The sequence below is a fragment of the Melospiza georgiana genome, chromosome 13 (assembly GCF_028018845.1).
Source record: "Melospiza georgiana isolate bMelGeo1 chromosome 13, bMelGeo1.pri, whole genome shotgun sequence".
Lineage (NCBI taxonomy): Eukaryota > Metazoa > Chordata > Aves > Passeriformes > Passerellidae > Melospiza > Melospiza georgiana.
Genome location: NC_080442.1, coordinates 2,968,110 through 3,523,902, shown reverse-complemented (window position 1 = coordinate 3,523,902; position 555,793 = coordinate 2,968,110). Strand labels below are relative to the sequence as shown.

Sequence of the window (555,793 nt, the reverse complement as noted above, 5' to 3'; positions counted from 1 at the left end):
CCCATCCCTGCCCCTATCCCCGTCCCCATCCCTGTCCCCGCCGCCACCGCGCTCCGCGACGCGGGGACACCCTCGGGGCGCTCCCCGTGCGGTGCCACCCCCGCGGCGACAAAGGGCGGCTGTCCCGCCACCCCCGCGGCGACGAAGGGCGGCTGTCCCGCCGAGGCGAAGGCGAACGACGACACGGCCACCCCCGAGGCTGTCGCCTGCCGCCCGCGCGCCGCTTGTCGCCGCTGTCCCCCCGCGCCGCCGTCGCCCAGCGCTCCGTCCCGCCAGTTGGGCGGCACCTGGCCGAACCCGAAGGGATGTCGCGCTTGTCCCCGCACTGTCCCCGAGGCGGGCGCCTGGCGGCGGACGCTGCCCGCTGTCCCCGCTGTCCCCGCTGTCCCCGCTGTCCCCGCGGTGCCCGCCAGCCACAGGCGGCTGCCCGGGGGCCGCTCCTGCCCGGCGGGCACGAACTCGGCGCCGCTGTTGAGCAGGCTGTAGAGCCGCCCGTTGTTCTCCCACTGGATCAGCTGCCGCCACGGCTCCTGCCCCGCCGCCAGCAGCAGCAGCGCGGCCCAGAGCGCCCCGCGCCGCCACAGCCCCGCCGCCATCGCCGCCCCACGGCCCCGAGTGGCTGCGCCGCCGCTGCTGCTGCTGCTGGCACCGCTGCTGGCACCGCTGCTGGCACCGCTGCTGGCACCGCTGCTGGCACCGCTGGTGGTGGTGGCACCCCCCGGCCGGGGCAGCGCCGCTCGGGCCCGTCCCGCTCAGAGCGCGCCGGGAGCGCCTCCGCCTCCTCCTCCTCCTTTCCTTTTCCTCCTCCTCTTTTTCCTCCTCCTCCTCCTCCTCTTTTTCCTTTTTTTCCTCCTCCTTTTCTTCCTTCTCCTTCTCTTTCTCCTGTTTCTCCTTCTCCTTTTTCAAGCCTTGGTCTCTCCACTTCCTTCTCCTCTCCTCCTCCTCCTCCTCCTCCTTTTCCTTCTCCTCCTCCTCTTTTTCCTCCTCCTCTTTTTCCTCCTCCTCCTTTTCCTTCTCCTCCTTTTCCAAGCCTTCCTCCCTTCTCCTCCGACCCCGCCTCCTCCTCTTCTTTTCCCCCCTCCTCCTCCTCCTTTTCCAAACTTTCCTCCCTCTCCCTCCTCTTTTTCTTTCTCCTCCTTCTCCTCCTTTCCCAAACCTTCCTCGTCCTCCTCCTCTTCTCCCTTTTCCTCTTCTCCCTTTTCCTCCTCTTTTTCCTTCTCTCCCTTTTCCGAGCCTTCCTCCCTCTCCCTCTCCCGCCTCCTCCTCCGGGAGGAATTCTGCTGGAATTCGCGGGATTCGCTCCAAGGCTTCGCTCCCAGAGCGGTTCCCGCACTCCGGAAGTGCATCCAGGCGGGGAAAAAAACTTGGAATTTTCACTTTTCCCCGCTTTTCGTGACTCCCGGAGTGAATTTTGGGTGGAATTCCTCGGGATTCAGTCCCGGGAAGCGCCTCCAGAGCGGGTCCTACCCTCCGGGAGAAGGCGGGAATTACATCCAGCCGGGATAAAAAAAGTGGAATTTCCCTTTTCCCCTCTTTTTGAACCCTTCAAGGATCCCTTTTCCCGCCCGATTCCCACCATTTCCCGATTTTCCCGGGAAAAGCCCCTTCTCAAAGGAAAACCCTGCCCAAAAATGGGATTTTTTCCCAGATTCTCTCTCTTCGGGGCCATTTGGAGTTTTTCCCCCTGGATATTAAATCCTGAATTATGGCAGAGAACGCCTGGAATAAATCGGGAATTTGGCTGGAAACTCCTTCTTATTTTTTTGGGATGTTGAATAAAAAATGGGATTGGAGGAGGGAATCCCCAAATCCCAAATCCCGTTGCTGGTGGGACCCCAAACCCCTCTGGATCCCCCAAAAATTCCAGGGGTTTTCCCCTCTGGGAATGCCGGAGTTGATGGAGCAGGGCAGGATGGAACTCCGGGACAATTCCCAAATCCCAACCCCAAAATCCTGGATCTCAAATACCCAGTTCTCAAATCCCAATCCCCAAACCCCAGATCCCAAATCCCCAATCTCAAACTCCAAATCCCCAAACCCAAACCCCAAATCCCAAACTCCAAACCCCAAATCCAGGATCCCAAATCCTGGATTCCAGATCATAAATCCCAAATTCCCAAACCCTTGATCCCAAACCACAGCTCTCAAATGCCGGATCCCAAATGCTAAACCCTGGATCCCAAATCCCAGATCCCTAATCCCTGGATTCCAGACCCCGGATGCCAAATCCCAAACGCTGAATCCTGGATCCCAAATCTCAAACTCCAAACCCTGGATTCCAAATCCCTGGATTCCAAACCCCGGATCCCAAATCCCAAACCCCGGATCCCATATGCCAAACCCCAAATCCTGGATCCCAAATACCGGATCTCAAATCGCAAACCTCGACTCCTGGATCCCAAATCCTGGATCCCAAATCCCGAACCCCGCGGGTGTCACGGGGGTGTCGCCGCCGCCAGGGAGCGCCATCAGCCCGCGCTGGAGCGGCCAATCCCGGGAAAACCCGGGAATTTTTGGGATCGGGATTTCTCGGGATAGCGGGACCGGGGAATCCCAAACTCCCGGCTGGAATTGGGGAATCGCCTCCTTCCCGACGTTCCAGCAGGAATTCCTCACTTTCCAGAAGGTTCTGGGGATCCGGAAGGTTCTGATCCCGGCTGAGGGGCAGGAGAAGTTCCCAGATCCAGGGGGTGGAGAGGATTCCCAAATCCCCAGTCTCAAATCTCTAAACCCCAAATCCCCAATCCAAATCTGAAATCCCAAATCCCCAAATCCTCAAATCCTTAAATCCCCAATCTGAAATCCCAAACCTCAACCCCCAAATCCCCAATTCCCGGATCCCCAAATCCCCAATCCCAGATCCCCAGTCCGAAATCCCAAATCCAAATCTCAAATACCCAAATCCCAAATCCTCAAATCCCCAGTTCCAGATCTCCAATTCCACATGCCCAAATCCCCAATCCCCCATCCACAGTCGCAAATTTGAAATCCCAAATGCCCAATCCCAAATCCCCAACCTGAAATCCCAAATCTCAAACCTCAGATCCCCAAGTCCAGCCCAACATTTGCACCAAATAAATCCCATTGTCCCGGGGCTCCAGAAGATCCCAATCCCATGGGAATTCCCATCCTTTCCCCCCACAGGTAATGGGAATGAACTCCTGGGACATTCCCAAACATGGATATTCCAAGAAGACTGGAATTCCCTCCTGCTGGAATCAAGGCTGAGGGGATTCCAAATCCATGACATTTTCCCCCCAAAATTGGGAATTTTGGCAGGAAAATGATCCAGGATGGGATTTTTTGGTTTTTTGGAGCTCCATCCCAAAGCTCCCAAATCCTGAATTCCAGAGCATCCCCGAATTCCCAACCCCAGCCAGAGGAAATCTGGAGCAGCTCCGGATTTTCTGAAGCTGCGGATTCGGGTCCAGGTAATTCCAGATTTTAAATCCCAGGAAAAGCAGGAATGGGGGAAAGGTGGGGAACTGAACTGACCTTCCTATCAAAATAGCAAAGGGAACGGGAAAAAATGAGAAAAATCAGGATTGGTTTGGGAATTAGAGCTGGGGGTATCCCAGTAAATCCTGGATGAGCCTGGGAAAATGTGGGGGGAAATTCCCCGCAGGAATTTATTCTCGGGATGAAATTTCCAGTTTTTCCTTGGAAAATTCCAGGAAATTCCAATAAAAATTGAGGTGGGAGGGTGAGGGAGGGAAATCAGGGAATGGGAATAGAATCATCCCCATCTTTCCATTGTCTTCCATGGAATTCCCATGGGAGAAGCTCCACCCGGATGGGAATCCTTGGATTCTGCAAGGATCAGCTTTTCCCTGATTTTCTGCCTGGATCCTGGAAGGATTTTTTGGGAAGTGCTCCCAGTCCAACCATTTTTGAGGGATTTTTATCCACCTGAGGCCGAACTGAAATTCCCTGGATTCACCTTGGGATGAGAGACGGGAAAAGCAGGACCTGGTAGCAGCCAGAATTCCTGTGGATCCCCCGCTGAGGTTTCTCCTCTTTCCAAAACCATTCAATGGATTTTATCCCTGGATCTGGATTTCCTTCTTCCCATAAATCCTTGTCCTGATATTCCCCCATAATCCTGTTGTGGTATCCCTGTGGATTTTCGGGATGAGAACATGGAATTCACTTCCCGGGATGTCCCCATTGTCAGAAGGTGGGAATTACAGCAGGAGATTCCCACTGGGAATTCCAACCCTTCCCAGGCCTGACATCCCCTTGGGAAAGTCCATTCCTACAAATCCCTGCAGCCCGGTTGTGATCTGGATGGAGATTCCCAGATGGATTCTGGGGTTGGAGTGAATCCCTCCCATGCTGGGATCCTGCTCCATCCATCCATGGATTTCATTCATCCCTCAGTCCAGGGATCCATCCATCCATCATCCATCCATCCATCCATCCATCCATCCATCCATCCATCCATCATCCATCCATCCATCCATGGATTCATCCATCCATCCATCATCCATCCATCCATCCATCCATCCATCATCCATCCATCCATCCATCCATCATCCATCCATCCATCCATCCATCCATCATCCATCCATCCATCCATCCATCATCCATCCATCCATCATCCATCCATCCATCCATCCATCATCCATCCATCCATCCATCCATCCATCATCCATCCATCCATCCATCATCCATCCATCCATCCATCCATCCATCCATCCATCATCCATCCATCCATCATCCATCCATCCATCATCCATCCATCCATCATCCATCCATCCATCCATCCATCCATCCAGCCATCCATCCATCCATCATCCATCCTCCATCCATCCATCCATCCATCCATCCATCCATCATCCATCCATCCATCCATCCATCCATCCATCCATCCAGCCATCCATCCATCCATCATCCATCCTCCATCCATCCATCCATCCATCCATCCATCCATCCATCCATCCATCCATCAATCCATCCATCATCCATCCATCCATCCATCCATCCAGCCATCCATCCATCCATCATCCATCCATCCATCCATCCATCAATCCATCCATCATCCATCCATCCATCCATCCATCCATCCATCAATCCATCCATCATCCATCCATCCATCCATCCATCCATCCATCCATCCATCCATCATCCATCCATCCATCATCCATCCTCCATCCATCCATCCATCCATCCATCCATCAATCCATCCATCATCCATCCATCCATCCATCCATCCATCCATCCATCCATCATCCATCCTCCATCCATCCATCCATCCATCCATCCATCCATCCATCCATCCATCCAGCCATCCATCCATCCATCCATCCATCCATCCATCCATCCATGGATCCATCCATCCATCCATGGGTTCCATCCATCCATGGATTCATCCATCCATCCATCCATGGATTCCATCCATCCATCCATCCATCCATCCATCCATCCATCCATCATCCATCCATCATCCATCCATCCATCCATCCATCCATCCATCCATCCATCCATCCATCATCCATCCATGGATTCCATCCATCCATTGATCATCCATCCATCCATCCATCCATCCATCCATCCATCCATCATCCATCCATCCATCATCCATCCATCCATCCATCCATCCATCCATTGATCATCCATCCATCCATCATCCATCATCCATCCATCCATCATCCATCCATCATCCATCCATCCATCCATCCATCCATCCATCCATCCATCCATCATCCATCCATCCATCCATCCATCCATCCATCCATCCATCCATCCATCCATCCATCCCTCCATGGATGTTTCTCTTTCTTAGGATTGCTCACCCTCATCCCAGCTGGATTTTTCCTAAATCCCACAAAAACCATCCCCAAATTCCCGTAGAGAGGAGGCAGAGGGAGCATCTTTGAAGAAAGGGGGAAAAAGCAGGAAAAGGGAGACACATCCCAAGGGAACATCCCCAGTGCTGACTCAGTTTCCCAAGATCCTGTTCCCAGTCCCTCCCCTCTCCATCCCTTCTCCATCCCTGCTCCATCCCCACTCCATTCCAGCTCCATCTCCACTCCATTCCCTTTCCATCCCTGCTCCATCCCCGCTCCGTTCCTGCTCCGTTCCCGCTCCATCCCTGCTCCATCCCCGCTCCATCCCCTCTCCATCCCCACTCCATCCCCGCTCCATCCCTGCTCCATCCCCTCTCCATCCCCTCTCCATCCCTGCTCCATCCCTGCTCCATTCTCTCTCCATCCCTGCTCCATCCCCTCTCCATCCCTGCTCCATCCCCGCTCCATCCCCTCTCCATCCCCTCTCCATCCCTGCTCCATCCCCTCTCCATCCCCTCTCCATCCCTGCTCCATCCCCTCTCCATCCCCTCTCCATCCCCTCTCCATCCCCGCTCCATCCCCTCTCCATCCCCTCTCCATCCCTGCTCCATCCCTGCTCCATCCCCGCTCCATCCCCTCTCCATCCCCTCTCCCTCCCTGCTCCATCCCCTCTCCATTCCAGCTCCATCCCCTCTCCATCCCTGCTCCATCCCCTCTCCATCCCCGCTCCATCCCCTCTCCATCCCCTCTCCCTCCCTGCTCCATCCCCTCTCCATCCCCGCTCCATCCCCGCTCCATCCCCGCTCCATCCCCTCTCCCTCCCCGCTCCATTCCCGCTCCATCCCCGCTCCATCCCCGCTCCATCCCTGCTCCATCCCTGCTCCATTCCGTGTCCGTTCCCTCTCCATTCCCGTTCCATCCCTGCTCCATCCCCGCTCCATTCTCACTCTTTCCCCGCTCCATCCCCTCTCCCTCCCCGCTCCGTTCCCGCTCCGTTCCCGCTCCCGGTGCCTTTAATTCCCGCTTTCCCGGCGCAGGCCCGGCCCCTCCGGTGACACAGCAGCGCCGGCGCGGGGCCGGGCGGAGCGCGGCGAGGCTGCGGCCGGAGCGGGGCCGGGCCGGGCCCTCCGCCGCTCATGGCCCTGCCCGGGGCCCGCTCCGCCCGCCCGGAGCCCGGGGACAGCCCGGCCCTGAGCCCGCAGCGCCGCCGGTGCGTCCGGGGGGGCCCCGGGACGGGGCTCGGGGGCTGCGGGCGGGCGGCACCGCGGGGAGGCTCCGGGGCGTCCCGGGGGAGCGGGAGCGGGGATCGGGGCACCGGGGGAGGCTCCGCCCGCCCCGAGCGCGGGGACAGCCCGGCCCCGGAGAGCCCGCAGCGCCGCCGGGGCGTCCCGGGGGTCCCGGAGAGGGGAACCGGGGATGGAGAGGGGATGCGGGAATTGGGGAACGGGGATGCGGGGATGGAGGATGCAGGGAGCGGGAAGCGGGAATGGAGGAAGCGGGGATGGAGGATTCGGGAACGGGGGATGGAGGAAGCAGGAACGGAGGATTCAGGAATAGGGGATGGAGGATGTGGGAACAGGGTATGGGGGATCCGGGGACGGAAGAACCGGGCATGGAGGATTCGGGAATAGGGAATGAAGGCTCCGGGGATGGAGGACGCGGGAATAGGGAATGGAGGAACCGTGAATGGAGGAACCGGGGATGGAGGCTCGGGGAATGGAGGATGAGAGCGGCGGGGACAGACGCAGGGGGATGCGGGGAGCGGGAATGGGGAATCCGGGAAGACGGGATGGAGGATGAAAGCGTCGGGGCTGGAGGATTCGGGAATAGGGGATGGAGGATTCGGAGAGCGGGGCTGGCAGCTGCGGATACCGGCACCCTCCATTCCCGGAGCCCCGGAGGACGCGGGGATCGGGGCTGGGGGATGCCGGTGTCGGGAATGGAGGTTGTACCGGGGAGGTACCGGTACCGGGAATAGGGGATGCCTCTATCGGGGCTGGGGGATGCCGATATCGGGAATAGGGGGTGCCGATACCGGGGCTGGGGGGTGCCGGTAGCGGGAATGGAGGTTGTACCGGGGATGTACCGGTACCGGGGAAGGGGGATGCCTCTGTCGGGGCTGGGGAATGCCGGTATCGGGAATAGGGGATGCCGATACCGGGGCTGGGGGTGCCGGTACCGGGGACGGGGGATGGCGGTACCGGGCACGGGGGATACCGAATGGAGGATGTACCGGGAATGTACCGGTACCGGGGCTGGGGAATGGCGCTGCCGGGGCTGGGAGATGCCGGTACAGAGGATGGGAGATGCCAATACGGGGAAAGGCGATACCGGTACCGGGCATGGGGATGCCGATACCGGGGATGGGTGATGTACCGGGGATGGGGGATGCTGGTACCGGGGATGGGGGATGCTGGTACCGGCGAGGGAAACGCGGCCCTAGCGGCTCCCCCTCCCCGTGCGCGCTCCCGAACCGGCTCCCCCGCCCCGCCCCGCTCCCCCGCGCCGTTCCCGGTTCCCGGGGGGCACTCGGGGGCACGGCGCGTTCTCCCCCCGCCGCGGCCGGGGCGGGGCCGGGATCCGGAGGGGGGATGGCGGCGGGAAGGGCTCCGGGAGGGGCTCCGGGGCCGCTGCCACCCCCCCGTGGGGCTGTCCCCGCCGGTAACGTGTCCCCCCCGCGACAGCGACAGCGAGCGGAGCAGAGCGGCCCCGGCCCCCGCGGAAAAGCCCTGAGGGAGGCGGGAGCCGGCGGCGAGGAGGAGGAGGAGGAGCAGGAGGGGGAGGAAGCGAGGGAAGGAGCCCGGGGAAAACAGGAGCGGGAAGAGCTCGGAGCGGAGCCCGGGAGCGGCCGGAGCGCGCCGGTGAGTGCGGAGTGTCCCCGCGTCCCCCGGGGTGTCCTGTCCGTGTCCCTCTGTCCCTGTGGGTGTCCCTATGTGTCCCTCTGTCCCTGCGTGTCCCTCTCCCTGTGTATGTCCCTCTGTCCCCCTGGGTGTCTCTCTGTCCCTCCGGGTGTCCCCCTCTCCCTGTGTGTGTCCTCGTGTCGCTGTCCGTGTCCCTCTGTCCCCCTGGATGTCCCTCTGTCCTTGCGTGTGTCCCTCTGTCCCCCTGCATGTCCCTCTGTCCCTGTGCGTGTCCCTCTGTCCCCCTGTGTGAGTCCCTGTCTCTCTGTCCCCCTGTCCCTGTGCGTGTCCCTCTGGTTGTCCCTCTGTCCCTGTGCGTGTCCGTGTCCATATCCTTCTGTCTCTCTGGGTGTCCCCCTGTCTCTGTGCGTGTCCCTCTGTCCCTGTGTGTGTCCCCCGTCCCTGTGCGTGTCCCGCTGTCCCTGTGCGTGTCCCTCTGTCCCTGTGCGTGTCCCTCTGTCCCTGTGCGTGTCCCGCTGTCCCTGTGCGTGTCCTGCTGTCCCTCTGGGTGTCCCCCTGTCCCTGTGCGTGTCCCGCTGTCCCTCTGGGTGTCCCCCTGTCCCTGTGCGTGTCCCTCTGTCCCTCTGGGTGTCCATCTCCCAGAGGCCCCACTGCGCCCAGGCTCAGCCTGGGGGACACTGAGGGAGGCCACAGGGAGGGGGGTGACATTCCAGCGACATTCCAGCGACATTCCCAGGCCCCATCCTGCCCCCCCATAAACTGAGGGAAGGAGCGGCCAGAGCCCTTCCCAAGCATCTTCCCGGCCCTTGTCCCTCTGTCCCCGCAGGAGGACAGCCGGACACCCCCGCAGCCAACACCGGACCCGCCGCCCCTCCTCGCCGACACCGCGCCTCCCTTTCCCGCTGGGATCCCGACAAACCCCCTCCTCTCCTCCTCCTCCTCCTCCTCCTCCTCCTCCTCCTGCCCCGGCTGCCAGCAGCGGTGTCACCGCAGGGCCACCGGCGGAGCGTCCCCGCATGGTGCGGCCGTGAGCGGCGGCGTTAAGATGGTGAGAGCTGCCCGGGCCGGGCCGGGCGGGGAGCAGCGGCATGGACACCGGCCCGGCCGCCGCCTAGGGCACGATGGACTCGCGGAGCCGCCGGGATGCGCAGCGCACGGAGCGGCCCGGCCCCGGCACCGCCGGCACCGGCAGCACCGGCAGCACCGGCACCGGCACCGGCAGCGGCCCTAGCGAGGGCGAGGGAGAGCGGGAGCGCATCCGCGGCCGCATGAGGATGGTGATCGGGCAGCTCGAGGGCATCCTGAGGGAGCTCAAGGAGGTGGCCAAGGAGCTCCGCGAGGTGGGGAAACCCCGGGAGAACGCTGGGCGCGAAAAGGGAAGGGCTTGGAGCGGGTTTGGCCGTTCCTGGCTCGGGATGGGGCAGCGGAGGGGTGGATTTCCCCGAGGGGGATTCCCTAAAGAGAGAAGGAAATTTGGAAGTCCCTGAGGTGGATTTGCGAAAGACAGGAAGAAATGTGGTTGTCCCTTTCCAAAAGAGAGGAGGAAATTCAGGTGTCTCTAGGCTGGCGTTCCAAAAAAAGAGGAGGAAATTTTGATCTCCCTGGGCTGGATTTCCAAAAGAGATGAGGAAATGCGGGTGTTCCTAGGCTGGATTTCCAAAAGAGGTGAGGAAATTCGGGTGTTCCTAGGCTGGATTTCCAAAAGAGAGAGGGAAATTTGGAAGTCCTTGAGGTGGTTTTCCAAAAGAGAGAAGGAAATTTGGGCGTCCCTGGACTGGATTTCCAAAAGAGAAAAGGAAATTTGAGTGTCAGAGAAGAGGAAATTTGGATGTCTCTGGGCTAGATTTCCAGAAGAGAGGAGGAAATTTATGTCAGAGAGGAGGAAATATGGATGTCCCTTAGGTGGGTTTCCAAAAGGGAGGAGGAAATTTTGGTGTCCCTTTGGTGGATTTTCAAAAGAGAAAAGGAAATTCGGGAGTTCCTGAAGTGAATTTCCAAAAAAAAGGAGGAAATTCGGATCTCCCTGGGCTGGATTTCCAAAAGAGAGGAGGAAATTTGGACATCCCCAAGATGGGTTTCCAAAAGAGAGGAGAAAATTTGGAAGTCGCTGAGGTGGATTTCCAAAAAAAGAGAGGAAATTCAGGAGCTTCTGAAATGGATTTCCACAAAAAAGAAGAAATTAAAATCTCCCTGGGCTGAATTTCCAGAAGAGAGGAGGAAATTTGAGTGTCAGAGAGGAGGAAATATGGATGTCCCTTAGGTGGATTTCCAAAAGAGAGAAGGAAATTTGGATCTCTCTGGGCTGGATTTCTAAAAAAGAGGAGGAAATTTGGGCATACCTGAGGTGGATTTCCAAAAAAAAGGAGGAAATTCAAGAGCTCCTGAGGTGGATTTCCAAAAGAGAGGAGGAAATTCACATCTCCTTGGGCTGGATTTCCAGAGGAGAGAAGAAAATTTTGGTGTCCCTGAGCTGGGTTTCCAAAAGTGAGGAGGAATTTCAGGCGTTCCTCATTGGTGGCTCCAAGCTGAGGTGGACTGAGGTTCCCTCAGGGCCACCAAAGTGTCCTGGATTTGTGACATTGGGGTGTCCCCATGGAGGATTTGGGAACGTCCATCCCAGTGTCCATCTCTGCTCAGGGCCACCAAAGTGTCTTGGCAGTTGTGACATTGGGGTGTCCCCATGGAGCCACCATGGAATCTTTGGAATGTCCCTGGCTGGTGGCTCTGAGCCGAAGTGGGATCATGGATTGAGGTCCCTCAGGGCCACCAAAGTGTCCTGAATTTGTGACATCCTGATTTTCCCAGTCTCCCTCCTTCCTTCCCATCCCTTTGTGTCCAGAATCGTTCCCGGGCGTTCTGTGCTGGGGAAAATGATGATTAAAGTCCTTGGATGGAAAAGTCCTGTTCAAATCCCCCAAAAATTCCCATGGGAAGGGCCCATCCTGTCTGGAATTTCTGGAATGGGATCAGAGGTGTTCCCTCCCAGCCTTTTCCTTGGAAAAATCCTGTAGATGATTCTTCATGGGAATAAATCCCCTAATAATGCTGAGATCAATAGGAGATTAACTGGGAATGCTTGGGAAGGTGCAGGGATTGTTATCCCAAAAATAACAGCTTTGGGAGAGAGTTGGGAATTATTTAGGAGCAGGTTTTGGGGAATTTTGGGAGCTGGATTTGGGGGATTTTGGTAATGGGTTTGGGGATTCTGGGGAGCTGTGATTTGGGGGATTTTGGGAGCAGTTTTGGGGGGATTTTGGGAGCAGTTTTGGTGGGATTCAGGCCTGGATCTCTCCATCCCAGGCTCAGATTCACTTCCCAATTCTCTTCCCAAATCCCTGTGGGGATGGAGGGACCATCAGATCCCAACCTTTGATCCCATTGGATTTCAAACCCTTGATCCCATCAGATTCCACCCCTTTGATCCCATTGGATCCCATCCCTTGGATCCCACCAAATCCCATTGTTTGATGTCATTGGATCTCAAGCCCTTGATCCCATCAGACCCCATCCTTTGATCCATTGGATCTCAAACCATTAATCCTATCTGATCCCATCCCTAGGATCCCATCAGATCCCAACTCTTTGGATCCCATTGGATCCCATCCCTTGGATCCCATCAGATCCCAACTCTTTGGATCCCGACATCCCAACCCTCTGACCCCATCAGATCCCACCCTTGGATCACACCAGATCCCACCCCTCTGATCCCAGCCCAAAATCCAGGATCTGGAACCACCAATCCCAACACCCAGCTTGGCCTACAGCCAAAATTCCCAAAATCCCATAAAAAAAAGGATGGGGCTCCAGCTGTCCCACATCTCCCTGAGCTGGGTGGGAACATTCCAGATGGGATTTTATTGGGAATCTCCTGGGAATTCCCCCCAGTTCTTTGGGAACATCCCCAGGGATTCATCCCAAACCTCCTCCCTTTTTATATGGGGAAAAATCCCCTGCAATTCCCTGGGGGACAAATCCCACCAATTCCCTGGGAATATCTCCAGGGATTCATCCCAAACACCCTCATGTGCTTGGAGGGAATAATTTCCCCCAAATTCCCTCATCCCGAACCTCCTCCCCTGCTTGTGGGGGACGAATCCTTCCCAGTTTCCTGGGAATTTGTCCCATACAAGTAGGAAAGTGGGTTTGGGATGAATCCATGATGATGTTCCCAGGGAACTGGGAGAAGATTTTCCCCCCTACAAACAGGGGAGGACATTTGGGGTGAATCCCTGGGGATATTCCCAGAGAATTGGGGGGATTTTTTCCCCTATAAGCACATGACGAGGTTTGGGGTGAATCCGTAGGGATGTTCCTGGGAAATCGGGGGGAATTTTCCCCCTCCAAGCTGGAAAAGCTCTGCCAGCCTCGGTGAGGGAGGAAAAGGGGGGGAGCAAATCCCAAATCCTTCTTTCCGTGTTAATCTCCCGCGGGAGCCGAGTGTCACCGGGGGATTTAACCCCCGGCTTAAAATAGGGAATGATCCTAAAAATAGCCCGGAGTGACACTAATCCTGCGATGGGGACAGCCACAAGTGACACCAATCCCAGGAGGGGGACGGGATTGGGATTGGGATGGGGACAGGTGTGAATGGCATCAATCCCAGGATGGGGACAGGATTGTGATGTGTCTGGAATGGGGACAGCCATGACACCAGTCCTGGGGTGGGGCTGGTATTGGGATGGGGATGAGGACAGCATTGGGATGGGGACAGGATTGGGATGGGGACAGTGACGAGTGACACCAGTCCCGGGATGGGGACAGGACTGGCATGGCAATGGCCATGAGTGTCACCAATAATGGCTGATTTGGATTGGGATTGGGATTCCCTTCCTGCTGTCCCTGCTTGATCCCAGTCCCTTTGGCGAGGCTGGGAAGGGACCTCAGGCGACAGAGACATGCTGGCCCTGTCCCACAGCTGAAATTCCCCTTGGGAACAGAGGGGATCCCAATCCAGCAGGGATTGGGGTATTCCCAAAGATTCCCAGCCTCCTTCCCAAATTTTCCTTGTCCCAAAAATGAAGTGGTCAGAAGATACCTTTTTTTTTTACTCTCTTTCTCAAGTTTAGCCCTTCCTTTCCCAGAAAAGAAGAAAAAATAAAAGGAAAAGGGTTCTGGAAAGGGAAAAAGGAGATTTCCAGGTTTCCCTGGGGATATTCCCAACAAGCTTCAAAGCCAAAGCTTGAGGGGGGGAGGGATCCCTCCATCCCTCAATTCCTGGAAGTTTTGGGGTGGGAAAACAACACAGAAACCCAAGGGGAGGAGTTGGGACCTACCATCCATCCATCCATCCATCCATCCATCCATCCATCCATCCATCATCCATCCATCCATCCATCCATCCATCCATCCATCCATCCATCCATCATCCATCCATCATCCATCCATCCATCCATCCATCCATCCATCCATCCATCATCCATCCATCATCCATCCATCATCCATCCATCCATCCATCCATCCATCCATCCATCCATCCATCATCCATCCATCCATCCATCCATCCATCCATCCATCCATCCATCCATCCATCATCCATCCATCCATCCATCCATCCATCCATCCATCCATCCATCCATCATCCATCCATCCATCCCCGTGTCCATCTCTCTCTCCACAGGTTGTGTCCCAGATTGACCGCCTGACATCGGACTTCGCTCTGGACCTGGAGCCGGACGCTTGGACTCCGGCCACAGCCAGCAGCACATCCAGCAGCGACCGCGGCGGCGCCAGCCTCGAGCTGGGCCCGCTGGACTTCGCCGCCTCCGACGTCCTCTCGGACAGCTGGGAATTCTGCTCCTTCCTGGACGCCTCCACGCCCTCGGACCCCGGCGACTGCCCGGAGCCTCCGCGGCCGCCGCCGGCCCGGCTGATGAACGGGGGGGTCCCCGTGGCCAACGGCCCCCGCGGGGGCGGCGGGACCCCGGATTCCTCCAGCGAGGAATGTTTTGGGAGCGCCGCCGTTCCCAAGATCCCGGCCCAGCGGCCGGCGGGGACGCGGGAGCGCGTCCGCTTCAGTGACAAGGTGCTCTATCACGCCCTGTGCTGCGATGACGATGGTGACGCCGATGACAGCGCCGACATTCAGGACGATCCTGCCAGGAAGGGGCCTCGGGAGCAGCTCCCGAGGAACCCGGGTGTGATCCCGATCCGCAGGGCCACGAGGAACAGCAGCACCCAGACCGTGGCCGATAAGAGCACGCAGACGTTGCTGCCGTACGTCCCGGCCAGGCAGAGAATTCCCAACAAAAACTGAGCCCGGATCCGGGTTTGGAAAGGGTTTGGGGGAGGGGGAAAATCCCTGGGAAAGGGGCTGGAAAAGATCTATATATAAATATAAATATATATTTCAATAAATCCGTACTCCTCATAAACGCCGAGTGAGAAGGTGGCAACAAATATCCCGATATCGCCATATCCCGGTATCTCAATATCCTGACGGTTTTCCAGGCTCAGGGAATTTTAATTTTTGTTTTTTTCACTGGATCGAAGGAGCTCAGTAAATCATCCAGCACAGAGAAATCCCAACCATGACACAGATGTGCCAGGAGGTGCTGGCCTCCATTCTGGAGGGCAGGAATAGGGCACAGATTGGAATGTGGGAATGCTGGAGGGGGTGGCAGGATCAGGGAGGGGGAAATTCCCTTCTCTGGGATGTGTTATCCCTGTTTGGTTTAGGGAAAATCAGTGGGGTTGGACATTTCTGGCTGAGGGAAATTGGGAGGGCTCCAGGATGTCACTGGAATGTCAGTGGGATATCATTCCCAAATCCAAGAGGAACAACAAGGGGGTCACCAAAATCCCCAGGAATGAGGACCTGTCCTTGTGAACTCCTTCCCCATGAATTCCGAACTTTTCCGGCAGAAATATCCCTGATCCCAAGTCCTGCATCCATCCGAAAAAAGTCCTGCTTTTCCTGAGCTCCCCAATCCTGCTTTTCCACATCCAAACACTGATTTTTCAGGGAAAGAAATCAGGTCCTGCTTCGAAACTAAGGAATCTGGAGCTCCAAATCCACCCTGGGCGTTTTTCCGAGGTATCCAAAGGGGTCGGAGCAGCAGCTGCTCCCAGGACAATGTTCCCGTGTCCTTCCCGCCGGCGCCTCATCCCACAGGGACACATTTCCATCACAGAGCATTCCTGGCATGAGGCTTTTCCAAGGTTTTTCCGAGCCAAAAACGCCACCTCGGCTCCTGATGGTCAATCCGGGTGGAAAGAGCTGCATTCCCGAGCAGCTTTGGGGTGGGAAAGCAATGCAGAAATCCAAGGGGAGGAGCTGGGACAGACCATTCATCCATCCATCCATGGATTCATTCATGGATCCATCCATCCATCTATCAATTGATCCATCCATCCATGGATCTATTCATGGATCCATCCTTCCATTCATCACCCATCCATGGATCCATCCATCCATCATCCATCCCACCATCCCTCCATCCATCATCCATCCATCCATCCATCCATCCATCCATCCATCCATCCATCCATCCATCTGTGGATCCATGGATCCATCCATCCATCCAGGTGTCATCCCAGAGCCGGGACTGTGGGATATGTGGAATTCCTCTTGATCCGAGCAGGGTGAAACGAGCTTTTACCCCAAATGGTGCTGGATCTGACATTTTATTTTTTGGGACTGCTGGGGAGGTCCAGCATGGGAGCATCCTGGGTTCCCACGGGAATATCCCACACTCTGTCCCGAAGCCAGGGACGGACGCGGCGCTCCCAGGGAGCTCTATTGTCCCGGCTGCCTCCAGGACACCAGGCATGGGTGGGCAGAGCCTGGAGCGCTGTCCTGGCACAGACCGGGCTTGGCACATCCCCAGCTCCCGACAGGATCTGGGGGACAGGGACAATGACGAGGACATGGCTGGGAGAGCCTCGCGGGCCGCGGTTGGCTATGGGAGGGTGAGGGGGGCCTGGCTGGCCTTGATGGCCCCACAGCTGGCCAAGACGGCCCCACAGCTGGCCCTGATGGAACTGCAGTTGGCCCCAATGGCCCTGTGGCCAGCCAAGGTGGCCCCATTGCTGGCCCCAATGTCCCTAAGGCTGGCCCAGATGGCCCCACGGCCAGCCCTGAAGGCCCCACAGATGGCCACGATGGTCCCACAGATGGCTACGATGGCCCTGCATTTGGCCAAGATGGCCCCACAGATGGCCCCAGTGTCCCCAAGGCCAGCCACTGATGGCCCCACAGCTGGCCACGATGGCCCTGTGGTGTCTTCCCACAAGCCTTGGAAGCTCCTGGGCTCCAGGGATCACCAGGAATGGGCAAAGAGGGGATCCAAGGGCATGGCCGTATGGGTGTGGCTGTAATGGGTGGAGTTGTTCTTCATTCAGGCTGGAGATCAAATCCCACGATGAAGTCACCATCCATCCCTCTCCATCCCAGCCTGAGGCCAGCAGGCTTCTCCTGGGCTGGATTTTGGGAATGTTCTCCCATCGGGATGCTGAGCTTGGGGAAGGACAACCAAAAACATTCCCCAGAGGGGATTCAGGAAGGGGCTTAGGAAGGATCCCCTGGGAATTCCCACCCCATGAGGACGGATCGCCCAGGAATTCCCACCCCATCAGGAAGGATTCCCTGGGAATTCCCACCCCATGAGGAAGGATTCCCTGGGAATTCCCACCCCATCAGGAAGGATCCCCTGGGAATTCCCACCCCATCAGGACGAATCCCCCAGGAATTCCCACCCCATCAGGAAGGATTCCCTGGGAATTCCCACCCCATCAGGAAGAATCCCTGGGAATTCCCACCCCATGGGAAGGATCCCCTGGGAATTCCCACCCCATCTTGGCAGCAGGAATTAATTTAGGAGCCAGCTCGGTCATTCCTTTGGGATTTTCCTCCTTGTGCTGGGGCTCCAACAGGCCCTGGAAATCTTTTCCCCTGGGAATCCCAACCCTTCCACCGTTCCCGGCCAAACCCTGTAGAGGACACGGAGCCAGGAGGGATTGACCAACACAGTCCCAGATTTATTTGTCAAGGCACGAGGAACCCTCCAGATCCCGGATTTTAAAGGATTCAACCCAAGGAGCCCTCAGGGACTTCCCGCGCTCCAGGACAGCAGCACTCGGGGTGTCCCCACTTCCCCAACAGCGCTGGGGGGACCCTGGATGCACCCAGAGCCCCCAGTCCCATGGGAATGACGAGGTGGGGATGTCCCCAGAGGTGTCCTCACAGCAGGACCTCACCCGGCCAGCGGGTGCCCCCTTACCAAAAACGCCACGGGATCGTTCCCGGCGGGACAAACCCCACCGGGATCCAGCGGATAAGGCCAGGATGAGTCCGGAGGGACTCAGGGAGCGGGAAAAGGAGCGTGGGGAAGGGGCTCCCGGAACCCCCCGTGCCCCAGCCGCCATTCCCGAGGCTCTGAGCTCAGGAAGGGCGGGAAAAGGAGCGTGGGGAAAGGGCTCCCCGAGCCCCCCGTGATCCAGCTGCCATTCCCGAGGCTCCGGGCTTGGGAAGGGCAGGAAAGGCACCCGGGGCAGCACCAGAGCAGGGAAAGGGGAATGTCCCCTTGGGATGGACACACAGAGGGACATGGGGACACCGGGCAGATCCTCACCCGCCTTTCCCAGGAAGGACGGGAGGCGGGAACGGGAATGGGGTGGGGCAGGCGGCAGCTCCGGGTCCTCGCGGTCGGGGCACCCCGAGGGTGTCACCGCCCGGGGGTGTCACCAGCTTGGAGGTGTCACTGCCCCACGGTTGTCACCAACCCAGGGGTGTCACTGCCTCGGGGATGTCACCGCTCCAGAGGTGTCACCGACCGGGGGGTGTCGCAGCCCCAGGGTTGTCACCACCCCGGGGGTGTCACTGCCCAGAGGGGGTGTCACCAACCGGGGGGTGTCACTGTGCCGGGGGTGTCACCACCCAGAGGTGTCACCGGCCTCAGGGTGTCACTGCCCAGGGGGTGTCACTGGCCTGGAGGTGTCACCACTCCAGGGGTGTCACCGCCCCGGGGATGTGGCTGCCCGGGGGTGTCACCGGCTTGGAGGTGTCACCGCTCCGGGGGTGTGGCCGCCCCGGAGTTGTCGCCGGCCTGGAGGTGTCACCATGCCAGGGGTGTCACCACCAAGAGGTGCCACTGCCCCGGGATGTCACCACTCCAGGGGTGTCACCGGCCTGGAAGTGTCACCACCCCGAGGTTGTCACCGCCCCGGGGGTGTCGCCGTCCCGGGGGTGTCGCCGCTGGCTCGGGGACAGGCGGGCGGGGCTCCGGGGCTGCTGTCAATCGATCTCCTGCTCCCGACCTGGGCGGGGGGAAAGGGAATTGAGGGGGAAAACATGGAACTGCCGGCACGGGGAAGGGAATTGATAAATCGACAGGTTAATGAACTAATGAATTCATAAATCAGTAATGAATTAATGGATTAACTGATTAGTGGATTAATGGATTATTAAATTAATAAATCAACGAATCAATTAATTGTTAAATGAATAAATTGATAAATTGATAAATTAATACATTAATGGATTATTGGGGCTGCAGCTTGGAAAACTCTGGATGCTTTTCCAGGTTGGGAAACTCTGGATCCTTTTCCAACACCAGCAATTCCCATCATCCCAGAAAATCCATGGAAACCCCAAAAAACCCCCAAATTCCTTCCAGGGTTGGGTGTGGGGAGGCTTTTCCCCATCCAGAGTGGCTGGGAAAAGGAGGGATGCAGGAGCCACTGGATGCGAGGAAAAACTGGAAAAAAACGGGAAAAACTGGGAAAGGGGGAAATGGAAAACCATGATCTGGGAAAAGCTGATGGAAAGCCCGTGGGAAAATGAAAATAGGGAGGGGAAAATACCCCTTGAAACCTGACAAATGTTTCCTATGCAAATTTTAGGGAGAAAATGGGAATTATCCCGGATTTGCCAGAAATATCCACTCACCCTCTCGGCTCTCTGTGTTTTCCAGCAGCTGCAGAGCTGAGAAAAGAGAAAAACATCTTGTGGTCAATCCCATCCCATTCCCAAAGGAATCAGCCCCAAAATCCCATTTTTTTGGGGGATAAACCCCAAAAGTGACCCCAATTCCCAATTTCCCTGCAGAATTCCCAGGGTTTGGTCCTGTGCCAGTGGATAAAGGGAATCCCCAGGAACACCACAGAGCTGCTGGATGCTGGAAAATTATGGGATTGGGAGGTTTAATTTGGGAATTCTGACATTTTATTAAGGAATTGGGAAGTTTTATTAAGGAATTTTGTCAATTTATTAAGGAATGGGGAGGTTTGATTTGGGAATTGGGAGATTTTATTAAGGAATTGGGAGGTTTTATTACAGAATTCTGTCATTTCATTAAGGAAATGGGAGATTTTATTAAGGAATGGGGAGATTTTATTAAGGAATTTGGAGGGTTTATTCAGGAATTAGGAGGTTTTATTAAGGAATTCTGTCATTTTATTAAGGAATTGGTAAGTTTTATTTGGGAATTTGGAGGCTTTATTCGGAATTTGAAGGTTTTATTAAAGAATGGGGAGGCTTTATTTGGGAATTGGGAGATTTTATTAAGGAGTTGGGAGGTTTATTAAGGAACTGGGAGATTTTATTATGGAATTCTGTCATTTTATTAAGGAATTGGGAGGTTTGATTTGGGAATAAGGAGGTTTTATTATTGAATGGGAAGGTTTATTAAGGAATAGGGAGGTTTTATTTGGGAATGGGGAGGTTTATCCAGAATCAGGGGTGTCAGAAAATTGGGAATAGGGAAGGGGCCACCCCGAACCAGGATGGGGCACCCACCTGTCTTGGGCTCCTCCCCCTCCTCATCCCGCTCCTCTGGGCCTGGAAAACAAGGATCCCGAGGTGGGAACCCCATTCCTGGGATTCTGGGGGTGCCCCTTGGAGCATCCTGGCCTTTTCAGGGCACCGCATTCCCAAAAATCCCAACGGGAAAAGCCCCAGCTCTGAGGGACAGCGGTGGGTTTGGCACAGCTAAAAACCACCTGCAGAGGAATCCCTGGATCCCCCAAAATCTGGGATACCCCAAACTGGGAGGATCTTCCCTCCCTCCAGCACCCACCAGGACCCCAGGAAGTTCCCATCCCATGCTGCTGTTCCTGGGAGCAAAATCCATGGAAAAAAGGTCATTCCCAAGGGAAACTGGGAGCAAAATCCAGGGAAAAAAGGTAATTCCAAAGGGAAACTGGGAGCAAATCCATTGAAAAAAGACATGGAAAAAAGGTCATTTCCAAGAGAAACGGGGAGCAAAATCCATGGGAAAAAACATGGAAAAAGGCAATTCCTGAGGGAAACTGGGAGCAAAATCCATGGAAAAAAGGCATTCCCAAGGGAAACTGGGAGCAAAATCCATGGAAAAAAGGTAATTCCAAAGGGAAACTGGGAGCAAATCCATTGAAAAAAGACATGGAAAAAAGGTCATTCCCAATAGAAACTGGGAACAAAATCCATGAAAAAAGGCATTCCCAAGGGAAACTGGGAGCTAAATTAATGGGAAAAAACCATTATAAAAAGGTTATTTCCAAGAGAAACTGGGAGCAAATCTATGGAAAAAAGGCAATTCCTGAGGGAAACTGGGAGCAAAATCCATGGGAAAAAAAACATGGAAAAAAGATCATTCCCAAGGGAAACTGGGAGCAAAATCCATGACAAAAAGGCATTCCCAAGGGAAACTGAGAGCTAAATTAATGGGAAAAATCCATGATATAAAGGTCATTTCCAAGAGAAAGTGGGAGCAAATCCATGGAAAAAAGGTCATTCTTGAGGGAAACTGGGGGCAAATCCATGGAAAAATGGTGATTCCCAATAGAAACTGGGAGTGAATCCATGAAAAAAACCCATGGAAAAAAGGTCATTCCCAAGGGAAACTGGGAGAAAAATCCATGGAAAAAAGGTAATTCCAAAGGGAAACTGGGAGCAAATCCATTGAAAAAAGACATGGAAAAAAGGTCATTCCCAATAGAAACTGGGAGCAAAATCCATGGGAAAAAACATGGAAAAAGGCAATTCCTGAGGGAAACTGGGAGCAAAATCCATGGAAAAAAGATCGTTCCCAAGGGAAACTGGGAGCTAAATCCATGAAAAAAAGGCATTCCCAAGGGAAACTGGGAGCAAAATCCATGGGAAAAATCCATGATAAAAAGGTCATTTCCAAGAGAAACTGGGAGCAAATCTATGGAAAAAAGGTCATTCTTGAGGGAAACTGGGGGCAAATCCATGGAAAAAAGGTGATTCCCAATAGAAACTGGGAGTGAATCCATGAAAAAACCCATGGAAAAAAGGTCATTCCCAAGAGAAACGGGGAGCAAAATCCATGGAAAAAACCATGGAAAAAGGCAATTCCCAAGGGAAACTGGAAACAAAATCCATGGACAAAACCCATGGTAAAAAGGTCATTCCTGAGGGTGGCAGAGCCATTCTGGGAGCTTTTTTGGGAACAAATCCCCTTTGGTGCAAACACCACCCCATAAAAACATGGAATACGACCCAAAAGGGGAGAAGGCATCAGAGATGTGGTGGCCATGGGAAAAGGGGACACGCGTGGCAGTGCCACCCCCTGGTGTCCCTCTGGTGCCATCTGTCCCCTTGCAGCCTTTCCCGGGATTCACCTGTGCGCTCCTCATCCTCCTGGCAGCTCTCCCGGATCTTCTGGTGGCACACGAAGGCCAGGACGCCCAGCAGGGCCACCACGCACACGGCCAGGGCCACTGTCACCCACAGGGCCACCGCCGGGAATGCCAGGGGCTGGCCTTGCGGGGAGGGACGGAAAAGGGCCTGGATCAGCACCCGGGAATGCCGGGGTGACCCCATAGCCAGGGTGACCCCATAGCCAGGGTGATCCCATAGTTAGGGTGACCCCACATCTGGAGTGATCCCATTTCCAGAGTGATCCCATAATTGGGGTGATCCCACATCTGGAGAGATCCCATTTCCAGGGTGATCCCATAATTAGGGTGACCCCACATCTGGAGTGATCCCATTTCCAGAGTGATCCCATAATTGGGGTGATCCCATATACCCAGGGTGATCCCACATCTGGAGTGATCCCACATCCAGGGTGACCCCATATCCAGGGTGATCCCACATCTGGAGTGATCCCATATCCAGGGTAATCCCACATCCAGGGTGATCCCATATCCAGGGTGATCCCACATCCAGGATGATCCCATATCCAGGATGATCCCATATCCAGAGTGATCCCACATCCAGGATGATCCCACATCCAGGATGATCCCATATCTGGGGTGATCCCATATCCAGGATGATCCCACATCCAGGGTGATCCCACATCCAGGATGATCCCATATCCAGGGTAATCCCACATCCAGGATGATCCCACATCCAGGATGATCCCACATCCAGGATGATCCCACATCCAGGGTGATCCCATATCCAGAGTGATCCCACATCCAGGGTGATCCCACATCCAGGATGATCCCATATCCGGGGTGATCCCATATCCAGGATGATCCCATATCCAGGGTAATCCCACATCCAGGATGATCCCATATCCAGGATGATCCCATATCCAGGATAATCCCACATCCAGGGTGATACCATATCCAGGATGATCCCACATCCAGAATGATCCCACATCCAGGATGATCCCATATCCGGGGTGATCACCCAGAGTGATCCCACATCCAGGGGATCCCACATCCAGGGGATCCCACATCCAGGGTGATCCCATATCCAGGGTAATCCCACATCCAGGGTGATCCCACATCCAGGATGATCCCACATCCAGGATGATCCCATATCCAGGATGATCCCATATCCGGGGTGATCCCATATCCAGAGTGATCCCATATCCAGAGTGATCCCACATCCAGAGTGATCCCATATCCAGGATGGTTCAATATCCAGGATGACCCCATATCTGGGGTGATCCAACACCCAGGATACCCCAAACCCCAGGATGATCCAACATTTAGGGTGATCCCACATCCAGGATGGCCCAGGGTAACCCCACATCCAGGGTGACCCCACACCCACAATGATCCCACACCCAGGGTGACCCCACACTGAGGGTGACCCCACATCCAGGCTGGATCACAATCCAGCCCCAGGAGCTGCCTCCTGGGGGCATGGAATGTCCCCATGGAAGACTTAAATGTCACCTGCTGCCACCCCCTGCCATGGCAGTGCCACTTCCCACTGTCCCAGGCTGCTCCAAGCCCTGTCCCACCTGGCCTGGGTTGGGGACAGGGATCCAAGGACAGCCACAGCACTCTGGGAATGCCAGCCCAGCCAGGAATCCCATGCTCTGGGTGGCTTTGGGTGCCAGTGCCACCTCACCCAGCCCTCCTCGGTGCCACCCAGTCACCTCCCCCAGCCCGGCTGGGTGGCTTTGGGTGACAGTGTCACCATGGCCACCTCCCCCAATGTCTCCTGGGTGGCTCTGGGTGCCAGTGTCACCTCGCCAGCCTCTCCTACCTGGCTTTGCATGGCACTGTCATCTCCCTGAGCCCCTCCTGGCTGGCTCTGTGTGGCAGTGCCACCTCCCCCAGACCTCTTGGCAGACTCTGGGTGGCAGTGCCACCTCCCCCAGCCCCTCCTGGCTGTCTCTGTGTGCCACTGCCCCCTCCCCAGCCCTCCTGGCAGGCTCTGTGTGGCAGTGCCCCCTCCCCAGCCCTTGTGGCAGTCTCTGTGTGTCACTATCCCATCCCCAGCCCCTCTGGCTGTCTCTGTGTGCCAATGCCCCCTCCCCAGCCCTTGTGGCAGTCTCTGTGTGCCAATGCCCCCTCCCCAGCTCTTGTGGCAGTCTCTGTGTGCCAATGCCCCCTCCCCAGCCCCTGTGGCAGTCTCTGTGTGCCAATGCTCCCTCCCCAGCCCCTCCTGGCTGTCTCTGTGTGGCAGTGCCCCTCCCAGCCCTGGCTCACCCGTGATGGTGACCGAGGCGTGGCCGTGCTGGCGCAGCGCGGCGTTGAGCACCAGGCACGAGTAGGTGACGTTGGGCTCCACCAGCACGCGCAGGACGCTGCGCACCTCGAAGAGCCCCTCCTCGTTGGCCACCTGCCACGTGGTGACGTTGGCAGTCAGGTTGGCACCCTGGCTGTCCTGCCACAGCACGCTGGCCTCGGGGTAGCCGCGGGACGCGTGGCACGTCACCTCGGCCACGTCACCCGGCTTCAGGTCCTTGCTGGGCTCCAGGTGCACGCTGGGCTTGGAGTAGGGAGCTGTGGGGACAGGGGGGGCAGCAGTGAGGATTGGGAACAGGAGCGGGGCCAGCCAGGATTGGGATGGGGTCTTGCAGCTGCCAGGACTGGGATCATCCAGTGCCAAGCCCATCCTCAGCTGAGGGTCACTGCCAGCTGAGGTGCCCCACAGCCAGGAGCCTCAGCAGGGCATGGATTGCACTGCCCGGGGAACATTTTGGGGAGGTGCTGCAGGGCACAAGGGGGGACCAGAACGGGGATTGGGATGGGGAGCTGGACCAGCCAGGATTGGAATGGGCTCTTCCAGTGCCAGGACTGGGATCTTCCAGTGCCAAGCCCATCCTTTGCTGAGGGTCACTGCCAGCTGAGGTGGCCCCACAGCTGGGACCCTCAGCAGGGCACAGATCACACTGCCCAGGGAACATTTTGGGGAGGTGCTGCAGGGGACAAGGGGGGACCAGAATAGGGAATGGGATGGGGAGCTGGACCAGCCAAGATTGGGATCTTGCAGCTGCCAGGATTGGGATCATCCCGTGCCAAGCCCATCCTCAGCTGAGGGTCACTGCCAGCTGAGGTGGCCCCACAGCCAGGAGCCTCAGCAGGGCATGGATTGCACTGCCCAGGGAACATTTTGGGGATAAGGGGGGACTGATGTGAGGATTGGGATGGGGAGCTGGGCCAGCCAGGATTGGGACAAGCTCTTCCAGCTGCCAAACCCATCCTCAGCTGAGGGTCACTGCTGGCCCCTTAGCTGAGAGTCTCAGCAGGGCACGGATCACTCTGCCCAGGGAATATTTTAGGGACAAGAGGGGACCCAAGTGAGGATTGAGATGGGGAGCTGAGCCAGCCCTGAGATGAAGCTAAACCCATTCTCAGCTGAGGGTCACTCCTGGCCGAGGTGGCTCCGCAGCCAGAACCCTCAGCATGGCACGGATCACACTGCCCAGGGAATATTCTGGGGAGGAGCTGTGGGGCACAAGGGGAGACCAGAGGGAGGACTGGGATGGGGAGCTGGGACAGCCACGATTGGGATGTTCCAGCTGCTAGACCCATGCTCAGCAGGCTGAGGCGGCTCCTCAGCCGGGAGCCTCAGCAGGGCATGGATCACACTGTCCAGGGTATATTTTGGGTAAAAGGGGGGACTGGAGTGAGGATTGGGATGGGAAGATGGGCCAGCCAGGATTGGGATATTGCAGCTGCCAGAATTGGGATCTTCCAATGCCAAACCCATCCTCAGCTGAGGGTCACTGCTGGTCAAGGTGGCCCCTCAGCCATGAGCCTCAGCAGGGCAAGGATTGCACTGCCCAGGGAATATTTTGGGCACAAGGGGGGCACTGGAGTGAGGACTGGGATGGGGAGCTGCACCAGCCAGGATTGCAATGGGCTCTTCCAGCTGCCATGACTGGGATCTTCCAGCTGCCAAACCCATCCTCAGCTGAGGGTCACTGCTGGTCAAGGTGGCCCCTCAGCCATGAGCCTCAGCAGGGCAAGGATTGCACTGCCCAGGGAATATTTTGGGCACAAGGGGGGCACTGGAGTGAGGATTGGACTGGGATCTTCCAGCTGCCAGGACCGGGATCTTCCAGCTGCCAAATCCATCCTCAGCTGAGGGTCACCGCCAGCTGAGGCGGCCTCACAGCCAGCCAGGAACCTCATCAAGGCACAGATCCCACCACCCAAAGACCATTTCGGGGCGGCACAACCAGCACTGCCCGCCTGCAGGGTCCCTCACCTGCCACCTGCAGCGCCACGGCGGCGCTGTCGTAGTCGCGCACGCGCACGAAGCAGGTGAAGCTGCCCTCGTCGGCGATGCGCACGCGGCGCAGCAGCAGCGACACGTTGCCCCGCTGCAGCTGGTCGTAGAAGAGCGCCGTGCGGTTGGCGTAGCCCTGGCCCTGGTCCTGCAGGCGGTCCTGGCCCCCGGAGAACTCGTGCACCAGGCGCTTGGTGTCCGTCAGCTGCCAGATGAGGCTGAGCTCGGCCACGCTGAAGTTGGCCTCGGGAGAGAAGGAGCACAGCAGGGTGGCGTCCTGGCCGAACAGGGCCACCACGGGCTCCTCGGGCACCTGCACCTCCATGGCGCCTGCGGGAGGGGATGGGGACACGCTGTGACACCTGCGGGAGAACCGCCTGGGTTCTGCTCCTGGCTGGGGGCTGAGAAAATGGAGGGGTGCCCGTGGGAGGGACACGTGGGCAGGTGGCGTCTCAGGGCTGTCCCCAGCTGTGCCACCCTGATGGGAGGGGGGCAGCTCCACATCCAGCACCAAACTGGGGCACCTGCAGTGGCCAGGAGCTGCCAGGAGCTGCCATGGGCACCCAAACATGGATAACATCCAAGCAATGCTCATGGGAGGGACATGCAGGCAGGTGGCATCTCAGGACTGTCCCCAGCTATGCCACCCTGATGGAAGGGGGACGGCTCCACATCCAGCACCAAACTGGGGCACCTTCGACTGCCAGGAGCACCCAAACGTGGATAACACCCAAGTAAGTCCATGGGAGGGACACATGGACAAGTGGCATCTCAGGGCTGTCCCCAGCTATGCCACCCTGATGGAAGGGGGACAGCTCCACATCCAGCACCAAACTGGGGCACCTGCAGTGGCCAGGAGCTGCCAGGAGCTGCCATGGGCACCCAAATGTGGATAACACCAAAGCGACGCTCATGGGAAGGACACATGGACAGGTGGCATCTCAGGACTGTCCCCGCCATGCCACCCTGATGGAAAGGGGACAGTCCCAGACAAACCAGAGGCACCTTCAGCTGCCAGGAGCTGCCATGGGCACCCAAACATGGATAACACTCAAGCAACGCTCATGGGAGGGACACATGGACAGGTGGCATCTCAGGACTGTCCCCAGCAATGTCACCCTGCAGGAAGGGGTACAGTGCCACATCCAGCACCAGACTGGGGCACCTTCAGCTGCCAGGAGCAGCCATGGGCACCCAAACCTGCTCGGGGGCACAGAGCCCGGATTGTCCCCATGGGGACAGGATGGCTGGTGGCAGTGCTGGGGACACAGTCCCCAGGGGGAGCCAGCCCTGGCCAGGCTGGCAGCGCTAGGTGGCACCAGTGCTCCAGCATGCTGCCAGCTGGGGTGGCACAGCACGATTCCAGCTCATCCCAGTGCCATGGCATGATTCCAGCGCCATCCCAGTGCCCTGGCACGATTCCAGCGCCATCCCAGTGCCCTGGCACAATTCCAGCACCATCCCAGTGCCTGGCACAATTCCACCCCTATCCCAGTGCCCTGGAATGATTCCAGCTCATCCCAGTGCCCTGGAATGATTCCAGCCCCATCCCAGTGCCTGGCACAATTCCACCCCTATCCCAGTGCCATGGCACGATTCCAGCTCATCCCAGTGCCCTGGAATGATTCCAGCCCCATCCCAGTGCCTGGCACAATTCCAGCCCCATCCCAGTGCCATGGCACGATTCCAGCCCCATCCCAGTGCCTGGCACAATTCCAGCCCCATCCCAGTGCCCTGGCACAATTCCAGCACCATCCCAGTGCCATGGCACAATTCCAGCCCCATCCCAGTGCCATGGCACAATTCCAGCCCCAACCCAGTGCCATGGCACGATTCCAGCTCATCCCATCCCAGTGCCATGGCACGATTCCAGCCCCATCCCAGTGCCATGGCACAATTCCAGCTCATCCCAATAACAAGGGAAGGGATAACAATGAACACCAGGAGCCAGCCTGGCTGGAACTGTGGTGGCACTGCCCGCTGCTGCCCTGGGAACAGGGATCCGCCAGGACTGAGTGACCCCGTGTTGGAAGGAGCTGTGCCCTGCCAGGGGGTGCCACCCGCGGCTGTCACCCCACGGAGCACCAATCCAGGAGAAACACCCGGTGGGAGATGCCAGCTCGGGGCACGGCTCTGTCGGGACAGCGGTGGCACTGGGGACATCTCTCATGAGGCGGTGCCACCAGCCCCACTCACCTGCCAGGCCGAGTGCCAGGATGAGCAGCGGGATGGGCATCCTTGGCACGGGAAAAGCCGGGATGAGGGAGCAGGAGCGGGAATCCTGCTGGGGAGGATCCTCTCTGGGAACCAGGAGCTGGGGGAAAACACAAGGAAAGGCTGGGATGGTGCTGGGATGGAGGGACAGAGCGAGGGAAGGGAACAGGCTGGGCATCCCATGGCATTCCCAAGGATCCCATGGCATTCCCAGGGATCCCACAGCATTCCCAGGGATCCCACACCAGCCATTCCCATGGATCCCACAGCATTCCCAGGCATCCCATGGCATTCCCAGGGATCCCATGGCATTCCCAGGGACCCCATGGCATTCCTATGGATCCCACAGCATTCCCATGGATCCCACAGCATTCCCATGGATCCCACGGCATTCCCAGGGATCCCACGGCATTCTCAGGGATCCCACAGCATTCCCAGGGATCCCACAGCATTCCCATGGATCCCACAGCATTCCCAGGGATCCCACGGCATTCTCAGGGATCCCACAGCATTCCCAGGGATCCCATGGCATTCCCATGGATCCCATGGCATTCCCATGGATCCCACAGCATTCCCATGGATCCCACAGCATTCCCATGGATTCCACGGCATTCCCATGGATCCCATGGCATTCCCAGGGATCCCACGGCATTCCCAGGGATCCCACGGCATTCCCAGGGATCCCACAGCATTCTCAGGGATCCCACAGCATTCCCAGGGATCCCATGGCATTTCCATGGATCCCACGGCATTCCCATGGATCCCACAGCATTCCCAGGGATCCCATGGCATTCCCATGGATCCCACGGCATTCCCATGGATCCCACGGCATTCCCAGGGATCCCACAGCATTCCCATGGATCCCATGGCATTCCCATGGATCTCACTGCATTCCCAGGGATCCCATGGCATTCTCAGGGATCCCATGGCATTTCCATGGATCCCACGGCATTCCCAGGGATCTCACAGCATTCCCAGGGATCCCACAGCATTCCCAGGGATCCCATGGCATTCCCATGGATCCCACGGCATTCCCAGGGATCCCACACCAGCCATTCCCAGGGATCCCACAGCATTCCCAGGGATCCCATGGCATTCCCAGGGATCCCACAGCATTCCCAGGGATCCCATGGCATTCCCAGGGATCCCACAGCATTCCCATGGATTCCACAGCATTCCAAGGATCCCAGAGCATTGCCATGGATCCCACGGCATTCCCAGGGATCCCACAGCATTCCCAGCGATCCCACATCAGCCATTCCCAGGGATCCCACTGCACTCTCAGGGATCCCATGGTATTCCCAGAGATCCCACACCAGCCATTCCCATAGATCCCACTGCAGCCATTCCCAGGGATCCCAGGACAGCCATTCCTGGGGATTCCACTGCAGCCATTCCCAGGGATCCTGGGGATCCCACACCAACCATTCCTGGGGAGCACCACCCCATCAGACACCACAGGAAGGGGTTCAGCTTCAGCCTGGCACAGCCAGAGGGATTGCTGCATTCCCGGCACCAACAGAGCTGGGGAGTTGGCAGCAGCAGCTGCGCTCCAGGGAAGCCATGAGCCCCTTCCCTTCCCTTCCCTTCCCTTCCCTTCCCTTCCCTTCCCTTCCCTTCCCTTCCCTTCCCTTCCCTTCCCTTCCCTTCCCTTCCCTTCCCTTCCCTTCCCTTCCCTTCCCTTCCCTTCCCTTCCCTTCCCTTCCCTTCCCTTCCCTTCCCTTCCCTTCCCTTCCCTTCCCTTCCCTTCCCTTCCCTTCCCTTCCCTTCCCTTCCCTTCCCTTCCCCAGCTGTTCCTGCATTGCCCCAGTCCTGTCCTGTGCTCCCAGAGGAGCTCCCGGGGCCGGGATTTCGCTCCAAGCCCGACAGGAGCAGCTCCAAGGGACGGGGCTGCGGATTCCCGGCAGCTCCGGGGCAGCGAGGCTCAGCCCTGCCCGCAGGGAGGCAGGAAAGCTCCGGGATGGGTGCCAGGAGCAGGGGAAGGTGAGGGCAGAGTGCCCGGCCCCGCTGGATTCACCGCAGGAACCAGCTCCGGGCAGCGGCGCCACTGTGTCCCCTCCCTGTCACCTCCCTGTGTCCCACTGTGTCCCCTCCCTGTCACCTGCCCGGGCCATCCCTGGCTCCTACTGTGTCCTCTCCCTGTCACCCCCCTGTGTCCCACTGTGTCCCCTCCCCGGGCCATGCCAGCCCATCCCAGGGTCCCGCTGTGCCTGTGGGGTCACAGCACTGCCACATCCGTAGGGTCACAGCACTGTCCCTCCCTGGGCCATCCCATCCCAGGGTCCCCCTGTATCCTGTCCCAGTACATCCCAGTGTCCCGCTGTGTCCCCTCCCTGTGCCATCCCATCCCCGGGTCCCGCTGCGTCCTGTCCCTGTACCCTCTCTGTCCCCTGCCATCCCAGGGTCCCACTCGATCCCCTCTCTGTCCCATCCCATCCCAGGGTCCCGTTGTGTCCCCTCCCTGTCCCCTCTCTGTCCCATCCCATCCCATCCCATCCCATCCCATCCCAGGGTCCCGTTGTGTCCCCTCCCTGTCCCCTCTCTGTCCCATCCCATCCCATCCCATCCCATCCCATCCCAGGGTCCCGCTGTGTCCCCTCCCTGTCCCCTCTCTGTCCCATCCCATCCCATGGTCTCGCTGTGTCCCCTCCATGTCCCATCTCTGTCCCATCCCATCCCATGGTCCCGCTGTGTCCCCTCCCTGTCCCCTCCCTGTCCCAGCCCATGCCAGGGTCCCTGTCCGGAGCCCCTGGCACTGGCACCACCACCCCTGTGGGGTTGTGGCACTGCCACCTCTGCGGCTCCCACGGGGAAACTGAGGCACGAGGGGAAACTGAGGCACAAAGAGGGAAAAAGGTCCAGGGAATGGGGGAAACTGGGGCACAGGGAATGGGGGAAACTGAGGCACAAAGAGGAAACAGAGGTACGGGGGGAAACTGAGGCACAGGGAATGGGGAAACTGAGGCCCATTTCTACCCCAAGATCTCTAAGAATGCTTCCCCTCGCCTTCCCTCCCGAGCACGATGGAAAACGACCAATCCAGGATTTTTCCCACCCTCTGTCCCAAACTCTTCCCAACCAAACCAATCCCAGACAGCTGTGAAGGAGGGAAAGGGCGATGGGGGAAGAGGGAAATCCTGACTCATCCCCCTTGGAACCCTCCCCTTTTCCTGGGGACATAACAAATCCTCTCTTCCCTACAGTTCCTGCCAGGGGGGCTCAGGAAGGTGACACACGTGTCCCCAGCCCTCCTCCTGCTGCCACCACCGTGCTGTGACTCAGTTTCCCCAAGACCTCAAGTGGGGATAGAAGGAATCCCACAAAAACTTCCCTCCAGAAAGCCAAGGGATAACTAAATCCCCCAGAACCACACCTCACCCATTCCCTGGTTTTTTATAATCCCTAATTATCCCCCAGGTCCAGGGAGAAGTCCTGGCCTCCCACTGACCATTTGCAATTTGTTAACCCTTTCAGTGCTTCAATCCTCCCCCGGGTGAGAGAAAGGAACAAGATGTTAAAGAACAACATGAAGTCACCAAAATGGATGAGAAAGAAGTCCCAGATGGGAGGGATGAGGACGTGCCTTAATTTTAGGATTAAAATCCTCTTGTAAACTGTGGAGAAAAGATTCTTTTTCCTTATAACACATGAAACTATGGGGAGATGAAGGGCTCAAATTAATATTGAGAAAAGGCCTCCATACTAAAGTAAGCAGAAGTTTAAACAGAGAAAAAGAAAAGAGTGATGAGACCCTGTGGCCCCAGGAAGAAATTCTCTGTTCCCAGAGATGAAGATAATTTTAGATAGATAATGAGAACTTTTACCTTTAAACAGCTTTAAAACAATGCCCCATAAGTGAGCACAACCCATAAACAAGCTGTGGGAAGGCTTGTAGGAAATAAGAGGGGCTTCAGGATAACAAATAATAATTTTGAGATAATAAATTTCCCCAGGCAGCTGCTATTTGTAAAAGAGCCACGAGAGAACTCGCAAAAAAGTCTCCATAGCATCAACAAGGAAGACTTCTCTCCCTAAGTGAACTAAAGAAAGATCATTTTAGAAGCAGAAAACTAAATAAAAATGTAATTTTTGGGGTGCCTGGGTCAGCCCCCTCTGTCCCTCTCCTCGAGCCAAGAGCCAGGCTCTGCTCAGGACTATTTTTAGGTCCTGCTCAAGTTGTGGGCGTGCAGCAGCAATGCCTCACGTGGGACTGTGGGGATGGGGTGTGGAAAGATGGGACACAGCCCCCAAATCCCATCAGGAGTTTGGGGTGGGTTGTTGGGGGCTAGGAAGGGATGAGGATTCAGGGTGACACCTGGCAGGAGGAAGGAAAGAGGATTTGGGGTGATACTGGGAGGAGAAAGGGATTTGGGGTGATACTGGGAGGAGGAAGGGATGAAGATTTGGGGTACAATACATGACAGGAGGAAGGGACACGGATTTGGGGTGCAATTCTGGGAAGGAAGAAGGGATTTGGGGTGATACTGGGAAGGAGGAAGGGATGAAGAGTTGGGGTGCAATACTGGAAGGAGGAAGGGATGAAGAGTTGGGGTGCACTACGCGACAGAAGGAAGGGACAAAGATTTGGGGTGCAATACTGGGAAGGAGGAAGGGATGAGGAATTGGGGTGATACTGGAAGGAGGAAGAGATGAGGATTTAGGGTGTGATACCAGGAGGGAGGAATGGATGAGAATCTGGGGTGCAATACTTGACAGAAGAAGGGACAAGGATTTGGGGCGCTCCTTGCCGGGAGGAAGGGATTGGAACTCGGGGTGATCCTTGCCGGGAGGAAGGGATTGGAACTCGGGGTGATCCTTGCCGGGAGGAAGGGATTGGAACTCGGGGTGATCCTTGCCGGGAGGAAGGGACAAGGACTCGGGTTGATCCTTGCCGGGAGGAAGGGATTGCGACTCGGGATGCCCCAGCGGGCCGGAGCAAGGCTGGGCGGGCTCTCCCTTGTCTCGGCGAGGGAAAAGGGGAACGAGCGCTTCCTCCCGGCACCGCCTTCAGCCCCGCATACCCAAGAGAGCGCTTCCAGCGGGATTTCCGAGCATCCCGGGGTGCCACCCACCCCTGCCTGCGCCTCGGGGACCAGGGGGACCCCCGCTGCCCCCCAACCCCCGCGGGGCTCCCCGAACCGCCCGGGGGAGCCCCATTCATTCCTCCCTCCCTCCTTCCTTCCCTCCCTCCTTTCTTCCCCGTCCGCCCGGAACCCCGCCCGGAGCCGAGCGCGGCCCGCGGGAGGGACAGCGGAGCGGGGCGGCCCCGCGGCTCCCCCGGGCTGGGCCGGCCCCGCTGCGGCCGCCCCGGGCCCCCCCGAGCCCCCCGGAGCCCCCGCACTCACCGGGGCCGCGGCGGAGGCAGCGCGGGCGGCGGGCGGCGGCCCCGGCTCGATTGGCTGCGAGCGCTTCCTGCCGGGAACGGGCGGGAGGAGCCTGGAGCGGGACACCGGGCCAGGGATTGGGGAAACGGGAATGGGACACCGAGCCAGGGATTGGGGAGCCGGGAATGGGACACCGAGCCAGGGATTGGGGAGCTGGGAATGGGACATGGAGCCAGGGATTGGGGAGCTGGGAATGGGGACTGGGGAGCCGGGAATAGCACATGGAGCCAGGGGATTGGGGAGCCGGGAGAGGGACACCGAGCCAGGGGATTGGGGAGCCGGGAATGGGACACCGAGCCAGGGACTGGGGAGCTGGGAATGGGACACCGAGCCAGGGATTGAGGAGCCTGGAGAGGGACACCGAGCCAGGGATTGGGGAGCTGGGAATGGGACACCGAGCCAGGGATTGGGGAGCCGGGAGAGGGACACCGAGCCAGGGATTGGGGAGCCGGGAATGGGACACCGAGCCAGGGATTGGGGAGCTGGGAATGGGACATGGAGCCAGGGATTGGGGAGCTGGGAATGGGGACTGGGGAGCCGGGAATAGCACATGGAGCCAGGGGATTGGGGAGCCGGGAGAGGGACACCGAGCCAGGGGATTGGGGAGCCGGGAATGGGACACCGAGCCAGGGACTGGGGAGCTGGGAATGGGACACCGAGCCAGGGATTGAGGAGCCTGGAGAGGGACACCGAGCCAGGGATTGGGGAGCTGGGAATGGGACACCGAGCCAGGGATTGGGGAGCCGGGAGAGGGACACCGAGCCAGGGATTGGGGAGCCGGGAATGGGACACCGAGCCAGGGATTGGGGAGCTGGGAATGGGACATGGAGCCAGGGATTGGGGAGCTGGGAATGGGGACTGGGGAGCCGGGAATAGCACATGGAGCCAGGGGATTGGGGAGCCGGGAGAGGGACACCGAGCCAGGGGATTGGGGAGCCGGGAATGGGACACCGAGCCAGGGACTGGGGAGCTGGGAATGGGACACCGAGCCAGGGATTGAGGAGCCTGGAGAGGGACACCGAGCCAGGGATTGGGGAGCTGGGAATGGGACACCGAGCCAGGGATTGGGGAGCCGGGAGAGGGACACCGAGCCAGGGATTGGGGAGCCGGGAATGGGACACCGAGCCAGGGATTGGGGAGCCGGGAATGGCACATGGAGCCAGGGGATTGGGGAGCTGGGAATGGGGATTGGGGAGCCTGGAGTGGGACAGGGAGCCAGGGGATTGGGGAGCCGGTAATGGGGACTGGGGAGCCGGGAATGGGACAGGGAGCCAGGGGATTGGGGAGCCGGGAGAGGGACACCGAGCCAGGGATTGGGGAGCCGGGAATGGGACACCGAGCCAGGGATTGGGGAGCCGGGAGAGGGACACCGGGCCAGGGATTGGGGAGCCGGGAGAGAGACACCGAGCCAGGGATTGGGGAGCCGGGAATGGGTATTGGGGAGACTGGAGCGGGACACCGAGCCAGGGATTGGGGAGCCAGGAATGGCACATGGAGCCAGGGGATTGGGGAGCTGGGAGAGGGACACCGAGCCAGGGATTGGGGAGCCGGGAATGGGACACGGAGCCAGGGGATTGGGGAGCCGGGAATGGGGATTGGGGAGACTGGAGTGGGACACGGAGCCACGGATTGGGGAGCCTGGAGAGGGACACCGAGCCAGGGATTGGGGAGCTGGGAATGGGGACTGGGGAGACTGGAGCGGGATAGGGAGCCAGGGGATTGGGCAGCCGGGAATGGGACACCAAGCCAGGGATTGGGGAGCCGGGAATGGGACACCGAGCCAGGGATTGGGGAGCCGGGAATGGGACACCGAGCCAGGGATTGGGGAGCCGGGAATGGGGACTGGGGAGCCGGGAATGGGACACCGAGCCAGGGATTGGGGAGCCGGGAATGGGGATTGGGGAGCCGGGAACGGGACACCGAGCCAGGGACTGGGGAGAAGGGAATGGGACACCGAGCCAGGGATTGGGGAGCCGGGAGAGGGACACCGAGCCAGGGATTGGGGAGCCGGGAATGGGACACGGAGCCAAGGGATTGGGGAGGCTGGAGTGGGGACTGGGGAGCCGGGAATGGCACATGGAGCCAGGGGATTGGGGAGCCGGGAATGGGGATTGGAGAGCCTGGAGTGGGACAGGGAGCCAGGGGATTGGGGAGCCTGGAGTGGGGACTGGGGAGACTGGAGCGAGACACGGAGCCAGGGGATTGGGGAGCCGGGAATGGGACAGGGAGCCAGGGGATTTGGGAGCCGGGAGTGGGGACTGGGGAGCCAGGAATGGCACATGGAGCCAGGGGATTGGGGAGCTGGGAATGGAACACCGAGCCAGGGATTGGGGAGCCGGGAATGGGACACCGAGCCAGGGATTGGGGAGCTGGGAACATGGAACCAGGGGACTGGGGAGCCGGAATGGGGAATGGGGATTGGGGAGCCGGGAATGGCACATGGAGCCAGGGGACTGGGGAGCCTGGAGCAGGACAAGGAGCCAGGGGATTGGGGAGCCGGGAGTGGGACATGGAGCCAGGGGATTGGGGAGCTGGAATGGGGACTTGGGAGCCTGGAGAGGGACAGGGAACAAGGGGACTGGAGAGCCTGGAATGGTTATTGGGGAACCTGGAGCGGGACATGGAGCCAGGGGATTGGGGAGCCGGAATGGGGACTGGGGAGCCTGGGGAATTGGGGAATGGGGTGCTTAGAGCCAAGCATTGGGGAGCCTGGAGAGGAGGATTGGGGAGTGCTGAGGAGGGAAATTAGGGAGCAGAGCTGGGGATTGGGGTGCCTGGGATTTTGAGATCTCAAAGTCAGGATGAGGTGCATGGAACCAGGGATTTCGGACATGTCAAATTCAGGATGAGGTGCACGGAACCAGGGATTTTGGAGATTTCAGATTTGGGATGAGATGCAAAGAACCAGGGGTTTTGGAGATGTCAGATTCAGGATTTTGGAAATCTCAAAGTCAGGATGAGATGCATGGAACCAGGGATTTTGGAGATCTGAAATTTGGGGTAAGGTACATGGAACCAGGGATTTTGGAGATCTCAAATTTAGGATGAGGTGCAGGGAACCAGGGATTTTTGAGATCTGAAATTTGGGATGAGATACACGGAACCGGGGATTTTGGAGACCCCAGATTCATTATGAGGTGCATGGAATGAGGGATTTTGGTGATCTCAGATTCAGGATGAGATACAAGGAACCAGAGATTTTTGAGATCTCAAAGTCAGGATTTTGGAGATCTCAGACTCAGGATGAGGTGCAGGGAACTGGGGATTTTGGAGATCTCAAATTCGGGATTTTGGAGATCTCAGGTTTGGGATGAGGTGTAGGGAACCAGGGATTTTGGAGATGTCAGATTTGGGATGAGATACACAGAACCGGGGATTTTGGAGATCTCAAATTTGGGTATTTGGAAATCTCAAAGTCAGGATGAGGTGCATGGAACCAGGGATTTTGGAGATTTCAAATTCGGGATTTTGGAGACCCCAGATTCATGATGAGGTGCATGGAATGAGAGATTTTGGTGATCTCAGATTCAGGATGAAGTGCACAGAACCAGGGATTTTGGGATCCTCCGATTTGGGATGAGATACACAGAACTGGGGATTTTGGAGATCTCAAATTCATGATTTTGGAGATCTCAGATTTGGGATGAGGTGCACAGAACCAGGGATTCTGGAGATCTCAGGATGGATTCTGATTCTGGAAATTCAGGATGAGGTGCAGGGAACCAGGACTTTAGAGATCTCAGAGTCAAGATGAGATGCACAGAACCAGGGATTTTTGAGATCTCAAATTCGGGATTTTGGAGATCTAAAATTCAGCATTTTGGGGATCTCAGATTCAGGATGAGGTGCAGGGAACCAGGCAGGAGGGCTGAGCCATCTCCTGTGGGGAGGACAAAAGGCAGCTGCAATTTGCCAGGTGGAGCCCAGGCTGCTTCCCAGGGAAATCCTGGTTAATGATTTCCCCATTCTGTGCCGGGCAGAAAGCGCTGCTGGGCTCACGGGGTGTCACAGTTTGACACGGGAGGAATTTAGGGAATTAACCTAAATTAACATCAAATTAGAGGTTAATTTAAGGGTAAAAATCTCAAAAAAAAAAATCTCAATTTTTTCTCAAAAATTTCAAATCTCAAATTAGAAAAAAAATCTCCAATTTTCAAATTCGATCTTAAATTTTAAAAATCAAAAAAAATATATTTTTTTTATTTTTCAAATCAAATAAAATCTCAAATTAGCAAACCAAAACCGCTATGCAGGGGAAACCCCAACATTTTGGGAGCCCTGGCACTGGAAGGGGACCCCCAAAATGAGGGTGGTTTGGGCCTTTCCTGGCTGCAGAGCACAGGAAGCTCCTCACCCTTTTGATTACAGGGAAAAGCTGCAACACCCAGAGCTGGAGAGCCGAAAATGGAAAGGTGAGAGTTAAAATAACCCCAGACCTGCTATATTTAAACCATTCCATGTTTGGCTTTGATTGGTTTTTTTTTTTTTTTTTTTCCCTGGCAGGCAAGGGAGGAGTTTGCACATATGTAAAGTTTGAGATAAGAAATGTTGATTTAGAAATGTTATGGAATAGGATGGATATTGTTGAGAGAGAAATAAGTTTTAAAGGATAGTTTTATAAATAAGATTAGATTATTTTAAAGATTATTTTTACCTATATTTAACACCTATCCCCTATATTTTTACCTAGAGAAATGGAATTATGAAAGATGTAGTAGGATTTATGAGGGGTAGTTCTAGATGATTGGTTTTAAGGTATTTAGAGTATGGTGTGGTAAAAAGTTGATTGCTTAAGAAAATATTTATAATGTTTTGTAATTAGGAAGTAGTTGGGTTTTGATTGTGATGGTGTGAATTATAACATCCGTAGTTTTTTACTTTTTTTATGAGGTTGAAAATAAATAAAAGTTTTTAAAACAGAGGGATGGACCACAGGGAATTCCATCCCAGGGTTACCCCACCCTCCCAATATCCCATCCATCCCTGCCCTCTGGCAGTGGGAGCCGTTCCCTGTGTCCTGTCACTGAAGGGTGAGACATAAAAATGTGTAAAACTCAGTGCCATTCTATCAGAAACCAGCCTATTTCCTGCTTAAAATACCTTACAAATGGTTCTCAGCCTATTAGCTTTCCACACAATGCTGCTAATACTCCTCACACCAATCACCTCTATTTTTACCTGGATTTTATCTATATGTTTACCTGTATTTTTACCTGTATTTAACACCAATCACCTCTGGTTTTGCCTATATTTTAGCTATATTTTTATCTATATTTAACACAAATCCCCTATATTTAACACCAGTCACCTGCATTTTACCTATATTTAACACCAATCATCTGTATTTCTATTTTTACCTGTATTTTACCTGTATTTAACACCAATCACCTATATTTTAACCTATAATTAACAAAATCACCTCTATTTTTACCTCTATTTTATCTATATTTTACCTGTATTTCATCTATATTTAACACAAATCACCTGTATTTGACCTATATTTTTAGCTATATTTAAGATCAATCACCTATAGTTTCTACCTATATTTTACCTATTTTTGACACAATCACCTATATTTCCCCATATTTTAACCTATAATTAACAAAATCACCTCTATTTTTACCTATATTTTTACCTATATTTAACACAAATCATCTATATTTTACCTATATTTTTACCTATACTTAATACCTATCACCTATATTTTTACCTATATTATTACCTATCTTTAACACAATCACCTATATTTTCACCCATATTTTTACCTATATTTAACAACAATCACCTATATTTTTACCTATATTTTACCTATATTTAACATAATCACCTAGATTTTTACTTATATTTTAACCTATACTTAACACAAATAATCTATAATTTTACCATATTTTAACCTATATTTAAAACAAATCACCTATATTTTGACCTATATTATCACCTATATTTAACACAAATCACCCATATTTGACTTATATTATTTACCTATATTTAACACAAATCACTTCTATTTTTACCTATATTTTTACTGATATTATTACCTATATTTAACACCAATCACCTGTATTTCTGTTTATATTTTAAGCTATATTTCACACCAATCACATATAATTTTACATATATTTTTACCTCTATTTAACACAATCACTCTTATTATTACCTATATTTTTACCTATATTTACCTATATTTTAACACCAATCACCTATATTTTTACCTCTATTTTATCTGTATTTTGTATTTTATTTAACACAAATCACGTCTATTTTAACTTATATCTTTACCTATATTTTGCCTATATTTTAACCTATATTTTACACAAATAATCTCTTTTTTAACCTACATGTAACACTAATCCCCTCTGGTTTTCCTCCACGCGTTCCTGCTCCAATGCATCTTTCCAGCTGAATTCTCCAGAATTTCTGCTCTTTTTTGCAAGGCCATCTTTCCCAGCTTGTTACTGGTTTTTGGTTCCATCTCTCTCTCAGCAACGTCAGCCCAGGCTGTTCCCTGCTCCTCGGGGAGGGCCGTGCCCTTTCCCAGAGGCTTTTCCAGGATGAAAAGCTCCTCTGTTCCGGGAGGAGTGAAGGGATGAGGAACCAGCTGTGCTCCAGAGCCCTTCCCTCCCCCAGGCATGGAAAATGAGGCTTTTCCCTTCTGCTTTCCTCCTGCTTCCTCCCCACATCCTCCCCCGCAGCTCTGCTGCCACCAGCGCCCCACATCCAGCAAGGGCAGCAGGAAGAAGGCAAAAAAAGTGGATTTTTGTTGGATTTAACCCTTTTCTGACCCAGAGATGGGGCAGCTGAGAGATGTTTGAAAAACTTTTATTCCATTTTCAGTCCCATGAGAAGGGTGAGACAATACAGATGTTATAATTCACACCATCACAATCAGAAACCAACTATTTCCTAATTGCATTATAAGCTTTTCTTGGCATATCAGCTTTTATCACACCACGCTGTAAATGCTTAAAAGCCATTAATCTAAAATGCATCTTTCATAGTTCTATTTCTCCAAAGTATCTGGTCTTACTTGCAACTTTGAAACTTGTTTCTAGTTCCATTTCTCTCTCAACCATGTCTGTCCTATTCCATGGCATTTCTCAGTCAGCATTTCTTATCTCAGGGTTTGCATACAGATATGTGAGCCTTCTGTCAGGCTGTGAGAATTTTCTATAAATCCATTTTTCCCCCCGCAGATTGAGGAAATATGAGATCTTCTCCCTCAAAGACATCACCCTTGGTGCTCTGTCATCCCCCCTCAGCCCCTGGAGCCAGGCTGGAGGGCAGCAGGAGCATCCACCTGGCAAAATTCCTGGCAAAAATTCCACCAGAACAGCAGGAAGGAAGGAGCCAGAGGTTCCTGCTCCAGTCCCAAAGCACGTGCAGGGTTTTGATCTCCCAGGGAATGAATTCAGCTCAGAGCAGCCCAGCTATCTGTAGATATCAGCCAGGTATTTTGTTATCAGAGAAAAGCCACCAGGCTTCTCTTTGGCCCAGCAAAGATCTCTTCCAGCGTGGCTTTCATCCCTTCAGGGCTTGGGAAATAAGAGCTGTTAATCTCTAAAAGGTTTCTTTGAGGTCTTTTCTTCAATAAACTACAAACCCCACCATGCTACAACAAACAAACTCCTTTGGGGGCAGCAGAGCAGGGGCAGCCAGGCAGGACAAACACCTGGCAGTGCCCACAGGGTCACCATGTCCCCAGTTACAGCCATGTGGGAGTTCAAGAGAGCTGGCACACCCAGGGCAGCCAGTGCCACCTAGTCCAGGGTCAGGACAAAGGGCCTGGGCTGCTCCCCATCCGTGGGCACACCAAAGAGCTGACAGACCTGGAGGCTTCACCCTGCACTTTTATTTACCCCACAGTTACCTGAAATTGGCCAAACCCTAAAACAGGGCAGTCCCGAGCAGCTGTGGCTGCCCTGGCAGTGCCAAGGCCAGGCTGGCCAGGGCTGGGAGCACTCAGGACAGCGGGAGGTGGCTGTGCCCGGGCAGGATGGGGTTAAGGTCCCTCCCACCAGGGACTGAGGCCGAGGTGCATCCCGAGATCCTCTGGAGATCTGCTCCTGGCTGGGAGGTGCCACCAGCGTCACACAGGGCCTGACAGAGCTCTCTGTGTGCTACGGGGGATTCCAGGGCACATCCTGCTGTGCATGGACACACGGACACGGGGATGCATGGACACAGGGACACACAAACACACTGCCCTGCACCCCACTGCCCCAGAGGCACGCCCTGCTGCACACGGACACACAGACATACAGACACACGGACATACAGACACACTGCCCTGTCCCACACTGCACCCCACTGCCCCAAACACACATCCTGCTGCTCATGGACAAACGGACACACTGCCCTGCACCCCACTGCCCCACAGGCACATCCTGCTGCCAGGCTGCACACAGACACACGGACACAGGGACACACTGCCCTGTCCCACACTGCATCCCACTGCCCCAGAGGCACATCCTGCTGCACATGGATAGACGGACACACAGACATGTGGATGTGGACACACAGATACACGGACGCACAGACACACGGACATATGAACACATGGACACACAGACGCACAGACACACTGCCCTGCCCTGTGCCACACTGCATCCCAGTGCCCCTGAGGCACATCCTGCTGCCAGGCTGCACACAGACACACGGACACAGGGACACACAGACACACTGCCTTGCCCTGTCCCACATTGCATCCCACTGCCCCACAGGCACATCCTCCTGCCAGGCTGCACACAGACACACAGACACACAGACACAGGGACACACAGACACGGATGTACAGACACATGGATATACAGACACACAGACACATAGACATGCTCCCTGTCCCATACTGGCAGAGGCACATCCTCCTGCCAGGCTGCACACAGACACACAGACACACAGACACAGGGACACACAGACACGGATGTACAGACACATGGATATACAGACACACAGACACATGGACACGCTGCCCTGTCCCATACTGGCAGAGGCACATCCTGCTGCCAGGCTGCACACAGACACACAGACACACAGACACAGGGACACACAGACACACAGACACAGGGACACACAGACACGGATGTACAGACACACAGACACAGGGACACACAGACACATAGACATGCTCCCCTGTCCCATACTGGCAGAGGCACATCCTGCTTCCAGGCTGCACACAGACACACAGACACACAGACACACAGACACATGGACACACTGCCCTGTCCCATACTGGCAGAGGCACATCCTGCTGCCAGGCTGCACACGGACACACAGACACAGGGACACACAGACACATGGACACGCTGCCCTGTCCCATACTGGCAGAGGCACATCCTGCTTCCAGGCTGCACACAGACACACAGACACACAGACACAGGGACACACAGACACACAGACACACAGACACAGGGACACACAGACACACAGACACACAGACACACAGACACACAGACACGTGCCCACAGCCCGGGCTCTTGTGAGTGTCCCTGCAGTGGGACACTGCCCCTCTCCCTGTCCATCCCAGTTTCCCTGCAAAGCTGAGTTTCCCTCTGCCACCAAACCCCGCAGTGTGAAAGGCTCTGCAAGCTGAGGGCTCCCAGCAGCCAGGGCCAGGCAGGCAGTGCTGCTCCAGCCCAGTTACCCCAGCGCTGGGAAAGGGCTGATCCCACAGGAAGGGAGCTGGGATGGAATAACCCCGTGCTGCTGCTCGTGGAGCAGCTGACTGTGAGCACACCACTCGCTTATTTTTGGAGCCCACCCCGTGGCACACAGCACGGAGTTTTTTTCCAAGAAAAGCCCTTCCCAAAGCGGCTTCTCCACCTCAGCAGCATCCTCCTCCTCCTTCTCATTCCTCCTTCCTCTGAGGCAGCTGCCAGCACGGAAGGAAGAATGGGAAAAACATGTTCACTCTCCTGTGAAAATGTAAAAAGTTTGATAAAGGACAGTAGGAAACAAGGACCACAGAGCAAAGGTTATTGTGGCATCAGCCAAGAGCCCCCTGTTATCTTGGGGGATACCTCTTAAACACCTTTAATTACATCAGCCTGCAACTTTTTTAATGTTCACAGAGAGTGTTTTTCACATCCACTCACCATCAGCTGGCTGCTCCAGGGCAGGGACCCACCTGGGGATGGGCCTTGGTGCCCTTGGGAACACAGGGACAGCAGGGCAGCTCTCCATGGAAACACAGAGCCTCTTTAACCTTTTGTCTTGGTTTGAAGAGACAGATGTCTGCTGAGGAAGGCAGGAGGCTCCCTTGAAATGGAAAAATGTAAACTCCTTCTGAATTATTGTAATTTTGAAATTAAGAGGCTCTCAGGCAAAGATATGGGAGCAGGAATAACAGTTCTTCACTAGGGAAAAAATAAAAGTGCAGTAATACAAACCAACACTGCCAGAGTCAGAACAGGAGCTGACACCCTCTGTGTGTCAGGGTGGTGTCCCAGCCCCACCCATGGGGGCTCAGCCCTCCTGCAGCCCCAGCTGTGGCTCTGCTGCAGCAGGGATCCTGCACAAGGGGGGAGTTTTCCTCTGCAGCTCCAGGGCTGCTGCAGATGGGCCTGGGCTCCCTCTGGCCATGCAGGGCAGCAGAAAGCTGCTCCTCTGGCAATGCAGGGGGCAAAGGCTGCTGGGGTGTCCCAAACCTCAGATTGGATCCAGGTAGGAATGCTTGGCTCCTCCCCTGGGCAGAGCATCTCCCCATGGGATGGTGGAATTGGATCAGCCATGCAGGGACACTCACTGGCCCATTAAGAGACAATAATTAATAATTAATGACCCATTAACAGAAGAGATCTCCTGGAGGGAGGATGGGTTGTAGAAGAGATAAAGAAAACCCCCAATGAACAGAGGATAACTACCCCACCTGTAACAATGTCAATAGAACACACACCCCAGGCACATCTGGCATTTTCCAAACAGGGCAGCTCTCCCTGGCAACACAGAGCCTTTTTTAACCTTTACACTCTGCTTGTTTGCTCAGAGCCTAGAGAAGGGCAAGTGACAGCAAAGCCTGGTGCATAACCTCTGCACCCAGCACCAGTGGGGTTTTCCCAAAGCTTGGAAGTCATTCCCATAATCTCAGTATTATAAATAACAAATATCAGTATTAGATTTTGCATTTATCTATCAGTTTTTGCAAGTTATTATTGATCACAAAAATCCTGATATAGTACAATTTGTAATTACTGCTTTTGACAGGGTATAATCTGTCCGTTTATGTGTGCACTGAATAGCTTTTATAAACAGTAGTTTAATATATAATATTTTAGAATGTAGCATAATAAAGGCTGTAAAATGTTAAAATGCTTTTTCATGTAATGGTGTAAAATAATTAGATGAATTCCCACATTTGGGGACTATCTTATCTGAAAGACAAGATAACTGAAACAGAAACCACAGCACTGAAAAAAGGTAGAATTTGTTGACTTTTGTAATCAGGGAGTGAAAATACAACAGGATGGAGCCGCAAGAAGAAATAAAATATATTGGTTTATGTTGGCATGAGGACAAGTCAAAGGTTAAAACCAACCAAAACATCTAAACTCAAAGAAATGTTTGCATATGTAAAAACTCTTATGAATATGCATGTACCCCCTGTAATTTAACAATATATAGAGAACATGGTTTAAGTTAACTGTGTACTTTTGGAAAAGAGTCACGCACCCCAGTGCTGCATTCTATCCCTTTTATCCCTTCATAAACTTCTAAAAATTCTAAAAAGTGAACTTTGTTTTTCACATCAGGGAGCAGCAGTGAGTGCTGGAGCCCTGGATGGGGACAGAAGGTGAAGCTGCCCCTGCACAGCCCCAGCTCCACACCCACCATGGCTTTGGAGAGGCAAAGCTGCTCCAGGGATGAGATTTCCAGCCCTGCTGTCACTGTCCAGCCTCTCACAACCCTCAGGGATGAGATTTCCAGCCCTGCTGCCATGGTCCACCATCTCACAACCCTCAGGGATGAGATTTCCACTCTCCAGCCTCTCACAACCCTCGGGGATGAGATTTCCAGCCCTGCTGTCACTGTCCAGCCTCTCACAACCCTCGGGGATGAGATTTCCAGCCCTGCTGCCACTCCCCAGCCTTTCCCAGCCCTGCCTCTCCCTCCTGTTGAGGCCAGCGCTGCTTTTCTTCCCTCCAGGCCCAGCCTTTCCCTCCAGGGTCCCTGTCACAGACAATCCTTTGCTCTACTTTAGCATTTCCTTCCCCAATTTATCAGTCTTATGTTGAAAGATGTAGCTGGGGTGTGTTTTCTATTATCATCTGTTAGGTGTGGGGCAGTTCTCTTCTGTTCATTGGGCAGCTTTCCTTATCTCTTTCACAACCAACTCTCCCTCCAGGAGATCTCTTCCTTTCATGGGCCATTAATTATGAATTCTCTTCTGTTCATGGGCCAGTGGGTGTCCCTGCATGGCTGATCCAATTCCACCATCCCATGGGGAGATGCTCTGCCCAGGGGAGGAGCCAAGCATTCCTACCTGGATCCAATCTGAGGTTTGGGACACCCCAGCAGCCTTTGCCCCCTGCATTCCCAGAGGAGCAGCTTTCTGCTGCCCTGCATGGCCAGAGGGAGCCCAGGCCCATCTGCAGCAGCCCTGGAGCTGCAGAGGAAAACTCCCCCCTTGTGCAGGATCCCTGCTGCAGCAGAGCCACAGCTGGGGCTGCAGGAGGGCTGAGCCCCCACGGGATGGGGCTGGGACACCACCCTGACACACAGAGGGTGTCAGCTCCTGTTCTGACTCTGGCAGTGTTGGTTTGTATTACTGCACTTTAATTTAATTTTATTTTTTCCCTAGTGAAGAACTGTTATTCCTGCTCCCATATCTTTGCCTGAGAGCCCCTTAATTTCAAACTTACAATAATTCCAAAGGAGTTTACATTTTCCATTTCAAGGGAGCCTCCTGCCTTCCTCAGCAGACACCTGTCTTTTCAAACCAGGACAATAATTTTTTTCCACAAAATTTATTATTTTCCCCCCTAGTTCTGCTTTCTAAAAGCTCATGGGAAGGTTTCAGCTTTTCCACTGAGGCTGTTTCATTCCTGCACTTGTGCTTCCCTAAAAGTGTAACTCAAACAATTTTAATTGTACATTATTTTCTCTCTGAATTGCCCCCAAGGATAATTTATCTTCTCTTATTGTAGCTGCAGGGAGTACAATCTTATCTTTCAGCTCCAGCAAGGCTGACAATTTCCTATCTTCTGATGCTTCTGCTCTTCACTATGTCGGGGCTTTGTTAGAGAGTTGATTAAAGCAAAATTGCTTTTTTTTTTGGCTGCAATTTTGCTGCAATCTAACCTAGAAATGCCCAAAGAATCACAGTCATCTTTCACAATGCTCCTGTGTTCCCTGCTATAAAAGTCTCTCCTGCCCAGGCTGGAGAATTCAGCACCAGCTGTAATGTTTGCCATCAATTAAAGCTCACCTCCTGTCACTGCTCTGAGCTTTAGGAGGTGAAAGAGTTGGGATATTCAGCCCAGTCTGGTCACTCACTCTTGTTCATTTTCTCCTGCTGATAAAAAAAAATTCTCCTCCTAAATTGCTTTTCTTTTACTGAGTGCATCCAGCTCTTCCCAATCCTCTGCACTGCAATTTCCTCAGCTTGTTTCTCTGGAGCCTGAAGGCCAAACATTGTCCCCAGTGCACACTAAAATCCCCAATTCTCCTAATTTCACCCATTTCCAGCCCTCAGTGGGGCACAGAACTGTGGAATACCCTGAGTTGGAAGGATCAACAATCCCAGCTGCTGGCCCTGCACAGGACATCCCAAAATGTGGCACCTAACCCTAACTCTGACTCCACTTTTGGGGGGTTCTAACAATGATTTTGGGCTGGCCTAGGTGACTTTTGGGTTTTGGTAACCCGCAGCCAGTGGGAGACGGTTGTAGGATGTGGGTTGTGCATCACACCTCAATCTTGGGACAGTTTGCACCCCACCTGTGTCCTTGCAGATCCCAACATGATGAAAATGGCCCTTCCTGGGCTGGAAGCACAAACAAGGCCGGATCCAGCACATTCCAGCCCAAACCAAGAGCTCCTCGGGGCTGGGCTTGCACGGAGCAATAGGAGAGGGTGGGTGGTGGGTGGAGGTCCCAGGTAAAGCTGCTCCAGGCATTCAAATCCATCAGTGCCCCCCTGGCTGGGCCCTGCTCCTTCTCATGGCTGGGGTTTATTTTGGGTGTCACCCTCCCGAGGGAGGAGGGAGCCTCAGGTTTCATTAAATCACTTTTATTGCATCACTGGCTGAAGTGAATGTGCCCCAGGGCAGCAGAGAACGCTGATCAGAGCGAGCCATTAGGGTCAGCACCACCCCTGGCTAATGCAGGGCTAGGAAAATTATATTTACCATTTCCAAGGCCAGCTGATAGCGCTCATTAGGATTTAGCTGCTGAGGGACGAGCTGCAGGGGTAGGGAAAATAAATATCCCCCACGAGAGATGTGAGAAGCAGCACGGTGCTGCTGCTGCCAGCTCGGCAGTGACGTCCTGGCTGTCCCCTCTGTCGCTGCCACACTGATCGCAGCTCATTGTCTTCATTTCATGTTAATCACTGCTCTTTAGGCTGATGGATTATCGGCCTTTCTGCCTGGCTGCCTGCGCCCTGCGGCGGCTGGGGCGCTCAGCTGCCATTACTGCACCGATGCCATCGATGGCTGGGCCACGGAGCTGTTCCCTGTCCCCAAACCGGCTCTGGGTACCCCACAGTGACCCCTTGGGGACACACACCCTGTGGGACAGGAGCCGGGAGGGGATCCTGGTGCTCAGGGATGGCAATGACAGCACAGCTCAGACATCAATGGCTGGGACACGGAGCTGCCCCAGTGCCCAAACCAGCCCTGGGCACCCCACAGTGACACCTGAGGGACACACTTCGTGTGGGACAGGAGCAAGGAGGGGATCCTGGTGCCCTGAGCACCCCAGAGTGACACCTGAGGGACAGACACCGTGTAGGACGAGAAAGGAGGGAATCTTGGTGCTCTGTGATGGCCATTACAGCACAGCTCCCAGGGAGCTGTCTTGTACAGCATGTGGGGACTCCTGGCTGCTCTCCTTCCTTGCCAGCCACTGCATTGTCCCTTCCCTTCCCTTCCCTTCCCTTCCCTTCCCTTCCCTTCCCTTCCCTTCCCTTCCCTTCCCTTCCCTTCCCTTCCCTTCCCTTCCCTTCCCTTCCCTTCCCTTCCCTTCCCTTCCCTTCCCTTCCCTTCCCTTCCCTTCCCTTCCCTTCCCTTCCCTTCCCTTCCCTTCCCTTCCCTTCCCTTCCCTCCCCTTCCCTTCCCTTCCCTTCGGCTCCCCATGCCCAAAGTCACACCCAGGCCACTAAAACTCCACGGGAGCAGCCCGAGTGTCCCGTAGGGAACCCCTCAGGACACCCTGCAGCCACCACAAGAGCCCAAATCCCTGGTTTTTTTGGACAGTAGCCCAGCTGCAGGCCGTGCCCAGCCTGGCTGGAGCCAGCCCTGTGCTAATCCAGGGGTGCCACCTGCCGTCTGCTCCTGCCGGATCAGCCACATCCTGAAAATTCCTCCAGATGTTCCAAGTTTTCCCCCGCTCTGTGCTTTCCTGGAGACTCTCACTGGCACCCAGGAGCAAGCTGGGGTGTAGCAAAGCTGCCTGTGGCTGGGAGGAGCTGCTCCCAACAAAAGTTATCCCTTCCCTCAGGGTTACAATGAGGTCAGGGAACAGCTGAGTTGTTGGACCCCATTCCCTAAAAAACTGGGTGGAGAAAAACATTACAGTGTGGTTGAGCTGGGTGAACAATTTGCAATGCAGAGAAACCATTTTGGGCTGGGTCACAGAGGAGGGAGAAGGGAAAGCAGTTTGATTTGTGTCCCTCTTGTTCCTTCCCTGCAAAAAGTAAGGTCGGGCAAGCTCCAGCTTTCTGTCCTAACAGCTGATCTCAGCCCTGCTGAGATTCCTCCGTGTGTGCATTCCAAACCAGCCTGCCCCAAATCACCCGTTGTTTGTTTTGCAGGGAAAGCCATTTCTGCTCGAGGAAACACGGAGGAAAGCAGGCTCCAGTCTGACCACTGCCCAACAGAGCTGGGAGCACGGGAGCTGCCTGGGAATAACCCACGGGACTGCGAAATGGAAACTCAGCTTCCTGCTGAGGCAAAAAGAACATCTAGATTTTTTTATGACTACCTTGAGTTCGTTAATTTGTTTGTGCCATTCCTCTCATTTGTTTTGGTTTTTTGGAGTTTTTTTTTGGAGCAGCTTTGCCTTTGACTCTTCTCCCTCAGAACACTTCACTGTGTGATTTTACAAGCTCTCCCTTCTCTCATTTCTCAGAGCATGCTGGTTTTGTTCAGTTTAATTTTTTCCTGGCTGTTCAGGATGAGAACTGAGGGGCTCAGCTGTGAATGAGACCTCAGTGGAGCAGGAGGCTGTGAGCACGGGAGCAGGCTGGGAATAACCCACTGGATTGGGAAATGGAAACTCAGCATCCTGCTGAGGCAAAAAGAACATCTAGATTTTTTATGCCTACCTTGAATTGGTTAATTTGTTTGTTTATGCCATTCTTCTCATTTGTTTGGGGGTTTTTTTGGTTTTTTTTTTGGTGTTTTTTGTTTTGTTGGTTTTTTTTGGTTTTTTGGGGGTTTTTTTTGTTTTTTGTTTTGTTTTGTTTTGGTCTGGTTTTTGGGGCTTTTCTTTGGAGCAGCTTTGCCTTTGACTCTTTTCCCTCAGAGCACAGCACTGTGTGATTTTACAAGCTCTCCCTTCTCTCATGTCTCAGAGCACGTGGGTTTTGTTCACTTTAATTTTTTCCTGGCTGTTCAGGATGAGAACTGAAGGGCTCACCTGTGCAGCAGGGCGTGAATGAGGCCTCAGTGGAGCCTCACCCCGATGTTATCTCGCGGGGTTAATGTCGTTCTCCAGCTGCCGCTGTGCCTCTGGGGAGATGAATAGCCATTAATCAGGTCGCAGTTACCTTTTGGGATCGCTGTTTTCCTGGCAAGCGGCCCTGGGGGAGCATTATCTGATGTTATCCAGGGTTTCTCAGCCCTGAGAGCAGCTGTAAAAGAGGAGTTTTGTGCTGGGCTCGTTTCGTGCTCTGCCCTGGCCCACAATACATTCAAAAGAAGGTGAGTCCATGTGAGGCAAAGCAAAGAAATTCTTCCCTGTGAGGGTGAGGAGGCTCTGGGATGGAATTCCCAGCTGTGGCTGATCCCTGGAAGTGTCCCAGGCCAGGTTTAACGGGGCTGGGAGCAGCTGGGACAGTGCAAAGGTCCAGGGGGTGGAATGAGATAATCCTTGAAATCCTTTCCACGCCAACCCACCCTGTGAAAGCTTTCAAGTGCCAAAACACATCACCAAACACATGGAAATAACAGGGATCTCTCAAACACTCCCAGCTGCAATAAGACAAGCTCCAAATTCCCTCACAAAATAAGGATGATGCCTGTTTGCTGCTCTCTCAGAACTGAAAACTCTCCTGAATTTCCTGCTGACTACAGGGCTTTTTTTGCTTCCTCTTTGCTTGTCTGGCTTCCAAGGTTTTCTGTCTTCCTCGTTCTGAAGGAATAAGCAGACAATAATCAGAATTGACCCCCCCCCGCCTTCCACCAGGTGAAAATATGGGAAATTGCAGGGATTGGGAAACTTTGCAGAAAACTGTGTTTTCTCTGGCATTCCTGAGGTCAGGAATCACCATCCCCTCACCAGGCAAACACATCACCCTGCTCAGGCTCCATCTGCTGGAATCCCAGGGCTTTCCTCACTACTGAGCCACAGTGGTGGATCTAGGGCTGGCAAATCCCCTTTTCCTGCAGAACTCCAGTTTTAAGAGGATTCCCTCATCCATAGAACAACAAGAGGGTTTTTTTCTGCCACAGTTGATATGGGTGGATACATGAATACTTTGTTATAAATTTTAGGGATTTCTAGGAACTCTGTGCTCCAAGAGACTCGAGATCAGACCCACGAGGACATCTCCTGGCCATGGGAACTTTCTCCTTTCTCCTCTGTTTTCTTGTGCTGTATGATCACAAATCCATAGCTCAGCTCCGTGCAGAGCCTTCATTCCCTGACTGGGGAACAACCTCCAATGGACACCTTCCAGGGATGCTCCAGGTGACAGCAGAGCAGAACCAGAGAACACGAGTGACAGCTGAGTTATGCAACTGTGGAGAGAAACTCCGAGCTGGTGACAGAGGAGGGGAAAAATTCCTCCTGCTAAGTTGGGCTCGGGCCTGCCTGTGGCAGCGTGAGTCACCCTGAGCTGCCATGGTTACGGAGCAAGGATTGCTGAGCAGATCCAGAGCCTGCTCCCAGCGCTCACTCCTTCCAAACTTGGAAAACAGGCACTGGAGGTAAGGCCTAATACAGAGTGGGTGTCTGCAAGGAGCAGAGTTACAGAGAAATCCTGGGAAAACAGTGCAAAGAGCAGTGAGAGGGGCAGTGGTGTGTAAAACTGGATTTCTGGCTCTCTGTTCCCCTTTTTGTCTGGTTTGCAAGGGCTGCTGTCGGGATTGTTCCACACAGAAGGGAAAAAAAGAGGATGTTTCCACGCCACGGTGAGAAAAAGCAGAGTAGTGTCACACAGATGAATCAGCTGGCACCAGCAGTGAGTCATGGAAATGCACCGTGGAAATTCTCCAGCGCAGTGGAATCTCTGAGGCACATCAAACCTGGCATCCCTGGGGAGCCAGGGGCAGCCAGGATGACGTGGAGCACCAGCACATGGCCAAAATCTGCTGCTCCTCACGTGTCACCTCGCCCCTGCCATCCTCAGCCAAGGCCTGAAGTGCCCAGGCAGGGATTTCAGCAGGGTTTTCATGGAAAAGGTGTGCTTGATCCTTGCTTGTAGTGAGTCATAGCAGCAGCAAAAGGACGTGGTGGAGTGTGTTTGCTGATGATCAGCTGAGACTGACCTCGGCAGGGTGAAGGAGGAGGCACACGAAGTCAAGATTTGGGTTGTCACCACCCATTATTTCCCAGCCCACCCCACTTTGGGCACGCTGGTGACGCTGGGCTCTGCAGAAAGCTGAAAATCTCATCTGGAGGATTTTCTGCTGGTTTTTCCCCCAGCCTCCTTCTCTGCTGGTCTGTCCCACAATCTCCTACAAGCCTCATATCTCCCCACCATCAGCTGGGCTCACAGAACAAAGCAAAAGCAAGCAGCAAATCTGACCTGGCATCTGTGATTTATGACAGGAAAATAGAGAAAAGCCACCCAAAGCTCACCAACAGCCAGTTTCCAGCATGCCTGGCTTATCCAGTCATCCATGAGAGAGTTTTTGTACTCTTTGCCCACAACTCCACTGCTAACATGGAGCAAACACCTTTGCTTCACACGGCCTCGGTTTCCTACTTGAGCAAAAATGACATAGCCCTTGAAAAATCTTTTGTGTGGAAGCACAGATGGATAGAATGGTGTTTAAATTGATATTGGTGTTTTGTGGGTGCATGGACCTTAAGCTGAACAATTTGGGGTGGAACTGAGTTCCTCTGACACACTGTGGCCCCTGCAGGACAGCACAGAAACTCCTGAAGTGAGTAGGAACAGAGCCAAATACCAACTCTTGCCTTGTACTGAACAGTGTTTTAAGGCAATGAAGAACAGAAGTGAGGAGGAGTGTGGTGCTTCTCACATCCCAGCCAGAGGGGCTCTGCCATGGCGGCCCTGAGGGGATGGATCCCTCAGGCCGGCTCTACCATGGCAGCCCTGAGGGGAGGCTGCCTCAGGTGTGCTCCACCATGGTGGCCCTGTGGGGATGGATCTCTCAGGTGGGCTCTGCCATCTGTGCCACTGAGGGGAGGCTGCCTCAGGCAGGCTCTGCCATGGCAGCCCCTGAGGGGATGGATCCCTCAGGTGGGCACTGCCATGGCAGCCTTGAGGGGATGGATCCCTCAGGTGGGCTCTTCCATGGTGCCATTTTTGCCCCTGAGGGGATGGATCCCTTAGGCAAGCTCTGCCATGGTGTCTCTGAGGAGATGGATCCCTCAGGTGGGCTTTGCCATGGCACTTGCAGGGACTGATCCCTCAGAAGGGCTCTGCCATCTTGCCCTCAGTGCCCCTGAGGGGATGGATTCCTCAGGCAGGTTCTGCCATGGTGTCTCTGAGTAGGGGTTCCACTCTGCTGCTCTGAGGGGAAGGTGCCCTCAGAAGGGTCTCTGCCATCACATCCTCAGTGCCTCCATGGGAACAGATCCCTCAGAGCCCCACCATGGTGTCCCTGAAGAGACAAATTGCTGAGGAAGGGCTCCAGCATGGCAGCCTTCAGTGCCCCTGAGGGGACAGATTCCATGAGGTGGGCAGGTTCTGCCATGGTGTCTCTGAGGGGACAGATCACTCAGGAGGGCTCCGCCATCTTGCCCTCAGTGCCCCTGAGGGGAGGATGCCTCAGCCAGGCTTCAACATGGCGCCCGCAGGGATGGGTCCCCTGCCATGCCACCGCGTCCTCAGTGCCCCTATGGGAATAGATCCCTCAGAGCTCCACCATGGTGTCCCTAAGGGGACATATCGCTGAGGAAGGGCTCCACCACAGAAGCCTCAGTGCCCCTGAGGGGACACATTCCATGAGCTCCGCCATGGTGTCCCTGACGGATCCCTGAAAAGGGGTTGCACCATTGGCACCCTCAGTGCTCGAGGGGGCAGATCCCTGTGGTGGGCTCTACCATGGTGTCTCTGAGGGGACAGATCCCTGAGAAGGGGCTACGCCATTCCACTCTCAACGCTCCTCACGGGAAGCTGCCTCAGGTGAGCTCCACCATGGTAAATCTGAAGGGACGGTTCCCTCAGGCGAGTTCCGCCATTGCGCCCGAGGAACGGCTGCCTCAGGCAGCCTCCGCCATGGCGCCCCTGAGAGCACGGCAGAAAGAGCAACGAGCAGCTCCCCGCCGCCTGGGCGTCCCTGTCCCGCTGCCAGCTCGGGAGCTCGGCAAGGAGGAGAAGCCCTGGGACAGGGGAAGCGACAGCGCTGAACAGACCGGGCCGAACGGGGCCAACATGGCGGCGAGGGGCGGGCGCGGCGGGCGCTGACACCGCCCCCCCGCCTCGCCCGTCCCGTTCCCTCCCCTCCCCGGCGGCGTCGCCCCCCGCCCCCGGCGGATCTCGCGAGAGCGGGCGCTGCGCTGCGGTAGGAGGTCGGCGGAGAAGGACGGACGGAGCCGCCGCCGCTCCCGCCGCCGCCTCAGCCTCCTCGCCTTCCTCCTCTTCCTCCTGCCCCTGCCTCAGGAAGATGCCGCGCTCCGGGCCGCTCCCCGCCGCCTTCTCGCTCCTGCTGGCGACGGCCGCGCTGCTGCCGGGACCCGCCGCGGCGCAGAACGGTGAGGGAGGGCGGCGGCGGCGGGGGGAGCGGGGGGGGGGGCGCGTTGCTATGGCGGCGGGTGCGCTGTGGGCAACCCCGCGGGTGGGGGGCGACCCCGGCTTTGGGGGAAATCCCTGGGGATTTGGGGCCCCTCAGGGGAAGGGGGAAGGAGGAGAAAAGGGGGGGGACAGGCTCGGCCCCCCCGGCTCCTCCCGAGGCGCCTGGTGCCGCCGGTAAAATGGAACATCTCCTCATCTCCTCCCGCCTACTGAACCTGCATCTGCCGGGCCGCCTTAAATCATTTATAATGCAATAAAGCCCGTAGTTCCTTAGCAACTGGAGAGGTCCTTCTGATAGGAGAGTAAAAGAAGGAATTAAGGGAAAAAAAAAAAAAAAAAAAAAAAAAAGAAGCAACAACCAACCCACCACACCCCAAGCCTTCTCCGCTCCTTGTAGGCTAGCGTGAGCTAAATCCAGCGCGGCTGCCTCCTCCCCGGCGAGTTCGCAGCCAAGTGCATGACAATTAGTGGCACGGCGGAGCGGGGCCAAGAGGCTGCTCCAGCCGAGCCTCCTGCTCCAAGGAAATCCCGCAGCGCCGAGGAAAATGCCCGTGTGCCGCTGCCAGGCCGGGCAGCGCTCTGTGCTCCCGGTGCAGCATCGCGGGCAGCGCTGGCCGGGCCCGGAGAGCCGGCAAGGGCAGGCAGGGAGCTCGGCCTGCGGGAGGATCCCGCCCGTGAGGAAGGGCTGCCTGTCTCATACACCGATCCCACCCTGGTTTCATCATTTCAGCCTGCTTTCTCGCTCCTTCCTTTCTGCTCTGCAGATAATCTTCAGTCTTTGGGTTTCCCGGCTGTTGAGGGGAATTTTGCCTTGGCTCTTTGCTCCAGGGGAATCCTGCAATCGCAGGAGTGTGGAATCTTACATTCTGCTTTGGGTTGGAAGGGATCTTAGAGCCCACCCCATTCCACCAGGCCCCCATTAGGGCTCTCAGGGTGTTTGACAGTGCTATCCAGATGGGAAAAACGCCGTCCTAGAGATGCCAGGTGAGAGTTATTCCCCGAGCACGTGCAGGTTTTGCAGCGTGAAGCCAGCAGTGAGCTCTGGGCGTGTTAAGCAGAGTTTGGCATTGGCGCTGTGAATGGAAACCGGAGGCTCTCTGCAGAGCGAGGCAGCCTGGGAACACCCTGCTGGAGCTGGCTGGGATTTAGGGATCCGGGGATGGGGCTGAGCTGTGGGTTCAATGTGGTTCTGTGCTCCCCGTGGCACTGCTGAGAAATTCCCAGAGAAATTGCAGCCGCGGGAGGGAAGGAGTTAAATGGAAATGGGCCGTGTGTTCGTGCAGGGCAGGTGTCAGGTGCCAGCAGCTGCGGTGACAATCCCGCGTGGCTGCGGGACACTGCAAACGTTTGGCAGCGCTGGGGACTCTGCAGGTCAGTGATAAACAGAATTTTGGGGAGAGCTGGAAAGGGCATTTGTCCTCACCAAAGCGATCTTGGTGCGAGCGAGATTGCAGTGTGTCCTGGAAGCTGATTAATTGTTATTTTAATGAAGTGCCGAGTGACACTCGGAGTGTCTGTAATGCTGTGGGAGCTCACACAGGTGAGTGGAAATCTGCTTGGGAAGGGGGAAAGGTTGAGATCTTTGTGACTTAAGATTTATTGCTGCTCCATTTTTAACGTGAAAAGGCCCTGCTGCAGAGGAACTGGGCTTTCTTCAGCAAAGAATGGCCCGTGGGGAGTTCCTGGAACAGAACAATTCCCCTGCGGGTGGAGAACAGGTCCGGCCTTTCCTGAATTGTGCATTTTCCTTCAGAAACAGCTTCTCACCTGTGGGTGTGTGCCGGGAAGGGGCAGGGAGGATCCCAAAGGGCAGCGATTTGTTATCTTTTATTGGTGTGGAGCCATCAGAGTGGTGAAAGGTGAATAGTCTGAGTCAGGGTGCTGAAGGAATGGCCACGGACCTGTTGGAACTCACCTGGAGCAGAAAATCCCCACTGGAATGCTGAGTGTTGGTGGGAAAAAAAAAAAAAAAAAAAAAGCTTTTCTCCCAGTAGTTTTCCCAGATTTTAATGCAACCCAGAATATTTGGAGTCAGGCTGACCTATGGATTTAATCTTGCTAAAACTGGGATGAAGGTTTTATTTTAAAAGGTTTTATTTTGAGAGGTTTTTATTTTGAGGGTTTTGTTTTTTCGGGTGGCTTTATTTTGAAAGCTTTTGCATCAACACCTTAAAATCTCAGGGAAATGTGGCAGGAATTGAACTTTTCCTGAATATTTTGCTGGGAAAATGATCAGTTTCTGCTCATGGCTTACATCCAGAGCAGATTCTGATGGAACTGGGGGAGAGATGGGGAAGATGAGGAGGAAGAGCTGGAAAAATTGCCAGTCAGGAAGATCTGTGTTTAACCTGCACTTTCTAAGTTGGAAAATCACTTTAATGGAGGGAAGGAAAATGTGATTTTTCCACCATTGTTTTACCTTCAAAATTTCCAAACAAGCAGCTGGAAAACCAAAGGCTTCAGTGCAGTGATAATTCCACCCCAGATTGGCTGGGATTTAAAGGTTATTTTATTCTCTAAAATTGCTGCTTGGGCTGCCCCAATCTGGGCAATCTGCAGGGGATTTTTAGCAAACCAACACAGGAGTTGGAGTGAGAGCAAACTGGCAAGTTGTGCCCTAAAGGGCAGAGAATTCTTCACCCTAAAATTGCTTGGGCATGAGGGAAAATAAAACCAAATAAATTCAGGTGGAGCTTGTTTAGCTCATCCTCTGCATGCATGGAGAAGGAAGCAGCTGGCCAAAACCAGAATATGGATTTTCTGTTGGCATAAAAGTGACCATAAAATCAGGAAAATTAGCTGAGCTAATCCTGCATGCTGAAAATGAATTTCTTCTTGAAGGAGCCAGGGAAAAAACTTTGCTTTTCTCCCTGTTTGTGCCCACTGAGCCTCATTCATTGCTCACCAGCTGAGCTCTGCTGTGCCTGTTCCTGGTGCCCAGATAAATGTGAGCATTTTTGGAGCCTGAGTGTGGGCTGAGCACTGAGGAGAACGTTCAAAGTTCTCTTCTTCTCCTCCTCCTCCTCCTCCAGGCAGGATCTCCCCTGTTTCTGCTGCTTTCTGTCCCCAGCACAGCCCCCAAGTTGGCTTTGCCACCCTCGGGCCCATCATGAATTTTATCTCGTTGTTTTATTTTATTTCATTATTTTATTTTCATTTTGGTCGTTACTGTAGCTCCTGAAATTCACACACGTGCTGCACATGGCTCCAGCAGTGAGATTTTATTTTTTGGGGTATTTTTCTCTAATCAGGACAATTCCAGTTCCTCTAAAGTTTGGTTTTGATTAAAGCAAAGGGAGCCTTCACAGCTTGGCTCTGCCTTACCCCAAGCCCTTTTTGCCATTTTTTGAGAGTTTTCCAGCAGAATTCTTGTTTCTGGGGGTTGGAATTGAGATGGCAGGTGTGGGATTGCTCAGTCTGATCCTTTGGATGTTTAAAGGATGGACTTTGTGTGTTCAAACTCCTCAAAACAGGAATATTTGGGAATAAATAAATACAGTGATTTTTTTTTCCCAGTTAATTCCAAATTACAAATCCTGACTTCTGAAGAGCTGGAGGACAGAGCTTGGCTGTTAAAGCTCTATCAAATCCAATATCCAATAATTCGAATAATAATAATGATAATAATTCAAATAACGATGATGATGATAATGATGATAATGATGTTAGTAGTAGTAGTAATAATAATAATAATAATAATAATAATAATAATAATAATAATAATAATTATTATTATTATTATTATTATTATTATTATTATTATTTTATTTTCATGGCAATTTGTTCTCACTCCAGGTTAAGCATTTATTTGATGCCTGGTGCTGCTTTTGGTGTTGGAGATTTGCACTGTGAGACATTTTACTAGAGGAAAAATAGATCAAAATGTCCTGATCTGGTTGGAAGAAACAAGAAAAAAAAGGGTTTTTTTGCTTTAGTTCCTATAGTTTTGCATTCTGTGATTTATAATTCACAGTAATGACTGGTGTAGCTCATTACACTTTGGGGGTACTCACAGGAATCTTGTGGCTCTTCTGCTGGTTTGGAAACGTAAAATAAGATTTATTTATATTAAAAAAAACCCAGTTACAGCATTTGTGTTAGAATAGGAAAACAAGAGGAAAGGGAAAAAATGCACTCAAACCCAAAACTTCATCTGGAAGAGCAGCTGGGAGCACATGGAATTGCAGGAACTTGGGGAAATGACAGAGAGGATTTATTTGGGAATGCTGAGGGCTGGGTGGAGGTGCCCAGGAGGGCTCTTGGGAAGATGGCAGAGAGGATTTGGGAATGCTGAGGGCTGGGTGGTGCCCAGGAGGGCTCTTGGGAAATGAGAGAAGGTTTGGGAATGCTGAGGGCTGGGTGGAGGTGCCCAGGAGGGCTCTTGGGACAATGACAGAGAGGATTTATTTGGGAATGCTGAGGAATGGGTGGAGGTGCCCAGGAGGGCTCTTGGGACAATGACAGAGAAGATTTATTTGGGGATAAATAAATAAATTTATTTATTTATTGGGAAGATGACAGAGAGGATTTATTTGGGAATGCTGAGGGATGGGTGGAAGTGCCCAGGAGGGCTCTTGGGAAATGACAGAGAGGATTTATTTGGGAATGCTGAGGGCTGGTTGGAGGTGCCCAGGAGGGCTCTTGGGACAATGACAGAGAGGGTTTGGGAATGCTGAGGGCTGAGGATTTATTTGGGAATGCTGAGGGCTGGGTGGAGGTGCCCAGGAGGGCTCTTGGGAAGATGGCAGAGAGGATTTGGGAATGCTGAGGGCTGGGTGGTGCCCAGGAGGGTTCCTGGCAGAGCAGAGAGGATTTATTTGGGAATGCTGAGGGCTGAGGGTTTATTTGGGAATGCTGAGGGCTGGGTGGTGCCCAGGAGGGCTCCTGGCAGAGCAGAGAGCTCCCAGCAGCCCGCAGTGATGCCGTGAGGGCGGACAGCAGGAGTTTGCACAAAGCAGATGCTCAGAGCATTTTTAAACCTGAGCGTGCACCAGCTTGGCTCAGCACTCCGGGGGTGAGTTTAGTTTTTTTCTTTTTTTTTTTTTTTTTAATTTGTTGGGAAAAAGCTTTGTGGTGCTTGAGCAGAGCCTGCCTCGGGTTCAGGCTGCAAATGGGGTTTGAGTTGCTGTCGTTTGGAGCTGCTTGGAGGGAATGGAATGGTTTAAAAGCAGCTCTGAGTCTGTTGGCCTGGTGAAAGGTGGGCAGATGTTGGGATGGTCAAAGGATTAGAAAATGCCTAAAATAAAGGTTTTGGTTTTGGTCTGGTCTGACCAAAAATGATGCCTTGAGAAGGCTGAGCTAGAACAGGGACTAGACTGAGCTCAAGAATAAAGCAGGGATTTATTAGGAGGCCTCAATGGATCCACCTTGGGCAGCACAAGAGCCCAGCCAGGGCTGCACCCAAAATGAATCAAAATGGTCACAAAAATGGACAGCTGGTCATGAGGTCTCTCACTTTCATGAGTTCTGCTCCATTTGCATATTGGAGTTAAATGTCAATTACAGCTCCAGGTTATGAACTCCCATCCTGCTGCTTTTTTTCTGTCTTCAGTCAGAGATTGCAGCTCTGTGGGGTCCTGGTGCAGGGCAGGGTCAGGGATTGCAGCTCCCCATGGGATCAGGATGGAATCAGGGATTGCAGCTCCCCATGGGATCAGGATGGGATCAGGGATTGCAGCTCCCCATGGGATCCCAATGGGATCAGGGAGTGCAGCTCCCCATGGGATCAGGATGGGATCAGGGATTGCAGCTCCCCATGGGATCAGGGATTGCAGCCCCCCATGGGATCAGGATGGGATCAGGGAGTGCAGCTCCCCATGGGATCAGGATGGGATCAGGGATTGCAGCTCCCCATGGGATCCCCAGGATCAGGGATTGCAGCTCCCCATGGGATCAGGGATTGCAGCTCCCCATGGGATCAGGGATTGCAGCTCCCCATGGGATCCCCATGGGATCAGGGATTTTGTTTCTGCTCTTGAGTCTGAGATTTAGATCCTTGTTCCCCAGCTAGAGCAGGAATTGTTTTGTCTCCCCGCTCTGTGCACAGAGCTCACCATCCCCTAACATGAACCCAGACCCCCACACTGAAGCAGCCCAGAATGTGAAAATACAAACCCCAAACCTGAGGCTGGCTCTGTGTCTCCAGGCAGCAGCACAGCCCCGTGTGTGACCCTGCAGTGATCACCTCAGGGCTCCTGGTGCACAGAGCTCACCCAGAGCAGCCTGCCCAGGGAGTTCCATGCTTGCAGGCAGCTAATTCACATTTCCCAGGGTGGTTTGGGTTGGGAAAATTCATCCCTGGGCAGGGACACCTTCCACCAGCCCAGGCTGCTCCAGGCCTGGGACACTTCCTTCCACAAACCCCACCTGTTTCTGGTCACACCTCAGAAAAGAACAGCCTTGCATTTCTTTGCTTCCCAGCATGAAAATGCAGCACAGCAGGCAGGGCCCAGCTCCCCAGCTCCCATAAAACCAAGGCAGAGCCACCAGGGGATCCCAGGATCAGGAGTTCCATCCCACAGCCTCACCACCCTCACGGGGGAGAATTTCCCTCAGTGTTTAACCCTGTTTCACTTTTTAGCCATTCCCTGTGTGCTGTCCCTGCATCCCTTGTCCCCAGTCCCTCTCCTGGAGCCCCTTCAGACCCTGAGGTGTCCCTGGAGCCTTCTCTGGTCCCCCAGGTCTCCCAGCCTGGCTCCCCTTTTGGGGCATCCAAGGAATAAATGGCATGGAGAAAAGAAATAACTGTGAATATTTATCACCCCAGCCAGCTGGATTGAACACAAGAAGAATGTTTTTCAGTTTTGCCTGAAGATGGGCAGTTTGCACTGACCACCCAGCTGGGTTTCCACTTCAGGGTCTGGAATCACTTCAGGATTCCAAGGAATAAACTGCAAGTTGATTATTGGAGAGCTCATTTGGATTTGATTTGGCCAGAGGAGCTCTGAGCTCCCTCCTATCACAGGAACAGGGAGCTGAGCCCTGCAGGGCATTGGGAAACAAATCTTTGGGAAGTGTTTCCCAAATCCCAGAGCTCCCAAACCTCTCAGGGCTGTGACTCAGAACCTGCACTTTGGGATCCCCTGATGGCTTTTCCTTGGTTTTATAGGAAAAAATCCATGTCTGTTCTTGTCTGCTGTGTGATCAGAAACAGGTGGGTTTATTTAAGGTCCAATCAAGGTAAAAAAATCCCTTTGTAAAGGTAAAACCCCAGTGTGCCCCAGGCACACTTCAGAAACCCCAAATACAGGTGGAATTGGGACTTTGGGGGTGTGCTTGGGGAGTCTGAGTGAAAACCAGTCAGTGTGCCACTCTTTGGGCTTCATTTTGCTGTAAGAAATGGGATATTTGGTGCATTTATTCCCTAAAGCTTAATTATTTATTCCCTAGAAACTTCATTATTTATTCCCTAGAAACTTCATTATTTGTTCCCTAGAAACTTAATTATTTTCTATGGCCGCCATCCTATAATGCTGTAGGATCACAGTCACCTCTAATTTTGTCTTTTTAGGAATATTTCAGTTTTATCCCATTCCTGCCAATTCTTTATGCAGGACTGGGACTAAAGCTGTGACCCCTGGGTAATGGTAGAGCTTTTCTGCTCCGTGTAATTCAATATTTTAATTTCTTTTTATTAAAATATTTTTGATTAGATTTTTTTTTTCCCACTATAATTGGCTTTTTGCTTCCAAAACCAAAACAGAGCCAGGAAAATTCCCATTTCCTCCCAGTTTTAAGGGTGCTGAAGCTGATAAGGGGCTGGAATATTGTATTGATGGTTTCCTTCAGCTTTCATTTGTTGCATTTTTGATCTGACAAGGTTTTCAGCACTTTGCTGAGCAGTTCAAAACCTGCAGCAAAGTGCTGAAAACCCTGTCAGATAAAAATGCAACAAATTGAAGCTGTTCTCACCCCAGGCTCTGAGCTGCCTCTTTGGGGTCTCAGGCTCCCAAAGCTCCTATTTTTAGTGGTGATTTGGTGACCCCAATCTTGAGCCATATGGAGGAAAGGGAAAAAAAAAAAAGCTAAAAAAAAAGGAAAAAAAAAAACCTAAAAAAGGAATAAAATGTGAGGTTTGGTTTGCAGGAAGGGAATTAGTGGGAGAAAGGAGCCAAAACCACAGCAGGGCACTGCCCTGGTGCTCTCCTGCTTTGGGGCCTGACAAAATGGCTTCAGAATTCCCAAAAATTTCCCAAACATGACCCTGTTGTGATCCTTTTGCCAAGTGAAATATTTCAGAGCTGGGGAGCTGCTAAATCAGGATTTTTGGGTATTTTGTGGCAACCTGCATTTGCTTGGATGGAAATGGAAAAGTGGGAAAAGCACCTCAGCAGCAAATTCCTGGGGGCTGTGCCTTTCATTCCTGTCACACTTGGATCAGTTTATCTGGGGGATAAATCCTCCTGTGCTTCTGCTGGGCTTTATTCAGGTATTTTGAGGGAAAAAAAAAATAAATCTTTTAAAGCTGCTGTAAAATTGTAAAATTGCTGCACTGCTGAATGTGGGTGGAGAGTGCAAGGGACCCTGTGAGGGGCAGCTTTTAGCACTGGGAATAAAGCAGGATTCTGGGGTATAAAGCAGAATTCTTGGATATAAAGCAGAATTCTGGGATATAAAGCAGAATTCTGGGTTGTAGAGCAGAATTCTGGGGGTGTAGAGCAGAATTCTTGGGTATAAAGCAGAATTCTTGGGTGCAGAGCAGAATTCTGGGGTATAAAGCAAAATTTTTGGGTGCAGAGCAGAATTCTGGGGTGTAGAGCAGAATTCTTGGGTAGAGGCAGAATTCTGAGATATAAAGCAGAATTCTGGGGTATAAAGCAGAATTCTGGGGTATAAAGCAGAATTCTGGGGTGTAGAGCAGAATTCTTGGGATATAAAGCAGAATTCTGGGGTGCAGAGCAGAATTCTTGGGTATAAAGCAGAATTCTTGGATATAAAGCAGAATTCTGGGGGTGTAGAGCAGAATTCTGGGGGTATAAAGCAGAATTCTTGGGATATAAAGCAGAATTCTGGGGGTGTAGAGCAGAATTCTGGGGGTGTAGAGCAGAATTCTGGGGGTATAAAGCAGAATTCTGGGATATAAAGCAGAATTTTTGGGTGCAGAGCAGAATTCTGGGGTATAAAGCAAAATTTTTGGGTGCAGAGCAGAATTCTGGGGTGTAGAGCAGAATTCTTGGGTAGAGGCAGAATTCTGAGATACAAAGCAGAATTTTTGGGATATAAAGCAGAATTTTTGGGATATAAAGCAGAATTCTTGGGATATAAAGCAGAATTCTGGGATATGAAGCAGAATTCTTGGGATATAAAGCAGAATTCTGGGGTACAGAGCAGAATTCTGGGGTACAGAGCAGAATTCTTGGGATATAAAGCAGAATTCTGGGGTACAGAGCAGAATTCTTGGGATATAAAGCAGAATTCTGGGGTACAAAGCAGAATTCTTGGGTAGAGGCAGAATTCTGAGATACAAAACAGAATTCTGGGATACAAAGCAGAATTCTGGGGTATAGAGCAGAATTCTGGGGGTATAAAGCAGAATTTTTGGGTGCAGAGCAGAATTCTTGGGATATAAAGCAGAATTCTTGGGATATAAAGCAGAATTCTTGGGGTATAAAGCAGAATTCTGGGGTATAAAGCAGAATTCTTGGGGTATAAAGCAGAATTCTGGGGGTATAAAGCAGAATTCTGGGGTATAAAGCAGAATTCTTGGGATATAAAGCAGAATTCTTGGGATATAAAGCAGAATTTTTGGGTGCAGAGCAGAATTCTTGGATATAAAGCAGAATTCTGGGGTACAGAGCAGAATTCTGGGGGTATAAAGCAGAATTCTGGGGTATAAAGCAGAATTCTTGGGATATAAAGCAGAATTCTTGGGATATAAAGCAGAATTCTTGGGATATAAAGCAGAATTCTGGGGTACAGAGCAGAATTCTTGGGGTGCAGAGCAGAATTCTTGGGTATAAAGCAGAATTCTTGGGATATAAAGCAGAATTTTTGGGTGCAGAGCAGAATTCTTGGATATAAAGCAGAATTCTGGGTGCAGAGCAGAATTCTGGGGTATAAGCAGAATTCTGGGGTATAAAGCAGAATTCTTGGGATATAAAGCAGAATTCTGGGGTATAAAGCAGAATTCTGGGGTGTAGAGCAGAATTCTGGGGGTATAGAGCAGAATTCTAGGATATAAAGCAGAATTCTTGGGGTACAGAGCAGAATTCTGGGGGTATAAAGCAGAATTTTTGGGTGCAGAGCAGAATTCTTGGGATATAAAGCAGAATTCTTGGGATATAAAGCAGAATTTTTGGGTACAGAGCAGAATCCTGGGGTACAAAGCAGAATTCTGAGATACAAAACAGAATTCTGGGATATAAAGCAGAATTCTTGGGATATAAAGCAGAACCTTGGATATAAAACACAAGCAGAACCTTTTGACTCAGGTACCTTTTTACTCAGTTTAGGGGACGTGGCTGAAATGTGATTTTGTTTAGGTCACCATTTCTGTTCCTCTCAGCCACCACAAAATCCCTGCAGTGTGATTAAACACAATTATTGTTGGTACCGTGGTGGTGATGTTAATTTTTAAAAATTCCACTGAGCAAAGGAAGCTTCTCTCAGAGTTTTTTTGTTTTTTTTTTTTTTCCCTGCTGGCTCTTTGAAGAGCCCAAATCTGCTTGGCTTTTAATTGGATTTTGCTTTTGTTGGGAAAGCTCTGGGAAGAGCTATGGGGCTCCCTCTCAAGCTCAACAAAATAACCACAAATTGGCATTTGGGGGTTTTTCTTTTGAATTATGTGAGGAGTGAGTGGCCAGGGCAGGGAGGTGATTCCTGCTGGGGATTAGGATGCACTAATGCTGCTGGAGTGGAATTCCAGCTGAGGAATGGGGTGCAGGAGGAGCTGCCCTGCCCAGGTTATTTCTGGCCCCATAATCTCAGCAGTGTCAGGAGGGCTGTGGAGATCAAACCTCCTCAGGGCCAGGGAGGGGCTGGGCTGGATCCCATCCTCATCCCAGCCACCAGGCCTTTGGGGAAAATGGCAAATTGTGTTTCCTACAGAAAAAAAACCAATCCTACAATTTACAAAACCCCTCTGAAACCATGGCTGGCAAAGCATTCCACAGAAATGGCATCCCTTGGAAAATGCAGCTTGGAAGCTGGGCTGAATCCCTCCCAAGGAGATTTCCTTCCATGGGGAACCTGTCCCTCCTCTCCCAGAGCTTTTCCAAGGGTTAAACCCCACATGAGACTCAGCACAGGCAGGAATTGTTCTCTGCTCTCCCCTTTCCATTCCCAGAGGTTTTTCCAGAGGTTAAACCCCTTTCATGCCCAGCACAGGCAGGAATTGTTCCCTGCTCTCCCCATCCCTTTCCCAGAGGTTTTCCCAAGGGTTAAACCCCACCTCAGGCTCAGCAAAGACAGGAATTGTTCTCTGCTCTCCCTGTTCCTCTTCCGGAGATTTTCCCAAGGGTTAAACCCCCTCAGGCTCAGCAAGACAGGAATTGTTCTCTGCTTTTCCCAGAGATTTTCCCAAGGGTTAAACCCCTTCATGCCCAGCACAGGCAGGAATTGTTCTCTGCTCTCCCCATCCCTCTCCCAGAGATTTTCCCATGGGTTAAACCCCACAGCAGGCTCAGCACAGGCAGGAATTGTTCTCTGCTCTCCCTGTTCCTCTCCCAGAGATTTTCCCAAGAGTTAAACCCCACATCATGCTCAGCAAAGGAAGGAATTGCTCTCTGCTCTCCCCTTTCCATTCCCAGAGGTTTTTCCAAGGGTTAAACCCCACATCAGGCTCAGCACAGGCAGGAATTGTTCTCTGCTTTTCCCGAGGTTTCCCAAGGGTTAAACCCCCTCATGCTCAGCAAGGCAGGAATTGTTCCCTGCTCTCCCCATTCCTGAAGAATCCCCCAGCCAGCAGCTCTGCTCTCATCCCTTTTGAAGGAATACAGGAATTTCAGTGCTGCAGCTGAGGAATGGACAAGAATCCCTCCAAAGCAGGGGAAGGCTCCTGGGAAGTGCCCAAAAAATCCATGTTAACAACTAAAAACCTTTCCCTGGAAAGCAGTGGGAAGGGATTCAGCTGCAGCACAGGAAGCACAGCCTGAGCAGGCAGCAATTTCAATTTGTCTGCAGCAGCTGAAGCTCTCAAAAATTGCTCGGGGAAAAATACCCCTAAAAATACAATTTTTAAGCAGAGCTCAATGTGCACAGCAGAGGAAATCTGCTGCACAAATGTGCCATCTCTGCTGCTTTTTAATCCATCTCCTCCTGCTTTCCTCCTCCCTGTGCCTGGAATTCCAGTGGAATTCTCCTGGAATTTCAGCATTTCCTTGGTGCTCTGAGCAGGGCAGCAATTCCTTCCCACTCTGGACAGGGGATAATGGAAGCACCTCCAGCCCCATGTCCAGCAGCAGGGCCAGGATTTCACACTTGAGGCAGCTGAGCTCTGGTTCAGGCTGCAGAACGTGCTGGCAGTGTCATCCCCTGTGCTGCTGCCATTCCCTCTGCTCACTGAGGAATTATTTTTGTGGCTGAGCAGCTTCTCCTCAGCCTCTGTTACATAATCCCCAATTCAGCAAAGGGCATTTCTTGTGAAAGGTCGCTGCATGGAAATGTCCTTTCCTCCCTCATGAGGATGTGGAGCAGCTCCTGCTCCTGCAGAGTGAATAAAAGGGGGGAAAAGCAGCTTTGCTGGAGAGAAATGGGATCAGTCTCCTGTCAAACACATTTGTTGGATCAGGAAAGGTCAGGGGAGAAGGGGGGGAGCTCTGAAAACCTTTGGTTATTTAAAACCCTTGCACCACGCCATTAGAGAGCCAGGCTGAGGATTTTACAGTGCTAATCTAACACAAAATCATTTTCATTACCAACCTTTGAGGTGTTTTCAGTGGCTTTCAGACAGAAATTTAATGCTGTTTTAAAATTTTTTGAGCTTTTCAGCTGCTGCAGACAAATTGAAATTGCTGCCTGCTCAGGCTGTGCTTCCTGTGCTGCAGCTGAATCCCTTCCCACTGCTTTCCAGGGAAAGGTTTTTAGTTGTTAACATGGATTTTTTGGGCACTTCCCAGGAGCCTTCCCCTGCTTTGGAGGGATTCTTGTCCATTCCTCAGCTGCAGCAGTGAAATTCCTGTATTCCTTCAAAAGGGATGAGAGCAGAGCTGCTGGCTGGGGGATTCTTCAGGGATGGGGAGAGCAGAGAACAATTCCTGCCTTTGCTGAGCCTGAGGGGGTTTAACCCTTGCAAAACCTCGGGAAAAGCAGAGAACAATTCCTGCCTGTGCTGGGCATGAGGGGGGTTTAACGTCTGGAAAAACCTCTGGGAATGGAAAGGGGAGAGCAGAGAACAATTCCTGCCTGTGCTGGGCATGATGTGGGGTTTAACCCTTGGAAAAATCTCTGGGAAAATCAGAGAACAATTCCTGCCTTTGCTGAGTCTCATGTGGGGTTTAACCCTTGGAAAAGCTCTGGGAGAGGAGGGACAGGTTCCCCATGGAAGGAAATCTCCTTGGGAGGGATTCAGCCCAGCTTCCAAGCTGCATTTTCCAAGGGATGCTGGAACTGCCATTTCCCTGGGATGCTTTGCCAGCCATGGTTTCAGAGGGGTTTTGTAAATTGTAGGATTGTCTGAGGGAGTTCTTGGCTTTTTTCTGGCACATGAGGGAATTGGTGACACGAATAAAATTGGTGCCTCCTGTGAGCACTCCTGCACTGATATTCCTTAATATTTCCATTGAAATATGGGAAAAAATGCTTTTTGAGGCACTGGACTTGCTGTGGATCTGGGTTCACAGGTTGGTCAGAGCTGGCCTTGCTCCATCTTTATCCATCTCTGAGTTTTAGGTAAATCAGATTTTTTCCATGCTTCCTGCTAAAGTGACTATTTGATATCAAGTCTCCAGTGAGATAAAAATGGTTTTGCACTCAGCATGGCCCAAAAAGACAGAAACACTTCCATAAACTGCATCCCTTTCAATTGGCAAGGTGCAGAACCCTGGAATTCTGTAGTTCACACTGAAGCCTTGGGAGCAGATGGGTGTCAGCAGCAGAGCTGGGGAGGGAAGGAGCTGGGAGATGGAGCTGGGGCTTGCACTGGTGGAGCAGGAGCTGTGCAGGGACTCAGAGCTGCCCTGGGGGGACACAAGGGACACCCCAGCTGTGCCAGGGCTCTGTCTGAGCTCCCTCACGGGCTGGGCTGCCTCGTGCAACCAGGGAACTGCCAGGGCTCTGCTCTTCCTGGCCAAAAATTGGGAAAAATCTCCACTCCTGCTCTCCAGAAGGTGACACTGGTTATGGAGGCACAGTTTACAAACCCTGTCCTGGTGATTCTTCCCTGTGGGATATTTATGGAACTGTCAGAGCTTTGTTCTTCCTGGCTAAAAATTGGGGAAAATCTCCATTTCTTCTTTCCTCATTTATCCCCAGGAACTGATCCCTGTGTCCTTTTCCCTGCAGCCAGCTATGGAGCCACAGGTTATAAACCCTGTCCTGGTTGTTCTTCCCATGGGATATTTATGGAACCCCTGTCCTGGTGATTCTTCCCATGGGATGTTTGTGGAACCAGGGAACTGCCAGAGCTTTGTTCTTAATGGTTAAAATCTGGGGAAAATCTCCATTTCTGCTCTCCAGAAAAAAACACAGGTTATAAACCTTGTCCTGGTTGTTCTTTCCTGAGGGACCAGGGAACTGCCAGAGCTTTGTTCTTCCTAAATCTGGGGAAAAATCTCCATTTCTGCACTTCAGAAGGTGACACTGGTCATGGAGCCACAGGTTATAAACCCTGTCCTGGTTGTTATTCCCATGGGATATTTATGGCAACCCTGTCCTGGTGATCCTTCCCATGGGATGTTTATGGATCCAGGGAACTGCCAGAACTTTGTTCTTCCTGTCCAAACATTGGGGAAAATCTCCATTTCTGCTCTTCAGAAAATAACACAGGTTATAAACCTTGTCCTGGTTGTTCTTTCCTGAGGGACCAGGGAACTGCCAGAGCTTTGTTCTTCCTAAATCTGGGATAAATCTCCATTTCTGCTCTTCAGAAAATAACACAGGTTATAAACCTTGTCCTGAGGGACCAGGGAACTGCCAGAGCTTTGTTCTTCCTAAATCTGGGGAAAAATCTCCATTTCTGCTCTCCAGAAGGTGACACTGGTTATGGAGGCACAGGTTATAAACCTGGTTGTTATTCCCATGGGATATTTATGGCAACCCTGTCCTGGTGATCCTTCCCATGGGATGTTTATGGATCCAGGGAACTGCCAGAGCTTTGTTCTTCCTGTCCAAAAACTGGGGAAAATCTCCATTTCTGCTCTTCAGAAATGTGGTTGTGGAGCCCCAGTTTATAAACCCTGTCCTGGTTGTTCTTCCCATGGGATATCCCAGCCTTGTCTCAATTCTCACTTGTCCCCTTCAGGTGGATTGTCACCTAGAATCCCTGGAATTGTGTCCAGAGCCCAGCCAGGAGGGGATTTTTGGGAAGGGAATTCCCTGGAGCTGGGGGAAGTGGGGCTTTTCCTCCCAGGGCTGTGCTTGGATGTGTTTCCTCAGGGAATTAATTGGGGCTGCTCAGATCAGGTTTTGCACCCTGAAAGTGGCCATGGAATACCAGTTGTGTTTGCAAAGTGGGAAGGGAAGCATCCCTGGTTTTATTCCAGGGAAACTTGGATAAAAGTGTCTGGTGGGGGGCAGGGTGGGGGGGTCTCAGGCTGATCTGAGGGGTTGGTGGGGCCAGAGGAACTTCCACTATAATTTCCAGCCTGAATTCCTGATTTATCCTCAGAAACTGATCCCTGCTCAGGAATCCTTTCCAGCCTAAATTCTGATTTATGGAACTCATCCCTGCTCAGGAATCCTTTCCATCCTAAATTCCTGATTTATGGAACTCATCCCTGCTCAGGAATCCTTTCCAGCCTAAATTCCTGATTTATGGAACTGACCCCTATTGAGGAATCCTCTCCAGCCTAAATTTCTGATATATTGAACAGATTCCTGTGTCCTGTCCCTGTTCAGGAATATTTTCCAGCCTAAATTCCTGCTTTGTAGAACTGATCCCTGTTCAGGAATCCTCTCCATCCTAAATTCTGATTTATGGAACTCATCCCTGTTCAGGAATCCTTTCCAGCCTAAATTCCTGATTTATCCCCAGGAATTGATCCCTGTGTTTTTTCCCTGTTGAGGAATCCCTTCCAGCCTAAATTCCTGATTTATAGAACTCATCCCTGCTCAGGAATCCCTTCCAGCCTAAATTCCTGATTTATAGAACTCATCCCTGCTCAGGAATCCTTTCCAGCCTAAATTCCTGATTTATGGAACTCATCCCTGCTCAGGAATCCTTTCCAGCCTAAATTCCTGATTTATGGAACTGACCCCTATTGAGGAATCCTCTCCAGCCTAAATTCCTGATATATTGAACAGATTCCTGTGTCCTGTCCCTGCTCAGGAATATCTTCCAGCCTAAATTCCTGATTTCTAGAACTGATCCCTGTTAAGGAATCCTTTCCAGCCTAAATTCCCGATTTCTCCCCTGTGCCCATCTGTGTCAGGAAGTCCCCCTCAGGCACATTCCCAGACCCAAACCATTCCCCTCAGGATGAGTTTTTTGGAATTTGCCCACAAATCTCCTGTGCAGGGGAATGGGGAATGCTGGGCTGGATGATGAATGATTTATTCCTTGCCAGGGCTCACATCCACTGAAAATCTTGGAAATGAGTTAAACACACAAAAAGTGACAGCTGGAAGAGGTGAAACACTGATGTTCAGGGACAGGCACAGGGATCAGTCCCATAAATCAGGAATTTAGGATGGAAAGGATTCCTCAACAGGGACAGGACACAGGGATCAGTTCCTGGGATAAATTAGGGATTTAGGCTGGAGAGGATTCCTGCACAGGGATCATTTCTACAAATGAGGAATTTAGGCTGAAAGGGACACAGGGATCAGTTTTATAAATCAGGAATTTGGGATGGAAAGGATTCCTGCACAGGGATCAATTCCTGAGGATAAATTAGGGATTTAGGCTGGAGAGGATTCCTGCCCAGGGATCATTTCTACAAATGAGGAATTTAGGCTGGAAAGGACACAGGGATCAGTTTTATAAATCAGGAATTTGGGATGGAAAGGATTCCTGAACAGGCACAGGGCACAGTTCAATACATCATGAATATAGGATGGAAAGGATTCCTGCACAGGGATCAATTCCTGAGGATAAATGAGGGATTTAGGCTGGAGAGGATTCCTGCCCAGGGATCATTTCTACAAATGAGGAATTTAGGCTGGAAGGGACACAGGGATCAGTTTTATGCAGATGTTTAATCCCAGTCCTGTGGGATGAATCCTCAGGTTTCCTGCCTGTGGAAGGAGCCCCGTGCCCTGGCACAGCTCCTGCATTTTGATGCTGCTCTCTGGGCTGGGCTCTCCTCTCTCCCAGCTCTGGGAAGCTGCAGGATGAGAAGGCAGGAATTAAATCCAGGAATTCAGTCCAGGGATAGCTCTGGGCTCACCTGGGCACCTCAAACCTGCCTTAAAGCTGCTCTGGAGCTGGCAGGAATTAATGGGATTAATGCCAAATGTATCATTTTGTGCTTCCTGGTGAGAACAGAACGGGAGAGCATCGATCTTAAGGAAAATGGGTGTGGACAGGCAGGATGCTGCAGGGCCTTCCTGGAATTTGTCCCCAGGCCTGGGTCCTGTCTCCATTCAGGAATCCTTTCCAGCCTAAATCTCTGATTTATGGAACTGATCCCTGTGTCCTTTTCCAGCCTGAATTCCTGATTGATGGAGCTGATTCCTGTTCAGGAATCCTTTCCATCCTAAATTCCTGATTTATGGAGCTGACTCCTGTTCAGGAATCCTTTCCATCCTAAATTCCTGATTTATGGGACTGATCCCTGTGTCCTTTTCCCACTCAGGAATCCTTTCCAGCCTAAATCCCTAATTTATCCTCAGGAATTGATCCCTGTGCAGGAATCCTTTCCATCCTATGTTCATGATGTGTTGAACTGATCCCTGTGTCCTGTGCCTGTTCAGGAATCCTTTCCATCCTAAATTCCTGATTTATAAAACTGATCCCTGTGTCCTTTCCATCCCAAATTCCTGATTTATGGAACTGATCCCTTTTGAGGAATCCTCTCCAGCCTAAATTCCTGATTTATGGAACTGATCCCTTTTGAGGAATCCTCTCCAGCCTAAATTCCTGATTTATAGAACTGATCCCTTTGTCCTTTCCAGGTTCAGGAATCCTCTCCAGCCTAAATCCCTAATTTATCCCAGGAACTGATCCCTGTGTCCTGTCCCTGTTGAGGAATCCTTTCCATCCTAAATTCCTGATTTATGGAACTGATCCCTGTGCCTGTCCCTGAACATCAGAGTGTTTCACCTCTTCCAGCTGTCACTTTTTGTGTGTTTAACTCATTTCCCAGATTTTCAGTGGATATGAGCCCTGGCAAGGAACAAATCATTCATCAGGGTGGTTTTTATCCAGCAATGCTCTGCCAAAGTGAGATTTCCCCACCCTCAGAACTCTTTGGCACTTAATTAAAAGAAGGAGAAGGTGTTAATTAGCCAGGGCACCTCATTAAGACAGCCCAGTTGAAGGGAGCAGCTCGTGCCTGGATTTTCTGGGATATTCCCATCAAGTTGTCCATGTGGGAATAAAGCAGAAATCAGCTCAGGTGAGGGCACAGCAGAGCTGAGCAGTTCTTGCCTTTTCCACTTGCAATTTTGTTCATTTATTTGAAGAATTTAAAAAAATCAGGCTCCATAATTAAGGGAAATAAAGCCACCAGAACTCTCCTAAAGGCCTGAGAGCAGTGAAATACAAATTTTTGATGTGCTGGGAGGTTTTCCAGGTGGGTTTTTGCTGTAAAGGCAGCCAGGCTTGAAATCATTCAGTCCCACAGCAGTTACACTTTATTTATTATGGCTCCAGACTGAAAATCAGGTTTATTTTTGCATTTTAGCCTTGTAGACTCAGTTCTGAGTTTGGAACTGTGTTTGTGCTGTGATTTAAGTGGGATTTCATTGATTTAATTGATTTAATTCACCTTGAGCAGCAGCCTCAGGATGGGGTGGGAGCATTGTCCTGCTTTTTAGGGTTCCTTGGTCACAGTTGTGCTGGTTGTGATTGAAAACTTCCTTGGAAATCCTTTTATTTTTTTCTTCATTTTGATCCTAATTTGTCCATTCTTTGTGTGTCTTAAACCTGGTTTTTGCTGTCTTTGAGCCTGGTTTAACATCTTTCCTCAACTTGGCTTTTAAGGCAAAGCACTTTTGTTTTTTAAACCCCTTTTTTACACCAGACTTACCTTGGGGAGATGAAAATTCTCCCTGCTCTGCTCCTCCAGGGCCATTCTCCTTAATTCTTTTGCACCTTGATGAAATTTGAATTCCAAAAGGATATTTTAATTATTAAACAACAATTTCTGCAGTTCAGAGATGACTGCCTTGTGTATTCTCACCCTGGCAAGTTTTACAAGAATTCCTGAGCTCTGAAAATCCTGTTTTTTCTCTGTTGGGGGTTTAATTTTCTTTCCTCAACACAAATTTTAAGGCAGAGTTTGGAAATGAGGGGAGCCCCTGGAACTCTGTGTGGGGACTGAAATGTTTTCCTGGTTTTAGGGCATTAATCTCTCCTCATCTCCATCCACACAACTGAGGCATGAGATCAAACCCTGAATAAATAAACCACTTCCAGAAGGGGTTTTAGGTTAGTCCCAAATCTTTGGGGTTAAACAGACCCAAATCTTTGGGGTTAAACAGAGCACAGTCCCAAATCTTTGGGGTTAAACAGAGCACAGTCCCAAATCTTTGAGGTTAAACAGAACACAGTCCCAAATCTTTGAGGTTAAACCAAGCACAGTCCCAAATCTTTGGGGTTAAACCAAGCACAGTCCCAAATCTTTGGGGTTAAATCAAGCACAGTCCCAAATCTTTGGGGTTAAATCAAGCACAGTCCCAAATCTTTGGGGTTAAATCGAGCACAGTCCCAAATCTTTGAGGTTAAGCAGAACACAGTCCCAAATCTTTGGGGTTAAATCGAGTTTAGTCCCAGATCTCTGGGGTTAAACCAAGCACAGTCGGAAATCTTTGGACTTAAGCGGAGCAGAGTCCCAAATCTTTGGGGTTAAACAGAGTAGTCTGAAATCTTCAGGTTTAAACCAAGCACAGTCCCAGATCTCTGGGGTTAAACCAAGCACAGTCACAAATCTTTGGATTTAAACAAAGCAGTCCCAAATCTTGAGGTTTAAACAGAGTAGTCCCAAATCTTTGGGGTTACGCAGAGCACAGTCCCACATCTCTGGGGTTAAACCGAGCTCAGTCCCTTGGTGCTCTCCTGTGCTCGTGGCTCTGTCTGGTTTGGGGTTTTGTTGTGCTGCTGTCTCTGAGCAGGAGCTGAGCTCTGGGACAGGCCCAAGAAAGGCAAGGCCGGGCTCTGGCAGCTCCTGCGTCACCAGGACCTGCCCAGTGTCACCCGCTCCGTGCTGGGACAGCCCTGGAATCCACTGGCAGGGCCCAAAGGCAGCAGCACTTCCCTTCCCTTCCCTTCCCTTCCCTTCCCTTCCCTTCCCTTCCCTTCCCTTCCCTTCCCTTCCCTTCCCTTCCCTTCCCTTCCCTTCCCTTCCCTTCCCTTCCCTTCCCTTCCCTTCCCACTGCTCTGTGCTTCAGCCTCGGGAATAATTCACCTTTTTCCTCCCTTTTTGGAGTTTTTTAAGCATTCCTGCTTGGTGCTGACAGACCCCAGCTCCTTGTGCAGCTTCTGGCTGGGTGTCACCATGAGCAGTGGCCCTCTGGTGGCATCACCTCGCTCACTGCTGCTGTTTGTGAGTGGCTGGAAATGCAAAATATTAACTCAGAACTGCCCTTGGTAATTTAAATGTTTGTTAAATTATGTATGGAGGCTGTTTGGCATCCCAGGGAGTGCTGGTTATGGGGGTGAGGGAGAGCTGGTCATTGGGGTCAGTGCTGGTCATTGGGGTGAGGGAGAGCTGGTCATTTAGGATTAGGGAGCACTGGTCATTTAGGGTCAGGGAGTGCTGGTCATTGGGGATTGTGGCTGTTAATTACTGGGGTTTGTGGTTGTTGGTCATTAAAGGCTGGGGCTGTTGGTCACTGAGGGCTGTGGCCATTAGGGAGCCCGTGGCTGTGGTCACTGGTCACTCATTAAATGCTGTTTAATGAGTGCTCCAAGTCCCCATTTCCATTTCCAAACCTCACTGATTTGCCTCTCATCCTAAACCAAGCCATGAATGCCAGGCCAGGGATGGCACAATCCGAGGCCAGGGATGACAGGCTCTGAGCTTTCCTGGTGTGACACTGTCCCTCCCCACGCTGCTGATGTCCCCTGCCCCAGCAGAGCACCAGGATGGCTTTTGCTGCATAATCTGTCTGGCCAGCTGTGTCCTAATCCTGCAGTTTTAGGAGGGGCCTGGTGTTGAGGCACTGCTGTTCTCCTAAATATCTTTGGCAATAGGATTGAAGGAGAATTTAATGTGTGTGTGTGTGTGTGTGTGTGTGTGTGTGTGTGTGTGTGTGTGTGCTCCCAGTGGGGATTTAGGATATCCAGAATATCCCATCTTGTGGCCTGAGCAAGGATGTCAGCCCTCTCCACACCAAGGGAACTGTTGAGGGCCCTTTGTGGGTTCCTAACAGAACCTTTTGGCCTGTGAGTGTTCATTGCACTGCAATTCCCTTTTCCCCAGAGCTGGGCTGATCAGGAAAATAGGTCACTTGTATCTTGGGGAATTCCCTGCCCTGGAAGCCCTAAATAGATGGGAGAGGGGTCAGAGCAGAGCTCACAGCTGGCACGGGTTTGGGATTTTAGCCCTGTGGATGGGTCAGGTCAAGAAACCTCCTGAGGGAGCAGATCCCTGGGCAGGGACACGTAACCCTGGCACAGCCCGAGGTGCCAGGGCTGGAAAAGGCTGGAAATGCCTCGGGAGGGTGCCAGGGGGAACTGCCAGGGGAGGGAGGAGTGAGGACATCGGGAATTCCTGCCCTGCAGCCCTGGCCACTGCCAGTGCCATGGGTGTCCCCAGGCTGTGTCACTGCTGGTGCCATGGGTGTCCCCAAGCCGTGTCACTGCCAGTGCCATGGGTGTCCCCAGGCTGCCCTGTGTGTCTCCAAGCTGTGTCACTGCTGATGTCATGGGTCTCCATGCCCTATCACTGCCAGTGCCCTGGATGTCCCCAAGCCATGTCACTGCTGTCATGGGTCTCCAGGCCGTGTCACTGCCAGTGCCATGGGCGTGTCACTGCCCATGCCCTGGGTGTCCTCAAGCCACCCTGGGTGTCCCCAAGCTGTGTCACTACTGGTGCCCTGGGTGTCCCCAAGCCGTGTCACTGCCAGTGCTGTGGGTGTGTCGCTGCTGGTGCCATGGGTGTCCCCAAGCTGTGCCACTGCCAGTGCCCCGGGTGTCCCCAAGCCACTGTGGCTGTCCCCAAGTTGTGGGTGTCCCCAAGCTGTGCCACTGCCGGTGCTGTGGGTGTGTCACTGTCAGTCCCACGGGTGTCCCCCAGGCCATGTCACTGCTGGTGCCCTGGGTGTTCCCCAGCTGTGTCACTGCCGATGCTGTGGATCTGTTACTGCCAATGCTGTGGGTGTCCCCAAGCCGTGTCACTGCTGGTGCTCTGGGTGTCCCCAAGCTGTGTCACTGGTGATGCCCTGGGTATGTCATTGCCAATGCCGTGGATGTCCCCCAGCCATGTCACTGCCGATGCCCTGGGTATGTCACTGCTGATGCCGTGGGTGTCCCCAAGCTGTGTCACTGGTGATGCCCTGGGTATGTCATTGCCAATGCCATGGATGTCCCCCAGCCGTGTCACTGCCGGTGCTGTGGGTGTCCCCAAGCTGTCCTGGGTGTCCCCCAGCCATGTCACTGGTGATGCCCTGGGTGTGTCACTGCCAGTGCCCTGGCTGTCCCCAAGCTGTGTCACTGGTGATGCCCTGGGTATGTCATTGCCAATGCTATGGATGTCCCCCAGCTGTGTCACTGCCGGTGCTGTGGGTGTCCCCAAGCTGGCCTGGGTGTCCCCAGCCATGTCACTGCCGATGCCCTGGGTGTGTCACTGCTGATGCCGTGGGTGTCCCCCAGCTGCCTTGGGTGTCCCCAGCCGTGTCACTGCCGATGCCCTGGGTGTCCCCAGCCGTGTCACTGGTGATGCCCTGGGTATATAATTGCCAATGCTATGGATGTCCCCCAGCCATGTCACTGCCGATGCCCTGGGTGTCCCCAGCCATGTCACTGCCGATGCCCTGGGTGTCCCCAGCCGTGTCACTGCCGATGCCATGTCTCTAACTGTGTTTTCTGCCCCGCTGCTGTGTTGTGTGCGAGCTCTGTTGTTTTCTGCCGCTCTGTCACTGCGTTTCTGCTGCCCCTCCCTGCAGCCGGGTTTGTCAAGTCGCCCATGTCAGAAACTAAGCTCACGGGGGACGCCTTTGAACTGTACTGTGATGTGGTTGGGAACCCCACTCCAGAGATCCAGTGGTGGTATGCGGAAGTCAACCGGGCAGAGGCTTTCAAACAGCTGTGGGATGGCGCTCGGAAGCGCCGTGTCACCATTAACACTGCCTACGGGGCCAATGGGGTGAGTGTGCTGAGAGTAACCCGCCTTACCTTGGAAGACTCTGGGACTTACGAGTGCAGGGCCAGCAACGATCCCAGGAGGAATGACTTGAGGCAAAATCCCTCCATTACGTGGATTCGAGCCCAGGCTACTATAAGCGTCCTGCAGAGTGAGTCCGGCCCCCAGTAGTGGCACTGTAGTGTCTAGAGGCAGTCTGGTGACCCCGCCCCCGTGTCCCCACCCTCTGCCGCACCCTGTCCTGTCCTCCCGACGCGCGGGCTGCTCCTCCTCCTCCTCCTCCTGGCCCGTAGTGCTGACCCCGTGTGCCACCCGTGTCTCTTCTCCTTAGGACAGAGCACTTGGGAAAACCTCGGGATGTGTGCTAGAGCTCCCGTGTGACACCAGCCCGCTGTCGGATTGTGTTTGTCCCCTCCTCCCTGTAGTTTTGTAGGAGGTTTCCAGCCTCCCTGGCTTCTCCACCAGTGCCTTGCTCTTTGATTTATTTCCATGTTCTTTTCCCAGCTCTAACTGTTTTATTTTGATTTCTTCTGTTCTCTTGGAATTTCTGGGAATGCCTCCTCACCTGGTTTTGGTTACATATCTGCTTCTGGATAAATCCTTCCCTTTCAGTTCCACGTGACCTTTCGTGTTTGGATTTTTCTTGGTGTTTCTTTTCCTTCCTGGCCAGCAGCATGTTCCTAAGGAGTTCTCTGATGCAGCAGCACTGAGGAGGTGCAGCCATTCCTGATGCAGCCTGTGGGAGCAGGGGGAACATCCTGCCAGTGCTGAGCCCAAACTTGAGTTCAGTGACTCCATCCAGGGCAGCAGCAGAGCTCTGGAAGCAGAGGCTGTGCTTGGCCCAGAATTGCTTTTTGTTCTTGCTTGTGGCAAGGCTTCCCTGCCTTCACTCTGCTTTTTTGGGAGTTCATACAATCAGATTCTATAGGGAAGAATTTTGAGCCAGATGTAAAACTGGCATTTGCCTAAGGAAATGGCAGCTGAGTTTCAGGTGGAGGGAATTAAATCTGCAGTGTGCAGGTACAGGAGAACTTGTTTTGGGTGGTTTCTCAGTGCCCTCAGCTGACAGAAGAGCAGAGCAAAAGTGTGGTCTTGCTCCTGTGCTCTGTGCACAAATAACCCTTTAATACCCTACCGTATACAAAACTCTATTTTGTATCTTGATTTTTTCATTTGGGTACCATGAAAAATCCCCCCTAGAGCTGTCCCCAAAGCCTGGTGCTGCTGTGGGCACTGCTGGATCAGAGACCTTCCCTGTGGGAATGGAGCAGCCTTGGTGCACGTGGAGGAATGGCTGTGACCCAGAGCTGTGGGGTGGCTGCAGGGACACCGGGTCCCTGAGCTGGAGCTGCTCAGCCCCAGCCCCCCCTGGTCCCTCCCGTGTCCTTTGGGCTCCCAAAGGGCTGGAATGCTTGCATGGCCTCCAGCAGCCCCTCTGCCATGCTGGGAATGATCCTGGAAATGTGTCTGCTAGGGAGGGCTGTGTGCTGGAGAGAGCCCCAGGGCTCCAGAGTTGTAAATACAGATCCACCAAGAGGGAAGGAATGATGAGGAGGACTCCATCTTATCAGAAGGTTGATTTATTATTTTATTATACTATATTATATTAACGAATACAGAAAAGATAAAATGAAAACTCCTGACTATTTCCATAGTCCTGACACAGCTTGGCCAAAGAGTGAAAACAACTCCCAGCAGAATCCAATGGAACAATCACCTGTGGGTGAACAATCTCCAAACACATCCCACATGAGCACAGCACAGGAGAGGCAAATGAGATAAGAATTGTTTTCCTTTTCTCTGAGGCCTCTCTCTGCCTTTCAGGAGAAAAGCCCTGGGAGAAGGGATCATGTTCAGAGAATGTGAATGGCACACTCCAGAGCAGCTCTGGGGGATTTCCAATGCTGCTGGTGTGCAGAGCCAGCCTTTGGGAGCACAGGGCAGGGGCTTCCTTCCCCCCGGCCCCTGAGCTGCTGCAGGGACTGCACTTCAGCCTCTCCTGCCCTCCCAGGCTGTTCCAGCTGCTGCTGCTGGCTGGGAGCTGCCTCCTGAGTGCCTTGGGTGGGACCACACTGCTCTGGGCCCTGCTCTGTGGGATCCCCCTGGTTTGGGGCCCTGCTCTGTGGGATCCCCCTGGTTTGGGGCCCTGCTCTGTGGGATCCCACTGCTGTGGGGCCCTGCTCTGTGGGATCACACTGCTCTGTGGGATCCCACTGCTGTGGGGCCCTGCTCTGTGGGATCACACTGCTCTGGGGCCCTGCCCTGTGGGATCACACTGCTCTGGGGCCCTGCTCTGTGGGATCACACTGTTCTGGGGCTCTGCTGTGCAGGGCAATAAGGAACAAACCCTGAGTGCCTTCCCCTGTGCTGGGACAGCCGAGCTGCTCCTGCTGGGAGGAGGAGCCTGTGGACATGAGCTCCTGTCTGAGCCTGCTGGAGGAAGAGGAGGAAAACAGGGATGAAGTTCCCGAGGTGTCCCTGGAAGTGGAGCCCCTTCCCTGAGCCTGCCCAGGTGGCCTCAGCTGCTCCATTCAGTTTGTGTTGGAAATGGGAATCGTGTGGCTCCGTGGAGTTGGGGTTTGCAGCTGCTGCCCTGCTGTGACACCAAAGCCCCCAGAGCTCTGTCCTGGCCTCTGCAGATATCAGCTTGCTTCTGAAAATCTGGCACCCAGGAGCCACCATCTGCCTTCCACCTCCTTCTGCGTTTGGAACCAGAATTTCACTTGCTGGGTTTTTTTTTTTTTAGTTGCTTTGCTTGGGTTTTAACTGTAAAAGCTGAGCTTACATAAAATGGGCACTTGAAGTGATGTGTAAAAAGTGATTTTCTAGGTGAGCATCCTCCTTTGCTGCTGCTGTCCCAGTATTCCAGTTGCAGTTTGTCTCCTTCAATTAAATCAGGAGACTGATCCATCAATTTGCTTTTTTAATAACCAAATCAAAGTAACATAAATGCAGGTGAAGCTGGAAATGAGACTTTACAGCTGCCTTCAGTTGTGCTAAACTAAAACTGAAAAGGTTGCAGGTCAGTCACTGAATTACTATTTCAGACACACTCCAAAAATATTCCCAGAGCTCTGTCAGTGTTTTTGTGGGAATGCAGATGAGCTTTTTGGGGGTGGAAAAGCACACAGGGTGGGCCAGGAATGGTGCATGATATGAGAATAACACAACAATTTTGGGCCCAAACAATCCTGGAAAGGATAAAATAACCAGTGTGGGAGAAATGAGGCAGAAACAGAGTGAAAATTGAATCACACAAACAGCAACTGCAGTGTTTCTGCAGTTAAAGAATGATTTAAAGAGCTGGATTTCCAAGAAGGGTATCCAGGACTGGAATGCTGCAGGTTGTCAGAGGATGGATATTTTTCCTCCCTGGACACTAATCTAAGGATTATATTAAAAATCCAAACACAAAAGGTGCCACAGGATTCAGGGATGTTCCTTCCCTGTGTGGAAAGCTGGGATGGTTCTGACACAAAATTGGGATTTTCTGTTCTCTCCTTGTGTTTCATAACCTGCATTCCAGAGGCTCCATGGATCATAAATTCATATCCCAAACTGTTGCCACAAGGCATGGCAGAGTTTCCAGAATCCAAATTCCTTGGATGACTTGCAGAAATCAGGGAGATGTCTGTGCTGCTTCCTCAGCCTCCTGCAGCCAGAGGGGAGGGAGGAAGGAGCAGCTGGAGCTGCACCTCTGGAATCAGCCAGGAATTCATCCCAGGCAGGGCACACAGCAGCATTTCCACACACAGAGCCTCTGGGCTGGCCTGCAGGCAAAGCTGACCCTAAAAACCTTTTTTTTTTTTTTTTTTTTTTTTTTTAACTAACAGCAAGAATTGTGCCATTTTAAAACCCTCCCGTCCTGTGTGAGGTGGTTTTTCACAGAATGGTTCAGACCCTGCAGCAGAAAGGTCTTTTTGCCAGGTTTGGGAAGCAATTCCTGTGGCTGAGAGTGAGGCAGCTGTGTGTGCTGGGGAGCAGCAGCACCTGCAGGGGCTGAGGGCAGCGTGGGTCCCAAACAGCAGCACAGTGCCCTCACTGATTTTAGCCCTTCTGAAAGGCTGTGCCCTCAGGAATGGGAATTTGCTGTTGCCAGCTGGGGCTGTGCAGTGGAACAGCCCCAAAGCAGCCAGCAGAACTCCTGGGCTCTGCTCATGCACCGGGGCTGGTTTTGTTCTTTGTAAATGTTTGTGCTCAAGGTTACCTCAGACACAAAGCACTTGCAGTCTGATGTTAGCCTGCTGTGTATCCTCACATTTCACTGGCAGATTTGGGTGCTGCTCTCAGCTGTTCTCCCTCAGCCTCTGCCTTCCCAGGGAAGTTGTGCCCTGTGGAATCTCCTGGCTGCTCCTGGGGCCACAGCAGCCTTTGGGCAGGCAGTATGCAGAATATTACTGAGAAGCCTAAATTTGAGTGCTGTTCATATAAAAATGGGTTTGTTTGAAACCTCAAGGAGAAGAATTGACAGAAACACCAGGTTGGAAGAGACCTTCAAGACCATGGAGTCCAGCCCAGCCTCAACACCCGGTGCCACATCCAGGCTGTGTTAAACACATCCAGGGATGATGACTCCACCACCTCCCTGGGCAGAACATTCCAGAAGTTTATCACTCTCTCTGTAAAAAACTTTTTCCTGGTATCCAGCCTAAATTTCCTCTGGTGCAGCTCGAGACTGCGTGCTGTGGTTCTGTCAGTGCTGCCTGGAGAGACCAACCCCAGCTGAGCACAGGCACCTTTAGGGAGTGATAAGGTGGAAGAGTGATAAGAACCAAGTGCCAGCCAGCAAGAAACCTCTGGAGGAGTAACTGAAGCCTCACGTGCAGCGCCAGGAGTTGGTGTGGGAAGCACAGAGTGTGTCCCTGGCGTCCCTGCAGTGTGGGATTCCCAATGAACATTAACCCCTCCTGTCTCTCCCCAGCAGCGCCGCCGCCAGCTCCGAGCTCTGTGCTTTGGTTGTGCTTCCTCCGTGTGTCCCGCAGTGCCATCCCCCGTGTGGTGCCCTCCCCTCCCGCCCCCTGTGCCACCACGTAGAGTAGCTGGCACCGTCGCCAGGGCCGGCCCTGACGCTGTCCCTGCCTTGCAGAGCCGCGGATCAACGCCAGCGAGGACGTGGTGCTGCACGTGGCCGGCGTGGCCGTCACGCTGCAGTGCAACCTGACCAGCAGCCCCAGCCCCCTGGCCGCCAGCTACTGGGTGAAGAATGGAGAGGAGATCCCGGGCACCAGGAAAGCCTCCAACACCACCGAGTACAGGTGGGTGCTGGGCTGGGGACGGGGGCGCTCCTGCTGGGCTCACTGTGGTGGCTCAGCCAGTTCAGAGCTCTTCTCCAGGGTTCATGGGTGGGTATGTTGATGCACATCCTCCCAGAGCCCAAAATCCCAGCTGGAATGAGAAATGGGAATGGACAGGGATGGTGTTTGTGCCCTGGGGAGGGCAGGGATGGTGTTCCTGAGGTGTGGGTGCCTGGGCTAAGCCAGGGGAGCAGGGGCACTCCTGGTGGTCCCACAGTGGTGGCTCTGTCGAACTCTGGCAGTTCAGAGCTCTTCTCCATGGTTTACGAGTGGGTATGTTGATGCACATGCTCTCAGAACGCAAAATCCCAGCTGGAATGAGAAATGGGAATGGACAGGGATGGTGTTTGTGCCCTGGGGAGGGCAGGGATGGTGTTGCTGAGGTGTTGCTGAGGTGTGGGTGCTGGGCTGAGCCAGAGGACAGGGGCACTTCTGGTAGTCCCACAGTGGTGGCTCAGTCAAACTCTGTGAGTTCAGAGTTCTTCTCCAGGGTTCATGGATGGGTCTGTTGCTGCACATCCTCCCAGAGCCCAGAATCCCAGCTGGAATGAGATGAGAATGGGCTGGGAATGGTATTCCTGAGGTGTGGGTGGCCTGGGCTGAGCCAGGGGACAAGGGCACACCCGGTGTTCTCACAGTTTACACAGGCTGAAGTAAAACTGTCAGTTCAGAGCTCTTCTCCAGGGCTCACGGATGGGTCTGTTGCTGCACATCCTCCTGGAGCCCAGAATGCCAGCTGGAATGAGAAATGGGGATGGCAGGGATGCTGTTCCTGCCCTGGGAAGAGCAGGGATGGGATGGTGTTTGTGCCCTGGGGAGGGCAGGGATGGTGTTCCTGAGGTGTGGGTGCCTGGGGTAAGCCAGGGCAGCAGGGGCACTCCTGGTGGTCCCACAGTGGTGGCTCTGTCGAACTCTGGCAGTTCAGAGCTCTTCTCCAGGTTCATGGGTGGGTTTGTTGCTGCACATCCTCCTGGAGACCAAAATCCCAGCTGGAATGAGAAATGGGAATGGGCAGGGATGGTGTTCCTGAGGTGTGGGTGGCCTGGGCTGAGCCAGAGGAGCAGGGCACACCTGGTGTTCTCACAGTGGTGGCTGAAGTAAAACTCTGTCAATTCAGAGCTCTTCTCCAGGGTTCATGGGTGGGTTTGCTGTTGCACATCATTCTGGAGCCTAAAATCCCAGCTGGAATGGGCTGGGATGCTGTTCCTGAGGTGTTCCTAGGTGTGGGTGGGGTGGTTTGGTCATGGTTTGGTGGTTGTGGGATGATCCCAGCCCTTGGCTGGAGCTGGTGGATCCCGTGCAGCTCCCTCAGTGATGCCCTCAGAGTCTGTTCCCTCTGTGATTTTCCTGCCCTGTTTTTTGTTTCCATCCCTTCTCCTCCTTGATGCACAGCAAAACCAACTTCCAGTTCCATGCTAAGCCAGACTGAAGAGTTCTTTAGGGACATTTTAACCCCTGCTGACAACTTGGTTCCAACTGTTTTCTGTCTGTAGAGGGGCCCTTTCCCCCCTGCTTCACTGAAACAGAATTAGGCTATATTAGGGGATATTTAATTGTAATTATGCTGATTAGGGGATGTTCAGGTTTCCATGGCCTTAGCAAAGCAGCCTCTCATCCACAGCATTTTGTAAGTTGGATGTTTGATCCTGATTAATGATTTGTCCTTTCATTTTCCCCTTTAGCTCACTTTGAATTACCTTGTTAATTTTGCAACTAAAAACCGAGTTTCATTTCCTTCCATAATTCCTTCCTGCCCCTCCTCAATGCAGTGTTCAGCCCTGGGCCTGAGCTTTGGGGGCTCTGCTTCCCTAAGTGGGAGTGGTGCTCAGGGTTCCTGGGAATTGCCCAGTATTGCCCAGCAAGGGCCAGGCTGAGGCTGTTCCAAGCCAGGCTGGATTTTTCCTTCCAAATTCCTCTGTAAAGGAGGATTTAGGCACTGCTGGGGAAGGCAGGAGTGAAGTGGGACAACACCACAGTCCCCTGTCCCCAGGGAGTGGGGGGACTCTCAGCAATCCCAGGCACAGCAGGAGAAATCCCAGGTTCCATTTGCAGAGCAGATCCTGAATTCCTGAGCACTCCTGGGCTGCTTTGCTGCTGCTGCAGTTCAGGCTCTCTCTGCTCTTTGGTTTTGCTTTGGTTACATTTTAAATCCAGGAATTCCAGGTTTTCTCAGTGAAAAGCAGCAGCAGCATAGCTGTGGTTAACAGAGGGGGTTTCCCTCCCCCATTTATTTATATTTTATATTGGTTCATTATATATTTCCCTTAAGCTCTCAGGTTCTTGTTTTTTCAGTCACTTTGTTTTGCTGTCAGATGTTTTTGGTGCTTGGAGTTCAGAGCTGGCTACTTTTATCATCCAGAAAACTCCAGAATTTAGAGATTAAACTGTTTCCATTAAAAATCCTGCAGTGGGGTGAACCTCTCCTAACCCTTCATCCAGCTCGGGGTGGCTGCTCCAGCTGCAGGGAGCTGCTGTGAGCCCTGAGCTGTGTCAGTTTGCAGCTCCTGAATGATTGATGGCAACCAGAGCTGGGGAGATCACAGAGCTCCCCCTTGTCCTTCCCCTCCTCGCTCTGGGCGTGGCTGCATGTGCTCAGCGTGCTGCTGTGCTGCTCTGCCGTTGCAGAGTTCCTTATCTGAAATTATTCACTTTGTAACTGGAGTTTGGGTGTGTAAATGCTGTCAGCACTCAGCCTGAAGTGAGCAGCTTTTTCCATGTGTCTCAGCAGTTTCCAGGGGTCATGAAATGATTTTATTGCAGGGTTTGTGTTCTTCTGCAGGGGCTCTTTTGCTTGATTGAAAAAGAATTCATAAAAAAAGGGAAGAATAATAAATACAATAATTATTAATAAATAGAACAATTAATAATAAATAAAAGATTTAATAATAAATAAAATAATTATTAAAAAGGAATCATTTTAATGGGAATAATTAATACAAATAAATCAATAAAAAAGGAGTTTTCTGGGGGCGGAAACTTGCCTTAATGTGTGCTGGGGAGGGTGGGCATGCTCTGGTTGCACCCACAATTAGCGGGTGCAATTAAGGGGTGTTAATTAGCTGTGTGTGCTGTCCCTGCAGGATCCTGAAGGCCCGAGCAGAGGAGTCAGGGGAGTACCTGTGTGTGTTCGTGTTCTCCGGCTCGCCCGTGGCCAACGCCACCATCGAGGTCAGAGGTACTGCTGGGACCCTCACTGTCCCCTTGTCCCCTCCCCTGGCACTCCCTGCCTCCCTCAGCAGCCCCACAACACAGCAAAGGCCTCCTCACCGTGCCTGGCTTCATAGCAGAAATAATGTTTTGTTGTCATAGATAAAAGCTCTGATTTCCAGGGAAAGGCTGGCACACATCCAGGGAAGGAGCTCAAGAGATGGGAGCAGCCATGGGTTTGTGGGCACCTCCTGGAGTCTGAGATTAGGAATAAAAGCTGCACAATGGGCAAGGTTTGCCACAAGTGTGGCTGTAGGGAGCCACAGAGCAGTGCTGGTGTCAGGGAATTCCCAGGGAATTCCCACAGGGCTGCAGGAGGCTGAGGTTGGGAATTTGTGTGGAATTTGGCAGGCCCTGGGATCCAGCTGAGGATCCATCAGTCTGTGGGAAAGGGAATTCACCACCCTGAGGAGCTGGGCTGGGTGTTCAGGATACACAGCTGGAGAGGTTCCATTTTCCTCCTTTTCCTTGTCTTGGGGATTTTTTTTATCCCATCCTGCCCTTTTGCTCTAATTGCTGAATCTCCTGATGTTAATTAAAATGTAAAGCTCCTCTTGGCTCCTCTGGGCTGCTTTAGGTGACAAACCACTCCTGGAGAGGGGAAATGCAACTTTGGGAGTGGAGCAAGAGCTCAGGCAGCTCTGATGGTCCCTGCAGGGCCCTTGGGATGTTTGCCAGGGGGCTTGGCTGCTGCTGTGCCAGGCAGGGCCACCAGCAGAGCCTGGCAGGGAGCTGGGAGCTCACTCTGGGGGAGGAAATGGCAATTCCTGTGATTGAATGCAAGGAGAACTGATCCTACTCACTTCCCACAGGTAATTTACACCTAAATACCCTCCTGGGAAAGTGGGGACAGCAAATGGGGACTGCACTTGGAGCAGATGTGGGGACAGTGACACCACCTGGGTGCCCATCACACCTGTGATCTCATATTTACCTGCATGGCTCCTGTTGGTGCTGGAGCAATTACACTCAGAGTTAATTGTAATTATGCTGATTGTAATTAGGGTGCAGCTCTCACTGCTGATGCACAGGGGAAGGAGGCTGCTGAATGCCAAAGTGCTCCAAAAATAGGGATTTTCTGACAGCTTGTGAACAGCTTCTCCAGAGCCTGTGGCAGAGGCAGCCAGGGCATGCAGGGCCACTGCCATGGTGTGCTGTGCCTCCTGTCCCTGCCATGGCCCTGGAGCAGCCTGGCACACTGGGAAGTGTCCCTGCACATGGCACTGGATGGGTTTTAGGTCCCTTCACCAAAACCATTCTGGGATTTTTTCCCAAAAAAATCCTTAGGGCAGAGGTGTGAGAGCAGTTGGGAATTCAGGGTTTAATGGAAGCATTTGGTGCCATTCCTGGGGATTCATTCCAAGCTGGATTCCCCCAGCCCAGCTCTGCTGGACTTCTGGGGGGGCTTTGTTCCTGCTCAGCTCCCCAGAGCTGTGAGGGCAGCCCTGAGCTGCAAACCTGGGGCTGAGCAAGTGCTGGCTGTAAGGAAATGCTGGGTTTGGGGAATGCAACAAATGCTGGGTTTAGGGAATCCAGCAACTGCTGTATTCATGGAAATGCTGGATTTAGGGAATGCAGCAAATGCTGGGTTTAGGAAATGCAGCAAATGCTGGGTTTAGGGAAATGCTGGATTTAGGAAAGCAGCAAATGCTGGGTGTAAGGAAATGCTGGATTTAGAGAATGCAGCAAATACTGGATTTAGGGAAATGCTGGATTTAGGGAGTCAGCAAATGCTGGGTTTAGGGAATGCAGCAATTCTGGATTTAGGGAATCCAGCAAATTCTGGGTTTAGGGAATGCAGCAAATGCTGGGTTTAGGGAAACCCTGGGTTTAGGAAATCCAGGAAATGCTGGGTTTAGGGAAGCACTGGGTTTGGGGAATGCAGCAAATGCTGGGTGTAGGGAAGTGCTGGGTTTAGTGAAATGCTGGATTTAGGGAATGCAGCAAATGCTGGGTGTAGGGAAGTGCTGGGTTTGGGGAATCCAGCAAATGCTGGAATTAGGGAAGTGCTGGACTTAGGGAATGCAGCAAATGCTGGGTTTAGTGAAATGCTGGATTTAGGGAATGCAGCAATTCTGGATTTAGGGAATCCAGCAAATTCTGGGTTTAGGGAATGCAGCAAATGTTGGGTTTAGGGAAACACTGGGTTTAGGGAATCCAGGAAATGCTGGGTTTAGGGAAACACTGGGTTTGGGGAATGCAGCAAATGCTGGGTTTAGTGAAATGCTGGATTTAGGGAATGCAGCAAATGCTGGGTGTAGGGAAAGAGCCCCTTGGAGCAGGGATCTCGTGTCTCCTTTTCCTTGGCACTGGAGCAGGCTGGGGGTGATTTTGGTGGGGTGGTTTGGCTGGAGCTGCCAGGCCAGGCCAGGGCACCCCTCCTGCCCCCTGGAAGGGGATCCTTGATTGCTGCATTTCCACCTGGGCTATCCCTGCAGTGCTGGTGGGCAGCTCTGGAGGCCTGAGCATGAAAAGAACCCCAGGCAATGCACTGCAGCCCTGGAGAACTGTGCAGTGCCCCTGGTCCTCCAGGATCTCGGGAGCAGGGCAGAGGAAACAGCTGCTGGAAGGACCTTTGGAATTGCCCTTCCTGCCAGGCCTTTCTGCCCCTGCCTCATCAAGGGATTCCTCCTGCTCCCTTTGCACCTTCCTGTTCCTGGGGAACAGCCTGGGCCTCAGTTCCTGGCTGTCTGCTGCAGCCTGGCTCCTCTCTGCCAGGAATAAATTCAGTTGGGCACTCTCTGAGCCCACGAAAATCCTCTCACATTCCCCCTTCTCCTGGTGCCTTCAAGCTCCACAGGGAGACAGGGGTTGGAGTCATAACCAGAAAAAGAAACTTTCCAGAGCCCTGTTCAGGTCACCCCTCAGTGCAGGAATATTTTTAGGTGCTTTGCCCTTGCTTTAATTTTGTCTATTAATGAGAAACTTGAAGGGAACTGGGCCACGGTTTGGAGGTGTCACACATTTAAATTTCCCTCTCCTTTTCAGTGGTAAAGAGCTTGGAAGGGCTGAATGCCTCCTGTACATGAGGAGATGAATTTTCCTGGCTGTGTGACCCCCAAACCCTTCAGAAAGCTGCTGCACACTGAGTTCTGTGCTGTTGGGAGCCCCATGGTCACCCTGCCACAAACCCCTTTCCTCCTGTGTTTCGGTTTAAAACTATCAAAACTATGCTGGTTAGAATTCCTCTCATGTCAAGCATGCCTGAATGTCTATTTTTATTTTCCCTTTGTTTTATAGCAGTTAATTTAAATTAACTCTCCTTCCTTTTGCTCTTTGTGAGGTGTTTCCAGCCCACCTTGAGGATTTTTCAGGAATCCAAAGCTCCCTTTGCCAGGGGCATTCTGCTGGTGCTGCTGATCAGCAGAGACAGAGCAGAGGGAGCTGAAATCCAAATCCTTCCCACCTAAACCTGCCTCACCCTGATGAGCTGGAGCAGAGGCTGGATGGAGTTAAGGGGAATAAAGTGGAGATTTACTGAAGTGCCCCCAAAGGGCACACCCTGGCAGTGCCCAGATGGCTCCAAGATGGAAGCAAAGCAGGGCTTGTTCATGAGATCTCACATTTTATAAGTTTTAGTCCATTTGCATATAGGAGTTAACTGTCCAATTAACAGCTTCAAATGATGAAGTTTCATCCTCCTTGCTTGCTTGCCTGCTCTCCTCTTCTCACATTGTTCATGCTTTGGGCCTGAAGTTTGAAGAGTCTCCAGTCCTGGAGTCTCCAGCTGGAACAGGATTGTTTTGTTTCCACTGTCCTGTGAAAGATCCCAGGAACCCTGAATATAAAGCTAAAGCTGCACACCAACACAGAACAGAAAAAATAAACCTAAGGAATCATCCCTGGGCTTTGGCTGGCACAGAGCAGGGTGGTGCAAGGAGCAGTCCTGGCTTGAAAAGCTTCCCAGGGAAGCTTTGCTAAAGCTGGGGCTGCAGGGGTGTGGGGCCAGCAGGGCACTGCTTCCTGCACTGTCTGGGACAGAAAATGCTGGTTGGTGTCTGCTGGTGGCACTGAAACCCAGCAGTGCACAGAGCCCCTGGGTGCTCCAGGAATAGCCCTGGCCCAGCAGAGCCAGGGAGGAGCTGAGGTATTCTGGGCACTGCTGCTCTGCTGGCATCTCCCTGGGAGCTGGGAGCACGCTGGGAGCTGGCCTCTCCTTCTGCAGTGTCATTGTGTCCCCCTGCAGCAGGAGTGGAGGTGTCCCAGAAAGTGTTCCCTGTCCTTTGCTGTCCCTTCCCTCCCTGCCAGCAGCCTCACACAAACTGGGCCAGCTGGGACTGCTGTCCCTGTCCCCTTTTCCAGCTCAGCCCTGCTCAGGGTGGCACTGGAAGCCAGCAGCCTCGAGCTGCTGAGTGCCACTGCTGCTCCTCATGGGAATGTTGCCAGCTTGCAGCCCTGGTGGCGTTCCAGCAGTGCCAGCTCTGGGATCGTGTCCTTGTCACCGCTGGGCTGGAGGAGATCCCTCCTTGGCCTCCTCCAGGAAGCAAAAGCCACAGGGGGCTCACCCAGCTCCTGCTTTAAGAAGGTCTCAGGCCCAGCAGGGAAGTGGTGGCACCTTTCAGTATGTCCCCAGGTGACAGTCCCCTCTGGAGCCCTCATTATTTGGGATAAATTCCATTTTCCAGGCTGGGGACAGGTGCTGTGCAGTGCCTGGGTCCTGCAGCAGCACAGCACTGCCAGCCCCAGGGCTGAGTGATTTCCTGCCTGGGGACATGAATTCAGCTCAGCAGCTCCATCTGCTCCAGGTGTTCTGCCCCTGGCAGGTGGGGAGTGCTCCTCCCAGCTTCCTCCAGCTCCTTTCTGTGCAAGACCAGGGGGTTGTTTGGATCTGGTGCCTTCGTGCAGGTCAGGTTTTATTTTATGTCTCTCAGGGGATTTTTATGTCTGATGTGGAAAGATGCATTTTGGGTGGTGGTGTTTGCAGGGGTGCCAGGATGAGGGGAGAGATGAGAATCTTGACTCCATGTTTCAGAAGGCTGATTTATTATTTTATGATATATATTCTATTAAAAGAAAATGATGTATTAAACCTCTACTGAAAGAATAGAAGAGAGGATTTCATCAGAAAGCGAGCGAGGAAAAGGAATGATGATAAAATCTTGTGACTGACCAGAGTCTGAGCCAGCTGACTGTGATTGGCCATTAATTAGAAACAACCCCATGAGACCAATCACAGATGCACCTGTTGCATTCCACAGCAGCAGATAATCAATGTTTACATTTCGTTTCTGAGGCCTCTCAGCTTCTCAGGAGGAAAAATCCTGAGGAAAGGATTTTTCATAAAGGATGTCTGTGCCACATTTTGAGTGTCAGTTTTCTTAAATAAACCCCTTGGGTTCATTCTTGGCCTGTTCTTACCTATGATGGTGTAGTGGTTTTGGCATCATCTTGGAATTAAAGAGCTGGCTGGCATCTGGCTGGGCTTCATCCTCTGGTCAGGACTCCTGCAAAGGCCAGGAAGTGCTGGGCTGGAAATGCTGTGCTGGAAATGCTGGGCTGGAAAAGCTGTGCTGGAAAAGCTGTGCTGGAAAAGCTGTGCTGGAAAAGCTGTGCTGGAAAAGCTGTGCTGGAAATGCTGGGCTGGAAATGCTGGGCTGGAAAAGCTGTGGTGGAAATGCCGGGTTGGAAATGCCGGGCTGGAAAAGCCGGGCTGGAAATGCCGGGCTGGAAATGCCGGGCTGGAAATGCCGTGCTGGAAATGCTGTGCTGGAAATGCTGGGCTGGAAATGCTGGGCTGGAAATGCTGGGCTGGAAATGCTGGGCTGGAAATGCCGGGCTGGAAATGCCGGGCTGGAAATGCTGGGCTGGAAATGCTGCTGGAATTCCCATGGGCACTTGGAGGATGCCTGGGGCCTCTCCTGTGTGCCTGCCCAGCTGAACACACACCAGCAGGAGCTGGAGCCCAGGCTTTCCTACAGCCCTGGGTTTGCTGTGCTTCACAATCTCATTTGGATAATGCTGCTACACTCCAAAAAGGATCTGAGGCACGGGATGCTCCCTGCACCCAAAGCCCTTTGACACAGCACAGTAGGAAGCAGAGCAGCTTGCCAGGCATTTCCCAAAGATTGCTGCTGCAATTTTGGGGAGAGCAGGCTCAGCTGCTGTCTGCTGGCACGAGAGCTTTTGTTCCCTTTGAGAAATTCCCCTCATGATCTCAGCCTGCAGCTGGAATTGCTGGCTCTGTGTGCACCTGCAGGGAATGTGCTGGTGGAGGAAATTCCAGTTTCCTGGAGCAGCCAGGCTGGCCTGGGCTGGATTAACAGCTCAGAGCTGCCATCACACATCCAGCCACGTGTGCTGTAATTAGGAGCTGCAGCTTTAAAGGTGGGCCCTGCAGCCTGGGGCCATCTGCTGGGCCAGGGGTCAGCCCAGGCACTGCCCTGAGCCAGCCTAAGCTCAGGGGGGGCTTAGGGCTGCTCCGAGGGACACACAGGGGTTAGAGCTGCTCCCAGGGACACACAGGGGTTAGAGCTGTGCTGAGGGACACACGGGTTAGAGCTGTGCTGAGGGACACACAGGGGTTAGAGCTGCTCCCAGGGACACAGAGCATGGGTTAGAGCTGTGCTGAGGGACACACAGGGGTTAGAGCTGCTCCCAGGGACACACAGAGCACAGGGTTAGGGCTGCTCTGAGGGACACACACAGGGCACAGGGGTTAGGACTGCTCCCAGGGTCACACACAGGGCGCAGGGGTTAGGGCTGCTCCTAGGCACACACACACACACACACACACACACACACACACACACACACACACACACACACACTTCATCCCTAACATCCCCTCGGGTGGCAAAGCCCAGCTTCCAGGGAGCAGGAGGGATTTGTGTGCAGGTGAGTGAAAGAAGCCTGTTTGTACTTACAAGCTGCTCTGTTGTCTCGTAGCCGTTCCTGACATCACTGGGCACAAGAGGAGTGAGAACAAAAACGAGGGCCAGGAGGCCCTGATGTACTGCAAGTCCGTGGGCTTCCCCCACCCCGAGTGGGTGTGGCGCAAGAAGGTCAATGGCGTGTTTGAGGTGAGGAATGGGGTCAGGAACCCTGCTCAGACCCCATGAGAGGGAGGAGAGCAGCACCCTGGGGCTGGGGATGGGCTGTTGAAGGAGCTTTGTGACTGCTCAATGTGCAGTCCCTCCAAAGGGTGAGTGAAGGTGGGTATTTTTGACAGCAGTGAGGATGGATGGGTGAATATAAAATTGATTTTTATATATCAAGATCAATATATAAAAATATAAATATATTAAAATATATAAGTATAAAATTGATAGTTTTATTACTGGTATGTGAAAAAAATTGCTCACTGCACTGCTGGGCAAATGTAAGAACTTACCCTGAAACTGTTTTCTGGAACTTGCTGCAAACTGCAAAACTAACTTAGAAATGTGATTTAAAACCACACTGGGTTATAAATTCCTCCAAGTTTTACTGGTTGAGCTCACAAGACTTAATATGAGGAGGTGGCAGTGATCCCTGTTAGAGCTTGGGTGATCTGTTTGTTCTGTGTAGCCAGTGATGTGGTGAGCAGGAAAATGTGACCAGCAGTGGGAATAGCAGAGCGGAGCTGGAATTTGCAACCCCTCCAGCCCAGCTGTTTCCTGTTGCTGCATGGGTTGGATGGATGGAGCCAAAATGTGAAGCACGTACAGGATGGGATGAGTGTTCCCTGCTGAGTGTGAGCTGGAGGTGTTAAGGAGTGGCTCAGTGCTGGCAGTGATCAGAGCCCTGAGTGCAGGGTTCTGTTTGTGGTGTTTGGAGAGACAAACACCAGGCCTGGGCTCCTCCCTCAAATCCCCTGTTCCTGTGCCACAAAAACCTTAAAGCTGTCGCCATTTCCCACCCCTGTCCCTTTGCCAGGACATCAACAACTCCTCGGGCAGGTTCTTCATTTCCAACAAAGAGAACTACACCGAGCTGAGCATCACAAACCTGCAGATCAACGAGGACCCCGGCGAGTACCAGTGCAACGCCACCAACCAGGTGGGCTCCGTGTCGGTCACCACCATCCTGCGCGTGCGCAGCCACCTGGCCCCGCTGTGGCCCTTTCTAGGCATCCTGGCAGAGATCGTCATCCTGGTGGTCATCATCGTCATCTACGAGAAGCGGAAGCGGCCGGACGAAGTTCCCGACGGTAAGTGCGCCCCGCGCCGCCGCTGAGCCGCCCGGCCCCGCTGCTGCTGCTGCTGCTGCTGGAGGAGGAGTGCAGGAAGGACCAGCAGCACAGCCCGCCCCGCTCCACGCTCCTGCCTTTCTCCTCTCCTCCCTCTCCGGACATGAAGCCCACAGGGTGCAAGGCCCAGGGCTGGATCTCAGGGGTCTCAGGGGGGTTGTGGATGTCTTTCAAGCTTTGTCGCATCTCTCTGTGTGTGCGCCCCAAGGAGCGGCACAGGGCAGAGCTGGCAGCACCCTCACCCTGGTGGCATTCCCTTCTCCCAGCGGGGGCTGTCAGGGGACATTACACTCAAACCAAGGAATCATTGCACTTCAAGGGATTGGGGCTGCAAAGGTGCTTCAGAACTAAAATGTGTGCAGGGTTCAGAAAGGAGGGGAGGGCTCTTACTCTGCTGTGTAGCTGAATCTGTAGTTAAGGAATGCTCTGGAACCTGTATCTATTGTAGCCACTGATTAGATTTTATAAAAATAGGGCTTATTATCAGGTTTGATGGTAGCAATAAGTAATTCATCTGTGTTTGGTACATATAACTAGTAGTAACTTTTATCTCTGAGCTCCTGCACACCTTCCCCTGTGCACAGCTGGGGAAAGGGGCAGTGTGAGGCTGAGTATTTGCCAGACCCATGCTGAGAAACCGCCTTTAATGTGCTGCTAGCAGCTTACTCCAGTTTGTAGCAAGAAAACCTCTGCGAGGACTCCTTGGGAGAAGCAGCAGGAATGTCGTGGTGCTGCAGGAGCACAATGGAAGAACCATGGGGCAGGTGGAGGGCAGCATGCTGGAGTGATCCTCAGCACCATCCTGGGCTGGCCAAGCCCTTTCAGTGAGAGCTGTTACCCAGGGCAGCTGGGTGTGGCTGTGGGGCTGCAGGGCCATGAAAATAGAGGTGTGGCACAGTGATGTGTGTGTGGGGTGGGCACAGCCACCCTCACAGCCTCCCACGGGATCCACAGCGAGGAGAGGAGCTCGTGGAACACAGCAAATGGAATAACGGGAGCGGGGCCGAGGCTTGGATCAGAACTGGCTGAGGTAGTGCATCCCCAGAGGAAACCAGCTTTGGTTGTAAGCCTTGAGTAGCACTTACTAACTGCTTACAGAGCATGTGTGGGGGCTGCTCTCAGGGTGGAGCTCCCAGGTGAACCATAGTGCATGTTCTGTGCATCACTAACAGCTTCCAGTGGCTCCAGGGCTTGTCCTGCCCTCAGTGTGGCTTCAGGGACCTCCACCAGCCCGGAAAACTTGGAACAGTCAATTTTCATTTTCCTCCTCCTCCATGTCAGTGATTACAGTTCCCCCTGATCAGAATTTTCATTGGATGAAATTTCACAAGGACCAGGGAATTTGATACACAAATATTCCCTGCCAACAGTCCCAAATGGACGGAATCCAACAGGAATTGGCCGTGGTGTGACCAGCTCACTCTGGAGCTCACATTGGAGGTGAAGAGTTCCCTGCCTCTTTCCAAGGCAGTTTTCCTGGCTGGTGTGGCCACTCCCCAGGTACCCGAGGGATGCAGGCTCATCATCCCCCTGGAGCTGTCAGGGATGATGAGCCAAGGAGCTGAGGTCACTCCAGTGCTCACTGGGGCTGCTGTTGTGAAGGCAGAGCCCTGGGGAGTGACATGACACACCTCCGTGGGGGTCAAATGTTCTCCCTGTCCCCTTTCCTGGAGGAGAAATCCATGCTGAGTGTGACAGTCTGTAGCTGGGGATGAGGTTTGCCTGGCTGATGGACACAGCTGGCACCATGCCACCCTGAGTCCCACATTCCTTGGGTAGTTGTGCATTTTCCATCCTGGCACCAAAGCTTTCTGTGCTGCCGCAGTGGGGAATGCCCCAGGGGCAGGGCACGGACAAATGCACACATGGGAAATCATCAGGAGCCTCCTGATTGCCACGTGGGGATGTTTGACTGGGGTTATCCTGAATTTTCTTATTTTCAAGACATGGTTACGAAATGCCAAAGTTAATGCTGGAATGCAGCGGCGCGCTCGGAGTTTGGGATTTCAGCTCCCCCTCCCAAATCCCACCTCCGCCCCCGCTGCTGCAGAGGGAGCTGTGGCTGAGCCAGCAGCTGAGGCCAAACACACAGCACTCCTGTTCCACAGCAGCTGGCACAGCCAGGAGCTCTGCTGCCTTTTCCAGCCCTGGTGTCAGTGGGAATTGCTCACCTTTAGGGATGTGCTCGTGGCAGAGCTCTGCTCAGGTGGTGCTGCAACAACCACGGAGCTGGTGCTGCCCTTCCTGCTGGGATGGGAATGTTCTCCTTGGACATCCCCAAATTTAGACACTGGGATTGTTCCATCATCAGCACCAACACCCCCTCTTTCCAGGGTGGAATAACTCTGGAATGGCCTTCTGGAGTCCCCAGGTGTGTGTCAGCCTGTGACCCACAGCAGGTGTGAGGGTGGGTGGCCCCCCTGGATCTGTTGCACACCGTGCTGGGGGATGGCTCTGGCTGCAGATCTCTGGGCTGGGTGCAGGTGTTGGACTGTGGTGTGTCCCCACTCTGCAGGTGCCACACGTCCACCTCAGGGTGTCTGCCACTGTCCCTCAGGAGTCCTCTGATGGCCTGGCCACCATCTGGCCTGCTGAGAGGAGTGCACAGAGAACTGGAAGTGTGGCTTACTCAGACCACTCCTAAGGATTGTTTTTAAAATTTGGAGAAAACCAGTGCTGCTAAACAAGGCCACTTCCTGTGGAAAACCCACTTCCTCAGGGTGGAGGAAAAAAAGCAAAGGGTTTTGGAGCAGAAGGAGCTGTTAATGAACTGCTGGAGCACACCTTGGCTCCTGGCTGGGGCAGTGCAGGATGAGCTGCTGGTTTTGCATTCTGCTGGGAGCTGCAGGTGCCCACGATGAGCTCTCACCTCATGCTGTGCCCAGGTGATACTTTAGGGCTGGCTCAGTTAAACCTGCACAAATGACAATGTTTGGGGTGTGCTGGGTCTCTCAGGTGAGACCAGCCTGGTGCTGGGCACAAGTGCCCAGTTAGTCCTGAGGGACGTGACTGATGGGACAGAAGTGTTCTCTGGGTGAGAGGATCCCTCAGACCTCTGGAACTTTTTCCCCAGCGCCTGGAAATTCTGCCTGGCCAGCCCAAAGAAACAATTGAATGTTTCCCTTTCTCTCAGATCTCCATGTTCTACAGGCTTCCCGTGCCCTGGTTCAGCGTGCCAGGGAGGCTGGGGAGGGTGATGGGCTCCTGGCTGCACTTGGAGCAGTTCAGTGTAAAGGTTCCCTCTGCTGGAGGTGCTGCCATGCTGGCAGAGCAGGGACACTCCTTTAACTTTGGCATTTCCTGACTGCAGGCCTCGGTTTTGCATGGACCTGGCTTTGTGTGTCCGTGAGCTGCTTGGTGTGCCTCAGGCCAGGGCTGCTCAGGAGCTCCTTGGCTGATGTTTCCTCCTTCTCAGGACTCTGATTTGGGACTTGATTCTTTGTCCTGCTGCTGGAGAGCTGGAAAAGGAACATTGCACCCATGAAATCCCTGTTCCCACCAAAGCAGTGGCATCAGGGGGTGCCTGGAGCAGGGTTTGCTGTGGATGTTCTCCCAGCACACCCAAATCCCGTGCTGGAAGGAGGAAGGGAGGGCAGATGGCGCTTGAATTCCTGCATCTTCTCAGACTGAATTCCTGCATCCTCTCAGAACAGTTCTGACCTGCCTTACACCTGGCAAGGCAGCGTCCAGCTCGCTCCCTGTTCCAGAGAGCAACCACAGGGGGCTGGCACACCCACAGGGGGCTGGCCAGGGGCAGCTTCCATGGCTTTGGGGGTCAGAGCTGCATGAGCTGGCATGCCCTGGCACGTGGCTGCATGCCCAGGGGAGGAGGTGCCAGCAGGGAATGCCAGGGTGCTGCCCTGGGCAGGGAGAGAGGGGAATGGCTTTGTTCTCTGGAGTACAGCCTGAGCTGCTTGGTTTCCATAGCTCAGCCAGCACCAGCTGAGGGTAGCCTAGCAGAGTTCCTAAAGGAAGGGTTTTCTGCTGTTGTTGCATCCCATAGTCTAAAATCAGCACAGCCCCTGGCTTAAAGGGTGTTTCTGGGGTAAGTAGAAGGTGAAACCCCTTGGCTCCATTCCCCACAGGAATGGGAGTGGTTTGTACTTGGAAATCCATAGCCCTGGGGTGACTGGGTTATAACACGTCCCTTTTCCTTCTTCCCCTCTCATTCCTCAGCCTAATCCAAAGACTTCCCCTAAATGTGTTTCCTCTCCTGGCTCTGCAGAAGCTCCATCCCAATCCCCACATTCTTTCTAACCCTCTTTTGCTTTTCTCTTGACTTTCCCTGTTCCTGCTATTACTGTAAGTAATTGAAAGAAACAAACTGTTTTAACTGCAACCATTTACCTTTTGTAACCAGTGATTTTGGTGGGGCTTTTTTTCCCTTCTATGCACATCTTTCTCTCCTACACTTTAAATTTGTCAGGGTGAGGCAGGTACAGAGTGAGGCCATATCCATCAGCTGTTCCCAGCAGGATTGCTGTATCCCAGTGGGAATGGACACAGGACCCAGAGCTTTGAGCTGTTCCTGGGTCCCTGGCAGTGCCCAAGGCCAGGCTGGACAGGGCTTGGAGCAGCCTGGGACAGTGGAAGGTGTCCCTGCCCATGGCAGGGGTGGCACTGGATGGGCTTTAAGGTCCCTTCCAACCCAAACGAGGCTGGGATTGATTCTTTCCAGGTTTTAAAGCATGAGCTGAGATGTAGAATCCCTTCAGAAGCAAAAATTGAAATCTTAGTGCTGGAAGAAGCCGCTAGTGTTTCATTTTTAACTTCTCCAGTCACAAGATGCTACCCAGGATTAATTTGATACTAAAAATAAACCCTGTAGCTTTCCAAAGGCGGTGAAAGAAACTGAGTGACATACAAAATGCCTGTAAATTAAGGCTGAAAATCGGAGGGGGGGGCACAAAACACATTCCCATCCAAGTGGAGGAGCTAAGGGAGATCTACTTGTCATCATCTTCCAGTTTTAATTCCCAGCTATTTCTGCCTGCAGAGATTGATTACCTGTGTTAAGCCAAGCAGCACTTCTCCCATTTTGGCTCAGAATGTGCAGTTTTGGAGCCCATGAAGCAGGTCACTCCATGCCCTGAGGAAAGGCCTGCCTGTGGGGTTATTGCTGTGCTCTGAGCAGGGGGGTTGTGGAGATCCCAGTGCCAGGGCAGGTGCTGCAGGAGGAGCTCAGTGGCTGCTCCCAGTGCTGGGGGACCTTTCTGTGCATAGGTGCTGCTGACTGTCCTAGAGCAGGGCTGTGGCATTAAAGCTTTGGGTGATAATTGATCTTGTCGGTTACTATGACTTCTTTTTTTTTTTTTCCCCCCTTCAATTGCATCATACCCTTAAAAAATGGTGGTAAGTGAGAGCTCTGCATGCTTTGGAGTTTGTTTAACCTCCGCTTCAGTCTATACAACGCACAAGTCATGACGTTAACACTCTTGAAAACTTCCTCATTCACGTTCACAACTAATTTGGATTTCAGTTTGCTGTTTTGAACCTTTTCTTTAGTCTGATTTTGTACTGGTTTTTCTGTTGTTCTGTTGCCCCTGGTTTCGCTGAGGGTTCGGTCTGTGTCTGTACTGTACTGGGGATGCTTTGCCAGCACTTAGCAGCTGACTGGGAATTTCCCTTGGTCTTTTTATCTGTGGTTTAGCTTAGAGATGGGACAGGGAGGAGTTGTGGGGATCCACCAAATAGAGTATTCCCAGTTGGCTTTTTTGTGGGGTCTTTGTGAGGAATCACCAATGGCAGCCTTTATCAATTTGAAGCTGCTTTTTAAAATTATTATTATTTTTTTTTTATTTTTGACAACACAAACTTGCTTATCTGAAGCGGGCATTTAAATCTTTGAGCAGAGAAGGGATAAAGGTTATTTTGTAGCGAGTGACCACGGTGCAGTTTGCTATTGCTGAAGTCCAGCCAAACAAACTCCCAAAGCAGTGGATGGTGCTTGTTGGAGCAGAGTTGGGTCTCAGGGGCAGCGCTGGCCTCGGGGCCAGGCTCGCTGGCCCACCTGGAGCTGGGCTGCTCTCGGATCCTTGGTTCCCAGAGATGTTTGTGGAAGGAAGCCGTAGATTCCTCTGCTGTGCTTTGTGTTCGAGTACCTGATGTGTCTCTGTATATCTCACTGTATATACAACAGCACATTGATGTCTGGCTGTCCTTCCTAGTCCCAGTTCTCTGTACCCTGTCCGATAGTTACTGTTGCTGGTACTGGAATTCTGTGGACACCGGTGTGTCGCTAGTCTGTTACTTTGGCTGTAAAGCTCTTGGTTTGTGGTTAGTTCTTTATTTTTGAAGTATTTTCTGTTCTGGTCACTGTCTGTGCTAGCGGTGGCTTTGCCTCTCCGTTGCCTCGAGGGCCCAGGTGGAGTAATGTCCCCTCTGCCTGACATTACTCCTGGCGTGTGCTCATGCGGATGCCTACACTGTAAGACTGTAATTTCCATAACTGCTTCATGTGCACTAAGCACCCTTGTGGAATCCTGCTGAGAGTTTCTCAAAGACTTCCCTGAAAAATCCCTCCGGCACGAGGTGGGAACGGCAACTGTCAAGTGCCAAAACCAGCAGGGCCTGAATTGGTCCCCCCAAAATCCATCTGTGGGAGCATTAGGCTCCTGGATTGACTCTTGTACTGTCGTGTAAATGCATTTTTGTCTTCTGTACTACAGCGTGGGTGAAAATGGTGTTTGAGAATTCCAAAACAAAGCCCAATTGGTCGTGAGAGTTGATATGAAACATTCCTCATTGGCAGATTCCCTGCCCCCTGCCAGTTCCTAAATGAGTTTTGCCAAGGACCATGGGCAGGACATGCTGTCAGTCCTCTGCAGCTGAAATGTGTCCAGAGGTGTCCCAGCACCCTGACTCCTCCTGGTGACACTGGATGCTGCTGCCCAAGGACCATGGTTGGGCCTGGAATCGAGTGTTCCCCTTCAGCCTCCTCCTAACCTGGTCCCTTCTAATTAAACATTGAGAAAAATGGGGAATGTAGAGGTTGTTTCATCCATGGGGAAAGATGAGTGTGGGGTATGTATCCTCTGGGGTATATACCAGGAGTTACCCATCAGCAGTGGAAAAACAGCTTAAAAATTAAAATGCATATTAAAGAAAAGTCAATGCAAGCAAACATCCAGCAGGATTTTACAACTGAACCGTTGGTTTGTCTCCTCATCTATTTTTTATGAGATTGAACCACTGGAACTTGGGGACAAGATGAGTCTTGATCATGTTGCACCAATCTGTCCGCTACAGTTGCAGTCCTTCATGACCAGCATTCCAAGTGTTAACTAAACCCATTGAAGCAACATACCTGCCATTAAACCCGAATCCAGAGCAGTAACTCCATGATCCTTGCACTCCCGACTGGAATGGCCTTTGATGCTGTAGATAGATCACTTTGCTGCTCGTTGTGGCCCCCTACAAACACTGACTCTTTTTTTCTTTCCTTCCCTTGTCTCTCCCTGGTGCCTCGGGATGCTTGCTGCAGATGATGAACCAGCTGGGCCAATGTAAGTGTGTTTTTGGGAAAAAAATCCTCTTTGGGATAATCTGGGGGGTTGTGGGAGGTGATAAATCATAGGATTGATATTGCATGTGACATTACAGATGGTGTTGGGCCGTCTGGTGCGTTTCTTAGCACCGGAGGAAAGAAAAGCAACATCTTGCTAGAAAACAAATATTGGGCTAAAATACATAGGCTAAAACTGTGTTGAAGGGAGGAAGATTGAAATGCTGCCTAATGAAGTAACAATTATGTCCATTTTCCCTGTACCTGTGACTGATTTTTGATGCATTTCTCTCCCATCCCTTTCTGCAGGAAAACCAATTCTACAAACAATCACAAAGACAAAAACTTACGTCAGAGAAACACAAATTAAAAATGCTCATCATGTAAGTATTGCCTGCGCCCGGCCGGGAGCGGGCAGGCCCAGCCCTCCTGCCCTCAGTGCTGGGGGGCAGCAGCAAAGCGTTCCCTGCATTAAACATTAAACATTAAACATTCCTGCTGCACCTCAGGGACCACGGGTGGGCACCAGACATTGATTTCCTCAGACAGGCGGGGGGTTTAAGGCCCTGCTTGCTAAAATGTGGGCAAGGCTGCCGAGCCCTCCTGATTGATTTCCCTAAAAGGTGGAGCTGGGGCTGTCGGGAGCCCCGGTGGGAGCGCGGGGGTTGCAGGCTGCGGCGGCTCGCGCTGTTCACCATTGACTAGCACCTCTTTCTCGTTTCTTTTTTAGAGCTTTAAGTTTCTGAGAGACTGATGGCAATATGACCTGCTAAATTTAAGGGTTGGAACTCTTGGTTCTAGAACTCCAGTTCTGTCTGATTTCTTTTTTTTTTTTCTTTCCTTTCCAAGTGAGCAACAATATGACTGTCTAACGCATGCCTTATTTAGCCTCTCCTGCAAGGATGACCTAGTCAGATGAATTTTAATAATGCTTCCGTGTAGAAGGTGTAAACTCTTTTGGGCTTGATGTGCTGTGAATGTTGCTTTTTTTTCCTCCTTTCCTCTCTTTACACGAGCAGTAGCCAGGCGGGTTCACGCATGCGCTGTTTTTTACTTCCTGTAGCTGTTAAATTCGGCACCGCTCAAACCGCACCGCTGCCATCTAGTGAGACTTCTTTTGTAAAGTACAGCAAAACTTAAAGATATATACAGTATATATTTATATTTGGGGAAGGGGAAACCAGAAGTCGTTGTGGTTCATTTTGAAGCTGCTGATATTCATTCCTTACTGTATGGCTGGAAGGAGGGAGTGATGCCGGGCCGGTGCTCACAGCAGGGACATTGGAATTTCCTTAAGGGCTTTAACCATGGAGCGCGGGGTGTCCTGTTGGGCGTCGGGGCTGGGTGGTGCCAGGGGCTGCTGGTGGTGGTGGGATGCAGTTGGAAACAAAAACAAACCTTCAGTTTATAAATATATATATATGATTGCTTTTTAAGTGATTTTTTTTTTTTTGTTAACTCATGTAAATTCTCAAATCCTTTTGCACTGATGTGTTCGACATATTCTTGTACATTCAATTCAGGCAAACTTTTATAATTTTCTTTTTTTTTTTTTTTTGTTTTGTTTAAATGATGAAATGTTACAGCATGGTGATATTCTATGCAACTAGTTATTCCTCTTTAGTTTGACACTGTAATTTCTCATGATTTAAAGATTGTAGAAATAGACCTACCAGGGTTCTCATGATGTGCGTAACTGTAGCTGCATGAACTCGTGTTCTGTGTATTTGTTGAAGTGCAATGATGTATAAAAAGTGGATTCACCTGTTTTTAAAAATAAAACACCGACAAAAACCGCTGTAGGCATTGTTATTGAACCTTTAATCAGCAGAGCTGGGGTGCCAGCTGTGCCTATTCCTTGGCCAGCCTGTGCAGCTCCTTCTCCACGTCCTCCACGAAGGCAGGGAAGTGCTGGTCCATGAGGCACAGGCGGATGAAGGTTCCCAGCTCGCGCGTGCTCCAGGCTGGCTGCCGCAGCACCGGGGGCAGCTCCGGCCGCTGCCGCAGCACCCACTGCCAATGCAAGGTGGGAAAGGGCCCTGAGTGGGACACAGGGACACAGCCACAGCCCTCCTGGTGCTGCAGGAACAGGCAGCTGCCTGGGTTGGTGCTCCTGGAGTGCCATCAGACAGCTGGGATCTCTGTGAGTGAGCTTTTCTCTGATGCTCAGGTGTGATTCCAGTGTATCTTTTACACTGCAATTATTTCAGTTGGAAATGGACCCTGGAAATGCCAATTCCTGGGTACTGTGGTTCTTGCTGAGTATCCATTCTAAGTATCCATATCTTAATCACTGTACACTCTGTATGAGCTGTACCTGCTGCCTCATGGATGTGTAGGGATAACCAAGTGTGCACTTGCAAGCTTTTCATTTAGCCACATGTTTTTTAGAAGTAAAGTATGGAGCTTTTATGTTAAAACTTCCTTTTCATCCCTGTTTAATCCCCTCTCCCAGCTTTTTCCCATGGTGGTGGGAGAACTCTGGGCATTGTGGCACTGGGGTTGGAATGAGGTGACCTCTGAAGTCCCTTCCAGTCCATCCCACTCTGGGATTCTGTGCTCAGCCAGTGACTATGAAAGAAGGGTAAGGAACATACAGAGAAGGAACTGCACAAAACCAGAAAAGAGCAGAGTTTGCTGCTCACCTGCTTCTGCACTGGCCTGAATTCCAGTAAATGAGCAACAGTTGACTTCCAGGTGTTTACCCAGGACTGCTCAGTGAAGCTGTCCATGGAATATGGGGATGCTTTGCTGTGGGTCGGGGTTGAGAAGGGTCCAGGGGAACTTCAGAGCCTCTGTCAGTGCCTAAAGGGGCTCCCAGAGAGATGGAGAGGGACTGGGGACAAAGGGAATGGGTTCCCACTGCCAGAGCAGGGTTAGATGGGATATTCTGTGATTCCTTGATTGATATTAGCAGGCTTCAGCTCTGATCTGCAGAGTCAAACCAGTGCCAGAGCCATTCATTTGGATATTGCCTCTGGGTATTTCTTTGCTCTCAGTGTGTCATGTGTTCCTATTCAGATGGGGTGATTACACCACCCAACACCTTGTTTTGCTGCTGATTCCCTGGCTCTGGATCATTACACAGATTCAGTGTTTTGCTGGTGTAGATGATGGTATCCCAATGCTCAGGGAAGGCATTTCCCAGATGGAATCTGAGACAGCTCATTCTCAGGCTCAGTTACATACTCTAAACAGAGGATGTTTGTTTTTTACCTGTGCAAGCTGTGCTACAGATCTTCTTTCTCCAAGGCTTGTGCAGGAGTCTGGGAGAGGCTCATCTGGCTAGAAAATACCAAATGCAAATAAGGGCTTGTTACCAAGCAGAGTGTGGGTATGTGCAGGGGGGGAAGCAGTTCCATTTTTAGCACTGAGGGAAGGGAATGTGCTCAGCTACCTTCTGCAGTAAAATGACATCTTTTTATGGAACCTGCATGCACATCTGCTCCAGTCTTTAAAAATGAAAGACATGACAGTTTAACTACAGGCCTGTTAGCTCATGGCTAAACTGAAGTCACAAACAACTTGCTAAGAGTAACTTCAAAGAATGTTTTGGATGGATGCTCACAAGAGCACACTGCTTCTTTTCCATGGATCCAATACCCAAGAGAGCAGAGATTTTGGAATAATCACCCTGGAAAATGCTGTTTGTCTCTGCCTTTTCCTGTTATCTCAGGACTTGGAGAGGGGAAACATTCTGTTCCTCCTGAGATGGCTTTGAGATGTGCCAGGTTAGGTTAAATTGTGAATAAGCAGTTGTAGCAGCTACTGCCACTGCAAAGCAGGAGCACACAGAAAAGAGCCAGGAGCCAGGGTTACTTGGTGGCTCTGATCATTTTTTGCCCTGTCCAATTTCCCAACTCCCATTTGATGCAGCCAGTCTCAGAGCTGTGAGAAGCTCCTCACATGCAGCTCTGGCAGGCAGGGGTGAGTGCTTGTGGGTGTGTGTGCTCACTTACTGCGTGCTCGGTGTCCATGGCCTGGCTGTCCTGGCTGGGGCTCTGCTCCTCAGCCCCCTGCACGGGCAGGAACTGCCTGAGCTTGTGGACACAGCTGCTGCAGTGCTGCTGCACCTCCTCCCTGCAGCTGCCTCCGAACTGCACGCGGAACATGCGGCACTCGTTCTGCTCGGAACACGGGGAGAGCAAATCAGCCTGGAGCCCCCTCCAGCTGCTCAGAGTAAATCCATGCTTGCTGGAGCTGGGAAGAAGGCAATGGCTTTGTGGATAACTGTGCCAATTTAAAAACAAATTGCTGAATTTTCAGTTTTTCCCAGCAGCTTAACCAGAAGACTGTGATTGCTGATTTGAAAATCAGGTAAAAATATGCAAGAAAAGGGTGAGTGATGCAAGGCCACCTGTCACTAATTCTAGGTTTAGCCAAGTGGGCAAGCCTTGCCAGGACTCAGCTTTTATACATAGCAAGAAAATGAAGTTTTATTGTTGCTGCAGGTAGTGTCCTGTAAGGTGTGCCAGCTCTGCACAGTTATTTGTGACAGAAAATGACACAAGAGTAAGCAGAAGTTAACTCTGGATCTGGACTAGAAATTCTGGGAATGCAGGTTCCAGTGAGGATTTATGTTCCTGGTCTGCCTGCTCCTGTGTGGAGCTAAACCAACACATTCACTTTGGCTCTCACCTAAATGTTCCTTGAACAGAAACTGGCATGTTGAAAGGAGTGCAGGAAATTCAATGCATTACTTCAAAGAGTGAAATGATACTAAAAATTATTGAAAACTGCCAGATAGCTCTGACCCCCCCCAGAGTAGGTTGTTGGGCTGTACCATAATTGGTATTTTTAATAAGTGCCCCAGGTTCAGCAAAGTGCCCTGAAATGGGGATGGAGTCTCTGCTGTGTGATAAGCTTGGCCTAAGCACCTGGAGCTGACGTAAGGGAGGTGCATATTCAGTGTTTAGAGAGTGAATTAATGGAACTTTCTGTTTGATCTTGAAATTTCAGTTTTAAAAAACCTGAAGTACTAGAAAAGCAGCAAATTCTCCTTGGCCCAGCCTGGCTTATTTAGGTCTCCATCTTCCTGAGGTTCCAGTGTCAGCCCCATTTTCAATGCCCATTTTAATCCCATGCTGCTGGAACACGAGGACACCTCTCACTTTAAAGCTCCTGTCTCAGAGATGAGGCAGCTCTTGCTGACAGCCCCTGTGTTTACATGCCTGCTGCTTGAAGATGTTTGAATCCCATAAAAAGATTTTTAGGGCAGGGTAAGCACAAAAGCCTGGCTCAGTGCTTCCTAAAGGGAAAAATGTCAAACTTATGTGAAGTGTGGCACTCATTGCCAGTGCCCAGCTGGATTTGCCCTCATTAATTAAGGAACTGGGGCAGCCTCCCAGAGCCAGGCAATGCCAGCCAGGTGAGTTCTGATTTCACAAAAGGAACTTGGCTGGAGTTTCCTCAGGATACTTTCAAAGAGCACTTGCTTGTTTAGATCCCCAAATTAATTTTGGGGCTGGACTATTTGGACTCCCTTGGGTTTCTCACAAGGACTGGTAAATACTTTAGTTTGCACTTCATAAACAACAGTGGACTTTGAAAATTAAACATTGTTCCTTAGTGGAAAGAGAGCTGTGATATGTCAAGGTTTATAGCATAAACTGAGGACTGGGCAGTCACACCTGAACCACACAGAAGCTGAAGTATTAAAGACCCCTGATGTCATGGAATCATTACATTTGTACCTCTTCCATGCTGGGCTGGGGGGATGAGCTCAAGGAAAACAATATGAAGGGAAATTATTTCTTGCAAAATTATTAAGAAGATTAATCTTGTGCTGGCTAAGAGCCACAGTGCCCTACTGAAGCCATATTTGAAGTGATGAGCAAGTTGCACTGTAAATGCAATATTAATGACTTACAAAAAACAAGGAGTACAAGATAAACCAGAAATTTATCATAAAGATGAGCACAGAAGCTGTATCCACTGCTAGGATATGAAGTAGAGAAGCTGTGTGGTAAAACCACTGCAGTTGAAGTTGTGTGGATTTATGGTAAGTAAACAGAGATGCACCAAATTAATTTCAGGCTGTTAAAATTCCTCCTTTCCTGAGGTGCCCCTCAGAGCTTTGCTGAAACCTGGCTCTGAGTGTGATGTTGGTTTTGTCTTGGTGAGGAGCAGCAGAATCCCCTGATGCTGCACTGGGGGACTGGCTCTGGTAACTGGGAGGGAACAGCCTGCAGGTTCATCACAACTAATTCCTGCCCCAGCTGCCTTCAGGTTTGCCAGGTTTTTAACAAGCTGATAGAAAGCAGAGTGCAGAGGTGTTTTGGTTTCAGGCATAAACCATGAATTTAAAACATGAAGGTACTTACAGAGTATCAGCATTCATCTAAGAACAAAAAACCCTAAGATTTTTACATAAATTGGTAAGAAAAAAGTGCTGTTTGATTACTTAAAGGCAAACCAACCACTTTCCATCAGGAGAGCTGAGTGGCTGACCAGAAACCCATGTCCATTTTGTTTCCTTGAGTACCAAACGCCTTAACCACCACCTGCTGCTGGGCCAGGGGCCACAAAATGCCTCAGTTACTGCTTGGTTAGAGAGTTTGTTTGCTGAAGTGAAGTCTGACTCAGAAGAATCTTGGAAAAGATTTGCTTCATCTTTTTGTTAGCTATGGCAGATAGAGTGGGAAATAAAACCAGTCTGGCTGTTTTAGCAGCTAACTCTCAGCAGTCTAAAAACTGAGTATTAGCAGATATAAAAGATATCAATATTTATTCTTGTTTAGTATCTAGAGTAAAAAATATATTCTAATTTACATAGGTAATTAACACCTTCTAGTTAATTTAGCTAAAAGGGAGAGATTTCCTCCATCTCTGTAACATGTTAGGGATGCTGGAAGCAGCTCAGCTCACCTTGGCCTGTGCCTGGAGCAGCAGGCACTCTGCTCTCCTCACTATCTTCAGCCACTTGTGGGAATCGATCAGGGAAAAGCCTTCCTGAAATAAAGCACAAAACAGCAGCACTCAGGAGCACATGTTTGAGTTGTGTGATGTAATTAAAGCCCTAATGAGGATCAGTCACTGCAGTTATGTAGTTTTGGAGCTGTCAAACAGCTGCACTGTGAAAGTTTTACCACTCCAGGGATTAAATCCAGTAACAACACTGTGGAAGTATGTTGTGATTTCCATCTCTCTGTACATTTACATTTGTGCATGCTGTGGAAGGCCCCGAAAGGCAGAATAAAGCAGCTGCGAGTGGCGCTGCGAGCGCTGAAGTTGCCCGGGAGGGCAGCAGAGGGCAGGCGAAGCCGGGGAATGGCGCAGCCCCGCTGGATCCCAGCCCCGCGGAGGCCCCGGCTCCAGGAGGCACTCAGGGAATCCAGCAGCAGCTTCCTTAATTGGATAAAGATGTTTTTATACTCCACTTGCATCACTGTCAGCCTCTTCAGACTCGACAGGCTGCTCAGCTCCTGTAAAAACACCTCAGGAAAGTGAAAAACAACTGCAAAGCAACGGTCTGTGTCTCCCAAGGCACTCTGAGCCTGTACTGAGCAAAGTCCAGGGGAAAACCCAAACAAATAATCAGTGTTAGGGCTGCAGGAAATCAGGCACCCATTTTATCCAAACTCACAATACTTTCAGTGACCAAGGGCTTGAGCCCAGGTTGCTTTCAAGGGGTCCTAAGGGCCAAACCCCACAAGTCACATTCTGAAGGGCCAGTGGTGTTTGGCACAGTCACTATCCATGTTAGGTGGGTCCAGGCTGCAAAACCATCTGCCATTCTCTTGTGGAACAGGAATCACCTCAGGGACTGCTGCCTTCCTGTGCTGCCACTGGCTCTACAGTCTCATGCAGCACTGCATGCAGATTTCTAGCTGCACTTCCCAGAGGAATCTCTCAAAAACTGTGAAGAGTTGAAGCAAAGGCAGACTGGATGGCAGACAGCTGCTGTGACAGACTCCAGAATGTCAGCCAGCAGGGAATGCCATTCCCAAATGAGCTGGGCTCAGAGGGAGAGAGGAACTGCCCTGAGGGCTGCAAAAGCAGGTGCTGACAGCAGGTACAGGGCCAGTCCCTTGTGGTGCCTCTGCACTGAACACACTCACAGTGCCCTAAGGCAGGAAAGGCCCAAAGGTCAGAGCAACAGGGAGAGATCACCTGGTGAGCAATGGGGAGAGCCTGAAGCAAGCCCCAAATGCTGTCAGTGAAGCAATTCCAAGCCATTCCCTCCCTAGGCCACTTTAACTTGTGGCCACTTGTGCTTCTGTTCATTCCAAGTAGTTTCTGTTTTGGAGACACACCAACTGTTTATTTAAATATAGCTATTCCCATATTCAGTCTGGTTTTACAGTGTTTTCCCTTTCACTGGTGATGAAGGTTGAACAAATGTTGTCTCCTTAAAATAAAATCTGTTTTCAAATAAATTATAGAAGGTACTCACTGTTTAATTTTCCTACTAACTATTTTATTGATGTTTCCCACGTTCTTTTATGTGTCCTGAGGTAAAACAAGTGGGAAAAAACAGCATTTGGAATTTTTATTTATGTACTCCTGATTACCCAACTCCAACCCCTAAATTTGATTTAGATTAAATATAAATTTAACAATTTTCTTTTTAAAATCATTGTCCCTGTATTCCCAGAATCACAGCCTGGTATGGGTTGAGAGGCACCTCAAAGCTCATCCAGTGCCACCCCCTGCCATGGGCAGGGCCACCTTCCACTGTGCCAGGGTGCTCCAAGCCTGGCCTGGGGCACTCCAGGCAGTGCATGTGGAGTCGGGTGAGTGAATCAGAGCCACAAAAGGGAACAGCACAAGGAATGTGTCCCTTGCCTGCTCGAAGGCAGGAAGATCTGTGCCGGGGCAGGGCCTGGGAGCTGCAAGGCAGGAATTTGGGATTACACGGGTGATGCACTGACCCTGGACACGCTCTGGGTGGGCGATGGCACAGAGAAAAGCAGCGTTCGTTCTGCACCGGTGCTGCCACCAGGCTGCAGAGCAGGGAACCAGAGCCGGTGCTGTTCCCTTGAGCCAGCCAGGCAGGGCAAAGCCAGAGGGCAGTGTGAGATTAATCAGAATATCCCCAAAACGCAGCCTGGAACGGGGCAGGGACACGAGGGCCCAAATGTAAAGACAGAAACAGCAGCACTTCATTGAGTTTGGTCATCAAGGTTCAGTCAGGCACATACCCCTGTAGTTCTCCATGACTGAATTGTAACAAAAGTGGGGCAAAGGAAAATTCTTCCCTCCATCTGTGACCAAAATCTAAGTTTCTCAGAGGGAGGACTGAGTGGAATTAAGCTGAAGGGGAAAACAAAGCAAGATGTTTCCCAAATGTTTTGGAAGATGTGACCACAGCTGCCACGAGGCAGGAGCCAGAAATGCTGATCCAGCCCCACAGCCATGGATCCTGCACTGCCTGGGAAATACTTTTGTTCTGACTTCACATTTCAGCATTCAGAAACCTGCTGTGTAACGAGGGCTGTGAGCTGTGCTGGAAGGTATTGTGTGTGATTTATGAATATTTTTTATTGCAGCATTTAGAAACCCTGTGGTGCTAAACAACACAGGGATAGATTATCTAAGTTTTGTTAGACTGCAAGCCTATCTGAACAGAAAATGACTCTGTAGCTAAGAAATGTTATTTGTGCAGCAGTTCAGCCTTGCATCACTTCTCTGGATACACTCGTGCACCAGCCAGATGTTTCCAAACAAACTCTCTGTAAACAATAGCTCAGGAGGAAAAGCATTTCTTGCTCACAAACATGATCTAGTCTGCCCTTAAATCACAACCAGTATTAAAAAAGACAAACTAAACCCCAGAAGGATGAGGTCAGCTCTAAAACTGACTTACTTAGTTTTGGTTTTAACTCTTTTACCAGTCTGTAGGGATTTTTGAGGGCTTTTTGCCTTCTTTTTTCTCTGGGAATTTTTTCTAGTTTTTAGTTGTTGTTTATCTCTGTTTCTTTAGGGAGGTCTCAACACTGATATGTGTTCTTCACACAGGATTGCTACTTCATGGGGTTTTTGGGTTTTTTTTTGGTAAAAGTTGGGATTAAATTGTAAAATGGTATTTTTGTTTACATTGATATGTTTATTAGTTTTTATTTATGTTATAGTATTTTGTTTTAATAAGATATAAAATGGTTATGTATTCTTAATAATTTTTCCTAGAATAAGCATTTTTCTATTTAAAAATTAAAAATTCTTCATTAATGACTGTAGAATAAAGTGGTGAAAATTAAACTTCCAACATAATTTCACTCCAGTCTTCATTATTATCTTGTAACACACCTGGAAATGGAAATTTTTGTAGCTATTTCCAGTATCTAAGGCCAAATATACCAGGCTTGATACATCAGCCATTTTACAGTTTTTTTGCTAGAATAAGCAGTTTTCGATTTAAAAATTAAAAATTCTTCATTAATGACTGTAGAATAGAGTTGTGAAAATTAAACTTCTAACATAATTTCACTCCAGTCTTCATTAATGAACACCTGGAAGTAGAAATTGTAACACATCTGGAAGTAGAAATTTTTGTATCCATTTCCAATATCTAAGTAATGCCAAACATATCAGGCTTGATACATCAGTCATTTTACACTTTTTTCCTAGAATAAGCTGTTTTCTATTTAAAAATTAGAAAGTTTTCTATTTAAAAATTCTTCATTAATGACTGTAGAATAAAGTTGAGAAAATTAAACTTCCAACATTATTTCACTCCAGTCTTCATTACTACACACCTGGAAATAGAAATTTTTGTATCTATTTCCAATATCTAAGTAAGGCCAAATACATCAGGCTTGATTTCTGCAGCATGAGCTGTCTTGAAAATTGAGTCAAGATCAGAAGAGCCAACATGAACCAAAAAAAAATCCCAAAAACTCCCCAAACAAGATGACCTGTAGAGTGAGGGAAGCACCAAGTTGTCCCTGCAAACATTTCCAACCCTACCAATGAAGGCAGAGAGGTAGGAGTAAGGAATAAAAGGATGTTAAGCTTGGCATGATCCTTTTTGGAGCCCAGATCTCCTAGACCCTCCCATCTTGTTCTGGAGCCTGACTGTGGCAGAGAACACACAGGGCTGAAATCATTAAGCAGAGTGCTCTGTGTGCACTATGGAGGGGGTTAATAGCTACTTTGTAAGCAAAGCTAAGTTAATAGAAGAAATAATAATTAATGATTTTAAAGTGTATTTATAGCAAAGAAAAAACCCAAACTGTTAGCATAAAAATAGATTTAAAAAATGACAATTTTATAAGTTAAATTACGTATATAAATGTATATACATATTTTATTAAATTTTATAAAAATTTTAGTTATTTTATGCTAATTGCTTTGGACTAATAAATTATTGTAATATAATTAATAACTTCAGATCACACTTTATTAAAAGTACATAAGCTAAAAACACACACAAAAACCCTTTTTTCTTCTTAAACTCTAATCATGTGTATATATATATACACATATATACACACACACATATATATACACATTTATACACACACAAATATATACACATATATACACACACACATATACATATATACACACATATATATACATACACACACGCACATATATACACACACATATATACATATACATATATACACACACATATATACATATATACACACACATATATACACACACATATATACATATATACACACACATATATACACACACATATATATACATATACATATATGCACACACATATATACATATACTTATATACATACACACACATATATATACATATATACACGCACATATATATACATATACACACACACATATATATACATACACACATGCACATATATACACACACACATATATACATATATACATACACACACATATATACATATATACATACACACACATATATATACACATATACATATATGCACACATATATATACACATACACATACATATACACACATACATATATACACACACATATATATACACATACACACACACATATATATACATATACATATATACACACACATATATATTCACATATATACACACACATATATATACACATATACATATATACACACACACACATATATACACACACACATATTTATATACACATATACATATATACACACACACATATATATACATATATACACACACATATATACATATACATATATACACACACACATATATATACACACACACATATATATACACACACATATATATATACACATATACATACACACACACACACATATATATACACACATATACATATATACACACACACATATATATGTACACATATACATATATACACACACACATATATATTCACATATATACACACACATATATATACACATATACATATATACACACACACATATATACATATATACACATATATATACACATATATACACACACATATATATACATATATACACACACACACACGCACACATACATATATATATATATATATATATATATATATATATATATATATCTCCAAGCTGACAATAACAGTGCACACAGGCAGGGAGGCTGCAGAGGGAGGGAATGCAGCACACACAGAGCCACCCCTGAGGGGACAAGGCACAGAATGGCTCTGGCCAAAGTGCAGACACTGCCTGCAGGACAGGGCTCTGCATGGGGACAGCCCTGACCTCAGCACACACCCTGACACCTCAGTGACCCCTGAGTTGTTCTGGGGATCTTTTCCCAGTGACACAGAGAGGGGAAGTGGATGCTCAGGGATGAGTTGGCTGAAGCTCTTCAGGGTGTCCCAGTAATGAATTCTTTCATTCTCAGTATAAAATTTGTACTTCCCAGACTGATAGCAGACATTAAACTCTAGGGTGAATATGCTTCATTAACAGACATCACTAATCTCAAAAGATAAACATTCTAAGAGCTTAGGTGTGGCAGACATCTTTTTATGAAAATCCTTTCCTTAGGATTTTTTCCTCCTGAGAAGCTGAGAGGCCTCAGGGACAAAATGTAAACAATGATTATCTGCTGCTGTGGAATGCCACAGGTGCATCTGTGATTGGTTCATGTGGTTGTTTGGAATTAATGGCCAATCACAGTCAGCTGGCTTGGACTCTGTCCGAGACACAAACCTTTGTTATCATTCTTTTCTATTCTATTCTTAGCCAACCTTCTGAGGAAACTTTTTCTTCTATTATTTTAGCATAGTTTTAATGTAATATATATCATAAAATAATAAATCAAGCCTTCTGAAACATGGAGTCAGATCCTCATCTCTTCCCTCATCCTAAGACCCCTGTGAACACTGTCACACTTAGGTTTAGGAGAACTGGGGCAAGAGAAAAGGAAAGAGCAGGAGCCCCTGACATGGAATAGAAATGGGGAAGCTGGTGCAGAAGGATACTCTCAGCTTGTCCAAAACAATCACATCAACAGCACACGTTGAAATAAACAACCTGAAATTGAGATTGTTGAAGTGCAATTGTGGTACTGAATAATCCAACAAAACTTTAATAAAAGAACAACCTTCTGTGGCTCTACCACAAAGCAGCATGAACAACCTGCTCACTGCCCAGCTCCCTGTCTGGAGCCCTCATTTATTGCACAGGGAGCAGCCCTGCCCAGGGCACTGCTGTGAATCTCATCTGCAAAATTTGGTGCCTGAGTTTCAGGCCCTGCAAAGAGAGCATCAGGAACATGAGGATGCCTGCTGAATGCCTGCCTAATTAATGAGTGAGAATCTACTGCACCCTAAGCTTATTGGAAGTCATGAGGGGAGCAGGAGGGCACTGAGGACATCCAGTCTACACTTCAAAAGATCAGGTCACAAATCAATTATTCTGGATTAATTTTATCCTATTAAGTAAGTCCTCCTCACAATTTCAATTTGTTTCATTTGTAGGATATTATGAATTCTAGCACCAGAAATAATTGCACTGAATAAAACACCAAAATATAATTTCCATAATGTGTTGATAGAGAGGGGAAAGGAAATAAGAGTTGTGGTAAATGGAACATGATGTATCTTGAGCATGGCCAGAAATTACCAGAGATGCTGTGGAGATATTCCTGTAAAATTCCATTGACTACAGTAGACAAGAATGAGGTTTTTCTACCATCAAATATGCAGTCTTGTTAGACAACACTGCAGCAAAAACAGCTCCTCAAAATACATTCTGCAATTTAATTCCAAATGAAGAATTTGGTTTAAAAAAGAATAATATAAAATAAAACAAATCAAACCACTCTTTAATTTGCATTACACATCAGAGATTTTTATGTTCCATGCTCTGAGGTTCCATTTACCTCCTCTTCATTCCATTACACAAAGAATAGATGGCATTTCAAAAGGAAAACAGTTGTTTCTGTATTTATTATAAACAACAGTTGTTAGGATATGTGAGTATTTTATTGCTATTTTATAAATATTGTTCTTAGAAACAGATCATAAAAGAGCCAGTGGGCCCTGAGGAAAAGGTTTCTTAACTTTCCTACTTCAATAAAATTAAAAGGACTTAGAGAACATGTCAGTACACCCATCACAGGCAGAATATTTTGATAGCAGTCAGAAACACTTGAATATTGTTCCTACTATGGATACTGAAAACAGAAATTTTTCTTCACAACTCTCAGCTTTGTGCAAATGTTGTTCATAGGTGAAAAACAGAAAAAGAAATCCTTTTATTATTCATCAATGAAAATGTTACAAAAATTGAAGTTCTGCAGTTGGGAAGGAAATGTCCCTGTGACCCAGATCTTGTTCCTGTGCACAGGTACAAAGCTCCAATAATTGTTATCCAGCTCCCTCAAACCAGGAGCCTGGAGCACATCAAAGCAGGGATTAGGAGAAAGATCAAAAGACAAGGCAGCAACAGTTTGAAGGATGCAGCTCTGTGAGCACAGCAGAGGGAATTTCAATGTCAGGCAGCACACAGGTGTGGGGGACACCTTGGCAATGCAAGGGACACAGCCCAGGCCAGCCACAGGAGGTGACAGCACAAGTGACACCGTGCCAGCAGCTGCAGCATGCCACCAAAGCTGCTGTACTCCCTGTGGAGCAGGAGCAGTGCATGATCCCTGTGACAGAGCAGCACAATGGAGCCCCAGTGAGCGGATCTGGAGTGTGACAGGCTCCAGGCACGGGCTCCACTTGGTCGTGCAAAGCCTGATTAAATGTTGTGACAGCTTTGTGACAGCACTGACAGCTGCACTGGAGGGAGATGGAGCCACTGGGATTAACCAATTCTGATGATTTCTGCAGCAAAATACAGCCCGAGCAGCACTGCAGGGTGGTTTGATGTTATCTCAGGGAGGAGTTTGCCAAATGCCCCATCCCTGGGAGTGCTCAGGAACAGGCTGGCTGCAGCTCTGGGGACAGTGCAGGTGTCCCTGGCACTGATGAGCTGTGAGGTCCCTCCCAGCCCAAACCCTGCTGGGAGCCCATGAACACGAGCACAGGGGGTGTTTGTGGGGTTTCAGCCCCTCAGGTAGGCTCAAGAGGATGAGTGGGAGGACTGCAGCTGCTCCACAGTCCCAGTATGAACCAGTGCCCCCAGTTCAGTCCTGCAGGCACAGAACACACCTGTGCCACCAGCCCAAATACTCCTGCTCAAAGCTGCACCCAAAGCAATCCACAGGCTGTGAAACCAACTTGATGTAACTTTTCTTGAACAAATTCTAAATGTCAGCTGTCAACTTTAAGGTTGCCAAAATTAATGTTTGAAATAAACCAAAACAACTTTTTTTTTTTTTTCTTTTGAACTCTCAGTGCTATTTTTTGGTCACATCTACCAAGCATGTCTGTTCCACCTCTCCTGCACTCTGTGATGGCTCCCACAGTATCTCAGTGTCTCACAGAAGCTGGAACAGTCCTGATACATCCCAGAAATTCCTCATCTGGCATTTCAAGCAAAGCAGCTGCCTGAAAGCTTCAGTGGCCACTAAACACAGGAGCTGCAAGAAAGTGCTTTTCTCAGCCAAGTTTTTAGCAGCTTTTCTGATCCCTCATCCTTCCCCACAGCACACTTTTATCTGCCCTGTTCCTTGCCAGATCCAGCCTTTGCCAGCCAAGCCTTTGAAGGGCTGCAGCTCTGGGTTGTGCCTTTTCTGCACTTGGGTTAGTTACCAGAAGTGCTGTTATCTTTGATATGGTTATCTCCAGGACTTCCAGAGGAATGCCAGTTACTGGCCACTGGCAGGAACAGGAGCATCCTGCACTGAGCCATTCCAAGCAGAATGGGGTAAGGGATGGCAGCAAGTCTCACTTCCATCCACATTTTCAAAACCTCTTTCCTTTTTCTTATTCAACACAATAAGGAAGTCTCATTTCCATCCACATTTTCAAAATCTCTTTCCTTTTTTTAAACACAACTGCTGAAATACTTTCCACAGTCCCTTTTTACCTTGTCCTCACTAAATGAGCTGAGGGCCATCCCCAGTAGCAGCTCTCTGTTAGCTCATGCATTAACTATTCAATGCTCCCAATACACAAGTCAAAAAATTCAAGGGATGGTTCTGCCCTACACTTAAATTTCTATAAGTTTATGACCCTTTAAGAGACACAGTAAAAACTAATTTATAAGCTTATACATATTTAAAGCTGCAACACAGCCTCTTATACATGCTGTTAAAAAAGCTTTGCTATCTTTACACTGCAGCATCTTCCAGTGGTTTGTAACACCTTTCTAACACCTTTATCAGCCAGCTCTGCTCGTTATCACCACTGAGTACTGGTGATACAATGAACACACTTAATTCCACCTTGCACAAGGTCTTCTGTGTCAGAGCACCAAACCCACTCCTTCCAGACAGAATTTTCCTTTTGGTGTCACTGTGAAATCTTTAGTTTAGTAGCTGGTTATGCTTAAGCAAGTGCAGGTTACAGGAAAACCAGTTGACACAAGTTTGGATTTTGTCTCCAAGGATCTTATGTTGTATGTTAAATCTCATCATCCAGCATAGAAAATACCAAACCCTTTGATAAACCAGATCATCAAACTAAAATGCTAGCAGGTCATTGGCAAGCAGTCAGCTGGACCATCTAGCAAATTATAATTTTACCTATTTCTAAACAGTGTTTAGAAATTTTCCTGTTTTCTTAGTCAGAAGAATCATAAAAAAAAAACCCAAATATCTTTCAACATCAGCAACACTTAGCATTACCTCTTCATCTAGATTTTTAGAACTGCAGAAGAAATGTGGATCCTCAGCAGGATAATACTGCATTTAGTGTTATTCTGATAAATGTGAAGGGAAAGCAGCACATGAGAATTACCATGAGCAAAACAAAGTTGACAGTGCCTACTCAGTGGGAGAGAAGATGAAGCTGAGAAAAGAAACCAAGTTAATACTGATGGTAACATGAAGGAAAAATGTTCTTTCTACATGACAAACTTACCAGCACTGTTCGCCCTTGGGAAATGAAGAAATGGCCAGACTCCACAATGGTAAGGACAAGAGGACCTGATTCTTCATTTGATTCAAACACCTTTAAAAACACAGACAAAGGAAAATCTGGCTCGGCAAGCACAGAATCTACAGTTCTCATTTCTAGTGCCAAATAAAAGGTCTCAAAAGTTGCTGTTAGAAGCCAGGTGTGCAATTCATATCTCACTAATGCAACTTGCCCTTCACTCCCACTGACAGGAGGCACATTAAATGATTTTTTCACTAACTACACCTCCATATACAGATTTAACTACTTGGGACAACCCTCTGGATTCTTCCACCTTCATCTCTAGATTTTAATATCGCAGGTTACTGCTGAATGAAGGAATAAAAAAAAAAAGTGGGCCACTAACACTCTGATGTGTTGTCATTAATAACTCATGAAATAAAATCTCTCCCGATTGCTTCTTTAGCTCTAGACTCGCAAAAAGACACCTGAAAGACCTCATTTATTCGTGTTTGCCTCAGAGCAGAGTCAGTCACCCCACACCGTCCCAGCGACCTCCCCGCGCCGCCAGCACCTTCCAGGAGGTGATCTGCCCCTCCTCGTCACCGTCCTTCGGGGGCAGGAAGCGAGCGTAGCGCTTCAAGGGCCACACTGTGGCGCTACCGAGGAGGGAGGTGTCACCGGCGGTGCCCGGCGCCGAAATCAGCCCAGGCTGGGAGCCACGACCGCCGCCAGCTGCCGCCATTGCGCGCTGAGGGGCTGAGGGCTCTGAGGGGGCTCAGGGCTCTGAGGGCTCTGAGTGGGGCGGCGGCGGGCAGCGCGCGGGAGCTGGGCGGGAAGCAGCAGCCAATAGGAAGACGGAGAGGGCGAGCGGCGGGAATTGTTGGCCAATCAGCGCGAGGCACGCGGGGGCTCGCGGCGCACCTGCTGTGGCGACCCAGCCTCGTGAGGGGCGGTCGGTTTTTTCTCCTCAGCGTTACCCCGCGCAGCTCCTGGCTCTCTCTTCTTCTTCTCCTTCTTCTCTTTCCTTTTCGTCTTCTTCCTCTCCCCCTCCAAGGGCAGCGTGGCTACAGCCTCTCCCTGCTCTCAAGCAGCCCCCGGCCGTGCCGATGTGGCGGGTCCGGCCGTCGGCGCTGAGGGGGAGAGGCGCGCGGAGGCCGCGGCCGCCATTTTGTGGCGTGAGGGAGCGCGGTCGGCGCTGCGCGGCAAGGAGGAGAATGAGGATGTGAAGCTCTTGCTGTCTGTCACTGCCCCTGTGACATGCCCGTGGAACCTGGCCAAGATGTCAGCGTGCATCCTTCCTCAGGTAGAAAGTGACAAGTCCCTGTAAAAACGCTGTCCTACACTCTCAATTCCCTTTCCATTTCTTCGTGGCGTTCGCTTCCTAAAGTTGCCACAGGGGTTTTTGTAGTACCTGAATTGAAGTCTGTTGAAAAAGCTGTTTTCAGTGTGTGTGATGGTTTTAGCCAGCCTGAGCAAACAGCTGGATTAATAAATCAAACTTGCACTCTCCTCCCCATTTCAGCTATTAGATGCTTCTACAATGATGTAATGCTACACTTCCCTTGGACAAGGAGTGATGGTGACATGACTGTACTTTGATATTCCATTTATAGTACATACCTTGGCCCATTAACATTAAAAATGTGCATGAGCTGGTTGAGGTCATTGAGAGGGCCCAGAGGAGCCTGGCACCATTCAGGAGTGCCCCAGGTGGGCTGGTGGATGCCCCTCACCATGAGTTCAGCCATCCCAGTTCTGTGCATTGCCCACTGCAGTACAGTACACCTGACCAAGATGAAACTTGGGTAAATAATCAAATTAAGCAGAAAAAAAAAAAAGTTTATGGCATTTTTTTCTGCTTTTCTTTACTGGTATGCTTTGCATTGATGTTGTTGTGTTGGCTGATATAAATAAAATTAAATAACTACTGTCTCATCTGAAATAAAACCTTCGGGGATGAGGTTAACCTATTAAACTGTGATGGTTTAATCTGCATGCTTTAATCTAGATGGTTTAATTAGAAAATATTAGATTGACATTTATGTCCTGTGGCCCTTGTGGTTTTCATCTGATGCTGCGCCCGAGAGCCAGTTTAGCATCCAAGGAACTATTTCCAAAATAAACAATTTTACAGAGTTTCCAAAGGGGAGGTGTTTATCTAAGCATTTTGCAGATAGGGAAAGGCAGGCAGGAAGGCATTAAATGACTTGACAAGGTCATCCAGAGACATCAGTAATGAAACAGGGAATTCAGCGTGGGCTTCCCAGCTGCCAGTTGCCTTCTCTAATCACTGCTTCCCCACGAGGCTTTCTCAAATTGTGCTTGTCAAACGTTCAGAATTTGCCAGTAGACTTGGGACTTTCTTGGGAGTCTATAGAAGCTGAACATTTTTGTCAGAGAAAAATATGATGAGTACATGTAGGTGAAATATTTTCCCCTGTTTCAGCAGGAAACTGTTTGCAGCATTTATTTTGTGTAGAAAACAATTTCTAGTGTCTTATTTTCCAAGACTGATTTTTGGCTTCTGCATGAACAAAACAAAAACCTAATACTTTACTAGAGCAAAAATGTCAAAGTGTGCGGGTGAGAGAGGCAGATGGAAATCAAAAGCATCAGATACTTCAGTCTCCTCATAGATTTTTGCTTTATTAGCCTCTGCTAGGACATTTTTGGACATGAATGTGTGATTTTACATATAAATATATAGATATAAAGTCAAATGAGCATTGTGTTGAGACCAACACACAAGCCTTTACAGATTCTTAATTCTTTGGGGAACTGCATGATTAGCTCTGGATTCAGAGAGCAGACATAGAAGAAAATGGTTAAAATGTGGTTTGATTTTTTTTTTTTTTTGTAAGAGGCTGCAGAAGCTGCCAGTTTTTAAAAATTATGGAATAAAATGTAGAAGAAAGAGACAAGTAAAAGCTGTCAGGAGACTGACAGGTTAAAAGGTGTTTTATAAGAGATGAGATGGCAAATCCCATCAGGATGCCAAGGGTTTGGCACTGCTGTGTGCTTCAGGTTTGCCTCAGCCTTCACAGTGGTACAAGTTCATTTTCTCACTGCAGAAGTTTCTGCTCCTGTTAATACATTAGAGAAAGTGCCAAAAGCAGTGCAGGGACACAGATCCCTCCTTGCACCATATGGATGTGATCATGTGCTGATGATTGTTAGATGTACAGCAGTCCATTCTGGTCCTGGCTGTTTTGCTGAACCATCTCCATTATTGATTTTTAATAATAATGGAGGTGATAAGAGCAGCAATAAAATCACAGCACCGTGACTTTACTGTCAAGTGTGAGCACAGATTTGCCACAGGTGCTGGGGATGGACTGGAGGAGCTCACACAGATTGAACCAATAATGTATCAACACCATCGAGGGTGCATGAAATGGATGGAAATGAGGCACAAAAGGTGCTTTTTAGCAATTCTGGACTTTCCCTGTGCTGCTGACCACTTCCCATCTGCTTCTGCCCAGCTCTGTTCAGGGCATCAGTGGGATTCCTCACTGTGGCATAAATCAAAGGCTAGTGAAAACATTCTCTTCAGAATATTTGATTTATTGCTTTGATTGCTGTAATAATAAGTGCTGCCTTGTGCTTTAGTTGCTTTGTTGGTAGCTGTGGTGTTTGCCCACATTCCTTGCATTAATTAATGTTTCACACAGTTCCTGCTTCCCTTGGAATGGGTCTGTGGGCAGCAGCCTCCCTGCCCAGGTCTGTCAGTGCTGAGGGAATGTCAGCAGCTCTGATTGCTGCACAGCACTTCTGTGCCCTGCTCTGCCCAGAACACCTCACCCAGCGCTGCCAGCCTGATTCAGCCTGGGGGCAGATGAGCTCTGAGGTTCCTTACTCACAAATTGGGAGGTGTTGTTCTGGGCTGTGCTGCCATGGCCTCTGCTGACCTGGGGCCTGGCAGCTGTTCACTCACACACCTGTGGGAACTGCAGGCACTGAATTTTACTCATCACTTTTATGCTGTTCCACTTTTTCCTTGATAAAATCTCCCCCTTTGCAATAAGCTTTACATTTTCAAGTGGAAATCTGAGGCCAAATCAATGTGTTTCTGGTGTTGTGTACTGCAAGTGTCAGTGCAAGGTAGAAGTAAAGTCTGATGGATTGTGTTAGGCACCCACAAAATCTCAGAATGGTTTGGGTTGGAAGGGTCCTTCAAGCTCATGCAGTGCCACCCCTGCCATGGGCAGGGACACTACCACTGTCCCAGGGTGCTCCCAGCCCCAGTGTCCAACCTGGCCTTGGGCACTTCAGGGGATCCAGAGACAGCCACAGCTGCTCTGGAAAAATTTCATTTCTACTATCCCATCTAAGCCTGCCTCTGGCAGCTGGAAACCATTGCCTCCTGTCCTGGCACTACCTGCCTGTACAAAAAGCCCTGCTGTGCTTTTAAGCCTCCTTCAGGCCCTGCCAGGGGCTCTGAGGTTTCCCTGGAGCCTTCTCCTCTCCAGGTGAGCCCCCCCAGCTCTCCCAGCCTGGCTCCCCAGCAGAGGGGCTCCAGCTGTGTGCCCTCCTGTGGGCTGGCTCCAGCAGCTCCAGTGGGATGTGCTGCACCCCAGGTATTGCAGTTCACTGCACAGACTCCTTCCTGTGGCCATGTCAGCATTAAGATTGGCCTGAGAATCCTTCAAGCACCCTGAGCTCCCAGCTGAGTGTCTGCCATTATCCTTTCTATTTTCAGAAGTTACTCAGTTGTGTGTCTCCAAAGATTGATCCCATCAGTTCCCATCTTGTTTCTGTTTATCTGAGGGGTGGCATTCCTAACTTCTCAAATATCACGTTCCTCAGTGACACCTTCACTGGATGATCTGTAAGATCCCTTCCAGCCCAACCATTCTGTGCTCCTTTGATCTTACTCCCCAAATGACATAATCTGTGAGGGTGTTTGAGCTTCAGAGGGCAGCTGTGGCATTGCCAGAGCAGTGCCTGTGATGGGCACACACGCAGGAGCACCGTGGTTATCACAGCCATGGGCTGTGCTGGGGTGTTTCAGACAGAGCCAGGAGCTGGGAACAGCTCAGGGGCCAGAGATGCCACAGAAGCTTTATCTGCTGAGGGCTGGGTGGCAGGCAGGGAGCAGCCTGTGCCAGGTGCTGGGGACAGAAAGCAGAGCTGTCCTCTGGCCCTCAGTCAGCAGGGACACACCAGAGCCAGCGTGTCACCCTGACTTCATGGGGTCTGTGACCTCCTCATGTGATTTGAGACCCTGCTCCATAAAGCCTTGCGCTTTTTCCAGGGAAGGTCACATTTGTTCAAAACATCATTTATTTGCATTTCCTTTATTTTCTTGTAAGTTGTCTAACTTTAGCACTTGGGGCACAGATGAAGGAGCTGCTGCCTCACAGATTTTCCATTTCCATAAAAACCCAACCCACAAACACCCTTCACTGTCAGTGCATCCATTTTGCTGAGTGCTTTTCATTTTCCGTGACCTTGAAAACATGAGGGCGTTTATTAATTAATTCAGATTTACAGCTGGGTGGAGGGGAGAATTGCAGATGGGAGATAAGCAATTTGTTGTGTGCCCCTTATTTGATGAGGATTACAGGAGAAAGAGTCCAAGCCATTGCCAGGACTCCCCATCACAATCAACTCTGTTTTTCATTTAACCACTGGATGAGGAGTGACCCGAGCAGGGGGAGAGTCTGAACTTAGAGGGATTGTTGTGAACTGAATTCCTGTCAGTCTTGGATATGAAGAGGAGCTGGAATTACCTCTGCTTTTAACTCTTGCACTGATTAACTCTGAACATTTCCTAAAGTAAACCTTTACATACTGCTATACAAACACAGCAGTAAAGGGAGTTCTGATTTGGACAACTCTGTCAAAGTTTGTTTGTTTCATAAAGAAAAATCAAATTTTTTTCCCTTTAGGTTGTGTTATACTGATGTTAGCAGTTCTTGCAGTGAGCTTGTAGAAGAAAATACATCTTTGATTCTTTCTTTAAGCCTCAGTCCCAGAGCTGATGTCAGGGAGAGTTATGTGTGCATAAAGAGGAAGAAAATGTCTTGAACTTCTGTGCATTCTCAAAGAAGGATATTCCCTCCTCACCACCCTAATTCTGAATTCTCTTTCTAGACTACTGGATTATCATGTGTTCAACCAAGGATTTAGTGTAGCAGGTGAAGAGAGGACTCTAAATATGTCTAGCTAGTGTAATACATCTGTGCCTCTTTGTGCCTGAATAGAATAAAATGAAACAGAATATTGTTTCAGCTTCTGTTCCTAATATACAGCCTTTTAAAATAGAGAAAAAAATGTCTGATGTTAGTGACATGAGATTTTGTCATGCACCTGAGCAGTTGCTGTGCCTTCCACTAAGAAGTGACACTGAAACTTGCCACATTCAGCTGTCCCTTTGTCACCTGCCTTGGAGTCTGTGCCACATGAGAAGGAGCCTTTAGTCCCCTGAACCCCACACTGGTTAGGAAGCAAGCAGCAGAATGCTAATAAATTTAATTTACTTGCTTAATCTCCCCTGTGTTTTGTATTAATATGAATAGCATTACAGGAGCAGGGATGTGCTTATATAACAAAATGTTCTCCTTCAGCTTAAGGTTAATGTAGTTACTCCTCTTTGCCACACACCAAATGGGGGCTTCATCTCCTGCAGCTGGAGCAGGGACTTGTGTGGAAGTTCTGCTGTGTGCCAGGGACCTCTGAGCAGCTTCCCCAAATCCTGGAGTGTGAGACCCTGGAGATGTTCCTGTCTCACACAGATGGCACAGAGGGGATGTGGAGAGCAATATTGACCCAAACATGGATTTTCCTTGTTTGCTTTCATAGCCTAAAACACAAGTAAAGGCCTGATTTTCTCTGTCACTCAAAGGCTCCTGCCTTGCTATTGGATTGCATATGGTGCAGTGTAGGAATGATGCTGTGCTGTAATGTACACTGGTCTGGTTTTGTTAATTAAAATGAGAGATTGATCATTTTTCCTGTCAGCACTGGGAGTCAGGTTCCCTTCAGCCCACACTGATGGAGTCTCACTGGTGACTGCACTGAGCAGCCCTGCAATGTTTGTCTGACTCACAGACACCCAAGGAAAGGGGATGTGCCATGACTTTATCCTCTCTCAGTCAGCACCAGGCACAGGCATCTCTCTGTTTTGGGGTGCTCTCTCTTCTCTGTATTCCTGTACATTGTAAGAAATTAATCTGTGAAGCTGTGACAAGTGCAGATATGAATCCCATCCTCCTGCTCTCCTCCATTGTCCCTGACTTCACAGGGGACATTTGCCAAATGGGCAAGCATGATTAAACTTTGGACATGTCTTCAGGATACAGTTTTGTAACCCAATTTATCTCTGAGCCTGCTTTTGTACCTCCTGGACGTGAGCTGGCTTTGTTTTTCCTGTCCTTTTATAGAGCCCAGATAATACCAGCATTTCATAAGCGTGGAACAGCTTCTCTGTGCTCCATGCTTTTGTTAATTTTGAGACAGAAGGCAGCTGCTCAGTTCAGTCTAATTTATTTTCTGCATGAAAATGGAGAGATGTCTCTTGTCATTCTGTGCAGAACCTGGGCATGATTCTGATCATCCAGCAGCTTCACAGCCTAATTTTGCCAGTTTCAGCTGATTCCTTCTGATACTGTTTGATAGAAGGAAGAGTGAGAGCCTCACTCAGTCTTATTTGTGGTTGTTACACAAAACCTGGATAGACAGGGATGCAAATAAATCCAATCTTAGTTGTTATTCTCAGCAAAATATCAAGTGTGATAGCTGGAATGTCATTTGTGATGGAAGAGATTTTGTTTTCCTATCTCAGCTTTCCAGAGATAGTGTTTGCTAACGTTCAACAACAGCCTGATGTCAGTGGAAAACTCAGATGCCATTTGACATAAGCTCTCACATTAATCAAGAAAAATGTAACTTCTGAGAGGCATTTCTGCTACCTGAACAGAAATGAGGCTTGGGCTTGCAGTGGAAGGTTGGAGATCATTCTCAAGCTGCTTTTTCTCCACAAGCTGCAAAACAGTGTTTTCAAAACACAACCCCTTTCCAAAAAAAGCATTTTCATGGCTTCACTGCATTAATGATAAAGGTAGATGTAAAAATGTCTTAATCCCAGCAGTGCTGATGTCAAGTAATTATTAGTGCTTTAAGAGGCTGATGGAGAATATTGTGACTTGAGAGTAAAGGACTGGAAGGGAATGGTTTGATATTTATTGTGCTGCCATTCCCAGTGCCTCAGAGTGTGCCTCCTGTGCTGGGTGCTGTGACTGGGATTGACAGCCACTGCTGCAGAGAATCTGCAGATCTCCTGAACTTCCTACCATGTGCCATTCATTTCTTCCCCCAAGAGGTGCCTTTGGTGTGATCCCTGCAATCCTTCAGCAGGGATTTCATGCTCCCTGTAGAAGTAAGGGATCACCCAGGCTGCTGCATTCAATTCCCCCCAAACCAAAGGAGTTTGCTGGAATGCTGCAATTGCCTGTTTGGCCTGGAAGCTGTCTCCAGGATTTGTGCTTCTGCCATCAAAGCCCAGAGTGTCTGAAGGACACTTCAGTGGCACGAGGAAGGTGCTGAGTGAGGTGTCCCTGCTTTTATCAGGGGGAGTGCTGGCTGCTTTTGAGACATCTCCCCAGTGGAGCAAAAGCCATTATACCACAGTATGGTAACAGAGATAGTAACAGAGGCACTTGGAAAGGTTTAAAGGTGTTATTGGACTCTGCACAGCAGACTCGTGTTTGTAAGTGAAGTCCAGCACTGTTCTTATTAAGAAACAATGAGCTTTTAAATCCCATTTGTTAAATTCCCATTCCATTCAAAGCCATCTGTAGCTGTTCTCCTCCAGTAAGTTATGCAAGGTTTCTTAAAGTTTTATAAAGTAGGATGCATTAATCTGAGAATTTCCTATAAAACAAAAATGTATTCTGGGCTTTAAAAGATTTTATTATTTTTAAGAAAAATGCATAAAAATACAGAGCACACACCTCACTCTACAGAAACAACAATTCATCTGCTGGTCTCTTTGCCTTTGGGTGTTGTGGATGCCAAATGTTTATGTGGATCTGAAAAGCAATTGGAGAAATGCCAGGGAAGAAAGCAGTGATGGACCATTACAGGTGGAGAGGACAACCCCAGGAAGCAGAGAGCCCTGGAGCCAAAGGTTGCTGAAGCTTTGAGAGTTTAGCAGGGAAGTGTTTTCATAGGATTTTCCTGTAAAAGGCTCCCAACAGTGGTCACTGCCCCTCCTCAGGGTATCCAGGGAAATGGTGGATTCTGAGGGAGCTTTCCCAGCACTTCTTGGTGCTACAGAGACCAAGCTTGGCTGACAAGACAGTCTTAGTGCAGCTTTGGGGTGAATATAAATAAGAAATAGGGAGATAAAACCAGGGCTGGAAGAATGCAGCCTGGCACAGCCACGTGGTGTGGTGGTCTGCCTCTTGCTCAGAGGAAACAGCGCTCAGGAGTCCCTGTGAGGAGCATCAGGAATGTGCTGGACTCTAAACAAATCTTTAGTCTGCACCTCTATGTCTGTTCATCAACTTCATTAACATTTTCTTACTCAAAATCCCATTTTTCTAGTTGCTTCTTTGAGTGATAGAAACCGTAGAGAAATGTATGTTGCATTAGCCACGTATAATATGCAGGAAATCAAATCAGGCACAAAACCCAGGCACCATCTTTATTAATACTACAGTTTGGGGGCAGGGAGGGAAGCTATTTTATTCATGCTTTTTAAAGGAATGAATAAAATCCCTTTATTCACTCTTCTAAAATATCCAGACAACTCAAACTAAAAGCAACTCTCAGCATATCATACCCAGCAGCTGGGGAAGTGAATTTTGCACACAGCACACACATTATCCATTCCAGCAGCGTGCACACCTTTATCCTCTGTCTCCTACCTGCTTTCATAATGAGCCTTCCAGAAGCAAGAACACATGTCCTGAAACAACTTCTGAGGGTTACTTAATTGCTCAGTGACCTTTTCTAGATTTGCCAAACCGCTTAAGCTCAAGCACCACTCGTCAGTATTTAATGTATACCATGAAGTGCCACTCAATTTTCAAATACTCCGTTCTGAACTTGGTTATTATTTCCGTGAAGAAGGATTTCCAAATTGCTCCCTGTTGGCAGAATGAAAGCAGATAAAACTGGGTAAATCCTCAGCTACCTGAAATATGCCAGGGGACAAGCAGCAGGGTCACTTTGGCACATGTTTTGAACTCAGAATTTTGTGTCAAAGTGGTTGTAAATTTGGGAAAATGACCTTCAGAATCAGAGGGTCAGAGACAATGCTTGGGAAAAAGTGTGCAGCAGATGATGTGAGCTTTCTCTCAGTGAAACACATACAAAGCAATGTTTGCATGTCACAGTATCTAAGTGTTGTCATATGCTCATAGACATGGAAATGAATAATATTTTCTCCTGACCAAGGTGTCTGAAAAAAATAATAATGGAGAATTGACAGGTGAGTGTTAAAGGTTCATCCTATTGCCGTGAAACACATACAAAGCAACGTTTGCATGTCACTGTATCCAAGTGTTGTCATATGCTCATAGACATGGAAATGAATAATATTTTCTCCTGACCAAGGTGTCTGAAAAAAATAATAATGGAGAATTGACAGGTGAGTGTTTAAGGGTTCATCCTATTGCCGTGACCTCTGCAGCTGGTGATCCCTGAGCAGTCTTGTGTTCTTCATTCCAGGAGCATTGCAGGATAACTGTGAGTTGTGAACTGGCACTGAGATGATGTAAAGTCTCAGCCTTCCCCAGGTTCCTCTGGAGCTGGCACCAGGAGGCAGCTCCCTGGCTCCCCTAACACCACCTTGCATTTCACATGCACTGATGGACAATTTTCATATCAGCATTAGTTCATGAGCCACTTCATCCCCTCTGGATGGCACAAGCTTAGACACCCATCGTGTGTGCATAACATTTTCCAAACTCCACTTTGTGAGTCTGAGGGCTAGAAATACAACTTTTATTTACAACAAAGGTGAGAATTTCTGTTAATGATGTGACACTAAGAACTGAAGACCTCAGCAGATGTTACAGCTTTAGAATTTGATCTGGGTCATGTGCCATAGTGGTCATGATACTTATTGTTATTGAAGTGTGTGGATATATTATTGTAAGGGTGAGAAGAACATTCCAGAAAGAAATGTCCAAAAAGGGCTTAAATAGAAAGAAGACAAAATGCTGCTCTAAGCACTTAAAGCCACTCCCTAAAGCTGTGAAGGTCCAGAAGACACTGGCAAGTCATTGCTGATTAAAGGGAACAAGCCAGGGTGCTCAGGTTCCAGCTGATGACTTTTCTTATATGAGAGTTTACAAATTCCATTACACCCATGTTAACTTCAGAATTGTTCTTGTTACCTTCCTCCATTGAAGTGCATTGCTTGAAAGTTGATAAAATAGCAAAAGTAATTATAAATTTGGCTGGGAGACAGACAGGAGCTATGTCTGCTTGGATCTGTGGCTGTTCAATATTCATTTTTCTTCCTTTTGCACAGTGACAGGGCACAATTTATTTTTACAATTGTATTGAGATATTTCGTGGATGCCCTCAGAGGAGCAGTTTAGTTGGAAATCTCTCTGTACTAAGATGCTGTTGTTGATCAGGAAAAAAGGGCTGCAGTAAGGAAGAGCACAGCTCAGGATGCAGTTCCTGAGGATTCAGGACTCTGTTGGGAACATGCAGCCTCATTTGTAGGTGATGTTGAAGTTCTTGAATGAAGTCATGAATGCAGGGAAGCCCTGGCTGATGGCCTGCAGAGCAGGATGGATGGAGCAGTTTCTCTGTCAGGCATTGCTGTGGCCAGGGACAGATGCTCTTGCAGGCTTTCATGCAGGTGGCAGCTGCTGGGCTTGAGGCAGAAAGATGTGAGTCTAACAGGAATTCAGGGGAAAAACCACAGTGTCTCTGTTGTCATTACAGTGCAAGGGTTCCATATTGCTGGAGTTTTGTACCTCCTTGGTGCTTCTTGTAGGCAGCTTCTCTAGGCACTGACTCCTCCTCATCCTCACAGTAACCAACTGACTCCAGTTTCCCATAACCAACCAATCCACTCTTTTATAACATTCTTCTTATTGTTGGCTACAACTGTGGCCTGTTAACATCAGGCCTGCTCCTAATCCTTAATGATTGGCTCAGCTGCAACTCCTTAGGGGGCAAGATTACTTTCTATACTACCTTTATTTACTTATGTTCTATCCCCCTATATGTCTCAAAGCTGCTTTGGGTTAGGGTTGGTAGGAATGATTTGTCCTGCTGGCTGCTGGAGAAAGGTGGTGGGGTCACTGTCCATGTTGTGAGGAGTAGCTGGGGGTGTGAGGTGGACATTGCTGTTACCTGGCCAAGGTGCTAGAAAATGTAACAGCCTCACAGTGAGCTGAGGGAGGTACAGGCCATGGCAGAGCCACCCCTCTCTCCAGTACACAGATGCCAAACCTTCCTGGAGGAGATGGCAGGAAGGAGAAGGGCTCCAGTGTTTGCTTGCAGCCAGGCACCTGAGGGAGGCCCTCTTGTGTGAGGCTGGCACTGACTCCTGCCATGATGTACTGGGGTATTTTTATTGTAAAAGCACAGTCTGAAAAGGCTGTGGGGTATTTTTACTGGAAAAGCACAGTCTGAAAAGGCTGTGGGGTATTTTTATTGTAAAAGCACAGTCTGAAAAGGCTATGGGGTATTTTTATTGTCAAAGCACAGTCTGAAAAGGCTGTGGGGTATTTTTACTGGGAAAGCACAGTCTGAAAAGGCTGTGGGGTATTTTTATTTTAAAAGCACAGTCTGAAAAGGCTAAGGGGTATTTTTATTGTAAAAGCACAGTCTGAAAAGGCTAAGGGGTATTTTTATTGTAAAAGCACAGTCTGAAAAGGCCATGGGGTATTTTTATTGTAAAAGCACAGTCTGAAAAGGCTGTGGGGTATTTTTATTGTAAAAGCACAGTCTGAAAAGGCTATGGGGTATTTTTATTGTCAAAGCACAGTCTGAAAAGGCTGTGGGGTATTTTTACTGGGAAAGCACAGTCTGAAAAGGCTGTGGGGTATTTTTATTTTAAAAGCACAGTCTGAAAAGGCTAAGGGGTATTTTTATTGTAAAAGCACAGTCTGAAAAGGCTAAGGGGTATTTTTATTGTAAAAGCACAGTCTGAAAAGGCTATGGGGTATTTTTACTGGAAAAGCACAGTCTGAAAAGGCCATGGGGTATTTTTATTGTAAAAGCACAGTCTGAAAAGGCCATGGGGTATTTTTATTGTAAAAGCACAGTCTGAAAAGGCTGTGGGGTATTTTTAATGGAGTAGCACAGTCTGAAAAGGCTGTGGGGTATTTTTACTGGGAAAGCACAGTCTGAAAAGGCTGTGGGGTATTTTTACTGGGAAAGCACAGTCTGAAAAGGCTGTGGGGTATTTTTACTGGGAAAGCACAGTCTGAAAAGGCTATGGGGTATTTTTATTGTAAAAGCACAGTCTGAAAAGGCTATGGGGTATTTTTAATGGAGTAGCACAGTCTGAAAAGGCCATGGGGTATTTTTATTGTAAAAGCACAGTGTGAAAAGGCTATGGGGTATTTTTACTGGAAAAGCACAGTCTGAAAAGGCTATGGGGTATTTTTACTGGGAAAGCACAGTCTGAAAAGGCTTTGGGGTATTTTTAATGGAGTAGCACAGTCTGAAAAGGCCATGGGGTATTTTTACTGGGAAAGCACAGTCTGAAAAGGCTGTGGGGTATTTTTACTGGGAAAGCACAGTCTGAAAAGGCTAAGGGGTATTTTTACTGGGAAAGCACAGTCTGAAAAGGCTAACTTGTTGTGCCATGTACACAAATGACCCGTCTGCTGAGCCACCTGGAAGGCCTCTATTTTTAGGCTCTTTCCTGGGAGCAGTTGTAACTTGAACTGACACATTGTTAGCCACAAGCGTGGCACACGAGGCAGGAATATGTCCACTGATTGTTAGCAGCACTGGCAACAGGGGCTTGGCAAGAGGCACTTTGCTTTTTGCGAGTGGGAAAGCAAGGAAAGCAAGCACCCAGGTTTCACTAGGACAGGCCTGGCTTTCAGCAGCCTGAGCAGGTCAGTCTGGAGCTCAGAGAGGGGAGTGCAATGGACACCTTTGCCCTCTGTGGGCAGAGTCCAGCCTGGCAGTCACCAGCTGCAGTGTGAGCACACCCAGGTGCCTGTGGCCTGCAATGCACTGCTGAAGCCTGAGCTGGACATGCAAGGAATGAGGTTTTGCTAACATTTTACTGAGGTTTTTCTTTTTTCTTAATTAAGACCTCTTTTCCCCAAATCTTCACACTTATTCTTCACTCCCCAGCTGCTTATAGTCCATGGCCACAGAACCTCATGACCTTACACAGTCAGTTCCTTTCAAGGCCACTGTCAGGGTGCAATCCCCTCATCTTCAGATATTTCTGTATTTTCTTTCTGTGTGTTTGACTTTGAATATTGCTGTATTAAATCACACTCTATTGTGCCGACAGATAAATTGTTATTTATGACTTTGCAAACCTTTGTTCATTCCCACAAGGAACTGGCAAAGCTTTCCTATCTGTGGATCCTCAGGAAGTCAATTTGAATTACTTTGTTTGTGTGTTTCTCTGTGGGTGCAGGTGGACGTTTCAGTTTGCTTTCTTACCATTATTAAATGCTGGATCCAGGAAATTTTGATTCCTTTTTCGCAGATCAGTTTTGACAACTCCACCATGACAGATTTGCTTGGTAATCTGATTTCCTGTTGGTTCTTGCTGTGTTTTGAGAATAGGGAAGTGTAATTTCTGCCCCATATTCCAGTTCTACAAGAAACCAGTGGTGAAGCTTTGCTAAACAGTATCCTGTGCATTCCCAGGAAAGCAGAAGCACCTGCAGGTGTTGAGCTCATGTATTACTTGTACAAATGTTTGCAGTTTAAGTGCTGGTTTTTATTAAACTGGAGGCAAGGGGCTACTTTGATTCCACTCAGTCAATTTGCAACATCCTTTCCTTGCTTTGAAACACTGTCAGAATCTCAGTAGTCCATAGCCTGCCTCTGAAAACATGCATTCATTGAGTTTAAAATGATTTCCACTTAGCTTTCTGTTGGCAAGGCTGTCAGACCAGTGTATTATCCAGCAATTGGAACTGACTGGAGCAGTTTTTTCCTGTAATACTTCTCTGCAGCAGTAGCAAGGTGAGGAAGTCAGCAGAGTGCTGGTGTGTTTGGGCTCAGGCTTTTTGTGGAACTGCTGTGTGTGCTCCAGATGTGCAGAAACAGGGACTGTGAGGCACCTCAGTGCTGCTGAGGTACAGACCTGCTGATATATAAATATGTACACACACCTCAGCCCCCCAGCACTGCAGCTGCTCAAACCCGGGGTAATTGAGGGACACACTTTGACCCTACTTGTCAAAACAATCAGTAACTCAGGGAGAGGATTTCCAGCCAGGCTGCAGCATATTCCTGTGGGATATGGCAGCTTCTCCCGTGTGTAATGGAGGACGTGATTAATTCTGACTGTGCTGACACAAGAAGGTTATTGAATAGGATTTCCTTGTGAGTGGCACATCCATTCCCAGGAAAAACCATTACAGAGATGTCAAACACACTCCCATTGTGTTCTGAACACCCAGCCCAAGGCTGCACTGAACCAGCTCAGGGTGTTGGTAATTAAAAGCTGCAGAGAAGCATCTGCAAACTTGTTCATTTCATAGTAAAAACAATCAGAAGACTTATTTGTTGAAGGAAATATTAACTCTGCAGCCACCCTGAGTCTCCTCAGTAGCAGTGGAGCTGTGCCTGCACTGACTGTGGAGGGATGAGTCAATGACTTAGATCTGACTGCAGGCACCCGGCTCTGGTCAAACAAATCACTGATGAGCAATGCATTCATCACTGTTACCCTCTGGAAAGGAGCCAAGGACCTTGACAGGTCCGGGCTCCTCCTGCCTCAGAGCGAGGTGCACAACATCCTGACATCTGACACCAAGGCTGGGAGGTGCAGCTGCCTCTGCTGACCTGCACATGCTTTCCCCCTGCTGAGAGGATGGAAGAACCAGTGACAGGTATTACTCATGCTGCTCCAAGCCCTCTGAAAGGTATTTTGGTGCAGGGTAATGGATGGAGCATTCCCACTGAATTCCCGAAGATTTAAGTGTGCATTAATGCTGCACTGACACAGCTCCCCTCGGCAGCACTCACCTTGCTGGTGCTGCATTCAGCTCACTGCAGGCAGTGGAAAGATTTGCAGCAATTAAAAACCAGGCAGAGGAATTGTTACCTGTCTGGGAAGTTCTGAAATGCTCCTGCAGCAGCTGTTGGAAAGCTCTGCCCATGACTCACAAAGGCTTCTCTGTTTTTGTTCTGGCAGGGTCATTGTGGTGGAGGGAGCAGGGTGTCCTTGGGGAGGCAGGGACAGCCAGGGATGCCATGGGACACTGTCCTGGTGCCATGAGAGAAGCAGCGACAGCAGCACAGGGCCCTACAGCAGGGTTGTGTCACTGCAGGACCCTTCTGACTGCCTGCTTTATTCCTTGGAATCTCCATGGCATTCCCTTGGAAGCAGCTTGTCATGGTCATAATACAAAAGGTGCTTGACAGAGCACAAGTCTCAGCCAAGAAAAACAGATTGATTATTTGTGCCAACTCATGCATAGATTGGACACCTTCTAACCAGAACATAAAGAGGATTCTGTGAAGGATCAAAAGATCCTGAGCATTTTCTTCCCATAAGAAGTTTCAGGTTTGTGGTAGGGAATTTATTGATCAGCACCCTGAGTCCCTGCTGCAGCTTTTTAGGAGCATCAAGCACCTTAGGAGAATCCATTAGGATTCTGGATGCCTGTAGAAGTCTCATGGTTAGTAGAAGAAAGACACTAAGATTAAGAATTAAAAATTATTAACTACTAATGCACATTAATAAACTCAGTGCATAAGGCCATTGGAAAGGAATTAGTTCAGAAAGTTTTCTGTCCTCCAGTAGTCAAGAATTAGGCTGGGAGGGTTTTGAATTTCAAGTACATCTTAATATTTCAAATACATAAGTGCTGGATATAACCTCCAGGTCACTAATTATTCAGTAGCCACTAATTAAACCCTGTAAATGCATAAATCAACTAAATTATGTTATTATTTTGTTGTTGCTAGTGTATAATCCTAGAATCACCCTTTAACTTGCATAGATCTTAACTGATCAAGTAAGTTTTTTCCAAGTAAGAAGTTCATAAAATTAAATGTTATTTTCAGTGCTGTGCTTATTTTAGAATTTAATGGGATTCCGGGCAGCTGCCTGTTCTATTTATTTCTGCTTTTGTATATTAATTGGTTATATCATTCCTTCTGCCTCTGAGGTCTGGAGGTGGAAGCTTTACAGCTTAATTAATCAGTGCTTTTGCTGTATTAATGTCATTGTGGAATCTGGAATTGGATGGGGTCCTTTTTGCAGCAGTGGTGAGGGCCATTTGTGTGAAGCTTCTTTTCCAAAGCGTGCTCAGCTTTGGGCTCATGGGCTTAGCTCTGCTCTCAGGCTCACTGAACAAACAGCCAGCAATCCATCCCATCAGTGCAGATACTCCAAAATATCTTGCATTTAATCAGATTTTGAAGAATTCATTGATCCACATGCTGTGGTGGCATAAGGAATTCCAATTGCCTGGGGCCATCTGGAGAGGACGCCTGGATCATTTCTCCCATGTAAGCAACAGCACTTGGAGAAATCTGATGTATTTCAAGTTTGCCTCTCTGGCTGAGCTTGTCAGCTGTGGCAGTTTAAATACAGTTCCTCCAACAACATAGTTACATCCCAACTTTTAATTTCTTTTTATTTGCAAAGCATTTGGTCCTTCTTGAATGCAGCACCTTCCAAATTGAGAGTACAAGGAAAACATCACAGATTCATGTTGTTATTTTGGGTGATGGTGGTGAAAGACAACTTTGTAGATGTGGAAAAGCATTGAGTGAATTGTTAGGCAGACATTATTTAAAAGGTTTTGTGTCTTTCATGTGTTTGCTGTTTAATGAACATCACACTTCAAATTCTTTGAGAGTTCTGCTTCCATAGCCCCATCTTGGTTTTGACAAGATAAAACACTGGACCACCAATGCTAAGTTCAGCTTGAGCTAAAAGACTAAGTTAGAGAAATCAGAATTTGCTAGTAAAGGAGCACAAAAGGAAATGTATATCAGACTCAGGCCAGGGGGGCATACAGAATATTGTCAGGGCTGGGTGGTACTATCTCACATACTTTATGGCTAATATATACCTCAGACAAACTCAAAAGAACCTCAAAAGTCTCACTTTGGTGGGGGAAAAAAGTGAAAATAAATGGTGTAGAAAATGCCTTTTTATCCCAGTCTGATGATCAACAGGGTCCTCTGTCCAAGGCATCATCAATTAAACCTTTCCCCCAGAGCTGTTTACTGATCTATTTTCAGAGCTCTGTGTAGTAGCAACAACACCAGGAAGAAGAAAGGCTCAGCAAACAGGCTGTTTCCCTTCAGGTACAGAGCACAGCATCTATTAGTGGGAGGAGATGCTATTTTTGAAACATTCCCACTGTCCCACTTATTCACTGGTCTCATCCATCCATCTCCCTCTCAAACCCTATAACAATGCAGCATAAGCCTTTGGCCAGCTGTGCGTGTGTGTTGGGTGAGTGAGCTGAGAGGCTCCGTCCGTGTCAGCCCTGCCCAGTTCCTGCGGGAGGGGACGCGAGGATCCGGCTGTCAGGGAGGCACGGCGCTGCTGAGGAGCAGAGGTGCTCAGAGTTAATGAACTGCCGGCAGTGTTGATTTCTAACTGCCCCGATGAGCTGAGTGCCCCAAGGCCACAGTCCCATCGGTGTGATCCCTGCTCCAGGGAGAGTGTCCTGCTGTAGTGTGGGATCTCAGCACCTCAGGACTGAGGTGCAGAGTGACCGAGACCACCCTTGGGGGGCTCGGGAGTCCTGGAATGTTGCCAGAAGTGTCTGGTGGCTGGACTTTGATCCTGCACAGGAGACGACACCTGTATGAGGATGGGAGGATTTCACTGGGTGAATGGTGAAGGGATAAGTTAATTAGAGTGTGAGACACAGGGTTTAGGATTTCTGTACAGGGGGGTCTAAAGAAGTAAGATGGAGGAATTGGGGCGTGTCCTGTCCTTCTTCTTCTTCTTCTTGGCCTCCATCTTCTGTGGTGATGTTGGCACTTTGGGATTGGTTATTACTAGAAGTGCACTGGTTAATAAGGGTAAAAGGTGTTGGGGAAAAATGATAAATATTGTATACGTAACTTCGAGTATAAAGATAGGTGACCGCCCCGGGGGCTCTCAGTGTGCTCATGGCTGGCTGCTGTGCAGACTCTGTCGGGCCAAGAGAAAATCTTTTAGATAAACAATTAATAAACACCGAGACCGAGGAAAGATCTGAAGCCTCTTCTCATCCTTTGAAGCGCGGGCTGCCCAAGGCCACCTAAACAGCCGAGAAACCGACACTCTGGGGGACTCCGTGTTTCTGTGGGGTGTGAGGCTGTTTGAACAGCTGAAGTTTGATCCAGGCTCTGTTGTCCAACAGTTCCAGAAGCTGAGAGTGCCCAGAGTTCAGTGCAGGAATCCTGACCTTCGTTTTCTGTGGATGAACTCAGGAGCAAGGCAAGCAAAGGGGCCCTGAGTGTGTGACAAATCACCCTCACAGATCTGCTCTGGCTTTAGGGCAGGGTTGTTCCTGGACATCTTGCCCAGTGTGGGAGCTACACTTGAAATTTGCTTTGCTTAGGAGCTGTCTAGAGCTAGGTTTGGAAACCGACATGGTGTAACCTTGGGGGAGTCATGGAATTGCATATAACCCTATTTGCAAGTTTGGGATATTAAAATCCTCTTCTTGAAGAAGGGCAGGAAGTCTATTAAGTTCCCTAGGAGGCAGACTGCTGGGAAATGAGCATCATTGCAATTCACATGCTTGAGTGAGACATGAGTACAATTTGCTGTGAGCTCTGCAGCATGAGCAGCATTTTCTTCATTCTGTTGTACTGAGATTTTATAATTTCATTATTTTAAATTGAATAAGACATGAAGGCAAATCCATCTATGGAATTGAAGCATGCACTTATGCTTTAATATCTTTAGACAGGGGCACATCCCATTGGAAGTAGTTTGTGCTTATGTTGTGAAAAGCTTCACCTGGGAAACTGAGGCATGCATCCTTCAGATTCCTCACCTGCCTAAAAGCTTGTGCCTTCTTTTCAAATTATGCTCCCACTGAAAATACATGGTTTTCATAATGATAAATATTTAACAGCCCTGAAGAATTCCAGAATTTTGCATATTTATCAAATTATTCAAGCAGAAAACCTTGTCCTACCCTTGCATACACTGCTCTAAAAAGGGGCAAAGTTTGTTTTCCATGGCTCATTCAGTTCTCAATAGGCAAGGCAGTTTAATTCTGGGAGCAGACCTGAAATCATTTGGTGCTCTCAGTGCAGTCATCAGGTGCAGGCATTGGTTCTGGCTTTCTGCAGGTGGAGCAGTGTGAGCTGGCTTTGTTCTTGAGGCTCTGGTTGCCATTGCCATTCTCCAGTGGCTTTTTAAAACCCTGTCCCAAATTCATGAAACACACCTTAGATATCCCCCACCCCAGTTAGTCCTGAGACCATCATTTCATTTTGTTACTGACAGTGAATTCCATGATGAATGTATGCAAAAGAAGAGAACTACACAAGAGAAGGTGACCATGGAAGAATTGCTTCTTCCATCCCATCTCATCCCTCTCAGGCACACAGCCCTTCCCTCAGGAAGAGGTGGAATTGCTGAAGGAGCAGGGCTGTAACACAGGGAGGGGCAGGGCAGCAGCTGAGGGAGCCCAGGCACAGGCAGGGCCAGGGCACCACAGCTGGGAAAGCAGGACAGGGCTGGTGACATTGCAGGTCCAGGACAGTCAGAACTCAGGAGCAAACATGGAAACAGCAGAGCTCAGGCAGGACTGCCTGCAAGACCCAGGATCTCAACTCCAGAGCTTGAAGAGAGATCTGCCATTCAAAGATGAGTGCTCCCTTCCCTGTGTCCTCCTGCAGCCTGCCTGGCACTGGCAGTGCTGGGCTGCTGTTCCCTTTATTCCAGTGACAATCTCCTAAAGCCAGTCACTGCCTGACCATCACAAACAATTTATGGGACAGCACTTCTCTTGTTTGCTAAAGTGTCACTCCGAGGCAATTTGAAATCCAGGTTTATATTCCTATTTCTTTAACTGCTGTTTCCTGCAAATTCACAGCACTGAATAAATGAAGAGCACACAGCAATAAATCACTCTTGTTGAGGCTGCTTGGTGCCCAAACACTGCAGGCAGAAAGAGATGTCACACCTTTGCTGCAGTGACAGGGCAGGCAGTGAAGGATGGTGCTGCCCCCTCCCTCAGCACCAGGCAGGAGATTCCAGCTATCATATCTCTTCAGCCCTTGATGTGTGCCAGCTGCCAGTCATTAAGCAGCACTGGAAAATTTGCATCCCTCCCCAGCACATCTGATTTACTGACCAAAGACTGGGAGCCTTTTCTAAAGGAAGCATTTTTCCTACCCTCCTTCACACATGCAGCAGCTTAATGTGGGGATATCTTTTCTTCCTTAATTCCTAAGTATTTAATTTCGAGGCAGCCCAATAGCTGCCTTATTTCCTAACCACTTTAAGCACCTTCATATTTTACAGGCTCTTGCATGGACAGCTCTTGGGCTATCCTTTAGACATAGCAGCTTGGCTTCTGCTCCACAGGATACTTTGCTGCAGTTCAAGGTTAATATTAGGCTGTTCTCCAAAATTTCCATGAGTGCTGCAGCTGGGTGCTGAGCCCTTTCAGTCCCACACAGGAGAAGCACCACAGAGGTTGCTTGTTAAGGGAGGAGTAGCCACATTTTCTCATTTGGTACTGTTTAGTCATGGTCCTGTGCCTTGGGGCTGCCTGAGGGATTGTCTCTACAAAAGCTGTTTTAAAACAGACTTTGCATCAGATTTCTGAGAGTTAAATATGATCTGTCAATGTTCAGTGCCATTACTGTTCCTCTTTGTGCTCCCTGTTTTAGCAGGTTCTTAGGAAGATGGCTTTGTGATAATCTCTCCCTAATCCTGCAGAAACCTGGTTTTTCCTGGGCTGCTGAGGGCTCTGCTGAGGAGAGCTTGCATTTGGGATATAGATGCACTTGGCAGCTTGGTCTTTCTTACACCTGATGGACTCTTCCACATCAGAGGGATGATCACTCTGATTCTCAACCTCTTCTTTGTGACTCATGTTTGGTTACTCAGAAGTGCCTTTGAAGCAAGGGATTCTTCCCCAGCTAAGCCATGATGGGTTTACAATCCTATTGGACTTCCTTTTTGGTTTTGGTGGGAAATGAGTCCCACTTCTGCCTTCAATTCAGAGATCAGAGGGAAGGCAGCTGCCTGAGTTGCAGCCCATGTCCTCCAGAAGAGCCAAACACTCCTGTGGAGGTCAGGACATGGAGTTTTGTACCAGTTTGAACTGAACTACAGCTGGCAGCCCAGGAGCAGAGAGGTGCTGCATCTTTTTGTTCTCCCAAGGCATCTAATTTTCTAGAAGAGGATATAAATATTAACAAATAATTGCTGTTCTGGTTAATAAAAGAACCCATTTTCCATCATCCCAGGAGCAGGCATTGATTTTTGTAGAAATTCAGCAATCTCAATTCAGCAATTCAGAGAACAGACCTGTTCACTATTTATGACTTACACTGAATGGTTTTCTAAAAAATAGAGTCGGGGATTTGATCTTGAATGATTCATGGAAATCAGAAAAAAGGTCAGTCCCCAAGAAAGTCTGATAAGTATTTCAGAATTGCAGCAGCACCTTCCCAGACTGTATTTCTGGCTCAGTTATCATCTTTGAACTCTCCATTAGTCCCTGATTTCCTTCTGTCTTGCCCATAACCATCCTGACTAAATCCAGGGACAGGCAATTCCATCATTGTCTCTGTTAAGCTCCCAGCACCGTTCCTGAGTTACCACAACAACACGGATTACGTGACAAGCAAATGAAGAACCAGTCAGATAATGGGGTTTTTTAAATGGGGATTACTGGTGCTGAAGATGTAATGGCCTCTTTGATGCTGTTACTATCTATAGCACAAATCCTTCTCAGTCTCTGGACTATTGACCTGACACACTGAAAAGGCTCCTTTGCAGCCCCCATTGTCTGGGGAAAGGGAGAAGCTCTGAGCACCGACGCCTTCAAGGCACAGGAAAAACACAAGGCAGGGAGATAAGCTCGGTAATTTGAAAGCATTTGATTTCTTTCAAGCACAATCCCAACGTTTCAGCTGAAAGCGATATCCTGATTTTATCTGTGTTGCTTTTTCTCCAAGGTGTGCACTCAATACTTTGTAATTTCCAAAGATACTCTGAGCTGATCTTCCAGCAGCTTGCAAATCAGATCTGCTGGAAGGAACTGTCTAAGGAGATTGTGGGGAAAAAGTTCTCCCTGACCCTTGGGTCGTTGTTCCTTTCCTGTCTACAGGTTGGACAGCATGACTGGATACAGACCTTTACTACCTCAGAATAAATACCTGGATTTGGGAATAACTGGGCTGATTTTGGGAGGTATCACTTAATGGCACAGGACAATTTGCAGCAAGGGGAGTTTTTTACCCTTTGTCCATAACACAGTGCTGATTGTCTGCAGAGCTGCTAATGTCCAGGGAGCCTGAACAAGCATCAGCCCTTTGCTCTTTCATCCAGAGAGTTCTGGGTTTTTTTGCAAATAGATTATCAAGTTCATAATATTGTGAGGAAGTCAGGTTTTGAAACGCTTCCTATTTTACAGGTACAAGGTGAAATTCTCTCCTGCATTATGGCAACCTTGTGCTTTCTAGCAGAGTGATGAAGGCTGCCTGCAGGAACTGAACAGGTGTAGCCCTGCTTCACACACACCCTCCCCTGCTTGGGTCTCTGATTAGTCCCTGGTTTTGTGAGAGCTCTGTGGGATTCCAGGCAATTAGCAAGTGTTGGACCAGTTTCAGTTTGCTCTGAGACTGAAAATATGTGTGCAAAAGAAAACTGAGGAGTGAGCCTGAAAGCTGCACTTGTAGAGAAGTTGCCTCCCCCTGTTTTGACTCTGCTCCTCAGCTGCATTCAGCACCAGGCTCATGGAAACTCAGCACAGTGGGACCCATTCAGGTGTCCTCTGAGGAGATCCTTGTCCTCAGTGCCACCACCAGCTCTGTCCCCAGGGCTGCTGTCCCTCCATGTGTGCACAGGCTCTGCTGATGCCAACACCTCTGTTAGGTGGCACTGCCCGGGTTCACAGGGGCTGCTGCCTCCTTTCCCTTGGTGCATCTTCACAACTCAGGGCTCAAAACACTTGTCCAGGAGCTTGACTTCTACACTGGCTTCAGGGCATTTTCCCTTCCAGTGTTCCAGTTCTGGGTGTCAGAGCTGTTCCAGCATTTGTGCTCTTTATTTCCACAAGCCTTGGACACGTCTCTCTGCTCAGCTGCACGGTTCATGGAGCATCAATACATCACTGGCAGGAGACTCCTGGGCTGTAGCCCTGCTGCCTTTACTCCCTTCCCTTTCCCTTCTCATGACAGCACTCTGTAACAAACTGGATTGCCCTTCCTGGATTCAAACCCTTCAGCTATTGGCAGGAGGTTTTCAGGACCCCCAGTCATTGCTGAGCCAAGCTGTACATATTTAATTGTGTTAATTTAATCTTTCTTCACAAGTCAGTCTTTTCAGCTCCCTCATCACTTGTGTCATTTTTCCTGAACTGCCTACAAACTCTGTCAGTAAGGAGTCCATGACAGAACACCATGTTATAGAAGCAATTTCACCACAGTGGCAAAGAAGAAATTTTACTGTTTCCTTCTTCCTTAATGCAGTGTCACTGCAGATTCTTCCTCAGCATTCCTTTGCTTTCTCTTCCCTTTTACTGATGTATTTAAGTGAAAACTTCCTGCTAGTTTCTCCTAAGGCCCCAGGTGTTGCCCAGGGTCACATATAGCACATAGGATGTGGGGAAGCTATTGGCCTTAAATTCAGACCACCAGAGGGATGGTGGGCTTATTTATCAGGATGAAGAGAGGTGCTGATAGGAGTCCCCTGGGGCACAGCAGTTTAAACAGAATTCAGGTAATGAGTCACAGCCAGAACACAAGACAGGAGCTCTGGTTGCTATTTTCTGCTCCAACCTTTGCCCTCACACCCCTGTCTGAGTGCATGCTCTGAGCTGCCCTGGCAACCTGAGCAGCAGCACCTCCACCCTGCTGTGTGTGCAGGCACACCTGGGCTGGGCACAGCAGGGTTTTATTCTCAAATGCAGCCCCACAGGGTCCAGGCTGCACTGTGTGACCTGGTCTGTTCACACTGGAGCTGGTGTAGGTGTGATCTCTTACAGAGGCAGTGACAGGGGGAGCTGTGGAAACGGAACGTGAGTGATGTCTCAGAGGGTCACAGCAGAGCCTCAGTGTGGGTACACTGAGCTGGCTTGGTGCTCAGGACACCCTGCCCTACACCTGCCTCCACCACTGACTGACTGTGGGAGCAGGACTGAAGCACCTTGGCCTCTCTCTGCTCCCTGACCCTTCATCTAGAACATCAGCCCTCCCAAACAGCAGCTTGGGGACTTTTTTTATGCAGTGCCTAAGCTGCAGGAGCTGGGTTTAGCTGGGTTTAGATTCCCTCAATCACTCTAATGAAGCCCATCACAACAGAACAAACAAAAGCAGAGCAGAGTGGTGACCCCTCACTAAGTTATTAGAATTGCAGCAGGACTAAATCCCACTCAATCTGCTAAAGACAAGGCTGGCAGCAAGGGAATTTCAGTAATGTAATACATGTATTTTTAAAGAGGGAAATAAGGGGAGCTGCAGGCCAGGCAGTCTCACCTCAGGAGCAGCAAGATGGAGCAGATCTGCACTAGAGCAGATGCAGAGTAAGGAGGTGATTGGTGACAGCCAGCATGGCTTCACTAGGGGCAAATCCTGCCTGACAAATGTGGTGACCTTCTGTGACAGGATTCTGGTGCTGAGGGGTGAGGGAAGGACAGCTGAATCATCTGCCTGGGCTTGTGCAAAGCGTCACACCCTGTCCTGCATGATCCCAGTGGCTGAACTGGGAGACATGGATTTCATGGGTGGGCCTCAGGCTGGGTGAGGAATTGGCTGGATGGTCACACCCCAGGAGCTGTGGTCAGTGGCTCAGTGTCCAGGGGACCAGTGGTGTCCTCAGGGGTCAGACTGGGGTTGGTGCTGTTGAACATCTTTGTCAGTGACAGGGACAGTGGCATCCTGTGAAAACCCCCAGCAGGTTTGCCAAGACACTGAGCTGTGGGGTGTGGGGTGTGGGGTGTGGTCAGCCTGGGGACCTGGCACAGGGTGCCCAGAGCAGCTGTGGCTGCCCCTGCATCCCTGGCAGTGCCCAAGGCCAGGCTGGACAGGGCTTGGAGCACCCTGGGACAGTGGAAGATGTCCCTGCCCATGACAGCAGGTGGCTTTAAGGTCCCTCCCAACCCAAACCATTCCATGGATCTGTGTGTGAGTTAACACACACTGGGACAGGAGTACATGGCCATGAGTGCACCACAAGTAAATTTAGGCTGAAAAGTTGGAGAAGAACTTTCTAAGCATCAAGCCAGGTATATTCTGTAAGTTTCCCACTAAGGAAGTTGGAGACAGGTGACATAACCTTTTGTACTAACTGTGAACACCCTTTTAACTCTAAAACATAGGCAATTAATGAAGTTTAGAGACAGATTCCTACTCCATATGTCCCTTTCTCAAAGCCATGTCAGATCTTAATTTCCTGTGTTATTTTCTATCTTTAATTCCTATGAATTCTATCTTTAATTCCTACCAATTCCTACCCTTTCCTTTAGTTAACCTGAAAAAGAATCTAAACCAAATTTGTAAACCAAGCTGAGGTCAGATCAGAGGGTTTTACCTGTCCATTGTAAACCTGAGAAACTGTGGCTGCTTACTGAGGACTTCTAAGAGGATTTTTGTCTGAACCACATTACCATAATGGAGATAATTTGTTCCTTGATTGCAGCAGTCCACTTAAGGAAGTTTGCAGCTGAAGTGTGCAAGCACCTTGTTCCCCACACAGGAGGGGAGGCTGTGCTCCCCTGCCTGCCACCCTGGGTTTCTGCAGCTCTGCAGGCTGTGCCTGTGTCCTAACTAGGTCAGGCAATATGGAAAGTGGAACCTTAGCTGGTTATCACCCTCCAGAAAAGTGCTGGCTTGGATTTCAGTACGAGCTGCTGATCCATCCTGTGGGGAAAATGACTTCAGTGGAAAAAGCTACTTTTGTGAAGGAACAAAGCAGAGGGGAATTTGAATGGACTTTAGAGTAGCTGAGAAACTCCACTTGGTACCTGCCTGCCTTTGTCCCCCCGTCCTTCCTGTGCATGTGCTCTAAAAACACAGAGCAGAACAAGCTCCTTGGAGTGTAAAATGCCAGGAATTCTGCCTGAATGGATCAGTGTCACTCCTGTACCAGTGGCTTTGACAGGGCTGCTGGATGCAAACATCCAATCATGGCCTCCAGGCCCAAGCAGCACTTCCTTGTAAGAGCCAGCTTGGCAGCATCCCTTTCCAGGAGGATTTGCAGGCAGGCAGAACAAGCTCCCACAGACCCTGCACAGGATGTGGATTGGGAAATGCACTCTGCATCCATGTGGGATCTTCCTTCATTGTGTCCTCACTGCTTGTCCTTTCTCCCATGACGAGATGAAGGCAGAATCTCTGTGCTTCTTTCCAGCAGTCACAGCTGAAACCAGAGTCCTGAGCCTCCCCTGAAGGCACCATCTGATAGTGCCCAGCAGAGCCCAGGACACAGTGTCCTGCAGGGCTCCAATCCCTTCTTTCTCTGAACATCCCAACAGCTTTCCTGGCAAGGAGTCCCCTCCTGGCATCTCCAGCTCACCTTGCTATTCTGTGTGTCACAATGAGCCCAGCCAAAGGGGGGAGCTGCATTTCCCCAGCCACCTCCCACACTCTGCTGCTTTTACTGCCTCTGGCTCTCAGCAGGGCTGTAAAAACTGAGAGAGTCTTCTAAGCTGGCAGGCAGCTAAGGAAGCAAAACAAAAAATTCCTACATTTCTGGATTGGGAAATAGAAATGTTTGTGAAAGTTTCCTGAGTGCAAAGAAAAGAGAAGGGAGAACAGAACTGGGGAGTGAAGACCACTTGCAGCATCTGCCAGCTGGTAAGCTGTAGTTTCACCCTGGATTTTCTAAAACATCAGGAAAAACTGAAAAGCTGAAAACACAGAACTAATTTTCATGGTTCAAAGAGATATCTCTCCTAACGATGCAAAAATTATCCCACAGGATAATTATCACAGACCACAAGGCACCTGAATGCAGTGTCCTTCATTCTAGGTACATTTTGGCAGAGTGCAGCCCTAATGGTGAATATTCTGCTCCTTGGTTGGTCTCTAGGCTAGAAAAAACAAAGAATGAGCTTGTCCCAGTGGAACACAGGGTGGTGTACTGCTGTCAGAACTCCACCTGTAAGTCTGCATGCAGGCTGTTCTCTCATGCTCCATGTTCACCCTGGAGAACCTTCTCCTGCTCTCTAGTGGTGGAAGCACAAAAAGGCCAAAAATGTTCGGCTGCTTCCTCTCAACATTCACACCTCGTTGTTGCTGCAGAGCCCAGAAATGGTTCCCAGTTCCAGGCTGGATAGTTCAGTGCAGTACATGTGTGCATAGTGCTTCCTAAGAGTGGCACAGCCATCGTTGTGCTGCACTCTTGAGACTTTTAAAGAAGAGCAGAGTCCTTGCCCAGCTCTGCCTTTAGCTCACTGCTCCACGCAGTAAAAGTGGCAATAGCAGAGAGGCTCCTTGGCTGCCTGGCAGCTGAGGACACAGCCCTTAAACTCACACCTGCAAACACACCTATAAATAGGGTTGAGACCAAACTAAATGAGAGGTGGATCTGGATTTTAAGCATGCAAACATTTCAGAACAGTGTCCTGGATTATAAGCTAAACAAAAAGTTCCATTTAAAGCTTGCTTTAACACAGGCAACTCAGAACAGATGAGTCAGTGCTGGAAAATTGCAGATTATTCTCTCATTCATCCCATCCAGTGGAAAATAAGGGATATAAACTTTTTCCTAGTCATCTGCTGACGTGTGAGTAACATGGTTTGATACCTGGACAGGCAATCCTCAGCTTAACTGCCTCAGTTGCTGAAGTATCCATTTTAATCAGAACTGCACAGCACCCTCTTCTGCTGAGAGAGCTGAGCCGTGGAACTCCCTGGGCTGGCTCTTTTCCTGTCTCTGATGGGCATTTATACACTGGAGAGCAAGGTAAGTATAAAAACTCAATTACAGCAACTAGGGCAGAATCAATAAAGGAATGAGAGGCTGGCAGCTGCATGGATGGGGCTTTATCTCTGCAGCAGAATCCTGACACATGACATTACAAGAACATGGAGTGCTTAGATGAGTTATGAAGATTGATATTTATGATTATGACTTGCAATTGTGCTATTTTAAAAACCCACCTATTTGGTAATGAAAACCTGCTGGCAAGATCTGCTCAAAGAGGTGAAATTGCAGGAAGAGTAAAATCAGATCAGTAAATCAAATGCTCTAAATCATCAGTGAGACACACTACAATTAGGGTTGGATTCAAGCAGGCAGACTTATTGAATTGCAAGCATAAATCCATGGCATGCATGTGCTGCCACTCCTTCTGGGAAGCACACTCTCACCTCCAGCATTTCAGACTGACCTCTGCCAAGGGCAGGAGGATAAGGACTGTGTCCCAACATAACAATTCCCATGGACTGCAGTGAGGTTCAGTTCTCCACAGGATCCCCATTTGCTCACCTCAGGCTCTTGGGGCACACGGGTGGATGGGGCACAGAGCTGTGCTGGAGAGTCAGAGCCTTTGCTGACTCTGAAATGCACAACAACCTTGGAGCAGCAGAGCTTCTCCTCTTCTGGCTACAAACCTTGTCTCTTGTTTGTGTTAATCCCTCTTGCTCCATTTGCCTTAAGAACACTCCCAGTGCTGATGAGCTGCTGGCCTGTGCATGCAATGGGCAGCACAGGAGTGGAAGTGCAGGAGCTCCTCTGAAAAATGCAGTGGGAACTCATCTGCAGTACCAGGCTCAGGTCTTCCAGCTACAAGTTGTGCAGCAAGGGGCTGTGAGGGCAGTGTGAGATGGGGGTAAATGACAGTTTTACAAGCAGAGAGGAGGAAGGACAGACTCCCTTAGCCTAGCAAATGGTGCCTGTGAGAGGAGATGATAACCTGCTGCCAGCTCACATGAGAGGGATCATGGAGGAGAGCAGAGCTCCTTAGAACAAGGAGCAGCTCACCAGAAGGTTTTCCTAATGAGTGGGTTTTGCAGACCTTAAATGCCTAAAAGAACTAGGTACTCTATTCCTCTTGCATTTCAGTAGGAAATGGATCTCACCCTTTCCTTCCCCACCCCAGGAAAAGGTGAGGCTGTCAGTGATGAAACTGCAGCCTGGGCTTTCCCTGCTGCCCAGGGCCACCTCCTCAGGACATGGCTGGCAGCTGGGATTGAAGTGACTCTTCCAGTGGCAGCTGGCTCATCAGCTTTAGTGCAAACAAACCTGCCTTGGAATGCATTTAGGGAAATGCTGCACAAAAGCTGCTTTCAGCTCAGTGGCAACAGCTGGATTCTGGGTTTAAGAGGCAGCATTGAACAAGCACAAGTGGAGAGGAATGGTTTGTTCCAGTGGGCTGATTATGGCACAAGGAATTAGGAAATCCTGCACTTTAGTTCCTACCACTGCTTTGCTAAGAGGCCTTGGTGAAATCTTTTAGATTCTCTCTAGTGAGCATCTTCCTTATTTCACCTCCTGTAGCAATAAAATTTGCTTCAGTGAACAGTCACAAAGGCTGGCAGCTTGACACACTACAAATGAGCCTTGCTCAGAAAATTTAAGCAGGGCATATGGTTTCCCTGGTTTAATTTTTAGTAGAGAGGAAAATTGTCCCAGGAATACACATGGGAGTGATAATATCTGAGAATTTCCTGTTCTCACTGGAGGAAAACAGATCTAAGAGCACTTTTGTCTGTTTTCTCCTATTTCAGATCCTCTCTCCTTGATCCCTTTAGAAAGAGGAATTAGAATAAAAGAGTGGATTTATGAGGAAAGAACCCCTCCAATTAATTGGGATTTTTGCTACAGAATGCTGAGGAATGATTTGAAAGTGACAGCAAGACTTGCAGGTTTTTAATCCTGAGTCCAGCATTGTGATAATCTGGCCAAGGTAACCATTCTGCCTCATTTTCCCTACCCAGAAACCTCACAGGGTGCTGAAGTGAATTTGTGCTCCTACTCTAAGCAGCACCTTTGGTACAAAGTAGTTATTTCCAGGCTCCTTGATGCTCTTTGTGTGTATCCTGCAAAACTGCTGGAGGGAACTCAGTAAATGAATGGTTACTTGTCATCCAGCCTTGGGAATGGCTCCATCAGTTCTCCAAAGTGCCAGTTTATTACTCATTTTACTGAGCTACGAGGCATTAATAAAACATGAAGGCTGAAGCTGACTTCACTGCACTTGGAAATTCATGCAATATAATTACCCAGGCTGGGAAATCTCATTATTTTGCTTTCAATTTCTCCAGGAAAACAAACATTTTGCACCAACACAATTTACTATTTGTGGGTTTCAGTTTGGATTCACCATCCCATCACACTGCAATGCTCCCAGCAAGATTCTTGCAAAAAGCAAAGACAAAATCCCCAAGAATTCATTGGGCATCTTCCTTTGAAGCAGACCCAGAGTGCTCAAATAGATCACTGCAATCAAATCCTGAATTCTGAGCACACAAACATCTACAGGACAGGAGCTTGGATTAAAAGGATCTACTTGGTTCCACTTGGGAAGGGTCAAAAGGAGTCCTGAGAGTTTCCAAACCTCTTGGACAGCTTTGAAGAGTCATCAGTGAATGAAATAGCAAGATCTGATTTATACTGTCCATTGGAAGTTTCAAAAGGCTTTGACAAATCTGTTTTTTGAAGAAACTGAGCAGCCAGAGAGGGCAAGGGAGGGCCCTAACATGGGGAGACAAAGAAAGGGATGGAGCCCCACTATAGTGCCAGAGCTGCTCCTTAGGGATTTGTGTTGGGTGCAAACAGTAGAGCATATTCACAAGTGACTCAGAGGAGGGTGTGAGCATTCCTGTCACTATTCCTGTTCATTTGCCTTTCTGTTTTCCAGGATTTAATATAGAAAAGAACATTATTAACATTTACTCTGGCTTCCTTTGCGACATGAGCTGGGACGAACCCAAATTGATTGCAGATTCAAATCTAGCATCTGGGATTGAGCTAAGGCAGACCTTTTATGAAAAAAAACCTCTAATCTTCTGCTTAAAATTTCCTGTGACAGAGAATCTACGAGAACTTCATCGTGTCAATCTAGAGGTTAGTTGCCCTCAACATGAAAAATTATTAACTGAATTCTGGCCTGGAGGCGTGGAGCTCACAGGCAGCATCTCTTTTGCAACTCCATCTGCTGGTGTGAGGAGTCCTCCGTGTTCAGGTCTCCACCTCTCCATGTGGGTACTTACAGATGATTATCAAATAATTACTTACACTTCCTTTTGCTTAACCAGAAAAGATTACACTGCCAGGATCTTTTCTATTAAACCTGTCTTGCAGTTCTTTTCCGCTGAACAGGATCTTCAGCTTGAATTTGGTGCAAACACCCACTCCCACAAGTCCTAGGTGGAGTTTATTCACCTTTGTGAGGGTCTTCTGCAGCTGGAAACCCTTCCAGCCAAGGGGAAGGGCAGGATCTTTCTCTGGATCACACTCCAGTCTTGTCTCTGCCAGGAAAAGTTAAGCATTCCTTGTACTGAAAGGCTCTGAAGCCTTTCCTTTCCTGAGAAGTCTGAATTTATAGAAGCAACAACACAATTGTGAGCTTTCCCCCATTATTCATGAAGGAGGTGTTTCCATCACCACACGTTTCCAAAGAAATCCTGACACCTAATCCTGTTAAGTGAAGCCTGCAAATCCAAGGGAATGGAAGTTTATTGCTTCACTGAAATGAGGATTTGTGAAAGGTTTTGCAGAAAGGTGAAAAACAAAGAATTAACAAGCCCAGAAGTGCCTAATAACATACACAATTATTCCTGAAACAGACTTTGATCACACCTTGTCAAGTGTCTGCTGTGACATGAAGTTTCTCTGAAGGGGGACAGCAATGGCTTTGTTATTGTCTAACCTGATGTGCTTCCTCTGGGCTGGAGTGTGCCCTGGGATGTCCCCACTCCACAGTGCTCTCAGCCTGACCCCTCTGTGTGGGAGCAGGAGGAGATGGTGGCAGTGTCTGGGCGGGCTTTGCTCAGCTGCTTTCTGGATCTGTGGGTGTGAACAGAGCCAGAAGAATTCAGTATTTTGTGCCAGACACTGTGGAGCACAGATAACCTGGAGAGCTGTGTGGGCACACGGCCTGTGCCACCTTGGGCAGGGTTTTACCCAGCCCAGAGAAGGGTGGAAGTGCAGTGTGTGGGTCCTGGGGGCAGCCAGAGTGGGACACTGGACCTGTCTGTGCCTTCGTGGCTCTCTGGGGACATGCCAGCCTGTGTGCCAAGCAGGGAGCAGCTGAGTCATGAGGGAAATGCTGCCAAAATCAAGTAACCACAAATGGCTGCTCCCCATCATCCCAGCACAGATCAGCCACGTGTGGGGCTGCATGTGCTGTCACACCATCCTGAACTCTGCCAGAAATATTGAAGCTTTTTTACTAAAACACCCCAAAAAACAGAAGCATTTTCATTCTCTTAAATTGCAGCTGGTGAAGCAAAGGCCCCTTCCCTGCTTGCCTGGTGTCCCACAGGAAGCATCTTGGTGAAGCTGCTCCATTGAACAGAAGATGTAAGACACCATCAGGCAGTAGGGAGAGCACAGCAGGGAATTTGATTCTGTCAGCTAATGGTTTGGGGGGAAATCAGGAAGGCCTGGCTTCTGTCCTGCTCCAGGAATGTCTCTGCAATTCACATGGGACACAGCCCTGTCTGAAACAGCCCAGGAAGGAGCATCTCGAGCTGCTGGGTGTTGTCCTGCCCCTGCCTCAGCACACTGAGCAGTGACAGCTGCAGTTTCTCATTGATTCCACCAAAAAAAGCTTCAGGATCCACAGAGGAGCCAGGTGAGGGATCCCTCCCCCGCACAAAAACACACACAGGGCTGCCATCCACCCAGCAAATTTATTGCAGTGATGAACTGATACTATCAAGGCAGCAGCCTCAAGGGTGTGCAGAGCTTTGTTTAAACCCTCACACAAAGGTCAGCAGAGTGTTGAAAACAAATGAAAGCACAGGCTGTGAAAATCAATCAGTGGGGAGTCCCTGGGTGGGGCTGGGCACTCACTTCCCTCTCTCAGCTCCAGGAACACCCCAGAATTTGGCATTGTTTAACCAGGATAGCACTGGAGGAGCAAATCTCAGTTTGTCCTTGGCCTGAGAGGCAGGGAGGTGCCTGCAGGATAGAATTGATGAGCACAAGGTGAGAGGCATCCAGGAAGGGCAGGCACAGGTAAGGAAATGGAATGAACCTTCTGCCTCCCCCCTCCTGGCTTTGCTGGGTGTTTCACCTCTGTCAAGTGAACAGCACCAGCACTTTCCTTTATTAAGGAGTCCTAATCTAATTTTATTATTAACCACTTGAGTAATCCATTGTCTCCTAAACTACCATTTTAAAAAGAGAGAAAACCACATTTTCTCTTCTTTTCCCCCTTTCCTTCACATACAGCCTTGTTTACAAAGCCAGCAGGTTTTGCTTTATCTTTCAAAAGAAGGAAATTCCCTTTTTGGTGAAGATAAAGTGTTCAGAATGTCAGCTTAGATAGCTGAGCTGAAGAATGGCCACAAAGCAGCTTCTAATGGAAGTTCAGCTTGTCCTTAATGGTGGCGTTGCAGCACAACTTCATCATGCAGTGCAGACAGTTCTCCCCCTGCCCTTTTCCCATGTTCTCATGGAGCTCTGCCTCCTCTTCTGCTTTGGATCCCCCTTCTGTGTCTTTTCCCTGCTCAGTTCCTCTCACCACAACTTTCTCTGAAGCTAAACAAGCAAAATGAAACAGCTCTCAGCTGGCATTTGGAGCCCATGAGCTTGTTTCCTCTGCTGCCATATTCTGTTCTCTGCTGGATTTTGACATCAGCAGGATTTTCTGTAACACCTACAATTAAACAACAGCAACAAATGACACACAGATGGGAGATTTTTGATCCAAAATTGAAGGCAAAGCTTGATCAGCACAAGCACAAATGTGTGAAGACACAGGCAGGAGCAAACTGCAGGGAATAACCTTGGATTTAGGATAACCAGGAGACCTTTCTGGTGCTGAGTGGGCTACAAGGGTGAGTTCTCCACCAAAGCCCAGACAGAGCTTTATTTTAATCTGAGTATTATTTGCAGCCCTATCAAGTGAAGCCTTTTGCCTTTCCTGTCCTTATCTCCTGGCTCCTGAGGCACTGGGCTCTGCTGCCACTGCTGCTGAGCCACACACATGGTGGTGGCACAAATCCTCCTTTCCCTGCAGGACTCAGGCTGCCCTAACCTGTTTGTAGAGGATGTGCTTGTGCAAGTGAGAACAAAATGCAGGCAGAAAAAATACTGTGTCCCTTGGCTGTGTTTTCATGGCAGTGAAGCTCTGCTCCACTGAAGTTACAGAGTGGGAAGGATGATTCCTGAAAATCCTCTCTGGCACCATGGCAGGGGTGTGTGTGAGGGATAACTCCTGAAATCCCTCTGGGCACCATGGCAGGGGTGTGTGTGAGGGATAACTCCTGAAATCCCTCTGTGGGCACCATGGCAGGGGTACCTGGGAGGGATAACTCCTGAAATCCCTCTGTGCCACCATGGCAGGGGTGTGTGTGAGGGATAACTCCTGAAAATCCTCTCTGGCACCATGGCAGGGGTGTGTGTGAGGGATAACTCCTGAAAATCCCTCTGTGGCACCATGGCAGGGGTACCTGGGAGGGATAACTCCTGAAATCCCTCTGGGCACCATGGCAGGGGTGTGTGTGAGGGATAACTCCTGAAATCCCTCTGGGCACCATGGCAGGGGTGTGTGTGGGGGATAACTCCTGAAATCCCTCTGGGCACCATGGCAGGGGTACCTGGGAGGGATAACTCCTGAAATCCCTCTGGGCACCATGGCAGGGGTGTGTGTGAGGGATAACTCCTGAAATCCCCCTGTGGCACCATGGCAGGGGTGTGTGTGAGGGATAACTCCTGAAATCCCTCTGGGCACCATGGCAGGGGTGTGTGTGAGGGATAACTCCTGAAATCCCTCTGTGGCACCATGGCAGGGGTGTGTGCATGGGATAACTCCTGAAATCCCCCTGTGCCACCATGGCAGGGGTACCTGGGAGGGATAACTCCTGAAATCCCTCTGTGGGCACCATGGCAGGGGTACCTGGGAGGGATAACTCCTGAAAATCCCTTTGGGGCACCATGGCAGGGGTGTGTGTGAGGGATAACTCCTGAAAATCCTCTGTGGGCACCATGGCAGGGGTACCTGGGAGGGATAACTCCTGAAATCCCTCTGTGCCACCATGGCAGGGGTGTGTGTGAGGGATAACTCCTGAAAATCCTCTGTGGGCACCATGGCAGGGGTGTGTGCATGGGATAACTCCTGAAATCCCTCTGTGGCACCATGGCAGGGGTGTGTGTGAGGGATAACTCCTGAAATCCCTCTGGGGCACCATGGCAGGGGTGTGTGTAAGGGGCAATGATCCACAGGCATCTGCTTGAAGCTCTTCTACTTCAGACATGTTGACCAAGGCTGGTTTTGCAGTTTGGCTGTTTTCACAAGTCCAGGGATATTGAGTCAGAATGGAAATACCTTGAGATTGTCCTCTCAAATCCTGACTTCTTGCTGCCTGCCTGGAGAAGTGAACTTTGCAGAGTCATGCCCTGTATCCATCATTGTGTCAGTTCCCTCCTCCTAATATTTCAAGCTGTTTGATCATTTAAAACTAATTTGACAGTGGGATTTTGCCTCAAAGTGAGTATCTTCCTACATAGTTCTGGAAGTAGGTGGCTGGAGTAAAGAGAGAATTCCTCCTGAGTCATGGCATTATAGAATTAGAGAGTAATTGAAGTTGGAAGGGATCTCTGAGAATCTTCTGCACCAGCATCAATAACTGAGCAGACACTGGAGGATCCATGTGCTGTGAATTATGGGCAGGAGTTTGGTGTTGAATCCTGCACATTGGGCATGGGAGACTCCACTCCCAAGGAATTTCTTTTATGGCCATTTTGCTTGCAGAGCATCTTGTTTCTAATTAGTCTCTTATTTCAAATTTTCCCATCTTCTGCCTGTGTTCAGCCAATGGAGGGAGGGAGGCAATGCTAAGGTACATCCCTGAGGATTGTGAGTTCCTAAAACACAGCTGTACAAATGCCTGACAGACTGTAAAACTTTGGGTTGGAAATGTGCTGTTGAGTTTGATTAATTTTGATTAACCTCTTTTGAGAAAGGTTTAAAGTGAGCCCAGACTGAATGCAGCTCACCAAGAGCAGAGTCTGGACTTGCCAAAGCTGCAGCTGCCATGGCTGTGGCACATTTGCCATGCAGTCCAGCCCTGCCTGGCCATGCAGTGCCTGTGCCAGGAGATCCAGCAGCAGGACAGGCTCCAGAGAGGGACCCATCCTTGTCTGGAGGCTGCAGCTCATTCCACACTGCTGGAAGGCTCTGTTTTGAGAAGGACTCTGATAAGCACTGAGCTGATCCAGTTGGAGCAAACCTCTCCTGAATAACTCCAGATCAGGAGAGAAAAATAAGCTAGTGCTCAGTTTTAAAATGGAAATTTGATGGAATGTATATCTGGAAGGCAAATTTTGTTGAAATCCAAGATATGTGCTCAATATAAGCACTCTGAATATTGGAGAATTCATTGGTGGAGTTTAGACAGAAACTTTGTAAGCTAATTGTGACTAAATCATGCAGCTGCTCTCATCTCAGCAGCTCCTCTGAGCTCTGTCATTTCTCTTCCTTACAGCTCCATCCATGGTTACCTGTCTCTGTTTTCCTATTTCTTCCTATTTTGGAAGGTTCCTATTCTCCAAGGGGAGTATTAAAGGTCAGGTGGCAAGATGCTCATGCTAATCACTCTGTTCTAGCTGGGATTTTCAGCTGCTTGCTCTAGTGAGGATTACCATCTTCTGCAGAAAATCCTGGAAATTTCAGGGGGTTATTTGCTGCAGAGTCTGGGAATTCTTTCCATAGCTACCAACGTGGCTGAATTTTTGGGTAATGTCCTTTTTGCAGTCTGGTTGCAAAGCTGTTTGCTGGTTGTCAGCACATTCCCAGCAACCCCCTCACACCCGTGACAAGTGCTCACATTTTGATCTTGGTTACAAGGGTGAAGAGAGCAGGCTGCTGTGGATTTATTTCCCCCTGGGAGCTGCAGTTAATATTGCTTTCCAAGCACTTCCTGGGAGCAGCTTTTCCATCCTGCTGTGGATCAGCTCCCGTGGCAGGCTGCTCACTGGGGATCTGGTCAGTGTCTCTGTGCTCCCACTGATGGACTTTGAGCAGTTCTGCCTCAAGACCCACTGCAGCCCTTCCTTCCCTCCTGACAGCAGCTCTGGGGCTCTCCCTGCCTGTCCCCCTGCCCAGATCCCACACCCAGGCATGGATCTGCCTTCCCATTGCTCCTTGGCAGTGGAGCCTTTATCCAGCCTACCCTAAAGGATATCTAACCAGATATCCTTTATCCTTAACCAAAGGACATGGCTCCTTTATCCAGCCTGGTGCCCTCTGGGCCTTCAATCAGCCTGGGCTCTCTGTTGCAGTGCCCACTCTGCAGCTCCTCTAAGGAACAGAGAGCAGGAGCAAAGCCCAGGCTGAATTTCAATGAGTGCAGTGTGACAGCACACCTGGGTAATGAATAGTGCCAAGGGTGAGCCAGGATTTGTGTATTTATCACGATTATTTCTTCATTATCTCTGAGCTATCAGGGAGCTGCAGAGTGCAGCCTCTCCCACCAAAACTCCAAGGCAGAATTTCCCTGCTTTGTAGTGTTGAATATTTCATGAGTTTCAAATGCCAATTATGAGTTACCTGCTGCCTGCTAGGAACAATAGGCAGCTTTGAAAGGACTTGCTCCATTCTTCCAAGCCCTGCCACATGTTTAGTGACTCCTTCTTTACCTGAGAATCCAGAGGCTCAAGGGTGATGATGGGAACTCTTAGCCAAGCCAAGGTGGGCCTAAAAGACCAGCTTGCACTGCTGTTTCTGTACCCTGAGCCACAGGATATCAGTTCTTATGGCTCTCAGTCTATTCTTCTGTAGTCCTGAGCTCATTTGGGATGGGATTTTTCACATTTGCAGTGTAGCACTGGATTTTTATCAAAATATCATATATATTTATATACACATATATAAATATGAGCTGGCAAAATTCCTTAAGATACAAATGAATCATTGGCTGCTTCACCTGCATTCTCCCCACTCAATCCATTCCCTTTGTTTTTTTATCAAAATATCATATATATGTATATATTTATATACACATATATAAATATGAGCTGGCAAAATTCCTTAAGATACAAATGAATCATTGGCTGCTTCACCTGCATTCTCCCCACTCAATCCATTCCCTTTGTTTTTTTATCAAAATATCATATATATGTATATATTTATATACACATATATAAATATGAGCTGGCAAAATTCCTTAAGATACAAATGAATCATTGGCTGCTTCACCTGCATTCTCCCCACTCAATCCATTCCCTTTGTATCTATGCCAAGTCCCTTGGAACAGTATTGACAAATATTGTTAAAAATGAAATAATTTCCCTCAAAACTAGTTCTGCCTTTTCATGACAGGTGACTTCTCCATCCCTCCCTTTGAATGCACTGTGCAGGCAGTGATACTCAAGACAGTGAAATATTCTAAGAATCTGCTTCTAAAGGTGCATTTGCTGCCCTGGAAAGTACTGCCACAATGCTGGCAATAAATTTCATCTCTGATAGTGGTTTCATACCATTAGACAAGGATAATTCCCATCCTCTACACTTAGTTCTTGGAAGGCTCTCAAGTAAAATACCATTACTTTGAAGTTCTCTCAACACAAAATTGTCATTACATTTTAAAGAGTCGAGAAATTGCTCTGAGTTTGGCTACCTGGCACTGCTGGAGCCAAGTCTTTAGAAGTTTTCAGAAACCCACACTTGGAGACAGAGGTGCACAAGGAGGCACCTTCTGGATTTAGCACTTTGGATGATTCCATGAACTCACAGAGCTTCCTTAGATTTGTCTTTATTACAGAGAGGTGTAAAGGTAGCTGTGGTCTGTAGGTGAGGAATTCCAGCTGTGATGTCCAGACTGGCCAGTGGGGGCTGGGCAGTGCCAGGCTCTGTGGGCACAGGGATCTCTCCATCCCTCTGGAATGGTGCAGTGTGTGCCCACAGCCCAGCTCAGCCTCTGCTCCCCATCACTTCTGTCCTTCTGCACAGGGCATGGAGCAGAGCTCTGCTGCTGGCTGCCCTGTGGTGTTCTCCTCCTGCCTCAGGGCTGGGACAGAACCTGGCCCCATCACCAAAGCAGGTAGAAGCTGATCCTGTCACCAAACCAGGCACAGCCTGATCCTGTCAGCAAACCAGGCACAGAACCTGACCCTGTCACCAAATTGTGCAGAAGCTGATCCTGTCAGCAAACCAGGCACAGCCTGATCCTGTCACCAAATTGTGCAGAAGCTGATCCTGTCACCAAACCAGGCACAGCCTGATCCTGTCACCAAACCAGGCACAGAACCTGACCCTGTCACCAAACCAGGCACAGCCTGACCCTGTCACCAAACCAGGCACAGCCTGACCCTGTCACCAAAGCAGGCACAGCCTGACCCTGTCACCAAAGCAGGCACAGCCTGACCCTGTCACCAAACCAGGCACAGCCTGATCCAATCACCAAACCAGGCACAGTCTGATCCAATCACCAAATTGTGCAGAAGCTGATCCTGTCACCAAAGCAGGCACAGCCTGACCCTGTCACCAAAGCAGGCACTGCCATGCCAGCCAGGCCAAGGGGACAGTGGCATTTTCAGATGCCAGGCAGAGCCCCTCTGGCAGAGGGAGGACAAACAGCTTGGTTCCTTGGGCACGTCCTTTCCTGCTCTGTCATTCCCTGCAACACGAGGGACTACGCTTAAGAAGCTGCATCAGTTTCAGATGTTGGTGCACCTCATTAATCAAAACACATCCTTTTGGAAGGCAGTTGATTGCAGCTGAGGCACAGAAGTGCTTACACCTCAGCATCCCTAGTGCCTGCAGGAGGGAAGAAAAACAGGGAAAAGACCTTTAGTGCTCTCCCTGGCTTAGTTCACATTATCTAATCTACAGGAGCATTGGAAAAAGAAATTTTATTTCCCCATAAAAGCTCATTCTATTAGAAATTGTGATGAAAATAATAATATTAAATGATATTTGCACTGTGGAGTATTTGGAATGAGTCACAGGCAGTCTGGCTGTGCCAGGAGGTGGGAGTAGAAGAGGAGCAGGTAGCACACATGGGAGAGAGGATTCGGGAGAGGCAAACAAAGATGAGGAAGCATGTGCTGTGTGTGTGCTCGGTGGAGTCACTGCTGAGCAGCATTTCCTTACCCTGGAGCTGCAGGAACAGCAGTCTGTGAGGGATAACTCACCACAGTCACCTCTGGCCAGTGGCTCCTGCAAGGGAAAAGGGGAATATTTGCTCCCAAAGCAGAAGCACAGAGGTGAGGTGGGGATTTCCTCCCTGCCGGCCGTGGGCATTCCTTGCTGTGCTCAGCCTCCCTGCCTGCGCAGTTCACGTGGTTTCCTTCTCCTAGCAGGTAGGATTTGCAATGTCTGGAACAACAAACGTTTTAGAAAGCCTCAGATGCTGAATCTCTGCAAAAATACACACCAAAATCTCTCATATGGTCAAACAGATTCCTAATTTCACTCCAGTGGTTTCACAGGCTCAGCACTAGGAGCTATTTGAACCACTTTATCAGTCTAGAAGCTTTTTAAACAGAATAAGCAGCCATTCCCAAAGAAGCACAGGCAGGGCTGATTGCCACCTCTTTCCCTCCTTTTCCCTCCTTTTCCCCAGAAAAACCCTTTCCAATATCAAAAGATAGGGAAATGCCTAATTGTAGCCGTTTCCCCGCTGCTTTTGCCTCAGTTGCAGGAGGTGCCCTATAGGCAGCAGTGAGGGGAGCAGCGTTCCCAGGCAGAGCCGTGTCCCCGGGCAGCCTGGGCGGGCAGTGCTGACTCAGGAGCCCCCCGGGCTGTGGGGTTCCCCCGCCGCGGGAGAGCCCCCGCACCGCCAGCCCAGCCTCCCGCAGGCCGCCAGATGCAGCTGCCTTGTATTGATCGGGTTTTGGGTGACTTCTCCACATCCAGCCCCGCAGGAGAGCGGTGGTACCGACAGCCAGGGATAAGGGTCCTTCCAAACCTCCGGCACGCTGCGGACGGGGATAAGGCAGCGCGTTCCCGGCAGGCAAACTTCTGCTGGGGAACACAGGCACTCCCGAGCCCCTGCTTTGCATGCAAGTGAGATTTTCAAGGTGAACCGCTGCTTTTCCTTTAGATTTGGGTTCGCCCCTTCCCACAAAACCCCCCGTGCCTTCACAAGCAAACCTGCCCCCAGCAGCCACACCTCCGGGCGGAGCAGGGAGCGCCCGCATCCGAGAGAAAAAGGAATATTCTCGCTCCTATTTATTTACTTTGTCATGTTTATGATGCTGCTGTTGATGAGCTGGCGGCAGCTCGGCGGCCGTGGCCGCTAAGGCGGGGCGGGCTCGGGGCCCGGCGCTGCCCGGTGCCCGCAGCGCCCGGGGCGCGGTGCCCGCGGCGGCGGCGGCGGAGCAGCCCCGCGGTTGCCGGGCGTTGCCCCTTTAAGAAGCCCGGGTGCTGTCTCAGGTAGGCAGAGCCTGTGCGCTGTAGTCGCTCCTATGGCAACCCAATAGAATGGGATCGCTTCATGAATATTCCCAGGAGCAGGGGCTGCATGAGGAATAAGTGATGACAGTGATGTAAGCAAGCGGTGGCCGCTGCAGGTTGCAGTTCATTGTGTTATTGGCCGGCAGGTTGAGGAGTTTGAGGCTTGAGCTTCGCTTTCCGGATGATGTCTGGCCGCCGGGAGCCACGGCACATTTGCATCTCGAAGCCAACATGGCAAGGCGGCTGCTGCCGCCGCTGCCGCCCTCCCTCGCCTTCCAGCCAGAAGTGTGTGGCTCTCCTCTAGACTACTTGCCCAGTGCTCAGCATCTGAGCAGACAGGGATTGCAGTAACACTCACCAAGGGGAGACAAGCAGCAAGTAATCAAATCGGGACAACGGAGGAGAAGGGGGAGCTTTTTGCCTTCCCTCTTTTTGTTTTTTCTTTTTTTTTTTTTTTTTTTTTTTTCCCTCTCATTCCCTTCCCTTCTGGATGCAGAGCCTGTGTTTTGATGCAGAGCCTGTGGATGCCACAGCCCGGTAAGGAGATGACACGCCAGTCCCTGGTCCCCCGTGCCCCGTGAGCCGGGGGCAGGGGCCTGGGGGCAGTGCCGGTTCCCCTCGCTGGGCAGAGCGGGGGGGTCTCTCCCTGTCCCCGAGCAGCAGCAGCAGCGGCCATGGACAAGCTGCCCCCCTCCATGCGCAAGAGGCTCTACAGCCTGCCCCAGCAGATCGGACCCAAGGCGTCGATCATGGACGAGGAGGATGACAGCGACAAGGACACCCGCAGGAAAAGCATCAGGCTCAAGCCACTGCCTTCGCCCTCTGCTGGGAGCACCCGGGCCCTCGGGGGGGACCCCGGCCGAGGGGGAGACCCCGGCCTGCTGGAGACGGAGGCCGGCGGCAAGGGCGCCAAGACCAGCACCAACGGGGACTGCCGCCGCTTCAAAGGGAGCCTGTCCTCGCTCACCAGCAGGCACCTCCACGACGCGGCCGAGGAGAAGCGGCTCATCGGCGGCGAGGGGGAGCCGGCCTCTCCCGGGGAGGACAAGAGCCCCCCCGGCAGCGGGGAGCTGGAGCAGGGGCTGCCTGGGCCCCTACCGCCCGCCTCGCCCCCGGAGCCCCAGCAGCCGCCCCCCCGGGCCTGCTCCTCGACCTCCATCAAAGTGGAGGGAGGTGGAGGGTGCGACCAGATCACCCCAGATGAGGAGCAGAGGCTCGGCCAGGCCGGTTTCATGCAGAGGCAGTTCGGGGCCATGCTCCAGCCGGGGGTCAACAAATTCTCCTTGAGGATGTTTGGCAGCCAGAAGGCCGTGGAGAGGGAGCAGGAAAGAGTTAAGTCTGCCGGGTTCTGGATCATCCATCCCTACAGCGACTTCAGGTACATCCCCCCTTTCCAACCCCCTCTTTCCTGGCCCGCTCCAAAACAGCTGGGCAGCCCCTTCCCGTGGCACCTCCTGCACAGGGCACCCACCCCAACAGAACTTTCCTGGGTCATTTCCCAGCCACAGGAGCTGAGGACACAGCCAAGATCTGCTCCACTCAAACAAGCTGCAGATTTCCTTTACATTTCACCTTTAGTGTCTCCACGCTATTAGTCATTTTAAATTGTTTTTGAACCAATTGTCTTTGGGTTTTTATGATGGAAAGGCTCTCTTTAAGTTCGTTGTAAATGGGAAAAACTGTTCCCACCTGATGCACAACTTTAGATCTCTGATCTTAACTAGTCCTGCATCTCCACAGATGCTCTGCCTGATTGATGCTTCCCATTTTCACACCTCCAAGTCCTCTCCCTGCTCCTTCCCAAGAGTTAGGCAGGGATGTTGCTACTGTTGCTGTTGTGTAGGTGTTTTACTGCAGCATGGCTTTTCAGGATTTGGGATGTGCAGGGGATGGCAGGTTTATGAACAAGGTTCTTAACAGAGAGAGAGCCCCTTTTGCATCTGTGCATCCTCATTTGCAAAATGAGTTTGGATTGGGAATAGTTAACACTGATTTGCCAAAGTAATGCTTGCTCTCACTCCACACCAACATTTCCATGCAGGTTAATAAGGAAATGAACTTGGAAACCCTAGAGCCAGTTTTGGTAAAGTCCTGTATGGTCCTGCATAGAGGGGCTGTGTTTGGGTATTTCTGAGCAAAGTACTGTTTGCTGCACAGGTGAACTGTCCTCTGCAATATGCATGTAAAGCACTGCAATCAATAATTAATTACTGAGTGCAATCAATGCCTGAGGTTTATTGCCTCAACTTTAATTACAATGGGCTTACATCTCACATTTAAAAGCACACAGGAGGAGAATATTATTCAAACATACCTTTGTCACACTGTATGATTTTATTGAATGTGTGCACTCTGCAAGGAACCATGCATGATTCCCACAAATACACTTAGTGAGATAATTGCAGGAAGGAGTTTCAGGGTGGATTTGGCCTCCCAAAGGCAGGAATGACAGAAACCTCCTGACACCACCTATAAGGGATTTAGCAAGCAGCCCACATGCTTAGCAGATTCAGCACTGGCACTGACCAGATTCCTTGATATTTGCTTGGATTAACAAATGTTATTAGAAGGCTCTGTGAGTTGGAAGACTGCACTGTCATTTAAATTCAGTGCATTCAAGTGTCCCAAGCACACAGCTGACTGAGCTTAGGAGGGTTTCCAGCAGCTACAGCATGATGCAGAGTCCTTGCAAGCACAGCCTTACCCAATCCCACACTGGAACCAGGAGAAAATTGCCTCCCAGTGAGACTGACCAAGAAAAAGCTCCCAAACACTGAAATGTGAGAATGAGCAGCTTTCAAAAGAACAAAACCAGTTTGGTACTCTCAGCTGTATTTGCAGTATTTGCCATGAGTTGGAGTTTAACTGCTCTGTTTTCTTGGGTTATTCTAGCAAGGCGTGCTCTGCGCGTCACACCCGCAGGAAATTTGGGGTTTGGGCTCTGCGTTGGATCTGGAGTTAGGCAAAAGCAGTGCTCAGCTTCCATGCCCTTCTGTCTCTGTAGTGGGTTTATTCCCTTCCATATCTGTGCCTGTTTTCAGCACAGAACCAGCCTGGCAAACTTCAGCAGCAGGAGATGAGGTAACCACCTTGCCCAAGGTGAGATGTACCCAAGAGTTTGGGATTTTTAGGTTCCTACAGAACCAGTGCTTATTCTGTAAGATGATGAGGTAACTGTTCCTTCCTCAGGCACTTGGCTATGGGGCCTTGCCCAAAGGAATGGAGTCTGCTGGCAAGCCCAGGCTCCCCCAGCCAGATGATGGCACAGAGCTGCTGGCACTGAGCTGTTTGTGCGTGCACAGCTCTGTGGGTACGTGGGTGACTCCTGGTGTAAATAACAGCCCCTGCCCTGATGGGGCTGGGAAGGCTCAGGGAGCTGCTGTCTGTGCTGTGGGTACATTCCAGGTGGGCTGGTTTCCTTGTGAGCTGGTGTAGCAGCCCAGCCCAGCCCAGCCCAGCCCAGCCCAGCAGCACGGGCTGTGTCCCTGCTGTCCCCCTGGGCCGGGGCAGCGGGGTGAGTGTCTGGAGCCGTGTGCCAAGGCCAGGAGGAGCTGGATGCACCACTGCCTGCTCAGGGGGGATATTTCCAGGGAGGCTTTGTTCACCCCTGTTTCTAGGTCACCTGCAGTATCTGTTTGGATAGGAATGCTGCTTAGAGCATGGGCTTCCATGGAAAGTGACCTGTGGACAATGGCTGAGTGAAGGGGAAGAGTGGGAGCCCTCCCACCTTCTGTTTGGGCTTTGCGTTCCCTGTTGCCCTCTGCTAAAGCATATCTCTTGGAAACAGCTCCTATGAATATGGCTAACATTTTTTGACCTCTGAAATGCAGCAGATTGCACCAAAGAGCAGATCTTATCAAAATATTTGCAAAGGCTGTATGTGTGCCCCAAAGGAGGGTGTTGTGTGCTCGGGGAATTCCGCAGTGCAATTGCTGCCGGCTGCGGATCCCGGAGCCTTGGCATCCTGGAGGCTCCATTATCCTGCCCTTGGCTGGCACCAAGGCTGTGCAGCAGCATTTGCTGGTCAAGTTTCAAGTGAGGAAAGGTTCAGACCCCGAGCTGGCTTTCTGTGCCTTTGGAGGAGCTGCCTTCCCTGTGTGAGCATCTCCAGGGCTCCAGCCCTCGTGACTGCCGGCTCCGGGCAGCTGGGGCTGGGAAGTTTGCATGGAACACTCCAGGCCGAGGCACTGCTGTGCAATGACATTGGTGCAGTTCCCCGACTCCACGGAGTCGCTGCTCCTTCTGCTTCCACAGGAGTTCCTGATTTGGAATAGAACAGAGGCTTTCATCATTGTCTCATTAAATTACCATTTTAGCATCTAACAGGGCTAATTCCAGTGGCAAATCTATGACCCTCCAAGAGTAAAACAAATTAATATAGATTCAGGCTCTGTTGATCTCTGCTTTTAGTCCATTGTGAGGGGAAAAGACATCAAATGACCTTTATAAAAATCAAGCTCAGTGCCCCTGAGTACTCCTGACTAATGCAGTGGGCTGGTTCTAGAAGCACTTAAAAGGTGTCTTAGCAATTTCTAATGAAAATTAAGAATCCTGGCTCCCATTCTGAGGTGCAGATGTGTGTGCTGGCAGCTGGAGTTCATTTGCATCTGTGGTTGATTGCACATCAGTGCAGAGCCACACCGTATTTCCTAGATCAAGATTTATCTGTGACTTTGAAAGCTCTTCCACTGCGTAGCCAGAATTGTATTTTATTGCTTAGAGGAAGCATTGATCCAGTACAATTGGTTTAATAAAAAAATTCCAAACAAACAATGATCTGTCTGGTTCGTAGCTGACTGAAGCATATGGTTGGAGCTGCTGCCCAGAATTGCTTGCAAAAAAAGTGTAGCATGCTGCTTTTAGAAAGACCTGAGAACAGATACACTATCTGAGGGCCCAAAATAGTCCCAGCAGTGGATGTAAATAGAACTGCACATTATTCACTGCCCAGTAATCTATTAACTTCCTCACAGTGAAGAGAAGCTGCTGTCTCTCTGAAAACAATGGCAAACATTCTGCTCGATAGCAGACCCAAGTACAGATTTTAGAATTCTTCTTTTCACTGCTCTCCATTACTTGGAGTACTTGTGTGCAAACAGATCCTTTCTTTGGTTTGCTTCCTCTGCCAGCACTCCCTGGCTGCTGGGACCCTGGGGAGGTTTCTGTGGCAGCAAAAACCAGGTGCTCAGGTGGGAGGTATAAGGGGAAAGAACAAAATCACTGCTTCCCTTCGTGCTGCAGTGTCCCTCAGCCTCCCTTCTCGGGGGGAATCAGTGGGATTTACTAATTATAGCCCTAAGAACTGAACCCTGTAGCACTGTGGGATGGAGCAGAAATGGAGGGATGTGTTTACCTTTGCCACTCTCCTGAGCAGACCTGATTTCCAGTGCCTCTCTGAGCACTGCTCTGGCTGTGCACACTGTTCTACTGAGTAGCTTTTCCCTGTGCTTTAGAAGGGTAAACAATTGGTGGAGAGTCCAGCAGTGCTGACTGACTTTGGCAGCCCCCTTGGGTGGGAGTTGCTCCTTGCTCTGAGGCAATAATTCCCTTTTGTCCATTTCCTGCCCAAAGTGCTGCTCCTTGTGCTGCCCTCCCTCCACTCCTGCCCACACCCAAACCCTGAGTCTGTGACTCTCCCTTTGCTGCAGGTGCCCAGCACGGAGCAGGATGTGCAGCACTTGGGAGCTGTGGCTCAGGGAGGGGCAGGGAGCAGTGGCTTTGGTGCAGGACCTGTGCCTGCCATTGGACTCCAACAGCAGTGCCAGCAGACCAGGTTTGGAGGGGGCAGCTGCCAGGCTTGGCTCCCTTCTCCTGCTCTTTGTGGTGGTGATGTGGCCCTGGGGTGGCAGGGGGACACTGCACATGGAGATTGGAGACAGATCCCTCTGCCTTTGCTGCAGAGAACTTCCCAGCCAACTCCCAGAGCACTTTGCTGGAGCAGAACAAGGGGACCCCAACTGCAGTCATACAGAGGATAATCCAGATTCTGCTGAACACATGGATTGGTCTCTGTTGTCTTCAGTGGACTTGCAGGCAGGCTGCAGAAGAACCATGGCTCTGTGACTGTCATAGTTGAGACAGTCACAGTAAAAAGCAACATACTCCATTTTCAGAAGGCTTCAAACCTTATTTTATTATAGCATGCATCTTTTTATACATTCTTACAAAACTCATAAGTTTACACTTTACTCATTGGTTACAAAGTGCTTATTGGAATAGGCAGTTGCAGGTTTCTCTTATTTATCCTTCTTTCTTTCTTGGTTTCTATGTCAATGACCTTGGTAGGAAACTCTTTCAGGGGGAAACATGGATCCTCTTACCAAACTTCTCAGTGGCTCACAGAAGTCACTGTAAAACCTCTTCCACATGTGACTATGAGCTAAGGGAGTGAAACTCCTGCATCCATACATCCCATGCCCACAGGCAAGGCAGGCTTTGTGCCCCAGCTCACTGTCAGGAGGCAGAGGATCAATAATCCCACCCCACACAGTCCATGAAGGAGTCCAGCTTTTTGTAGGAGATGTGTCCATATGCCTGAGCTGGAAATCAGAAAGGCCTCAGTAAAGGCAGCACCTCAGTGGAACACCATGGTAAAATATTTTAGGACTAATATTATGTTTTTTTCATATGGAGAAAATGAGATAAAATAACATAAATAAATAGTAAAGCAAGCATTGAGATTTAATAAAGAATGGTTAAGATTTTTGCATAAATTTAAGCCAGGCCCTTCATACCAGTCTCTGCCAACAGATGAAGACATTATCTCTCCCAGAGAAGCTCCTCCCTCAGTACACTCAGGGATGGCTCCTCTGGGAAAAACAATTTAATGTTTTCTCCATCTCTTCTTGTAAGATAACATATCTTATTTATTATATCTTATTCAGATCCTGATGTGAAGGAAAAAAATATTAATTTTCTCATGGCATTACAAAATATTGACTATGCTAACAATAAATGTTCAATTCACTTCCTGACAGCAAGGAAATTGGAAATATCATCCCAGGTTATAGTGAGGTGGCACAGCCTGGTAGGGACTGAGGTAAAACCATCCCTGAGCTGGGTGTGGTGGAACTGAGCCCAGTTGTGCAGAGCAGGAGCATCCCTGGGTCAGAGCTGTGCCCTGGGGCTCTGCAGGGACTGAATGGGCCGTGCCTGGCACTCAGAAGGGCTGGTGAGGAGTGTGTGAGGAGCCGAGGGTGCCTTCAGGGGACTGGGCACATTCTGCTTTGGACCATTTCTTAGGCTGGCTCTGTGAGCAGCCAGACTGGGAAATGGGCCCATCCCTCCCACCCTCTTCCCAAGCCTCTGCTACTTGTTGGTTTGTCTGTTGTTATAGCAAAAAATAATCACTGCTGTAAACAATGACATGGTGTTCTCTCCCATCCTCATCTCAGCGTTATTGCAGCTACAGTCTGGGATTGGGCTCCTTGCCTGACACTTCTGCAGGAGCTTTCTGCCACAGTGGGAGCCTCTGGGGCTCTGCTCACCTGCCCTGGCCATCACACCCCACCTGCAGTTCCTCCTCTCTTCCTCTGCAAACCAGGCTGGGCAAGAGATGGGCTCCTACAGAAAATCCCCTCCTTGCCTGCCCCAAGGCCACCCTCCCACCCTGGAGGAGGCAGGAATTCTCTGGGAAGCCCTGCTTTGATCATGTCCTGAGTGTAACAGCACAGCCAAGCTCCTGGCTGCTGTTCCTACCCTGAGCTTTTGACTTTGCAGTCTGATTGTTAATGCAGTGTTCTGTACAGTTCTCAGGGTTTTCAAAACAGCTCAGTCTCTCCCTTTGGCATATCTCTGGGTTCATTAGCAGGTGTGGAGCTGTTCAAGGCACTGCCCTCTGCTCTGAATGAAGCAGTGCCTGTAGCAGGGAGCTACAGCAAAGGAAAGAGGCTGCACCACATTCCAGGGCCACTCCAGGCTCCAGAGGAAACACACTCTGCCTGTTATGACTCCCTGCTTGTTTTCTCCTTCTCACCCTCAGCCCCACTCTCTCCAACCTGTTGTCTTGCCCATCAAACTTGAAGTTTGTCTTTCTCATCGCACCAGTGCCATCTCCATTTTCTCCTCATGGGATGTGTCTTGTCCAGCCAGTCCTGGATGCCAATATCCAGCTTCTTTTTCATCTGGTGACTGATTTCCACCTTGTTTGCAGTAATACCTCTGCCCCTCACCCCTTGCCATGTTCCAGTCTGTTGGGTTGGCATTTACTCAGTCCACTTCCAGTCTCCATTCTTACCCTTCAGCTTTTTCTCTGGGTGGGTCTCTCCAAATCAATTCCTTCTCCTCCTATGTATTCTTAGTTTCTATTGTCCTTCTGACTCTTCCAACAATCTCAGTTTTCTCCATCCCCTTCCTGACTTAAGAATGGATCATTTTTCCCAGTAATTTAAAACCCTTCCACATTATCCTTCTCCTTATCCTTGGACACTTCCAATGCTTAGACAAAAGCTACCCATTTTCTGGTTTTTAAACTTGAAAGATCTCAATCCTCAGACCTAAGCATTTAACATGATGAATTTGTCTGGAAGCACAATCTCCACTGCAGGAGAATGAAACAGATTTTATTTGAAGGAAAAATGTGGTTTCTGAGGGTAAAGCCCACAGAGTCAGTGTAGGACTTTGCAGCACTATTTTAAGGAGGCAAACTTGGGGTTTCAATCCAGTGTTATTCTGGTTAGGTAACTGTGCTAGTGCTTTCTGTGGCACTGAGGTTTTTTCTGCTCTAGAGTCGCTGCTGCTGCACTGAAATCCATTTATTATACAGATAAAAGAGTGATCTTTGTCTGGAGATAACATAGTGTCATTTTAGCTTGAAACCATTGAAATTTGTCTTTGTTTCTGATGTGTTATGAGCATCTCATTAGCAAGCCCATGAATCCCTCAGTTTGCTCTCAAAACCAACTATCTGAGCTCTCATCTCTGCCAGAGCAGAGATTTCCTCCTTTCTCTTATTTTTGAAAGCTGTGTTGGTGCCAAGGCAGTTATAGGTCAATTGAGTTATTGTTGGTTCTAATTGGCACTCTAACAAGCTATTAAATCAATTTACCTACAGATGAATGTCACTCAAAAAGCAAGGTGCCAGCTCCTTTTGAGAACTTCAAAAAGCCCATTGCCACTGCTGAGTGTGAGGGAAAGGTCAGGCTGCAGGGAAGTGGCTACTTGAGATTTGCCCCCAAAGTGTTTGTGCCATGAGCACAGGCCAGGCTGTGAGGAGGGATAAGAGCATTCCCACAACTCCAGGCCAGGAGAAGGATTTAAGAACATCAGCAGCTCTGACAGATCTCATATCCCTTGCTGGGTGTGTAACAAAGCATGGGCTTATATCCATGTGGAAGGATGCAGGTGCTGTCCTGCTCCTTCCCAGGTGTGTGTCCCACGTGCTTTCCTGTGGCTGTGCATGCAGGTGCAGTGTCCACAGCCAGCCCCCAGCTGGTGACATCAGTGCCTTTTGAGTGTCTGCAGATTGAGGAGATTTCCTCAAGAGTCAGAGCCATTATGGTGAGCAGGGTTGATTTAAGTTCTTTCTGAAGGGACATTTGGTGACGTCTCCCCCAGCAGCACTGCAGAGCTCATCCCCACGGAGCTGAGCCCTCCTTGGCTGTAAACCTGGCACTCCTGAGCCTGCAGGGCAGGACAAGGGCTCCTACCCAGGCATCCCTGCCCGTTCCAAGGCCAAGCTGCTGTCCAGGATGAGCATGAGGAGTGCTCAGGCCCCCTGGAGCAGGCTGGGGTTTGCTGGGGCTCAGGGCACAGCAGGATGCAGCTTGGCTCAGTGCAGCTCTGCAGTGCTGACAGCACCAAGCCCGGGTTTGTCAGCAGACACAGCACTCAGGTCTCCAGAAACACAGCAGAGGGAGCAGATGTGTCCTGGGCTGCAAGGTGCTCTTAGAGAGACCTTTTCCTGCCCCTTCTCCATGCTGAATGCTTTGCTAGCTGGGAAGTCCCTTTCCCAACTGGAATTATTCACTGTGTGCAGTATCAGTGTGGTCACTGTGTGCCTGGTGTTAGCAGCAGGCTGGAGGAAAGCAGGCTCTTATCTCCCGAGGAGATGCTGCAGGCAGCAGGGGAACTCAGTGCCGTGAGAGCAAAGCAGATGAGCAGCCAAGGGGGAATTCCAAGGTCAGCTTGAGGGCCCACCACTTGCACGTTCCAGGGGCACAGCAGCTTCCCCAGCGATGCACAGTGCTAATCTCATTTGTGGTGACTCGTCCAAATGTGCTAATTAAGGATTTAACTCGCGGCCTCTTTGGATGGAGAGGTTGTCTGTGTGTGTGCATCCATTGTTCCAGAGCTCAGAGGCAGGAGAGGAGCTGCAGGTTGCCAGCTGACACAATGCAGGAGCTCTAACTCCTGCTTTTTTGGGGTGTTTGGGAGTGCCAGGCAATCAGGAGCTGTGCTGGGAACCACAGGGAAAGTTGCACTTTTGGGGTCTCCCCTCCTTTACTCCCATTGTGATGGGCTCCTCTGCTGTGGCTGCAGCCCCAGCACTGCTCCCTCATCCCACTGCGAGCTGGGAGCTCAGGAACCGTGCTGGGAGTCACTTCTGCTCCTGGTCACAACCTGGGCACTGTTACAATGTGATCCTCACCCCACCTGAGCACGGGGAGGGCACGGAAAGCCCTGGAAAAGCTGGGGAGATCCATTTGCATGTGCTGGGTGTGGGAAAGCAGCTTCTGGCAGTTATCAGCTCTTGGGAGGAGATAACAGCAACATTCCAGAGACTGGGGGGCTCCACTCCACAAATCCTGGCAAGGGGCTCACTCAGCTCTGCACTGACACCTCTCAGCAGGGCAGCTGTGGGGGCAGGACAGCCCCTCCCTGTGCCCCGTTGTGCCCAGGTGCAGAGCCAGCTCAGGGACAGCCTGAGTGCCAGTTTCATTCCTGCCATGTCCTGGGCCAGTTCTCCCAGCACCCAGGAGAGAAGAGAAAAGATAATGATGCCTGGCTCCATGCAGCTTTTTTAACAATAGCAAACCCACTTTCATTAAGCACAAATTCTTAATACTTCACCTTTCCCCCTTCACTTCAAAGTCCTAATGCATGCACAAGTTACACTTCTATTAATAACAAGAGGAATATATTTTTCCATCCCTATTTCCCTGTGAATGGTGGGGAGGGCAGGAGGAGGGACCAGTCTAGACTGCAGATGATGGTCTGTTCTCCTTGATGCCCATACAAAGCACTCGTATCGTGCTCATTTAGCTGTGCATGCTCCTGGAATGACAAGCAGTGCCTGGCAGACAGAAGGACAAGCTGGAAGGGATGTCAGGCATACAGGTTGGACCTGTGAGCCATCCTGAGCTGAATTCTCCATGCTTTGATTTCTCCAGCTTTAAGAAAAGGGCTGAAGGTGCTGCCAGGGGCCATGGAAGATGTTGGGGGACTCTGTAGTATTTTAATGTAACAGCAGATGCCAGCGCAGATACCAGCAAGGGTGGGCTTGGTCTTTACCAGGCATTTTCATTAAGATTTCTTTGGGATTCTCCTTTTCTTTGTAGTGCTGTAGATTTGGTCTCACCTATTCTCCATCTTTTATCAGGACCCCAAAAAGCAGTGGAGCTGTGTACCAATAGGGGATTTCTGAATCATCAGTTCTTGTGCCTTGATAAGGGAAGAGATTACCAGTACTCTCCAGTTCCATGTATGGTGCTCTATTGTCTGGCAGGTTTAGAGCTAGGCTGGAAAAAGATGGGAAAAAAACCTGCATGGAGAGACAGGCAAGATGGATTTTACCTTTTATGTCCATAAATGAGAATTGTGCAGCCCCTGCATGGGGTTTGGAGATGCTCTAAGAAGAAAATGTTCCATCTTTCTCTCACCAGTCATGTGTACTGCAAGTGTGCTTCCCTTTGCTTTGGGAATATGTGACTGTTGACTTCAGAAACACTCCCAAGTACCTGGCACAGGAGCTGTGAGGTGTCTGTCCTGCTGTGGTGTGGGAGCTCTAGCAAACCTCCCTTAGGCAGGGTGGCTGGTGGGTTGAACCAGAAGAGAACCCTTGTTCTATTTCTCTCTCAACAATGCTATTCTATGGCATTTCTAAGTCAGCATTTCTCATTTCAAAGTTTGCATATAGATGCACACTATGTGAGCTTCTGTCAAGCTTTGAGAATTTTTATAAATCCATTTCCTACATTAGATCTTGAGGTGATGTGCTGTGACCCTTGGCTTTTATTACAAACACCAGTGTGCTCCAGGCCAGCCTGGGTCAGGGCAGTTCCCTGTGTGTGCTGTGCCTGGGAATGAGACAAAACCCTGGCTCACAGATGTGCTTCAGTCAGATTCCAGCTGTGTCCATGGCTTCTGCTAAACCCTGAGTGCTTCTGGACAGCTTTTGGGGCTCAGTGTGTGAAAGCACAGGGAAAGCTGCACTATTGGGGTCTCCCCTCCTTTATTACACGGTGATGGTTCCTCTGCAGCACAGGCACTGCTCCCTCATCCCTCTGCCAGTCCCACTGCCTTCTCCCTGCCTGCACATCCTGCTGGAACTTGGGCCCAAGCCTTGCAAAGCCAGGCAGCCCCTTCTGCAGCGTGAGCAGCAGTTTGGGCTAACACTGGCAGCTGTGGCTATGGCCTAGGACTCCTGCTTTCCAACAGGAGATCTGGAAGCCTCATTTGCAAGTAAATTCACACAGCCAAATCTGCACTGCAGACAAAAAAAGATTTGCCTTGACATCATCTGCCCTGCTCTGCGCTCCGCAGTCAGTCAGGAGAGCAGAGCACAGCTTCAGCCTCTCCAGCTCAGCAGAATTAAGGCTAAGCTTCATCATGAGCTCATGCAAGCTGTTCCCACCCCAAATAATTGGCTGTGCATGCTTTGTGTCTGTCTAGCCATTGCTGCATGTGGGTGGGTGTGTTGTGTGTGTGTGAATGAGTCTGCTGGGGAAATGAATGCGTAACTTCGGGGGTGCAACTGATAATAAAGTGCCTTGGCAATGCTGGGGCTGGGAGCAGTGTGAGGAGAGCTGAGCCCTCAGACACCTGCACAGAGATCCCTCTGCCTGCTGCCACAGCAGGGGCATTCCCACTTCAGACCACCATCACCTCTTTTTTGATCTTCCTCCCACACTAAACCCCCTCAGGAGTATTTCCAGCCTGTGTTTCCCATAGCTGGGATGTAAAAGCAGGACAAAAAGCAGTGTTGTTTCTCCAAAGCTCAGTGCCCCCATCAGCACAAGCCTCTTTGCAGGTGAAGAGGAAATGCCAGAGGTGCTGGTGTGTCCATTGGGATGGGAGACAATGCCATCCATGAGTGTGGCTGTGGGGACACTGCTGGGTGAAGTCAGGGATGAAACCCCTGTGGGCTTGGCAGCTGTTCTGGGGTGCTGCTCTCACATGGCTGAGCTGTTCCCAAGCACTTCCAGTGCTCATCACTCTCTCTCTCAGGAGTGGCAGCATTGCTGCTCACTCTCCCAGATAAGAGGTGCAGAGACAGGCTGTCAAAGAGCTCAGCAAGGTGCCAGGAGTTGGGCCCTCCCATTTCCTCAGCCTGGCCCAAAGTTTCCAGCCTTGTTTTCTCTCCACATCCCCATGCCCAAGATTTTTTTTTCACCTCTTTGAAGTTAGGACAGGTCAGTGGAAACTTGTGCCTGCCCCAGACTGGGATCCTGAGATCTGCAGCCCAGTCAGGGAAAAGGAACAGGGTTGGTTATTCCTCTGGTGGTGTGGTTCAGAAAGGAGCATGGCACAGAGAATTCTTCACAAGCTCTTGGAAAACTTGCTTTTCCTAGGCACAGTGTGCCCTGGCTGGCTCAGGGAGAGGAGGGGAGAGTATTCCAATAAAGGAGTTTTGTAGTAATATAAACTACCCAGCTGATAAAAGCCCAAGGCTTTGGCAGAGCAGCTGGTGACCTTTGCAGGCAGGCAGGTGACTCTGTGAGTAAGGGCAGTGCAGTTCAGATACTCTGGCTTTGCTCAGCCCCTGCCCTGGAGCTGCAGTGGTTCTGCTGCATTTCCCTCAGCTCAGCCTGGCAGCAGGGCTGGGTGAGATCATCCCTGCACACGTTTTTGTGGATGCAGGAGGGTTGATCACCATTCCTGTGAAATGAGGGTCATTAGCCAAATTCCCAGCTGAGAATGGCCCTGGGGATGAGTTTTCCCCTTTGGAGGCACCTCAGGCTGTGTGTCCCTACAGGAACCCCAAATTCCATCCAGGGACCTGCTGGTGCTGCACTGCTGTCCCTGGTCCCAGATCCCACTCCCAGCTTGGTGCTTTTGCAGTGGCTCTTCAGGGCAGGATTCAGCCAGCCTGGGGCTCTCTTGCTACAGTGGAAGTGGTTCAGAGCCCTGAGTTTTCTGCTCTTTGCCCACAAAACAGCAATTTCTGATTCAAGGATGCCTTTCCTGAAGGAGATCCCTAATTTACTGTCTGAATATCTAATGAGCTAACATGGGCTTGGATGCACTTGAGAGCAGAGCTGATCTGCTCCTGCTTTCCCTGGCCTCCAGTCCCAGACCCTCTGCTGTTCCCCACTGCAGTGACTTGAGAGCTTTCCCAGGTACCCTCACTCACCACTGACACACCTTCCTCCTCCTCTTCCTCAGCTTCCCTTGGGCCTCCCAGCTGGGCTGAGGCACAGCACAGACATTGCTGTACCCTCACTCACCACTGACCCACCTTCCTCCTCCTCTTCCTCAGCCTCCCTTGGGCCTCCCAGCTGGGCTGAGGCACAGCACAGACATTTCTGCTGCCATGGAAGAACAAGAGCAAATCCCTGGCTCCTGCCTTACTCTGAATTTAAGCAGGACTGGATTAATAAAAGGAAGAAAACCACAGAAATCATGTAATCATGGTGGAAGTGCACGAGTTCCCAGGCAATTGATGTGATGTCCCAGCACATCCCTGCTGAAATCAAAGGCTGAGCTGCTGCAGTGGCCTGGAAATTGTGTCCTGTGTGTGCAGAAGGAAAAACTAGAAGGATGTTTTGTGTTTTAGGGAAGAGGGCCCTCTGAGAGTGTGTTCTTGTTGGGAAAGCTGGAATTCATTGAGACACTGCTGCCATCCTCCATTCCCAGAACGGGCCAGGGAACAGACTTGCCTCTAGGCACCACAACCAAAGGATAAACTTGTCTTTTCTTTTAAGGCACAAAACTTAAAAGCTTGCAATAGTCTTTTGTGCCTGTGACTCTCAGATCCCAGGGCATGTTTAGGTTCTTTTAGGGTTCCTTTTTCTACACTCAGGCCCACAAGTAGATTTTCCTAGCCTGGTGGGCAGGGCAAAGTGCCCATCTCACATTTCCATGTGGTTCTCTGGGCTCTGGCATGAACAGAGCCTGTGCTGAGCTCCTGCCTTGAAGTATGGATTTAAAATTGAGAATAAACCTTTCCACCACATTTAGTGGGACCTTCAGTGGCCAGGGAAGGGTTTGGCTGTCACTGCCTTGGAGCAGCTCCTGTCCTGCTGTCCCTGTGGTAACCATTTACTCTGTCAGCATGTCTCACATCTAAGGGCTGTGGCAATCTCGTGTCCCAAACTCCTTACAGAGGTTGTTATTTCACATTGCCCTTGTAGCTTGTCTGAGCCTGATGCCAGTGTGGAAATACAAGGGGGGTGTTGTTATTTATTGGGTGTTCATGGCTCTCATATCTGCTCTGCCCCAGCTGTGTGTAGGAATAGCTTTGTCATATTCCTGTGAAATAGCAGGGAGATCTATTCCCACCTTATGGCTGGAATAGGAATAGAGAGAAAAAACTCCTTTATTTCCTCTCATGCAGGCTGAACCTGAGTGGTGCAGACATCACAAGGAGCTGTCCTGCCTGTCCCTGCAGTGTCCCTTTCCCAGCCTGTCCCTCTGGCAGGCTGGAGCCTCCTCCTCCTGTATTGATGGAAAATGCATCAAGCTGAATATATTTCTGAAACAACTTGTTTCTGGCAGGTTGTTCATTCTAAAAATATATTTATTTCTAATTGCTGAGCAGAATGCTTAATGAATTCTTCCTTCCCAAGAACAATTAATCAAAGAAATGATTTAGGGTTGGCACTTGCTCCCCCAGGGCTCAATGGCTCTGTTCCAGTAGAGCAGGGCAAGTCCAGCCCATAGTGGAAAAGATTTATCTGAGCATTTTTCATGGTGCCCATCACTGTTTGTCTGCCTGTCCCTGGCACTCTGTGTTGCAGGAGCAGCAGGGTCACAGCAAGTTTACAGAGCCCCCTTATCCTGGTGAGAGGTGAGGCTGCAGCTCCAGCCTGCTCTGGAAGGTCCCTTGATGGGAGCACATGGCTGGAGAGGGCTCTGTGTGTCACAGACCCTGCCAGTTTTGATAGAGGAGAAACCCCTGGGGATCCCCAACACACCACAAGTCAGAAAGTTTGCAGTGTCCTGGGAAGAGCAGGAGAGCTGCAGCAGCACCCCAGGTGCTGGCAGAGGGCAGGGAGGTGCTGGGTGGAAGTGCCTGATCCCCACACACACTCCATGCTCCTTCCCACGAGTGTGTGTGCACATTCCATGCCACAGGCAGGGAAATGCCCAATTTCCTCCTGCCAGTCTGACAGGAGGGCAAAGGCCTTCAATATCCTGAATGTGGCCACTGAATTCTTTGTGTTGTGATTCAGAGCATCCTCTGTGGCAGGTGTGTGATGTCCTTTCTGAGCAGGGTGCATTTCACACATCCTCTGCCTGAGTTTTTCATTCTGCAGTCCCAGGGTGTGCACCCAGCCCTGCTCCTGCCCCTCAGTTCCTGCTGGCTTCCCTCATTGCACTCAGCCCAGCCCAGCAGCATCAGGAGGGACAGTCCCAGTTCCTCAGCACCTGAAGGGGCTCAGAGCTGAGTGCCCTTCACACCCTGCATTGGATGCAGAATTCCTGCCCTCTCCTCTCCCTTCTATGGGAGTGAGGCTCTCTGCAATCTCCACCCCTCTGTGCCTCAGTTTCCCAGCTGGTGGGGACACTCAGGCACCTGCCCTAAAAAGCTTTGAGGTCAAAAGGGAGCCAGTCCCTGGGGAGCTCCTCAGTGCCTCAGGAAGGCAGTAATTAATTCAGCAGCCATTCCAGGGGGAGGGATAGTGAATTCACGTGGATGCCTTAGGTAAGCACAGCCTCAGTACAGTATGTTTCTTCTGAGACTGAAAATAATCAGAAGCAATTGGACTTTTTTATTTTTTTCTTAACTGCTGCATTTTTAGAAGGTGATTCATCTCTTGTCTGGGGTCTGGGCTACCTGAATAGCCCCAAGATCCCAGCAGCATTAGTCTTTTTGAGGATTCATTGTGCTCCATTGCAGCCTGAATAACTCATTACAAACAAGAGTCTGGTGTGAGCAGCAGGAGAGCTGGGCAGGAGAAGCAGTTTGTGCTTTGGAAGCTGAAGTACACACAGGCAGTGCCTTGTTACCTTTTCAGGTGCCTCACTCCTTCCACCCCACTCCTTCCCCATGGCAAGAGGCTCTGGCACCACTGGGTGTGAACCTTGTCAGAACAGTGGTGCCAACAGGGACATTTCCCACCAGGGCTAAAGGGTGGGAAATCCTAAACCAGGGAGGATTCCCAGAAAGTGATGTGGATGATGAGGAGCTGAAGGTCTGAAACACAGCCTAGTATGTGCTCCATCCACCCCAATCCATGCTCTTCAAACATTGCACCTTAGGCACTGCCTCCAGGACTTCAGCCATATTCACTGGGTGCAGAAAATCCCCATTAAAACCTGGCCATTCCTGTTGGCCAGAGTGTGTTTAACCCCAAAGCCATGCTGGGAAAGGAGGGATTTGCCCAGGAGTGACCCCTCTCCTGCAGGGGTGCTTCTGCTGTGCTGTGTAACCCTCAGGGCTGAGGGGAGCTGTCCTTGCCAGGGGTGACAGCAGCCAGCACCTCCTGTCACTCTGGCTTTCCTGTCCCCACTGAACATGTGCTTCAGGAAGTTTGGAGCCTTTACAGGGAGGCAGCTTTGAATATGATCATTCCAGCAGACCACTGGAAACCCCAAACTGCTTTCTGTCACCTTTTCTGGCAGCTTTGAGCATTCCTGTGCTGCCATGAGCCAGGACAGAGGTCTGAGTTGTGTCCCTGCCCCATCTGGCATGGCCAGAGCTCACCCAGCAGGGATGTGTGCACAGACTGAGCTCTGGCAGATGCTGTTGCCTGTCTCAGACATAAATCCTGGGAGCTGTGCAAGTTGGAGGGAGGCTGAGGGAGCACGTGTGCCTGGGAGCAGAGCTGAGTAAATCATGCAGCTCAACAGCAGCTTCAGCTTTGATCCATCCTCAGGCACTGGGAGCTCTCCTGGTGCTTTCTGGGCTTTCCTTGTGGGAAATGTGGCTGGCCCAGGGCTCAGCTGGGCACACACACAGATGTGGTGCCTGGGTGAGTTCCCTGGTGCTGCAGTGCTTCAAAGGTTATGGCAGGTATCCTAAACCTGGCCTCTGGAGTCTTGAGGAGAGCCTGGGTGTTGGAATGATCACAGAATCCCAGAATGGTTTGGCTTGGAAAGGGCCTTAAAGCTCATCCCACTCCACCCCTGCCATGGCAGGGACACCTCCCACTGTCCCAGGGTGCTCCAAGCCCTGTCCAACCTGGCCTTGGACACTGCCAGGGTGCAGGGGCAGCCACAGCTGTGCCAGGGCCTGCCCACCCTGCCAGGGAACAATTCCTCCCCAGTATCCCATCCATCCCTGCAGTGGGAAGCCATTAAGGGACCCCAGTTTCCTGTGGGGGCCCTGTGAGTCCCAGCAATGCCCAGGAGGAGCAGTTTCAGCATCTTGGGTGGTGGCAAGTCTTGTTCTCAGCTGGCAGATGACTTAGCAGGGTTTGTCACTTCCTTGGGGACAACTGCAGAGCATGAGGGCATAAATATGTCAGTGCAAGGCAGAAAGCACTGCAGTGTCCCCTCCACACCCCCCACTCCCCAAACTGTGATTCTTACCTAGTTGTGTGACTCATGTCATTTCTCTGCCTTATTTTGGTGTTTAATTTTAGTAAATTTGGCTTCCTAGTGGTGAGAGTGACATCCTCAGCTCACATAAACCCAAATTATGTCAAGACAGACATGTCAACACAAAACAGTTTAGAAGCCAGCCTGTCATCCCTGTGACTTCCCAAGGAGATGAGTGTGGAAGGTCCCTGGTGTGGGTGACGTGTGTGTGTCCAGTGCCACTCTTGGAGCAGCTCTGAGCTGAGACATCCCAGAGCCCCCTGCCCTGGGCTGAGCCCTGGCATTGTGCCCTTCTGCCCCTCTCAGGTGAGACCCCACCTGCAGAGCTGCCCCAGCCCTGGGGCCCAGCACAGGAGGAGCCCAGAGGAGGCACCAGAGAGATGGAGCAGCTCTGCTGGGAGAGCTGGGATTGTCTGCCTGGAGAGGAGGAGCTTTGGGTGACCTCACTGTGGCCTTGCAGGGCCTGAAGGAGCTGACAAGAGAGGTGGAGAGAGACTTTGGACAAGGGATGGAGGGACTGGACAGGGTTAGATGGGATATTGGGAGGGAATTCCTCCCTGTGGGAGTGGGCAGGCCCTGGCACGGGGTGCCCAGAGCAGCTGTGGCTGCCCCTGCATCCCTGGCAGTGCCCAAGGCCAGTCTGGAGGACCCTGGCATGGTGGAAAGTGTCCCTGCCCATGGCAGGATGGGCTGTAAGGACCCTTCAGCCAAACCACTCTGATTCTGTGATGATGTGATAGATATCATATATATCATATATATAATAAATATCATATATATCATACATATCATATATATCATATATCATATATATCATAAATATCATATATATCATATATATAATACATATCATATACATAATATATATCATATATATGATATATATATCATATATATATCATATATATAATACATATCATATATATCAGACATATCATATATATCATATATATCATACATATCATACATATCATATATATCATACCTATCATATACATCATATACATCATATATATCATATATATCATATATATCATATATATCATACATATCATATATATCATATATATCATATATATCATATATATCATACATATCATACATATCATACATATCATATATATCATATATATCATATATATCATATATATCATACATATCATACATATCATATATATCATATATATCATATATATCATACATATCTGCAGCACCTTTAGACAATCATTTTCCTTCCTGTCCCTGTGTACAAACCAAGCCCTTCCCCAGCCCTGCTGCTCTCTGACAGCTCAGAGCTCCCTGCTGCAGATTCTCCCTTCCTGGGCTTTGACTCATGGATGGTGGACATGGGCCAGGGCCTGAACTTCATCATGTCACAGCTTATGCATGTCTTTAGGCTTTAATCCTCCACATTCCACAGCATGTTCTGATGGCTTGGAGGCTGCAGCCCTTATTGATCCATCCCTTCTCTACAACAGCAACATATGGCATGTTTCCATGGCAATAGGTCCCCCTGAAGGGGCTTCCTTCCCTTCCTCACTTTATTGGTCTTTTTCCTTATTAAATCATCAGAGAGAAATGCACACAGGAGAAGGGTCAATGTGTGGATCAATGGGCAGCAAACAAAGAGGAACTTTTCCATATTCATACAAGCAGGAGATTTCAGGAGATCAAACAATGCAGAATTGCCAGGCCCTGAGGTGGCAGCTGATGCATAATTGATTCTGGGAACTCTGCAATCAGTGCACATCCAACACCTTGGAGACCCCTGGGATGCAGCTGCAGGTGGGCAGGGACAGGGGAATCCACAAATGTTTGTGAGTGCAGTGGGGTGGGGCATGGAGAGAGGTTACCTCTGCTCTGTGCTGGCCCTGCAGCTTTGGCTCAGTGCTGCACACAGAAGGGTGCTGAGTTCTCTACCCATGGAGGGTGTGGGGTGGGAGGCTCCTTCCTTCTGGTGGGGTTTGGTGAGCTCTCGGGATTTCTGCTGCCCAGAGTGACCCCAAGGTATGTACCAGTCTCTTCTCCCAGCCTGGCAGTTGAAGAAGGAGTCAGGATTCCTCAGCTGTAGCTCTCAAGGTTGTTCATTGTTTCTTATCTATAAAATTCTTTCTCTGGCCTGCTGAGGTCCATTCAGCAGGTCAGAGGCACTCTGACCACCCTCAGGCAGTGTTGTCTTTTATCCTAAAAACTACGTGTACATTATTTACAATAACTTCCCAATACCTATCACCTGTGTTACACACTGAGCTTCTACTCTAAACCAATCCAAAAGTGCCACCATCACCCAGAACATCTAGGCCAAGAAGAAGAAAGACAGGGCACACCCAAATTCCTCCATCTTGGGACCCCAAGCCCTCCCATTCTAAAACCCCAAAAATTTACTTCTCACCCAGTGACAAACTATTATTAAACTCTCTTGACTTGTAATTCTTCATATATAGGTGGTAATTTGCTCCATGGGTCATAATCAAAGTCCCAGGTGTCTTGGGCTTTGTGCCAAGGTCTCTGAGCCCCCTGGCAGGGGCTGGAGCCATCCAGGACAGCCAGAGGGATGTGCTGGGTTCTGACAGTGAGCCAGCCATGGAGTGAAACCTGCTTTGTGCCATGCTGTGACCAAAATTGTCTGAGCTTCCACGGGGACAGGAGTCCTCTGGACATGGGGCTAATGGTGGCTGCACTGCCCTGCTTCCCTTCCCCAGGAATCCTGAAAACCTCCCCGTGAATCTGCACCGTTCCACCCTCAGATGGTGCCTCCAGCCCCTGCTGCAGTGAATTCCCACTGCAGGACAATTTATACCCGTGCTCACCTCGGAGGTGCTGTGAGAACAACAATAAATTGTCTGGGTTCAGTGTGTAAATGCTGCTCCTTTGGGCCTGCACACAGAGAGGGGATGAGCTTTCCTAGGAGTAGTACCATAAAAATTTCACTGCTTCTGCAGCTTGTTGCAGGGGAATTCTCCATGAGATATTAATAGCTGTGTCCAAGCAAGTGAGAAAATATTAATAATGCTGCTTTAGTCAGAAATGGGATGTGTGCTCTATTGGCCTCCGTGCTCCAAATTTAGAGCCGGAACAAACCGAGTCTCTTGTGGCTATCTCTGGTTCTGAGAGAGAAATGAAATCTTGTTTATTTTTACTTTTCTGGGAAGATTGGCTTCTAAGTATAGATTTAAGATAGGCTTTAATTTGTTAGCTGGTAGCTGCAGGCAGGAAGGCAGCAGGAGCTGGGGACAGTGGGCAGTGGCTCTGTGGGGTCAAATCCACAGGGACTTTGTGCCATGGGTGTGGTTCAGAGTGACTGGGAATGAAAGTGCAGGAGCACCTTAGCTCTGGGTGCTCCAGTTCCTCTGCAGAGCGAGGACTGGGAAAATTGCAGATAAATCCTGAGAAATGCTTAGGCAGGTGCTTTGGAGCCCCTTGCAGGGTTAGGACCTCACAGATTGGATGGAGCCTCATTATCCAAGGACAGATGCAAGGCAGGCAGCAGCACTCCAGCCTCCAGGAGCCTTTCTGCAAATATGGTGTGCTGAATCCTTGAAACTGAGCTTAGGATGTGAGTTCACTCACCCTCAGAGGATCCCCTCACAGCTGGGGTGCTGCTGTCCTGGCCCTGGCACTTCAGTCCCATCCTCACGTCCCACTTGGCTGGGAGTGAGCACACTTCTGAGCAGGGCTGGCAGCATCCCCTCCACGGCTTTTCACATGCTTGAAACCACTTCATGTGGGTGTGGTTGGTGACTGGTGCACTTGACACAAAGATAATGCAAAGTGAGGGGTTTTCTGAGGCAGGGAAGCAGCAAACACAAGGAAGATGTTCCAGCAAAGTTGCTGAAGGTCAGGACTGTCTGTCTTGGCTGATTCATAAAGCCTCTTTCAAACGGAGATGGAGGCCAGGGAAGTGTTTGTGTCTCAGTGATTGGAGTTTCTGTGAAGGACAGTCAGCAGCAGCTTCTGGGGGCTCCCTGGGCAGTGCTGAGTGTCCCACATGGGGCTGTTCTCCCTCCCCACAGAGCCCACACGAGGGGAAGGTGTTGCCATCTCTCCTGAGGGAATGCTTAATGAAGCACCCTGAGCTCTGAGCTGTTCCCTTGTTTAGGCAAGCCCACTGCTTGGTGGATTGCCTTTGGGATTAGCTCTGCTTGCCTGGCCCTCAGTTCTTCAGAATTCTCCTGCAAAATTTGGTGTCATGTGGATCCATAGAATGGCTTGGGCCGGAAGGGACCTTAAAGCTCATCCAGTGCCACCCCTGCCATGGCAGGGACACCTTCCACTGTCCCAGGCTGCTCCAAGCCCTGTCCAACCTGGCCTTGGGCACTGCCAGGGATCCAGGGCAGCCACAGCTGCTCTGGGCACGCTGTGCCAGGGCCTGCCCACCCTCCCAGCCAGGAATTCCTTCCCAATGTCCCATCCATCCCTGCCCAATGGCAGTGGGAGCCATTCCCTGTGTCCTGTCCCTCCATCCCTTGTCCCCAGTCCCTCTCCAGCTCTCCTGGAGCCCCTTCAGGCCCTGCCAGGGGCTCTGAGCTCTCCCTGGATCCTTCTCTTGTCCAGGTGAGCACCCCCAGCTCTCCCAGCCTGGTTCCTGAGCAGAGGGCTCCACCCTCAGAGCATCTCCATGGCCTCCTCTGGGCTCTCTCCAGCAGCTCTGTGTCCTCCCTGTGCTGGGGCAGCTCTGCAGGTGGGGTCTCACCTGAGGGGCAGGGGGGGATCAGCCCAGGGCAGGGGGCACTCAGGGCTGGGTCATTCCCAGCTCTCACACCCAGCACCCCCAGGTCCCTTTGGCCCAGGGCTGCTCTCAATCCCTTCATCCCCAGCCTGGATTGATCCCAGGGCTTGCCCAGCACCAGCCCTTGGCCTTGCAAGCTTTGCTGAGGCTCACACAGAGCCAGCTCTGCTCCCAGGGCCCCCAGATGCCACCAGCTCCCCATCCCTGCAGCAGCCTGGCAGCAGAGGGTGCAGAGCAGAGGCAGCAGCTCAGGCTGCCAGAGTGCCCTGTGTGTTCTGTGAGTTAAAGAAAGGGCAGCACTCACAATGTACCCACTGATAATTGCTTAAATCCATCAGTGCCTCAAACGTGGTGTTTGCAAATTGTCAGCTATTACTGCTGGAATAAAAATACCTCTAAGTAATGTGTATATTTATACTTTTACAGTAGAAAAGAGAAGAAATTTCCCCTTTGCTGCTACTGATCAAATTATAGATTATAACATGGCTGGAAATCTCTCCTGAGTCTAGACAACCACATTTGCTGGGTGGTGCTTCTACCTCTGAATGAGTTTCTTTAATCTTTGGTATCTCATAGTCTATCTGTAATATAGGATGATAATACCTTCCTAATTATATCTGCTGGGATTTAATTAATGTTTGGACATTACTTTGAAAAATGTAGGGTGTTGATTATTGTTTAATAATGTAGTGTTAGATTTAAAAATTAATGATAGAGAAGCAATGAAAATACTTCCTTGCTTGGACTGCAAATGCCATCTCCAAGTATTACATAAGCAATAGCTTCCTTAATTTTCCACTTACCAAAATCCATGTAATTATATTTTAAGGTAATAATATGAGCATATGTTCTAAACTTGAAACATGGTTTGGAATTGGGCACTGCTCAGAGGAGATTAGGTGAGCAATTATGTAGATTGAAGATAATCTAAGTCAAAGGCTAAGTGCAGACCTTGGAGAATGTCTTGCCTGGGGTGGAACTGCCAGCTGAATTCGATGGAAGTTCTGTCAGGGACAGCACAGCAGCTTTAAGGAATCCAGATGCAAAATGCTGCCAGGCCCACACCTGGTTTGTGCTGGGATCCCTCCCCATCAGCCACTGCTGGTGTCACCATTCCCACCCATCACTGTCACAGGCCTTGTGCTCCTGGCAGGGACTGAGCTCCATGGGAGTCCTGTCCCATCCCATCCCATCCCATCCCATCCCATCCCATCCCATCCCATCCCATCCCATCCCATCCCATCCCATCCCATCCCATCCCATCCCATCCCATCCCATCCCATCCCATCCCATCCCATCCCATCCCACCCCATCCCATCCCATCCCATCCCATCCCATCCCATCCCATCCCATCCCACCCCATCCCACCCCATCCCATCCCATCCCATCCCATCCCATCCCATCCCATCCCATCCCATCCCATCCCATCCCATCCCATCCCATCCCATCCCATCCCATCCCATCCCATCCCATCCCATCCCATCCCCTTTCTGAGCCTGCAGCCAGCTGAGCCCCCCAGTGACCCAGGGAAGGGACATTCCCTGCCAGCTCCTGCTGGCACCTGGGAGGTGCTGGAGCACCCCTGGGGAGGTGCTGTGGGTGCTGCCCTTTGCCAGCCAGCTTTTCCAGGCCTGGCAGTGCCCTGGGTTTGGTGCTTCCGAGTCCTGGAGCAGCCAGGAGCCAGCAGGGCTGCAGGAGATGCAGAGATCCAGGAGATGCAGAGATGAAGGAGATACAGGCATCCAGGAGATGCAGAGATCCAGGGGATGGAGCCATCCAGGAGAAGCAGAGATCCAGGAGAAGCAGTGATCCAGGGGATGCAGGCAACCAGGAGAAGCACACATCCAGGAGAAACATCCAGGAGAAGCAGGCATCCAGGAGAAGCAGGCATGCAGGAGAAGCCCACATCCAGGAGAAGCACACATCCAGGAGAAGCAGGCATCCAGGAGAAGCCCACATCCAGGAGATGCAGGCATCCAGGAGAAGCACACATCCAGGAGAAGCAGGCATCCAGGAGATGCAGGCATCCAGGAGAAGCAGGCATCCAGGAGAAACATACATCCAGGAGAAGCAGGCATCCAGGAGAAGCCCACATCCAGGAGATGCAGGCATCCAGGAGAAGCACACATCCAGGAGATGCAGGCATCCAGGAGAAGCAGGCATCCAGGAGAAGCAGGATCCAGGAGAAGCAGGCATCCAGGAGAAGCCCACATCCAGGAGAAGCAGGATCCAGGAGAAGCAGGCATGCAGGGCAGTCTGGAGGAGGCTGGCACCCAGCAGGCTCTCTCCTGTGCTGTCAGAATGCATGGTTAATTAGCAGTGCTCCCAGGGGCTTTAGTCAGGATGGCAGAGTATTTGCATAGAGCGGTCAGAAGGAATTAAAACTGTTTGTCTTTTCCTTTAGCTGGGTCCTTTCCCATTACACAGCACTCAGAATATTTTTGTAACTCGTTTGACTCTTTTTCTGGTGAGGATTCATGGCAAAGAAGTTTCCAAGTGCACAGGTCTTTGAGTAAACTCTCTATAAATAAATTAATTCCTCCCACCAGGGAATTGCTGGACTCAGAGCTGGTTAAATGTCCTTCAGTGTGTTCAGGAGCAGTGAATCACCCTATTCCACCCTTTATCTCTAGGGCAGAGCAAAGTCTGTAACTCTCCAGCAGAAGCAGCCTGCTCCTATCTGGCAGAAGTGATGCTTCCAGAGGCAGGCAGGGATCTCCTCGTGCTTTTCTCTTGCTCTCTCTGTTCAGCTGTCTCTGTGAATTGCTGCTCCTGGAGTCAACTTTGCTCCCATTGTGGCTCCAGGCACCCTGACCTCCCCTAATGTCACTGACATATTTCCTGAAAAATCCCTTCGCCAGGATTTCTTCTCCTGGAAAGCTGGGAAGCTTCAGCTTCTCCATGTTTTCCTCCTCTGGAATGTGATTTGGAGAATTGTTTACCCAGCATGTGAATTGTTTTTAATTAATGACCAATCCCAGTCCAGCTGTGTCAGGACTTTGGTCAGTCACAGGTTTTTTGTTACTTTCTTGTCTAGCCTTCTAATGGATCCTTTCTCTTTCTTTAGTACAGTTTTGGTATACAATATAATATAATATGATATAATATGATATAATACGATATAATATGATATAATATGATATAATATAATATAATATAATATAATATAATATAATATAATATAATATAATATAATATAATATAATATAATATAATATAATATAATATAATATAATATAATATAATATAATATAATATAATATAATATAATACAATACAATACAATACAATATAATACAATATAATATAATATAATATAATATAATATAATATAATATAATATAATATAATATAATATAATATAATATAATATATCAACCTTCTGAGAACTTAGAATCAATTCTCATCTCTCACCTCATCCTAAAACCAACAACACCACAACAATTAATAACCACACCCTAAAGCTCTTTCCAAAGGTGATTTCTGTTTCCAGCCCCAGAGCCCTCCTGAGAACTGCTCTTTCCTGCCAGGCCACCTGATCCAGCTGCATTCCAGAGCCAGGAAAGGCAGCTGCCACCCCGGAGAGAAGGTTTCCAGCTGCTCCGAAGGGATTTAGGAGCACTTGGTCCCCAGCAGCAGGGGATGGAGATTCCGAGTGGGACTCAGTAGGTGGCACTCTCCTTCTGGAGTCAGCCCCGAGCCTTGGGACAGAGCTGGGCTTGGCTTTGGGCTTGCTTTGAACGAGCTGTGCTCATTAAAGAGCTGTTCTCAGGAGGTCAGCAGGGCTGGCCACGGGCTGGGAGCTCAGTTCCAGTGCTGGGGAGAATCTCCTGGCCCCTGGCACTGCCAGGCAGGTGCATTGTTGTTTGTGCTTCAGCCCTGAGCTGGCTGCCCTTCAGCAGGAGCTGCAAACCCCAAAAAGCTTTGTTAATTTAGAGGTGAGGCCACTCAAGTTCATTTTCTCTGGACTGTGCAAGCACTGTGGAGCCAGAACAGTTCAGAAGCCACAAATGCACAGGGTTTTAGTGCTGTTGTGACCCAGTGGTGCTGCTGAGTCTCTCACCTCTGGGATTCACTGCTTTCTCTCCAATTCTTAACTTCCTGAGCTCATGCTCTAGAATTGCCCACGCTGCACCATGGAATGAAAAAAGGAAATTTCATTTAATTGTAAAGAATGACTTCCAAAAGCAATATCCCAGCCTGCTGTCACAGTGTGCTCTAGGCAGAGCAGAAAGATGGTCCTGCATTCCAAACCCACAAACCAATACCTACAGAGTGCACAGGCTGTCACATCAGCTGAGTGACACAGCAGTGCTTAAGGAGCGCATATTCCTGAAGTGTCTATGCCACAATAATTCTTAGATACATTCTGTTTAAATAATGTATTGGGAATTAAGAGATCTGAGGTAGTGGTGCATGTGAAAATGTGATTTTCAGATCCAAGGAGTGTGCAGAGAGTAGGATGGAATATAAAAACCAAGGGTGTTTGAACAAGACATCTGGTTTATATAGTGCTGCCTGTTCCCTGTGCTCTGAGCTGCTCAGTTGCACTGAGTCAACTGTAATAAAACAATACATTCATATTTATTAATTTTTTATGTAGGCTTTTGGAAACAGGAAGAGAAGTGAGAAGAAGACAGGATATCAGACATCCCAGAGATGCATCTCTGTTAGGCTCTTTTGCAAGCCATACCAATGGCTTCACATCTGCTTAGGCTCAAAAATCAGATTCAGGTCCTGAGCCTTGCCTATCCTCAGCATTCCATGGACAAACCCCACACTCCTCACTTTGCCATGTGGCTCCTCTGTGTGCAAGGCAGGGATAATAACTCTGCCTCTCCTGGGTGCAGCACAGCCAATTTCATCACTGTCAGCTCCGTGGAATCCCTGGGTGAAAGGAACAACAGAAATGCAGAAAACATGGGTTATTAATAGCTGGTGCTTGCCCTTCCATACATCACATGCACTGTTAGTCATTGTGGCCAGTAATTTACAGGGAGGGGAAAGATGTTCCTGGGAGCAAATGCAAAATGACACTTGGATGGTATCAGCCCTCTGAGGTGTTGCAGGCCCACAGAGTCTAATTAAGTGTAAATGCACTGATGCCACCCTGAGCAGATCCTGCTTCCTATGTGGGTAAATGGAAATGTGCAGGAGCTCTGCAAATCTTAACAGGGGAATTTGAGCTTCCAGGCAGTTCATGTTGGAAAGGCAGGTGCTGGAGTTGGTGTGCAGGCCAAATTCTTGGTGTGTCCCAGCTTTTTCTGCCTCCTTCATACAGCCCCAAGGTTGTCTGACACCTTTATTAGAGGGATCACTGCGTACAGAAGTTTCCCTTCCCTGGTTTTAAGTGGTGGCTTTAAAGGTCAGAGCTGAGGGGCTGTGACAATAACGTGGAGTCAGCAGTGCAGCCCTGAGGAGAGCTGTGCTGTGAGGGACACGTGGCAGTGGCGGGGGCTCAGGAGTTTCCCCTGCCCACACTGCACACCCTGGGGCTCAGGAACTGCTGCAGGTGAGGATGCAGGACAGCTGAGCACACTGGCCAGGGAGAGGCTGGGCTAGCAGGGGTGCTGCAGTCAGGGGAAAGTGTTTCACTGTCCCTGTGTGTGTGCAAAACATCTTCCCTGAGCTGGGAGCCATCCTGCCACTGCTGGCCATGTCCCCAGGTGTAGAAATCACCACACAGCCTAAAAAAGAGGCACAAAAATGCAAAGATCTCAGAAGAAAGGCACTTACCTTCCCAGCACTGCAAACCTGGCCGTGCCAGGCTCATGCCATTAATTTGAAACTTGGGAAAACTCATTTTCTCTGGGCCTATCTCCTTGTGTATTCCCTAAGGGAAATGAAGGATGGCTGGGAGGTTATTTATTTTCAGTAATAATGCACACACTGCTTCCAGACTTCCTGCTATTGTGTGATTATCCAGATTAATTGCCTGGGAAAGCTGCAGCATCATCTCAGGCCCTTATTAAGGAAGCTCACAACACGGATTTATATGAATGCATATTGCTGGGTGCCACAGCCTTGCTCTGGGAGGCAGATGGACAAATCCCACTGCTGAGTGCTGCCAGCAGCCCTGGACCTGCACACTGAGGGGGGGATTGCTGGCACCTTGAGAGCCAGGAGGAGAGAGCTGAGGTCATTTTTAGAAAGCTTGTTAGTGAATAACTTTGCTTATTCTAAAATCAGTTCCCATCAGCCTCTGCTGAATGATTGTGAGAATTGCTGGGGTGCTGCTGGTTGCTGACCCTGCCTGAACATGGGCAATGGCTGGAATCTTAAAGATGCTTTTAGGTGCTTTAAAGTGTTCTTACCAGGGAGAGAGGCTCTAGACAGAGAAGGCTTTTAAGGTATATTCTGCCCTTTTGGTTTCCCTGCTGAGAGTTTAACAAACCATGCAGTTGCCTTGCTCTGAAAATCCTGTTCTGCAGCAGCTCAGCCCGGTCCAGGTTCCAGCCAAACAGCCACTGACCAAGGTAGAGCTTGAGGGTTTTTAAAGCAAGTCCAGCTCTCCTGAAACATCTCAGGAGCAGCAGCATGTGCACATCCTTCAGCAGCCCAACACTTCCCTCAGTGTCAGTAAATCAGTGTCAGTGCAGGGTCACACTGATGCTCTCACTGCTGGTGAGGTGATTGCTCATCTCCTGTGACAAAGGGGTGATTATTGTATTAATAACTGATGATATTAGAGTAGCTGTAACTAATATTGGATTAATAACTGATGATATTAGAGTAGCTGTAACTAATATTGGATTAATAACTGATGATATTAGAGTAGCTGACCCATAGTGCACAATTTGGGTTGCTGGAATCTTGGCAGTGTGAGCCCACAGTGCAGCAGCATCCACATGTGACGCATGAGGAGAGCACTGGAGCACCACTGTGCTGGGCAGAGAGGCTCCTCAGCAAGCTCTGACACTGGGAAGGGTTTTAGTCCTCACTCTGAGGGAGTTGGGACCACATTGTCTCATTGTGCATCTGTGGGAAATCTTTAAAAAATCCCAGTGGTATAAATTAGGGGTTCTACTCAGCCTGTGTGTGCCTTCAAAACAAAACTGAGTGTTACAGTAAGGGCCACTGGATAACACTGAGCTACCCCTGGAGTGCAGATAAGCTTCCTGGGGACTGTGCCTCATGGAACAGGAGTTAAATGTTGGTGTTACTGTCCTTAGAAATGGAATAGGCATCTCCAGGCACTGACTCCAGGCTTTATTGATTGTTTCTGTACAACATGGGAGCCTGTAGAGCGTGGGCTGAGCTCCTGGAGTCCAGCTCGGCAGGAATCTGAACTGAGGGCTGGAGATGAGAGCACAGGCTCCAGCTCCATCCTGATCCCAGAGCTCTCAGTGCTGGCTGCTTCTAAAGCAGGATCAGGCAGCAGGAGCACAGCCTGGTGGTTTAACCCCACATGGCTTTATTGACACTCAGACTCTGAGGCCTCCCCAGTCCTTCTCTCCTTACCCAGCAGTCCCTGTGGTAACCTCAGGTTTCTCAGTCTCTCCCCAGGCAGCTCCCAGGTGCCAGGAAGGTGTTCAAGCAGGCATGGCCAGCCCTGGCTCAGCTCCTTTGTGAGCCCTCGAAGGCAGAGCAGGAGTGTTCCTCTGATATTAATTAGTCAATTAGCAGCTTGTGCAGCAGAGCCCAGGGGGATGACTGACAGCAGAGATGGATGAGTTCATCAGTGCAGCTGACCCGGGCTCCCCGACCTGATCTCACATGTCTCTGTCTTGCTGTCCAGGTTTTACTGGGATCTCACCATGCTGCTGCTGATGGTAGGGAACCTGATCATCATCCCTGTGGGCATCACTTTCTTCAAGGATGAAAACACCACCCCGTGGATTGTCTTCAACGTGGTTTCGGACACGTTCTTCCTCATCGACCTCGTCCTCAACTTCCGGACAGGCATCGTGGTGGAGGACAACACCGAGATCATCCTGGACCCGCAGAGGATCAAGATGAAGTACCTGAAGAGCTGGTTTGTGGTGGATTTTATCTCCTCCATCCCCGTGGACTACATCTTCCTGATCGTGGAGACGCGCATCGACTCCGAGGTGTACAAGACGGCGCGGGCGCTGCGCATCGTGCGCTTCACCAAGATCCTGAGCCTGCTGCGCCTGCTGCGCCTCTCGCGCCTCATCCGCTACATCCACCAGTGGGAGGAGGTGAGACAGCCCTGCCTGCCAGCTCTGCCCTCCCACAGCTGCTTGCCTTGAGTGCTCCTTCTCCTTCCTGCCCCTAATGGCTGATGCTTTGTTGGGAATTCTGCAGATTGTGGGCCGTGGGCTCTGGGACCGGCATCCGTGTGATCTGCGGAGATGCTGCGGGGGGGTGGGCACAGGTGGGCCCCCTGCAGGAATTGTGGAGCTGGTGAGCAGAGCAATCAGCCAGACAGCGAGGGCTTGCCCTCTCAGTGCCCCCAAAGGTCCAGGAACAGCTCTGAGGAAAGGGCTGGAGACAGCTGATTTGCAGAACCTGTGGCATCTGTTTGCCATCTGCTGCTTCTCTGTGCTTATCTCTTGAATGAAGAGATAAGCATAGGCATGTGTTAGAGCCCTCTTGCTTTCTATATTCTCTGACACTGTGCTAAGGGAAAAAGGAAGGAAGAGCAATCTGCAGACAAAGGTCTGGTGAAAAGCAAGATCCCCACAAGCCCAGGATCCTGTGCTGCTCCCAGGGGAATTCCAGGGTGCAGGGTGAGTTGTCAGGAATAACGTGGGTAAAGCCACAACCTTGCAAGTAGCTTGGAAATCAGTTGTTTTCTCCTGTCTCTGTGCTCTCCAAAGCAGACAGAAAGCTCCCTGCATCTCTCTCCACATGTCAGGAGCATATTTTTTCAGGACAAGGAAAGCTGGTCAGGGCAATTTCATCTTCATCCCCATACTTTGTGTTGTGCTTTGGAGCAGAGCCTGCTGCAGAGCATGATCTAATGCAGGGCATGCTCCTGGGAATGTGAAGGGGAAGCAGCCATGCAAGTCATGGCTCGATTGCAGCGAGCTGTCACAACATTAATTCATGACAGAGCTGAGCCCTTCCCTCCTCCAAGCACTCACAGGGAGAGAGAGCACTGGGGCATGCTTCACAAATCTCAGCCTTCATCCTTGTGGTGTTGGAGCAGAGCAGAGCCTCATTGAGCTCTGGGATGACACCGGGCAGGTGCTGGGGAGAGGCAGCCCCAGCCCTCAGATTTATAATTTATAATTTATATTCATTCACTCTGGTGCAGGCAGGAGTGCACAGAGAGATGAACAAAGCACAAGTGTCCTTCTGGGGTGACTCAGTGAGTCAGGGGCTGACAGGCACTGACATCTCTCCAGGTGTGCTGGCCTGTCCCGTGGTTGCTTTGCTTCCCTCTCCTCTGAGCGGCTCAGCAAAGGTGAGCTGGTGGCTCAGGCTCTCCACAGACTCACAGGCACCCACAGCAGTGCTCAGCTCCCTGCCTGCTTCCCTCTGCTCCTTGACTTCCCTTCCAGGAGCTGCTTGAAGAGAACTGAAGTATATTTGCTGTTTTGTACTGAACTTGTTTTGAAAATGACAAGACAGGAGCAGATCAGTGTTTTTCCCTCTCTCACTTGTAGTTTGACTGAGCAGCCATTCTCAGCTTCTGTCTCCGATGGCACTCCAGGGATGCTGTTCCTGAGCTGCTGTCCTGGGCCCTGGCACAGCCCAGCTGGGTGCCCTGTGGGGCACAGGCTCCCCAGGGTGGGGCAGTGCTGCCAGGGCAGGGCAGGGCTGCTGCTGGTTGCAGTTTGGGACTGCAATGCAGACTCTGTGCACTGCAGAGCCCTGACAGCAAACACCCCGGGCTGTGTCAGACTGGGCTCAGCCCAGGCTGCAGTTCCTGGACAGAGTTTGACACTGGGAGCTTCTCCCTTCACAGCAGGGAGGGAGGCAGGGGGAAGGGGTGATCCCCTGTCATTGGTGCAGTGCCTGCCACAGAGCAGAGGGGACACAGGGAGGGGGAGTGCTGCTTCATCCCTGCGTGGGAGTTGTGCTCCTGCAGCCATGCTGGCAGCTCTCTTCCTCTGAAGGGCCTGCAGATGATCCCTGTCTGAAAGGCCACATTCATCTTTCCTCCCTGCACCCCTCAGTGCTGATCTGGGGGTGCCAGGACAGAGCAGTGCTGGACAGACTCCCTCTGGGTGTGCAGGAGGTTGCTGTGCACAGCTAAAGAAGGAGGAGGATTTGGGAGAGGAGGTGCTGCAGGTCTGCTCCCTGTGGTGCCCCCCTCCTGCTCCATCCTCATCAGCTGGCAGTGTCTCTGTAGCTCTTTGCTGTTAGGAGATGTGAGCAGGGTGTGCTGGGCCTCTGCAGAGGAGTGTGTGCCCTAGGGGAGCGTGTGCAGGGCAGAGCTGCATGGCCAGAGGGGGATCACTGTGTGAGGGCAGAGCACCCCTCACTGCACACAGCTGGGCCAGTCCCTTCCCATGGAGGCAGGGGCAGCACACACAGAGCCCTCCTCACTCAGCTCCTTGTTTGCTGGAGCAAGGGCAGGGATCAGGGGGCCCTTCCCAAGCTGCCAGCAGCCTCTCCCTTCATTCCCCTGCAATTGGCCATGCTCTGCATGAATTTATCTCCGAGGCTGCAGTGAGCAGGAGCAGCCTTCTCCAGGGCTGCAGTGCTGTACAGCAGCCAGGCTCTCATCAGTTCCACATCAGTGCTGCTCAGGACACTCTGAGCTGGGGCTGCAAGTCCCAGCAGCCTCTGCCATCCTCCCCAGATCCCAGAGAGGTGCTCTGGGGATACAGCTGGGCAAACAACCTGAAGAGAAAAGGAAGGCAAAAAAGCAAGAAAAACAATCTAAGGCACTCGTGTTCACTGGAGTATGAAAATAAGCTTAATTCCAAATGTAGCAGTTTCATTTGCATGATGCATTTTGCATGAGTGGTCCCACGAATGAATTTACCAGAAGGGCAGAGTATAAATAGAGCCTTGCTGAAGTGGCTGCCGTGTCTCCCCTGCAGTTGGGAGCTTGATTGCAGTGTAGGCAGCTGCACTCCCACTGCCTGGGCTCTGGCTTCCCTCAAATGTGCATCACCAGCCCCAGTGGTGTTCCCTGGAGTTCCCCAGGCCAGGAGCACAGAACAGAGCAAACAGGGCTGCTCCAGCCAGGCTTGGCCTCCCCCAGAGTAACTCCTGTTATCTCAGCCTTCCTTTGGGGTACCCAGCTTGGTCAGTGCTTCCTGCAGCACATGGTCCCAGGGCCAGGTGTCCCATTGTCCCACTGTCCCACTGTCCCACTGTCCCACTGTCCCAGGGTTAGAGAGCTGGGTCTCCCCACTGCTGAGCTGAGAGTGCCCAGGGAAAGGAGATCCAAACATGAACATCCTACAGACAGAAAAACAGCTCAAACACCATGGAACCCATGGATTCGATCAGGATGAACCATCCAGGTCACACAGGGAGTCAAACCCCTCAATTTTCTGAGCTTTCCCTGTTGAATACACAGCATCTACCCCATGGTTGGTGCTGGGGTGAAGTAATCTGTATTTAACATCAAACTATTTTGACTTAAGAACATTCATTGGAACAACAGCACAATCCTGCTCCTATAAATCTGTTTCCAAATAGCACATAGGGCAAGATAACCAAAATGTTTTGATTGCAGACTCTGTGGGAGGGACTGTGATGGGAAGGAAAGGAACTATCTGGGTTTGATATATATCAAAATGGTAATACTGTCATAAGTGAGGATTTTTCAGATTTTTTTCAGGAAGAAAAATACATCTTCTGGTTTCTGCAGCTGAAACCTGAAGCAGGGGACAATTTGATGATTTTCAGGCTATTATGTTATTGAAACCTTGCAAACTTGCCTGAGTGCTGTCTTTTTCTTCCCTCTAGTTTCTATATTACAGAGGAGCTTTAGGAGGGAGGGAATGCATCCTCTCAGGTCCCAGTGACAACTGCCTGTAACAACTGGGCACAGATCAGACCCTCTAAAGGTAATGTCACTTTCTAGAAGCTTCAGCTGTTTAGAAAATGGACCCAAAGCTGGAGGGCCTGTGTGGAAGGACCAGGAAGGAGCTTCCAGAGGCCAGGAGAATATGGCTCCCAAGTGATTCTCCTTGATTTGCTAATTCCCTTTGTTTGTCTGACCTATCTGTAGCCTCTCCTAAATGCAATTACAATAATGTGGCTGGAGGCCTGGGGTATCACTGTCACCCCTAATTATGAAGGGATGGGACTATTTTGGGGCTAAGAACTATTTATGGCTCAGATAAACATCAGTGTCAGAGGCTGTGAGATTTTAGAGGAGCAAGCAGCCTGCCACAGCCCAAAGTAGTCACAATTCTTTGTTACAAGGCAATGCAGAACTTTCTAACCCAATGAATAGATGCCAAAAGGTTTATTTTGCTTTTCTAACTTATCTCCTTTACTCACTTCTGCTGCACTGTGGATGCTTTTACCCAGCAGGTTTCTGTCTCACATGCACACAAATGCTTCTGTTATAACTTCTAAACTCTCAAGGTTGTGAGCTCAGTCCTCACACAGGGCACCAATTTGTTGGATTAAGCCCTTTTCTGACCCAGAGATGGGGCAGCTGAGAGGTGTTTGAAAAACTTTTATTCCATTTTCAGTCCCATGAGAAGGGTGAGACAATACAGATGTTATAATTCACACCATCACAATCAGAAACCAACTATTTCCCAATTACATTATGAGCATTTCTTGGCCTGTCAGCTTTTGTCACACCATGCTGGAAATGCCTAAAAGCCATTAATCTAAAATGCATCTTTCATGGTTCTATTTCTCCAAAATATCTGCTCTTACCTGCAAGGCCATCCTTTGAAAATTGTTTCTAGTTCCATTTCTCTCTCAGCAATGTCTGTCCTATTCCATGGCATTTCTCAGTCAGCATTTCTTATCTCAAGGTTTGCATACAGATATGTGAGCCTTCTGTCAGGCTGTGAGAATTCTCTACAAATCCATTTCCCACATCAGCTTATTCCACACAACCCCACCCCTACATTAGAAACCCTTCACCATTTATCAGTTCAGTTTCTCACTTATTTAAAGCACATTCTTACAACTATAGAACCATAAGTTTATGATTTTTCTGTTTAATGTCTGTGTATTGTATTTTTACATCAACCCAAGGCTGCAAATCAAACCCTTCAGTGTCTGTGGAAGTTTCTGCTTTTCTGATTCCCCCACAGGGGAGTGGGATGGGATGTTTGGCCAAATGTGTAAGTGGAGAGGGGAGGAGCTGGGCAGTGGCTGTTCTCAGCAGCACAGCAGGGTCCTGTGGCACAGGCAGCTCCAAGGGGCTCAGCAGATCCTTTCTCAACAGGATTTGCAGCTCTGTCCCATTAAACAGCAAGGCAGGCCCAGGAGAGCAACTCATCAAAACCTGTGGCCAGGCTTGGGTACAATCAGCCTCAACAAACACCAGCAGTGTGGCCAGGAGGGGGATTGGGGGCTGGGCTTCTTCCCTGATTTGCATTACCTCATTTCTGAAGCCTTATTAAGCACTTTCTTTAATGTGCTTGCAGGAGCTGATTAAAACCATAATGCAAGATACAGGAATTTTCATTCTCACTGCACAAAGTGACCCCAAACTTGAGACATCTTTTCCTCTCAGAGAAAATCCTGGCTGCCCTGAAACAAATGGCAACACTGTCTTGTTGGAATATCAGGCAGAGGTGTTTCATTATTGCACCACAGCCTCTCACATGGAACTGTTGTCACTTGTGCAGCACAAAATCCTTGTGGAGGGAGAGCAGACAGCACAAGGACATGGATGTTCTTTATTCTGTACATTGAATTTTCCCTCTCCTGCCCATGGGCATCCCCTGCTCCATCCCCTGCCCTGAGCCAGGAGAAACACACCCAGAAAAGTTTTTTTGGAGGAGCTGTTCTTTGGCAGGAAGTTCTATTGCTCTAATGGAAATTCAGCTCCCCACCTGGGCCCTGGGAATACAGTTTCAAAGAGAATATCATCAGAAATGGCTTCTAATGAATTATAAGGAGCCAGGCAAATATTTGAATAGCTGTGCAGCCACGGGGCTTGTCATGAAAAGGAAAAAGCTTTTCCTTTTTCTACACTCACCTCCTGGCAGTGCTTAATGGGCCCTGTGTCAACAGCAGGGTGTGAGCAGGGAATGCCTGCTCTGGCCTTTGGGGTTAGGGCACACAGTGTCTGTCTGTCTATCTTCTGTCTGTCTGTCTGTCTGTGTCTATAGCAATGCCTGCTCTGGCCTTTGGGGCTAGGGCACACAGTGTCTGTCTGTCTATCTTCTGTCTGTCTGTCTGTCTGTGTCTATAGCAATGCCTGCTCTGGCCTTTGGGGCTAGGTTACACAGTGTCTGTCTGTCTATCTTCTGTCTGTCTGTCTGTCTGTGTCTATAGCAATGCCTGCTCTGGGCTTTGGGGCTAGGGCACACAGTGTCTGTCTGTCTATCTTCTGTCTGTCTGTCTGTCTGTGTCTATAGCAATGCCTGCTCTGGCCTTTGGGGTTAGGGCACAGAGTGTCTGTCTGTCTATCTTCTATCTGTCTGTCTGTCTGTGTCTATAGCAATGCCTGCTCTGGGCTTTGGGGCTAGGGCACACAGTGTCTGTCTGTCTATCTTCTGTCTGTCTGTCTGTCTGTGTCTATAGCAATGCCTGCTCTGGCCTTTGGGGCTAGAGCACACAGTGTCTGTGTGTCTATAGGGTACCTGCTCTGGGCTTTGGGATTAGGGCACAGAACTGTCTGTCTGTCTGCAGGATACCTGCTGTGGGGTTTGGGGTTAGGGCACACAGTGTCTGTCTGTAGGAATGCCTGATTTGGGGGTTGGGATTAGGGCACAATGTCTGTCTGTCTGTAGGAACAGCTGATTTGGGGTTTGAGATTAAGGCACAGTTTCTGTAGGGATACCTGCTTTGGGATTAGGGCACAGAGTGTCTGTCTGTAGAAATACCTGCTGTGGGATTTGGGATTAGGGCACAGAGTATCTGTAGGAATGCCTGCCATGGGGTTTGGGATTTGGGCACAGAGCTGTGTGTCTACAGGAATACCTGGTTTGGGATTAGGATACAGAGCCATCTGTCTGTAGGAACTCCTGCTTTAGGATTAGGGCCCAGAGCCATCTGTAGGGCAAGAGCTCAGAGCCAGGCTGTGGCAGTGGGAGCCATTTGCTGTCTCAGGGCTGTGTTGCCCTGGTGTGTTCTCAGCACAGAGGTGCCCGTGTGGCAGATCCAGCTGGGCACTGCCCTGGGCAGTGCCAGTGACAGGGGTGAGCAGGGCAGTGACACGGTGCTGCTGTGCCCAGCTCTGTCAGGGGTGCCAGGGTCCCTCAGTCTGCCCTTTCCTGCTGGCTGGGGCTGTGCAGGGCTCCTAAAGCCACAGGCTGCTCTCCTGGTGGTCCCTAATCCCTGGCAGAGCTGGGCCTGGCCTCTGTGGGTTTGTTGTTTCTCAGGGAGCTCTCACTCCCTGTGCCCTGCCAGCCCCAGCTGCCTCAGCTCCGTGCCCACACCGTGCCAGCTGCCTGGCATTTGCCTCAGGCCATTGTGTTTGGAGGGTCCATTATCACTGCTGTGTTACAATAACAGAGGGAGGGATGTGCTGCAGCCTGGCACCAGGGCTCCTCCTGCCACTGTCACTTCCCAGGGTTTGATGGAGATTTACTGATGGGGTTTGTTCCAGCTGCAGCCCTGCAGGAGCCTGGCCCAGCCTGCCTGGGGCTGGCACACAGGGCACAGTGAGGAGCTGTCACCTACCCTGAGTCACACCGTGGGACAGCCTGGAAAGCACCAGCCAGGCACAGGATTGTGTTGGGAGGGCTCTGGGATATCCCCAGGGAGGAAACCCCAGAGCTGTCTGGGCTCTGCTCAGGGCTGGGCACTGCCCAGGGCAGCAGTTCCGCCTCCTGGGCAGGGGCAGCTCCTGGGCTTAGGCCCTGCCCATGGCTCTGGGGCCATTGCTGGGCCTGGAGCTGAGCCTGGGACCTGCTCTGCTCCTCCCTGCACACAGGGACACCCAGGGACACTCAGGGCTACCTAGGGACACCCAGGGATATGCTGGGACACCCAGGGACACCCTGGGACAGCACTCAGGGACACCCAGGGATATGCTGGGACACCCAGGGACACCCAGGGATACCCAGAGACACCCAGGGACACCCAGGGATACCCAGAGACATCCAGGGATACCCAGGGATGCCAAGGGATACCCAGGGCTACCCAGGGACACCAAGGGCTCAGGGCCCCTCTCAGCTGGGGCTCCTCTCCAGGCTGAACAGCCCCCTCAGCCTCTCCTCAGCAGGGAGGTGCTCCAGGCTCTTCCTCATCTCTGCAGCCTCTGGAGCTCCGTGTCCCTGTTGTCCTGAGGAGCCCAGAGCTCGACACAGCCCTCCAGGGGGAGCAGAGGGCAGCAGCTTTTGTAAGGTGTGTTTGTGACAGGGACAGGGGTGTGACAGCCCTGTATTCCAGTCAAAGGGAGCTTCTAAATCACACCCCAATGCTGTGAGGGCAGTGCCCATTCCCTGAAGTGTGTGGGAGCACAGATTTCCCCCTCAGAAGGGCTGTGCCCCACAGAAGGAGCACTGTGAAAGGCTCTGGAGCAGGAATTGACCCCCTCAGGGTGTGTCAGTGCCCCCAGCCCTCACAGCCTGCTGCCAGCACTTCACCTGTGACACCCACACAGACAGTGCTGGTGCTGGGGACAGCTGAGGCAGCTCCTGAACCTTCCACAGACAGATTCCTGTCACACTTGGGCTCCTGAACCATTGCCAGCTCTGTTTTGTCCCTCAGAGTGTGTTCTGCCAGGCTCAGCCCAGACTTGGAGGCCAGTTTGTCTGAGGCACATCAGCCCTGGCAAGTGGGTGCAAATGAATGGCTCCTCTTCAAAGGCTCTTCCAGGAAGGCATTATTGATTGCATTCAGAGCAAGTGGGAAACTTTAATGAGACAGCCAGAGAGAGAGAGCAGCATTTCCCTACCTCCCTGGCTGGGTTCAGCAAGGCAGGGCTGGAGAGAACGTGCCAGATCTGAGACTTGTGTCAATGAGGCAGGAGCTTGGCCCACATAGCACCATGGCCAAAAATCAAATTGGCTGGTGGAGGAGAAGGGGATTTTGAGCAGCATGAAAGTGGGGAGCTGCTTTCTGCCAGGAGAGATTGAAGTCCCTTCCTGTCCCCTCAGAGCATCCTCCTGTGCTGTGAGCAGTGTGGAGGGGGCTCACAGCTGGTCTGTGAGTCAGGGTTGAAGAAGAGAAGCTGATAAGAGTTGCCTTTGCCCCTGCAAGGAGTTGTACCAAGGCCATTGGTATGGAAATGGAGGAGAAAAAGAGATAAACGAGGGGTCTGCAGTTCGATTTTGGAGGAAAACAGTGGTGGAGACCACCCTGCACCAATGAACATGATGTTAATTTATTGTGGCCAGTGAATAAGTATAAACTTTGTGAGAGGGTATAAAAAGACAGAAAAGAGAGAAGCCTTCTTAAATACAGGGTGTTCTTCTGTTTGTTACAACTGCCTCAATAACCACAGCTCAGTGCCAGCCCCACAGAAGGGTCTGGGCTCCTCGTGCCCTCCCAATGGAAGGGAAAGGCTGCACTTCCACAGGGCACCAAACCCCTCAGAGGCCAAGCTTAGAAACCCCCAGCCCTGAGCTCAGCTCTTTTGACCCACTTTTCTCCTTGCCAGAAATGTGGCAATGGAAGAAAACAGCAGTGTGAGGTGAAGGAAGGAGAAATCTTCCTTGGGAAGGACAAGAGGCAGGCCCAGAGAGGTGTGTGAGGCTTTAATGGGCAGCAGGCTCATTGATGAAGTTATTTTCTGAGCCCTGCTGTGAAAAGAGCTGTTTGGAAGACAGTTTCAGGACATGCAATTATCCAGTTTGCCAGCTTAATGCATTCAACTTAACCTCATTTTTATGAAGCAGAAATCAATGTGGTAACTTTTTCAGGGCTAAGAGATGACATTTTATTCTTGCTTCTCTCATAAGGAGGCATATTTTTAAGCTTCATTTTCTGCTGTAGCTCCTCCCTCTCCCACTTTTGCTTAAGCAGGAATACTCCAAGGACTAGAGGAAAGAGTGAGGCAATTTCCACATTCCCAGAGTCACATTAGAATGGAAAATATTTCTGAAATCTCTTTGCAATGCATGGAATCATTTTCCTTCTTGGGAAAGGACTTGGAAATGCATTTAGAACTTCAATACAAGCAATTTTTCATTAATTCCATCCAAGCACCACTTCACCTGGGAAGGATTCTGATGGTGCTGATCTTCCCCCCAGTTTTTCACTCCAAGGAAACCCAAGGAGTGCATGGTCCCTGTTCTCTGTTGTGCCAGTGCCTCTGACCTTCTGCTCCCACCTGGCCAGGAGTATTTTGGGCTTGGGTTTCTGTGGTTGAGATGACCCCCAAGGTATTAGAAAGTCTTTTTTCCCAGCCCTGTGACTGAAGAAGAAGTCAAGATTTGTAGGTTCTGCTTCTCAAGGTTGTTTGTTTTCTCTTATCTGTTCCATTCTTCCTCTGACCTGCAGAGATCTGTCCAGCAGGTCAGGTTGTGGCACAGCCCCTGCCCTTGGGGTGGTGTTGGCTTTTTATACTAAGAACTACCTGTACTTTATTTACAATAATTTTCCAATACCTATCACCTATGTCAGATACTCTGTCTCTATCCTAAACCAATCCAAAAGTGTCACCATGGCAGCAGAAGATGGAGGGCAAGAAGAAGGGCAGGACATGCCCAGATTCCTCCATCTTGCCTCTTGAACCCCCATTCTAAAACCCCCAAATTCTACTTTTTCACCCTGTGACAAATTCACTGTCATTCTACTCAAACTCTTGTGGCTTGTAAATCTCACACAAAGTTGGTAATTGTTTCCATGGGCTAAAATCCAAGGCACAGGTGTGTTTGACTCTGTGCCAAGGTCTCTGAGCCCCTGCCAGGGTCTGGAATCACCCAGGGCAGCCAGAGGAATGTTCTGGGTCCTGACATTTTGGTACCTGTTCCTCCCCTGTGTCTCCTTCCCTTCCCAAGCCAGAATTCCTGCAGAGCAGCAGCTGCCAGAGCTTGTGCAGAAGCTCCCCAACAAAAGTGTGCCATAGAACTGGAGAGAGCAGGAAACTGCCCTGCTTCTCATGGGCATGGGCATGGGCATGGTAACTGCCCTGCTTGGCATGGGCATGGGCATGGTAACTGCCCTGCTTCTCATGGGCATGGGCATGACAACTGCCCTACTTTTCATGGGCATGGGCACGGGCATGGTAACTGCCCTGCTTCTCATGGGCATGGGCATGGGCATGGTAACTGCCCTGCTTCTCATGGGCACGGGCATGGGCATGATAACTGCCCTGCTTCTCATGGGCATGCGCATGGTAACTGCCCTGCTTGGCATGGGCATGGCCATGGTAACTGCCCTGCTTTTCATGGACATGGGCATGATAACTGCCCTGCTTCTCATGGGCATGGGCATGATAACTGCCCTGCTTCTCATGAGCATGGGCATGGGCATGGTAACTGCCCTGCTTGGCATGGGCATGGGCATGATAACTGCCCTGCTTCTCATGGGCATGGTAACTGCCCTGCTTTCATGGGCATGGTAACTGCCCTGCTTCTCATGGGCATGGTAACTGCCCTGCTTTTATGGGCATGGTAACTGCCCTGCTTCTCATGGGCATGGTAACTGCCCTGCTTTCATGGCCATGGGCATGGTAACTGCCCTGCTTCTCATGGGCATGGTAACTGCCCTGCTTTCATGGCCATGGGCATGGTAACTGCCCTGCTTCTCATGGGCATGGTAACTGCCCTGCTTTTATGGGCATGGTAACTGCCCTGCTTTTCATGGGCATGGTAACTGCCCTGCTTTCATGGGCATGGGCATGGTAACTGCCCTGCTTCTCATGGGCATGGTAACTGCCCTGCTTTCATGGGCATGGGCATGATAACTGCCCTGCTTTCATGGGCATGCCCCCTGTCCAAGCCCTGGCACTGCTGGCATGGTGGCAGCACACAGGAAGTGTCAGTGACACGTGCAGAGTCCTGTCCCTGCTGAGCTGCTGCTGATGGTGTCTCTGCCATTTGCTCATCCAGTATTTATGAGGGAGAAGCCAGGAATGAGGGAAGGCCTCATCAGGGGGAACATTCTGCCTTTGGTGACAGCTGGAAAGGGAGAGTGAGAGATGTGATCTGAAAACAGCAACACCAGAATTCAGAATTCTGCTGGCTCCCTTCTGGGTGAGGGCTGAGCCACAGTTCTGGAGTGCCACCATGTCCCCTGCCTTGGAATGAAAGCACCTCACAGGTATCAGCTGCAGCTCATCCCCCCCCCAGGGAGCCAGCAGGCACTCAGTGACACCAACACACCTCTCTGCAGAGTGCTCTGTCCCCAGCCTGGGGACATTGATCATTCTCCTCCATAGGAACAGAGCCCAGCCCTGGGTGGGACATTCCCATCTTTCTCTCAGCCCCATCAGTCTGCATGTACCCAGTGGGCTTTGGGGTCATGAGGGGACACGAGCAGAGGGAGGGTGGGGTCGTGGTTTCTCTGGGGGTTCAGCTCCTGGGGCTTTGGAGAGAGGCAGAAATTTGAGGAAGGTGTTTCTGAGCTTTGGATCCAACCAGGATGGCTCATGAAGAAACAACCAGGGTCTGTGTGTGTTGGAGCAGAAGGAGGCTGGTCTGAGGGCAGATCTTGAGGTAAGGGGTGAGTCAGGAGCTGAAGATGCCTGGGAGCAGCTGGATCCTTCCCCTGGGATCACCTGAGCTCTGCCCCAGCATGGAGGGGCTCCAAGGGTGAACTTTGGGAGCAGGGATCCTTCCCCTGGGATCACCTGAGCTGTGCCCCAGCATGGAGGGGCTCCAAGGGTGAACTTTGGGAGCAGGGATCCTTCCCCTAGGATCACCTGAGCTCTGCCCCAGCATGGAGGAGCTCCAGGGCTGAACTTTGGGAGAGCCTCTCTCTGTGCTGGCACTGTCAAACACTCCAACAAGCAGCAGCACTGCTTCCTTGTAAACACAGGAGAGAAACTGTGAGGATAATGTCCCTTAAAGGAGCTGACAGGCCTGCTTTTCCTCAAGTCCCTGGAGAGGCTGGAGAGCAGTTAAGACGCAGCAGCTGTGTTTGTTTTTTCTTCATTTATATATTTTTTTCACCCAGCAAAGTGCTGGGTGTTAATTCCTCTTGATTTGCTCAGTGCAGCCCAGTTTGGAGAGGCTGTCCCTGCAATAGGGCTGATTAGCCTCCTCCTCTCCAGTGTGCATCACCCAAACAGCCACTAATCACACTTTATCCCAACTGTGTGCCTCTTGCTGAGGCTGCAGGGAATTAGGCTGGAATTGTGCAGTTAATTACACAAACTTGGGGGAGCCAAAGTCCAGAGGCTTCTGTCAGGCCCTGTGCCCAGCTGCAGGGGATGTTCCTCTGTGGTTTGGAGTAAATTAGGGCACTGCTAAGCTCTGGGTGTCCCTGTGTCCCTGCCCTGTGCTGGAGCATCCGTGGGAGGTGCAAAAAGTGGAGGCAGAACCTTCCTCTGCTTCCCATCTACTCTTGAATGCACAGGAAGGATGACAAGGGCTGTCCTTTGGAGAGAGGAGAAAAATTCATGATTCAGGTGAAAAATCCATGATCCAGGGTGATCATGGCTTCTCCCCAAATTGTTCCTTCCCACAGGAATGGGGGTGAGCCTTGTCCCTCTGCACTCTGAGCTCCCTCCCAGCTCTGTTCCCTGCCAGCAGTCACAGACATCCCACCAGGAGCCTCTTCAGCTGATAAATCACCTCAGGCTGGTGGGAAAGACAGATAAGAACTTCTGCTTCAGCTTTCTTCCCTCCAGACTTGAAAGACACGTTGGTGTTTTGTGCTGGGCATAAAGCAGCCCCAGTGCAGCTCTGGAATGGGAAAGGGAAGCAGAAGGGGAGGGCAGCAGCATGGAGGGGTTTCTGTGAAAGGAGGCAAGAGGAGGGAGAGCTCTGGCATCCCCTGTCTGTCCTGGCATGGGATTGTTTGCTCTTTAGGAGCTGTTGTCAGATATTCCAAGCAGCAATATTTGTAATGTTTTTGGGCTGTCCATGCAGCAGTTCACCCCATGGTGTGGTGGGAAGAGTGCAGCTCCACTGCAGGGAATTTTAGGGGTCCCCCCTGGATCTCCTCTCATGTCCCATGGCAGGGACATTGCTGGACATGAGGTACAAGCACACAGGGATGATGCTTCTCATAGACAGGTTTTTTACCCCTCTCCTTTTCATCTTCAAGGTCATTTGAGCAGCTGGCAGGGAAGGAAGAGCACAGCCCACTTTGGGAAGATGGAAAAAACCTTTCAGTTCCATGCTGGCTGGCTGGGAGTGCTGGGAATGCAGGCAGTGAGCTGTGGAGCCAGGCTGGAACATGTTCCTCTGGCCTTTAGCCTCTCCCTCCTCCTCTCCCCGAGCCACAGCACGCAGCAAACTCCTCCAGGAGCCTTTGGAAGGAGCCTTATCTCAGAGCACTGCCCCCTTATCTGCAGCCTTCAGCCTGGCCTGCTGCACAGAGTGCTGGCTGGGGACCTGCAGCTGCTGGCAGCAGCTCCCATCTGCTGCTGGGAGTGGGAGCTGCCTGGACCCTGCCCCAGCCCCTGTGCAGCTGCACAGCCAGCCCAGGGATCCCTGCTGCTCCTGGAGCTTCCCCAGCACTGCAGGAAACCGGGCTGATCTCTGTTTCTTTGGGTGTCAGTGGCATCACACAGCAGGGACCTCACACAGGTGACACCCCCTGCCCAGCCCCTGCTCCTGGTGCCAGCACAGCCCGGGCTCCAGCAGCTCCCCAGGGTGGCACCACTGGAGGGCTCTGCCCTCCCTTGCCTGAGGAACGGCTGCCCAGGATGTGCTGCTGCTGCAGCCTCCCCTCCCCACCTCTGCAGGCACAGGGCAGGGCTGCAGGGCCCAGCAGTTGACCCTGATCAGCTAATGGGGGACTGGGAGAGGAGCTAGAGCCACAATCAGTGAGGCAGTGCCTGTTCTGATTAGCCAGCAATTTTTCTGGTCATTTGGAGAACAAAATTTGCCTGCCTGTGCTCCCTCCTGCTCTCCCCTTCCCTGGGGAGATGTGAGCTGTTGGGTACCCCCCCAGAGCTCCCTCTGCTGCTTGGGAACTGGGCAGAAGCTGTTTCCACAGTGTTTGAAGGGGAAAGCCCAAGCTCAAAGGGCTGGGGAGTATTTTACCCCAGCCAAGGCATTTCCTCAGCAGGAGGACTGGACAGCAGCACCCCACCCTTGCAGGGGCTTCTCCTGCTGCCATCAGCTCTGCTCTGCAGCTGCTGCACAGCTCCCTGTGCCTCCCAGCCAACAGCCAGCCCCTTGCCCAGGGCTGCTGCCTCTGTGCTCTGTGGAGCCAGGAGGGTGGGAAGGCTGCACCCCTGTGCCAGCTTCACTGACAGCTGGCACGGAGCAGGGGATGTGCTGATGGATGGCAGGCAGCTGCCAGCTTCAGATGCCAGCCCTGGCAGCACAGAAGTGACAGGACACGGGGCCAGGAACGAGTGGGGAAGAAGCTGGGACAGCCCCATGAGGGTGGGGGGTGCCTGACTCAGGTGGAGCCCTGGGAATGGGGCAGCCCAGGTGGGGTCACCACCTGCAAGGTGACCCTGCAAGGACAGCAGTGTCCCTGTCCTGGAGCCTCCTGGGGGTGGGACAGCAGAGCTGTGCCCTCCCCTGGGCCCTGCTGGCTGCGCTGGGAGCTGGGCCAGGTTCAGCTTCCTCAGCAGGGACGTGGCCACACTCCCTGGGATAACCAGGAGAGATCCTGCAGAGAGCAGGACATCCTGCCCGTGGGGGATGTGGAGCTGCCCCTCAGCACAGCCCTGCTGGCCCTCCCCAGGGGACTTTGCCAGGCTTGCCAGGTCACCATGGCTGCACTAGTGACAGCCAGGACATGCTGGCTTGGGCACAGCTGCCACAGGAGCCTCCTGTGCTCCCCATCAGCCCTGATCCCCAGTGCCCCAGGTGTGTGCTCCTGCTTTTCCTTTAGCAGGGTCATGGAATTCCATGCTGGTTTGGGACCTCAAGCTCATCTCATTCCACCTCCTGCCATGGGCAGGGACATCCTCCATTATCCAGCTGCTCCAAGCCCTGTCCAGCCTGCCTTGGGCAGTGCCAGGGATGGAACAAAGACCCTTCCAGTCAGTTTTTTTTCCCCTTGAGGTTCACTTTAGGGTTTTTTCTGATTGCATCCTAATACATTCTGCTCCAGCCCTTCACCTCATCCCTCATGTTCCTCAGCCCTTCCCTCCTCACCTCCCTTTCATCATCCAGCAGATCTGAAGAAGAGAAAATCACCAAATTCTTTGTCTTTTCAAAGTCCACGATACCCTGCACAGTATCTGGAGCACAGCTGGAGTCCATAATGAAATCCTGATGTTCAGATAATCTCTTGTCTCTGTGCTAGGGAGCTCCAAAGCTCAGCTTCAAACACCAATCACTCATGAAACATCTGAACCCCACTCCAGTCCTTCAGAGCCTGAGGTTCCTGGTGCTTTAGGGAGATCCAGACTGATAACTGGGATATCAGACATCTGTTCCTGACTCCATTTTCAATCTTCCCTCTGGGGCTGTGCAATTTCATCCCTCAGATTATTTTGTTTGCTGCCCTTGGGAGTGCCCACACCCATCCATGTGCTTCTGAGCAAATTCCCTGGAGGAAGTGTCCAGGTCTGGGTGGTCATGAAGAGAAACTTCACTGAATTCCCAGGTCTCACCACCATGGACACTAAACTCTGGGAGATGATGGTGCTGTGGATCCAGGTTTAGTGGAAGGACACAAACTCTTTCATTCTGTGAGGTTTCAAGGCTATGGGACACAGCCTTGATCTCAGGGTTCTGAGCCCTAAACTGTCAGGGCACACTCACACCTGGGGTCTCCCATCCAGGCTTGGAAATCTGAAGAGGTCAAGTTCAGTGCCCTGCAGTTGCCTCATCCCATGCTCAGTTTACCCTTGGTTTTTTGATGTTCAGAGCCTTCACAGGCTGCTGAGAAGCCCTGAAGTTCTGGCTTTTGGAAGAACCCAACTTGCTTTGGCAGAACTCTTCATGTGCAGCTTAATCCTGGTTCCATTTGTGAAGGGGAGAGCACCATAAGTGCAAAGAAAGAACTTGTGGTGTTGTTTGAACCAGGAAATCACTGAGTGCCAGAGCTTTCCCTTAATGCTGCCTGGGAGGTGTCCCTGCTCCCCTTGCCTGATCCCACAGGGTGCAGCTGCTCCCATTTCTTGCCCTGCCAAAGCTTTATGAGGTCAGGGATCCACCTTCATTCATAACCATCTGACACTGAATGATATCCCACCTTGGGCTGCAAGGGCTCTTGGAGAAGACACCCATTATGGGAATGCAAGCACTGGAGCTCTGCACTGCTGCCTTCTCCATCCCTCTTCCAGCAGGCACAGATCCAGCCCTGCTGCAGTTTGACCACTCCAGTAGGATTTCTGGGGAGGAGAAAAGGCAATGTCAGCTTTCCTCAATTCCAGCTGTGGGTGTGAACCTCTGCTGTGTGGGACCTGCAGTGTGTCAGTACAAACCCTGACATGGAGCAGCCCACAGCCTTCATGGAATAATGGAATCACAGAAACCTTAGGTTGGACAGGGCCTTAAAGATCCTCCAGTTCCATTTCCTTGCCATGGGCAGGACACCTGCCCTTCCCCAGGGGATGGGCTGGGTGCTGTGCTTAGCACAGCTCTGGAGAGCTCAGCACTGGGGTCACCAGCAGTGAATCCCTGGGGCCCTGAGCCCTCCCACATCCACTGCTGCTGTTGCTGTGACCCTGAGCCCTCCAAAATCCACTGCTGGGAGCCAGTGCTGCAGCCCTGGGACCCTGAGCCCTCCCAAATCCACTGCTGCTGTTGCTGTGACCCTGAGACCTCCAAAATCCACTGCTGGGAGCCAGTGCTGCAGCCAGGAGTGATTCCCTGGGACCCTGAGCCCTCCCAAATCTGCTGCTGGTTTCAGCCAGTGCTGCAGCCAGGAGTGATTCCCTGAGCCCTCCCAAGGGCACTGGGGTGCTGCTGTGAGCCTGGGACCCTGAGCCCTCCCAAATCCACTGCTGTGAGCCAGTGCTGCAGGCAGGAGTGATTCCCTGGACCCTGAGCTCTCCCAAATGCACTGCTGCTTTCAGCCAGTGCTGCAGCCAGTGCCAGGGTGGAGCAGGGAGTTCTCCACATCCCCAGGGCTCAGAGCAGCCCTTCCCTGCATCCCAGGGCAGGTGCAGGCAGTGCCAGGGTGGAGCAGGATGTTCTCCACATCCCCAGGGCTCAGTGCAGCCCTTCCCTGAGTGCCAGGGCAGGTGCAGGCAGTGCCAGGGTGGAGCAGGGAGTTCTCCACATCCCCAGGGCTCAGTGCAGCCCTTCCCTGCATCCCAGGGCAGGTGCAGGCAGTGCCAGGGTGGAGCAGGATGTTCTCCACATCCCCAGGGCTCAGTGCAGCCCTTCCCTGAGTGCCAGGGCAGGTGCAGCCCCGTGGGCACAGCCTGGAGGCACAACCAGCATGGCTCTGCAAGGCTCAGAGTTGGACCCCCCCCAAATGTCTGTGAATGACCCCCAGAGGTGCTGAGGGTCAGGCTGGGCTGTGGCAGCTGCTGGGGGCTGTAAGGAGTGAGCAGTGCTGCCATCCTTGGGCACTTCATCCCTCCTGGACATTTCCCAGTACTGCTACCATCATTTTTGCTTTTTCTGATGGGGGCAGATTTTCCTGCTGCTGGCCTGGGGGTTCTCAGCAATGAGGTGTCATTAAATCAGCTTGGATTGGATCATGATCCCCAGACCATGCAGGGCAAGGCAGGACAGGTGCACTGAGCAGGTTTTGAATTCCCCCAGGACTGAGTTTCCTTTAACTGAACAAGAACCAAGCAGAGTAAACATGAGTGAGTACACAAAGCAGCTCCATTTGTGTTCTGTAGTGAAGCTTTTCCATAGAAGTTGCTTCTCCAGAACTTCTTCCCTTCTGCTCCTCTGCTGGAGGGGATGAAAAGAGAACAGGGACTGAAGGAGCACAGGGTGGAGACAGGCACTAAAAATAATATAAATGGCCATTGTAGGTTACCTGAGTCTAAAAATATTCCAGTTTTAGTTACTTCTACACCAGAGAGTAAAGTGAATTCAGAGAAACCTGATGAGAACAACCTGGAGGAAAAGAAAAGCTTGGCATTCTTTCCTTTAAAGGGAAGAGATAAAAAGAAAACCCTGCAAAGTAATAAGTCAGCTAGAAAAAGATGACTTCTGTATTAATTTTTCCTGCCATATTCAGCAAAGATAGGGGCAGCCAATGAAATTGAAAAGGCAGCAAATTCCAAAAGCACTCCAGGAAATGCTCCTTGAGACAGCAGCTACTGAGCCATGGGAGCCCCTTCCACAGGGAACCCCTTCCAAGGGCTCCACTTTGGGGGTTCCTGGGACCTCCTTCCATGGGGAACCCCTTCCAAGGGCACTTTGGGGTTCCTGGGAGCCCCTTCTACAGGGAACCCCTTCCAAGTTCTCCTCTTTTGGGGTTCCTGGGAGCTTCTCCCACAGGGAACTCCTTCCAAGGGCTCCATTTTGGGGGTTCATGGGAGCTCCTTCCAAGGGCACTTTGGGGGTACCTGGGAGCTCCTCCACAGGGAACCTTTTCCAAGGGCACTTTGGGGGTTCCTGGGAGCTCCTCCTATGGGGAGCCCCTTCCAAGGCCTCCACTTTGGGGGTTCATGGGACCTCCTTCCAGTGGCATTTTGGGGGTTCCTGAGCTCCTCCCACAGGGAGCCCCTTCCAAAGGCTCCACTTTGGGGTTCCTGGGAGCTCCTTCCATGGGGAACCCCTTCCAAGGGCTCCTCTTTTTGGGTTCCTGGGAGCTCCTTCCATGGGGAACCCCTTCCAAGGACTCCATTTTGGGGTTCCTGGGAGCTCCTTCTACAGGGAACCCCTTCCAAGGGCTCCACTTTGGGGTTCCTGGGAGCTCCTTCCATGGGGAACCCCTTCCAAGGACTCCATTTTGGGGTTCCTGGGAGCTCCTTCCATGGGGAACCCCTTCCAAGGGCTCCACTTTGGGGTTCCTGGGAGCTCTTTGCATGGGGAATCCCTTCCAAGGGCTCCATTTTGGGGGTTCATGGGAGCTCCTTCCATGGGCAACCCATTCCAAGGGCACTTTGGGGGTTCCTGGGAGCCCCTTCTACAGGGAACCCCTTCCAAGTTCTCCTCTTTTGGGGTTCCTGGGAGCTTCTCCCACAGGGAACTCCTTCCAAGGGCTCCATTTTGGGGATTCATGGGAGCTCCTTCCAAGGGCACTTTGGGGGTTCCTGGGAGCTCCTTCCATGGGGAACCCCTTCCAAGGGCTCCACTTTGGGGGTTCCTGGGACCTCCTCCACAGGGAACCTTTTCCAAGGGGACTTTGGGGGTTCCTGGGAGCTCCTTCCATGGGGAGCCCCTTTCCAAGCCCACCTTGGGGGTTCCTGAACTCCTCCTATGGGGAGCCCCTTCCAAGGGCTCCACTTTGGGGGTTCCTGGGAGCCCCTGCCACTGGGAACCTTTTCCAAGGGCACTTTGGGGGTTCCTGGGACCTCCTCCCACAGGGAACCCCTTCCAAGGGCTCCACTTTGGGGGTTCATGGGACCTCCTTCCAATGTCTCCATTTTGGGGGTTCCTGGGAGCCCCTTCCACAGGGAACCCCTTCCAAGTTCTCCTCTTTTGGGGTTCCTGGGAGCTTCTCCCACAGGGAACCCCTTCCAAGGGCTCCACTTTGAGGATTCCTGAGCTCCTCCCACAGACACAGGGATGGTTTATAACCCCTGAATCTTCCTGCCCCTCCAAGGCCCTGCCCAGTGCTGTTGCTGTTTCTGGGGTTGCTGGGATCCTGGTGTCTCACCCCCCTCAGAGAGCTCTGCAGATCTCCTCCTTCTCCCTGGCTGTGGCTCCTGGGACTCCTGCCCTGAGAGCTGTCATCAGCTGCATTTCCTGATGGATTTCTAATTAAAATGGCAGCCTTTGGGGACTCTCTTCCTGCCCAGCATGTATTAATGCATGTTAGAATATTTTAGGTAGAGTTTAAATACTGCTTTTCAATGTCTTTGTTCTGCCTGAGTACATTTTTATAGAATCTATGAAATCTGTATACAACCACAGCAGGAATTAATCCCTCATACTTTCACAAATATCATCTAGGCTGCTTCTTAGTTAAAACCAGTTTTCCCTGCCCTAGATTCCTCAAGGAAATCAAGAATTCACCCAACACTTCCCCCTTTTCTCTTCTGCTGGCATTGGAGCAGCCTTGGGTGTGCATCCAAGGTTATGGGAGCTGCAGCTCCTCAGGATTCACCTCCCCAGTACTGTTCCCGTGGGATTTGTCCCCTCTCAGGTGCAGCAGGAAAGGGTGACATTGCTGCTGTTGTCCCAGCAGAGTGGGAGGACATTTGTGTCCCTGTCACTCGTCCTGGGCTGCCTGTGACATGTGACACTGCATTAAAATACATTTGTGTCAGTCTGGGCAGGGACATTGTCGCTGCTGAGGTCCCCAGAGATGAGCCAGTCCTTGCTGGGTGTTCTCACTCTGGTCTCAGGAAAAACCCAGCAGTGACAAACAAACCTTTGGGGTTTGTGCTCTGTGCCCACAGCCTGGCACTGCTCTGCCCAGTCCCCCCAGGCATTGGAGCAGCCAAGGGTTCTGTCCCTGGGCTGGGAGGTGCCCCAGTCCTTCCTGTCAGGTGACAGACAGGTGCCCCAGTCCCCTCTTGTGCCCTCTCTGAAATGCAGGAGGAGCAAAGAGAGCCCAGAGTGCCCTTTGCAGGGCAGGGCTCAGCCCTGTGCCAGCCAGGCCCTGGGGCTGAGCATCCTCTGCTCCCTGTGTGGGAATCAGAAAAGCAGAAACTTCCACAGACACTGAAGGGTTTGATTTGCAGCCTTGGGTTGATGTAAAAATACAACACACAGACATTAAACAGAAAAATCATAAACTTATGTTTCTATAGTTGTAAGAAAATGCTTTAAATAAGTGAGAAACTGCATTGATAAATGGTGAAGGGTTTCTAGTGTAGGGGTGGGGTTGTATGGAATAAGCTGAGAGTTCAGAAGTTATAACAGAAGCATTTGTGTGCATGTGAGACAGAAACTTATTGGGTAAAAGTATCCACAGTGCAGCAGAAGGGAGTAAAGGTGTTTGGTCAGAAAACCAAAATAAACCTTGTGGCATCTATTCATTGGGTTAGAAAGTTCTGTATTGCCTTGTAACAAAGAAACTTTCACAGAATTCACAGAGTGACCAGGTTGGAAGAAACCTTAAAGATCATCAGGTCCAGCCCAGCCCCAGCACCCCAGCTGAACCCTGGCACCCAGTGCCACATCCAGGCTGTGTTAAACACACCAGGGATGGGGACTCCACCACCTCCCTGGGCAGCCATTCCAGAACTTTATCACCCTTTCTGTAAAAATCTTTGTCCTGATATGCAACCTGTATTTCCCTTGGTGCAGCCTGAGACTGTGTGCTCTGGTTGTGTCAGTGCTGCTGCAGACAGAGCCCAGCCCCAGCTGAGCACAGGCACCTTTCAGGGAGTTGTAGAGTGATGAGGGCAGCCCTGTGTCCTTTTCTCCAGGCTGAGCACCCCCAGCTCCCTCAGTTCCTCAAAGGGTTTGTGTTCCCAGCCTCTCTCCAGCCTCCTTGCCCCCTCTGGATGCTCTCCAGCCCCTCAATGTCCTTCCCAAGCTGAGGGGCCAGGGCTGGACACAGCACTCAAGCTGAGCACAAGGGAACAATGACCCCCCTGCTCTAGCTGGCCACTCCACTCCTGATCCAGCATGCTGTGACTTTGCTTGTGACTCCTTAGAGCTGTGGCCAGCTGCTTGCTCCTCTAAAACCTCACAGCCTCTCAGACTGATGTTTATGTGAGCAAAAAAATCCTCCTTAGCTCCAAAACAGTCCCATCCCCTCATTATTAGTGGGGATAATGATACCCTGAGTGTGCCCACACTCTGCCCTGTGCCACAGGAAACATTCCCAGCTCCAGGCCTGCCAGGAGCTTCCTCCCTGGGCATCACAGCCCCTGGCAGCCCCCAGGAGGGCAGGCTGGAAGTTGTGCTTGGTTGCTGTGGCTGTAATGGAATTAAAGCTCAGGATTGAGTTAGGTGGGAGCACTCAGCATCCCTGAGGAGAACAGAGCATCCTGGCAGGCTGGGTCAGGCTGGAGCAGCCCTAGGTCCTGCTTGGGACAGCAAATAATCAAATATAACCCAAGGGCTGTGCCAGGCTGGAGCAGCCCCAGGTCCTGCTTTGGGACACCAAAAAATCAAATGTGACCCAAGGGCTGTGCCAGGCTGGAGCAGCCCCAGGTGCTGCTTTGGGACAGCAAAAAATCAAATGTGACCTAAGGGCTGTGCCAGGCTGGAGCAGCCCCAGGTCCTGCTTGGGACAGCAAATAATCAAATGTGACCTAAGGGCTGTGCCAGGCTGGAGCAGCCCCAGGTCCTGCTTGGGACAGCAAATAATCTAATATAACCCAAGGGCTGTGCCAGGCTGGAGCAGCCCCAGGTGCTGCTTTGGGACAGTAAAAATCAAACATAACCCAAGGGCTGTGCCAGGGCCTCACCTGCCCACGCTGCCCCTGCTGTGCCCAGCACAGAGAGCCTTTCTCAGACAAAAATGCTCCTTTTGGAGAGTGCAATATTGGCTCTCTTCTTCCCCTGTGCTCCTACAGACCCCCAAACTGGGTTAGCAGAGGGGTAACAAGTGAGTGCTGTGCTGTCTTGTTTGAAATGCAGGCAGCATCAAAGAAATAATGTTAATTGATCAGGAGCAAACTGCAGGAGTTCTGTGGTTCTTCAGCAAGTTTGCAGTTCCAGGACAGGACCCAGTGAGTTCATATTCAATCTCAGCTGTTAATCATATGGATCCTTAGGGATCAAGCTTGGATTTTGAAAAATCTGTTCTGAATTTTAAAGAAAAAATTCAGGTGGGACTGAAAGGAATGAGAAAACAAAGGTTGCTGGTGATTTCTTTCTGAAATGGGGAATGAGAGCTGTTCTACGAGCAGTCAGAATTTTGAGAAGACAATTCTCTGTCTCATTGAGGAGTCTGTTCTCTTGGTGTGACTGTGTTTCTGCCATGTCCTGGTGCTGTGTTTATGGATACAAACAGAGCTGGCTGTCCCTGGCTCCCAGGTCAGGCTCTGGCACGGGGACAGGGAGCACCTGTGGCACACCAGACATTCCCTGAATCCGCTCTCAGATGCTGCAGATGAGCTCCAGGACAACAGCTCTAAACCAAATTAAAGGATTTCATTTACTGCTGTTCAACTTCCACCTCCTGACCAGGGACCTTCAGGCTGTGCCAAAGCTGTCACTGGGGAAGTCAAACAGCTTCCAAAGAGCCATGGCAAGGAAGGAAAGGTTTGGGATCCCTTCCTCAGCACAGCTTCTCAGTGTCCTGTGGGAACAGGTCCAGGGCAAGGCTGGCACTGCCCTGGGTGCTGGCACAGCCTGAGCAGGGGACAAGGGTGGCACTGCCCTGGGTGCTGGCACAGCCTGAGCAGGGGACAAGGGTGGCACTGCCCTGGTGCTGCCACAGCCTGAGCAGGGGACAAGGCTGGCAGTGGGCTGGCACAGGCTGAGCAGGGAACAAGGCTGGCAGTGGCCTGGGTGCTGGCACAGCCTGAGCAGGGGACAAGGCTGGCAGTGGGCTGGCACAGGCTGAGCAGGGAACAAGGCTAGCAGTGGCCTGGGTGCTGGCACAGCCTGAGCAGGGGACAAGGGTGGCACTGCCCTGGGTGCCGGCACAGGCTGAGCAGGGTGCAGTGCTGGCAGTGGCCTGGCACAGGCTGAGCAGTGCTGGCAGTGGGCTGGCACAGGCTGAGCAGGGGACAAGGCTGGCAGTGGCCTGGCACAGCCTGAGCAGGGGACAAGGCTGGCAGTGACCTGGCACAGGCTGAGCAGTGCTGGCAGTGGGCTGACACAGGCTGAGCAGTGCTGGCAGTGACCTGGCACAGCCTGAGCAGGGTGCAAGGCTGGCAGTGACCTGGCACAGGCTGAGCAGTGCTGGCAGTGACCTGGCTCAGGTTGAGCAGGGTGCAAGGCTGGCAGTGGGCTGGCACAGGCTGAGCAGTGCTGGCAGTGACCTGGCACAGGCTGAGCACTGCTGGCAGTGGGCTGGCACAGGCTGAGCAGTGCTGGCAGCAGTGTTTGCTCCATGCTGCTCGTGCCAGCTGCCTGCAGACTGTGGCCCTGGCAGCTCAGAGCATTCCAGGCTGATTTCCCACTTAGCCCAGGCAGGTTTGCTCAGACCACAGCTGAGCCCTCCTGGCAGAGGCTGCAGCCTCACCTGCAGCTCCTGGCTCAGGCATCCATCACCCCCATGCTGCTGTTCCAGGGGCAGTCCCTGGCAGCACCCTGCACCCCTCAGTGCCCCTCTGGTGCCATTTCCAGGCCTGCAGGCCTCCTGTTTTCCCAGTTTTGTGTGCCTTGTCCCTTTCTCAGGGATTTCAGCCTCCTTTCCCCTCAGCACCCCAGATATTCCTTTCCCTGGGCACATCTATGTATAGCTCCTGAGCAAGGCAGACCTTTTGTCTGGTGACTGTGGTCATTCTTAAACGTCCAAAAAAGCCTGTGACCTATTTCCAGCAGTGATTCATTGCAAGCCTCTCAGAAGGACTACAATTCCCAAAGATGCAGATAAGAGCCCTGTGAGATTAGAGCCAGCCTCAGCAGGTCAGAGATCTAATTCCCCTTGAGAACCAGACACCCAACCTATTTACAGCTCTGGGGGCTTGTTTTCCTTCCCTTTTCCAAAGGATCCTGTGGAAAACCTGAGCTGGGGGCGTGTGGGAACATAAACCCCATGGAAAAGCAAAGCAGAGCTTCCTCCAAAGTCACAGAGCTGCTGGAAAAAGCCCTGGCCCCAATCCTTGTGTTGTTGTTCCTGGAGGTGACAGTGTCACCATCCTTCCTCCCTGGAGCTGCTGCTGCTGCTGTCTCACACCCAGGGCAGTCTCACACTCAACCCAAGCCCAAATGTTTTTTCCTGGAGGTTGAAAGGGAACTGTGCAGGAAACACAGTCGTTTGAGTTGTGCTAGAAAATATTTTTAAAAGTCTGTGTCACGTTGCCGTGGTGACAAAAGTTCTTAAAATGATGAAGATTAAAGTCTAGGCTGGGAATGGTGGCATGGGGAGAGGAAGGGGGGCTGCTGTCATGACAACCTCAACTCTGAGAGTGCAAGAGGCAAAACACACGGTGGTGGCAGGATCTTTGGGGTTTATATATATCCATAAACATCTGCCAGCTACGCCAGCCTTCTCTGAGCTAATTAGTCCTGCTATTTCACCTTTCTCTGCTGTAAATATTTTCCAGTAGACACAAATCTCAGAGGGGGAAGGCAAGAAAATGGCATTTTTTCCCTGTTTCCTTTTGCTTTCTGTACTCTGTCTTTGTTCCCTGAATTTCTGCCTGGGGAAGAACTTCCAGTGGCCAGGAGCAGCTACCTGGGAAGAGTTAAATCACCTGAGGAGGAGGAGGAGGCTTGGTGGTCTCTTACAGAGTTTTCCAGCCCCGGGCTAGGGCAGGAGCACCAGCACACACTGAGGCAGCTCCTTGGGCCATCCCACAGCTCAGGAGCAGCAGATCAGAGCTGCAAACCCAAGGTTTGGCTGAACACACACTGAGGCACCTCCTTGGGCCATCCCACAGCTCAGGAGCAGCAGATCAGAGCTGCCAGCCCGAGGTTTGGCTGAACACACACTGAGGCTCCTCCTTGGGCCATCCCACAGCCCATGAGCAGCAGATCAGAGCTGCCAGCCCGAGGTTTGGCTGAACACACTGAGGCTCCCCCTTGGGCCATCCCACAGCCCAGATCAGAGCTGCAAACCCAAGGTTTGGCTGAACACACACTGAGGCAGCTCCTTGGCCATCCCACAGCCCATGAGCAGCAGATCAGAGCTGCAAACCCAAGGTTTGGCTGAACACACACTGAGGCACCTCCTTGGGCCATCCCACAGCTCAGGAGCAGCAGATCAGAGCTGCAAACCCGAGGTCTGGCTGAACACACACTGAGGCAGCTCCTTGGGTCATCCCACAGCCCAGATCAGAGCTGCCAGCCCAAGGTTTGGCTGAACACACACTGAGGGACCTCCTTGGGCCATCCCACAGCTCAGGAGCAGCAGATCAGAGCTGCAAACCCAAGGTTTGGCTGAACACACACTGAGGCACCTCCTTGGCCATCCCACAGCTCAGGAGCAGCAGATCAGAGCTGCCAGCCCGAGGTCTGGCTGAAAACTTTGCCCTCAGAGGTTTTTCCCTGCTCCGTGCCCTGCTGGTCCCTGTGGGATGGCGGAGCTCAGGGAGATTGGGAACGCAGCAGCTGAGTGTCAGCACAGCCCCCAAAACCTGCAGAGGAAAAACTGCCAGGGCAGCACAAAGGATTGGTGGATTTGGAGTGTAAAATGTGCTTGGCTATCTCTGCTCACACCTGGGCCCCGCAGCGCTCCCCCCCGCGGCCCTGCCCGGTGAGTCACGGCAGCCTCAGCGGCGCTGCTGACATTGCCCGTGTCACCCGCTGCAAAGCAAGCAGAAAAGCAGAGTCAACCCCAAACTCTTGCCTTCGTCTAAAACTTGATCTTCTGGCTCTGGCTGGCTGCTGGCACAGCAGAAAGCGAGTGAGCACAGCCCCAGCCCGTGCTGGAGTGTGCACACAGCCTGCAGATGTAGCTGTGCTCCACAGCCCAGCCCTGCTCAGCCCATCTGCTGCCTGCTGCTGCCAAACCTGGCCCAAACCAGCTGCATCCCAGCTCCCTCCTTGTCCCAGGCACGCTGGGATGGGCACAGCCCGGAGCTGTCTGTGAGAAACACGTTCACTCTCCTGTGAACATTGAAAAGGTTTAATAAAGGACAGTAGGAGACAAGGAGCACAGAGCAAAGGTTATTGTGGCATCAGCTGAGCCCCCTGTTATCTTTGGGGATATGTCTTGGTTTAGGGCAAATTTTACCCTAACCCCTGAAATACCTTTAATTACATCAGCCCTTTGCATATTCACAGACCCTTGTGCTCAGTAAACTTTTCCCCAAACTGGTTTACATGTTCCAGGAATTGTTTAGCACATCTCTGCTTTGGCTCTGCTCCTTCAGAGCATGTGGATTCCTGGATTGTGGTTTTAGTTCCTTTTTATCCCCTCCAGTTCTGCCTTCAGAGGGTGAGTGCTGCTGGCTGGCACATCTGCCCAGGTGTGCTCACCCTGTGTTCAGTGGGTGTTATCCCATCCCTGCAGGCACTGTGACACAGCACACTGATATCAGGCTTAATGAACCAGAGAAATAAAATCCATATCTTTATAGAAAACTTACTTCAACACCACACATCTAAAATCCATTTTAATATTTGCAAAAAGGCAATATTATAATGTGTATCCATAACATGTCTGACCCACTGCTGCTCCTTCCAAAGGGATCCTGCTTCCTGAGGTGTCACTAAACCCAACTTTGTTCCTTTAGGGGATTCTTCTTCTTCCCCAGCTCAGCCTGTTGGCAGCAACAATTGCCTTGGAAATTTGAAGTTTTTATCTTTGTATAATTTAGTGGCTAGAACAGCATTTTGTCTGCTCTTCCAAAGGGAAAAAATGTGTAAAAATATGTCCATTCTTCCTAAAGACCAAAACCTGAGTATTACTGCGCCTGAGTGGGTCGCTGGTGGTGAGAGAGAGACGGTGAATCTTGTATCTTGATCAGAAGGCTTATTTATTAAGATATTATATATAATACATTATTACTATACTAATAGAATATAGAGAGAGGTTTGCAGAGTGGCTAGGCTAGGCTAGGAATAGATAGAAAGAATCTATAACAAAGTTATCTCCAGGGACTCAGTCCCCTAGCTTGCACTGGTGATTGGCCCTTAATTATAAACATAGAAAATGAGCCCATCAAGAAACCCCTGTTGCATTCCACAGCAGCTGATAATAATTGTTTACCTTGTCTTCTGAGACCTCTGGCCTCCCGAAGACACAGAAATCTGAAAGAAAGGATTTCTGTGAAGAAATGTCTGTGACACCTGAGGAGTTGCTCAGAACAGGAAACCTCTTGGAGTCAAATTTGATTATATTTTGATGCAGCTTAAGAATGACATCACTGGGCAGAATAAATAGGAAGCTGGGGAGGGTGAGGAAGGAGCAAGGAGGAGGGGATAAGGCATTTCCCACAGCAGCATCAGGAGAGGAGAAGGAGCAGCTGAGATGTTGCTGTGTGTGCCAGCAGGGTGGGTTCATTCCACAGGTGCAATTCCTGGGGGAGCTGCCCTTTCCCTGCCAGCCCTGATTGCTGTGTGTGCCCACAGTGGCTCAGGGTTGGATCTGTGTGCCCCAGGTGTGCCCAGGGTTGGATCTGTGTGCCCTGGGTGTGCTCAGGGCTGGATCTGTGTGCCCCAGGTGTGCTCAGGGCAGCTCTGTGTGCCACAGGTGTGCCCAGGGCTGGATCTGTGTGCCCCGGGTGTGCCCAGGGCTGGATCTGTGTGCCCTGGATGTGCTCAGGGCTGGCACTGAGTGCCCCAGATGTACCTAGGGCTGGTCCTGTGTGCCCCAGGTGTGCCCAGGGCTGGCTCTGAGTGCCCCAGGTGTGCCCAGAGCTGGATCTGTGTGCCCCAGGTGTGCCCAGGGCTGCTCTGTGTGCCCTGGCTGTGCCCAGGGCTGCTCTGTGTGCCCTGGCCACACTCAGGGCTGGTTCTGTGTGCCCTGGCCATGCTCAGGGCTCCCATGCTCAGTGCCCCGTGTGTGCCCAGGCTCTTTGCCCCCCCTGGGCAAGCCCACCCTGCCAGTTCTGTGTTCTTTGTCCCTCCCTTGCTGCAGCTTCCCAGGCTGGGTCTGCTCCTCAGGGCCCCCAAGCCTTCCCCTCTTGCATGAGTTGTGTCAGTCAGGGCTCACCCTGGCTGTGCAGAAGGTGACATTTGCCACAGGAACTGGCACTGATCCCCAAATCACAGTTTTTTCAGTGAGCTGCCTTCAGTTTGCACATTGGCTGGGATGAGCTCCTTGTCCAGGCTGGCTTTAGGACTAAACAGGATGAGTGGTTTGGGTGATCCAGAGCCACAGCAGCTGCTGCTGCAGGGCCTCAGCACAGGCACCCTCAGTAATCTGGCTAAACTGGATTTTAGGCTCAGCAAAGCTCTTTGCAGCGCCCACCTATCCCCAGTCTATGGGAGATTAACACTGAGGTTTGAAAAGGCAGCTAATGCCTCTGTGAGGAAAGTGGATCTTTACCTCTGTTATCTTCAAAAGCCAAGGAGAGAAAGGCAGACTGAAAGACATGTCAACTTTCTTCCCCACAGCCCACAAATACTCTTCTTAAATGTGAGTAAACACGTTTTTCCTCACAGCAGAACAACCTTAACTCTGACCCTGGAGCACTCACAACATCATATGAGACTGTTTTGATTCTCTTCTGAGATTTGTATTTCCTTCTCAGGTCTGTGGGTTTTTTAAGCCATAAATGAAGAGTAAATTCTTTGCTTCTTTTAAGCTGGAGCAGTATCACAGCTCCTTGATTATCCCCAGGGGATTTATCACAGTTGTATATTAACCATGGTGTGGGCACAGACACCAGCACTGGCTCGAGACCAGGCAGGGTGTGGAGCTACAGGATTCCTGCCACGTTGGCAGTGCAGCAGTGAAGGGCAGCAAGCAATTTCATTGCTTTCCTGTGGAGCAGAATCTGCTCAGGAGCCCCATGGATGGCAGTGAGTCCTGCCAGAGCCAGCACTCAGCTCTGCTGGCTCACCCTGCCTCAGCCAGGATCATGGGGGTGCCTCTGCATTAGGGCCCCCAAAGGCCTGAGAAAGCCCCTTGGCTCCAGGCACAGCACTTTGAGAGTGTGAGAAGCCAGCAGGGATGTGCAGTCAGATCCCAGCAGGGATGGGTTGTGAGATCCCAGGCTGGATGTACAGATCCCAGCCCAGATGTGCAGTCAGATCCCAGCAGGGATGTGCAGTCAGATCCCAGCCCAGATGTGCAGTCAGGTCCCAGCCCAGATGTGCAGTCAGATCCCAGCCCAGATGTGCCAGCAGAGCCAGGGACAGGGGCTGTGCCAAGGGCTGGCCCTGGCAGGGTGTGCCTGGAGCAGCTGCTGCCCTGCCCAGCACTGCCCCAGTGTGTGCCAGCCCCAGGGCCCCAGCCAGCCTGGAGCAGAGGGAAGGTGGTGGCTCTAACTGGGAGCAGAGGGATGGTGGTGGCTCCAGCTGGTGCAGAGGGAAGGTGGTGGCCTCAGCTGGAGCAGAGGGATTGTGGTGGCCTCAGCTGGAGCAGAGGGATGGTGGTGTCCAGGCTGGAGCAGAGGGAAGGTGGTGGCTCTAACTGGGAGCAGAGGGATGGTGGTGGCTCCAGCTGGTGCAGAGGGAAGGTGGTGACCAGGCTGGAGCAGAGGGATGGTGGTGGCTCTAACTGGGAGCAGAGGGAAGGTGGTGGCTCCAGCTGGAGCAGAGGGAAGGTGGTGACCAGGCTGGAGCAGAGGGATGGTGGTGTCCAGGCTGGAGCAGAGGGATGGTGGTGTCCAGGCTGGAGCAGAGGGATGGTGGTGACCAGGCTGGAGCAGAGGGATGGTGGTGGCCTCAGCTGGAGCAGAGGGATGGTGGTGGCCCCAGCTGGAGCAGAGGGATGGTGGTGGCCATGGTTTGGACAGAACCTGAGCCTTGTGCCAGCACAGAGCAGCAGGCCTAATTAACCACACAGCCTTGATTGGAGATGTGGCCAGAGCCAGGCCCCACTTCTCCTAGGTGTCCTTGATTCCTTCCAGCTCAGGTGCTGAGTTTGGAGGGTGCTGCTGCAGCCCAGATGGAGGAGAGCTGCACAGGTACTTGGGGCTGACAGGATTTCAGATTGCTCCTGCTAGGATCCCGGTAGCTCGTGCTGTACAAGTGGAGTTTCTGAGATGGAGCTCTTACATAACCAGAAATGACTTTTGGAGGGAAGTTTTGGTCCTCCCACTTTCCCAAGCTGTCCTTTCCACAAGAATTGCAAGGTGAACTTTGGCTGGAAGGACAGAGCTGATTTTGTCGCAGGGATGCTGAAGCCAGAGCTTGTTTTGGTCTGTCAAAAACCAGGGATATTCTCTATCCAGGAATATCCTTTAAATGGGAATCCGTGCTTGGCCCTTCTCCTGGCTCCCTTTTTCCCAGTGCAAGCAGCAGAAAGTCAGGAGGCACAGGCAGTGCTGGGGTGGAAGGAGCTGTGATGCTCTGGGACTCAGCCTGGGTTGTGTTACAGCAGGACACAAAGTCCTGAGTGTTCCTGATGGAAACCAGAGAAGTTGCAGTCACCACTCGTGTTCCTCTGAGCTCTTCTGGAATGTTCCTGGCCCTCCTCTCCCTGGTGAGCCAAGGAAGTGCTGGAGGGCACTGCAACAGCTGGGTCAGAATTCCCTGTGACACCAGCACCTCTTTGCAGGGGAAACTTCTCAGTGGCAGGAGTTTGTTCCCAGCCCTTCACAGTTGTTCCTGCACCAGGAGTGCTCCTGCTTTTCTCTTGCATGGCAATGCAAATGTATTCCGAGGAGTGGGCACGAGCTGGGAACTCCTGAGACATTTGGAACTGGAGTTGTCTCACCTGCAGCTCAGACATTTGCAGTTCATAATATTAATTACTTCTGGGAATCCCTGAGCTCCTTCTGAGGTGCCACAGCCCAGATGTGTCACCCTCAGGGATCTGTTCCCATCCAGGGACTCTGGTGTTCCAGTCCAGATCCCAAGGACTGAATCCAGCCTCTCCTCTCTCTGCATGCACCAAGGCTGACTAGGATGGATCCCAACCCTCCTCTCAGAAGCTCCAAATCCATCACCTGCTCCCTGAGCCATCCATGCCCTCGGGCCCTTCACTGTCTGCTTTTCATCTATAAAAGGAAGGCACGTCCTTCCTCAGTCTGACAGGGCTTCTCCCTGCCCCTGGCTGGAGCTCCCTGGGTTACAGCAGGGCTGGAGTTCTTTGAAAAGCACCCGGAGGTGTGAGAGGAAAAGTCATTAGCACAGAAAAACCCTGATGGCACAAAAGATCCTTCTGCAAACTGCTGCTCCAGCTTCATTAAAAGCACAGCCCCGGGCTCTCATTCCAACAGGATGGATTCGCTCTGGGTTATCTAAATGAGAGTGATCATTTCTGCAGGGGGAGGAAAACAGAGGAAACCAGGAGGAATTATTCTGTATGAATTATGTGCTCAGCTTTCATACTGACCTATTGAGTCAGCAGTCAGAGCTGGATTTCCTAGAACAGCCTTTCATGCTGGATTTTGGAGATATTCTTCTTTTCAGCCCTGAAAGATCACTCAAATGGCCTTTCTCACACTGGCAGTGTGGCCTCCAGCCTGGATGCAGGGAAATAATGGAGTTAGCAGCAGTTATCTAAACCATTCCTCCTTCTGGATTTCAGCATCCTTGTGCTGCCTCCTGGCAAGGGTTGGGCATGTGGGCATCACTGTGGGTGTGTTACCCTGAGGTGGGCATGGAGAGCTGGCCAGCCAGCTCCAACAGCAGCAATTCCAGCTGCAAAAATGTGATTCCTTTGCTGATAACAAAGGTTTCTTGCTGTTTTAGCTGTTGAGCTGCCTTCCTGTGGGATGAGAGGCTGATCTGTGGTGTGGGCAAAGGTGGCAGGCACACAGTGCCAGGATTGTCCCTGTTGGAGCAGCCAGGTGTATGGATTTGGGCACACATCACACAGCCTGTCCCCTGTGTCACAAACCACCCTGACACTCATGTCCCTTGTAAGGTGATGCCACCTGAACCCCTTTAGATCAGGGGCTGTGTCACTTCTGACCTGTAAGGAAGTTGTGTTTGCAGCTTTGTTTTCCATGTGAAGAACTGACAGATGAGGAAAACCAGCCCTGTCTGCCATGGTTCTCTTTTCTTTACCCACCTGGGCAGGGGTGTAGCAGCAGAACACAAGGAGTACAAGAAAAGAGATGAATCAGATCCTCTTCCAGAAGCCTCTGCTGAGTTGGAGGCTGTTCCTTGTTGCATTTGATTCATGCAGAGACTGCAGCTGACACCCAGCACAAAGGCAGCTGCCACCATGGGTCACTGAGGAACACGTATCCAGCAAGAACAGAAAGCAAAGAAGGGCATTGCAGCTAAACAATGGAATTACAGAGTTGATTCCTGAGGAGTGGCTGATGGTCCAGAAATATTTGCAACCAGCTTGTTTTATAGAAGGAGTTATGGAGCTTTTAATGGTAAATTAGAAGGCAAAGTTGCAGGGCAGGAGGGAGTAACAGAGGGAGCCAGGTCTCATAAGCTCTTAGAGGTTTATTTCTCACCCAAGATAGCTCAGCTACCTTTGGAGGCATAAAATCACCAGGATGGCTTCTGTTGCAGTGTTAGAAACAAAAATGTTTAATAAAAGGCAAAATAAGAAACTCTTTACAGAGAAAAGCTGATCTAAGTGCAAGAGGTTCTTGCTCCTGGTAAAACACCTCACAAAAACCATTAGTTTGTTTGTTCTCTTCTTTTTCTAGTAAATTGCTCAGGTGGGACTTTTTGGCTCCTGTCCCATTGGCCATCCTTAAGTTTGAGGTGAAGTCCCCCAAGCCTATGAGATGCCTTTTTCACCTAATCGAGGACAGAAACTTCTAAGCGTCTTTCCTTTTTAAGGAGGAGACTTTTGTCACTCTGTCAACAGGGGGCACATTCCTATAGGAGGGGTGACTGATGATGAGTTTGTATTTTGGGTTTTGAGCTGGTTCTGCCTGCCTGGTTCTGTATTTTGGTTTTTAAGCTGTTTTTCAGGTGGTTCTGCTTGCACACTGTGCCTGAGCTGAGCTGGTGCAGCTTTAGCAGGGTTCTGGAGCCTGGCACTGTGTGCAATGACGCTGGGGGCTGTTTGGGGGAGCTGCTGTCTCACCTGTCGCTGTGTGCCCGCAGATCTTCCACATGACCTACGACCTGGCCAGCGCCGTGGTGCGGATCGTCAATCTGATCGGGATGATGCTGCTGCTGTGCCACTGGGACGGCTGCCTGCAGTTCCTGGTGCCCATGCTGCAGGACTTCCCCGACGACTGCTGGGTGTCCCTCAACCGCATGGTGGTGAGTGCTGGCCAGAGAGCACTTGGACCTGCTTGTGCTTCTTCCTTTCTTCCCTGTTTTATCTTTTCCTGTTTCCTCCTTTCTTCCCTGTTTTATCTTTTCCCCCTGTTTCCACTCTCTTCCACTTCCCAAAGAGTGAGGCCAGTGCTAGGTGTTGTATATTTCATTCCCTTGATCAACTTGTGATACATATTTAAATATATAAATATATATAAATAATGAAACATATATAAAATACAAAAATGTATAATATATAATATATAATATATAAAATATAATATATAATATATAATATATAATATATAATAATTATATATTATATATTATATATTATATATTATATATTATATATTATATAATATATATTATATATTGTGTATTGCATATTGTGTATTGTGTATATTATATTATATTATATTATATTATATTATATTATATTATATTATATTATAAATAATATTAAATATGAAATATAAATATATAATATCTAGCATATAGTATATAACCTATAATATACAATAGAAACATATATTTTATATATGTTATTTATGTATTTTTATATATGTATAGATATGTATATGTATACATATATACATATCTATACATATATACATATACATATATAGGTAACATGTATAAAATATATATTTCTATTGTATATTATATATTATAGGTTATGTACATGTATACATATATATACACGCATATACACATATAGATAGATAGATAGATATAGATTAGATATAGATATATATATATATAGATAAATATATAAAGAATTAAATACAAATAACCTGCTCAGAGATGGTGGGTGGGGTCTCCCCTCTGGAGCATCCCCCAAGCCATCCATGCTCCCCATCGCACCTCTCAGCCCTAAACGCAGCCCCTGGCTGACCCCCCTGCAGCACCCACTGCCATCCCCCAGCTTCCCGTTCCTCCTTTCATCCCCCGGGGCCGTCCCAGCCCTTCCCGGGGCTGTGGGCAGGGAGGCAGCTCCTGCAGGGACACAGTGCCGGGACAGGGAGGCAGCTCCTGCAGGGACACAGTGCAGGGGTTTGGGGACAGGTCCTGCAGGGACACAGTGCCGGGTTTGGGGGCAGGTCCTGCAGGGACACAGTGCCGGGGTTTGGGGACAGGTCCTGCAGGGACACAGTGCCGGGACAGGGAGGCAGATCCTGCAGGGACACAGTGCCGGGATTTGGGGGCAGGTCCTGCAGGGACAATCTCGGGGCAGGGAGGCAGCTCCTACAAAGACACAATCCCAGGGTTTGGAGGCAGATCCTGCAGGGACACAATCCCAGGGTTTGGAGGCAGATCCTGCAGGGACAGTGCCGTGGCTCGGAGCAGGACCGGCCCCGGCAGAGCCGCAGAAGGCAGGAGCCAGGCTCCCTCTCCTGGCACGGAGCAGCAAGGAGCAGGCATGGAAACTGCTTCCCGCTGGAACCTGAGTATGTGGGGTCCCAGAGACAGGGCTGGGGCTGATCCATAATTCCCATTGCTGGTCCCTTTGTCCCATACCCCTGGAAGGGTCGGTGTGACCACCCACCCACCCCGGAGTGAGCCAGGGGCACGGGATGAGGAGCCAGGCTGCCCAGTGCCATCCCAAGCTGTGCCCTGCTGTTGCTGGGAGGGAGTTTGACACCATATGGCAGAGGCAGGGCGAATTCATGGTACCTTTCAACCATCTTGCTGAGAATTCAGGAGCTTTTATTCAAAGGGACAATGTCCAGTTGATTAAGCAGCAAAAACTGACAAAGCTTAAAAAATTGCCTGTTATTGCAGTTCTTAACCTCCAGATTCCCCCAGCCAATTTCTTCTTGAATAAAGAAAATAATCAAGCACTGGGGCAGAACAGAACAAATTAAAATGTATCAAAGATGTGCCAGCCTTCCTGCCTCCCAGGTGCAGGGCTGTGGGCACAGGCTGCCCGTGCCTGGAGGAGTGAGCATCCATGGAAAAGTCATCTGTTTGCTGTTTATTTATTCATTTCTCCTCTCTGCAATAATGGTTCTCTTCCTGCTGCTGCCAGACTGCCAGTTCTGGAACCTGGAACCCTCTGCTTATCTCCAACAACTGTGCAGGAGCTGCCTGGGCTTCCCCATGCTGCCTTTTCTTTATTTATGTGGCAGAGCAGTCAGAGATTGGGGCCCCACTGTGCTGCTCAGGGCCAGGAGGACACTCAGCTTCTCATGCCAGGGAGCTCAGAGGTGCAGGTGGCCTCATCCCCCTCCTGGGGGTGACCTGGCCATGGCAGGATGGCTTCAGAGCAGCAGATTTGGGGCACAATTCCCTTATCCCAACGATGGCAGCAGCAGCTCCTGGCTCCCCCCATCCATCCCTCAGGGCAGAGGTGCAAGCTGGGCTTGAGGCTGCCAGCTGTAGTCACAGGGAAGGGTCTGCAAAAGTGGCAGCAGGACATGGGACAGAGGAAGAAAAGAGGCAAATCCCAGCAGCAGGGATGGGGAGAGAGGGGAGGATGCATTCCAGAGGCAGGAAGGCTCAGCAGGCTCCAGGAGAGCAGGGGAGGGAGCTCCTATCCAGAGCAGAGCTTTCCTCATGCTGCAGCCTTGTCTTCCCAGCCTTGAGAGCCTCTGAAGCTGGGAATTAAACTTGCCTTGGGAGATTTTTTTTCTGCTTCTTCCCTGCAGCTAAATCACCTTTTTTTTCTTTTCTTTTTTTTTTTTTTTTTTTTTTTTTCCACTTGAAAGAAGTGGAAAAAAAAAATCATTATCTCTGAAAATGTGGGATGAAGAACTGGAGAGATGCCCCACCTATACTTCAGGGGGTTTCCACTCCAGAAGCTGTTCAGGAATATGCCAACCCCAAAATAGCCTGGGATTAGAATATTTAACAAAGAGTGCAGTAGTTCTTTGGGGAAAAAATAGGTTTTTCCTCCCAGTAATGTCCTTTAATCTCCTGAGAAGGTTTCCAGGCATGTCAGTGGGACCAGCAGTGGATGTGGATGGCAATATCAGTGAAACAATTTACATCTAATCTGGAGGGGAGTACTGAGAGAGGCCACAGAGTCAGGAAACAAGAAACTGGAGCTCTGGGCTCTTCTCAGGCTTTGGTGGAAGGTTCCAGCACAGCTCTGTGTATGGACACAGCTGGGAGGGGAGAGGCCAGGGTGGCCTCTGTGCCAGGGATTTTGGGACATTCTGTACCAGCCTGGTGGGAGCTCTGAGGAGATAAATAAATATCCTTGTGCATGGCTGCCCTGATTGCACACAGGAGCCAGAAATTTGGGAAAAGGGAATCTTCTGAAGCTGCTGCAGCCAAGGGGAGCTGGAAGTGAGGTCCAGATGCTTTGGAGGCTCTGTCTGTGAGTGTGTTGGTGCTGCTCTTCCTCTGCTCTGGGGTTTCCCACCACTTGGCACTCTGTAAAACCAGCCCTCATTTTCATACTGCAGGGAAAGAAGATTCATCACCTCCCATCTGCTTCCTAAAGGTTTGATCCTCATCCAGGGGATTTGTGAAGGGTCTGCTGTTGCCAAAATCATCTCAGGGCCTCGATAAATCCCCGAGTCTGGTTCCTCTGGGTGTTTTCCACATGCCTCGTGTTCCATTTCAGCAGCCGTGGAAGCAGTGGGTGTCTGGCTGCTCCTGGAGCTGCAGGGCAGGATGTTTGCAGTATTAATTGCTGAGTCCCAATCCCAGGGGCTTCAGCATTAGCTTTCCTGCAGTGCATTTTATTAAAAACTGGAAACACTGGTGAGTCAGCTGCAGAGTGTGTGCTGCTCCCCCCGAGCTGGCCTGGCTGCTCCTCTCCCAGAAATCCCAACTCTGCAGAGCCCTGAAAGCTGCTGGGAGCACGTGGCCTCCTCCCCTGGGTGCTGTGCTGGCCCCACACACCCTGCAGGGAGGGCAGAGATCCCTGAGGGCAGGGCAGCAAGCCCTGACCAGAGTTTGGCTGATCCATCCACCAGAGCATGTTCCTGGGGAGCTCTGCCCCTCCCTGCTCACAGCACCCCTGATGGAAAGGGGGAAGAGGAATGGCTGCAGTGGGGGAGAGAGCAATCCTGCATGGATCTGCTGTGATTCCCAGCTCCCCCTGAGCCTCTGGGCCAGCCCAGCCCTCCTGCTCTCCCTCAGCAGGCACAGGAATCTGAGGGAAATTCCATGTTCTAGAAAGTGTCAGGAGCAGGGCTGCCCCCCCTGGGGTGGGAACCTGGAGCTGAGGGTGACAGGCACAGGAGTCTGCAGGAGATTCCATGTTCTAGAAGGTCTCAGGATTAGCAGGAGCAGGGCTGCTCCCATTGGGTGGGAATCTGGAGCTGAGGGTGACAGGTACAGGAATCTGAGGGAGATTCCATGTTCTGGAAAGTGTCAGGATTAGCAGGAGCAGGGCTGCTCCCATTGGGTGGGATCCTGGAGCCCAGGATGGCAGGCACAGGGAGTGCCCTCCCCAGCTGGGGCCAAAAGCAGTCCAGAGCAGGGTGGGCAGGGCAGAGCAGCCCATAACTGGGAATATTGTCCTTTCCAGGGAAGGCAGGGTGACAGGCACTCCAGGACTGGGTGACAGGCACCTCCAGCACTGTCCAGGGAGGCCAGCTGGGAGCAGCATGAGATGGGCACAGCAGCAGGGATGGAAAGGAGGCCAAAGCACTCTGTGCACAGCCCTGGGTACAGGTACCATGCCCAGGCAAGGAGTGGGTGCCCAGGTCTGGATCTCCAGGAGCACAGGGTGCTTGGGAGGGCTCCCAGGAAAGGCTGCCTGGGACAGCTGGGACTGGGGCACTCAGAGAAGATCCCTGCAGTCAGGTGAAGGCCATGTGAGCTTCCCTTGGAAACAAGCCCAGAACAGGCAGGTTCTGTCTAAAGTGAATTTAACCTGTCATCTCCATGTGTTCCCACCCTTTAATCTGGATCTGGAGGGGTGTTTTCCCAGCCCAGCAGCTCCAGATGTGGGCAGGGATGGTCAGAGACATCTCCTGAGTTCTCCAAGTGTTTATGGTCTAAGTCAGGCATAACATTGTTCTTTGGAGGCTTTGTCTGAGACAAAGCTGGTGCTGCTCTTCCTCTGCTCTGGGGTTTCCCACTTGGCACTCCATAAAACCAGCCCTCATTTCCATGCTGCAGGGAAAGAAGATTCATCACCTCCATGATAGGATTACATCCCTATCCCAAGAACTTCCAGTACTTCTCCATGGCTTTACTCATCTCACTCCTTCTCTCCAGGGAGGCTTCAAGCAGGCACACTCACATGTACATCAGAACCAAAATACTCTGTCATACACCACAGTTTGCCTCCAGGTGCTTCTCTAAGGTACTACAGAACCCAGCAGTGCCTTTGAAGTGTTCCAGGGAAGTGCCTCCAAGTATTCAAAGGTGGATCTGAGACTCTCATGCCAGAGAAGCCCTTCCAGCACTGCCAGTGTGGATGTTAAAAACAAACCAGTCAGAAACTGCTTCAAAGTCATTTCAGTGCCTTTTGCAGAGTCTCTTGGTGCCTGTGAGATAACCCCCTCTTAACTGTGAGCAGGCACAGAGCTACAGCTCTGCTTTTGCGTGCTTTGGGATTTGCTTAACGAGGAGGAGTCATTTTCCCCTTGCAGTTTAAGGCCTCATTTCCCTGCCCTGATGGGCCATTTTAGCCACTCCAGTATCTGTGGAGTGGTGCTGCAGTGGGGGCTGGTGTAGCTGGCTGTTAGATAGGGTATGGCTCTTACAGAATGAGCCGTGGCACTGTGAGGCACCCGGTGCTGACAAACCCGTGGCCACACTGCATCTGGAACCTCTTCTAGTCTGGCCTCAAGTACTGAGGGCTTGACCTGTCTGTTCATCCTGGGGAAAACAAAAAACCTGAAAGCTAAAGAGGTACCAGGAGCTGAAAGTGAAGAATCATCACAGAGCATCCAGTGCTCTTCACACTTGGTTTCCTAAAGGTAATTGCTCTGAAAGGCTTCCCCTTCACAGGAGTGCCTCTCTCTGAGCAGTGCTTGATGTGCTCAGGGTTTGTTTGCAAAGCTCTGTGTTTTCCTGCAGCTCCCACCCCCCAGTCTGTCATCCCTCAGCCATCCCTCAGTCTGGCACCCTCAGCCTGTCCTCACAGGAGCCCTGCTGCTGCTGCTGGGGCTCAGAGCTGTGCAATTCCCAGGGAATTCTGTGCATGCTGGATGTCAGAGTTTTGGATGACTAATTCCTACAAAACACTGGCAAGCTTCCTTGTAAACAGCACTCCTGAGCAGCAAGTTGCTGGAAGAATGGCTTTTAAACCTCCAGCCCGCCTGGTACCCAGATGTTCACAGCCACTAAAGAGCCTGGCTGCCAGTTTTCCAGCTCAGCTATTAATGCTCTGTCTGCCCAGATTCCCTTTGGAATTCCCTCAGCTTCCTTTGTCCCTGCTCTCAGGTCTGTGCTGGAGCTGTGCTGCCCTGTTAAACTACTGCCACACTGAACTCAGAGGGCAGCAGCATCCCTGCAACAGCCAGAGAGGGTTGGGAAGGAATTAATTCAGCAGGAGAAGGGACAGGGCAGCTGCACTGTGCCCCAGCACTATGGGCTGTGACACTCCACAGCACTGGCAGTGAGCTCCCACCTTTGCAGGGATGCAGCATTTGGAGCAGAGTGGCCAAATGTGACAGCTGCCTGCTGCTGCCTCAGCGTGAGGGACAATGGATGGGCTGAAGTCCCAGCAGCTGCCATGCCCTGAGTGCCAGGAGTGCAGGGCTGAGGGAAGGGGGCTCCTGGAAGGGCAGGATGCCTGTGGCAGCTCTGTGAGAGGCCTGGTGCCCACACAGGGCAGAAGTGGGTCTGCAAAATGCCACAAAACCTGGGGGTGGAAACCAAAAGTGCCACAAAACCTGGGGGTGGAAACCAAAAATGCCACAAAACCTGGGGGTGGAAACCAAAAGTGCCACAAAACCTGGTTGTGGAAACCAAAAATGCCACAGAACCTGAGGGCACCCAGCACTTCTTTGGCCAGGCTCAGATCCCAGCACAGCCTGGAGGCAGAGGAGCAGGAGGGGTCACTCCTTTGGCCTCACACCTTTGGCAGCTCCCATGGCCAGACCCTTCCTGTGCCCTGGCCAGGGGACAAACTCCCCGTGCCCTGTCCTGCCCTGTGTGCAGCTCCTTTGGGCTCCTCACACACGAGCCTAGGGCACAGCCAGCCCAGTCACCAATGGCCACTTTGTGTCTGGCCCTTCTCTCTTGGCTCCAGGGTGGTTTTTCCAGGTTCCTGGTCTGTTGGGAGGGGAGCCTAGACAGGCTGGCACCAGCAGCAGGAGCAGTCCCTGCTGGGCTGTGGCTGTGCCACTGCTCCCTTGTCAGCTCTGTTGTCACTTGTGTGGCTTTGCCCTTCTTGCTGCAGTGGGAATCAGGCCTGGCTTGCATAATGAAACTGAATCTGGCCAGGTAATGCTATCAGCTGCCTTTGTCCATGTGCTTATCTCCTAACCCAGCACCAGCCCTGGGCAGAGGTTCCAGCCCTGTGCCCAGCTCCCAGTGGAGCACTCTCTGTCACTGTTTGCTGCCTGTAAGGTCAGTGAGAACTTTCCATGGGCTTCCAAGGCACTGAGAGCTGCCTGCAGGGAGGTCATCAGCCACCCCCTGGCTGTGATGTGTCACCTCCAGGAGGTGCCCAGTGAGCTCCAGAGCTCCCAGCACTGCTGGCCACTGGTGCTCTGGATGGAGAATTCCTTGTTTATTGCCAAGCCAGCAGCTGGGCTGTGCAGAGACCTTCTAAGCTGCCACAGCACCTCTGTCTGCAGAACTCCATCCATAACCTTGGCCCCTTCCAGGAACAGGGATCAGCTGAGCAATGCCCAGTGCTGTCACCCAGCAGAGGCGTTTTCACCTCCTTGCAGGAGCCATGTGTGATGCCAGAGCAGTTACTTGTCAAGGTTTCACAGCAAGAACTTGCTGGCAGATAATGCCCACAGGATGGCAAATGCACCTCAAGCTGTTCCATGAGCTCAGGCTAAACCTGAGGGCTGTCTCACCAGGGAACTTGTGCTGGTTTTTCTCTCTGTGCCATGCTGAGGTGCTGCCTGTGTGGAGAGCACAAGGTGTCTCAGCACTCTCTCCTGGCAGGATGTTGCTGCTCTCAAATGAAACCATTTGTAGTTCCTCAGCTCTCTGAAAAAACCCAGTTTTGCACTGAAAAGAACTTGCTGTCCAGACATTACCAACTTCATTTTCTGCCCTTCTCATCTCCCCAGGTAATGGCCATTTCCTAAATTGCTGGGCAGTGATTTTCCTCACTCTCAGATCCTGCTGCTGGCAGCCTTGCTCAGGCTCTCTGTTTCAGTTCTCAGTTCAAGTCCATTTCCCAGGGGAGGAAATGATTTGCTTCAGTTCCCTCTCCCACTTGTGGGTCATTGTGAAAATCTCCCGATGCATCATCTGGATTTAGCCCAGATTACCAGCAGGGCACCCTGGCTGCCTTCCCTGATGGAAAAAGCACATGGAGTCTCTAAAAACCAGGGCCAAAGTGGTGATCTCAGATCTGGGATCTGGCCTTGTTTTTCCAAATGGACTGAGTTGGGCTTGTGGGGCCACGAGGGCTCTGAAATTAAATTTCTTGTGTAACAAAGAGTAAATTTCTTGTGTTGAGGTGCCTCCAAGAGGGATTTTTGGGTGCAGTTGAGGGCGTTGAGGTATAGGGTATTAGTGAAGGATAGAGGAGTTATGGGGGCATTGAGGTGTAGGGGCTCAGTGAGAGATATGGGAGCTCTGAGGGGTTTGACATGTAGAGTCTCAGAGATCTGGGAGTTATGGGGCTAAGGGGGCACTGAGATGTAGGGGTTCAGTGAGGGATATGGGAGTTATGGGGGCTCTGAGGGGTTTGGGGTGTAGGGGTTTAGTGAGAGATATAGCAATTCTGAGACTATGGGGGCATTGAAGTGTAGGGTCTCAGTGAGGGATATAGGAGTTATGGGGGCATTGAGGTGTAGGGGTTCAGTGAGTGATACAGGAGTTATGGGGACTCTGAGAGGTTTGGGATATAGGGGTTCAGTGAGAGATATAGCAGTTCTGAGGCTATGGGGACATTGAGGTGTAGGGTCTCAGTGAGGGATATGGGCATTATGGGGGCTCTGAGGGATTTGGGGGTTGAGACTCCATATCCCTCCTTGCTTTCAAAGACCCCCCAGCCCTCCAAGCTACCAAAGAATTAAATTTCCCATGTAACACATCGAGGTGCCTCTGACAGGGATTTTGGGGTGCAGTGCCAGGGGTGCTTTCCTGGCCCATGGCCCTGTCCCCGTGCTGAAGCTGTGCCCTGTCCCTGCAGAACGACTCCTGGGGGAAGCAGTACTCCTATGCCCTGTTCAAGGCCATGAGCCACATGCTGTGCATCGGCTACGGGCAGCAGGCGCCGGTGGGGATGTCGGACGTGTGGCTCACCATGCTCAGCATGATCGTGGGGGCCACCTGCTACGCCATGTTCATCGGCCACGCCACCGCCCTCATCCAGTCCCTGGACTCGTCCCGCCGCCAGTACCAGGAGAAGGTAAGGACAGCCCTGCTGGGCTGGGCTGGGCTCTGTGCTGGCTGGGGGGAGCCTGGGTGGGTCTCTGTGCTGGCTGGGGGGAGCCTGGGTGGGTCTCTGTGCTGGCTGGGGGGAACCTGGGCTGGTCGCTGTGCTGGTTGCGGGGAGCCTGGGTTGGTCTCTGTGCTGTCCAAAGGGAGCCCAGGGTGGTCTCTGTGCTGTCTGGGAGGAGCCTGGGCTGGTCTCTGTGATATCTGGAGGGAGGATGGGGTCGTCTCTGTGCTGTCCAGAGGAAGGCTGGGGTGGTCTCTGTGCTGTCTGGGGGGAGCTTGGGCTGGTCTCTGTGCTCTCTGGGGGGAAGCTGGTGTGGTCTCTATGCTGTCCAGAGGGAGCCCAGGGCGGTCTCTGTGATATCTGGAGGGAGGATGGGATGGTCTCTGTGATATCCAGAGGGAGCCCGGTGTGGTCTCTGTGATATCTGGAGGGAGGATGGGATGGTCTCTGTAATATCTGGACAGAGCCCAGGGTGGTCTCTGTGATATCTGGAGGGTGGCCAGGGTGGTCTCTGTGCTGTCCAGAGGGAGGCTGGGATGGTCTCTGTGCTGCCTGGGGTGGTCTCTGTGATATCCAGAGGGATGACAGGGTGGTGTCTGTGCTGTCCAGGGGGAGCCCAGGGTGGTCTCTGTGATATCTGTGGGGAGGCTGGGGTGGTCTCTGTGGTGCTCGGAGGGAGGCCAAGGTGGCCTCTGTGATATCTGGAGGAAGCCCGGGGTAGTCTCTCCGCTGTCCAGAGGGAGCCTGGGGTGGTCTCTGTGCTGCCCAAGGGCGGTCTCTGTGCTGCCCAGGGCGGTCTCTGTGATATCCAGAGGGAGCCCAGGGTGGTCTCTGTGATATCCAGAGGGAGCCTGGGGTGGTCTCTGTGCTGTCCAGGGTGGTCTCTGTGCTGCCCAGGGTGGTCTCTGTGATATCCAGAGGGAGCCTGGGGTGGTCTCTGTGCTGTCCAGAGGGAGCCCAGCATGGTTTCCTTGCTGTCCAGAGGGACCCAGCACTGTGAGTGTGAGAGGCCAGGGCTCTGTTCCTTGCCCCCTCATCCCTATCCATGCACTCCCACAGCCTCAGGAGGAAACAGCAGCAGGATCAGTTAACTGCAGGGCAGGGAGATGGTTGTTGTTGTCTCTGCCTGTCATTGTACACCAGCGTTATCAATGTCACCAGTACCTAAAATTTTAAGTCACTTCTTCCTTTCCCACATCTTGTTTCAAACCCCAAGTGAATGTTCCAGAATGTGCAGCTTTTGTTTAGCAAGTGCTCTCTTTGAAAGTATCCAGATTATTCACTCCAGTGCTCTGAGTGAAGCAGCAGAACAGCCCCCCCCAAAGCCCAGATCAAGGCTCAGGAGCTCAGAGCAGGTTCCCCAGGTAGCTGTGGAATTAATGGCACCATTGTTGGACTGCAGAATGGAGGGCACAGCCAGAAATGTCACATCTGATCAGACTGCCACAGTCACTGAATCTGTGAGCTGGACAGGGCATCCAAAAAATGCAGCTGCCCTCAGTTATGGGGCTGGGGAGGTTTTATGGCCAGGTCTTGTGGGTACATTTGATCTGGAGATTAAGAAGAGGAATTGTTCCTATTCTGACCCTGCCAGGTGCTGTTTAGGTGAGAGAGGAGCTGTGATTCAAGTGGGGAAACTGTGACCAGGAGGCCCTGCTCAGGTGAATTTTAAGTTCAGGGAGGGGTGGGATAACCTTGGAACAGGTTTGAGACACAGGAATTCCAATGGGAGGAGAGCAGGGCAGAGAGGGAGAGCAAAGGAGACCAGAGGTTGACTCATGCTTGGAGCATAGGGAAGATCCCAAACCACAGCTAGAGCTGAGGGAGGGGGAATGCCCAGGAGAAGAGTGTGGAGGCCTGGCATGCATCCAGAGCATCCAGAGTTTTAGCTCTGTGTCACAGCTGAGCCAGGCTGATCCCCACAGAGAGCAGGGCACGCCAAAGAGAAGGACACTGCAGCACTGGGAGTGCAGGCTGATCAAATCTCAGGATGCAGAGGATTTATTCAAATGTGTTTGAAGTAGCACAAAAGTCAAGGACTGATCTGCAAAGCCAACCACCTGGGCAGCCTGGCACAGGCAGCCCTGCACCTGCAGCCCTGGGCACTCCAGGCTCTGCCTCCAGCCTGTGCTCACACAAGGGCACAGCTCGACCCTGGCACTGGGATCCCTGGCAGAGCTCAGGGAAATCAGTGCCCAGGAAGGCAGCAGGGACTGCAGAGGGGGTGCCAGGGACAGTGGGGAGGGTGAAAGCCTCATTAGAACGTGGGGATGTGAGTGAGAGGGTTAACAGACCCAGGAGAGGAGCTCTGGCAGAGGGGACAGGGCTAAACCAAGGGTGTATTTCCTGTGGCAGGTTCATCTCCCAAGTTATCCTCTGAGGATCAAAGCCTCAGGGATTGAGTACATTCATTTTCCTCTCACAAATGGGACAAGTGATGGCCTAAAAACAAATATGTATTTACTTTGTGCATTCCTTAGCACTTGAATAGCCATGATTAAAATGAGGCTGCTGCGTGATTTGCAGCCCTGCAACTCAATTTAGTTCAGTCCTCCTGGGACAAAGTGTCTGCTGAAGCACATTAGAGAGAGAATCTCAACAAGTTTGGAGGTTGATTGGTAGGAGCCAGCAGCAATTGAGAGAGCTCTGCTGAGCACCCTGTGGGCTCTGCCTGTCCCTCAGCACAGCTCAGCCTGCAGGGGCCTGGGGAGCTGTGCTGGGAGTGGCCAAGGAAAGGGACACGGTGGAGAGGGAGAGGAACAGCACAAACACAAACAGGAGAGGAGGTTACAGCTGGAACTGCCCTGGGAGGCTCTGCTGTGCAGGACCCTCAGGAGTTCAGGAGTGGGTTTTGGGGAGGTTTCAGATTGTCCAGACCTCTGCCAACCCACTGGTTCTTCCCTTGGACAAGAAGGGCTTTGGAAAAGAGGAGTAAAAGCCAAGCTGTGCTGTCTGTTGGCTTCAGGAGCCAAGGCTTGTCTCACTCTGCCTTGCATTCTCTGAACACTGGGACATTGAATCCCTGTCCTGTCAGAATCTTCTCCTGGAGCCTCTCACTTCATGCTGTGCTGGTTGTGCAAGGCAGGGCTGGGTGGATCCATGGGGAGGCAGGAACCATGGGGAATTCAGAGGGAATGCCCCCTCCAAGGCAGGGAGCTGCTGAGGTTCCTGGGTGCCAGGGCACAGTCCCTGTGGCACAGAGCCCTCCCAGCATGGAGAGGGCACAGCCATGGTGCAGGGCCAGCCCTGCCCTCCAGATGGGAGCAGCTCTTTGGATGGGGCTCTCTGAAGGGGCTGTTTGACCTCCAGCCCCAGAGGCAAAGTGAGGAGGGGCCTGTCTGTCCCATCACAGCTTCCCATGGTCACAGAGTCAGCAGCAGGATCAGGAGCTGAGCTTCTCTCTTAACCTCACCTGGAGTTGAACTCCACAGTACCTGGCATGTTTCCTGCACATGAGACACCAGCACAGCTCCTTCCTGAGGGGTTCTGGCAGAGCAATGTCCCAGGTGCTGTTGTGCAGGGTGGAGTTGTACCTGAATGGATGGGACAGCTCTGACCAAGAGCGGAGCTCTCACCCAGGGCTCTCTGGCCCTGTGCTCAGCTAGGCACACCTTCCTGGCTTCCCAGAGCCTCCCTGAGCTCATCTCTGCTCCCACATTCATTTCCTGTCACATCAGTGGGTTGAAATAGTTTATTTTTGAGCCCATTAGTGCCAGAGCTGGGGCAGGTACTGGTGAAGGGGGTCAAGGACAGGAGCAGGGGTACAAGACCCTCTGCAGCTGTTGATGGATCAGCTCCAGCCTTTATTCATCACTGGCTGCAGAATTCCCCCCTGGCTCACATCAGAGGAAGACTGTTCCTTGCCCAGGAGAGGAATAAACCAGCCAGATATGCCTGTTATTTTCATGCTTTTTGCAGGTTCTCCTCATAATTTCTTTCCCTAATCCTGCAGCTCAGCTGGATTAGTATTTCTGTCAAGTCATCCTCTCTTCCTCCCCAATGCTCTGTAACCTTGAGGGTGGGGAGGGTGATGGTGCTGCTCTCTGCAGCTCCTTGGAGCAGGGCAGGGATGCTCAGCCCCCATTATGAGAAATGATGCTCACTTCCAAAAATTAAAAGGTTTATTAAAACCTTATCAAAAATACAACAGAAGACTGAATAGAGGAAATATTACAGCACCAGGGGCAGAGGATGTTTCCCACCATGTGCTCATCCACACAATGGAGGTTTTGCCTTTTAACCCTTTAGTTCCCCAAAGTTCTGTCCATCTGCCCAGTGGTGGAGATCCCTTCCTGACATCCTGGTAGGAGCTCAGGTGCTGCACAGTAAGGAGCTGACCCTCCCAAATGTCCCAAACCCAGGGCACCCCTGATAACAACACAAGGGGGGTAAAACTTAACTATAAATCTATAAAACTTCTCTTAACACATCTACATGATATTTGCCTTTTAATTGTGAGAGTCAGCCATCACACCACTCATCTATCCCAATCAGGGTCACTCTCCCACCCCAGTGGGTGCAGGGAGGCTCAGCTCCCCAGAACACCCAGAGCAGGGACTGCAGTGATGCCTTGTGAAGGCTGACCTAGAACAGAGGCTAGATTGAGCTAAAGAATAAAGTAGGAATTTATTAAAAGGATATCCTAAATGGATCCATCTTGGGCAGCACAACCCAAAATGGCCAGAAAATGGACCACAGGTCATGGGGTCTCACACTTTTATAAGTTTTGGTCCATTTGCAAATTGGAGTTAATTGTCCAATTACAGCTCCAGCCCATGAAGTCCCATCCTTCAGTCCATTGTTTGTGCCCTTGGGGCTGAGATTTGGATCATTTGTCCTTGGTGCCCAGCTAGAGCAGGAATTGTTTTGTCTCCCTGCTCTGTGCACAGAGCTCAGCATCCCATAACATGAAGCCCAGACCCACACACTAAAGCAGCACAGAATGTGAAAAATATCAAACCCAAACCCTGAGGCATCGCTGAGAGGCAGGGCTTGCTGCTGTCAGCACTGCAGAGCCCCCTGAGCCCTAATCTCTCCTTCCAGAGCCTCATCTCCCCTCAGGATCTGCTCTCCCCACTCCTCCTCCTCCCTCAGCAGTCCATGCAGTGCCTCTTGTTCTTAAAATGCCTCTTGACTCTGGGTAGGGGCTTCACTTTCCCTTTCATTGGGCACTTCACAGCCTCTTTGCCTGGGCTCCCCCAGCCCAGGGCAGCTTCACAATGGCACCCCAATAATGCTCCTATGGAAATCCTCATGTTCAAAGGTTCCTTTTCTTGTTAAAGCAGAATTTCAAACCATGGCCAAGGTCTTTGCCATGTTTAGATCAGAAGTGTTGCCCAGCAGTGTCTCTGAAGCAGCACGTGCTGCAGCAGGATTGGAGGGGACAGTGGAGACAGAATCACTTCAGAATCCTGCAGAGCACTGCCAGCACTGCCCTCAGCTCCTCACACCTCTCACAGCCCACAGCTGATCCCTGCTCTGCTTTTCCAAGCACTTCATTGTGCAGCTGGAACATTGCAGCCCTCCTGTCAGCACCCTGAACTCAGCAGAGAGAAACTGGGGAAGGTTTAATCATGGGAAAGGCTGAAATAAAGCAACTGGAATGTTCTGTCTCTGTTGGGGATGTTGGACCAGGATTTGTTGGGGAAAAATCCAGACAGTGCCCTTGGCCTGCCCACTGCTCTGAGAGCTGGGGACCTGTCCTGGGCTCAGGCAGTCCTTGCTCCTTCTTGGACACCAGAATAATAATAGTTTCAGTTTCATAGTAAAATAACAGTTTTACTATCAACAAGTTCAAAGACTGATTTAGGCTTTTTTATGCTCCATGAGGAAACAGTGGAACTCACAGCTCCAAGGTGCTGCAGAGTTCCAGAGTCTCATCAACCTCAGAATATTTAGACAAATTGACTTGAGGAAAATCTTTCAGGTGTTGCTGAGTGCCCAGATGCGGATCCAGCCCCTGGCTTGGGAACACCAGATTAACCCTTTGCTGAGCTGTGATGGTTGCTGGGGCTCGGGGCTGGCTCAGCCAGGGACACAGACACACTGTGGTGGCTCTGGGAGCCTGCAGTGGGCACACACTTCCACAGTTTCCTACCACTGAGCTGGCAGGGGGAACCTCACATGCTCTGCCACTCTGGGCAGGGTTGGAAGTGACATTCCTGAGAGTACTGGTCACCAGGAACTTCTCAGGGATTGTCCCCACATTCCCTGAGCTCAGAGGCTTCTGGAGGAGTCTCCTCCTGGGCCAGCACCCATGGTGGAGGTCAGGGGAGCTGCAGAGCTCACTCACTCCTTGGGTAATGTGTGTGAAGGAGAGGGCAGGGAGTGCAGCACTCCAGAAATCAAAGGTGTTTGCAGCACTTAATCAAATGCAAAATGTAATCAAATTTCCTAATTGGAAAAAGTTTGGAGAGCCTGGCTTTATCCTGTCATGCCAGCACTGGGGTTTTGTTCCCTCTGTGCAGAGATGGCCTGAGCAGTGCTGTGTCCCACACTACTGTCAATCAAAGCAGCCTGGGCTGATAACAAGGCTGATAAATGATGGCTGCAGTGATGGTGTCAGGGCCCCAGCTTTGCTTTTCTGCAGTCAGGGGGTTCTGGCTGCTCTGCAGAGCCAAAACCATGCAAGAAACAGGTAATGGGGTGTTCATGTCAGCCAGAAACTCAGAAATTGTGTCAGTTGGTTTAGGTTTGTTTAATCCTTTCCCTGAAAGAATCCTGGACTGGTTAGAAAACAGAAGTGTTTGTTTAATGAAAACCTCATGGCTTCTTTTCAGAAAGACTTGAGGTGCAAACTGCCTTAACCAGACCAGGGCTCAGCAGCTCCTGCTCCTGCAGGAGAATGTGTCACTGGTGAACTTAATTTACCCATTCCTGAGAGCAGGCTCATTCTCAGGCTGTACAACATGGCAGGAACAGCTCAGATTGTGACATCTCCACCCTGGTGGAGGGACAGGTCCTTCTGTCCTGTGACCACCATGTAGCACCTGTCTGTGTTGTCCTGGCAAGGGAACCTCCCTGCCTTGGCAGCTCTTCCACCCCAGGGAGGGGTTTCAGACTTCAGTGTCAGTCTGGGAATTCATGTTGGCACTGGAGCTGTACATAAATAAATAAATAGATAAATAAGTAAGTAGATAAATAAATAAATAGCCGAAGAGCTGATGCTGCAGCACACACAGCCCCTGCTCCCCTGTCCCCATCTCCAGCCTTTGGGGGCACATCTCACCTCATTTCCCCACTTCTGCTCTTCTGCACAGAGTACTGCTGGTCCCCTTGCCCTGTCCCATTCTGGATGTGTGGCTCCAGTGATCTGACATCTCCACAAGGTCCTGGGATATTTCTAAAGATGGATTGGCCATGGCCAGAAGTGCCCTGTGCTGGCCTGGTGCCTTCTGGCAGGATGTGGCCTCTCCAGCCCAGCCAGGCACTCCCTTCAGGGCCATTCCCAGGGCAACCAGGCTGTTCCATGGCCCTGATGTGCAGGTTTGTCCATATTGCATCCTCTGGGCATGCACAGGATTAGACCTTAGAACACAGCATTTCATGCAGAGGGATTTGTCCCACAGCTCCTGCATTTGCCTTCCTCAGAGCCCTGAGCAGCAGAGATGTCAGAGGCAAACAGGGGGTTCATCAGGCTCATTATTGATCCTGCTCAGCCCACTGCCACCTCCCAGCCCAGGAATGGGATTGTCCAAAATCCCTGCCTGAACAAGAATGGGATTGTCCAAAATTCCTGCCTGAACAGGAATGGGCTTGTCCAAAATCCCTGCCTGAACAGGAATGGGGTTCTCCAAAATCCCTGCCTGAACAGGAATGGGATTGTCCAAAATCCCTGCCTGAACAGGAATGGGATTGTCCAAAATCCCTGCCTGAACAGGAATGGGGTTCTCCAAAATCCCTGCCTGAACAGGAATGGGATTGCCCAAAATCCCTGCTTGAACAGGAATGGGGTTGCCCAAAATCCCTGCCTGAACAGGAATGGGATTCTCCAAAATCCCTGCCTGAACAGGAATGGGATTGTCCAAAATCCCTGCTTGAACAGGAGCTGATGGGACTGAGGGGAGGCAACTCACAGCCATCCCCAGTGCCAGGAATGTAGATAGAAGTGGGAGAAAAGCTCCAGGAATTGTCTGTACCACAGCAAGGGATCAGGAGCCTGACCCTGGGTGAGATAATTCCCCAAGGCACTGAGCAGTAAGGGAAAGTGTTGCAGGTTTCCCAGGAGGTGACACTTGAAAGTCATTTTCTGGTGGAAATCTGAGCAAATGAGCACAATGAGGCAGGGCCATGGTGCAGGAATCAATGAATGCAGCCTTTGGAAAGGCTCACAACCAGGAAATCACACAAAGCTCCTGCAGAATGGAGGGAGCTGCCAGCTTTTTGTCACAGAACTTCTGTTGTTCCTTAAACCCCTCCTGTGACTCCATGAGAATGACCATGAGTAAGCTGTAGGATAGAATAGATCCTGAGGGTAGGAATATGAATGGCTTAAGAGAGAAAAAAAAACCCAGAAGTCAGCATTTCCTTGGGTTTGATGATTGCTGAATGCTGGCGAGCTACACTCTTTGACTCTTAATCAGAAATCAGGGAAAATAAACCCAAGACTGCACTGTGTCCTACCAGCAGGCTCCATGTGGTGAATCCCATGAGCTGATCTTACCCCTGTGGAGCACTGATCCCCTTGGAGAGCCCAGCTCTGCTCAGGGTGGCTCCCAGGGGTCCTTCCCTGAGCTGAAATGCTCCTCTGGAGCCTCCTGCTCCTCCCACAGGTGCATCTCTGGTGGCTTCTGTGGCCTCCAGATGTGGAGATATTTGTGAGTGGGGTTAAACCCAGTGCCACAGGGTAATCTCAGGCTAATCCTGGGAGGATCCAAGCAGTGCCAGAATCATGGAATGGGCAGGGTTGGGAGGGACCCTCGGGGATTGTGGAGCCCATCAATAATCCCCCGTGTGCTTGGTGGTTTTCACCTTCAGAACTGGGGCAGGTTGAATCTATTCAGTGATTTATCCCTGATAGATATTGAGGGCATGGAAGGAGTTAAAAATCCTCGCTTCTCTTTGGGCTGTGAGTGTCAGAGCTTTGCTGGAAGGGGAGGGAAGTGGTGAGAGAGGAGGGAAAGTGGCCAGCTAGAGGAGCAAAAATCCTCAGCTGAATGGTTTCCTTTTGATATATTAATACCTCCTTCAAGGGCTATCTGAGGAAAAACAGACTTAAGAAAATGAGCTGGGATTTAAATGGGCTCGATTGTCTTCAGAGAGATTGCAATAATTCCTAAATGAGTGTTTTGAGTTGAACTCAGAGAGGCCACTAAGCTCTGAGCACAGGTCAGGCTGGGGACAGGGGACAAGTGGGAGGCTGAGCAGAGAGGAGGAGGAGGGGAAGGGGTGGAAGGCAGCAAAGGGACACCAAGTGGCTCTAGAGAGGGCCAGCTGAGTGTGCCATCATCTGCCTGACCCCACAAGAGTGGGGCCTTCAGCAGCTCCAAGGGAAGGGGGAAAACCCCGGTGAATCTTCAGTTCTCAAGCCATGGAAAGAAGGGGTTGATGCTCTCAATTCTGACCCCATCTCTGCACAAGGGAGTGCTGAGAGCCCCAAAACCCTCATGGCTGAGAGGAGGGAGCACCAGCAGAGGCAGGAGAGACAAGATCTGCCTCTCCTTAACCATGACAGAGAATGATGGTTCCTGATTTCACAGCTTGCTTTTATAACCCTGATTTCCATTTGCAATGGGAAGCAGCACCTTTATTTGTGGGGGAGTAAATTTGTCCTGTTTTGCCTGGGAGCCTTATCTGGGGACAGTGGTGACAGGGGACTCTGACAAGCCCTAGGGACACTGCAGAGCAGTAATTTATTGCTGTTTGTTGCAAAGCCATAAATCCATGTTCAGTGGTGAATAAGCAGAGTCCCAGTGCATTTTTGGAGTGTGGGGATGTTTTTCCCAAGGAGCAAAGGGCAGTTAAGATGGACAGCAGGTGACAGTGGAGCAGAGGACAGGGACAGGGGCAGGTGGCTGCAGCAGGTGAGGAGAGGCTCCTGGTGACACTGGTCACTGCTCCTGCTCAATCACTGCACTAAAGCTGAGAGCCTCAGGGGATATTTTTGGCAAATCATTTATTCAACAAAAATGCAGCATTAAAGCAAGCAGAGCTCTTGGTGGATTTTAGATGAATTTAATAAACCTGAGTCAGCAGAAGTTTGTGCCTCATGATTTCCCTTTCCCTGGTGAGAGTCCCACACATCCTGGGCCTGGTTTGTCCCATGGCTGTCTCAGGCTGCAGTGGCAGCAGACATCACAAACCCTGAAACCTTCTGCTTGGAGCACCATAACCTCCAAAACTCTCTTTGGGTGAGCTGCCCACAAGGGAGCTGCTGTCCTCCACTCTGCTGCTGCTTTCCCCTTCCTTTCCTGCCTCATTTCCTTGGGGCACCCAGCACATCCTGAGCTGCCACAGCCATCCCTGCAGAGCCTGAGCCACACAGGTGACAAAGGGACAGTGGCACGTGGGGACTCCCTTCCCCTTTGGTCAGGCTGGAGGGATCAGGAGTATCTCCAAGCAGTTGCTGTGCTTTGGGAATGCCAGGAAGCCCTGAGTGTCCCCTCTGCCACCTTGGCTTCTGGAGTGATGCCCTCTGGTGCATGGTGGCAGTGCCAGCACAGGCTGTCCCTGGAGCAGGAGCTGGGGCTCTAACGAGCACAACTCCACTGAACAGGCTCTCCTGCACTAAAGGGACACTCACATTTATCAGGGAGAAGAAGGGAAATAGGGAAAAGGAGCAGCACAGTCCTTCTGTCAGCAGTTAGTGCAGTACACACTGAGGATTGTCCTGTACTGAGAGCAGTGTGACCATTCCCTGCACACACCTTGTCCTGCAGCAGCTGCAGGGCAGCAGGACCCTGCTACAGCCCTGGCCCCTGGGGACGTGTCCTTTACTCACAGAAAGCACCATCCATCCCCAAAGCTCTGCCATCAGTCACTGTGTGCCCTGTATGCCACTGGAAGTGACCCCATGGAAATGTGAACCAGCAGCTGAAAATGTGGAGGGATTAGGGCAAATCCTTGGGCCACAGGAGTGAAGAAAAGGGGAAGAAAGTGATGGGAAAGCAAAGGTTCCATCATGGCAGGGTGGGCAGGAGCACAGAGGGGAGAAGCAGGGGCTGGGAGCTGCAGCTCCAGCCCAAAAACCAGGATATTGATCCAGGTGTGCCCCTCTGCTGTGAGCCCACAGCCAGGGCAGGCCCTGTGCTTGCCCTGCTACAGCCCCTGGGGCTGGGACAGCTCTGGAGCCCTGTCCTGCCCTGTGCCATGGAAAAACCTTCCTGGGCTGTGGGTTTGTGATTCACACTAGGTGAGAGTAAAAGGAACAGGCTGCTGCTGTGCCACACTCAAGTTTTTATTCTGTATTCTTCTAAGATCTTCTGAAGGTGAGAGTTCCAAGGGGATGCAGTGTTATCTCTGCTGTGGTAGCAGCAGTGAAACAACTCCTGAGTGGGATCTTGGGTAGGCAAGGAGGGAGTGAGTGAGCAGGAAGGGTCTCTAGCATATATAGTATAGGTTAAATATGATTATAAACTGATAAGTTTAATAGAAGGTTTTCATTTTTCTTTTTTATCTAATCATGCCCTAATTCTAGTGGTCTAAGATTTTACACAACATTACTAGATTATTACTCAGAACCATGCATGTATTTCTGTCAGTTTTTGTTGTTCATGGGAACACTATATCTAAAAAATGTGAACAACAGTTCAAGTTTACATTGGGTCTGGGGAAGGGAACTTTATGGAAATACCACTAACTATGGTAGAATTTGCCTAAGGACAAAAAGGCCTCTGCTCTCTGCTGTAGCTTTTTAGATACTCAAGGCACTTAGTGTAAGTTTCTACTAAAAGCTAAAATCTATATTTCTATTCCACTTTGTGGCCTCATGTATCTCAGTTTCTTCATATCTTCGTATCTCATATATTGAGATACCTTCATATCTCAGTTTCTCTGGGGTTTCAGTTCAATCCCTGGGCCTGGATTCCTTTCTGGGCCTGTGCCCTGAGGGGTTTCCATTCCAACACCTGGGGGTTCTTGGGCTCTCCTGCTCCCACCCTGCACACTCCTGTTTGCTGGGAGGGCACCCCCAGCCAGGCACTCCCTCCTCAGCCCTGCTCCCAGCTGGGGCTGTGTCATGGTAATTAGCCCCCAGCCAGGGAATAATTAGTATTGACTCCATGTGTTACAGAAGGCTGATTAATAATAATCTTTATTAAGAGACTCATTGCTCTTCTATAGACAGATACAGGTTGACCTAATTGGTCCTCTAGTCCAAACACCATCACCATTGGCTAATTAAGAAACCACCCTTTGATAAACAAATCTCCATAACACATTCCAATGTTCACAATATCAGGTGCAGCAAGTGAAGATAAGAATTGGTTCTTATTCTTTTCTCTGATCTTCTCCCAGCCTTTCCCAGGAGGATGCCTGGGGAAGTTGTGTTTGTGGCTAGAGAGCTGCTGCCACAGGGCTGTGTGGAAGGGAGCACAGGCTGCTCAGCACCTGGGCAGTGAGCACCCAGCTGAGGATGTCTAAGGTTAAACCACAGGGCAGCCATTTGGGAAGACAGCAGGGCAGTCTGCACACTCCCCATGGATGGAACAGGCCCTCCCTGCTGCTGCAGGGGAAGGGGACAGGCTGCCCATGAGTTTGTGACATGTCCTGGTGGCCCTTATGTCTCCCTGCTCAGTACAAACAGGAGCAGTACATGTCCTTCCACTGCTGCAGGGGAAGGGAGCAGGGCCAGTACAGGTTGCCCATGAGTTTGTGACATGTCCTGGTGCCCTCATGTCTCCCTGCTCAGTACAAACAGGAGGAGCAGTACATATCCTTCCTCTGCTGCAGGAGGAGCCAGCACAGGCTGCCCATGAGTTTGTGACATGTCCTGGTAACTGGTGCCCCTCATGTCTCCCTGCTCAGTACAAACAGGAGGAGCAGTACATGTCCTTCCACTGCTGCAGGGGAAGCCAGCACAGGCTTTCCATGAGTTTGTGACATGTCCTGGTGGCCTCATGTCTCCCTGCTCAGTACAAACAGGAGGAGCAGTGCATGTTCTTCCACTGCTGTGAGTGAAGGGAGCAGGGCCAGCCCAGGCTGCCCATGAGTTTGTGACATGTCCTGGTAACCAGTGCCCCTTGTGTGTCCCTGCTCAGTACAAACAGGTGGAGCAGTACATGTCCTTCCACAAGCTGCCCGCTGACATGCGGCAGCGCATCCACGACTACTACGAGCACCGCTACCAGGGCAAGATGTTCGATGAGGAGAGCATCCTGGGGGAGCTGAGCGAGCCCCTGCGGGAGGTAAGAGGGCAGCCAGGGGGCAGGGCACGTTCCCAGCACCTCTGGCAGCTCTGGAGCTCCTGGGCCAGGGGCTCAGGAAGCTCCCAGTTCATGTGTTTGGCTAAAAGTTGGCATGGAGTGCTGGCATCATCCATGCCCTGCTCACCCAGCAGTCATAGGAAGGAGGAGCCTTCAGAGAAGCCCCCTTTCCTTCCCAGCTGAAGCCTGGTTGTCCCTGGGATGTCACCAGTGTGTCACCCACCAGCTCCAGAAGGAGCCTACCTTCTGTCTTTGTCTCCCAGCAATGTTCCTCCATGGAAGAGAGAAAAGCTGAGCAAGTGCCAGCCAGGATTTAAAACTAATTTGGCTGAAGTCTCAAAGGGGACCCCTCTGAAAACCCCCATGGGGGAACACAGATGCTTCCCCAGCTCTCTCTGTTCCTGCTCCAGTTATCCCTGTTCCCTGGAGTGCTGTGCTGGGTGATGGGCTCAGCACCACGTCCTGAGTGGGGGCTGCTGGGGCACAGAGCAGCTCCTGAGCTGTCACCCCTGCGAGTGACACAGAGCCCCAGGGGAGGCACAGCCTGGCTGTGGTGACAGCTGAGAGCTGAGCTGGGCTTTCTGCAGCCAGGGTTGATGATCCAGCCTCTGCCCAGTGCCTGGTGAGCACCTCTCCCTCCTCTCCTGACACTGTCCCCATCTGCCTGGGATCATTCTCCTCCTGGGCACATTTGTGCTGTTTTACAGCTCATTGACAAGCAAGGGCAGCAGAGAACCAGGGGCTGCCAAGGTGAGTTATGACACCTGCCCAAAGAGGAGCCCTGGGCTTTGTCAGGCAGCATTTCACTGCTGCTGTGCTCCCTCACAGCCCAAGGTTTCCTGCAGAAACAGGAATGCTGTGTGTGTTTGGGAGGTTTGAGTGTTGTCCCTTCTCAGGGGAGGCAGAGGGGTGAAGGCAGTGAGTGTGGCGCTGGCTCCAGCTCTGCTCTGAGCATCCAGAGCCCATCCAGCCAGACCAAGGCACAGCCATTTTATCCCACTTTAAATGCACAGGTCAGGTGGAGATCCTCACAGGTTGACTAACATGTGTGTCCTCTCCTCTTCCTCTCTCTCCTTCACACCCCACCTGCTCAGGAGATCATCAACTTCAACTGCCGCAAGCTGGTGGCCTCCATGCCCCTGTTTGCCAACGCAGACCCCAACTTTGTGACGTCCATGCTGACCAAGCTGAAGTTTGAGGTGTTCCAGCCCGGGGACTACATCATCCGGGAGGGCACCATCGGCAAGAAGATGTACTTCATCCAGCACGGCGTGGTCAGCGTCCTCACCAAGGGCAACAAGGAGACCAAGCTGGCTGATGGCTCCTACTTTGGAGGTGTGTGCTGCTCCCTGAGCCTCCACAGCCACAGGGCTGCTGTGCTCAGCCATTCCTGGATCCACGTGGGACTGACCCCAGCACCTCCTTCTCCATCTCTGGGCAGCTTCCCAGACAGGGGGTGTGTCACTGGCTGGGGGCTGTGTACAAATCACAAACAGGACAGGACTGCTGGGAACGTGCCTTGAGCTGTTGTATTTTCCAGCATCACTCTCATTACATGGTTATGACAATGGGTAGATGCCAGCAGCTCACATCCCAGGCATGTGTTTGGCCTGTCAGTTCTGCACAGTCATAGAGATTGAGTCCTTCTCTAGAACCTGCCTTTGTCCTACTGATGTTTGGTATCACCAGCTGGAGGTTATGTACAAATCACAGACAGGACAGGACTGCTGGGAACGTGCCTTGAGCTGTTGTATTTTCCAGCATTACTCTCATTACATGGTTATGACAATGGGAAGATCCCAGGCAGCAGACAGGCAGCTTGCAGGACAAGCTCTGAGTGTACCACCTCTGATGATCTGCTGAGGGGAGACAGAGCAAAACTTTCCAGGCCTTTCCTCTAAAAATTCCTATTATGCATTTCCCACACTCCTCGTTCATGTGGAACAACCTGTCTGCACCTCACTTAGGTGCAAGGGTTTTGCAGCCTGGCATTTGGAGCTGGAGGGTTGGAGTCAGGATCCCCTGACTGCCAGATGGGATTGAACTTGCCTGTGACATTCCATCACAACTCCTCATACACGTGGCACTGTCTCCTAAGCATCATTTCCTTGGGAAAGCAGCCTGGGAGCACACTCAGAACCTTGTGGTGCTGCTGGAGCAGGGCTTTGGGGAGGCTCAGCATGGATCCAAGGAAAGGTTCAGGAGGATTGGCACCCAACACACATGGGGAGCACAGTGCTGTCACTCTGCAGCCCACACCATGTGTTCTGAAGTGCCTGTCTTTGCTGCCCAGGCTCTGTGGGAAAGCAGGATTTGGAAGCTCTCTGTTGGGTGCTCAAGGAGCTGTGGTTGAATGCAGGGCTTTGTGTTCAGTTACCAGCTGAGCAGTGAGGAGTGTGTGACAGCAGTGTAAATACACCCCAAGCTGGGAGGTGCCACTGATGTGGCTTTCCCTGACAGTGCTCATGGCATAGACATCAAAATCCTTGAAAACTCAGGAAAGACAAATGTTCCAGGTACAGAGATCAAAATTACAGCCAGGCACCAAAGGCACAGATCAGCACAGAGCCTCTCTACAAATCTAGAGACAATTGGCTTCAATGAGAGCACGCCTTGACCTTCTGCTCCCAGTGCCCACAAGGAGATGGAGAAACACAACTCCTCCAGTGTGAACACACAATGCTGCCTTTGATAATCCCCCAGAACAAACCTTGTGTGCCTGACTGGACCAGCAGAACCCCTGAGGGCAACTCTGTGTGCCAGCTGCCTCAAGCTGCACACAGAATGTGAACTGTGCTGGGTTTTCTGTGGGAGGGGAGGCTGGCAGGGCACTGCAGGGAGGGAGGCTGGGAGGGCACTGCAGGGAGGGAGGCTGGCAGGGCACTGTAGGGAGGGTTGCAGGGGTGCTGTGGTGCTGCCCATGCCCTGTCTGAGCCTCTCTCTGCCTGCAGAGATCTGCCTGCTGACGCGTGGCCGGCGCACAGCCAGCGTGCGTGCCGACACCTACTGCCGCCTGTACTCGCTGTCCGTGGACAACTTCAACGAGGTTCTGGAGGAGTACCCCATGATGAGGAGAGCCTTCGAGACTGTGGCTCTGGACAGGCTGGACAGGATTGGTGAGTACAGGGGGGACAGTCTCCTTCCTTACCTGCTGCCTTGGCAGCCCTTCTCCAGGCTTGGTGTGCTGCAGTTGGGAAGTGATGGAGATCCCAGCCTGGCTCTCCTTGAGCTTCAGCTCCCTCAAGGACTCCAATTTAAACCTACTGGGGGTAAGTTTAGGCTGGATTTTAGGGAGAAATCCTTCCCTGGGAGGGTGGGCAGGCCCTGGCACAGGGTGCCCAGAGCAGCTGTGGCTGCTCCTGGATCTTTGAAGTGTCCAAAGCCAAGTTGGACACTAAGGCTTGGAGCACACTGGGACAGTGGAAGGCATCCTGGACTAGATCTCCTTTAAGGTCCATTCCAACTCAAACTATTCTGGGATTCTGTGATGGTCACAATCCATCCCAGCATGCTCCCTGTCCTGTGGGAGACACAACCTGTGCTGCAAACATCCTTTCCAGGTGTCTCTTCCCCAGCTAAAGACCAGGAGAGCATTCCTTGGTCACAGCCAGAGGTGTGTAACAGAGATGAAGTGACTCATGCAAAGGCTGCAGAGCTGAGGAACTTTTTGGAGTCCCAGTCTAACTCCTGCAGCTCCTTATCCACCCCCTCACAGTGCCTGCATTCCCAGTGCTTTGCTCATGGAGCTCTGGGCACAATGCAGAGGGCCAGGAAAGTGATCAGGGGAGGGGTATAGGGGCTAAACTGGCATCCCAGCAAGGGCTGCAGTGCCTCTGGGGCTTCTCCAGCCAGGGACACTGGATCCTCTGCATCTCATTACCTGTTGCAAACACAGAGTGGGACCCCTGAGGAAAAGGCTCTGAGCTGAAGACCAGCTTTGGCAAAGCCCAGGCTAATGAGGCCCTGGTGGAGGTGGCAGCAGGCCCAACACTTGGGTTATTTCAGTGAGGCTGTACAAATGACAGAGAAAATGTGAAATCAATGCAGGGATGGGCCAGCTTGGCTTTATCTCAAGTTCTGCAGGTCTGGGTGCTCAGTGCTGCTCAGCTTTCCAGCCTGGTGCTCTCTGGGACTGTGGGATCAGGTGGGCAGAACATCCTGTGCTTCCTGTCCTGTGCTCTGTGCTCCTGCACACGTAACTGAAATCCATGGAAAATTCTGACCCAGCACAAAGAACCTCACGTGCCTCTTCCCCTGAGAGAGCTCCCCTTGCACAGACAGCTGCAAATGTCAGCATAAGGTCAGAAGGTGACACACAGCAAGTGGAACAACAGGCCCTTTGCTGCAGGGCTCTGCCCATGCCCCCCCTTCCTCCTGCTGGTCCCTGTGCCACTGAAAGTCCTGCTGTGCCCTGGTTTCCCTGGCACTCACCCTCGAGAGCTGCCTGCTCCCTTAACTCCTCATCTGAGCTGTTGTGAAATGGCTCCTCCACAGCCCAGCTCTGGTGGTGCCAGGTGGTGCCCAGCTCTGCTCAGCTATGGCTGCCCCACAGAGCCCAGGGGAGCTCTGGGCACCCTCCTGGAGATCCCATGGAATTCCCTGACTTTGGAAATAAGGCATTTCTTCCCTTCCTCTGGAATGTGCACCATCCAGAAGGAGCAGTGCAGTATTCTGTACCAGCCCGTGACTTTGGAGGGAATTCAAGGTTACTGCACTCTGCTGAGGCTCTCTGGAGGTGCAGGAATCATTCTAAAGGACTGAAGTTGAGGAACAGCAGTCCTTGAAAAGCAGGGATGAACAAAAGCAGAACAAGCTTTGGTCCTGTCCCATCCAGTTCAGGATCTGAATTGGATGTGCAGAAGGAGGAAGCAAATGGAATTCTCTTTCCATGTCAGTGGTGCATTCCCTGGCTCCCTTCTGCCCAGGTGACAATGTCCTGGGGAAACCCAGGGTGACAATGTCCTGGGGAAACACAGGGTGACAATGTCCTTGGGAAACCCAGGGTGACAATGTCCTGGGGAAACACAGGGTGACAATGTCCTGGGGAAACCCAGGCCACAGTGAGTACAGGAGGGGATTCAGAGGGCCCTGTCTCTGTTCTGGTACCAGGATAACAGCCATCCAATATTCCCCCTATGCCTCAAGGGAGCAGGGAGGAAAAAGCCCAGCCAGTCCCACTGGGAGATGTTTATGGGATGTCTGGCCACTGGGGGGTTTGGAAAGGGTGATCTTGTAGGTGCACAGAGTTTGTGGTGATTGGGAGTGGGGCTGCAGCTCATCCCCAGTGGGCACAGCTGTGAGCAGCACTGCCAGCAATGAGCCAGGGAGTGCCCAGGGGCACTGACAACCACCAAAGGGAGCAGAGGGCACACAGGGGCAGTGCATCAACATGAGGGGGGTAAAAGGTTGGGCTGAAGAACAAGAAGAGCAGATGTTTGCAGCTTCCTGAAGTAGTATGGTGTTGCTCTGTATGGGCACACACCTGAAGCCTTCTGATGAGGTTCTGGTGTTACTCTGTATGGGGTGAAGCTTTCTGGAATTGTATAGGAATACTCTGTGTATTGTGGCCATCTCAGCTGTCACATTTGCTGGGACATGGTCTCAGCTTTGTGGGTAGAAGAAGGAGCAGGCAGGGGCTCAGCCCATGCAGCAACAGGAGCAGGATTGGTTGATGGAGGTGGGATGAAGCATTCCCACAGCAGGGCTGAGCAGTTTGGAAGCAGTGGGTGGGCAAGGAGAGGGGCCAGAGCCCCCCAGCCTGTGCTGCCATGGGTTCCTGCAGGAACATGGGCTGTGCATGGAGCTGGCAGGCACACAGAGCCCTGGGCAAAGAGCTGAGGTGTGGCCTTGAACCTCTGCTCCTACTGGCAACTGCTCCTGGTGTCCTGCCTGGATTGGGCAGGAAGGGATTCATCTCCATCACTTGACAGAGGCTGGGAGGCTACAAAGATTCGTAGCCCTGCTTAAGTCTGAGTAACTTCAGGCTCTGAGAGCTCCTCTACCTGCAGAATGTCACACATGTGACACTTCAGTTGGACACTCAAAGAAATTGGTCTGAAATCCAGAAATCAGAAATGAAATTGGTCTGAAATCAGAAATCACTAATTAATGATCATTTTCTTCCTGATAAAATCAGCCTCTCTTCCTTGTTCCTGCCAGGCTGTGAGGTTGTGTTCCCCTGTTCCTGGGCAGACTCTAAGGCTGTGTGCCCCTGTTCCTGCCAGGCTGTGAGGCTGTGTGCAGTGTCTGTGGTTGCAGGGATGCTGTGCTCTCTGCAGTGAGTAATTCTCTGTCTGGCAGTGTTGGTGAAGTGCCCCAGTTTGCTGTGCCCCATTACATAAATCACACCCTTCTGTTCCTGCCTGCCTTTGAAACTGGTTTTCAGTGACCACTGAAGCTTAAAATGAGATTTCCACAAGTATTTGCACTTGTAAAACAGCACCACTTAAATGCTCATTGAGAGGGAGCCCAGCAGGGGTGGTGAATGCTGTCAAACCCAGGGAATGGCAGGGACAGAGCTCTGCCCTTGCTCCATGTGCTGAGGTACACCAGAAATGCCTCCCACCAGCTCCTCCCACCCACAGCAGGGGCACTGGGGAGAGCTGAAAGCCTCCTGGGAGCCAGAGGAAATGCTTGTTTTCATTTTCCCCAGGAAGTTTTTGTCACATGGTTTGAAATGCACATCCTTTGAATGCCACTTGTGTATGTTTTGATACAAGGATCCCAGTGAAGTCAGGATGAAAGATGCCTTGAGTTTCCTCCAGGCATTGCAGATGCCAAAAAACCAAAGGAAAGCCAAGACAACACAATTCCAGCCTCTAAATATAATTTATGATATTATTGCAGTATCAGAGTGTCAACAACATACTACAATGGTAGAAATGTTAAAAGCTTTGTCTATAAACAAACCACAAAAATAGCTGTTCCCAAACTCTTGGCCTGCCAGCTCGTGACCACAGCTGTGCAGCTGAGATGCTGTTGGGTTTGCAGCCCTGCTTGTCTGGTCCTGACTGATCCCCTGGGCTGTGCTGCCTCCAGGCAGGGCTGGCCTGGGCCAGGTGAGCCAGGGAGAGCAGCTGGGAGCAGTGCCAAGCTCTGCCTCACACTCCCTGCTTGTCCTTGTGCTGCCTTTGCTGCCAGCCTCAGCTCCTCATCCCTTCTGCAGGGACAGGGATGCTCACAAAGGGGGAGCTGGGATGTTTTGGGGCTGCTCCCTTTGGCACTTGTGAGGGAATTTTGCCTGAGTTAGAGACAGGACCTCTGAGTTGCTTTAGATGATTTATTTTTCTTATCTTCTACAAAGGCAGAAAGGGTGAGTTTGGCTCACATCTTCACTGCATGGCTCAGAAGGTCACAAGACTCTAGTTTCAAACCTTTTAAGGATTTATTAACCAATAAAACACTGCCAACAAGGATATTTATGTTTTTGACCCAATCCTTAAATATTTCATCTTATGGGCTCATGCTACAGTGTGAGCTTTCTTAGCCAATCATGTTATGGCACACAAACATACAGTGCTGTACTCTAAAACTCTAAACTTCACCTAGCTTAACATGTCTCTGCTTTAAAATATAAATCCACATTCTCACTTCTATCACCTAAGTTTGGAAGGCTTTCCCAAATTCTCAGGTCAAATTATGAGGTTAATTCTAAGCTTTGGCTTACAGGCCCAAAGTTCTGAGAGTTTTCTGCATTTTGGATTCCAACAGAGTGCAGATAACTTCAGCTCAACACCAGTGGTTTCACTTTAAGTGGTTTAGTGGTTTCACTTTAACCAAATAAAGCCCCAGGTTTGTTCCATAGGTGAGAGGAGCAGGATGATCTGGCCATCAGGAGATGCAGAAACAGCTCTGATTTGAGGCTGTGGTTCTCAGTTCTGATCTGGACCCAGTGGTGCAAGAAGAAAAGTGCCTGTGGCCCAGTGGTAGAGGGTGTGTTCCTTCAAATTCCCAGCCCTTGGCACAGGTGAGGTTTCTTATCCAAGCCCTGAGAGCTGCTCCTGTGTAGTGTCCTCTCCCATCAGCTGAATAACCACAAATGTAGCTGTCCATGAGGAAACAAAGTTCAGGTGCCACTTGTGCATTTCTGTGTCATCCTTCAACACCCCAGTGGGGATCTGGGTGTGCTCAGCACAGAGGAAGAGGCACTCAGAGTGTGTTTTGTCTCTCCTGAGGTGGCTCAGGTGAATCACACCTGGAAGTGCTCCCTACCACAGGTGGGAGCTTGGACTTGAGCAGGAACTGAATATCTGAAGTTCCTTTTCTTTGGAAGCCAAGGCCCAGCCTTGGAGTACTTTGTGTTCAGCCTAAGGAGAGGGGTCAGTAACTCACCAGTCAGGGGGGAATGTAAATCAATTCAGTGAACCTGACCTGCTCAGGCACCTGGCAGCCCTGATCACCTGAATATGAAGTGCCATTCTCCTGTGACTCAGGGGAAAGCACAGCCCCAACACCCCAGGAGAAGTCCTCAGCACCCTGCTCCATCTCAGGAGCCCCATCCCTGACCTTGACCTTGCTCTTTGCTGCCCACAAAGCTCTTTGCTGTCTGCATTGAGATAAAACACCTGCTCAGGGAACATTTTACCATTCCAGCACCTTTATAAATAATTTCCAGCCCTCTTTTTAATCACATGAAGCAGGAGCTGCTCACAGTGACACCTCTCCTCCTGGGGGCCTCTCCCTGCCTTGAAGGCACTCCAGGAGCTGTCTGCAGCCAGCCCACACTTGAGAGCAGCAGCTGACAGTGCCAGCATGCCCAGAGTGTCCCAGAGCCTGGCCTGTCACAGCTGCCACCTCCAGCAGGGCTCTGGGGAGGGCATGCAGGCACCTTGGCACTGGTGCCACTCAAGAAGGCACCTCTTGGTTTCAGTCTGCAGTGATGCCACAGCTCCTCACCCCATGGACAGTCACAGCCTACCCAGCTCCAGATATTCCATTTTTTCTCATCCTGCCAAGCTCTGTGTGAAGAGTGGGAGGGAAGAGCTTCATTTATCTGGAGTGTAGCTGTGCTGAGACTCACCAGGTGACATCATTCAGGGTGTGCTGGACCTGCAGCAGTGTGGCTGTGCACAGGGACATCACAGTTTTGGGGAATAATTGAGTTTATGGAAGAGAGGAAGCAATCAGAGGCAGGACTGAGCTGCACAGGAGGGAAGAGAGGGAATTGTTCATTTCAAAGGTACCCCCAGAGTGGACAGGATCCAGCCAGGGAGAAAGGGAAGGGCAGGATGCAGGGAGTGCTGCCCTGGCAGGTGTCAGAGCTCTGTAAATCCATGGATTTATGCAGCCAGGCTCTCAGGGAAATCACTCCCAGTTGCAGAGCAGTGTTCTGGGGATGCTCTTAGGACTGATCCAGCTGGCTTTGCTGAGCTCTCCCCCAAGGGCTCCTCAATTCTGAGCAGAAACCTCCCCACAGAGGGAGTGCACCTCAGTGGGGCTTCACCTGCATCTTCCCAACAGGAAAAGAACCCACAGTCTGGGGGTTAAGAATCATTTTGAATTCCCTGTTCCAGCTCATTTCACTGTGCACACAGACTCTGAAACCACAGCAGAGCTGGAGCAGCTCCTCCCAATCCTCCTGGGGCAGAGCTGGGTACCCCCTCTGGGGCTGAACTCCTGCAGGAGACAGCTCAGGAGAACCCCTGGCAAGGAAAGCCCAGCTCCAGGGCAGAGCTGGGATGTGCAGCCAGGCTCCAACCCAGCCCTTGGTGCCAGGAATAATCAGTGAAGACCTGAGAGAAGCCCCTGTGGTGGAAGCAGCCACACTGACAGCAAGCCAGGGCAGAAGGCAGCCTAATAAAATGAGATTATTTCAAATACATGCAAATTCAGAAAGCAATTTAATGACCTGAATTCTTAAAGTGCAGCCAGTGGACTCAGAGAGAACTGAAAGGAGAAAGGAACAGAAAGTCACAGCTAATTTCCCCTGTGTCTGGGCAGAATTTTAACAACAGAAAGCTAATTTTGATTGTTTGATAGAAGAATTATTGTTGAGTGCTGGCTCCTTTTATGAAATCACATGAGCCTTTCTCCCTGTTCTCTTGTGTGCTATCTACAGTTGAGGAAAATCTGACTTTGCAGTTCTTAATTAGGGGAGCAACATCTGTTTGCTTCATTTCCATCATTTTACATACCCCCCTCCACTTCAAAGCACCAGGAGCTTTGCTCTGAACATCTCCAAGGCTCTAAATATCTTCATTTTCCCCCTATATTTAGCCCATTGTTGCAGTGAGGCAGACAGGGAGTTCTTAGAGCCCAGAGGGTGTTCTGGGGGAGCTGGAGCTGGAGCTGGGGTGGTGCAGATGCTTCCTCTGCTCTGGGGTGGCTCAGTGGGTTGGTGTGCAGCTTTAGCAGTGATTTGGGGTGGATTGTTTATCTCAGCACCTCACTGTGCCCAGCACTTTGATTTCTGTGGGATGAACATCCCAGAAGGACAAATTCAGCCTCCCAGGTTGGATTGCAGGAGAACCTTTGGCTTCTCCTGATGAAGCTTCCCAATGGCTGAGCAGGAGCACAGGAGTGACACCCTGGGGTCACTGAGCAGGGCTGGGGACAGAACCTCATCTCAGGGGGGTCCCCAGGGCCAAACTCATCAGCTGCATCCCCCTCCTCCTGCCCAGGGGCTGGGACAAGGAAGCCAGGCCAGGAAAAGGGGTTGGAACTGGTTCCTCAATGCCATGAGGAAGAAAAATCTCAGCACCAATCTCAGCCCAAGCAAAGTCAGTCCCACTCCTCTTTTCTGTCTCGTGCAGGACCTCAGGAATGTTTGTCCCAGCAGGACTCTGCTTTGGGGCTGGTGGCAAGCAGGATCTTCTCCAGCAGCAGCCCACAGGGCTTATACTGGCATGTGGAAACACTGTGTAAATGAGGCAATTCATTAGAATGGGGAAGTCAATTCATTTTTCAGTTTGCCAACCAGTTACTGTTTTAAAAAATGGTTTTTAAAAATTCCTCTCCCCTTCCATGGCTGGAAGAATGTTTTGTGTAATCTTCTGCAGTGTTCTGGAGGAGAAATTTGATATTTTCTTGGCAAATCAGAAGAGAAAAATGTGATCTAATGGAACAGCTAATAGAGGCAAGCTGGGCTCAGGAAAACAGTGAAGTGTAATGTGATTTCAAAGGGAAAATGGAGTGTTCTGGTTTAAAAAACAACAGAAATAATCATTCCAAGCTTTTTACTGGTATTACTTCATCAACTTGACACAAAGCTAAGGAGCTTTGATCAAACCACTTCCAGTAAATACCAGGCACGTTTGGAAAGCCTCAGCATGGTCTGTGTTCAGCTGGGCTGTGGAGCCCCTGGAGTGCAGCTGGGAGACATCCAGGGTGGTTTCTCCTGGGAATCACAGAAATGCACCCACAGAAATGCTCTACAAGGGCAGCTTGGAGGCACAGCATTATTCTCTCCCTAGTGATGAATCCATGGCAACACAGACCTCCAGGGCACTGAGCAGGAGACCCTCAGAGCTGGATCCCATCTCATGTCCCCGTTACCTGGGGTAGTTTCTCCCACCTCAGTAGCCCAGGTTGCAGGTGCCAGAAATCAGTGGGGCTTTCCACAGTGCAGGGCTTCAGGGACACCCTGCTCTGGGACCAGCCCCAGAAGCACAGCCAGGGCACTGGGACAGGAGTGGGATGGGATGGGATGGGATGGGATGGGATGGGATGGGATGGGGCACTGGGAGAGCGGGATGGGGTTAGGGTGCTGGGAGAGTAGGATGAGGAAGGGCAGTGGAAGAGTGGGATGAAGTGGGGCACTGGGAGAGTAGGATGGGGTTAGAGCACTGGGAGAGTGGGATGAGGGGCACTGGGAGAGGAGTGGGATGGGGTTAGGGTGCTGGGAGAGGAGTGAGATGAGGAGGGGCACTGGGAGAGTGGGATGGGGTTAGGGCAATTGGAAGAGTAGGATGTGGTTAGGGCACTGGGAGAGGAGTGGGATGGGTTAGGGCACTGGGAGAGGAGTAGGATGGGGTTAGGGTGCTGGCAGAGGAGTGGGATGAGCTGTGGTGACACCAGCACAGAGCCATGGCTGCTGTGGAGCTTTGTTTGGGAAGCTGTTCCTCGTGTCCCTGCTCTGGCCCTTCCCCTCAGGCTGGTTTTATCTCAGGACAGCAGCTTTGTGCCCAGCTGCTTTGAGCTCAGCATGTGTCCCAGGCACAGCCTGACCTTGCAGTGCTGCAGGGCCTGCACATGGCCCATGCTGGGATTTGTCCCTTCAGCTCTGGGAAGGGCAGCATTGCAAAGCTGCAGTCCCAGTGCCTCTGTGACTCTGGAGTGCTGCAGTCTGGCCACCTCCTCCCTCACCTGCAGCTGCAGTCAGGCGGGTTCTGCTCTCTCCACACACAGTCTGTGAGTCTGAGTGTGGTTAAGCAGCTCTGTGGAGCTCATTTTCTGTGATTTTAGCAGATCTGGGTGGGAATGACTCTGTGGGTGTGTGTGCTGTGACCTCCTGTGCAAACCCCATTTAAAGGTGGCCCTGGTGCTGCCTCTGCTGTGCCTGGCTGTGGGAAGGACTGGGGTCTGTGGGAAGGACTGGGGTCTCTGGGGTATCCAGAGCTGTTCCAGTCCAGCCATTAGAGAATTCCTACACAAACACTTCCAGCCCCTGGAATGACTTGAGCAGCTCCAAACTCTGCTTGCTTTCAGGATCATGTCCTTTCCAAGCTAGGATCTTGCTCTGAGTGGGAAACAAAAGCACAAAAGCTTTTCTGCTTTTTTTTTTTTTTTTTTTTTTTTTTTTTTGCAAGGAGTGATTGGCAGTAGGGAAAACAGCAGAGCATTGAGCATCCCATCCCACTCCCCACAGCAGCCAGGTCCTGGGTGCACATCCAGGATCAGAGCCCTGGCAGCATTTCAGTGCAGCTCTGCCCACTGCAGCTTTACCCACTGAGCCCTCAGAGCCACCCCCTGTCCTTGTGGGGTGACAAAGGCTTGATGTGAAAAAGGGAAGGGAAAACCTTCAGTGTGTTCTGGCAGTATCTGCAATTACAGATTGCTCCTTCCTTTTTTATGGGCTTGGCTCAAATCCTGTCTGCTGGTTCCTCCTGCAAGGGGAGGGAAGGTTTGGGAACAGCTTCCTTTGTCCCTGAGCTCCCTCCTCAGCTGTGAAATCACCTCTCTTCTGAATGTGCTGTGGTTACTCACTGATGTTTTTCATGGGGGTGGTTTCTGTACACTCCATGCTTTGCAGCAAGAACTAAACACATTTTGCCTTCCCAGCATCACGGTGGGAGTGACTGGGATCTCCCTCCTCTTGTACAATTTCCTCTTTATTGGTGCAGGAGTTGTTTCACCTTTTTCTGGTGCTGGATTTGGAGCTCAGTGAGTTCTATCCAAGACTTTGCTGTTGCAGAGTGGATCTTTAGAAGACCAGGGTGGCACCTTCCCTCTTCAGTGCCATTCCAGCTCTCTCCTGCCAGATGTTTGATTTTCCATTTGGCTGGAGTAAGAGGCATGTCCTTAAACTCTTACTCTTTTATCAGCTGCACACTTAAAAGCTACATCATGCAGTAAAAAAACAAACAACCATCTGGATGTCATCTAAATGTGCCTCAGATCATAAAGATCTGAGAGCTGGCTGGGTGGGATCAAAAGGAAATCCCTCTGGTGCCAGGCCCTGCCCTGGCTGGCTCTGTCCCTAGCCCAGGAGTGATCCCTCCATGGCAGCTGCACTCCCAGGCTGGACAAATCATTCCATGGCATTTTCCAGCCCATTGCAGGGGCAAAGAGCTGAGTTAAACTCTGGCTGCAGGCTGGGAATCCAGCTGGAACATTCCCTAAAGCTGGGGCTCCAAGGGCACAGGAGCTGCAGGATGCCTGAGGGTCCTACCTGGCCCAGCTGAGCTTTTCCAGCTCATGAATAGAATCACAGAATCATTCAGGTTGGAAAAGACTCCAAGACCATCAAGTCTTGACTCACAGGGAAATCTCCTTTTCACATCTCCTTTTCCTCTATATTTGACTCCAGAGTGACCAAGGCACCAGAGACAGGTGAGGAGAAGGTGAAGGAAGGAGACTGGTTGAGCACTTCACTGATTTTATATTTTGAGTTTTTATTCTTTTTTTCTAATAGAGGCTCAGGTACAAAATGGGAATCTTCCAAATCCATCAGCTTTTTGCTGCCAGTCTGCCACGCTTCCCAGCAGTGCTGGTACTGCCTAAGGATGGGTTGGACATACAGCTCTGAGGGACCTGAGGCTGTGGATTCCACAGGAGCAGCAGATGTGGTGTTTGCCATCTCACTGCTGGGGCAGAGGCCGTGCAGGGCACCAAGGGGAGGCATTCAGAGAAGTGGGGCAGGAAGCTCCACCTGGGCTCTGCCACCCACAGTGACCCTTTGTCACAGACATCTTTTATGAAAAATCCTTTCCTTAGGATTTTTTCTCCTGAGAAGCTGAGAGGCCTCAGGAACAAAATGCAAACAATGATTATCTGCTGCTGTGGAGTGCATCTTTGATTGGTCTCATGAGGTTGTTTCTAAAAAAATTAATGGCCAATCACAGTCTGGCTGTTTCAGACTCGCTGGTCAGTCACAGGATTTTGTTATCATTCCTATCTTTTTCCTTGCTTGCTAGCCTTCTGATGAAATCCTTTCTTCTATTCTTTTAGTATAGTTTAATTATAATATATATCACAATGTAATATAAATAATAGAATATAATATATAATGTATTATATTATATTATATATTATATATTATATATTATATATTATATATTATATATTATATATTATATATTATATATTATATATTCGAATGTAATAGAATGAAATAGAATATATTTCTTCAATTCTTATATATTATATATATTATATTATATATTCTATATATTTATTCTTTTAGTATAGTTTTGATATAATATATATCATAAAGTAATAAATCAAGCCTCCTGAAACATGGAGTCAGATCCTCGTCTCTCCCTCATCCTGGGACCCCTGTGAACACCACCACAACCCTTTCTCTCCTCCCTTCCTCCACAGGCAAGAAGAACTCCATCCTGCTCCACAAAGTGCAGCACGACCTCAACTCGGGGGTGTTCAACTACCAGGAGAACGAGATCATCCAGCAGATCGTGCAGCACGACCGGGAGATGGCTCACTGTGCCCACAACGTGCAGGCGGCCGCGGCCGCCGCCTCCACGCCCACGCCGGTGATCTGGACGCCGCTGATCCAGGCCCCGCTGCAGGCGGCCGCCGCCACCACCTCGGTGGCCATCGCCCTCACGCACCACCCGCGCCTGCCCACGGCCATCTTCCGCCCGCCCGTGTCCGTGCTGGGCTCGCTGGGCCAGCAGCCCAACCAGACCCCCAGGCAGCTGAAGAGGTTCCAGTCGCTCGTCCCGTCCGCCGGCCCCTCGGCCGTGGGCTCCCCGTCCAGCACGCCCTCACAGCTGCACACGCCGGGCGCCGAGACGCCCTCGTCCTCCTCCTTCCACATCCAGCAGCTCGCCGGCTTCTCGGCCGCCGCCGGCCTGGGCCAGTTCCAGGTGGGGTCCCCTCCGGGGGGCTCCGGCCAGCCGGGGCTCGGCAGCGCCTCCTCGGTGGGGCTGAGCCAGTTCCAGAGTGCACCCTCGGGGTCACCCTTAGGCGCGGCTCAGCCCCCGCAGCAGCAGCAGCAGCAGCCGGCCCTGTCCAGCAGTGGGTTTGGGCACTTCCAGCAAGCCACAGCCAGCTCCCCGTCGACATCGCTCACGCAGCTCTCATCAAACTCTCCCCCCAGTCTCCTGAACCAGTTCCAGCCCACCACGAGACCACTGCAGGGGGGACAGTCGCAGCAGCAGCAGCAGCAGCAGCAGCTCTCGGGCAGTGGGACCCTGGGGGGATTGAACCAGTTCCAAGCCCCTCCTTCTTCCAACTCTCCATCCTCCAGCCTAAGCCAGCTGGCGCAGGCCTCGGGCGGGCCGTCCGCGGGGCTGTGCCAAACACATCCAAGTGCTTTAGGATCTGTGACTGGAACGATAGCCCAGCTCCACCAGGAGCGGCCTCCCTTCGCCCCCGCGGCCCCGCTGCAGCAGCCCGGCATCGCCTCTCCCTGTTACACCCCTTCTGGCCTTAGTCCTCCCAGCCAGAGCCCGGTGGCCACCAGAACTTTCCAGAGCGGCGCCGCGGGGCCCTCGGGCTCGCACGGCTCGCTGCTGCTGCCGCAGCCCGCCAGCCCCCCGGCCCAGGCGCTGCCGCCGCGCCTCAACCAGGACATCAAGCTGATCTCGGCATCCCAGCCCTCCCTGCCCCAGGAGCTGGCTCAGACGCTGGGCCGCCACAGCTCTCCTCATTCCTCTAGAGAATCTGTTTCCAGCTTCTCCCCTTTCCCCGGCGGTGGCGGCGGGAGCGGACTCCTGGGCAAGCCTTGCAGCTCGGTCCCCGGGCGGGTGACGCTGCCACGCCAGATGTCCTCAGGTTCTCTGCCACACCCGCTGGCCTTGGCCGCCGGCGGGCGCAAAGAGTCCATAGTGCTCACGGGGGATCTGGAGCCCGTCAGGTCCAAACTGCCCTCCAATTTGTGAGGACTCCTGCAGGAGCTGCCTGTGCCAGCTCTGCCCTTCAGTTCCTGATGAGTTCACCGAGCGATTTTTTCCTTTCCTTCCCTTTCTGCGCCACTCCTGCTTTGTTTTCTTTTGTTTCCCCTCAATTTCTTTTGTTTAGGTTTAACTGTGCTTAGAAACAAAGAAAAAAAAACACATGAAAAACAACGGGAAAAAAAAAAGAAGATAACCAGGTATTCTTAGAGCTATAGATTTTTGGTCACTTGATTTTATAGAATATTTTAATACACAGGACAAAAAGGATACGAGCAAATTTAATCCAACGAGGTAACGCACAGCCGGGGCGTGTGCCTGAGCTGGAACACGTGAATGAGCAGCCATAGAAGCCACCAAAAAGGTTTTCCTGTTGAGACAAAGACCCGAGGTTGATGTGGGCCACAGAAGGGGCTGTGGGGTCAGGCCTGTAGCTGGTGTTTGTAGAGCAGCCCTGGTTGGCCTCAGCTTTGCCCCAGCTGTGACCCTGGGGCTGGGGACATGGCTGGCCCAGCACACACCACAGGTGTCCCTCTCTCCCTGCCAGGTGTCCCTCCCTGTCCTCAGCAGTAACAGAGGAGCTGGGAAGGGGTGAGTTCACTCTTGTACACCCCTCGAGGGATTTCCCAGGGGCTGAGGTTTGAGTTGGACTCCAGCTGAGGAAGATGAAGGTGACCAGGAGATGGGCAGGCCTCGCTGCAGATTGTCCCTTTCTTACTCCACTGATGCTGCAGTGGGAACAAGGAGCAATCCCCTGTAAGGCACAGGGAGGGCAGGGATGATCCCTCTGTGCTTTGGCATGTGGGCACCCCAGGCAGAAGGCCCCAAGCTTCAGCCTCTCCGTGGTGTGTGCAAACAGGAGGGATGGAGGAAGAGGCAGTGCTTTAACGTCCCCTCTGTCACTTCAGTGTCTCAGTGTCCCTGGGTGACTGCTCTGAGGAGAACTAGAAAGGATTGAGCAGTGGGGTGCAGTCCCCAGCCCTCCTCCTCCTCCTTAGCCCGGGGCAGTGGGAGGCACCAGGACAGTTCCAAGATTTACAATTCAGTTTTTACCATTAAAACCAGATCAGCCCAGAAATTTGGTCAGCCATGGTCTGTGCTTGTCCCCTGCTGGGGGAACTGAAATCTTTGTTTGATTTCACCAGCAATAAGAGCCTGCACCTGGTGGGCTTCCCCTGACACCCTGCAGCGTCCCCTGGGGCACTGGGGCTGGGCTTTGGGGACACTCCCAGTGGGGCGGGGACAGAGCGGGGCCAGCAGCACTGAGAAGCCACAGCCTTTACCTCCAGGGCACACATCTCCTCTTGTGTCACTTGGTCCTCCCTCTCTCTCTGTTTGGGGTTTCCTTAGGCCGAGGGGTGTCTGTGGCCACCTCACTGTCCGAGTCAGGTGCTCAACTTTTCTAACACTCCTTAGAGACACATCCAGCCTCCCTCTGTGCCCAGCCCTCAAGGGGACAGAGACTCCATGCAGCAGTGCCAAAAACTTCCCCACCGCCATTTCCCAGCCCCCGGAGCTCCCTGTCCCTGCCCCAGCCCTGGCTGATGGTTGTTTTTATACCGACCCGTCTGCAGAACTCTCTGCCACGTGCCTGCACCTTGAATGTTGCATTCCTGGGCACTCCTGCTTCACCCTGCTTTGGTGGCTCTGAATTCAGATGTGATCAGCTTTGGTCTTCCTTAAAAAGGGTCAGGGGAACTCTGGAAATGCTTTTTCTACTGGCTCCATCCAGCTCTGTCTGTGTGAGTGTGGTGGGAGGGTGAGTGTGTGTGTGTGTGTGTGTTTGTATAGATTTTATAGATGTATCTATATCTACACACCTGCTTTTCTATCTGTAGGGTAGTCACACACATCTGTAGTCTATTTATGCACATGTGTCAGCACACACACACACACATATTTATATATATATATGTATATCCTAGTTTTAAATGAAAATACGTGTCAGTTCTGACCCTCCTGCAGGGCTGATTGGCAGGTGACAATTATAACCTCTAGATCCTGCTTTTCCAAATATGTACAGGTTCATCTTGAAACAGGAGTTGAAGCAGACTCACAGACCCTCTCATGTTTTCAGAGGTAGAAGGAAGACTCACAATATCCTTTACAGTTTTTTGGGTTTTTAGCAAACCTTTCCCCTGTGTGCCAGAGGCCAAGCACCTGCAGGGTTTGGGGTGGGCTGGGCAGGCAGGGGGGAAGGGTCTGCAGCCCTCCTGGGCTCCTGTGCCATGGCTGCTGCTGCACTGGCCCTGAGTCCTGGGCACCCTGGGGACCCTCAGGGGACAGCCAGGGCTGGCACTGCCCGGCCATGCCCCCTCCTCACTGCAGGACACCCTCCTTGGCTTTGCTTCCCTCTTTGGGGAATCTCTTTGGGTTTCCAGCTCTCAGCACTGCAGTAGCCAACTTTGAGTTATTCTGACTGGACCCCAGTCAACTAGGCTTGTCTCAGTAGGTGGAACTATATTTATTACTACTATTATTATTATTATTATTATTATTATTATTATTATTATTATTATTATTATTATTATTATTTGGTTTCTTTTGGGGGGAAGGGAGGGGAAGAGTTCTAGGGGTGGGGTTTGCAATATAAAACACACAATAAAAACCTTAGTAAATAAAAATGTGAAAAACCCACCCCTCTGACTGGCTGTGTGCTTCACGTGGTGAGCTCCAGGCAACACCAGATGAGCTTTAAAAGACAAAAATCCCATTTTAGCCCTTTGCTTTGCCCTGTCTCTGCTTTCCTGCTGCCTCTGGAGCTTTGGCAGGGTATTCACCACCTCACACATTCTCTGTATTGAGCCACTGACAGGAAAAGTTTAAAACTTCCACCTACAGCTGAATTTTCACCAGGCCAAGGGAGAAATCTGGCAGTTGTTTTGCAGATGTGTGCACAAAAATCCTTCACTTTGCAGCAGACATGGAAGCTGTGGCTGCCTGTGGGATCCCTGGAGGAGGAGCCCTGCACAGACACAGCCCTGGCAGCAGGACAGGACCCACACAGGGAGGATGCCAAGGAGCTGAGGAGTTGTAGGAAGGTAAAACTGGCCTGAGCTCTGAGCTTCCATTGCTCCTGCCAGGCCCTCTCAGGTCTGTGGGTGACTCCTGGTGGGTCACCCTGTCCTGGAGTTCCCATGAGGGAATTGAGGCACTGAAATGTTGGGGTTGCCCTTTGGAAATGGGTTTTTAGGCCAGGCTGTTTTCCATGCCATTCCTGTAACAGAGGGAACAGGTTGTTAGCCCTGCCCAAGCCAACATTTCTTTTAAAATTAAGATTTTCCAGATGATTTATAAATTTGCAAGGTTGGATTGGAACAGAATCCAAGTTTTGAGCTCTCAAAGCACACCTGGAAGGCCTGGCTGGTTCAGCACATGGTGGTGCCTCACTGCAAGGACTTCAGAGTGCACTGGGATGATCCAGCTGTGGGGAAACCATCCCAGAGCCAGGTCCCTGCCCTCAGTGGGGTGGGTCTGCCCCTCATCACCACTGCCTGCCCCACAGAGCCTCAGGAGCCTCCCCAGGGTGGGGCAAAGGCAGCAGCAGCAGCTCTGCTGCTCTCTCCCTTTGCCCAGCCCCAGTTTGGGCAGGAATTCAGGGAATTTCAGCCTGGCCTGGCAGCCCCCCCAGCAGTGTGTGGCTTTGGGAAAAGCAGCAGCTCCCACACTCATGGTTCTTGCACCCTGGGGGAGATTTTGGGCTGTGGGACCCAGCAATTGCCAGCAGTGCTTTCTCAGGGCACTGGGATTGGCTGGTCCCTGCGGCAGGCAGCCCTGGCAGAAGGAAAGTGGTGCCAGGGCCTCAGGGAGAGGCAGGTTGGGGCTCAGCTCTCCCTTGGGAAGAGGATTTCCCTCCTCTCTGCAGCCTCCCTGAGCTCTGTGCCTGGCAGGACCCTCAGGCTGGTGCCCCCAGTGACAGCCACCATCAGGGACACCCTGCCACACCTCTGGGTGTCCCCAGGGAGCCCCATGCCCTGACTGAGTCCTGTTTCATCTCCTCTGCAGTTCCAGAGATCTCCCAGCACAGGACCAGCAAGCTCAGGTACCCTGCAAGATGCAGAAGGAAAAGGGAGTTGCATCTTTTTCCCCCCTGCTAGGAGAGCCACGAGTAAGTTGGGAATGATCCCTTTAAAGCCATCACTACAGCAGAGTGTATTTTAGCTAAAATAAGGAACAGCAGAGAGCTTTCACCCCCAGGCTCAGGGCTGAGCTCATCCCTGTCCCCCTGGCACTGCTGTGACAGTGACAGGAGCCATGAGCCACACTCTGAGCCCTGCTCTTCTGTGGGACAGGATCCCTTTGGGAGGGGGAGATGGGCACAGAGCAATGCCCTCAGCCATGGCCAAACTCAGAGAGAAAGAGCAAATGGGGCAGCTCCTCCAGGGCTCCACAGCCTGGGCAGAGGGGACATCACCCCTGGGAGGTGGCAGGGGACACTTCCAGCTCCTTGGGAATGCCAGAGCTGGAGTGGGGCACCCACTGGGGCTGCTCTGCTGGCACTGAGGGCACAGGGACACAGGGGAACAGCCCTGGGGTCAGGGTGGGACCCTCCTGAGCTGAGGGAGGGACAGCAGGGCCCAGGGGTGGCTGCTCAGCAGCCTGGCAGGGAGTGCTGGGGTCACACCTGGAACAAAGGCTGGCCAGGAGCTCTGCCTCCCACAGAGGAGGGAGCTGGACACAGAGCTGGCACCTGGTGACCAGGAACCTCCCTTGGCAGTGATTGCCCTGCCCAGCACTGCAGCCCAGAGGGGTCAGACATGGGCACCATGGGGAGGGCAGGGCAGAGGGCAGCCCGTGCGGGGTGCCAGGATGCCAGGAGCCCTGTGCCAGCCTCAGGAGGGCTGGAGCTGCAGGGATGAACCCCAGAACTGGCACACACACACCAGCAGTGCTCTTTGCTGGATGCCAGACCCTCCCCGTGCCCTCTGCCCCTTGCAGACCGTGCCCAGCCCTGCCTGGGTGACCTGTGTGAGGGATGGGAGGATCCTTCCCTCTGCAGGGGGAGGAGAAGCAGGGCAGGGCAGGCTGCACTGGGGTTGGAGGTGATCCTGCAGCAGCTTTCATCCTTCTGCACTGCCCTGCTCAGGTTTGTGCCTTGTCCCACACGGAGAGATGCTCCCAGTGTGGTTCCAGGTTTCCTGTGTGCCTTTGGCCCCTCTGTCCCGGTTTTCAGCCCAAATCTGCACTCAGAAACCTGCAGGAATGAAGTGAGGCTGCTCAGGCACGTTGTGAGCAGCGCTGTGAGCTCCTTGGCTGGACACTGCTATTCCCAGGGGAGAAGCTGGGGCAGCCCAAGGTCCCCAGGCCAGCGCTGAGCTCCCCCTGCTTCCCATCACAGACCCTCCATGCCCCCTGTGTGCTCCCTGTGCAGTGATGGCTGCAAGGACACCCTGCCCTCCCTGCAGCCCCCCAGCCCTGTGTGCACCCAGGGCTGCCCGGGCACTGCTCCTGGATGGGCAGGGGCTCTCCAAAGCCATCCCCTCGCTGCCTGCTCTCTCCCCTGGATGAGGAGAGGCTGGATTTTAGCTGGCTTTGGATTTTAGCTGGGTTTATGCACATTGGTTCTGTCACTTCACTTGCAGAGCCCCCAGCCATTCTCCCTCGCTGATTCCAGCGCCCTTTGCCTAAGCCCCGCTCCGGCTTTAGGCTCTGATTTTAACGGAGCTGAAGGTGCTGCCATTAATGCGGATTAAGGGAACAAAGCCGTGCCTTGGTTCTGCCATCCGCAGAGGCAGGAGGAGCGATTGCTGTCCCTTGCAGCAGCTCCCACCGACCCCAACCACTCCCGATGGGACAGAGCTCGCCTGGAGCCCCTCAGGAGATGGGGACGCGCTCATGGGGAGCTCCAGCAGCGTCCCTGGAGCTGCAGCCCGGCAATGCCAGGCCCTGTGCGGGACTGCCCGGCTGGCACAGGCTGTGCCCAGGGTGGCACCGGGCCAGCCCGGAGCTGGGCACGAAGGCGTTAACAGCCTGTCCCGGTGCCACGTGGGTGAGCTCCCTCCCTCCCCGGGAGCCGCTCCCGGCTGGGCTGGAAATTGCGGAGCTCTCCAGGGTCATTTCCCGCCCTTCTCCCTCCCGCTGCTTTTACACGGCCGCGCTGGCGGGCGGGCAGCGGCGCTCACGGGGTAGCAGCGGCGGAGCCACGTGCTGGCTGTCCCCTCAGGGCTCCTGTCCCCTCCAGGGCTCCTGTCCCCTCCAACCTGTCCCCTCCCGACTGTCCCCTCAGGGCTCCTGTCCCCTCCAGGGCTCCTGTCCCCTCCCGACTGTCCCCTCCGGCCTGTCCCCTCAGGGCTCCTGTCCCCTCCAACCTGTCCCCTCAGGGCTCCTGTCCCCTCCCGACTGTCCCCTCAGGGCTCCTGTCCCCTCAGGGCTCCTGTCCCCTCCGGCCTGTCCCCTCAGGGCTCCTGTCCCCTCAGGGCTCCTGTGGCCCCAGGGCTCCTGTCCCCTCCGGCCTGTCCCCCCGCCCAGGGCTCCTGTGGCCCCAGGGCTCCTGTCCCCTCCGGCCTGTCCCCTCAGGGCTCCTGTCCCCTCCCGACTGTCCCCTCAGGGCTCCTGTCCCCTCAGGGCTCCTGTGGCCCCAGGGCTCCTGTCCCCTCTGGCCTGTCCCCTCCAGGGCTCCTGTCCCCTCAGGGCTCCTGTCCCCTCAGGGCTCCTGTCCCCTCCGGCCTGTCCCGGGGTCAGCTGCACCTCCCAGGGCACTGTGCCGCGCTGTGGCCGCAGGATGTGGCCAGCTCCAGCCAGGACCCTGCCCATCCCTTCAGGCCACCCCAGCCCCAGGGGGAGAATGCCGTAGCTGGTGGCTCCCCGGGCCGGAGCTGCCGTGGCTGGAGGCTCCCAACCCGGGATCTGCTGTGGCTGGTGGCCCCAGCAGCCGCTGCCTCCCTGGAACAGCCCTTGGAGCTGGGGAGTTCCGTGGGTGTCGCACAGCACATCCCAGCGCTGCTGGAGCAAAGCCAGCAGGACCTGTGTGGTTTCTCCCTCAGGGAAGGAAGGATGCTGCTCCTGTGCCAGCTTTCCTGCTTCCCCCCGGGCAGCCGTGGTGGATTCCCTGAGCACAGGAGGGAAGGAGGGCACGGGATGAGGGCACAGTGCTGCCCGATTCAGCTGCCCACCGCTGCAGTGCCAGGCAGGAACGAGTCCCGAGGGATTGTTCGCCTCCCCCTGCTGCCTCACAGCCCTCTTGTGACAGAGATTGGAGCGCCAGGACAGCTCGTGTGCACGTCCCGGTGCTCCTGGGGAGCCTGTGGCACTGAGGACAGTCACACTCAGCCCCACAAGGCTGCTGAAGGTGTGGCTTTAATCAGCGCTGCCATGAAAGCTCCACCCCACAGATCCATCCTGGAGACACTCGTGGCACAACCCACACCTTTCTTTCTTCCCTGTCTCCAGCAAAGCGGTCTCCTAAATCACAGGGTTTGGTTCAAGTGGTACAAAACCAGGCAGGCACCAGCCTTGGGCACTCTGGAATATCCTCTGGGAGCCCTGAGCATCCATTTCTCATTTATCCCCATGCTGTTCTTTGCTGATGGGTTTTGTTAGATCCCAGTGCTTCTCACAGAGCAGCCTTGGCTGGGAAGGGCTGTCCCCAGTCCACTCCCATCCCATTAATGCCCCACTGCTCCCTGCCCCTCTCCAGGCCCAGCTGGGTGGGCAGAGACAGCCCCAGCCTGGAGCAGCTGGGCTGGGACTCAGGGAAATGGCCTGGAGCTGGGGCTGGAGATGGGGAACACCTGGGATGGAGGTGATGGGAGACACCTGAGATGGGATTGGAAACACCTGGGATGGAGATGATGGGATTGGAAACACCTGAGATGGGATTGGAAACACCTGAGATGGAGATGATGGGATTGGAAACACCTGGGATGGGGGTGATGGGAAACACCTGGGATGGAGATGATGGGATTGGAAACACCTGGGATGGAGGTGATGGGAAGCACCTGGGAGTGTGGGGCACAAGAAGGTTCCAGTTTGGCCTCTCCCAGTCCAGTTCCTTGCAGCAAGCAGCAGGAAGGACCAGCAGATTCTCCTGTGCCTGCCCAGGTAGGACTGAGGGGTTTGGGGGTGACTCTCCACCTGAACCCCACCTTTTGTGGGTGCTGGCTGCTGGGGGCAGCTGTGGGGTTCTCACTGGATTTGTTTGTCCCTGGCCCCCTGTGACATTCTGGCTCTCCATGTCCCTTCCCCAGGCAGGTGTGCAGCTGGGGCTGGGGCTGTTCTCCACTCCTTTATGCTCACGTTCCTGTGGCTGCCAAGGGTTGGTTTCCCTCTCCAGACTTGCTGTGCCCTGTTAGTCCTGCCTGTTTCCTGCAATGTCTGTCCCCTGCCCTTCCAGGGTGCCACCACCCTGCAGAGCTGGCACAGCTGCTCTGGGGCAGGGATTTGATTGTGTCTGGAATGTTCTGGAGAGCCACAGTGCAGCTCCAAGCTTGGCTTTCAAGAGTCCCAGGGGGGGCAGGTGTGCTGGAAACCAGGCTGGGAGAGCTGGGGGGGCTCACCTGGACAGGAGAAGGCTCCAGGGAGAGCTCAGAGCCCCTGCAGGGCCTGAAGGAGCTCCAGGAGGGCTCTTCCGACCCCTGTTGTGGGTGGGAAGCCAAAGCTCCCCTGGACAATCTGGGATTTACACCGTGATTGCCCCGAGGAGCAGCAGCAGCCCTGGGGGCTCCCTGGTCCGTCCCGGAGCTCAGCTCGGGCCGTGCGAGCGCTGCGGCTGCTGAGCAGCGAGGCACCGCTGCCACCTGCTGTCCCCGGGCTGCGCTGGCACCCTGTGCCTGCAGGGCCGCCCTGGCACCGCCCCGGGCACAGGGCACAGCCAGGGCTCCTCAGGGAACCTGGAGCGCGGGGCTGGGGGGACTCAGCTGGAGAAAAGGAGGCTCGGGGGGGGCCTTGTGGCTCTGTGGGACTCCCTGACAGGAGGGGACAGCCCCAGGTCGGACTGTGCTCCAGGGGACAGGGACGGGAGCAGAGGGAACGGCCTCAGGTTCAGCCAGGGAGGCTCATGGGGCAGGTGTGTGACTTGCTGGAAACCTGCCCTGGTCTCACAGAACAGCCTGGGAGAGCTGGGGGCGCTCACCTGGACAAGAGAAGGCTCCAGGGACAACTCAGAGTCCTGAAGGGGCTCCAGGAGAGCTGGAGAGGGACTGGGGACAAGGCATGGAGGGACAGGACACAGGGAATGGCTCCCACTGCCAGAGGGCAGGGGTGGATGGGATATTGGGAAGGAATTGTTCCTTCCCAAGGAAGGGTTGGACATCAGGAGGAATTTCTCCATGGAAAGGGTTGTCAGACATTGGAAGGGGCTGCACAGGGAGGTTTGGAGTCCCCATCCCTGGAGGTGTCCCAGGAATGCCTGGAGGTGGCACTCAGTGCTCTGGGCTGGGGACAAGGTGGGGTTTGGGCACAGAGTGGATTCTGTGGTCTGGGAGCTTTTCCCAGCTCAGTGATGCCAATCCCAGCCTGGGCAGGGTTGGCAAAGCTCAGCTCCTGCCCCTCCTGCTCTCCCTGGACACAGAAACGCTCCCCTGGTTCTCCCCTGCCCCCACCAGCTCTGACAGGGCTGAGCTGCCCCTGACCATCCCTCCGGGGCAATTCCAGGCTCCCTGCCCAGCTGGGAGGGCAATGAAGGAGTGACCAGAGGGGACAGGAGTGACAGGGAGGGGACAGGAGTGACCCAGGCAGTGGCTGCTGGCTCTGGGCTGATGCACATCAGCATGGGGGTGGCAACAAGGACATCAATTCCTGCACTTCACAATGCAGAATCAGCAAGTGCAATATCCCATGGTTATGGTGTTATTTTTCCATTATTTCCCAGTTTATTAAGGCTATTATTTGTACTTGCACGGATTTGAACCCCTTCCTTCTCTGCTTGCTAATTAAAAGGTGATATTTTTAATGTGGAGCTTTGAAATGCTCCAAGTTCAGTGGCTGCACAAAGCCTAAAGGGAGAACAATTCTCCTCTTTCTTCACAACCCACAGCAAGGAGAAAAAGGGCAAGTAAAACCCCAAACCTGGTCACTGAACCCACTAGCAATAATTAAACAAACTCTCCAAGCAGGACAGGAGTTGATTGGATTAAAAAAAGTGTATTGGATGCCCAATACAAAATAATAAACATGAAGTTATTAAAAAAAGCCATAGAGGATACAGCAAATACTACAGAAAAGCAAAAAAATTGTACAGAAAGGTCGACATCTACAGCAGTCCTTGAAATTCTTCTACATGAGAATCATAAAACAATGTACAGGTTTGGTTTGTTCCTTTTCCCCAAAAGTCTGAGGGAAGCTGTCACTGCACAGCTGGACTATGACACTACAAGGATACACAATGTTCCAAAGTTAAAATCACAGGATATGTAAGAAAACGTAGCATTAAAATGTGAAAAAGTGCAATACAGATTGTACACTGAATTGAATAAATGTTTTTCTTTTTTTTTTTTCAGTTTAACCTTAAAAAACCAACTTTGAACAGTTGTTTTATCATTAAAAATATTCCCCCTCCCCAAATTCAATGACAATATTAACATTCATGGTGTTCTACATAAGGAATATTCACAAAGGCCCCCAGCTGGGAATACTGTGTGTGTAGGATGGCATTTCTTTGGGTATAGGTAAAAAATAGGCAAAGGAACAGATCCACACCCTCCTTTCTCAGGCCAGGGGGTGGATTTTATTCTTTAAATACATGTTCTGTAGCTTATTTTGCCCTGAATTGTACTGATTCAAAGTCCAAACATTAATTATCCAGGTGGCCCATGGTGCTACCATTTATTTAATTCCCTCCCCTCCCTCAATAATAAATAAATGCAGGAAATGACCCCACCCTCAATCCCTGCTCTCCCTTCTCCCAGGGACAGCTTCAGCTCCACTTCAGGGGATAAAGGGAAGCAAAGGAAGCCAAGTTCTTTTTGCCACTTCAGTGAAAATCTCCTGGCAGAGGCACAGAGGGGCCTGAGCTTCCCAAATCCCAGCCCTGAACCATCAGGAAGTTTGGGATTCCTTTTATCCTAGAAGTGAAATTGCACAGGAGTTCATTGGCAGCTGGCTGGGGTTTCTCTCTTTTTTATTTCTCATTTTACTGAACTCCAGCCCTTTTATTAATGCAGAGAAGGACAGAGCCAGGCAAGCACACCAAGAGAGAAGGAAAACCCCTCTTCCCTCCCTGTTCCCTCTCCTCCCTTTCCAGACAGCTCTGGGAACAGCACCTGGGTCACCAACACTGGGTTGATTTTTACGTGGTTTCCAAAGTGTAAAAAAATACATTTTTGCCTTGGTTTGTGTCTGAGGAATCCTTCAGAGCAGGACTCCTGTGGGATGGCCTGGGACAGCACCTGCAGGACCCTGTGGCCACCCAGTGCTCTCCAGCAGGATCTGGGCTGTTGGGAATGAGAAAATCCTCAAGTTCTCTGAACCCAGGGGGCTCAACCCCAGCCCTGCAGGCTCCTGATCCATCTCTAAACCAACAACAACAAAACAGCTGCCAAAAGAAGCTCCCTGTAGGGTCACCTGGGCAGGAGAAGCCCAATTCCCAGGAGGAATTCTCTGAATGTTCCTAAAGGAGCCTCTTCCTGGCCCAGGGAGCAGACACACAGTACAGCTGAAGATGTTTCCTTGTTCTTCAGTCTTCCCAGTCGCTGGAAAAAGACAGGAAAACAACAGGAATGAACCCTCCCCCCCCAGGATCCCCTCCCCTTCCCCAGCTACTTCTCCCCCCACTGAAAATATGAAACTGCACAAAAAGCGACAAACAAGGCTCTCAATTACACCTCAACTCAAACAGACCGGGAATCTCACAGTGATGAGAGGAGAAAAGTCAGGCCTTTAATAATTATAATATAAAAATAATAAAAAAAGCTTACAAAGAGCAGTGCAGCATCCCAAAAGGCCATGGATTAACTGCCAGAAGGGGACGTAATTATACGCAGGATAAAAAACAAAACTGAACAACCCACACTGGCAATGAATTTTCATACACAATAGAACAAGCAGTCAAACCTCAGCCTAGGCTGTGGAAAACAACAGTTTCTCCCTTTTTTTTTATTACAATATTTTTTTCCTTTTTATAAAAAAAGATAAAATAAAAACAACAAATAAAATTGTACATAAATGCCAATGTCCAACACTGAAAAGGCAGGGCAATCACACCACTGAGACAAAACCTGACCAGAATAAAACTAATGGCGAGTCCACTTTGCTTTGCTTTTGTCCTGCTGGATCCCAGCCTGGCGTGGCCCATCCTGCTGGGTGCTGCTGGAACCCCACGTGGCTCCCTGCAGGACAAGGGGTGACACTGGTGTCACCTGGGGCTGGTTCCTCTCCTCCTCCCTCCATTGCTCTCATGTGCTGTCCCTCTTTCTGGTTTGTCGATTTCTTCTTTTTTTCTCTTTGTCGTTGTTTCCTGTAGTGTTTCCTCTGTACAATCCTGCTGTGGCAGGGCAGAGTCCGAGGCCGGGGCGCTCACGCCGTGGTGATGGCGTTCAGGTCCTTCATGAGTCCCTCCAGGTGCGCCATCTCTTTGGTCAGCTCGTCGGGCTCGTAGCTCTGCAGGGACAGGGGCACTCACACAGGGCTGGGGCTGGCCAGGAGCCACCAAAGGGCACTCCTGGGGCAGCCCCGAGCCCAGCTCAGCCAGCAGCTCAAGGGGGTTTATCCATGCCAAGGTGGGAACAAGGTGCACTCTGGGCTGGGAGCTCTTTCCCTGTGAATCCCAGGCTGGCAGGGTTGGAAAAGCTCAGCTCCTGCCAAGGGAGGGGAGCTGAGCTCTCTTTCCAAGTTGTGGTTCAGAGCTCCGCTGGCCAAGCCCTGTTTCCCTGCCTCAATCCCTGCCTTTGAACAAAAGCAGGAAATTGAGAAGGATCTTCGCAGCTTAGGGAAAGGTCCTGTGCACCTTTTACACGGTGCATTGTGGAAATAAATTCATGGACAGGTAAATAGACAGAAAATAGACAGAAATACAACTGTGAAGAGCTGCTTGACTCTGAAGGTGCCCTGGGATCACCCCCATGCACTGAGGGTCTGTCACTGCCTGCTGCTCCTGCACTTGAATTTGTTGGCAGAATCAGCAGAAATTGCAGAAGTGGTGCTAGGGAAAGGCAGCACAAAGGAATGGAAAGAAACCTGCTTTTGCTGGAAATTAAACTTCCATTTTCCTGAAAATAGAAACAGCAGTTGCACTGATCACAACATAGACCAAACCCCTCTGATTGTCAAATGCAGGTCTTAGGACCAGAACTATTAAATTCATGGATCAATCCATGTATTACAAAGGAGCAATGACTTAGAGCTACATGTTAATTATCCCAACGGTACCATCAGACATCAGCTTGCAAATGACCCCAAGACCATCCCTGTCACTGCATTTGGTCAATTTGGGCTAAATTATCATTTCATTTTAGCAGATCAGACATTACTGTGGATGACTAAAGCTATGCTCCAGGAAAAAAGGTCCAAGGAATACTTCACCAAGGCTGTTTGGGATCAGGATAGCTGCTAAACCCACACATTTTTAGGCTCAGCTGTCCCATTTCTGTCACCACTGTGGGCAGACCATGGCCTGGCTCATCTCCAAACCCCTCCTGACCAAGTTCTGAGCAGTTTCCAGCCCTGTCCTGTTCTCACACACAAATCTCCTCCTCCATTCCAACAGCCAAGAACTTGCACTTTACCAAACCTCTGCCTTGTGCAGCAAAGTCATCCCAGCCCTCTGCCCAGCACAGCATCTGCCAGCTCCTGACTGGGACAAAGAGCAGCAGCTGGGAGTGAACTCCTGCCTTAAACTCCTGCCTTAAACTCCTTCCTTAAAATCCTTCCTACAGCTTCTCCCAAAACTCCAGAATTAATTCAAATCACTACCCAGCCCTGAACCTCACAGTTCAACCTGTAATTTACATTTCAAGACTCATAGTTGAACCGGTAATTTAATTTAATCTGGGTTTTTTTTTGTGCTGACTCTACCTTGCACTAATACATTAATGAAAAAAAGTATTAATGGCTCTATTTAAATATTACAAATTAGTTGTGGAGTATGGGTTTGGTACTGACCAAACAAAATTAATAAAGCAGGAGTGACAGAAGCTCAAAAGGGCACCAAGATCAAGTTTCCAGATCAGGACATAGACAAATAAAATCAGGAGAGTAAAAAACGTGACAAAAGGACAATGAGGAAAAAAAAAATTCCAAATGAGCATTTCCTGCAGCAGTGATGCAGCAGTGAATATTTCTGTATTAACAGGTGACACAATGGCCACAGCAGCAGCTCCTTGGCTTGCAATTTGAGAGGAAAACAGCTCTTCCAGTGCCTCACACCCAAAACATTCCTTAAAAGCTGCTTCCAAAGCTGCCCAACAAGGCTGCACCCTTCCCAAAAGTCAGGAAACTCTCCTGTGATAATTTACAAATATTTTTGGGATGATGGATGGCTTGGAACACTCTGACATTAATGTCAAATGTTCTGTCTGCAATGGCACTGGGAATGCTCAGGGAATGGCACTGGGAATGCTCTGCAGAGCTCAGGGATGGCACTGGGAGTGCCCTGCAGTGCTGGGGATGGCACTGGGAATGCTCAGGGAATGCCCTGCAGAGCTTAGGGATGGCACTGGGAGTGCCCTGCAGTGCTGGGGATGGCACTGGGAATATTCAGTGGCACTGGGAATGCCCTGCAGAGCTCAGGGATGGCACTGGGAGTGTCCTGCAGAGCTGGGGATGGCACTGGGAATGCTCAGGGATGGCACTGGGAATGCTCTGCAGAGCTCAGGGATGGCACTGGGAATGCCCTGCAGTGCTGGGGATGGCACTGGGAATGCTCAGGGATGGCACTGGGAATGCCTGCAGAGCTGGGGATGGCACTGGGAATGCTCAGGGATGGCACTGGGAATGCCTGCAGAGCTGGGGATGGCACTGGGAATATTCAGTGGCACTGGGAATGCTCTGCAGAGCTCAGGGATGGCACTGGGAGTGCCCTGCAGGGCTGGGGATGGCACTGGGAATGCTCAGGGATGGCACTGGGAATGCTCAGGGAAGGCACTGGGAGTGCCCTGCAGTGCTGGGGATGGCACTGGGAATGTTCAGGGAATGCCCTGCAGAGCTCAGGGATGGCACTGGGAATGCCCTGCAGAGCTCAGGGATGGCACTGGGAATGCTCAGGGAATGCCCTGCAGAGCTCAGGGATGGCACTGGGAGTGCCCTGCAGCGCTGGGGATGGCACTGGGAATGCTCAGGGATGGCACTGGGAGTGCCCTGCAGTGCTGGGGATGGCACTGGGAGTGCCCTGCAGGGCTGGGGAAGCTGCAGCTGCAGGACTCAGCAGGACCCTCCCTGTCTGCCCCCATTTTCCATGCGGATTCCTGGCATAGGAGCTGTGGCAGTGCCAAGCCCCTGTGCCCCTGTGCCCATGCAGGTACCCACAGAGCCCCGGGTGAGCCCTGCCAGCCTGGCAGGGGTACCTACGCTCTCCGAGTCCTCCAGCATGCGCGTGGTCTCCTGCACCTCGGGGGCGCTGGGCACCACCACGGGCATGGGCGGCCGGGTCCTGCCCAGGGTGCCGATGGACGCCGTCTTCACCGCGTGCAGGGGGTGCCCGGGGGCTGCAGAGAGGGGGCACACGTCAGGCACGGGCACTGCCTCTGTGCCTGCCCAGGGAGCTCCCGGGAGGAGCACAGGAAGGACACAGGGAATGGCTCCCACTGCCAGGCATGGATGGGATAGTGGGAATTAGGATTTATTCCCTGGCAGGATGGGCAGGCCCTGGCACAGGGTGCCCAGAGCAGCTCTGGCTGCCCCTGCATCCCTGGCAGTGCCCAAGGCCAGAGCTTGGAGCAGCCTGGGACAGTGGAAGGTGTCCCTGCCCATGGCAGGGGGTGGCACTGGATGGGATTTAAAGCTCCCTTTGAACCCACGGCAGTCTGGGATATGTCATGGTTTGACTCTGGCACAATGCCGGTGCCCCCTTGAAAATATATTTCCTGTTCCCTGAAGGAACAGGATTCTATCAGGAGAAAAGGAAGGGTTCAATTATGGCGTGTTGGATTTGAATTTCCTTATCTACCTACAGAAAATGACCCCAACAAAACTCACCCCAGCCTGTGCCATATTTCCTGTGATGCCCAACCCCACCTCCCTTTGTTCCCTTCGTTCCCCAGTGTGTGGCCTCACCTTGCTGGCTCAGCAGGGGGGTGCTGGGCAGGGCAGGGTCGAAGGGGCCCCCGGCGTTGGGCACGGCGGGCACGGCGAAGCTCTTGAGGGGGTGCGAGGGGCGCACGTGGGCCGTGGGGGGGCCCTGCGGCTCCTCCTCGGCGGGCAGGAACGGCCCCTCGGGCTCCGCCAGCTCCGCGCTGGGCACGGCCGAGCCCGCCGGCATCGTGTCCGTGCTGGGCGTGTTCCGGACGGACTCTGCAGGGACACACAGCGACAGCAGGGGTCACTGCCGCTCCCCGGGCTCACGGGGACACTGCTCCTCCGGCTGTGAGCCCCTGGCCCGCTCCGAGTGACCATCGGCTGAACGGCAGCTAAAGGAGCTGAGCGATTCCACCTCTCACGCTTTGGCACTGGAAGAGCTCCTTGTTCCAGTCCTCGGACAAACAGCACGGAACACGAATCTGCAGCCTCCTTTTACCCCAGAGGACCAAAATACTGGCATTTTTAACTAGGAACTCTTCACAGCACTGGGGTGGTCACAGAGGAGCCACACTTGAAATCCATTTACTGAGACTCATGGAATGGTTTGGGCTGGAATGGAACCTTGCAGCCTCAGGAACTGTTTTCATAAGGAAACAACTTTTGGCTGTGATACCTTCAAATGGTGACCTTAAAGTAGAGAAGCTCAGAGTTTGCTTCATCCCAGTGTGTTACCCATGTGCACATTTAGCAGCACCATTGCTTTGGGATTTTCCAGAGCACTGCAGACTTCAGTGCTCTCTAAAACTACTGCATATGATTTTGATCAAGCCTGGAAGTGCTGCATGGAAATCACCCCCATTCTCTGTGTGTCCCATTCTCCATAGCCAAGCCTGGACTTTCGTTCCCTGCTGGTTTCCAATTGTGTTATTTAGGGGAAAAGTTACCCCATGAAGCAGCTCAGAGTTAATCTGATGTTTCAGACTCCAGGGCAGGAGGAATCCTTGTTTGGAGCTGTGTGTAAAACATGAACCCCCTTTTCCAAGGACACCACCACGGATGTCAAGGATCAATACCTGACCTACCCAGGCAAGCCCAGCCCATCCTGCCAGAACCCCCAGAGGAGACTGGCCCAGCTCCAGGCTGGGGTTTCCAGGTGTTTCCCTGGCTGCTGCCCAGAGCAGCAGCTCCCTCAGGCTTGGTGTCTCACCTGTGGAGTCGGCCCTGTCCGAATGGGACATGGCAGAGCCCAGGGGCCACGGGCTGAGCTGGTGCTGCAGGAAGCTGCGGGTTGGAGAGGCGAGGCTGCCGGAGTGGAAATGGTGGTGAGGGGGGTCGAGGGAATGGATGGGATGAGCACTAATCACAGCTGTGGATGAACACAAGACAGAGAAACACTTAACACACACACACACACAGAGGACAGGCTCCTGAGGGCTCCCCTCCCTGCTCCCTCCTCCAGCAGGGAGCCAGACCCTCAGCTGATTGATAACCCAGAATCAACCCCTGGGTCATCACACCTCAAACGTGCTTAGGACAAAAAAACCACCCAATTACAGCTCCAGAAACTGCCACCAGCTCTTAATGCACTGCTTGACTCCAAGGAAAAGTTCAGAAGAAGAATAAAGAGAATACAGATCTGTTATCCACACTGATACATTATCCACTATTGATATACCATGGAATGAGGTGTGGTAAACAATAAACAGCCCTTTGCTTCCCAGCATTTCTGTACTGCAGGAGGCAAAGAAGGAAGTCACTAGGTACACACCATGACTGCAAATTAGACCAAAATGGCACAGTGAATTATCATAATTCAGTACTTAGGAGGTAATTAATAACTCCATCTGAACTCTCCAGTGGGTGGAAGAAAGCCATGGAAGGTTGTGAGGCCCAGAGCTGGACATGGAATGGTTCTGGTGGGGCTCACTGAGAAAGGGCCTCATGTGCCAGGGGGGCACCTCAGACCCCACAGTGGATGTTCCAGTCCCACAAAGCAGAGCCTGTGGCAGGAGGCCCCTGGAGCTCTCACAAACAGCATGGAGAGGCCAAGTCTCAAAGCCAAGCTCCAGCAGGGCCTGGGCTGCTCTGTGCCCCCAGGCAAGGCAGGAGCAGAGCCTGGCATGGGATGGGCACCTGTCACACAGCCATGTGTGACACAGACCAGCTCCAAGGAATTTAGTGTCAAACTGCATCCTCTGCTCCCTCCTCACTCATGGAGAGCTGGGAGACAACAAGGGGACCACACTGCTTAGTGTACAACCAGCAAACCACATGCTGCTCTTGGAAAAATGTCACAGAACAAGAAGATTGACAAACTGAGCAATCAGGTCATCAGGACACTTGAAAAAGTAGGCAGAGATCAAGAACACCAAGTGTTCAGCTCAATTTTTAATTCAAGTAAAAGAAAGTGGAGATGTAATGAACTACTCTGAAATAATTCTATAAAATGGAGAGATTGTGGCAGCAGCCACCTGGCTACAGGTGGAACATGATCACAGAGCTCAGGGAAGTCTAAAGCTCAGCCTGGGTGAGCTTGGTGTGATTTTACCTCCCAGTTCTGCCCCTGCACAGTAACTCCTGAGCTTCTCACTGGGGTTCTCACACAGGGTTTCAGTCTGGCTGTTCAGAGGTTCAGCCAAGTCCCTTTCCATCTTGGAGTCATTTGAAAACTCTAGATATATTGTTTAATTCCAAAAATATTTTGTAATAATGGTAATTTTGGTATCAGAGAAGGATCCCAGGGCAAAGAGGTCTCAAGGAGCTCAGAGTAAAGTCAGAGAAGGCTCTGAGAGCAGCAAGTGCAGAGATAAAGGGGATGGTGACTGCTTGGGCTGGGAGGGGAAAACCAACAGTGGGGAACCTGACAGATTCCAGCTCCTGTGGAGCAGCTGGACACTGGCAGAGCTCCAAGGGAATGACTACAAGAGGCAGCCAGGCCACAGGCTGTGCCTGGAGAGCCCAGACAGGGACAGACAGATCTGGCCATGCTCCTGCCCTCACCCCAGTACAGCCACATCCAGTCCCTTCTAACGTGGTCTCACTCTGCCCACACCAGGAGGGCTCAGGAGCCTCCCCTGAGCTGCCCCTGCTGCCCTTGATGGGGTTTCCTGGGAGCAGGGAGTGGCTCCAGCAGGATGGGGGGTTCACTTACGCTGAGGTGGCTGAGAATCAAAAGGCATCATCATCTTGGGCCTCATGCCCCTCCTTCCTGCCAGCGTGGACATGCTGTCCTCTGACTCGTGTCCTGAGGGGAAACAGCCACATTATGCTCTGCTCCAGCTCCTGAACCACCATTCCCACATCCTCCTCTAGTCCTGCTCCCAGGCAGCTCTTGGAAACACCAGTGACAAAAGCAGCCCCTCCTCCTTTGCTGCAATGTGGGAAGAAGATGGGCAGGGTGAGGATTTTGGGAACTGGAGAAACTCTCCAGGCCCCAGTGCAAACCTTTGGCAGTGATTCAGCTCTGGGCTGAAAGGTCAGAAACAACTCCAGTGCTTTAATATCAAGTGAGATGATCCTCCCATTACTAATCAGTATTCACCAAGACAAAGTAATGACCTAACTCTTGGATGCTCCATTTCCTCACTAAAACACATGATCCAACCCTTCCAGAGTCTCAGAAACCAGGAACAAACCAAATTCACTACTTGGAAAATAAGAACAGAGAAGAGGAACTTCATCATCTCTCAATAAAGTGACATCACCAGCCACAGGAAATGCATCTCACCCCCCTGGGCTCCCACCTCTGTAGGAATTCCTCCTTTGATGGATGTTGCTGTCCATGGAGTTGTCCACCGGGGTGATGTCCTGGGAGTTGCGAGGGATGGGGGTGTCTGTCATGATGGGGTTGGGATCTGGGGATTTATCAATGGGTTTGAGCTCCAGCCTCTCGTGGTGGATCCAGAGGTCTGGAGGTTTGACATCTTTGGAGTTGCCCTTGTACTTGTGGGAGCCGTTCACGGATTTGCAGGCAGCTCGTTTCCTGGGGAGGGAGCACAGGAGATGCTCTCACTTTTGGAAAAGGCAACTTTCACACAAACACAGAAAAATGAGGTTGGGAGAGACCTCTGAGATCATCCAGTCCAACCTGTGCCCTGACACTTCAATTAGACTATTGCACCAAGTGCCATGGCCAGTCTATTTTTAAACACATCCAGAGATGGTGATTCTACCACCTCCCTGGGAAGAGCAATCCAGTACTTTGTTATTCTTTCTGTCAAAATTTTCTTCCTAATATCCAACCTATCCCTTCCCTGGTGTAGCTTGAGACTGTGTCCTCTGGTTCTGTCAGAGACCAACCCCACCTGTGCACAACCTCCCTTCAGGAACTGTCGAGAGCAATGAGGTCACCTCTGAGCCTTCTCTTCTCCAGGCTGAGCATCCCCAGCTCCTTCAAACCTTCCTCACAGGGTTTGTGTTCCCAGCCTCTCACCAGCCTTGTTGCCTCCTCTGGAGGCCCTCAAGGATCTCAACATCCTTCCCAAACTGAGGGGCCAGAGCTGGGCTCAACACTGAAGATGGGGTCTCACCAGGGAGAACTTTCCCTGGGATTTCCCTCAGGTCTGCATCCAGCTGGGCACAAGTTTCCCACTGGGCAGGGAGCTTTGAATTTTGCACACAAGCCCCAGTGACACCTCAAAGCACATCCATGGAATGCAGCCCTGGCTCTGCAGCCCAGCCTTCCTTACCAAGAATGAAGTTTGCAGAAATTCTGTTAATTAAGAGAATATTCCAATGCTGTCCCCTGGCTTTTCAGCACTTCCTAAAAATCTGGTTTGCATAAAACATATCCTTTTCAAACTCCAAATACAGCTCTGGTCCTTGAAAGAACACACAGAGAGACCCTGCAGGAGCATCAGTGCTGCAGCATTAATGCAGCTGCTCTGAGGGAAGCACTCAGATACAAACACTGGGATTTTGGAGCACTGTCCTAAGGAATCCAGCAGCACACTCAGATTCCCCTCCAGTGTTCCTACTGAAAACTGGATAATGTCAATGCAAGAGGGAGGAGCTGCCTGAGCTCTTGAGCTCTCCCAGCTCCCAACACATGGATTGGCTCCACTTTGGAAACTGAAGGATTGTCACTGTGGCATTTTCTGAAAAATCCCTTTGCCAGGATTTCTTCTCCTGCGGAGCTGAGAAGCCTCAGAGAAGAACGAAAACAATAATTATCTGATTAATAATAATTATCTTCTCCTGTGTTTGCTGCTTTGGAATGTGGGCTGGAGATTGTTTACCAACAGGTGAATGTTTCATTGGTTCCATGTGAATTGTTTTGACTTAATGACCAATCACCATCAGCTGTGTCAGACTCTGAGGAGTCAGTCACGAGTTTTCCATTATCATTCTTGTTAAATCTTCTGATGTATCCTTTCTCTGTCTTTAGTATAGTTTAGTATAGCATTTTTAATATAATATCATATCATAAAATAGTAACTCAGCCTTCTGAGAACATGGTGAGAATCTTCTGAGTGATTCTCATCTCCCACCTCGTCCTGGGGACCTCACAAACACCACAAAGGACAATTTCTCCTCAGGGAGGGAGGGGGAAGTGCAGGCACACTGGAAGCACTGCCCTGATTTGCGTGTGAACTGGAACTCTGGGACACTGCCAGGAAAAGCAGCCCAGCAGCAGGCAGCAGGATTTAAAGGGAATAAACCCTAAAAGAAGAATTAAACCCCAGAGTCAGTGAGGCAGCCCCAGCCCTGTTACTTTTTCTGGTGGGACGTGGTGCGGCGCGTGCAGAAGACGGCGACGATGACGACGATGACGATGGTGATGACGCCCACGGACACGATGATCACCAGCAGCATGTTGCTGTCCAGGGGGGATGTGGGGCTGCCATGGGGACTGTTACTGCCTGGGAGGGGAGAAAAGGCTCATTTATTACACAGGAAATCAAGCAGTGCCCACCAAAGATGCCTGGAATCCTGCAGATCAGCAGGAGGGGATGGAGCTCCTGAGCAATGTTTGTTTCTCTGCATTTACCAACTGTTTCTGTACAATTGCTCATCTGGAAGTTGATTTATAGATCCATTTCCTACTGAGTCTGTCACAATTGAAGTGCAACCTACTCAGTTATCACAGAAACCTCCTCACTCTCAGCAGAGTCAGTCTGGCATCCTGCTAACCCTGCAGCACCACAGACTCCCCTTGGAGCCACTGGAATTGGACCAGGAGCCTCCAGGGGTCACTTGGCTCCAAAGGAAACCCTTTATCCAACCCCCTGAGGACAGGAAATCCCAACACACAGCACTGAGCAGGAGAAGGAGCACAGGAGGCCTTTCCCTCCCCATCTGTCCCTACTGAACTGATGTCCCACCCTGGCAGCCGTGTCACACCATGCTGGGAGCAGCTCTGGCATGGAAATGCCAAGGGAGCTCAGCAGCAGCAGGAACAGCTCTGGAACTGCTTCTGGAACATTCCCTGGCTGCCCCAAAGTGTGGCCAGGGAGCAGCTGTGCCCCACACTCACCTCCCAGTGGGGGTTTGTAGTCCGGGCCCAGGTCCATGGGGCGGCTCCCCTTCCCAGCAGATCCTGAGGCTGCAAGGTTGGACACAGAGGAATGTTACACACACAGCCACAACTCAGCATCTCTGAGTCCTTCTTTGGAACCTCCCCAAGCCCCCCAGGAGCAGCTTTTTCCCTCCTTTTCTGTCCCTACAACAAAATTTGGCTTTGCACAGCACCTGCTTCTCCGAGGAAAGAGCCACTTCTCCAAAGGAGCTCTTCAATTGTTTCCCAGTTATTGTTTTCCTAATAGAGCCTCTCCTAATTTCACTTTAAAATCAACAATAAAGCCCATTTGCAGTAAGGCACAGGTACATGTTGAGGCAAATGGTTTTGCCACACTTGTACTGAGAGTTCATCACCCTGAAACAGGAATTATCCAGGTGTCTATTCCTAACACCCAATTCCAGCAGCTGGGGGAGACTGGATATGAAGGAGGATCCCAAGCACAGTAAATGTAATATTAAGGTCCTGCCTAGCCATAAAAACTTGCTTTCAGCTCCTCCCTGTTCTCCCCTGCACAGCACAGGTGACAACAAAACACCACAAAAGTGGTTTTGATGAAACCCAAGGGAACAATAAATTAGTTACATCCAAACCTGGTCCTTCCATATCAAAATGCACTAATGCAAAATTAATGACAAAAACACTGGAGTAGGGAAAACATTCAGCAATGGTGCAAAGAAAAATATTCCTTTGGTTACAGGAATCCAGAGTATTTTACACATCTTCACACTGATCTACAAGAAGAAAAAAAAAATCCTCCAAGAAGTGAGGCAGTGTGGAGGAGAACAGTCAGGAGAAGGATTTTTTTTCTGTTAAAAATCCCCTTTAATCAAGCAGTAAGAAGTGTTAAAGGATGTGTAACAAATGGAAACTGAAGCTCAAGTGAGAGCCTATGAACTGGTCCCTGACATAAAGACAAATGGCAAAACCAGGCAGGGGCTAAAGCTGGGGAGGGGAACAAGGAGAACATTCTGTGTGTGCAGTGAGGGAGAGGAAGGACTGCAGGACAGACAGTGGGACATGGGAAGGACCCAGAGAGCTGCCAGGATGGAGCAGACACAGCACCTCCCACAGCTTTTGTGTGATGTATTTGTGTCTGACTGGGCACTGAACCTGCCCTGGAAAGGTGGGAACCCCCAGAGGGACTCAGAATCCCTGAGCCTGGGGCTGAGGAGCTGCTCCAGGCACAGAAGCTGGGGGAGAGGGGGGACATGAAGAAGCAGCAATATTTAGGGAGGGAATCAGACACCCTGAGCACTTCCAGTGTAGCAGCTGGAGCCCTAAAGCAGGTGGGAAGGTGGAAAAGGGGATGGAGAGGAGATGGCACACAGTTCACATCCATCTTCCTGGTTGTATCTTCAAGAAGCAGAATGTCAGCCCATAAATGTGGCTGGTAGCAGTAACTATGCAGATATATAATGAGAGATATATAAAATATACTGCATTGAGGCTTCCAGGAAATATCTGACAGTGCTGTGCAGTGCTTTGTTAAAATAGCACCATAAAAAAAAACATGTGGAGCCTATTAACAAGATTAACAACAAATGAACTGAGAAGAATGAGAATTATCCACAAGGAATGCTTCCAGTGAGCTCTGCAAGGACCTGTGCTTGGCCAGTGCAGCTCAGTGTCCTGAATAACAGCAGAAAGGAGAAGGGAAAACTGCCCTGAGGCCAGCAAGGGACAGCAGATGAATGCACAGGGATCCTCATGGAACCCACATCCTCCTCCCTGATGAATTTAGGATGAAATTTAGGTACCCAGCCAAGGTGCTTCTGAGGATCCAGTTCCTAAACCCACAGATGAAGAGTTTAAACCTTTAAATGCATTCCAGGGAGCCCCAGCTCTTAGGCAGTGGGACCTGTTTTAAGGAGCAGTTCAAGAGAGCATTTGCTGGGATTGTTTTTAATTCAGCCTCTGAACCTCCTGTTATAATATACCCAGACAGAACATTTGAACTGTGGGTGACTTCAGGATGGGTTTATTCAATCAGAGACCTCAATCTTTGCTTTGGGATGAGGTCAGTGCAAGCACCTGAAGCCTGAGAACAACAGGCCCTGAGTTCTGACCAAGCTCTGTGCTCAAAAAAGGGTGGGGAAAAACAGAATGCTGTGCTGAGTTCAGAGGGAAACATTAAAGCAGACAAAGAGAGAAAAGGACAGAACCATTCAGGGCAGAGCATCAATCCCCTCTGGTTTGGCTCCCAGCCTGAGTAACTTGCTGGTTCTTCCCTGTAGTCCCAGCCTGGCAGTTCAGGGCTGCTCCTCAGCTCCTCTCCTGCACTTCTCTGCCTTCCCCTTTCCCACATTCCAGCTCCTGCCATGATTTCAGCTCTCTCAGTGTCCTTACAGGAATTCTCAAACAAAACTCCTGGCTTTGATGATATATAAATAATAGGATGTGATAAAAATTAATCTTGACTAGAAGATGTTACTTTAGGGTGTAACACGGGCTGAAAAGGGGTTGGAACAGGGAGAAGCAGAAAACAGCAACTTTCACCTAAATTCCTGTAACCCTCCCCAGTTCCCTGCAGCTGAGCAGGACAATGACACTGCAGCATCTGCTCCCCAGAGAGCCCCAGCCCAGCCCCACCTCCAGGACACAGGGGTGGGGATCCATTCACCCCCTGCACCAGCATCACCTGGTGCAGAGCAAAAGCACATTTAATAAATGACTCCAAGTGCCAAGCTGAGGAGCCAAGTGAGGAGCAGCTCCCTCAGAGCCCCTTTAGGATCTCTTTAATTGCATGTCTAAGCTGTTTGCCAATGGCCTTTTTAACTCATCCCTCCAGACTAATTCTCCCCCTTTTATGGGGCTTGTAGGTTATTTGGAAGAAAGCAAGCAGTGCCCTGGGACATCCACCTTCTAATTCGATGTGGGAAGCTCAAAGCTCCCATTTTTCAAGCAAACATTTTAAAACCTTAAGGCTTTTAGGAGCCAGTGCTGGGCTCCTCAGGAGAGTCTGGGCTCCAAATGAGCTGACAGGCAGAATCTCTCCTGCACAGAGCTTTCCAGGGCTTCCCTGCCTTTATTATGGAATGAATCCTCACAAGCAGCACTTGTGCTAACCAGAATCCCTTTGATCTTCCACCCCCTCATACGTGGGCAGGGCTGGATGGGGCAGCACTGGCTCCAGAGCAATCCCCCAGCAGGATTCAGAGCTGGCACAACCCCCATGGCCCTTCTGGGACATCTCTACAGAGATCCCTTCACATTCCTGCCACCCACAGCCTTCCAGCTCTCCCTGTCAGCACAGCAGGAACCACCCCAGTCAGAGCAGCAGGATCCTGCTCCACTCAGAAAATGTCACAGCACATGGACAGCAAACAGAACAGTGAGGGATGGAGAGAGGAGAAATGTGGCTGTTCATTTACCTTGGTCATTGGGCATTTTATCTGAGGACTCAGCTTAGTGGGGCAAGCACAGGGAGGAAAAAACAAGAGACACATCACAAGGATTGAAGGAGTGAGACAGAATTCCAAGTTTCCCACAGCACAGGGTACAGCTCTTGAAACTCACGTGGAGAAGTGTCCAAGGCCAGCCTGGACAGGACTTGGAGCAGCCTGGGCTGGTGGAGGTGTCCCTGCCCATGGATGGGCTGTAGGGTCCCTCCAAATGATAGGATTCTATCATAATTCTATTTTTCCCAAGCTCTCTTCCATTTTACTCTTCACTATCTTTGCCCATCACCATCAGTTCCTGCTTCATCCCAGGAGTTCCCACTGCACTGTCCCACTGCCAGAGAAGTGACACACAGGACCTGGACTGTCACTGCAGCCACCCTGAGTCTGTGACAGCAGAACAGCCCAAAGGCCCCAGGCTCTGGGAACAGCCAGTGAACCCCAGAGCTGAGCTCCAGCCACAGGGATGCAGCATCCCATGAACTCTCCCACCTTGGTCAATCCCCAAGCCCTCAGCCCTGGGAACATGAACTACTGACCATAGAGCCATCCCTCCCAAAGGGAAAAACTGACTCCCCATGGACTTGGTGTCACAACTTCCTCTGGTTTCTCCTGGATTGGTACCCCTGGTGGCCACTCCCCTACCCTGGAGGCCAGGCCCCTCTGCCCCCCACCTCCTCCCCCATGCCTGCTCCATGTGGTTTCCCTCTTTCCCTGGGTTTGTCCTTCAGCGACAGTGTTACTCTGCTGGAATAAAACCTTGCAGAAGAGCCTTTCTTGCCTTTATCACTGAGCCAGCTACAGCGTGTGTGGAGTGGAGGTTTGACTGCACTGCCTGAATGTTAACTCAGCCCTGCCTTTTAACAGGAGAGGCTTGCTGGGGACAAGGGACAGGCAGCAGCACCCACCACTGTAACACCCACTGAGGACAGGGGACAGGCAGCAGCACCCACCACTGTGACACCCACTGGGGACAGGGGACAGGCAGCAGCACCCACCACTGTGACACCCACTGGGGACAGGGGACAGGCAGCAGCACCCACCACTGTAACACCACATTTTAAACTGGCGCCCAACGTGGGGCAGAACCCAGGGATTGACACTCTCCTTCTCTAGGCCTGCCTTCCAGGGACTCACTCCATGCAAGCCCAAGCAGCCCTGCAGAGCCCAGAGCTGCCTGTCCCAGGAGCCCAGCCCTGCCCCTCCCCTTGGGGGTACCTTTGGGGGTGCGGAACTGCACGGCCTCGGACATGGGCCCCATGCCCTTGGAGTTGCGGGCCTGGATCTTGAAGAAGTAGGGGGTGTCCAGGGTGAGCTCCTGGATCTGGTGGGTGAGCCTGTTGCCCACCACGGGCTCGATGACCCAGTCGTGGATCTCGGCGTTGACGTCCGTGCTGTAGTAGATGATGTAGCCTGGGCAGGAGGGGACAGTGCCACCCGTCAGGTGTGTGCCAGGGGAGCCACCAGCGGCTTCCCCAGTGTGCTCTGACTCTGGCACAAACACTAAAACCATCTTCAAATATCAGCCAGCCCTCCCAGCTTCCCTCTGAACTGCTCAAAGGAGATGGTAAGAGAAAAAAGCCATTTAAAATATTTCTCATCACCATTCCCTGAATGTGGACAAATTGCTATTTCCATCTCTTTACCTATTTATAGACCAATAAAGTAAAGTAAAGCTGCCATTATCAAAACATCCTCAGAGGATTAATGCTACCATGATATTTTTTGAAAAATCCCTTTGACAGGATTTTTTCTCCTGGGAGGATGAGGAGCCTCAGCTTTTCCATGTTTTATTCCTCTGAAATGTAGTCTAGAAATGGTTTGTCCAAACATGTGAATTGTTTTTAATTAATAACCAATCACCTTCAGCTGTGTTGGACTCTCTGAGTCTGCCACAAGTTTTCATTATCATTCTTGTCTAACCTTCTGTCTCTTTTCTCTTTTTCTAGTATAGTTTTAATAGATCATTTCTTTTTTCTATATTATATTTATCATAATATAATAAATCAACCTTCTAAAAAACTTAAAATCAAATTCTCATCTCTCACCTTGTCCTAAAACCTCACAACACCACAAATTAATGTTATTTAAATTACATTAAAATAACAAAACATTCTCATGCACAGCAAAACAATTTGGTTTTGTAATTGTTTCATTATTTTTCAGTGTATTAACAAAGGCAACAAGAATCTGAAGAGAACTGAGGCTGCCCTGCACACCCCAGAATAAAAGGTATGGGAAGGATTTATGTTCTGTTATAAAAATACAGTGAAGTCAACAATCATTATGCAGTAAAAACTTTATAACTATTTTATACAAGAAACACAGATCAGCATAAAATAAATACTTGAACCTCTATATATTTATATGCACACAGAAATAAATACTTGAATCTGTATTTAATATATATTGTATAGAACACAATATACATGATATATTTTCATATATTATTTATATATTTGTGTCACTATTTATATCTATATCTAGCTTCAAGTATTTATTTTCTATGTAACGTGTGGAATACAAAATTTTGTATTACTATATATGTTTTATCTATATGTGTTGTTTATCTATATATCTCTACATCTGTAAGATATCTAAATGTGGGAGATGTTTTTGTAGATTTGTAGAGAATATATGCATAAAATATGTATTATATAACATATATTAATATATAAATATATATAAATAAATACATTTATAGATAGATGCTAAAAGCATTATAAGAGTCTAGAGGCACAAGTACTGAATTAATTTCAGAGTGCCCTAATTAGTCAGCAGCTCTAATGATGCCCAAGCATGTGGGACCCAGAGTGGCCCAGCTCAGCATTCCATGGACAGGGGCCCATGGAATGACATCACCACTCAGAATTCTGGCATCACTGACAGCACAGAGTGAGTTAATGAGGAATTAATTAGTGCCTCAGCTGATGGGGATGTTCCCAGCAGAGGGCACTCAGGCCCCACATCCCAAAAACTGTGTTGGCACTAGAAAAGGGGAGCTGGAGATGGAGAAGGGGAGAAGGAAATTTGGGAAAGGGGAGCTGGAGATGGAAAAGGGGAGCTGGAGATGGGCTCTGGGAAAGGGGAGCTGGAGATGGGGTTTGGGAAAGAGGAGCTGGAGATGGGCTCTGGGAAAGGGGAGCTGGAGATGGGGTTTGGGAAAGAGGAGCTGGGATTGGGGGAAGGGGAGCTGGAGATAGGAAAGGGAGCTGGAGATGGAAAAAGGGAGCTGGAGATGAGGTTTGGGAAAGGGAGCTGGAGATGGAAAAGGGGAGCTGGAGATGGAAAGGGGAGCTGGAGATGGGCTCTGGGAAAGGGGACCAGGCACCTGCTGCACTCTGGCTTAGCCCTGAATCACCATTTTAGTTCATTTTTAAGCTGTTAACTGCTGCTTGTGCAAAAGCTGATAAATGCTGAGCAGTTCTGTTCCAAGGGTTTCCTTCACTGCCAGGGGATTTGGGAGCTGGACAATGGGGTAATTTGGCCAGCCCTGTGCAGGTAAATGCTGCTCTCTGTAGTTCTCTCCCCTCCCCTGGGTGTGCCCCAGTGTGAGACATTTGTGCCCCTCACTGGCAGCCAAATCCTTCCACCAAAGGCTCCTGTGTCTCCAGCCAATCCTCCTTTCCCATGGAGAGGAAACATTTTGCTGCCTTTTCAGTGATTTCATCAGTTTTAGTCTCCTGGGCAGAGCCTGGGCTCCAGTCCTGCCCACTCAGGTGTCCCAGGTTTCATTCTGCACCATGCTTAATCCTGAGCTCAGATCCAAAACCACACACTGCCATTCAAATCTGATTTCAGCTTTAAACAAATTAAAATTGAAGTGATTATTTCAGAAAGCCCTTCCAAATGGGAATCTGAACAGAAATTATAGAAGGGAATCAGTAATTATTACTGTCTGGAAAGTGATTTATCCTGTGTGGCAGTGATGCAGTTAAAAGCAAATAACAGTTTACTCCTAATGGCTCTGTCAGGGGAACAGGAAACTGCTCTGAAGTCTGTTCTGTGGCACAAAAATGCCACAAAGATGACAAAGAGCACTGGGATGGCCTCTCCTGAACAAACCTCTGATGGAGCAGAGGGGACATTGCTGGAGGCTGCTATTAGAACAGCACAAGGGTTATGGAGATATTTAACTTCCAGCTGCATTTCCTACTGCAGTTAGCTCAGATGTGAATGCATCTGGGTGAGAACAGCAGCAAGCAGTGGCTGTGAGCTCCTGAGGCTGGCAGAGCAGCTGGCAGCCCCAGGGCCCTGGTGCCCACCTGTGATTTTGCCGTTGGCCTCGGAGGGCGGCTGCCAGTTGACGATGATGGTGCGGGGCTTGCCCTCCTTGCTCACCACAGTCACGTCCTTGGGGGGAGAGGTGGGCACTGAAACAGAGCCAGAGTGTCAGCAAGGGCTGCCCTGTCACACCAGGGAGCAGCCAGCTCAGGGCCTGGATCCCCATCTGATTATATTTGGGTTGTTTTGTATATTTGGGCTATTCTCTTTACTGTTATAAATCCCCCCCTCACTGGCCAGTGCCATCCAGGGGCAGTGCCTCCCTCCCATATGGAGTTCCCCCTTTCCAGAGCACTTCTGGCACCAGATGTGATCCATGACCGAGCATCCTCAAAAATCTGCAGAACTGACTTCTCACCAATCATCCCAAAAATCCTCCAAACTTTGTGAAAGATATATTCCATATAGATATGTCCATATTCTGAAACATCTCCCTGTTTCCAGTTTATGATGGACTCAGACCCAGCAGGGCCCATTTGCCACTTAAATCCCAATGAGCAAAGTAAATCCAGCAGCAACTCAGAATTCTACCAGCCCGGAATGGTTTGGGAATGGATCTCAAAGCCCATCCAGTGCCACCCCTGCCATGGCAGGGACACCTGCCACTGTCCCAGGCTGCTCCATGCCCTGTCCAGCCTGGCCTGGGGCACTGCCAGGGATGGAACAGCCCCAGCTGCTCTGGGAACAACCTCTGGGCAAACCTGCAATGGCTCATTGAGCTCCTGAGCAATTATTTGTTGTTTGGGAGGCATCTGCACCTCAGTGTGTCTCAAATGCAGAAGGATTTGCTGAACACAACCTTTTTCCTTGGGTTGCCAGAGAGCAGCATTGAGGGAAAGAAAGGAGGGGTGAGTTTTCCTTCTCCCATCAGCCCCTCCTGCCAAGAATTCAGGAAACAGCACAAATGGCTCCAGCTGAAAGCTGAAATCCTTGCTGTGAGCTCCAGAGGGCACTGACCATCCCTGCAGTGCCACATCCTGAAATCCAGGAGGCTCCTGAGGGGGCAACCCAGAGTAAATCCACCTTGGGTGTTTAATACAGCCACAGTAGCACTGAAATTTCTGCTTTTCCAGAGGTTTATGGAGGTGAGCTATTAGAAATCCATCCATAAATCCTCTGGGATGGCCACCAATTATCCCTGTGATGAAGAGCTGGAAACCAGGGACAGCCAAAGCCCAGGAATTATTGTAACTATTGCCCCAAATATGTAAAAAAAGGATTCAGAGGAAACAAAAATAGAAAATCGGGAGTAGCCCATAGGAGATCAGGAATACAGACAACAGAGCCCAGAATTCCCAATTTTCCTGTCAGGAGCAAGTCCTGTACAACTTCTCAGGAGTACCCCAAAATAATGAGCCACTCACTCAGGAATTTGGCCAGTATTATAAATCACAAGATCTGTTATGAGAAAATATATTTAGCCTTTTTTTTTTGTAATTTCTGTTTCAAATTTTCTCCTTAGTTCTCCACCTTTTGGGTCATATTTGCAAATATCCCTTCCAAGCACTTCAACCTGAGCCTTCCTGTTAAAATGCACTGAGCCCTCCTGCACTGTGCCCTTGCTCAGGGACTTTGTGTCAAATTCTCATTTAAAACCCTTTATTTGTGCAGCTTTTACAGTCCCTGCACTCAGAGCAGAGTTATGGCTGAGGATTGAACGTGTGTCAGCAGAAACACCAAATGCAGTGTTTAATGTGGGCTGGGAAAGGAGCCCCAGCCCAGAGCTGGCCCCACACCATGGAATTCCCACCCAAAACCACCACAATGGTTTCAAAAGCAACTGAAGCTCACTGGGACTTCAGAGAGTTCAGATTTTATCCTGGGTTTGCTTTTTCTGAAGCAGAAATGAAAGAATTTCTGCTATAGACTATCTGGAAAATCTCACTAATTGTTTGCATGATTGATTTCTTGGCTGTATTTTAATTTAGAAGGAGAACTCTGGGTTTCTTGTCCTCCACAGTCCATCTAAAGAGAGCCCTTCCCATAACAGGCAGTAAATTTAATTGCCCAAAGTTCATTTAACACTGCAGGGTAAGAAGAGCTAATGAGGGGCAGGTCAGGGAGAGGGCCTGGCCCTCACAGTCCCTGGGCCTGAGTTGTTCCTGGCAGCCTCAAACCCTGCTCTGTTCTGCACTGAACAGGAATTCAGAGCTCATTTGGATGTCTTAATGCCCACTGTGATTTTTCTGTCTTCATTTGCTCATGCACCTTCTCACTCTGTAACAATTATCATCACATTTACAGCACATTTTAATTATTATTTGCTGAAGTGTTTTCTTTGTATTTGCTGTTAAGGTGCTTTTTGTGAGACTTTCTTCTCTCCTGCCCATAAAGTGTGGTACATTATTCATGACTTCTCTGTAATTTGATGTAAATTCTCCTGCAATCATCCCTTGCAATTTTCAAGTATGTTGTTGTTTTTTTAATCAGAATTTCTGCCTGAACTATTCAGAACCCCCCAGCAAGTGTTAATCAGCAGAACCATTTCAGGTGGAGGTTTCTTTGGGAATATCCAGCAGTACCTAATTCAAAGGTTGTCCCATGTGCTGTCATGCTCCAGGTGCTGGATCTCCTGCCCTTGGTCACCATCACTGAGAACTCGTAGAGGGTGTTTGGCTTCAGCCCCGTCACCAGATAGCTCAGGGTGGTGGCATTTGCAGTCTGCAAGGGAAAGCAGGGTCAGCACTTCCCAAAGCACAGCCCTGACACAGCCCCAGCCCCTCTCCCAGCATTTCCATAACCACAGTAATTAATTAGGGCTGCTTCTTCTCTGGCGTGCAAATTCATTAATCAAATATCAACGTTTATCCTCCACTAGAAATGCTGCAATCAGCAGGAGCACTTAGCAGCAGTCAATTAGAAATGAAAAAAACACAATCCAAGGGCCAGGGCCCACTTGTTCTGCAGTGGTTAAACCCCTGTTTACCTTGGGGTTGGTTTACAGCATTTCATTAACTCTTCTGGCTGGGGAAAACAAAAAGCACAGCAAGGAACAGTCCTGGTTCAGAACCTGGAGCTGCCTCCCAGATCCCTGCTGGAATTTCCAGAACAACCTTAAATGTAATAAACAACCAACTAAAGACACACTTGTGAGACTTAAAGAGAATGAAGCTTTGCTAAAATGTAGATTCTTTTCAGAAAAAAATGGTGATTTAGGATCACACAAGGAAACTCCACGTGGGTCATAGTGGAATTTGTAATTCAGCATTTCTAAAGATCTGGTATTTGTTATCAATGGCTTCAGCACCAACAGAATGTGCTGGAGGCCCATGGAAAGCTGTATTTACAGGTAAGTATATTCCCCACCTTGACCTGTGGTGTTAACACAGAATTAAGGAGTTGTTGCAGGATCTGACAGGGCCATACAACAACTGCAGCAGCCACTGCCTCCAGAAACCCCTGAGTGCAGCTGATTTATTGCCAAGGTAAAGGCACCTTTCCTGAAGGCTCCAGCAGTGACAAAGAAACCCTGAGATCTCCAATCTCTTCATTGCTTTTTTCTTCCAAGGGATGGAAGTTCAGGAAATGCTGATCCAAGGGATGGCAGGAATTTGCTGTCTTGGCCAGACAACAAAGACTCATAACATGAATTAAAATTCACCCCTCCATTGGCTTTCAGCCTCTCCTTGGTGAGGCTCAGTGCAGTTTGGAGTGGGTGGGACTGTGCCTGAGGGGCTGGGGCACAGCTGGGAGGGCACAGCTGGAAGGAAGGGGCACAGCTGGGAGGAAGGGGCACAGCTCCCTGGGGAATGCAGTCCTCGTGGAGGGATGGAGTGACAAGTCCAAGGCAGGAATCTTTTCCTCCCATCTGGCATTCCCAGCTGCCTTACCCCAAAAAGCTCTTCCTCTCCAGGATGCTGCAATTCCCAGCAGTATTGAAGCACTCCAATATTTGGATTATTTTATGAGGCAGCTAGGCTCCTTTTACAGGTGAAAAGTTCAGGTTTCCATCTCTGGCTTTGAATCTGGGGATCTTTTAGTTTCCCTGTGCATCCCACTGAGTGTAAATGACACACCTGAGCCCTCCTGGAGTATCAGACCCCACAATTTAACAGCACTTCATTATTTTAACATCCCAGCCTATCCCACAATACCAAACCCTGCTCACCTGCTAGAAATAAACTCCATAAATATTACTTTGAACAATTTGTTTCTCTTTTATGCAGTCCTAAAAGATTCAATGTTTAATATTTTCATTGATGGATCCCAGGTAACTGCAGGACAACCCCACACACCAACAAGGGGGCTTTGGAAAACTGCTCCAATGTTACACTTTTATAAGTTGTGAATTTTACTGTGCTTCACTAATAAGGTAAAAAAATGGAGCTTCATTTCTCTCTTTATAAGGTCTTTTAAGGATAAACTGTCTAATTAAGAAATGATACTTAAATTAATTTTACTAACTACTTGTGTCTTGCAATGTGGACTTTTTAATCTAATTACACAATACTATTAAATTCATGAAGAAGAAGGTTAAAAAGTAGCTTCTAAAATTTTCATCTTGCTTTATATATATAACTATATATATATACTATATATATAGTAACTATAACTATTCTAAAACTTTCAACTCTAAGTTTTCTGCTATGTGATACTACACACTTCTATTTAAACTATACACTCACAATTCTGTTATTCAATTTTGGAAGTTTTTTTATGGCTTCAGGTTAAATGTAGTGTTCTTTTGGGGGTCAGTGTCTGACAGCATAGAAAGTCTAAAATTCTGAGCAACCAGAGTTCTAATAACCATGTTAGTGCAGAGACAGCTCAAACCCAGGAGTGTTCCTGGGTTTCCAGGCTCAGACTGGCACAACCCTGCCCTGAGCACTGAAATCCTTGTTTTCCTCAGTTTCCTGCACAAACAAAGCTCCTCAGGAGGAAGCACTGGTGTGGGGAGCACACAGCTCCTTCCCCAGCAGTTTGGGACAGGGCAGGAACAGAACATCTCAGTGAACAGCCCCAACACCCAGCTCAGGGATGAGGGAGGATGAAACCCCTCTGAGCTGAGCAGAGGCAGCTCTGGATGCTGCAGAGGTGGCTCAGGAGCTCTGTCCCCAAGAATGGGGACCCCAAAGGCTCGGGGTGCAGAGCAGGAGCTGCACAGGGGCCAGGACAAGCACTGCACTCTCTGCACTCAGGGTCTCAGCCTGACTGACCCTGCACTCCCTGCAGGGGCTCTGCCCTCCCAGAAAACATCCAGCAGGGCAGGAGAGCATTTCCAACAGGAACAAGGGGAGGAAAGCAGGATGTGGGCTCTCCAGACACCACAGGTTACACATGACTGCAGCAAATTGCTCAAACTTCTCTCCTTCAGGCAAATCCTTTCAACATTTCTGAGTAATTTTAAATTATGTTCCATCATTCTGTGTTGGTTTTGGTCACAGTAAAACTTGCTGCCCACTGACCACCAGCACTGGAACAACAGGACTATTCCTGTTTTATTTAAATTTACTGTTTTATTCCATCTTCTATTTTGTTTCATTCTTTTAAGCAATTAGCTAATGAAACTGCAGCTTTATTTAAACCACTCCTGAGACACCCTCTGCACATGACTCAGGAATGTGGCCCAGAAGCCTTTAGAGGAGGAATACACACATATTTACATCTTTTCATTTCAATAAAGAAAAGATCTGGATTATAACAAGCTGGCTCTGCAGGAGCATAAAGGGAGCTCCACTGGCTGGGTATTTCAACAACCAGTTCCTCTGAGTCTCATTACAAATGTGAAATTTGCAGTCAGCAGCTCTGAGCCCTGCAGGTAACTCTGAAAATTAACAAAAAAAAATCCAACCAACCACCAAACCAAACCCCAGATCCAGTCTCCAAATCAAAACACATGAAAACGGAGGAAGGCAAGGATATAATAAAATTTTTGTTGTGTATTTTGAAGCCAGTCAGTTCCCAAAGGAAAAGTTCCCTATTAGCTTTGTAGGAATTGAAAAGGCTCTAAAAGGGAACTCCAAACCAGGGGGGTAAATCTGTCTTCCCTGCATGGCTCAGTGAGGGGACCCAGTCACACAGCCCTGGCAACTTCAGTGACTCTCCAGAGGGGAGCCCACACATCCCAGGGACTGGGGCAGGGGGAAGCTTCAGACTATCACTGTGCACAGAGCAGAACAACTCTGGAAATTCCTGTTCCCTCCCTGGAGCAGCTCTGCCACAACACCCCAGAGCTGCAGCTCCTTCTAGGAGCCATCAAAGAACTGCTCCCACCAGACCAGGGCAATCCTGGCCCTCCAAGGCCCCTGGGCTCATCCCAGCAGCATTCCCAGAGCTGTGCCTCCAGCTGGGAGTGGGGCTGGAGGGATCCTGCCCCTCCAAGGAGCCCAGCAGAGCTCCCAGAGCTTGCCCTGGGAGTGGAATTGTAAGAATCCTGCCCCTCCAAGGAGCCCAAGCAGAGTTCCCAGAGCTGTGCCTTGCCCGGGAGCTGGAGGGATCCTGCCCCTCCAGGGAGCCCAGCAGTGCCTGCCCTGGGAGGGGAGCTGGAGGATCTGCCCCTCCAAGGAGCCCCCCAGTATTCCCAGAGCTGTGCCTTCCCCTGGGAGTGGAATCCTGCCCCCTCAGAGAGCCCAAGCAGAGTTCTCAGAGCAGTGCCTTGTCCTGGGAGTGGAACTGGAGGGATCCTGCCCCTCCAAGGAACCCAGCAGTGCTCCCAGAGCTGTGCCTTGCCCTGGGAGTGGAGTTGGAGAAATCTGCCCCTTCAACAAGGCCAGCAGAGTTTCCAGAGCTGTGCCTTCAGCTGAGAGTGGAACTGGAGGAATCCTGCCCCTCCAAGAGCCCCCCAGTGCTCCCATAGCTGTGCCTTGCCCTGGGAGTGGGGCTGGAGAAATCCTGCAGTGCTCCCAGAGCTGTGCCTTCAGCTGGGAGTGGAACTGGAGGAATCTGCCCCTCCAAGAGCCCCCCAGTGCTCCCAGAGCTGTGCCTTGCCCTGGGAATGAAGTTGGAGGAATCCTGCCCCTCCAAGAGCCCAGCAGTGTTCCCTGAGCTTGCCCTGGAAGCGGAGCTGGAGGAATCTGCCCCTCCAGGAGCCCAGCAGCATCCCCAGAGCTGTGCCTCGCCCTGGAAGTGGAACTGGGGGATTCCTGCAGTGCTCCCCGAGCTTGTCCTGGCAGTGCAACCCGAGGGATCCTGCCCCTCCAAGAGCCCAGCAGTGCTCCCAGAGCTGTGCCTCAGCCTGGCAGGGCAGCTCCCAGCCCTCAGTACCTTGTACTTGGTGTTGGCAGGGATGTTGGTTTTCCAGCGGACGGTGTAGAAGCGCGCGTCCGTGATCTTCTGGTTCTTGGGCAGGGAGTTGTCTGCCCAAGTGATCCTGATGGTGTCATGGCTCAGGATGGAAGCCTGAACTCCCACCGGGGGCATCATGGGAGACGGATCTGGCACTGGAGTGTATGGAGCATTAATAACAAACAAATCAACCTCGGAAGTGTCTGCCCAATCCGGGGTTTAGAATTAAAAAGGGAGGAGGTGGCATTTTAATGTCAACCAAAATAAAAAAAAAAAAGGGGATGCAGGGAAGTGCAATGAGATGGAAGGTGAGGAATGGAGAGAAAGAGAGAAAAGCCAGAGTTAATAGGTGACATTAGACTGGGCAATAACATCACTCTTGCATTGTCCTCCCTCCTCCAGACAGTAAGACAACAAATCCCTGCTGGCAGAGCCCTAATTAGTGCTCAGGGCACTCAACCATGGCCTGGGAACCCCAAATACTCAGTCACTGTAACTTCATCTGCATGGAGTGTCACTGAGTCCTCTCCCAGAAAACAAAGAGGAGGATACAGAGCTGGAGCTCTGGATGGGCAGGTGCCACTTCCCAAACACCCAGGGACCTCCCAAAGGCACCTTCAAAGGGAGGCTCCAGTGAGACCAACTTGCAGTAACTGTGAAACTGCAATTCCAGCATCCTCTGGGGAATCTCAAAGCATTCCAGCTCATCAGGACTAACCCCAAGTGTTGCACCTCCACCAAATTCTTGGGTGGTGCCATCAGGCTGGGAGAGAGCCATGGCATGGCAACAGCTCACCTGCACACTGCTCTGCTTAAACCCTTTGTGGATTACAAATCCAAAATAAAAACTGCCCAGATTTTGTTTAGTGTGAGTGACAAGAGAGGGACACAAAGCAAACACAGGCATCATATTAAAAAATCTCAGTGCAAAAGGCCATAACCCCCAGCCCAGGGCCTTCAGAGCTGCACCCACGTGGGCTGTGCTCAGTAGGGGGAACACCTGGAGTTAGAACATCCATTAGTAGCTGTCAGGTGAGTTTGGAACTTAAATGAGCCCAATTTAGGTGGTTTATCAGAACGAGCAAGGCCAAGCAGTGACAGGGACAGAGAGCAGGGGATGAGCAGGCAGCAGGACCCTGCCATCAGCCCAGCCCATCCCAGCTGGGGGCAGCACTCACCCGAGTGGGGCCGGGTCACAGCGCTCTCGTACAGGGGGATCCCCTCCCCCACGTTGTTGAAGGCTTTCAGGGTTATCACATAGTGGGAGCTGGGATCTGAAGGGGAAAGAAAAGAAATCAGCACAGCCAATGAATCCTGCTCTCTGCTTCTCCATACCTTCTTTGTCCCAATTTTAATTTTTAACTAGAATACGTGATTTGAGCTGAGGAAGTCTCCACACACACCTTCTGCTCATGGCTGCAGAATCCCAGACTGGTTTGGGTTGGAAGGGACCTTAAAGCCCATCTCATTCCAGCCCCTGCCTGGGCAGGGACAGCACAGCTCAAGGTTACAGCACAGCCTTTACTACCTTTAAGCACAGCCAAATCAGGAGTGAGAAAAACAATTCAGAACAGCAAAACCAAAATGACTCAAAGCTCTGATTTGATGAAATTCCTAATATTGCCATTTCTCTCACTCTCGGGCTGTTTTACCTCCCACAGAGAGTTCTGTGGAGGGGTGAATCTTTATTTTCCTGTTAAAGGAGCCACCAGTGAACGCTGGTGACATTTCAGTCCCTTTTTCTCCTGCACGGAGCACGCCGAGCTCAGGCTGCTGCTCACATGGGAGCTGTTCCAGGAGTGCAGAGCTCGGGAGGCTGGGCTGGGGCCCAGAGGCACTCACCCAGGTTCTCAATGGTGTAGTATCTCTGCTTGTAGTCCACCTTGATGGTCTGGGCGTGGGGGCTGCCGATGCCGTAGCCGATGGCGTAGCCCCTGACCACCACGTCCTGGTTCTCGGGCGGGGTCCAGCTCACCACGATGCTGGTGACCAGCGGGCGCACGTGCAGCGAGCTGGGCACCTCGGGCACGCGGCTCTCTGCAGGGACAGGGGGGTGTCACAATTCAGCACATCCCTCTGGCTGCCCTGCAGTGCCCAAACCCCTGCCAGGGGGCTCAGAGACCCTGGCACAGAGCCCAAGGCAGCTGGGCCTTTGATTTAGCCCTTGGAAAAAACTATCAACCTTGTACGAGGAGCTGCAAGCCATGAAAGACTAAACAGAAGCAAGCCATGAAAGACTAAATAGAATAATAATGAAGTTTGTCACAGGGTGAAAAATAGATTTTTGAAGTTTTAGAATGGGGGTTCAGGGGGCAAGATGGAGGAATCTGGGCATGTCCAGCCTTTCTCCTTCTTCTTCTTGGCCTCCATCTTCTGCTGTGATGGTGGCACTTTTGGATTGCTTTAGAGTAGAAGCTCACTGTCTAACACAGGTGATAGGTACTGGGAAGTTATGGTCAATAATGTACACATAGTTTTTAGTATAAAAGACAACACCACCCTGAGGGTGGTCAGTGTGCCTCTGTCTGACCTGCTGAGCAGACCTCAGCAGGCCAGAGACAAAATTTTATAGATAAGAAACAATGAACAACCTTGAGAATGAGCACTGAAGAGTTCTGACTCCCCCTTTGACAGCCAGGCTGGGAAAAGAGACTTTGTGACACATCTCAGGGTCACTGTGAGCAGCAGAAGCCCCAAGAGGGAGGCAATGCAAAGCCTTCTCCTAATGAAAGGCACTGCCATGGAGCCCAGGAGGCAGGAAGGGCAAATAAAGCACTTGTTTGTGTTGGAATGAGCACAATGAAACTTTGGGGTGCAGCAGAGAGCAAAGAGCTCCAAGAGCAGAATGTTAACATTGCATTCCAAGAGATTCACCCTTTAAAAGGCAGCACAGCTGTGCTGAAGCTTAGGGGGTTGGGATGGTTTTTCTATCAGATCTGTTTGGGCAGATCCATGTTGCCCATGTCATCACCCACTTTTATCCCATCTTTTCCCTCCACAAATTAATCCAATTTCAATTCCATCCTATTCCTTACTTGTGAGTATTACAGTAATTACATGGAAAAGAATTGTTCAAAAATAAAGCTTTTAAAATTCATATTCCTTTTTCCTCTTTCTTTTTAAATGCATAGAAAGGGCGAGGTGTAGGAATGTGCCCCCTGTTGACAGAGTGACAAAACTCTCCTTTGTCCCCTTCAAAGGAAAGAAAACCAGAAGTTTCTCTCCTCTATTAAGTGAAAAGACACCTCATAGGACCTGAGGGACTTCACCTCAAAGATAGCTAATGGGACAGGAACCAAAAAGTCCTGCCTAGGCAATTTAGTAGAAAAAGAAGAGAACAAAGAAATTATCTGCTTTTGTAAAGTGTTTTTACCAGGAGCAAGAACATCTAGCACCTAGCTGGGTTTTTCTGTGTGTTATTTTGCCTTTTATCAAACCTTTTTATTTCTAACACTGCAACAAAAGCCATCCTGCTGATTTGTATGCCTCCAAAAGTAGCTGAGCTAACTTAGGTGTGTTACAGGTTTCCAAAAGCTTATTAGACCTGGCCCAAAGAAGTTACTATAACACATTTTCCATCACTTTTCTGGTGATGAAAGAAAAGTTCCTGAGCTGGTTGTGGCATTAAATAGGATATTCCACAGCTGTAAGAACTGCACTGCAAAGGGTTCTCCTCACTTGTCCTACAGCTGTCCCTGCCTGGATCCTTGGATTCCCATAATTCACACAACGTAAGCAGGAACTGCACAGAAAATACAGAGTCCACATCAAATGTTCAGAGCCTTCCCCCAAAACAACCCAAGTCTCACCCCACCCCACAGAGACACAGAATGTGGATCCCAAACTCCAGAACATTTCACAATGTGACACTGTAAGCCCCTAATATTTCTCCTAAGAGGCTTTTCCCCACTGTTGAGTGGAACCAAAAGCAATCTGCCACCCATCCCTGGAGTGTCCCTAACTCTGGGCTCACTTCTCAAAAATGAATTCAATCCTTTTGTCGTGGATTAGGGATAATTCCCTGCACCAGCAAACAGAGCTCCCCACTCCAATGGAATCAAGGACTTGTGCTTCCTGCAGGGATTTCTTTTTAATGAAACACGCTGCATTTCTCTACAAACATTTAATAAAGCACCACAACAGGATTAGCAGGATCACAGCACAGCCCTGGCCCCCAGCCCAGGGAGCTCTGGGGCTGCTGCTGACACAGCCCAGCAGCTCCAGCTCCCAACCATCAAACACAGCACAGCTCCAAGAGCAGCACCAGAGGTGACATTTCCACTGCCCTGGGGACAAACTCTGCACAACTGCTCAACACCTCCTGCTCTGCACTCAGGGGGAACCTGCTCCAAATCCAGAGTGGAACTGTAACACTCCTGCTCCCCTTTACATCCATGGGACTCTCCTGGGAATTCTTTTCTATTTAAACTCAAAAAGCAGCCATAGAATAAAAAGAAATGATGCCTCATGTGTCTGTTGAACCTAAGAAATGCAAGATGAGCTGTAAATTCATTTGCATGTGTTAAAATTATTCAAATGAGCTTTCTAAAGAAAGAAACCCAAGAAACACAGTGTGCACACACAGATCTCACAGGTGTGTGCAGAGTTATATGAATATCATGTTATGTCATCTTAAATGTCAATTTTTATTACTTTATTCAAGGGAAAGAATGTGTAGAAAGTCATATTTCCTGCAATGAAGGTGAAAAAAATTTAAATGACAAGGCAAACAGAGAAGGAAAAGGTTATTTTTCTTCTTCCTCCTTCTGCCCAGTTGAAATTTAAATTTAACCCTGGTGCTGTCCTCTGGCAAAGTGTTGCTAACTCCAGTTCAGGGACATTCCAGTGCCCTGTGAGGTGCCCATGTACAGAGCTCTGCCCCCTGTGGGGACCTGGCAGCTCCAAGGGTGTGTCACATCCACCAAGGGCCAACAGACACAGGGACCAAGGAATTCCCAGTCCCCACAGCCCGGCACTGCTCTGTGCACACCAGAGAAGGAGCAGCAGGAGGAGCAGGATTGAGCTGAGCATCAGCTTTGCACAGACAGAGATGGGAGAAAGGTTTCCCAGGCTTCCCAAGGTGGCTGCTGAAGGATCCTCCAGCAGCAGAGAGCAAATCTTGACCCATTTCCATTATTGCACCTCCCAGCTGCCATTTAGCTCTGACACAGCACAAAACCCCATGGGTTTGGTGGAGCAGACCCTCTGTTGAGGAGAACCCTTTAGAGCCCATGCAAAGAGCTTTGGAATATCCCATTTAATGCTCCAACAAGCTCAGGAACCTTTCCACCATCATCAGAATTTTCAATGTAATTATTCTAATGCCCACAATTCCAATATAATTTGTATTTAATACCAACAACAGAATTTCTTATGGGAGATGTGGTGCAGAAAATATAGAAAATATCATTCATCTCCCTTTTCTTCTGTGCAAAATTATTTACTGTGGGTCAAAGGAAACACAGCACCACCATGGGGTTCAGACTGCAAAGGGCTGAGGCTGAGAATGTTTTCAATTATTTCTTTCCTACTGTGACATCTCATTGTCACTATGAATGAGCATTAACATACAGCTCTAGGAAGGGTAGAAGCAGCTCCATTTCAAGCCACCTTATTGACTTGGCAAGAATTTTCTGTTAAAACAGAAATTGATGTCAGCCCTAAATAAATCCCACTGTACACCTAGAACAGAAGTGAAAACACAGAGGTTTGTTCTTCAGAGGCAGCCAGGTGTCAGTGCAATGAAGTGAATGGATCCCCCATTTTTCAGGGAAATGAAGTGAATAGATCCCCCATTTTTCAGGGAAATGAAGTGAATAGATCCCCCATTTTTCAGTAAAATGGATTCTCCCATTTTTCATTGAATTGAAGTTAATGGTTCCCCCATTTTCCAGTGCAATGAAGTGAATGGATCCCCCATTTTCCAGTGCAATGAAGTGAATGGATCCCCCATTTTCCAGTGCAATGAAGTGAATGGATCCCCCATTTTTCACTGAAATGAAGTGAATGATCTCCCATTTTTCACTGAAATGAAGTGAATGATCTCCCATTTTTCACTGAAATGAAGTGAATGGATCCCCCATTTTTCAGAGAAATGAAGTGAATGGATCCCCCATTTTTCAGAGAAATGAAGTGAATGGATCCCCCATTTTTCAGAGAAATGAAGTGAATGGATCCCCCATTTTTCACTGAAATTAATTGAATGGATCCCCCATTTTTCACTGAAATGAAGTGAATGATCTCCCATTTTTCACTGAAATGAAGTGAATGATCTCCCATTTTTCAGGGAAATGAAGTGAATAGATCCCCCATTTTTCAGGGAAATGAAGTGAATAGATCCCCCATTTTTCAGTAAAATGGATTCTCCCATTTTTCATTGAATTGAAGTTAATGGTTCCCCCATTTTCCAGTGCAATGAAGTGAATGGATCCCCCATTTTCCAGTGCAATGAAGGGAATGGATCCCCCATTTTCCAGTGCAATGAAGTGAATGGATCCCCCATTTTCCAGTGCAATGAAGTGACTGTTTCCCCACGCTGCTGTCCCAGCCCAGGGCTGTCTCTCTCACCGTCCAGGTCGCTCTCGAAGGTCTCGGCTGACACCCAGTCGGTGGCGGGCCCGGTGCCGTTGATGGTCATGGCGGCCACGCGGAAGCTGTACTCAGTGCCCCGCTCCAAACCTGTGGGACAGGCAATTCCCACAGAGCCATCAGGACAGGAACTCCCACAGATCCCACAGCTCCATCAGGACATGCACACCCAGAGATCCCACAGATCCCAGAGCTCCATCAGCCCAGCAATGCCCACAGGTCCATCAGGACAGAGATTCCCATAGATGCCACAGATCCATCAGCCCAGCAATTCCCACAGATCCCAGAGATCCCACAGCTCCATCAGGACAGCAATTCCCACAGTTCAGCAATTCCCACAGGTCCTATAGCTCCATCAGGATAGGAATCCCCACAGCTCCATCAGGAGAGGAACTCCTATAGATCCCACAGATCCATCAGGACAGCAATTCCCACAGATCCATGAGGACTGCAATTCCCATAGATCCTACAGCTCCATCAGGACAGGAATTCCCACAGGTCCATCAGGACAGGAATTCCCACAGATCCCACAGCTCCCACAGCCCAGCAATTCCCACAGATCCTACAGATCCCACAGTTCCATCAGGGCAGGAATTCCCACAGCTCCTACAGCTCCGTCAGGATAGGAATCCCCACAGTTCCATTAGGAGAGCAATTCCCACAGATCCATCAGGATGGGAATTCCCACAGATCCCACAGCTCCATAGCCCAGCAATTCCCACAGATCCCAGAGATCCCACAGCTCCACCACCTTGGCAATTCCCACAGATCCCAGTTAAATCCCAGAACCATGGATAACCCAGCCTTCCACTCCCATTGCCCCCCAGCATCAGGGCTGGAAGGGACTGGGAGGGCCTGCTGGCAGCCAGGCTTTAACTCAGGGCTGGTAATTAGTTTAATTAATTAGTTTTAAGAACAGGAACACTGCCACCATCACCAAACCTGCGGGTGGCACAGAGGCAGCAGGTGGGCAAACTCACACACCTGATCAATGCATCTAAAAGTCTGTACAAAAAAAATCAGAGCACTGTGAAAAGGAACTCTAAATTTGGTATATTGAACCTCTCCAGCAGGTTTTGTTGCTGGCAGGAATGTCCTAGAATTACAGGAATATCTCAATTCTGTGAGAAAACTGAGACTTGCTAAGTCACAGCTGGAGTTGCTGAGAAAAATCAGAGTATCTTGTTAGAAACTCTTCCAGAATCTCCCAGTGTCTTCTCTTTTGATCAAGTATTCATTTACAGAGATTTGAAAGAGGAACACAATGTAGTGTTGCTCCTGCTCTCATGCTCTGCTGTGACTGACACTAAGTGAGGGACTGGGCTGGATTTTTAAGTGCACAAAAGGATGAAATGCAGTCCCTCTAGAACATTCCATGGATGCCCCAGGTCAGCCATTCCCAGGGCTCAGAGCTGGGTCCAGGTGTCTGTGCCAACCCTGCCCAGCCCCTGCTCCTCTTCCCTCCTCCTCCTCACCTTCATTGCTGGTATTTGGGCACACAATGTGCCCAGCCACATTCTCCAGGCATTTTATAAACATTTTATAAGGAATCATCCAGTCCACTTAGCAAATCCATGGCCAAATCAGGGCTAGCAATCAGGTCACCATGCCCCAGGCACCACCTGCAGCCCACAGGGCCCCAGAGCTCCTTTGGAAGCTGCTTCTGTTTGACTTCCAAGGCAGGAACCCCATGGAATCCTGTCCCTGAGCCTCCAAACACAGCCAGGGACCCCAGGGAGGACAGGACCCCACAGGAACCCAGTGAGATCCTGTCCCTGAGCCCCCAAACACAGCCAGGGAGGACAAGAGCCCACAGACACCCTATGGAATCCTGTCCCTGAGCCCTTAAACACAGCCAGGGATGTCAGAACCCCACAGAAACCCAATGGGATCCTGTCCCTGAGTCCCCAAACACAGCCAGGGAGGACAAGACTCCACAGAAATCCAATGGGATCCTGTCCCTGAGCCCCCTGAACACAACCAGGGACCCCAGGGAGGACAAGACTGCACAGGGATCCATGGCATCGTGTCCCTGAGCCCCCTAAAAACAGCAAGGGACCCCTGGGGAAGAGAGGACTGCACAGAAACCCTATGGGATCCTGTCCCTGAACCCCCCAAACACAGGCAGGCACCCCTGAGGAGCACAGGACCCTTTAGGGACCCAATGGGATCCCGTCCCTGGGCCCCCAAACACAACCAGGGAGGACAAGATCCCACAGAAACCCAGTGGGATCCTGTCCCTGACCCCCTAAACACATCCAGGGATGACAGGACCCCACAGAAACCCAATGGAAACCTATCCCTGACTCCCTAAACACATCCAGGGATGTCAGGACCCCACAGAAATCCAATGGGATCCTGTCCCTGAGCCCTTAAACACAGCCAGGGATGTCAGGACCCCACAGAAACCCAATGGAATCCCATCCCTGACCCCTTAAACGCAACCAGGGATGTCAGGACCCCACAGAAACCAAATGGAATCCTATCCCTGACTCCCTAAACACATCCAGGGATGTCAGGACCCCACAGAAACCCAATGGAATCCTATCCCTGACCCCCTAAACACATCCAGGGATGTCAGGACCCCACAGAAGCCCTAAGGGACCCTGTCCCTGAGCCCCTAAACACATCCAGGGATGTCAGGACCCCACAGAAACCAAATGGAATCCTATCCCTGACCCCCTAAACACATCCAGGGATGTCAGGACCCCACAGAAACCCAATGGAATCCTATCCCTGACCCCCCTAAACACATCCAGGGATGTCAGGACCCCAGAGAAGCCCTAAGGGACCCTGTCCCTGAGCCCCCAGCCATACCCAGGCCCCCCAGGGGGCAGTGCTGCTCACCCTCGATGAGCTGTGAGAGCTGGGTGCCCGCCACGCTCTCGGTGACGTCGCTCTTGCGGGCCACCCTGCGGTAGCGGATTTTGTAGCCCGTGATCTGCCCGCTCTGGGTCCCGGCAGGAGGGGGCTGCCACTGCAGCAGGATGCTCTGGGAAAGGCAGCACAGGCAGGTGTTGGAAAAAAAGTCTTTAGGAAAGCTTTAAAAAAACAATTTCTGCATGCAATTCCAATGGTACAATGGCCAAATATTTTCTCTTCTCAAGGACCCAAGGCACTCCAGAAATGTTTCTCTGTGTGCCCAGGGATTCCAGCTCTGATTCTTCCAGCCCCATTAAATCCCTCCCATCATCAGCACTGTCACAGCCAGCCCACAGCTGGATTGCAGCTCCTCCAAGCCCCACATTCAGATATTTTCCATAAAGATATTCAGAAATATATTCTCCATTCAGATATTCTCCATAAAGATATTCAGAAATATATTCTCCATTTAGATATTCAGAAATATCAGAATATTCTCCATAAAGAGCTCAAAAGCTGCATGGGAGGAAAAAAAAGACCCAAAGCAGCCCCAGTCTAAGACCCCTCCCAACCCTTTATTTACCCATTAGCAGCAGGAAATGCTCCAAGCTTACCTTGGAATTCCGGACCTCCAGCGTTAGGTTCTGGGGTGGAGCACTGGGAACTGGAAACATTAAAGGAATTACAACTCCAAAACTTTCAAATATTGCATTTCCACATCCAACTACTCTCTGCTGCCATTTGCTATAGAAGTACAAACCATTCTGGTTTAAGCAGCACATAAAAAAACTACCAATCCTCCCACAGGTTTTTCTGACATAGTGAATGGTTAAGGAGGATTCTGTATTTTCATCTTGAAGAAAAAACTCTTTATTCAGGTCTTTATTTTCACACCTATCTAAATAAAACGTTTTTTCACTTTTAAAAGCACTTCTCAAACTCTCAGAGAAATATCCCATCCAGCTCTTTGCCAAGGCAAATCTTTCCTGAACACACTGCTTCATTTAAGGAACCCACATTTAAATTTCTGGCCTGGATTTTGTTATCCTGATTTTGTGTAACAGGGAACCTCTGAGTCCCCAGGGCCCTGTGACAGTGAGGAGGTGAAGGGCATCTCAGACACTGGGGCTGCCTTTGAACTGCCACTCTTTGCTTGTTCTTTACTCACTTCCCATGGCAGTGAAATCCAGGCAAAAAGGGAGTGCAAGAAAAACCCTGGGAGCAAGAAAAAACCCTGGAGTGCAAGAAAAATCCTGGAGTGCAAGAAAAACCCTGGGAGCCACCCTTGTGGCTCCACAGCTGGCAGAGCTGAGGCTTCCCTGGCAGGAAGGGGAGGCTCCAGGGAAGCACAAGGAGCACAGGGATAAAGAGGGATGAGGACTGCTCCAGCCTGCAGAATTCATTTTCCAAATGGCTCAGCCCAGCCACAGGAACATCCCAGGGAGGGCATGAAGTGCAAGAAGAGTTTGTAAAGGATGGGGTGAAACCTCCCTCACCCACCCCCCCATGGCAGAAATGGAGAGGAGCAGGATTTGCCTTCCCTTGCCAGCCCAGCCTGAAATCACCACAGCTGAGGATGGAGAGCTAAGGGTCTGAGAGCAGCACAGTGGAGAGGAGAGGATACAAACCCAAGCTTTCCTTGCTCCTCCAGTGCCCCCCCTGCCACGTGGGGACACTTTCTGCTACCCCAGGCTGCTCCAAGCCCTGTCCAGCCTGGCCTGGGACACTGCAGGGCTCCAGGAGCAGCCACAGCTGCTCTGGAAAGGCATCTCCTGGAGGGGACAGCACATGGAGAGCAGCCTGAGGAGCACCAGGACAGGCTGATGGCTCTGAGGCTGTGAGGGCAGGGCCTCAATCAGGCTCTGAGGCTCAGAGTCCACTCCCAGCTGTAATCCCTGATCAGGAATTCCAGGAGAGGAGAAGCAATCCTCAGGAGCAGCACACAAACCTGGGTTCAAATGGTAATACTTGCAGAGTTATCCCTGCAACAAGGCTCTGTAAGAGATTAGGAGCAAAAACCTACATAAAAATGCAGATGCTTGGTTAAATCAGGGCTAAAGGAAGCTTAGGGAGAAATCCCTGCAGGGAACATGGACATCACAACAGGAAAACATGGGAGGAAAATGTGCATCATTTTGGAAAGATTTGAGAGCTTGCCAGGGTTATGAGACTGTAAGAAGCAAGATGACATCCTCCAGAGAGCTTTAGAAAATAAGGACCTATAGGTTAAGTGTGAAAACTGAAGCTGGAGAAAAAAGAACTCCAGGAAAACTTTAAAATGATATTGCAACTAATAATAAATTCTTCAAACAACCAAGGAGCTGGCAGCCCTTTAGAGGAATCAGTGAGCAAATGGTCAGGTAGGGCAGAAGAAGACAAAGGTAAGGCCACCCAAGTCTCTCCTTGCATTGGTAGTGAGGGGAAGGGAAAGGAGAGGTGTCCTGGACACCCTTCCAAAGGATTCCCATGGTCTCTCCAACTCCACTGTCAGTGCAAGGGATTATGGAAGAGTCACAGGGAACAGCAGCCTCTTGCCAGGCTTATCCACCCAGGAATTGTCAAGGAACTGAAGAATGAAACAGCTGCAACACCTCTGCAACCTCTCCCAGTTTATTTTGATACCAGAGGTGGCAAAGTGGTGCCAGCACTAAAATGGAACCACTCAAACTGCACCTGCTGGGTCAGAAACTTCCACCAAATCAACCAAAGTAACAAAACAGCATGAAATTGAGAAAGCAGGAGCTAGAATAGGATCTGAATAGGGATTTCTCTGTCTTTCAAGGGAAATCCCTTCACTTTTACCAATGAGGGGATAAGAGGGAAGTGCTTGTTGAAAGAAAGGCCAGAGCAAGAAGAAGGGGGGAGATGAGCTGGGGAGATCCCAGGGGGTGATCCTGTGGTGAAGAACTGCACAAAGACCTCAGGCTGACTCCTCTTGGTGCTCAGAAAAACCCAAAAAGCTCCTCAAATGCAAATAATGCCTCACACCTTTGGTACCATTGTAGTCCACTCCATCTGAGTTAAAACAAAGGAGAAAAGGAACCTAGAGAAAAGCTCAGGAAAGGGCTCTAAAGGTTGAATCAGCTTCCACAGGAGAAAGGGGCAACCTCTCCTGTGTGTTTGGAATCTGGAAAATGGATGAACCAGGGAGACTATGACAAAGGTCCACAGAATGAGGAGTGGGACAGAGGAATAATGAGTGCAATTCCCTCCTTCAGGAGCGCAGCCCCAGGCAACAAGGGACCCCAACACAGAGCAGGGGCAGAACAGACAGGAATGAGGGATTTTTATCTGTGGAACCTTTGCCCACTTGATGTTGAGGATAAAAGCTGGTGTGCATTCAAGAAGATGCTGACAGGGTCTCAGGCAAGAGGAACTGAATTAGCAAATACCCAGAGTAAGGAAGTGTCCCAGAAACAAAGCTGGACCCAGAGAGAGTTTGGGACAATATTTCCCTCTGCTCCTGGTCACTCCTGGGGAGAGGATTCAGGCTCTGCTCCCTTTCCCTCTGAGGGTTCTTCTATATAAACTTCTCTCTAACAAATACAAGTTATCACTAACTCTGCTCACTCTGCAGTTGCTCATGCATCTCTGTTTGCTCACATCACCTCTTTATCTGCCTTATAAAAATACTGACCTCACATCCTGCTCTCACCACTCTGTGCAATGGACTTGACAATATCTGTGCTGCAGAGCAAACACAATTAAAATAAAAGCACTCCAAAAACAAGTCTGCTCATATGTGAGAGAACTTAGAAAATACTTTGAAGTTGGTGCCTTCGGTGTATTTTTTTTTCTGTCCACACTCAATGTAGGCTCAATAGCCCATGAAATAAATGGCTGATGCTGGAATGAAGGACACCCTTGTTCTGGAATCACAATCCCAGACCCTTCTGCAGGTGCAATTTTCCTTCAGTCAATTCTGGAAGGCCTCCAGGGGGATTCTGACCCTGAACAACCACATGCAACAACAACCAAACCCCATAAAAGTCTGGTTAAAGATTCACTTGTCGGAAATTGCCAGATAACGCAGCCACATTTCTCTTCACAGAGAAAAGCAAGGCACAACTTCCCAAGAATATTTCTGAGATTCACATTCTCTGAACCTCAGAGAAAGAAAAAGCAATTCTTATCTCATTGACTGCGCCAGTGTTGTTCACAAATGGAATGCATGGTGGAAGAGTGTTTACCTGAAGGGAATTGATGATTGGATTTTGGTGTGTTTTGATTCATTGGCCAGTTGAATCCAGGTGTGTGTGCCAGGACTGTCAGCTGACACTCGTGAGATTCTGGGCAGTTGAGGTGAGTGCTTGGCAGATTCAGTTTAGATGTAATGTAATATAATGTAATACAGTATAATGTGGTATTTGCTGGGTCCCCAGGACAAAGGAGGAATTGATAAATCTGACTCCATGTTCTCAGAAGGCAAATTTATTATTTTATGTACTAATATTATATTAAAGAATGCTATACTAAACTATACTAAAGAATAGAGAAAGGATACAGACAAAAGGCTACAAAGAATGATAATAAAAACTTGTGACTGCTTCCAGAGTCCCTACACAGCTGGATGGTGATTGGTCATTAAGACAGAACAATTCACATGAAACCAATCAAACAACCACCAGTTGGATAAACAATCTCCAGTCACATTCCAAAGCAGCAAAACAGGGAGAAGCAATCAGATAATTACTATTTTCATTCTTCTCTGAGGCTTCTCAGCTCCCCAGGAGAAGAAATCCTGGTGAAGGGATTTTTCAGAAAATATGACCGTGACAGTATAATAAAATAATTAAGTAGCCTTCTGATAACATGGAGTCCACTGTCAGAACCAGGAAATTCCTCTGACTGCCCTGGAGAACTGGAGACACTGACAGGGGGCTCAGAGACCTTGGCACAGAGCCCAAGACCCCTGTGCCTTTGATCTTGACCCATGGAAAAACAATTACCAACCTTTATAAGAAGAATTACAAGTCAAAAGAGTTTAAGTAGAATGATGGTGAATTTATCACAGGGTGAAAAATTTGATTTCTGGGGTTTTTAGAATGGGGATTCAGGGGGCAAGATGGAGGAATCTGGGTGTGTCCAGCCTTTCTCCTTCTTCTACTTGCCCTCCATCTTCTGCTGTGATGGTGGCACTTTTGGATTGGTTTAGAGTAGAAGCTCACTGTCTAACACAGGTGATAGGTATTGGGAAGTTATTGTAAATAATGTACACGTTGTTTTTAGTATAAAAAGATAACACCAGTGTGCCTCAACCCGACCTGCTGGACAGACCTCAGCAGGCCAGAGAAAGAATGTTATAGATAAGAAATAATAAACCTTGAGGAGGAGAACACAAAAATCCCAACTCCTTCTTTGACAGCCAGGCTGGGAAAAAGCAGCATGTACGTATCTGAGAGTCACTCTGACCAGCAGAGATTCTGAGAGTCCCCCTCATTACTTCTCCCAGATGTGGAGCAAAAATACCACTGCTAAGAGAACTGCTGGAAGCCCCAGAATGGCAAGAAGAGGAGCAGCTTTACCGTCGGACAGGGTGCGCACCACGACGTCGTGGGTGGAGACGCCGGGGCCGTGCTTGTTGTAGGCGACCACGCGGAAGCTGTACTCGGTGAACTTCTTCAGCCCTGTCACCGTGTGGGACAGCCCTGCCACGTCCACGTCCTGTGCCCAACAACACCCCCAGCAAGGTCAGCTCAGTCTGCTCATGCCTCAGGTTCTGGGTTTTATATTTTTCACATTCTGTGCTGCTTTAGTGTGTGGGTCTGGGTTCATGTTAGGGGATGGTGAGCTCTGCGCACAGAGCGGGGAGAGAAAACAATTCCTGCTCTAGCTGGGCACCAAGGACAAATGACCCAAACCTCAGGCCCAAGGGCATAAACAACATGGACTGAAAAGAAAAAAACAAGAAGGATGGGACTGCAGGGGCTAAAGCTATAATTGGATAATTAACTGTAATATGCAGATGGGCCAAAACTTATAAATGTGACAGACCCCATGACCAGTTGTCCATTTTTCTGTGGTCATTTTGGGTTGTGCTGTCCAAGGTGGATCTATGGAGGCCTCTTAATAAATCCCTACTTTATTCTTTAGCTCCATCTAATCTCTGCTTGGGTCAGCCTTCACAAGGCATCATAAAGTTCCTGCAAAAGCCAAGGCAGGAGCGACACCTCCGTGTCACCTTCAGGCACAGCCAGGACTTGGGAGGATGCCAGCTCTGAGTTTACAGGAGAAAATTCTCCCTGTCCTATTTAAATCCTAATATGGACACTGGTCCTGAACATGAAAAGGGACCTGGAAATGCTCAAAACCATCATAATATGGTTTATATATGTTATCACTACAATAATATCACAACAACAATAAGAAGACAACAAATAATAATATATAACAATATCACAATAATATTATCACTATATTAGTGATATATCTATATATATAGAGATATTGATATATATAATAGATATAGAGGGATGCAGACTTAAAAAGGGCAACAGCCCTATTAAAAAACTGATGTAAAAAAATATTTAAAAGCTGAGGAAAATATTCTTCCCTTTGCATTTTAAAGCTGGAATGATACTGATATGCAATCAGATGGGAATGTGGCTGGGATTAATCCTCATTATTCTCAGGTGGCAGCCCATACTTTTACAGAACACACCGAATGCTTCAGTGGAATACTAAGAAAATTAAATTATTTGGATGCTCTGCAATATCAAAATATCAATCACCGGCTCCAGTAATTCAAAAAAGTTTGGATTAGGGATCATGCCAAAATCAGTATTTAGCCTGAACAGCTAAAACCCAACCCATAACTGTGCAAACATCTTAATTATCATCTGCACCAGAACAGCTCAATAATGACATGGCTGCTCTCTGCCCTCTCCTCTTGTGATGTGATGGAATTCCCAAAAGATATTTGATGTTGACAAATCAAATCAGGACATCACCAATAAAATGGGTTTCATTCCCAGCCCAGACACAAACATTTCACATTGAAATTCTGATTTTAGGTATTCCCACGTCTGAGGCATTCAGTCTGTCAGAAAAGCAGCCCCTCCCCAGGGTGTGTCCAGCCCTTGAGGGCAGTCTGAGTGGGTGCAGCAGGCCCTGTACCTGCTCTGTGTGCTGTCCCTTCTCCATGTAGTAGAGTTTGTAGTTCTGGATGTCCCCGTTGCCCGAGAGCGGCGTCTCCCAGGTGACAGTGACGCTGGTGGGGGAGCTGGAGAAGGCGCGGATGTTGGGAGCGGGGCCGGGCAGCTGGACTGCAACACCAAGGGAAAAAGGGGAACTCTGTTAGTCCTGAGCTTGGGCTGCCCACCCTGGCCAGCACCCCAGGAAAAGGGGGGATTTTCCCACTGTGACATTCCACATGGATCCACTGCAGGGTGGGACCAAATTCCAACAGGAACTCCTGCTCCCTGAGTCCCTTTTGTCTAGAATGACCCTCACAAGTGACTTGGCATTTGCCTGAAGTTTTCTCTTTTTCACTTAATGACCATTAACTGAAAACACCAAGTAAAAGCAATAAGTATTCTTGTTAGAACAGTTTAGAGAATTTAGCAAGATGTTGGGAGCAGAGCTGGGCAGCTGGACTGCAACACAAGGGGAACCCTCTTAGTCCTGACCCTGGGGTGCCCATCCTGGCCAATGCCCCAGGAAAAGGGGGATTTTCCCATTGTGACATTCCACATGGATCCACTGCAGGGTGGGACCAAATTCCCACAGGAGCTCCTGCTCCCTTCTGTCTAGAATGACCCTCACAAGTGACTTGGCATTTGCCTGAAGTTTTCTCCTTTTCACTTAATGACCATTAACTGAAAAAGACAAAACTTCAGGCAAATGCCAAGTAAAAGCAAAAGGTATTCCTGTTAGAGCAGTTTAGAGAATTTAGCAAGATGTTGGGAGCAGAGCTGGGCAGCTGGACTGCAACACAAAGGGGAACAGTGTTAGTCCTGAGCCTGGGATGCCCACCCTGCCCAGCACCCCAGGAAAAGGGGGATTTTCCCATTGTGACATTCCACATGGATCCACTTCAGGGTGGAAGGTGGGACCAAATTTCCAAATGTCCAATCAGTTCTTAATGCTGACAACCCACAATCCCATCAACACAGAAAATCTTTGGAAACTGTGATCTGCAAGTACAACTTTTAAAAAGCATCAGATTCTGGGAAAGGTTGTGAATGGGGAGAATAAGAAAATGAAATCAGTATCAATGCCAAGTGAGGAAAACCCCAGGGACACCCTGGCTCACCCTCGGGCTGCGTTGCCACCTTGAGCGGTGCCGAGCTCTCGCCGGGGCCGTGCCGGCTCTGGGCCACCACGCGGAACACGTAAACTGTCTCTGGCATCAGGCTCTGGATCATCACCTGCGTCTCTCCAGCACGACTCGTGTTTTCCACACGTTCCCTTTGGGAAACAAAAGGGTTGGGCACGTGTTGTCTTATATATCAAGAGTTCTATTATCATTATAGTGCAAGGATTCCATGTTGCCAGAGTTTCATACCTCCTCTAAGCACTAACTCGTCCTGGTCCCTGCAGCAGCCAACTGACTCCTCTGACTCCAGATCCCATCAATCCACTCTTTTATATCACTGTTCTTATTGGCTACAGGTGTGGCCTGTTAAGATCAGGCATGCTCCTAATCTTTAGTAATTGGTCCAGCTGCAACTCATTGGGGGATAAGATTACATTCTATACCTTCATTCACCCATACTGTATCCCCTACAGGCACAGACACCAGCACTGATTAGTAAATGAGGAGTAGCTGCTCCTGTCCCGTCCGAACGTAGCCAGTGTGTAAATGGTGTGGGATTTGCACTGTGCTCCCTGCACAACACCATGAGCGTGTGCCACAAGTGCTGCTGACAAACTGCTCCCAATTCTGCAACTTCCCCTTGCACAAATGCACTGAAGGAACAGAATAAATTACACTTGACACCCACAAACTCGGAGTGGTTTCTTTGTTATCCCCGTGACAGCAAGTGATAATTCACAGTGACAGTTTATCCTACAGCTCGGGAGCCAGCACTGAAACTATTTTAGCAGCAGGCACAGTCTGGCGAGATTTAGGGCATTCCTGTTAATATTGTGGGGCTGCTTTTTGGGGATTTTTCAAAGGAGCTGTTTTAACATAATCTTCTCCTCCAGCCTTGCCTCAGTTCCTTGCTGATGTTTGGATTTGTTCAGAACACCCAGGGCACAGCCATGGCATTGACACTGCTTCCACACAGAGTGGAGGTGAAGTGAAAATTCCCACCTCCAGCACCTCCAGGGTGGCAGACCCCACAGAAGGAGCACTTTTGGCATGGGAAGGGATATCTCTGCCAGGGCAGCATGCTGTGAGCTGGAAGCTCTAACCCAGCACACAGGTTATGTGTGGGGCACCTGGAGGGGCACTGCTGCTGCTCAGTGACCTCCAGCCAACCGTGGCACTGGAACGGGACATTCCCCCGGGCAAACACCATCCAGGAAACTCCAGCTGCTCTTATCAGGGATTGAGGGCAAGATTAGCAGATCAATCATTAAACCTTTATTTCAAAGCATTGCCCTGCAGCTGAGCTGCTCAGGGCTGTGTCTGGGTAAAGCTGTCCATCTGTCCTTCCCTGGGGATGCCAAGAACTCCAAAAGGAGCAAGCAGGAGCTTCCCACTGAGCAAATGCCTGCTCTGAGCACCGTGCAGCCCCTCTGGGCTGCCAGGCTCCCCATGGCACAGGGATGGGCAGGGACAGGCTGGCCTCAGCCCCACTGACACCTGTTAAAGCATTTCTGACACAGAACCATCCCAGGCTCCTCTTCCTCCCTTTCCAGCCACTCTGCTTCAGTTTCTATCAGGGAAATAGGATCCCAAATCTCCCCTTTTTTTTTTTTTTTTTTTTTTTCATCCACTGGTGTGGCTGATTTAGCAGAACCTGGCTGAAAGCATTCTGAAATCCCTGTTGGTTTCTGCACTATTAAACTGTTTCTATAGAGGGGAACAATGCACTCTCTGTAACTAAATACCTATTTACATCCTTGTTCTAGAATGCTCCCCTTCATAAGCTCAGCTAAAATGGCACTGCATAAACAGCTTCATTTACATCAGCTTTTTATTAATTTTCATTGCTAATTTTTCCACTTTGAGCACAACATTTTCTTGAAAACACATTTCCAAGTGGAACTTCCTTTAGACATGCTGTAGCTACAAGGATGGGATCTGGGAGCCCAGCCTAAGTGCCAATGGATTCACAGCTGTGAGGTAACATCCAGCTCCCATTAACATGCAAAATATAACATTTTCTGTCTCAAGTGCACTCCCTGATTTGATCTAAGAAAAAATGGTAATCAGCAAACCAAGGTTATTATTTAAAATTTGAAAAAAAAATTATTTTACTGGAAAGACAACATCTAGCAAAAATAAATAGATATGTCACAGCATTGCAAATTTTCAGTAATAACCAAGGATGTGGCTTCACAACAGCTTGGTAAAAATAGGAAGAGATTAATCTAATTAAGTGCTGAGTGAATCTTTCCTTTATGGCTGTTCCTGGGGAGCCTGGAGCACCTTTTCCAACGTGCTCAGGTTGGGATAACAGCAGCAAGCAGATGGGCCCAGAATAGCTGCAGTACCCTGCAGATCCCCACAACTGCTCCATGACTGCACTGTAATCCCCAGCTCAGGAGCTTTGGGAGCTCCAGGTTCACAGGAACTCTCAAGCACCCGTGGAAGAGCCTCCTGTGCAACCCCAGGAGTTTGGCTGGAGGTGCCAAGGTTAAAGCTGCACTTATATCTAAAAAAGCATCTTTGGGGAGCTGTTAGGGGTGGATATTTTGTGTGCCAGCTGTGGGGCCTGGCAGGGAGCTCCAGAGGCATTCTGAGTGTGATTACACACAATTAAGCTCCATTTGCTGTGTCTGAAGCACACCACAGTTAGCTGTGAATTCAGCAGTGTTTCAACATCCCACATGTGTAATTTACTACCTCAGACCAGCAATATGCCATTTTTATTCTTTTATTGTGCCATTATTTCTTTTTTTTTTTGGTCCAAATCTTGAAGTCTGGGGTTCTTCTGCCTGAGTGCTTATCTAAAGTTCCCCAGAATTAAAGCTCCCTGCAGCACTTTGGAATTTTCACTCCTTTTCCAGGGGAATTGCCTTGAGTGTGGAGTAAATAAATACCTGGAGATGAAATAACCCTGCAGCTGTGTGATTCAGGAACTTCCATCTGATCAGATTCCCCAGGGGGTGTGACAGGGGCCACCCCTCATTCCCAGCTCCCTGCCTCCAAAGGAGCCTCATGATGCCACCAGGCCAGGGTGGGACAAATCACAGCTGGTGACACTGGGCAGCCCCTGAAGCAGGAATGTCCCCTCCATTGCTGCCTCCTCCCTTTGCAATGCTCCTCTTGGAATCACAGAACAGGCTGGGTTAGAAATGAAAAGGGATCCAGTGCCACCCCCTGCCATGGCAGGGACACTTCCACTGTCCCAGGCTGCTCCATGCCCTGTCCAGCCTGGCCTTGGGCACTGCCAGGGATGCAGGGGCAGCCACAGCTGCTCTGGGCACCCTGTGCCAGGATGGCACCTCCCAGGGAACAATTCCTGCCCAATATCCCATCCATCCCTGCCCTCTGGCAATGAGAAGCCATTCCCTGTGTGCTGTCCCTCCATCCCTTGTCCCCAGTCCCTCTTCAGCTCTCCTGGAGCCCCTTCAGGCCCTGCCAGGGGCTCTGAGCTCTCCCTGGATCCTTCTCTGGTCCAGGTGAGCACCCCCAGCTCTCCCAGCCTGGCTCCAGAGCAGAGGGGCTGCACCCTCAGAGCCTCCATGGCCTCCTCTGGGCTCTCTCCAGCAGCTCTGTGTCCTCCCTGTGCTGGGGCAGCTCTGCAGGTGGGGTCTCACCTGAGGGGCAGGGGGGCAGAATCCTCCCTCAAATCAGTCCAAGGGGCAGGGGTGAGGGGGCACTGCCATGGTCCTGGGTCTCCCCTCCCTGAACAATGAAGGAAGCTGAGCCAGCAGAAGCCAAGGCAGTTGGAATTTCAGACCCTCAGAGGATTTGGGTGTTCCTGAACACTTCCCACTGTCCCAGAGCCTGGCCTGGAGCACCTTGGATATCACCAAATTAAGGGAGTAACAGAAAAACAACATTTGTGAGGCAAATAAAATGTTACAAATTGTCTCAGTTAATTGCCAGGAGCCTGGACAAGATGTCTATGCACAGGATTGAGGAAGAGCAGGAATTCCCCTCTGGAGTGTTTTCTGTTCCAAATGACTTTGTGTCTCACACTCTCATCAATAAAGTGAACAGATAATTTTCCCTTGAGTAATAAATCTGATAAGCTAATCTGCAATTAATTAAGCATTGCTCCAAATGAATGTTCACTTCAGCCCCCTCAAACTTATCACAATTTGAAACTGTAATTCTGAGCAGTAGATGCCATCAGGAAGGAGAAGGGGTAGATTGATATCATCCACTGGGATAATGCATCACAAGTGATGATTGTGAGGCTTTCCCCAGATTTCTGTTCACAGCAATTCTGAGCAGGGAACTGCATTTAGCACTGACCATGGGGTTTAACCAACACCCAGCACAGCTGTCCCTGAGTCAGGGGGATTTGCAGGGGTTGGAAGTCTGATGGGCCTCTGGCTCCCAGCATGGCTTCCAGGGGATGTCCCTGTGCTCCCTGAGGAGCTGGGACACTCCTGCTGCTCTGTCCCCAACAGGCTGCTGAGGGCAGGTGGCAGCTCTTGGGAGGTTTGCAGCCAATCCAACCATGCTTAAAGACCGCCTAGGCAGCTCCTCCAGGAGTGTGAAACTCCTCCAGGAGTGTGCAGCTCCTCCATGGACATGCAACTCCTCCAGGGACATGCAACTCCTCCAATGCCCGTGCAGCTCCTCCAGTGCCTGTGAAACTCCTCCAGGAGTGTCAAACTCCCCCAGGAGTGTCAAACTCCTCCAGTGCCTGTGAAACTCCTCCAGGAGTGTGCAACTCCTCCAGGAGTGTCAAACTCCTCAACTGCCTGTGTAACTCCTCCGCTGCCTGTGTAACTCCTCCGCTGCCAGTGCAGCTCCCTCAAGTGTGTGAAACTCCTCCAGGAGTATGAAACTCTTCCATTGCCTGTGCAGCTCCCCCAGGAGTGTGCAACTCTTCCATTGCCTGTGCAGCTCCCCCAGGGGTGTGCAACTCTTCCATTGCCTGTGCAGCTCCTCCCCTGCCTGTGCAGCTCCCCCAGGAGTGTGCAACTCTTCCATTACCTGCGCAGCTCCTCCGGGAGTGTGCAACTCCTCCCCTGCCAGTGCAGCTCCTCCCTGCAGGAGGGTCTGGAAGGAGGCAGAACACCACCACCCACCCCCTCAAAGCCCAGAGAGCCCTCCCCGGGCGCTGGTTACCTGTTGATGCCCTCCTTGGTGTAGAAGATGGAGTAGGTGAGGTTGTCCCCGTGCGGGTCGGAGGCGGGCGGGCGCCACGTGAGCCGGATGAAGCGGGTGGACACCAGGGTGGCCACGACGTCCCGCGGGGCCGAGGGCAGGGGTCCCGCTGGGGCTGCTGCTAGATGGTCATTAGTGGCACTGGTCAGTGAAGTGGGAGGTAATGTTGGGATGGCAACATCTTGGCATGTGCAAACATTGGGGAATATGAAGGGCAAACATCACCACGGTTTAAAAAAAAAAAAAAAAAAGAGAGAGAAAAAAAAGAGAACAGAAGAAAATAAAAACGTAAAAGAAATAAACAAAACCACGATGGGAAACAGAAGAAAATGAACACACAAAAAAGGCCATTAAACTGAAGGCTGACATGCAGGCAGAGGTAACTACTGACCACTAATGGGGAGTACAGGACACGGCACTGTCAGGCAAGCAGACCAAATCTCCACTGTAATGGAAGTGGCAGGGGAGGGAAGGGTGGAACTGGGGGGAAAATAAACCTCAGGAGAGGATACCAGCAGCAAACCACAGTGTCATTGCTTTGGGAGCACATGTGTGACAGCAAACCCCAACCTCTGGTATTACTCAAATGCACACCCAGACCCCCCTTCCTACTGTAGCTCATTAACATGCACAATTCATTGAAATGCTTCTCAATCATAACAAAATGACAGCTGAAAACACAGAATCCGTTTCAGTGCAAACTCATCCAGTCAAACCCTGCAGTCCTGCCCTGGCTGGGTTCTGCTGCTGCCCATGGCACTGGAATTAAAGCCCTTTTCCCACTGTTTTCCTGCCATTTTCCTCTGTCCCACACCCCATTTCATCATTTTACAGTGACTCTAACAAGCAGAAACAACTGCTGCTCTGGATTATACCCACACTCTCCAAACTTTTAGCCTCAGTCATGTCTTGCTATGTTGCTACTCCAAGGCAGGATAAACCCAGGGATTATTGCATTAAAAGGTTGCTGATTTAACAGCACAAGCTGAACCATAGGAAGAGCCACTCTCTCTCCAAATCCTATTAAAGCAATCCAGCCAGTAAATGTAACAGTGAGATTCTGAGCAGCTGGACCCCAATTACCACTGAGTATTCCAAGCAGCACAATTAGTAACAAACCCCCAAAGCTCAGGATACATGGAATTTTTCTGCATTCTGAACTATTTACCAAGCTTAAGCCACCTGATGACATTTTCCACATGGGAATCCATGCTGCCAAATACATTTATTTTTTCATTAATTATAGAAACTAACTAAAATTGCTCTGCTTTTCCCCAGAAAGAAATTCAGGACTGGAAAGCTTGTTGAGCTGCAGCATCTCCACCAGAACATGTGGATTTGTGTTGTGATACACAATGAGAAAACCTCCCAGAAAAGCTGACTAAAGGAGAAAATGTTGTCTGAATGACCAAACCTTCAGGGGAAAACACTGAGGAGTCTGATTTTAAATTGTCAAAGCTCCTTGTCAACCTAAGCATCAGCTTGGGAGAACTCTTCAATTGGCAGAACTCTCATTTTTCCTGTTCTGTTTCCTGGGCAGGTCCTGACACAGACCTAAGAAGCAGCCATGGGTTTTATCAGATTTGTACAATGTAACACCAGCCTGTGGGCAGAACTGGAGACATTCCCAGAGCCAGGACCATTTTGATATTCCAAATACACATCACAGAGACACATACTGCAGGGTACCTCCTTAATTATCCCTTCCATACTTTAATAGCTAAAGATCCCAATTAAGTGCTCTCCAGCAGCCCCTCCTGATCAATACACGACACCATTAATTTCACATTCATTGCAAAATCTATTTTTATCTAACCCCCCCTTTTTTATGTCCCATCATTGGATTTCTTGCAGGAATGCAGCACTTTCAGCTCCTCTGGCCTCAGCAGGGCCCCATTCCCCAGATCACCCAGAAGAGCCCTGAATGGGGTCAGGGGATCTTCCCAAAGCATCTCCCTGCTCCTCAATGACATTCCAGGGTTCATCCAGTATCACACCAGGCTTTCCCTGTGTTTAAAGCCCAGCCTTTGTCATCAGCTCCCATGGACTGGAGACCTTCTCACTGCACCTGGAAAATTCCTTCCACAGTGTGAACAAGGGCTGGAACTGCCTGGTGCCCATTGCTTTCAGCACCTTTCCCACTGTCCTGCCTGATTTCCAATCCACTTCAATCTCCAATCACTCATGCTTGGGTTTCCCTTACCTGTCATGTGATTTCTTCAAACTTGATGCAAAATCCACCCCTCAACGATCATTAAAATTCCTTCACCTGAGTTGAAGTGGAATATTCTTTAAATTCATCTGCTTCATCTAAACCCCATCCCCACACATTTGTGTGTTTTTCTTCCCAGCTCATGAAATGGATCCATCTTTTGTGCAGTAATGTGCACACAGAGAGCTGAGGGCTCTGGGAGAGCTGCCAGGATTTCCCAGAGAACAGACACCCAGTTCCAGCCTTGTGCAGGGCTCAGAGCAGGAATGTTCCTCCCCACAGCATCACAGGAGAGCATTTCCAGACAACAAAACCCTCATGATGCCTGAAAAATCAGCTGAGACCCAGAGAGAGCAGCAAGGAGCTGAAACCCCCCAGGGGAGGTGAGCAGGGCCCAGAACTCCCCAAACTCTGCACTTCAACACTCCTGGGGCTGCCAGGAGCTGAAGGGAACACCCCAAAGATTCAGGGATTTCCTTCCTTTTCCCCCTGTGTTTCCTACAAATGCCTCAAGTGCTGTTACAGAGGCTTCATCCCCAGCTGGGTGAGCACAGCTCAGCACTCAGAGCTCTGTTAATGAGTAATTACACCCCAATTAGCTCCAACACCAATCAGGGAATGGCTTTGTCCTTTCCAGCTTTCAGCACTATGGAAGAAGCAACTCAAATCTCTTCTAACAACTCCAGCTCTGGGCTGTTCTCTGCAGTTATTCCTGCACAGCTTTCATGGATCTCATTTTTTTAAAGCACATTCAAATTGTGTGCTTTATTCCTGCACAGCTTTCATGGATCTCATTTTTTTAAAGCACATTCAGCAAGTGTCTTGTGTTTTGCACCACAATTTATCTGCTGCTGGGGAGGAACTGGAACCAGAGGGATGCTGGAACTCCTGGAACACAACTCCAGGCAGCAGAGTTCCACCCCTGCATCCCGGCCATCATTCCCAGCCACATCAGAAGCAGAATTTTAAAACTTTGTCCTAGAAATTATTTCCCCATGGAAATGGTTTTCCCCATGTCCCCCAGCATTCCAAGGAATGCACAGGAATGTGTTTGTGCTGCTCAGGTGACACCAACAGTGCCAGCCAAGGCAGCCCCAGAGGAATCCCAGGGATGCAGGGTGAGGATTCAGCTGCTGATCCTCAAGCCCTTCCCAAGGCTCCTTCTGAGCAGATATCAAACTCTACAACTATTTTATCAAAATACTTCACAGGGTGTGCAAACAGCCACAAGGATTTGGACTGGAATCAGTCAGTAACAAGGCTGGAACTGCCCCAGCACTGGGCTGGTGACACCCAAGAGGTGAAGGTGTCCATGGGGTGGTGTGACCCCACCTTCTCATCTTGCAGGAAAACCATGGGTAACAAAGAGAGGGAGCCTGCCCAGAGAGCTGGTCCAGGGCCACCACCCAGGAGATCTTTTCTAAACAACCCAGCCACACCTGAAAACCACTCACTGAACCCTCTGGCTGTTATGAAATCACTGCAAATACTTTCCATGCTGTGTTCAGATTTCCTTTTTCCTGCTGGCATATCCAGGCTTCCTCCTGTTTGACAACAACATTCCAGTGATACCATCAGCTCCACACAAAGGGGGGACAGCAATGTTATCTGCTCCAGCCTTATCTGAACTCTGGGGACACTCCAGTCCCCTGGGTGCCCACCTGGCAGTGCCACCACCTGAGTTACCTTGATATTTTCTGAAAATAAGGAACGGGGGCATCAGTTCATACCTGGAGGAGGAGAAGAGAAAGTCCTCTTTGGAAGGACTTCAGGGTGGATTTTAGAGATTTGAAACATGATTTTAGCAACAAAGATCTACTACAACTAAAAATAGCAAATAACTATTTTGCCAACAAATCTTTTGGGAAAAAAAAATTACCTAGGACATTCAGATCTCAACACCTCTAATATTTTAACTGTATTCCCTAAGAAAAAAAAATTCCTAAGAGGCACCAAGTGTTTAATTTTGACTTGAGGTATTCATATAAAACTGTGTACTCAATAAATAATATTTTCCCATAAATCTATTTAACTGGTTCCAGAAATGTAAGACTTTCAAACTTTTTCTTTTACCTATTGCACTGTTCCCCTGAATCTGAACTTTGGTTCATGGTGTACCCATGGAAGGATTCAGCTCAGATCAGGATTAAGCAGCTGTGATTTTGCAGTCACAGTCAAATCCCACTGATTTCATTATGCTTATCCTATTTAAAAATAACAACAGCACTTGGCTGCAGTGCAATAATAAACATGAAATAACAAAATTAGTAAGTTCACACCACACAACACCCTTCAAAATTTTGCTTTCTCTTTTTGTCCTCGTTTTTGCTTGTATCCAATTGTTGTCCTTGTTCAAATGCTCAAAACAAACATTTCCACCAGAAGGGATCACCTGGTTATTGCTGTTCCCTGAGGGATACCACCTTCAAACAAAGCCAAGTTACCTGGCCCAAGTAATTTCAGATAAACAGCCAAAGTGCTGAAGTTGGTCTCACCAGATCAGTAATAACTGAATTAACTTCTTCCCTTGGGAAAAATAATTTAAAGAAATCCCTGGGATTCCCTCCACAAACTGATGCTTTAGTGCAAAGCTGGAACAGAGGAACAGAGATTGAACAGATGTGGAGAGAAGAGGGTGGAAAGTCAGTTCTGAATATCCTGGATTTCCAAAGACAGCCACCATCACCCCCTGGTGTACGTCACGGACCCATTTCTGCTTAACAGAAAACACCCTCCAATTTAGGATTTTGTAGACTTAATTATTCCTCAAGAGCTAATTTAAACTGCAGAACTTTGTGGACTCAAATCTTGGAAATCTGGAGATGTACGGAATTTGGAATGGGTGATTTTTGAAATGTGTCAAAGTCAAACAGGACAGTGTTGGAACTAACACCTTGAGGGAAGCACAGCTGGACACAGAGCCACTGAGCATCCTTTGGGAATTGGGGTGATCTGAGTGTGATTCCTTTGGGAATTACACCTGCAGGAACCAAAGCATCCTTTGGGAATTGGTGTAATCTGAGGTTAATTCCTTTGGGAATTACACCTGCAGGAACCACAGGAACCAAAGCATCCTTTGGGAATTGGGGTGATCTGAGTGTGATTCCTTTGGGAATTACACCTGCAGGAACCACAGGAACCAAAGCATCCTTTAGGAATTGGGGTAATCTGAGGTTAATTCCTTTGGGAATTACACCTGTAGGAACCACAGAGCAAAGGGCTCAGGAGCTGAACTCACACAAGCATTTCCCTGCATCACCTCAAAGGAGAGGTCTGAGGGCAAGAACTCCACTCAACACTTAAAGTAAATTTTGTCCCTCACACACTGAAAAACCCAAATTCAACCCTCACCCTGAGGAACAGACCCTCTCCTACCAATATTCTCATTTTACTCATAAATGAAATGGAGATTCTTCCTTATTTATTCCTCTATGCTGACATGTTTAGCTCAGAGCAGACAAAATGCCTTATTTTAAATTTTTAATTGCCTTAGATTAATTTACATCACCACTGGGAGCGAGAGCTGTTATTTACTTTTCACTCAATGCACAAATTGAGTGCAAAAAATTCCCCAAAATTGAGAACAAGCAAGTGTCTGACTGCCACTCAGTGATTCTGATTTTTAGGCATTTATTTGGTTCTGTTTCACATTGTGAACGAGCACTGCTGGGTGCTCAATAAACTGGGATATATAAAAATAGTGATAAACACATTCTGACTGGGAGCCTGTGTTTTAAAGGAAGTCATAAAACCCCTCCTGATAACGAGCCCTCCTCCCATTCCCCTTTCAGCATGAAATGCTTTGGTGTAGAGGAAACAATTTGATTTTTTCCTGTCTCATAAAACAGCCCTTAAAGAGGCGTGACAGCCCCGGTGACGCATTCCAGGAAGGGCAGCAGGAACCCCCTGGCTCCAGCCACAGCCCACAGCTCCAGGGGAGGATGGAAAGGGAAAAAACCCTGCAGGGATTGCAGTCATGAGACTCAGGTTATTAAAAAAAGGGAAATAAGCCAAACACACCTCACCTGTCCCCACGGACTGCAAAACTGCTTTGAAACATGTTTCGTCATTGGAAAGAAATTCAAACCATAACATATATTGTAAAATTATGGGTATGGCCTTCAAATTCAAATTAATTTAAAGAATTAATATTTTTTAACAGCTACTCCTTAAGATAAAGAATCAAAAACCCCAAACAAAACACACACATAGAACCTGAGGCAAAAAAACTGCCTGGAAGTGTCCCCAAAAAACCCTGGCCAAGGTTTGCTCTTTCTGTGAATATTCATCAATTGAACTCCTCTGAAGAATTAAATCTCTTGAGAGCAGCAGAGCCTGCAAGAGTGTTCTGCAATCTGACTTTAATAATGGCAGCAGAGCTGTGACTTTATTCTCAAATAACTGAGCTCTGTCCAAGCACAGCCCTTGAGAAGCAGTGACAAACAAATCCCCATGTCCTGTGCAAAGGATTCAGCTCTGCACAGCCACTGGCTCACCTGAAGAGCTCAGGATGCCTCTAAAGTTCCCCTGGGTCCTACCAAAAACTCCTCTGGTGCCCTTGGGCCCCCTGCCCTTCCCTTCCCTCATGTGCTCATGTGGAATGTGTTTGGAGATTGTTCACCCACAGGTGATTGTTCCATTGCATTCTGCTGGGAGCTGTTTTCACTCTTTGGCCAAGCTGTGTCAGGACTCTGGAAAGAGTCAGGAGTTTTCATTTTTATCTTTTTAGCATTCTGTAAGTATCCTTTCTGTATTCTTTAGTATAGTATAGTATTCTTTAATATAATATAGTATCATAAAGTAATAAATGAGCCTTCTGACTGTTGGAACCCAGGACATCCCTCTGGCTGTCCTGGATGGCTCAAGCCCCTGCCCAGGTGGCTCAGAGACCTTGGCACAGAACCCAAGACCCTGTGCCTTTGATTTAGCCCTTGGAAAAAACAATTACCAACCTTATATGAAGAATTACAAGCCATGAAAGTTTAAGTAGAATGATAGTGAATTTATCACAGGGTGAAAAATAGATTTTTGAAGTTTTTAGAGTGGAGTTTCAGGCGGCAAGATGGAGGAATCTGGGCTTGTCCAGCCTTTCTCCTTCTTCTCAGCCTCCATCTTCTGCTGTGATGTTGGCACTTTTGGATTGGTTTAGAGTAGAAGCTCAGTGTCTAACACAGGTGATAGGTACTGGGAAGTTATGGTCAATAATGTACATGTAGTTTTTAGTATAAAAAGATAACACTGCCCTGAGGGTGGTCAGTGTGCCTCTGTCTGACCTGCTGAATGGACCTCAGCAGGCCAGAGAAAGAATTTTATAGATAAGAAACAATGAACAACCTTGAGAACGAGCACTGAAAAGCTCTGACTCCTTCATCAACTGCCAGCCTGGGAAAAGAGATTTTGTGACACATCTCAGGGTCACTGTGAGCAGCAGAATCTGAGACCATGGAGTCAGGTGCATCACTCCTGCCTGCCACAGGGCTCCCTGTGCAGTCACCACTCCATGGCTGCTTCTCTCCAAAATCCACCTTGCAAGTGGGACATCTCCTCCTTCTGTTTGGGAGCTGCTGCCACTTGGAACAACCTGGCAGCACCAACTCTGCCAAACTGGAGCTGCAGCAGATGAGGCTGCACAAGCTGCTTGCTGTCAAAATTGTCCTTATTTCTCAAAGCTCTTTAAAAAAATTACTTAAACTAATTATTAATGGCTTATTTAACTATTTGTTTCTTACACATCTACCACACTCTGTCTTCCTTCCATTTAGGTTTATATCTACACAATTAACATTTTTTAAGAGAAAGAAGATCCCCTGAAACCCTCCTTTCCTCTTTTAGTCTATAACCACCCACAGAGCAGCACTGTTAGGTGTGGTACTGGATATTTTACTAATTTTCACTGGATTTCTCTGCTTAAGGCCACAGCTCCTTGCTGCCCACCTCTCACCCACCCATTTTTATAGAACTAGAGGAGTATCAAGATATTTGGGAATCTTATAAACTCTTAATTAAGACTTCTTCTCTTTCATTTTAAACCTGTATTGTTCACTTGCTTCCTCATATTTCTAATTCTAACAGAAAAAGGGAACCCTGTGAGTATTTTCAGAATAAACTGCTTTTCCCAGCACAGAGGTTTGGGAATTTGGGGTGCACTTCCCAGCACACAAGGATTGAAGGTTTTGAATTTGGGGTGCACTTCACAGCACACAAGGATGGAAGGTTATTCCCCAGAAGTACATGATGGGTTTACAGCAAGAGATGCAACATTTAAATGTGGACTGACACTGACCACTGTTAAAAATGCCCAAGAAAATAGTTTTTTAAGCAGTTTATACATGTAAATTGGTGCTGAAGGAGGGCCAAGGAATGTCCATCCCCACTCAGCTGTGACTGGATCCAGGAATGACTTTTCTCCCTCTTTCTTTTCCTGCAACACCTCCAGGGCTGATGTGTGACCAGGAAACCCACACAGAATCCCCCTGTCCTTTAAGGACTCTGGATCCACAATTATGAGTTTCTTTGGGGGAGAAGAGAGGGGAAACAACCAGGAAAAAGAATCCCCCTCTCTAGGCTGTTCTATCCCAGTGAGAACGGTGACATTTTACAGCTGCCTTCAATACAGAACACACATTATTAAAAATTACATTTCTGTGCTGGATTTATGGCATTTCCTTAGGGAATAAACCCCATGAGCCCATGCAGGTTACCCTGTCAATAAGGACCAGAGGCTTCTCCCATCTCCAGATCTCCATCAGCATGAGTCCTGTTACCCACTCAGCCAGTGAAAACCAATCCTGGCCCTTCTCTCCAAATGGCATTGTGCTGTCTCTGCTATTCCTGTATCATTTAGCAACTCTGAAATATAAGCAACCAATTAAGGCCAAGCCCATGTGTTTGTTCTCCCCGCTGGTGTGAGACTGACAAAATCTGATCTTTCCCTTTCCAACACCAGCCTGGGATCAATTACAAATTAAGGGTGTTTGTGTCAATCCTCAGAGCCCTGGATGTGAGGAATAAAGGCAGAGGAAATGCCTTTGGTAGTCATGATGAATATCAAACTACAGCTAATCCTGCCCTTCCACTCATCCAGGCATGGAAAAAGCAAAGCCACTAAAAACAACAGCCCTCGTGATCCACTCCTGATTATTTGTATTTTCCTCTCTGGCAGGAGCCAGAGGAGCCACCAGCACTGCTTTGTTCCCAGGAAAATCACTCCTGACATGACATCAGCCAGCCAAGCTGCCAGGAATATGTAAAATATGAGGATAAACATAACTGCAATGGGTGGATTTCAGTGCTGATTTCAGCCTTTCTGGTGGCCAAGAGATTTTTATGGGGCTGAGAAACTCTCTCAGGAATTCAGGATTAGCCAGAAGTGATAAAATGGACTCAGAGCCTTCCATACACATCCTACCTCAGTGCACTCCTGCAGTGGGACAATAAATATGGAATAATACAGGTGGAGGACAGCAAACTGCTATTAATGTGTATTTTTCATAAAATACTGAAGGGTTTTGCTCCTCCAGGCCCTTGCTCTCAACATCCCTTACCTATCACTCCTTTTCCAACATGACATGGAATTTCTTCAAGTTCCTTCTATCCATCAAATGCCCTGGTGAAAAGCAAAATTCAAGGTGCCAGTGTTTGCAAGCACCAGCAGCATCCCCACAACCCTTTATCTGTGGGCTCAGACTGAAGCCAGGGCACCCAACCCTGTATGAATTCCATCAGGAGGTGAATTCCCACTTCTCTGCCAAGCCAACTGTAAATACAGCCATAAAACAAGAAATGAAAACTAATAAGCACAATATAAATGCTGTTCTGCCTCCCTGCAATTCACAGCACGCTGGCAAACATTAATCTATTCCTAATTTAATCTAAATTAGAGCAATTTATTCCAAGCCTGTGCCAGCTTTAAACATGAATAGGCTACTGAGAGCTGCTTAGCTCCTGTTTCATCAAGTTAAACGTTCAAGAAGTTTGGGATCTAGGGTGGTTTAATCAGTTCTGCTTCTCAATAAGACTATATATTAGCAAGGCCCATAAAAAAGGAATAAATAAAGATCATTTATTAAACAGGAATTGAGTCGAGAAATGGAACTGACTGCATTCAAACAGCTCCCAGGCCATTTTGAACAGACATGCAGCCATGAGAAACAGAAATGCTGCCTTTCCCTGAGGAATAATAGTTAAGTAATGTAAATTAAAATCAAAATTAAACCCCAAACCCCCACTCTTTCAGCACTAAAGAGGAGCACACACTGCTGTGTTTACAGAAAATTAGCACTGGAGTGTACACAACCAGTACAAAACATTCCCTGAGTTTGGCTTTGGCTGTGAGTGTTTGAAGTCAGTTTGTGATTTCAGATGCTGTTTATGTTCCTGAAGCACAGCTCTCCAAATGAGGCTCCCAAGCTGTTCCTGCAGCACCCATCTGATGCTGGGTGCATGCTGCAGGGCCAGCATGAAGGAGGGACTTCAGGAAAGCTCCCAGCTCTGTGGAGCCCCAGCACTGCCAGGAGTTCTTAAATGTTCCCCATGTGCAGCTTGGGATTTGCCATTTGCTGCTTTTAAAGCTTTCTGGGGACAAACTTTAATCCTGTGAGTGGAAACCCTCAGGGATATGTGGAGATCAAACAGAAGCAGGGAGGAAGCTCCCCTGCTACTCCTGGCTCAGATGATCTCATCCCACTGCATTTTCCATTCTGTGACTTCCAGATCTTCCCATTCCACCAGAGCAGAGGTTCCTCCTCATGTCCCCAGTGCACAGAGCTGCTCTCCCAGAACCATGGGCTCTTTGTGCTGCCTGAACATCCAGTTCCACCCTCACCACCTCCCTCACTCCCAAAATCCACATTTCATTCCTTTCAGTACTTTTTCCTCTGGGCAGAAAATGTGAATTTTGGTCTGCAAGGCTTTGCAGCCTCCCTGCTCAATTTTTATCTATTTCTTCCTGGTGGATGCTGAGACTCCTGAAAGCCACTCCTGGAAACCACAGGGACCTCTTCCCATGAAGACATGCAAAATTGGACCAGGCAGAAAGAACATGAGAGTGTTTCTGTGTGAGAGAGGAAACAGGAGATCCTGCAGAGGAACACCCAGAGTCCTCCTTTAATGCTCTTTGAATAAGAACAATATATTTTTATCTTGCTCTGGCATTTCATTCACAACATCCTGCAGATTTTTCAAGTACTTCTGTAGTCTCCAAGAACTGCACAGAATTCCATGGACTGAGAATGATTTCATTCACAATATGTAACTAAAAAATACTCTAAAGCATCACCTCTGTGAGAGAGAGAGCCTGAGAAGGTACATCAGATCTATAAAAACATCCAAAATAGGTCCTGAGGTGACAGGAGAGGAGTCTGCCTCAGGGCTGAACCAGGCAAGGCCTATTTATGGGATTTTTTACACATGGCAAATACCCAAATGTGGAACTGAGTTTTTCAAAGCAGAGCACAGTTGGCCTGTTAGTGCCAACTCTTGCATTTCTTTCAGTAGGAGCCAAAACTTGTCAACAAGAACTTCTATTTACCTCCTAAAACAGCATAATGAAGCTTATAGTTATGGAAAACACAGAGTATTTCATCTATCCTGACTGAAATAAGGCTTTTAACATTGCCTTTAAAATCCAGCTATAGCTGAGAATCTTTTCAGTCAGGGCAGGGGAGCTGAAATGGCCTCTGTGTGAGGAATGGGAATCTCCAAGTCAGCCTGAAGTGACTTCAACCAGTCCAGTACCATCTGCAGGGCAGAAATGACAGATTTTCAGCACAATCTTAACTGAAATGTGCTGGCTTTGGGAAACCTGGATCAGATTCCTGATGTTCTCCACCTTTGTGGGGCTCAGAGAAGCCCCCAGCTCACCCAGCTCCCTCCAGTGCTCCAAGCCTGCACACAGCTCATGGCCAAACCCTGGCAGAGAGGTGCCAGCACTAAATGGAATTGTTTATGCAGCACCAGGCCTGGACAGAACTCAACTGCTTCAATAAAGCACAGATTGAAGGCAATAAATGATGTCTTTAAAACTCCCTCCAAGTTAGGATCCATGGAATTGGACTCAGCAGAGGCACTGGGATCATGCAGTGCTGTCAGACTTTACTCAAACATCCTTTGTGATGTCAGGCAGACACACACTGCCCTCTTTCCATCCACTGACTCTCCAAAGGGAGGAAATGCTGCAATCAGCCTTTGAGGGTGACCCAATTCCCTGAGGAACCTGCACCCATCCCATGGAGTCATCCCCAGATGTCTCTGTGACCCCAAAGCCTCACAGCCCTACAACCACTCACAGATTTCTAATTCCTCCTCCTTGCTTCCCATGCTGGGAATAATTCATCACATGCAGGATACCCTTGCTTGGACAGAGACCTTTTTTTTATGAAAAAACTGATTTTAAAGATTTTAAAGTTCCATTACAAACAATCCTGACATGGTTCCTACAGCAGGGTATTCAACTCATTCACTCTGAGATGTCACTCCTGTACAAGTCACAGTATAGTGAAAAACCCCAATTTTCTAGTATAAAAGTACAAGAGCCCCCCAAAACACCCCCCTTCAGTTGTGAAGGTGACACAGTGCATGTGAAAGGAGGGTTTGAAATTGTTCTCCCATAGCACAGCATATTTGTTTACAGTCCAAACCCTGCTTTCCACAGCGTTCAGGCATCACTCCTGTTTTTCCCTGGTGCCTGAGTACTCGTCAATGCCTTTCACACAGGGTGACAGGGAACCATCTGCCTCCCTCCTCCTACTTGTTGCCACCTGTTCTTTTCCCAGTCCCCACATGGCAGCACGAGCAGGGCCAGATTCCCTGGACAAGGCTGGGTTACAGCACCAAGAAACCCCAAATGCCTCTGTTACCCCGAGGGTCTCACCCCACACACACAAAAATGCTGTAAAAGTGATGACAAGGAATGGCTCTGCTGTAATTCAGAGTATCTGCTCCATAACTGGGACATCCAGGGGCTGAGCATTGAGGACTGGAAGTAAAGCTAGCTGGGTTTGTGTGAAAATGGGGGAGGAGAGATTTGAGATTGCTGAGAAAGGCATTCCCAAGGCACAATGGAGATTCTGGGATAGGCAGAAGTCCTCCATGGGGGCATCTGCAGGACATCAAACCATTCATCTGCAGGACACCAAGGCACCCATCTGCAGGACATCAAACCATTCATCTGCAGGACACCAAGGCACCCATCTGCAGGACACCAAATCACTCATCTGCAGGACACCAAATCCCTCATCTGCAGGACACCAAGGCACCCATCTGCAGGACACCAAGGCACCCATCTGCAGGACACCAAGGCACCCATCTGCAGGACACCAAGGCACCCATCTGCAGGACACCAAGGCACTCATCTCTTCATCAAGGAGGCAAAGAGAGACGCATTGAGACTGAGAAGTTCAAGTGCAAAGCAATGAGGTCATTGAGGAATTTCCTTCTTTTAGGGAGTTCCCAAATTCTTCCTGAAAGGCAGAGCAGGCAGCAGAGGCACTCCAGGGAAATTCTGAAAGGCAATGAGTGTCCAGGGCCAGTATCTTAAACAGGGACACAGCTTCAAATTCCAAAGTGGCTGGAAAGCATATGAGAGGCTTTTCAAGTCCCTTGCAGAATTCTACACCTGATGTTCAGTACAGGGATAAGAGGATTTAACTCAGACCACTGACCCAAATCTTCCTCTCTTTTCTATCCTTCCAATCTTTTCAATTACAAACACTTGTCCTCAGTTACAAACACTTGCTCTAAACACCATGGTTTTTTCATACACTCCTGAAAAAGCAAGGGTTGTGGATTCTGTATGGCCAATCCCTTTCCAGGTGCAAACTTTTCTAATGTATTAACAGAATTATCAAAGTTTAGAGGAAAAGCCACTCAAGAAGCCTTTCAATTCTGTGCTTTAACATTTTCCACTTTCCTGTGTACTAAAAGCTACCCAGAACTCACCCCAAACACAAAAAAGCCCAGCCTAAATGTTATGTTATATGGATGATTATATCAAGCTCATAGCAGGAGATGAGAGTCACAGACTTTATACAGGCTTCTGTGGGGCTGTGCCCAGGCTGTGCAGAAGGTGAATCACCAAATTCCTGCTCTCTCCAAGTCAGAAATCTGTCCAAACACAGACACACAGACATCTCCCTTTGTAGCAGCTGAATGTTTTCCCCTCCCTGCATTTCAAACTCCCACTGCCTTGCAGGAGCACAAAGCACAGATGTGGGACTGCACTTGGATGAGAGAACTCACGTGGCCTCCCTGAGAAACTCCCCAGGGCTTCCACTTGCTCATTTGCATTTAGTTCATTCAAGATCAATTTGATAAGCAAAAGGGCTAATGAGAAATGGTTTGTAAATAGCCAGATGTTTGCCAGTTCCAGCAGGAAGGAGAAAACAGAACAGCACGGGAAGGGAAGCACTGCTAACTGGGAAGAACTTTGATGAACACTTAATCAACATTTTGTTCACTGAAGTTACTTTTCAAATTGGTAAAGTTGGCATTTCTCAGCAGCAGCTATGAAATAATTAAAAGAAAAAGTTTTCTGAATTAATGATTGAAACGTTCAGAATAGTTTTTGCTCAAATTAGGAGTGTGAATTTTCATACCAAGCCAGCTGCCACTACTGCATGTGATACCTTCCCCCTCTTTCCCAGAACAGTTTCCTTCTCCACTGCTCATGGATTGACAGAAGGTATTTTAAACCCAATATCTGTATTTCCTCCACCTGTGAATTGTCAGATTTCACATATCACACTCATTCCTCATGGCACTGCCCACCACAGCCCCCTGCACAGCACAGTTGCACTCAGATGTTCCATGGGGTGTTCCCTGCTGGAGAACAGCATCTCAATGGCCCCAGAGTTCCAGGGACACAGCCTTGGGTGTGTCTCTACACCCCCAGTGAGACTCCACCACTGCAGCCCAAATCCTCTGGCAGCATGCAAAAGAGAAAGGACATCATGAGCAAAGTCCTTGAGGACAGCAGGATGAGGTGTGGAGCAGAGCAGGAAGGAGAAACCACTGGACAAACAGCAGGGGAGGGAAAGGAAGAGCAGTGAGACCACAGGAACTCCAATAACAACAGTGAGAGTCATTTAGAAACCACTGCTGGGAGCTGGGTGCAAGCACAGGCTTGGCCAGGGCTCCCAAAGCCAAGGCCATTCATTATTCAGTGTTTGAAACATGGAGAATATGGAATAATGCTTCTGCTGGAAGGGGCTGCAAACCACTCAGGTGATTAATGCACAGAGCAGAAATTAAATTCCTTTTCATCATTTTTCTGGCAATCTGATGACAGCAAGGCAGTGCTGGATGCAGACTCCTGACACTGCTCTGTGGCATTAAAGGCCCTGACCCCAGGAGAGGGCACCTTGCATTCCCCAAATCCTTGTGGGGAGGACCTGGGGCTCTTCAGCCAGCACTGAAACACACCCAGATCCAAAGAGGAATTCAGAGGGAGCAGCAAATGCACAGCTATCCTACAAAACAACTGGAAAATAAACAGGAAATCTCTCTTCATGGCTCAGTCCAAGTTCACTCTCTGCACACTGGACACCAAAGCCAGGGACAGCAGAGTCACAACTGTTCAAGGTGGGAAGTTCCATCAAACCTCCAGCCACGGCTAAGACTGTTTCTCCTAAATCCTCTCCATCCAAATAAGAAAGAAATTAGCATTTAAAACAACCCCCTGCAAAAAGACAACACAAAGCCCCCCTCAGTACAGCTTTAGTATTTTCCTGTCTGACTTGTCACCCCTCATCCTCTGGGGTTTTCTTCCTTGGGCTCTTACAAATTATTTTTCAGAACTCTGTGACCTGAAACAGTGAAACAACCTGATGCCTTAGTGATGATATTTGCAGTACCTCTCTTTTGGGGTCTTTAATCATTAAACACCAATTGTTCTGCTTTGCCACCCCAGCCATGCAATTCAGAGAGCACTGGCAGGAGTTCCACTGATTGGAGCACAGGGACAAATATTTACCTTAAACTGCAGCTGTAAACCACCAGATGTGCAGCTGCAGGTTGCAGGAATGACAAAGCTCACTATTTTTTACACTAATAGCAGAAAAAAAGCTTCTGACACTGGAGCCACTTTGATATAAAATATTTGGGGTGATTTGGGATGTGCTCCATAAGCTCTTCTTTTCCAGGTTTGTGATTTTAGTGACTGCTTTCATTTTGGCTACTCTGCTATTGCTTGTAAAGCTCAGCATGCAACATTTCTGACCATGTTTTATTATTGCACCAAATATTATTTAAACTACAGGCTGCATCCTGTAGAATTCCTTCAGTTCTCCTCACTAAGTGTACAGGAAACAACACTGGATCACTGACATGATTTTTAACTAAATCACCCTGCTCTGTTGGCTGAGCTATTGACAGAACCCACCACGTGGAAAGGTCCCTTGGAATGGTCCCTCCCCACTTTTGGCTCTCTGCTGTCACAGTTTATCTTACCAAGGTCAAGTATTATCAGCTGGGCTCCAGCCTGAGCATTTCCAACATCGTTTTCTGCAATGCACTGATAGAATCCTTCATCAGACTTCACCAGCCCCAAAACTTGCAGGTTATGTTCTTTCTGAGGAGCAAAGGGAGAAAACAACACTTAGAAATGGGCTGCAATTGCCAAAACAATGGTGTCAGCAGGGCATGTTACTGTGGCAGGAGAAACTTCTGACAGCAACTGGGAAAGTGTGTTTGGAGCTCCCAGATCTCACCTCCCCTGCCCTGAATCCTCATGTTCTAGTGGGTTCAAAAAGCAGCAGAAGCTCTCATTAATGGCTATCATTTTCTAGCATCACACAGCACTGGCAAATCCTGATGTTTCCCCAGCTGTTCTGGTGGTGTTTTGGACCCTGAGTGAAGCTCACAGCCCTACAAGCCAGGCACACCCCATTACACAGCCATTCATTTCTCAAATGCCTCAATAATGCCTTTCACTGCACCTGAAATCTCCCTGTGGAAGCACCCCTGTGCCAAACTCACCATCCACAGCTCAGTTACATTTCTATTTCAGCTCCTGCTAGAAACTGGAATTTTTATGGGGCACAGACTGCAGCACACAGTCAGTGGTCATGGTGAGCTCATACTTTGACAGTGCATTTTGCCACCCTGTGTGCCCAAGTCTCCTGGAAATTCCAAGCTATAAAGACATCAACTCTTACAACATAAGCAATGTACATTAAAGGGATTCAAGAAACCATTTCTCTTCCAGGTCCCAAACTGTGGGAATCCATAAAATCAGAGGGTTTTGGGAAAGCTGCAAAAGGCAGCCTCAGAGACAGCAGAACTGTGAGTAGAGATAAGCAGTAGCCATGAGATTGGTCAGCAGAAAAATTATGTAAGTAGAAAAGTAAGGAGAAATAGAACAATGATCTGTGTATTAACATTTGGCTAGAATAACTCCCTAAGCTACAGAAAAATGTATCTAGTGAGATATTAGGGAGTTCTAAGCTTAATAATGGAGCTCTGTGCATTGTGTTTTAAGGCTTGCAAGCAGATATTGTATCCAAAATAAGCAAGCATTGTTTTAACAGAAGGTACATGTGTTCATAGTGGTTGGATAGAACTACTGTCAATGTGCTTTTGCTTTGTGTGATTGGTCAAAAAACTTTTAAAGTAAGTTGTGACATTAAGTTCTTGCTCTGCTGTCTGGAATGTGAGCTGATGGCATCTTCCATTGTCATAACCATGTAATGAGAGTGATGCTGGAAAATAAACAGCTCAAAGCACGTTCCCAGCAGCCTCATCCTGTCTGTGATCTGTACAGAGACCGAAGCCAGTGATACCCAACATCAACAGGACAAAAGCAGGTGCTACAGAAGAACCCAATCTCCATCATTATGAAGAACTGACAGGCCAAAAACATGCCTGGGATGTGAGCTGATAGCATCTTCCCATTGTCATAACCATGTAATGAGAGTGATGCTGGAAATTAAACAGCTCAAGGCACGTTCCCTGTTTGTGATTTGTACAGAGACCCCAGTTGGTGATGCCCAACATCAGTAGGACAAAGGCAGGTTCTAGAGAAGAACCCAATCTCCATGACTGTGCAGAACTGACAGGCCAAAAACATGCCTGGGATGTGAGCTGCTGGCATCTTCCCATTGTCATAACCATGTAATGAGAGTGATGCTGGAAAATACAACAGCTCAAGGCACGTTCCCAGCAGTCCTGTGCTGTTTGTGATTTGTACAGAGACCCCAGTTGGTGATGCCCAACATCAGTAGGACAAAGGCAGGTTCTAGAGAAGAACCCAATCTCCATGACTGTGCAGAACTGCCAGGCCCAACACATGCAGGATGGGCAGAGCACTCACCACGATTTTGAAGTAGTCGCTGGGGATCACCACGTCCCCGTTCTTGACCCACTTGACGGTCGGCGTTGGCTTCCCGGTCACCTCGCACTCAAACACGATGTCCATGGACTCGTGCGCGTAGATGTTGGCGGGGCGCTTCAGGAACGTGGGGGGAACTTCAGGGTGGAGGGAACAAAGACAAGGAGATGATGTTAGAGAGAGAAAGAGACCTGACAGTCCCACACACAGCCAGCTTGACACCGAGAGATGGGCTGGGCACTTGGGCACGAGCAACAGCAAAGGCAGCAGGAAGGTGCAGCTCAGCTTTGACAGACACCCACATGAGCTGGGAGATCTTCTAGAACCACTTTTGGGCCAGCCTGGTCCAGGGAAGGTGTCACTGCCCACAGCAGAGGGTTGGGAATGACAGGATCTCTAAGGTCCCCTCCAGCCCAAACCATCCTGGGATCCTGTGGGTTCTAGAAATTGGGGTTGAAGGTATTTGAGATGGCAGTTCATGTTCAGACTCAGGTGTTTATTACTTCTTATCAGTTAAATACACTCACAGCCATGAGTTCAGCAGCATTTCATTAGCAAGGCACAAAATGGCCAACAATCTCTTGTTACAAGGTCTTTTAAGACTAAACTATCCAATTAAGAAGTGACACGTAGATTATTCTCTCTTTTAACCCAATAACTGATCACTCAAAGCCTGCAATGTGGACTTTTCTGTCCACAAATTACAAAATATCAAATTATTTTGTATTAATTACAAAATATCACCTAAAACCTAAAATGAAGAAGAAGGAAGAAGAATGTAAAGAAGAATAACTTGCCTCTGCCTTAAAACTTCAATCTTGCTTCATATTTATTTCTATATTCTAAAATGCCAAACTCCAAGTTTTCCACCCTGTGATATTACACATTTCTAACCAACTACACACCCCTAATCTCAGTGCTATCAATCAATTTTTAAAGTCTTCTCCACAGCCTCAGGTCACATGCAGTTCTCTCTTGAGGGTCTGTGCCTTAAAGCACAGAAAATTTAAAATTCTCAGCATCCAGGGTTCCAACAGGATCCAGCCAGTTGGGAATGACCTCTTGAGACCACACCAAAGAAGAAATGGAACTGAGGTGTATAAACTGCAAAGTTAAACCTCAGGGAGTTCAAGTCAATAGGAAAACAAAAGATACAATTATATCAAAAAGTACTTTTAAAAATGAATGGTCACAAAACTGAGATGAAACCTTCCCAGAGCACCACAGCCTCATGTTCCAGTGAAGGAGCTGAGGTTATCTGGGAGTGCTGCACTGAGCCCAGGAGTTTCTTCTCTGGCTGTGGAAGCCAAGGAACAGGATGTCCATGAGCAGGCAGCTGCCCCTGTACCACAGTGCTGACATCTCATGGATGTACAGGAGGGGAGCTCTGTATTTATAACACAGCAGAGCAGAAGCTGAACATAAATTCTATCAAGAACAGAAGTTCATCACTTACAACATGCACCAAAAGTGTTACTCTGGGTCTTGGCTGCCTTCTATATGTCCTTAAGTCCCCAGAGTGAGATGAATTCCATCAAACACATTTAAAATCACACAAACTCTGAGATACAGATTTTTTGAGGACACCAGCCCCAAGTGATTGGTGCACAGACACATCACAATTTCTCTCACAGGAGCCTCCAGCTGCATCCAGGGCCCTTGCCCTCCTCTGGCTCAGCAGCACCAACCCTGCAGGCACTCACTCCTGGAGTATCCTCTTTAGAGAACACCCACCTGTTTATTTGTGTTTATTGTGCTCCCAGCACAGGGCAATTATCTTACTTGTGTTGGCAGCTCGGATTGTTGGAGTTCCAGGAAAGCCCAAAGCAGCCTTTTGCCCTTTAATATTTAGCAAAGAAAGTCAATATGGAAGGGCCACAGGGTTTAGACAAACAATTTACACATTTGGCCTCTCAATGGGGTTTATTTGGTGCTGGAGATAAAGAATCCTAGGTCATGTTTTACTCCTTCCTCTGAAATGATCCCAAAGGTTTGCAGGTGGATTTAATACTTTTAAATTAAAACAGCTGGAGGTGAGCAGCTGCCCCAACCCCCCTCATGTTTTGGATTATAAATGAATAAAGAGGACATTAATAAATGGAAATACTTTAGAGTAAGGTTTGAGTACTTTAGAGTAGTGGTTTACCTCTCAGGTAAGGGTGCAAAGCTACACAAAGCTGTACATTCACAGCTCTAACTCTCACACAGGAGCAAAAAGCTGGATGGGGCCAAGCCCAGCTGCCTGTGCATTCAGACACCCCTTTCATATCAACTTCCCAGAAATTTACCAAACACACCATAAATTCCACCTTAAGAAGGTTCAGATATTTCTGTGCTTACTCTCTGATGGCTGCTACCACCACACACAACACTGACATTTAAAAACTCTCTTCTGAATTTATTTGCCACCAAATTGCTGTAATTTATTCTCTATGAAAATTATTTTTATTCCTCCCTGGTATTTATCCTCAGCACTGTTATTTATTACAAGCTGTGCTACTGCTCCCTCCCTTCCCCTACCCAGCCTTATTTTGGGTGCCTCAACCAGTCACGTTTGCTCTGCTCTGCTGTGACAATTCTTCCCAACCCCCTGGATGTGCTCCAGCCTAAATCCCTCTCCAGAGCCTGGGGAGTTTCAATCATTTACATGGAATTTTTTCAGGTTTCTGTGGTTGAGATGACCCCCAAGGTATTAGAAAGTCTTTTTTCCCAGCCCTGTGACAGAAGAAGAAGTCGAGATTGGTCTGTTGTGCTTCTCAAGGTTGTTTGTTTTCTCTGATCTGTTCCATTCTTTCTCTGACCTGCAGAGATCTGTCCAGCAGGTCAGGTTGTGGCACAGCCCCTGCCCTTGGGGTGGTGTTGGCTTTTTATACTAAGAACTACCTGTACTTTATTTACAATAATTTTCCAATACCTATCACCTATGTTAGACAGTCTGTCATTATCCTAAACCAATCCAAAAGTGTCACCATGACAGCAGAAGATGGAGGGCAAGAAGAAGGGCAGGACATGCCCAGATTCCTCCATCTTGCTTCCCGAACCCCTGTCACAGACATCTTTTATGAAAAATCCTTTCCTTAGGATTTTTCCTCCTGAGAAGCTGAGAGGCCTCAGGAACAAAATGTAAACATTGATTATCTGCTGCTGTGGAATGCAACAGGTGCATCTGTGATTGGTCTCATGTGGTTGTTTGGAATTAATGGCCAATCACAGCTGTCTCAAACTCTGAGACACAAGCTTTTGTTATTTATTCCTTCTTTTTCTATTCTTAGCCAGCCTTCTGAAGAAATCCTTTCTTCTATTCTTTTAGTATAGTTTTAATATAATATATATCATAAAATAATCAATCAAGCCTTCTGAAACATAGAGGCAAATCCTTGTCTCCTCCCTCATCCTGGGACCCCTGTGAACACAGTCACAAACTCCCATTCTAAAACCCCCAAATTCTACTTTTTCACCCTGTGACAAATTCACTGTCATTCTACTCAAACTCTTGTGGCCTGTAACTCCTCACACAAAGTTGGTAATTGTTTCCATGGGCTAAAATCCAAGGCACAGGTGTGTTTGACTCTGTGCCAAGGTCTCTGAGCCCCTGCCAGGGTCTGGGATCACCCAGGGCAGCCAGAGGGATGTTCTGGGTCCTGACAGAATTTCAGCTGTGTCTCAGCAGTGCCCTGACAAATGGCATAAACACCACGGCAGCACTGCAGCCAATCCCTCAGCCAGTGCATCACTCTGCCTCTGCCCTTCCCACATGCATCATCCCCTGCCAGCCTGGGCCAATCACTGCCTGCTCATGGTGAGCCCTTTTTAACTAATGCCTCATTTTGTTCACCCTGCTGATCAATTCTGATGTTCTCATTTCCCTTCCATCTCTGTCTCTACTCACACGCACGATCGATTCCTGCACTGCTTGCAGGGTTGAAAAAAGGGAATACAAGAATTGCAAAAGTTGTTTTTCCACGAATGTACAATGCTTCCATTTCCAAAACATTCATTACAGGTGAGTTTGAATTCCTTAGCCACATATTAATCTTGTCAAAGGAACACAGAGAGACACAAGCCAGTATCAGTGACTGCCAAAAGCACAAAAACTTATGTGAAAATCTCACATGGAATCCCAGCCTGGTTTGGGCTTGACAGTTCCTTAAAGATCATTTCATCCCACCCTGCCATGGCAGGGACACCTCCCACTGTCCCAGGCTGCTCCAAGCCCTGTCCAGCCTGGCCTTGGGCACTGCCAGGGGTGCAGGGGCAGCCCCAGCTCCCAGGGAAGAACTGAATGCCCAAACTGTACCACAGCAAAGTTCTGACTCTGTGTTCTCCACTAGCGTTTAACTTGTAATGAAGACATTTGGAAAGAACTCAAATATCTTTGGCAACTGATATTGCTCCAGTTTGGGACACCATCCAGCAAGAGCATTAATTTTGAATCATAAGAGGCAGGATTTTCTTGACACAAAAGGGGAAGTTGAAGTAGAGACTCTCCTACCTACTCTCAATTACTTTTGATTTAGGAAATTAAGAGTTTGAAACACCCCATTTTTTCAAAGTGACTCTGCTTTTCTGGCTCATGAGCAAATGCCAAGCTGTTCACAAAGGGATAATAACATGAGGAGTGCTCACTTTATCAATTACTTCCCAGTTAATGAATTAATAAATGCTTTTCAAACACACTCTTCTGGTTTAACCGTGTCAGTGTTTAGCATGAACACAATGCAAGTACAGATGTTTGTGGTAGAGAAGTTCAATTGATAACCAGTGAGCAAAGGAGCCAATTATCACAGAAAACCAGATTTGTAAGGGAAGATACTGTGCTCTGTTGCCAAACACACAATTAAACTTCAAAGACAACTTGGCAGTTCAGCCCCCTCTTTGTGTCAGCACACAACAACTCCTGAAAAGGCAAAATGCTTGAACAGAATTTCACACCCCCAGGGAGCCCTGCCACCCTTCTGGGGATTGAAGAAAATATTTTGATCACAACAATGATCAAAAGATTAAGAAAAAACCCAATCCAACCTACATCAGCAGTTGATTCAAGCTTCTAAGCTACACCCCAATAAAGGTGAAATATTTTAAAAATATGATGCTTTTTTAAGCCAATAGCTCTAAAGGATGGGAAGAGCTGAGGAACTCCACACATGCAGCAGGAATTGCACCCAAGGTGATGAGGAAACAGGAATAGATGCTGGGCATGGATCCCATTCCACAAGGACAGGTGATCAGAAGGAAATGGAAATGAACTCCACTGGTCTGCAGCTCTGCTGTACAGGAGGAGCACAGCAATGGTCTCCTTTGGACACACAGCCTGTAAGGATCATTTTAAAAGACCTATTCTCTTTCTAAAAAGCATTAATAAATCAGCTGTTGGTCTGTTGTATTTGCTGGGAGCTGCCCCAATGAAGGCAGGAATGACGCATCTGATCCATGTTCTCAGAAGGCTCATTTATAACTTTATATTATATTAAAGAATGCTATACTAAACTATATTAAAGAATACAGAAAGGATACTTACAGAATGCTAAAAAGATAAAAACAAAAACTCCTGACTCTTTCCAGAGTCCTGACACAGCTTGGCCAAAGAGTGAAAACAACTCCCAGCAGAATGCAATGCAACAATCACCTGTGGGTGAACAATCTCCAAACACATTCCATGAGCACAGCACAGGAGAGGTAAATGAGATAAGAATTGTTTTCCTTTTCTCTGAGGCTCCTCAGCTTCCCAGGAGAAAAACCCTGGGTGAAGGGATTTTTTCAGAGAATGTGAATGCCACATTGGTCTAAGTACAGCAGCCAACAAACACAAAATAAGGAAATAAGAATTGGACCAACCAGTGGCTCCAAACACTCCCAAGTACAGAATCCATGACTGGTTTGGGTTGGAAGGGACCTCAAAGGCGACCCAGTGCCACCCCTGAGATGGGCAGGGACACTTCCACTGGTCCATGGTGCTCCAAGCCCCATCCAACGCAGCTCTGGGCACTGCCAGGGACAGGATCACTTCCAGGACTATTCCTGAGGCAGTGCTGGAACTCCAGTACCAGCCTAAGGCTGAATTTCCAAACTGGAAATGTCCAGGACAACACTGAAGCACCATTCCTGCTTCCTCAGGCACCTCCAGGTGCCTCAGTCCCTGGAAACCAGGAGTGTTTTCCAAGGTCAGCCAGTGAAACCCCAGCTCCTACCACTCCTCCTCTCCCCTTCCTCCCACACTTTGGCCACAGAGAGCATCTCCAGGCACCCCTCACAAACCACCTGCTCATTCCACAAGTTTCCCCCAGCCCAAAGAAGGGGAGCACAAACACAAACTTAGCAGTGGCCACATTTTCCCAGTGTATCTCAAACCCTCCTGACCACTTCCATTTATATCCCATTTCCCAGGGGTGCACAATCCCCAGCTTCTATTTCAGTTACAAATGTGGATTACCAGCAGTATTTAACATGGACATTTTACCATAAAGCCCATTTCATATCAGCCTGAAATGGCCCACAGGGATTTTATTTCCTCCTCCAGGGATAACAACCTATTCCATTAGGATATGCTCCAAATCCTATTAGAATCATTATAAAGTTAAATGCAATTTTCACAACTGCAATTTAGTTTCTAAGAAGGATCAAACTGCAACATGACCATTACCCAGTTAATCCATCCCCTCCTGTCCCTCCCTCAAAACACAGAAAAATGTTTGAATTGATGTTTGAAAGCAGAATTTTTGATTATTATCTTTTAATTCCATGAGTTAGTTGTATACAAATTAGTTGATTTTCTTCAAATATATCCTGAAAACAAAAAAGGAATTTCCACTTTAAATGAAAATGGGGAGTCATAGCATTCTTCCTTAAAAACTAGCAGAAGTATATGGATAATACTTGAAGAAAAAAAGAGATTTAAATCCCAAAACTATGTTGTAGGCAAGACAAATTCTTCCCAATCCCTGAGCATGGCTGTGATGTCCTTAAAACACACTTAATATGCAGCTACAAAATTTGCAAAGCAAACACAAGCCGACAAAAAGGGTTCCTCTAGAGAAATACAGAAAAGTGTCAAATTAATGTACAAAAATCAGCATACCAAGACACAGAAAGGTTATAAAAATGTAAACTACTACAGCAATTTTTTTGCAGCAAAGCCAGAGTTGCAGTTTATGCACAGTTTTGGTGGCAGTGACATTCTCTAATGTACTAAATGATGTTTTTTAATATATATTTTAGGAAATTAAAGCAAATGTGCTTAGGGAGAGGTGGTGCCTGTGGCATCCTGACTGGTGGGAATCTTTCCCTCTTCTTGCACAGGCAAAGCAGAAAGAGAGAGCCAGGTTTGCCAGCTCCAGTGACCTTGGTAACCTCTGCTCAGCAGCTGGAACTGCCCCAGATGAGCATTGATGGCCATGGTTTGTTCCTTTGGATTGTTCAGAACTTTCCAGTTCCCTTGGAAATGCCAAACCCCAGCTCCATGGAGAGAGCTGGCTCCGGCAGTGGCAGAAGGGCAGGGCTGAATAAAAACAGCTATTTTACATTTACAGTGAAAAGCTTTCATTCAGAAACTGCTAAATATGATCCATGCTTCAGAGACCAGCCCCTAAATAAACATTCCAGAGGCAGAAACTAAAATCCAATATTCAATGCTAGCACAACAACCAAGAAACCAGGTAAGCATGAACAGTACAGAACAAATATAAAGTATAATTATACTGATCAATTAGACAGTAAAAAACTCAAGCTGCAATTCAACATACGTGGAGTTTTTTTAGGCAGAAATAATATATTGTAGATTTATGGAGTAGGAAGTAATAGCACTAAAGTTCACATCAGAAGGCCTGAGAAACAAGGATTTTCTCACAAACTGGACATGAGTGCCAGTATCACAGGGAGGTGGAAGAACTGTCCATGTGTAGGCTGGCAGCAGCTCCCTCCACCCAACACATCCCTGAAGGAAAACATCAACTCTGATTTACAAGAGAGCAATGAAAATGATCAATGACTCAGAAAATTAGCTCCAAAAGAAAAATTGAAAAGCTGGAATCAGTTATTTGAGCAAAGGAAGGATTATGCAGCCATGGAAGCGGACACCTCAAATAAGAGCTTAACAAAGAAATGCTCAGTGCTGCAGAAAGGAAATTAGTGTATATATATATTTATATCTATGTATGATTCCTGTGCAGGAGGAATGACACAGGACTAACATCTCCATCCCTGTCCTGGCCTGGGATAATACTCTAAACAATTAACTGCTCACTCTTGCATGCAGGGATGGAAATGGGATTCCCTCCCAGCACGAGCTGCAGCAAAACCCAACAGTCCCTGTACACAGCCATGAAGAATCTCTCATGTGCAGCAGCCCCATCCCCAGCAAGGCTCCTGGTGAAAGCTGTGGGCTCCAGCCTGGCACAGACACTTGGATTGCAGGCAGAGCTCTGGACATGGATCCACAGCTGGAATTGCCTGGGAAGCTCCCTGGCTGCACAGACATCCTGTAGCGAGCAGGATTTTTCTGTCTGGCTTTTTCACTTTCTGACATCCAGGACCAGCACAGATTTAAACAGTCCCATAATGATTTTTCTGCTCAGGTTCCTATTCCTTTCCTAACAATTCCTACTATTTCATTTGGTTTTAAAGATCTTGCATTTTCCAAAGACCTGCATCTTCCAGTTTCAGTATTTGAGGGCCATGCCAAGCCCCAGGTCAGAGACCATGGCTGGGTTACAGGAACTGGCAGAGCTGCATTTCCCTGGGCAATCCACTGAACTCTAGTGTCATTTCACCACCTGGATGTTCCTGACATCACAAGGTGTTCCCAAAGTTCTTCACCAGCACCATTTGTTTCCACAACCCAATGAACACAGGACACCCCAAAACCCCTTTTCCACACTCAGCAGTGCAGACTCAGCTCCACAGATAAAAACAACACCTCATTCCCCCTCTAATTTCCTATTAAACAAATAATTAATTCCCTTTTTCCTGCAGGAGGGAATTCACTCTGACTCTCAGCACCAGTGTTTGAGGCTCTTAGTGAGTGACACTGGCAGAAAGGCCCTGGGGAAGGAAGGGCAACAACATCCTGCAGAATGTTCTCCACAGCAGAGTGTGGCTTTTCCACACAAAATACACATGGATGGATTCAATCAGCTACCAACACTGTATTTTAATTTTTTGTCATTTTAACAGGTCCAGATATCAGATTAACTCACCCACATTTTCCCAAATCTCCCCTGAAAGGCTTCTAAAACCCTCATGTCACACTGACCAAATCTCCTTAGTCTGATTTTTTTCAGTCTGCTGATTTAGGTGCTAGGTTACACAGCACTCTTGGGAACTCAGGATTTCACACTTCAGCTCCTCAAGAAATGTGGAGTGAAGACCATCTGGTCCCAATGATTCCTCACTGTTCACTTCAGGGGTCTGCTCTGAAATAGATTTTACTAACACTGCAAGTTCAGGTACAGCCTCTCTCCAGCTCCCTCTATTTGAAAAGATAAAATACAATTTAAGACAAAAGTCTCCAAATTTGCAGAGAACACAGAGAGCAGGAATTCACTTTTCTGCTTCAGGCCATCTTCTCACCCCTTTCTCCTCACACTCCATCATGTGCTGACCCTGTGCTGTCCCTGGCAGATGTCCCAGCTCTGACAGGCTTGGAAAAAACTATCACAAGATCTGTATGTTATTAGCAAATGACTGAAAGTTTTGTATGAATTTACTTGCAAATAAACAGGAGAATAATAATCCCTTTCCCTTGTCCTTAGGAGCTCTCTGGGGAGGTTTGGAGCTGGGTTTTTTCTCTTTCCAGGGTAACTTTTCACTGGTGTTGGATGCTTACTGTGAACACAAACACCACGTGCTCAGTATTTGTTTAACCTCTTTGGCTGTGCCTTTGCTTTGTGTTTTTAGTAACTTTGCTCAAACTATTTTATTCTTAGCTAACTTCTATCACACAGATCTCCCTCTACAAAACTAAATGCTGATGGTGGTGATGGATGTCACCACCCAGGAACAGCCATCACTTCACAGCCCTCATATCCTGATAAATTCTGGGTTTGAGCCTGCACTCTCCGTGGTTTCCATGACAAGGCCATTAGCTCTGGTGTGGGGTTGGGAGCTTTGGTGTTTGGGCAGGGAGGGACCCTCAGTGCCACCACCGTGGTGCTGAGCTCCATCAGAACAGGGCAGTGAGGGAAGCTGGGGTTGGAGAACCTCTGTGATGCCTTGGGAAGGCTGACCTAGAGCAGGGACTAGGCAGAGCTAAAGAATAAGCAGGGATTTATTAAAAGGCCTCAACAGAGCCACCTTGGGCAGCACAAGAGCCCAGCCAGGGCTGCACACAAGATGAACCAAAATGGTCACAAAAATGCACAGCTGGTCATGGGGTCTCTCACTTTTGTAAGTTCTGCTCCATTTGCATGTTGGAGTTCATTGTCCAGTTACAGCTCCAGTCGGTAAAGTCCCACCCTGCTTGTTTTCTCTCTTCATTCCACCATTGTTTGTGCTCTTGGGCCTGAGATTTGGATCCTTTGTCCTTGGTCCCCAGCTAGAGCAGGAATTGTTTTGTCTCCCTGCTCTGTGCAGAGAGCTCACCATCCCATAATACAAATCCCAGACCCACACAATAGAGCAGCACAGAATGTGAAAATAGAAAAGCCAAACCTGAGGCATCAATACAAACACACACAAACCCCTCCTTTTCCTGTATGGCCATGGAAGGGCTGTTCCTGGGGGACAAGCACAGCTGGGCCCCCACAGAGGAACAGCAGAAGGAATTCCTGTGTGCCTCAGGGTGATGGACACCAGGTGGGTGCTGCCCTGACCCACAGCACCCCCAAGGATCAGGGCTGCAGGATGGAATCCCCACCCACCATGAGCCCAGGGATAGATGTGCCACAGCTCCCTCAGCTATTCCCTGCAGGGATGGAACACTGACCTTTGTCAGAGATCACTGAAAAGCTGCTTCCATAACACCTCTCAGTGGTGTTCAGCAACAGGAATTGCTAAATATGATCAGGAAGCAATGGGCATAAAAATGAAATCACAAGTTCCACCTCACTGTGAGGAAGAGCTGCTTTCCAGGAGGGTGTGGAGTCTCCCATGTTTGGGGGACATCCCAAACCCACCTGGATGACCCTGAATGGACTGCTTGGTCTCCACAGGTCCCTTCCAATCCCAACTGCTCTGCGAGTCTGCCTCAAGAGTATTTGGCCCCAGCAGTGAGTGTCTGTCCTGCACTAATATAAAACAGATAAACCAACACCTGGCTCAACTAAATAACAAAAGCAGGTCTGTGTCACTCTAAAAACAGGGGGAGAAAAACACAAAAGGATTACAAAACCATAAATCAAACAATAAACATGCCAAATAAAAACCACACTACAACAGTTATGTTTTGCCCACAACAGGGGAACACACAAGTGAAAACTCAAACCACCTGTACACTGAAGTGGTACAAATTTACAGATTCTTGTTTGGCCTCAAAACCTTTTGCACTTGTCACCTCCCCTCCAGGGCTCCCAGTAAGACTCCTCCATGTCCAAAGACAAAGATTTATTTCCTTCATGTTCAGACTGAGCCCACCCTCTGTGGGAGGACATCTCCCAAATCTGCACAGGGGAGGCACGGGCTGGGATTAACCTGCTGCTCTAGGGGTGAACTCCCCAGTGAAGGAGGAACTCAGACAAAGAACAGATGACAAAAGATTTCTAGATGGAAATGAGTTCACCAGATGACATGGAAAAGCTTATCAAGTGTAATAAAGCAGAGCAAAGCTCACTCCATGCTTATCCGAGGGTATTGCTGATTATCATTCCAAGCGAGCCTTCCACACAACTTCTCGGGTGATTTTTAGAAGTAAAAACCTTAATCTGGGCATCAATAATGTAAAACTGTTACATTCATTATTTCTCTGTTTTACTAAGCTCTCCTTCCCCAGCCCTTCTAGGAGAAATCTCGCCTGTTTGACCCTGAATCTACTCCAAGTACCATGGAAACATCTGAATAACAAGAACGCTCATCAAAATTTAAACTTCTTACAGCACTGCCAAAGGCAATGAAATTTTTATTGAATTCCAGAGCCCTCATTTTCCACACAAAGCTGAGCTGGAGAAGAGGCCTCAGACAGCCCTGAGCACGACAAGAGCCTTTGGGGCCTTGTTTCCCATTTCCAGCTATTTCCAGCAAAACCCTCAATCCCAGTTCCCACCACGCTGCCTCTGGTGTCTGTTCAGATCCCTCCAAACAAATCCCCAGCAGGAATCCTCCATCCAGCCTGGGACTGTTTGGTGGGAGGATCTGCAGCTCTGCTGCAATCACTGTAAGCAATACAGTGTTCCTCCAGGATTTAGGGATGTTTATTGTGGATATATATGGTGGATATAGGGCTGAGTCCTCCCTCCACCCAGAATGACACCCAACACCACAGTAAGAAATGATTTATAACTGGAATTTGGAATATGGCACATTTCTCACTTTTATTTTCTTCCTTGAGTCTTTCAAAAACTCAAATCTTAAAAGTTTACAATTATTCCAATAATTTTGATATGTGAAGATTAAAAATAATAATAATAACAACAAGCTAGCCCTCCCTGGACGTGACAGTGCCCTGGAAGCCCAGGTGCCTCCCCCAGCCCTGCCCCTGTGATGGCACTGGGTGGACATTTATGGAGCAAATCCCATATTTGAGAGGTGCCTGTGGCCCCTCAGCCCCTTCTCCAGGGCAGCCACAGCTCTGAAGGGACAGATTATGGGATGAATATTCTGAAAAATCAATGCTCAAGTGTCTCACACTGGGCACTAAAACAGCTGGATACATTTCCTCTTAATTTTTCTGTGTCCCAGTCAATTTTTTAAATGGATTCAATGCCACTTCATTTCAGCAGAGAGCAAAAATACATTCATTAGTGGTTATGAATGATTCAGGTGCCATGGAGCTGAATACCAAAACAGGAATAAATATGGATTTGAACCGAGCAGTATAAATAAATCATGGGACTATCTCCTGAATGAGGAAAAATAGCAAATATTGAATATTTTCTCAATAAAGTAGCACTGTGAAGTTTGTGCAGTGCACAAGGCAGTGAGATCCTGGGGAGAAACAGCAGGAGAACACACATTTAAGAATTTCCTAACTCCATCCCATAAGAAGGGGAAAGAGGACGTGACAAATTAAAGGCAGCAAGCCTTGACATGCCATATCTTTGAATATTTCCCAGTGCAGCCCTCACAGTGAGGGGGTTCATTTATGTGTTACAGACTGAGGAGCTCCAAAGGCCAGGAAGGACACACATTTTAAGATTATTTCAAATATTAAGCTGTTTGTTCACTGAATACAGATTGCCTCTGATCGTTTGGGGAAAAGATAAACTGGGGCTGGGAACAGTGAAAATAATTTATGGGATCAACCAAGCCCCTCTCATGTTCACCAATAGCTGCTGCTGGATCCAGGCACATCCTGGCACTACAAAAAATAGCTTTTTCCTGATCAAGTTCAAAAGAAAATACAGAGTTACTGCTTTTCCATGTTTTTGTCTTGTAATGACACAAATTCTTCAGGCTGGCTTTCCACATCAATTCTGATTCCTTTCCAGCTCAGTGAATGCAGGCCCATCTTCACATCAAAGTCCCTTCTAATTTACAAATCCCAAAAATAACCTTAATTACAACCCACTTCAATAACAGCTTCTGTGTAAGGAAGCAGCAAACAAGACTCTGCAGCCTGAAAAGAAACAACTCCAAGGGCTCAGTAAAGGCCCAGATAAACATGCCTGGCATAGTGGAGGAGTAAGGGTGGACTGGCTGAGCCTTTCCCATGAAAGCTGGGAAAAGAAAAATCAAACAAATTTACCAGGTTGGCACAAAATAAAGAAAAAAACGTGCTGTTCTTCTCAGAGCCATGGGATGAGGGGGATACAAGATGTTTACAGGGAGTGAGAGAGGAAAATGGAATAATAGAAAAGGAATCTATGGGGGATTGATAAATAATGGAGAAAGCACAGAGGAAACCCCAATCTGCCTGGAGAACAAGACATTACCCAGGGGAAATAAGAACTGTTCTCACCCTTCACTTAAATCCCCTCAGCCATCTGCCTCTGGACACTGGCACCACATGGGATCCTGCAGCAATCCCTTCTGGGACCAGAGCTGTCACCATCCAGCAGGAGCCCCTGGGGGGCTCCACCAAGAGATTCTCATTTCCCTTTCACCTTTTTTTATCTTCAAATACATAAAAACATTTTCTTGTTTGGGGTGGGTTTATCCTTTGCTCCAAGTCATAAAAACCCCTTCTAACTGACATCCCCTTTGCCTCCTTGGTAAGCCAGTGAGACTGGCTCAGCAATTCTTTTCTTCTATATCAAAACTTGCTTCCATCTCTATTCCTTCTTCAGATTCTACATTCAAAAATCTTTCTGCTAAACAGACATATCTGTGAGACTTTCTTGTCAAACTTGCATCCTTCCCAACACAAATGGATTCTAACCACTGAGGTAAAGAAAGACACAAAATAAACTCGGAGCAATCTTTGTAAACTGTGCCGTTCACTGCACAAAAATCTTCTAATTAATCTCTCAGCTTTCCACAATTACTGAAGGTGGAATCTGGGGCTGTTGCTTCCCACACTGCACAGGTACAAATTTGCCTTTACAATCTCTTATGTTGAAAGCTGGCCCAGCACATGAGGGCAGTGAGAGCAGCAGGAATTCAGAACAGGAATTCAGGAAAGTACAGACCCCAGTGATGCTTTTTCCTTAAATAAAATCCAGTTATTTGGGTAATGGTAAAGAAATTGAGACAGGTATTATGGATCAGGTGCACACCTCAAATCCAAGGAAGTTTTTCATATTTAAAGTTTGTGGTATTCTAGAAAAGAATTTTTCCCTCAAAGAGAGAATGCAGAGCATTGACACATTTTAATTACAAATTAGTAACAGTTAACAGATTAGCAAGTTCTAAGAGTCTTCAGATTTCAAATTAGTAAATTCAAGTGACCACTTTAACAGAGGCAAAGGATCCTCCTTATAAAAACACTGGTCAATAATTCTAAAATACTATTTAGAACTGTATTTTTGGCAAGGTGGTACAACAATGGACCCCTACAAAGGAAAGATGTTCTTCCAAATGACATTTTACCCATCTGAGCTGTTCCAGGCAAACCAAAGAATCCTTTAGGTTGGAAACAACCCCCAAGATCGAGTCCCACCATTATCCCAGCACTGCCAGATCCATCTCTAAGCACAGCCTCAAGTGCCACATCCAGAACTCAAATATCCCCTTTAATCCCTAAGATTTCCCCGCACTTCAAAGAATTCTCTCTTTTCCTTGGAAAACAACAATCAACAATTACAATCCCATGTGAAACTAAGGAAGCCAAGTCCCAGTTTCCAACAGAACCAGCTGAACATTAGAACCCACAATCCTTCCCCCAAGTACTCCAAGTCCTGATGGAACATTACTGTGGTTGATGTGATGATGCAGAGCTCTGCTAACAGCACCAGCAGCCCATGGAAACCCTTTGGAGGCTCCATAAAAGCTTTTTTCATGTGCTCCAGCACCTGTTTACACCCAGGGGAATTTTACATGAGCTCCCAGGTTCATTGTGGAAACTTCTGTGTGTGTGCCTGGAGCCCAGCTGCAATGTGAGCAGCAGCAGGGAGATCAGCAGCTCTGCAATCAGCCCTCGAAGGGTTAATCACACTAAGCAGGGAGATCAGCAGCTCTGCAATCACTGCTCTAATGGTTAATCACACTAATGATCGTTTAAGCAAATTAGCAGAGCAAGAAGCATGCACTGTGCAGATGAGTGTGTGACTGGGAGCAAAAGCACAGCCAGTGCCAAGGACAGAGCCAAAGCTGCTCCAGCCCAGAAATCTGAGCTTGTGGAACTGAGCCTCCTCCCCAGCCCCACAAACCTCCAGTGCTTCTTTCCTTTCCATGCAAATTCCCAGAGACCCAAGCAAAGTTTCAGCCAATTATTTTTTAAAGCACAGTGATTTGAGTCTTATGGTTTCTTCTGAAGCCAAGAGAACATACCAGGGTGGTGGTAATGAACTCTTATTTTTCTGGAAGCACCTTCCTAAAATACAGTTTCTTCTCTACGTGGCATCTTAGGATGTGCTACAGGAAACAGGCAAAAGATAAACACTACAAATCAGAGCTGTGTTAGTGCTGACATTGTCAGTAAACAAAGTTATTAATTATACATGTACTGAGAAAGCTGAAAAAAAATTATTTGCCCAAAGGGGAAAGGAAAGGCAAAATTATATTTTAAAGATTCTCCAAAGCGTGGCACACAGCTTATAGTAAATCATTAGAATTTAGTGAAATGTTTGTTCTGCAGCCCTGACTCAGCTCTGAGCTGTGAGCTGCTATAAACTCACCTCAAAAGAGACTTTCAGTACAGAAAAGTGACATATTTGAAGTTCTACTTCAGCCTCTTTGGTTCCTCCCTGTGCACAAAGCCTGCCTGAGCTCCCTGGCCAGCAGCAGCTCCATCCCTGTCACTGAGCCATGGGTGGTGGGGAAGGGATCAGTTCCAACCCCTGAGAGCCCTGTCCAGCCTGGCCTTGGGCACTGCCAGGGACCTGTGCCAGGGCCTGCCCACCCTCCCAGGGAACAATTCCTCACCCACCCAGTGGCACACACACCAATCCATGACTCTCCAGGAGCTGGGATCACCAGGGCAGGGTGTGATGCTTTGCACAAGCCCAGGCAGATGTTCTGCTGCTCTTCCCTCACTCACCTCATCTCCCTTTGTGCCTTCCTGCAGTTTGCAGCAGGAGCTGCTCCATGACCCTGGCTGGGCACTGAAGTGGCACTGACTGCCCTGTGCTTCCCAGGGTCCTTTATGAACATTATTCCATCAGGATAAACAAATAATAATTGGAGGTTGGAGCTCCAAAACACTACAGAGCTCACTGAGTTACAGAACACAAAGCAGAATTATTCCCAAAGCTGCCAAAATTGTTGCACCTCCTTCAAGTCCCATTCCACTCAGCCACATGGCTATGGAATAAACACACTGTCCTGCCCAAGGGAACTGCTCCTTGGGCTTGCTGCTCCAGCTCCTGACAGACAAGCAGCACTTTAATGGGAAGATTTTGCAACTTGCATGCAATGCAAAGAGAAATCCTGAGTAATCCTACATTCTGTGCATTAACCTGTCAGTAATGGAGGGGTTCCAGGGGGCCTTTCAAGTGTTGTAACTCAGGATGAGCACAAACTCCCTTTTATTCAAATTGTGTTCACAGAACCAAGTGCTTTACTGCAGCTAAAAGCATCTGATGTGAGAGACACACAGCCTGGGGAGTGGCACTGCCAGAGCACAGGGTGCTCTGAGGTACCACAGTACAGCAATTTATATCCTCACCTGCAAAGTTATACTGAGACTACATTTCAGCTCCTAAGGATGTGAAAATAGAGATCACAGATGCAACCTTGGAGTCAGAAAACAAACAAGACCAGCAGAGCTGCATGAATTTGGGACTGGTTAGAAAAATATTCAGTATAAAAATAATGTTCTGCCCTTCATTAACCAGTAACCAGCCTGCTTTGAGCCTGGTTTCCTTCTGTGAGTGTCTTAGATCCTGCTCCCATTTCCCTCCAGGCTCGCCCTCAGCACTCCTCTGCAGAGAGCACCTTGAGGAGCACAAAACACCTTTCACCTCTCTGCAGAGAGCACTTTGAGGAGCACAAAACACCTTTATTGGGCAGCTCCCACCTGCCCCCAAGGCTTCCCATCTCCTCCAGAACACTGCCAGTGTTTCAGTTCCATAACCAAACCCCATTTACTCCAGGAACCCAAACTCCACCGTGGTTTTCCTTTAAATTATTCTCCTCACGAAGACAAACTAATTAACTGCAAGACTATGGAGGGAATCAGCCACCACAGATAAGAGCCCTCCTCCTTCCCACAAATTACTGGATTGTTTCATCTCTGCAACTTTGGGAGAAACTTCCCTGCCAAGGACTAGAGCTTGGATAATGAGACATCCAGTAATGGCAATAATCTGGCTCCCATTAGAGAAATCAATTATCTGCTGGATGAGAGTCAGCTTAACCATCATAAAAATTTAACTTGAAAGAAAGTATATGTTCACTTTATGGTATGGACTCCCTCTCAAGACTGATTGATGTGTGGTGTTCCTCAGCATTTCAACTTTAACATCACCCTCAGTTTTCATCACGAAATTTGGTGGTGTGAAAACAGTGCAAAAGTTTCTGCTGAAATGGAAAAAAAAATTTAAATCCCATAAATTCAAAAATTAAACTTGGAGCTTGGTTCACCCAATTAAAATGGAAGGATGACCCTGATGAACAGAGAAAAGTACTCACCATTTAGGGCACAACTCCTATAAAAAGAGTCTCACTTGGAGGCAAAAGGCATTTTAATGAGCTGCTTAGTTCACACATTCACATTTCTTGGAAGTCTCTGGCATGTGCAACTTAAAAATTACTACTGAATCTTTCAGCTTTTAGCTTGCAATTGAAATTCTGTCATCTCCTTTTGATGGGGAGTAAAAGCAGTATTAAAACCCCTATAGCTTATCTCTAGTACATACATCTACTATTGTCCTTGAATCCTTAAAAGCATCCAAGAGCACCTGGGACCATGAGCCAAGCTGGGCTTACCTTTTCTACAGCATTGTATGAAAAACACACTGCAAAAAGAGTAAATCCTGGGCTGGGCAAAGCCTGCTCCAAACTAAAAAGCACATTTTTATTTTGGAGACCAAAAAAACCCCCATCCCTAAATATAAACCCTGGGCAAAACCCTGCATTTTCTAACTGCCTGTCTAGGCAAAAGCTTTCTGTTCTAAAAGCCATTTTGGGGGAAAAGGATTTCTGTCCCTAAAGCAGCAGCTGGTTCAAACCCCTGTTAATATGATCCTCATTTATTAGAAACTCTGCCTGAAAGAGAAAGCTGCCTTTACAATTCCCTCAGTTCAATATCAGTTTCGACATTGCAGATATTTAAGACACTGCTGCTTAATTTAGTAACATTTTCATGATCCCCAAGGATTCCTCAAGAACATTTACAAGGAAAACCATTTGTGTGAATTCTATGGGTTACTGATCATTTGGTTTTGTCTTTCTTAATGGGTTTTTTATAAATATATATATATCTCAAAGAGGATTTTTTTTTAATTCCACATGTATCTCATCTCCCTGGCATGTGCAGTACTGGATCTTACTTCCCAAATCCCTATACCATTCCACTATGGAAACACATCCCAAGGGATCTCATCCCTGTCCTTATTCACTCCTGCCCATTTGGGGGCTGTTCTGGAATTTTTTCAGCACCACAAAAATCCATTTGAAAGCTCTGCAGCACCTCTGCAACACAAAGACAACTTTTCCAGATATAATCAGACTTGAAGCAATCTTTGTAAACTGTGTCATAACTGCACAAAAGTCTTAAAATTAATCTCAGCTTTCCACAATTACTGAAGGTGGAATCTGGGGCTGTTGCTTCCCACACTGCACAGGTACAAATTTGCCTTTACAAATACAGGGAATTCCAGATGTTTCATGTACAAGAACCTCATGTTTAAATGTTGTCAGATCTTTGGAAAAGAGACTTTGGAAGAGGAAGAGCCTCCCTTGCAGCAGGATTATCTGGGGGCTGCACACCCCATGGTGCTGGGGATGAACATCCCAGGACCATCCCAGTCTCCTCCTGGCCACAGGGATCCACCCCACTGACCAAGGCACACCCAAAGCAGCTGCCCCTGGCCAGCCTGAGCCCAGGAAAGGCTGGAAATCCTCCCCAGCCCTGAGCTGCCAAGTGCCCCCTGCCTGGAAGGTGGCAGCAAGGCACAGATCATGGCCTGGCAGGGCTGCCCTGAGCTGCTCCTACAACACATTTCACATATTTCACATTTCCCTGCTCTCTGACACTCCCACAGAATGTTAAACATCTGCACTGCTACCAGAGAATGCTCCTTGAAATTCCAGCAAAGCTCACTGGTGACTTTTGGAAATGCTGCTAAAGAAAACAAATGTTGGTGCTCCCATTGAGAACCATGGCAAGATCTCTTCCATGTGTCAAGGGCTGGACAAATGTTCCTCCTGGTCTTAGAAAAACATCAAGACAGACCAAAAAACCTGCAAACTTACAACAGTCCAGCTACAGAACAAGATTTAGACATTGAGCAGGAAAAGCAGAGGTTCTGCTGAGCCTGTGGGACAGAAATCAGGTCACAGTGTTGAGCACAGGAGTGGAGCCTTTGCATGATGCAAAGAACATCTTGGGGAAATTCACCTTTAGTCTCAAAAATGACAGCTCTGCTGAAGATGGGCTCTTCTGGTGTCCAGGCACAATCTGAACAAGTGATGTAGCCTGAAAATAACACTCCCCTGTCCTTCCTCTCCATGTCCCTGAATATCTGCTTATAGCTTTCCCACCAGCAAGCCTTGCCTTGAATACAAACGTGAGAGGCAAAAATTCCCAGTTAGTTGAATTCACAAGTGAACTGCATTCACATCAAACTACACCAAGGAGCAACAGTGAGGACTTTCAGAAAGCTTTTTCAGACCATCAGTGAAGTGCAGTGGTAGAGACCCAAATTCCAGGGAGTTCAGCTCATCCACCATCCACACCAGACTCCTGGACTCTCTGCCCTTGTTTGCATCATACAAAAAAAGGTCTCTAATTACTCATTACATCTTCAGGGCAAGAAATAACTCCTGTGAAGCCAAGGTGTTGTTTTTACTTCCAAGAGCTTCCCCAAGCAGCACATCCTGAGACCCCCAAAAAAGGACAATATTTTGTCCCCCACGTGAGCCTTTGACAAGTTCAGGTTCATGCAGCATCTCCTGAATCTCTAACTGAGGAGCAGCCCATTATCAAATCCAGCCCTGAGCTTAATTAGAGAGGGAAATCGATGAAGATCATCTAGAAGGTATGAGAGAGGTCTGAGCAATTTTCAGTGATGGTTCAAATTTCTTCCCTGGAATTGTTTTCAATAATAATGAAAGCTTAATGCAAAAATAACAGTTAACCAGATATATTACTCTGCTGCTGCAGGATTTAATGTGCTTTGCAAACAGCTACAATTTCTGGGGCAGGATGGCACCAGCTTTTATCAAAGCAGCTGCCCCAGAGAACCCTGGAAAACAAGCCCAGGGTTCTTCACATTCAGGCTCTCCCTTCTGCAGCTGTCCTGGTTCTGTTTTAAAGAGTCTTGACTTGTTTCATACATCCTGGCACATTCCCATTTTATTTTAATAACAAGTCATATGTTAATAGATGCATAATCACAACTAGTTTTAAAGCCAAAATCTTCAATTAAAAATTTAAAATAATTACGTGCCATGAGTAATCCAAGTACTAGAGACCCCAGCAAGAGCAAAGGCAACAGGGAAATCAAGGTGAGGCAATCCTGCCAACCCCCCAGAACCCAGAAATCACTGTTCTTGACACTGCAGGACCAACACTCAAAAACATCCTATTTTCTGCTGGAATGAGGCTTTGCCATTGCTCTAAACCTTGTCAGCTCCACTGAAAATATTTCCAGCACTTCCTTCTAAAGCACAAAGTGGACAATTCCATCAAAATATTTCTGCATTTGGTTTTTTCCACACAATTTGCTCTGGCAGCACGAACGAGGCCGTGATCAGCCAGTTGCCACATGCAATCTCTGATTTATCATTACAGATACCCCAAAAGAAGCTTCTCTTGTTTTATTTTTAAATTTAGTTACATTAACACAGTGAAACATGTCATGTGTAATACTTAAGATACACTATCAGACACTGAATGCTGTCCTAGGCAACTCAGAAGTTGTTTTTCTGCTATTCCAAAAACTCACTGAAAGGCAACAACAAGCAACAGCAAAGAGCAACTCTCACTCTTCTCCCACAAACACAGGGACTTATTTATTTTAGAGGCTTCACACCTGCCATGTCAATTCTATAGGAGAATGTAAATGGAAATTTTGGTTGGTTTATGATTTTTCTGGTTCGTTATTAACTGCAGTAAATATTTCAGCAGGGAGAGAAAGCCCCCCCAAGCTGCTGGTCCCACCCCAGCACCAAGGCAGGCCACAGGAAGGCCCTGAGTGACCTCACTCAGCCCCAGCCCCTGCACAAACCCCCAGGGTGCTGGGCACTGCCATAAATTTGAAATATTGCCCAGATGAAGGCTGAACCTGTGACCTTCCCAGTATTTAACTGCCACTCTGGCTCTCCCAGGCTGAGCACATGAAATGCAGTAATAACTCCCTGTTTGCCCAGCTCTGCTGTCATCACTTCCCAGCCTTATCTGAGGGAAATGCTGCAGATTCTTTCATGCCTGGGGAGAGCAAAACAAATTTTTCCAGTGCTCTCAATTCATTACAGGTGTTGTAAATAAGCTGGTAGCAGCACCCACAGTGAGGGGAGAGCACTGCCACTACAGCCAAGAGAGAGGTGGCTTTTCAGGCTCCAAATTCTTGCCTCCACCATGGGAAGTGTCCTGCCCTGGATTGTGGTGACCTGTTGGATTAAGCCCTTTTCTGACCCAGAGATGGGGCAGCTGAGAGGTGTTTGAAAAACTTTTATTCCATTTTCAGTCTCATGAGAAGGGTGAGACAATACAGATGTTATAATTCACACCATCACAATCAGAAACCAACTATTTCCTAATTACATTATGAGCATTTCTTGGCCTGTCAGCTTTTGTCACACCATGCTGGAAATGCCTTAAAGCCATTAATCTAAAATGCATCTTTCATGGTTCTATGTCTCCAAGTATCTGGTTTTACTTGCAAGGCCATCCTTTGAAAGTTGTTTCTAGTTCCATTTCTCTCTCAGCAATGTCTGTCCTATTCCATGGCATTTCTCAGTCAGCATTTCTTATCTCAAGGTTTGCATACAGATATGTGAGCCTTCTGTCAGGCTGTGAGAATTTTCTAGAAATTCATTTACCTCAGTGACCCCTGCTTTTGCACCCCAGGAAAACTGAGGAGGTCCCTTTTGCCCATTCTGTGACACTCTGGGTACAGAGGTGCCCACGTTTTGTCCACTCAGAGCTTGGCCCTACCCCAATGTGGGCAGGATTCAGCAATGTCCAGCTTTAGGGGCTGGGATTGTCTCAGCCACAGCTTTCCCTGGGACATTCCCTGTTCTCTCCTACATGAAATCACTTCTCAGATGCACCAGGCAAGGGCTCAGTGTGTGACCAGTGGGTCCATGACATCTCCAGTTTGCAGGTACACAGAATCACGGAATGGTTGGGGTTGGGAGGCACCTGACAGGTCACCACATCCACCCCCTGCCATGGCATGGCCACCTTCCACCAGCCCAGGTTGTGCCAAGCCCTGTCCAACCTGGCCTTGAACACCTCCAGGAATAGGGCAGCCAAAATTCCCCTCCAAAGGTAAGGAAATGTCTTGACTCTCCCTTATCAATGCATATAAAGAGACTGAGGACAGAAATTTGTGTAGAATCCTTCTGGACTCTTCAGTACCTTTCTAGTCAAGTTAAAGGCCATTTTCCTGATTCAGTCCTTCTGGGATGTATGTAGGGAAATAATCCCAATCGTTTTTAAACCCAGCAGCAGAGCAATAGAAAGCTCCTCTAGCACCTCATATTTATAACAGAGGGGTTCAGCTATTCTCAGGCATGTGAAACTGGTGACATCCTTAATTGTCACCAGAAGGATCTGAGTAAGTGCACTGAAGGCACCACTTCTCCCAATTGAAAATGGTGCCAGAAGTAACAGAAAACACCCTAGGAACTCCCAGGACTGGTGGCTGTACAGTCCCACATAGGCTGGAATAAGCTTTCCCCAAGCACTCCCTCATACCCTACACAAAGCCAGGGTAAAACTCATTTATTTTCCTGCCAGTGGAGCACAGCCCCAGTGTGACACATCTGAGGGCACCCTCCCCCAGGGATGGTCAGGAATTTCATCCCCACTGCCACGGCAGAAGAATTCCAGTGGCCAGCACCATACCAGAGACATCTATTTGCTTGTAGGGTTTTGTAACCTTGTCACAGGACCCAGAAAAGCTGCTCAGGGAGCAAAGGGACCTTTAAAAACATTCCTGAGTCCATGCAAAGTCAAACTTACAAGTGGATAAAGCAGGTTGTTTCTTGTTATCTCATTGCAGGGGTTCCATACTGTTATCTCCTATCACAAAAGTTTCATATCTTGGTGTTTCTCATGGGCAACTCCTCAGAGCACTGACTCTTCTTCACAAAGCAGCAACTGACCCCAGTTCCCTCCTCACCCAGCCACCCCACTCTTTATAGCACTCTGCTTCTCACTGCTTGCACCTGTGGCCTGTTAAAGTCAGGCCTGCTCCTGATCTTTGATAATTGGCCCAGTTGCAACTCCTTAGGGGTGAGATTACTTTCTACACTATCTTTATTTTCTTCTATTCTATTCCCCCTACAGTTTCTGCACAATGCCTGCACATTTCAGTCAGCCCCTACCTGGCACTGCCAGCAAAGCTCAGTCAAGAGGCAGCCCCAGGAACACCTCTCCAGTTCCACTGCCCTAACACTGCCAAGCAATGGCATCACCCCCTTGGCACACAATTCCATGTCTAAACTGCCATGAGGAAATGTTATTAGAGGGAAAATGATTGGCTGTCTTCACAACCCCAGTACAGAGTGAAACCTCTTACAGAAAACAAGGGCTTCAAGGAGAGCTGAAGAAAAATACAGTACCCAAAATTCTTTGTCTGAAATACTGCCAGACTCATTTCCAAGAATGGCAGGAAGAACTTAAATTAAGCAAAATCATGCTGTTATTAGGTGGGGAGAGATGACAATTTCTTGGTCTAGAAGGAAATGATCCAGGGATCAGGTAACAGTTATTCAAGCTATTCAACCCTGCACCAAAGTACAGTAATGCAGAAATACAATTACTCCCTACAGTGACCTCTCAAGGAAAGTAAAATTAAGATTAGAACTAAGAAGTAAAATCAGAAATGTCATATGTGAAATGCACTCTGTAGAATCTTTCATATATTTTAATACTCAAGCATAAAGGATTTTCTTTCCAGTGCCAGGTGTGTAACAAAACATCAGCATGGAAGGCCTGGCAGAACATCCTAAATCTTCACAACCAAATGAAGAAATCCTTGACAATGGTTCTGATAAGGAGCAAAAGAGCTGTCTCAGTTCACTGTCATGCCAGGTGACCCAGCTGGAAGTGCTGCACTAAGGCTCCTCTCAGCTTTATCCACAACCTGCTTAATTGCATCATATCATTAATGTTATTAATTGCTGTCACTGCCCATAAAACACAAAGCCAATTCTGTAAAACAGAGAGGCTGGAAGTGAATTAAACACAGCACACGTGAGCTGTTTGAAGCCACAGTAAAGTGTTCTGAAGCCTCAAGCTTGGAGATATTTCCCAAGTCAGAGCACCAAATCTTTATTCTTTTGGCCAAAGCTACAAGATAAGGAAAATGCAAGTTTTTTATCTGTGACCAGATAGAGTCTGAGGGCTTCCTTTGGGTCAGAAAACCCTTCCTTTTGTTTATAGAAAACCCTTCATTTATGGATGTTCAGTGAATAAATTTCTCCCACAGAATTACTTTTTAGATCAACTTTGTAGCACCACAGTCCACACTAAACCCAGTCAGGGAAGCTCTTCTAAGGGCCCTGCACATGCCATGAAACTCCAGAGAAAGAACTGGAAACCCCCACTAGGGTCCAATCAATAAAAAAGAGATTTCCTCATGGAGTGTAAGAAAGGCAGGGAAGGCAAGCTTTCACCTGAATTCTTTCCCACTCCTTACCAAGTCTATTTTCTTTGCTTACCCAATCTGCTTTATTTACCTTTTTATGTATAGTAAGATGCTTTTTAAACCTACATTATCAATATTTCAGTACTTTTTCTAGTAAAAATAGCTTGCAAGAGTAAGCAAAACAGTTACACACACAATAAAGCAGCATATTACTAAATATCTCTGCTTTTACCTTCTCTCTAGCTCAATGAAAACAACAATGTATTTAAGGATTATGAAAAATGCATTAGAGATGTCCTTTCCAAAGACAACTAGGTTGCAGTACCACAGGTTGACTTTCAGATGGGATCAGCCACTCTGTGGCCTTGGCCCTCCTTCAGCTCCATGACATCAACCACATTTGATAGATAGAGCAGCTTTTAAGCACCCTCAGGCTGCATTACAGAAGCACATTGCTCATTTGGTTATTTAGGAAAGCATAAGCAGTTTGGAAATAAATCAGAGTAATAATATTTATAACAGGACTGGAGGGGGCTCAGTTTTTAGCAGGGCACAGAACTGATCACAGAATAAACTTAGATAAACTTAGATATTTAGGTATTTGGGTATCTGGAGAAGTGTTGTGTGTGCAAATGAAGCCTCTGACCCACCTTGCACTGCCAGCTCTGCCTGTGCCTCCAGGGTGTCGTTGCCGCTCTCAGCGATGCAGGTGAAGGTCCCGGCGTCGGCCTCGGTCACATCCCGGATCTCCAGCACCCCCCCTGGCAGCAGCTGGAACCGCCCCGACCTGCAACAGGGACACACAGGGACACTCAGGGTCACTGCAGGGACATGGCCTTACCCCTGCACACACAGGGACACACAGGGACAGGGTCACTGCAGGGACATGGCCTTACACCTGAACACACAGGGACAGGGTCACTGCAGGGACACAGCCTCACACCTGAACCCACAGGGACACACAGGGTCACTGCAGGGACGTGGCCTTACACCTGCACACACAGGGACACTGCAGGGACATGGCCTTACACCTGCACACACAGGGACACACAGGGACACTGCAGGGACATGGCCTTACCCCTGCACACACAGGGACACTGCAGGGACATGGCCTTACACCTGCACACACAGGGACACACAGGGACAGGGTCACTGCAGGGACATGGCCTTACCCCTGCACACACAGGGACACTGCAGGGTCACTGTAGGGACATGGCCTTACACCTGCACACACAGGGACACTCAGGGTCACTGCAGGGACATGGCCTTACACCTGCACACACAGGGACACTCAGGGTCACTGCAGGGACATGGCCTTACCCCTGCACACACAGGGACACACAGGGTCACTGCAGGGATATGGCCTTACACCTGAACACACAGGGACAGGGTCACTGCAGGGACATGGCCTTACACCTGCACACAGAGGGACACTCAGGGTCACTGCAGGGACATGGCCTTACACCTGCACACAGGGACATTGCAGGGACATGGCCTTACACCTGCACACACAGGGACACTCCAGGGACATTGCAGGGACACAGCCTCACACCTGAACCCACAGGGACACACAGGGTCACTCCATGGACATGGCCTTACACCTGAACACACAGGGACACACAGGGTCACTGCCTCAGATCTGCACACACAGGGACAGGGTCATTCAAGGGATATTGTAGGGACACAGCCTCAGACCTGCACATACAGGGACACACAGGGTCACTCCAGGGACATTCTATGGGTCACTCCATGGACATGGCCTTACACCTGCACACACAGGAACAGGATCACTCAAGGGACATTCCATGAGTCACCCCATAGGTCACTCCAGGGACACAGCCCCAGACCTGCACACACAGGGACAGGATCACTCCATGGGTCACTCCATGGACATGGCCTTAGACTGCAACACAGGGACACGAAGGGTCACTCCAAGGACATTGCAGGGACACAGCCTCAGATCTGCACACACAGGGTCATTCCATGGGTCACTCCAGGGACATGGCCTCACACCTGCACACACAGGGACAGGGACATTCCATGGGTCACTCTATGGACAGGGTCTCAGACCACACACAGACACAGGGACATCCCATGGACATGTCCCAGATCTCCAGGATAACCCTTGCCAGCAGCTGGAAGCACCCAGACCTGCACACACAGTGACCCTACCATTGCATGGACATGGCCTCAGCCATACCCTGGGTCATTCCAGGGACATGGTCTTACACCTGCACACACAGGGACAGGATCATTCCATGGGTTATTCTATAGGTCATTCCATGGACATGGCCTTGGCCCCAGCCCAGGTCCCTGAGATACCCTGGCTGGACCTGCAGACACAGGGACAGGATCATTCCATGGACACCACCCCAGTGTGGGACACACAGGAGTTATAATTACACCACACTGAAAATTAAGTTCAACCCTATCAATTCCACAAGAGCAGCTCATCTTTTTGCACTTGCAGCTTCACTTGTTCTTAATTAAATGTGATCCAAGGTATTTAGTCAAGAGCAGCCAGAACTGAAGAAAAATGAGGTATTGTAATCACATAATTAAGAAAAAGGCATTTTGCAGACCCAGCTGGAATGACTGACTGCTTGGAAAGCTGAGGCAAGTACAACAGGAGAGACTGTGCCTTTACAACACAAGGACAGCAGTGCACATTATACAATGTACAGGAACTGAATTTCTGTGAGAAGGTAAGCCATCCCTAAGAGATGAAATACTTCAGAATAAGATACAGGTTATAAGAAATTCAAAATACAGATTCATCAGGTGACAAAGGGTCTGTACAGAACCTCCCCCTCTGACCTGCAAAGGGCAGGGAAGGGTTTCTAATCCAGTCCTTACAACGTGTCTGCTTTTGCTAAATGGGCAGATAAAGGTGGCACTTCATGCTCAGGGCACCACCCCCAGCCTCCAGCCACATCCTCCACCCCTGCAGCCATCACTGACCCTCACCTGATACAAATTTGTACATGATTTTTCCAAGTTCCTTCAACACTCCAAGTTCCCACATGAAATACCAAATAAACTTTCCAATAAAATGCCAAGAACCCCAAGCCAGGACAAGCTGTGCCTGGATGCTGACCCAGAGCCATTCTTATTTGCAGCTGGAAAAGGAAGACTCTGGGGAAAGGGAAGGGAATCTGGTGGCTTCCTGCCTGGCACTCTCAAGGGCAGAAAAGGACTGAATTATGTCAAAAAATGAACATTACAACAATTGCCTTTCTTGGTCTCTATTTGGAATGAATGGCCAGTGGACAAAAATCAACCTCAGTGCTTTCTCCATTTGAAATTTTCCTAGAACTACTTCAGTAGGACCAATCCTGACCTTCCTGGACAGGTAAATTGTTGGGACACAGAGTTTTGTCTCACCTCACTATTATTTATCAGATAAATACTGATTTATGATCCTACTGTAACTGCTGATCAAATCATTTAAAAGCAGAGCAAAGAAAACCATAAGTGGCATTCAGTGCTAAAAGCAACCTAAGAGATGTCCCTGTCCAGGTGCTCTGTAAGGAAAGCCACTCTGTTCCCATGAGAAACACCAGGACTACAGAAAGGCTGCCTTGGAAGGAGTGCAAGGAATTTGAGTGAAGATATGAGTTTGAAAAATCATATTAAGAGCTTCCCAAATGCTGGGAAAAAACGTCCCAGCTTGCGTGGGAATGGCACATCAGACAGGCTCCAAAACCAGGCCTAAAGAACAAAACCAGAATAAGACAAGCCTGGACCTTGACACATCCATCCATGAAATGTTCAACCTTCTTTTATTATGTAAAACAGCAGCTTTGGCTTTTTGTTCTTGCAGCAGAGAATATGCTGAGGGCTGGGATGAAAGCAGGGAGCTGGATCTGCCAGGACAGCAGGACATGGAGCAGGGAAGGAGCTGTTCCCCAAGAACTGCCACTGTCACCACTGTCACATCTGAGGGAATGATCAAAGGCCGTCAGCATGACTGTGGCATTCTGAGGACATTGATGCCTTTTCCAGGAGATCCTTTGTTACCCTCTGAAAGCAACACGTGCCTTAGTGTGCTCCTTTCCCACTGCCAGCCTCTGGAAAAGTTACTGACAGCAGTTAAGGTGTCACTAAAACTATTAAAAACTACTCCTCCTTGTCCTAGGGGATCTCACAAACCACTTGCAGCATCAGAATATTTGTGGGAATTCAGCCACCTCAACATGTGCCATGTTTTTATTCCCTTTGATTATTCTCCTCCAGAAAGCACAGAGTAGAGTTCATATTCCCAATAGGTGATTTAGTGGAAGTTTAATGGAAGAAAACAATCTGCCAGACTCCTTGGTGATTCCAAGGAAATTCTGGACTTAAAGCCAAGCTGCTTTTATAATAAAGCAAAACATCCTAATTTTGTAAGGACAATGAAGCACTTTCACAAAAGAGTGAGGCAATCGGATTTCAGACACTGGAGACAAAGAATCAGCTTAATAGAAAAGTGATAACATAATTTCAAGTGTCATTAAAAACAACAAAGATTGATCACTCAGATGTCAGGGAAGAGGAAAATCAAATTCCAGCCTTTTATATGCATTCCATCCAGGCCTCACTTGCACCCCATAACATACAATTACTGAGCTACTCTGGATGCCTCACTCACAGGCTCTTTGTGTTTCATTATCACAAAATATAGTGAGCCTTTATTAATTTACTGTAGTCAAACTGTCAGTTATACCCTGAGGTTGGGGCTTTTCTTCCCTCTTTTAAATTACTATTCCCCAAACATCTTATAATCTATTTGCTGTCTCAGTAAGTACAGCAGATAAAATTAGACAGTAAATTAGATTATTTTGTGGGATCTACTAGCAGAAAAATCTCCATAATTACTCTGCAATGCTTAACCTTTCCTGAGCTGGGCAAGTGCAATTCACTTGGTACCAATCACTCAGAACCCTGCAAACAGAAATTGCAATAATGGGAATCTCTCACATTTGTGGGAAGCACTAAGGAAAACCCTGCATTAGGGATGTGGATGTGATCCTACAATCACAGACTTCACAGAGCAGAAATGAACATGGCACAAGTGCCCTCAGCTGTCATCCCCTCCCTGCAGGCAAGTGTTGCATGTACAACCATGTTTCTGCAGGAATTTTTCAATTACATGAAATTTTGCTAAGCTGAATAGCAGAAAGCTGCTGCAGAGCTTGCTGGACTTTACAGACATTAAATGTTACTGCTCAAGTCCTTTCAATAATTTAGTTTCAGATGAACCATCTCATCTGCTGCAGGTTTTTCAGAATCTGTGGCACCTGCATTTGTTCCTTGTCCCACAGACAAGTCCCAGGATAAATGAAGATACAATACATGCTGGTAGAGCACACACTGCACAGTTTTCAGAGCAGACAACCTTCCAGACACTTCTCTGTGCCTGTGTCCCAAGCTCTGGGGACAAATCCACCTGGGCAGCCACCTGGAACTTCCCTTCCCAAGTGAGGAATTGTCAAAAGCACAAAGTGACTCCTGCACTTGCTGAAGAACAGACCCTTCCCACAGCAGGATCCTCAGCCAGAATGGAGACTGAAATAAAAAATATTCACTGGGTAAGAAAGGCTCCAAGTTGGTTCAAACCTGAGGAGCCACTCAGCCTGAATAGAACAGCTCCATTCTAACCTTTTGTACCAGGCAATGTTGGAGATTTCACTTCAGGAAGTTTTCCATGAAGGGCCTCAGATTTATTCCAATAACTTCACACTTCAGAGCCCTCCCTGCTTCCTTCCATTTCCCTCAGCATTGCCCACGTTCCTGGCAGAGACAGCACTGACTTGGAGCCCATGGAGCCAATCCAGCTGGAAAGCAGGAGGACATTCCCAGTGCAGAGCCCATGGATGACATCTGTCCATGTGCCACTGCCACCAAGGATCACACACCAGGCTGGAGTTTGGATTTTGGAGCTCCTAGGGCAGGGTTTAGTCTTTTCCTTTCTTTACAGGCAGTGGAGATGTGGGAAAACTATAAAATATGAAGATTACAAGCTGGAGCAGTGAACCAATTCAAGGAAAGCTTCTTAGTCCTTACTGGCATTCTTTAGGGAGAACCAAGAAGTCAGCAGCCTCTCCATCAGATTTCTTTAAAAATCTTCAAGTTAGTGAGCTCAGAAGGACTCTCTGGAGTTCTAACAGCCTTGTTCCAATGGAAACTTGGAGCACTGAGTTAACTTCCCTTTCTCACCCAACACCCAAAGCTTCCTCCTCTCACACTAATTAATTTGGAAAATATTTTATCACAGCAACTAATTTCACAATATATTGCATTACAGGCTGTCTGAACAACTGCCAAGGCTGCCATCACTCAAGTTTACTCATATTTATCCATTAACATAAATCTTATTGCAGTCTTCAACAAATAATCCATCACATTTAATCTCCTTTCCTTTTCTCCAGATCTTATAACAAATATTTAATACCAAAACCCCACCACTCCCTATCCTTAAAATTCATCTATTTTCCTATAAATACAGGCTTCAATCCTTATTCTCCTTAGGAATACAACTTGAAAAGCAAACATTCTATTTTGTATTAATTCATTACCACGGTTATGACAACAGTAAAAATAAGGTTTTGTGTAAAATCCTTTAACAAAGGGTCAGAATTAGGGATAACCTCCCTGTGCTGTCTGAGTTTTGTTTCCTAAGGCCAGACACACACACACAGAGAAATGTCCCATTATATATGGCCATACTTACATATATGTATGTTAATGTTTGGGGTGGGGGTGTGCATAAACAAACCAGGGATTTCAGAGCTTTTCCCAGGCAGAAGGGACATTAAAACCTGCCCAGATGAAAAGAATCAGTTTTTTCTTGGGATAAAGAAAATCCATGCTAAGAAAGTCATACTTTTATATCAAAAGAGGATTTTAATACAAATTAAATGTGATTTAATTTGTAATTACATTAACAGACCATGCATAAGAAGCTAAGGTAGCTATTTAGCAACAGTAACTGCAGGCTTTTCTCCAACAAAGAATCTTAATTTCTGGAGATTTTCCAGTTATTCTATTCACACCAATAACACAATAGCTGGAGGGTAAATGGAGTTTAAGAGGTCTCTGTTCTCAGCTCTTTGAATCTCTGCCCTGTTCAGCCACAGTCACAAGCAGCAGACTTGGGAGCTTTGGCTCAGTTTGATCACTTGAAGGAACAATGAAAAAAGTTTACCCCACAGAGGGGAAAAAGATCAAATTTCTACCTTTACCTACCTTAAAACTCAAGCTTACAATGAGCACATGTTTCACTTTAAGGAAAGAGCTAAGTGTTGCAAAAAGGAAAAAGTCAACTGGAATCCACTTTTGTAACAAAAAGCAAACCACTAAAAAATAATGCTAAATATTCTGAAAAATCAGGTTAGACTTGGTTCAAAATGTGTACATTTGAAGATCAAGTATATTTACTAATGTTATGCTCCAGCCCTCCAGAACAATTTCTCACTCAGAGTTATGAGAAAAAGAAAATACCTGTGAAGCCCTAAGAAGTTATCATGGTAACCTCAGAGAATGAGGGAAGTGAATTCCAAAGGGAATTAACAGCACTGTATTCAGTGGTGGGAAAATCTGGGCTTTATGTCTCAAAAATCAAGAAAATAAAAAGAGAGCTTTAACCTCCCTGTGCCCTGAATGTGCCACAAGCTAGAGAAGGACAGGGCATCAAAACCTCCCAAAGATGTGACATGACATCACTTTACAGACAAGAACAACAAATTCAGCTCTTGCCAGGCACATTTATTCTGCCATTTCACCCCATTTGATTGTGCTGCTCTAATGAGTCTGCACCAGCTTTTGCAGGGGAGTGAGTTCTTATATTTCTGAAACCCCCTGAATTTAAATCATGTGCCTTCACACTGACACAGCACCATCTCTCAGGGGCTGTTTGTCATTTCCCACAGCAGCCTCCCATCAAAGACAGTTCAAATTACCAGCCCCTGGATTCTTTTAATTTAAGAGTTGCCAAAAGAGAGATATATAATATCCCTGGTGCTGCAGAGACTTGAGCATTGTTTTGGCTGCTTTCTGTGTCACAATTTACCTCTCCCTGTTCCATGATTAACTTGGCTCCCCATTAATCTCACTGCTGACTTTGAGGGACATGGAAAACATTCAAATAACTGTTTGAAATCCTGGTTTAGGAAGCATGTTCATTACATGGACAAAAATGGCCTTGATAAGATTTGTTCTGCTACTTTAACATGGATTTCCTACCACATTACTCTGACTATGCCAGCAATGACAATGTAGAAGTTCTCACTCTATACATCTCTGAAAACTCACTGATTTTTTTTTTTGCCATCATGCCTACAATTTGATCATTCTATTTTAATGAGAAAATGTGTCATTTTGCTTTAAACACTTATACTTCCATTCCTGTGGGACATCCTGACACAGAATGGACATTTCCACTGCCGAAACAATGAGTGCAGGGCTTCGCACTCAAAATACCCCAAGTCATCCTCCTTTTCCTGTAGTGTCCTTATTCCCTCAATTGTCGCTTCTATTCTGGTGCCAGTCTCAAAGTAATCCATTCTTAATAATCTCTCTGCTTCAGACAAGATTTCTTGGCTTCAAATGGCTGCAAAAAACACCTTGAGACTGTTCTAAAGTCTCCCTTAACCCACGACTGAGCCGTGAAGCGCCCCAGCAGATCAGGCTCTGCTCTGCAGGTTTCAATCCCAAGGAAGGTGTGCACCACCCCAAACTGACTCCAGCTGGATTGCTGCCCTCAGACACGGCCAGGGCTGTCCCAGCCCGGACTCACTGTGGAGAGTTTAGTTCAAGCATAGCTTAAAGAAAAAGGCCATGAAGCCATGCAATTGAGAGAAAAGTAAAAGGTAGTTGCAAAGCAGTTCCAAAAGCAGCTCCCAGCCTGATTTCTATAAACAATTAGATTCTCTCAGGCATTACTTTATAAACAATAAGGTTCTCAGACAGTCTTCCCATAACAAGCGAAACACCCTCTCTGGGAAAAGATGGCACCCTGGGAACAGATATGGAAGTTTTGGGGACCTTTCATATCACAGTGGGAACACTGGTTTTGTTTTGTGTAAACAATTAACGGTATTGTAAAACAAAAGGAGTGGTTAGAGTTTTCTCTGTTAGCCTATCACGAACCTGGATTTTGGAATACGCATGAAGTTCGTTAACACTATTATTTAAACTGGCTGATCGATCAATAAACCCGAGTCCGATGCATCACAGGATGGTCGTTCTCCCCTCACTTCAGCAACTCACCCGTCGGTGGGAAGCTCCTCCCCGTTCCGTGCCCACCTGACGAGGGGCGGGGGGAAGCCGGCAGCCACGCAGGGGAGCAGCGCGCTCTGCCCGGCCAGGCGGCTCAGCGACGAGGGCGGCTTCAGCAGCGCCAGCTTCTGTGGCTCCTCTGCATCTGCAACACGACAGGGCACAGCTGGCAAAATCATGCTAAAAACCACCAAAAACCCTCTGAACCAAAACCCAACCGGCCAAAGAAAATCACAAATAAAACCTCCAATTCCTTTCCTGCCCCTCCATCCCCGCCCCACTCACTGCCTCTCCCAGCCTGGTCACCATTTCCTCCAGACACGCAAAGTCATTCCCCACTTTTGGGATTCTCACTCTTCCAGCTCAAAACTGGAACTTCCACCAGGTAGCAGAGATTTAGGAAAGAAAGGAGCAGGTTTGAGTTTGTCCAGCAAGCCTTGGGCTCCATCAGGGAGCCTCATGAGGAAGTGCTTTTATACACTGGAAAATGAAATTATTGCAGCAGTGACTGACCCCAAGTAAAATACAACAACCAAGGAATGTACATGCTGAATAACACAAAATAAAAATGCCCCACCACAGCTCTCCATCCTTATGAAAACAAGGAATCCTCTGAAGTGGTTCTACATTGGATTAGGCTGAGTGGGGTTTGTTCCTTTTTCTTCCCACCCTTAAGAAGAAGCAGGAGGCACTGATGTGTTTATTCAGTCCCTACTACAGGGTGTTCCCTCTGTCTGTGCCCAGATGCACTTTGGGCTCACCATGCACTGCCAGCACTGAGGGCTGTTTGAAGGTGTTATGGCAGCAGAGCTCCACAACTGAACAAAGCCTCAAATTATTTCTGGCCACCTAAAACGGGGGCAGAGTATTCTGTACCTACTCTACTCCTGCTCCCTGAATGAAGCACCTTCTGTGTCTCATCACACACATCTTTGGCTGCTCTCTCACTTGGGCCTGAGGTGGTACTCACAGGGATTTCAGGAAGTTGTTGTTTTGGTGTTCCTCAGCTCAAAACACTAAAAATAAGAGTGTTCACAGCACTGAGCTCAGGGCACACAGGAGCCCCAGGGCACAACACAAGGAGGTGCCAGGACATTGGGGGAAGCAGAACAGGTGGAAATCCCATGTGGGAGCTGGCACAGGCAGAGGCAGCCAAGCTCTGAGCAGTCCTGGCTCAGCTCTGCCCAGTTCCTGGCAGGAACTGCTCTGCCTGCCCTGCTGTGCATGGGGAAGCAGTGCCAGGGACCTGGAGCAGCCAGGCTGCAAAGAAGGGACACAACACCTCCATCCTTACACTGACAGGAGCCAGGGTGATTCCTTGGAGACAACTCCCACTGCTCCAAGCTCCCAGGAGGGAGTTCAGCTCCCAGGTAAATGGAAACTGCATCCCAAAGGTAAGTGACATTTTTCCCATGCAGTCCTGTGTTTGAAAGCACCCACTGCTCAGTGGCAGAGCTCAGAAATGCATCTCTCTGCCCAGTGGCAGCCTGGCATCAGCCAAAGCAGAACATTTCAGCAGCAGAACACTCTCTGAGGATGCCAATCCCTGGGATGCAGGAGTGTGCTGGGTGTGGTTCAAAGCCTGGGAAGCAGAGGTGGGTTCACTGTCAGCCCCACATGAGGTAACATTTAAATGAGGAATAAAGTGAATAAAGAACAGATTAATCCAAATCCTTCTTTCAAATACTTCTCAGGCCAAACAATCAATTATGGGGCTGCTCAAGACTAAGGGAGCTTTCCCTTCAATAGCTTAATCCCACTTTCTAAAAAAAAGTCTGCTGGGAGGGATTTTACCAAACTTCACCATCAATACTTTTGGATTCATGATGGAGCAAAGAAACAGCATCATTTAAACTCCCTAACACAGCTCTATTTCATCACTTTCAGCAAAACATTACAAAAGCAAGGAAACTACAGCTGCAGGCAAAAAGGATTCAAAAGATCAGCGTAAAAAAAAATATGGAAGTTTTCAAGAAATTTTCAGTATTCAAAAAAGAAAAATCACCAAAATCCTCAGCATTTGAAGGGCTGCAGAAACATGCAGGCAATAAAAACTACAGGAATTCAATCAATCTTTTCCAAAAGTGCTCTTCTTCAAGCCCTGTACCCTTAGTTGGAGAAGGGACAAGGCCTTGGAAAGGCCAAAGAACTGAATGAAGCAGTCCTACTTTGAGCATGATTCATTTCCAACATCCCAATTCCAAAAGAGAGCAATAACTGTAAAAACTGGGGTATTTTACAGAATAATTTAGTATTCCAAGTAGAGAAGGGCCAAGAAACAGCTATTCCTTGAAAGGGACCCCTAGAGGTGCCCCCATCTGCCTGAAGTCCACCTGCTGCCCACACCAGGTCAGGCCAACCATGACATTGTCCAGCTTAACCCTGAGAGATTCCAAGGTGGAAACTCAGTAAATCCCTCCAGCAGCTCCCCAAGAGTAACAACTGAATGAGAATTCCAACATGGAGAATAACAATCCAGAAGAGACAGCTCTGGGAACAATTAAGGAAGCCCATATGAAGCACAGGCTGTATTTCCCTAGTTTGGGAAAGCACAACCCACAGTCCTGTCCTATTTTTGGTCACTTTTCAAACCTTTGTATTAGAACAGCTGGTGGTGTCACTGGGAGCAGAACACACTGAATGTGCCAACAGTTTACATCAGCACTGGACTTCTGTTCTAACAAAAATATCTCAACATTTCAGCACAACAGACAAAGCTGAACCTTCCAAAATAAAATGTCACCTCCTCTGGGGGTTGGAGACTTCCCAAAAGGTCCCATTGCTTAGACAATCAATTTCCAGAATATTGGGACAATTAAAAGCACCTCAGCTGAAGTATCTCAAGAGCAACAGACTAAGCACCAATTTCTTTGTGAAGCTTCCACAGGGTTTGAAACATGGGATTCAACCTGACAAACTTAGGAATCCCCAAACTTTTATATTCACAGAAACAGTCAATTCCCATTTTGTATCATGTCACAATGGAAGTATATTACTGGGGGGTTTTTTCAAGAAGTCTTTCCTTTTAAGCTAAGCAAAGACGACTCTCCCCCTCCTTAATGGTATGCCTCAACCAAACCCCAGCCCCTGATTTTTGCATCATGCTTACTTCATGACTCACCTTCTCCTTAATCATCCAACCTAAACTCCTGTCATTGGGATCAATAACCCCCATCTAATGTTGTTATCTTGTATTCATATTTCTAAGAGTATAATAACAACAGTATGAGACTCTAAAGTCCATACCTTCTAGCTGGTTTTCTACCAAGCAGCTCTTCTCTGTTGTGCAGTTCATCATGGCTTCACAGGGGCTCTCCCTGGGCTCTCAACCCACCCCTTTTTATTCCAGTTACCTTCACAAGCTACAGCTGCTGCCCAACTAAGGACTTTGCAGCTGTAGCTCATTTGGAGTAACTAGGACCCACTTATCCAATACACAGATCTTACAGGGCCTCTCTCCATATTATGTTGCAATCTTATTGTTATTATCATATTTCTAGAGTCCCATACTGTTGTTATTATATTCTTAAAGTCCATACCTTCTAGCTGGTTTTCTACCATGCCACTCTTCTCTGCTGTGCAGTTCCTCATGGCTTCTCAGGGGCTCCTCCAGGGCTCTCAGCCCACCCCTTTTACCCAGTTATCTTTGCAAGCTACAGCTGCTGCCCAACCAAGGACTTGGCAGCTGCAGCTCATTTAGAATAGCTGGGACCCACTTATCCAATACACAGGACTCTCACTACAATCTAACAAACCACCTATTGCCCCAAGGAGACCAAGGTCAGCAGGGAGGCCCCTGGGGGAGAGAGCTGGACCTTGGGGGGTGTGTGGGTCTGAAACTGGAACACCTCACCACGTGGCTGAATTCAACATCTGTGAATATTATGCAAAGGCCCTTTTTGCTTCTTTACCTTGCACTTTACCAGCAGCAATTCAGGCTACAACAATAATACAACATCACAAAATCATACATCAGCCTTCTGAGAACACGGAGTCAGATTCTCATCTCCTCCCTCATCCTGGGGGCCCTGACAAAGCCCCCACCGTTCCTCTGTGGTTCAGAGCACGGACGCCGCAGTACCTGGCAGCACTCGGAGCTCGGCCTCGTCGCTGTACTTGGGGGCGCCGGGGGTGTCGAGCACGCAGCGGTAGAGCCCCGCGTCGGCAGCCGAGGCGTTGCTGAGCAGCAGGGCGCCCCCGGGCAGCTGCAGCGCGCGCGTCTCCGGGCCCAGCGCCCGCCGCTCGCGCTCCCAGCGCAGCAGCGGAGCCAGCTCGGCCGTCACCTCGCAGCCCAGCACGGCGCTGCCCCCGCGGGGAACCGACGTGGGCTCCGGCTGGCTCACGAACCTGGGCAGGCCTGCGGGAAAAGCACGAGGATAACGCGTTGGAGACCTTCTGAGCACGACACCGAGGCTTGGAAGGTCAAGTCAGGAGTCAAGGATGTAGCTTTGGAAAAGTTAAGATGTCATTGTGAAAAACGCCAATCTCTTTTTTTTTTTTTTTAATTGCAAATGTTTAATAGTAATAAAATAGTTATAAAAATAGTAATATAATTAGAGTAATGATAATTTGGACAATTTGAATTAGGACAATATGAGACAATGGAAACAAAGAGTTACACACAGTCCAGGTACATTTTTCTGGGCAGCATAAGCCCAAAAAAGGACCCACCTTAACAGAGGATTAACCCTTAAAAATAATAGCCTGTTCATATTCATACATATCACACATCTCATATTCATACACCTCATACATGATGCATAAATTCCATTCAAACACAGGATTCTGTCTGGTCAGTGTCAGCTTCTTCCTCTTAATCCTAAAGGCATCATCCTGCCTGAGCAAGGTGGGAAGAAGTTCATTTCTCCTGATAATGGAGTAATAAATTCCCTTTCTCTGAAAGATTTGGTGTCCTGTGGCTGCTATCTCAGTGCAAGTCTTTTCTTTAGGAAAAAAGGTATCCTACATAGCATAGTTTCTATTTTAACATTATGTTATAACCTAAACTATATTTAACACAGTACTTAAGAGAATTAGTACAGCATAACTTTCCAACACAACACATATGATATTCATTTTAATATTTGTGAAAAGCCAATCAAAAAATACATATTTTTCACACCACTGTAGGACACAAAATAACACAGACACACTGCTGTTCTCAAGGTAAAAAGGGAAGTTTATTTTCTGGCTCTAACATTTAGAGATTTCCAAAAGTGACAGTGGATTGGAGGGTGACAATGCCACTGTTTGTCCACTGGACAAACCAACAGTCCATCCAATTTCTCCTCCTCCATAAAAGAATATAAAACAATAAGTTATTTACAGGAAGGGTGTGAGAAAGCTCGTTACAAGAATGTCGAGATCAGAAGGCTCAGAAAATCTTAAAAAATCAGGGCGACATTAAGATGCTCTCCAACTCTTTAAACCAGCTGACAGGACAATGCTAAACATGGGTGGTGCAAAGGCAAACAGACCCAATAATCACAGAATCATGGAATGGTTTGGCTTGGAAGGGACCTTAAAGCCCATCCAGTGCCACCCCCTGCCATGGACAGGGACACTTCCCACTGTGCCAGGGTGCTCCAAGCCCTGTCCAGCTGGGACACTTCAGGGATGGAACAGCCACAGCTCCTACAATGCAGCCTTGAAAACACCTTCACTTACCCAAAGGCCTCTGTGCAGTGCCACAAGGTAAATATTGAGATAAATATTAGCATATGAACATTCCCAGTGTGGCTGAGACTGCAGCTTCTCCAGGGCACACCACAGAGCTGACCCAGCAGTGCTGCACAAGCTGTGTCACCTTTTCCATAAAAATGTTCTCCAGAAACACCCAGAGCCCATTTCATGGCTTCACAGTTGGGCTGGGGAGGCCAAACCTTGGGGGAGTTGTGGGAAGAGGCTGGAGCCACAGCTGGAGCCACAGCTGGGGCAGCCAGTGAAGATGGGGGCACATCCAAGACAGGGAATAGCACAGGACAGCAGTGAGGGAAAAGTGAGGTACAGTCCTGGAGTGGGCAGGCCAGAGGAGGAGGAGGAGGGAGAGGAGGAAGGGCAGCTTTGGGTATCACCCTGGGGAGACCAGGGTAGAGCATGAGGCTGAAGAATTGGGAATGAAGGCAGGGAGGTGAACATGGAAATGGGGAGCAGGCAGGGAGAGCACTTTAGTTTGGTTTTTTCTTACCACTCAAATTACTTTAGTTGTCAAGAAATTAAATTAATTTTCCACAAGTCGAGGTTGTTCTGCCATTACAGTAACTGGGAGTGATCCCATCTTGACTCAGTAACTTTAATCTTATTTCCTCTCCATCCTGCTGAGGAGCAGAGTGAGGGCACAGAGAGGGGGCAGGCAGCCACAGTCACCCCTCCTAAGCATTCTGCACAGGAAATGATCAAATCTGCCACAGCTCAACCCCCTATTTTCACAAGTCTCACTTAATACCTGTCACAAATGCCCTGGGAATGCACCAGTAGAAGGACTGATCCTGCAGGACAGGCAGATTGAACCCTAAGAGAGGAGGGTTCATATATCCTGACATTTAGGATTAGGATTTATATACCCTAACATATAAATCACTTCTGTGCTGCCAAGTTCCTTCCATAACCCTGTACAGCTCATCCCCAACTGTTACATATTTTCTTCCCTCTGAGTCCCACCTGGGGATTCCTTCCATAACTTCATTCCTCCAAGAAACTTTGTTTCTAGTTTCCCCTCCCAGTGTACTTCCAACTATCTTGCAGTCCTTTGATCTTGACCTTGTTTTGGTATTATTTTGCATCTTTGATATTTATCTATCAGTCCCTCCAAGGTATTCACAGGAACAAAACATCCAACTTCTTTGTTTCAACCTTCCTTCTGCTTAATGAAGCTACAATCTTCAGTTTCTCTCCCTCATTCCCCTAACACCTATTCACCTCTAAAGATGCAGAATTCTGGGATAATTTTGGAAGGAAGGAGCCCAGGCAGAGCAGAATCAGCTACAAGGTCAGAGCTGTAACTTGGGGATTTGTCCAGTCAGACCTCAATAATCCCCAAGGGGTGGAGACTGCACAACCTTTGGGTAACCTCTTCTACCTCATGGAGCAGAACTCCCTCTTGAAACCCAGCCAGAACCTCCCTTGCTCCAGCTGACCCCAATGCCTCCTGCTCTGCCACCAAGCACTCCTGGCAGAAACACAAACCCCAGAGTTGTTTAAGATCACAAATATCCACAGAAATGTTACAAAACTGCTTCTCTGTCTATTGAAAAGATCTTCCCCAAAGATGGAGCCATCTCAGTGGCTCTGCACAATCCATCCTACAAGCCCTGTAACCCTTTCCTGTCCTGACTCACCCATCCCTGTGTCCCAGCACAATCCCAAGGTAGCTGTGCACCTGCCTGATCTGCACACTGTGCTCACAATTCCATCATTAGTCAGTCTGGAGCATGACTGAATTCTTCCTGTGAGACCATGAGGCCACAGCAAGGGTAACAAGGTGTCCTCCTTTGCCACACTCACTAATTCAGTGGGTAAATAAGTTGTTCTTACAGCTGATGAGGCTGTTAATCCTGAGCCTCTGAACTCCAGTGTCTGAAGCATCTGTCCTTTCTGAAAATCTCCTTCTTGACAGAACCCATTATATGTTCATAATTGCCTCTGATTCTTATCTCTCTCAATATTCTCATTTATTAAGGGAGCATATGAAGCATATGAAGCCAGTTCTTTTCCCATCCTGGGAGGGAACCCTGGCTCTCCTCCTGTAGCCAGGTGACTCTGTGACTTCTGTTTTCACCTCACCTTTGCCATCTCTTTGCTCCCAGCCCCACACTGGCTCCTTCAAGCACAAGCAGGAAAGTTCCTGGAGGACTGAAACCCTGCAATTTCTCACATACAGCTCAAATATCCTTTAATTTTAATCCCTGACAAGTGCTGTTCATTTCCTGGACAAGACAGACCTTGTGCCTTCTGTTGTGTGCAGGTGCTCCACTGAGGTTAAATAAGCTTTATTCAAGATGCTTTCATTACTCACTGGAAATGAAATTACAGTTCATTTTCCAAGTCATCTTAAATGCCACTAAAACCTGTATTTCGTCATAGTCCTGTGTGGTTTTAAAATATACATTTTAACCTAGCCTATAATTTTGTCCTAAAGAGTAATTTTCTCTTATTCTACAATTATTGGCAATTTGCACTGCTTAAAAGCCTCCATTGTGGAGGAGGACCCTTTGCTTTAGCTAACAAACAACCACAAAACAATCATGATGCATTACAAAAAGCACTCCAAATCCAGGCCTTAATTACTATTAATTTGGAGATCTGTTTATAAATCCAGGAGCAGGTCCCAGAGTGCTGGCACACCTCCTGCAGCAGTGAGCCACTAGAAAATACCCTTTCATCTCCCAGCCCAGAACCTTTCCATTACAGAGCTGCTCTCTTCAAAACATCAATTATCAACTTCTAAGCCAGCATTTCCTGAACTTTCTATAGTCATTTTTAGAGGCATTACCATGTGAGCCAATTCAGTCTAGTTAAACTACAAACACTTTTAAAACTATTTTTAAAGTTATGTTTTTAAAAAGTTGATACTTTTTTCTCAGTGCTTGGTATTTCCCAAACACTTCAATCAAAGCTGAGCAAGAAGTTCTAATGATGAGTAGAGTCCCAGGATGGTTTGGGCTGGAAGGGACCTTAAAGCCCATCCAGTGCCCCCTCCTGCCCTGTGCAGGGACACTTTGCACTGCCCCAGGGTGCTCCAAGCCCCATCCAGCCTGACCTTGGGCACTCCAGGGATGGAAGGTACACTCCTAATTGAGGGAGCAGCCCCCACTCCTCAGCCATGTGGTGCAGGGCAATCAGCTGAAGACATCAGCCCATCTTTTGGTAAATGAATGTCATGATAAATGACACTTTGGGCTTCTGACATTGAAGACAATTTTTTCATGTTTGTGCACACATTAATCATTCTGTGGCAGTGCACATACATTAGGTATCGATTTCAGGACACCAAAGGAAAATACTACTGACCTAGCAGGAATGCAGGTTAATAAACTCAATTTAGGAAGGATGATTTTCCATTTGGAATGTTCTCTAAACACAGGCAGGAGAGCACATAAGCAACAGTGCACTCACATGCATATAACAGGGATTAGATGCATCCCAAACCCCTCATTTCTGCCAGGACAATACAAATGGCAGGGAAGGTGGGGAAGTCAATTCTGTGCCTCTTTTCTCCTTCTCTTTTGTTTCTTCCTTCCCCTCATCCAAGCCCAGAGCAATGGCAGGAATGTGAATGAACAATCTATTAATGCAAATGTGGTGCATTCAATCAGCATTCCCAGCCTCAGCCTTACTGAGATTTGTGGCTCATTGTCTCCATTTCTGAAAAAGATGTGCCTAGAAGAGCAATAATTCCCATGCTCCTAGAAAACACAGATGGTTAAAATTCTGGCTGTAGTCTCCTGCCCTCAATGGAGCCAGTATTTCATCTCCTGGAGTCTGCAGAATCAGGGAATTCACTGCCCTGAGCCAGATGCCAACCCAGTTCAGCAGCCTCCCTGCAAGTACAGCCAGTGCCAGTCATTTCCAAGGAGACTGAAAGGAAAAAAAGCTTCATTATCAACCATTACTAAAGAACTGGCTCACCTGAGTGCAATAACTGCAGAGCCACACCTGCCTGTGCTCTGGTTAACGTGGATGCCATTGCCATGCACAGTTCAACCCCCCAGAGTCCTGCCAACCCTTTGGGACCCATCTCACCAATTCAACAAGGGAATTGAGAAATGAGAACTATCTCAAGGGAAGAGAGAGCTGGGGAGGAATCCCCTTTCCTGCCTGGGGCAGGGTTGTAGGAGAAATCACAAGCCACTGGGAGTCTTCCTCACTTGTGTCCCCTCTGTTTCCACTGCTCTGACTGGAATTTAAGGTAAGACTTTGTACACCTGTAACACTTTGTATTACTCTGGTTAATGTGGATGCCATTGCCATGCACAGTTCAACCCTCCCCAGAGTCCTACCAACCCTTTGGGACCCATCTCACCAATTCAACACTGCAAAAGGGAAGTGAGAAATGAGAGAAAGCTGGGGAGGAATCCCCTTTTCCTGCCTGGAGCAGGGCTGCAGGAGTGGTCACAACTCTGGGAGTCTTCCTCACTTGTGCCCCCTCTGTTGCCACTGCTCTGACTGGAATTCAGGATAACACTCAGTACAACTGTAACACTTTGTACTGCTCTGGTTAACGTGGATGCCATTGCCACATACAGCTCAATCCCCCAGAGTCCTACCAACCCTTTGGGACCCATCTCACCAATTGAACACTGCAAAAGGGAAGTGAGAAATGAGAACCATCTCCCCATCTCTAGGGAAGAATCCCCCTTTCCTGCCTGGGGCAGGGCTGTAGGAGTGGTCACAAGCCTCTGGGAGTTTTCCTCACTTGTGTCCCCTCTGTTGCCACTGCTCTGACTGGAATTCAGGATAACACAGTACAAGCATTAGACTGCTCTAAACACACACATCACATGTTTGTGCAATTAACATTTTCCCAAGGCTGGTTTCAGGCCTTCTTGTGACATCTCGATGTGCTCAGCAAATGTTTTCTGTTTTTTCCCCCATTGCTACTGCAATATGGAAACAGCAAAGCACAGGAGCAGCTGGCAGGTTTTCCATCCTGTTCCCTCCTGGATACCATCTGTGACAAGCCTTTGCTGCCCAGAGTTAACTTGTATTCAAGTTTCTCCTAACTTACCCAAGTCTAAAGTAACTCCAGCAGCACCAGCTCCAAACATTCCACCCTACAGCTTCCACTCTCCATCTGAAATTCATCCAGCTAGTCTGTGAATGATCCCACAAACTGCTCACAATTTTCAGCCTCTTGAATTTTCCCCCATTCCTGTCTGCCTGATCGAATTTGAACTCATGACAAACCCATAACTGTAACTCCTTTCCCCAAAGAGCCTCTTGGGGAGTGTGGGGATTTCAGCACCACGAGGAGGTCCTGGAGAATGGGAACATGATCCCCTATTGTCAGGACAGCTCCAACATCTGCTACCCCTCAGCAGCACAGCCATCACAAAGATGCTGCCTATTTTGTTAGTGCATCAGCTCCTCACCCCAACCCTGCTAAAAAATTAATAAGTCCAGCCATCTGTGGACACTTCATTAAATTATCACAGCTCCTTCTCTCCAACATTATTCAGCATCATTTGTTGGAGTGGCAGAGGTGTGAAATGGCTTAAAATACACTGCTGCTAATGAGCCATATTTCATGGATCTCACTGGCACATGGAGCAGACTTTGTAATTACAAACACTCCTGCAGAACACGAGTCCAGCAGCACCTGAATTAGGATCAGGCCAGATGCTTCCAGTCCTTGCTACAAACACCAAATCATTCTCCCCCCTTGCTGTAGGCAAAGCAGACAGGGGAGAAACAACCAAAAATCTGGGCAGGACACAGCTCCTCAGGGAAGGGATGGGGATTTTTACAAGGACTGTAAATGGAGAGAGGAAAACCTAAAAATGTCCTTGCTGGATAAACAGGTGGGAAGTACAGGGAATACAGAACACAAATGAGAAATGTCAGAGCATAACCACAATCCTGACCTGGTTAAACACAGCCATGACAACATGGTATGTGCTGGTTAAAAACAGTGTCCCTTGGCCAGAATGAGAGCAAAATGTCACTGGGCACATCAGTAACACTCACAGACACAGGTACTGTCACTCCAATGACACACTGAGTGACCTGCTGCCACCTCAGAGCTCTTCTGAACAAACAACTGAATTCCAGATGGCCCAAGGTCCCTTTCAAGCTCAATGATCTGATGAGCGAGGTCCACAAAAAACCATAGTGAGAAATGGCAAAATATTGGAGAAAATATTGTCCAACCTGGCCTTGGGACACTTCCAGGGATGCAGGGGCAGCCACAGCTTCTCTGGGCAACCTGTGCCACAGCCTCACCACCCTCACAGGGAACAATTTCTCCCCTTTTTCTACTACACATGCAAAAATTTTAGAGGGTGTTTGGACAAGGAAAACACATCAGCATAATATGATGTTCTACTTGGCAAAACAAGCAATTCCAAATTCTAGTTAGGTGATATCAAGAGGATAAATTATTTCAGGAATGAAATGGGAGTGACAAAATGACTGAAAGATGATCTTCCAAAATACAGAGGTCACTACTGACAACCACAACTACAAGAAAAGCAATGGGAGTGAGGTGGGGATGTCTGTCCATAGCACATGGTCAGGCTTAAGAAGTGCTGCAAGGAACAGCACAGACAAACAAAGAATAGATCTGATGGAGGAGGTGAAACAGTATCATGAAAATTGGAGACAGGACTGGCAGTCCAAGGGCCAAACAACACAAAAGCTCCAGCAGCAGCAGGAAAAGCTGCAGCAGCCAATGAATCTGACTTCCACAGACACCAAGAAACAGCTAAAACAACATTCTAATGCCAGAAAAAATGAACTGAGGGCATGCAAACCACGGAGTCATTTATTTGCTGCTGCTGAAGATCATTCTAATAGCAAGACCAATGAAAGCCCTGTGGGATTTCAAGAGAAGCCCTAAAGATAAGGCACACAGATTGCCTCATCATTTAAGGAACTTCAGGTCTTCATCAATAGACTGCCTAAAAAATAAGAACCCTACAGGCTCACAATTACTCTTTCTAAAACAAAATCAAGAGCCATAACAAAAGAAGAATAAGATGCGAGGGTTGTGGTGGAAGAAAAGAGCTTGACAGGTTAAATAATTTTAGTTCCAGGCGAGGCTATCAATTACGGAAGCTCATGTGAACAAGCTATTCAAAGAAGATTAATGCACAGAGAGGACTGTCAGGAGAAATTTATCACAAAACTGGAAGAAAGGAAAGATCTGAAAAACTTTTGCAGGCAACTCTATAGACAGTGACAAAGACAGCTGGTACCTGACAACAGGCATTTAGAGACAGGAAATAAGCAACAATCTCACTGCAAACTCCTCGGGATGTGTGAATGGCAAAGAAAGCCCCAAAACCTCGGTGCTTGGAGCTGACAGAACAGCACACAAACACAAAGCACAAAGAACTTTTACAGACACAAACATGCAGCTCAAAGAGGAGTCTGCAGACAACAAGGGTGCGTGGCAGGATAAAGGCAAACACTAAAAGCCGTGGAACTGCAAATTATCCAATACCAGCACAGCTCAGGTGGCATCAGCACACCAGTGATCCCCCAGCAGCTGCTGGCCATGAGCCTCAGAGTATCAGGAACAGATTTTTAGAGGTCTCTCCACAACAGAGCCTTGCTTTGCCTAAGTTTTACTCTGTTTTTGAGAGAGACTGACAGTGCATTTAAGCCAGGGCCAATTTGAGAAGTTATTACAGAAGGAACAGCAACACCTTTACAGAAACATACAAACTATCCAGAGACATTTCCCCATGTTCCCCCAAAACAGGGGTTTCTAGATGCAAATGAATAGGGCTTGGAAAGTTAACAATTTTTAACATCTTTATTCCCAGTGTGTTTATGCGAAGGGTGAAACATCCCCTATGCTTTTAACAATGTTACCAAGAACTAACCTCACTGAACTCAACCCTCGCAAATGTCATAACATAATTTTTCCTTATTCTAAACATTTTCCCTCCATTTTGTTTCCTTTTCAGGGTCATTGAACTTCATATTGCATTTCTGTTACAGAAAAATAAAACATTAATCAGAAATACAAAAGCAGCAAGGGTAAGAAGTATCAAGGCACAAGGGTGTCACCCTCCACTTGGGGCAATAGTTCAGCTTCTTATCCTTTTCAAAAAGCAACACTGAGTCAGTCAGAAAGCTGAACCATGTCAGCACACAGAGCCTTCAGTGTACACTACCAAAGCTGAAATCTCTTGCTGATTGCACACAGGAGCAGGCAGGCAGTGAGGAGCACAGGCTGCAGATGTAACCATCACTGTGCTGACAGCTCGGGATTCCGAGCGAGCTCCGTGCTAACTTGTCAAACACAATTACACAGGGATTGCTGGTGCTGACATGCAGAGCAGAGAGAGGGAAAAATCTGATCTGAGTCAAAACATTAACAAATGAGAATCCAATCCAAACAAAGTTCAGCCAAGTTTCTTGTTCAGGGGTGTTGATGCACCATCAGTATGGTGTCACTTTGTCCTTGTCTCACCATCCAGACCCCCAGCCGAGTGTCAGCTCACAGGATTTCAGGGATTTGGTCCCAGCTCCCTTCCACAAATTCCTGTTTCTCCACAGATTAACTCTATCACCTGCCATATTTTCAAAGGCAAAGGTCAAGATGGAACATATGCTGCAAAGAGCTCCCATCTCTTATGATTTACAGGAAGTTTATATTATTCTGAAGTACATGAACTAAATGCACAAAGGATATTCCCTTTGCCAGCTACAAGACTTGCATTGCACAGCACTTGAATTTCAGTCTGGAAAACAGGAGTTTTTTCTGAGCAGTGCTGTTATATCATTACCAAAGCTCAGGAAGCTCAGGCACGAGTGCCACAATCTCCCTGTGCCCCTCTGCTCCAGCCTCAGCAGAGCATTTGTCACCCTCCAGCAAGCACAAATAAGCTTTAACTGGCTCACTGACCCACAGAATTCAGGACAGGGATAGTATTAGTCACAATGAGCTGCAGGGTTTGGTTTGATAGAAGGTGAAATAAATTTGAAACATAAAAGCTCAAGAAAACCTGTGGTTTTAAGCAAGCAGTTAAGAGTCTCTTCACCTGGCCTTTGACTTGGTCGTAAGATGTCAATGAAGAGTTTCAAAACAAGCAGGTCACATTCCCTGCTGTGGGCTTTCCCCAGGATTCCAGTGACAATCCAGCTGCAGGCAAGTCCTGCCCTTCTCTGCCCTGTCATGGCAAGAGACTCTGGTATTAAATTCCAATCTGAGACGAAAAATTTATAATAGTTTTGAACCTGGACCTTTGCCTTCAGCCCAAGAACTGCAGACCAGTTCAAAGGTTCACATAGATTTTCTTTGCTACTTCAACTGGACAAATGTGAACTGCAAGAATTGAGAATGACAAATAACAGAGTATTTATTGTCCTAAGTGTCTAAACTCTCATACTTTCAGTAACAGCTGACACAACCTGTACAAACTGCAGTTGTGTTAAAACCACCTTTGCCATTTACCTGTCATGAAGAAATGCATTTTGATCTAAGCCAATTTATGAAAAACACTGATGCTTCTTTCATATAAAAACATATTTCTGCAAGGAAAATTTATCACCCATGTCACTTACTGGCTAAGTGCTCTTAAATACCCTCCTCTGAAGTATCTCTGCTCTGAGGTTTTTCCAATTCCAAGATACAGAATGTTCTTTATTCACAAAGATGAGATCAAGATTACTTTTTTCTCCTTGCTGTTAAAGGAAATGTGCAATCTTGGATAAAAATGTGCTGTTATTCCTAAATTAACCCCATCTCTGCAGAGCTGGGACAGTTTGTTCTGAGCTTCTCTCTCACTCTGGGATGGCACATGGAGTCTAGTGAGAAATAAAACACTGCTCAGCTGTAATCTTTAGAGCTTGGCAAACTTCTCAGAGGACATGAGCAAACAGAACCAGATAATCTGGTTACTTCTGTGCAGCTCCTTGTAGTTATGGTAAAAAAAGCAAAGACAAAATTTCAGCTCAAAATAATATTTGAATAAACCCTAATCTATTCACTATTATTTATACAAAAATAAGTGATTGATACGCAATAGCTAAGCTCTAACAGCCCAGAAGGAAACACAGCACACCTCTGAGGCTGAGCTTTGCAGAGCTCTACACCTGGAACTGCAAACCCACATCCTCCAGGTCCTGCTCCCTCCCACAGCTGTGCTCAGGGAATAGGCTGGATAATGATTATAAGGCCTGATAATGGATAATGACTATATGGCCTGATAATGGATAATGATTTCTTGCCCACAACTTCACCCACTGCCTACCATCCATTCTGTAATGGACACAGAATTCCTTATCTCTGCCTGCCCTCCTCACCTGCAGCACCTTGGTGCATTATAACAAGGAATACTTGCAATTATGGTAGAGGAATTCTTTATCAGCCCATGGAGAAAAGGCAAAGCGTGGGGATCTGGAGCTGTGCCATGAGCTGCACCAGAAGCAGGATCAGAGCTGGCATCACCTGGCTCAGAACTCAGTTAACTCCTCAAGCCTCAGGAACCACCACAGCCCACCCAGGCCTCCTGCAGCTCTGCAGTCATCACTTTGGAAGCCCCAAGCTGGACACACACAAGATGCAAATAAATCTTGAAGAGGCAATGTGGTCAGCTAAAAACTGGAGCAATTTCCTAAGCAAGGTGCACTCCTTCTGTCTGATGTTTGGAGGAACTCTCAGCACCAAAACCCAGCTGAGGGCAGGTGCCTCCTCCCTGCAGGGCCTGTGTGACACCTGGCACGGCCACAGCACCCTGGGGACACCTGACCCCACACAGACAGCAGCCACAGGAGCTTTGGGTGCACTTCTGAGAGTGCCCATTTTGTCAATGAGCTGCCCCAAGCCCTGTGCCCCAGCACAGCAGTGCTGAGGAGCCATGGAGGGGCAGGAGGGACCAGCAGGAGGGGGGGATTTACCCAGGTCAGCAGAGCAGAGAACAACACCATGCTCAGGAACAAAATATGGCTGGAATTGCTCCAAATCCTTCTTCCAGGTATGGACATGATGGGCTTTGGCCCACTCCAGCATCCCCAACTTGAAGGGGAAAAGCAGAAGTCTCCCAAGGCCTCAACACAAAACAACACCTGAAGCTTCACTGTGGCATTTCCAGAGTCACTCCTCAGGGACATCCTCCTCCTGTGCTGCCCCTGCAATGTGCTCAATGGCTCCAAAGAAGATACTACACTTTTACTAAGCACATATCAAATCTATTTCTGGTTTCTGAAGCATTTTAGAGTTTGACGTTACACATGGCAGGAGCATTTCTTAACAGAAGGGATTTGCCTGTACCTTTTCTAAAAGTAATTACAAAATGAAGGCTTGAAAATAAAATTTCTGTGAGTGTTTAAATGAGAAATAATAATTCAAGGAGATTATTTAGTTGAGGTGAGAAAAAACAAGTCAGAAGCTATCAGTGAGTGCTTTTGAATTAATGTAACTCAGACACACCTGAAGTTTGAACCACAGCAGAGCCACAGCTGCCTCATCACAGCCAAGCAAATGACACAAAGCTCAAAGCCAAGAATTATCAAATGCAAGGATAAGTGGAAGAAGAGGAAGAAAAACAGCTGGATTCACTTGGGGAAAGAAGATGACAAGAAGTGAAACAAATAATTTAGTGAGCAGTCTTGAAATGGATTTACAGAGCAAATAAGTCTGCATGATCAAACTCAGTGCCCCTGTCACACTTCCCAACTTTTAGATCCTCATGTATCTGTGCTCTTAATAAAAGCCTTAACCAAGCCCCAGTAACCAGTGGCTGGGGAAAGATCATCCTGGGAATATTTTCAGCTTGTGTCATTATACATTTTATTAAAATACATACATATTTATTTTTCCAAGATGAATTACTGACACAGATCTCCAAAACTTTGTAAATCTATTTTTAATCCATGTTTTACAGCAGCTTTTTTAAACCCCCTACCCTTCTTAAGATCTAACTAACACTTAAGTATCAAAGACAGATTTGCATTTCAAAAGCCAATTAAAAAACATAGTGTACCAAGGCACTGATTAAAGTGTTGTAGCTTTACATAAATTAGGCAGTTCCCTTGACTTTCCCTATTTCAAATCCATCAGAACAATGGGGAAATCCTACACATTGCATGGACTGTATGAGCACCTTCTCCCTTCACTGCCCTTGAACTGGTGATGGCAAACTCAACCTCCATCTGCTTGAAGGAACCAAACTGTGGAGCTCACACTGAATGGGAAAGAGAGTCTCATATCCCCAAAGTGCTGCTCATTAAAGAAAACTAACATTTATGGTTGTGTGCAACCTAAAAATTTAGGTTTGTTCCTAAAAATCAAGGATTTGCTACCACATGCCTGGCAAAACAGCAAACACTTTCCTACCAAGGTAAAGCAGCACACAATTTCAAGTTACAGACTAACTCAAGTGTTCTTCACAATGGAATATTTTATCATGTCCTCTGACTTTCAGAAATCTAAAGGCAGCAAGGATCAGTTTCTTTACAAGGCTCAGCTGCCACGGGACCTCTTGATCCTCACCCCTCCAGAAGAGCAAAGTCTTCCCATGGATCATCACACACAGAGAAGGTCCTGCAAGGGCACAGCGCCCAGTGAAGCTGCCATGACCCAGTCCCTGCCCCAGCACACCCAGAGCAGGGTCAGACACACAAACTGATGGAAGCCCAGCCAGCCTGTCTCCAACACAACTCCTGCAAGCCCTGACCCAGCACTCCAGGCCCAGAGCCTGTTTTGGGTTCAGTTTTTCATGCAGTGGCTCACTAATCAAACCCCTGTCATCCTATGGCAACAAAAGAGCTTCAGATTCCAAAACCCCCAAAAAATTAGATCCCTCAAACTAGAATATATAGGAAGTCCTTTAAATAACTTGAGAAACTTATCCAAATTTGGGCACTTCCCTGTAGGTGGAATGCTCAGCATCATCCACTGTTGCAGACATCTTTTCATTAAAAATCCTTATTTAGGATTTTTCCTTCTGAGAGGGTGAGAGGCCTCAGAAACAAAATGTAAACAATGATTATCTGCTGCTGTGGGATGCAACAGGTGCATCTGTGATTGGTCCTATGTGGTTGTTTGGAATTAGTGACCAGTCACAGCAGAGCTGGCTCTCTCTCTCTGTCTGAGCCACAGACCTTTGTTTTCATTCTTTTCCATTCTATTCTTAGCTTAGCTAGCCTTCTGAAATGAAACCTTTCCTTCTATTCTTTTTAGTATAGTTTTAATGTAATATATATCATAAAATAATAAATCAAGCCTTCTGAACATGGAGTCAGATCCTTGTCTCTTCCCTCACCTGAAAACCCCTGGGAACACGGTCACAATCCACCAGCTGTGCAGTTCCAAGACTGCAAATTCCAGCCCTGTATCCACATGATGGAACACAACATGTTATTACTCCATTTCCTAGCCCTGCCCCCCTAAACTTGTCATTTTTAAGAGTTATTTAATGAGTAAGAAGCTGTTAAAACATGCACCCCACACTTCATAATGTTCCCTTTTAGAATCAGGTGCATGGCAGCACCACACTCACCCACAGCAGAGGAACCACTGCTCAATTAAGAGGGGAATTTGCTCCCTCCCACTGGAATTTTGAGGCCAAGGGGAACCCTTCCTATGCCAACAATGCCCACGCTCACCACAGCCTGAAAGCTGCCAATTAAAACAAAGAGTGGGAAGGAATATTAAAAACCACTGTTAAAACTAAGGGATTCAAATGAGGACAAGAAAAGCAACAGGCTAAACCAGGATTTAAATATTCTACCTCTTATTCCAAAGCCTTCAGCACCAAAGTGCCTTTTCCCCTACAAGAGGATTAAACTCAGCGTGGTCTTGCCCAGCTCTTGGCACTTGTCTGGGGTGGTAAATAGGTTTTCACACACCCACATCTGCCAAAGCTCTGCAGCATTTCAGCCAGAGGATGCTCTGGGACAGCTTTCCAAAGCACAGGATGGCAAAAGGCAATGCACAACATGTGTCACCAGCATTTCCTCTGGCTGTGGGCAATAAAAGTACCATTTTTATTGCATGGAATTAATCAATAATCTAAATACACAGCTGTCAGGCCAATGTGTGCCAAAGGGGCAACTGGTTGTGTGGGGAAGGTCCTTATTGTCTTGGGCTAGACTGTATTTGTTCTGTTTTCTACCTAAGATTTTTTGGTAAAAAAACCTCACCAGAACTGCATTACTGTTTGTTGTAGGTTTTTTTAAAGTAGGGTTTCCTTTTATTTCCCAAGTACTTGGGTTCTTCCACAAGTACTAAAAGGCTCTTAAAGATTCCATCATTTTAGAAAATATCAATTGAAATCATACCTTCCACCTAGATAGGAGAGAATGGAAGTGGAAACTCAGCAGACATTTTGGCTTACCTTCATTTTTAACCCCATTAACCTCACCTAATGATCATATAGAGCTGTCTGATAGCAGAGGCAGGAGGCTGAAGGCTCTCATGTGGAAAGCAGCAGAATTAATCCCGACAGCAGCGAGGCAAGGAGGTGGTAATTGCTGCAGAGAAGTGTGGGAGAACTGCCTTTATTGTCCTCATTGCCAAGAAGCTGGGAAATCTATTCCTCATTAAGAGATTCTCAAAGTCACTCTTTTAAGGTATAAAACCCCAATTTTTCTATTTCTGACACTGCTGATGTTTCACAACAATGCTACAAGGCAAGTTAATGGGAACAACATCCAAATACAAACGATGGAAGCAGCAGCTCTGGGAGATGCAGGAGCACCACTCAGGAAGAATTCATTACCCCCAGACATTTATTAAGCAAAAGAAAAAAAAACTGTTTGAAAAAGGCTGGCAAACATCATTAGAGAAACAAAGGGAAATCGCTTCACAGGCTTTTTTTCCTAGTTACAGTGCCTTAGTTTACCTTGTTTTTTCTGTTGGGTTGGGTTTTGAAGTCTCACCCTTACTCAGTAATTACAAGTCTCTTCCTGCTTTACTGTTTACAAGACACAAGCTGACAATACCAAGCCCTGAGAAATAAGCAAGTGACAGAACAAATCACTTTTCCCAGACACAGTCTTTATTTTTACCAGCAAATTTCACTCCCTCACTGCTTCCCACCCCCAAAAATAAAGCTATCACCCATCAAGTCTAAAGGGGACTCAACAAAGCTGAGGTTATGACTTGGGCTTTTAAATGGAAAATTGTGTGTATTTGGTTGGTTGTTACTTTTCAGGCTTCCTTGTTCACACCTGATACTCAAGAAACAGAAAAATACAACTCCCAGGCCTCCATCCCCACCCATCTCCCAGTCCTGCAGGGATTGTACTCACTGCTATTAGGAGCTTCCCAAATGTTTCAGACAGAGCAGGTAATTCTCCACATACAAGCACAGAAAGTTATTTTAAAGTTATTTATACATAAAGAAAGCAAAATCCTGTTTTCTTCCTCCTTCTAAGCTGTGGTAAATCTCCATTGTGATTTCAGACACCTGACACTTCTCTTAATCCATTCATTGCAGCTTTGCTGATCTCCAGCATTTCCTGAGAAATACCCCACATTAAGCTGCTTACAGGAACAGAACACATGCCAGCTCCCAGCCAGTAAAATGAGAGCCACAGTCCCAGTTTCCCTGAGCTGATGGAAGCAGCTCGTGCTCCTTGGGAAGCACCTTCCCATTTTCCAAGGGCAGAGCATTCCTTTCTGTGAGAAATGATGCTCACTTCCAAAAATTAAAAGGTTTATTAAAACCTCATCAACAGAAGACCGAATAGAGGAAATATTACAGCTTCAGGAGCAGAGGATGTTTCCCACCATGTGCTCATCCACACCATGGAGGGTTTGACTTTTAACCCTTTAGCCTCTCCCAAATGTCTGTCCATTGAATCCTTTGCTGCCCAGTGGTGGAGATCCCTTCCTGACATCCTGGTTGGAGCTCAGGTGCTGCACAGTAAGGAGCTGACCCTCCCAAATGTCCCAAACCCAGGGCACCCCTGATAACAACACAAGGGAGGTAAAACTTAACTATAAATCTATAAAACTTCTCTTAACACATATATATGATATTTCCTTTAAATTGTGAGAGTCAACCACGGCATCACTCATCTAGCACACCTTCCATCACCACGCTCTCAGCCACACTCCCAAGCAGGGCCTTACCTGCCACGGTGAGCTTGGCTGTCCTGCTCACAATGGTCCCCAGGTTGTCCACAGTTGCCACACACTGATAATATCCCTCATCAGGTTTGTTGTGCTTGGAATGCACCACGCTGTTGATTAACAAAGATCCGTCGGGCAGCAGCTGGCGCCGGTCGTCAGACACGAGGTTGAGGAGGGAGCCGTCCTTCCTCCACTCGATCCGGGGCGGGGTCTCACACTGCGCCGAGCAGTTCATGATCACCGACATCCCTCGCACTGCCAGCACGTCCAGGGGCTCCACCAGGAAGTAGAAAGGAGTGAAGGTTCTCACAAGTGATTCTGTAAAGCATGAGAGAATTTTTGGGGTGAGTTTTGCGCAGTTTTTAAGGTTAAAATACTGGAACGAGTATTACCGCGCCTGAGTGGGCGCTGGCTGGTGATAGAGAGACGGTGAATCTTGTTTCTTGAATCAGAAGGCTGAATTTATTAATATAAGATATAATACATTATAGTTATACTAAAAAGAATAAGGAGAGAGGTTTGCAGAGCAGCTAGGCGAGGCTAAGAATAGATAGAAAGAATCTACAACAAAGTTGTGTTCAAGGACTCAGTCCCCTGGCTTGCACTGGTGATTGGCCCTTAATTATAAACATAGGAAATGAGCCAATCAAGGTGTTCCTGTTGCATTCCACAGCAGCTGATAGTAATTGTTTACCTTGTCTTCTGGAGCCTCTGGCCTCCCGAAGACACAGAAATCCGAAAGAAAGGATTTCTGTGGAGAAATGTCTGCGACAAACGAGCACAAGCACGGCTCACATCCTCCCCCTGAACACATTCAGCCACCTTGGTCTGCATGACAGTGTTTGCTGCTTTGATTATTCTCATCATGGACCCTCAGATTCCCAACATTTTCATCCCTAAAATGTATTTCCCTGCTCTGCTCTCGGCCTCAGTGGTGTGGGTGCCCTCTCAGCAGCATCTCCATCGTGATTTCAGACACCTGGCACTTCTCAATCCATGCTGTCCTTTGGTTTGTGGAACCAAGATTAGGAACCATCCAAACAATTCAGCCCTCAGGAGAAAGTCTCCCATTCTGGGCTTAACACATCCTGCAAGTGTCATACAGTGGGGTTTTTTTACTTCTATTCTAGCCCAGGATAAACATGATTACTTTTTCATTTTAAGTATTCCCCAAAGAGTTCAGTAATTAACATCTAGTTTGCATTAAGAAGTGAATTTTAATTACTGTCTTTCTGGTGTATTTGGTCAAGCAGAACGATTGTGTGTCAATATCACTTTGACTTGTCTTAATTTAATCATCTGTAGAAAACAGAAGACAAATTCTTCCAGAGAAGAACAGGTTTCCAATCAGCAGAACCCTGGGTTCAGGGAAAAGGGCATCTCAGTTTTTAAAGCCCACCTTAGAAATAACACTCACAGAACAATAACAAACTCCTGCACTCATCTCAAAACCACTTCATCCCTCAACATTGACTATTTCATCTCATGGTCAATAAAAAAATGGTGAAATATTTTATGACCATCTGAAAGACAAATATGCATTTAATAATGAGATTTGTTTAATTAAGCCACAGAATAATTCTGGGGTTTGAGGAAAAAGCACAAACTCTGGAGGCGACCTTTACTTGCAAACAAAGGCTGTCCTGGAAACATTGCAGCTTCTCCCATTGCTTGGTTGTTTGTGGGGTTTTTAAAATCGGATTTACCTTCTAAAATGACCTTAATTAACAAATTGATGTGATTTCCTCTATCACCGAACTGCACAGAGAGTCCCTGGTCTCTAAAGAGCCTTCAGCCTCCCCCCGGAGGGACTCCAGCCTTCCTGCACAGAGCCCATTGTCCCTCCTGCTCACAATTCACAGCAACTTGGAGATAAGGCAGGAGTGGTGTGAAAGAAACAACAGATAAACGAGGCTTTGGCAGCTGATAGCATTCAAACCCTCTCTTACCTTCAGGAATTCAAAGAGGAAATAAAGGAAAACATTCTAGAAAGATTGACATTTCTCCAGTGACAGAGTCAGGCTGGAGAGCTGTTGGATTGGGATCCAAATCCTTGGGATTGTCTTTCCAAGGATAACAGAGACATCCCAAAAAAAAAACCAAAACCCCAAACCAAATATACAGAACAAAAAAATCAATAAAACTTAAAAAATATCTAGGAGCTGCTTATGTTACTGTGGTTTGTACAAGGGCACCTATGTGTGGATGTTCTCAATTCTCTGTGCTTCTGAAATCCTCTGAGTGTCAGCTCTGAAGCAGCAAAAGGCAGAGCAGAAACAAGAGCCATGAACAGCAGGAGAATCTTTGACCTTTTTATCCCTATAATCTCTCCCAGTGCAGCAGAAACATAAAGTCCTTATCAAAATTAAAGACTGAGCTGCACAGTCCCTGGGCTTTCCAAGGGAAGCATTTCTCCACCACCTCAATTCCAGGCTTCTCCAAGTTCTTCCAGAATAAATCTAGACCCCCAAGAGAACAAAACACACTGGTCTGAGTTTTGCCTCACTCTGGGTTTTCAAAGAAAAGTCAGAAAATCTTTAAAAGGGGAATGGCAGCTTTTTGTTTGCCCTGCCAGCCTCCAGTGCAGATTGGAGCAGTCGAATCCATCGATAGAGTAAAATTGTTCTGGCCCTGGAAGCAACAATGTGTCCAAGGAAATAGAGCAGAGGATGCCAAGAGAGGTCACAGCAAGACCTAAGAGCAGCTCCACAGGGATTATAAACCTTGAGGAAGAAAGGAAGCAGATTCTCAGCCAGGCTTCAGAGGTACCAAACTCCTGCCAAGACACAGCACGAGCTGCCTTGTCCCAGGATATCACTGAGCTCCTGCACTGAGTGCACTGGGGACAAAACGTGAAGGGTTGGTGAATAACTCCATCCCAGCTTGAGGGAAGTTCAAAACTGGTCTCTGCTCTGGTTGCAGAGGATCTGCAGCTGGGTTTGGGGCACTCTGGAGAACCACACTGCAGCCTGGCAAGCTCGAGTCCCCTTCAAGCCTCAATTCAGCACAAGAAGAGTTTGTACACCCTTGACCTTAATCAACTTCTGTTTGTACCAACGAGCCATTTCTCCCACTCATCAACCCAGTGATCACTCAGCTCAATGACAGCACCTTATTTTGGGTAGGATGGGTGTATATTTGGTACAGGGAGTCCTTCTCCTTTCACACACACAGGTGGGTACACACCACTGCCTCCATTTGTGCTAACACTGCCCAAGGAGCTCATGCTAAGTCTGTCTCCCTGCTAGGAACAGATAAATCTCACTCATTCCCACCAGGGTGGAGTTTATTTCTCCCCAGATCTGCTCTGGAGATGAGTGGCAGGGAGCCAGATGTGCCAAAACCCAACAGAATGCCCTGGCACAGACAAGATCTCAATGAGCCACAGACACGGAGTCATTTCTGTGTCCTGTGAATTCCACAGCTCCCAGACTCACCCTGCCAGTGCACAGGGCTGGGCTGAGCACTCCTGTGCCCATCCCAGTGGGGTTTAGCACTCCTGTGCCCATCCCAGTGGGGTTTAGCACTCCTGTGCTCATCCCAGTCAGATTTAGCACTCCTGTGCCCATTCTAGCACACAGGCAGTCAGGTTTAGCACTCCTGTGCCCATCCCAGTCAGGTTCAGCACTCCTGTGCCCATCCCAGCTGGGTTCAGCACTCCTGTGCCCATCCCAGCTGGTTCAGCACTCCTGTGCCCATCCCAGCCAGGCTCAGCACTCCTGTGCCCATCCCAGCACACAGGCAGCCAGTTTAGCTCAGCAGGGTGGCACTGCTGCCTACATCACCACCATAATCCCCAGATCCTGTTCTGGGAAGCTGCTGAAAGGTCAATGTTAGACTAGCTGATTATTCCTGCCCTTGGGTCCTTTCACAGAACAGTTTGCCAGATTTGAGCTCTAACTTTGTCCTTGCTCCTCCCTAAGTGGTGTGAAAATGTAACAAACACAGTTTACACCAGCAACCACTCTGGGAGTGAAAGACAAATACAAGTTTACCTAGAACACACAAGCACAAAATCCCCACCAAACAGCCTCCAACATCAACACCAGGATGTGGAGCTGCTGGAGAGAGCCCAGAGGAGGCCATGGAGATGCTCTGAGGGTGCAGCCCCTCTGCTCTGGAGCCAGGCTGGGAGAGCTGGGGGTGCTCACCTGGACAGGAGAAGGCTCCAGGGAGAGCTCAGAGCCCCTGGCAGGGCCTGAAGGGGCTCCAGGAGAGCTGGAGAGGGACTGGGGACAAGGGATGGAGGGACAGCACACAGGGAATGGCTAAAATGTGGAGAAGGGCAGGTTTGGGTAAATATAGGAAGGAATTATTCCCTGGCACAGGGTGCCCAGAGCAGCTGTGGCTGCCCCTGCATCCCTGGCAGTGCCCAAGGCCAGGTTGGACACCGGGGCTCAGAGCACCCTGAGATAAGGGAAGGTGTCCCTGCCCATGGCAGAAGGTGGGAATGGATGAACTTTGAGATCCCTTCCAACCCACACCATTCCAGGATGCTGTGACTCCAAGTTTGGGAAATACCAGCTTGTTCACCTCACCCATTTGTCCAGGAACTGATGCCTAATAACTACTTTCATACATTCCTACCCTCTACTATTAAAATACTCTGGGCTGTTCTAGTCCTCCTTGTAGCTCCTCTCCCCTCAAATTCTCACAATTAACCATCAGTTGTGCCACTGTTTCAGCCAAGACAAAACCCATCACCCCAAAATACTGACAGTATTTAACCATGAAGTGCTTCCAGCCTGTCCTGCACCATTTTCTGGGCAGAGGTGCAGCTTGATAAGGCTTCATGTGAGCAATGTGTAGAACAGTAAATGCCAAGCAGCTGCACAAGTGGGAAGAAGCTTCCCTTGGTTACCCAGTGAATTTCTAGAAGACACAAGCACTCCAACACCCACCTTAAATCACCCAAATGTGTCCTTTAACAACTGCCTGCCACGAGCTCATCAGAAATTACAGCACTTAGGGAAATAACTCCAGACAAAACCACTCTGATCTCAGTCCTCCTGACTCCACATAAATCACCTCAAACTGGTGCACAGCAACCTGGCTGGAGATTTTCCCAGCAGATCTCACTGGGACTCTGTGCTGCCACCAGCACTGCTCAGTTGTGATGTTCTCCTGAGCATGAGCAGCAGCTGCAGCCCCAGCACAGGGCTCAACACCTCGTTCCCTTCACTTTGCACATCTCACAAGGACCAAATGCAACAATCATCCAGAAGGACAATGTGAAGCACAGGTATCATTTCAGAACTCCTTTTTCCAAACAGGATGATAAATTTATCACAATTAGCTGATGAGCAGCACAGCAGGCTCTGGTTTGGAAGGAGTCAAGCCAGGCTTTGCTCACTCACTGTTGGAGCTGAGGAATGATGTGGCTCTGGGGGCAATACCTGTCCTTCTGTCCTTCTCCAAGGCAGCTCAGGAGCATGGATATGACACCCTCCAAGGCTGACATGTAAAACAGAAGCATCTGACAGGTCCTGATCAGACTGGCAGGAACTGTTAGACAGCCCCTTCTCACTGTGAGCCAGTGATAAAAGCTCCAAGCTCTCTGGCTGCAGGATTGCCCTTTTAAAAAGCTTCTCCTCAGAATTTAATTAACGTTCCCAGTGGCCTCTGTAATCCTAAAGCCAGTGTTATGCCCTTCCTCACCCCCATCATTACAAAAAGCTGCCTCCAGAATCAGCCAGACGTGGTTCAAGTGAAGATGTTCCCCCACCATTCCCTGCAGGCTGCCAGCAGGAGCTCACAGGAACTCGTTCTGTGGTTTTGTTCACATATTCATGGCTAAGGAGCACGTTATCTGTGTGGGCAAATTGCTGCATGTGGTAATCTCTAAATAAATGTGTATATATACTTCCAGCTTGGTAATTTAGTGTCCTGACAGCATCAGAAGCATTCTGCATTCCCCAATAAGCAAAATTTATCTATGATACTACAGTGTACCAATGCTTAGACAAAGATGTATTTTCTGCTTAACATTACATTTTTGCCTTATAGGCAATAGAGACCATACACCACCTATCAAATTAAACTACAACAGCAATACACACCAGCCAAACATCTTTTGATTTTACTTTCATAAAGCACTTCCAAAGCTCAATCAAACACACAGTGCTTGGCAAGTTCACCACACTCAAAAACCAAGGTCACATTTCTAAACTCTGTTCTCACAACACCACTTCAGGTCCTGCTTCACAAAGACTCTGCAATCCACAAATTATAGCAGACAAAAAATTAGGTTGCACTTAAGCATCAGGAAAAAAAGGAGGGAGTGTAAGAGCTACCCCAGACTGCAGAGTACAGAATAAATCCTGCTGGGACTTCCATAATTCCAGCAGGGGCTGACAGTGGAACCTGGCAGGGCAAGTGACGGAACATTATGAGATAAGTAATGCCTTGTATAAATCCAGACTTTCCCAGACTCAGTAGATTCCTTTCTCCTTCAGCTCTAGCAGATTTCCTCCTCTGATGATTTAACACACTGTAACAAAGATATCCATCACAAAGAGCAACTCCTCTTCAGCCCAGCATGGCTGGGAATGGCTCTTGAGAATTGCTTGGGTGCCTCAAATTCCCCACAAGGGAAGGAGCTGCTCTGAAACCCCAAGGGAGAGAGATCCTTTCAGGAGGGAGGAGGACATGGGGAAGGAATTCTCCCTGGCTCAGGGTGCCCAGAGCAGCTGTGGCTGCCCCTGCATCCCTGGCAGTGCCCAAGGCTGGGCTGGACAGGGCTTGGAGCACCTGGAACAGTAGGGGTTGTTACTGCCCATGCAGGGGTGGAAATGGAGAATCCTTCAGATGCTGGGAAGGATGAAAGTTTGACAAGAAAGTCTCACAGATATGTGTGCTCAGCAGAAAGATTTTTAAATGTAGAATGTGATGAAGGAATCGAGATGGAAGCAAGTTTCGATATAGAAGAAAAGAATTGCTGAGCCAGTCTCACTGGCTTACCAAGAAAGCAAAGAGTGTGTTAGTCAGAAGGGGTTTTTATGCTTAGAGCAAAGGATAAACCCACCCCAAACAAGAAAATGTTTTTACCAAGCAGAAAGAGAGCACAGGCAAACAAGCCTGCCAATGTGGCAAGTAGAAAAAAGGTCTCAGAATTTTCCACTGCAAGAAAACTGAATAACAACTTCTAGCTTAAACTGCAATTACTAACTTTTAGTGACTGGAGAACAGTACCATGAATATGGTAATTACAGCAGTTATGACAGGTTATAGATAACAGTTAAGGTACAGATTGGCTCTACTGTATGAAGATGCTCAGCAAAGAAAAGCCTATAATGCACTGTAACCAAAACCAAAGGGTCTCAGGCCTGCCTGCAGCTGGAGCTGACAGCTGTGGGCACAGCTCTGTCACCCACAGCCCTGGGCTGCTGGAACTCTTGGATACAATAAACTGCACTGTGGAGAGCCCCTGGAGTCCCACATCCCCCATTTAGGCTCTTACATTCAGGTCCTCTCCAACCCAAATCATCCCCAAAATTTTATGGTGCTACCAAGCTGAGAAGGTTTTTGACATCATGTATCAACAAGAACACAAAAATCCAGCCAGTCACCACAATGATGGCCCTGTTGTGACAGACAAAGAGGTGATGTGGATCAGGACTTGGCCTCAGTAACTTGGGAGTATCCAGAGAGCACAGCCCATAAACAAAGAGCCAGTCAAGCAAAGTCATATTCTGCAACAACACCTTTAGAGCTTTGTTTGTATTTCCAGTTACACCTTTCATTTGTTAAATAACAAATTATTGTTGGCTCAATCTTAACTGACCTTCTTGATGGACCTCAAGCACAAAATTATATTTGAAAAAATTAGCCCATTAAAAAAGTGTGCAGGAATAGAATCAAGAAGCCTCCAAAGAGTGTGGTGTGTGTGTCTGCAGTAAATCACTGCAAGGAGGCATCCCTGCATCTACTGCAACCACTCCCTCTGTAAGTGATACCATCACCTCATATATTATTAAATCATGGCAAGAAAAACATGATAATGATCAGCAGCCAAATCCAAACACAGATTGTAATCTCCAAGATCAGATGTCTGTGGAGATGCATTTATCTGGTGTTCAGTTCCACAGCCTTTCAAACCCCAAGAGAGACACAGACATTTCACCTGGATTTGGAACACGTGGAAGTGATTTTATTAATTACAGTTAATTGTCCCAGGTGCTGTGCCCTGGCTCCCTTCAGCAGCTGCTCCCCAGCACTGTCACACCAGGTCACAACCTCTGTGTCCCTTTACTGTGGGGCTGCAGCTCTGTTCAGCCTGGAGACCTGCAGGAGAAAAGATGGCACCAACTCCTCTTCACCTAAAGCAGGACCCACTTCTTGTAGGACCCTTGTGCAACTTGTCCCAAAAAATCCCCACCAAGGAGGTGCTCCTCATGTCCAGTCCATATTCCCACTCTTAAACTGCTTCCTACTCACAAGGATTTATTCATTTGCCTTAAATCCATACTCAAAAAAAAGGAAAATAAAAGTTGCCTACCAGTTGTGCTTCAAAAACAACTTCTGGTGCACCTTTTGTTCCTCCTGGTGTGCCAGGAAAAAAAATCCTTTATAAGCACTAGGCCCAAAAATGTGGATTTCTTTCAGGTCATTTAAAAATATCCTTGGGTTTTACAGAACTCTCATGCAGCAGCTGAGCCCCACAAACCTCTCACCTTGTGCAAGGAACATTCTTTCAGGTCATTTTGCTTTCATAAATCAAAGGAAACACAAGTCAAACCATCTAACACCCTATATTTGAATTAAGCCAGGGAGGAAACCTCTCTGAAGGTCCTAACTGCAGAATTCCTTCTCATAACCATTTCACAAGGAGAGCTTAAAGGATTTTATCCACTTTTCCCCTTTTTTGTGGAATACTAAAGCCATTTCTCTCATTTCAAGTAACTATCAGTTTTTAATATCAGCAGTGCTTCCTTGGAAAAGCACCTCAGTCCCAGGGGACCACAGCTCCATTATTTATTTAATTTTTAATTCTTCCAGGGCCTCTTTTCATTATTTTCTCCACCTGGGCTGAGAAACACCCCTCCAGCATTTCTCCACAAGTTTCCTAGAGGGCACTGTAAAGACACCTACAAAAGGCAGAAAATGCATTTCTGTTCCTCCCAGTGAACAACAGTACTTTGACTTTTCCCCAGAAATAGCTCCCAGATGTTGGCTCCTGACAATGCTGCAGTTGTTACAGCAGGTGAAGAGGAATTTCCATTTTTTCCTGGAGTAATGGATTTCCTCTCCCAGAGTTCCAGTCTTCTGAGCACTCAGGCACCTCATTTAGCTCTTCAGACAGAGATGTGAAAGAGAGTGGCTTTCTGAGGGTTAAGGACAAACAGAAAACTCACTTGTCAAGCTCAAAATACACACTGCACACAAAGCAAGGAGCTTCCTCATGCTGCCCTGCTCTCCCTGCCTGGGCTGCACTCAAACCACCCTGCTCAGACCCTCCCAAGGCACTGAGCTCCTGTGGGGATGCCCTGCTGCTCTGCAAACCAAGCCCAGAAAATCAGGGAGCACATTCCTTGCTTCAGACAGGGTGGTGTTTTTACCAGACTGGTATTTCAAAAATGGTTTAGAATATAAATACAGAAAAAAAAAAATCCCCACACATCACAGGAGAATTATTTGCTGAAACCAATTACTTAAATATTTCCCAAGTGTAAACATGCTGCAGCATCCAAGAACTGTGCATCAAGGGAAAGCAGTTCTGCCACTTGTGAGATGCCAAGGAGGTTATGGGGCACCCAAGAGAACTAATTCAGTTTGGGATGCTCTGTGAGTGAGGCAGGCTCTGCACTCAGGGAATGTTCTCCCTCCCCCAAAGACCTCCTCAGTCCAGGGCTCCAGGCAGGCCAAGGGATGCTCACAAGTTTGAAGGGCAGGGGAAAGCTGTTACCAAGTCAGGGCTGGAAATGCAACACAGGAAGAAATATTGGCAGGAAAAGAAGAAAAAAATTGTTTCTATAGGAAGCATAAAATGAAAAAAAGGATGAACACGAAAAAAAAGATGCAAGGAAGCATCAAATGGAAAATTGCTGAACATAATTTCCAGTGTCTTTCTAAAGAAAGTGTCTTTTCTTTGTCACACTTCATGAAAGAGGAAAAAATTCTTAACAAATACCTTTAATGTCAGATCAAGCAAGGAATATCTGAGAGGAGCTGGAAACAGAACAGCAGCAGTGGATCAGAGCAAAAGGAGCCCCTTGAGCTCAGCATCCTGTGCCAGCAGCCCAGAGCAGGTGCTGGGAACACCAGGGCAGAAGCAGGAGCAGCAAAGCCCCAGAGTCAGCCCCAGCCCAGGGACCCCAGGGCTGTTCCTTGGCTCAGCAGCTCCTGGAGGGAAAGCACAGCCAGAAACCTCTGCCAGCACCCCAGAGCTGCCTTAGGGAGAGAAGGAAGGAAAAAGGGGAGAGGGAAAACAAATATGAGTTCAGAATTTGATTTGAGGGTCCCTAATTTAAGGACTAGTGCAGAGAGATCAGGATAATCAGTAAATTCTGTACACTCAGCACAATAATTGTAGAGCCCTTCCCTTCTCTGGTTTCCTACCAAGCACTGCCCAATCACACCAATCCACAATACATCAGAATATAATAACCTTAGCAATGTGTTAATGAGGGGTTTATTGATCTTTCAGGGCAGCAGTGAAAAACCAGGAACAGTAGAGAGGTGGAAAAGATGCACATCCACACTACTACACACATTCTACAAAAATCTTATTTTAAGAACATATTTACACCAGTTTTCCATGCCATAAAATTCAATGTTACCTGCAGAGTTCACTGGGTGCTGTTGTGGTTTAACCCGGGGATAAATCAGGTGCAATAAAACTGCCCCTCACAAATGGAACTCCCACCACTCCTGTAAAAGTGAGCTGCCAACCTGAGAGCCCCACATTGAGACTGGTTTAGCAGAAAGGGTTACAGTGAGGTGACAGGAAAAGAGGGATGCAGCAGGTGCCCTCAAGGACATGGAGAACTGGGGCAGGTTTTAGTCACAGCAGCACCAAGGTAACACCCTGGGGAAACTGCAAATAAGAGAAGCAGAGGTGTCCCCAGTTTCCTTGGACTTCCACTGAGCATAGGGTTTGTGCCTGTGTTTGCAAAGCCCAGACTAAAACTGTGGAGTGCAAAGCTCAACCCTTCAGAGATGTCTGTCCTCTCTGGTCAGTGACCACAGCACAGCATCAGGTGTGCCTTTAAAAATTACAACACCCATCAAAAATATCAACCAAACATCTTACCAGTATCACCAGTGAATGAGCCATAGAAAAGAAATAATATATAAAAAGGCTTACAAAATCAGAATGTTACTGCACCAGATTTCAGGAAGACTTGGCAAATCCAGAACTGCTAAAAATACATAATATTTAAATCTGATATCCAGATCAACTCCAATATTCAAATAAGCAGCATTTTAACTGTGCAAGTTAGAAAAAGAAGCCAAGAAATGCCATCCCAGACCTGTGCCCACCAGGAAAGCAGTTGAAGCAAGACCTTGAACATGTATTGTGGAATCAACAGCTCCTTCAAGGTACTCATGCTTTACTCTGAGTGCTGGATGAAGCTCTCCTTTGTGCCACCTCCACAACAAACCATGGCTTGTTTGGATTTTGTCATCCTCTCAGCTGTGAACTCTGCACATTGATCCTGAAACCTTTAATGCCTTTTACAGCTTTGGCTGCTCCTGCTCACCAAAGCCATGGGCTCTGCCTGGCCCAGCACTCACTCCCCAAGGGAGCATCTGCAAATCTTCTGCCCCTTCTCCATGAAATGCACAAAAATGATCTGAATAAAACCCAAAATATCCCCAAGTCTTATTTACCACAACTTAATTATTTCAAGCACAGTGAATGTATGTGGAGTAGAGCAAATTATTGGATTTTTGTTTATTATTTGCTGTATAAGAAATCAAGCAGCCATACTTTGGGAAGGCAACTGCAGCCTATTAACAGAGTATTTGTATTCTAAACAGATCTATAAAAAAACCTAATTGCACTAATCCTTTACTGTAACTTTGTTATTTTACCCAGCTGAGATTTCTCTGTAACAGATTCCTCCTAAGCTCTGAGTGCTCCTGAGCCTCACAATCCAAGAAAAGCTATGAGAAAAAGAGCCAAATGCCTCAATTCCACTGATTCTCAGGGTCTCCTTTTCCCCGGTCCTCTCCCCTGCCTGGCAGGGCAAGGGGCAGCCCCAGGGTGTCCCTGCCATTCATTCCCACAGCACCCAAAGCTGTCTGAGCTGGGTGGGTAACACAACCCTGCTGGAACTGCAGCTGTGGAACAGCCATCCCTGCCCCATTTGATCTCAGTTGAAAGTACAGTAAAATGAAGTGAAAGAGCAGTTTTAAAAGCTTTACACAGATTCTTGTCTCTCCTCAAAGCACATTAATGCAAACACTTCCTGTGGCAGTGTGTGAAGACAAGCAGCACCTTTCATCTCCCCTGTTTACTGCCTTCACCTCCCCAGTTCCCAGGCACCACTGGAGCTTTGACTGGCTCAGCTTTTGTCAGAATGAAGGAAAAAGCTCAACTGGAGCTTTGCAAATATATTAGCAAAAACATTTGCAAGTATTAGCTTGGCAAATGTTTTATACATGTGAGGGGAAAAACAGATTTCTCTGTTCATTTATGTAACACAGATTATTTCAAAGTGGGAAAGTACATTTCAAAAGAACTTATGTAAGAGTGGAAATACAATTACTGCATGCATTAAGTGAATTATCATATAGATATGGGCATTAGTGGATGCACAGTTCAGGATCTGCTGCTTCCCTCAAGCCTTTGCTCTGGCTAATCCTGGCAGTGCTGTGGATTGGCACACACTGACAGCGACCTGGGTGGCTGCTCCAAAGGTTCCTCTGCAAGCTTTTGCTCTGCTTAGCACCAAGGAGAATTTTCAGTTGAAATAATAACACCAAAACAGGCCCCAGACCTGCACTCTGTGCATCACATCTGAGAACAGCACTCCACTCACACCACTTCATTCCAAAGCTGCTAAACAAACAGACAGACCTGATGAAATATTAATTTGGCTAATTATGGCAACAGAAGTGCAGAGGGAGGTACCAAGTGCACAGAGCAGAGCAGCACCTGTTGGCAGCAGTGCCAGGTGCCCCAGTCCCATGTGGCAGATGGCTCTGAGGCCTGGGCACCCTGGGCTGTCCCAGCCTTGGCTCTGCCCTCCCTGCCTGGAGCAGGCAAAGGCTCAGCTGGGCAGGCAGAGCCCAAGGGTGAGCTCCTGAACGGGGCTTTTAGGGAAAGGCAGCACACAAAGCAATCAAATACCACAGACTGCAATCAAATCCCAGTGTTTTCACCAGAGAAACATTTACCTTTATTGCAATGAAAAACTCTTCAATCTGCTTGGATGGCAGATGCAAAGTACCTGGCAACTCACTGCCCAAACCAAAAGTTTTGGATGGTAATACTTCACAAAACATCATTTAAATGCAATTCTTTGCATAGAAGAATCTTCTGGGGCTCACTTAGTCCAGCCAGCTGCCCCAAGCAGGTCTATTTAGATCAGGTTGCTCAGGGATCTGGCCAGCCAAGCTTCAAACTTCCCCAAGGAACAATTTCCCAACAAGAGAAGAGAGCAAGCAAGAAGTGTGTGAGCATCCAAAGCAGCAAAGCACGGTGAGAGATACACCCCCAAAGTGGCTTTTCATTATTTCCCTCCTGCCATATCACAACTGTGAGCTTTAATTAAGCATCTACAAATTAAAAGTCCCAAAGCCACGATAATGGCAACATCAGGAAAGATGTTTTGATGGGGAATGATGAGGAATGCAGCAGTAAAAGCTGCACAAAGTGCCTGGTGTGGAGCTGTCCTTGCAATGATGGGGTGGTTTGTACCACCAACCCCGTAACCTGGGCTGCTCTGGCTCCCAGAGCCCAGCACACGAGTCCAGGGACCAAGAGACACATGGAGCCATGGCTGAGCTTGCCTGGGAACTGTTCACTGCTGGGGTGTCCCTCAGGGTCCCCAAACACCTCCTCTCTTCAGCTGGATCTGGCCCAGCTCCAAAGCACAGGCAGATCCCACTCCTCAGCTGCACAAGTTCTGATGTGACCGCTGCATCCCAGGTCAGCAGCCATCACCACCAGCACAGAACAAGGAGCTCAGCACCCCTGCACTGCTGTCTGTGGTGCATTCCCTTCAAATCCAACCTTCCACACTGCCAGGGCAGCTTTCTCCTCCACTCCAGCTCCCTGGCAGCATCAATGGGATGGTTCTGGCACATCCTTCCCATGTGCATCGAGGTCGGTGCCTGCCACAACAAGCTTTCCATTTTAAATCCTGCACGTTGATAGGACTGCACCCAAATACCTTTCCACAGCTCCAGAAGATGGAAGAGCCCAGCTTTTCCCAGGTCCTGTCAGAACTCCTGCTGTACTTTGTCCCAGTCCCCAAGTCCTTTCAGAGAAAGCCACAAACGCTGGGAGCTGCAGGGCAGAGCCTCCACCGACCACCAGCAGAGGTAAAAATTCCTTTGGTCTGGTTTTCCCCGTCCCTTCCGAGGGTTTATGGAAATCGCCTGCACAGCCTTCTCCTGAGAAACTCTCCCAACCTAAAGCTACCTAAATCACGCCATAATGAGATAATTAGATTGTGGTCCCTCTAAGTCTGCCATTAGCACTTCCAAGCTATGTTTAAGGGGATAAAAAAGCTTTATTTCAAGTAATTCACAGCACATGATGACTATCACAAAGGGGAAGCTCTATTTTCTAGCAGAGTAATTTACACTTTCTAAACAAAAAAAAATCCACGAGAAAAATTGTCATATAATACGTGGTGAGGTTCTTTGTTTGCTTTAGGAAGCACAGCAGAACACAGAGCTATTGAACCAGCTCCTTTCAGCTGTGAGAAGGCTGAAATGCAGCTTGCCAGGAGAAGCAAGCACTCGTGTCACCATCAACCATGACAAAGTCCCAGACAAGAGCATGTAAAATCATTGTATCAGCTCCAAAACAGCAACATCCATGCTCCAGATGGGATTATGGGAGGAGGGGGGAAACAGAGGTCAGACCTGGTCACAAGCAGCAGCATCTGGGATGTGATGCACTTGAGCAGCACATTCTGCAAATACAAACAAAACCTGATCATATTCACTGGTTTTAAAATTCAAAACCTGCTAGGTTGGTGTAAAACATTGCTTTTCTTGGATTTTCTGGCTTTGTCTCAATACCAGGCACAACTGAGGTCCTCCTTGCCTTGCTGCACTGTTACCTTGCCTGCACATCAGAGAGAATATAAATCACAGAATATTAAGCAAAGTAAGATGCTTTGCCTTTATTTGATTAGGGTTTTTGTGCAGCACAGATTTCTTACAGCCAATATTAAAGTGTAATTACTTTGTCTCCCAAAGTTTTCAAATACATGACTTGCATACATAGGAGTTGTTTTTATCTCTGTAAACACAAAGTAAGAGAGGGAGGGTAAATTACTCCACTTTTCTGCTTAGCAGTTTCAATTCCAGCAGCATCTCCTCCCCAGCCCAGCACCCAGGGCTTCATCCCTGCTTTGGCTGAGGATGAGGGGACTCAAATATTTGTCACAGGAGTTTGTGCCAACAACAAAATGAAGGAACCACAATCAGGGCAGGCAGATGGGCCAGAGCTCAGCAAGGCACGGGCTGAAGTGTGTCAGCAATCTTATGAAATGAGATATTATATAACAATATCAAATCTGGGCACCCAGAGCTGGGTCACCTGCACCTCCCCAGCTGCACACCATGCACACAGCCCAAACCAAGCATTTAAACATCTTACACTGAGTTACAGACTGACTTATTTTTATATACTTATATATAAAAGCATCAGCATGGCTGTACAAATGGATGTAGCTGCTGATTTCTAAAGCAAAAATTAAGCTAGACCTATGAATAAACCCATGGGCTTTGATACAGCACAGACAAGATCACTTGAGACTCAACCAAAACTGATCCACTTCAGCATCCAAATCAATTCTGGATGCTCCAGCAGCCTGAGTGCTCCTCATGAGCTTGTTCAGGGAGGAGGGAGCTGAGCTGGCCAAGGGTCTCTCAGCACAAAGCCCCACTCCTGGCATGTCTGCAGTCCCTGGGGTCCATCTCCCCCTCAGCTGTTAACAGACACAAAGGGAACTCTGCACACCAGTGCCACCTCTCCAAACTGGCAATCTGGGTGAGCTATTTTTACCAGAGGATATTTAATCAGAGCTCTGAGCACAATAATTATCTAGAGATACTGAGAATCTGGGGCTACACTGCAGGAGCACACAACAGAAAAAGCACAGACTACAGAAGGACACTACTGAGGGCTCTGTCTGGAACGTGTGAGTGAGGAAAGCAGGATCCCACAGCCACAAGGCACAATGAGCTGTCCCAAGTTCTGTCTGCACCAAACCCACCAGTCTGAAGGGCTGCTGCCTGCAAACCACCCCACCAAACCAGACCCAGCAGATTCCACACTCACATCCAAGGAGCAAGTTGAGAACAGTGCAAGAGCAGCTCATTAAGTTTGCAGAACTTGCTTTTAGTTCATAGGGAAAAAAATCATGGTCAGAAGTTACTATTAGACTAAGGTGTCTTTGATATCTCATCGATTAAATTAAATGTCATTAATTTTGCATGCAACTCATAGATCATTCTCTAAATGCTATGCCAAAAATCTAATTGAGTCTTCATTAAGTGATCAGATGGGAAATGGGAGCTCTTCCCCCACTACAGAACTCAAGGTTAACACTGCAGATCTCCAAGGACTGTTAAGAAGTGCCTCAGACCCTCACTTTCAGTCACCACACAAAAACCCCTCTATTTCATTCACTCCAAATTTCCCCTATTAGCCAGCTCCTCCTCCCACCTTACACCAGTAACCTTGAAAAGAGGACAGGTGGAGCTACTAAAGAAAGACAAAGGGGCTTAAAAAAAAGAGATTATTTCAAGCTACAATTTGAGTATCCTACCAGACTACACTATTTGAAAGCTTAAATTTAAATTAAATTCAAGCTGCATTTTTAGCCATTTTGTCATTACCCTTTTGTGATGCTAGTGACAGGAGAGAACAATCCCCAGGCTTACCTACACCCCTGAGTAACACTGCAGGATTTGGGTGATGGTGGGACAAATCTACCCTGTGCCATTTCACAGTTAACAAGGAGACTTTAAAAAGTGGTAATTGAACACACAAAGACACTTATGGAATAAAACAGCACAGCAGAGGAGGTGACAGGGTTTATCTCTGTGAGGAGGGTGTGCTACTACTCCCCATGTGTGGAAGACAATGTTAGGTCATGACTGCAGCCTCCAGGGTGGAAAAGGGGTGGAAAAGGGATGGGAAAAGGGATGGGAAAAGGGATGGGAAAAGGAATGGGAAAAGGAATGGGAAAAGCCCTTGGCTAATGCCAGGCAGCCAAGCAGAACAGCCTGGGGATGAGAGGTCCCACAGGAGCCCAGGCAGGCTCCCAGCTGACAGGGGATGTGGCCCTGCCTGCTCAGACACCCAAAGGGGAAGGACTGGAGCCAGTGAACAACAGTGAGCAGCACTCCAGGTTTGGGGAAAGCTTTGGAGAACCCCTCTGGTGCTTCAGGTGAACGGGAACACCACTCTGGGACAGGAATGGCTCCCATGTGGCCACTGCTGGAGCTTCAGGGCAGCCCTTTTGGACTTCATTAGTTCAAGACATGGACACCTGCCCTTTGTCTTCACAGCTACCTTGGTTCAATCTTCTCAAGTACAACCTTGGAGTTCTGTGCCCATTCCAAACTCTGCTCTCTTTGGTGTCACACAGCAGGAGCAGGAATACTGACACAATCTATCACAAATGTTTTCCTCTCCACCCCAAAGCTGAACATTCAGGTTCAGCATCCTGCCCTGCAATTCCACCTCCCATTTTTATTAGATCATTTTTCCAGCATAAAATGGTACAGCCATAAATACCAGTTTTGCCATGAGAAGTATTTTGTACAGGTGATATTATGACTGTCCCCAAATCATTGATCTATTATTGAACCAAGCTGAAAACACACTATCAATTTTCACTGAACTATTGCTCACATGAGGTCAAGCCTAGCAAGATCCATGGAGCAGCAGCAATCTCCAAGCAGGCAGCTGGAATGAGCCTTGGTATTTCCGATGCCATACAAGGAAAGGAACTTAGAAAATAATATTTAAACAGCTTGCTGGAGTGCAGGCTACTTGTAGGAGAACGTCAGCAGCTCGGGCACTGACTGCAGTGAAAGAATGTGAGCCCCATTGCAGAAACAAAGGTGATTTTTGAAGGCTGCTCCCTGAGCAGCAGGCAGACTGGCCCAGTTCCCCAGCCTGAAATGAAAATAAACTCAGGTTATCTCAGTTAAGGGGAGGTTTGGATGGTAGGGAGGCAGGGGAATTTAAATATTATGGATAAGTGTGAAATCCCTGTGGGATCTCAGCACCTCAGGATGAAGGTGCAGAGTGACCGAGACCACCCTTGGGGGGCTCGGGAGTCCTGGGATGTTGCCAGAAGTGTCTGGTGGCTGGACTTTGATCCTACACAGGAGATGACACCTGTATGAGGATAGGAGGATTTCACTGGGTGAATGGTGAAGGGATAAGTTAATTAGAGTGTGAGACACAGGGTTTGGGATTTCTGTACAGGGGGGTCTAAAGAAGTAAGATGGAGGAATTGGGGTGTGTCCTGTCCTTCTTCTTCTTGGCCTCCATCTTCTGTGGTGATGTTGGCACTTTGGGATTGGTTATTACTAAAAGTGCACTGGTTAATAAGGGTAGAAGGTATTGGGGAAAAATGATAAATATTGTATATGTAACTTCGGGTATAAAGATAGGTGACTGCCCCGGGGGCTCTCAGTGTGCTCATGGCTGGCTGCTGAGCAGACTCTGTCGGGCCGAGAGAAAATCTTTTAGATAAACAATTAATAAACACCGAGACCGAGGAAAGATCTGAAGTCTCTTCTCGTCCTTTGAAGCGCGGGCTGTCCAAGGCCACCCCGGGCCTTTCCAGGTCACCTAAACAGCCGAGAAACCGACAAATCCCCAAGTGTGCTTTGCCAGTAGGGCACTGCCATTTGCTATGGCAAAAGAGGAAAAAGGACCATTTTGCACACACATTCCTTCCAGGACTGGCACTGCCAAGGAGTTCCAGGGCAGCTTTAACAGACACCAGTGTGATCTGAGTGCCCTGGACACAGCGCTGGCTCCAAGCTGGGCTGGGCACTGTTTCAATACCATTTCAATTACCCGCTCTCTCTCTCCCAAAAAGCTGCTTTTTCACTTGATTTTCCCATTCCCTGCAGCCTCATTTGCAAAATGAAAACAAACCTGAGAATAACTTCCCCTTGTAAAACCTTGCAAGAGGTAAGCTGGGCTGTTAGCTCCCTTTGAGCCGCTGGATCTGCCTGGTTTTGTGCCCCACGATGGGATTTGTATGGGAAATCAATGGCGAGGAGCTGCAGGTAGCCCCGGGCTGCTCCGTGCCGGCAGCACAGGGGCAGCAGAGGCAGAGCTGTGCCCCGGTGCCCCGAACAATGACAGCACCCGGCCCCACCCCGCATCCAAGGTAAAAGCTTACTGCTCCTTTGAAGCATTATTGCAGAAACCATGGTGAAAATGGGAGCCTTGTCCTGCCACCAATGGGGAAGAGAAAAGCAAGACGGGCAGAAGAATGGACTCTCAGTCATGCCACTCCAGCAATAATGTTTTTTTCCAAGGAAGCTTTCAGCAGTCAGAAATGGGAAAGATTATAGACAGAGCCTGCAGTTCCATTCAAAAAGATCTTTGTTAGCAGAAGCAATGAAAAGAGGGGAAAAAAGCCCACAAAATTCCTCCACTTAAAGCACAATCTCAAAACATATGCTTACAATCCTGGAAATCTTTGGGAGATTCAGGGTGTTCAACAGCTGCAGCTGAGCTTACAATGAACATTGCAAATAAATGCTAATGAGATGCTTATAGATCCTGAACAAATTGATTTACTGAGATCTTGTCGAGTGTCTCCTATCAAGGGTTTGTCAGAGTAAACAACCAAATCCTTATAAACAGAAGTGACTCATTCATTACAACTGGAAGAAGAAAGGCATAATAACTGAAGCTATAGTCCAGGAAGATGATAAAGCAAACCTCACACACACATGTTATTTACCAAAAAATCATTTAAATTAAGTTTTTTAAACCCCTATTGGAAAACATGTACAGTTTACCTCACCAGACATCCACAGATCAGCCTGCAATGCTGTGAGTACATTAAAAACCACAAGAGTTATCAGCACAAAAAGTAACCATAATAAAGCACACTTGAATAAAGCTTCAGGATAAACCCACAGAAAGCAGATGCACAATGAGTTCACACTGGTGCTGAATTGGTTTATTGCACATTGTTACAGTACAACCTCTGTGTGTAAGCAGCTCCTTGGAAATCAAATGGGAGCAAATCCATTCTCTTACAAAAAACCTTGCTGTTCATAAGGTTACATATGACTGAACAATAAATTATGCAGGAGAAGCAAGGTAAAGCTTCAGAAGCTCTATATCAGAATAAGAAAAAATGTTTCTAGTTCAATTAAGCTGAGATCATTCCATACTATTACAACTGCCTAGCACAGAGAATTCTAAGATTCCTCCTTGGCCAGTCACCTATAAAAAATGAACATTTAATGATTTCATAATGGCAGGCAGGGAAGGTGATAACATGTATCCCCTGACTGAGCACAGACAGGGAGTTTCTCTTACAGAACATTAAGAGCAAAAAAGTGAAATTCTCCAAACTGGGATAAAAAGCAAGAACCACTTTATTAACACTAAACAGTCTTTGGGGAGGCTGCCCAAAAAAACTCTTTAGTAGAAAAAGCAACAAAATGCAAGAAAAATGAATCCCTTCATCTTGTCAGTCTCCACAACTCCACTCGGTGAAATCCTGGCAGCTTTAAGGGAAATCCAATCCCCCAGCCTCCATCCACCTCCTGCCCAGCCCCACAGACGTGGCTGTGTCTGGAAGGTGATTCCAGAAGATCCTTGTGAAAGGCTGATGAGCTCTGTGGTTACTGCACACCCTGCCCTGCCTGCAGCTCCTCACAGCATCCCTGCCCCACAGGGAACACGGGGCTGTTTGGCCCTGCACTTGTAACACAGACCACCACCACCTTTGTGCAAATGTAAATGTATTTATTCTTATTTGTTGTATACGCAGATTCAACATTTATTTAGATAAATAAAGGTTTGGGATCCTCCACTGGGATCAGGAGAGCATATCCAAAATAAAGCACAAGGCTGCAGACTTCCTATGCTCCTCATTTTAAGCAATGCAAAGCAATTTCAATGTGTCTCACAGCAATATAAGGAGAAAACCTTTGGATTTCCCCAAAGAGGCCCAAAGTTCCCAACTGAGTGACAAATGCAGCTCTAGAGACAAGGAGGAATGGGAAATCTACTCCAGGAATTCCCTCATGGGTAAAATTCCCAAGTTGCCAGTGTTGTGTCTGCAGCAGGACTGTGGCCAGGGAGGGTCCTGCTCCTGCTCCATGCCACCCCTGCAGGGGCAGTGCCTGTGCAGCCCTGCCCTGGGCTGGTGTGAGGCCAGAACAGCCTGGGCCCTACAGACAGAACCCTGGGAGAGAAAGGGGAATTCTTTCCAGGGCCTCGATGCAATCACCAGAAGCTCTCCTCTCCCTCTCCTCCAGGAGCACTTCACAGCAGCCACCACAATGGGCTGTGCCCTAGGTGAGGAATGCCACTCATTCTGCAAAAGGCTCTTTGGGGGAAAAGGGTTCTGGAAAGTGCCTCCCTCACCCCTCTGCGGGGCTTAAAAACACAGCAACTCCTGCTACAGACACAGGGCCACCTGCAATCTCTGGACACAATCTCTGTACACTGAGCCTTCACCAGATTGATGCTGTTTTATTATTTCTGGGAGGTTTATAAGCTGAAAAACAAACAGGAATGGGAGTTATAGGCAGGCATTCCCCAGGACACTCCAGCTGACAAAGCCAACTACCTTCAGGCAGGGGCTCCCACCATCTCCTGCCAGACAGGGCTCCAGAAGTAATCCTGCTTTTGAGAAAGGACAGACACAGAGACCAAGGAGAGACATGACAGTGTCACAACAGGACAAAGAAATGAAATACTTGACCGAATTCCTGTATTACCACACCTGAGTGGGCACGGCTGGTGACAGAGAGACGGTGAATCTTGTTTCTTCAATCAGAAGGCTTATTTATTAAGATATTATATATAATACATTATTACTATACTAAATAGAATATAGAGAGAGGTTTGCAGAGCAGCTAGGCTAGCTAAGAATAGATAGAAAGAATCTACAACAAAGTTGTGTTCAAGGACTCAGTCCCCTAGCTTGCACTGGTGATTGGCCCTTAATTATAAACATAGGAAATGAGCCAATCAAGGTGTCCCTGTTGCATTCCCCAGCAGCTGATAATTGTTTACCTTGTCTTCTGAAGCCTCTGGCCTCCAGAAGACGCAGAAATCTGAAAGAAAGGATTTCTGTGGAGAAATGTCTGCGACATTCCTGCCTCTCTCAACCTGAAGGCAGTAGTCAAAATTAGAACCAGACTTACTCAGAATTTTGTGAAATTTCGAAGGAAGCCCCAGACCACGTGTTCTAACAACTCAGAGCGCTCCAGATGAAAACTGACACAGTCCAGAGCAGTACTGCAGCTCCACAAAGGAAACTCAATCAGATCCACAACGTGAAAGAGAATGGATTTGGACAGCAGAGGTGCTGAGGGCAAAGTCTGGTGTATGAAATCAAGGTAAACACAAAACCAGCACAGCTTAGAAACAATTTTCCCCCTCCCCTACTCTTCTTGGCTGAGTCACTCGGGATGTTCCAGGGCCAGTAAGACTGGATGGGAACTCAGATAAATCCCAATTACTGCTACAAAAGGCCACTGCTTTGAGCACTTTAAAATAATCAATCTCCCCTTTGCAAGGCTGGACAACAATCTCCTTTCCCCGAGGTGTGAGCAGAGAGAAGAGGCTGCAAAGAGGCAGCACTTGCACTCCCTGCTGACACTCACCTTCCTGCAGATACCAACCTAGAATGTCCATGTTTGCTTTACCAGACGTTCCCCTTCACCTGCTTTATCTGGCCCTCTTTCATCAGGTTCATTCCAAACCAAACAATTTGGTTTGTTGATTTTTTTTATTTAAAAATAAAAAAAATGGGAAAGAGACAGAATGAAACAGTTATTAACTGAAATAAGAAGACACTCCTGAAAAAAAGATAAAGCTTAGAGTATTTTCCATTTGAAATTACATTTATAATGATATCTAGCAAATTCAGCAGGTTTATATAATTCAAGTAGTATTTTTAAAAATGGGGTTAAGCTGTGCAATTGCAAAAAATGAAAGAATATAACAGATTAGGAGATAGCAGCAGCAAGCTTCCCATGGCAGGAGTTCCAATAATGGTGTTTTGGATACTTTGCTTCCATCCTCCACAGAACAGTGATGGGATTTTAACTGTACACAGAAGGGAACTGCCAGATGTGGATTAACAACACCATGCCACACTCAACAGAAAGTTATTTCTCAGCTCCTGAGTGCAAACTGAAGCTACTGTGAGCTGCTCCTTCTCCCAGGATGCCACTTTGAGTCTCACTGAAAAAGCTGGAGCTATTATTTAACCAATTTTAACAAAAATTAAAATCAATCCAACAAGTGCTCTTAAGCCATCTGCAAAGATGGGCATCACCAATACAAACAGCATTAATCTCCCACATCCAGGAAATAGATATTCTTGAAGCTTGAGAATTTTGTAAAATAAAGTGGTTTTGCAATGCTGTTGCTGACAAGTTAATCCAGGGTCAGCTTCATTGCTGCAGGTCCCATATTTCCAGCTTTGCCTCTCCCAGGAGCAAATCTCCTCTCTAAACCCAGCTGAACGTGTCCCTCAAAGATGTGCTGGCATCAGGGTGTCCCAAACTAACCCCAAATTCCCCTCTGAGTCCCTCAGTGTGTCCCCTAAGTGGAGTTCATTCCTTCCCACCCCACCATGGAAGTGTTTGCAATGGAACTCTCTCAGCCCCCCAGGTCTGCTCCTACAGCTCCAACTTCCTCTGCTGCATTTCAGACTTGTGTGTTCTTTTGTCCCTGCAGGAAAAGAACCCAGCAAAGCCTAAGGGAGCTTTTCAAGAGCAGAATTCCACAGCAATGTGAAGCAGGAAGGGCTGGAATCTTGTGGGGTTTTCATTTTAATTTGCATCTTCAGGGGAAATTTAAATAAAAGCAGCAGACGCTGTATCTGTGAGGCTGCAGCAGCCAACACAAACCAGCCAGATGTTTATACAAAAACAACAGCATTTTTCTAAACATAAAAAGGAAAGATTTGGGGGCTTAGTCTGCTAAACTCTGCTATACAACTTCAGTGCCATTCCCAAGGCTTGCTCTCTCCTTATTTAATTCTTTGGCAGGGATGGGATGATGGGATGTGTCTGCACCATGGAATTGCAGCATGTTTAACACAGCCCAGGCTCAGCTGCAGACCTGTCCTGAACCTCAGGATATGAACATTGCTTGTCCTGCCAGAGAGACCCCTCCACCATGGCAGTGCTGCTCCTTCAGGGAGGTGACACAGTGGGTAATTGTGCCAGAATTCAGAACTCACTCACCTTTTCTCCCCTGTAGGAAGGCACACACTGAGCTCTCCTGATTCACAGCTGGGTGCTCACAAGGGGTTCTGCCTCTCCCATCACCCCAAGCTCTGGAAAGTGTCTGTGCAGGGAGCTGAACACAAGTGCTCCCAGAAAACAAGAGTCTTTGCATTCTGCTCCATTTCAAACCCACCCTATCATCAGTAGCAAACACAGGAGATGTAGCTCCTGCCCTCTAAGGCCCTGTGCACCAAGCACTGCTCCAGGCCTGAACAGCTCCATTCCAGACCCTCCCAAGGCCCATCTCTGTGCCACCTGCCCCTCCCAGGAAAAACAGGACAGGCCCATCAGCCAAAGGCACTGTGGGATCTGCTGGTGCCATCCCTGGCTGATGCCAGCCCTCCCACCAGCTGCAGCTGAAACCTCAGAGCCCCTGGATCCCAACTCCTCATTCCTCAGAGATGGGAGCTCTCTGGTGCACTTGGCAGTGAGAGACTCTAAACACCTCAAAAAAGGCACAAAATAATAAGCTTTGTGATTAAGGCAAACACAGCATTCAAAATGTTTAATGAACACCATGGCCAACCTTTCACACCTCTCCTCTTACATTAACTTGGAGAACATAGGCATCAATCTGCTCAAAAAACCTCAAATCTTGACCAATCATAAAATCATAGAATCATTTAGGTTGTACAAGACAGTTAAGACTGAGCCTAACATAGCATTAAAAAATGTCCCCAAGTGTCACACGGTCCAGTGCTGCCAGTATAAATGGAAATGTGTGTGCCATGACCCCCTTTACAGTCACACCATCACAAAAATTTAACATGAAATATGAATTCTGCTCTGATATGGGTAAAAAAAATATTAGAAATCTATATTCAGATTCAGCTCTTGCAATAGAGGCCAAACTTACAAACTGAGAAGTCAACACAACAAATGCCTATAAAAGTCAGTGGTGCACAAAGCCCCTCCAGCAAACCTAATTTTTAGGTTGAGGAATTTGAATGCAACTCCAATGCAGTAGCTCTGTGCACAGAATGATGCCATAAAACATTAGAATGTATTTCAATTCTTCCTCCATAAATTTGAATTAGAGAAGTCCTGGTTTTAACACACATAATTGACCACTTGACTGGATGACCAACAAGTGTGCAAAGCTCCCCACCACTGAGACTGGAAAGATTTTCAGGATGTGTTTGGCATCACAGAACACCCTGCATCCTATAAAGGCACCCTGGTTTGAAGCTTTTTGGAAGCAATCACAATAAATGCTGTGAGTGCTGGTTACCAGGTACTGAGTGCAAACAGACCAAACTGGGAGCACACCAACAGCTCCAGTTCTAGTCAGGGACAGGAGGCAGAGCCACTCCTGGTTCCTGAGTGACCCAGGGCAGCAGGGCACTGAGAAAGGACAGAGCAGTAATTGCAACAGGGAGCCTGCACACTGGGCACACCAGCTCCATGATTTGCCAAACACTTCACTCCAGAATGGAGAGGTCAGGAGCAGTGCCACAAAAGGATGCAGGGAATGCATGACAAGCAGCTGGCAGCCTCACTGCTGTTCAGGCAGCTGCATTTCCTAAAGTTGTCTCCACTCTGACTAAGAAAACACACCTGACACCACACAGGGCCTGACTGCAGGGCAGTTCCAGCCATCCAACAGCAGCTTTGTCCTGTTATTCCTCTGTGAGTGAGAAGCCCAGAGCCTGACACTGTCTGTAACTCACTCCCCCTGCACCCCTGCAGGGCTCACACACACAAATTGCAGGGGGAAATCACTGCCCAGACTGTGGCTGCCTCTCCCCACCTGCTCTGGGCCTCCCATGGACGTTCAGGAGCTCCATCCCCACCGTGGGCTGTGCTTCTCTGGAACTCCTCCTTAACAGAGCTCTTGGTGTCACCAAGTGACCCATCCCACTGCAGGACCTACCTCAGGCTCTTCTCCAGCCTGTCAAGAGAAGGAAATTGGTGTAAAAGCTGCAGTGAATTACATGTTGTGCCCAAGGCAAAACACCTTCAGACAAAGTAGCAGGACAAATGCTGTCAAATCACAGAAACCCTTTTAGGGCCATCACAGAAATCAAACATTGACTCTCTCTTTTCTTTTGTATAATTCAGTGCAAACTACAACAACAAGTGGTGCTAACACTGAAAAATAAAAGTGGTTTTGAGATGACTGAGCTGTTGCAAAGTGCTCCTCTAGCAGGCAGGCAGGAAGCACTAATGCTTCTCATTCCTTCCCATAAGCAAGGCCAACAGAACTGCTCATTTGCTGCCCTTGCAAACGGGAAGATGCTTTCAAACATCTTTACATCTTTTGAAATTTATGTCATTTCAAAGACATAAATTCCCCATCTTCCTCCACAGTGTGCTCTTCCCAGCATTTCAGTGCCTGAAATAAAGTGCCTGTGGAAGAAAATTGGACATTTTCATGAACACTTAAATCTGTGGTCTAAAGAAAAGTGATTATTTCCCACAAGTCCAGAAGCATGATCCAAGACTTCAAAAAAAAAAAAAAAAGAACCAAAGACAAATGAAGAGTGAGAGTATTACAGAATTATACAGAGATACACATTATATGCATATCTGTGTCTTTATCTCTTGGATAATTGCTAAAATGAGATAAAGAACATAATTTCACACTTCCTTCAAATTACAAAGAGAACACCTTCCTGAAAAATAACATGATAAATATGATAAATGTGATAGAAGCAATCAACACCACAGGCCTGGGGGAACTGGAGAAGTTGAGGTGTGTGGCTGGTGAGTTTTGTTTTGTTCTTTAACAAACCAACACCTGAGGACTTCAGAATCACTTAGTTTGAAGCTTCTGCTTCATAAAGTATTGATGTATCACAAATTATCTTATAAACAGTACATAAGTCACATAAGTGACTGTCCAAAACCAGCCCAACTTGGAGTAAACCCCAGGAATCCTTTTCAACAGGACCTAGTGACAGTGTTTAACATTTCAGTGGGACATTGGGCAACTTTGTTTCAAAGCCTCAGCTCCAAATGCAGAGTAATTCACCCAAAATGAAAACACATGAACTTAGTATGCAACACTCACTCAACTTCAGCCATGGCAGGGAATTTTGAAGTGAAGCTGCATGAATTCCTAAACACAGAAAATGAACAGCATCTGAATAATTTATTGATGGCTTTTGCTCCATGTCAGCAGCTTTGCTGCAGGAAGTGATCTTTATGAAGTCCCCCAGGACACCAAGAAGTTAAAGAGAGGCAAGGAGACCACAGGACACCATTGTGTGAGGCCACTGCAGGGGCTGGGTGGTGTGGGGGGCTCCAAACACCAGAGTCACACAGAGCCCAAATTCATGTGGGGGGCTGGGAGAGGATCCATTCCCACCTCTGGTAAGCAGGAATTGGATCTTTCATGCAAAACAGGTGCTACAAGGGGAGGAAAAGGTCACCAGGGATGAAGGCTGAGCATGGAGAGCCCATGGGCCAGAATGGCAGCACAGCTCCCCAGCAGGCCCTGGAGCAGCACAAACTCACATTGTAACAGGAGGCAGCAGCAGCTCCCACACCCACCCACCTGCTCTTCACAGCCCTGGCACAAACTCATCTCTTTTGATCCATCACCCCTCAGCCCAGGGCCATTCCTCCCCACAGCACCCCCTGTCCAAGCAGCAGCACCACAGCTCCCACACCAGCTCAGTGATTTGCCCTCTCAGGACCCCTTGCAAACAGCTCCCTTCCCTCAGGCACCCACCAGTTCCACAGCACAAACCTAATTCTACAAAGAACTTAAATAATGCAAATATCACTAAGACCAAATCAGTTTCCCCCAATTTGCCCAAATCCCTCTGTAAGATCTAATAAAGAATATGCAGTATCCTTTCTTGGCAGCCTCCACAAAAAGCCTTTTCCCAGATGTGGATTAGATGTTAAGAAATACTTTACATGAAACAAGGGAACTCGCTGAAATTCATATATAAACAGAAATATCTTGCTGTTAATCTAAACCCACAGGTGAGAGCTCTTACAAAGGTGCCTGAAATCACTGCCCAGTTTATTGTGCATGCTGCACTGGGGTGAGGGGTTATTCCAAATGAAGGGCAGATTAGAGTGAATCTACAAGATGGGGGAGGAAGCAAATTAAAAAGTCAGCAAGAGGATAACTGATTCAGTGATGCAAATTAAGTGTTTTAAAGCCACTGGGACTCTGGAACATAGTACAGCTCAACAGAAGAAAACCCAAGGCAATGCAACCTTCCAAACATAATTAACCATTTCTCTGGAATGCCAAGACTCAAAAACATCATATTTACCTTAACTTTGACTGCTGATGGCTCAAACCTTGAGTGCTACTACAACAATTACCAATAAGCAAAATTTAATCCCATTTTTGCAGAAGATTCTCTGAATTCACCACCCCTTAAGCACAGCAGTGGCTCTGCAGGGAACATGAAATTTGTTCTCTGCCACAGAAGCTGAGCTGGGCTATGGACACAGCCCAGCCTTACACCCAGCCCTACACCAAGCCACATTTCTGCCTTCAAGAATATGGTACTCACATATAGAAAGACTCCATTTTCATTTTTTCCCTGCTCACAGCAGGCTACAGGGTAAATTAATGCTTCAGCCTGCAGTGACTTTGGATTAGGCCAGTCTTGTCAATAATTAATACAGCTCTGCAGAGCAAAAGCACAGGAAAAAACTAGATTAACCAAAATCCCTTCTGCCGTGGCACCAGCTTTTACCCCTGCTGAATGTGCACACACAGGACTCTAAAAAGGACAAGATTATTTATGACCTTAACGTAAGAGTTCTGAATGTCAGGATTGGGGTTTTCCTCCTTTCCTTTAAAGAAATGCCTTATTTTATAAGCATTTGTATTGTAACAACTCAATAAATTGAAATAGTAGCAAATACCTTTTTTAACTGGCCTCTAACTTATCTAAGGTCTTAATCACAAGTTTTCAAGCCTGGGGGATTTCAGAATCCTAATGGGAAGCAAGGAACAAAGGCAGCAGCCCTACAATTCCACAGGCTCAGGCATTGTGACTGTAGTCATCCTCAGAAAGGAGGGATGAAGCAGTGACAGCCCCTCCAAGCCGGGATTATCCATCCCCACACCGAGGCAGGGCCCAGTGACAGAATGTCCATCAGATGGAACTGCCACTCCTTGGGGATGGCTGGGGACAGCATCTGGATGCTCACCCCATCCCCTCCCTGTACTGTTACACTGCTGTCACTGCACAGCTACTGAAGTTATTACAGCTGCAAAAGGCTTCAAGGTGAAACAATTAATTTGCAAATTGGCAGATCATTAAAAAATTGTTTTAACAACTCTAAGTATCAAATAATGAAATAAAATGCAAACATGCAATCAGCTGGAGCCTAAATTAATTCCTTTGTGAGGCCATTTTTCTTAAATGAAGCCCCTCTCCTGGATAATCCTGGATTTCAGCTGTTTTGTTCTGAGTGCATCTTAACGAGGCCGCGGCTGCTGAAGGACGTGACCCGATTTCTTCTGAGGTCAGCGCTTATCAGTGGAGCTGGAACAACACAAATTTCACTGAGACACAAGAAAAGCACTGAACCTGCAGTACTTTTGGTGAGTTCTCACATCTGGCACCCCATTCTGACAGGAAGTTCTTTGCATGACCAAATCCAACTGCCTGGCATCATTGTCCCCCTATTGATCTTGGGGAAGATGTTTGCAGGAATGTGAGGTGCTGCAGTGCAGCCATGAACTGTGCAACTGCTATAAAGCAGCACATAAATGTCCTTTTTCCACTCTTCAAAGCAGGTGGTCAGATGTTTTTATTTTCCTAGATAATAGCAGACTTCTTGTGGAGAGTGAGACAAATTTAGATAAAGACAAAGATCTGGTGCTTTGAGCCAGGCAGCAAAGCACCAACTTAATCCCACTGAAATAAACACATTTCTATTGTTCTCCTGGAGCTGGGCAGTGACAGAGCCCACAGCTCTGGCTGTCCTTCCAGATGTGTTTTCCACCCTTCACTCAGCCACAATCCAGCTCCACCCCAAGGTTTGCTTCCCCCTCACAGCAGCTCCCAGAGCAAGGTGTGAGCTGGGCCCTCTCTGTGCACCACACACCTGGCAAGGGTAAGGACTGGAGCAATTCTCAGCTAACATCAGGTGAAGTGAGCTCAGACACAGTTCAAGATGGTCAATAATAATTCCTGCTCTTCGTGGTTAGGAATGGTACACCAGGAGAGGCACAGCTCATATGTGATCCTAAGGCAAGCCACTATTTCATGGAGACTGCCAGAACACACTGTTTAAAATGTGCATCACTTCAGGACATTTCTGCAGTGAATGATGCCATAAATAAACAAGTTTGAAGTAACTGAATCCATCTGCCTTTGGTGCAGCTCAGAGGAGCTCCAGCAGTTGCCTGAGGTTTTACAAATCCACCTTTCCCTGCCCACCTGACACTGTCCCTGAAGTGCTGCTCTTTGAGGACATCTCTTGCACCATTCTGACAAGGAGACAAAAAAGGACAAGGTCCTAAGGAGAGTCCCCAACACGTTCAAACACAAACCACTACAACCATGAAGAGGGGCTTCCAAAGGGGCACAAAGCTTGGAGGAAACAGCAGGCTAAACTCTCCCACAGAGACAGGTGGGAATTTGAAGGTATTTTGGGTAAAAATTTTGGAAATCAACTAAAACTTACCTCATCCTGATGGAAAACTTTCATGATCAGCAGTCCCAGCAGTGGCACTGTTGGGAACCCAACACATGGCAAACTTCAGCCCAGTGGTAATTTAGAATAAATCCTGCACAGCAGGGAGTCCTACCCACATACCATTGGAGACTTTGTTTAAACACAACTAGAGCCTGTATTTAAAATTTCCTTTTAGGCTGAAATTTGCCTTTTCATTGAAAAGCCTTACCCCTGCCTCAAACTACATTTAGTCAACATTCACAGGACTTACAGTGGAACAAATCAAAGTCTTCCTTCTTGTGCTTACACCTACTGAGGCTTTACCAGAAAAATTCTGCTCCAGCATTGGGCCATGCAGGCTTTAAGCCAGAGGAGCCAGTTTGTTGCAAACAAAAAATAAAAAAATTCAATATATAACCACAAGGGCCACATAAAAGTAATTTAGCATAACCAGAAAACACACTAAGTCAAATTAAAGCCCAGTGCTTTCATTAGGGCATGGGGAAGTCTATTTATGCTCAGGCATCCTCTACTTCAGAATTACCAAAAATAGTCCTGACAGAGTTTGCTGCCCGTTTCCTCAGCTGGACCAGCACTGTAACACAGCCAGGCTCCAGTCACCCAAGGACAGCAGAGCCAGCCCTGACAGCCCAGGAAATGGAGCACTTTCATGGCCACATCCCAGGGACCTCTGCTGGGACTCAGCAGCTTCCCCAGGGCCTGAGTGACCCCTGGCCAGCACCCACCAGGCTCTCTCAGCCTCCTCAGGGGTTTTTTGTACATGGGATTTGCTTTTCCATCCCAAATACACAAATACATGTGTCAGAGTGGATTCTACAAGGCTCAGTGCATCACAAGTGTAATTCCAACAGAGAGCAGCTCCCCAGCTCCTGGGTAATCCAAAGGAAACTTTGATTGAAGCATGGAAAGAACACTCTCTGTGTGCCTGGGGCTCTCAGGGAGGCCTAGGAGAGCTCAAGTCCCAACAGCAGAGCTGACTCCTGCTGCCCCAGCAGCCTCCTCCTCCTCCTCCTCCAGCAGGTTTCATGTTGTCATCTTATTGCAAAAGTTCCGTATCTTGGTGATTTCTCATGGACAGCTCCTTGCAGCACAGCCAACAAACTCCAACTCTACCCTCACCCAGCTACCCCACTCTTTTGTAGCTCTTCTTCTTCTTGGACACAGCTGAGGCCTGTTAAGGGCAGGCCTGTTCCTAATCTTTGGTGATGAGCACAGCTGCAGCTCCTCAGGGGTGAGATTACCTTCTGCACTACCTTTGTGTTCTTACATTTTATCCTTCCACAGTTTCAGACCTGCATTTGTTAACACAAGCAGCTCCAGCCCTGCACAGAATGGAGGTGAGAATGTTTTGAAATAATGTTATGAGCAAAGTCCCAGAAAACTGAGTGGGAAACACTTGGTATGTTCCAGTCCTGAGTCCTTATCTCCCAGGGGCACCAGTCTGGGGACTGGGTGAGGATTCCCACAGAAGCCAAAATCAGCTCCCTGCAAAGATGAAGCCATACATTGAATACATCAGAACTTGCTCACTGTCAGGCAGCAGTGGTGCCAACCCCCAGCAATACAACACTGAAAGCACTGAGTGCCCTCAAGGGGAAGGCTCAGCAAGAGACATCCATGGGTGATAGGATTTAAAGATCCAGGCCTGGTGGGTTTGGGTGAGCACAAGAGTTCTCAGCCAAAAGTTCCACCAGGTCTGTAACACCCCAATAATACAAGGATTATATTGCAGCAACAATGGCAAAATTCTGAACCAGCAGAAAAAAGTATTTCCAGTGGGAACAAAGAACCAAACAGAACAGGAACATGAACAATTCTCACTGCTGAATTCTTTACAAAACTTTTCTTGAGGACTCCACAAATCTTTCAGCTTTAAGAGATTACTACAAATGTGGATTTTAGCCTGTTCTCATGAGACTGTTCTAACTCTTAGATAGCAGAAATATATAAATATTGGATCAAACTCTAGCACCACTTCTTACATTATTAATTCTAGAATAAAATACTGTCAAAGTTCTTTTCTTTTATCAAATCACTTTCTAACCTGTGAGAGGGGCAGGGAGGACAAGATCAACCCTGCACCATGCCTGAAAGCTTTCAAAGTTTGGCTATCACTGAATTTGCTGCTGCCCAAAAATACTCTAAGTCCTGCAGTTCCCAGTCTATACAGGAAAATGCAGAGAAGGAAGGAAAAGAAACAAATTAAATGACCTTTTAGAGTTCATTAGTGATGTACTTAGAGTTCTGTTCTCTTCAGAAGTAAATCAGTTTAATCAGACCCCAATTAGTCCAGTTCCAGCAGGCAAGGACAGCTACTGAGAGACTCACAGAACAACACTGAGATTTGCTAACTCATTCTACAAGCTGTTAAAAATGTCCAAACCCACTGAGAGGCCAAGGCTAAAAAAAGAACCCCAAAAATCCATGCTCAAAGTGTAATTTAGCTAAGCAGTGAAAATGGTCTGCATGTCAGAGATGGAAACAGCAAGTCCAAAATCCTTCTGTCCACCAAACAGCCACATTTGTATCAATATTGCTGCTGCTTTTAAGTAAAAAAGGCTCATTTTGTACATAAGTACATTAATTATGTACATTTATGTTATATTTGAGCACACACAGTCCCCACTTGCAGACACTCCGAGTCGACTTGCAAATCTTGAGCATATTTGACAAAGATCATTTCAAAGAATTCCCATAAATGAATAAAAACTGAATCAAATCAAGAAAGGATTTGATGCTCTCAAGATGAAAACGGCCACAAAGTCACTTTTTAGACCATGAAAATATCCAGAGAATATTTCAATGTTAATTAGGAATGTTCAAAAAGGATTCATTCCATGGCTTGTAGAATTATGAATTCCTTCACTCCTTCCTTACAGAGGCCAAAGAACAGGAACACAAAGCTGCACTCAAAGTGTGCCCAGAGTTCCCAGGACAAGGGCACAAGGTGGGCACTGCTGACATGGGCTCGAGCACCTCATTTCCTGAGGGACAGCAACTCTGAAACCACCCCAGACAAGTTAATTTTCACTGTCAAATGGTGAAAGCATTGCCACAAAACATCTTAGAGTTCATGTTAACGTTTTTCTTTCAACTCTGAGAATTCTCAAGGCTTTCAGTTCTCTTCACAAACTTTCTCAAATTCAAGAGACTATTTTGTGTTATCAAGACTTAGGAAAAATCTGAATTCAAACTTGCTCAGATTTGAAAATGTTCACACTCAAATACAAAAATGTTATTCCTTGTCTACATAATACAAGGCAGGAGGACAGACTGACCATACACTTTTGCAGCAGTTGCTACCCAATCCTGGGACCATGTACTTACATTCTGCCAGATCTGCTTTACTTTAATAACACAAAAAAAGAACTCCTGCACATTACAGCAGCCAAAGAACACATTTCATCACTTAAGATATTCTTTATCCTAACAGATATCAGTTTAAAAAAAGGAATGCTTAATCACATGACAGGAATCTCCTCTCTTTTAAATCCATGTGATGTAGTGAGGAAAAGTTCACAGGGACTCCCACCTGGCTGCAGCCCAAGCAGGGCAGGGAGAGGGGAAAAGCCAACAAAAATCACTTTGTGTCACTCTGGCACTGATCAAAGTGTCAGTGGAGAAAGCACAGTACAGGCCCCCAGTGTAAGGCTGTCTGCAGCTGAGGAGAAGCTCAGTTAAGGAAACCAGGGGGACTCTCAAAGCAGATGTCACACACAGAACGTTCACTTCTGCCCCTGCTCACACTTGCCTCTCCCACTGTTCCCTTGGCTGTTTTCTCGGGTTTGTCTGTTTTCCCAGACAGGAGCACAGTGAAGTTGACAAGCTGCTGTTCAAAACCAAAACTGGACCAACAAGGAAAACAATGACAATGAGATTCCTTTCTCCCAGCAGTGCAGAGTCCTCCTTGCAAAGATCTGCCAGGAGCTGTTCCTCTCACGTGGTGACAAACCTGTGCAAGGGCCTGAGCTGAACAGTGCCTGATGCCACATCTGACAGCCAGGCTACAAGAGAGTTTTCTACCACTGAAAACAGCTCCATTTTCCTGTGGCTGCTGCTACTGAGAGCTGAGCACTCCAGAGCAAGCAGGCAGGAGCACAAGTTTGCATTTCCCAACAACTTCCTGGATATTTTACAATTGCTTCCCCTCAGGAAGCTGATTCAGTCTTTGCAGCTCCAACAGCAACAATTCTTGTTGAGAGGCAAGTTGTCCAAGAATATTAAAAGCACATTCCTACAGCACACACAGACCCATTCCTGGCTCCCTAACAATGGGTTTTTCTTTGGGCCAAACCTCTCATCCAAAGAGGAGAAAAGCAATGAACTGGTCAGGTAATGCCCAACATCTTGGGCTTTTTGTGATTTGTCTGAAAGCAGCAGGGCACCCGACCACAAATGGAAAACCAGGCTGGGGAACGAGTCTGAAAGGGGAAGGGGAACACAGAGTAAATCACCAGTCATTCTGGGGACAAGGATTTCCTTCTCAACACATTTATCCTGATGCTTCATGCTCCCAACTCCTCTTTTTCTCTCTTCTTCATGTCCAAAACAGCCATGTGTCTGCACATGTAACACACCCTTTCTGTTTTGTTTTTACATGACAATTTTACCTGCAACTGATCTTATTGTGCCACGTAGCAGTTACTGAGTAAAAATTCCATCAGACTTCTTTTCCACAGAAGTGCTACACCTGAAAGTAAAACAATTAGATCACCAGGACTTCAAAGTGAGGATTTCACAGGTGGTGGCCTTTCAATGCTTAGTCAGACTAAAGAATTGATCCATTTGGATCGATCTGTTAATCCTGTTACTCTGAAAAAACAAGAAAACAGTTTTACTGGGTCATCCCATCCTCTGGTTGTTCTAAAAATCATCACTCTATTATTACAAAGCTCCTCCCCTCGAGGCCAGGCTGATCATTTTCATGATGATAACCCATAATCACAGCACCAAACCTTAATCTTTGGAGCAAGAAAGATATTTTATATACATCAGACTGCTTAAAACCCATCTGTACAACTTTTCACATGTTATTACATTCAAAAGAAATATTTATGACATAAAATTACTTAATACCAGTGTCAAGCTGCATTTCTGGGGAATTAACTGGAATGCTGTAAACACAGGGAGAAGTTGTTTGGGTGTTGTTTGAGCCTTTTTAAACAGCACACATGAAAGGCTCCTGCCCCTGAGTTCTGCCATGTTGTGCAGATGTGAGATGTGTGGAACAAAAGCCTCTCTGGTTGGCAGAGCAGAGCTTTGATGGTGAGCTGCTGTGATCTCCACTTCCCACACGCTCCTCTTCACTCCAGACTCAGCACAAGACACAGTCACCCCAATTTTCCTGCTCCTGATGAATATTTTAGGGTTGAATGAAGGATCCACTGAACTGATGTCTGTCAGAATCCAGCTACTACTTAAACTCAACTGCCAGTGCTTATCCACTGATTTCTCCCTTCCTACTCATATGAATTTCTTTTAAATGTCAGGCTTGTGCTGCCAGAATATTTAGTTATGCATTAATATAAATGTTGACTTTAAAGCAAGCTCAACTTTAAATATTTAGCTTTTATTAAAAAAAAAAATCAGCTATAAATGATAGCCTGTGTTTAAATAATATTTTAACTACTTGGCCAGTAAATATTCAGATAAGATTAAACAAAATTTCCAGGAGCTAATAGGTCAGGAATTACTTGAAAATGACATTTTGTAAAATGGGAGAACAGTGATAATTTCTATGAATTTTTTTCCAACTTTTTCTTGGCAACCAAATGCACAAGTGAAAAACCTCATGACTAAAAGTCTTTCTTTAAAATAACTAGGAGCTATTTTGCCATGGATGTTACCCAAACCTGCATCTCCTTTGGGCATTCACCAGTTTGATTAATTCAGCCCCAGGATGAAGGCTGCTCATCATCTTTGTTAAGGAGCTCTGAAGATGTCAAGTGATGTCAAGTTCAGAGGAAAAAGATTATTCTCTAGTCCCATGTCTGAATAACTCACATGTGGTGGTTTCATCATCAGCTTTAACAAATTCTCTTTGGTGAAAGGTGGAGAGCAGGAAGACTCTGCTAAATCAGCATTAGGAAGGACACACATTACCTCCACATCCTCCTTGGAATTCTGAAGCACAGAGGAACTGAGATGGATCCCTGTGCTCTGCTCCAAACAACCCAGAGCACACCCAGTGCAGCTGGACAGGAACACTGAGTGCACCTGGAGCACAAATGCAGCACTCAGGACAAAAAATGAGATGGACAGAACCAGCCAGGCCCAAGCTGTGTGCCCAGAGCTCTCAGTGTTAAACAGATTAATGCAAAGTCCCCAAGTTGGGGAGCAGAGGGAACATTAGTGCCAAGCCTCAGTAATTGATTGGGTCTGCTTGCACGCTCTAGCTTTCCCCTCAAACTACATTTTCCCTGCATATGGTTTCTCTTTCTGCCACTTTTCAAGTGATTTATTCCTTCAGAAGGGGAATTAGGTCTTATTTTGATCAAATATTTAGGACCTTTTAGACATTAAAAGCCACAGATTACAAAGAAAGAAGGGTCAAAACAGTAAAGTCAGATTAAAATTGCAGATAAGCCACAAATATTGAAGTCAGGAATGAACAAACAACTAGCAAAACAAGATTCAAAGAACTAAGAGGCTTATCCACCCTCCCTGCAATGTCTGGCTCCTCACTGCTAAATAACTGCTACTGAGATCTTCCCCACACAGGAGCTGATGAAAGGGGTCTGAATATAGGTCAGCAAAAGCCTTTCAGATCCAGCTACAGACACTAATTAGATCACTTTCAGTTATTAAAAAAATAGAAAAGGGAAAAAACCTCCAAAACAAAGGTTTTACGGCTCAAAATGTTCTGAATTTCTCTTTTTTCTTGTCTCTAATTGGCAGTGGCCTTTGGTTCCAAAGCAGCTGGTTGCTGCCCCAGCTCTGCAATTGTCACCAGCACACACCAAGCACGGCAGTGACCACACTGAGCAAGAACCTCCAGCAAAATTAAGGCTCAACAACATCTGCAGTGATCCACAAAGAGCTGGGGAGGGGGTCTTTAAATATGTTTTCAAGATATAAAAGAATTCTTCAGCTTTATAAGAGAACACTGACTGTTTTGTTTTACACTGCCAAAACCCACAAGGTAAAAAAAAAAAAAATTCCAACTATTTTTTTCCCCCTGAAGTATACAGTATAGCTCAGTTCATACAGGGCTCCTTGTACCAGCTTGTTTATGCCTCCTCTCCTGTGAAACAAGCCTTTATGTCTCCAGAGTGGAAAAACCCACTGGTTTATATCCTTTTTGAGATGTATGCAGCCAATTAAATTGTAAAGTAATACCTGTTTCAAAGTCTAACTCAAAGAAACTTTACATTCCTGGACTGGGAGCAGAGCCAAGAAGGTCACCTTACACCCTGCAGTCACGTGGGAACACTTGGCTTTTGGAATTTTCTATTTTGATTTCCATGCAAAGTAAAATTGGGGGACTGAAAGGATGGAGTATTGTGTATTCTCTGCACCCAAACTGTGCTCGTTTCTCAAGTGATAAGGTTAATATTCAGAGGAACAAGAAAAGATAGTTCAAGAGTTCAGAGTGATTTCAAGCCATTCAGAAAGACTCAGGGAAGTGACAATTGCTGGGAGCTCTGCACTTTCCAGAACAATTTTAGTGATGAATAAACTATGATGTGACCAGACTATATGCATAAGAATGGTGTGATGTGCACAAAACAACAGTGCACCAACACATTACAATAAAATCCACTTGTCACAGTAACAAGCCAAGTCGATTTCCTTCCATATGAGAAGGGCTATGAAAAGACTGACATCTTATTTTAATTTCCAGTTTTGTGCAAAACAAACAGCACAGCAACCCCAAGAACAGCACTGGAGCCAGGCTGCACCCCACCAGGTGAGCTCATCTGGGTACCCCAGAGCACCAGACAAGTCTGGGTTTTAAACTGGTTTGATCTGAGTCTCTGAGCTAATGGTAGGGTTTATTCTAAATTTAGCAGCACAAATGTGGATGCATGGTACCCTACCACTACCTGATGCCATTTAAAGAAGGATCCCAAAGTTTGGATGCCTTGGAGATTTCTGGATGGGTAACAAAGTCCAGCAAATGTACCAAAACAACGACTTGGGATATTTTTGTGACATCTGTGTCTGACAGAAGCTGTGGCGTCAAATTCACAGGTTGTTTTCTTCTAAGTTAGTGAACATAATTACAGAGTTTTCTGTGGAGCTTTCAAGACACCAGGCAGTTCCCTGTGCCATATTCCCACAAACCTCCTGCTTTAATATATTCAAAACTAGATTGCCTAGCCCACATGAAAAATCCTTGCAATGACTATACACTTAATAAGTTTAATTCCTTTGTCAGATCTGTACCATGCCACAAAACTAATACCTGTGTAAAAGACATTTTTGTACCTGTTTCTCATAATAATGTCCTGAGAACCCAGGAAAGCAAGAGAGAAAAAAGTAGTGTTAAAATCAATTTCTGGCACATAAAAAAATAATTCTGTATATTGATTAGGTACTCAGAAAGAATTGACTTAATATTGGCATCATTAACATCTAACAGCAAAATTCAGAACACTCTTCAAGCAAAGGCTACATCAAAGAGCTACAACATTGAGTAAGGGTTGGATAAACAACATCAAGTGCAAGCAGCTACATTTCCTTGTAACTTGTGCACAACACAGTGTTTCAGAATAATATTGTAAGTGTTTAGCCTCAGAAATATAAAAATTTACTTTTTTGATGCAAGTCGTGTGTGAAATCAATTGTGTTGACTAACAGAGAATTTGAACATATTTACATCTTCAAGGCTTTCCTGCACTTGACTTTGGGGTAACAAAACCCACTTAGCCCTCACAGTATACATTTTCTCCCCCAATGTGTAAGAATCAGGATTTATTTCTCTGTATAGATCACTAAAACAGCTTTTCCCTTGCAAACGATTCCAGCGGGAGCGTGCATTTAGAACAATAACCACGTAGAAAAGCTGCCACAATGGATTGGGAAAAGCTTTGTCTCTGACAGCCACGCTGGAAGCAGCAGTTGGAGTTCTCAGTCTGGTAAATTCTAGAAAGACTGAACTTGTGGGTTTGGTACTCCCAGAACCCAGGGCTGGCGTGGCAGGGCAAGGCAAAAGTGGCTGCAGGTGAAGGCTGCAGTCGTGGTCCTTTGTGCCCAGCGTTACAGAAAGCAAGCTGCAGAAATCCATCCTCAGACCGACCCGCGCCGCAGGAGCGCGATGCGGGCGTGGGTTCTTCCTCCTCCTCCTCCTCCCGGCCAGGACAAGGCGCCGGCTCCGGGCTGCGGCCGCTTCCAGGGCAGGGCAGGGCAGGCGCTCCCGCACGGCCCAGAGCTCTCCCCAGCCCCCTGCGGCGGCCTCAGACATTCCTGTGCTCTGTCAGGCAATGAAAATATCCCCGAGGGGATTAGAGCAGCCCTGGGGAACAGAGCGGCTCCGAACACCCCCGGCGCACGAAAGGCACCGAGGGCTTTGGGGGGTCACAGGAGCGGGAATGAGCCTCAACTGCAGCGCTAACGGGGCGGCTTCGGCCGCTGACAAATTAAGACCTCTAAAAATTCGCTGGTACTTTCACATTCTTGTGGGATGCAGCCAGCGTTTGGAAGTGTTCATTAAGGAGGGCAGACTCCTGCTCTGGCACTTCCACTAAGGGGAAAAAACCACGAGAACAAGCGAAATTAGAAAACAAAACATCTTTTCCTATTTCCATCCCCGACACAGGCACAGCCAGCTATCTATTCTTCTCCTATTCAACTTCATACAGAGCGCTCAAGGGTTAAAGTGCTTTTAAAAAAAATTAAGAAAGGAAAACCATTTTTTCTACAACGAGAAACACTTGAGAAAGGCTCCAAGCACCAGGCTAACAAAGAAATCGGTCCTGAAGAAGGAGGCCCTCACTACAGCATTCACCTCCTTTGCCAAGCAAATATATTTAAATAAAATTATTCAATCCCAGTGTGGCTTCCAGGCCACATTAAGGTAGTAACATTCTCCTTAATTATACTCCTTTTCACATCTTTAAAAATCCTTTCAATGTTTACTTGAAAAGCTAATTGCTGACAGCCAGAAAGAGCATACACGTGATCCTTAACAATTCTGGGGTGGGGGGAGAGAGCTGTCCCCTCCCCATGACAGCTCCAACACCTCAGGGAGCCTCGGGGATGAACAGGCAGGCACAAAACCTGAGCAAAGGAGGCTCGGGGACACCTCATTGTCCCCTACAAGCCCCTGACAGGAGGGCACAGAGGGACCCCAGAGACCCCAGGGGAGGCTGAGGATGGACATTGGGGACAGTCCCTGAGGGGCTGTCTGGAGGTTGGACATTGGGGACAGTCCCTGAGGGGCTGTGTGGGAGGTTGGGTGTCAGGGACAGTCCCTGAGGGGCTCTCTGGAGGTTGGACACTGGGGACAGTCACTGAGGGCTGTCTGGGAGGTTGGACATTGGGGACAGTCCCTGAGGGGCTGTCTGGGAGGTTGGACATTGGGGACAGTCCCTGAGGGGCTGTCTGGGAGGTTGGGTGCCAGGGACAGTCCCTGAGGGGCTCTCTGGAGGTTGGACATTGGGGACAGTCCCTGAGGGGCTGTCTGGGAGGTTGGACATTGGGGACAGTCACTGAGGGGCTCTCTGGGAGGTTGGACATTGGGGACAGTCCCTGAGGGGCTCTCTGGAGGTTGGACATTGGGGACAGTCCCTGAGGGGCTCTCTGGGAGGTTGGACATTGGGGACAGTCCCTGAGGGGCTGTCTGGAGGTTGGGTGTCAGGGACAGTCCCTGAGGGGCTGTCTGGAGGTTGGACATTGGGGACAGTCCCTGAGGGGCTCTCTGGAGGTTGGGTGCCAGGGACAGTCACTGAGGGGCTCTCTGGAGGTTGGGTGCCAGGGACAGTCCCTGAGGGGCTGTCTGACCCTGCACAGGCAGTGCTGCAGTCCCCATCTCTGAGGGATTTAGAGGCTGTGTGGATGTGGCACTTGGGGACATGGCTCCATGTGGCCTTGGCAGTGCTGGGGGAAGAGCTGGACTCAGCAATCCAAAGGACTTTTCCAACCTAAACAAACCCATGGCTGTGTGTACATTATCCATCTCACACACCTCCCAAAGACACTGTGAGCAAAGGGAAATACAGGATTTTTCCAGAATTGAAAACAAAAGCCACCAGAAAACAGATCTATACAGAGAATTTCTGATTAAAACTCCAACACAGATTTTTAACTACAAGAATTACAGTTTTCTAATTGCTATTTAAGTTTAGCTTGTGGATGGCACAAGATGTCCACATTCCAGAAGTACACATTCCAAATTTTTCTAAGAAAAATCTTTATTTTTGTACACCAAAAATCATGAAGCGACTTCAGGAATATCTCACAGTGTTGCAGTCATGCTCAAAACGATCTCCGAGTTATCAGTGCAGTTTCTCAAGAATTTACAAGCTTGAAGTGACTGTCCTATGACCAGAGCAGTTTACATTTTCTGTGCTGAGACCACCAAATTTCTTCTTTTAAGCCACGTACAGATGGCATGGACAGTTCTAATCAGACTTCCATGATAAACATTTCTATTGATCGTTTTCTGTAAAGAAAATGTTGAAAGTGCAAAAACATATGTAAAAGAGAGGAATGAAATCAGGTCCAGTTCTATCTTTATAGAGAGTACAAAGTTAGACACAGGGATGACAGAGGCAAAGCAATTAAATACATATCACAGAAACGTTTCTAATTTTAACAAAAAGTTGTGAAATCCAACTTAGCAGCAACTTGGAAGGCAAACTCTGAGGAAAGGCACTGCAGGGTTTACCCGGAGGGGAGGGAGGGAGGAGCTGAGCTAAAAGGAGCAGCAGGCACCTCCCCCAGAACGGTTTATTAAAGCAAGAACCCGGCATCAAAGCACATGATAAATAATTAACGTGCAATGCCTTTGTGATAAGGCACTGAACTTGAGCTTTCTCCTAAGGTAAATGATTTGTAAATGCAAATTTGTCCAGCTGCTCCTTTCCTGCATCAAAAGCCTGCTCAAAGATAGCATTTATGAGCTATTTTTGTCAAATATTTATACTATCTTAATCAGGTTTTGAGTCATGTGTGTGCCGTTTGTATACAAAAGCTCAGGGCAGTCACAGTTACATAAACTGAAGGGTTTCGGGGTGGAAAAGTTGGGGTTTGCCTCCTGGTCTGTTCAAGTTCACTCTTTAATTACCCCACCTCATTCACAGTGAGCAGTAACCCACCTGCAGAGACCATTCCAGCTCCATTCCTCAATCCATCTTTCCCTGCACATGCACATCACAAGGCTTGGAAACAAGTATCACATTTTTTTTATTCTAAAAGCATTTAGGAAATGGCACCTCAAAACGAAATTACATCTGCACAGCCACCATGAAGGCTGTGTTACAGCCTTGGAAGGGTATAGAAGCAATTACAGCAGGAGCATGGATGTTTGTGATTCCAACTGCTGTAAGTCTGCACGAATGTAACTGTTATTATCATTAAAGGCTGAAGAATGAATTAAATGTGGCTCTGCTTTCACAGTGATACCCAGTTTGGTCAGCATCTAACACCTGCCTATCAATCTCCAGGAAAACTGCCTGAAGAGGAATTTGCCAGGCAATAAAGCAAACAGGGCTCTTGTTAGCTTAGAATTCCAAAGCTCTGCCTAAAAAGCTGTAGCAGCTTCCTGAAAACAGAAATATTCCTGCTCCTTTGCAGAGGATGGTAATGGCTCCTTACCCACACAGCACCTCTGGACAGCCCTGAAAGAAAATACTAAGCTCTGTTTCTGACACCACTTCTGAGAAAGCTTGAAGAAAACCAGCAGTAACATACAGGGCAGTTCCCTGGCTACAAGGTATCTGAAAGGTCTTAAAACTTTGTAACTTAAAACCACTTCTAGGTTTTGCTGTAGGACAAGAGTCACCCAAATAAATTTTCAGTCTTTGGGTTACTGATATAAAGCAGCAACTCAACCTACCATCCCCTCACTACACTGAAAGACTGCACAAGTTACAAGAAATCAGCTGCCAGTAACACGGCAGGTCACTGAATGTGTGGTGATCTGACTTTCAGTTCACTCATTCTGGAAATCCAGCTCTGCCTCCCAAGGGAATCACAGCCAGGGGCAGTGAACCCAGCCCTGCACTTGGCAATGGTTCCACCAGGCTCTCAGCACCCCCACCGAGGCACAACCCACAAAGACCAGATATTATTTTATTTTTTAAATGAACACCATCACCTCCACTCATTGTGCTCACACACAACAACCAAGCTCAGAATGATAAAGTTGCTCACATGACAGGAGCTAAATTACATTTAAGCAATCAATATGCTCCATATATTCATCTGTAATAACAGAAACAAGCACTTGATAACCTTTCAAATCCCTCTGAAGAAACAATGAGGTCTTGAATGGGGAAAACTTGGAGAAAATGCTTAAGATCACATAAAACAAAAGTAAAGGCAAAAATCTACTTCTTACAGGTCCTTATATTAGTAAATGAGTAAAGGACATGCTTGAAAATTGCTAAAGCCATAAAGTCTGCCCAGGACAAATTTGGAAGTGAAGATGAAACCCCAAAGCCCAGGCTCAGGCTGTGCTAGAGCCCTGAGCAGTGGTGCCTCCACAGGAAGTTGCAGAGAGAACAACAAACAGCACAAAGCAGATTGCACCCAGAGATCAGATCTAGCACACATTTCCAGCTCCTGTGAATGCTGCCTTTTTCCATTAGGACTGATTTCCTCAGTGAAATGAAAAGCTGGCAACAACAGCAAAGAAAGCAACTGGAAAACATTATTTTAGAAACCAACACTTCAGATTTGGGGCTGTTCATGCTGTTACCATGAGCACACAAGATTCCAAGTGAGCTGAAGCAGGGAAAGCCTTTAACCAGCACTACCTAGAATGTGGAATGCACTGGATCCTGCTCTGGGTGCATCTGATGCCTGGATCTCCTCTTCCCACATTCAGAAGTCAATTTTCCCCTCCAGAAGTCTCAGAGGTGAAATACAAAAACCTCTATTCACATGCTGTGGTGTTGCCTTGCAGATTCTGGCCCTCAGTTTAGAGCAGATCTACAATATTTACATCACCTACAAGAAATCCTATCTATCTGCACTCACAGACAACACATTGAAATGGGGAGAACACAAACCCACACTCAGTGGAACTGCCAAGGTGTTCCAGCTGTGCCAACAGGACACTCCATTTTCTGCACTTATGGTTTGTGAGGGTTTTCTTTCATCCACATCTCCAAAAAGTTACATAAAACCACAAGACAAGCTGGTTACCAAATCACTGCAGGTATCTCAACCATCTCTTATCTCATACTAGCCAGGTATTTTTCAAAACCTACCATAACTTCAAATAAGGAGATAAGTAAAAAGAATCCATAGCAACAGAAGAACTATAGAAGCTAAAATGAAGGCTCTGAAGACATGAAGTAGGTATGAGCAAACAAGAACATGTGAAGATTTGGATAAATAAACTATTTTACACTTCAAACAGAAGACAAGCCTTGTCAGATTCCAGAAAAGGAAGCAACTCGGGAAAATGATGAAGGAGGGCTGTCCCACCCAAAATCTGTGGTGCAGTCTCTAAGTGCTCTTAATGCTAATGAAAATAGTGTCCCATAAAATGTATTAAATTTGCTGTTGCAAATGATTAAGAACAGATGCTGTGATTTCAGCTGGAACCCTGGGACTGTCTGTCCCTTCAGCACAGACAAGGCACAGGGGCTGGCAGAGGCTGGTATATCAACCAGCCCCAGGATTTCTATCTCTGCATCACCAACATCTCCTTCAGTAAAAAGGGATAACCAAGACAAATCAAAACCCTTTATCTGCTCTGCAGAACCACCAAGAACACAGCACAACAGAGCCCAGTGCAGGCAGGGAGCAGTTTTTCACCTCCTCAGCTCCCCACCAGCCCCCCCAGCACTTCACTTCAACTTCATTTTACCCTGAAAAAAATAACCATGCCATCCTGAGCCATTCAGCTGGCTGCCATTCTCCTCTCTTGAGGGCTGGTTTGGCTGCCAAGAGTGCTCCCATTTCCCTCACAACCATACTGGCACACCCTACAACACTTGAATTTTTCTTATGATTCCAACCAGGTTTCCATGAAGTGCTGCCCTTCCAGGACTTCATTATTGATACGGGATGACTGTGAAAGTCCAGGCCCCAAAAAGCCACAGCACAGCTGTTAAAAATGACACATTACACAAGACAAGCATCATGACTCGAGGTTCCCTCTGGACTTCTGCAAGTGAGTACATTCAGAGCTGTCAGGCCTCCATCCTTCTCTGAAACCACAACCTGTTGGGCAGTTTTGCATTTTTTTTCCCCTCAAGGCTAAGTATTTTAAGATGAAACATGTAGCTTTATTCCCACTTCACAACCAGACAAACAAATGAAATTTCAGCGTGGGAAAAGAAGTTACAAACCAAAGCAGTAATTAAAGCTGAACTGAGAATTCGTTACCAATCTGAAAATGAACTTTCATGAAACATTTCTTTCTCAATGAATTTGCTAATAAATAATGCACAGTTTCTGAGAAAGTTTCGGTCTACAGATCTGGAATCTATATGCTGTAATACATAATATTAAAGATGAAAATGGTGACATGAGAGACACAATGCTATTTTGCTCACAGTGCTGTTCATACTCCAATCCTATGCCAATCCCCAGCCCAGCAGAAAGCAGTGGCAGTGTTCCCTGTGCCCATGTCACCCTTCCCTGTGCCCGTGTCACCCTTCCCCGTGCCCATGTCACCCTCTCCCTCCTGCCAGCACGGGTACTGATGCAGCAGAAGAGCAGGGATCTGATTCAATTCTCCACATCCTCCACCAACACCCAGGAAAGCCAAGGAAGGGCACAGAAGCCCTCCCTGCAGTGGCACTGCCAGCCTGGAACACTGACACTAAACACTAAAATGGGGTTAACACTTGGCTACAACTTCATCTTGCCCGTGTTTCCTATCTGGCCCAGCACATTCCTGATGGAGGACTCACAAATCAATAACAAAATACCTGGATTTTCTGCAAGGTGAGCACTCACAGCCCACCACTAAAAATTCCAATCCCCACAGCACTGGAGCGTACAACAAACTGCTGAGGTGTCTCACCACAGCAAAAAATGGTTCTGCATGCAGTTTTCCTTTATTTCCAGTTTTTTATACTTCCTTCCTTGCCTGTTTTCAAACTGGAACATTTGGCTTTATAAATCACTTTTGGAAATATTTCACCTTCTTGTTAACACCCAGCTTTCCTCTCTACTATGCACAACACTACAACAGCCATAATTCCAAGTAATTATTCAGTTCTTTAAAGGACATGTGGGTGTGGCACGTGGGGACATGGTTTAGTGGGCATTGCTGAGGAAATGACTGGACTCCATCTTGGAGGGCTTTTCCAACCTAAATGATTCTGTGATTCTTCTGTTTGTTTTTTTAAAGCAATGTGACCTCTCTTAAAATTCTGAAGACAAGCTAGACTCCACTTCTCAATTTTAAAAGTCATGACAGGTCTAATGACTGAAATGACTTTTGGCAGGCTGTTCTACTTTTAGAAGGAATATCCAAACACCTCTATTTGTGGCTCTCCCTTCCTCACTACAGTTACATTCTAAGGTTTCAATGCACAAACCACAGGGCCGTGTTAAGAGGAGATGTTTGGGCTCATTAACTACAGAGGAAAGCCAAGAAAGATGAAGCTTATCCAGGGCTTGACTCCATCTCAGTCCAAGTGGAAGCAAGCTGTGGGACAATTACACTGAGAACTAGGGAACGAAAAAAACCTGGAAGCTGCCTCCAAGTGCTCAAGTCTGTTAGTGATGGCAGCAACACAAAGGTGCCTCTGCCAAAAGGAAGATGAAAGGAAGAAATGGAACCAACACAATCAGAGCTGGAGCTTTTACTTCCCAGAAAACGTAGGGAGCAATGCTGTGTTATAAATACACAATCTGAAATATAGAAAGATAATAAAGATATTGGATTTATTCATAGTGTCACATAAACATGAAGACAAACTGAGATTTACCATGGCTCAAAATACCATCATAAAGTACACATCAAATACAGCAAAACTTGCCCAGAAAAGCACTCACTAAATGGCTGGGAACTCCATGCAGAACATGAAATTAATGGAAGCTGGAGATAAGCACAAAGTCTCCTCAGAACCACATCAAGTCTGAGTTAAATATGTTAACAGGCAAGGCTGCACTGGTGCAGCCCTGAGCACAGCCTGCCCTGTGCTGCTCACCCCGAGGTCAGCAGCAGCACTGGACACATGTCACCAGTTAAAAACACATCAAACCAGATAAATTCATCAAAGTATGGCAATAATAACAGCTGACAACTGTGCTGCCTGCTGACACGCGCTCTGACCCAGTGTCACCAACCCTGACAGCTCCAAGACATCCAAGACAGGCAGCAGGCAAAAAACAAAGGTAAAATATATTTGGACTCCAGATATGTGAGCTAGAATTCAACCCTCTTGTAAGTGACACCAATTTCTAAGCCAAAAAGAAAGTTAAAAAAACAAACAGATGGCAAAGTCCAACTGATGAAGCACTGAAACACCCAAGGATATCAAGCACAGAGGTGCCTGCTAGGAGAGACAAAGGGAAATTTTAAGGGATCAGCAGGCAGAAGTACAAAAACATGGGGGTTTAAAATAATAACAAAACCAAACATAATAAAGACACAGTAAGCTCCACAGCCATATACATAACAATTAAAATCTGATCTAACTACAACAGACAGTAGTGCACAATTTCTTTGAGCAGAGGGATGAATTAGTGGGTAATTTAATCAAAAAACAGCCTTTCCACTTTTAAAAGATCTCCAAACAAAATTGTATGACTAGAGGATACCAAAAATTATCACCCAACTGCCATGCTTTGATGAGACCCAAAAGAACTGAGTCATCAAAATCCACACCACCAACAACAGTCCATCACACAAGCTAAAACCTCTGCAATGCACTAAGGAAAAGAAGATCAATAGATTAAAATGTACAAATGAAGAAATTCAGGGTAAGCAGACACATCTGAATTTCTGCAGTAGTAACCAGCACCAAGGCAGCTGCACAAACAGCTCCAGAGTGAAGAAAATTCACAGCTAACATATGCAGAACAACACACTTGGAGGGGCAAAAAGCTCTCTCCATTGTACAATTCACTGTTTTTAAATCAACTTAAAATGAAATTTCTCACTGGAAAACTATGAAAGCTAGAATGTCAGAGGAATAGGAAAATAAAACATTGTTAAATGACTGAATGACCACTACATTCCTTCCCAAAAATGCCATGCTCAGTCTTGGTCACATCACAACAGCAAACCCAAAGCTGAACCAGGAAAGTTCAGAGATTGGCAGTGAGAATCAGTGATGCCATTAAAAAATACCCAAGTTTATGTATTTGGAGCCCAGTGAGTTCCCAGATGGGCAGTCCTGTGTGAACAGCACCTTAATGGATTTAACTCATTTCTTTCCTACTCATACACCCAATCCCAAAACATTCAGCAGCAACAAGTGAAGTGATAAGTTTAGTGTTGATGTAAAAAGAAAAAATTCCTCTAGAGTAATTTATTACTTTTCATTAAAATTAAACCTCTTCTCTTTTTGCACAAATCAAACAGCTTGTGGTTGTTACATACTCCAGGGAATTACCCAAAATCCCAAGAAAGTTTAGCAGCAGAATATTCCAATTCCTTCATTGCCTTTGGTAAGGGCAGCTTTAATGAGGAAAAAAAATATATTTTAACTGATGCAAAAAGGATTTATCATAAATTGATAGTCTGCTTCTTTTGTAAAATTAAGATGCTCCTTTGCATGAATACTAAATGGTAAAAACCCTGGAAATTAAAGCACCTAATAGATCACATAAAGCAGGCTTTCAGTTTTCCTACACAACCCTGCAACTGTACACATACAAATCAGGCTTATCTATTTATATGGAATTAATCAGGATTACCACTTTCATCTTGGCAATTTCACTGGAGGATGAAATCAATAGCACCCAATCAGTAAAATATGACTGTTTCCACTGCTCTGAGGCATTTGCTCTATTAAGAACTATTCTGCCTTTTTAAAAAATCAATAGCCTGGGGCATTATGTTTCAATAGTGGAGATCAGAGGTGTGTCTGACTCTGGCAGGACAATCCCAGTGTTTGAGAGCTCTCCCCTCTCAGCTGGCACACAGAGAGGCAAACACGGGCCTGTGCCTCCATGGCCATTCCCAAAGGCTGCACTGAGCCTCTGGGGCTCTCAGGGGCTGAACACCCAATCCACATCCCTTGGAGGAAGGTGAAAACCCCTCTGCATCCACCATGGAAGCTGCAATCTGAGCCCACTGAGACTCCTACAAACTGGCTAAGCCAAAGTGGAGTTTCCCTTCCACCAAGAGACATCCCAACACCAGCAGGGATTCCTCATGGGAAACCAGCACCAACCAGTTACAGCTCCTCATAGGCAATGCAAAGTGCATTTAAACATCCTGCACCCAGAAAACCACTGCATGCTTAGAGCTGGCTACAAACACTGGCACACATTTTACACACCAAATTATCTCCATGACACTGGTGATGAGAATAAAATTCACTTTCAAAGGCCCCGTGACACTCACTCTGATTTTGCCCAAGTTAAATGTTTTAATAGCGTGAAAGCAAACCTTAAGCAGAATATTGCACTGCTCCTTGTGTAGTTCTCCTAAACTCTCACTTCATTTTCTCTCTCATTTATTATCACTCTCCTTCTCTTGGCCATACAACAAACTCCAGCTAGGTGCCTACAGAGTCTCCAGCCTTCTGTGACCATCTCTGGCTGAAGGTTAACCTCGTGTAAATCACAAGGGCATTTTATCATCAGGAACAACCAAATACTCTTATTTGTATAAGGAAATATCTACCATAGGTAACTTCCTTACTCACACTGATAAGGTAACACAAGGTAACTAAGCCAAGTTGGTTTTTTTTATGACACTTTTTGTTTGCTGCTTTTCACTGTGATGAACACTAGGCACAGGTGTGCACACACCTGACAACTCTGGAACTGAAGTGTTAGTTTATTAGGAAAGCTTCATAAGCCAGTCAGGTAATTCTTTTGGCTGGGTAATAAACATGCAGCACAAAAGCCACATGCAACCTGTCCATATGGAACAGGAGCATCAAGCAGGGAGAGCGGTGCTTAACTGACTCGGGACGTAACCGAGACCGGAATATTTCTGCTCTATTTTTAACGTGGGATATAATTAGAAATAATCAAGCAGCACACACACAACAGAAACAAATGACAACCTGCTGTTTCTAGGGACCCAGCTGATGTGTGTTGCCATCCTCAGCTTTCCATCCCCCCCATTGCTCCCCAGGAGGAGCATCCCATCACAGCACCTGGATGCACTTCCCAGCTTGCTGCTCACAGACCCCGTCAGGTCTGGGCTCCTCCTGCAGCTCCAGGCCCACCCACTGCAAACTCTGCTCCACTGGGACTTCCCAAAGCAGCAGTTTGTCCTCTAAAAACAAAATACCAACTCCAAGGACTTCAGCAACACCAGGGAGAGACAGAACAAATTTCCTGCTTCTGAATAATCTCATTTGCAATCTTAATGGTGTATACAGGCTATCACAGCTTTCCTATTAAAAATTAGGTGACACCAGCTTCATTTTTATTTCTAATAATGCAATCTGTAAAGATCCAAGTTTTTGTGCTTATCTCAACTCAGTTACAAACAGTTATAGGAGGCAGGATTTAGCTTAATTTGATGCTTCTTCCTGACTTGTTTTATTCCCTCAGCTAAGTGCAATGTTGTCCCAATTCCAAAATCAGCAGCTCATCTTGCCTTATCTGCAGAGCAACCAGCTACAATGGAAAACACACTGCTGTTTGCAGACACACAAATAAATGAAGTTATACAGTTTTCCCCTAAAATAATTCAGCTGCACTCTTTTCTTCTTCAGAGAGCCACGATGAGCTATTTATAAACAGGATCAAATGTCCCTCCAACACTCATGACTCCATACAAAGAATACAAGCTTCCAAATCTGCAACTTCTGCTCATTTATGGCACTTTGACCCACACCAAATGCCAGCATTGGGGGTTTTTTTGCATCAAAACCCCCTGATCTGGACATACAAGCAGCACTTCAGCCTTGGCAAGGAGAGCTGTGGGTCCCACAGCCAAAGCTCCACCTGGACCCACAAAGCTGCTGCTCCTCTGCCTCTCCAGCCCTCAGCACCAGCCTGAGGAGGCTCCTCCAGCATCCTGGAGAGACCAGGCTGCACCCAGAGCACGGAACAGAGGGCAGCACTACCCCCTCACATCTGAGCTCCAACAGGAGAACTCATGCCATGGAACAGCTGCACCCCAGTCCCTCTCCTGTGAGCACCTGCCCATATAAAAGTATGTGGAACATCCTGGATTTAAGAAAAACTACTGGCAATTAGATGGGAAATAGTGGGAATTAAAATGAGCTCCATCCACTACACATGCTCTTTATTGAGACAAAGAGCTAAGAGAGCCTCTCTCCCTTTCCTCTGAGTAACTGGTGCAAACACCCTCAGAGAGGGAAAGCCCAGCTCCTGGTGCTCCCCAGGGACCCCACAGGACACATCCATGGACACAAGAGGAGGAGCTCACCAGAACTTCCACGATTTCCACACTGACACTCCTAAATTCCTGCTCCAATGAAGGTTTTATTCCACATCATCCCCCCTCTGCAGACTCAATTCACACATTTGGCTCCAACAGAAAGAACTTCACCTAATCATTTGATTTCCTCAAACCATAAAAGATTATTTTAAACTAGCAAAGAGCTACTAACACAACCATGAGTCCACTGAGCTGGCAGGAGAGCAGGAATATCAGAAAATAATCACTACGTGGCAAGGTTTTACACATAACAAAGTAACTTATCTGTTACACATGTTCTGCAGATTGAGTCAAACTGTAATATTTTTCAAAAGAAAAAAATCTACTTCAGACCTGGAATCTGTAAAGTTTGTACCGTGTAAGAGGATAAATAAAAATATTCCCATCAACAGGAGTCAGCTCACATGGTTCCACCAGTGGTGCCCAAGATGAGAACCACCGTGGAAGATCCTGCCTGATGTGATTTGAAACAGAACAATTACACTATTTAATGTCAGAATTTAACCATTCTTACTTTCCCAAATTGCTAAAAAACACTCATTTGACCAGCAGTTTTTTTCCATATTCCATTTGCACAGAGCTCTCTCTTAAAATACCAGGATTCAATCAACCTACAAGGAGTATTTTTTTTTAATCCCAGCACTCAGCATTCAAGACCAGATTTTCTTTCAAGCATCCTACTAGCTTATTGCTGGCAAAAAGGAAATAAAGAAGTTACTTTTTAAAGCCAGCATTTGGCATAACGAGCAGATAACATCGCTGCAAAGCTAAGGAGGCTTCTGTGGTATTAATGGTCTCATGCAAGGGCTTTTGAGAGAGCCTTCTCCTGCCTCACCTGGCTGAGATTACGTTTTCCGTAGCCTATAAAGAACCAGGATTCAATCATGGACCATTAAAGACAACAATGGTAAAAGGTGTGAGAACTACCGCGGCTGAAACGCTGCCAGACCGCTCATTTCTGGGCTACTGCGGCAGTTCCCAGGCAAGTTCCTCTCTCTCCACAGGTTGCCGGTACCGAGTCCGTGCCGCTTCCAGCAGCCCTCCCGAGCCGGGGCAGAGCCCGCCCGTGCCGGCTCCCCTCAGGGGTGAGCTGCAAGCCGGATCCCCCTCAGGTGTGCCCTTCTCCCCTCCCCGGTGAGGTGCAAGAATGATTCCCCTCAGGTGTGCGCTTCTCCCCTCACTGGTGAGCTGCAAGCCGGATCCCCCTCAGGTGTGCCCTTCTCCCCTCACGGGTGAGGTGCAAGGCTGATTCCCCTCAGGTGTGCCCTTCTCCCCTCCCCGGTGAGGTGCAAGGCTGATTCCCCTCAGGTGTGCGCTTCTCCCCTCACCGGCGAGGTGCAAGGCTGATTCCCCTCAGGTGTGCCTGGCTCCCCTCCCCGGTACCAGCGAGCCGGGAGCACAGGTGGGTGAAGCGTTCAATCCGCCGCAGAAGGGGCTCCAGATGTCCCTTGTTCGCGGGGAGGCACCGCCGCCGCTCCCCGAGGCTCGCAGTGGCCCCTGCTGGTGCCCGCACGGGGGGAGCGGAGCGGGCTCAGCCCCTCGGCACCGCTCGCCCTGCCGGGGCCGCCCCGGGCCCCGCCGCCCCCCGGACCCCTCCGCGCCCCCTCACAGCTCCGCGCCCGCCGCCGCCGGGGTCTCGCCGCGCTCTTACCCGTCAGGAGGCTTCGGGAGCCGCTCCGCGCCGCGGCGCCGGTCGGTGCGGGCTGCGCGAAGAGAAGGGCGATGCACAGGGAGCCGAGGAGCCGCCGGGCTCTCCGCGCCGCCATCGCTCCACTCCCCGCGCCCGGCAGCCGGGCTGCACCCAGCGCCAGCCCCTCCCCCGGGGGGCTCCTCCTGCCTTCCTTCCCTACCGGGCGGGTTGCGCGGAGGCGGCGGAGGGAGAGCGGCGGGCGGGCGGAGCGGCCGCGCTCCCTCCCTCACTCCATCGCGGGCCGGGCTCCGCCGCTCGCTCGCTCCGTCCCTCCCTCAGACGGACCCCGCGGGGCGCGCGCCGCCTCCCGCCCGCCCCCGCCTCGCGCATGCGCGCGCTCCTCCCCTCCCGCCCCCGACCCCCGCGCCAGGTGTGCGCGCGCCCGCCCCCCCCCCCGCGCGCGCTACCGCGCCTGCGCGTGCGCCCGCGGGGGGGCGGGGCCGCCGCCCTCTCCTGAGGGGCGACGCTTTCTCTCCCCCCCCTCTCCCCCCCCCTCCCCTCCCGTCAGGCGTTCGGTGCGTAAAGTTCGTGGGTTTTAGGGCAATAAATCCATGTTTTCCCCTCTCCTGGACCAGCTCAGCATGAGTGCGAGACCTGCGCGTTTTCCACACGTAAAAACATGGAAAACCAGACGGTTCGGCACCAATCCGGGTATCCCCGCTATGTGGCGAGCCGGAGGGTGTGGGAAGAGGGAGCCCTGCTCTGCCATGGTGCTGGTTACCAGCGATCCAGAGCCGCCCAGAAACCCGAAATGGAGCTAAATGCAGAAAAATAACTTGCGGAAACTTGTTTTCTTTGGAGCGACTCTGGGCTCTGTTCGGGATGCCGCCTCTCCCAGTAAACATGCTTCTCAAAGATAAATAACGTGAAGAAAAGGCTAGACATGCTCCGAAAAGGCAAATGCGATGTATTTTCATCCTCCTGGGGGTAATTAGTTTTATACAGCATTTGCCATTCAAATCCAAATCACTGGAATGCCGCATCGTTACCAGCCCGTTCCAGCCCTACTGCCACATCCAGGCTCCTTAGAAAGGACACAATAAAAACTATAAATATACATTCCTTCTTTATTAATCATATGGAGTGTACCCTGATATTTTTTCCATCTCAGCTTGTTTCCCACTAAATTATAGTTTTACAATGCACACGGTGTCCTTGCTCATTTTATTATTGACTAATTGAGTCGTCTCGTTCAGGACATAAATTATATGGGACCGGGGCTGGAGGTAACCAGGACAGAGCCAGACCGCAGGACATGTAACATGGGTACATCCCCTGCAAAACACGTTGCAAAACATTTAACAACGAATTTTAAATTTTTTGTTCCAAAAATCCAGGCTTTTACGCTGGTTGTGAGACTCCTGTTAAGGAAAGTTTCCCTTGGTAACCTCGGTGTGTGTGGCAAGGGTGTCCCTCTTGTTGCGGGCAGCTCTATATTCCCGTGAAATTCTTCTTGATCCAGCAGGATTTGCAGATTTGTTTATGGAGAGGGTTTTGTGCGAGGCAGAGGCTGGCAGAGTGCTCAGTGCCCCAAACGCAGGTGTGGATTCTGCCGTACAGGGATGCACACAGTGAATTAAACGCTGACGTGACTGCAAAGCACCAGCTAATACAGGTGTCTGAGGCGTCTCTCCTTGTGAAGCTTGCTTCATTATTTTATGTTTCTGTCAGGAAACAGGGGGTTTGGCCACTAAAAATATCCCGGGGCATTTTCACAATGGAATAATTACCTCCTCAGAAGGATGTTTGGGTTTCTCCAGCTTACCCTTGCCGAGCTATGCTGCTATCTGATATGCCACAAGGATTACCAGCAACCAGCTGCAATTTATCCTGAAAATGGAAGCGGTGATTAAAAGGCAGGACTGGTAGTGTAACTCCTATTAAAGCTGGTTAGCAATTCCCATCATAAAATCCTGCCCTCAGTCGCATTTAATAGGGCCAGACTAACCACTGTGCTGAAATTTAGGCATCTGAAGTTCATACCTTGGGTTAAATTATAAACATTTCTCCTTCTGTTCCTTCTGTCAGGGATTTTCTAGCCTGAAAATGAGAGTGGTCACTTTGTCAGAGGTGTTCCCTCAAACCCTGCTATGAAAACCCTCCTGAAATCCTGCTGGTTTTTGGCAGGAGCTTCCTGGTGCTCCCACTCCCCAGCAGCTCCATCCTCAGCACAGCCCGGGGCTGTGGGATCAGGGCTGGAGCTGCAGCTCCAGTTCCTGGCTGCTCTGGACCATGCCATGTCTGCAGGTAGGAAGGGCAGACCTGTCCTTCCAGTCTTCTTGGGAAACACAGAGCAGGAAGCTCCTTGAAAAACACACACTGGGGACAGGAACTGGGGCTGGGACGGGTAAGTTGGCAGGCACAGAGGCTCTGGAGAGAGACAGGTTCTCCAGGGTGGTGAAAGGGAATGAGCAGCCAGAAGGAAAAACAGGTCTGCCTGGAGGGAGGGATAAAGCAAAGCTCCTAAGAAGGAGTCTGGAAGCCAGGCTGCTGGGAGAAGGCTTTAAACCAGAGTGGAAATGGGAGAATTGCTGGGAGGAAGACGTGCAGCCTGGCAGGACTGGGAGCTGTCCCTGAGCTCTGATCATGGTTTGAGGGAGAGCTTGCTGGGAAAAGGACCCCAAGGCTGGGTGTAGGATGCAACAGGGCCTGTGGGAAGAGGGAATTCACTGGGACAGTGATGTAGTAATGGGAATGACAGAAACTGGGGCAGAGCAGAAAGGTGAGGATTTGGGAATGGAAATGCACACCACCTGGAAGGCAGTCAGCAGTACCTGAAATACACTGAGCATGTGCCTCACCCCCTTGGAGTGCTGGAGCTTGTGCCAGCCATGACATCCCTCATCACAGAGGGAAATTTCCACATTGCTGATGGCCTGCATCGATGTCAGCTCAGGATTACATTACTGGGGTTATCTCTACATGGGAAAGAAGTACATATTCAATAAAGCAACAGTAATCAGGCTGCACTGTAACACACTCCCCAGTTATCAAACGCCAGGATAAAGGCAACCAGTGCACAAGGATATGCCAGGCTCAGACACTCAACCAAGGTCAGAGAACCCAGGCAAGTGCCCCAACAACTTCCACCTCATTTACTGCAAAAATCAGATGTGGGTATTTTATGCACCTTGTGAGGAACTGCTGGGCAAGCAAGCACAGCACTGTGGGTGGGGCAGGTGACTGCTGCTCCCAGAAAGGATTTTTAACCTCTGGAATCTGTGGGATGCAAAGCACAGTCCCTAAACAGACCTGCCCAGCGCTGCACTGATTGTGCAGTCAGCACTGCCCAAGTGCCTGGGCTCACATTTTGAAGCCTGACTTGCAGAAATGAAGAACTCTTGCAGATAAATCTGCAATAACTGAGAATTTCTACAACTTCTGACTCAATTAGATGCCTGGCCATGTTCTATTTTCTGACAAAATCAGGCCATTGAGTATTTCTAATTGGATCTCTGAAATGAAAAGATATTTTTTACTATTCTGTCTGTACACCCGAGTTCCTCGCCTGTAAAATAAGGGCAACACCAGTTCTCGCTACAGTGTTGAGAAAATGAATTAGAGTTTGTGAAGCACTTGGATACCATAGTGATGAGTCCCATGGAAAAGCTCGGGAGGAAATGAATAAATCTGTCTTCAGAACAATATTTGAATAGTCTGCTGTAAATAAAGCACAGGCCACACAGTGAACAGCAAGGAGAAAATAAAATTATTACTTAGTGAGCACAGTCTATTCTGTACAATGAGTGAGGCCAGGAACCTGTTGAAAGAACAGCGTGTGATCTAATTAGAATTAAATACTGTATCATAATGCAAATGCATGGAAGGGACAAATTACAGTTTCATAGGCCACCTTAATGTTGGTATTTCTAAACTTTTAGACCCTTGAATTTAAAAAAGAACTCCACTGTTAGGTGCAAAGGTGTAATACACATGTATAAATGATTTCCTCGCCCTTTAATAGTGGGAGACAATATATTTACCTCCTCTACCTCAGCCACTTAAGTGGAAAAAGTGTTTTTCTCCTCTTGGAGATATCTCAGCCTTACAGCCAAGATTTATCGCTGTCATTCACACGCTGACGTCGAGATTTAAATCCAAAATTTCCCTTCTTTGGGAGTCTGTGCACGATCATCAGAGACAGACTATTCTCCAGAGAGGGAGCAGAGGAGGACCCTCATTTCAGTGATTAAAATTTTGTGTTTTGCTTGGAGTGCTTCCCATTGCAAAGCAGCCCCCTGGTTTTGGTGCAGAGGCAAGGTTACGGAACAACAACTCCCCTGATGTGTGCGACTCCTCAGTCCCGAGGCTGCACGGAGCTTTCCCGACTCCTGCTGAGACTTGGAGCCGCTTCAGAGCAGTTGTAAATTGCTCTGGGTTATCTGTGGCCCACAAGAAGGGTGATGGAATTAGGATTGCACTGTTCAGTGCCACTCTGCTCGTGCCTATTTTTCTCATCGTGATTTCTCTGTTGCTTAGCAGGATGTGAGGTGACACTCAATCGTTACACCAATTTATTGTTATCCAGAGAATTTTCTGTTACCAGGCATCCTCTGGCAGCTGGTAAAGGCAATTTGGGATAAGAAGGGGCTGCAGCACAAATAAAGACGTGGCTCGTTAAGTTTAAGACTTAGAGCTGTGAGATACCTTCAGTTTAACCTGCTGTGCTGCCTCCCTTGTGTGAGGCATTGGCTCCATTCATGGACAGCATCTGGCACATGGCCTGTCCAATTATTCCCAATCTCCATCCTGATTCCAGCAGCAGTGCCTAGCAAGGTGTGCTGTCTTTCATCCTTCAATAGGAGCTAGATTTATTTTTTTTCATTTATTTTTTACATTTATTGCTCACAGATGTGGTTTTGCAAACTGCTCTGAGGTTAAAAGTCATCCTCTGGACTTTGCCAAGCAAATTTTAGGTTAGCAGGTCATATGCCAGAAACCCTCCATCCCCAGCATGTACTTCTGTCATTCCTGAGGTCATGAGGAGTTCCAGCTCCTCCCTGGAATCACGGAGGGTCATAAATGGAAGCAGACCTTCCAGTCACTGAGGTGAGTTCCCTGAGAAGGCTGAGAGGAAGGTGGAGCTCCTTGAGTGCCAGGCTGACAGAGTCTGAAACACAAACAGGGCAGTTGGTGTAAAATGCTTTAAAAGCTTCCCCTGTTGAGCAAGGGAGCTGCTGAGGTCTGATCCTATGTTTGTTTATTTAGGGTTTTCAGAGGTAGATGGAGGGAACCTAGAATCCAAAAGGCAGGGTTTACTGGAATCCAATCAGCAATTTGAAAGAAAAGGGTAATGCATATGCTATCAGGAAGTGCATAATGATGTGGGATATGGCTCTCTGGGCATCCAGAAGGAGAGAAATGCAGATAACACCCAAGGGGAGAGGCTGATGTTACTGCAGTCAATGGGATTTTTGTCAGCCATGTCAGTAGGGTGAGATTTCATCTCTGGAAGCCTGTCATGGCCTGACACTGTGCCACAGGTGCTCACAGGGACTGTGTTTTCCTGTTTTGGTGGCTGTCATCAGTCCTTGCTCTCAGATGAGATCATTTCTGGGGACACACTGACCATCCCCTCACTTTTCTGTGTCCCACTTCTCCCTGAGCTGCAACAACTCATCTTTGGCCTGACAGACTCTGCACATCCAGTAAGAGAGGAGACAGATGGTCCAGGCCCTCTCATGCGAGCAGGATCAGTCTCCTCTGCTTCTTCAAAACCACATAAGCCAGGCAAGGATTCCAGGTGGTGTTTATCCCAAAGCTTTTCCAACAATCCCACAAGAATGTTAATTACTGACACCAACAATCTTGTTCTCATTCATATAATGGGAGTGCCTAAAGGTCTTACCTGAGCTTGTGTTAGGCACAGTAGGATCACACAGGAATAGGCAGAGGGGTTTTAGTGCAGGTTATCCTGACAGGAGGTCAGAACCATGGAGAGCTGTTGGAGGTAGAGCAGCAGGGCCACCTTCCACATCTCCTGAGCCCCAGTGCTTCTGCTCTGTAAACACCATCACATTTCCTCCTGTGCCAGGGGAAGTGAGACTGACAGAATTCAAAGTGAGAGGAAAACTGTGGAGAGGAGAAAGGAGAACAAAAGGGAAAGAATTGATGCTCAGCACACAGAAATGGTCATTTGCCTCTGGGCTTGGGAAATCAAAGAAATAACATTAGACCAGCAGCAGAGGATGCCTGGAAAGCACAGCCCATCACTCCTGGGGATCCCAGCACACCTCACAAACCTCACCTCTGCCCATGGCAGGAACCAGCAGCAGCACAGCCCGGCCCTTTCTGTGTGACACCTGAAAGGGCCAGCTGAGGTGCTGGGCCATACAGCTGCAATCACATGTGTTTCCTGGAAATGGAAACAAAAGGCCTCATTATCTGTGAGAGATACAAACAGATCAGCCAGAGTTACATGAGCAAGTCCACACATAAAACCTGACACCAAATAGACTTGGTTGTTGTGTCAACACCCACAACTCCCACAGTGTCCTTCCTTTTGCTCTGTATCTCAGACTGTGATTTCAGGTGTTTAAAACTGAATATACAGAAACAATGATTCCAGGAGTCATTGCTTGGACGTGGTGGCTGAAGTGTCCCTCTGCTTTAAATGGCAGAATTGGAGGCACAGAGTGCTGTTAGGACCTTGTGATGGAAGAGTAAATAAGAGCAAAATTACCTCAGTCTGCTACTTCAACAATTCAAAACTGATTCAACAATTCAAATCAGTCACTGCTATGATGTAGGGAACACAGGGACAATGAACCACAGAAACAGGAAGGAATAAAGACATTGGACAATAGGTTGGGACAGGGACAGAGTCCTGTTTGCTGTAATAGTTTTGTTCATGCACTCTCAGACAGCCCTTTAAAGTCATAGTTTTGGCTTTGGTTCCTCCAACTGGAATGCTCAGACAAACCTCACCACCCTTTCAAATGCTATGAAGGAATTTCCTATAAATAAAATGGATTTTTCATGGAGGAAATATTGGGCTTCATTTTTACCACATTATCTGACAAAGGGACAAAGCTGAACAGTTGTAAAATTCAACTTTTCAGAACAAGACCTGGTTTACAAAGGGCTTCCATGCCAAGCTCATAGTGTGCCACAGGAGGATGCCTGGAGCCCTGGCAGATTCTTTTGCCACAGGACCTGTACACTGTGATCATGGTGCTTCCCAAATCACCTTCCTGCCAGGAAAGGTTGTGCTGCAGCACCTGGGAATGCTGCAAAAGTCTGAAGAAGCCCTTGGTGATGTAGCTGTCAGAGGAGAGCATGGAGGTCTCTTCCCAGAGAGCAATAGCAGGGTGCAGCCCTGATTTGCTAAGGAGAGAAACAGGCTTCTGTTCCCAGCAGGTCCTGGTTTAAAAGCAGAGTTATTCACTCATTCTGCATACATTTTATTTTAAAATCATTCTAACTTCTTGCAAGTCTTAAGCATCTCTAAAACCAGGGTGAATTAGCCAACATTCCTTCCTGGTGTTACCAATGCAACCTCTTACCCCATCAGCACAGTCTGACTCTTTCTCAGCTGCAGGACTGAGCAATATGGGGACATAAAAGAAAAGCAGAGAACACACTTTGTGCCAAGGAATGGTGCTGTTCTGAGAGCTCTGGCAGGGAGAATGAGGGCAGCCTTCAGACAGGTGAAGTCTGACTCCTCAAGCTCCAATCTGACACTTCTCACAGACATTCATTTCACTTTTTTTGTTGTTGTTTAAATGTCCCTCGAGGGCAATACTTCTGCAAAAACACCACCTTTCCCCCACCTTTCCATGCTCATCCCAGGGGGCTGGTGATCAAAGCCAGGAGAGCAAACCAGGGGCTCTGATGGGATGTGGAACAGGGGTGATGGAGCTGTGAGCCCTCAGATCTCCCTGACAGGTCTGGGCACTGCACGTCAGGATTGCTGGGTCTGCTGTCACCCAGGGCTTCCACCACTGCTGTTATTCCCTCAGCACCTCATGGCAGGTTTAAAATCAAATTACATGAGTGCTACAGGCTGCAGGCTCTGCCTGAGCCCTGAAGTCAGAGGATTTGAAACAATAAATATGCCTGGGTGGCATTCCCTAAGAAATGTCATCCTTAGGCTGCCCCTCTGTTCCTCCTAAGGGAACCTGACGGGACTCATCGACTGTTCCTGGAACTGCAGCAGAACTTATTGATTCTGGGAAATATGAAATGTGTCTGAGAGGTCACTGTGGGACTCTGTGTCCCAAAGAGACACCAAGGCCTTCAGAGACACTGAATGGGGCAGAGGGAGCAGGTGGGGACAAACAAAAGGTGGGGAGTTGAATCCATGAGGGATCAGTGGGGTTTGAGCAGCACCACCCCAAGGAGAGGTGAAGGTGCTGATCCAGGTTCCCTGTGACCAGAAACCACCACAGGGTAAATGCTGCCCAGGCTGTTGCTCCACCTGCTTCCCTCTGCTCTAATACACATTTTTAAGGGATGCTCTTAGAAGGACCAAAAGTTGAAATGCATTTCCTCCTCCTCCCATAGTGAAGGCACGTGCTGACAGGGAAATTTGGGAGGAAAATGCTCTTATGCTATACAGGCAATGGACATTTTGGGCACAAGCAAGATGCCTTCACATTCCCAGAGCAATTCAGCTAAAAAGCATCACTGCCAAAAACTGGAGAGAATTCAGATGCTTGGAACAAACTTATATTGCTAAAAGTGGGGAACTGGTCAAGAAAGATGTTCAGGCTATCAGAAGTTGTTATCAGAAGTGTCTGAAAGCACAGAAGTGTAGGAATTCAACAAAAATCAATTTCTCAAAAAGACTCCTTCCATGACCAAAACCCTTTGGTGAGGGCTGAGCAGGAATTGAGCTTTATGTCTGTATCATGTGGACATTTAGATTCCATGAAGCAAAGCAATGGTATTTTTCAGCCCTGAGCCCTCTGAGGCAGGTAACAAATAACAGAGATTTGACAAGAGGGAGAAAAGCTTTCTCACAAATCTCGTTTTCCCAGTCCCAAAGGGCTGCAATCTGCCTCTCACCCTCTCTTCCATGCTGCTGCTCACTCCATGATCTGTTGGGTTTGTGTTTTCTGATGGGAGTCCAGCGTTTTCCTGCTGACCTCCAGCACTCAGCTGCTCCTTCTGGGGTGTCACTGTGGTACCCACCACTCCTGAGGCTGCCAGGACATTCTGGAACCACTGCCTTTGGAGAAGGCAGCACAGGGGAGCACAAGGAATGGTGTGACTGACATTTGTTTTTGTGTTTACTGCTACTACTGCTGTTAACGTGTCTTGTTGTTTTTTCTAAAGAGCAGAGCTCATGAATTATGTTCAGCTTAAAAAGAAAGCTGTAAAAAGTACCAGTGAAAGACATCAGGAAGAAAAAACTCAAAACCACTCCTGTTATCTTACTCTCTCACTCGTCTCTCTTTTTTTTTTTTAGGTTCTGCATCCAATTTCAGGCAAATGCAGCAGTGGCTGGGGAGTGGTGCCTCCAGAAGGCTCCTGCTGTGGGAAGGGAGCAGTGGGAACTCAGACACAAGAGCACTGAGCTTGCTGTGAGCAGTTTCCACACCAGGGAGAGGAAAAACTGGGTCTTGCTCCTGGCTACAGGTGGTTCTGACACATGAAAGGTTTCACTCATTCTCAGCTGAGACAAATGAATGATGCCTGTCCCATTAAATGTGACTAAGTTATCTTGCACTTCACCTAAAACTGACACCAAAGGGTAGGTTTAGATGGGATATTGGGAAGAAATTCTTGCCTGTGTTTGGTGCTGAGGCCCTGGCAGGGGTTGCTTAGAGCAGCTGTGGCTGCCCCACCCCTGGAAGTGTCCAAGGCCAGGTTGGACAGCGAGTGGAAGGTGTTCCCACACATGGCAGGAGGTGGAACAAGGTGGTCTTAAAGGTTCCTTCTAACCTAAACACTTCTGGGATTCTGTGATCAAGAATGTGAGAATGCCAACACAGCCTGGAACATGCACAGAATCCCTGTCTGGAGTTCCTGGGCGGGGTGACACTGCAGCAGGAGGGTCCAAACCACAAAGATAAGTTATTCATAAAGATATTCAAGATATAAAGATATCAATATAAAGATATAAAGATATCAATATAAAGATATTCAAGTTGTACACCAACTTACAAACTTCTAGGAACTTAATTAACCCCAACAAAAAGCTACACACAGATTTTGGGGATTGAGCAGTGACATTGCTCTAAGTCACTCCCACAGTGGGGATTTTCCCTCTGACCAAGGAGCTCCCTTGTTCAATGTATGGGAAAACACAGACAGTAAAAGAGATGGTGGGGAAAATTAGCAGCATTTGCAGCTGTGTTGGAAAGCCTTGTTCACATCAGAACACCTTCCCCACATACCTGAACAGGAGAATGGGGATTTTAAAAAACAGGAAAACCTGCACAGGGTGCTCAGTAAATCTGAAATGAGAACACCCACCTTAAAGCTCATCTCCTGTATGGAATTTTCAGTAAATCTGAAAGGAAAACACCCACCTCAAAGCTCATCTCCTGTATGGAATTGTTACCTGGAGTGCAGCTGACACCAGAGGAAAGGGTGAAAAGGCTTAGAGCTCAGTGAGAGATAGTGACAGAACTGGCAGCAGTGGACCCTGCTGGGTCACCAGAGAAAGGGGGAAAACACAACCCTTTGTGATTACAGTGAAACACAAATAAATATGTTGGAAAAGAACATTCTCTATTTCCTGCAAGCAGTAAAGTTTGGGGGGAAATGGCCTATGACAAATATTTTTCTCTGCTGGAGGCAGCAGCAGGGCTCTGACAGGCACGTTGGAAAACAGACCATACGTTTGTGCATATTCAACAGCCCCACTGGGAGACATCATTTCTCAGGCTGCTGTTGGGGTTGTGTTTGGCACTTGAACTGTTCTGGGGGCTTTGATAGTCCAGGATCTGTGCAGAGGATGTTTTGTTCTCGGGGAAAAGAGCACAAGCACATGACCAGAAGCTCTGATCAGCTATTGAAAGACCCAGACCAGCAGAGCTCAACAACACAACTCCTTTGTAATGGAAATGCCATACCTAGGATGAAATTAGGAAAGCAATGTGTACAAGAGGGTTCTGAGAAGGTTGAAGTCATCCCCAGCATTCCTGCCCAGCAGAAAAGGATGCAAAGTTAAGACACCTCTGAGTGGAGAAGTGTTGACCCAATTTAGCTGCCCAAGCAATCAATGAGAGATCTTTATGAGTGTTCAGGAGCCCTAGCACACAGATCTTCCCAGGGAAGCTGAAAGGAGCTAATTAATAGCCCAGATAAACAGAATGAAATGCAAAGCTGGACATAGATCTTTACAGCCCAGTGCTGACTGTGCTGAATTCTCTCCTTGCACTCCCAGCTGACCCCAGTGAGGCACCAAGATTAATGCTTGTACAAAAAGCTTTTGCTTTCCACTTTTTCTAAAGCACTTGCAGACTGTCCACTCAAGTGTTTCACCTGGCTGCAATTAGAGACAGTTTAGTCTTGACTTACAGACTTAGCTGGGTGTAGTTTTGCTCTCCCCATCCCACTCTGAGCACCCTGAAGTGACACCTCTCTGTCTTTACTGCTCTGGCTGCCAGGATGTGAATTCCCTAAATAATTGAGACTGTTTAACTCCAAATTGCTCAGCTCCAGCTGTGCCACCTGCCCTGTTTGCAGTGTGGGTGGGGACTCCCTGGTGCCCCAAACTGACATGAGGTGATGATGCCACTCAGAGTTAACACACAAACCCCTGGGCAGGAGATGTTGATAAATCATGGGAATCCTCCTTGTTCCCAAGAGGTGCAGAGCAAGGGCCCTCAAAGGAGATTTAGGAGGAGTTCCAAGGCTGGCCTTGAGCATGGGATATTTCCTGGACAGGGGACTTGGGGTCATTTGGCCTTTTCAAGAGCAGGTAAAGAGACACAACCTGGCATTGGGGACTGGGCTGCTCCAGCCATGGGACACAGGGCCAGCCCAGCAGAAGCAGCTCCTGCCCTCTGCCACCAGACTGAGACCATTTTGATCCAAGTGTTTTAGGGAGAAATACCAGTCAGTCTTGTCAGCAGGAAAGGTCTGTGTGGGAAGACATCCCTTCAAGTGCTTGGAGATGGCAGAGGAAGAAGTTAAACACTGAGGGTGAAGAGTCTGCCTTGCACAGGCAGCTCCTGCAGCAGGGAAAGCCAACAGCAGGTTTTCCAGGATCATCATTTTGGACTAAGATGCCTAAATTTTGTGTACATTTCACCTTAGACTCTGCTTGGATGCAGCCTTAGATGTCCCTTGTTTTTCCAGTGGAGAGCAGCAACACTTCCATGCTGTTTCCCAGTGACACTGCTAAACTTTTCAGGAGCTAGGGTGGAAGGTACAGCACAGAAAATCTTCATTTTTCAACTGAAGTGAAGTGAAAGAGGAAATCAAATAACAGGGTCAGCCTGAGGGCACTGAGAGGATTCACAGAATCCCAGAATGGTTTGGGTTGGAAGGGACATTAAAGTTCATCCCATTCCAGCCCTGCCATGGCAGGGACACCTTCCACTGTCCCAGGGTGCTCCAAGCCCTGCCCAACCTGGCTTGGGCACTGCCAGGGATGCAGGGGCAGCCACAGCTGCTCTGGGCACCCTGTGCCAGGGCCTGCCCACCCTCTCAGGGAGGAATTTCTTCCCAATATCCCCTCTAACCCTGGGGTCCAGAGAGATGTGAGATGCTCGAGAAAGGTAAATCTTGGGCTCGAGGGCTGCAGCTGACCTTGACTTTGTTCCTCAAGTGAGGAGCTCTCCTTGTTCCAGAAGGAGCCTCTTTCTATATGGAGGCTAAAGATCATTAAAACCTTCCAGAGGACAGCAGCCAACATTCCCCTTTCTCCCAGCTCCCACTTCCTCACACACTCCCTTGACTGAGGAGGAGGAGCAGGTTCTGCTTGGCCTGATTTGGAAGAGAAACACAAACCCCACTGGGAGGGATTTGGAGTTAACCAGCTGCACCTCATTCCTTCCTGTCCCATCATTCTAGTGCCCCAGAAGTCCTGGAAAATAAATAATAGTTGTAATTATTGTGTTATTCCTCTACACAAATGTAATCTTTCTATCAGTGCTGTGCATAAGGATCTGCAGAGAAAACAGGAATGTTCTTGGGATTGGAGACCAGTGGGCAGAACATTTTTTGCAGGCCCACACAAAACCTTTGGGTTGTCCCAAGCCAATGTCCCAGAAGGACATCAGAGTCAGCACTTTCACTGCTGAAATTCCCCACAGCCAAGATAAATACATCAAATATTAGTGGGAATATTGAGAAATAACCAAAACTGGAGCAGAAACCACGGTGAAATGTGCTCGCAGGGACATGCACAGGCACAGCCTGTCCCATGGACTCGTGGTCATCCATGATCCTGGCTCACAACCCTTCCCTGAGACCTTCCACCAGCCTCAGGTCCTTCTGTACACAGCCAGTCTCATGGCCTGGTTTAAAGCTCTAACAGCTTCATTTTGGTTCAAGCTCAGCTTCTCTCCTGGACTAACAGGCATTTGGGAAGCTGTGAAGATCACACCATCATTGTGGGAGAGAAAACTCTTCCCCCATGGCATCCCCCTTGCTCTGTGCCCACAAACCCCAGGGTCCATCACACAGCCTGAGTCTGCATGGAAAGAGCCAGCTGGAACCTCTGGAAACCTGGAATGCTCGTGGGATTGAGGAAGGGGGAAAGCACAAGCACTGGCCCCTTCTCAAAAAGCTGCACACCAAGATCCCAAATTAATTCTTACTCCAGCACTCAGGAACTCACTGGAGTCAGAGCTTTGGGATTTAACTGCTGCTGGAAAAGGAGGAAACTCCTATTTGCATGCACAAAGATTGTGAGTTTTCTTCCTCCACTCTAATGGAAGTTTAATCCAACAGGCCCCTTGCTGTGTGCAGTGGCCTGGTCACCACTGCCTCAGGTGAGCACAAATCCAGTGGACTGACATGGGAAAACAGCCTGAGCTGGAGGTGTGCTCACATAGCTTCATTTAGATCTTTCCTGATGGGAGAATTGAGAAGCAAAGATGTTCCCACCAAACCTACTCATCCAATTACTGGAGCACTTTGAAATCGTGATACGGATCAGAGAGCAGCCTGCGCCTTTCCCAGGACAGACAGCAGTGTGCAGACACTGCACTTTTGGGAAGCATCAAGAACCAGACACAGGAGCTTTGTGGCTTTTCTTCTTTGGTTCTGACTTGCTCTGACTCCTCACCTGCTCACCATTAGCACCCCGTGGTGCAGTTGTGTTTGACATCCCTGTAACAGCCCCTGATTTATATGGCCTCTCACGATCCCTCCTCCTCTGGGCAGCCTTGGGAGCAGCAGAACAGACATTCTGAAATGGAACTGCTTTGAATCAGTCACTGCCAAAGGAGCAGACACCTTCAAAGAGCATTATCTTTGTGAATCAAACTTCACCCTTCCCAAATGATCTCTTTTTTTTAATGAAATGGAGCTTTTAGGGTTTGGCAGAAGCGGACAAATACTGCAATGGACAGACTTAATAAAAACAGGTGAAAGCATGACTGAGATTCACAGTCACAGAATAAAGGAAAGAAAGGATCCAGGGAGAAATCCAGTGTGCTACATTCATCACTCACTCATTCAATTACAAGGATTTGAGCAACTGTGCAATGAAGGGCATTCAAGCTCCCCATTTTATGGTGTACCTCTGATGCTTTTCCACATGGCACTGCAGGAGATGAGCCGTGCTCCTTTCTACACCCATTCCCCACAGAAAATCTGCAAACCATCACCACTGATGTTCCCTGATTTAGAATCCATGTCCTAACATTCTCTGCCTCCAAAGCACGGCCACCACTTCATGCCCTGCTTGCTTTAGGAATGTGGTTTTCCTTTGGTCTGATGGGAACACCATGATTATGTGCTGCACGTGCCAGGGAGGCAGGGCTGGGTGGGGAAGGAGAAGGGAGGCTTCAGCTCACAAGTGATAGTACCTATTTTTGGCTCCCAGAGCCAGGCTGTGCTTCTCCCACTCTGTTTTGATGCTCCAACACATTTCACTGGAGATGTCACCAATCCCAGGCAGTCACGACAATCTGGGGTGCTGGGACTCAGCCTCGTGGGGGAGGGAAGACAAGCAGCAATTTTTCTGAAGTCTGTGGCAGGAACAAATGGATTTGTAGCGACTGTTATTTGAATATTAGTACTTAGATGAGGTTATTTTTCAGTCTGAACATACATTAGAACACAGGAGATCTGCACCTGGTGCTCCCTTCCACCTGGCTGCAGTGGGACATCACCTCTTCCTGAACTTCCATGGTGAGGCTTTCAGATGTGGTTAAACATCCTGCAGAACCAAATGCCCTCTTGCTCCCCATTGCCTGAGACACACAAAACAGACAAAATACAGTGAATTAATGTCCTCAGTGTGTTTTACATAACTACAGTGCCTACTGGGGGTGCACAGGATTTCCCCAGAACTCCAAGTGCTACAATTCCCACTGTTGTTAAGTGACAACTTATTTACATCCCAGAATCCTGAGGCAGCACGAGCCAAGGTCTCTGCTCACCTCACCTGCTGCAGGTACCCCCAGGAGGTTGTGAGAGCCTCCCCTCCAAGGCTGTGCTTCAGCCATGTGAAAGGGGAAGCCCAAAACCTCTCCTGAAACTGAACCCTCGACCTGGGCCCCTCAGTCTGTGCTGGGGGGCTCCCCACAAGCAGGACACCCTGTGCTCCTGCCCCCAGCAGCCTGGCCCTGCCTGCACCCTGCCCTCAGCCCTGCAGCACTGAGCAGCGAGGGGACACAAAGCTGGGGCTGCCCCTGGATCCCTGAAGTGTCCAAGGCCAGGCTGGACACTGGGGCTTGGAGCAGCTTGGGACAGTGGCAGTGTCCCTGCCCATGGCAGGGGGTGGAACTGGATGAGCTTTAAGGTCCCTCCCACCCCATTCTGTAATTCCAAATCCAACAGGATCCAATGGAAGACCAGGCAGAGGGTGAGGAGCTCAGGCATCTCTGATGCCAGGCCAGTGCTCTGGGAAAGGGGGGAACCAAAAGCCAACCCTGTGGACCTGCTGCTCACCCACCAGAGGATCAGCTTTCCTTTCTTCAGCTGCTTCTCTTCATTCTGTCTCCTGCAGCACCCTGTGCTATGGAGTGACAGAAACACGTAACAGCTTCTCCAAACACAGTTATCTTTAGAAATGGAACAGCAAAAGAAAATGACACCATGTAGACACTGTAAAAAGCCTTCACTACATTAAAAAAAAAAAAAAAGTTACATTCTTGATCAAGGAACAAACTGGTCTGAATAGTCACAATCACATTTTACAGCCATGTAACTCTTTTTATCTTTTTCTCTCCCAACATCTGAAGAAGATGAACATCTGATTCCTTTATGTGGGAATTGCCTAAACCAGCACTGGGAGAAAATATGCAGTTGAATATTGATCTGGAAAGATGGAGTGAGTTCAGCCCTGAGTTAATGCTGCAGGATTTTGGACAGGGGCTGGCAGAGCTCAGCCCCTCTCAGGACCAGCCCCAGCCTGGTTCCTGCCAGCCCCACAGCCTCAGGCTCCTGCAGCTCCATTTTCAGCAAAGGTTGGCTGAGGGAGCACAGCACCATTTTATTTAATCATGGTTGGAGTTCTGGTATCCACAGCAAAAAAATCCTGGGAGCAGAGTGTATTTTCATGATCATACAGAGTGGTATAAAATGTCTGCACCACTTCTTTCCACTCCAGCCTGTGCCTTTGAAGTCATGGTAACAGTTTTTGGATCCCAATCCTCTGATGAGACTCCTTGATTTATTAGGTAAAACATCTGGAAAAAATGAGGACTTGTGGCAGTGTAAATCCTCCAGAAGGAGCAGAGAGAGGTTTCATCTGAGCAGCCCTCCTGCCAAACGCTGGAAACCTGAGCCCTGGCCACTGGCCTGAGGGTGCTCCGGGCTGAAAAGCTCCAGCAGGGCCCGTTCCTGTTCCACCCAGTGGCCAGAATGAGCTGTGAGCAGAGGCATGTCCAGCAGCCCTGGGGCCATGCCAGGCCCTGGGAAGGTGTGCAGACACTCGGGTGGCAGCAGCAGCACTGCCCTGACAGCACCGGGGGGCCCCTGCTGTAAATCCCGGTGCTCTGGGAGCACTCTGGGGTGTAAATACCTGCAAATACCTGCCTGGCGCCCCACAGGAACAGGCACCAGCCAAACCCACTGCCCGAGAGGGGCCTTGGGGTGGCTTTTCCATCCCATAATTACAACAGGAATGTCAGAGAAGAAAATGGTTTGGAAGGAATGAAGCCCATGGAAGTAACAAACAAGGCAACATGCCCTTTGTGAGGCAGATTCCTCCTTTTAGGTGACATGCACTTTGTGAGGCGGATTCCTTCTTTTAGGTGACATGCCCTTTGAGAGGCAGATTCCTTCTTTTAGGTGACATGCCCTTTGTGAGGCAGATTCCTTCTTTTGGGTGACATGCCCTTTGTGAGGCAGATTCCTTCTTTTGGGTGACATGCACTTTGTGAGGCAGATTCCTTCTTTTGGGTGACATGCACTTTATGAGGCAGATTCCTTCTTTTGGGTGGCATGCACTTTGTGAGGCAGATTCCTTCTTTTGGGTGACATGCACTTTGTGAGGCAGATTCCTTCTTTTGGGTGACATGCCCTTTGTGAGGCGGATTCCTCCTTTTAGGTGACATGCACTTTGTGAGGCAGATTCCTTCTTTTGGGTGACATGCCCTTTGTGAGGCGGATTCCTCCTTTTATTTGGAGCCAGCCCTGAGGTAAGAGAAGAAAAGAGGAGAGAGGGAGCAGCAGGAGCAGCTTGCTGTGCAGGGTGTGTGCTGGGCAGGCACGTGTGGGAGCACCGTGTGTGCATCCGGCGCTGGGCACGTGGGGGCAAAGGTACAAATCACCCAGGTACCTGACTCACAGTTATTTACTCTCTGCCTTCCCCACACAACAACCCAGGTTCCAAATTTCAGCACTGAAAATCCCCTGAGAACCATCCTTTGCCAGTTATTTTCCCATCTAAATCCCTCTTCCAGCAATTGGAATCACACAGTTCAAACAGCAGCCCTGATGCCAATGGTGCTTTTTGGAGGGGGTGTAGGACTGGCAGAGGAGGGGGAGTTTGGGGAGTATTTTTTTAATCAGATAAATTATTGCTGGGAAACCAGCCACTTCTCTCCATTCAATTTATACTCTATGGGGAATCCATCTAATACCCCTGCTCAGAGTGTGAGGCAGGACCAGCGAGATGCTGTATCCAAGCAGGGAGGGAGGCAAAAGATGGGATGGAGTGCAGGGAACGAGCAAACAACGGGAGAAAAGGGCTCTGGAAAAGCCTGCAGAGAAGAGGGAAAGCCAAGGGATGTGTCTGCAGCTCCTCAAACAAGGGAGGAGGGGAGAAAATGGATTTCTCTGCTGGCAAACTGGAGCAGGCTGGAGCATGGGCGGGATGTGGGATGGGATGGGATGGGATGGGATGGGATGGGATGGGATGGGATGGGATGGGATGGGATGGGATGGGATGGGATGGGATGGGATGGGATGGGATGGGATGGGATGGCTCAGAAACACAAGGGACTTTTCACCTGTGGGGAGGTGGCAGAGCTGCAGGCAGGATGGAGGGTCCGATCAGGCTCAGCTTGAGTTTGCAGAGTGAGTTTGGTGATTTCCCCTGTTTCCCAGTGGAACTGGGAAGCTGCCAGCTCACCTCTCTGCTGTATTTGGAAGTGATGAACCCTTTGCTGGCTGGCAGAGAGAAGCCAAGGGCTGGGAACAGAGACAGTTTGCAGCACCCAGGGTTCCAGGATGCTCACAGGGCAGTGAGTCTGGGAGCCTTGCCCTGCTGCCCGGGCATTCCTCTCATCCCTGTTTGTGATCCCTGCTCAGCTCAGGCTCTGCTGCAGCTCCAGGGGTGGGGACAGGCTCTGTCCCTGGGAGCTCCTGATCCAAACGGGCACAGCTGGAGCTGGGCACTGCCAGCAGGGGCACAGGCAGGGAATTATTGTCCCAAGCCCACCAAGCAAGCTGGTGCCCAAACCTGCCCAGAGCCTGCTGCCCAAGCAGGACTGGCTCTCTTTCATGTGCTAACACCAATTTAGTCCTGAGGCTTCCCAGTCCAGCACTTCCCAGTGACTATAAATGCACACAGAGTTTTTAAAGAATTACAGGGTAATGGCACCTGAATGGGTGTCGAGGTGCACTTTGCTGGCCTTTTTTTCTTCTTTATAACAAAGAATTCAAAGCTTTAGTGGGAGAGTTGGCAGTAAGCTCAGGAGATGGGGAGACTTCTGAGGATGATTTCCCAGATTCTGGGAGTGACTACAGTACAAATAATGTTGGAAAAGAAAGGAATTGACTCAGCAGGAGGCAAAAGGGAACAAGTGGAAGAGTAACTCTGCTCTGGAAAGCCATGAGGAGAATATGACACAAAGCAGAAAAGAGAAATAAAGCCCAAAAAAAGAAATCTAATGTGTATTTCAGAGGGATTCCTTCTGACAGCTTGACAGTCCAAAAACTGCTAAGTGCCATTCTCAGGGAACTGGGCCTTACACGAATTTTGGCCCAAAACAGCAAAGAGATGCTTTAACTCAGAGCTCATTTCCATCCTCCCCAACAGTCCAGGGGCTCTCTCCAGCCCCCCTGGCTCAATCTAAGCAGTGTGAAAGTGTTGCTCCTGACATTACACCTTCCTTTCCTAGGCAAAACTAATGCTTGAAGCAACGCTGATCTAAACACGTAATTAAACCCCCTCTAGCCCACCTACCTAATAAACTCATTTCCCGACACCAATTAACCTGTGAGGTTATTACTGGGGATTACAGATCTCCCTAGAACTTCTCATGTCAGGATGCAGGGAGCCCAATTGTTCTGCAAGTGTCGGGTCATGGGGATCACCTTAACCTTGGATCCTTGTCCAGCTACCACAGTCCTGGGAATAAAATTAATAACTTTCTGGCATTTTCTTCCTCTCTAAGAAATGGAGAAAGTGTTATCTCTTCCTCCTCATAATTTTTCCTTGTATTTCGAGTCCCCAGACATCTGTACTTTGTTAAAGCACTGCCCATTTCAGAGGCTTTTTCCAGATCTGGATAAACTCTGGTGACAGATATCCAAGCTGCTTTGTACATTTAGTAGTCCCTAAATGTCTGGTTTGGAGTCTGTTCCAGATTCTAATCATGTTACATTAAGGTTCAGGGACTCAGTAACCTCTTCCTGCTCAATCCCCAAGAAAAACAGAAACAACAGCCCTTCAACCCTGGATCAAGCACAAACCTCTCCAGAATCCCAGCCCAGAACCTTCTTTCATCAGTCTCTTTCTCCTGGACTCCACAGGACGTGCAGATTCTCCCTGTCCAAGGCAAGAACACCCATGACATGACTCAGGATTTCCCCTGACAGAACAAGGTGGAGAGGCTGCTCGTGGCCAGCCCACTCACATTAAGGGGCTGTTAAAGCCTCTCCAACCTTTCTGGAGCTTTGCTGGGCTGTGGGAGTTTTGGGCTGCTCCCTTGTTCCACGTTGGTTTTCATTTCTCATTTCTTTGACACCTGATGCCATGTGGTTTGTAGAAATCCCTCTGGGCTCAATAAACTATGGAACTGAGCCTCCTTATTCTGCTTTTTCCTTCCACCTGTGGGGACTCTGCTCTGGGTTTCTTTTTCCTCTGTCCAGCTGCAAACTTGCAGGTAACTTTTGGCAATTTTGTATCGGTGAAGTTACTCCCAACTCTGCTGACTGATTTTCAGAAGGAATTCAAGGAAAGGGAAGAAAACAGCAAGATACCTCTTTAGAAACCAAGACTAGTGCAAAAGGGCTGCTGGGAAATCTTGTTTTCATCACCCACAAATTCCCTGATGCTGGAAAACGTCCCCCACTTTCCCATCTTCTCCCATTTGCTGCAAGTTCTGACAGGAAGAGCTTCTGCAGGGAAGAGCCGACTGTGCCAGAACGGGAGCGCTGCTGCTCCTCCACTGCCCTCCCCTCCCCAGATCCCCACATTTCAGCCCAGAAAATGGAAAGTGCTCTGTGTTTACCAACCCTCCTGCTCCTTCCTGCTCCACCAGGACCTCTGTGCCTGAGCCAGGTCTCTGCTGTTTACAAGCCCATCTGCTGCTGTTGCTTTTCCTCACCTCAAGTTTGAATGCTCTGTTCAGGATTTCGCTCACCATTGTGTTGGGAACTGCAAAGAGCAGCTGAAGATTTCAGGTGGGAAGTGAGCAGCAGGGAGAGAGGAATGCAAATCTGTTCTCATCTAAAGAACCTTCAAAATAATTTAAAAAAAGAGAAAAAAACAGATGAAAGAGGAAATTCCAAATGTTTTCAGCAGCACAGTCATTCCAAGGAGAGTTTGTCTTATATTTTGGTGAGAATTTGAACACTTAGAACCAGAAGGGAAAAAGCACAAGTGTTCCAATGGCTGTTGCCCTGAAATTACCTTGGTCCCTCTGGTCTCTGCAGTTTAGTCTCTGTAGGAGCTTCAAGCCTCCACTTTGCCCAAACCTGTCAAAAGTGAGTTGAGATCTTTCCATGCAGTGTAACTCAAGGCTGCATCTCTCCAGAAGATGAGGGGAGACCCTTGGGAGTCAGAGAGAGACTGAAGATGTCTGTGTCTGCCCAGAGGCCCCTGTGAGCAGCAGAGCTGCTGCCCTCCTGCCCGAGCCTGCACGAGGGGTGCTCTCTCCAGAGGCTGATGGATTCAAGCTCTCCCCTATCCCTGCCTTTGCCAGCAGGGAAGCACAGTGAGGAACAAGCCTGGGCAGGTGCTCAGACAGCACCAGGCTCCTGCCAGGAGCAGGGATGGGAAGCAGCCAGGCTGTGGCTCATGCTGTGCTCCTGGACACTGCGTGGCTGCAGTGGGAACCAGTGATCCCCAGCTCTGCTGGGCCTGGGTTCTGTCTGCTCCCAGTCCATGCTGGTGCCTGGATTGGAAGGGAAAACAGAAATTGTTTTCCTGGGCCCTTCTCAGAGTCAGTGAGAAATAGGAGAATCCAAAGAGCTGAACTGCTCTGACCAGAGAACATCAGTGGCCAAAGTGTCTTTCCTCCAGCCCTTCCTGGGCTTTACTCCTGGAGTTGGTAACTCAGGCAAGGACTGGCTAAAGGGAGCAGCATTTGGAACAGGCTCTGCTGTGCCCTGAGCTCTGGGAGGCCCAGCCTGTGCAGACCCACCTCCCCTTCCACGTGGGAGAGCAGACATGGCCGGTTCCAGAGCAAACATCCAGGGGAAGTTCACACTCTGTGTGTGTGGACAGTGACTGAGAAGGAGCAGGAAGAACTGGGAAGTGGAGAGGATGGATTCTCAGGAAGGAAAAGCCCACCAGAGGTTCCTTCTGACTGTCCCTCTGTACCACTGGAGCACAGTGGATCAGCTGCACCAGCTCTCAGCCAGGAATCTGCCTGCTTTAGGGAGGAACACACTGTCCTACTTGGCAGCTCCCTGGCCCTGCCCTACCAGCTCAGCACAATGCACCGATCCCATCCCAGGGCTGGAGGCTGTTGGGAAAGGAGATTCCCTGCAGGGCAGGAGGCCCCCACTGTGGCCAGGGCAGCTGCTCTGCTCCAGCCTGGAACCAGGAGAACATTCCCTTCCATCTGCAATGCCTATGGCCCTTCCCCAAAGGATGTGTGGGTTTGAGTTATCTCTCTTTGAGGACTTCACCATGCAGAGCAAGGTCTGAAGAGCCCAGAACTGCTCAGAGGTGCTGAGTGAGTGCTGGTTCAGCTTCCCCAGCCCAGAGCACTCAGGGAAACTGCTGGATTTACAGACATACTCCCAATGGAGCCAGCAAGGTGCTGGGATGCCCTGGAAATTCAGTGCTGAGCAGGTGAGGGCAGAAAGACTGAAATCAGACTTTGCAAGAAGTTCCTGCCTCGTTCACTCCCAGAAATGTCCTCTTTGAGTAGAACTGTTCCTGGGAATAGCTGTGTGTAACACCAGGCAGTGCTGCAGCTCCAGGGCCTGGAGCAGGACCTCTGGAGCACACATGCTGTTCATTAATGCTAATCCAGGAGCAGGGATGATGCGAGAGCAGAACCTCTGAGGGGATTAAGTACACAGATACCGCCTCACGGAGCTGCAGCGCAGGGCGGGATCCAGCCTGAACAGCCTCCAAAACTCACTCAGATCTCGTTGCTCTGGTTTGGCCTCGACTCCAGCAGGATGGAAGGAGCTCAGGGAGATGGTGGGAGAGGGGAGAAGGAAGAAAGGAAAACAGCCTGCCCCCCGTGCTCCCCAGCAGCGTTCCACCGCCGGGGCTCTCAGCGTGCCCTGCAAACTCGCCTCCCTTCCCTCGCTCCCGCTTACATTGTTCACTTTCCTGCAAATTGTTTCCACATTCTGTATAAATAACCCCGGTGCCAGCGAGGGGGAGGGGAGGCGCAGGGAAGGGGTGGGAGGAAATCCAATGGCTTTGTTACTTTGGAAAAAGAAGGTGGAGGATGGAGAGGAGCGGTTGGAGCTGGAGCCCTGGCAGACGGAGCACAGAGTTGCCATCGAGCTTGCGTTCAGACCTGGAGGAAGAAGAGTAAACAAGGAGGAGATTATATATAATTATAGACAATCATGTTGCTGGGGATAAACAGGAATCAAAAGCACGGAGGCACTGGAGTCTGGCTCATCCCCAAGCACGGAACAGGAGCCAGGCAGCGAGAGGCACTGCGGCAGGAACGCACTTCCCTTCGGGCCTGCTTTCACTTAGCTCAGGGGCTGGGGGCTTTTTCCTCTCTTTTTGGCTGGAGGCATTCCCCCATCAAGTGAGGAGCCCATCCAATGGGGAACAGAAGCCAAAGTGAAGTCAGCAGAATTGTTGTCTGTGACATTCACCGATTACCCTGTGAGAAACGTCAGAAATGTCTGGAAAAGATACAGCCCACAGAGGTCAGCGGGAACAACAACAACAACAACAGGAATTTCTGAACAAAAATGGCTTTAGAGACACTCCAGAATCTGTGCCTGAGTGTCCTGTGGGCAACTCCTCTTTGGCAGGACACAGAGGGGGAGATGCAGCTCTGGGTGACACTCGGGTCCTGCTTGTGGTTCCCAAGGATCCAGGGTTTGCTTAATGGTGAACAAAGCCATGGAGAAAACCTGAAACAACAGCAGTTGGGCCATAAGGGCTGTGCTGTGGGTTTTTAAAGGAGGACTTGGGGGAATTTAACAAAGAAAAAAGGAAAGGAGCCTCCTTGGTTCCCTCTAAGGCTCTGGAGAGTCAGAGGGAAGGTGACAAACAAAGGACAGCAATCGCTGATGGTGACAGGAGGAGATTGTTTAGCAAGGCAGTGTGAAGAGCTCTCTCCCAGGCACTGTTTTCAATCCAAATAGCTCACAGCCTGCTGAATTCTTAAGCCATTTTGCTGATCTCTCAGCTGTTCTTCATTGAGAACACAGGCAGATACTTCAAAGCAAAAAAAGCAGAAAGGAAAAATAAATATATATAAGAAACAACCAGCCCTGTGTTTAGAATCTGCATAAGATCAGAGGAGGCAGGGAATGCTCACAGGCTTCTTCACCTTCTCCTTTCGGTACAGGTGCTCCAAGTGTCCTTTCCCCTAAGGAAAGAAAATGGATTTTTTAAAGGGAAATGACATTTACTCTCTGAGAACAGTGGCACAGTTTGGTGGATGATATTATCTGCCTATCTGGATGTAGGACTGCATATTTTCTGTGCATTCATCATTATGGGCAACTTTCCTCTGGGATTTCTTCTGCTGATAAATCCTTCCCCAGAGGATGCACCTGTGTGTGTGCCCATGTGGGGGTGAGTGGAAGATCTCTCTGCTGGCCATGTACAAACTGTTTGGGTATCACAGACAAGTGACAAAACAGGAGTCATGTTCCTCTCAAAACTGCTGCAAAGAGCTCAGAAAGAGCAGAGGGCATGGACTTGGAAAAGACAGTAAAGGGTTAAAAAAGGTATTTGGAGTCCAAGTCTTATCTACTCTAAATTTACATCGACTCTGTGAGGTAATATTTAAGCAATCTCCTCCCATGCCAAGTTACAACAGCTCCTTCCAAATATCCCAGACAGTGAACAGAACCAAGACTAAAAAAAAAGATAAAACAACAACAGCAAAAATAGCCAAGTGTGTCCTTTCCCAGTGCCCCTGTGCAAAGTGGGGCACAAACAGTGCCAGGACAGAGCCAGGGGGTGACAGGGTAGCTCTGGACAGGCTACAGCCTCTTCACTTTCTCTTTCATTTGTACCTGACCAAGAACAGAGAAGGACACAGAGCTCTTGTCCCGATGTTCTGGCAAAACCAAAATGAGGTTACTGATCTCCTGCAAGCACAAATGAACATCAATCACCAAACACTCATCAAAGCACAAAACACAGTCCCTTGGTGTTGTTAGACAGCAAGAATTAAGAGTTTATCAAGCTGGAAAGAGCAGATCCTCGAGGGAGAATGGATTTCATAAGCAAGCAGCAAATCCTTCTCCAGGCGCCTTGGTGCAACTTTGGCAGTGAGAAAATCAAAAGAGCTCCCACCTAAAGAGAAACACACAGGAGTGTTCCCAGCAGGCTTCTTAGGAAAAGCCCTTGGTGGGAGAAAGTGTCAATCCTGCCTTGCCTCCTCCAGTTTTCCTGAAGCAAAGAGGGAAAAAAAGACAGGGAGAAATGAAACAGAGTGAGGTATTTGCATTGCTGCTGATTTTTGCCCTGCAAAACAAATCTGTGTGTGCTGGAGGAATGGTTTGCACTGACTTGTCACAAAACCTCTGCAGCTGGGGCAGTGTCAGTGGGGCAGCCTGGCCTAGGGCAGCAAGAGCTGCCTGGCACAGCCCACACAGGGGCACCCCCAGAGCTCTGCCAGGGCCAGGGCTGCCACAGAAGCTGCTCAGGGTTGGCAGAGGTGAAACTCAGCTGCATCTCACCCTGCTAATGCCATTTTGGAGACTGGAACTTGGCCATGAGGAATGAAAATATGACTGAAACATTTCTTTATTCCAAGTTTGCCGAGCTGCCTTGGAGTCCCACCTCTGGAACATCCAAAGATAAAGGGCCAGAGCAATTATGTTTTTCTTGTGGTGCTGGAAATTGTTGTAATCCCAGCCCTTGGATGCTGTTATGTGTCCAAGTGCACAGTAACTGCACAGAGATGGGGAATTCTCTGAGGTCAGGGATCCCAGGCTGGGGGGAATGAGTTACAGCACCCACTGCACCTTCAGTCACCAGTGACCTCTCCATGGCCCCACTTGCCTAGCCAGGTGCTCAAGAGGCAGATGTTTAAACCTGCCATCCAGAAAATGTGCTTCCCTGACACTGTTTATGTGCTGACACTGCTTCTGCAGCTACTTTGGAAATAAATATTCCTATTTTTATGAGAATGGGCAGGGATGAGCTCAGCCCTCCAGGCCAGAGCTGCTGGGCACAGGCAACTTCCAACACATGCCTGTAATGAAGTAGAGAGATGCTCAGGGGAACCCAACATTTTGTTTAATGAAAAAAAGCCCTGCTTCAAGCTTCTGAAGGGTTATTATAAGCTGTGGCAAGATGAAACTCAAGACATAAGTCTCTTTGTATTTAATAATACATGGGATCGATTTTTTCCTGTGGAGAAACTTCAATGAACACCTTTCTTTTTGTTTAAATCTTTTGTTGCAGGTATTGATTATTCATTGAAAATCTAAACCCCAAAGATGTGACCAAATGATTTCACAAAAAAGGTCTGATTTCTGCTCCAAAGCAGGCATTTCCAAGCAGTGACAACCCTTTTGCTGTACAGACAGTGCAGTGCTGATGATGAGTTTATAATTAGCCCATACAAATGTGTACACAAATGTACATAACTGCATTTCAGGGCAAACTACTCACCCCCTCAAGCAAAAATGCAGCTGCAATACACACCAGAGAAATGCAGCAAGCATTCTGATCTTAGCAGGTAATTAAAGCAGATTAATAAAAGTCAATTTATTACCAAAGTGTCCCCAGAAATGCTCCCACAAAGCCTCCTTGAAGAGCTGTGACATCCAAGCTGAGGAGGCACCACTCCCTGGCTTTACTATAAAATCACTTTGTCACAGAGATGGTCCAGCAAGCAATGACTCAAACTCCCGTGTTTCTATACCTGATGAACACGAGGGTGCCATCCTTTTAAACATGTATTTAAATATGTATTTATGCTTCTTTAACCTCCCGGATCTCCTCCTGAACAGCGGCTGTACTGCGGCTCTGCTGGGATTTATTCTCCGAGCTGGAGGGGGGGTGTAGCAGATTGAGATGCTCATGAGACAGGAGGAGGCAGAGGGAGAGAAAGAAAGGAAAAAGATCAATTAACGACCTGATCCCGGGGACAAAACAGCACAATTGTGGTCCCTAAAGTCCCCTCAAGTCGGTCGTGGGCGTAAGTGCTGGGGAGGGACGCAGCGCTCTGTGACAGAGCCCAGTTCCAGCGGCCGGGCACGAGTCTCCAGATCACAATAAGGCAGCTTGAAGGTGACAGATTTCATTGTTGAAGGTGATAAAATTCCACGTGGCGCTCTGCAAAACAAGGGCTGGAGCTGCGCCCGCGGAGAGGGAGCAGCGCCGCGGGCAGCGCGGCGGGAGGGAAGGGAGCGCTCCGTGCTCTCCCGGCCCGCAAAATCCTGGAGAAGGGCCCGAGGCCGGTGTGGGTGACAGGTTTGCTCTGGTCTGACAGGGCAGGGGACTGCCGGGGGCCAGGGGAACCTCGGCATTGCCCCTGTGCCGTGGGAGTGCCGCGGATGCAGCGGCTGCCCAGGGTGGGCACCGGGGACAGCGGGGAGGGACCGGGAAAGGGAAAGGGAAAGGGAAAGGGAAAGGGAAAGGGAAAGGGAAAGGGAAAGGGAAAGGGAAAGGGAAAGGGAAAGGGAAAGGGAAAGGGAAAAGGGAAAGGGAAAAGGGAAAGGGAAAGGGAAAGGGAAAGGGAAAGGGAAAGGGAAAGGGAAAGGGAAAGGGAAAGGGAAAGGGAAAGGGAAAGGGAAAGGGAAGGGGAAGGGGAAGGGGAAAGGGAAAGGGGAAAGGGAAAGGGAAAAGGGAAAAGGGAAAGGGAAAGGGAAAGGGAAAGGGAAAGGGAAAGGGAAGGGAAAAGGGAAAGGGAAAGGGAAAGGGAAAGGGAAAGGGAAAGGGAAAGGGAAAGGGAAAGGGAAAGGGAAAGGGAAAGGGAAAGGGAAAGGGAAAGGGAAAGGGAAAAGGGAAAGGGAAAGGGGAAAGGGAAAAGGGAAAGGGCAGCCAGGCAGGATCCTGCAGGATGCACACTGGCCACGTGCTCCGTGCAGCTGCTCTCCCCCAGTTCCCTCCCATCTCCTGTGGGGGGTTACACCAGCACAGGTTCATCATGAACAAGGTGTCCCAAAAGCTTCAGGATTTGTTTTCCAAAATAACCCCCGATGCTGTTACACAGCTCAAACACCCATCCAGCAAAAGCCTGACCTTTGCTGTCATTACCACGTGCCCACTGTGCTGCAGAGACTCTGGGCAAGGGCTGAGCAAGGACAGGTGCTGACTCCCAGTCACACAGAGGTGCAGCTCAGGCTGGACACTGTCCCAGCCAGGCTGCTTGAAATGCAGGAAAGTCTCAGTGGCAGACATGTGAAAACAACGGGAAAATCAAAGCCTGAGACTAAAGGAGCAATTAAACCAGCCTCAGAATATATTTGAGTCAAATCAATCCATACAAGAATTGCAGTCACGGTGTGCTGGTGCCCACACTTCTCCCTCCCTCCCTCTTCATTTCCCTCTCCCTCCCTCCCTCCCTCCCTCCCTCCCTCCCCAACCCAGGCTGAGATCCAGCCTCACTGTCTGCTTCATCAGAATATGCACAAAGTGCAGTGACAACGCATCTCCTAAGATGCTTTATCAGTTTTTCAAAGTCCCAGTTCATCCTCCTCTTGTGGATCCATTTACATATTGATGTATTTATTCCCCTCTCTCCAGGCAGGCCCCATGAGATGAAACTATTTTATTTACAAAGACATTGGGGCTGCAGCTCCTAACAATTAAGTCAGCCAAGATGGAACTTTGCTGGTGCTCCCAGATTGATGTGTGAGCAGAGGAATCGGCCTCGTCAGCTATTTGGGAGCAGCCAGGGGGGACTGCCTCAACCCCATCTCTACAAACCACTCAATAGCTGCTGCAACTGGGAAAAATGAATTGGGGTGGTGGGAGGCACCAATGTGCAGAAGGGAGAGATAATGAGGCTATAGAAAGAGAGATGAATAAAACCAGGAGGAGAAACTTTGCCAACAGGGCTCACCTTCAAAGGTTGGTGCTCCAGAATGGCTTGTGCCCCCGGGGAACTCGCAGGCTCCTGCTCCATCTCCCCCATCCAAGCCAGGCACACAAGGCTCCAGCAAGTGTTCCTGTTGGATCCTGTGCCTCCCACCAGGTGAAACACATCCATCAGAGCACCTCAGGCTCCTTAAACACTGAAAAGTCACCTGCCTATTCAGGCCTGTATAAATCTGGCACACTATTGCCTCTCCCTGACAGCAACTTCATCCAGCGCCAGCGTTCTTCCCAGCATCTCTGACATTTCAGAATTATATTTAGAGACCTGGATGGGAATTTAATTTTGAAGTTTTCCACGGCACCCTGTCATATAAATATTGCTCAGTGCCTGCCGTCAGGGGTGTCGGCGCGGAGCGAGCCCGTGCCGCTGCCTCTAATTAAACAGGCCCAAGGAAAGGCTCTAAAGAGGGCTGGAACCATCTTAAAAGTCAGCACGTGTCTCCCTATTAATTCTCACCCTGATCTTTTGCATAGCGCTATCGCCAGGCTAATTAATCACCGGTGTGAGCTCGAGCATTAATTGGAACAATGAATCATTTTTTTTGTCTGTTCCTGGCCACTTCTAGCCTATAGGAATGCAGCTACTGCCATTACTTTAATAATTATTATAAATATAAAGCCAGCAGCACACACTACATTTGGTAGGCATTAAAAAAGACGTGGTATTTGGCCTGGAGCATTAACAATCTGGTGCATGTTCAGGGGAGTGATGGATGCAGCTCGCTGGCAGTCCAGAAATGTGCTCCCTGAATCACTTGAACTCAGGACACTTTATGAAGGTGCTGGGGAAAGCACAGGTTGCAGGGACCCAGTGTCTGGATCAACATGCTTTGGCAGGTCCTGGCCACTCATGGCTTGTTGGGACTTCCAGGGCGCCCAGGGATGGAAACATCTCCACGAAGTGCACGAGGGAGGAGAAGCTGCTGACAGAGCTGTTCCAAGGGATCAGATTATAAATGTATGGAATGACTCAGGTGCACCCTGCATCCTGGCCAGGAAAAGCACCTGCATGCACAATGCCCAGCTGGGACTGTGGCACTGACAGCTCAGGCACTGGGGTCAGGACTTGCCTCCAGTGTCAGACTGGCAGAAGCGCTTCAGATGCTGGGAAACACAAAGCCACAAGGACGAGAACAGAGCTTTTCAAGGGGGGAACAAAAGCTAAAATGTGAACAGCTATAAACCCCCAATTTGTCACCCAGAGGACAGCAAGAATTTCCTTTACTTGCCAGCCTGGAGGCTGGGGAGAAGCAGAAGTGGCTGAAGGAGAGCTCAAGGTGAGGCCCGTTATTTACTGCTGCTGATGAATAAGCAAACCCCCACACCATGTTTTCCTGCAGGACAGGAAAAGCTCTGGAGTGTTTAGCAGCCTGGGCAGTTGTGCTTTTCCCCCTCCTGGAGTGTGTTTTACATGCTCTTCCAGCGAGACACAGTCCCACTATTAATTGTTCACACACATAAAACACATGGAATTCTCCTCCACCCCCACTCACACCCAGCAGACCAAGTGGGGGAGGGCTGGAAAAGTCACCTACTGAGACAGAGATGGGGGGAATAATGTAAAAAATATCCAAAAGGATTTGTGTTGGTTTAAAAAAAAAAGTAATATACTTCTCTGCACCAGTTTAAAAGCACAGGCTTGTTTGAACTTCCTAGGGAAGGCGGGAGCATGGGGCAGGAATTGGCAGGCTCCGATCTGGCTGCTTTTCCTTGTTATGAGAAAATCCACTCTGCTCTTGTGCGAGGGTATGAATTCTTCATCTCATATTGTGTTTGCACAGAAGCGTGAAACACATCCCGAGCGCTGGTGCCGTCCCCAGAGCACAATGCGAGAACAAGGAGGGCACTGAGAGCTGCTCGCCCAGCGCCGTGCACTGCACTGCATTCAGCACATCCCCGGGGCTCGAAAGGACAGCCCCAGGCACGTAATCCTCCCCAGGGCTCGAGGGCCCTGGCTGTGAGCTGCAGTCCCTGTGGGAAGCTCCCACCCTCCCTTCCGTGAATGTTCCCCCCGCTGCCGCTGAATCACCAAATAATCAGGAGACCCGTGGGAAGGGAATTAAAGGGTGGTTATCACGCTGCCGTGTTCTGCTCACTTTATTTGTTTTAAATGACCATGAAAGCAAAGGGGGGGAAAAGAAAACACACAAGTGGAAACTTAATTGAGCTGCTGAAATGTCTTCAAAGGAGCGTTCTGGGCTGGATTGCGATGCCTCGGCTCCCACTGGTGGCATTTGCTCACATGAGTGGGCAGCTGATGAGGCAGTCTGGGACCTTTCTCTGAGTGATCTGTGTCTTCTGCTGCAGGCTTGGAGCAGAGGATGGGCACAGACACCCAGCTCTGGGGGCTTGGGGACGCTGCATGTCCCAGAAAGGGGCTGGATGGGAGCAGGCTGCAGGTATCCAGCATTGCTTTGGGCTACAAGGGTCTGAGTCCTTGTTTCATGGCAGGGTTTGCTGCTCCAGGGGCAATATCCATGTTGGGATAGAGCTTTTCCCTCCTGGAGCCAAAGACCACCTGCTCCACTTCTGGGCAGGGGAAAGGGGAACCCACTCCACTCACCACGGGCACCAAAGTGCAGGCACAAGGTGACAAAACCACCTGAAGTCACAAAGTGGCCTTGGGTAGAAGCTGTCTCAGGATGGAGGTTTGGAAGGGCTTGCAGAGGGGCTGCAGAGCCCATGGAGGATTTATGGTGCAGGAGAGCACATCAAAGAGCTGGGCAGACACTGTCCAGGACAGGACCACGATCAGAGGGACAGGAACAGTGCCACAGGAAAGAAGGGAACATGCCATGGAAGTGGCCAGCAGAAAAGGACCCAAATGTGGGACAGAGAAGAGGCAGGAACTGCCCTGACCAACTGGCTGGAGCTGGAATGCAGGAGAGGGGGCAAAGAAAAGCCAAGATGTGGAAAGGCAGCTCCCAGAATCCAGCACAAACCGAGCCACCCACACCTGAGGGAGAAGACAGGGCGGGACTGTGGGAAAAGGGGGCTCAGGAGATCCAGTGTGGGAGCCCAGGGATCTGACAGGGAACCTGCTGGACCTGCTGGAGCAGCCACACTCCAGCTAATCTCTGAGTGGAACACAGCTTGCCTCTGGCTTGTTACACCCTGTTTTATTATGAGTCCAATAGGCACTCAAGTAAATAAAAATGGGTTCCTCTCTATTCAATCTTCTGCTGGATCTTAAAATCCTCTAACATGCAAGAAACTCTGTCCAAGACCCCTTGGAGTCCCTGCATTCTCATGTCTGAGTTCTGAGTCCTGTGCAAATCCAAACAGAGGCAAATGGGAGGAGGGGGAGCTGAGCTGCTCTGCCTTGCTGTGTGCATCCCTTACACTGGCCCAGCTCAAAGGAATGGATCAGCTCCTTTCTGATCCATTTGTCCAATCTCCTCCCATGCATGGGCTGACTCCAGCCCAGCAAGGGTTTTTGGGATGCCCTGTCTCCTGCTCAGTCCCTCCTGCCCCTATCTCCATGCCCCAGCTGCTTTGTCAGGTGCCTTCCAGCCCCAGGATCCCCCAGGAGCCTGGTGCTCTGAAATGCAGTGAGGAGGGGTACACATCCCCCTTGTGCTGGCAAGATAATGAAAAGGGCAGCCAGGGATGGAAAGGGGGAAGGAGACCTTCCTGCACACCTCCTGCTCCACTGGCTCTCGCTAGGTCAGCACTTTGTGGGAATTACTGTGTTGCCAGATGTTGATTGGGCATCTGACAGGAGATGAATAAAGCCAATAAAGCTCTTATTTCTGGCTATAAAAACAATAATGAAAAGCAGACAGGGATGGGGGATATGCTGCCTAAAGCCTTCCTAGGCCACACTGAGCTGACTGTAGCAGGAACTCCCTTCAGCTGCCCTCCCTCCCTGTTCCCTCCTGCCTGTGTGCCATCAGCAACAGCCCTGAGATGGAGCCCTTGGATGATTCTGTGCACAGTCAGAATTCCTCTCCTCCTGCCCAAACTCCCCAGCCATGACCCTGCTCCAGAGCAGTCTGTGCTGAGCTGACCCCACAGTGAGATCAGGGCTGTGCACAGTGGGGCAGCTCCAGCATCCAAGGCACCTCCTTTAAATAACAATTCCTCTGCCTCCAGTGCAGCACAGGAGAGCTCCAGTTCTGTGCCAAGGCTGCCCAGGCCTCTCTCCCAGAGGCACAGCCCTGCCTGTGCTTTCAGCTCCTACACAGCTCAAGACCAAGGTCTGAATATTCTGAATATCAACCACTTCCTTTGTGCTCTGCTGTACCAGCCTGGAGACATTTGGCCAGTTCTGAGGAGTTCTGAGGTTCTGAGATGTATTTCTGCAGGGGGATTTGCTACACAGCTGCCAGCAGAAGAGCTGCCTCTGTCCCTCCCTCCAACAGTACACCTCTGCTCTTGGGAAGTGGTGCAAAAGGGGCAGATCATAGAATCAGAAAATCCCAGACTGGTTTGGGTTGGATGGGTCCTCGAAGATCATTTCATCCTACCCCTGCTATGGGCAGGGACACCTTCCACTGTCCCAGGTTGCTCCAAGCCCCATCCAACCTGGCCCTGGACACTTCTCTGAGCAACCAGTGCCAGCCAGGGCCTCTCCACCCTCACAAGGAAGACTCTCTCCCTAATATCCCATCTAACCCTGCCCTCTGGAAGTGGGAAGCCAGATCATGTCCACACCTCCCAAAGCCAGGTGGCAGCTGCAGATTTAGAGGGTGAAGGTGATATTTATAAATAATTTATATTGGGTTTATAACCTCATAACCAAGGATCTAAATTAGCTCCCATGAGAGGTCTTGAACAACCCACATACCTGAGGGTTGGTGGCAAAGGTATCCTTTGTGGCAAAGGTATCATCCTGCCACACTGCCATTGTGGGAATGCTGGCACTGACCTGTGCACACCTGGCTCTGGATAAACCTGCACATCCAGTCCAGTCCAGGGCAATCAGAGCAGCCCTGGTGCCTCTGGGATCCAGGCTGGCAGCTGAAAGGAAACATTCAAAATGTGCATTAACAGTGTTTTAGGGGATGGGCACCACCACAGAGACAATGTCCAGCACCACAGAGACAATGTCCAGCCTGGTTGACACACAGCACAAAGCAGAGTTGCATGACTGTGGGAAGCTGCAGTCAGGCCTAGCTCTGACTCATAAAGCCAGAGCAGGAGCTCTTCCCAAACAACAGCACCTTCAGAAACTGCTGCAATGCACATGGAAAACCTCCTGCTGGAGCTCAGAAGGCCAAGGAGTCAATTCCTGATCCTGAGGCCAGCGAGCTGCCTCAGCACCACAGGGCATGGTCTGGTGACACTGGTGCCAACACCTGCACCAGCAGTGACACACACACCTATGCTTTAACATTTCTGTTTTCCCAGGCCTCAGCTGCCAGCATAATGGATTGGGAATGCACATTTAAGGTGGAAAGCATTCCTGGAAACTGGCTATTCTTCAAAGACATATTTACTGGATGTTCCAATAGCCACGACTCAATAAACATACAGCAATATTACACTGGCTAAAAATATCTGGGATAAAAGAAAGTGAAACTCCCATTGCTGTTTTATGTAATATTTTTATCAATGATCTGAATGACTCCATATAAATCCTTGTCATGGGAAAGTTTGCAGATGCCAAAGAGATTGGTGGGAGGGGAACAAGGAGCAGGACTGGGCTATCAATACACTGGGATCTGACGTGAGTGAGAGCTGGCCACGTGCCAGTGAAACGTGATTTAAACAGCCAAACACAAGGTAAGAAATCTGAAACCAGAAACACAGGTTACACTCACAGGCTGCTGCCTCAGAAAGGAAGAATTTGGAAAGGGACTTGGAGGACATTGGAGATTTGCTGTTGCCCTAAAGCTGCCATAAAGGGGGACTGTGATCCCTCAGTGCTGAGAAGGGACAATGGATGATCCCAGCAGGAAGGATTTCTTCTGGCACACAGCTCCAGGAACCTGCTGGAAGGCCATGATCAGGCTCTGCTCCTTCCTTAATGGAAAAAGGGAGAATACAGGAGGAACTCCTCAAAGCCAAACAGTGACTCTGGGGCTGGGAAATGGAAGGTGCCCAGTGCTCTCCTGAAGGAGCCCAAGGTGCCAGCTTGTCAAGGATGTGACTTGTCAAGGACCACTGCTCCGGGCACTGATATGGGATGGCAGTTGGTGGGAGGACTCTTGGGAACAATGATACCTCTTCCAAAACAATTGCACATTTAACCTTGAAGTAAAACCTAACAGAAACAGCCATGGAGGATGTCCAGCACTTCCCAGGGCACCAGGTGAAATGATGAGGTCAGGTGTTTTCCAGAAGGGGCTTTTAACTCACCTCTGGGAGAAATTGCACAGGGGGTTGGTTACACTATGGAATCCCTGGATTACTGTACTGGAGCCTGGTCCTTGCACAGACTGTTTGCAGCATGTGTCTCTGTATCTGAAGGAATGGAGGAAGACTTGGAATGGCTCAGGCAGCCTGGAAGACTTTTCCTGGCTGCCTCAAACTCTACACAAGGGGATACTCCTGCTTAAGCTTTACACAGTGTAAGTTATAGGGCTGTCTCTTCCCAAATTAAGCAAACAGAGATTCCCTCCTGCCGGGCTGAAAATCTCAGTATCAGTTTCTCCAGTCCTCAACAAATCCTCACCAGTCTGGCTCTGGAGAAAATGCATAAAGAACCCCCGTCTGCTCTGAGTTCCAGCTGGGGAGCTGCACGGATATCAGCGAGGTTTCAGGGTGTAACAGAGCAGAAACCAGCTCAGCATGCTCATCCTCTCAAGCTAAGTCTGTCCTTCTGTTTCCATAGATTAGCTCTTCCCTGCATTCCCCCTGCACAGGATGCCAGCCTGGCCATGGCAGCAGCGAGCTGGGAGCAGCGGGAGGTCCTGCTTCATCCAGCACCAGCTCCCACGTCCCCAACAGTGGCAGCTTTTGTTCTCCTGCCTCCTGTCTGATCTCTCCAGCCTGTCTTACATTCCTCCTTCAGGGCCCCCTCCAAAAGTTACTCCACAAAACATGATCCTGCTTTTCTATTTCAAATCCAGACCTGGCATCGGAGCAAAAATAAAAAGCGATCCATCATGGCACTGATGCACAAAGGTCTTTTTCCATCTCTGCCTTGGTTTGTGCAAGCTGAACTGTCACAAGCTGCTCTTTGGATGCACAGGGAACACGTGGACTCAGGGAGGGGGATACAAGGAGTGTATTTCCTGGATACAAAAGTGAATGCATTGAGTAAAGCGATCTTACCTGTACAGCTTCCTGCCAAAGCAAGCTGTGAGCTCGTGGCACTGGGTGAATTCCACTTCTCACTGCTCCCATTCAGTGCTGTGTCCCACTTGCCCTGTGTATTGCCTCCTAAATCCCACATCATCAGTGGCAACTTTTCCACCATAGACCAGATCCTGGGGGAGTACCAGGTGCAAGTGTTCTTGGCAGATCCAAGTCTGCCCAGACAGTGCCATCCCTTCCCTTGGGAGCTACAGTGATTCTAATCACAAAACAAGCAACTTCCTGACTGGGAGCTATTGCTTCCCTGGAACAACAGCATTTCAGAGTGAATGTGTTACCAAAACAATAAACCAGGCTGTGCATGTCCAGATTAACTTTCATCTGCTCTTTCTAGGAAGGAGGAGCTGCTCTGACAGCTCCCTGCACATCCTGTGCCTGTGCTGGTGTTTGCCTGGTCTGGAGCAGGGCAGCCCCTTTGAGGGGACTCCCCTGACCTTGCCAATTACTACAGTCACGTCCAGCCTGCAGAACTGGAGTCCTTTCAGCCATGGGAAGAGCCCCAGAGACCCACAGAACCCATTCTGCTATTGAATGCTCCAAGCCATGGGGCCGGACCAAACCTATCCCAAGAAATTCCTCCCAAAACACAGAGTGGACCAGCACTGGGCATTCACTCCCCAAATCTGTCCATATTGTCCCTTCCTGCTTCCTAGTGCAGGTTGCACCTCTAGGAAGCCTCTTTGCCCCTGCAGGACCTCATGGTGCTCCCCAGACAGCCAACACAGCCCAATTAGCCAAGTCTCCCCCCTTCCCCTCTGTTCTGGTTTAGCTAAACAAGATTCCCATTAGCAGGAGAGGGAAGGGGGTATGATTGGAGCTCACTTTACCCACAGTTGTCAAGAGCAGCTCATCCCTGGAAGTGTTCCAGGCCAGGTTGGAGTAACCTGCTCTAGTGGAAAATGTCCCTGCCCATAGCAGTGGTTGGGACTGGATGGGCTTTAACTTCCCCAGTCTATGATTCCATGATTACCCTCTTGTCTGTGAGTGAGTGAGAGCAGCCTGCTGAGCTCCACACCCTGGGAGCTTGGCTTGGACAATCAAAACCTCAGACTTCTCCAACTCACTGTCAGGCTCTGAATAAAAGAAAATCTAAATAATCTAAAGAAAATCTAAATAAAATTCAGGCTGTGAATAAAAGAAAATCCAGAGCTGAGGTTCAGGAAGGGAACCGTGTGTTCTTATGCTGGAGGCCCTGAAGGAAGTGGAGATGAATTCCCATAAAGAAATTACCAAGATCATTAAGGATTAATAATTATCTTTGCATCTGATAAGCTATTGGAGCTTTAATTTCCTGCAAGGTTTTTGTGAGCTGTTGTGTGTACAACAAATTGTGTGTGAGCTCAGCCTGGCGTTCGCGGGCTCCGATGACAGGCTGGCTGAGATGTGCTCAGCCACCAGTTATTTTCCAATTAATGTGGAGCTGTGGTGTGATGAGTAATCCTGCACAGAGAGGGAATCTTAATTTGCCTGCCCTTAGAACAGGTTACTGGCATTTCTAATGGGTGGCAAACAATTGCAAATCCTAACTAACCAAAATAACAGGGCCCTGGCCGGTGTCAAGTCTAATTTCACTAAATGCCAGCATTGTTACATTCTCTTGTGGTGGTGGATTTTGAACTGGCACCAGGAATGAGTTATTCCCACTCCATGGGGATTTCAGATTTCATCTTTGCTTCTATCTTTGATTTATTGAACAGATTTATTTTCTGGGTTAGATGTTAATATTTTTGGCCTTCTGTTAATGATAAGGTTTGCAGTTCAGTGTCTCACTGGTGAAGGAATCAGGAGTGTGGCACCTGGGTGTGCTGGAAGTGTGATTGGCTGCCTTTAGACACTTCCACTGCCTCACAAACACTGCTGTTCTCCCCCTTTGCAGAAATCTCAGTTCAAAAGCATCACTCTTCTCCCAGAAATGAATTCTGCCTCAGGAGCTGATTTAAATCAGAGACCAAAATAGAGGAAAAACCACTTTCCTGTTATTTTCACTCTTCCCCTGCTCAGAATCTCGTGCAACAAATCAGCTGCTACTTACAGAACATCTTCCCAAGTCTGAGCTTTTTTCCTGGAGAGGCTGCAAGAGGAGAGCATGTCCCTCTGCCACTGGAGCAGCACAGGCAGCACATCACCCTGGAAGCTGCTCCCAGTCACCTTCTATCAACCACCACTGGGCAAACATTTATGGTGAGAGTGTCCTAAGGAGCCAAAAAATTTAAAAATGAAGGAAAACTCTCTCAGTTTCCTGCAGGTGATTTCTCTCCCCCCCAGTTTCCCAGTACAAACCTCCCCATCTCCACCCTAAAACCCCAGTTTGTACCTCCAGCTCTGCAATTGCCACAGAGCATCTTGGTCCAGTCAGGATCATGTTTTCAGTCTCCCTGCATAATTCAGCAAGATTTTATTGCCAGGAAGTAATTTCTCTGCAAAGAAAGACCAGTTAGTCTTGCCTGATCCCTTTAGCACTGTATAACTGCAAATTTAATGACCCTACATGCTGCCACGTCCTGTAAATCTTTAATAAAAATATTAAACAGCCCCAGCAGAGGATCTGCTGCTCAGTCCCCTCCTCACTGACACTCACCCTGATCTCTGAGCCTTCTTCCCTTTTTATTTTACTCTTTTCCATAATAGATTATTTTAACCCACATTTAGGGAGTTTGGACCATAATCCATCAGGCAAAATTTTCTTAAAGCCTCATGGACAACCAGATAGATTTATACTATCTAGCCTGATAGTTATTTCATTAGCATAAGTGATCAAATTAGTCTGACATGATTTACCTGCAATATATCCATGCTGACTCATTCCTATTACAGTAAATTTATACATCCTAAAAAAAATAAAAATTGAGTTGCAGACCAACTGTAAATGAACATTTTTGGAAGGAGATTCCTCTGGAATATCTGCCTCCTGTTATTATTTGCTTCCTGTTGGGATGGAGCACAGCCATTGTGGGGTTGTTTTGGGAATGGGCTGGACTAAAAGGGAGCCAGAAGGTACAGGAACAAGTGGAGGCATGAAAGAACTGTCACTGCAGAGAGGGCAGCCACAGTCAAGGATTCTTGACTCCTTTCAGAGAGAGACACAGCACAAGGAATTAAGCCTGGCACAAGACTCTCAAAGTGGGATTTATCTGATCTGGTGAAGCACCTTGGGCAAGAGAGAGAGGAGCTTCCAACCACCCAGGAGCTTCCAACCACAGACCCACCAGTGCCTTCTAATAAAACTACTAAAGCCCACCTCCCCACAAAACAAAAAAGCTATTGCATGGCCAAACCATCTGTTCCTTACAGCTCCTCTCCCCACCATGGTGGGCAATAATGTCCTTCCCCAAAGGGTTCACCCACAGCTGGGTGCAGCAGCCAGGCCAGGGAGCAGCCCCAGGCTGCAGGGATTGCTGCACACAGGCACTCACTGGGGCCTGGGGTGCAATTCCAGCTCTGCTCCTGTCCTCTTGTGCCACCTTTAGGCACAGCACCTTCCTCCCAGAGCTGCCTTCCCTCCCACCTCGAGCCTGCCTTGGTTGAACCTGAACTCTCCAGGGGACAGAGCAGCTCAGGTATCTCCCTGAGTCCTCTGGGCACAGATGCCAAACTCTGCTTCCAACTATTTCAGAAAAAAACAGAGACTTTTCATTCATTTTCCTGCTGGCTGAGCATTCAGTTGAGATTCCTCACACAGGATTTAAAGATGGGAGAGGAGGGAGAGAGAGACTTTTTATATGAGCAGGTAGTGGCAGGGCAAGGGGCAGTAGTTTTAAACAGCCAGAGGACAGGTTTAGATGGGACATTGGGAAGGAATTGTCCCCTGGGAGGGTGGGCAGGCCCTGGCACAGGGTGCCCAGAGCAGCTGTGGCTGCCCCTGGATCCCTGGCAGTGCCCAAGCCAGGCTGGACAGGGCTTGGAGCACCCTGGGACAGTGGAAGGTGTCCCTGCCATGGCAGGGCTGGAATGGGATGAACTTTAATGTCCCTTCCAACCCAAACCATTCTGGTATTCCATGGCTTGGGAACTTAACCATATAGCACTGGTAAATTAAATGTTGTCCAGGGAAGCATTTTGATATCAAAGGATGCTTCCAAAGGCTCACTCCACATGCAGCTATTGGGTAACCTGTGTTACCACCTGAACCATTAAATTACATTTTAATTTCAACCCTGTTCTCCAAGACAATGAAGCCACATTCAACATTGTGTTGAGGGCAAGGTCAGTCAAGTAGTTTTTACATGGTCACAGTTGGGAGGTAAAACAAAGGTCCAGTCATTAAAGCACAGGAAAACTGGGCCTTTTTCACTACATAATCCTCTGTCAAGCCTCCCCACTCAGTGGTTGGCACAGTAAAGTAATATAACCAGAGATGATATTTTTTTCCTCCTACATAAACTCTCATTTAGTTTCTCGAGGGAAAGAAAAATCTTTTCAAGCTCTTACGAGTTTAAAGAGAAATAAAGCTAAGTGTGACAGTCACTGAGGCATTTCCAGCCTGCTGTGCTGGATCAAGGGATGAGTTTTGTCCTTGAGGAAGAACAGGCACCAGTGAGGATTCATCCCTGACCAAGCAGCAAAATTCAGTGTAACTGAGGCTGGTCCTTAAGCACCATTGACTTCAAAAGGTTTTAAGCACATATTTAAAATTATGGGAGGCTTTGATAACCTGGGACCTTGCTCAAATCCCAGGATCTCTCCAGGAAAGGAGGAGATGCTGTCTCCAACCCCTGAATTAGCACATAATCTGTGCCCTACCAGGAAATTTGAGTCTCTTCTCCATGAGCACCATCAACATCATGGCAGTGCTGCAGGAACCTTCTCCTTAATTACATGGGATCTCTGGGGCAACCAGGCACTGAGTAATTAGTCCCAAAATGAAGTATTTCAGTAACTTGCATTTAACAAGTAGTGCTGCCATGCTGATTGTCAGCCAGCGTTCAGCCACCATAAAAAGATATTCCTCTCACACAGGAAAACTGATTTTTCCTGCTTCTAAGATGCTGCAGATTGGAGAATTTTTCTAGGTTTTATTAGCATCAAGTCCTGTGTCCTTACAGATCTCAGGGTCAGCACTGACAAGGGAGCTTATCAGGCAGAATGATCTCTGGAGCAGGTTCCCAGCTGGATTAAGCACTGCTGTGAATGGAGGAAATCAACCCAAAAAATAACAGGGAAAATGACAGCTTTTCTGCCATTTGACAGAGATCTTGCTTTTCCCTTTTTTCCCTTGTACACGTTCATAATTTTGTAGACAGGTAATTACATGTCTGATGCAAAGACCACCCCTCCTAGTTCAGGCTTCAAAGCTGGCAGAATTCAGATGCAATTTTATCACAGCAATCACAGATCCAGCAGAAATGCAGCTGGGATGGAGGTGGAAGATCTCACTTCCCATCGAGGCATTCAAGTGAGAGACAGAGAATCAGCCCCAGAGCTGCTGCTCTTGCCTTTACCTTCATCCTCCAAGGAAGGAATGCAGAAGAGGGTTCAGTTCTCCCCCAAGACAGGGATCAGGCCACCCCAGCTCCCAGCTGAGCAGGACTGCACCCAGCAAGGTGAATTAAGTGGGGTGAAGCAAGACCACCCTAATCCTGAGGCTGTTTCCTACAGGCAGCTCAGCATCCCAGCCCTGCCATTCCCACCTCACCCACCCTGGCTGTGGCAGGGGCAGAGGCAGCTCAGTCTGCCCAGCCTCCCTGCCCAGACATGCCCTTCCCTCCCCATGGAGCCCCACAGCCACATTCCCTTGCACTGAAAAGCTTCTGGCAGGCAATGGCTGGCAGCCATGTGGGCCAGCGAGCACATGTTATGTGGGGAGGGCAGGAGTGAGGAAACTCTCAGAATTTAGGGCTTGGTAGCCCAATTCCAGCTTCCTCTGAAGCACGGAGTGGACTCTGCTCAGGAGAGGAGTTGGTGTGGAATTCAGAATCACAGAATATTTTGAGCTGGAAAGGACCCACAAGGATCATTGAGTCCTATTCTTAAGAGAATGGTTCACACAGGGGTCAAACCCACAACCCTGGCATTGTTAGCACCATGCTCTGACCACCTGAGCTAACCCCAGTGAAGAACCACAGGGCATCTTCAGAAGGACACTGCCCAGAGACTCTGGTCTGTTGTCATGAGCTGGTCTGGGGGCGTCAGAGCGAGAGCTGCGCTGCCAAGGCTGCCAAGAGCAGGTGTAAATGAACACATCAAACAAGCAGAGAAAAAAGCAGGAGTGCAGTGAACAAACATTTGCTTTAACAGCAGCTTCCACTCACCTGGATCTTGTCAAAACACCTTTATCTCATAAGCAGCACTGCTCAGCATCAGCGCCGTGCCATCCTAGGAGGGCAAACAAACCTTCCCACACGATGTGAAGATAAAGGGGAAGAATAAAAACAGCTTCACTGGTTTTCTAGTGACAGGATGGCCAGTGGAGAAAACTGATATTCCCTGAACAAAACCAAACACTGGATAGGAAATGAGCCCTGAAATTACCATCAGACATTTCCCTGTCTAACAGACGCTTGTTCTGGAGGTCTTCAGTCATTATTATTTCAGGCTTGTGCCTGGCATCAATTCTTTCTGACACATACACACAGAACAAGCCAGAAATGGATCCCAACTGCTCCTGAGAAACTCCAGGCCTGGGGACTGTCCCTCTCTCAGGGAGATCTGCTCACACTGTTACTATTCTTACCACTTTCCCAGCACCTACACTGAATATCCTTTGCTGTTAAGGCCGTTCCTGCCCTCCCAGCACAGACCCATCCCTCCCTCTTTGCCAGAGCATCATCACCAGGTGCTCTCTTGCCCAAACACGCCCAGTTCCCTCTGTCTGCTCCCTGGAACTCTGATTGCTCCAACCTGCTGCTCATCTCTGCTGGTGTGTGCACCTCTTGTCCCCCACTGAGGCAGGGACTGGTTTACAGGTCTTTCAGGTGCAATTTCTATTTTATGAATAAAAGAAAAGACGTGGTCAATCAGAGAAATGAGGAAAAAGACACAGGAGCCCTGTCTCTGCTCAAACATGCCCAAAGAGCAAAAGCCTAAAATACACTGTGGATGAGCAGATAAAACCAGGAGCATCACAACTGAATTGGGATGCCTGGTCACTTCAGCTCTGTCACAACTGTACCCTGCTGGTGCTATTGAAGCCTCTCAGCTGCCCTTTAGCAGCACGTCCCTTTCTGAAGCTGCCAGGCCTTTGTTCCTCCCCAGAATAGTGTCCTGCTCGTGCACACAGGGGCAGGGCAAGGTTGGACACTGTGCACTGCATTGTACTGTCAGCCTAAATAGAAGCTGATGGGATAATAATTAATTGCAGTCTCCCTGTAATAAAAGACAAGACAAAGCCAGAGATATAAATAAAATCATCAAAGGGACTCACAGAATAGGAGCTGTGTCTGCATTTTGTGGGCAATTTACAAGCCAAAGGAAGGTTGGGAACCCAAGGACTGAAAAGCAATAAAAATCTATGGAGCCCTCAGAAAAGCGTGACAGCGTCTCGCTGATGTGCCTTGTTACCAGGCAGAGGTATAAATTCCCTCAACATCTCTGTTGTTTAAGGAGCTGGAAAGGGAAGGGAAAGCAGGGCTTGGAGTGGGAGTGACCCCCAGCTCACTGAGCCCCGCTCAGCGGGGAGGTGCCCTGGGAAGAATAGAGGAGACAGAAGGCACCCAGCCCTGCTCCGGGGGCTGCCAGCAAAGCACCAGCCTGGAAACGGAGCCTGCCGAGCTCCGGCCAGCCCCAGGGCTTTCACCGAGACGATTTTAACTCTCTTTGTGCCACCAGGGCTCCTTTCCTTATGGGCTGCACAAAAGCAAAGCCTGCCCTGACCCGCAGCTGCCTGTCGCTGCTCCCCGGCTGTCACCGCCTCCCAGCCCAGGGCCAGCCGGGTGAGGAGGCGCAGCCGGGGCTCAAAGGGCCCCGACACTGCCCCGGCCTGAGCAGCTGCAGCCTGAGAACACGGCAGGGAGGAGAGAGGGGAATCCTCCCCCTGCTCCCTCCCCGTGAGGCCGTGAGAGAGGAAAATGGACAGAAAGGAGCGTGGATACGAAGGGAGGGGAGGGCAAGCTCCTCTGTCCTGTTTAGTGCCTCATTCTCACTAAAGTCGGACAAACAGGTACCTAAACCCCTCAAAGCTGTGCCGTGACACATCCCTCTGCTCCCCAGCCTGCCCTGATCCCCTGATCTTCCACTCAGCCTCAAGGACAGAAGGGCTGAAGGAAGATGACCAGGTGCTCCCATAAAAGGGGGAGAGGTACAGCCCTCCCAGACATCTGGGCCAAGCGGCTGCTGCTCCCGGCCCCTCTCCTGGGAAACAGCCTATTGTACATTCAGCTCATCTCCATATGGCCCTGGATCCCGGCACTGAGACACACAGCCTTCCCTCCTTCATCCCTAACGTGGATGGAGAGGCCAGGAACACTGGGAAAGCAAGGAGGCACACCCTCAGGCTCTGTGGTAAAAGCTTTTCTTGCTGAGTGTGTGCATAGCAGGGATGAGCTGCAAGCAGCGATCCCAAACCCCAGCCCCACATCTGAGCTTTGTTTTGTGTTCCTGTTTCCTCTCCCTTGCTTTTTTTTTTTTTTAATTCTCCTTTCAGAATCTTCTTCTCTGGCTAAACCAAACCAAGGTAAAGAAACAACAACTAATTAAAAGGAACTGACATTGCACAATGTCCCCCCAAAGGCAAACACGATCTTCTTCCCAAAGAACAAATAAGTCCTCAACTAAACAATGGCTTCCTTAATGGAGTCGGCAAAGTCTTTCTTCCACCCGATCCCTAAACAACAAACAAAGCAACCAGAGAGGAAAGTCACCTCCCTTTCCCTGCTCCTGCCTTGCCAGGGCTTTTCATCCCCGCAGCAGTGATGGGATGGGAAAGGGGCTCTGCCCTGCTGGGGGTCAGCAGAGAGGGGATGGTCACAGACCAGCCCAGCCTTGTCAGGAAGCAGAGGGGATACAGCCCCAGCCAGCCCTGGGGGCAGCTCAGGAGCTCAGGCTACAACTTCTGCCTTTGCTTCCAAGCAGGGCACAGAACCACGCTGGGTTGGTTGGATTTAGGGACCAAATGTTGGATCTAAAAGGAGAAGCCTGTGTGAGCTGACAGTCAGCCACACCTTACCAGTCTAAACTGCCCTCTCTTCTCTATGCTCAGAAGTTGGATTGATTATTTTAAAGCTCTTTATAAACCTGGAGGAATTTATGATTGTGTGACACTATCCAAGGACCAACAGGGGTGATGCCCAGAGCAAACTCAGCAGTGCAGCATCCCCAGCTCGGCTCCAGGGAACCCAGAATGGATCAACCACAAGTCTCCTGTCACCCTGCAGGTATCCTGACAAAGCCCATCCCTCTCTGGGTGCAGAGCTGGAGCTGATGGGTGCTGTGGGGGAGAGAAAGGCAAACTGAGAGTTAATCTGACTCTAAGGAAGTTGAGAGCTGCTACAGAGAGTGGGAGAGATCTGGAAAGCACCCAAACATTTGTGGGGCCTGCCACCAGATTCTCCCTCTAGCTTGCAAGCAACGCTGTGGGTAGGGAGAAGGGAAGGAGGCTCCAAGTGCTGCCAAGGGAAGAGCACGCTGTGGGTACACGAGCAGGAAAATCAGAGCTCAGCTGCAGCTGTGCCAGCTTTGTCACTGCCCACTCCCAAGGACCACCCTTGTGCCATCTGCCAGCCAGGGTGGCCTCTCCCTGCTCCCTAATCTGGCTCAGCCAACATGAGCTGTCTTTTTCCATACCCTGCACGTGCACGAGCACTTCCCTTCTGCCTCCTTGTCCCTCTGTGGGAGGGATGGATGGATGGATGGGTGGGGAATGCACATGAGGAGTTGTCAGCACACTGCTGGTGTCCCACACTTCACATCCATCATTTCCTGAGGTTTTAAAAGACCACAGCCCAGCTTGCTCCTCAGGAGCCCTCCCAACCCACACCTATGTCACACATCCCTCAGCAAGGCCATTTTAGAGGGATTCACTTTGTGCTCTTCAGGGCAGCCTTGTATTGCCAGACACACAATGGAGCCATGGAACACAGGGATTCTGGACCCATGAGGTCTCCAGAGACTGCAGCTTGATAAGGAAGATATTGGCAATTCCTATTCCTTCAGCCAAAGAGCTCTCAAGGCTGAATTCAGTCACCATGAAGCTGGCCAAGGTCTTTGGTGGCTGAGAGCCATCAAAATGTCCAGCCTGCCCTCTGTGCAGGAGGACATAGTTCTGGTGAGATGAGCTCCACAGCTCCAACACCAAACATTCCTCAGAGCACTCAGCCAGGAGGACCCTCCTCACCCAGCTGGTCCAGAAGCTTCTTTGGCCAAGGGCACAGTCCTGGTTGTGCTCCTGACCTGAGAACCAACATTATTGCTGAACTTCAAATCCAGGGCTGCCCCCAAATCCCCAACCCCACCCTCTCCTGCAGCTCCAGAGGGCTGATGGCCACCAGTGCCTGCTGGGGAGGGGGAGTGTCCCAGGGCCTCTCTGGTGAGCCAGGGCAGGCTGTGCAGAGGCAGCTCCTGCTGGGGGTCAGATCCTGACACTGCCACACTGGGCACAAGGGCAGCACTGTCAGCAGGGCCCTCACCCAGCCCTGTGTGACTCTGCCCTGCCAGAACAGACACACAAACACAGCCACTTCCCCGAGCTGCAGGAGCAGCCCTGCCAGCAGAGGGGCCGTAACCTTTTGCTGAAATACACCAACTTCAAAAAATCTCATTCTGGGGACAGAACAGATGCTCATCTATCACACCTTCAGCAGGCTTTTTTTTAAGCTGCATCCAGGCAACGGGAGCCACGCTGGCTGATGGACACATTGCACAGCCAGCCCGAGGTAATTCCTGCTCAGGGCAGGGGAGGGAGAGCTTGGGAACGGCTCTGCTCAATGCTCCAGGAGGTGATTAAACACTGTGCTGCTCAGAACCACACTGGCAGCCAGGCAGGAGCAGGTCAGAGGTGAGGAGGGAGGATCTCACCATGTGAATATGGAGTATAAAGGGAAGCATCTCCCTCTGATTGTTTCCAGCCTCTGGTGCAGTGTGAGCAGAGGAACAGGCTGGAGGAGAGGCTGCCTGTGCTGAGCTGTCACAGCAGCACCCAGAGAGGAGAGGGATTGGACTCAAGCTTAGGAACTGCTCCAGCCTATGCATGGAAGAAGGGGAAGGGTGCAGGCACCTCCTCTGCCCACCCTCAGCATGGATCCAGGACTGTTGCTCCTTCAGCCTCACAGCCTGATCAGGCAGAACCTTGGGCCTCCTGCCTTTCCTGTTCCTGAGCCATCCTGCCTGCTGTGCAATTTAGGAAGTGTGGCACAGATCCTGCAGGGTGTGAGCACACTCACATGCCAAACCAAATGCAGTTCAAGGTTTTTTTATCAGGACTTGATAACACCTGGACTTTGGGTGTGTATTCAGACTAGTTTAGTGATTAGTAGTAAATATTCTTGGTGATAGCATGTGTGAATTCCAAGACAGAGCTCCTTTGATCTTCTGTCTTCATTCTCCTGGATCCTGGACTCCATGGCACAAGGAACAGGTGGGTGCTCGTGTCCCATACAGAACATTGCTGTGTCCTCTCCTGCTCTGCACTCCAACATCCTGCTGTTACAGCCTGCTGGGATTGCTGGAAGGAGGCAGCTGAGTGAGAAATCACAGATTTTAAATAAAAACAGAGGAGTCCTGATGGATATGGCATAAGGACACGTGGGCTCAGCTTTCCCCAGGGGCTGGACAGGTTCTTGAGCCTTGTGAGAAGTCAAAAATGATGATGATACCAGATGCTCGTGGTGCTCCAAGGCACTGTTCCCTGCTCCTCAGAAGCTCCACAGGTGTCCTGCAGACCCATCAGTGGAAGGCACAGCAAGAGCAGAGCACACAGGATGCCTAGGACCATGTGCTGCTAATGCCATGAGTAAGGAAACACCATACCTTGCAGTTTATTTGTTATTCTGTGTACCCCAAGAGCAAAACCAGATACCAGCAGCTCTGCCTGCTGTAGGATTCTTGGAAGAGAGCACTCCATCCAGCTGAGCTCCCACAGAAAAATGAGGGCTGGTGTGTTAAAGCAGGTGTGTTAAAACTCTCTCTGTAACAGGATCTTTACAGCCCCTGAGGTGCTGCAGCCTTCCATGAAGCTGCACTTGACTTTGCAGGCTCTGTCCCTCACTGGCAGCCTCATGATGCTCAGGTGAGTCCTACAGAGCCATTTTCCTGAGCTCACCCTTCCAGGCACATCAGCTTCACCTGCCACAGCCATGAAGCAGCAGCAGCAGCATCCTGAGAGGCTGTTGAGGGCAGGAGGGCAGAGCTGCCAAGTCCTGAGGGGACCTGCCAGCTTAAACTTTATCTGCTGGAGACCTGCAGACCCTGAGCTCACACTTGTTGGGCACTGTGCTCACAGAAGAGCCCTGCAGTGCTACAGCAGTTCCTCTGTTCTTTACAAGATTTTCTTCTCCACAAAGGTGCTGTTTTGCAGGCATTTCCTTCTCAGGTGTCCCCACAGTATGTCTGGGTGCTGCAGAGCTGCTGGGGGCACGTGAGGTGACTTCCTGACCACAGTGCCGGGAACTGGGCAGGGAGAACAGGCAGGCCCTGAACCCAAGGAACCTCCCACCCTGGGATTATCACTGCAGGGCCTGGTTGCTCTATAAACCTGGTGCATGGAGGTGTGACCATGGAAGATCACAGCTGTGTGGAAGGCACTGGATTGCCATGGAGGGCTGTGGGAGCAGAGCTGTTTGAGTCACTCAGTGAAGACTTCAGCCACACTGACTGTAGGGTACTCCAGGGTTTAGGACAGAGCCCTCTCAGGGTGACAGCCAGGGCTGGCTGCTGGCTGCTGGCAGAGCACAAGGCACAGCTCCAGCTCAGCAGGGCCATTTGTTCTTTGACTTCATCTTCATCTTCATCCCTGGGCTGTTCTGAAGGGAAGTTTGTGTGAGACAAACACACATGGCACACAATGCCAGCTTCAGAGCAAGCTGTGAGGAGGCAGATTGAGCTCTCTGTGCAAACCAACAGCAAAACCATTCCTTGGTGGCTTCTCTTGTGGGACACTTCAAAGGCACCACGCAGCCACAACGCTGCTGCTGCCCTGGGGAAGGACTCTCTGAATACCCTCAGTGAATGAGAAGTAAAAATTAAAAACTTCTATTTGGCACGTGCAGCCCAGCAAAGATCCCTGAATGCTCAGCTTCTCATTGAACCCAAGGCAGGCTGTTAATTCGTTATTCACTTCCCAGCCTGGAAGGAAAAGCATGTTATACCCGAGGGCCACAACTGATGAACAGAGCCATAAATCAAGCAGTTTACAAGCCCAGCAATTAGGAAACAAGCCGACAGAAGGGAGAACTCTGTCAGTAATAAAGCAGACACACCACAGGATCTGCTGAGTGCTCAAAGCAACAGGGGATACACAGTCCTTTCCACACTCCATCTCTAATCCTTCCAGTCATTTGCTGCTTTTCCCCTCTCTCTCCTACTTCCTTTTATTTCCTCCTGCCCTCCCTCCAGTTTTTCCTGTGTTCTCTGCCTCCTCTCTCCCAAAAAGCCTGTTCTCCCAGTGAATGCAGGAGCACACCTGCTGAGCAAATGGCTTTGGCAGCTGCTGCCCAGCAGCAGAGGCACATGCTGGGTACCAGCAGCCACAGGATGATGGATGTGGCAGCCCACAGGTGCAGGGTGGGACGGGGGCAGCTGGGTGCTGCTCTGCAGCCCAGGGACTGCACAGTGAAGGGCAGGGGACAGGTTGTGCTGAGGGAGAAAGTGGCAGTGGCACAGCTGCTCAAATAAGGAAGGGATGGGGTGACTCTAAACCACCTCATTTGCTTCTGCCCTACTCATATCCTGGATCCAGCACCAGTCACATCCAGCGCCCTTGACTTTGACAGCAACTTCCAACACCCTCCCAGTATCTCCTGCTCTCTTCCTACTTCCCTGTCCCTTGACATTACTCCAAATATCTCCTGGAGTGGGGCCACTGCGTGGTCAAGGGGCTTCTGTGGCCTTAGACTCACTGCTGCTCCTGATCCCATGGGCAGCTCTGCACCCTGTAGCCCCCACAGAACCCCCCCAGAGAGGGAGGCAGTGCTGGGGGCTGGCTGGACACTCCTTCCCAGATGCTGCATTCCTGTGGAGCAGCACTCTGGGCAGAGTCATCCCTGAGCAGCTGTTCCTGCACACAGCACAGGCACCCACATGTGAAATCCCAGTGCAGGACATGGGCTTGAAGCACCTCTCACATCCCCCCTGCTCCATGCACTGCCACAGCTCCTGAACATCACAGATTTGGGAAATCACAGCCAGAGGTGAGAGATTTTTGGCACCACTGTTCCTAAAACAAGAGGACTATGGCTAATTTTATCAAGGAAGGAGGGAGACCAGACACTCCTCCAGCCACCCCAAGACCAAACAGATGAAGTTATGCCAGGAATTAAGTGTGTGATATTCCAGTGCAGCCTGGAAGAACTTCATGTTAACAATGAGCATCACTCCAACACCCTCCCAGCTGACTGCAAGTGGAAAAGCCAAAGATTTGTCTGGAAGAGTTGTCCATGAGAGGAGGAAACATCTCCTGTAACCTTGAGCAGAGAGAGATTAATAACCCAGCTCCCCCAGCGCCGGGGACAGGAGGCTTTGATGAGCTCTTTGGCAAGGGCTGTAGGAAGAGGCTGCAATGCAAAGTTAAATAATTAGGTCACTGCAGAGCATGAGGAAAGAAAGTAGAAATATTCTCTGATTCCAAAAAGGAGCAAACAGCTGCATTTCTGGAGACAGGCTGCATCAAGCTCCTTAAGGAGCTGGGGAGGGGAATGGGTTTCAAGGTCTTGGGGAAAGCAAATCCAGACATGAGGCCATGATAACAAAGCACACTCTACAGCTGGGACTCCTTGGGATGAGACAGGAAATCCTCTTCCAAGGAAGGTTTTTCCCACTCAGATCTTGGCAAGCCACTGTGAGCATTTACAGTTCACTTATCCAAGGTCTCTCTCAGGCCAGCCAGCCATGGATTCCACTTCCAGAGCAGCTGGACAGTTCCTGAACTACCATGACTCACCCTAAATGTGTTTGAGGACAGGGGAGATCCCAACAGAGCTGTGTGGGGCTTGCCTCAGGTATCCCAACATAGATGCAGGGAATAATGTGCCCTGACTCCACGATTCAGAGGGCTGAACAATTGCTTTATTAAGCTATACTGTATTACACTAATACTATACTAAATGACATACTAAAGAGATACTAAAGAAAAACCCATGACTGTCTGCAGTCAGCCAGGACACAGCTTTGACCCAACTGGCCAAAGAATCCAAACAACCTTCACTGGTGTCCAATTAACAAATCACTTTGGGTAAACAATCTCCATAACACATTCCACGTGTGCAAAACAACAGGAGCAGTGAACAGAGATAAAAATTGTTTCCTCTTCTTCTCTGAGCTTCTCACTGCCTTTCCCAGGAAAAATCCTGGGTGAGAGCTGTGCCTGCTGCTCTCTGTGAGGAGAGCTGCAGCCACATCCCAGCCCATGGTGCTGCCCTGGATTCCCAGAGCTGTGCTGCTCTTTGTCACCTCTGGGCACAGAGCCCACAAGGATGTCACAGGTGTCTCCTGCTGCACCATCCCAAGGCTCTCAGCTGTCCATGGTGCCCAGGGAGGAAGAACATGAGGGAATAACAACAGCTGGCACTTGGGCCAGGGGTTTGTATTCCCAGATGTGCCACAGAGGATTCCCACAGCATCAAGCAGGTTTGGAGTGGCACTTGAAGGGAATTCCAGCCACGCTCCAGGAAGGTCAGAGCTCCACAGTGAGCCATATGCTCAGCCTTGGCTTCCCCTCCCAGTGCCAGGACATGTCTGTGAGGAAGGAAGCCAGAGGGAACGTGGATCACCACTGAGACAGAGCCTCTCCTTGGCTCCCACCCTAATTAACCATCACAAGGGCCCTGCCTTGCCAATAAAGAGTGTGGGTAGGTAATTAATTAGTGGCCTACTGGAATCCCAGCACCTCTCACCCAAGCCCAGCTCCATAGATTGATACAAAGTGGATTTCATGGAAACACAGTGGTTTTCCCATTGTGGCTTTGAGCTAAATGGTGGTTTTGGAAGGAACCTCATTCACAGTCCTGTCCTGTGACTGATGCTTGGCTCCTCACCCTGCATGTACAGAAGGAGACTGGAAAGGAACCTGCCTGTGGAATGCAGGAATGACCCAGAGAGAGCCCCTGAGCTGATTTGTGAGCTATTTATGTTCTCCATCCTCCCTGAATAAGAAACCAGCAAAAGCAGAAGAACAACAAAATCCTTTCCCACAGTAGGAAGCTGGAGGTGAAAAGTGTCCAGGTGCTGGAACAGGGACAGCAAACTGAGGCTCAGGTGGTTCCTTTCCTCTCCCATGACCATGGGTGACATTGAAGCACCAAGGTGTCAGGCCCAGGGGAAAGAGCAAGGGCAGAAAGAGCATCAGGAAATCACATCAGGGCAGCCAAAAATGTTTTTAAGAGATGCTCAGAAGACAAGATGAGGAGCAGCTGCCAGAGGTCAAGGGATGATCTGCCTGGCCTGGGATGGAATAAGACTTTTCTAAGGATACTGAGGGTCTGGCACCATGGATGATACCCACTCTGCCACGTCCCACCCAGAGATCCAAACCAGAGCCAGCTGCAGCATCCTGCAGAAGCACAGAACATGCACAGCATGAGACAAAGCCACACTGTTGGGTGTCAGGGCTGGTTTGTGGGCCCAACCAGTGACAGAGCTCTGGAGGGCAAAGAGAACAGAAAGAAAGGGGTGCTCAGAGGCAGACATAGCACAGTATCAGCAGTGGGACAGGCCAGGACAGCCCTGCACACCAGGAGAGAGGAGCCATCCTCTGCCCAAACTTGCAGTTGTCCTCCCTTCCTAACAAGATCTCTGGCTCATTAACCTTGTTTTGCTTCTCTTCATCTCCTTCATTGCAGCTGGAGCCTTTCCAGCTCCCTCTCCTGGCTTGATGTCCCTGTCCCTTGCAGCCCTGCTTTGGGGGGACATGTGCCATGCTGCTCTTGTCTGTCTGTCCCTAAGACACAGCACTGTCCCAACACCAACAACTTCACACTGGCAGCTATTGTAACCTCTCCTTTCAGAGTCCTCTGATAGCCCTTGTCCAAATAAACTCATCTTGAAAAGATCAGGATTTTTCTTTCCAACAGACACCTTTTTCACTCCTCTCAGCTCTCATTTTTCCACATAAAGCTGTCAGTTCCATGAAAATGTCAGCTCAAGGCTGGGCAACCATCGAGAAACAGATCAAGTGGAATGAATCATTCGGAAAGCGAAGAACAGAACAGAAAAATCTATGATTCATCCACACCTTGGGTACTGCGGGCACTCGTGGTCCCTTCATCTCAAAAGGGGATATCAGAACTGAAACAGATTCTGAAAAGAGCACAACAGATGGTGGCAGACACACAGCATAATTAAAAGCACAATTACCGAGGCACAATGAAGTAGGCTCAGCCTCGTTAGTGTGCAAGAGAAAAGGCTGGTGGGGAAAAAGTCAGGGTGTGAAGTCATTATTGCTGTGAAGGGGGCTTGGCTCCTCACCTCCTCCTCCAAGCCAAGGGCTCAGGGCTGTGGATTAAGCTCAGAGAAGCACCCCAGGAGGTGCAGCCCACCCCCCTGCCCCAGACCAGGGATCTACATCTGCTCCTGAAGCTGGCACGGAGGCTTTGCTTCCAGTGTCTCAGGAATACAGGGACAACCACATTCACCTCCACAACTCCCATTATCTCCTTACTCTCACTCAAACATCTTCTCTTTTCTCTATCATATTAGGAGAAAAGCTCATGCCAGTGTTCTCAGGAGTAAGTTAATTATACCAGTGCTGAAGGCCTTTCCTTGCCTCTCCCCATCTGTCATCTTTCATTCATTATGAAGGAATGAGCCCCCACCTTCTATCAGCTCACAGCACCAGGCCACCCACCAGATTTCCAAGGAAGCACTCTCGTGCTTTTCTTTATTCATGCTTCTAGCAGGGAAAAACACCCAGAAAGCTCCTCACTTGTCTGCAAAACCTCCTTTTGCTGTGACTCTACAGCACAGCCAGGATCACAGTCAGGATCCCTTCACTGCTCCACTGTTTACCTCCACCAGTCTCACACTTTGGCAGGAGCTCTCCAGGACAAGCCTCCTCCTTTTCCCTGGTGCAATTCCACACCACAGAGCTCAGTTTTGCAGCTCTCCTGCTGAGGATGTACCACAAGAGCTTCCCAAGCTTCAGTATTTTCCTCTTCTGATCCATCCCTTCCCAAAGGACCATGGGAGGGACATTCAGCTCCTCACTGTACTGGTCCCACTCTCTTCCTAGACTGGTTGAGCTGGGCCAAGGCATGCAATGGTCTGGGCTGGCCCCAAGTCCTCTGTGGTCTGCAGGGAAGGAGCTCCTTGGAGCCAGATTTGTGTGTGGAATTAGCTGGAATCCCTTCAAAAGCCTGTGACACTTCATCTCCTCAGCAAAACATCTGAGATGCTGCACATTTATTTACTGTGATGTTCCAAGTTATAAAGTGCCTTTCTAAACCACCCTGGATACAGGCTGGATGGGAGCTGGCACTCTCCCTTCTGCACTTGGAAAAGCCCACAAAGAGGCTGGAGGAGCTCTAGGAGCACAGGGGAAGCCTGGTGGGTGTTAAGTCAGTGATAAACCTGCTTTGAAAGCAGAACCTCTGCTAGCATAGAAAAGGGCCAAGATTTTGGAAAAGGTTTCACACTCAGTGCTGAGCACTGTGCTCAGGAAAACCCAATTATCCAGGACAGCAGCCCAGAGAGGCAGAACAATCCCTGCCCTTGAAGACAAACAAAAGCTGACTGGATGATGGCCAGACCAACTGGACTTCACTGGCTCCAGCTGGCTCTGGAGACTCCCTGGGTGTCCCTTCACCCCATTATCCACTGCCTGTGGAACTGCACATCCCTGGCACCACAGGCAAGTCCCAGTCAGCCCCAGAGCACTCCCTGGAGCTCAGCTCTCCTCCTTGGCTCCCTGGCATGAGGTACCCACAGCACAGGACCAGTCCCTGAGCTGGTGCCTTTTGCACACAGGACAATGGCTCCTGTCTTGATAGCATTCCCACAATCCTGTGGATAAGCCAGAGGGTGCCCCTGGAAAAACAATCTGCAGGAAAGCTGAAATGTTGGGAGTGAAAGTCTGGCTGGTTTGCATTTGAATTTCAGTAAAAATGCACTTAGACCAATGTTTGGCTCCAAAAACCCTCCCAGGTTTGAAAGCAGCTCCTAAGAGCCTTGCTAAAGCAGTTCTTGGCAGTGGGGTGCTGTCTGCAGCAGGAACACCAGCTCCCAGTGACACACACAGGATGGGAACTGCCCCTCCCTCACACCCAGACACACCTTACATCCTGTAAGGATGGATTTTACCCTTCACCTGGGGATCATCCAGGAAAACAAGGGGTTCTAAAGCCACTTTATAACCTGGAACATCACAGCAAATAAATGTGCAGCATCTCAGATGTTCTGCAGAAGAGATGAGGAGCTGTGGGCTTTTGCTAAGGTTCCAACTAATTCCACATACAAGTCTGGCTCCAAGGCCTTTCCTTTCCTTCCAAGCAGACTGTTCTAAGCCCTCCCATCAAAAGGCTGAGTGCAGTGACTGACTGCATTCCTCCTGACCAGGACTTTCTCTGGCCTCTTCTCTCTTGCTGCAAAGCTTGGCCCTCCCTAACAGTGCAGCACAAGGAGAGACAGGACCATGCTACAGGACATGGGTTGAAGGATGTTGGGTTTTGCAGCTTGCAGGGACCTGTTTTGAACTGAGAGCACTTGGATTTGCTTGGACATTTGTAGCCCCAGACCCCCAAGACTGCAGTAGCACAGGGGAGGGCAGTTCTCCACCAGGGAGCTCAGCCCTAAGTCTGTGTGTATTCCAGGGCTGGCAGGAAAACAGGGAGGAGCAGAGGCAGCATCACAAGGGGAAACATGAGAGACTTCCCTTGGAATAATCCCTGCCATGGAGAGGGGTTCAAGCAGCTGTGGGCTCTTCCAGATTACCCCTTCCAAATCCCTGGGATCTGTCAGAAAAGAGGCTGAGTTGTTGTTTCCACAGCCTGACTCTGGAAACTACACCCAGTAACATTTCACAGAGATGGTTCAGGACTGGCCCTGCTCCTGTTCTCCACAATGCAATAAAAGAGTGTGCTGGCAGCTCAGAGAATTCCCCATGGCACGTTCAGATGTGGCTGATGTCCTTTAAAATAATCAGTGCATCCACCAAAACACTGCCTGCATTCCCTGCTCCTGAAAACTGCCTGCTGGAAGTGCTAATGTGCTGTTAGACTCTGTGTGATGATTATAGATGATAAACATAATTATTTTGGGTCCTGATTGCCTCTGCTGTCTCCATTCTGTTGCTGATGTGTAAAGCAATCTCAGTGTTATCAGTTTTATGGGCAGAGTGTGGAGGTACAGATTTATTCCTGAAGTCAAACCCTCAGGGAACAACCCCCCCTCCCCCCTGAGGCACTGAGCTGTGCTGTGACAGATTCCTGCCTCTTGGAGTCTTTAAGATGCACCTGAACAGTGCCCAGCCCAGGTCAGACAGTGATGGAGGTGGGTTTCCTCATCCAGCTGGAAATCCCAGGGGATTTCCCACTGGTGATGGAGTGGGAGTGATTTGATGACCTCTGCCCAAAGCAGGGCTGGCAGGCAGGTACCTCACAACAGGATTTCATGGAGGTGAAGGAAATCAACTCTCCTAAAGCAGCACAGTGGCCCATTCAACCTGGGGGTACCAGTGTGAAGCTGGGGTGGGGGAGCCCTTCAGATTAGGACAGCTGATGCCTCAGGTTGGGATCCAGAGCAAAAACCTCTGACTTTTGTTTAAACCCCTGACTAATCCATCCTCCAAAAGAGTGCAATTGTTTCCCAGCCATGAAAATAAAGACAGCACTGCTAAGCCCTTTGGGAGGATGTCATTGTCCCTTATAGAAAAGGTCCCTTATAGACAAGACACATATACTATGACAACTGTAGGGATCTGCAGAGGAGAAATAACCAAAGGAAGGCCCACTCTTTGTGTTCCATCATCTTCTCTTTACTGTCACATTGTCCTGTTTGTGGCCTTGGGCTGTGAACTGCCTCTTGTACCACCCCTGGCACATCCTGAGAGAGATGGAAGTGGCATGGTCTGTACAGCACCATGAACTTTCCTGCCAGTGCAGGAGGAGGGGGTTACTGGAGAAGGCTGAGGAGCAGAAGGAATAGTGGGATTGGCAGATTTGAAGCTCCCCAAGCAGCCCTGCTTCCCTCCACACTAACCCCATCATGACCTGGCTCCACAGAGACAGCCACTGCCTGGAAAACAACTTGCTCTTTAAGTTTTATTATTAAATAAATAAATCCAGCCAGCTATCACAAGGCCCTGCAGCCAGAGCAGCCAAGGAAGGGATTGGAGAAGGCAGAAAAGCTCCAGTGAGAGCAGGTAACCAGAGACATTTCAGCACAGAGCAGAGACAAGGCTCCTCACATGAGCAGGCTGCAGCCCCACAAAGATCCCCCCTGGCCTGGCCGGGCTGTGCAGGGAATTCACACGTACGGGCAGGGCGACGCCGAGCCCTGGCTGCTCAACAATTAACTTTTATTCTCTGCAGACCAGCAAAGCCAAGGTTTCAGTAAACACACAACCCCAAAAATGTGCCTGTGGATTGGGTAGAGCAGAGCCTGTGCTCTGCCTGCCAAATTCAAAGCTCTGCTCTGCTGGGTGGTTTCACAGTGAGGTTTCTGTGGGGAGGAAGTGTTTCCAGTGGTCAGGGCAGGGAGCAGGGCTCCAGGAGAGCTGCATCCATCCCTGGCTCCAGGAATGTGGAAAGGTCTGATTGCAGGAAATCTCACACTCACTCAGAGCTGCTCTCCCTCTGCCCACCCCTCCTTGCTGAGGCACAAAGCTCTGAGGGGAGGCTGATAACACTGCCTGACCTTGCAGGGGTGTTGTGGTGCTGGGTGATTGATGCCTGAAAGGCTGTCAGAGCTCTCTGGATTAAAATCTCTCTGGAAGGCATTGGGAGACTGCACATAGGGTGCAGACACTGAGGGATGCAGCTCACACACTCTGCTCCCCTCCCTGCCTGCAAATCCCCACACAGACTTGCTGGGCCTGCTACTCCTGCATTTAAATATTTACAAGATGGGCCTGCAGGAAAGCTGGGGTTTGGAGCAGAGCAGCCAACACTCAGCTCAAAGCTGCCCTGACAAACCCAGCCTGCTGCTCAGGCTGCCCAGGCTCAGCCCCAGCTCTGCTGAGCCCACAGCAGACACAGCCCAGCCCTGCTCAGTTTGGCCAGGCTGGAAGCTGGGGCCTCCTCTGGCCTTGGCATGGCTCTCTCTTCCTTTCACCCTCCACATTATTCACATGCTGCCTACTCCATCTTTTACCTCATTCATTAAGACAATAAAAGGGCTGGGAGCCCTGATCCCTGTGACCTGCCTTTGGAAAAGTGAGGTACTTGACCTCCTGACCAGCCCCCATCACCTCCTCCATGGGGAGGACCTTGCCTGGAGGTGTGCAGAGCTCCTGGAGCAGCTCTTTGACCTGGGGAGAACCCCCCAACTGCACCAACAGTTTCTATAACAAATTAGAAAGCAAGCAGGAAGGAGCATCACTGTCACAGGATGGCTCTGTGTTGAGCAGCTGTGCTGGGCTTGGCTCTTTACAGTATTTTATTCAACTTTTGTGCTCCCTTCCTGTCCTAAACAGATCTGGACACTTTAAACTTTTCTAAGCCTACTCTTACCTTACTGGCTGTGTTTCAGAAATAGGTGGCATGAGTCAATCACAGAGGACCAGTTTATAACATTGTAAGCTACTTCCCTCAAGTGGAGGGAATAAAAATCACTCAACTGTGTGGCACAGGCTCTGTGTGCACCTCAGGTAGGGGGAAGATAATGGGAGATGGACACCTGCATGAGGTAGAACCTACCAAGCTGTCTGAAAGGTGTTAGGAGAACAGAAACATTGCCAGTGACAGTGCAGAACAAACCTTCCCACTGCACAGACCTCAGGGCACATGGGGGCACCCTCTGTGTCAGATCCCAAAAGGGCAGGTGCTCTGAGAGCCCAGCAAGCTCCCACATGGACAGCTCCTCTCCATGCATGCCCAGGCTCTGGAACATGCTGAATGCAAGCTGAGATGAGTGACAAGTGCTCCTACACAGCATTTCAGCACAAATGGAAGAGACTGCTTAGAAGCAGCTTGAGGGGTGGGTGAAAGACCTGAGTGCTGTGGAACAAAGCTTTCCTGCCTCCCAGAGCTGGGCTGCCAGGCAGGGGGAGCTGGCAGCACTGGTGCTGGGAGCTGCACTCACCCTGAGGCTCTGTCTCCTCTCATGGTCACTGTTTTCCTCAGAGAAGCCAATGAAACACAAAGAATCCCCATTTCACCACAGTTCTACAGGTGTGGAGACAGCAGCCCAGCTCCAGCCTCTTCCCTGTGCTGTGAGCAGGAGGATGTTTCATCTCCTGCAAATGCAAAGAGATAAGAGGGGTTTAGCACAAGGCAGGATTTGTTTCTGATCAGCCCAACAAAAGGACACACAACCCGTTTATCACTGGAAATTAATTGTGCCATCGATGCAGATGCCTGCAATTACTTCTGTTAAATATTATCTTTAATTAACTGTAAAATATATAATTAATAAACTTGCCCCCTCATTTTTGTTAAGTTTCACTGCTAAGACCTTATTACTGAAATAAATCTTCCTAGCAACACACGTTGACAGAACAGAGGAAGGTGCACGCCTCCAGCACAGGATAATTTCCTTATGGGAAGTGGAATTAGGAGGGAGGAATAATCACCTCTCTTCATGGCTAGGACTGGAGAGACACCCCACTCTGCCACCAGTTGTTTCAGCTTGGAAGCAGGCACAGAGAATCTGCTTTGGCTGGCAAGGATGGCTCGCTCTGAAAGCTGTCAGGCAGATGCATGCTCGTCTTTCGAGCCTGGAGAAACAAAAAAATAAATTTCCTTTTCTGATTTATAGTCCATTAAAGAAATTTTTTCACTGTAAAGCTGCACAGAAAGACCTTGGTGGTTAGGCTGGTTCTTTTAGAAGCCCTGTGTTGCTCCAGCTCTCAGTGCTGGGCTAGAGCTGCATGACTGATTTGTTTCCCACTTACATCAGAAGTGTTTGGATTCAGGGAGGTTTGATGATGGCTCTTAAACCATCCCAATTAGAAATGCTTCAAAAATGCTGAAATTTGACTCCAAGCATAAAATTCCCCTTAGACTTTGTCTCCACTTGTGATCTTTACCTCAAGTTCGTTGATTGCCAGATTAACCAGAGGTAATTAAAATATTTCCAAAGGCTGTTCTGGGCAACACTTTTTGCCTTGCTGCAGGTGACAAATGTTTGTGGTTTGCCTGAGGCTTGTGTTCCCTCCTGCCTGAGCTGAGCATGCCAAACCCAGAGGAATGGCTGCTCCATCACCATCCTCCCTGCCTGGGGAAGGTGGCACAGGGACAAGGGAGGAGTGCACAAGCACAGAGATGCAGCTCCTGGCCATGGAGACACATAAAGAGGCACACAGGAGGCAAAGGGCTCTATGGCTTTTGAGGAAATTCTGCAATTTCCCTGCTTTTGGAGGTACCTGGGTGGCCCCCAGCAGAGCCTACAGCCTGGCAGTGTCAGTGCAGGTGAACTTCAGAAACAGAAGCACAGCACCACTGAGGCTGGGAAAGACATCTGTGGTCACCAAGTCCAGCTCTCCAGCCAGCAGCACCACCATGGTCACACTAAACCATGTCCTCAGGTGCCATTTGTACATCCTTTGTGGACACTTCCAGGGATGGTGGCTCCTCCACTTTGCTGTTCCAAAGCCTGACCACCCTTTCTGTGGAGAAATTTTTCCTAATACCTGGTCTAAACCTCCCCTGGCACAATTTTCCCTTCAAGGCCCTGGTTTGGTGCCATTTGGAGCAATTTCACAGAATCACTGAGGTTGGAAAAGCCCTCCAAGACAATCAAGTCCCATCTATGACTGATCCCCACCTTGTCCCCAGCCCAGAGCACTGAGTGCCACATCCAGACATTCCTTGGGCATCTCCAGGGATGGGGACTACAAACTTCCCTGGGCAGCCCATTCCAATGTCTGAGCAACCTTTCCATGGAGAAATTCCTCCTGATGTCCAGCCTGAGCCTCCTCTGGCACAGCCTGAGGCCTTTTCCTCTTGTCCTTAGTGAAGAAGAGAAGGATTCTCACCTTAACCACGGTACCAAGGTTTTAGCAATGAGATGAGGAGACAGAGTGTCAGTTCCTGGCCATCCACTACCACTTTGTCACCCATTTTGCACCTGTGTGCAGACTAAAAAGGGCTCTGTGGGTTGTGAGTGCTGGAAATGCCCAAGCCCTGACACAGAGCAGGTCCTGTCTCAAAATAACATACTGGAGACCCTCACCCTGCTACAGCCTGAGTCTAAAGAAAGGGCTCCATTCTCCACTTCATTTAACTACCACTTAAAAATGGTGTCAGACAAATGTTAAAACAGCCAGCCAATTTGATTACACAAAAATTTTAGAGTCAGCAAATTATCTAGTGAAATGATGCATATAGAAATGTTAATTCAACAGCAACCAAAGCCTTCCACATCCCTTAACATCTAAAGATGATAATTCTACACAAAGAAAAGAGAGGCCTGAGCATACTGTCCTTGCTGGAGAAATTACAGGAATATTCTAGTTCCCACCTACACAGTATCCTATATGCAGTGATATAAATAGCAGAGGCTGAGGGAGACTTTAGAAGTGGGTTTGGGCTGGAAGCTCTGAAATCATATTATTTGCCCTGGGTTTGCTGGGAGAGAGGCTCCTGTATCAGCCCATTCCCACCATGTGCCTCTCTGCAGAATCTTTCTGTATAAAAGTCCAATTTTCCTGTTCTATACAAAGCATGAAGGTACTTTATTTTGACACACACCCTTGGGAGTGAGGACCCTTTGTGCCCACTCCCAGACATTTTCTTCCTCAGGATCCCTGCTGGATCAGACCAGGAGCACTGGAGAGGGAGAATGGAAGAGTTAAGCAACTTAACTCTGTGGCTCTCGGGCCGCAGAAGGGGAGGGAGCAGGGAGGCAAAGCATCTGGCTTCCCTGCTTCCCTAACAGCCTGCCGGGAAGGCTGCTGTCAATTCTGCCTTCTGCCTTGTTGGAAGAAAGTAGAAGTGACAAGAGGCCCTCCAGGCAGGCAGCCAGCAACCAGAAATTCAATTGTGCTACCTCCTGAAACTGGACCTTTTTTTTGGAGACCCTTTCCCTGAAATTGTTTTGACTTTAAAGAAAGGACTGTCATCGCAGTCCAGGGCCAATCCATCAGCCCTGCTCTCCTGGCTCTCCTTGCCTCCATGCAAGCACATTTGCACAAAAGGATTTCCATTTTCTGGGCTGCTCTACAAGCAGCCTCACCCACAATAAATACACAGACCCATAAATATGCACACACACACACAAACACTGTTATTTATAGGTACAGACAGACGCCCGGCCGGGTGTGTTCCCTCACTGTGTAACACCAGGGCTGCAGCAGCTGAATTTACTCCACACTCCCAGCTCAGCAAGCACAGTGTGGGCCATACGGTCTGTCCCAGGGGCTTAGACCAACTGGTTATTGGCTGGTGCTGTTGTTGCTCTAACAAGCCCCTGGATATGTGGCAGGGGCTGCAGAGAAATGCAGCTGGAGGAGCCTCTCCCTGTCAGCAGCAATCTGTCACCGTGCCCGCCCCGCGCAGCACAAAAGCTGCACGCCAGTGGCAGCACAAAGGTCAGGCTGCAGGTAGGCTGGGGGGGTCCTTCATCTCTGGCAACGTGCAGCCAGCTTGAGGCACCGTCTGGATGCTGCAGCAGGAATTTCAGCCTCACAGATGCCTGGCTATAATTTAAAACGAGGCAGCATTTCCATTACAAACCCCGTTTTTTCCCTGTGGATTTATACCTCAGCTATTCAGCTCCACTTTGGGGTGGACCTTCTTCACATTTTTGCTGCACAACATTTAAATCCAGCTCAGCCTCTGTTGGTTGTGAGATGGAGAAGGAAATTACATATGCACACAAACACTCACGAGCACACACAGAAAGCTTACACAAACATATGCCCGCAGAGAGATCTGTCACAAAAAACCAGACCAGCCAATGCAAATAAGCTCAATTTTAAAAGTGAATTCATTTGACTCGATTATTCTAAATTATTAACAAGTTCCAGCAACCTTAGAATGCAATAACCACACTCAAGCTTTCATCTAGGTTAAATGGAAACAGATAACTCACACTGATAGAGATGATACCAGTATCAATCTGTGACAGCAAAGTTGGAGGCACAAACCTGACCCACTCAGAGCCCCTCTCCTTGCAGCAGTGTGGTAACAACTCCTGGATGCTTCCCCTCCCCTGAAATATCCCAGTGCCATGAATCACCCCTGACAGAGCAGAGCCCCCCTGTTTCCCTGGCTGCCAGGTGAAACCTGACCTGCACCACACTCCTGTCTGTTTATGACTTGCTCTGCCTTAAACAGCCCATTTTGTTAGGGATTTTTTTAACTCTCTATCGATTCTACTTTGATGTAGTCCAATAAAGCACATTGACAGGAGCAATTTATGTTGGCCGGTGCCTCCAGTTCCAAGGAGGGATATGAAGAAGGGTTAAGCACCTGGCAAGTACCATAAAGATTATCTAGTTATCCCAGATTACCAGGTCCATTCAATCCAAACCCAGGCCTGAGATGAGGAATGACCTCCTGTTCCTCCCACTCCCAAGCAGAAATTGGTATGATTCTCTCTATGATCACTTCCTCACACCACACAGGAACATCAGGAAATGTGACAAGGATTTTCTCCATCTTAAAAGGAAAAGGCTGTAAGTGGCCACTGGAAGGAGATGAGCATTTCCTCACCTCTGATGGCACAGAAAGCAATCCTGGGACACCAGAGCTGGCACTGGTACCAGCAAGGCTCCTGGAAATTGTAAGATGTGCCTGTTCACATTTCTGCATAGGTGTGCAAATGCAAATTGTTCCAGTGGCACAAAGATCTCCATGAGGCAGTTAGGAATACCATGGATTTATCCTGTCAGCTGGAAACATTGCTGGTGTCCATGATATGCTGTACTGCCTCTTTCTTTCCTGGTTTCACACTCAGACCTTGCTCCTGAGGCTGGGGAAGCACTGACCAAGATAATCACTCAGGGAAGACATTTAGTAGATGTTTAGGTGGCTCCTAAGTGCAACCTAACAGTTTCCTTGCCTCCTGCAAAGAGGGCAGAGGAGCAGAGCTGAGAGCTGCAGGGATTGGAAAACTCAGCTCAATTTAGCTACAGGGCAGTTTAAAGTGCCTGTTGCATTTTTCATTTAAGCACAGCAAATCCCCTCACTAAGCAGCAGCTCGGGTGGCCATAACTCGTGGAATGCTAAGTGGGGAGCAGGTATTGGACAGGCCATGCATCAGGCAGAGCAGCTGGAGAGGGACATGTCCTTCCAGGGAGGAGATGCCACCTGTCAGCAGTGCCCGCCGCTCCGGAGGCATCCGACCGTGCTGGATTCTCATCCATCCAAAGCTTCCTGCAGTCACCAGCCATGGATAGGGTTTCACTCCTCACCAGCTGGAGCTCCAGGAAAGGCAAATCCAAGTCTCTCTCCAAAGATGAGGACGAGGGGGGAACAGAGAGGCTGCAGTCATGACACAGCAGAGCATTGGGCACCTCCCGTGAGAACGAGACACTTGGGTGCTGAAAATGCAGCTCAGCACTTACAAAAGGAAAAGAACACAACAAAAACTTGGCCTTAAAACCCACCCAGACCTGCTGCCCCTGTGCCAGGCTCCCAGGGAGCCCCTGCTGCAAGAAGGGGGACAAGGCACAATTATTTGCCATGAGGCTGTGAGCACCTAACTTAGGGCTCTTCATTTATCAGAGGAGGAGCTGCAGAGCCTCCTGTCTCCTCACCAACAGGAGGTTTCCTCATCCATCCATGCACCCTGAGCTCCATGGGCAGCTGGCAGTGCCCAGGGCTGAGGAAGGATGGCTGAGTGTGGCAGCCAGGCTGGAGCACAGGCAGACAGGAGCAGGGAGAGGAGCTGCAGCAGCCCTCGGTGAGCTGAGATGGACACAGTGACCATGGAGTGTGGCTGCTCCAGGATCCCCCAGAGCTCCCACATGGCAGCTCCTGAGTGCTCAGGGGCTGCCAGGACAAGCACATGGCACTCATGGCATCCCACCCAGGAGTTATGAAGCCATCACTTGCTCAGTCTGTCCCCAGACAGTGCCAGCAGAGCTCTGCCTGCTCTCACCTGATTGGCATTTTTGGATGCTGTCACTGAGAGGCACTTTTGGAGCTTTGGGACCTGCTGAGGAGAATGAGGCCAAATTCTCTGCCTTTCTGCCTCCCCACTTCTGTCCTGCTTTCTCTTTTCTGGAAAGTTTTCCCATGCTAAGTATAGCTCCTAACAGGTGCATGACCAGAGGGGACTGTCAGGGGTGCAGCTGTCCCCACAGAGGCCTGGCTCCACCTCCATCTGTCTCACTGGAGCTGTCCAGGCTGCCTAGCTGGGCTCTCAGGACACAGGCTGGGGGAGCAGCAGGGATGCAGGCAGGAAACACACATACACACACACAGGGAGGGAGATTGTGCCAGGGAATGCCACAAACAAAGCCTCTGACATCAAACTAATGCATCCTTTGAGGCTTTCAAGACCCCTTGGCACACACAGGCAGGCTGCCAGCTAACTCATCTCTCCTCCTTGCCTGATGCCAAGGTCAAGCTTTAAAGGAAAGCTGGCTGCTCTGTAATCCCCTGTGCCTCATTTGGGGATGCCACAAACTCGTAAGGATCAGTGACAGAAAATATTTGACTGGGGCCAAGGCCAGTGTGATGCCTGAAGTGTTCCCTTGCCCAGGCAGCTGCCAGTCCTGGCTCCCATCCTGCCAGACCCCCAGCAGCCCCTTCCAGCTGGGAAGCAGCCCTGGGGCTGCAGGTGATGTGAGGCAGTGACACAGGGAGCTGGGAGCCCTGTAACAGCCCAGAGGGGACATCAGGAGGCACCTCCACCTGCACAGTGCTGACAAGGTATCCCAAATTGTAAGGCACAGATGACCCTCCTCACTTGGGGAGATGAAAATATGAGCAACAGGGATAAGTGACAACCCTGCTCACAAACTAAAGGTGCTTCCTACCCCTGAGGTTTCCTGGGATAATTTCAGGCTGATGGGACATAAGGAAAGAAGCATTTTGCACCAGCCCACGGGGTGTTGCAGCAGCTCTGGTTCACAAATCTGGGTCCTGGGACGTTGCTGTGCTAACAGGCTGGCTTGGCTCAATGGGAGGGTGATGAAAACCATCTGCAGGGAATGGGATGGCACAGTGACATCAGCACCACTGCAAGAACAGAGGAGGTTTCTGCACTCACACTGGGCCACCACAGAACGTGCTCCACACTGTGCTTTGGGCCCAGAGTCCCACATCTGAATTTGGGGAACCCAGAGGCCAACTCCCTGCTCCAGCTGCAGGAAACTGAGCCACAACCAGCCCTCAAAACCCTGCCTGGGGCTCAGTGAAGGGCTGGGAGGGGCTGGGTGAGACTGATGTGTATAAATCCTTAGCAGAGGGGAAACCCATTCTCTTCTTTAATTCTCTGTTCAAATGAATTTTAAAATGAAACCACACTGCTTGTAGCAATCCAGTCTCCCCTCCCAAAGGAAGAACCCTGAATCCTGGAGTGACTTTTTTTCCCTGGATCTGGGGTGACTTTCCTTCACCCTTTGACAACAACTCCTTTCAGGCAGAAGTGCTGACTGGAGCTCTCTGGGTCTCCAAAGACCATTCCATCAGCTCAGTGCTGCTGGGGCTGCCAGGCTGAGTTATCACAGGTCCTGCCCTCCCCTGCCATTAATACCTGCTCACCAAGGCAGCCCCAGCCAGCCCAGGCACAGAAAGGCAACCTTGAGCTGCAGGAGTCTCCCACAGTAAGGAAAGAGGCATCAAAGGGAAAAAAGAGAAAAATAAATATACCCCAGGCATCTCTGGATAGTCTTAACAGAGCTCAGACAGCTCCAGGAAGGGAATGAATTACTGGGAGTCATGAACTTTCCAGCTCACATTCCCCAGGGAGCTCCAGCCACACCTCATGCCCAGCCTGATGTCCCACAGCTCTGTGTCCCACAGTCTGGGGTCTCCTTCTGTCCCAGTCCAACCCCTTCCTGCCAGGCAGAGGGTCACACTCCTGTCCTGCTGTCACCTGTGTGACTCTACCAGGTAACACCTGTAAATCATCTTCCTGCCAAAGGCCAGAGTAAAGCAAGACAGAAGCAACACCCAGCACTGCAGCAGCACAGCTGGAACATCTGCAGTGCAATCCCCTGCCTGGCCAGACATGGGACTGAGAAAGAGCTTTCTGCTGAAAATCCCAATACACAGGTAAAATTCTCTTTGTTTTTGGTTTTAATCCCAGACCTGGAGTGCCTAAACCCCAGGACTCATACCAGCACCCCAGCAGTGAGCACAGTCACCCCCTGAACACTCCAGAACTGAACAGGATCAGTGACCAAACATGGGAGCAGGGCTTTGTCCCTGGCCAGGGACAGCCAGCACCACAAACCCAACTCAGGATCTGAGCAGCCTTGGTCAAACCTCCTGCCTGCACTTCACCATCCAAACATCAATCAATCTGCTGGGGGAGGAGGGGGGTTGATGTGCTCCATGGATTAGAGCTGGTGAATTAAGAACCTATAAGGATATTATCTAGGATCAGCCTTGAGAGCCCCAAAACACCCAGAGCCACAACTTCACTACAAAGCCTTCAGAAACAGGGGTGTTCTTCAGTCCCCATCTCCTGGGGCCCTGTGTCTGCATGCAAAATTCCACTTTTGTTACTGCAAAAATGGCATTCTGGGCTCCCACAGCTGAAGAGTCTGAGAATGCAGCTAAAGGATTAAACCCTCCCTCCCCAGACCTACAGTAAATAAAGAGAACTAAAGCAGTTCTGCAAACTAGAAGGATTTGAAGCCAATTTTGTGACTGTATCAGGCAGTCCTGGCACTCTTTGTACTCAGGAGAAGCAGGGCAGAATAAAGGGGGATTGACCAGAGGACTGGGATGGCTCCCTGCAATGTGCAGATTTCTGGAGGTGGAAGGGCTGGCAGAGAGGAGGCAGAGGGAACAGGAGCAGACATTTGAGAGACATTCACAAATGGATTTCTGAGCCAAAATGTCCCCTCAGTTGCACCTGCACATCTCTGCAAACATAGCTGGCCTCTGCACTGTGGGTTGAGGACAATTTAACCTGGAGTCTGAACAACGGGATTAAGCACCGGATCAGCAGAAAAATGGTTGCAGATAGCTACGATTGCCACTGGAGAGTGATTGTTTCCCTGAGCCACACTGTGAAAGTGTCGGTGCCTTTGTGAGATTTAATGGCCCAATTATCGCAGGCGGTGTCACCTCCTCCGTGGTGCACGCCCAGAGCCGCTCTGTGCCCTCATTCCCCTCTCCCGCTCTGCCAGCAGGCAAACACACCTCGGCTGCTCCTCCTGCCCAGTCCCGACCCAACCTCTCCCCTGCCCAGGGATGGGGGGCTGGGGATGCCAGACCAGGTGGGATGGCTATCTCATCCTAAAGGTGGTTGGGAGCTGGGGAAAATCAAATTTTTTACTTCATTAGCAAAAATCTGATTAAAAAAATTCTCATTGAAGTCATGTCAAGCTCTCCTCCCAAACATCACAGTGAGCCACCATCCTGGTGTCCAGCAGCTGCACCTCTGTCACACAGCACCTGCTCAGCATCCCAGCAGCTGCACCTGGCTCTCACAGCAAGGGGCTTGGCTGGGATGGCCAAGGCAGAGGATGGACAGGGCCCTGCCACACTACAGAGTGCTTCTATCACCCAAAGACTGAGGTTACATCAGCCACAGATCAACCAGTCTCTGATTAGCCCCACAATGCCTCTGTAAGGAACATGCACTGAATGCTCCATGGGCACAGAAACCTGCCTTGGGTACCTGGCTGCTTGTAGGGCAGCACCTGAGCCAAAAGCCCATGGAGCTGTGACAGTGGCAGTGCTGCTCCTCCCCACCACAGCAGGGTCAGCCCACAGGGAGGGTTAATCACACAATCCCACAGTGGTTGGGTTGGAAGGGAGCTCAGAGCTCACCCAGTTCCATCCTGCCAGGGGCAGGGACACTTTTACTGGGCCAGTTTAGCCCCATCCAGCCTGGTCTTGGGTACTTTTAAATTAATTCCAGAATTCAAGAAGGGGAAAGGATTGGTGTCAGGAAGGGGCAAAGCTCCTCTTCTGCTCTCCTAAGAGCAGCCTGCAGCAGGCCATCCAAGATATCCTCAGCAGGATATCAAAACAGCACTATAACAACCAGAATTAAAGAGTTTCACCACAGGATTGGACATTTATGTGCACAAGAACAGCATCTGAGGGACTCCAGCTCCTGTGACAATCAGAGCAGCCCCTGCCTCTCCTGCTCTGGGGTAGGAGCTGCTGCCAGCTGGGGTCAGGGGGGAATCTCCCCTCACAGGGCAGTATTGCACAATTATGGCCATTATGGGATTTTTATGTCTTCCTTCAAGGCATCCAGCTCTGCTTCTGGTGGAGACAGGATACAGGGCTGGAGGTTCTGTTGGTGTGTTCAGCTCAGTTTTTATGTCCTAATACAAAATTAATGGTTCTCTCACTGAGACTGCATGAGGCAAAGCTGCCTGCTCTGGGCATTCCAATTGGCAAAGCCAAAGTGGGGCTGCAAACTCCTTCCTTCCCAATGCTCCAGGGTGGAACACATCCCTCACCCCCAGCCAGGCTCCCTGCCTCACCCACACCAGTGCAGCCCCCCAGGCCCTCAGGAGCAGCACGGTGATGCTGGACCCTGCTGGGCTGCACTTTGCAGCTCCCATGCTCCAGGGGTGCCTCAGCCTCCTCTGTCAGAGATTCCAGATCCACAAATCCCTGCTGCAGGGCAGGTGGGCTGCAGGCACTTCAACACTTCAAACCTGACTGTGCCTCCTCTCCAGCAGCCTCTCCTGCTGACTAAAGGGCTGCCTGTCAGGTTAGGCAGGAACAGCTGTCTCAAAAACTGTATTTCAGGATTCACACAGAGGTTCCTTCTGATTGTATGGAACAACACCTCATTCATCATTCAGTGTGTCAGACAGAGCCACTCATCTTCACTCGATGACACCTTTTATCTACAAACACCTCGACTGACTCACAACCAGGCTGTGAACCCACCAGGATCTTTTACCATGCCAGGGGCATGTTTTCCTGGCTCACACCCAGCACAGTGCTGGGGGCTGCAAGCATTCCTTGCTCCCACGAGGACTTTTTCAGGGTTTTTCTGAGCAGACACTGTGCTCCCAGTGACTGGAGCAGGCTGTTTTTGTGGAGCTGATTATTTTGGTGTCCAAGTGGAAGCCAAGCTCAGCAATTGCCTTGTGTGTGGCTGGCTTGTGGCTTGCCCTGAGGGAATCCATGGCACTGCTGGGAATTCTGACCCCAGAGTCCTGACTCAGGCATTCTGCTAAACCACAGGGCCTGTTGCTTCCAGGCCCATCTCTGTGCTCCTGTGTCTCTGCTGGGGCCAGCACAGGGATGGAAAAGGCAGGATTTGAACTGCTGGAGCCACAACAAGGAGAGATGTGAGCAGCAATCATCTCCCACAGTGCAGCTCCAGAAGCCTCTTCCCTTTGGCTTTGTGTCCAGCTGTGAACCTGCAACCACTTCCACCATCCTCACCTTCCTGCTTCCACCTGATCCTCTCCAACCCATCTCCACCTCACTGCAGGCTGCCACAGAGCTCCTCTGCCTCCTCCAGCCAATGCCATAAAGCAAATTATGGTGCACTGTTACTGATGGGGGAGCTTTCACACACACACTGGGAAAGAAGACTCAGATATTGGGCCCTGACTCTGAAATAGGGAATTTCTCTTGGTGGCCCTTAGTGACAAACTGACCAGAGCCCCTGAGCCCCTCCTGTGACACCAGACACTCCTGCTGTGCCCTGCTCTGATCACAGCACCACGCTGAACCCTTCTTCACCCTCCAGCTCTCTCTGTCTAGGGAACAATGTCCTCATTCCTAGAGGGATGGAGACCAAATCATAAAGATGTAATGACATTGTCTGGGCTGACACACTGATCAATGCCTTTCATGCAAAATTATGCTTTCTGCAACTAATAAATATTGATCCTTTTTGTTCCTGTGCAGCTCTGCAATAAAGAGTGACTTAAATGTCTGCCAGCTCTGAGCTTCCACCATCCTTTGCCAGCCCCCAGCTCCTTGGCAGAATCCCTCTGCATTTCCTACTGGCACTGGTGTCAGTTCCTGATCCCAAGGAGGGCACAGCACCTCCATGAACATCCACCTCCCTCTGTTCTCCTGTCCTTTGAGTGGTCCTTGTGTCACAGGGGTTCATGGGAAGCAGTGGAAAATAAATGGAATTGGAGAGAGTGCTGGAAAAGGGGAGCAGGGTCATGTCCCAGAATCCTCTCCCTCATCTTTTGATGCTGCCCAGGACATGGAGGTGACCTTCACTGCTGAGCTTTTAACCCCCCAAAATCCCCTCTGCAATAAAGAGTGACTTAAATGTCTGCCAGCTCTGAGCTTCCACCCTCATTTTCCAGCCCCCAGCTCCTTGGCAGAATCCCTCTGCATTTCCTACTGACACTGGTGTCAGTTCCTGATCCCAAGGAGGGCACAGCACCTCCATGAACATCCACCTCCCTCTGTTCTCCTGTCCTTTGAGTGGTCCTTGTGTCACAGGGGTTCATGGGAAGCAGTGGAAAATAAATGGAATAGGAGAGAGTGCTGGAGAAGGGGAGCAGGGTCATGTCCTGGGCACATTTAGGATAATAAACAGGAGGAACCAGGCCAAGTGCAGAACTAATAGAAACATTTACAACTGCTTGGCAGGGGAATCATGTAAGTGCTAATGGGTTTGGTTCAGATCGCTTAAATCAAAGCTCAGGGCTGGGCAGCCAGGCCTGCTGACAAACTTTGCTGGACACAGGGATCCATTCAGCCCTGAGGAAAGCCTGGGCTCCACGTGGCACCAAGTCCTGCTCCATTTGCTCCTCTTCTGGGCAGGGGTGAAGCAGGACCCTGCCCTTGGCACCCCTTGGCTCCCTCAGTGCCCACCCCAGAGCCCGATGGCTGCTGCTCCTGCCCACACACGGCCCCAGGGTGATGTGATGGCACCCCCAGGTTGGGTTCTGGACCCTCTCTGCTCCAGGTCTCACTCCTCTGCCTCTCATTCTCCCATCTCCCCACCCCCAGCTGGAAGAGGAGCCTTTCCCAGCCTCCCAGAGAAAGGAGATGCCCCAGAGAGCACAAGGTGTGAACTCAGAGCCAGGGCTGCAAATGGATTGATGATGACAGGCAGAGGCCTGGCTTCAGTCACTTCAGGCACTGATTGGATTTGTGTGCTACACACATTTTGGGAGCACTGCCTTCCTCTGCTGAAGGGATTCAAACCCATCCTGAGTAGAGTTCAGCTGCAACACTGAACCACAAAGCAGGAGGGGCCAAAGGTCCACAGTGCCCTGTACAACCTCAGTGAAATGTGTCCTGCTCCCTTCCCCACTCAGCAGAATGCTGAGAAGGCTTTTAAGGCAAAAAAACTACAGATAAATACTCTGCCTCTGGATTACAGAGCTTAAAATATGATGGCATCTCCCCCAGATTGTGAATGGGTTCCCTGAAAAGCTCCTACAGTTCTGAGACCCTCCCTTCCCCATTCCCCTCCTGGGAGAATTGGAGAGGCAAAGGGCTGCTGTTCCAGCAGATTTGCAGGAGTGGGAGTTGAAGAATCAATGAAGCTCTGAAAGCCAGTGGGGAAAGTCATTCTGCACCTTCCTGACACCAGGAATAAATGATTCAGCTGGAAAAGGGAAAAAAAAATCCAACAACCCTCAAATGAGGCTGGAATTACCCTCTGGAGAGATATTTCATCTTGAGGAATTGTGTTTGCTGCAGTGTTCATCTTACTGAGCCACAGCAAGGCTTTAATATCCAGCAAAAGGTCAAACCTAAATGGGAAATGCCAGAGCCTGCTGGAGCTCCTGCCTGCACACGAGCTCCCAACCCTCACACAGAGCAGCTACACCCAAACTGAGGCCTGACACAGGGAATGGAGCTGAGCTGGACCATGTGGGGATATCCCCCTTTCTTATGGGATATTTCCCTTCCTTGTGGGGTATTTCCCTTCCTTATGGCATCCCAGACACAGCTCAGCCCTGCACTCACTCCCTTTGGATGGGTACAAAAGAACAGACCTGCCTGCCTGGGTGCTGTGAGCAGGGGGAGTTTGGAGAGAATGCTGAGAGCTTCCAGATGTTTGCACCCAAGGGATCTCACTGACTGTCAAGGAAGATGGGATTTCAAGGCACCAAGATGGGATTTCAAGGCACCCAAGGGCTGCAGGGGCAGCTGTCAGATGCTCCTCAGCTGGAACATCCATGCTTGAGGCACTGCCAGTGCCCTCTGAGTCCAGCAGGGTCTGCAGGGCTGTGGGAGCTCTCTCCTCATGCCCATCAGCTCCCATGGACAGACAATTCTTCCCACTTTTCCCATTTCTGCCTTGGTACTGCTGCTGTCTCCCTCCACCCACACATCTGCTTAGCCTCCCCTTGGTAATTTGTGCTCTTCTTCCTTGCCTCAGACTGAGCTCTGCCCTCTGTGACTCTGCTATGGCTATCCCAGGCTGCAGCAGAGTTGCAGGGATAAATTAGGTACACAGGAGGTGAAGGCAGGTGAAGCCAGGGAGCTTCCTGTCCCCTCTACACCGTGACAAAGGTGAGTGTCCAAGAAAAGAAAGGGAACTGAGCCCTTCCTGACACATCCACTGTCCTCCAAAGAGGGCACAGTGATCATCAGTAAGCTGAGCAGAGCAGGGAGGGGGATTTTACCTAAAGCAGAACTGAAAATCTGCTTGAGCTTGATAGCAAAACTGTTCCCATGCTGCAGGCTAAATCCAGACCTGCAAGGAAACAGATTTGGGAACATCAACAATCCTGAGAGCCCTGAGCCTTCCACTGGCCACCTCAGCCATCCCACACCACATGGAGCCCTCCTGCTTTCCTGCTCAGGACCTCATCAACCTCTACCAATGCATCCTCATCCTGCCCAGCAATTCCAGCTGCCCTTTCAGCCCTTCCTGATGAACAAGGTGCCATCCATGGTGGGCAACACGCTGGTTTCTGTTCCAGTGTGGAGGAACATCCACTGGGGATGGAACTGCCACTGTCACTTCCACATGTGACTCAAGCCAGATTTCACTGTGTACAGAGAGATTAAATTTCTCCAAGGTTAACACAAGATAATTTTTTGTTCAAATATTTACAGTTAGAGCTCACCAGAAAATCAACAGGATTCTGCTGGACAACACTCAACTATCCACATCCCTCAAAGGCAAACAGGGTTTTTATGTGGTATTTAAAGTATCCTGAGAAGCCATCCAGAATGAAGCCCTCACAATTGCTCCTGGGCCAGGCTGGGTCTGTGCCATACATCCATGCCTCTGAGGGAAGCAGGACAAACTTGCTGGCCTTCTCTTCCTAATAATGAGCCCACATGGACACAGCCAGAGCAGGTCAGCAGCCCCCACATGGTGACACAAACAGAGGAGGTGGAGACCACTCAGAACTGCATCCAGCAGCCACATACTTGGGAAGCCCATGCTGTGCAAAATGGGCTCAGGTTGCTACTCCCCTGTTTGGCTTTGTGGAGCTGTTTGTGTCTCCTGGATGCAAAACTTCCCTGGCAACAAACCAGAGCTGTCATTTGGAATCTTGTCCTTTCTGTCCAGGATGTTTAAATTCAAGCCTCAAACTTGTGGTTGGCAGGGAGCAGGGGCAAACAAAGAGCCAAACAATCTGCTGTGAGCTCCTGAGTGCCCAGCCTGCCCAGTTATCCCTCCTGTTATAACTCCTGCCCAGTTATCCCTCTTGTCCATGGGGAATGGTGGAGTACAGAGGCTCAGGGGCCTGTCACAGATTGAAGCTGCTCAGACTTACAGACAGAATTTACAAAACCCAGCACACAATAAGTGTGCTGAAAGATTCAGGCTTTGCTCCCTCCTCTGCAGGGTCTGTTGTTTCATGAGCAGAAGGGACTCACCCACAGCTGCACTGAACATCTGGGGCTTGAGGGACATTCCCTGGCTGCCTCTGAACCTTTGTTTGCTACTCCCCCAAGCCCTGACCCTCTTTAGACATGTCAACCTTTCTTGAGGCTCCCCTGACCCCCTCCTGAGACTGCTCCTGTCTGCTGTGAGTGCACCTGAGATTCCAAGGGTTTCTGGGAGGGAAGTTGCCAGAGCTGCTGTGTCAGGTGCAGAAGCTCAGGTGGAGATTGTTCTCTCCCTCCTCTGCTGCTTTCCAAGGGTTTAGAGGGAAGGTGAGCACAGGCTGGATCCCTGCAGGAAGAGCTCTGAAGGGAGCACAGACATCCTCAGATATTACTCCCACCGAGGTGATCTAGGAGCCTCCCTTCCCTAGCTGGACAATCAGCTTTCCAAGGGAGTGAACGACTTTCTGAGGCTTTTCTAACAGGCTGTGCTTTTCTGGGATGAAGCTCCTGCCTTTGAAGGTCTCTGATCTCTCCCAGTGCCCTGGGGCTTTCTGCTTACCCTGCTCATCCTGCAGAGGCATCCCGTGCCAGCTTCTCTCTGCTGGGTGCAGACACATTTCCCTGCAGGCACAGAGTTTGTGCACGGTGCCCTCAATCCACCAGGCCCACAGGGAATGCAGGAGTGCACACAGCTCCTTCCTCTTGGTTGTCCCCTCCAAGCCAGCCCCACAGATGGCAGGTCAGCCCTCCCTGTGCTGCTGAATGAGGGAACACAGGGGCAAGGGGAATGCAGACAATATCCTAAACAAATCTGCTGTTTACAAAGTCCTCTGTAAACTGTTTACTTTGCGGGGGAGAAAGCATGGAGGAACAGCAGCTGGATGGAGAGTGCTCTTCCCAGGGGGAAGGACTCCACTCCTGTTTGCTCCACTGCTGTGGGAGGGAGTGGAGCTGATGCACATCTGGAAACGGTGCAAAGGCATGAGAGGAAAGAAGAGGCAGCAAAACCCCAGCAGCACCCACTCACTGCCCCAGGCTGTCAGGAGCTCTGGCTACCTCAGCACTGCCTCCCAGAGCACACTCTGAGGAAGGTGGTCTGTCCCTGGGGTGCAGGGTGACAGGGAACAGCCCTCCTCAGGCTCCCAGCAGTGCCTGTGGTGGTCAGGCTGAGCTGTTCCCTGCTGCCAGAGGAAGCATCCCAGCCAGCCCTGAAGCTCACTTGGAGCCATTTGGCTCTTGGGCCGTGTGAGGAGGGAGCCTTGTGACTCTCATCCCTCAGAAATGTGGTGTGTGGTGCCTCCTGCTCATGGTTAAACACGGGGCCTCAGGAATACCAGCTAGAACATTGCAAAGTGCTGGCATAAAATAAAAGCAAGTGCCTCTAATCTCCCTGTTTCCTGTCCATGGAAGGTTCTTTGAAGTGCCTGTGCCCAGGGCAGTGTGGAACACCCATGATCCAGCTGACCAGCACAACACTGGCTGGTGACACAGCGTGACTGCCCAAGCCCTGGGGGCTGCCACGGGGCAAGGAAGGCTCTGAGGGGAGACATGGAAGAGTTAAAACACCCTGCATCAGCTCCCTTCACACTGCAAGCTTGGTTTTGTTACTTGAGCAGGATGTGAGAAAACACAGCCTCCACTCAAGGAAGGTGAGAAGTGCTGTGAGCCCAGAAATACTCCCAGAGGGGCAGGGGAATGGGCAGCCAGCTGGAGCAGCAAGGACAGAGAAAACATCCTCCCTACACATGATATGGCAATCCCTGACCTGCTGGCTGGAAAGGAATACAGGTACAATGACTAAAAAAAAAAAAACAAAAAAGAAAGTGGGCAAACTCAGGCTGCCCAGAGCAGCTGTGGCTGCCCCATCCCTGGAAATGTCCAAGGCCAGGTTGGATGGGGTTTGGACAAACCTGGGATAGTGGAAGGTGTCCCTGTCCATGGCAGGGACTGGAATGAGGTGATTTTTAAGGTCCCTGCCAACCAAAACCAGCCTGTGATTCTATGATTACAGGTACAATGATTTTTAAAACAAAGGAAATGGTCAAACTCACCCATTTGGTGTGAAGGGCAGGCAGGGACACCACAGTGCTCCATAAGGGATGTTCATCCACAGTTTCTCTCAAACACAGAACAACTCCACTCTCAGCACCTTCACCCTCCATCCAGTCATTCTTCCAGGGCCCTGTTTTGTCCCTTTCCTGACCAGGAAGAGGATGGAGGGTTCTTCCAGGAGAATGTCAGTGGCATCTGCAGGACCTCTCAAGGACTGAGCTAAAAGAAAAACTACAGAGGAAAAAAAATACCCAAACTTTGTCAGGCCAAGCCATTACAAAAGACCATCAAGTTCCTTTGTTGAAGAAAAAAACTCAAATCCAAAAACATTTTTCACAGCCAACCCCAAAGAAAATTTGTTTGGTTTTGGTTTCAGAAGCTTTTGTGCAGCTCTAAAAGCATCAGCCAGCTACATTTCTGAATGAAATGGCTCCTCAAAATGAAAACTTGAGCAATTTTGTTTTAAACTAAGTCAGAAAGGACTGGAGCTGTAATCCCATAGGAGTGCTGGATGTGTTTCCTTGGCTCAAAATGACTTGCTGAGTTTGCCCTGAATTTGGTGGATATTTTTGCTCAACAGCACATGGCTCAGGCACAGTGACAAAGCACCTTCAGATTCCAGTCCTTGCAGAGGATATCCCTGCAGGAACACCCCAGTGCTCCCTGAGCCCCCAGAAACCCCCTGTGCAGGTGGGTGGGCACAGTTTGGAATGGGTGTTAGGGCTTTTTGGTGAGTGGGCAAAAAGCCCTAACACCTTTCCCACTTCTGCTTTAATTCTGAGGGTCACTTCTCTTCACAGAACCAGCACAGTCAGGGCAAAGAGATTCCTTCAGGCAACATCTCCAGTGTGAGCACCTTGCCCAAAAATCCCACAGGCAAAGGCAGAGGGACAGCACAGCAAATTAATCTGTCATCAATTCCCTCATGCCTGGTGTGACAGGCTGCTCAGCACCTGTGTCCTGCTAATGATAAAGGGATCATCTCTTCTCCTCTTCTTCCCAGGGGTTTTATTACTACAAACCTTTAAAACATGGACAAAATGGTCAGGAATTAACCCACACATTTTCTCAGCATGAAGCTCCAGGCTCACATGTCAGGCAATGTTCCAAAATCATCTGCTGGAATGCTGTCCCAGACATCCACCTAGAGCAGCCCTACACTCTCAGCCTCCTCCTGTGCCTTCCAGGAGCATCCCCATCCCTCCCCATTGATTGAGAGGATGCCTGGGATATGATCTGTGCTCCTGGGAGCTGTGGGAAGGGGGAAAGCAGAGCTGGGAGGAGGCAGTGGCCTGGTTTGGGGTGAGGATTTGTGCTCCCCATGCTTGCCCAAGGTCACCCCTGCATCCCCTCACCCCTGTTTCTAGACCACCCTCCCTGCTGGCATGCCAAGGGCCTTTCCATGCATGGAAGTATTCGGGAATTCTTGTATTACCACACCTGAGTGGGCATGGCTGGTGATAGAGAGACGGTGAATCTTGTTTCTTGAATCAGAAGGCTTATTTATTAAGATATTATATATAATACATTATTACTGTACTAATAGAATATAGAGAGAGGTTTGCAGAGCAGCTAGGCTAGACTAAGAATAGATAGAAAAGAATCTACAACAAAGTTGTGTTCAAGGACTCAGTCCCCTAGCTTGCACTGGTGATTGGCCCTTAATTATAAACATAGGAAATGAGCCAATCAAGGTGTTCCTGTTACATTCCACAGCATCTGATAATAATTGTTTACCTTGTCTTCTGGAGCCTCTGGCCTCCCGAAGACACAGAAATCCAAAAGGAAGGATTTCTGTGGAGAAATGTCTGCGACATTCCTGCAATTAATTCCCTGTCATCCCCCAGATAGCTCAGACTGCCACAGAGCAGCAATCAGGGGGCACAGACAGACTGCCAGGGAGGCACTGGGGTCACACCTGTGCTGCTCCAGAGCTGTGCTGGGACAAAGCCCTGACCAAGCTCCAGAGGGAATGGCAGCTCCTAAGTCAAAGCCAAGTAATAAGGTGGTCTTGTAGGGGGAAAGATTAATCATTATTGGCAGCAAAGAATGTGCAAGTCTAACAAAAGCTAAAGGGGTTTTTATTACAGTCCAACTGCAGCTGGGAAGACAATGTTAGCTAAGAATCATTAAATCTGTTGCAAGAATAAATTTTCTTTGATCCAAACCATAAAATGGGAGTAAAATCCTCTTAAGCCAGCAGCAGCTCCTAATGGAATAGACATTATTATTTTTTTTCCAAACCGATAATAAAAAATAAAAAGGGGTTAGATTATTAAGTGAATAGATTAGGCTCCCAAATGGTAAATATTTAGTCAAGCAAAACCTGCCTAATTTAATACCTGCCTCAATTAATTTTTCAGTTTGGGATTATAATTGAAGGGAATAAGGGCATTTTCTGACTGTACAACAGGGATTCATGAGCTCTGTTTTCCCAGAATTCAGGCAGGAGAAGAAAGACCTAGGGAAACTTTGCCTTGCTAACCCCAGGTAACATCAGTGCTGCTGCACGTGCCAGTGATGAGCTGGCAGCTTCTGCAAGCCTGGAAGATGGAAGGTGAAGCCAAGGTCCCCTCTCACAGATGGTCATTAAATTTCCTGAAATATCTGACCAGGAGGTCACTCCTGATATTAACAAATATAAAAAATATTACAGAAAATTTGAAGCAATTTCTTACTGCAGTCTCATTTAGTCCCTGCTTTCAGGGCAAGCTTGGAATATTCCTCCCTCAGTGCTTTTCCCTCTGTGCTAGACACAGGAGATGTGGGAAGGGAGTGGAACTCTGAGCTCCAGCATTCACAGGGGCTCTGCACACCCAGGTGGGGACATTTCCCTTCTCTGGGGCAGGGGGTGCAAAGAGAGCATGTCCTGTGCCCAGGGAGCCTTTTCCACTCCAGCCACTCCTCCTCCATGCTCTGGACAATCTGTCTTCCTCCTTCATGGGCTCTGCTCCCTTCCCACTCTCCAGAGGGTATCCTTGGCTGCTTAGACCTCTCAGGCCTCTTAAAGGTTACCTGACCTAGGCATGGCCTCTGCACATTGGAGCTTTACATCATCAGGTAGAGGGAGGAGACTCTGCCCCCTCAGGTGAGACCCCACCTGCAGAGCTGCCCCAGCACAGGGAGGACACAGAGCTGCTGGAGAGCCCAGAGGAGGCCATGGAGATGCTCTGAGGGTGGAGCCCCTCTGCTCTGGAGCCAGGCTGGCAGAGCTGGGGGTGCTCACCTGGACAAGAAAAGGCTCCAGGGAGAGCTCAGAGCCCCTGGCAGGGCCTGAAGGGGCTCCAGGAGAGCTGGAGAGGGACTGGGGACAAGAGATGGAGGGACAGCACACAGGGAATGGCTTCCACTGCCAGAGGGCAGGGATGGATGGGACATTGGGAAGGAATTTTGGGTCCTGAGGGTGGGGAGGCCCTGGCAGCTGTGGCTGCCCCTGCATCCCTGGCAGTGTCCAAGCCAGGCTGGACAGAGCTTGGAGCACCCTGGGATAGTGGAAGGTGTCCCTGCCTGTAGCAGAGGGTGAAACTGGATAAGCCTCAAGGTCCCTTCCAGCCCAGCCAGGCTGGGATTCTCTGATTCTATGATTTTTACAGCTCATATCCACAAAACACACTGGTGTGCTCAGTAACAGCCACCCACCACTGCTCACTGACCCCATCACTTACACAACAGTTCTCCTGGGGATGAGGAATCCTGGAGCAGCTCCACACCCCACTACAAGGAGATATCCCCACTAGCTCTGCCCTGGAAAGAACCACATGGCCCCTGGCTTGCAGCTGGCAACCAGCTCTGATATCCTGCTCCTGGAAGCACACACTGCAATAAGAAGAGAAACATTTGAGTACAAACCTTCCTGCCTGCAAGCATTTCTGATCCTGGCATGACCAGCTCAAACTCAGCTCCAGGAGTGTAAACTTCAGTGCATGTCTGAAGGCTTTTGGGGAGGAAGATGAGAAAGCACAGGGGTTTATGTGACATAGATCTTGCTGTCATGTCAGGGCTCTGTTGCTTTTGTTTTCCAGACAGGAACCTCACTGGCAAGTGCTGTGAGTGCTGCAGGCTCAGGCAGGCTCTCCACACAAATTCCTCGTGCAGGTCTGGTTGTGTGTTGTGCACAAGGGTCAGTGGGGACAAAAATGAGAGAGAGAAATGGATTCAATAATGAAATCTCGAAGTAAAAATGTGGCTGGTCAGCTGACAGTGACTGAGAAGGTCAGGAGTACTTCAGACCTAAACAGCTCTTAAATGCAGGTAAGAAACAGGACATCTGTGGCAACAGCAGAATCATCAGAAATAGCAGTTAATCCCAAATTGGGAACAAGTAAAGCCCAGAGCTTGCCAGAGAACAACATGTCAGCAGGATTACAGGCAAACCTTACAGGGCAGCTGTGATTCTGAAGGCCTGAGAAGCCAATTGTGATCAAAGAGGCACGCAGGCACAAGAGGAAACAGCATGGAACCCAGAATCCTTCTCCTGAAGGCAGATGGAGGTGAGTGACAGCCCAGCAGATCCTTTCCAAATCACCCCCCTGGGTCCCAGGAGCAATGGAAGGGGGACTGCTCACGTGACGCTGACTGACACGCTGCAAGATTGTCTGTGGGAAAGGAACAAGAGGGGTAATTTTATTGTCACGTCCCGCAGGGGGGTGCAAGTAAAATCACAGCATGAGAAAATGACAGTGTATCTGTCTGAGGTCATTTGCATGCCCAGATAATCTGTGGGAGGAGAGCCAGAGTTGCTGTGTTTGACAGAGGCAGCACCACGACAATGGGCCTGGGAATGGGGAGATTTGCAAGCCCTGAAACCAGCCTGGTGTTTGCTGCTCTCAGAAACCAAAATGACCTGACTTCATCATTTAGGCTTCCAGGATTACACTTCCCTCCCTCATTATGGGCTGTATGATGGTCTCACCTTGCTGATGGCACAGAGGAACAGTCCCACGCTCAGAAGTGTGCCCACATCCCAAGGACAACTTAGGGGACACAAAGAGACCATACACAGGCACAGGAGCACAAACATGGAGGCACACACTGGGTCGCATCAGCAGTGCAGCCCAGTAGATTTTGGCAGGGATCCAGAAGAAGGAAAAAAGGCTTTGTCAGTGGTTACAGGTTGCTCCTGTGCTGCAGAGGGAGTAACCTGGGATGAGCATGCAGTGGCAGATGGGAACTGGCCTGGCTGGCAGGAAAATGCAGCTGATGGTTGGATGGAGCAGGGCCAGGAGGACAGGCTGCCTGCAGGAGGCACAGGCACTGCACAGGGAGTGTGAGGGAGATGGTGACAGCCTGGGTGAGACTCACTCACACAACCCTTTAACACTGCACTGCCAGAGGCTGCCAGGAAAATCCCAATGATAAGGTGTGTGGGACTCTGCACAGCACTGATAAGTGTGGCAGAAATCTGATTGCTTGGAAAACCTGGGCATTCCAAAGGGATTTCAGCTGGGTGCACAGGGAGGACGAGTTGGATTTCAGAGATAACCTTTGGGCAGAACCATCCAGCTTTCAGCAGAGCACAGATATGGTTATTTAGAGAAAGGTCAAGTCAAAGAGAATGGAGGGGGTGAGTGGATGGTGAGAAAGAGACATCAAGAAAGGAGCATGGAAGAGCAAGGATGAGGAGATTTAAAACTCCTGAGCTGAAGGCAGAAGGTAGGTGTCCAGGAAGGGCTGTCAGAAAGCAGAATGTGAATTAATTTGGACAGTGCAGGACGGTTTAGAAGGAAAGTGATCACTCTGTGAGTCACCAGCAGGACATTAAATATGCAAAATTTGTAAATAAGGTCACCCAGAGAGGGAACACAGAGCAGGAAGAGAGGAGGGCTGGGCAAATAGCCAAGGATGGAGCAGGTGAAGTAGCTGACAGTACCTGAGGATTGTCAAGCAGGGCAGGCACAGGGGGAATTGGGCAGAGGGGAATAACAACAGGTAGACTTGTCACTGCCAGGCCCAAAGAGAAAGCAGACTCTGATGCCAGTGTGCTAGTGGTAGCCATAGATTGGAAAGGACAAGCCCACAGCTGCAGCTGGCAGGGAGCTGTGTGGGAAGCTGAGCCTACCCAGTACTATTCAGCTGCTTCCCAGGTGCTGGAAGAGCCAGAGCTCGTGTCTGAGACTGCAGGGGCAGGAGCAGTGGGATCCTGAAAGGCTCATTGACCCCAGGTCACAGAGCCAGCTGGGCACAGGCCAGGGCTGAGCTCACCCACTCACCTGGAGCTGGCTGGAAGCAGGAGGCAGCTGCAGGCAATGCCAGCTCACCTTGGTGCTGGCAATGGCCTCTCATTTGTCAGCGAGGGATGCAGGCAATTTACACAGGGATGGGGGAGTGCTGCAGGTGTCAGGCAGCCACCCTGAGAGCTCAAGACAACAAAGAGATGCTGAAAAAAAGCAGATCCATTTCTGGCTGCAGAGAGGCTCTTAGCAAGTCCAGCAAGCCCCAGGCAGAGCTAGAGGAAGGGGGGCTGGGAACAGACCACTGGGACAATGGTCCAAGGACAAAAGGGCTGCATTAAAGGGCCTATTCTGGCAGTTAAGCCAGGTTTAAGCAATTTTGCTGCTGCCTAATCTGAGGCCAATAATGAATCAGTCTGAAAACCTGGAAATGCCTGGCCAAGTCAGTGGAGAAGAGAGGGTGAGGCACTTTAGCAGTCCAAGCATTATGTTTCTTTCTGTCTGCACGTTCAGGACAAAGGCAAACTGCTTTCAGGTTTAAAGTGCATGATCCCTGATGGAAGCAAGATATTATACAGACCTGATGTGCTGCTGTGGTGGGGTGAGGAGCTTTAACATCTCTGTCTGGGGCAACCCCCAGAGGCAAAGTTCAGTGAGGTGGTGCCAGGGTGACTGGCAGAGGTTATCCCAAAGCCAGGCTCCATGAAATGCAGTTAGTCAGGACAAAGTGCCTGGTCTCTGCAGGCTGCCTGCTTTGCTTTGCTGTTTACCTGACCCAGCAATCCAGAATTTCTTTTCCACAGCTTCATTTATAAAAGAATCCAGTCTGCAAAGCACAGCTTAGCCCAAATTTCCACTACCAGACTTCATCAGATCACTCGAGGCTCTGAGACCACTGTCTCCACACAGCAATAGACATTATCCTCAGGCTTTGTGTGTTTATGTTACCCTTCCATTTTCCCTTCAGATATGACATGCAATTCCTAGAAAATATGTTATAAACTCTTCTGCTCTGGAGTTCTGCCACCTCTGATTGCACTCATTGGAGCCAAGGATGTAGTTTCAAAGTAAATCAATAAACAAGGCTTGAAAGGGTCCTACAGACAGAGGCTGGGGGCAGCACCACCTCCCCCTCCCCAGTTATCTCTGCTGTGCTTCAACCTAACCAAGTAAATGGTGAAATCCAAACAGGAAAACACTTCCCAAAGCTCCCCAGTGTTATTTTACAGTATGGGAGAGGGGCCCAGGGCCTGCCTTGCACTTGGAATATCACTTCAGTGTTCAGAGTCCCAAATGAGCATGAGAGGGTGTCACAGCACAATGAGGGCAGGTGGGAGGCTCTCCCAGGGATCATGGGCAGGGATGCCCCTCACTGCCAGCCTGTGCTACCCATGGGGGTGCAGCCAGGGTCTCCTGATTGCTGCAGGTGGTCCTGGAGAAATCCAAGGAAACATCTAAACCCCAGTGAGAGCCTGGAATGACAAACCTGGATTCAGAAAGGGGCCATGCACCTCCCACTCTTACTGAAGACATTTAGAGCCCCTCAGGCTTCCCATGGAGAGTAGCACATCTAAATAGAGCATACCTAGATTTGTCTGGGAATCCCAGGGGTTCCTCCTTTACACTGCCTGTGGCTTCTCGTGCTTCCCAGCACACCAACAGCCACACAGACACAGGATCTGATCCTTGGGAGTTTCCCACGAAGCTCTGACAAGGTTGGACCTCCTCAAGGTGACCAGAATGGACCCCATGAACAGAGCATGGACTGCTGGCTGAACACCTCCCTAGGGAAGAGCTGAGAGCTGGATTATTCATCACCAGGAGCTGTCCTGCTCTCCAGGATCAATGCACACATGGGCAAGGGAACTCTCTGTGTCAGAGAAACCTCTGACACAAAGCCTGCTTGGATGCACTCACAGCAGGATTTACAGAGCAAATTAACTCCACTGGTTGAATTACTTGCATTTTTTTTCTTTCAAAATCTCCAAAGGCTGCATAGACACAATGCTGACAGCTCAGCCAGAGAGGAGGGCTGCTGTTGCACACAATGAGAATGAAGATCCCCTCACTCTGCCACCAAACAACTGTTGGGTTTTTGCCTGCCTGCATCTTCAGTTGAGATCTCCATTACCTGTATGCTGTGTATTGGTGTGTCTGCCTGGGCTTCCTCACGCCAGCTCAGGACATCAGCTCTGCTTTTGCTCTCTGTAAAACACAATGAATCATTCAGAGCAGAAGTGACCCCTTGTTTTGGTTGTCTTCATGGGCTGGTCTCTGCTCAGTGCTCTGTGCTGTGTTTCCAAATCCAGCATTGTGTGTGCAGAATCTGCTCAGGGGAGTTTACACCACCAGAATACACATCCAATGTAGCAATTACATACAGCTCTGGAAGAGCCTCCCACACACCACACTGCACAGTGAAGCTTCTACTAGAGACATGTGGGACCAGCAGCCCACGTGTCTCTGCACAACCAGATTACTCAGCCCCACAGTGCTGCTCAAAGCAGCATTTTCTTGGGATTCAGGGAGAGATCCCACAGCCTGCTGCTCTTTTTGTGGGGAGCTATTACTCATTGCTGTAAGGCTGGATGCCACCAAGGTGCTCTGAGCTATCCCAGCCTGCAAAGAAGACTCCTGTGAGCTGCACTGAGTGACACAAGTGTCTGAAGCCATATCCATGGCCATACCATGACCATATCCATGTCCATATCCATGGCATTCCCCTGCACAGCACCAGACATCTGAACTGCACACGCTGCTGTGGTGCCTCAGTTTCCCTCTTGTGCCTCCAGCACACGCTTCCCTGCCCTTCACCCAGGCAAACCACAAATTCCAAATTCTTCCCTGTGTGCATGCAAAGCAGCCCCTTGTCTCCTCTGCAGAGCAAGGGGATCCCTCCCACCCTACCCAGGACTGCAGAGCCCTGTTCTATGGCTCCAGTGCAACACTTCCAACCCCAAAGCTGCTTTTCCTGCTGGGAACCATCCCCTGCTCTGGGCACCTGCAGCACTGAGCAGCTTTAGGGGTGCTCAGCCATGGAGTAATTAATGAACACATGTAATCACTTCTATTATCTGCAATTTGAAGGCAACTCTTGTCAGGCAGAGCTGGAGCTGTGCCCACCCAGGGCACAGCCACATCTGGGGCTCAGGACCTTTGCTCACTCATTCTCCCTGGCTGCTCAGGGAGTCAGGTGCTGCCGTTCCTAGAAGGTGAATAAATTATTACTGCAAATTACTCTGATGAAGTGGCTTTTATTAGAAAGCCAGACACAAAGGGAGTTTGCTGATTGGCTCCCAGTGATGTCATACCCAGCACAGCACTCAAACACAGAGATAGGAATTTTCTCGTCTATATTTTGCATATAATTTTCATTTTCTCCTGGCAATAAAGACATCAGCGGAGCCTTTCACTCGGGGAGGGTGGTGGGGGGTCTGTACTGCTCAAGTGGCTGATGAAAGAGAAGTGGCCTTTGTTCCTCTGTCTTGCAGGGAACCTCAGGCTAACAGTTTGCACCCACAAAGGCACTGTGGTTTATTGCTCTATTACAAACCCATCACTCCATTTTCTTAGGTGGATAGCAGAGAAATTGGCATTTTTTTGGCTTCATTGTATCTAAAATCATTCTGATCACAGAGATTTTGCTATTTACAAGCAGAAGCTTAAAGTGCAGATAAAGCAACAGCTTTCTGATTGTCATCAGAAGATGAGTACAGAGCTTTGGGAAAAAACAGGCAGCAAAATTCCAACTAATTCTTTATTTTCTAAGTTTTACATGGTATTTATTCCTCCCTGCAAAGCCATTGTGAGTTCTCAGTGAGGTTTGTCAGAGGCAGACTCAGTGACCAGCACACCGTGTGCTCTCACTCCTCTTCCATAACTGAATGTCCCATCAAACTTACAGAATTTCCCTAGGAAACATTCCAGCTTAAATCATTTCTGGATGCAACAGGCTCAAACAGCAGAGCCCTGTGTGGAGAGCAGGCATGGAAGAATCCCTTTCCTCACTGAACTGGAATGAACTCCCAGATTCAATCGAAGGCTGTGGTTTCCTCACAGCTCCCTCATGCAGGGCTCCGCAGTTCTGGGCCCCTGTTGTCCCTGCTGACCCTGGGCACGGGCAGAGGGGGAGGTTTTCCACACCTTCCTGCCTCCATTATGTACCAGAGAGGTGGACATTTTGCTGGGATGGCCAAGTGTAACATTTGCAGCCCTGGAAACAGGCTCCTGCTTGTTCTGTGCAAACACTGGGCTCTCCTCCAACAGAGCCAGCACTAATCCTGAGCTGACCCACAGTGCCTGCCTATTCCCCTTTGATTATGGCTCCAAAGTCATTTGTCCTACAAGGGCAGGAAACAAAACACATCTATCACTTGGAAGATGTCCTGGAAACCCCCAGACAGTTGCACTGATGAAACTGGACACTGAGGGCTACTGGAGAGCTCAAACATAGTTAGATTTGCTGTTCCCAGTCCTGGGGTCACGACTCCCTGCAACATCATCAACTTCACTTTATTCCAGGTGGCTCAAAGCCGGAAATCATTCTCTCTTATTGTCTGAAGATTTGCTGAGCTGCCTGCCCTTTGTGGAAAACAGGAGCTGCCCTCAGACTGCTGGCTGTTGGATCTGAGGCCTTAGAAATCCTGAGGGTGAAGGTGCAAGGAACAGGCATCCGGGAAGGAGAGCCTGACTGTGAATCAGAGTGAGAAGGAATGTGAAGGCTGCAATCCTGGGAGAGGATGCTGGCTGAGACACACGGCCAGCATCAGCAAAAAGGGAATGGGCTCTCAGGTTTAAGACCTGGAACAGATTCAAATCACCCCTTTTAGGTCTGACCTCCTTGCCTATCTGAGGGAGACAGCAGAGAGGGGAGGGAGCCATGAATCTTGGATCCTGTCCTTATGTGGCTTGGCTCTACATCCCTCTTTGCTTTTACCACTCCATGTGTAGAACAGAGGGTTATTAAAAGCACCAGAAGAATCTCAAGTAAAACAATTTTACTGTTTTAAGAGCTTTGTTATAGCATCTCTGGAGCTCTGGCTTGGACCACCACAGACCATTGTCGGGAAGCTCTAAACAGCCTTTGGATATTGAATTACTGCTCAGAAACGTATCAAATTCCAAAATTGCAAACATTCATTCGGTCCAAAAAAAGAAGCCTCTGTAGAACAGTACACACTCACACAGACAGCAAAACCATCATGCTGGCCTAACTCAGCTTCCCTTCCCCACCCAGAGCAAGAGCCTTGCCCCACTCTCATTCCAGCAGTGTTATTTCTTTCCCTGGGAAGCAGCAGGGCTCTAGAGGAGAACACAGTCCCACCTACTCATCACTCACCTCCAAACAAGAGCCCTTCTATTGCTTGGCTTTTAATGAAATTGGGGCTTGATATCTCAGTCAGCCCCTCCCTTCCACTTGAGGACAGCATTAGCATCAGTCTGGATTATAATATCCAGTAAGATGTTCTGGGGCGATATGAATCAAAGCCCTGAAAGTGGGATTGTGTTTAATTAATTGTGGCTGACAGATGAAGGTATTGATCGTAGATTGAGAGGTTCAGGACTGGCCCAGGGGATAATTATTGCAGGGCACACTGTGTTAGGGTGATATTTTTTTAATTTCTGGCGATGTAGGAGGGAAGCAGGGGGGAAATAAGTGAATAATTGCAGCTAATTAGGACTTGTGTGTGCATCCCAAATTAATTTGTTTGAATAATCAACCACCAACAGAAGTCTGATCCAAAAGGAAAAGGAAACAACTGCTCAGAAGGATCTCAATTCCTCCCATAAATTGTGCAGTCCCACGTCTGGGATAAATGTTTTATGGAATTGAGGCCCTAAATACAGAAGGGGAACCGGGCAAGATTATTGAGTGGAAACACTTGCTTTTGCCTAAGATCTGCAATAAATCAAAGGGGGTGCGTGAGGCTGTGGGATGGCAGGGTGTGGGATAGCAGATGATGCCCCCACCCTGTCTATCCCTATCCATGTGCAACAGGGCCCCTGCCGGCCGCCCCCTTCCCAGGTGGGACACGGGAGGTGCAGGATGGTCACAGGAGGAGCAGACACACAACTGCTGTGGGGAGGTGCGGGATGGTCACGGGGGATCAGACACAACTGCTGTGGGGAGGTGCGGGATGGTCACGGGGGACCAGACACACAACTGCTGTGGGGAGGTGCGGGATGGTTATGGGGTCGGGATCAGACACAACTGCTGTGGGGAGGTGTGGGATGGCCACGGGGGATCAGACACAACTGCTGTCGCCGCGGGGCTCATGAGGGGTGTCTCGGTCTAGGAGAGGGCAGATGGAGGCGAGGCTGCGGCAGCAATCTGTGTCCCGGTGCCCGGCCCCTCGCTCCGGTCGGCGGGATCCCCGTAATCCCCCCCGGCAGCCCTGCTGCTACAAACACTCTCATCACCAGCACAGCGGGGGCAGCTCAGCACAGACAGCGAATGATCTAGCGGGGGGTTAATAAAAGGACTGGCGAAGAACAAAAAGCCTGTCAGCCGCCACAAGATGCGCTCTCCTCCCCTTGTGCCCCCCAGGAAATTAAAAACCGGAGCCTGTGGTGTGCAGTGTTCTCTGCGGGACTGGACGGGGCAGTGGGATGGGGTGGGAAGGGGGAAATAGGGAGTTAAATGTTTGTTCCAGCTGTTGTTTCTGACGCGATCTATCAAGCGCTGTTACTCGAAAGGACCGGACTAGCTGGTCTTTCCAAACCTGAAGAGACCAAAGCACATTTCTGTGTGCTGCTGCCAGCAGCTCCTCCTGGAGAGAGTCCACTCCACCCTGCCAGGCTGCTCTGCCTGACACCACCGAAGTTCATGTTTCCATGGAAATGGGAAGAGAACGGATGCCTGTGACACGACATACCTTTTCTGATGTAGATTTGGACCACGTCTAACATCCCTTTCTAGCGACAACCTTCAGGAATGGATATTTTGCAGGCACAACCAAAACAGAACAAGAAGGGGGAAAAGATATCTGGTATGAATCAAACCCTACCATGAATGATGGTATTAATCAAACCCCACCATCCTCTCTGGTGAGCAGCAGCTGAACTCGAAAGTACATTAATCAATTAAAACATCTTCTAAGCAGAGAGACCCCTGCACTAAACACAACAGCTCACAAGCGCATAGTGAGGATCTGCCCCTCCCCTCTCCGGGCTGGGCTGGGTAAAGTTTCCAACAGCATTTCCCTGCCGAGGGCTGCGATCGCAGCGCTCGGAGGTTCCCGGCGGTTCCCCGTGCCCAGCCCGGGCTGCGCAGCGCGGGCCCGCAGCGCCCTCTCCCGCGGCACCGGCGGCAGTCCCGGGCTGTCCTCCCCTGCCCGGTACCCCGACACCGGCGGCAGTCCGGGGCTGTCCTCCCCTGCCCGGTACCCCGGCACCCGCGGCAGTCCCAGGCTGTCCTCCCCTGCCCGGTACCCCCGGCAGTCCGGGGCTGCCCTCCCCTGCCCGGTACCCCGGCACCCGCGGCAGTCCCGGGCTGTCCTCCCCTGCCCGGTACCCCCGGTACACGGGCTAACCCCGGCACCACCCAAACCAGCAGCGGCTTCTGTGCGCTTTGAGGGGATTCTGGTGAGCAGAGAGAAGCTGTTGGGGAAGATGAAACAGGAAAGCCTTATAAATATGATTGCCTGGCAAAAGATTTTGAGAATATGGAAACTACAAGCGAGATTGAAATGAAAGCAAGCTTTGAGATCCCTCAGTTACTGAACAACTGGAAAACAATGGTGTGGTGATCCCCTTTTGATGGAACAACACCCTCTGCTTGCAGACAGGCCCAAGGGTCTGAGCAGACCCTACAGCTTGGCAGAGGGGGTCCCTAGAGGAGTTTTTAGGGTTTAAAATGTAGCACAGTATGGTAATGTAATGATTCTTATAGGCTGTATGGAAATGCTGTAGGATTTGTATCTTGTACTATATTGGTTAGTGAGAATTAGAATATTCAACACAGAAGAAGATTTAATGCATTGTAATGGGAACTTCGCTCTCTTACCCTTTTGCTCTCTTGCCCTCTCATCCTCTCTACCCCTCTCTTCTCTCAGCCTGCTCTGAGCTGTGTTTGGCAGCTCCCAGCAGGGCCCTGCACCCAGGCCCTTTGCAATAAACCACAAGTTCCTGACCTGGCTGCAGAGATCTCTCATCTCTGTCCGTCCCCCCAATGCTCCTACAAGAAGCAGAAGCCTTTGCCTACCTATGCTTGCCAGCAACGCTGGGCACTTCAGATAAAAGTGAGGAGGTTCACAGAAGCTTTGCTGAGGCCATGTCAGTTTGGCATCTGCCAGAAGAGTGCAGAATAAAGCCATTATCCCTCTCTTGGACGCAGTGCTCAGCACGTGAGGTCTGCCTGCACCTCAGGGTGTCAAGCAGCCAAAGCCTCACAGGTCTGTTCTCAGACAGGGTTTGTACAGCCTCTCTCAGCAGCTGCTCCTGTCCCACCCTGCCCTGGGCATCTCTGTGCCCACACTGCAGACCAGCCTGCCCTGAGCATCTCCGTGCCCACACTGCAGACCAGCCTGCCCTGGACATCTCCGTGCCCACACTGCAGACCAGCCTGCCCTGGGCATCTCTGTGCCCACACTGCAGACCAGCCTGCCCTGGACCTCACTCCTGACCCATCAGCACAGCACATTAGGAGGAGAAACATGAGATATTTGCAAAGCCAAAGGCAAAGCAATGACAAATTTTGTCTCTGTAGAGAGTTTGCTTGGGATTATTATCATTTTAAAGGGCAAGTTACTGCTCCTAGAGCTGGGAGCCAAGGATTTGAATAAAGGAGTTTCATGAATACAGATACATTGTATAGACAGAATAAATCAAGCTGATCCACAGCTGCCATTTTACTTTCCAAGTGGGTGTGGAAAATGAGATGTCCCATCCCCAGGAGATGCAGAGAGGGCTTCAGCCCCTTCATTAGACACAGAAGAGAGGCTGAGATGCCAGGCCTGGCTGAGTGCTTCCACCCTGCCAGGAGAGCAATGTGCTGGACAAGTCAGCCCTTCCCCAAGGAACACCACTCCCAGGAAGCAAAGGCTTCCTGGCTGCCATGAAAACTGGAAACACTCCTGCCCTTCCTCAGTGCAAGACACTCCAGGAGGCACCAGTGTCAGAGCCAGACCCAGCTACACCCACAGGACATTCAGCACCACACAGCAGCTCCTGGAATAAAGTCAGCAGAATAAATGATAAATGAAATAAAATGGGATTTCAATTGACCAGAACATTTCATTCAGTCCAAAAGCAAATGAGAAGCCCAAGGCTCCCTCTGAGCAAGAAGCAGCAGCACTGTGACATGTCCCAGCCCTGCCCTCCCCAGTGTGGGCACTCACAGCATCTGGCCAGATGTGCCCTCAGGCCCTACCCTGGCTCATGAACCAGCACTTGCTGCTGGGAAATGAGTTTTGCAATATTCCTTCCTGCCACGTCCATCTCAGACAGTAGAAATACCCATCATGTCTCTCACACCATGTTACATGTCCTGACAGATCTGCCCAGCCAAGACATCCCTTGTAACACCAGCATTGATTTTTCCCTGATCTCAGGGATTTGGCACCAAAGGGATTTGGCACCAAAAGGATTTGGCACCAAAGGGATTTTCTTCAGGCTTGGGAAGTTGTTACTTCTTTTTGTGCCATTGGGAAAACTGTGTGGGAGATCAGCTGGGGTGAGTGCAAGCAGCCCTGTAGTGACAGGAGGGTGGTTTATGTGGGGTTGTAACAGGGCTGGGGCTGCTCCATGGCAGCAGCAGCTCTGTGTTCCTCCTGCTGCTGCTGAGCACATCCCTGCACATATCCCTGCTCCTCACTTGTCCCACACCTGCAGTGAGTGTGTGTATTTTTGGTCTCAGGGCCATACAAGCAAGACTTTCCCTGCTTAATGGATTCTGCTGGGTCCCAGCTGTCCACACAGAGCAGTGTAACACTGGCAGGACCTCTTGGTGGTAGTTCCACGTGGTCTTTTGTGTGCTGGTGATAGAGGATTTGTTTTTTCTTAGCACTTCTCTGCTTTGTTTTGGGTCTTCCACCACTGCTGGCTGTGGCAACATTGAAAGCACACGGGTGTGCAGGCACCAAAGTGAGGAAATTCCCCTTTTGGTGCTCTAGGTAAGGACAGATCAAATCCAAAGCAGACATGGGCAAGGTCCCCGTGCTCCTGACTCCATCACTGAACATAAACACTCACCCTGGGATCAAACACTGTGCCAGGGTGCCACATCCAGCTGTGGCTCCCTGCTGTTCACTCTGCCTGCACTCTATTTGTGCTCACCCCAGCTGCTGGACTGGCAGCACCATGGCATTAACCTCAGGAGGGTGACAGTGACACTGTCCTGACAGAGCTCTCCTGCCAGTGCTCAGCACCTCCTCACTCCCTTTGCCCTGGGCAGGCTCCCAGCCCACCTCTCCCACCACACTGCCTCACAGCACCTGTTACTCCAGCAGAGAAGTGAATCCCAGCAATGTGAGGACACTTGCAGAGCCCCAGCTTTGCAGGGACTGGAGTTTGTAGTTGATGCCTCCAGGGTGACATTGCAGATGAAAATCAAAACACCAGAACCGACAAAGGAATTTTAAAAAGCATTTTCTGCTTTTAGGCAGCTGAGGGATGAACAGATCTAGATTCACTGGGCTTATCTCTTGTGTGAGATACACAGGTCCTTCTCCTTGCTTTGTCCTACCCACTTCTTCCCCTTCCCAGAAACACCCACTGTGCAGCTCCCAGGTCACTCTTTAGAGGGGCTGCAGTAGTTTATTTGTTTAAATCTCTGCAGGCACTCAGACTTCTCAGAAGCCCTTGATCTTGACAGAGTAGCAAATATTCACAACTGTAAATGTGTCTTGCACAGTTTGTTCTCAGATTCCTGCTAACAGCACCCAAAGTTTGGCTGATGCCCTCTTTTTCTCTCTTTTTCTGCATTTTCTTTTACATGGAACAAAGATCTTGTTTTGCCATTACCCTGTGGTATTTATGATGTGTAAGGTTGCTGAGGGTCCCAACTCTGTACCCTTGTGTCCTTTTCCCCTCACACAGACACAAGCTGCAGCATGTCACTTCAGCAGAATGTGCCAAAGGCATTTGGGGGGCACTCACAGTGGCATTTTACAACTGCTCCTCGGGGATTTGATCTCTTCCTTCTTATAAGACCTTCTGTCCTTGAGATACAGCTTGAACTTTTCACATGAGACCACAATATGCTAAACATTCCTGTGCTATTTAGAGCCATCTTTGCTCTGTTGATAGCAGTGACATGCCCAGGAAAGCCACAGCTCTGCTGGCACTCCATTTACTGCCAGCAGGTGACATGGTCAACTCTGTCACTGATGGATAAGACCTGCTGTGGGTGTGTCACATGGATGTAAATGTCTCCCTAACAGTTCTCTTTGGTAGGGTCAACTCAAGGCTTGCATATATTTGGAAGGAAGCTGGAGGTTTTACATTCCAACTGCATCTGATCAGGCAGTGCACACCTGTCCAGGGATGAGTCCAAACCTCAGGAATTCAGCAGGTACCTGTTGTGTGCTTGTTCAAACCAGGATTTCATCTGAGGTTTACTCCCTCAGCCCTTGTTAGCAGACTGATGGCTTTGTGATTATGATTTTCCTCAGCTTCTGTCTTGAGATATTTCTGTGCCTGAGATTGTCACTGGCCACTGCAGTGACTCCCACTTATCCCTGATTGCTGTGCTAATGAGACACTGAATAACCCACATGAAAAATGCTTTCCTTGGCTTGAACCATGGTGTCACTCCCCCCATTTCACAATAAGGTCAGAAGAAGACTCCCTGAGACCTGCCAGCCTAGGAAACAAACCTAAATCCCTGCTTGGGGGGATTCAAGTTCAGCTCCTGCTTATGGCATCTGCCAAATGGGCCCTGCAGCACCAAGCAGCCCTGCCTGGAGCAGGGCACACCCTTGTCCTGCCTCCTTTACCTGTTACCCATGAGCAGCACAGGGCTCACAACTGTTACTCTCTGGCCTGCCAAGCAAAAATTCCTATTTCAGTCAGAACGTTGGAGGCTGATGGAAATCTGACAGTCCATGGCTAAGCTGCCAGCTGGGAAGTGGGTGGAAATGAATCTTTTGTCGAATAGTTAAACTGCCTTTTCTCCAGATTAATTAATTCACAAAAAATGTATCCCTTCCTGGGTTTCACAGCTGAAAACAAAGCCAGTTTCACCTCCCCTGCACTATCTGTCAGTCGTACCACACAGTGTGGAAGTGCTCACTCCATTGTTCCTCATGTGATTAGATCCTGAGGAAAAAAGAAAATCCCTGCATGGTTCCAATTCATCTGAGGTTCTGAGCTGCCCTACATCCATTTTTCAAACACTTACACCCAAACAGCTGGCTCTGCCTTGAACTGATCCACAGGGCCATGACCCAGGCAGAAGCCCCAGCACAGACTCAAAGCACTCAAGGCACTGCCCAGTTCTATTTTCAGCCCAACTTCCCCTCAGTTTGAATCCAATGCCAGGTGTCTGTTCCATATCTCCAGTGCAGTGGCACCCCTCAGATCACACTTGGTTTCCCATGGACCAACTCCAAGGAGTGATGGACAGCTGGAGAGGTGCCC

The 555,793-nt window shown here is 49.4% G+C and overlaps 6 protein-coding genes and 2 long non-coding RNA genes across 23 annotated transcripts; 3 read left to right on the top strand and 5 right to left on the bottom strand.

The window, feature by feature from the left end:
• The first annotated feature begins 6,914 nt into the window (after positions 1–6,914).
• Positions 6,915–15,002, top strand: INSYN1 (inhibitory synaptic factor 1). Of its 2 annotated transcripts, none has more exons than XM_058033082.1 (4): positions 6,915–6,999; positions 8,474–8,650; positions 9,644–9,990; positions 14,268–15,002. In XM_058033082.1, exons 3-4 carry the CDS (start codon positions 9,772–9,774, stop codon positions 14,901–14,903), a joined length of 855 nt encoding a protein of 284 aa, XP_057889065.1. In that variant the 5' UTR covers positions 6,915–6,999; positions 8,474–8,650; positions 9,644–9,771; the 3' UTR covers positions 14,904–15,002. The 2 variants fall into 2 exon arrangements, with proteins under 2 accessions (XP_057889065.1, XP_057889064.1); XM_058033081.1 differs by having other exon boundaries at positions 9,477–9,990.
• Positions 15,003–18,843: 3,841 nt separating this feature from the next.
• Positions 18,844–34,138, bottom strand: CD276 (CD276 molecule). 6 transcript variants are annotated; one of them, XM_058033080.1, is made up of 8 exons: positions 34,073–34,138; positions 28,710–28,827; positions 26,493–26,843; positions 24,485–24,781; positions 22,211–22,351; positions 20,385–20,426; positions 19,536–19,571; positions 18,844–18,904 (listed from the first exon to the last, which is right to left on the bottom strand). In XM_058033080.1, the coding sequence occupies exons 2-8, from the start codon at positions 28,747–28,749 to the stop codon at positions 18,882–18,884; spliced, it is 930 nt and encodes a 309-aa protein (XP_057889063.1). In that variant the 5' UTR covers positions 28,750–28,827; positions 34,073–34,138; the 3' UTR covers positions 18,844–18,881. The 6 variants fall into 6 exon arrangements, with proteins under 6 accessions (XP_057889063.1, XP_057889060.1, XP_057889061.1 ...); XM_058033077.1 differs by lacking the exon at positions 34,073–34,138 and adding an exon at positions 30,153–30,294; XM_058033078.1 differs by lacking the exon at positions 34,073–34,138 and having other exon boundaries at positions 24,485–24,617; positions 24,714–24,781; positions 28,710–28,964.
• A 21,011-nt stretch (positions 34,139–55,149) lies between these two features.
• On the top strand, positions 55,150–104,943 carry NPTN (neuroplastin). The gene is made up of 8 exons (XM_058033632.1): positions 55,150–55,374; positions 84,062–84,230; positions 87,350–87,444; positions 94,362–94,495; positions 95,331–95,604; positions 103,127–103,148; positions 103,457–103,530; positions 103,878–104,943. Exons 1-7 carry the CDS (start codon positions 55,287–55,289, stop codon positions 103,515–103,517), a joined length of 843 nt encoding a protein of 280 aa, XP_057889615.1. The 5' UTR covers positions 55,150–55,286; the 3' UTR covers positions 103,518–103,530; positions 103,878–104,943.
• On the bottom strand, positions 104,577–121,251 carry REC114 (REC114 meiotic recombination protein). Its single transcript, XM_058033633.1, has 6 exons — positions 121,081–121,251; positions 120,510–120,599; positions 110,015–110,098; positions 107,107–107,271; positions 106,364–106,432; positions 104,577–105,160 (listed from the first exon to the last, which is right to left on the bottom strand). The coding sequence occupies exons 1-6, from the start codon at positions 121,249–121,251 to the stop codon at positions 104,999–105,001; spliced, it is 741 nt and encodes a 246-aa protein (XP_057889616.1). The 3' UTR covers positions 104,577–104,998.
• Positions 121,252–163,798: 42,547 nt separating this feature from the next.
• HCN4 (hyperpolarization activated cyclic nucleotide gated potassium channel 4) lies at positions 163,799–271,724 on the top strand. The gene is made up of 8 exons (XM_058033631.1): positions 163,799–164,735; positions 194,689–195,112; positions 229,724–229,885; positions 239,121–239,339; positions 252,569–252,715; positions 253,828–254,068; positions 255,685–255,849; positions 267,713–271,724. The coding sequence occupies exons 1-8, from the start codon at positions 164,032–164,034 to the stop codon at positions 269,233–269,235; spliced, it is 3,585 nt and encodes a 1,194-aa protein (XP_057889614.1). The 5' UTR covers positions 163,799–164,031; the 3' UTR covers positions 269,236–271,724.
• Positions 271,725–281,039: 9,315 nt separating this feature from the next.
• Positions 281,040–459,763, bottom strand: NEO1 (neogenin 1). 10 transcript variants are annotated; one of them, XM_058033043.1, is made up of 29 exons: positions 459,450–459,763; positions 404,848–405,165; positions 387,178–387,453; positions 383,088–383,241; positions 374,489–374,625; positions 348,154–348,308; positions 346,293–346,413; positions 329,597–329,816; positions 324,485–324,639; positions 323,347–323,495; positions 321,756–321,894; positions 316,845–316,894; positions 316,216–316,360; positions 313,348–313,458; positions 308,623–308,817; positions 307,959–308,054; positions 306,760–306,983; positions 302,079–302,217; positions 299,538–299,645; positions 296,491–296,685; positions 295,246–295,278; positions 291,830–291,898; positions 291,068–291,215; positions 289,098–289,336; positions 288,506–288,598; positions 286,562–286,720; positions 285,391–285,627; positions 284,686–284,822; positions 281,040–281,781 (listed from the first exon to the last, which is right to left on the bottom strand). In XM_058033043.1, the coding sequence occupies exons 1-29, from the start codon at positions 459,562–459,564 to the stop codon at positions 281,698–281,700; spliced, it is 4,401 nt and encodes a 1,466-aa protein (XP_057889026.1). In that variant the 5' UTR covers positions 459,565–459,763; the 3' UTR covers positions 281,040–281,697. The 10 variants fall into 10 exon arrangements, with proteins under 10 accessions (XP_057889026.1, XP_057889028.1, XP_057889030.1 ...); XM_058033045.1 differs by having other exon boundaries at positions 306,760–306,935; XM_058033047.1 differs by having other exon boundaries at positions 329,597–329,756.
• A 1,061-nt stretch (positions 459,764–460,824) lies between these two features.
• Positions 460,825–475,649, bottom strand: LOC131088766 (uncharacterized). Its single transcript, XR_009115170.1, has 6 exons — positions 475,516–475,649; positions 474,670–474,811; positions 474,425–474,586; positions 465,337–465,560; positions 462,263–462,406; positions 460,825–461,318 (listed from the first exon to the last, which is right to left on the bottom strand). It is a non-coding gene; the product is annotated as an uncharacterized LOC131088766 (long non-coding RNA).
• Positions 475,650–519,284: 43,635 nt separating this feature from the next.
• Positions 519,285–537,266, bottom strand: LOC131088826 (uncharacterized). Its single transcript, XR_009115171.1, has 3 exons — positions 537,044–537,266; positions 519,746–519,889; positions 519,285–519,409 (listed from the first exon to the last, which is right to left on the bottom strand). It is a non-coding gene; the product is annotated as an uncharacterized LOC131088826 (long non-coding RNA).
• Positions 537,267–555,793: the final 18,527 nt, after the last annotated feature.

Excerpts from the sequence above, each read along its gene's own strand:
- INSYN1 (XM_058033082.1), top strand. The coding sequence starts at position 9,772 with ATGGACTCGCGGAGCCGCCGGGATGCGCAGCGCACGGAGCGGCCCGGC. Across the intron at positions 9,991-14,267 it reads TGGCCAAGGAGCTCCGCGAG|GTTGTGTCCCAGATTGACCG; the intron begins GTGGGGAAACCC and ends CTCTCTCCACAG.
- CD276 (XM_058033075.1), bottom strand. The coding sequence starts at position 28,935 with ATGCCATGGGATCCTTGGGAATGCCATGGGATGCCCAGCCTGTTCCCT. Across the intron at positions 24,782-26,492 it reads CGTGGCGCTGCAGGTGGCAG|CTCCCTACTCCAAGCCCAGC; the intron begins GTGAGGGACCCT and ends CTGTCCCCACAG. Across the intron at positions 20,427-22,210 it reads GGAGGATGAGGAGCGCACAG|GCCCAGAGGAGCGGGATGAG; the intron begins GTGAATCCCGGG and ends CTTGTTTTCCAG.
- NPTN (XM_058033632.1), top strand. The coding sequence starts at position 55,287 with ATGCCGCGCTCCGGGCCGCTCCCCGCCGCCTTCTCGCTCCTGCTGGCG. Across the intron at positions 55,375-84,061 it reads ACCCGCCGCGGCGCAGAACG|AGCCGCGGATCAACGCCAGC; the intron begins GTGAGGGAGGGC and ends CCTGCCTTGCAG. Across the intron at positions 103,149-103,456 it reads GATGAACCAGCTGGGCCAAT|GAAAACCAATTCTACAAACA; the intron begins GTAAGTGTGTTT and ends CCCTTTCTGCAG.
- REC114 (XM_058033633.1), bottom strand. The coding sequence starts at position 121,251 with ATGGCGGCAGCTGGCGGCGGTCGTGGCTCCCAGCCTGGGCTGATTTCG. Across the intron at positions 110,099-120,509 it reads CCCAAGGGCGAACAGTGCTG|GAAGGCTTTTCCCTGATCGA; the intron begins GTAAGTTTGTCA and ends GCTTTATTTCAG. Across the intron at positions 105,161-106,363 it reads CTGTAGCACAGCTTGCACAG|TGGGTGCTGCGGCAGCGGCC; the intron begins GTAAAAAACAAA and ends TTGCATTGGCAG.
- HCN4 (XM_058033631.1), top strand. The coding sequence starts at position 164,032 with ATGGACAAGCTGCCCCCCTCCATGCGCAAGAGGCTCTACAGCCTGCCC. Across the intron at positions 164,736-194,688 it reads CATCCCTACAGCGACTTCAG|GTTTTACTGGGATCTCACCA; the intron begins GTACATCCCCCC and ends CTTGCTGTCCAG. Across the intron at positions 229,886-239,120 it reads TGTCCCTCAACCGCATGGTG|AACGACTCCTGGGGGAAGCA; the intron begins GTGAGTGCTGGC and ends CTGTCCCTGCAG.
- NEO1 (XM_058033043.1), bottom strand. The coding sequence starts at position 459,564 with ATGGCGGCGCGGAGAGCCCGGCGGCTCCTCGGCTCCCTGTGCATCGCC. Across the intron at positions 316,895-321,755 it reads GGTGCGCACCCTGTCCGACG|TTCCCAGTGCTCCACCCCAG; the intron begins GTAAAGCTGCTC and ends TAATGTTTCCAG. Across the intron at positions 284,823-285,390 it reads CCCCCTGCTGAGCCAGCAAG|CCCCCGGGCACCCCCTGCAC; the intron begins GTGAGGCCACAC and ends CCCTCTCTGCAG.